At 37.1% G+C, this 532,189-nt stretch overlaps 2 protein-coding genes, 5 long non-coding RNA genes and 1 pseudogene across 18 annotated transcripts; 5 read left to right on the top strand and 3 right to left on the bottom strand.

The window, feature by feature from the left end:
- Positions 1 to 25,592: 25,592 nt before the first annotated feature.
- LOC140617437 (uncharacterized) lies at positions 25,593 to 31,807 on the bottom strand. Its single transcript, XR_012017662.1, has 3 exons — positions 31,678 to 31,807; positions 27,279 to 30,053; positions 25,593 to 26,456 (listed from the first exon to the last, which is right to left on the bottom strand). It is a non-coding gene; the product is annotated as an uncharacterized lncRNA (long non-coding RNA).
- Positions 31,808 to 31,891: 84 nt separating this feature from the next.
- LOC140616870 (uncharacterized) lies at positions 31,892 to 44,530 on the top strand. Its single transcript, XR_012017200.1, has 2 exons — positions 31,892 to 32,004; positions 44,228 to 44,530. It is a non-coding gene; the product is annotated as an uncharacterized lncRNA (long non-coding RNA).
- Positions 44,531 to 76,711: 32,181 nt separating this feature from the next.
- Positions 76,712 to 316,275, top strand: PTPRO (protein tyrosine phosphatase receptor type O). 3 transcript variants are annotated; one of them, XM_072798868.1, is made up of 27 exons: positions 76,712 to 77,480; positions 208,235 to 208,508; positions 223,307 to 223,465; positions 225,617 to 225,769; positions 227,420 to 227,863; positions 229,932 to 230,093; positions 233,988 to 234,184; positions 240,834 to 240,954; positions 241,306 to 241,499; positions 242,443 to 242,554; positions 246,766 to 246,917; positions 248,071 to 248,191; positions 266,817 to 266,956; positions 269,813 to 269,945; positions 271,884 to 272,004; positions 276,257 to 276,325; positions 278,694 to 278,777; positions 284,841 to 284,876; positions 288,799 to 288,880; positions 297,859 to 297,949; positions 299,029 to 299,105; positions 299,695 to 299,829; positions 300,051 to 300,173; positions 304,955 to 305,109; positions 307,234 to 307,369; positions 313,936 to 314,056; positions 315,067 to 316,275. In XM_072798868.1, exons 1-26 carry the CDS (start codon positions 77,406 to 77,408, stop codon positions 314,038 to 314,040), a joined length of 3,651 nt encoding a protein of 1,216 aa, XP_072654969.1. In that variant the 5' UTR covers positions 76,712 to 77,405; the 3' UTR covers positions 314,041 to 314,056; positions 315,067 to 316,275. The 3 variants fall into 3 exon arrangements, with proteins under 3 accessions (XP_072654969.1, XP_072654971.1, XP_072654972.1); XM_072798870.1 differs by having other exon boundaries at positions 313,936 to 314,060; XM_072798871.1 differs by lacking the exon at positions 278,694 to 278,777.
- LOC140616869 (uncharacterized) lies at positions 177,560 to 184,547 on the bottom strand. The gene is made up of 3 exons (XR_012017198.1): positions 184,319 to 184,547; positions 178,956 to 179,113; positions 177,560 to 178,025 (listed from the first exon to the last, which is right to left on the bottom strand). It is a non-coding gene; the product is annotated as an uncharacterized lncRNA (long non-coding RNA).
- Positions 316,276 to 328,213: 11,938 nt separating the features above from the next.
- EPS8 (EGFR pathway substrate 8, signaling adaptor) lies at positions 328,214 to 504,282 on the bottom strand. Of its 10 annotated transcripts, none has more exons than XM_072798858.1 (23): positions 504,115 to 504,254; positions 447,045 to 447,114; positions 395,311 to 395,390; positions 393,576 to 393,652; positions 385,261 to 385,311; positions 383,689 to 383,756; positions 382,554 to 382,715; positions 379,480 to 379,629; positions 376,824 to 376,906; positions 375,936 to 376,072; positions 372,460 to 372,533; positions 370,840 to 370,966; positions 368,810 to 368,898; positions 368,349 to 368,423; positions 363,114 to 363,262; positions 360,265 to 360,448; positions 355,063 to 355,193; positions 350,505 to 350,613; positions 349,490 to 349,633; positions 339,677 to 339,899; positions 332,516 to 332,696; positions 331,265 to 331,394; positions 328,214 to 329,495 (listed from the first exon to the last, which is right to left on the bottom strand). In XM_072798858.1, exons 3-23 carry the CDS (start codon positions 395,367 to 395,369, stop codon positions 329,382 to 329,384), a joined length of 2,517 nt encoding a protein of 838 aa, XP_072654959.1. In that variant the 5' UTR covers positions 395,370 to 395,390; positions 447,045 to 447,114; positions 504,115 to 504,254; the 3' UTR covers positions 328,214 to 329,381. The 10 variants fall into 10 exon arrangements, with proteins under 10 accessions (XP_072654959.1, XP_072654963.1, XP_072654960.1 ...); XM_072798862.1 differs by having other exon boundaries at positions 355,063 to 355,190; XM_072798859.1 differs by having other exon boundaries at positions 503,957 to 504,153.
- Positions 359,026 to 368,388, top strand: LOC140617435 (uncharacterized). Its single transcript, XR_012017661.1, has 4 exons — positions 359,026 to 359,317; positions 365,746 to 365,826; positions 366,486 to 366,683; positions 368,120 to 368,388. It is a non-coding gene; the product is annotated as an uncharacterized lncRNA (long non-coding RNA).
- On the top strand, positions 475,854 to 478,207 carry LOC140617433 (small ribosomal subunit protein eS1-like; annotated as a pseudogene).
- Positions 503,246 to 506,454, top strand: LOC140617434 (uncharacterized). The gene is made up of 2 exons (XR_012017660.1): positions 503,246 to 503,519; positions 504,886 to 506,454. It is a non-coding gene; the product is annotated as an uncharacterized lncRNA (long non-coding RNA).
- The last annotated feature ends 25,735 nt before the right edge of the window (positions 506,455 to 532,189 follow it).

Genomic DNA, 532,189 nt, shown 5'->3' with positions numbered 1-532,189 from the left:
AATAACTGCTGTTTCCTCAAGAGGGCCATCATTGTTACCATAATAGAACAGAGATGAATGAATATATGTGTTAAATGTCATTACAGCCATGCCAAATGCTATTATGCTATTTTAACAAAAAAAAAATAAATGCCATTTTAATTTAAAAGTACACTTAATAAAGCAGAAGATAAAGAAATTAAAGTGAACCTTAAAAGATGGCTGAACTTTAGATGTTTCCTCACCTCACAAGATATTTTATCTTAGGGATTCTTCTGAGGTTAAAATTACTACACCAAATGAGATCTGAATTCATTGTTTAACCATATATTCATTTCTACTTTTATTTATATGGTTGATTTTTTAAAAAGATTTTATTTATTTATTCATGAGAGACACAGAGACAGAGGCAGAAACACAGGCAAAGGGAGGAGCAGGCTCCATGCAGGGGGCCTGATGTAGGACTTGATCCCAGGACCCAGGATCATGACCTGAGTGGAAGGCAGAGGCTCAACCACTGAGCCATCCTGGTGCCATGTAATATAAACTTATATAGTTTATATTTAACCATTTATTTGTTTTAGTCAGTATCATTACTGTTTAAAAAGGAGGAAATTAAACATAAATTTAAAAAAATTAAAAGGAGAAAATTAACTCTCCTATTGTCTCTCCTATTGTCTCTCAATAAAATAAAATTAACTCTCCTATTGTCTCTCAATTCCCCTTCCTTCTTCCTATATTTTTACTTCTGTATTATTTTTTTATTTTCAAGATTTATAATATTTACCCTTATCCTGCAATTCTAATTCCCAGAGTGATCTCAACTTAGTTCTATATTTAAATGGGATAAACTTATTTAATTATTTTACCAGTTTTTCTACTACATACTTTTTATTTTGATTAATCCCTTCATTTCTTCATTAAGTAATATTTTTAAGAAGGTCTTATAGATGCTGTAGCATGTAATTGAGCATAGCCATCTCTTCCTTTCCTTGTTTTCAACTTATTCTGTAATTACCCTGCATTTGTTTACCATGATCTTTTCCTCTTTTTCTTCCTGTGCAAAGTACTTTTATATTTATTGTATGTTTGTTTTTTTAAATCAAATATCATATTGTCTGCGATACATAATAAATGAATTCTAATTCTGTACCTACCTTACCTGAGACCTGTTTTTTTCTCTATGGAGCAATGGTTTGAGTACTGAGCATTCCATTTCATCCCCCATCCTAAGATGACAACATCAAGCTAAGAGGAGAGGTCTGAGTTTCTGTGCAGCCTCTGTCAAAGGCTACACGCTCTGCTTTATTAAAGACCCCGTACCAAGATTTAGTGCAGGCAGTCAGGATCCGATATCATTCCAAAGAAAAGATTCCCTCAGGCTTGAAATGGCTTAGCCTATTCATTCTTAGAGCCCCTTACTCTCTCCCCTAAACCATTTCAATGATAAGTGCTCACTCTGTCCCCTCCTCTTGTCAGAAAAGAAAGGATAGTTGTTTAGTTCATTTCACTCCAAATTTAGAGGTGATCATTCTTGGTGAAAATGATTACCCAGGATTTGATGACTGACCATTACTGCTTCTGGAGAAAGGGCAGTCTATACCATGATCTTTTATTTTTTTAGAGAATTCATTTCAAAGTTTTATGGCAGGAAATCACAACCCTCTCCTTGTTTTGTTGCTGCTAATTATTTTTTACTTAAGGGGGTATTTTATAATTGTTATTGTTTATTTAGCAAGATGTTAGTCAAGGGCAAGTCTGATTGTGGCCACAACTAGACTTTCCCTCTGATTGAGAACTCTAAAAGCTAACCAAAATGTACAAAATAGCTATTTAGAAGCATTGAAAGACAATGAAGGCTGAGTACCAATCCTGGACAGAGGGAATACACGGGTCTAGCCCCACATTCATCCAAGCTTTCTCCTTGAGGGCATTGGAAGGGCCCTCATGAAAGCAGAATCCAGACCACAGTGAGATCAGAGTTTATGGCTGCTAATATAGCTGGATTCAAGGTAAAGTGCCACAGAGGATAGCCCATAGAGAGAGAATTCCAGATATTTGCACAGAAATACCTTGGCCATTTCCTGGGCTGTGCATTGTTTGGTGAGTCTCTTGGAGACCTAGTATAAAAGCAGATGCCTGGGGTCTGAAAGTCCTTGGAAGACACTGAAGTTGAGACTAATCAGAGTTTAGAGTCTTTTCTGAACATCCTAGATTTTCAACTGAGGACTCAGAAAGATTATAGGACCACACTTGGGAATAAGGGCAATAATCTAAGGGTAACAGCAAATCTGACCCTCCCCTGAACCGAGATTAAAATGAAGTCTTGACATGGACAAGCTAACATACAAATAAATGTACTGCCTGCCATAACAAAACTCAACACTGTTAAGAAAGATAATATAATCCAGAGCCTCTATAACTATCATCTATAATGTCAAATGCTCTGTATTAGTCTGCTGGGGCTGCCATAACAAAATACCACAGACTGCATAACTTAAACAACAGAAATTTATTTCTCACAGTTCTGGAAGCTGGGAAATCCAAGATCAAGATTCTGGCAAAATAGATTTCATCCTAAGGTCTTTTCTTTTTGGCTTGTAGGCAGCTGTCATTTTACTGTGTGCTCACATGACCTCCTGTTTGCACCTGCAGAAACATATTAAGAGCTCTCTGGTATCTCTTCTTATGAAGACACTAATCCTATCAGATTAGGGCCCCATCCTTATGACCTCATTTAACTTTCATTACTTCTATAAGGGCCCTATTTCCAGATACAATCACATTAAAGGTTATGGGTTCAACATATTAACTGTGGAGGGACAGAAACATTCAGCCCATAACATCTACAATAACAATTACTAGATTAGATATGCAAGAAAAAATTACCAATAATAAAGAGCTAAAAGTCAATAGTAATACAACACTGGACCATCTAAAGTGAATAGACAAGAAGTTTATCATTTCTAAAATTCTGCACTAAAACCAATAGAGGGAATTATGGATAAAAGATGAAAACATAAAGTATTTTCATTCATTTGTGTATTTCAACAAAACAATAGAAACTATAAAAATGATTTTAAAAAACCTATATTATACAATATAATACCTGAAATTAAGAACTCATTCAATGGGCTAAAGGTAAATGGAAAAATCAGAAGACAGGATTACTGAATTCAAAGATATGTCATTAGAAAACATTTAAAATGAACCACAGAGAGAAAAATAAATGGAAAGACCATACAGACCATAACAGAATAGGTCTAACACACATGTAATCAGAACTCTAGAAAAAGAGGAAAGAATGAGATACAAACAATTGCTGAAGAAATAATGCCTGAAAATTTTGCAAATCTGATAAAAAACAGTAATCTTCCAATTCAGGTCTTCATGAACCTTACTCAAAATAAAAAGAAAACTATACCTAACCATACCACAGCAACTTACTGAAAAACCAGGTTGCAGAGAGAACATTATGAACAGCCAGGAAGACAAAAAAAGACATTGCTTTAAAGGAAAAAAAGGAGGGTGCCTGGGTGGCTTAGTCAGTTAAGCATCTACCTTCAGTTCAGGTCATGATCTCAGGGTTCTGGGACTGAGCCCCTCATTGGGCTCCCTGCTCAGTGGAGAGTTTGTCCACCTTTTGCTCCTTGCCTCCCCTCCCCTGTCCATTTGGGCTCTCGCTGTCTGTAATAAATAGATAAAATCATTTCAAAAAATAAAGGAAAAAAACAAGAATGAGCAGTAACCTCAGCATAAACTAACAGACATGAGACAATGAAATGGCATCCTTAAGGTGCCAAACTAGAATCCTATATTTACTGAAATAAATCATTCTCAAACACAATTTAAAAGAGTTCATTGCCAGCAAAACAATGGGGAAAAAAAGATTCCAGATGGAAGCATAAAAATTAAGTAGTAATCAGTAACTTCAAATAGGGTAAGCATATAGGTTTAAAAAAAAGTGAATATTGGCCTATAAAAGCTACAAGCATTAAGATTTCTTGTGGGAGGTATTCTTGGGTGACACAGCAATTTAGCTCCTGCCTTTTGCCCAGGGTGTGATCCTGGAATCCCGGGATGGAGTCCCACATCAGACTCCCTGCATGGAGCCTGCTTCTCCCTTTGCCTGTGTCTCTGCCTCTCTCTCTGTATCTCTCATGAACAAATACATAAAATCTTTAAAAAAAAAAAAAAGATTTATTGTGGGGATAAAATAATATCTAGGAGAAAAATATATGACAATAGCAAACAGATGGGAGAGTAAAAATGAAGTTAGGCTGTTATAAAGTTCTTCCGTAGTTTGAGATGTGGCAGAATTACTAATTTAAGATAGACTACTAATTTAACAATGCATTTTGCAGTTCCTGGGAAAACACTAAAAGATTCCGAAAGTATAGTGATAGGATAAAAGGAAATTAAAATACTTAATTAATAGTAAATAAGGCAGGAAAAAAGGAATAAATGAACAAATAGATGGTACAAACTGACAGCAAATGATTAGTCGTAGTCTTAAATCCAGCTATCTCCATAATTATATTAAATGTAAATGTATTACATACTCTAATCAAATGACAAAATTTGTCAGATTAAATTAAAATGATGAGACTATATCATTTTTACAAAACACACACACACACACACACACACCTAAAGACATAGGTGGACTGAGAGTTAAAAAAAAAAAAAGGAAAATGTGTGCCATGTAAACACTAATCAGAGGTAAAGGGCAATTTTGCAATTGAGCTTCTTTCTATACCATTACTTACATGAATGTCAACCAGTCCATGTTCTTAATCATTATGCTTTACCACTTTGAGAATACTACTGGGCTCATCTCTCTGGGTAAGATTTCCCTGCTTTGGCCAAGATGGATTCCCTCCATTCTTTTTTACCACTCTTGGTTCTCCAGATGGTGCTATTCTGAGCTTGATGACAAATATTTGGAATGGACATGTTTAGAGGCATATAAGTTATGGGTAATGTTCTCTATCTCTTTTGTATAGGATTCTTAACCTGAATCCCCTTCCCTGCCATGGTGGACCGGGATGTTGTAACCTAATAAAAGGAAAGAGAACAGACAGTGAATGCCCATATGAGGCTACAAAAACAAGCTTCTAATTTAGCAGATTTTTGAACCATAACCCCTGAACTAAATTTAGCTTTCAGGAGTCCATTTCTGTTAACTATTTTTCCAGATCACTGGAGATTAAATTGTCTAGCAGAATTGAAATTCTTATTGAATTCTTATTGCCTTTGCCTTTACTGATATCTGGCTGGGCAGTAATGCAAGAGAAAAAGAGAGAAAAAGAAAGGTTGCAGAGGGCGAGGGGATAAGTGGCGGGAGACTATCTGTTCATTGTGAATGCAATTTAATCACCACTACATTTATATAAGCTGGACTCAAAGAATTTGATACATTCACATGGGATAGTAAAAGATTTTACTGGAAGTTAATACTGCTTAGATGATATCAGATGATCTTTACTTCATAAACTAGCAGGAAATTAGAAACATATTCATGGAGTTCTGACAATTTGTAGGAACTAAACTGACATATTAATAATAAAAATCAGCCTACCACAGACTTAATATGAAAAGTTAAATTTATTTACATAGGAAAGTCCACGTAGTTTTTCACTCTCTAACTTCGCCTTGATGATACATGAAAAAAATTCTGAACTGGAACAATTTTTGAAACCTCACAAACTAGGATGGAATAATCAGACATATGATCTGTGATTAAAAATAATGTTAAAAAACCCATACACACTAGGGGCATTTTCCTAGCTTCTCTATCTCCTAGACAGAGTTGAAAGAAGACACTATTCTTAAATGAAATAATAATGTTATGAATCCAGTTGATAAGATGGTTGTGGACTGGAATGAGAAAACAATGAAATAGGAAAATAGGTGAATAGGGGTTGAAGGCCTAAGAATATTTCCCTAGCTACTAAAAATTCTGAAGTTTAACAGTCATCAACTGATTCAGATGAGGAGCTAACTCAAGAGAACACTGTAGAAGATGAAAAATAGTACAAAGTTTTCCATCATTTCTCTGTGGCTTTTCCCACAGTTCCAGCACTGAGATGGAATTCAACTCATTTTTGTAATTGCTGAATAAAATAAATGGAATAAAAGAAAGTAGATGTTTAGTCTGCAAATAATCAAACATAAAATAAATATATAGTCATTTCTGGTTTAATATTTCATCTGGGTTTTCATTTCCTGGCTAAGTAGCTCTAAAATTCTAACTAAAACATGTAACATAAGGATTAATAAACATGAAAACTTACACCAAGAGCAAACCCTAAAGCAACGCTATTGAATATCATTTACATATTTAACTACCTAAAGAATACATTTTAAAATAAGAAATATTGTCTATCATCTTTTTTAAATGCCATAAATCTATATATATACTGATATAGAGATATTTCCACCAAAAAAACAAGGTGCAATATATAAAATACAATAACATTTACATAAAGTCAATCAATATAATTTCTATATGGACACACACACATATACACAAGACTTTATAGCAAATGTGTGAAGGCTGTAAGGCCAACAGGTGAAAGCAATTAGTTACCTCTGGGAGGTATCTGGGATTGATGTGGATAGGTAAAGGCCGTGTTGAGCTTGTCCTAAGGTTTTAGTTTGTTTTATTTAGCTTATCTTATAATAAAAACACAGGTGTGGGGCAGCCCCAGTGGCCCAGTGGTTTAGCACTGCCTTCAGCCCAGAGCATGATGCTGGAGACCCGGGATGGAGTCCGCATCGGGCTCCCTGCATGGAGCCTGCTTCTCCCTCTGCCCGTGTCTTTGCCTCTCTCTCTCTCTCTCTGTGTCTCTCATGAATAAATAAATAAAATCTTTAAAAAATAAAAACACAGGTATGGTATTAGAAAATAAAAATTATATTTGCCCTTAAAAATAAATAAAATATTAACTCAAAGTTAGTGCACATATCTTCAACATGGTTGGGAAAACTTGTCCAAGAAAATTGGTTCATCTGCAGTGCAAATCATCAATGCAAAACTGAATAAGTAGGTTTACTCTATAGAGTTAGATGTCTTACATGGATGCTGCCAAGATTCCTCATACACTTTTCTCCAGTGTTGGTGGATGATATTTTAGCCAGTTTTTTTCATGAAGGGTGATGACGGGAAAGCACTAGAGAAGTCAAAAGATGCTGCCATTCACGTCAGATGCTGACACTGGGAAACACAAGGCTTGCTGCCTTCAATCTGGCGGGTTTGGGGTGCATCTGTGCTACCACGGGGCTGAGATCATGGACGAAGGGCTCACTTTTATCAAGGCCTAGCCAGTCACCTTTCGGTTCCCTTGCTAATGGTATGCTCTTCTAAATTTCACACAGAGTTAGCCTTTGCTCCCCCCACCCATTTAGCTAGATGGTAATATCAGGAGATAATAATGCTGAAGCTTATAGGAAAGCAAACACCAAAATTCACAATTTACTTTTTAATAGACACAGAGCTGAGAATTTCAAACACACATATAAAAATCTATTTCTAAAAAAAAAAATCTATTTCTAGACATTTACCACAAATGTTAGAAGAAAGCAATTTCCTTTACATTTTAGTAGCTTAAAGATCTCTAATTAAACTGGGCTTTTAACTAATATAAGAACTGAGAATTCTTTCATTCTGATACAAAGAAGTGATTGTCACAGCTTTGAATGGAACAAGAATAACCTAAGATTGGCAGAAGAACTTCAATAGAATCTGGGTTATGTAATGAAATGAATCTGGAACCACCGAGCAGGGAGCTGGTTCTCTGAGCTGCCCCCAAAGCTTTTACTGGTCTTCTAACAGGGATGAATTGTAATGCCAAATGAGTATTGTGTAGTATGGACAAATGGTATGTAATTATTCCTGAGTTCACAACATAAAACAATCATTCTCAGATTACGTATGCTTGTCTTTGTCATAAAGTCTTAAGTTAAAGTTAACCTCCTCAGAAATTCTAGGCTGGGTAGATCTAACCTAGTCATTTTGTTAAGATTCTGCAAATCAAGCAAGCAGACCTCCCATCAAAACTATGTTTAATTTTAACTTAAAAAAACAGTTGCACTCTGAATCATTTAGTCTGATTAATACACACCAAGAGAGGACCAATTAAATATTTAGAGACTTTAGGTGTGCTGAACCTGGCTGATACAAGAGGAGAGAATCAGTATCTGAAAGTTCTTATAACGTGAATCTATTATATTCTTACAGCATTCTGCAAAAAGCTCCAGAAACACTTGCTTAGCATTAACTGATCTGCCATCTCAACCAGAGGACCTTGGCAAGGTTTGGGGTTATGAAGCCCTGGCAGGACAAGCCCCAGTAGAAATATGCAAATGTTAAAGCCTAGGAAGTTGTCGAATGAAAGAGGCACAGAGAGGCAGTTTCATCAAAGTCAAAATACAGAAGCAAGAATCTGGGGTCAGGTGACAAGCAAAACCAAAAGCTGATAGGAACTGACTAAATAAATAAATACATCGGTTTTGACAACTGTTTGTTTAGGAATTTCATCCTGTTTTCCACCGTCTCCCAGATGCCCGAGCCCACCAGGCTCTCAGCAGCAATGATGCCATGAGCCTGTATTCTCCAAGTGGGAAATGTGGTCACACTCAGCTCCATCTGTCCTCCTTCCTTCACTGTATGCCTCTACCAAGTGTACCTGTCCGATGACTCATTCTCCTAGGTTCTGTCTGGGTGACAGAAGCAGTTTGATAAATTAATTCCTGCCAGATATTCATGGAGGTAATAGCATCATGGAAGAGATCAGGAGCAGGATAGGCTGGAATGGGTAAGTATTGTCACTTACTGAAAGATGTGCATCTGGGCAGTAGGTGGTCATGCCTGTAGCATGAGGATAATAAGGCTTGTTTTATAAGGTGTCTTGTGACGGTTGCATTAGATCAGTTATGACATGAGGTCCTCTGGATGGTGATAGTATTCAATTGCTTTTTGGAGGAGTAGAAACCAGAGCTAACATTTGAAGTTGTTAAGTTTTCTGTTTCTAGAGGTGGAGACATTCGTGGGGAAGATCCCTTCTGCTCTAGGATGAACTGCGTAAGAGTCCTTTTGGATCATGTAGATAGAAAGCAAGGCATTGTTGTAGGGAAAGAATATAAGGAGAGACGTTCGTTTATTTGTTTGTTTGTTGTTTGTTTTTGCTAGTCAGGGGCCTGATGTTTAGCTACTGTCCTTAGGGAACAGAAAGAATCATCCCCCTACAGGTCTCTTTGAATCCACAAATTTAAAATAGAGGCAGATGGGGCCTTTAGGGAAGAATGGCATAATGATCTAGACCTCATCCTTTTTGAAGTTGAAAGTTATCAAGTCTGACTGATGGATTGGAGTGACCTCACAGCGGCTAACAGCTTCCAAGGTAAATTAAGGGATCATCAGGTTCTTGAGGAAAAACACCATACAGAATGAGAAAGTCTGGACTAACTCCCTGAACTCAAAACTAGCACCTCACTTATGAGATGGAGATACTGCCTCAAGGCAGAGCGTCTGCTGAATTCCTATAGACTGGGAACTAGGCAAGAAGTAAAATCTCAAATGGTGAGGTGAGGGTCCCCAATCTGGAGAAGCTGTTAATAAGCTAGTGAGACAGTGGAATTGGGCAGGGATTGATAGAGGTGGTTTCACATTATTCAATAGTCTGTGGGCAGAGTGAATATAAACTAGAATCCATCTTTTAATGGATTAGGTCACTTAGCTTTTAATGGGCCCTAGGGAAACTGGGAATATTTCCCAAACCAGATTTCTCTAGGGAAGAATAGAGCAGGGGTCTCGGTTCAGTTTGGTGATTTTTTATATGACTTTGAAGATTTGTGGAAGCTATTTGGTGCAGGTAATAGAAGCTGAATAACTCTCGTGTGTTTATAAAGGTAAAAGGGGGGCAATGAGTCTGGGATGTTATCAAAAGAACTCCAGCTATCTGCTTGGGAAGAGGCCTTTTGATTTATAGTAAACCACGGTCTGGCTTTCAGGTGTCAGTTCTCAGTATTGACTGAGCCCATCTGACTCAAGTTATTCAAACTTAATAAGGGATTAAAGTATACACATCAGGTGACAAATTAAATTTTAACAATGTACATCAATTTCTTGTGACCACGAAGTCTGTGTTCCCCATTCTGGTCACCCTCTTTCTCACATATCTGGAAAGTACATAGTATTCACTAGGACTCTAAATAATATAAAATTGGCACAAAGGAACATTTAATCTGGAGTAGATTATGGAAAGTTGTATTCATTCTTTTTAATTTTCAGTTATATTTTTATATTTTTTTATTACTTTATTATTAAATCTCAAAATAGGTACCAGTTGTGTATATGCATTGGGAGGAATTTTTCTAGATATCTAAAATCCACCCTACACACAGAAAAAAAAGGACCTGTCTTCTCTTTTCCTTTCCTATACTCATTTGTTGTCTTTTTCTGGAGAGGATGAAATTAATTAGTTAGGCATTTTGGCACTAAATTATAATCAACTTCCACACCCAGTTTGGAGTTAAAATATTTTTTAAAATCCACCCTTCAACCAACTATAGAAACTCTGTTGGTTTCTTCTCATAGCCATTAATTTACTCGTATAGATTTCACTAATTTAGCTCTCAGAGGGCAAAACTATTTCCCTCATTCCTAAATTTTCCCTGGGACATCTTGGTGGTGCTTACATAGAAGCTTTTCTGTGATCAATCCATCTTTATGTCACGTCTTTTCTATGGTATATTTCACTAAGCCTACCTTTATTATGTGGAAGCACTATTAATATAGGATTAATGACTTATTTAAGAAAATTTCTGCACATATTAAATAATTGTTGACTCTATAAATGGTATAAAGTTGTATATTCTATAAATAAGCTGCATCCTTCTCCCCTGTGTTAAAGTCAGGGATTCTGGTGCCCCTGGCTTCTATCCAGAGCCAGTTTGCTGCCTATAGCTGCCGCGCGAAACTGTGTTTCTAAATCTTCAGCTTTCAAGGTTTCTTGAAAACCTTTGGAGAATTTGGCTTTCATCATTCTCCAATACTTAGAAGCATTCCACATGGAATTACTTTTAGTTTTAGGAGACTAGGATGTTCTTTCTCCACAAAGCTTTCATCTGTATGGTGAAGGAGGTCTTCCATTGTCCCTTCCATTGTTATGGTGAAGGGAGGCTTTCACTGATAAGAAATTCTCTAGGGGTGGTGGAAGGGGAGGAGGGGAGGGGGTGGGGGTGAATGGGTGACGGGCACTGAGGGGGGCACTTGACGGGACGGGTGTTATTCTGTATGTTGGTAAACTGAACACCAATAAAAAATTAATTTATTAAAAAAAAAGAGAAATTCTCTAGCAACCTTGGGGAGAGAAGAAAAGTCAGATTTGGCTGCCTCCTGGAAGACAATCTCCATTACTGTTCCTAAACCTTCACTTGAGAGTGAAGTGACCTTTACTTTAGAGCTGCTATAAAGTTATGGATGTATCCTCAAGCCCATCCTATATAGATAAAAACTATCACTTGATGCTTTACAAGATTTTGCTTTTAATATATTATGACAACATATTTATGTTACTTTTGGTTCATAAGGGAATAGTTAGTGAGTTAATTACAAGGATTTGTTAACAGCAAGAACAGAATATGAAACTATATTTAAATTTTCATCCCTGCATTAGATAAACCCCATAAAATTTTTAACAGTTGTTTGCTTCTACATTTTGATGTTAAACAGCAGGCTTAGAATCTGAAATACTCTTAACAATCAGTTTAAAATAATTGCCTGTTTCTTTAAATCATGGATACTCTCTTGTTCATGAATAAGAAAAATGTTAGGATAAATGAACTGATATATAGTAAATTAGAAGCATTTAAATTAATATATGCAGCCCAACCAGGAGGCAGATATGCATTATTCTCATTTTAAAGATAAAGGAAAAATTTAAGTTATTTGCCTGTTGTGCCCAGCAAATCAGGGCAGCAAGCCGGGAGATGAGTTCCTATAAAGTCACTGAGACACATTACTTTTTTTATAATGCAATAGGCTTCCAGGTGATTAATATCCTCAGACTGTAGCAACTAGATTATCAACTTCATATTGCCCATATGAGTTAAATAATAATCTTCAACATTCAGATAGAACTTCTATGACATTTTCATTTCTTTCATACTACCATTGGCTTCATTGTAAAGCTAACCAAGGTGAAACCCAAAGAATATCTTGTCTACGTTTACAAAGTTAGATATTACTTAGTGTCATATATATTAGAATATGAATTTTGTTTTATAATATATGTATTTGATATTTGACCATTTAATCTTTTATTTCTGGGTTATCTGTATCATTTATTTATTTAACAAACATTATTGAGTCCCTAATATCCCCAAGGTACTTTGCTGGATTCTGAGGATATTTTAGGGAATAATATCAATACAGTTTATTTCCTATAGGATTTACATAATTTATAGAATTTATGTTGGGGGTAGGCAATTATTAAATAAGTTTTAATTTTTATGAAATGTTTTTGAGGAGTTTTATTTACACTTGCACTTTCATTATTCAGAAGTATGGTATATATCTTTCTACTTGCCAGTTGTGTTCCACAACTTACTGGTAGACTCAGATACTTTGGGCATTGATTGGGTTGTAATTTCTCCGAAAAAAACAAGACTCATCAATTGCACATAAAGATTGCTGGTGGAGGGACACCTGGGTGGCTCAGTGGTTGAGTCTGCCTTTGGCTCAGGGCATGATTCTGGGGTCCTATGATGAGAGTCCTGCGTAGGTCTCCCCACAGGGAACCTGCTTCTCAGTCCACCTATGTCTCTGCCTCTGTGTGTGTGTGTCTCTCATGAATAAATAAATAAATAAATAAATAAATAAATAAATAAATAAATAAATCTTTAAGGAACAAAAAGAGGGCTGGTGGTGTTCAGGGGGCAGGGATTAAAATCAAGTATTCCAAAGGTGCAGTGAAATGGATAGGTTCTGAGGTCGAACTCCTAAGCAAGGCCTAGAGGGGTGAACATGCACAAGAATACAAAGGTGGAATTAACCAAGGCAGGAGAGGGAGGAGGAATACATTGTTGGGATGAAATTTAGCAAGTGAGGGGCCAGGTCTATAAGTAATATTCAGTAGAAGAAGGTGAGGGGTGGCCAGAAGAGAGTCAGAAGCAAAGGCCATAGTAAATCTCAAAAGGATAGGTTTGGCACAGAAGGTGAGCTGGCTGGCAGATCCTGCCTTCAGTCGGGTGCCTCAAGGCTTCCCTAGAGAACTTTCTATGGGATTATCTATTCTAGTCTAAAAGAGAAGAGTACTGTATGTTAGTAAATTGAACACCAATAAAAAATAAATTAAAAAAAATAAAAAAAATAAAAGAGAAGAGTATTTCTTAATAGTGCCTATCTCCTGAATGCAACTAGGGAGTCAAATGAGAAATTCTTTTTTTTTTAATAATAAATTTATTTTTTATTGGTGTTCTATTTGCCAACATACAGAATAACACCCAGTGCTCATCCCATCAAGTGCCCCCCTCAGTGCCCCTCACCCATTCACCCTCACCCCCTTCCTCCTCCCCTTCCACCACCCCTGGTTCGTTTCCCAGAGTTAGGAATCTTCATGTTCTGTCTCCCTTTCTGATATTTCCTACCCATTTCTTCTCCCTTCCCTTCTATTCCCTTTCACTATTATTTATATTCCCCAAATGAATGGGACCATATAATGTTTGTCCTTCTCTGATTGACTTATTTCATTCAGCATAATACCCTCCAGTTCCATCCACGTTGAAGCAAATGGTGGGTATTTGTCTTTTTTTTTTTTTTTTTATGATAGTCACAGAGAGAGAGAGAGAGAGAGAGAGAGGCAGAGACACAGGCAGAGGGAGAAGCAGGCTCCATGCACTGGCAGCCCGACGTGGGATTCGATCCCGGGTCTCCAGGATCGCACCCTGGGCCAAAGGCAGGCGCCAAACCGCTGCGCCACCCAGGGATCCCGGTATTTGTCATTTCTAATGGCTGAGTAATATTCCATTTTATACATAAACCACATCTTCTTTATCCATTCTTTTATAATTTTAATAAAATAAGACAGGGAAGAGGCAAGTTTTGTTTTTCTTAGCAGAAAGATCATCTCCTAGGTAAATATTCACTTTTGTTGAGTAAATATTTTACTAACATGGTTGGAGAAAAGGCAAGACTCTCAAAAGACAAATTGAGTAACAATAGGTTGTTGATAGGTTGACTTTTACGGAGAATAGGAATGGGTATGAGCAAAATGAGTAAAAGTGGTCCAAAGATGCAAAATTCCAGTTACAAAATAAGTCCTGGGATATAATGCACATCATGGCGACTATGTTTAATAATACATGCATTGTATATTTGAAATTGCTAAGAGAGTAGATCTTAAAAGTTCTTATTACAAGAAATGTGATGGTGATGAATGTTAACTTACTGTGGTGATAATTTTGCAATATATATAAAGATCAAATCATCATATTGTACACCTAAAACTAATATGATGTTATATGTCAATTATATTTCAATAAAAAAGGAGGATAGGTCCATTTATTCTGAGTAATTCTTTAAGAGAAGTCATTTAAGTTTGGGTTAAAATTTGAATGTGTTGGAACAGTACAAAATAATTTAGAAATGTATGGGAAAAATATCAAAAAAGAAAGACATCTATTGGCCGATAGCTTAAAAAAATCATTCTTGGAGAAAAAATAAATCTAATGGTGATTATCAAGTTGTTTGCTATAAGGTATGTTAGTAAATTCACTCTTTTATTTCCTCCAATTAAAACTTCCATTGCTCCTAATGCTTCTCTGAAGTGTATTTGCCTTTGGAGCACATGACCAAGGACTGAGTCTTTATTAGAGTTGGAACAGTAAAAACTATGAGTTATTCCTTTTTTTTTTTTTTAAAGATTTTATTTATTCATGAGAGACGCAGAGAGAGAGAGAGAGAGAGAGGCAGAGACAGAGGGAGAAGCAGGCTCCATGCAGGGGGCCTGATGTGGGACTTGATCCTGGGACACCAGGATCACGCCCTGGGCCGAAGGCAGGCACTAAACTGCTGAGCCACCCAGGGATCCCACTATGAGTTATTCCTATGGAAAGTCATATACAGGTGTCAATATTAATAATGATAGATGCTACTATACCTTAATGCTTTCCTTATGTTACCTTACTGAATTTACTCTTTACCCTGACTATATGATTTAGGGTATAGTTACAGTTTTAATTGACTTGGCCTTTAATTGACACATATTACTACTTCTCATCTTCCATTAGCAAAACTCAGTTACATGGTAACATCAGATGTGAAGGGAGAAATGCAGGCCCCACCTACACAGCCTCTTCCTAGTAATAGCCCTGTTTGAAAGAGCACACATTTGACAGATAACTAGCCACACTGGCCATACCAGCTAATAGTATCCCCCACTCAGCAGAGAAAGTTGAGCCATTTCCTTAATGCCACACAAATAGGAGTGGAAGAGCCTACTCCATGCCATATATTTTTGTAGATGCTTAATGCATATGTTTTCCAGTTAATTTTAAGGCAAAGACTCTGTAAGTGAAATGAGTTAGAGGACATAAAGTTAAGCAGGCTGCCCAACTAATTACCAGAATTAAAAGATAACAGAAAGCCATTAAAAGGAAGAACCTGTTTATGTACAGACAAGCAATAAACTCCAAGACAGGTTGTTTCATGAAAAAGAAACTAAAAGAATATGATACATTTTGTATTTTTAAAAATTGTCTTTATACACATTAGTGAGTTCTCATACATGCCTTGTCTATCTCTAGAAGGAGGATGCTGGTAGAGTGTTTCCTCTGGGGAAGGGAACTGAAGACTTGGAGAGATATTTACCTTTCCTTATGTACCCATTTATACCTTTTGAATATTTTATTATGCCCACATAATTACCTATAAAAATTTTAGGGAAACCACAAAAAGTATCAGAAGATAACACAGCCTTTTGAGAATTGCTGTTCTTTTGCCAGATTGGAGAAAACTCAGTGCCGACCTTCCGCCCACACTCTTGGCAGCCATTAGTAGCCTGCAAGTATATCATTCCTGACTCCCTTTGACTTGTAAAAGTAGTGACTCCTGGCAACCTTAGGGAACATTGCCCCTGGTCCCATTGCCAATAAACAACTCTTTGACATAGTTCTGCTTCCCCATGTCCTGGAAATTGAGCCATCCAGGTTGACTAAGCACCAACTAACCCCACCCCCCCTCAACTTACCACTTGTGCCTGGATCTGCTCTCCCGAGACGGAAAGTCTGGCCAGCCTTTCTGGATGACTGGTCCCAGTGCAGCGCACATGTAAGAAATCAGAAGTAAGCCAAGATGTATGGTTGGCAAATGAGTGATTTGAGAACAAAGGATAATGAAATTTCAAATGTGAATTTCTATGATTAAGGATTTTAAAGAAAACAGGAATCACTGTTTTTCCCCTCAATTCATGTTTATTGGAGAAAATTATTAGTGATTTTTATGCCAATTTATCTAGTTAGGGCAAGCTTTCCCAGGGCCAGAGCTGATTTTCACAAACATGAAAGCAGGTGCAAACAACTTAAAAATAACCTTGAATGGCAATGATTACTGCTTTATATGATCAAGAAAGCATATTTTTGTGCCAGAAAGCCCCTTTCCTACTTGACAAAGTCCTAATTATCACTGCTCACAAAAAGAGTTGATACATGAGCTGAAATTTCTAGATTCCAATGCTTCAAGTTGCTTATTAAGTTTGGAAAATGCTAAAAATGATCTTTCAGTCCAAGATGGCTTCACAGACAATAATTGTTGTTCCAGTGATACATAAAATATTGCTCAAATCCTTTTGGTTTACTTCTGAGACTCTCTTTTTTTTCTTTTTTTCTTTTTTTTTTTTTTTTTCTCTCTTTTTTTTCAAGGAGAGAATGCAACTAAACAAGTTAGACATTAATCCTTAGTCCTAACAGCTAAATCTCCCTTTAAAATTATATAAACAAGTGTTGTCTCCACTAGAAGTTAAAATAATTTGAACTACACAGTCAAAACAAAACTTAAAATTGAAAAGTTTTTAGAGCATGGGCTATATTAGGATAAGTTATACCACATTCCTTAACTAGAACATGATGCTCTGCTTGGAAAGCAAATGGAGAACATATTAATTTGACTTTTCATACATTCTCAAATGTTTCATGTTGCTTATGGTATGGTCCATTTAACATATATTCTTTAATTCAGTTATATATTCACTCATGCCAGACAAAAACTTTTTGACTATTGATTTTAAATGTATTTGGACAATAAAAAAATGCAATATACATGTTTATTCTTTTTTAGTCTAAAAATAGATACCTCAGCTCAAATGTCAACTCTTTAAACTAAATAAAAGATCCAACAATTATGTCCTAGCATTTAGATATCAGTATGAACATGAATACTAGCTACTTTCCTAATAGGTTTTTGGTTGGTTGGTTCGTTGGTTGATTGTTGTTTGTTTTTGTTTTTGTTCTCATTTTTTATTTTTTTTATTGGTATTCTCTTCCCTACCCCACAAAACTTTAAGACAGAAATGTGCTCCCTGGTGCTTTCCATTTACTAGATTTACTAGACTTTGTTACTGATCAAACAAACTGAAAGCAAATTACTTCTATTTAAAAGGTCATTTCATGATATTTTGGTTCACCAATGCTTTTAATCTTATTATAAATTACAGTACATCCCAACGTTAGCTAATGGATTTATGTCCGTCAAAGAACAACAGCAAAAGCAAATTTCATCTCTGGTAGAGAAGGATCCACGTGGTAACACTTTGCCTTTGGCTCTTCAAAATGCTGTCATACCAGTATCTGTTTTTTTCCTCTCATCTCTGTCTTCTTCCCTCCTTAAACTCCATTGCAAGTTCTTTCTCTCTCTTACTTCTGAACTTTGAAACTCCTTAGAGCCATTAGGTGAGCCCCTCTTTCTCTTCTCTCTTTCTTCCTAAATTTTCTCAGGCATCCTACAGTATAAATGGTATCTCTGTGCAGATGATGCCTACATTTTCATAACTGTCTAGCAATTGAAGTTTCTTGTGTCTGGGGCAGAGGCCAAAAGTCTGAGAGCGACATATATGCAAGGACCTCCTCATCTTAGAGAAGAGGCTGACCTCACATCGGGAGGCCATGCTGAGGGATTGGGAAACCAGCACAAGCAGCCTTAGCCTGTCATCTGCCTTCGGGATCTAAAAGGAAGGCAGCAGATCCACAAGGAGGTTCCAGGAGTCAATAAAATGGGTTTCCTTAGAGGAAATTGTCAATGTAGTCTGTCTGTCCCCCATGTTCTCCACCCAGCTGTGAAGGAGGCGAAAACATCCTTCTCCTCTTTCCCCCAATAAGTTTAGTTAACATCCATCATCTCATATAGATGAAAGGAGGGAAGGAAGGAGAAAGAAGAAAGAAGAAAGAAAGAAAAGAAAGAAAGAAAGAAAGAAAGAAAGAGAAAGAAAGAAAGAAAGAAAGAAAGAAAGAAAGAAAGAAAGAAAGAAAGAAAGAAAGAAAGAAAGAAAGAAGAAAGAATTGATATGTGCATTGTAGAATGTTTTGTGAGGCCCAGGCCTTACCCACGAGATGACAGCTGCGTCCTTTCTCCTCCTCCCCCATGATTGTGCCATCCCAAAGTATCTCCAGCCATTGACAGATATCCCAGGGGTCAAAATTTCCCCCACTGGAGACCATGCCATACTTTATTCATACCAAGTCCTGCAATGACGCAGACAATACAAGCCACTAGAAGAGTTGAAGGCACAGTCCACTGTGCGACTCAGAGAGCAAATATGGGACAGCTGGGGGAGAGCAGAGATTTTTTTTTAATTGGATGAATATCTGGAACCTTAATAGTTTGGAAATTATACTAGATTTTCATGTTTCCTGGTACTGAGCTGAAAAGACGCGAGATTTCCTCCCTCAAGGAGAGAGAAAGAACAAGGCGGCAGAAGGGAGTTAAAAAGACAGGTTAAGGGGGATCCCTGGGTGGCTCAGCGGTTTGGCGCCTGTCTTTGTCCCAGGGGGGGGATCCTGGAGCCCCGGGATCGGGTCCCGCGTCCGGCTCCCTGCATGGAGCCTGTCTCTCCCTCTGTCTTGCCTACATTGCCAGGTTCCAAGAATCTCTGAAATCGGTTCTAACTCTTCTCCCTAGAACAGAACTCTTCTCCTGTATTAGTTTATGTAAATGAATGCATTTCCAACTGAAGCCAATTTAGTTTGGTTTCTATCACTTACCAGAAAATAGTGACGACTACATATAATAGAGCATGGAGATTTATATACATACAAATGAAGCCAAGGACTAATGCTAGAGCATGCTCAGCAGGAGCACCTCCTATTCTTTTTTTTTTTTTTTTAAGATTTTATTTATTTATTCATGAGAGAGAGAGAGAGGGGCAGGCAGAGGGAGAAGCAGGCTCCATGCAGGGAGCCCGATGTGGGACTCAATCCTGAGTCTCCAGGATCACACCCTGGGCTGAAGGCAGCGCTAAACCGCTGAGCCACCCGGGCTACCCAGCATCTCCTATTCTAACAGGGGGCTTTCTGGGTGCTGCGGTGTTATTGTTTGCTTGTTTTGTTATAATTTATGTGTAAATAGTGCAGTGCTACAACAAACATACCTATGGCAGAATAAGTATAGACATTGAGAATAAACATTTAGAATTGGGAAAAATTTGACTTCCAGGCCTGTGATCAGTAAACTCATATTGCTGCAAAAGGAAGAGGCCAGTGTGGGTGTTTTCTTTATATTTTATTTTGCTAATGACTCATTCTTATGTTTTTATCAAAAGTACCAGTCTGTGTTGGGGGGAAAGGAAAGAAAGAATAAAGCAAGCAAGAGAGAAAGGAGGGGAGGGAGGAATAAAAGGGAGGGAGGAGGGAGGAAAGAAAGGAGGAAAAAAGAAAGGAAGGGAAAAAAGCTGGCTCTTTATCACAAATAGTTTAAGAATTACAGTACCAGGGGTGCACAGGTGGCTCAATCAGCTAAGTGTCCAACTCTTGGTTTCAGCTCAGGTCATGATCTCAGGGTTATGAGATCGAGCCCTAAGTCAGGATTCTCACTGGGCATGGAATCTGCCTAAGATTCTCTCTCTCTCCCTCTCCCTCTGCACCCCCCACCATCAACAACAACAACAACAAAACCCCAAAACCGAAAAACTAGAAACAACTCAAATGTCCCACAATAGTAAAGTAAGTAAAATATAGAGTCAAATTTTTAAAAAAATTTTTTAGAAATTTTTAAAATTACTACACCAATGTCTATGATATATTCTCTGTAAACTACCTGAAGTTCCTTATGTAAAGTGGTAGAGGAGAAAGTAAATACATATATAACCACTTAACTCCACAACTTTGATTCTCTGAACTGATAATTCACCCTCCCTCCCACAGATGTTCTCTTTCCCACCCCATCCAGCTATATGCACTTATTCTCTTCCCCAGCTACCTGGCCAATTTCCTCATCACCACACTGCCAACCACAACAGCTTTCTTCAATTGTGTTGCTTCAAATGCTGTTTAAACTAAACCATATACATTATGGTTCCTAAATGAAAATGCCCTTGTTTGCCACAATGGATCCTGATCCTCAATAACTTTTTTATACCCTATTGACTTTGGCCTAAATTTCTTTTCAGTTCATGAAATCGCATTCCCACCTTTTCATGTGGAACATTTTACAGGTTATATAAGACCTCTTTAAAAAAAAATTCAGCATGATTAGTGAATCAGTTTGCATTAGAAACCCAAGCACTAAGAGACACAAAGAATAAGATGTTTATATAATGGCACTGTTACACATTTTTCTGAGGGCAATCTGCTGGAAACCCTCCCAATCAAATAATAAAGATAAGTAAATTAAAATCAGCCAGGTTTATCTCAGTCTGATTGTAATGACTCAACACATGCCAACAAGAAAATGCTTCATTAAGGATCAACTGAAGGGTTGCCTTTTCTCCAACACATTTGGCTTTTCATCAATGTTAGTTTGGGGCTAGTTTTCTCTTCCACCTAGGGAAAATATGCCAGTTTTCAAGATAATAAAACAAAATCTAGAACTATGTGGGTTTACAAGATAATAAAACAAAATCCAGAGCTATTTGGGTTTCTCATCCACTTGGTTAAAGATTTGGTTAAAACAAAAGCATAGAAAAAATGTTTGGAATTCTATTACTTAATTAAAAAAAATAGTTTAGTGTTCAGAAATACATTACAGTAAAATTATGAGTACTTCATACAGTTGAAAGATTCTAGAAATCAGAGAAGATAAAGGCAAGCAGCAATGCAACAGGAACGGTAAGAGCAAAGAGAGATTGTGTGTGTGTAGGAAGAGAAGAAAAAGGAAGAATCTAGAAGCAGAAGGAGGAAGAGGAGGGCTACAGAGAAATAGCTCACAGCAATTTTCTTTCGAAAGATTTAGATTAAAACGTTTATCATCTCCTCATCCTCTACTTTTGTAACTTCTTCAATTTTCTCCACTCCCCTTTGCTCCTTAACATTTATCATCTGAAAAATCATTGCTAAAGGAAGAAATGCAAGCTAGCTTTTCAGTCTCACTGCTATAATAGCAGCCTTCTGGATTTCAGTAGCAGATAACTGAATACATAAACTCTCTAAACCTTTCCATTCCCTCTGCTATGCTCACTTTCTATCTCCTTGGAGTCTTTCCTCTTCTTTTCCCCATGCTCTATAACCCCAAAAGAAAAGGAACGAAAACAAGCAAACATGCAGTGTGAATTCATACAAATATTTGTTTTGCAAGAAACCTCAGGACCTTTGCATAATCCTGGAGGACTGTTCAGGGTTTAGCAAACGAGATTGGTGGCATTGGAGTTTAGAGTTGGATTTAAATTAATTACAGGAAAAGAAATAAGACATTTCTTGCACATGAAACTCATGTCCACTTTACAAGTATTGTGAATATTATAAAGAGATTCACATAATGGAAGAAATACATAATCATACCTATGAATAAGTATATGATTATATAACTATTGTAAACATTGCATGTGAATTGCATGTGGAAATTAGGAACTCTTTCAAGTAAATGTCTGTCTTCACTTTAAGTGTTATAAGCATCATTCATGGTTACGAATTCTTCCCAAACTTATATGCTTGCATAATCCTATGCTCTTCAATGTCCACCTAATTAAAAACTAAGGAGAATTTTTTGCTTTGAGCTCTCTGACCTGTCATGTAGTGTGATTCCATCTGAAATATTTGCTACTTTGATTCTCTGAGATACACTAGAAGCCTATATCATATTGTAAGATCCGAGTTCCTAAATCCCAGCAACTGTGAACCTATAGGGTCATGGCAGGATCTGAACATGCATTCTAATACTTTATTCCCCTCATTTAGTAGCGTGTGTGTGTCTGTGTGTCTGATTGCAAGGTAATTCTATTTGTTTTTTTTTTTACAGCATCATCATTTATCATTTTTTAGACACTTTTTCCTGTGTTACTGACCCCTTCCATTCCAGGAATATATTGTTTCTCCTGTCCATGCTGGAATATAGCAACATAAAAATTTAGCCAGCAATTCACCTTGTAATCTGATAGAATCTCATAAATACCTTGTTTATAGCATAAGAATATAAATTCATATTTATGTACATCTCTGGAAAAATATCCTTTCCAAATCTGGTAGCTATTAATTTGGACTTAAATAGCAGTTATCTATAAAAATATATTGTACAAGGCCAAGAAAGAATATTATGTGTTTGAATAATTTCCTCTGCCTGCTGTAAACATTAGATCAAATTTATATGCAAATTATGACAATGATGGCCCTTTGGATGATTCTATATTACAAGCATCAACTGAAATGAGGTCCCCAGTTGTCACTGAGAAAATCAAAAGGATCTTAGTTTGAGGAGTAAATATGTGATTATAGTGATTATGTGTGAATTGTGATTATATTCTTCAATAAAGAAAAAATGCTGGGATTTACAGCTTTCCTCTGAGAATCAATCAATGAATTAACACATACTGAACACCCACAGGGTCCTTGGAGCTAAACAAACAAATTACTTTATCAACCTGAAAAACGTCAGCTAGTGGACTGAGCCATAATGAACCAGCTGAGCATGGCCCCAGGCAGAACCATTAGGCAGGCGGCATTTATTTTCATTATGGGTAGCATCTGCATTGTGCATTCTAGAAAAGTTTGAGCTAGAAGTTGGAATTGGATTCCGTTCACAGCTCCATCACCTGCTGGCTCCATAATATCTAAGAAACTTTACTTCTCTGAGTTTTCATTTCCTAATTATAAAATGGAAAATCATTGCCCTGCCTTATGGAGAGTTTCAAAGGAAATCAGAAGTGGGAAATTACTTTGAAAATTATTTAATGTACTCTAATCCTAAAATATTATTTCTCTGCTACTTTTTTTTTTTCTCGAGACTTCCCCAGGGGGTTGTTTGTTCTCATTAAGTCTATTTCCTCACTTCCTTTTTCTTCTAAATCCTCTCTCCAATTACTTCTACATTGCTGAATTAAAACAGTGGCTGATTCTCAGCTTTCAGCTTAAATTATGAACAGTATTTGAAATAATTCATAGATTAGTCCATCTTCCTTGAAGTACTCTCTTCATTTGGCCTCCAGGACACACGTTCTTGCTTTTCTTCCTGGATCACTGGCCATATTTTTTCTGGTGTTCTTCCTCTTATCCTTAATCTTTATTCTTAGACTACCTAAAGATATAAGTTCTTAGGCTTTTTTTCTTCTCTATCCTATTCTCTTCTTTCTACATTCATTTAGTGTCATGACTTTAAAATATCATCTGTATTCTGATAATTCCCACAGCAGTCTTGACCTCTGTTGCAAATTCTGGACTTTTATATTCTACTTCTAGCTCCACTGGGATAGCTCATAAATTCTTTTCTGAGAGGAAGAGAGAGAGAGAGTACAAGTGGGGGGAGAGAGGGCAGAGGAAGAAGAGAGAGAATCCTAAGCAGGCTCCATGCTCAGCACTGAGCCCTGTGAGGGGTTGGATCTCATGACTCTGAGATCATGACCTGAGCTGAGATCAAGAGTTGGACAGTTAATGAACTGAGCCACTCGGGTACCCCTCTCATAAAATTTTTAATAAAAACTAGTTCAGTGCCTAACTGCATGTCTTCTTCCCTACATCTATTCCACCCACAATCTTTGTTATTCAGTTAATAACAACTTCATCTTTCTATTTGCATTAGACAAAATTCTAGCCTTGAATTCTTTTTTTTCACCCCATTACCCATTCCCTTGTTCCATACCCCATATCAAATCCTGTTGATACAGCAATCTATCCACTGACCACTTCCATTTTCTTTCTTTAAAAAAAAAAAAAAAGATTTTTTTTACTTATTTAGAGAGAAGTAGAGCAAGTTAGGGGAGGGGCAGAGGCAGAGAGGGAATCCCAAGTAGATTCCATGCTGAGCATGAAGCCTAACATAGGGCTCGATCCCATGACCCTGAGATCATGATCTGAGCCAAAATCAAGAGCTGGTCCATTAGCCAATTGAGCCACCCAGGTGCCCCTGATCACTTTCACTTTCTGTGTAATCACCATCACTCTGGGATAAGCCACTTCCATCTCTCTCTAGATTATTGCATAGCCTCCTAAGCATTTTCCCTAGCCCTCCAAAATTTGTTCTCTTCTTTTTTAACACAGCATTTTATTTATTTATTCATGAGAGATACAGAGAGAGAGAGAGAGAGGCAGAGACACAGGCAGAGGGAGAAACAGACTCCATGCAGGGAGCCCGACATGGGACTCGATCCGGGGTCTCCAGGATCACGTGGAGACCAAAGGCAGACACTAAACCGCTGAGCCACCCAGGCTGCCCCCAAAATTTGTTCTCAATAAAGTAGTCAGACCAACCCCCTTAAAACTTATCTCAGGTCATGTCACTCCTTTGTCAGTACCTTCTAATGGCTCATCAAATGAGGGTAAAATCCAAGACCTTTATAGAGAACTATCAAGTCTTACTGGGTCTTTCACACATGCACACACCACCACCACCACCACCACCACCACCACCACCACCACCACCCTTGGGATACAGCAATTTCCAAGCATACAAACATGTCTTTCTTCAAAGAACAAACATTCTAAAGATAAATGATAGGCAATAAAAAATACATAACTACTTAACATATTAAGTGATTGACAATATTTGAAAAATGAAACATGGAAGAAGAAGAGAGACTCAGGAGCAGGGTAGTTTGCAGTTATGAAGGGTTAGGGAATATCTCAGTGAGAAAGTAAAATTTGAGTGAAGGACCTGAAATAGTGAAAGAAGCAAGTCATGTCTATACTGGGAAATAGTATCCCAAGCAATGAGAACAGTGCCTGGCACAAAATAGGCAGATGATGAATTTTTAAATGACTTTTAAATGAATGCATTTTTAAATGCATGAATAAATGAGTATTGTTGTTAGTGAACCTGTCTATAAATTATTTTAGTTTTTATTATAGGTGATTTTATACTAACTGGAAGTAGGTTTTGATTATTGGTGCCTAGATTTATTTATTAAGCTGAATGCAGCTAGCATACCAGCTTGGACAACTTGAAGACTCAGACAAAAGAGGAATTTTTACACATTTGCTAACTCTTTTCCATGGCCCTCCACTACATGCTCATGACAAAGATTAGGGGGGAGAGAAGAAAATGAAAAAAGCCCTCCCCCCTTAACCACTTAATGGTGCAGTCATGGAGGAAGTAATTGGTTGCTTCTGGGATCAAGCACAGATCACCCACTTCCCTGGAATCTTTTCTGCTATGAGACAAAAGAGCTAAGCCTCTGGGGCAGGTAGAAACCCCTTTCATCCCTGACACAGGAAGAGATCCTTGCACTTATTGTAATTGCTTTAATATTGTTATGTTTAAATAAAGCAAAAGCCATGTTTCTAGAAATCCTTTATGCTTATTTCCTTTTCATAAAAGTTACTTTGCTTTTTTGGAGAACCGTGGATAGTTTTTTTTAAATTTAAATTCTTATAAAAAATAAATAAATAAATAAATTCTTATCAAAGTAGGAAGATTTCAGACAAGTTTGTTCAACATTTCCACAACTGCATGCAGACATTATCATGATGGCCGTTTTAAAATATCAAGCAAGAGAGATGGAAGCTCTAAGAAATAATCAAATAAAACTGCTAGAAACTTAAAAAATCATGATGTCAGAACTAAAGAATTCCTTTTGTGTAGCCCATCAATAGACTTGATACAGCAGAAGAAGTAATCAGTGAACATGAAGACAGATCAATAAAAATTCTTAAAACTAAGGTGCCTGGGTGGCTCAGTTAAGTGACCAGCTCTTGATTCGGGCTCAGGTCATGCTCTCAAGGTCATGAGGGTAGCCACGGTCTCAGGGTTATGAGGTGGAGCCCTTGATTGAGAGCCTGCATAAGATCAGGGCTGCTTGAGATTCTTCTTATGCCCCATCCTCTTGTGTTTTCTCTTTCTCTCTCTAAAATAAATAAATAAATAAATAAATAAATAAATAAATAAATAAATAAATAAATAAATAAAAATAATTTTAGCAGGAGTCTCACAAGAAGCTATCTTATAACGTAACTATAGGATTCTATACTATGCTATATGCCAGAACATAGTCTTTAAAATACTGTTGACTCAGAAAACTATACCCACCTAAAATATAAAATAAAATAACAAATGTCAAAAGATGACATAAACATGTTCTTTGAAAAATAAATCTGAGAAAACTCATTGCCAGAACAGTGTGTTCAAAACAAAAAACTTCTCATAGTAGATCTTCAAGGCATGAAGAGTATGAGACCAGATCAAAAAGGAAATGCAAACATGAGGATGATTAAAAGAGATATTTTAATCTCATTTTCAATTACCTTAATAGGTAACTGAATGTCTAAGGTAAAAACACTAAATATATTGATACATTGTGGGATTTAAAATGCTTACAAGACTAAATTGTTCATCCAATTATTCTGTTCCCTGTAATTGGATGGACAGCAATAGCACAAAGGATGGAGAAAGAAACTGAAAGTATGCTGCTATATAGTTCTTACATAGTTTAAATGAAATGGTATAATACTATTTCAAGGTAGCTCATAGTAGGTTAATGGTACCTTTTTAAATGTATAGAACCCCCCCACACACACACACACACACAAAGATGTGTAACTAATCAGCCAATAGTGAAGATAAAGTGAAACCAGCTTAAAAAGTATTCAGTTAATCCAAAAGAACCCCCCCCCCCAAAAAAAAGGAAAGAAGAAAAATGTAATAGAAAAAAACAAATGGCTCAGGTCACCTGGGTGGGTCAGATGGTTAAGTGTCTGCCTTCATCCCAGGTCATGATCTCCAGGGTCTGGGATCAAGCCCCACATCGGGCTCCCAGCTCAGTGGGGAGTCTGTTTCTCCCTCTCCCTCTGCCTCTCACCTGCTTGTGCTCTCTCTGTCTCTCTCGCTCTCTCTCTCGAATGAATAAATAAAATATAAAAAAAGAAAAGAACAGATGGTTCAAATAAAACATAACTTGTAAGACTGTAAATACAAACATAATTGTATTAAGAAGCACAGCAAATGTAAATGGTCTTTAAAAACCCAAATCAAATGACTATAATGGACAGATTGGTTAAAACATTCCAACTACTGGCTATCTAGAAGAAATTTAGCTTAATTATAAATATATGCAGAGACTAAAAGTTAAAGGATAGAAAAGGATAGAGTATATGGAAACATGAATCAAAGAAAGATGGAGTCATTATGTTGTATCAGATGAAGTAGATTTCCAAACAGAATAGTGCTAAGGCGAAGGAGGATATTAAATAGTGATAAAAGAGTTAGTTCATAAGTTAGTTAGTTCATCATAAATAATTCTTTGTGTATGTATCAAGCCACACAGTTTCAAAATGCACAAAGCAAAGACTGATAGAATTATAAAGAGAAATCGAAAAATTCATAATTATTTTTGGAGGTCTCAACACTCCTATTTTAGTAACTTAGAGAATAAATAGACAATAACTGAGTAATGACATAAAACCAAAATAGCACCATCAATGATTTGACCTAATTAATACTTACAGACCACTCTACCCAACATCACCTAAATACTTATTCTTTGCAAATACCCATAAAGCTCTTGCCAAGAAAGACTATGTTCTGAGGCATACTATAAACACAAACACATTTAAGATAATTGAAATCAGGTTAGGTTTCCTGACATGTTATCTGACTAAATAGAATTACCATAGAAATCAATAACAGAAAGAAACCTGATAATGCCCAAATATGTGGAGCTAAAGAATACACTTCTAAACAACCCATTGGTGAAAGAGCAAGCAGCAATGGAATTTTAAAAATATTTTGCCATGAATGAAAATGAAAACATAACATATGAGACACTCCTAAAGCAGTGGTTAAATGGAAATTTATATAACATTAAATGCCTTATTTTAGAAAACAAGAATGTTTTTGAAATAGCAGTATAAGCTTTTAAGAAACAAGAAAGAAAGAAGAGAAAATTAAACCAAAAGCAAAATACAGAAGGGAATAATAAAAATAAGAGCAGAACGCAATGAAATTTTAAAAAGAAAAATAATAGAACTAGAAGTTCTTTGAAGAAAAACAATTAGAAGTGTATCACGGTTTCCCAAGATCACCACCAGGTGGTAGTAGTGAGTAGTAGTACCCTGCATCTACCTCCTTGATTCCTTGATTCCTCCTGCTCATAGATAGCATCCAGGCTATCTGGGAAACAGCATTACCTATAGAATACTGATTTCAGAGCACACACAACCCTACTGCAGAACTGTACCCCAGCCCTGCAGGGAATTTCCATGTATTTTACACAATAAATGAGTTTCAAAAGATCATTTCACATTCTATCAAGCTTGCTGCTTCCGGATGGTGGAGAATATGGAATATGGTAAGAATAGTCAATTCTACAAGCATGAGCCCATTATAGCGCTTCTTTCTCTGTGAAGTGAGTTACTTAGAGGCAATGCTGTGTGGAATACTATGATAGTGAATAAGGCATTCTATAAGTCCATGAATGGTAGTTTTGGCAGAAGCATCATATGCAAGGAAGGCAAATCCATATCTAGAAGAAATGTCTATTCCAGTAAGAACAAAATGCTGTCCCTTCCACTATGGAATCAGTCTAATGTAAGTAATCTGCCACCAGTAGCTGGCTCGTCACCCTGAGGAATTGTGTTGTATTGGCAGTTGTGTTGGTCTTTGCTGTTGGCAGATTGGGCACTCAGTGGCAGCTATAGTGAGGCTTTGGTGAGTGGAAGTCCATACTGCTGAGCCTATACATGGCCACATTGTTCATAAGATCACCATGTGATAAGGAGAGGTGCTGGGGAAAGAAGTTGACTGGTATTCACAAAATAGATGATTAAAATCATCCTCTTGATTATTAAAATCCTCCTATCCTGAGGTCACCCTTTGGTGAACATTCCCAGGAGACACAAATATCTCCACATTTTTTGCCCATTCAGAAAGATCTATCCACACACCTCTCTTCAAATTTCTTTGTTACCAATTTTCCAATTCATGTTCCTTCCAAGCCCCTGACCATCCAGCCAACTTATTGGCCAAAATTCACAAATTAGTTTATAATTGCATATCTGGCCATTTTTCCTTCTAAACAAAGTGAATAACCAGGTGCGCTGCTTAAAAATCTGCCCACTGGGGAGATTTCTCCTTATGGTTGTCTTTTAGGGATGTCTCAGAGAGGAAGTTGAGGGCTGGCACATCATGCAGAACCATCTGTAAGCCAGACTGAGGTCTTCTCTTCCTCTGTCATCTGGTGGTAGGGAACCCCCTATGAAGTATAAAGCCACAGGTGCAGGCTGGGAGAGAGAAGGCAATGGAGCATGAATAGAGACCATAGGCATTTGAGGCACTTCTTCATATGGCTTACTCAGGCCCAATCATACATTCAGCACTTCCATTTGATGATGGAGCCTAACTCTGCAGCCCAACTTTATGACTTGGTAGGTCAAATAATACCCATTCATGAAGGACAGCTCAGGTCACAGTGTAACTTGGTGGCTCATAGTTAAATGTGATTTGTTTGCTGAAAATGAAAAAATATGGATGAGAGAAATTAATGATCTACATAAATAGGGAGGTATAGGGTGTTCAAGGATTAAAGGACTGTATGTTGTTATAAATGTTTATTCTCCTTAAATTGTTATATGAATTCAATACAATCAAAATCCAAATCCAAACAGATGCAAAAATCCCTTTGGGTAAGCGAAGAACCTAGAATAGTTTAAATAACATTTGAAAAGAAATATATTTGAAGAACCCCTGCTAACTAATTTCAATACTTAATATAAAAATCTGCAGTAATCAAGACAGAATGATATTGTTCAAAGGACAGATGTATGGAAAAATGAAACAATTAGAAAGCCCAGAATATACCCACACATATGTATTCAAATGATTTTCAACAAGTGTCAAGATAATTCAATAAATGTCACTGAATCACCTGAAAATAGAATGCAAAAATATCAGCTGTGATCCTTATATTGAATACAAAAACTATTTTGAAAAGGATCATCGACTGAAATGGAGAACTTGAAGGTATAAAATTTCTAGAAATACAGGAGAAAATTTTTGTAACCTGGAATTAGGCAATGTTTTCTTAGAACACAGAAAGACCAGGCCATTTTAAAAACGTGAAAATAAGGGTGCCTGGGTGGCTTAGTTGGTTAAGAATCTGCTTTCATCCCAGGACTCTGGGGATCCAGCCCTGCATAGAGTTCCCTGCTCAGTGGGGAGTCTGCCCTTCTCCCTGCTTTTGCTCTCTCTGCTCTCTCTCTCTCTCTCTCAAATAAATAAATAAAAGATCTTTTTAAAAAAGTGTGCAGGAACCTGATTATGGACTTGATACCAGGACCCTGGGATCATGACCTGAGCCGAAAGCAGACACTTAACTGACTGAGCCACCCAGGTGCCTGAGATATTTTAAAAAAACAAAATGCAAAGAGAGATATGCTAGATTTATGGACACAATATTTTACAGATATAAATTTTATCAAAATTGATCCATACATTCCTTGTAATTCTATTCTAAAATCTGTATGAAAAGAACCCAGAATAGGCAAGACACTCTAAAAAAAAAAAAAAAAAAGAAAGAAAGAAAGAAAGAAAGAAAGAAAAAAATATTGAACAAGAAAGAACCTCTACCAGAAACCATGATTTATTCGAACCTATAGTAATAAAGATCATGTTCCTTTAGCACAGAGATAAACAACATAGACCAGTGAAACAGATCATGAGTTCATAACAGGCCCACATACATATGGATGTGATCCATGATGGGGATGGCAAAATATGTCAATGGGGAATTGGTAAGCATTTCAACAAATGGAACTGGGACAGGTAGCTGGCCACATAAATTAAAAAAAAAAAAAAAAAAAAAAAAGACATCCAGGTAGATAAAGAACCTAAAAGTAAAAGGCAAACCTATAAGTTTTTAGGAGATAATGTAACAAAATATCTTCATTAAGACAGGGTAGGGGAATATTTCTTAAACAATATACAAAAGTCATGAAGTATAAAGGAAAGATCTATAAGTTCAACCACACGCAAATTAAAAATATCCTGTCCATTAAAAATTCTAGAGAGAGTTAAAAGATAATTCACAAAAAGGGAAGTTATGTTCACAACACATTTTGATCTTCCATACTCACACAAATTCCACAAATCAATAATAAGTAGAAGACCACTTAAAAGAAAAATGATCGAGGGAGACTTAAATAGTTCTTTACACAAGAGGAAGTCCAAGTGGCCTGTTGTATGTTGAATCATGTCTCCCCAAAATTCACACGTTGAAGTACAAACCTTTATTACTTCAGAATGCTACTTTATTGGGAAATAAGGTTGTTGCATATGTAATTAGTTAAGAGGAGATCCTACTGTAGTAGGGTGGGAAATGTGGAGACAGAGACACACAAGGAGAATATGATGTGAACATCAAGGCAGATGGTGTGTGATTCATCCTCATGAAGGAATGTAAGGTAAGGAATGCCAAAGATTTGCCAGCAAACCACTAGAAGAAGAGAGATAGTCATGGAACAGATTCTCTTTCAGGACTCTCAGAAAGAATCAACCCTGTTGATCCTTGATCTCAGACTTCTAGCCTCCAGAACCATCAGACAATAAATTTCTCCTTAACCTATTAAGGTTGTGGAACTTTACTGGAGTAACCCTAGCAAACAAATATGTGCTCAAAAAACCTAGGAAAATGTGATGGAATTAACAATTACGAAAATTAAAATAATGCTGATCTATTTCTATGAATCGACTAGACTGGCAATAACACAACAGTGCCAGTTGACATTAAGAATATAGATCAATAGGACTATCTTACAATATTGCTGACAACCGCTTTTAAAACAGTTTGGGGGATCCCTGGGTGGCGCAGCGGTTTGGCGCCTGCCTTTGGCCCAGGGCGCGATCCTGGAGACCCGGGATCGAATCCCACGTCGGGCTCCCGGTGCATGGAGCCTGCTTCTCCCTCTGCCTGTGTCTCTGCCTCTCTCTCTCTATCTGTGTGTGACTATCATAAATAAATAAAAATTTATAAAAAATAAAATAAAAAATAAAACAGTTTGGGACAATGATTTGATATCATCTAATAAAATTAAATGTACATAACTCCTTAACCTGGCAATTCCACTGTATATACCAAAGTGGTTAATCAGTGTGTATAATGATTTCCATGTACCAGGATACACACATAAAAATGAGTAACAAGGAAAATGAGAAACAAGCCAGATATAGATAAGGACAGAAAAATAAATAAACACATCAGGGTATATTCATACAATGGAACACCTTGCAACAATGAAAAGAAATGAACTACATTTTTTTTAGCCTTATACAAGAACATGAATGACTATTCCAGACAAAATGTTAAAAATCAGATAGATATGGTCACCCAGATAGTTGCTTCATAATCACTTATTATACTGAATATGTGTATTGTGTATTTTTCTAATTCTATTACACACATTAAAAATCTGGGTTTTTTCCATTTCGGGGGGAGTTCCACTGAATGGCTTCAGTATTTAGGCAGGAAGGAGTCACTTGCCCTCCCCTAATTGCACAGCCTGAGAACATATAAATACAATGACAGTAGCAATGAGATTCCGTGTGAGGAGAAAGAAGAAAACTGGTATCTGGTAAGGAGTAAGAAGTGTCTGCTGCACATGTGCTATTCGTCATTTGAAATACTTGAGTGCAATTGTAATTTTAAAGGTTGTAATTTTTTTGTAAAACAATGTGCAGAAATGAAAGTCAACTATTCCATCTGGGGATCCATCAAAAAATGGAGGTCTGTCCCCTAACTTGAAGGAGAGATTTGCTACATCGAAGTTACTGAGAATCAATATATCAGTCATTAATTCATTTCTAAAGGATTTTCAGGAGAAAGTTTGCATACTTTAGAACTAATCCCTATGTGAGACAGATGTAGACTATCCCACTTTGTGGGTTTAGCTCCTCACCCAACTTGGCATACTGCTTGCTCTGAAGGATGGGAGCCCCTGAAGTATTTCCTGGCTCTGCTGAAATCCTGCGGATAGAAACAGGCTTATGTTTTTCAAGACTTGTCATTGGATTTTCATCCCTTGCCACTCTTCCTCTAAATTCCAGTGGTTTTTTTTGGTATTCACCTTCAGTGGGTCATCTGAGACAATACTTAGCCACAATCCTCTTCTCCCTAATATCATTCTGCCTAAGGGTGACCTCCTGTGAGTGGAGAGAGACGTAAGTGGAAGTCTGCTGGGTGGGGAATCCTTGGAGCACTTTTGTTTTCTTGAAACATAGGGACCCTCTCCTTGTATGGAGTGCAGTTGAGATGCTGGCAGGTGTTGCCTTCCACTCTGAACCGTAAGCATGAGGACAAATGCAAACATACCATGGACTGCTGCATGAGCCTGGGACCATCTATCTCTGGGCTCCTGACATAACACACTGTCAATTGCAGAGGCTGAATCCCTAAGACAAAGGATTTCCAGAAGTATTAGGACCCCCCCAATTATTCCACACTCTGTCTATAAGGAGATAAACAGAAACCATTTTTGTAGGGTTCCATATAGAACCCTATGTCCTACAACTCACTGAGCAACAGTTATTTGAAATTCGAGTTAAAATCAGTAATACACCTAAATAAAAAGCAATTTTGAAATTAACTCTTACTGAACTCTAAAATCCTAGTAAGTTACATATTTTCTTAAAAAGCAGGTGAAAGCTAAACCTAAACAAAAATGCTAGCTGTGAAGAGGCCTTCCAGTGCCAAAGAAGTAACCCTGGTTTGGTAGCAAGCGTTTCTAAAATTCATTCCCGACTTTTTTTTTTTTTTTAAATCTTCAAGAATCTGCTTCACATCTTAGTCTTGGTTGTCTCGTCTGTTAACTTAGTTAGCAATACCTTCCTTAAAAGACTCTTGGTGTACATGGAAGAACGGCAATTTCAGTCCCCACATGTGACCCTTATTCAAAAAAAAGTAGCCGTCACTGAAGTCTATAAAATAAGACTGGCTAGTCTTATTATCTCTTATCTCTAAGACCTTATCTCTAAGGTCACTAGTTTTGTGATCTTGGGGTCACAAATTCTTTTCTAAAGTAAGTGGATTGAATGAAATGACTCCCTACATTCTACAACTCACAAGACAAAGGTTTCCTCATAAACGGCATCAAATGCTGTGGAACTCCAAAGAAAGAAGAAGATCTTGGGTTCTTCTCTCTGCTCTGCTCTTGCCCAGCTTCTTGACCTTGGACAAGTCAACAGAAAAACCTCAGAATTCCTTCTGTGTAAAACTAGAGAACTGAGCCTGTCAGTATCTGGTACTTTTGGTGTCAGATAAAACTCTCTGACACTTCTGGTTATGGTGGGCAAATAGACAACTTGGAAGTGAAAGAAATGAGTCATAACTTAGAGGAATTCATTTGGCTGTCCTCATATTCCATGACCAATTGCTGAGACTTGATGTCTGGCACAAGTTTCATCAAAGGCTCAAACTTACATATCTTAACTCCAGTGTCTAGTGTTGGGAACTCTACTGGAGATGGAGGTGCTTGCTTTTTCTCTCCAAGAAACAAAGGTACCAAGTTGGTATCAATGGAAAGTGGGGAATTGAGGCACATAAATTATGAAAGCAAAAAGGGTTTAATCCCAATCCCAGCGTAAGGAAGAGGTTCTCAATTCCATCAGGACATACTAGACCTCATGAGGATATTGCATAATACTTACAGAGAAGGCTTATAAATATGAGGACCCAAAAATCCCATTTCAATTTAAGGGACCAGCTACTTAGGGCAAAGGATGAGGTGGCAATCATATAAATTTAAGTAACTAGTTATTTTCAAAGGAAAAATGATTTTTTTATTTTTATTTTTAAAAGATTTTATTTATTTATTCATGAAAGACAGACAGAGAGAGAGAGAGAGAGGCAGAGCATGGGCAGAGGGAAAAGCAGACTTCTAGCAGAGAGCCTGATGCAGGACTTGATCCCAGGACCCCAGGATCATGACCTGAGGCAAAGGCAGATGCTCAACCACTGACCCAGCCAGGTGCCCTGAAAAAATAGTTTTAGAAAGCTCTTGCTCACATGAAAGCCCGAACTGTGACCATGCAAAGGAGCCCACAACAACTTTACTTGGCTTGCTCCAGATAGGAGGGAATCATTATGATGCTGTGTGTGTGGTCCGGGTCTCAAGCTATTTTGACATGCTTAGAATTTGATCTATGATGTTTGTAAGTCTGATTTATTTGATTTACAAGTTCAGTGATTAGCAAGATGTTGCTAGATCTATATTTGGGTATTTAAAATAAAACCTGTTTGTGTCTTAGGAGATGAAATATTTGAGTTAATCCAGATATATTAAAATTGCCATTGTAGTTTAGCATACCCAAGGCAATTTGATTAAATATATAATGATGTTAGATGTTTTAAAAATAGTTTTATCTGATATTTAAATTCAAAATAGCATTTTCCCTAAACTACTCTATGTTAAAAATAAATCTATAAAGTTAATTGAAAGTCTTAAGAAAATTTAATTTTCAAATGGTAACTTGAACCAAAGAAATATTGATTAAAGCCCAAGTATTAGATAGAACTTCTATTCTTGTACTATTCCCCACCTGTGTTACTCCCTTCGGTAATTTCCTTCCTCTAGCTCAGGCTAACTGGGATAAAGTCCCAAGGAATAGGAAATTAATGCCATTCTAAATGGGTAGGCGCCAATCGGAAAAGTATGCCAATGCCTGCATTTGTAGTGTCACCTAGTGTTAAGGATGGGTAATAACATTTTGAGAAGTGAAGCAAGGATGGAGGCATGAGACCCCATTTAATGACGCTATTGTCTATCTTAAATATTAAGGTAGGAAACTTATGGAAATCATGGCATCTAAAGCCCTTCCCCTTTTACCTTTATGTTTTATGAAATTTTATTTTCCTTGTGTATGTTCCCATAGTACATACTTTTCAAATTACAGAGCATAGTTCTTGGCTTTGGAGTTAAAACTTCTGCCTTCATAGATCTTGTGTTCTAGTGGAATTTTTATTTCTGTCACACTATTTATCACAGGTGGTGGTTCATATCAAAATTATTTATGTATGTCTGCCTCACCTACTATCTGTGAGCTTTGTTTCCTCTAAAGTGCTTCCTTACCAAAAGACTGCATAGAGTCAGTGTTCAAAATGTGTGTAGAGTTAAATAGAAGTGCAAAAAAGAATGTTGAGCACAATTTATAAATCAACAATTTTTGTAGCTTGAATAAGATGATTTTCTCCTTGGATCTTTGATCAACAATGATTCTGTTTGTCTATTCTATGCTGGAAGCCACCCTGCTGTGTACTCTGACTAGAATAAGAAATAAGGTAATGGAATTTCCCTTCTTTTGCATGAGAATGATTATATACTTATAAAAGAGAATTTTTAAAGTCTATTATTTTTTTTTAAATTTGTTGTTAACTTTTCTATTTTATCCTTTTCCTTAACTTGTCAAATGTTATGTCAGATGAGAAAAAATATTCAGGCACTATGTTTTTAAAATATCATTTTCCACAAACATTATATTGTGTATTTTATAAACGTAATTTAAGAATTTTGATCTTGGGGCACCTAGGTGGCTCAGTGGTTGAGCTTCTACCTTTGGCTCAGAATGTGATTCTGGGGTCCTGGGATCAAACCAGCATCGGGCTCCCCTCAGGAAGCCTTCTTCTCCCTCTGCCTATGTCTCTGCCTCTCTCATGAATAAATAAAATCTTTTAAAAAAATCTTGATCTTGTGTATAATTAACTAAGACAAATTATATTTTCTAAAAAGATAATTAACATTGGGTGAGCTGGGGTACATCTAAAGAGGCAATAGAATCTTTTACTAGATCTCCAGAGGCCTGCCATCATATCTGCCATTTTAAGGAATGTCACCTACTAATCTTAAAAATACGAAAACAGGGATCCCTGGGTGGCGCAGCGGTTTAGCGCCTGCATTTGGCCCAGGGCGTGATCCTGGAGACCCGGGATCGGATCCCACGTCGGGCTCCCAGTGCATGGAGCCTGCTTCTCTCTCTGCCTGTTTCTCTGTCTCTCTCTATCTCTCTGTGTGACTATCATAAATAAATAAGAAAAAATTTAAAAAAAATACGAAAACAAAAAAATCCCAACTACATTCAGAATGAAGAAGCTGGTCTGTATAATTTTCACATATTTGAAGCTCATGAAAATATAAAATGTAAAAACACATTATGGCATTTTGGTTCCCAAATTAATGTCTGCATCCTAACTCCTGGAATCTGTGAATATAGCATATTACATGGCAAAGGGGAATTAAGGTGGCTCATCAATTGACCATAAAATAGGAAGATTATCCTGGATTATCCAGGTGGACTTAATGTAATCGCATTGTCCTTAAAAATGGAAGAGAGAATTAGAAGAGAAAACCAGAGAGATGTTAACATGAGTAGGACTCAGCCTAGCTTTGCCAGCTTTGAAGGAGACCAGGAGTCCAGGAGTGAGGTCAGCTTCTAAACAGTGGAAAAGGCAAGAAAACAGATTATCCCCAAGAGTTCTCAGAAAGGAACATAGTAGCCCTGCAGACACCTTGATTTGAGTCCAGTGAGACCTATGCCAGCCTTCTAATCTGGAAAATGGTAAGATAATCAATCATATTGTTTTATGCCACCGAGTTTGTGGTAAATTGCTACAGCAGCAAAACAAAACTAATACATACCTAAATCCTCACCTAGGATATAAACTTTGCTATACGAATATTCCATTAGATGTTAATTTCATGTATGCTGGTATTAGAGCTAGATTTTAATAGTGGAGCAAAGAGTAAACAGTCCAGCATATATGTGTTTTCACTCTCCTACTTCTGCAAGTTCTGCTTTTTTCAAAGGGCCTCATTACTAAAAGGCTTTTCATGGAGTCAGTGTTAAAAAAATGCACATTGACTTAATTATTTTATGTTATATTAATGGCTAAACTATAAATATATTAATGATATATATAGTGATGTTCTGAAATAGTCTGTTCCTAATAATTCAGAAATGAGTAAAAATATAATGAGGCAGAGAGAAAATCTCAGTTAATTCCTCAGTAATTTGACTTTTTTCCTTTGCTCTCTGAGTGATACTGAATTTCTTCAGGTTTCTTATGCCATCTTCATCTGGTCTGTGTTGTGATGCCATTTTCTTGTATCAGAACGTTTGTCACACTTTGTAAAAGGCTCTCAGTATATAAAATTTTAATTGCTTCAAGACTTCATCATTAAGAGTTTGCTAAGGCTTTGCTTCCTCCAAGAGACTCCAGGAAGTGCTGACCTCTTGCTTTGCCTATTGTCTTAGAAAGTTTGCTTTCAGTTCTCTCAATGCTTCAGCTCTCTGACGCATTCTGATCTCTGTATTTGCCACATGTGTCCACCTGCACTCACTATGCAGTTGGAAAAGCCAAGTTAAGTCCTTCAATATAATGTCAGGTCAGAAGCATAATCTCTAGACTTCTGTTTTCATGTGACCTGGAACTCTTTGATGTCACTGCAAGTGTGCAGGGTCTTATAACTTATATACAAAACCTTTTCCTCTACTTCACCATTTAAAAGACTTGTCTAGGGTATGGGTAACAAATAAGATTCATTGCATTCATAAATATCACTGTATGTGTTATGGCTGATGAAGAAAGGATTTTCAGATTTGTCAATGACTCTGCATTCAAAGAAGTAGGATATTAGCCTTTTCCATACTGTTCACCAACTCCTGAGTAGGAAAAGTTATCGAGATCTAGCTGTCTTTTAGGAGCTCTCACTTCGCTGGCAGGAGGAAGAATGATGGTAGTCATAACAGTCTATGTCCCTCTAAAATTGTCCCATAGGCTTGTCTAAACTGAGATTAATATAAATAACTATCCCTCCTCTACATCTTTATTATCTTTTGGGTAGCAAGCATGTCCTTTGCTTTAGAAGAGTGACCCCAAAGATAACACTTTTGAAAAAGTAGGGCACTTTGGTGCTACTCAAATCCTATTTTAGATGTAAACATTTTTATTTGAATATATGTTGAATTCCCAACAAATGGCAAGCACTCTGTGGGTCACTGGGGCATACAAAGATGAATTAGACAAGTTCCTCAATGTGTTTCCAGTCTCTTCTGGGAAGCAAACATGTACCTAGATGAAATCTCAATAAATTCAGTCAGTGCTACCATAGAAGTATGTGTTAAGAGTCTCTTTTCTCATATGCTTTTTGTCTGCATTGTAGCAAGATGACTACCAATAGAGTATTCCTTTTAGTACACCAGGCAAAATTCTGGGATTCTTTCTATTCTGATGGCCCTAGGTTAGCATAGTGCTTCATCCCTCAACCAATCACTGTATCCAGGGAATATAAGGCCCTTATTGGTGAGTCTGGTTCACATCTCCCTGTGGTCAGGGGTAGAGTCAGCTCCATCATAAATGCCACGTGGACTTAGAGAAATATCACTGGAAAGATATGCTGAGTGAATGTTATTGTCATCCATTTTCCTCTGAGGAGAGGAACACCCCCAACACCATCACAATTCAATGAGGAGAATTACTGTAGAGAAGGGGGATAATTAAGTCTCCAACTGCAAAAATTTCAGGCTTGTTTCTTTTAACACGAGCGTGGACCTTAGTGAGAGAGCTCTTGGGATAAATTGGCACATCACCCCTCAGTTACGGGTGAACAAAGAATGATGCCTCTATCTTGCCTAGAGAAGTCTGAAGGCAGGACATCAGTGGACACTTTGTGAAGACAGGAAATACAAGAGGGGTGGTAGATGGTCAAACTGCCCTTCAACCATTTGTCAAGACAAGAAGGTCGTATTTTCCCATGGACCAATGAGATATCTTGGAGGATAAAGAGGATCCCAGTCAAAAGAGCATCCTGCTTCAATGAGACAATACCAAAGAGAGGCAGAGAGCATCCTGCTGCAGCCTAGGACCTACAGAGTGTGCATCACCTCAGTGAGATTCCTTAGGGACTGTGTACTTGGAATTGTGTATGAGGGGCACAGAGTCTTCAAAACATTCATCAAAGCAACTCTTAGATATTTGAGACACAGAGGGCGTCAATAGTTGAAGACATTAGTTGCCTTTTTCTGGAAACACCACTCACTCTCCCTTCTACTCAGAGAAGCCAGAAGCAAAAGGGAAAGTGAAGGAGGAATGAAAGAGCCAGACAAATAATGAAGGTGTACTTTACAGTTTGGTTCATTCATTAAGCCATTACTTGTAGGCATTATGGTTTCTTTACACCATTGCTGGATTTACAAATTTGTATAAATGATATATTCATCATTAGATACCCACCAGGAAAAAAAAAGTTTCATTTCTCTGAAAAACTGAAAAAAAGAGGCCTAAGAAGAGAGCTAATAATTATGACTATGTACACATATCTTCTGTGTTCTTTTTAATGCTCACAGTAATCCTAAGACATGTCATTATTTTACAGCTGAGGAAGCAGAAGATTCAAGATGGTGAGCAACTCGGCCCAAGTCAAAGCAATAGTAAATGGCAGAGGAAGAGTTCAAGTAATAATCCTATTTTGACTAAAAGGTCCTTTCATGTCTATACCCCATCCTGTGCAAGTCAGAGCAGTTGTAAGACAGGCCCCACCTAAATCTGAACATTTAGCCCGAAGCTTGGAGCACACATGTTGGTTCTTCAAACCTTACTCTGCCTGGAATCACCACACAGCCTTGACCTAGGTCAAAATAAACTAAAACTGAAAGGCGTGTTGTGTAGTCTGGTTTCTAATCCAAACAGTTGAAGAGCAGGGAATGTGCTTGCTTACGGAGCCATAAATCAATGAACTTCATAACAGTTATCCTTTAATGTGGAAGCAGTGGATTTCTTTCATATTAAAGGGGTTAAAACATCCTTTTTAAAGTTAAATTAATGCATTCAAATTCCATCTTTATTTCTGGGGAATGTGTACTTTCACCTATATATACATTTTCCTCTTCTCTTTAATCCATTTAAATAGCTCTTTTTTGATATTTAAAAAAAAAAAAATGACTTCAATCCTCTTTTATTTCCTTCCTGACAGAAAAGTGTTATTTTCTAGGAGATCGGAGTTATACTTCACCTTCTATTCCAAACATTCTAATTTCCCCTGATATTCCACTAGAATACTTAAATAATATCTTCTGGCTTCTATTTCAACTAGTTTAATTTTTTTTGTTAATTTTGTCAATTATTTATTCCATATTTAATAAGAATTATAGAACATGGGGGGAGGAAGAGCTTAGAAATTTTCTAGACTTTCTCATTTACTAGATGAAAAAACAGGAAAATTAACTGCCATGTCCCATATTATGTAGCTGATAAGTGATACTGCTTGGAATATTGTGTTAAGAATGATTCTGAAGTCATCTGTAGACATTACTGAAGAGGGTGCCATGACTTGTTAAAATACCTGCCATGACTGTGGTACAGGGTGTGACTACCATATCCTCACTACACCATGTTGTTTTCTTTTTTTTTTTTTTTTCATGTTGTTTTCTAAGGCAATGCTTCCCCAAACTTTAATGTACATGCAGATGATAAAATGTATAGTCTGATTCAGTAGGCTTGAGCTGGGTCTCAAGCGTATGCTTTAAGTTGACACCAGTGGTCAGTGAACTCCAGCTGGCAGGCTAAATCCAGCCCACCCCCTGTTATTGTAAATAACATTTTACTGGAACACAATCCACACCCATTTGTTTACATATGATCTATGGCTGTTTTCAAGCTGCAGCAGCAGAGTGGAATAGCTATAGTAGAGACTTTATGGCCTGTAAAGCCTAAAATATTTACTATCTGACAGAAAATTGCCAGTCTCTGTCCTGGAGCATGGGTTGTCTATCTTGGTTGCATGTTACAATCATTGGGAACTTTAAAAAATCTGGATGTCTATGCCATATTCCAGGCCAATTAATTCAGAATCTCAGGGGGGTAGGACCAGCCATCATTTTAAAAAACATATATATTTTTAACAATCTCTAGAAAGTTTATATCTACTATTCTAGAGCATGGGTTCGCAAATATTGGTGAGCAAAAGAATCACCTGACCTAATTTTTTAAAATGCAGCATCCAGGGCTACATTCCAAGTTCTGATCCCAGAGGGCTGGCTCCTGGGACCCAGGAATCCATCTACACAAGAACACCAATATGCTTGACACAGAGGCCCCAGGGCCTCACTTCAGAAGTAACAAAATATACTCTTTCTAATGCCATAAACACTTTTTTTTTCTTGAAAGTTTTACATCAACTCAGGTGTTTACAGAATTATGATTCACAAGAGTGAGTCATTATTATAAAGTACATCCAGTACCAGCAATTAGACTTCTTACCAAGAAAAATGATCCTGCATACAAAATATGTTTCGCTGGTGTTCTGATTTTGCCTAACTTCTGAATGTTTTTACTGCTATAAATTATAAAAGAAGAAGACAACAATTTCCCCCCAAACAATTGTCTCTAATTGCGTTTAAGACTTTCTTTTTAAAAGCATGGAAAAGACACATGAAAAACTGCTACTAAATCATTTGAAACACCTGGGAAGATTTTGATTCCTTTGACCAGGTATAAGGTTGTTTTTAAAATTAGCAGGATTGGGGTACTTGGGTGGCTCAGTTGGTTAAGCATCTGCCTTTGGCTCAGGTCCTGATCCCAGGATCCTAGTATCCAGCCCCATGTCTGGCTCCCTGCTCAGTGGGGAGTCTGCTTGTCTCTCTCTCTCTCTCTCTCAATCTCTCTCTTTCTCTTTGTTCTTCCCCCATCTCATGCTGTCTCTTCAAATACGTAAAATCTTAAAAAAAGAATTTAGCAGAGGTCCCTGGGTGCCTCAGTCAGTTAAACATCTGCCTTCGGCTTGGCTTATGAGCCTGGGGTCCTGCGATCAAGCTCCACATCAGGCTCCCTGCTTAGTGGGGAGTCTGCTTCTCTCTCTCCCTCTGCTGCTCCCTCTGCTGCTTGTGCTCCCTATCTCTGATAAATAAATAAATAAATAAATAAATAAATAAATAAATAAATAAATAAACAAACAAACAAAGAAACTTTTTAAAAAATAGGATAAATAGCTCATTTTCATTTCCAGTTTCTAGGGTATCAGTGTAAGTGACCCAAATCTCTAATTAAATGATGATAAATATATGCCCGACCCACTGTATTTGCTGGAACCTGGTTACTTATACTCTGCCTCCTGGCAGGGATGTTTTATCAGCAGGTCCCTCTACACTTTCTCCATGTGCATGGCAGTGGCTTGCAGGGAGAAGTTCTTCCTATTTAGGGGCAGAGCTGGAACAAACAAGGAGATTAAAACAGCAGGAAGATTCCTACTAAGCCTGGCTTTCCCATCTGCTGAGATCCAGGAGTGTGGTCCCATCTGGCTCTTCTGCACCCTACCATCTTATCACTTAATCTTTTGTTTACTTTCAAGTCTACTAGAGGTATTAGGATCCTGCCTAATATTTGTGTGTTTGGAAATATGTTCAAATGAGAGTGCAACCAGACCCTGAGGTAGGGGAGAGAGTGAAGGAAAACACATATGAGATAATGATTGCCTGCTTTTGTTTCCTAAGATTCAGAGAAACCAACTACCTCATGTGTTTCTGGGGAAATAAAAGGCCTACCATATACCTTCTAGCTGTAAAATTTACTATGTAGATTGAGGATCTCGCCTTCCATGGAAGAAATATAGATTTGGAAAGAGTAAAATCTTTTTTTTTTCCCAGAAAAGATGCTGGACATCAAAGGACAGAGCTGGAAGGAAACAGACCCGTTTACCCTGCACAGTGGTGAAGAAGAAGGATTCTAAAGGCCACTTGTGAAATTTTTCCACACTCAAAGAGTTTTAGTTTAGAACAAACGCCATGTCTCTGTTGGCCACAAGATGGCAGGATTTCAGCACATTCCTGCCGGCTGGCCAGCATCCTCTCCCTATCGGGGTTAATGGATGCTGGTAATTTTGGCTTGACTAGATCCTCTCAAGAGATTTCACACTCTCATAAATGAAATATACAAATATGGTTCAACGACTTATGTTTTATAGCTTTAAAATGTCAAGAGTCAGCTCTTCACGTAATATAGTTGGCATCCACAAATGGAAAGCTATGGAAAAGGCTCTAGTTTTATTTATTCATGGTTTCCCCACTCTTTTGTTGGATTAGGTTTGGGAACTACCTGGATGCTGTGCTCCTTCGCTAAGGCTTTCTCAGAAGGAGGAAGGAATGCTGCCAGTGTGGACATGCAGCTTTTGCAGCAACCAGGGGATCACATGGGGAGAACAGAATGGGAGGAGGCAAGCTTGGGTGGTAGAAACAAAGGCTGTGCTAGAGGGCCGTGTTTGCCCTACCTGGCAGGGTGGACAAAGTAGAGGGTCCGGCTGGGCACAAAAACATGAGCTCTGCTACAGATCTGCCACATAAATCCACTCATTTACCCGTACTGTCCAACCTCAAAACATTTGATTTTGAGGCAGTGTGAAATTTGCTAGGAATGGAAGGATTAACAAGGCATGGTACTACCCTCTGAGAGCTAGTCTATTGGACTATATGTAGAGATACTGAGAAAAGGAAAACCTCCCGGTAAAAACAAAAACAAACAAACAAACAAACGACAGAACAATTGGGAAAATTGCAAGTGGGTAGAGAATAAAGAGGATAGCAGCCAGAGGTTAACAAAAAAAAGGGGGGGGGTCTGTAGGATAGGCTAGAGGACTAGAAAGCATGTCATGCTGGGGATTTGGGGATTTAGCATGGGTAAACTGATGGAGGGCTCCCTGTAAAGAGAAGGGCACTGGAGCTGGAACAAGAAACCAACAACATGATAACAATAACAACACAACACTTGGTGTCCACAGTGGCCCAGGGCTGGCTAGCTGTGTGATCTTTAGCAATCAGTCAAATCTCTCTGGGCCCCCTTTCTTTTTTTTTTTTTTTTTTTCTTTTTTTTTTCTTTTATTATTATTATTTTTTTATTGGTGTTCAATTTACCAACATACAGAATAACCCCCAGTGCCCGTCACCCAATCACTCACACCCCCTGCCCTCCTCCCCTTCCACCACCCCTAGTTCGTTTCCCAGAGTTAGCAGTCTTTATGTTCTGTCTCCCTTTCTGATATTTCCCACACATTTCTTCTCCCTTCCCTTATATTCCCTTTCACTATTATTTATATTCCCCAAATGAATGAGAACATATAATGTTTGTCCTTCTCCGACTGACTTACTTCACTCAGCATAATACCCTCCAGTTCCATCCACGTTGAAGCAAATGGTGGGTATTTGTCATTTCTAATAGCTGAGTAATATTCCATTGTATACATAGACCACATCTTCTTTATCCATTCATCTTTCAATGGACACCGAGGCTCCTTCCACAGTTTGGCTATTGTGGACATTGCTGCTATAAACATCGGGGTGCAGGTGTCCCGGCGTTTCACTGCATCTGTATCTTTGGGGTAAATCCCCAGCAGTGCAATTGCTGGGTCGTAGGGCAGGTCTATTTTTAACTGTTTGAGGAACCTCCACACAGTTTTCCAGAGTGGCTGCACCAGTTCACATTCCCACCAACAGTGTAAGAGGGTTCCCTTTTCTCCGCATCCTCTCCAACATTTGTTGTTTCCTGCCTTGTTAATTTGCCCCATTCTCACTGGTGTGAGGTGGTATCTCATTGTGGTTTTGATTTGTATTTCCCTGATGGCAAGTGATGCAGAGCATTTTCTCATGTGCATGTTGGCCATGTCTACGTCTTCCTCTGTGAGATTTCTGTTCATGTCTTTTGCCCATTTCATGATTGGATTGTTTGTTTCTTTGGTGTTGAGTTTAATAAGTTCTTTATAGATCTTGGAAACTAGCCCTTTATCTGATAGGTCATTTGCAAATCTCTTCTCCCATTCTGTAGGTTGTCTTTTAGTTTTGTTGACTGTATCCTTTGCTGTGCAAAAGCTTCTTATCTTGATGAAGTCCCAATAGTTCATTTTTGCTTTTGTTTCTTTTGCCTTCGTGGATGTATCTTGCAAGAAGTTACTGTGGCCGAGTTCAAAAAGGGTGCTATTCAACATGGTACTGGAAGTCCTAGCCTCAGCAATCAGGCAACAAAAAGACATTAAAGGCATTCAAATTGGCAAAGAAGAAGTCAAACTCTCCCTCTTTGCCGATGACATGATACTCTACATAGAAAACCCAAAAGTCTCCACCCCAAGATTGCTAGAACTCATACAGCAATTTGGTAGATTGGCAGGATACAAAATCAATGCCCAGAAATCAGTGGCATTTCTATACACTAACAATGAGACTGAAGAAAGAGAAATTAAGGAGTCAATCCCATTTACAATTGCACCCAAAAGCATAAGATACCTAGGAATAAACCTAACCAAAGATGTAAAGGATCTATACCCTCAAAACTATAGAACACTTCTGAAAGAAATTGAGGAACACGCAAAGAGATGGAGAAATATTCCATGCTCATGGATTGGCAGAATTAATATAGTGAAAATGTCAATGTTACCCAGGGCAATATACACGTTTAATGCAATCCCTATCAAAATACCATGGACTTTCTTCAGAGAGTTAGAACAAATTATTTTAAGATTTGTGTGGAATCAGAAAAGACCCCAAATAGCCAGGGGAATTTTAAAAAAGAAAACCATATCTGGGGGCATCACAATGCCAGATTTCAGGTTGTACTACAAAGCTGTGGTCATCAAGACAGTGTGGTACTGGCACAAAAACAGACACAGAGATCAGTGGAACAGAATAGAGAATCCAGAAGTGGACCCTGAACTTTATGGGCAACTAATATTCAATAAAGGAGGAAAGACTATCCACTGGAAGTAAGACAGTCTCTTCAATAAATGGTGCTGGGAAAATTGGACATCCACATGCAGAAGAATGAAACTAGAGCACTCTCTTGCACCATACACAAAGATAAACTCAAAATGGATGAAAGATCTAAATGTGAGACAAGATTCCATCAAAATCCTAGAGAAGAACACAGGCAACACCCTTTTTGAACTGGGCCCCCTTTCTCGTCTGCGAAATGGAGTCTGCAAAGACTAAACCTAGGAAGTAGGTAGGAACACTGAGGGTGAATTGTGAGTGTGCCTGGCTCAGAATTATTGACTTCAGGACTTCAGTGGCTTTGTTTCTCCATCAGATCTTTTACAAAACTCAGCAGGAGACACAAGGAGAGCAAGGGATGCCCATGCTAGGCACCCAGAGCACACATACACACCCCAAGCCCTTGGCTCCTCCTCTGCACTGGTAACTGCCGCATGGGTGACAGTGATGCCCAGCCATCCTGAGAAAGGCAGAGCGTTTCACTAATGCGGCAAAGGAAGCTACTGTTTAGTTTGCTGGTTTCACCAACACCAACATGAATACAGGCTTCTTGGGAGAGATGGGGACGAAGGGAGGCAGAGAGGGAGTGGGGACTGCTAACTCTCCTTCCCCCACAGTCTTATGCTCCTCTCCCATCAGTGAACACTTGGAGGTTTGGGCTGTGTCCTTCCAGCGTCGGGGATCTCACTGTGTGTGTAGTGTGTGTCCCCCCATAGGTACATCTCCCCATGCCTCTGGACATGCAATTCAGATGCTGGCTGTCTCCAAGGAAAGACCCTGTCTTCTCCCCTCTCTGACCTGGAAGCTGAATGTAGCCTTTGGCAATAGTTTACACAAAGCAAATTCACACTAGGAGGTATTGGGGATTTATTGATAGTTTCTTCTCCAGGGAGCCTTTAGGTTTTCTTCCACTACCACGCTACCACCAGTTGGGGTTTGCTTCTTTTTGACCTTCCCGCCCACTTTCACATCTCTACTGTACTACACCTCTGCTCCCATCCTCATGAACTTTGAACCCCAGACTGAGGCACTTTCTTAAAGTACATGAGTCTTCTCAAAACCACTTTTCAACAAAGATGGTCTCTTCCTATAAAATGGTTCCTGTGCCAGTCATTATAAAGATTAATCATTTTCTCCATATTATAGTATCTATATGAATGCAATCAAGTGCATACATAATTTTATATGTATTAATTTGTTTTTCTAGTATAAAATAGGATCATAGGGTCATACTATACATACTGCTTTGCGACTTTCAGTTACTCCTCAATTTTGTCTTGTTTATCTTTCCAAATCATTATAAATAAATCAACCTCATTCTTCTTAATTACTGCATAAAATTAATACTTCAGTATGAGCTGAGGTAGATTTCTTTGTGCTCTACTTCGTTAATGGCAAGATACAACATAATTCAGGGCTATGATGAAAATTCATCAGCCAAGCTATTAGAGGCCTCCGGTCGCTTAGAACAGCAAAGCTATACAAACAATATAAATTATATTAGCAATGTAAATAATACTAATAGTGAAAATTGCTAATACTTAATCAGCCTGTGTCTATGTACTAGGAACCATGGCTAGTCATTTGAAAGCATAGTAGGAGTAATCCACGATGAAGCAGGTTATCCCCAGTCTATAGATGATCATTCTGAGGCACAGGAAAGTAAGTAAACTGTTCAAGGTAACACAGCCAATAAGTGACATTGTCAAAATGCACCGAGTCTGGCTCTAGAGTCTATGTTGTTAACCACTAAACCACGGATCGTTATGTCCCACAGGAAATACCTTCTGCAGGCTTGCTTGCCAGGGACCCAAACTGGCTGTCATTGGCCAAATTCACTACACATTCCCACTCTGAGTGAGCTCCAGCTGATCCTGGTATGGAACATTCTGTGCTGCTCTGAATTAGACAGCCAAGCCAAAAGAAAAGTGACATCCAAGAACAGGGTGGTGCAAGGTCTGTAGCGCAAGGCATGGCATGGAGGGTAAAGAGGGGAAGAAAACAAGAAGACGAAGAAGCTAAGTGGAAGAGAATGAAAGAATGCAGTGGAATACCGCCAGGCACCTGGCCCAGCTGAGAGGGCCTCTGGAGTGAGCATGCCAAACCTCGGCAGCTCCAAGCCCTGCGCCCAGAATAGCTGCAGGGAGGCACACTGCCAGTGAGTCACTTATTACAGCCAGAGCGGGGAGCACTTAATCAGAGGCATCCGGTTTATGTTCATGGGATATTAGGTGGAAATATACGGTCAACTGCAATGAATTGGCATGCCCCGAAGTGGGCCAACCATTGCCGGAAGCCAGGTCTCTTGCAAGTTGAAACCTCATTTTTCTCTCCTCTGAGAGCCTGCCACACATCTAATTGATTCTGCACATTTTATCCCTATATAATAGACTCTCTAACAAAGAGGAAATATTTCTTTCTTGTGATGACTGAACAGAAATTCAAAGTAGAAGCTAGCAGGACCACATCCATGGAATACTCAAGCCAGGTACCCGCCAGACAAGGCCAGTCCCTGACATCTGGCAGTTGCAGCGCTGCTAATGTCATCCGTTGCCCTCAGGCCCAAGGGGGCTAGCAGAGAAAACAGAGGCCAGTATGGAGGGGCTCAAGATGACCCTGAGAGTTGATGAGCTTCTTTTTCTGCTGGAACAGCCCACAAATGATGTAGCGCCATTGCTGCTAGTTGCTTCAAGATCTCAAGATGGATTGTAATCTATCAGGGATCTCAGTGTACCTCAGGTCTTTACTGTTGTTTTGAGTATTGTTTTCATCCTGAGATTTTGAGGCTGACGCTCTCAGTATCCCAGGTTCCCCTCACCAGGTTAGAGCACCTGTCTTCCCGTTTCTGTGACTGTCACTTTCCTCTCCAGAAGATTACCACCTTGCCAGCTGATGCCTCAGAAATTGTACCGTTCCCCCAAACAGAAGTGGGGTTACAACAGCTCAATCTCCTTGCCTTTGGGCAGGGCAACCCTTCTGTTGCATTTACACAACAAAATTCCTTGTAGGGTCAGATGGAAGCCAAGATTCTCCTAAAATCGCAATTGGCCTAGCTTCCTCTCCCTCCCTGCCTAGACTGTTTCCTTCCCTCCCCTCCAGATTTTTCCTGAAAGCATCCCCTCAGTAAATCACCTGTGTAAAAATCCCTGCCTCAGGCTCTCCTTCTAGGAACACAGCCTGAAACAGCCTGTAAAATATTTTGTCAACAAAAACCAGAAGTTATGCACATGGCACCATAAGCTACACAGTGCCATGTTTCTCAAACCCTCAGTGATTCACGTACCACCTGGACTATTTTACCATATTTGCATATTACTTATGCAATTATTTACCTAATGGTTTGTTTTATTTATTTATTTAGTTAGTTATTTTAAAATATTTTATTTATTTATTCACGAGAGACACACAGAGAGAGGCAGAGACATAGGCAGAGGGAGAAGCAGGTTCCCTGTGGGGAAACCAATGCGGGACTCAATCCCAGCACCCCAGGATCATGCCCTGAGCTGAAGGTAGACACTCAACCACTAAGCCACCCACATGCCCCTTAATCATTGTTTTTAAATAGTTTTCAGAGCTACAACTTAAAAAAAAAACTAACCTCATCCTTAAAAATACCTCTGAAACTGTAACTTTGAAGTGCTAATTAAAATTTTAATATATAGAAAAATGCATATATTTATCTAAATATCATTTCATCAACCATTATGCATCATTTGTAGTTGGACCACATCTTTAAAAACATGATAAAATGAAAAGTATGTTTCTGTTTGATTTATAATTGTTACTTGTTTATAGTACTACTCCAGAGCTGTGCTTATATAGGACGTGGAATAATTTATTATTGATTTTTAAAAATTCAATACTTTTTAATTTCCTCTTAACCCCTGATTTTGCCAGTCATCCTAAGAGAGGTGTTCACAATGTGGAATAAAAGAAGGGTCTGTTTTTAAGAAGCAGAAGTAATTAAAAAATCTTTTGGTATCTGCATTCTCTCTACAATGTCTGAATTTTTCTGACAACATGTTACTGTCACATAGAAACATCTCACTTAATGATTAAATTAAAGCTGACTTACAAGGAAAGGAGAGCTGCCAGGAACTTGGAACACTTATTGCCAGGAAGATTATCTGACATCATGAAGCTCAGATGCTTTTGTCAGAGGAGGAAGTGGCATTGGTGGCCACCTGCTCAAGTTACTGGTAGCACAGTGCAGACTCTTGATATCATTCACCTTTTCCTCTGAGCTGTAGAAATGCACTGAGAGCCATGGTTCCTCAAAACAGAAGCTGATGTCAAGGATACAATCTTCAGAGACATGCAGTATGGACCACTTTATCACAGGTGTGGGTAACCAAAGGCGTACAGAGAACAGGGCCAGAGATGATGGCTCTTTCTCCTGACTTCTCCCATCTTAACTACATTGGCTTTGGGTTTGTGAATGGCTCCTCTTAGGAACACGGAGTATTTCCATATGGAAGGTGATAAACCAGTTGCTAACAAAATACATTGGGGTCGGGATTTTGGATCTCATCTCCAGCATAATGGTCTTTCTCCACTATTTATTCTTCACACTTTGCTTCTGGAACAATCTAGTACTGAGGAGATAGAAGCGTAAAGTCTACAACATCTTGAAAACAAGCTTTGTACACTTGTAAGGATTACCAAAGTCATACATCTTGAACCTGGTGGGACAAGTTTAAATTTAGAGACTGGGATGCCTGGGTGGCTCAGCACTTGAGCGCCTGCCCTCAGCCCAGGGCGTGCGTGATCCTGAAATCCGGGGATTGAGTCCTGCACTGGGCTCCCTGCATGGAGCCTGCCTCTCTCTCTGCCTGTGTCTCTGCCTCTCTCTCTCTCTATGTCTCTCATGAATAAATAAATAAAATATTTTTAAAAACTTGGTCTAAACATGATACCAACAATTCACAGGCAAACAACAAAAATTGGCAGTTATTTCTATTCCTAGTTTGAGCTCTTTATCAAGTACATCAAGGACTAAAAACAATGAAGATGTAATCAGATATGATGAGAGGGAAGCCAAAATAATTCAGAATCATTCAGGCTATTTAAGTCTCACATTAGGTATCTTTTCTGCCTTGAAATGTTAGCTAATGAGAATGTGGAACAATCACAATTAGTAATATCTCTACAATCTAAGTATCCAGAAAATGCAGATAAACCTTTAGATTTTTTTTCTCACTGATGTTTCAAGCAACATGAAAGCCAATTTACTGACCTCTTCAGTGAGAACAAGTGACAATTAGTAATATGCTACCCAGAAGATATGTTGCCCAAAATAAACAGATCTCATCTGTTCCGTCAAGGGAAAGGTGAGATTTTTAACAGTGAAAACCTACCTGTGATGTAGGCCAGGTCTGAGGACCTGATGGGGTTCCTATAGGACCAGCCAAGAGGGTCCTTGGCTTCATGCAGGATGGAAATAAAATGTGAGCCAATGGGAGGTAAAAGCAGCATTTATTGAGGATATATATGTAGAGAGGTACAGATTGGGTGTCCTAGAGATTTGGAAAGGAAAAGAGAGAATCTCATCTTTGTTGAGGGTCTGGGGTTTTTTACTGAGAATGGTGGTCTGGTAGATACATCCCCTTAGGCATCCAGAAACCAGGCCTTGACACTGAGATGTCTAGTGCTGGTGGCCTAGAATATGCATATGATAGCTCCCTGTGGTCATTCTCATCTTGTTGTTTCTTAGATGTTATCTATTCTGGAGAAATCATTGCTTACATGGAGGACATATGTTAGTTGCATTATAAGGCATGTGTGGAGTGGGGTGGGGTTGCAGGTCCTAGTAAGAATAAGAAGCAGAAAAAGAAGGAAAAAGCAGATGTTTATACAGTCTTTTAGTTTCTCTACCTTATCTGCTCTTAAAAAGAACTCCTTGTCATGCAGAACACATTTTGAGAACTGCTACTTGCTAATGTTTGCATCACTATTTGATTTTGTTGCTGAAAATGATGTCGGTGTGTCATCCACGAAAACTCTCGTATCTGTGCATGTAAGAATATGATCATAGATTTATTTAAGCACTCCAAAATATTTCCAAATAGTTTTAATGGATTTTGAATCTTTTCTTAAAATATAAAAATGTAACATATTTCCACTTATTTTCAAGAACAATGATTGGCATCTTGGAAGACAGAAATATAATAGCTACATTTTAACAAAAAAAAACCTTTTGTGTAATTGATGGATAAAATAGAAAAAGCAATATCATGACATAATAAACACAGACAACCTTGCTACTTCATTCATTTGGATCTATATGTATATTCGAAGGTGTCTTTTTCAGAGATGACAGCACCATTCAAATCAAATTTTCAAAATAAAGTGAATTTAGGAATTTCCATTCTTGCCAAAGATTGAGTAATAGTAACCAAATTTGCTCTCTAACCTAATTTTTAAAAATAGATATAAAACAATGGTTTTTTAGAACGCAGGAATTTAGACATAAATGAACAGCTATTCAGGGGCACCTGGGTGGTTCAGTAGGTTAAGTGTCTGCCTTAGGGCTCAGGTCAGGATCTGGGCTTCCTATGGAGCCTAAGTTGGGTTCCCTGCTCAGCGAGGAGTCTGCTTCATCCTCTGCCCCTCCTCCCACTCGTGTTCTCCCTCTTTCTTTCTCTCTCAAATAAATAAATAAAATCTTAAAAAAAAGAACAGTGAGGGATGCCTGGGTGACTCAGCAGTTGAGCGTCAGCCTTCAGCTCAAGGCATGATCCTAGGGCCCCTGGATCGAGTCCCATATCAGGCTCCTTGCATGGAGCCTGCTTCTCTCTCTGCCTATGTCTTTGCCTCTCTCTCTCTGTGTCTCTCATGAATAAATAAATAAAATCTTAAAAAGAAAGAACAGTGATTCATGACAAATGGGAAACAAACAGATAAGCTTATGATTGTCTCAGCTTGTGGCCTTAAGAGAGTTTCCTGGCAGCAGCTCAAGGAGGGTAAACCTCCATGTGGAGCCCAGTGAACTCACCAAGTTGAGGAAGCAAGCTAAGAGGCTGAGATAACCCAAAGGGCTAGTTTCCCTGACAGAGAACCAGAGAAGAGAGAGCTGCAAAGGGAGAGAATCCCAGAGATCTGGAAAGATACATCCTCAAGTGATCTGAACACTTATTAGAGCATGCATGTGAGGTCACTGCCCTCTTCCGGAAAGAACCACCTGAAGGTATTAAAAGGAACAACAGTCAATGCTCATAGAGTTGGAAAGAGTGCACAATGCTCCTAAAATTCTTGTAAATTCTTAAGTGATAAGAGTACCAGGAGCATCTTTGTTCTTATATAACTTCTAGGAGGCAGTAAGTCTGACCATTTAACTTGCTTGTTTGGCTAGTGCAGAAGACATGTTCTGAGAGAATAACGATGAATTATAACAGCCTTATTTAGGAAGTGATGCCAATCACAGCTGTGCTTAGAATGTGGTATCTTTATTAGAGAAAATCAGCATAATCTTTGGATCTTGGCATGCAGCTATTCTGGATATGGAAATGCCTTTCCTGTCCTCAAGGCTTCTATCCAAATAACCATTTGTTGGTTTAAAGAAACTGTTATTCACTGCTCCAATATCCTATCCAACATCACATCCAACTGGGATACCTTTATTGCCTAGGAAAGGCACCAATGGACTCCCATATTTCACTGGTGTTTCATCACCTAGAAGAATGATGCAGCAGCTAAGGACTCATTATGGCATCAGTTGGCATGTAGCTCCTTAGATGTTGGGATGCTGTCCTATTGGAATATAGTATGCGTCTTCAACCAACCATTGAACAACATATGGAACTCTTCCCACAATATTCATCAGGGATGTGACTTATGCATGGACTCAACAACCCAGCTGTCCCTTCTCCAAGACTGATTTGGCTCCTGTCCCACTGCTGAGTGCCCAACCTGCCAACCACATGAGATCAGTGCTCAGTCCCTCAAATGGCACCATAATCCACATGTATGTATGCATGTATATATATATATATATATATATATATATATATATATATATATATATATATATTCTCTTTATGTCATTATCAACATATTCTCTATTCTCCGCAGGATGAGTTTTTTGTTATACTAAGGTGAGGCAGAAAGAAATGCCTTTTACTTCCTCTGGTGGAAAGGGTTACTTCTTTGTTGGAGATCAAGCTGAAAATGGATCCACTTCAGCTGTGTGGTTTTGTGTCTTGTCCTGTGTATTCTCATTATCTAGCTTTCTAGCTGCTGTAGTTCAGGAATTCTTTTACTTCACCTTCATTATATGGTAGCCATAAAAGTAACTTGGAAAGAGTAGCAGGCGGAAATATTTTAAGAAAAAAATAATGGATAAAGATCTAAAATTAAGACCACTCTTCGCATTAATTAAAGTTGTAGTGATTTCATTACTCAACTTAATTAAGAAATGCCCTTGCTAAGGCTCAGTACCACTTAGCCTTCTCTTGCAATAAATAACCATTTGCCATGTATTCACAGAACAGGTTATAGTAAGTATATGCCACATACAAGCACACATAGTAGGACATGCTTGACTACAGTAGTGGAAGTGATATACTCTGTGGAGTTCTGATGAATGCCACCTGGATTTTTAAATGATGGTTGAGAAGAGTCCTGGGGGAAAAAAAATCCTACCAACATTTTTTGTAGAAACTGAACTGGGGAGGGTCCATAGCCCAAGAGTATATTAGGGAGCTACAGGAAGGCTTTGTTGTAGGTTGCCAGCCTGCTCCCATCCATGGTGAAGGAAGGAAAGGCAGTTGGCTGACTACATCCACAGAGTCTCTGGCAGAGTCTACAAAGCCAACAAAACTTGAGATCCAAGGCCTCTTCTAAAACTCTGGGATGGGTCCTATCAACATGTCATAGTCACATGTTCTTATAAGTTTCATAAAATATTTTGAAATGTATTTAGTTATAACACCTGTCTCTTCACACCCTGACTTCCCTCTGACTTGCCCTCTGTCATACGTATCTGCTACCTCTTGGATGGCTTGGAGCCTCAGGCATTTTTGAGCTCTAGCTAAAGGAAAAGTTAAGCTGGAGAGAATTTAGCTTGAAACATATTTACAGAGGCGCCTGGGTGGCTCAGTGGGTTGAGCATCTGCCTTTGGCTCGGGTCATGGTCCCAGGGTCCTGGGATCGAGCGCCACAGAGGGCTCCCTGTTCAGCAGGAAGCCTGCTTCTCCTCTTCCCTCCCCCTGCTCATTTTCCCTCTTTCTCTCATTCTCTCTCAAATAAATAAATGAATATCTTAAAAAAAAAAAAAGAAACATTTACATAGGTCAGACCCACTGCTATCAAATATAAAGCTGTTGTCAGTATAGGAATGGCCTCTAAGAATACCCCTTATGTCTACTGTTCTGAGAGTCAGCATCACGACACAAAGATGCAGCACCAGAAAGAAATATTACATAGTGCTCAGCACTAAATATATGAGTACATGTGCAATCTGAAGAATTCTTTCAATCATCAGACAGTAAAATTGCAAGGGGAGGATTTTATCTTCAGTATCTTGTTAATATAGATGTTCTCTCCTGTCAGAAGTATTCTTAAAATGGAGCATGTACAATTTGTAAGTATCATATTTTTTTTCCTTTTTTGATGGGAATTAAGCAAAATGGAATCAGGATTTCTGTGTTTTTAGGATCCAAACAAAACCACACACACATGGAGTGAATATTTGTGGGAAGCAAAAGTTTAATGTTTGCCAAGTATTAATAATAAATATAAATTTTGGGACTCCTGGGTAGCTCAGTGGTTGAGCATCTCCCTTTGGCTCAGGGTGTGATCCTGGGGTCCCAGGATCAATCTTGCTTCGGGCTCCCTGCATGGAGCCTGCTTCTCCTTCTGCCTATGTCTCTGTCTCTGTGTGTCTCTCCTGAACAAATTATATATACATATGTATAATTTATAATATATATTATATATTATACATATACATATATGTATATACATATACATACATATATGCATGCATATTACACATACGTATATGTATGTATGTGTATATATATTGTATAATATATAATATATAATTTATATATATATAAATTTTGATCAACCACGTTCGAAGAGAAACTGAATTATATTCCCATTCTTAAGTCAAAAACAATATTGCAACAGTATTTTCAAAGAGGCAACCAGAATTAGCACCAAAATCTCAGGAAAAAAAATTATAATAAAGATAAGGCAGATGAAAGTGTAAGCTATTTTTCTGAATTTTGATGATTGTGACAGTTATTAGCTTGAAATTTTGTCATTTGTTGATCTCTTCTCATCCTAAGTATTTAAACACTTAATTTTGTATTTTCAGTTTTTTATTATTTTTCCTTAAAAAGACTCCTTAAATTGTTTCAACTTTGAAGCCTTGGATCTACCCTGTGCACGGACATTGCTTCCCTTCAGATATCAGGATCAATTCTTCCACACTCAGCACATGCTGCCTGCCTGTCATCATATAAAAGGCCCAGTATGGCCATTCTACTTAGTTCTATTGTTAAGGTCACTTGGGAGTTGGATTGTAGTTACTTCTAGAGGACCAGAAACAGAATTGTTCAGCGACAAGCTTCTAAGACCCACAATATAACCAAGTGCTAGAATATGATGCATCACTCACAAGTAAAACTGGGTCCCTTTCAATATAATGCCTAAAGCAATGCATGAGGAGTTTTTGAATTTTATTTATTTTTAAAGATAACCTTGTCTCCATCTCATTTATTTCCTTGTCTGCTTTCAGTCTTCAGCACCGATTTCTCAGAATCTTTTATTAATTATTTAGAACATTTCACATAAAATATGGAAATGCCAAAGTCCTTCGAATTCGCTTTGAATTCTCTCTGATATGATTTGAGACTAGATATAAATGAATAACTTTTTCCCTTTGTGATGGAATAAATTATCATGTTCTGAGATTTAGAATATCAGAAAGGATAAGTGACAAAAAAATGCCCTGGAGTAAAAATTTGTGCTTACTTGAATCAGAAATATAAAAGATGTTTTATGCCTGTATATTTTGGAATAAAATCATGTAAAGATTAAGATGTGTGTGTGTGAAGAGAAATGACCAAGATGTATTTCTTTTTTTTCCTATCATCTTCATCTCTGCTAACCAAGGTAGAATAATGGAGAGAATTCTTCCTGGCTCCATTATTTCTATACAGATATCACTAACTTCTCTCAAACATATTTTAATTGCTGTTGGCTCCTAATGAAATTCATAATCCTGAGGGAAAGTTAAACTCATTGAAGGATCTTCTTGACTCACTGCAGAATATAAAGCAGCACAAATGTCTGATATTGACATAATTAATAATATTGCATGGAAGGACATTTATTCCAAAGGACCAGTGAAGGATTAGATGTATTAGATACTATACAGTATAACACATTTTCTGACCTCTCACCACTCCAATGTAATATGCCACAGTAATATTGACTTTTTTTCAGTATATGGACTGAGAACACAGCTTATTTGCAACTTAAAAATACAATCATTGCTATAAGCGTATTTTATCATAGCTGCTGAAGTGGAATTGGCCAGTGAATATCATGGCATTGTTTGTAGTAATCCAGATCTGGTTTGAGAGACTTTTTTCTACAGACATTTATTCTGATAAAATATTATACTCCTGCTATACCCATTTTAGATACATTCATTATGTTCCACTCATATCTCAAATATTTCCATGTCTTTTTTTAAAAAAAAGATTTTATTTATTTATTCATGAGAGACAGAGAGAAGCAGAGACATAGGCAGAGGGAGGAGAAGCAGGCTCCATGCAGGAGCCCGATGCAGGACTCGATCCCAGGACTCCGTGATCACGTCTTGAGCTGAAGGCAAATGCTCACCCACTGAGCCCCCCACGTGTCCCTTTCCACTTCTTTAGTAAGTAGTTCATTCATCAATTTTTAAGTTAATCTGTATTGTTTCAATCTTTCTTTCTAATATGCAGGCTTTTCTACATACTACTATTTTGGGTAAATTTTTTATATACTATGAAGCCAATGGCTCATCAAACATACACTCAAAGTAAATGTTTTAAGAATTATTAAACTATGTAGAATAAAATATAAAAACTTCATTTTTGTATCTATTCTGTACATTGAACTGCCTCCTTCAGAAATCAATAGTCCTGGCAGTTTTTCCTATCCACTTATATGTATGCATATTTTTGTAGATGAGTGAGATGACATCATATGTATTGTCCTCCAAATTGCTTCTTTTCCTTAACAGTATCTTGGATGTCTTTACATTCAGGATATTTAAGAGCACGTCATCTTTTTAAACAGATTATCATAGTATGTCATATGTGAGCTATTCCCCTAAGTATTTGATCATTTCCCTAAGACGGAAGCTGAGTTGTTTTCCATAATTTACTATCACAAGCAACACTCCTGAGACCTTTCCTTTCTATCCTTCTTGTGTACATGTAGAGAATCTTTAGGATAGATTCATAGATATGGATTAACTGAGGCAGAGTATGGACACTTAACATTTTGGTTTATTCTTCCAAATCTATACTACAACCAATAGTTTATGACTTTTTTACACCATTAGAGACACTGTATAATATTTTAAATTAGTAAGATATATAATGTATATCCAATACATACATTATAGTTAGCATTTTCCTTAGGTTAAATATCTTACCATTTTTCACTTCTTTTATGAATTGCCTACTTATATCCATCTTCACTTTTCTTATTTGATTGCCTCTTCTCTTATTTTATTTGAAAAACTCTATATATTTTCATAATTAATGTATTGTTGTATGACCTACCTCAATGTCAATCACTTGCTATCCCAATCACTTGTTCTTTTGCCAGGGAACAACTATTCTGAATTTGTGTCTACTATTCCCTTGATTATGCTCATAATTTTATCAAATATACTCATATCTTTAAATAATACTAAAGTTTGTTTAGTTTTAGCTTCATATGAAATCACACTAGTGTACTTTTTAGCCACATGCATTTTCTATTCAAAATTTTATTGCTGAGATTCAGTAATGTTGCTATCATTCATTCATTTTCACCGCAGTACAACAAAATTAACATTTGGCATGAACATGCCTATCAATTTATTTATCTAAGATCTTGTTGGTAGACATTTGGTTTGTTAACAGGTTTTTAACTTTTACCAACAGGGTTGTGTTGAACATTTTTGTCCAATAACACTAATATGGGTATTTTCCAAGGTTAGTGGTTCTCAAGCTTTCTGATCTTAGGTTTCCTTAATATTCTGAAAATAATTGGAGATCTCAAAGAACTTTGGTCCATGTAGGCTATATCCATCAGCAGTTATCAAATTAGAAATTTAAACAGAGGAAAACTTAAAATATTCATTTGTTAATTCATTTAAAGGTAGTAAATATATTACATGTTAATGTCAATAACATGTTTAAAGAAAAATAACTATTTTTCAAAACAAAAAAATTGCTGAGAAGTGTGGCATTATTTCATATTATTGTATATCTCTTTAATGTTTGGCTTAACAGTAATTGCCTGTATTATTGTTACTGATTCTGCATTTGATCTGACGAAATATGTTGTTTTGGTTGCAATAAGTGAAGAAAATCCAGTCTTATACAGATGTATGCTTAGAAAAGGGAGAGATCTGTAATACCTTTCTCAGATAATTGTAAAATCTTTCTTTGATACCATACCAAAACTTGACAAGCCAAAGGTTTTTTAAAAGTTAGTCCTGGGGGCCCTGGTGGCACAGACCACTTAATGTACTACTTCTGATTTCAGTTCAGGTCATGATCTCAGAGTTGTGAGATATAGCCCTCAGCTGGGCTCCACACTCAGCGAGGAATCCGCTAATGTTTCTCTCTGCTCCTCCCTGTGCTCTCTCTCTCTAAAATAAGTAAATAAATACTTTTTAAAAAGTTAGTTGTAATATGGAACATGAAACTATAACTGGACTTTCATACTCTACTACACTAAAATACGTAGGCCCATCATATATTTTTTCATTAATCCTGATCCACATATGATTTTGTAATATTTTCATTGATCATTTAGAACATATCGGCTCATTAAAACATGCAGATCTTCCAGACATTGAATATATCTTCATATAACATCAAAAAGTTAATGTTTAATATCATCACTAATCTTACCAGAAGCCCTTTCAGTACTGAAAAGCTTTCTAGCTTACAGTGACAAATGCAAATTTCCACCATTTTGGGTGGGGGTAAAATTGGAAAAGCTTATTCTAATACTCTTTTATTTATACTTTTAATTGCAGTAACATCCCTGCTTCCTTCCCCATTTTGGTTATTTATGTCTTCCAAATACCTGTTTTTATGAGAGCCTGATTCTTGGCTTTCTATTCTGTTCCACTAGTCTATTTGTCTATACCTTTTTCAATAACATCTTCTTAATTCTTATAGCCTCATGGACATTTAAAATATAGGATAAGAAACTTCCTTTTTCTTCTTCCTCTCCTTTCTCTTATTTTTCTTCTCTTTTTTCTCCTTCTCTTCTTCTTCTCCTTCCTCCTCCTCCTTCATCTTACGTATTTTGTCTATTCTAAGTCCTATGATTCTCCATAAAAATGTAGAATAAACTTCTCAAGTTCTACAACAAAAACAACCAAAATGAAGACAAAAACAGAGATGACCCAAGAGAAATGAATATTTATGTCCACAAAAAGATTTATACAAGAATATTTAAGACTTTTTCATAAAGTCAAATGCTGAAAGTAACCTGAATGTTTATAAACAAGAGAATGAATAAACAAATCAAGATATATTCATTAAATAGAATTTAATACTAATAACTATAAAAATATGAACTATTGATACACAAACAAAACAGGTGAAATTCAAAAAATGATTTGGAACAAAAATAGTTGGATCAAAAAACCATATACTTTCTAATCCATTTATACTTTGGCAGAAATCAAAACAGTGATTGCTACTAGGAGAAAGGTGAGATTTTTTTTTTTTTTTTTTTTTTTAGAAAGGTGAGATTTTTAACTGCAAGTGAGCATAGGAGAAATTAGTAGGGTGTTGGAGACATATAATGAACAGAATGGTAGCTCATGAGTGTCAAAAATTACATCGTATCCTTAAAATCTGGCATTTTATTGTTTGTAAATTATTTATTAGCCCAAACTCAATCTACTTCTGTGTCATTTAATAGATCCAAATATCATAGAGAAAATGACAAATTATTTTGAACTTAATGACACAATCACAATTTGTGAGGCACATCTAAATTAGAGGGAAAGTCATATTATAAAAAATATACTATACAGAAGGCAGATAACTGAATATTGCATACGTTTTCAAACAAGCTATTTCTTATAACAACCCTTTTAAAACAAAATTTGGGCCTCAAGAATGATGCCTCATTTTTTATTTTCAATATTTTTGCCTTTATTCATTTTACTCATAGTCCACTTTACAAATGTTGGCTCTTTTATTAGTCTTCTCCAAAAAAAAATCAACTCGCATCTTGTTAAGCCATGCTATTTTAATATGACTTTTATACATCATTTGAATAACTTTTTAGTTTGTATTTGCTTGTTTATCTGTTACAGTCTGCTTTAACTTTCGTTGGTATCATTTTATTTCATGTTTGCTAACCTTTAAAGGTGCACATGTTGCCTATTGATTTTTTAATGTTTGTGAACACCAAAATTCAGACCAGCAAATTTTAAGACATTTGTTATTTTCTACAGATCAGTTAATAGATGCAACTTTCATGAACAATTTGTGGAAAGTCTTGCTTTGAATTATTGATCTCTTGGCATTTCTGAATATGTCTTATTCATTGAGTGTAAGTAGTGGCATTTGGAAATTTTTTTCTGGATTGATTTGCATTCTCTGCAGAAGAAATTTTCTATGTTAGTTATTTTTAAATTCCATTGCCTAGACTCATAAGGTTTCTGACTATTCACAGTTTGGGGGCTTTTTTCAGGGCCTGGCATGTGTTGAAGATTTTCTTTGCACATCTGTAAGTAGACAAATGTTCTTCATGTTCATATGGATCTTTACTTTTAGTTTATGTTCCAGTACCATTTTGTGACTCGGAAACAGGAGGTGGTTTCATGCTTTATGAAGAACTTTGAATGGTTTTTAGATAATTTATTTTTAATAAGTGAAAAATGCAGATTGTTTAGTCACTGTTGGTATGGGTATTTTGTAAAAATGGTAATTCAGTATCAACTCAATTTTGTTACTATTTTAAGGTTCAAAGGGACATGTGAGTAATGCAAAGGAACCACCTTTCACTGAATTATGGTCAATATGGTAACTAATTTTGTGAGACCCTGGAAGTCTAGAAATGATCTGGAATATAATTCTAAAATCTAGAATTCATCAGAATAAATCTTCTGCAGTTTTTTTTTAAGTTGACTTTACCTTATAGTTATCATAAAAAAATGACTTAAGTAACATTGAGATTTTTTATTTAAGCAAGTGAAAAATGAAAGGATTTTTTACATCAAAGAGAGGCCTATTTATTTATTTATTTGAGAGAGAGAAAGGGAGCAGGGGGAAAGACAGCAGGAAAGGGAGAGAGAGCCAACTCCCCGCTGAACACAGACCCCCACATGGGGCTCCATGCTGGGTGTGATCCCAGGACCTTGAGATCATGACCTGAGTCAAAATCAAGAGCCACCCAGGTGCCCCCAAGGGGAGGACCATTTATTTAGTTTAGGACCAGGAGCCTAACAGTAGTTCATATGGATCAGTGGAGACCTATGACGAGTGAGGTACTTCAAAAGTCAGTGAGATTCCCAAGACATTTTTTAGCTCTTCAAGGTCCTTGCCAAAGGACCCATGACTGCAATATTTAATTGGTTTCTCAAACCAAAAGTAATTTAAAGCACTTGACTTTATAAAATCTTTGGATGTACCAGTAGTGGGATTTTTCTACATCATTTTTTATAACAAAGTTTCTGAACATGAAATTTTGCTGATATTGCTGTCGTTGTAAAACAGAGGGGATGCATATATATTTGATTTTTGCATATCTATTTTCAACTCTCTAAAAATAACAATATTCACACTTGCTTTCTGCTAAAAATCCAAATGCAAGTTTTTCAAAACATAAGGGGTAGAAAAATGATTAAAAGTAACAATGTTTATAATCATAGGATATAGCCAAAAACCCTTCATACATTGTAGACACAGTGAATACCTATTGAATAAAGGAATAGATGAGTGAAACATTTTGCCTAATTAAGAATTAGGTAATCATAAAATATATACTAAGCCAAAGAAGGATAAAAATACTATTGGGAAAATGTTTAACAAAGCATATACACATTTATAAATTTTTATTTTGGTGCTTATTTCTATGTACATATTCAGGTTGCTCCATTTAGGTTATGATATTTACTTTATCCACTGCTTATACTATCACATAGCTATTGAAGAGAAGCTCTCCACAGACTTATGTACAGGAGGACAATTTGTGTTTATCTTGATGAAGGAGGACAAGGAGGATGTCCTCTTCATCTGTTTCTAGAGAGCCTACTGCTGCATTCTGCCAAGCCAGAAGATGAAAATCCGACATTTCAGTCCTTGGATTTCTTCTTTCTGTAATGTGCCATCCTCCTTGGTCATCTTAGATGTTTTCGAAGGTTTAAATACCATTTTATATACAGAAGAAGCTTAAATGTATTATCTCAATCCAGACCTAACCCCTCACTTGTAGAATGATTTGTTTAATTCCTATTCAAGATCTCTAATTAGATGTCTAATAAATACTCAAAATTAACAAGTCTAAAACTGAACTCCTAATCTTCCCTCAATACCCACACGACTGCAATCTTCTCTCTTCCAAAAATCTGGGTGTCATCCCAGATTCCCCTCTTTTTCTCCTTCTTTCTAATTCATATCTAATTCCTGAGCACATCTAGTTATCCTTGTGTACAAAAGCCTATGTACACTCAGGAATTCTTAGCATGTCTACTATATATTATTTCTTATCAGCATTGTCTAATAAACTGCCTAACTGGTCTTCTAACCGTGCTTTCATGAGTGTATTTTCAGCACAGATACTAAGTGTACATGTAAGTTAGATAACCCCACTCCACTGCACAAGCCTCTGAACTGGTTTCATATCCCTCACATTAAAATCCAAAGTCCTTAGACTGATCTTTATAGTTCTACGCAACCTTCCCCCAACATCTCCACACTCCTCTGCCAGTCATGTTCCCCTACATGTTACACTTCAAGCACACTGGCCTCCTTGCTAGTCCTTGAGCGCATCAGAAATATCAATACTTCAGGGTGTTTCAGAGCATGAAGGCAGAGCTTGATACATATTAAGTGCACAATAAATATTTGTCAAATAATTTAATGAATTATAATTTAAGACCCATGTTCATTTGTTTTATCAAAAGGACAGATTTTTAAATTGTTCATATAGTACCAGAAAGTAAGAATATGTTCAAAGATCAGTGGGTTCCTATGAAAATGACCCAGAAATGATGTCGAAGGGGCCCATATAATTGAAATTACAACATTCGGAACTTCAAAAGAAGTAACTATCATAATTAATGGTAAGATATTGAGTGGAAAAAATCTAGAAGCTCTTCAGATGTTTAGCTTTAGATATAACACAAAAAGCGTGCCCATGGGAAAAAAAAACTTATAAGTTAGACTTTATTAAAATAAAAACTGCTCTGTGAGACAGACTGTTAAGAGAATGAAAAGACAAGTCACAGACTGGGAGAGAATAATTGCAAAACACATATTTTACAAAGGACTTGTTACCAAAATATGCAAAGAATTCTTAAAACTCAACAATAAGAATGCAAATAACCCATTTTTAAAAGGGGCCAAAGATTTTTTTGTGTATATTTTTTTATTGGAGTTCAATTTGCCAACATACACTATAACACCCAGTGCTCATCCCGTCAAGTGCCTCCCTCAGTGCTCGTCACCCAGCCACCCCGTCCCCCTGCCCACCTCCCCTTCCAGTACCCCTTGTTTGTTTCCCAGAGTTAGGGGCAAAATATTTTAAAAGATACTTCAATAAAGAAGATATACAGATGGTTAATAAGTATATAAAAGGATAATCAACAACATCTATTATTAGAGAATTGCAAGTTAAAACAATGATACCACTACACACCAAGTACAATGGTCAAAATCCCAAAACTGACAACACGAAATGCTGGCAAGGATGTGGAGCAAAAGGAACTCTCTCATTGCTGGTGGGAACTTCAAATGGTACAACCACTTTTAACATACAATCCAGAAATCTTGCTCATAGATATTGATCCAATTGGGCTAAAATCTCATGGCCACACAAAGAATGTTTACACATGAATGTATAGAGCAGCTTTATTTGTAATTGACAAAGTCTAGAAGGAATCAAGATGCCTTTCAATAGTTAATGGATAATAAACAGTGGTGCATCTGCAGAATGGAGTATTATTCAGGGATAAAAAGAAATGAGTTATCAAACCACAAAATGACATGGAGGAAACTTACTAAAGTAAATGCACATTACTAAATGAAAACTTAGTAAATAAGTGCACATTACTAAATGAAAGAAGCCCAACTGAAAGGGCACATACTGTGTGATTCCAACTACATTACATTCTGGAAAAGGCAAAACTATAGAAATAGTTAAAGGATCACTGGTTGTGGGTTTGGGTAAAATGGGAAGAATGAAGACGTGGAGCACAGGGGAATTTTCAGGGCAGTGAAACTATTCTATACAATACTATAATAGAGGATACAAAATACACATTTGTCAAAACCCATAGAACTTTATAGCACCAAGAGTGAACTTCAATGAAAGCCATAGATTTTAGTTAATATTGAGATATCAGTATTGGTTTATTAATTGTAACAAATGTACCATGTTAATACTAGATGTTAACAATAGAGAGAGGAGATGGGGAGAGGGGTAGGATATATGGGATCTCTCTGTATTGTCTGCTCAACTTTTCTGGTAATCTAAAACTATTCTTAAAAAATAATTCATTGCTTAAAAATAGTCATATGCTCTTATGATATGACTGAGGAAACCTCAAGAGGCTATCAGATGTTGACCAAGAACTCATGGTTGGTTAATGAGAAACCTATGTCCAGAAACTTGGTATTTTGGTTTTATAGCCAGGTACCCTGGCAACCATACCAATGTTATTGGGGCAGGTATTTTTTATTTATTTATTTATTTATTTATTTATTTATTTATTTATTTATTTATTTATTGCCTAGCCAATGGCCAATTCATTATCTCTGCCCTTCTTTCTTCACCTTTGTTAGGAGAATTTTAAGTTTGATTAGCTGGTAGGGAAAGATCCCTTGATCTCAGGGAAGATGGGTCCTCTGCTAGCAGGTAGCAAACCTGATTGGTTGCAGTCCAAACCCTTTGGCTAGATGCTCACTTTCCCAGGCTCTTTTGAAACAAGGAGCCCATGTGACAAGTTCTGGCCAATAAAACATAAGGCAGTCAACTTCAGGCTTCTGGAAAAGATTTTCTTCCTGATGAAATAACAAAGCCTCATGCTCATGTAAAATAGCAATAGCCCTTTCAGAGGTGCCTTTGTACACAGTGAGAAGATATGCTGGAGATTTGGCAGCCAATTTTTACCCGGGAGATGACAAGCATGAAGTAAAAAAACTACTACATTAGTGTTAAGGTTGGGAAGAGCCTGAGTTTCTGATGATCAGCATTGAAACTTTGCATCTCCAGACTTCTTGTCAAATAAATAATAAATGTCCTGATAGTCTACCTTTTAAAAAATCTAGAACACAGAAATGCTAAGAAAGAATAGAGAAGGCGGCAAGAAGAAATGCCTTGTAGAGGACAATACTAGCTAATACAAAAAAAAAAAAAGAGAGAGAGAGAAATGACAGAATTTTTAAGCTCATCATATTGTAAACTCTAGTACAAAAATTCAGGCAAGGATCATCAATGAACACTGAAAATAATTGAACAGAAATTTATGAGAAATGGGATACAGTTTTGAAGTACCAACCTGCAAGTTGCCTACTAATTATGAAAGAAAAAATGTACAATGGAGAGATTTGCCAAGTGATTGTTCTTAGCAACACTAATAGTGATACAACCTGACACTTTGAGTCCCCTAATGTGATCCAATGTGAAGTATACAGCATCCATGAAGTATTTTTGCCAAATATGTTTAGCATCAGTCTATCTAACTTTTAGATATAACTTATAATCTACAGCAAACAAAGGGTATATTGAAATAAATTGACTCCATGTGGAAACAAATAAATCTAGAATATGAAACAAACTATATGGCAATTGGCTTAGAACTGGGGGGGGGTGGGGGACTTTAACCAAGCAAGTGGATTCCAGAAGTATGAAGTAGAAACTAGAGAATTTCTCTTGGTGCCAACATGTGGCCAGAGCATGTCTATGGTACAGCTTTTAGGTGAATAGCATGTTAAGAGTTTAGAGAAGGTTTGAGCTTGTCCTACCTTCAAATTTTTTTTTCTGTACTCACTTGCTTCCTTTCCTAGAGTTCAGCAACTACCATTTTAATTAGATTTTTACTAGAAGATATAATCCCTTGATCTTTTCTGTTTCCCAATCCACCTCACTAAAAAAAATGTACTCAGACCAGTTTTCCTAAAGGATCCACCTCTGATCATGTCACTCCTGTTTCAAACACTTCAATAGCCCCATTAAGATTCCTTAACCTGGCTTTGGATGATCTCCTGGTCTAAATACACCTTTCCAATTTTTAGATCATGGCCCAGAGTGGAATTTATAACTATCCAACTATCCTAGAAGTATTTGGAAGCTGTGTGCTCTCTCTCTGCTTTTTTTTTTTTTTTTTTTTTTCCCAGATGCCCAAGGATCAAGAGTCCTTCCATCTTAGGTTCCTCTATTCTCTAGGTCTTTAGAGTACTCTAAGGATGAGAAAAAGAAAGTGAAGGTAGTACATGGAAGTTGTTATGGACCAGGCCTGAAGGTATATGCCTCTGCCACATTTCATGGACCATGACTTAGACTTAACACTTGACCATAAGGGAAACTAGGAAATGAAAGTCTGCCCTATCCTCCCAGGAAGAAAGGATAGACATGGGTACTGGTAAGCAAAGGACTTGCTGCCTGTCAATCTTATCACCTCAGTTCCCCAAACTGTACTCATATTTCAAGGAATACCCAGGCTCTTCAGCTTCGTGGATTGTTTCCTGTGTAAATTATCTCTCCCTTCCTTGAATGCATTTAACATTTGTCTCTATTTTTTGCTTCTATTTACTACATTTTATCCCGTTTGTAGTTCTTTTAGTATACCACCTTTCCTACAAGATCGTAAGCTCCTGCAAGTCGATAGCTGTATCTTAGCTGTGCCCAACATGGCAAGAGTTGAAAAATATATGCTTGCTGAGTGACTTAATGAATAATCCATATAAACCTCTCAGCTGAAAGGAGACAAAAGGAAGGATAATTAAGCAATTTTATAAGCTTGATTCTGTGTTTTTATCATGAGATAATCTGGAAAAGCCAATCACATATCAGAATTTGTCCTAAATTACTGCTATTGTTAATCATTTAGAAATGCTTTGAAAAATGTTGATGCTTACATATATAAACACAAAGTAATATTGTCTTTTTTAAAAAATATTTTTTTATAGGACAGAATGCTTTGACCATACTTAATTCTTGCCTGGGATATTTTTTACTTGCTTTTTTATAGTTAAAAAACTGTAAAATTTGTCCCTTTTAGGATACATTTTGATGGGTTTTGACAAATACATAAGTCATGTGACTGCCAACAAACTCAAATTTTAGAACATTTTCATTCCCCAAAGTTCCCTTGTGTTCTTTTTCAGTCAACCCTACCATCCTCTCTAGCTCTTAGAGACCTTGATCATTTTTCCTCCTAATGGTTGTGCCAGTTCTATAATGACAAATAAAGGACATCATGCAGTGTGTGGCTTTTTAAGTCTTTTTTGCACTTAGCATAATACATTTGAGATTCATTCATGTTGCATCACTTATCAGTGGTTCATTCATTTTTATTCCTGAGTAATATTTTATTAGATATATAGACCATGATTTGTCTATCCATTCAAACGTTTAAGGATTGCCTGAATTTGAGTCAAATTGTTATCCTAATAAAAATTATTTGTTCTTTTATGTTCCTCTCTTTGATCACTCGCCAATCACCAATCATAGTTGCCACACAAGGTTTTCTAGGGAAATTTATGTGTGAATGTGTTGTTACCTTGCTGCCCGCTATTTGTCATTTCCTTAAAAAAAGGCGGGGGTGAGCCTGGAATAGTTTCCCATTTTGAACGATGAAACCAAAACATTAATAAAAATATTTCACATTTTAATTTTTGATAGTATAATTATCATTGGCAATTATACTACTTTATCCATTAAACCAATAGTTCCTGAGTACCTACTTTATTCCTGGAACTGACTTAAGTGCTCTGAAGAAAATGGTAAGTAAATACTTGACATAATTCCTGTGCTTATAAAGTTTACAGTCTAATGAAGGATATATTCATTAAATAAATGACCATAAAAATTAAAATAGAATACCAGTAATAAAAATACTAGATGGGCTATGACACTTTAAACTGTGGGATAGGGCTTAGGAAGTGAAGTTTAAATGGAGATCAGATTAAAAAGAGGAGAACGTTCCAGAAACAGAGAACAGACAAATGTCTCCATGTCTGGAGGGAACGTGGTATGTATGAATTTTAGAAGTTCAAAGACCAAAGGAAATGAAGATGTGACAAGAGACTTGAGATGCAGATAGGGACAGATGGCCTTGTGGGCCAGGCTGAGGAATTTATCACTATCCTAGAAGTATTTGAAAGTCATTGGTTGGATTTATGTAAGAGAGTCAGAGTGATCAGATTTAAGTTTTGAGAACTAAATATCTCCAACTGGCTACAGATGGAGATATTTTTCCGTTATGTATCAAGGTGAAGTAGATGGAGCCCCAGAGACCAAAGGTAGGTTCTTGCAATTAATGAAATATTGTAACAATTCAGGCAAGAAATAATGGCAATTTGAATTGGGATGAAGATGGTTGGATAGAGAAAAGTGAATTGACATAAGAAATATTTCAGAAGTAAAATGACAAGAAGCTGAATCAAACTGGATATGGTGCTTTTGGAGAAGAGAGAGAAGCATCAAGGGTAACTCAGTTTCTGACTTGTGTGGATGGTTTGATGTTCGTATCATCTACGAAGATAGAAAATTTTGAGGTAATTGTATGAGTTGAGTTTCAGACTTTTTAAGTTTGGGGTGTTATAAACATTCAAAAGGAGTTCGAAACATAAAGTTAGCTGTGTGGGTCTGCATGAGTCAAAAGAGTGTTCTATGGGATCCTGTGGCTCATCTGTATAGGTGAGGATTGAAGACATGGCTATAGATTAGATTAGCTAGTGCAAGTATATCTTCTGTAAGGTAGAAAGTGAAGCCAAAGCGTCTGTAGGGCAGAGGGTTAGATGATTGAGCTGAGTATAAAGGGCTAGAAATGACTGTTGTTTGTGTAAGATAGTGAGTTAACAGAATGGCCATAGGTTTGACATATATTGATCCCTGATTGGATTTCATGAAAAACATCCTATCTATCTATCTATCTATCTATCTATCTATCTATCTATCATCTATCTATCTATCTATCTATCTATCTTCAATGCTTACCCTTATAATTTCTCGTTATTATCAGATTGCCAAACAAAACAGAATCTGTACATTCAATCCCCTCTCCCAAATTTTTCCTTTTGCAATGTTCATTCAAGCGTACCTAGAAATGCACAGCTTCACAATTATACTTTTTTTGTGTGCCCCCTTATGAGGAGGATATTCTTCCTCTGGATATTGGAAGTTTCCCCACCACATTTATGCCTTCTTCAGAATTTTTCCTCTAGACCCTTCTGCCAAGACAGATAATGATACCAATCCATAAGTGGCTTCTCCTACCCTTCTTTGAACTGTATAAACTTTACCCTTTCTCTTACATTTAGATTTGAGAATATTATTACAGTTGTATTTTTTTGTAGAAAAATTGATTTGGTGTGATTGATTTAAAGTATAATTGTCAAAGCAATATTATTATGCCTCTTGGTAAAATCCCTAGCAGTCAAGGCAGTGCATTTTCAAAATGTGTGATTAATGTTTTCATAGTTTCTACACAACACCTGAAGTCACTATGACCAAATCTTCCATAATTACATATTTGCAACCAAGTGACACATATGTAGACAGTATGTGTGATACATAGTTCACAGTCAATGTTGCATTACATCTTTTATTGGAAGGGAAGTAAAGAATGAAAGGAAGAAAATATCAGTAGACACCATTTCCACTTAACAAATAATGTAACTTGCTTTATCTGTAAAATATATTCAGGTTTTAGCCATGCTTTTTTGCCAAGCTAAAATGAATCCTCCCATGAAGGATCTTAATGCTTTAAATTATTACTAGTAAGGAAACCCACTTATAAAGTAAGTTTAGGTGAACAGATTATAACATCTGGGATGCTCAGAAAACAAATATTATAAAAGTTTATTAGCCAGTGCATCACATGTAAACAAAATATAGGATAAAAATCCCTAACTTATGGTTGCTTAATATATTCTACTTTTTTAAAATTTGAGGGCAATTAAAGGAAATGTTAACAACACACAATAATCCTAGAATATAATTGAAAGAAATGATGGTATCTAAAAATGACAATCTGCCTTCTTAATTTAAGATCCTTCATTCTATAGCTTGCAGTTTGTGTCAAATGATAAATATCTGCTCATGTTTCTATATAAGTTTTCTTATTTCTTTGAGCAGATGATCTTGTGTCATAAAGCCTAACCCCTGTAACACAGTATTTTTATTTGATTTTTCTTAAAACCATGTAAGAATCAAGTAAAAGAAAAATCCCCAAATAGGTCCTATTGAAGAAGGAAAAAAGGCAGTGAGAAAAAAATTCTCCATGTAGAAGCAAAAATGACCTTCTGTGGTGAGTTTCACTGTTTTTCAAGTGTGTCAAGAGTAATAAGTCTTGGCAGTTGGAACATGCTATTCACCTGAGGGCTGTCAATCATTCTCACTTTGAAAGACAGAATTTATGAATTGTCAACATACCTTTTACGTGAGAAACCAGTGCTCATCAGGAGAAAAACTAAAATAAACGCTCAAATATGTTGAAAATCAGAATGTTGCCTGGTTACCTGATCTTAAGAACACCTTACACATCATCTCCAGTCTACATGTTATAACAATGGTTATATGTGTGGTAAGACAAACCACATGGCTATTACTGTGCTTTTCAAGCAGAATATAGTCTGGAGATCAATGGCTTGAGTTTTTTTTTCTCCTGGATTCTATATAAAGTAAACTATTTGTCATCGAACAACTCCCATAAATACAACTCTAATACCAAAACTGCTGACAGCCTTGTAGGAGATTTCAGGAGTGGAGGCCAGGACTGAACACACTGAACTGCATTAGAGTTGGTCCCTGGAGAGCAGAATTGAACTTCATTGGCAAGAGTACTGTAAGAGTTCCATTTGACTCCTCATTAAACCTCTCATAGGGATTACAGCTCTTTCTCTGTGGCCACTACTGCTTCTCTTTCTATAGAAGAGATAGATGTGAACACACAGGCATTGGCACGTTTTCACATTGTTAGGAAAAGATTGACTTTCTTAACAAAAACGAAGCCTCTTACAGAAATTTAAAAAGATCTTCCAGTCTCTTGTTCATTAACGACTTCATTATTACTTCCAAAGGCAGTAGAGAGCTTTATTTCAATTTGTGCGGATTCATCTTTTAACACCTGCCTTAGAGTACAGAAGAGAGTCTGTCTTGTCCATTTATCTTTTCTCCAGGAAAAGTAACACCAGGGGTAAAATAGTTGGTGATAACGATCTCTGTCTTCTTTACCTAACAGTATGCTTGTGATAATGAAATCAGAGCATTTTGAAACAATTGGTGAAACACACATGGCTATTTGCACTATATGTTGCCCATGACTATTCTTGCTGATTTGGAGTCTTGAAAGTAGCATAGTAAGATTTACCATACATTGCACTGGAAAATTAGTCAAAAGTTAAAAGAAACAAGGGCATGCTCTGTGGATTGAAAACCCCACACTGCTGATGATCTAGCACTTACATTCTTTTTGGGAACCTCTCCTAGGAAGATTCCCAAGACTGTTACTGTTTTAAGTGCAATAAAAACAAATGAAACTTGTTTTTCAGCAACAGCTAAGTAAAATACTTTTCTCTGGAGAGAAAATCTTCTGTGGTTGTGAAATAATACTGTCGGTCTTCAGGACATTTAATCACTATGTTACTTAATGGAATATTAATAATGCTAATTACAAATACTTTAATGGGGAATGTTTTACCACTTACTTTTCACTGTTATTGTTCTCCAGAAGTCTATGCATGTATGATGGCATTAAGGGAGAAGCACATTGTGGTACACGTGATCATTTAAAAACAGAAAGACAATATAGCAAGTATGATTATATAAAACTTTACATCACTATGAAAGTTCTTTTGACATTTACCAGTAGAATTTCCTTCTACTGCCCTACATACATCAGCTAAGCCTGTATCTATTTCTCTACACACAAACTCACAGGCATGTACACATAAACATAAATATCTTTATATCTACAAAAAACTACACCATGGACACTTTAAAATCAAACTCAGTTCAGAAGAGGAGTTGTTAGCAACTTGTGATTATGTTTTTGCCACTGATTTAAACATATCTTTAGTTCTAGATGTTCAGTTACTTTAATGCCACTTTCAAGAGTGTGTGGGAATAAAACGTTGCTTTCAGGAGCTTCAAACTAAACGGTAAATATATCAAAACAAAGCCCCTGTAAGTATAGTTCCAAGGATAAAATTTTCAGAGAGCTTATGAGTCTGGCCCAGAGGGAGGGAGAAGCAGCTAATATTTTCCCAAGAGAAAGAAAGGTCCAGGCCAACAAAGAGAGGGTATAAAAGCACCAAAGTGAATACATAAGGGGGAAGAGCAAAACAGCTAAAGATGCTTCTAAAGGAAGACACCAGAGAGTGTTTTCACATAAATTCAGACCATTATTCTATATTTCTGTTTATGAGCATTTAGTACACATACACATATAAATATATTCAATCTAAACCTTTCTCAGACACACATATGCATACCAACCAAGTGATTTGTGTTTGGCCATTAGTTATCTAGCAAAAGGTCAAGTAAACATAGCCCTGGATCCTTTCTCATGCCATTATTCCCTATCTGTGGATCTGAGGCAAACTCCTACATTCATAACCAAGGTCACCTTGCCTGTCTCTTGGTGCCCAAGCATGTCTCAAAGACAAATAGGAAGTTCCATTATGAGCAAGGCAGAGCAAGGGTCATTTACATGATAATAAGGAGTGATTTATATTTGAATAGAGTATTCTATAGTTCATTTTGACAGACATCTTTCAAAAACTACACATAAAAACCAAAGGCACATAAATAGTTTGAAAATACACAGCGTGGAAGTAGTTGCCTGAGCTTCTTAAAAGTCACAGATTAGTTACTCATGAATAATTCACACCCCTTAAAAAGTTTACAAGTGAAGGGGGTCAAAGTTACAAATTTTCAGTTACAAACTAAATAAGTCATGGGAATGTAATGTACAGGAAGGTGACTGTGGTTAATACTGCACATCTGAAAGGGTCTAAAAGAGTAGATCTTAGTTCTCATCACAAGAAAAAACCTTGTAACTATGTGTAATGATGGATGTCAACTAGATTTGTTTTGGTGATCATTTCACAATACATACAAATACTGAATCACGTTATACACCTGAAAGTAATATAACTAATATACTGCTATATGACAATTGTATCTCAATAAAAAAAATAATTCAGGAAGGTCCTATTTATTCCCCTCACTTTCTCCAAAGGTAATGTATATATAACTATATTATATAGCTATAGTATGTATCAAAACCAAGAAACTAATATTGGTACAGTTCACAGATCTCATTCAAATTTCACCAGTTTTACAGACACTTGTATGTGTGTGCGCTGGCCCACAAGAACGCTTTTGTGATTCCATGCAGTTTTATCATCCAGGCAGATTTGAGTAACCACCACCACAACCAAGGTATGGAACTGTTTCATCACCACAAAGATTCCTAACATTAGCACTTTTTAATTACACGCTTCGCCCCCTCCCGCACTTCCTACCCATTGCTGGTGAGAATAAAACGGTACAACCACCCTGGAAAGGCTCAACAATTTCTTTAATAATTACACATTTTAAAAAGTGTATGTTTATAAATGTGTGTAATGTACTGTGATCCTCCTCCTCCCTGACTTCTACATTCCACTGCAGGCATCCGGACAGACTTTGGTATCCAAAGACAGCCCTTGAAATGCATACGAACTGATTTCAAATGGAAAGTGTATATCGTGGTACTATTTCCTCCTGGGTAGGAGTAGGCTGGAGAGACTGGAATCCTCCCCACCAAACACATGTGCCTGCACCACGCGCTCCATCACTACAATCACAACCACCACTTCCCTCCAAGTGTTTCTGGACTTTTACAACCGCAAGTGAGAGCAGATGTAGGAAGATTGAGAGGAGACTGGGATTCAGTCCCCAAGTTGCTCAAGGGAAACCCCCCCGCACAACTCCTGAGTCCCAGAGACTGTGGCAAGGGCTGGGGCGGAGCCTGGAGAGGGGGCTATCCAGGGGAAGAGGCGGCAGCAAACCCTGGTGGGAGGGCTGGAGGCTGCTGTCACTAGAGGAGTCCGCAGCGCAGAGCGCGGGTCCGGTGCTGCGGGAGCACCGCGGCGGGCCCGGCGCACGGCCCCGCGGACCCCGCATCTCGGCGGGCAGAGCCTCGCCCACCCCGATCCCCTCCCTCTCCAGCCCGAGCTGCGGAGGAACAGCAGCGCCTGGCACGTCTCTGGAGGACCCCGGGCGCAGAAGAGGAAAGAGAGCAGGCGCCAGGGGGACTGGAACGGCAGCATGCGCCCGCCGGGAGCAGCCTCGGCGCCCACGGTCTGAGGCTGCAGCCTCAGTTCGCCATTGTGAGCTGCGCCGGGGGAGCTCGCACGCGCCTCGGTCCCCCCGGGGCCGCGTCCGCACCGCGATGGGGCACCTGCCCACGAGAACGCGCGGCGGCCGCCGCCTCCTGCCTCTGCTCTGGCTCTTTGTGCTGCTCAAGGTAGGGGAGCCCCCCGCCCTGCTCGCGCCCCAGCGGTCCCGCCCGCGTCCGCGCTCTGCCGGGGGAGGGCGCGCCCCGGGGCGCGAGGGCCCGGCCGCGGGGAGCGCCGGCTGTGCAGCCTGGGCGCGAGCTTTGTTGTCCTTGCATGTGCGTGCTCCGGGCGTTTTTGAGGGATGGGGTGGAAGAACGGGGAAGTTTGCTCTCTCCAGCTTTCCACCTTTGTGCTCTTTTACCACAGCTGGTATCCACATCAAAGGTGGGCTTGTTAGATAGTGTTTCCCTAGGCGGAATGAGGTCACTTTTCCTTCTGGTCACTACTGCACCCCAATGCTGCTTAACCTTACCTCTCTCTCCCCAGTGGTGTGTGTGCGGCTGCTTTGTCTTAATTTACTTTCTGCAGGAATTAGACACCTGGGGCTGAGCTCCCAGTTTGCAAAAAAAAAAAAAAAAAAGACTGCCAGGGTGGGTCGTGAGCATGGGTTTCTTTGAATAAGGAGCGTGAGCTTGAACCTGGAGAGGACCCTTCTCCCCAAGTCTTCATCTTCAACCTGATAATTCCCTTTGCAAAGTCGTTAGACTTTCCCCCACCTTATCTACAAAGGCTGGTACCTCTAAATTTAAATGACAGAAAAATCTGTAAAATTAACTTTTTTTGAGTTCTCTTTGGATCATGGTGCTTTAGGCTGTTATTTTGAGAAAAGTGAAAGGGAAGGGAGCTGCTTTAAAAAAAATCCTAGTTTGACAACGGTACGGCACATAAAATCTTTAAAATAAATTTCAGCTAGATGTTTGGTTGGAAAGTAGTGTGAAGTTGTGAGATCATTGTCTACCACTTGTGTCTTCAGTGTGTCTAGTTTTGTCATACTCCTTCCTCTCCTGGCAAAGTAGAGTGTCGACAGGTGCCTGGGAGCTATCCTTTCAGCACCACCGTGATAGCTACCTTAGAAATAGATGAATCACTAATGGATGCGAATGTTTCCTTACCAAAGAGTCGCTTTCTGCTTACATGCACCATTAATTATGAATGCTTGACAAGGAGATAGTGGAACGGGACCAATGGGTTGAGAACAAGATCAATTTTAAATATTCCATATTTTTATTTATCTTAATGGAAAACAGGAAAATGGTTGCAAGGAAAAAGAGCAACTGAATGCATAAATAAAATTCTATATTACACTTAATATGTTTTTACATTTTTTTCTTAAGTTGTAAATAATAATTTTATTTAAAATCTGGTAAATAATAAGCTTGGCCCTGTGTTTTCATTATAGGAGATTGCTCTTTTATTTTTTAAAAATTTTTGAAGATTTTATTTATTTATTCATGAGAGACACACACACACAGAGAGAAAGAGAGAGAGAGAGAGAGAGAGAGAGAGGCAGAGACACAGGCAGAGGGAGAAGCAGGGAGCCTGATATGGGACTCGATCCCCGGTCTCCAGGATCACGCCCTGGGCTGAAGGCGGAGCTAAACCTCTGATCCACCCGGGCTGCCCGAGATTGCTCTTTTAGCACACACCACAATTATATTACTTATTGAAGCTTTCTATTAATTTTTTTATTTGTTAAATTCTGTCATAACTATTATGTCTATGCAATACTTGTCATGAATCCAAAGTGGGGAACTGCATCACCACACATTTTTCTAAGTAGCAGTTCAGATTTAACATGCATGATATCTGATCCAAACCCAACCTCTAGCACAAACGCAGGTTTTTATATGAATTCTTAATAATGAAAGACAAATTCAGAAATGGTCAAATTATGAATTTGACAGTGGAGATAGAGTGCTGCAATTAAAATGCAATAACTGTGGCAAAACTTTTAACCAAAACTGGATATAGATGTGAGAAATTGCAATCTGTATTGGCAAAATGGTATTTTCAAGACTGTAATAGAGATTCACCCTGTTCCACCACAATAGGTGCATTTTTGCACATTTGCAGATTGGTGTCAATTATGGTTAACTGCATCACATAGTAAATACATGACAAAGCTTGCCATTTAAATAAATATTGTAATGGACAACTAATTTTGTAGAGTAAGTCTTTACCCTTTATTTTATGTAAATGCAGTGTTCGTGTCACCAGGATATAAACTATATCACAGGAAAAAATTATATGTATATATACTTAATACCCATGCGCCAGTCTTCCAGGTATTTCACATATGCTATTTCATTAATTTTATTTTGTTACCATTGACAAGGGATGTTCAAAGTGTCAAATTAAGCACAAGGGATAATGCATTTACATTTAGAAATAGTATATTACATGATAAATTGGGTACATTGTATAATCTCTTTATAATTTGGAAATACGTTTGCATTCAATGTATTGAATAGGTATCAGTAAAGTAGACCTAAAAACAATTCCATTATTAAATAGCACATTGTTGATTGGTTCTCAGTGATAAGATCTCTGTGCTGAGTCAGAAACAAACCATTTATCCAACCTCCCCAAAATCTCTGTAGCTCTCATTATGTCAACAAAACTTTCACTGCTCCATATGAAATATCTCCCATATAAAAATGAAAATTCCTAAGGGCCATACAGTTAGATAAACCAACATGGGAGGCTTGATTTATAGTTTTATCTTTTCCACAAATCAGGAGCAAGCAGCTGGGTAAAAGTGATAGGAAAGTCTGAAAAACTGAATCTGTGTAATTGGCTATAATCAATTTCATTGAGATAGCCTAAATGTGCCTGGCCATGGAAGTCTTTATGTATCATTCCCTATGCATAGCTAAGTGACAGCAACATTGGATCAAGCATCTCAGATTGTCTAAATCATCCACTGTATGTTATGAGGCTAATATCTTCATAATTGATCCTGCATAAGCACAATGTTGATTATGAAATTTTAAAATTTCATATCAATATTGATGGCATATATAAAAAGAGAAAACAAAAGTAGAACTCTATTATCAAGTAGACTGGGAGCCTACTAATCTGAAAGTTTTCTACTCACATATGAATGTGAATGAAGTAATTATCTGATGAGCCTCCCTCTTGTGCATCTTTCCATCCTTCCCAATGAAAACATGTAATTTCTCTCACTTGGCCTATCTTTAATAAACCTCTTCCTGAAAATCGCTTCCTGTCTCAGTTCACTTGATATCAGTATTTTGTCAACTAAGATGCAAATTGTAGAATATGACATCATAGGAATTTAAATTCTGCCTTCCCTGAAATGGTGCTCATTAGTAGTCAAGTGGAATGTTTCACTAAACTCATAGGCTTGGCATGAATCCTTCTTTCTTTCCTTAACCTCCTCTCTATATTTTCTTCTGGGTCTGCTCTTACCTGATATGTAATGAAAGAACATTAAATTTGAAAGAGGCCTTAATTATATTATCTGAAAAGAAGTTTGTGTTTAGTTTTATAAAGCATGAGTGTTATGATGTTGGCCATAGTACTCCTATTTAGGAGAAATATCCACTCTCCAAGGTCTGTATGCTTTTCTCCACTTCCCTGTCTCTCTCTCTGTCTTTCCCTCTCTCCTTCTCCCTCACCCCCTCTCGTTCACACTTGTGTGTGCACATGCACACCAGCACACACAGAAGTTTCACTTCTTTGTGGAGGTTTCATTCACAGTCTATATTATACAATATTGGCCAATGAACCATAACCTTTTCATCTTTCTGAAGCAGCCTAAACCACTCCCTTAGCAATGAAGTTTGCTGTCATTAACTCCTCTGTCAACTGAATCCTTTGATAAATGTTGTTTCAACCTTTAATTTTTATCTTATTTTATTTTCTTTTGTTGCCAACCTTTTAGAGAAACCCTTTCACATATGACATCCCCAGCAAGCTGAAGAAGGTTCACTGGGCTGGGCTCCTACTGAGGATTGGCTAATAGTCCTTCCCACTATACTCATGTTTACTTTTATTCTTTGTTGTGTGAGAGATTGTTTTTATATCAAAGAATAAAAAATTCACACCATACTTCTGCCTCATTTTGGTCCACAAGAAAATACACATCTATATGCATAAGTAATTTAAAATGACGTCAGGGTGGTACTTTATTTTTAAATGTAGCATTTTTAAATGTAGCACTGTTTCTAGCATCTAAATAACCAACCTAAAGGTGTTTTAACTTATAAGCACATTGACTCCTGAGCTTTATGAATATACTTCCAGCTTGAGTCTTGGGAATTTGCAAAGGACCTTTGGTGTTGGTTACAGTTGTGTACTTATTCAAACCATTGTGATTGCTAGCAGTGTAGTTCAGTAGAAGGTTTAACAGGGATGACCACAAATATTTATTTCCAATTTTCTTCTTAATACCTTCTGGTACACAGTTCCAGTGCTGTTGCATTTCCAGAAGCATAGTCCCTATTGCAATGATGAGCTTTACTAAAAAGCACCTGGTATGCTCATTTTATTACTCCAAATAAATGTATTTTTAAAATAAAGGAAAATATATTATAATTTTTGTATTATATATTTATATAATTATATATATTTATTACATAATTTTTGTCTTCCACTGTGCATAGTATGTTAAATTAGGCAAATAATAGAAGCTTCATAAACAATTAAAATTTGCAGCATTATATAGTTTCTGACTGAGAAGTGGTATTTAACACCACTTAAATGGTTCACAAGTAAAGTGAACACGTTTTTAAGGAAAACATTATAAAATTATCATTATGTGAATTAAATCATAATTACAATGCAGTCATTACACTTAAAAATAACAAAGTGCTATCAATTCCTTATATAAAGAACTTATTAAAATCATAAATCAAAATACCAGTGTGTTATTTTTCTTCCAAAAATGTAGCACTCTTGGTTGCTGGTTTATTCACCAGTGTTACCTCAGCCGCTATATCATCAATGAAAAAACAGAGTTGAAATAATAGGGGAATTGCTTTCATTACCTCTATATGTGACCTACAACTTCACCCAATGCCCAGCTATGCAGATCATGTTCTTGCTTTCTCTTCCATATCATCATTCTTCTGGGACCACCAGAACTACAACTGACAAAGATTTTTGCATGCTTCTAATAGAATCTCCCTCTAATTTTTGCCATAACTTGACCCTTGAGGAGGCCTTTTCTGTTCCCTAGTCTTGGTTCTATCCATAGTAGTGTTTAATCTAGGAGCATAAGTCAAAGCCTTAAAGAACTCCTCTTTTTTTTTAAGATTTTATTTATTTATTCATGAGAGAAACAGAAAGAGAGAGAGAGAGAGAGGCAGAGACACAGGCAGAGGGATAATCAGGCAATCAGGCTCCATGCAGGGAGCGCGAGTGGGACTCCATCCTGGGTCTCCAGGATCATGCCCTGGGCTGAAGGTGGCGCTAAACTGCTGACCACCTGGGCTGCCCTTAAAGAACTCTTCTATGATGGCCTCAAATACCCATTGGTATCAGCTCTTTCTGCTGAAATAAATATGTGAGAGAGTTCTTTGTGCTTGTGCCCTTGGTTTGAGGAGCCAAAACAAAGTTAATATGGCACAAGTAGAATGAACAAGAAGGTGAATGGGGTAGGATGAACCTAACAGCAGAATACAGAGACTCATCCTCCTCTCTCCTGCTGCTCCAACAGGTTCAATACTGTTTCTACCAACTATTCAGAACAATATGTAAATAACTTTATTAAGTACTTCTGGTGTAATCTACAATCACTAATTACTCCTAATTAGTAACTTAGTCCTTTCACAAGCTTGTCCTAGATCTCTAGAGTGCTGATCATTAGTTGTTTTTTCCCTTCTGAACATGGCGCTTTCAAATTTATTTCTATAAGTACAACTGTATTTTATCCCAGTGTCAGAAAATCATTCTCAACTCTTTCATTTAGAATCTAATTCTCCAGTAAAAGGTATCTGCTTTCCTAGACATTTCAGTTACCTAAAAGACCAACTCCTTTTACTTCTGAATATATTAAAACCACCTAACAAACAGAGGGTATTTGAAACAAGGTTGTGGTGGTTTCTTGATAAGAAAGGTTTCTCCTGGGATGCCTGGGTGGCTTATAGTTGAGCATCTGCCTTTAGCTCAGGGCATGATGGATCCTGGGATCGAGTTCCGAATTGTGCTCCCCACAAGGAACCTGCTTCTCCCTCTGCCTATGTCTCTGCCTCTCTCTGTGTGTCTCTGGAGAATAAATGAGTAAAATCTTAAAAAAAAAAAAAAAAGAAAAGTTTGTTCTTACCTTTTTGTCAGGAAATTGAGATGAAAGAGGAAAAAATGATACAAGCTTAGGAAAATGCTTCAGAAACAGAGTTGGAAATAGGACTCTGAGTTTCAGGATTGTCTTACAAATTATAAATATGCATAGTAATTTCTGTAACAAAATGAATATAGGGAAAATTAGGGAATCAAATGAAAAGGTTTGATGAAAACAAATGTATTGCCATCCTTCTATTTATATGCAAATAAATGTATTTCCTTATTGAGTACTCTTCCTTTATTTGGTTTCTCACTCTTCCTGAATAGGAATGCTGTGCAACTCATTTTTTTAACAAAACTGGTCCTATCATAAAGTGAATTAAAACCAAATGAACCTGGTAATTTTTGTACCCTTACTAGCAAATAAAAAGAATTTCTCTACAATGTGAGGGTCCAAAATCAGAATTGTATTTTGTAATACTAATGTATACGTGATTTAAATGATGAATCTGTGCCTTTTTCTGAAGCCCCTCATTTAACTTTTTTTCAGATAAATGAGACTTCGTTTTGTTTTTCTCTTTCTGCCTGCCTATTTTTTTATAATAGATTATTTATGTGTGAGAAATTATCATGGGTCTACCAGGCCCTTAATTCTGTTCCTTCATTATGGCCCTTCCAGTGACCAAGTGAAATGCAGAGAAAATTCTGTCCCTTGTTCCCTTTGCCCTTAACCTGTGTCAGAGGCCATCTATAGTCTTGTGTCCTAATCTAGATTGTGATTCCCTCTTGGGTCCTCCCACAGGAGTTTGTGATTGGCATGTACAAAACCTGATGTTAGAGAATTCATAGAATCGGCAGTGCCCTTTGTATATCTGGTCAGATCTGAGATCTGGTTTCTAACTCCTTTTCTGTTATTTTCCGAAACAGGTTTTCTATTTTGAAACTCTAGCATTACTACCTTTTGGTTCTGGATTTAACTTCTGGTTAATCCCTCCCTAGTGTTTAGTTTCCTTGAAAGAGAATCCTGTAAACTTTTTTAGTTGACCAGTCTTTCCCCAAAGCCAGAACTGTCCCATTGAGACGTTACTTTTCTTCTTCCACACGAAATCTGTCTTTCAGATTCCAGGGTAGTGATTGATTGTCCAATTCCATTCAGTTAATCAAACATTGATTGCATATGTATTGTGTGCCATGAATTGTACTACATGTTATAGGTACAGGAATGGTTAATAGTCAGTTGGATTCTCACAAGTGACATAGTAGGAAAAATGGAAAAAGTCATTAAAATGTAGTGAGATTTTGTTTGTTTAATGGAGGGAACTATGGTAATATGTTAGAGGAGAGACTCGATTTCATGGTTTGGGAAATGATGTCTTAAAAGATGATACCCGAGCTGAGCCTGAGTTAGAAATATGGACATAAAGACAGAGAAAACTGCATGAGCAAAGGACTCAGGTTGCCAAAAGTAAGGCAGAGTTTAAGAAAATACAAGTGTGTACAAAAGGAAAAGGGAGTGATAGATGCCAGATCAGAGAGACTCCTATATGCAGTGCCAAAAACCAGGATCTTTATTTTCTAGGTGAAGAGGATCATTGAAGGCTTAGTCAAGGCTTAGTGGGGTAAGATTTGCATTTCAGAGAGAGCTTTTGGCCTCCTGAAGGTGGAGTGGGCCTGGAAACAGTTCAGCTGCTAGGAGGGTATTATAATGGTCCAATTAAGAGATGACAAATGTTGACCCTAGGGTGATAGGAAAAGAAACTAAAAGAAGAGAGACAATGGCTGTTTTTTGTTTTTTTGTGTTTTTTTGTGTTTTTTTTTTGTTTGTTTGTTTGTTTTTTAAGATTAAAACTAGCTAAATTGACAAGACTGGCTAGATGTGGGGAGCTGAAAAGGGAATTTTCATGCTAATTTCCAGGTAACTGACACCTTTGCCTGAAATATTGCAGTTTTAACAATGTGTACTGGGTAGTGTCCATTCTCTTCCAGCTTAGTTTACCACCTTCTCTGTCAGGCTTCTCTATCTCTACTACTATCCCTGCTCTACACCTTGATTAACAGTCTCTTGATTAAACTTTCTAGGATTCCCTTAAGTGTCCTACTAGGACCTTGACTAATACAGGACAGGATGAATTTAGTGTTGAAGTGCCAACATCTTGAGTTTGAAGTGCCAAAAAAAAAATACGCAAGTTAATAGATATGCGTCTGATGTCCAAGGGAGATGGCAGGCCTGGAGATGTGAATGAAGAAGTCCTAGCAAAGGGGAAGTTTGAGGAAGGGCCGCGAGCCAGGATGGACCTTAGGTATTACTAACATTTAATAAGGAACCTAGGAAGATGAAGAAGAAACAGCCAGAGGTATAAGACGAAAGCAGAATCACGGAAATCTTGGGTCTAGGAAATTCCAAGTGGGCCAATAGCATCAAACACAAGAGAAAGATCTTGTAAGCTAAGATCTGGAAAATATCTTTGGACTGAAAGAAAGATAGATAGGCTGCTGGTCTCTGTGGAGCTTGGGAGAAGCTGAGGAGAAGAGAACCGGTCACTTCATAGCTAAGAAGAGCATAGGCATCAGGGCAGAGACACTTGATTTGAATCTTGGCTCTCTCAGTTGTGCCATTTATCAACAAGCAGGATGTGGAGAGTTATTTCACTTGAGTGGGGGCCCCTTCAGCAGTCTGTTGTATTTATCTCAGAGGATAATTGCTAGGCAGGAATAAGTGAGATAATGATGTAAAGTACTAAAACAGAGCCTAGAATACAGTAAGCACTCAATAAGTGCTATGTAAAAAATTTTTTTTAAAAGAAAGCAAGAAATAGGATGATAAAAATAGCTAAAGCAAAATCAAAGAGTTAGAAAAATAAAAATGTGTTTAGAGCAGCATCTTCCAAAATATGCTCCATAGAACAGGAGAGACTTGCAATGTCAACAGATGTTATTAAAAATAAACACTTCTGTGGTAACATGAATTTGGGTAGTAATCAATTTAACTTTGTGTAAACTGCTATTAGTTAATTAATTATTGTTATTTTTGTACCAGGACTTCTCAGAGCCCCTATTACGTTTTTATTTTAGAACCTCTATTATGTTAATATGCATTGTGTTTTCCAGAAGGGAGATCTAGCATGTAGCATATCCCAAGTTTGACTTGTAGAATTCATTTTCTAAAAATAATTAACGGGAATAGTGATTACACTCTAAGAAACAGTATCTGTGCTTGTACACTAGACACTTCCTTTTTTCCTTTATTACCTTTTTTTTTTAAATGAGAAATGTAACCTTAATGATAAGAAAAACATAGCAGCAAGATCAATTATAATTTAAATCTCAGAGTCAGAAGAATTTGCATCAAGAAAAGCAACCATTCTCAACTTTCCTATCAGGGATGTTCAAGAAACTCTTAGAAGAAAAAAAAATGTACATATTCTCCTTATTTTATGGATTGTGTTAGCTCTAGTTTTGGTAACTGTATATACCAAAAGGTTCTTTGGTTTTTGGTTATTAAAAAGTGGAAAATTTGGGGCACCTGGGTGGCTCAGCTGGTTAAGCAGCTGCCTTCGTTCAGCTGCCATCAGGTCATGATCCCCAGATCCTGGGATCCAGCGCCGCATCAGGCTCCCTGCTTCAGGCTCCCTGCTTATTGGGGAGTCTGCTTCTGCCTCTGCCCCTCCCCTCTACTCATACTCTTTCTATGGCTGGCTCTCTCTCTCTTATAAATAAATAAAATCTTTTTAAAAAACTAAAAAAATGGGGGATCCCTAGGTGGCGCAGCGGTTTGGCGCCTGCCTTTGGCCCAGGGCGCGATCCTGGAGATCCAGGATCGAATCCCACGTCAGGCTCCCGGTGCATGGAGCCTGCTTCTTCTTCTGCCTGTGTCTCTGCCTCTCTCTCTCTCTCTCTCTCTCTCTCTCTCTCTCTCTGTGACTATCATAAATAAATAAAAATTTAAAAAAAAAAAAAACTAAAAAAATGGAAAACTCATTTTAACCCTATTCTTCAATATGATCATCTTAATATATAACTTGGGAGAACAATATATTTTGTTCAGCATTGTTTGTCTTTAATATTATTGCCAGTTGGTTATAAATGGTGGAATCACTATCAGCAGAGAGGCAGCTATTCCACTTTTAGACATCTGTTTCATTGTTTGGTTGGTTTGGCTTTGAGATGAACTATTTCTGGTTGTAGCTTTCACACATTACTACTATCTCTGTTTTACTTTAGTTGAGCACTATGTTGTGACTGTTCTTGCTTTCTTGCATGTTCTGAGTAACTGCTTGCCAAAGGACCTGACAGGTTATAAAGATAAAATGTGAGAATCTTGTCATCTCTCTGTCCTGTCCTCAGCCGCCCATCATACCACTTTAAGTTTATACCAGCCCCAATTTTCTGCCCGCTACCCTTTTTTCTCTTTCGTGGCCACAATGGCCAGTTGGGTAGAAGGCAGTTCTCATTCTTCCAGTAGAGCCCTGTGGGGAAGGGTTTGAGAATGCTAGCATGAGAAAAATGTACATAATAAGTATTTTATAAATATGGATTTTATTTTATTCCAATCTCTGTTCAAAAGATATTGTCTCAACATGTCATTCGTAAACAACCAATCTAAAATGTCCCCATCAGGGGTGCTTGCATGGCTCAGTTGGTTAGGAGTTGGACCCTTGATCTCAGCTCAGGTCTTGATCTCAGAGTCATGAGTTCAAACTCTGCGTTGGGCTCCATGCTGGGTGTGAGACCTACTTAAAAAAAAATCTCCTTAAATTTTACCACTTTTACCCAGGTTTATTTTCTTTAAAAATGTATAACTCACCACGTGATATTGTACTGGATCTTTATTATTACTTGCTTATCTACTGGAATTCTGGTAGATTCCATGACAGTAAGGACTTTATCCATTTTGTTCACTGCTATATCCCAGCTTCTAGAAGAGCACCTGGACCTTGATAGATATGTAGTAAATACTTGTTGAATAGATGAACAAATGTTGAATGAGTAAGTGGGGTGGGAAAGGTCAAGCAGAAGTTATGGGACAGTCTAGAGGAAGAGTACGATGTGAGCATGCCAAGAGAAGGGAGCTGCTACATAGCGGAGACGAAGTAGGAAGAAGGGTCTATCAGGGGAGTGGTGCTGACTGGGGCTTGGGAAGAAGGGGAGTCAGAAGGAAGAGATGGTCTGGAAATGTTGCTTTGTTGATCTTGTGGAGGGAGCAGAGACTTTATTATAAATGAAAATGAACTCTTTTAGGCACCAAGATAAGGTTCCTCATATTTTTTTCTTGCAATTTCATTAGGTTAGAATACACCACTAAGTATAAATGATATATGTGGCCAAGCAGCAGATGGGTTCTCTTGTGTGATGAATTCTCAAATACAGTAAAGTTAAAATTTGGATTAAAAAAAATATTTTACTTATTTATTCATGAGAGACACACAGAGAGAGGCAGAGACATAGGCAGAGGGAGAAGCAGGCTCCCTGCAGGGAGCCTGATGCAGGTCTCGATCCTGGGACCCCAGGATCATGAATTGAGCCAAAGGCATACACTTAACCACTGAGCCACCCAGCTGCCCCCAAAACTTGGATTTTTTTGGATCACTTATTCTCTGTCTTATTCACTATGTGCATAATATACTTTAACTTCTAAAACAAAGAAGCTTCTGAGTTTTTAAAATCTGACAGTATGCTCTTTTCTTGGCTTTACAATTTGAAAATATCAAAATGAAAATAATTTTATAAATAATGTTCTCCCTAATTTTTCTTTTACCTTGCATGTTGATGTACTCAGATTGCCTCTTGACCTCTAAACTCATTTTTTGAAACTCACATAACTAACTGAAGCTAGATGATAAATTATTAATTTTCTATAATACCTAAAACTTATGATTTTCTTTACTCCTAAAAATGATGTTTTTAAATGCAGAGGAGTACCTTATAGAAAAAATTTTAAGTGGATTTTAGAAAATGGATGTCTTTTCGTGTATAAGGTCCCAATAGGTAATTTTATACAGAAATAAATGGTAGTTTTCATACTCAGTTGAAATACTAGGTAATAAATATTTTATTATCCAGAGCATCTGGGTGGTATAGCTGGTTAAGCATCTGACTTAGGCTCAGATCATGATCTCAGGGTCATGAGATTAAGCCCTACCTAGGCTCTGTGCTCAGCTGGGAGTCTGCTTATCCCTCTCCCTCTCCTTCTGACCCTCCCTTGACTCATGAGTATGCATCCACTCTCAAATAAATAAATAAAATCTTTAATATAAGTAAGTAAATAAATAAATACTTCATTATCCATTATAGGCAGTTAAATGGGATCATTAGTGTTGTAGTCCTTAAAATGCTAGTATATATATACCAAAAACCTGCATTGTCAAGATTTTCAAATGACAAAAACACAAAAGTATGATTAAAACAAATGTTATTACTTATGTAAATCAGTATTTCACAAGAGAATTGAAAGGCATTACATCAGTTTGTAATGTACAAGTCTATATCTATAGTCTAATACTGTGCTGGTAGAGTGTGGAAGTTTGGATTAGTTGGAATTTTTTTCTATTACTTTAAATTTGGTTATATTTGTTAATAAAGTAATATATCCTTTATAACTGAGGAAAATTGTGGTCAGATATGTACTCACATACATGGCTATAAATCACAATTCTGTGATTAATAAATTTCCTTAAGAGTAATAATCTGCTTTTTAAAATATCAAACCAAGGTTTCTGGAAACCTTTAAGAACACATTTATATGAGTCTCTTTCTGTTTTGCATGGTGATGTCAGAATTAGACTACATCATCCTTTCTCTTAGATAAACCAGGAATTTCTTATTTAAGTCAAGTTGGTGGCCCATAAAATAGACATTCTAGTGATATTGCTATGGCATTTTTATTTACTTTGACTTTGTGTTGAAACCTAAAGTATAGTCATAAAATCAGAGTGTTCTTGCCAAATACTGCAAAGTAAAAACATCATTTTTACAATAAATGCCAATACCATTATCATAAGAAATGCATTATTACTTGGATGCACTTAAAATTCCTAGATTTTATCTAGGAAGAAAAATTGGCTTCTTAAGTTTCTGAACAAGTTGATTAATAAGGTGAATAATAAAAAGCCAAGGGAGTTCTATATTGTCTGTAATGTATTATTAAAAAGTGAGTCATGTGGTCCTCCCTTAAAGGATTATAGAAAAATTCTATATATACATATGAAACGTATCGGTACAATAGAGTTATTTACATATAGACATAGTGATGAGATGTGGCCAGGTTCATTTTTTCATCATCACAGAGAAATTCCTCTGCAGTTTCCCCTAATTTATACTTTTTAATTAGTCTCTCGGAAATGAGTACAGACCTCACTCAAAATTGTTAGGTACTTGGGATTTGTAATATGGAAATTCTAGTGTTATCAAAACTGTGTTAAAATGATTGCAAAGGCTTAGAATTAAGTATTATGGACTTAATCCTAAAAACAGCTTATCACTTGCTTCTTTTTAATTAGCTGAAACTGTTAAATCTGCTAAAAATCAGCCATTCTTTAGTGGAGCTCCATGTTGCTTCCTTGAATTCATTTTTTTTTTTTTTTTGCATTTTTGCAACTAACAAAGGACATCTGTATCTTTAAGTCTGTTTTCATCTGAGTGATGCACCATCTTCTTATTTATTTATTTTTTTGAAGGCTAATTGGGGAACCTAATGAGAATCTTTCTATTGAAATTCTTGTTGCTGTGCCGAGGCCTTCAATTAGCCTTTTACTCCGTGGCTTCTGGAGGTTCTAAAGAAAAGAGTTCTTAATCTGAAATCTCTAAGTAAGTATGAATTCAGGTTTGCATCATCATACACAAGAATTTTATAATAATGGATTAAGAATTCGGAAATTAATACATGTTCACTGAGGAAACTGTGTCAAGTACAACATGCAAAAAAGAAGAAAGCAGTCATTCCTACACACTCTATTCCAAAATAACCACCATCTGGGGATATAGCATTCCAAATTTTTCCCAATGTCTGTGCATCTAAGTATGTTAAAAAAAGTATCAAGTTATCCTACTATTTTAGCATACTCTTTTCACCTAAATGTGTTATGATAATTTTTTCAAGCATTTCAGTCCTCTGCAATTTAAGAAATTAGTCCATAGGTCTTTGGGTCATTTGTATTCAATTCCCAATTATATTTGCTTTAGTTAAGGATGTAGATAATTATACATGTTGATTATGACCACAAAGTGTTGGGGAGTGTCACCTATATGTATGTCTCTCACCACTGTGACTATTTAAGAATTAATCACATAGAGGAGTGCCTGGATGGTGCAGTCCATTAATTGTCTTGACCCTAAATTTAGGCTCAGGTCGTGCTCTTGGAGTTTTGAGATTGAAGCCCTGCATGGAGCTCCACATTAGACTCAGAGTCTGCTTGAAATCTTCGCCCTCTGTGCTTCCCCACCACACTCTCTCTCTCAAATAAATAAATCTTAAAAAAAAAGAACTAATCACATGGAAAAACTTCAGATGCTATATTTATTATCCACTTATCCATAGCTAAATACTATGCATAAAAAATTTAAGAATATAGACTTTTTAGTCAAAAAGATGTAGAATTTCTGATCTTTTTATAGCAGACACAAATTACAGTAACTGCCCAGATCACCATTCCTTCCATGGCCAAGTCTGCCATCTTCTGCACCACCTGTCCTCCTTAGAGGAAACCTCCTTCTTTCTGATCCATATGTGCTAAAAGATAATACCATCCTCCTACTTGGCTTCAATGCCCTGAATAGGGTGCTCTGTCAAGAGGATGAATACCTGACTGAAGATAAGCTCATTTGGGGATTGTGCCTCACTAACCATCATCTTTGAGATTAGCATTGATCTAAGCCAAACCTATCAGAATATATCCCTGTAAGTATTTTCAAACTGGCAATGGTAGGGAAGAGTCCTCCCCTCTCAGTTGTGGGGCTATGACAGGAGCTAAAACACACGCTGCTAAGACATGAGCTTGGAAGCTGTCCCCAACCATAAAACTGACTCACAAGAAGACATTTTCTATTTTTATTTTTTTTACAATGTAATTTCTTTTTTTCCCTAAGTTTTTATTTAAATTCCAGCTAGTTAACATACAGTGCAGTATTAGTTTCAGGAGCATAATGCACAGTAATTCAACACTTCCATACATCACCCTGCACTCATCAGGACAAGTGCCCTCCTTAATCCCCTTCACCTATTTCACCCAACCCCCACCCCACCCCTCTGGTAACTATAAGTTTGTTCTCTATGATTAAAAGTCTGGTTCTTTCTCTCTCTCTCTCTCTCTCTCTCTCTCTCTCTCTCTCTCTCCCTCTTTCTCTTATTTTTTCCTTTGCTTGTTTCATTTCTTTAAAGTTTTTTTTTTTAAATTACTTATTCATTTGAAAGAGAGAGAGAGAAAGAGAGCAACCAAGCATGAGTGGTGGGGAGAGCAGAGGGAGAGGGAGAAGCTGACTCCTCACTGAGCAGGGATTCCCAAGACCTGGAGATCATGACCTGAGCTGAAGGCAGACACTTAACCATCTGAGCTGCCCAGGAGCTCTGTTTGTTTCATTTTTTACACTCCACAAATGAGTGACATTTTTTGACTGAAAAGGAGGAAGGAACAGTAGAGACTTCAGCAAGACTATCTTTCTTTGCGAGACTATCTCATTTCTCAGACTCCAAAGAGTCAATCCATAGGTACTCAAAAAGATTATTAAACAGCAATCTACTAACACATTCATGGTTGTCAAGGGTTAAAGATTAGGGGTCGTGAGGGGAGAGGTATAAATGGCTACTAAGGGTTAGCATGAGGGAGCCTTGTGATAATGGAGAGTTGTATATCTTGATCGTGGTGGTAGTTACATTAAGTTATACTTGTGATAAAAGTGTGTAGGTCTTTACATACTCATATACAAATAAGCACATAGTAACTGTGAAATCTGACTAAATTCTATGGATTGTACCAATGTCAATTTCATAATTTGAATATTTTCTTCTTTGGATATGCAAAACGTCAACATTGGAGGGGGCAGGGTGAAAAGTGCCTGAGACCTTCATGTACATTTCTTTGTGACATTCTATAAATCTGTAATTTTCTCAAACAAAAAAGTTTTTAAAACTTTAGTAAGTTCCTTCCTTCCTTCCTTCCTTCCTTCCTTCCTTCCTTCCTTCCTTCCTTCCTTCCTTCCTTCCTCCCTTCCTTTCTCCCTCCCTCCCTTTCCTGTGCCTGGCACTTTGTTAAGTATTTCAACTGACTAGTTGACAGATAGAGCCTCTTTCTTATGAGGACTGTCTCAGAAATACGATCATTATACTTGCTGGAAAAGTAAAGATATCTAAGCAAACATGAAAAAGTCAGGAAAATACCCAAGGACCTCTATAAAGGGACATTAGCCACAGACTCAAATGCATTACAAGAAAGGTTGAGTATTGAACTACATTCTTACAAGATTTATCTATTGAGTTCTCTAAAGGATTACAGGTTATTGGCCCTTTTGTAATTCCCAGAACGCCAATGTGAGAGACAATATTTTAATGACTCATCAGAAAACAGTTAAAATGGAGTGATGGAAATTACCATTTGGGGAAGTAAGGACAAAATACTTTTCTTGATTGCTAAAGCTATAGCATTCTTCCTTTCCTTTAGTTGTTATTAAGTAATGTATCTGGAAATAATATACACAAATTAAAATGAAATAAAAAGTGTAAGACAAGCTTAGGAGGCTTGAGTAAGATAAGGGGGGGATGAATGAAGGAATAGAAAGGTGAGTAGGTTTTTCACTCTTTCAACCAATCAATCACCAAACATATTAAACTGGACATGTAAGAAAGGTGCTGTGCTCATCGTTTTTAAGAATGTAGAACAAAGTTATGCCCTCAGGAAGTCTGTAATGTAAAGGGAAATAATATAAACATATAGCAAATTGAAAGGCAATATGTGACTTACTCTTGTAAGAGACTCCTGAAGTAGTCATACATTTATTTGCAAATGAATGAGACAGAGGACCATATGCAGCAAAGTGCACTTGCATTCAGATAAGGGACAGGGTACTTAGGCTTGCAGGAGCACTAGGTTCATGAAGAAGACAGATTTTAATCTGAATCTGGACAGACAGAGTTAGATAGATAGACGAGGGTATGGAAAACATTCCTTACCAGGTTGGAGGACCTTTAGAACAAAAGTAGAAATGTGAGAAAATGTAGGCTCTGTTTAGGGGCTTGGGTAAAATAGGGTGAATGGATTAAGGTCCTAAGGAGGCTGAGTGGCTGGAGGTGGGGTGGAAAAGGCAGCTCCGCCCAGCCTACGAGCTGCCTATTCATAAGCTCTGTACAATAGTGCTACAAAGGCAAACATTAAAATGAGTTTTAGCTCAGCAGTGGTGTGCAGGAAAAAAATGATCATACCTCATTTTAGCTTTAATTGCTTTTATAACTCTGAATTTGCTGGTAAATGCAAATGCTTAATTCTAAATACGTGTGCTCTGTCTTAATTAGATAAAATAATCCTCTGTTGGTTGGGTAGTTCAGTAAATTAGTCCCTAGGCTTAAACTCCCCTGGATCATGTTGTTTATGCATTAATCTGTATGCACTCTTAGAGATAAATGGAAAATAAGTGGATTTTTTCAGAGACAAGTTGTAACTGTCAGCATACTTTTTTCAACCTTAGAAATAAAATAGCCAGTTGGTTTACCAACAAAATGAGTTTATTCAGGAATAGCAGAGGAATTGCAATTTGGGATACGCACACTATGCCAAACCACAGGCAAGTATGGAGAACAAAGGAGAGAAGTATTCTTTTATAGAGGAAAGAGGAATTTGGGAGGGGCTTCTGAAAGAGAAGGTAAGATTTTGGGGTTGTGGAGGCTTCTCATTGGCTGAATTGTGGGGGTTCTCATTGGCTGGGTGTTGCTGAGTGAGAAGAAGATCTTCCCTCCTCCTCCTGGGGTAGTAAAGTAAGCTGCTTCTTATCAAGTTATGTAAAGTTAGCCTAAAGGAGCGCTACATGCATCAGGGCTCCCCCTTCAGGACCTCCATTTTGAATGAGATTTTCTTTTACTTAGTTTCACACTTTCAAATTTATATACTCTGCATGTGACTAAAAATTGCCATGTTTATTATAAAAATTATAATTCATATACATAGTCTGTCATACTTGTAGACTCTCTTCTACAGTTTTAAAACTACAAGTAAAAACTACATTCTGCTAGACACAACTGAGTAAATCTCTCTACCACATATATACAAACATCTTACCAACTCAGCAATCAAGGTCCTACCAACAGTGCCACCCACATTTGTTTGTAAGGTGTATCCAAAAAGAAGCAACCTGTGCAGGTATCTCTGGCAGAAACAAAAAGATATGTTTTCAGAAAGCTCACCGTCTTACTGGAAATGATGGCGGTGATGCTGACAATCACTCTGACTTATTGAGGGGCTGCTGATTATTGGGGATGGTTGCAGGGACTTTACATGCATGATCTCATTGCATCCTTAGATAATCCTGTAATCAGCAGCAGTATTTTAATAATGAGTCAGCTGAGTTTCAGAGAAGTATTTAAGGAGGTAGGAATGAAACCATAAGACCTACAGCTGCATCATACCAATTTGTGTGAAAGCTCTGACATGGCTTCTGTTTCTTCGTTCACTAACTTATACCTTCTGTCTCTTCCTCTTAAGAGAGCAATATCCTGAGACATGGGAGACTGAATCAGTTTCTAAGTCATTGGTGGGGATTCCCATTTGGAAAGAAGTGGGGTACAGGTTTCTGCTGGAGACAGTTGGTTCCTGCTCACCCAGAAATCTTTCTTGCAGTTTCTCCTTTATGTCGGTCAGCCTGTCAGTCATATGTTCCACCTTCAGTTTAATGGACCAGGGGCTTCTTCACTTTGTTAGATAATTGGACAGGGACAAATATAATGCAAATGTTAATGTGGAGAGCTCATACCTTCAATTTTTGTACCGACCATTTAAAATCAATGATATAAGCACCCAGGAAGATTTATGCCCTGACTTTGGAAGCCTACAGGAGCTTCTGTGGCTTACTGGCTTTGTGTAGCATCTACACCTCAGACAGGCCTTTCCCCCCAAGAAAGATACCACCTGGACAAAAACAATTTTAACACTAATGTCTTCCTTTTGATTGCATTAGATTTGCAAATTAAACAGATTAATGGTGGTATTCTGTGTTCCTCTCAGCTCTTCTGTTTAATGCTCTTATCTGACAAAGTGTAAATAGAAGACATAATTAATTACTCATGACTTGCGTGTCAAGTTGCATAAAAAATTACATCCCCAAGACACCCATTATTACATATCTGACTGTTCTGTGAAATTGGTTTTGTAAAGAAAAAGCATACCTGAAGATAAGAGTTTTGTTTGTTTTTAGCTTTCTATTTAATTTACTAGAGTATCTGAAAAAGGAAAAAGGATTTTTTTTTCTCCAAAAAAATAAAACATTATTTTAAGGAGCTTACTTCATTTGCCCAAGGATGTGTTATTTTTGCTTTTTTATATTTTTCTGTCTGGTTATGAGATACTAAGCTCTGTATATGAAAATTATAAAAATGATGATGCTGGGGTGTCTCAGCCCGTTAAGTGTCTGCTTTCGGCTCAGGTCATGATCCCAGGGTCCTGGGATTGAATACCATGTCTGGCACCCTGCTCAGTGGGGAGTCAGCTTCTCCCTCTGCCTCTTGGCTGCTCATGCTCTCTCTCTCTCAAATAAATAAAATCTTTAAAAAAAATGATGATGCTTGCATAGAAGGACCCAGAATATGACTATTAATGCTTTAGAATATGTCCTGCTGAGAAATTATTAACCAAGTACACTGAGCCATACCATCCCCTCCGTAAATTATCAGAACCTTGAGCTGAGAAGTGTACTACCGTAGCTGAAAATAAACTAGAATAATTGTTCAGCCATTTCTTCTGTCTCATCTGTTTGAGTTGATCTGAATGAAATGAGGTCTGTGCTTTAACTGGAGAGCTCAGCATTTCAGATTTAGCTCTCAATCTGTTTTATGATAATTTCTGAAGGAACAGACTGCTCATGACAAAATGTGCTGTACTATTATTAAAGGTGTCCTGCCTTTAGAGATTTCTACCACTTTGAAGCAAAATGATGGGAAGATTTTTGAATGAGCATATTTTCTAAAGTTTTTAATATTTAATAAAATGTAATAGGTATCTCAAGTTGGAGAAAACCAAGTACCTGATGGAAAAAAAATGTTAGGGTTATCAGTGAAACAAGGCAGCATAGAGGAAAGATTACTTGCTCACAATCACTTACTCACTTTACCCCTCTGTGAAAATGAAAATTATAATCTCTTCTACCTCACGGGATTACAGTGCAATCTAAATGAGGTAATCTCTGAAAGGACTTTGTAAATTGTAAAGTACAATTTACATATGTGATATTATTATATTGAAAATGATTATATCTCCTGTTTCATTTGCTCTGATACACGTTTTCTTCTTTCACATTTATGTGTATCTGTCCACGTGGTTAGTGGGTGTCATGGAGGGCTATAGTTAATACTGTAGTATGTTCTTTTGCTTTTTAAAAAATAAAATTTGCCCTATCCAAGTTAATTTGGGGGCATCTATAATCACAGCTTGATTATATGACTGGTATAATTTAATACATAAAATTTATTAAATATATATGTCTAATAGCAAGACATTTTCATGTCAGCTCTGCCTCTTGTCTACTGATCAGATCATTCAATAAAAAAGGATTGTTTTTATCTTACTTTGTACAGGTAATACTGTCAAGCATTCTATTCATACAGTATTTATGTATATGATCACTACTCATCTTTCATATGTTATATTCCAACTTCATTCATTCATTCTTTGCATGAACATTTATTGAGCAACAATTATATGCTAAATCCTTTGGAATCATTCATTGTTTCTTTAGGTTTCACTCATCTGTAGGTATAAATTGGTACATATTTACAGTAACTCTTAGTATAAAGCAGTTGGCCACATCAGCACACGTGAGGCAACAGTCTTCTTCCTCTGAAGTGCCCACTTGGATATTTCTCAGACTATCTAGTGGGGCATTTGCTACAGAACCCCAGTTCCTCTGGCTGCTACCTCCGCCCTTCCAGGCCCTCTGTTCCCCTATTAGATGCACCCCCACCAACTCCACTAGGTGCTTACTATTCCTGCAACCTCAACACCTTCTCTGCCTCACTCAACAATTTCTGTCTCCGTGATAATGGATTTTTTACTTGGTCAAGCTTGTGTTTTGGTTTTGGTTTTTCCCCTCAGAGCTTGTTAGCTGTGAGCCTGTGGATTTCTGGAATTCTTGTGTCACTAATTCTTCAAGTATGTGTGGATTCCATTTAGACAGAAACTGAGATCTGATGACCCTTCCATCCCATAACACTACAGGAGCAAAAATTAATTATCTAATTTGATCTGCCTCTCCTTTACCTCGTCTACTTTCTAGTCAAGTCAAATAAACTGGTGGACAGTGAAATAATCAAATGCTTAATAGCATGCAGAAAGATAAACAAACAAACATGAAGACAACTTAACTACAAAGAAAGAAGAAAAGTTGTGTTAAGTACGTTCTGTATTATGGTCTTTATAAAAATATGGGCTCTTAAATTGAATGTGAAAATAGATACAAAGTCAAAATTTAACTCATATTTGATACTCTGCCCCAGGTATTTATTTCTCAATTCCTCTATAGTTGGGATATTACAAATTATTAAAAGCCCTATTTATCTCAAAAGTATTTGCAATTTACACTAATTATCCCAAATAAATAACCATTCTACATGAATTCAAAATTAAAATTTAAAAAAAAGCTCTATTGTCCACATGAATATACCCTAAATTGAAGAAGAATTTTATGTGAATCTATATAATCATTATCATGTTCTCACTAGAATAGAATAAAATAAATAAAACATGAAAACCAGGCTCTATTTCTTGAAAAAAAAAGAAATTTACACCATTTTGAAATTCCTACTTCTAATTATTGTTAATGTTAAAAAATCCCAGAGTTATGGAAATATTGAGAATATGTTATACTTTAAATGTAATACTTGCTGATGACATCATTTGAAGAATCATTAGTGAGCATAACCCAAATGGTTCTAAAATACATTTATTTGGAAATTTAAATTCAAACAGCAGATCATCTTCCAGTATTTCACAAACATGGCACTGATTTTTTTAGAGCATGCTTGTCCAAAGGAATAAATCAGGATAACCAAGCTCCACTGGACCTCCCTCTATAGAAGTCTTATAAATCTTGGATATGTGCAAATAAATCAATGAAAATAATATCAGTTTCTTCCTTTTAACTCAGTAAATTAAGATTAATAAAACACCTATTAAAAGAGACAAAAGCAAATGTAGGAAATATTATTGAAGTGGTTTCATATTACAAATTAAAACTATATATGATCTTTCAGATCATACAAAATCCATATAACATTTCCTTAATGAAGTTTTCAAAATACAATGTGAAAAAATGGGTTTTAAGTTTGTGATTTCATGGCTCTTTTCATATGCTGATCTCAGTTCAATATCAAGTCTCTCTCTTTTCACAAACCATCTGGGAGATTGACAAGTTGCATCTCACCAGATGGCCTAGCATACCAACCTCTCACTTCCATGGCACCATACCTCCACGATAAATCCTGGAATGCTTTGATACAACATTTTTACTCAGGAAGGATTCCACAGCTCATGGCGTTAAGGGCCAGTTCACCACTACCCACCTCATTTCTCAAGGTTGAGACTGGATATGATTTCCACAAGTGCCAAGGTGTTCTAGGACACAGAAGAATTGATTCCAACTGTATACACCCACCAGCCTCCTATTTTCCTATCTTTCTACAATTTCTTTTCCTGCCCCATCTTTCCCTCTCTACTCCTTGCCCTATACTTTTAGGATTTACACTTTATATAGAGAGAGCCTCCCTCTTTCTTCCTCTTTTCTTTTATATAAATCATTGGGGGATATACATTAAAGCATCAGAAAATAACTACACAGTTTTCAGTTCTGGAAGTGAGGGGCACAGGTCATATCTTTCTGAATCTAGCATGCAGTCTGTTTATATTTTGTAGTGAGAAATTTAATTGCCTGTGTCATTTTATAGAATAACTTCATGTTGCAAAGTTATTGGCTGTGACTAGGCTTTCAAGGTCTTTCTACCTTTCTTTTGTCTTTATAAATAATAGGGAGGTTCTAGAGAAGTCATGAAGGACAAGGAGGTGGAAACGGCTTTTTTTTCCCCCTTATAACTTAGAGATCAAATCTGACTTCAATTTTTCCCCCATTCCCTTCCCTCTCTCTTCTGAACCCTTCTCACAAGTTTTATAAGTTCTTCCATCCCCTTAGTATTAAAGAGTATGTGTGAATCACAAATGTCTACACAGGGACTCCTGGGTGGCTTGCTCAGTGGTTGAGCATCTGCCTTCGGCTCAGGGCATGATCCAGGGATCCCAAGGTCCAGTCCCATATCGGCTCCCCTCTGTCTATGTCTGTGTTTCTCATAAATAAATAAATAAATAAATAAATAAATAAATAAATAAATAATCTAAAAAAGAAAAAGAAATGTCCACACATATGATAGGTCTTATTTCTCTGGTGCCTTGAACACCTTTTTTAAAAAACATATTCGATTTCAGCTTTCATTTTCTTGACTCTCTTTTCTCTTTCTTGACTTTCAGGCTTTCATGCCTCTGTATTCTCTGACAAACATGGAAACTCCTCATATCCTCAGGTCCATGATTTCAATAATGAGCCTAAGTGCCTGCCACGTTACTCTTCTCACTTAGCAGTAGCTGATGGCCATAGATGGGCTGCCAGTATAAGCACAAACCACAGTACATTAGAAGTACATTAGAGTGGTACGTTAGAACTTGCATCTAGGAACTTTCTTTCAAATCTCCTTTTCTACTTAAGTTTTCAAAATGCTATCTTATGTGTTATTTTGTTTCTCCTGTTTCATCCCCAGCACAGCTATGACAAGAGCATGCTCCCAATCATTTTTATCTGTGAAGGTTTGTTTCTTTTTTTTCTCAGATGCAGAGCCATAGAAAATTGTCCACACCTTGCTAGAGATGGGAACAGCCTTTGCTCAACCCAATGGAATATTGATTCCAGGCAAGTTTAGCGGTCCCCTCAGGTGTGATTTTGTAGACTAGAAGAACATTAGCTAATCTTTCCCAGGAATCCTGCATGTTCTGTTTGTTGTGGAGAAAGAAATCAATGAGATAATCAATGAGCGAGGAACTTCTTGTTAGTTTCAGCAGGCTGTGGGAGAACTTTCAACTAACTCAGTCAGTCAGAGGTAACAGAATTGGGCAAGATGAAAATCTGTCATGTCACTTTTCTGTTGAAAACACATAAATAGCTTTCTATGGTTCTTTGGATATAATCCACATTCCTTCATGGGCTCAAAGTCCCTTCTTTTTTATTTAAGACTTTATTTGAGAATGAGTGTGACACAGAGAGAGAGAGAGAGAGCATACACACATGCACAAGTTGGGGGAGGGGAGAGGGAGAGGGAGAAGCAAGCTCCCCCCCGCCGGCGCTGCCTCCATGGAGCAGGGAGTCCAATGTGGAACTCAATCCCAGGACCCCGAAGGCAGATGCTTAACCGACTAAGCCACCTAGGCCCCCCTCAAAGTCCCTTCTTGATGTAGTTTATAACGACTTCTCTAGTATCATTTCTTCATATTGCTCATTTTTTTATGCAGTGTCATTCTGAATTTTTCTCAGTTCCTCACACTTGACACTCATTCTCACCATCTTCCAGTCCTTTGAATGTGCCATTCTCTCTGCCTAGAAAATTCTTTTATCTCACACTCTTCCCCTTAACCCAAGAAGCACATACTCATCCTCTGGATCCCAACTAAGATGATCATTTATCCACCAATCCATTCCTGACTCTCTCTCTCCTCTAACTGTGAGAAAAGCCTAAGTTTTTCCCTTCTCCCTAAAATTCCTCCCCACTCCATCCCTCTATGTCCATCTGGAAAAGTCCTGCTTTTTTTCTTCAAGACACAACTTAAAATCTTCACTTCTTTGAAACCATTCCAGCCACATTCCAAGTGTGATGGGTCCCTTCCTCTTTAATGCATCACTGTAACATGAAGCTATGTCTATGATTGGTTTAGTTGTATCATGGCAATATTTGTCCATGTATTTGTATTTCTGACTGGGCTGTGATATTAACTCTTTGAGGAAAGGGATTATCTTAGAGCATAATAGATCTTTTTTAAAACTTTAATTCCAGTTTAGTTATTATGTCTTTATTATCTTTGCATCCCCCCCCCAAAATGTTCTTTCCTTATCTCTTCATCCTAGACATATAATTACTTTTTAATTATCTGTCTCCAATTACTCAGTAAGCCCTGGAAGGGAGAATTATGTTTTGTTTCACCATTCTACCTTTCACAAAGGTTGGCACATACAGACCCTCAAATAATTTTAGAATAAATGTGTGCATTTATATTAATTGCATATAATAGATATATCTTTCTGTAGGCAGTCACAAAAAGGACAAGACAGGAGACTCTTGATGGCTCTTGATTAGCTTTTACTAATAATATTTATGATTTATGGTAAATCAGAGGTTATAGAAAAACTCATTTGACCTATTTGGGTGTAATTCATTTGCCATGGTCCTATGAAAGGCAAAGATCTAGAAAACATAATATCTAGCATTCTTATAAAAGGTTATAGCAAGTCAATCAGATAAGAATATCCAATTGTCTAATTTATCTATGATCCTATAAAATCAGCTAATATAATCAAAAGACCTACATACCTCTTGTCATCTGCATACATTTATTTTGTCATTGAACAAGTTATACTGATCATCTAAAATACATTAGAGGCTTCTTTGATAGGAAGAATAATGGTCTCCCAGAGTTGTCTACACCTTAACCTTGGAGCCTATAAATATGTTACCTTGTGTGACAAAGGAAGCTTTGCAGATGTGATTAAGATTGAAGATGTTACCAAGAATGAAATTATCCTGGAATTTCAAATTTGGCTCAATCTAATCACAGGAGGCCTTAAAAACAAGGAAAGAGCAGAATGATCAGGATGCACTCAGAGAGACTCAGCCCTTGCTGGCTTTGAAGATGAAGGAAGGAGGGCACAAGCCAGGGTATGCAGGCACTTTCTAGAATTTGGGAACAGTCCTTAGCTGACAACCAGTAAGGAAATGGAACCTTAGTCCTACAAATGCAAAGAAATGAATTCTGCCAACAACCTGAATGAGCAGAAAGATTCTCTTAGGACTTCCAGAAAGGGAACGCCTGGGTGGCTCAGTGGTTGAGCATCTGCCTTCAGCTCTGGGTGTGGTCCCAGTGTCTAGGATCGAGCCCTGTATCGGGATTTTTTTTAAAGCATTTGCCATTTTTTTAAAGATGTATTTATTTATGATAGACAGAGAGAGAGGCAGAGACACAGGAGGAGGGAGAAGCAGGCTCCATGCCAGGAACCCAACGAGGGATTCGATCCCAGGTCTCCAGGATCACACCCTGGGCTGAAGGCAGGTGCTAAACTGCTTAGCCACCCAGGGATCCCTGTATCGGGCTTTATGCAGGGAGCCTACTTCTTCCTCTCCTTCTGTCTATGTCTCTGACTCTCTCTTTCTCTCTTTCTCTCTCAGAATAAATAAATAAATCTTAAAAAAAGAACTTCCAGAAAAGAAGCCCTGCTAACAACCTTGATTTTAGCCCAGTGAGATGTATATACCAGATTTCTTATCTGTAGAATTGTACAATAATGAATTTGTGTTATTCTAAATTGCTCTATATGTAGAAATTGGCTATGGCAGCAAGAGAAAACTAATATAGCACTGGACTGACCTCTTAGGAGAGAACAATAATCAAGATATTTTCTTAATTATAGTCTCTTTTTCAAGGCAATCTTGAATACCACATGACAGTTGGTCAGAAAAACAGATACATGGATGAATAATGCCACTACAGTGCAGTTAAATCTATAATAGAAATGTGTGAGTTTTATACATCAAAAACAGTGATGGAATTAAGGAAGGAGTCAGCTCTATTTGGAGTAGGATCAGGGAAACTTTCAGAAAAGAGGAAATTTTAATATGGGTTTGTAAGTGATAAATACTAGTTTTCTAATTGGATGGGTGGATAAAAGATGCGGCACCAATTGGTAAAATGTTCTACTAAGAAGGCATACACTTTGAGCTGGGGTAAATAGATGGGTGTCACAAGGACTTCTTTATTTTTGGATAAATAAGATGGGAGGCTTTACATTTTAGAAAGTATTATCTAGCCTCAGTGTAGAGAATAGAGAGGAGGCAAGATTGTATGCAGGGCACCTGCTATAGTATTCTTAGCAAGAAAGGATGAAACGTCTACCATTTACCAGAACTTTATTATGTGTCAGCAAGTATCCCAACACTTTGCATATATAATCTCATTTAATCCTTGTTCATCAGTCCTGTGGAGTAGATGTTACCTGTCTCACAGATGAGGAAACTAGACTCCCTTCAAAAAGATGTGTACCCCCCCAGGGGTAACAGAAATAGAACTCAAACCCTGCTGTTAGTGGAGTTAAAACTTGGACTCTAACCCATTTTTCATGGCAGGAATAGGGGCCTAAAATAAGAAGATGGGGAGAAATTTCATAGGTAAGATCAACTGCGCTTGAACTAATTAGATGCGGTGACAAGGAAGAGAGAAGTTAGGGCAACTACCAGTTTTCTGACTTGAATTATTAAAGATGGCACTGTTAACTAAGGCAGAGGCCAGAGTAGAAATGTTCTGGGACAGGGGTGGGGTGAGATAAAAGTTAAGTTTTGGATGAATTTAAGAGGTGAACGGGATATCCAAATAGAAATCTCCAGAAGCCAGTTCGATACAAGCTTGGAGTTTAGGACTAGGACATGGTCTGAAGGTGACATTTGAAAATTATCTACTGGTAGCTAACTTTAATAAACAAGAATATTTCATTTAAAAATCTTGGAGAAATCTCCTATTTCTAATGGACAGGATATAAGTCTATCTTTACGTCTTTGAGAGTTGCATGCTCTATCGACTGAGCCAGCCAGGCTCTCATGGACAGAGTACAAATCTCTCTTTAACTCTTTTCTGAACGAAATTCTCACCCAAGGCTAGGAGATGGCTCTGCCTCACATCAATGTGCTTAATGTCAGACTGGAGCTGATAACAGAAAGGCAGATGACCAGTGGTCCACGGATCCTACCCATGTGTCCCGCCTGATGGGGTCAGAGCCCTGTTCCCATGAAAGACCCTCTATGCTGTACAGCTCTGACCTCTGTGCCTTGGCAGCCAGTGTGAATGTAAGCACTTTGCTTTAGATAACTTTTTAACCCCGTGGTGAACATTTTTACTTCCACCCAACCCCCCAGATAGCTGCCCATCAGTCAATTAACAGATTGGCAGCTCAGCCAAAGGAATAGCGAAGGCCGGTTTTGCAAAGAATTGTTCAATCTGGCTTGGGCTTGCTAGTGGAAAATGAGAGAAATTTAAGACAAATACTGCTCCCTGTTCTCTGACTAAAATCTTTTAAATGAAATAATCCCCATCAAATATTCTGGTATGGAATTTCTTGAAACTGCCTGGTTACTTTATTAGAGGGGGAAGCAGGCGCTAACTGCAAAAGACTACCTCTGTTGTACCAGACACACAAGAAGAGATTTTCACCATTGCAGAGCTATTTATACACAGCCAGCTTCTGTGCTCAGTTCACACACACACACAACTCCCATTGATACCCGTGGAAGCTCCAGACATGTGGCTGGAACAGAACTTGGCCCACTGAGCTGCTTGGCATTCTTTTGCTCACTATGACAACTTCAGAACTGGATCTCTCAGCATATGAGCTCTCAGAGAAGAGTTCTTGATTTCTTTTTTTCTTTCTTCCTCATTATCTTAGCCTGGAAATACAAAATGGAGACCAGGGAGGCACTACAGGCCCCAGTGGTCCCTCACCGTATGAGGGAGAAACGGAAACCTTCCAGGTTTGGGATTCAAAAACTTGAGAAAAGTGTTTCATGGAAATGCTAGAAGTCCTCAGGGTACAGGCTAGCAGTTTGACTTTGCAGTCACCTTGGAAATAAAGGCAAAAAGATGCCTTGAAACAACCCTTGGATCCATAAAATTTCCAAGACCAAAGTTTAATTTACAAATGACACGTTCCAATAGATATTTGAAGTCTGTCACTAATATGTCCCTTATATTCTTTCTTATAGAAATTGTTCCTTCTCTAGTCCAAGTGATTCTGGTGGGGAGTAGCAAGACTCCTGTCCCCCACCCCCACCCTCACCACCATATGGTTACATGTCAGACTAGGGAATCAGGGTATCCAATTCCCTTGGATAGGAATATTGGTCCGGAGGTGAGTGCATGAGCCAAAGAAAGATAATCAGTGTATGCTACTTCAGAGATTATAGGAGTACAGGGAAACTGAGACTCCTGATATTAGGAATTGAAAGGCTACAACACTTTCAGCTCTTTGAAGTCAGTTTTCTACCACATAGAGAAAACTTGACAAGTAATGCAGCTGAGAGGAAAGCAAAGATATTAAGGGGAAAAAATAGTTTTGATCATATCAGTTCAGTACCTGGATCCAGTCATGCCTGGCTGGATTTCCCCAATACTAGAGAAAAAAATTCTTTTTTATTCTTAAACTGAGTCCAGTCTCCATATTTTGTAGCCTTAAAGATTTAACAACAAAAACAAAACAACAAAAGACCAACTCTTCACTGTAGAGATTATCTCTCCTAAAATGTAGTTTTTCCATCTCATTCAAACACTCATACTCTATCTGCTCTATACATACTAAAACTTTCCTAAATAACCTCAGGGGAAATATGTAATTTGCAAATTACTGTGGATGTTCCACGCACTAAAAATGAATGTGAAGCACAGCATCTCCATGTCTCTTCTCTATAGGGAAAGAGGCAGTCTTGTGGATGAGCTTTGGGGAATCATTTCATTGTCTTGGCTCTTGCCCAATGCAGCACCTGATGGAAGCTGAACCCAGCACGGAGCCCCAGGAACGGATCTGGCAACAGGGGGAGCATGTTACAGGGCTCATTCCACTTGACCAGCTACCATCACTAAATCAGTTCTCTCCAAATTATTTGAATGCCACTTTTAGAGAAAGGAACTGTTCATGTTTGGTAGCTACAGAAGCCATGATTTTCCGAGGAGCAAATATACCAAGGATAGTGGCATCAAGGATGGGATTTTTCAAAATGTGAAAGCCCAGAGGGATGATGGTGTCTTCTGCCATTGTGAAGTGGTACTGCCCAAGTCATCCCAAAGACAGGGGAAATGGAACTCAGCCTTAATGCACGTGAATTGAAAAAAGAGCTTATTCACAAACAGGTTTAGTTATCTTCATGTAGCATAGCAATGAGTCCACACAGGACCTTAATAGTTTCTCTGTGCAGTAGATTGCCAGCAGTCATCTAGAAAAAATGTGTTAGGAATAAATATCTCTTATCTACTTCCTGAGGAATCTGATTATTGAAGAAATTGCTTTCAGCAGGGTCTGATTCCTGGCATCATTATCAATGTGTGTTTTCTCACATATAATAACTTATTTTCCAGAAACTCACCTTAATACTACCATTCATACACAGGTTACAGTATCTATCAGACGTAGAAGCCTCTCTCACCATACACACACAAACATCCAGCGTAAAGCTAAAAAAAAAATGTTAAAGTTTAAGTAGTTTCACTCATCTAAGGGAATTGCAAACATTTATTGAGCTGTAGGGGTAACAATATCAAGCAAGTCTTGAGTCACAACTTACACTTGTCATTTCCTGTAATTAAATCATATTTATGCATTATGTTTCTCTTCCATTTTAAAGTGCACATTTATTACTGAGTAATTATAAGAGGGACCATTTAAAGAGGGCTTGCTATGTGCTATAATAAGCACCTTATATACTTTGTCTTACTGAATACTCACAACAGTATGAGACAAGTAAAGTGACTCCTATTTTGCAAATGAGGAAAAGAATCCTCAGAGATGCAAAATAACCCAGCAAGTCAGATTTACTGCAAAGCCCATTCACATATCCACTAAGTAAATTTCAGTTAAGTTGCTGTGTATTTTCACGGAACTTTATATAAAAGGATCTCTAAAGACCAAAATCCTCTCTGCATATAGTTACAAGCTCAGCCATCCCACTGTTGTGCATGTTTTTCTCAATACATTTTCCTTGAGTCTATACTGATCTACTCAATTCTATTATTTTGAAATTCGTTCTTTATAAAGATTTTATTTATTCATGACAGACAGAGAGAGGCAGAGATGTAGGCAGAGGGATAAGCAGGCTCCCTATCGGGAGCCCGATGCAGAACTCGATCCCAGGACCCTGGGATCAGGACTTGAGCCAAAGGCAGATGCTCAACCACTGAGCCACCCAGGTGCCCCTATTTTTGAAATTCTTAGCAGTAAACGAATGTAGGAGAGAGAAGATGAAGGGGAAGAAAAAGGAAGAGAGAAGCACACAGATTACAATGCATTTAAAAATCAAGGCAACTGGGATCCCTGGGTGGCGCAGCGGTTTAGCGCCCGCCTTTGGCCCAGGGCGTGATCCTGGAGACCCGGGATCGAATCCTACGTCGGGCTCCCGGTGCATGGAGCCTGCTTCTCCCTCTGCCTATGTCTCTGCCTCTCTCTCTCTCTCTCTCTCTCTGACTCATAAATAAAAAATTAAAAAAAATACTTAAAAAAAATAATCAAGGCAACTGTGACCAATGTTGGGTGACATTTCCCTCCTTCCAGTTCTGCCCTCTGAGATGGACCTCTTGCAGGTTGGGTTGAGTGTTTGTTCCACAATCTCACTACTTTATCCCCAGCACTCTTTTCCTACAAAGGACTGAAGGCAGGGACCAGAAATGATCTTTCCCATCCTTAGTCATAGGTCGGTTTGAGCTTCATGTAATCAACTGTAATCCTTCTCCCACTGATTTCTATGTTTACTTTGCCATCTTAGGCAGATGACTCACTGGCAAACCTCCTTTCTCTGCCCAGGAACAGCCTATTTCTTGCTGGGCAATTTTAGTTCCCACTATTAAGAACACACTTCCAGGGATGCCTGGGTGACTCAGTGGTTGAGCATCTGCTGGGGACCCTGGGATCGAGTCCTGCATTGGGCTCCCTACAGGGAGCCTGCTTCTCCCTCTACCTATGTCTCTGCCTCTCTCTCTGTGTCTCTCATGAATAAATACATAAAATCTTACACACACACACACACACACACACACACACACACTTCCAGTAAGGGCATGTATTGCCTGGTGAGGCTTCCTGAGAAGCAGCATGGCCCTCATATGCAGGATGAAGGATGTAGCAATGTATTTGTCATCTCTAATGTATTACAAAGGTGAAACCAAATCCTATTCTCATCTTTCTCCCTATCTGATATTAAAAAAATAATACTTGAAATCTTGCCCCACAAAAGAACATTTGAGTCAGATCTGTTTAACCTGATAATCATATATCTTCATTGAAAGTTACCAGTAGTTTAATGTGTGTTAGACTGAAGTGTTAGGATTAAAACTCCTTTTAAGTATAGACTGAAGTTTTCCATGGCTATTCATATTATTATATAAAAGAAAAATAACAAAAATGCTTTTATTCTTTGAGGAGGTAGCTGGTATTTGCTAGCAAAGGAGAACTGCCATATAATTAACTGTGTCAAAATGTTTTCTTTGTTCACGGTTAATCTAACTGCAGCTGCTAGGAGGCAGAATGCATAAATATGACTGTGTACTTTTAATTACAGAAAATGACAGGCGTAAGTTGTGACTGGAGCCTTGCCTGATACTGTTATAGGCGAAAATGTTGCTCAGAGACTCATTGAATTAATAAGTAACCTTTTGTTTATTGGGCGTCAAAATTGTATAGATGTTAATGGTGGCTAAAATAAAACAAAAATTCTGAATTTTAATCAGCCACTGGAAATGTAAATAAAATCCATGTATCGTATATAGAGAAATCATGGCACACAATAACCAATTTTATGCCAAATACTATTTCACACATGGGACTTTGTCTTGGAGAAAGAAATGTTCTATGTACGTGAACTCTCTGAAGATACCTTCAAGAAATTATTTTTTTTTCCAATTTTCCACTCCTTTCCTTGCAAAGAAGTCACTCCCAATTTAAAGGTTTATCCAGGGTGTTCTATTAATAATGAAAAAAATGTTTTATATTTGATGATTTTTAAAAGATTTTATTTATTTATTCATGTGAGACATAGGGAGAGAGGCAGAGACATAGGCAGAGGGAGAAGAAGGCTCCCCATGGTGGGAGCCCAATGTGGGACTCGATCCAAGGATTCTGGGATCATGCCCCAAACCAAAAGCAGATGCTCAATCACTGAGCCACCCACGTATCCCTATTTGATGATTTTTTTGGTCCAACACTATATAGCAATGCCCATGCATGGAAAGGTTCATATCCTTGGGCCCTGAGTTCATTCCCCTCTACGTGTTTATGCCTACAAGACAGTATGACCAGGAATGAAGTAGAATTTCATTCTTTGGGACATTGTTCCCCTCATCTACCTTTAATAGCTAAATGGTATCATGGAATGTTCACTAGGCTTTACATTAAACAACATGTTGTATCTTCTTTGTAACCCTTAGCAAATATTTAAAATGTCTCTGAAAGTCAGTCCATTTTTCTACAAGGATGAGATGGGATAATTCATGTTTAAATCTTAAATACAGTAGCTGCTTAAACTATTATTTATAAAAATCTCTTTCCTATGATTTTTTTAAGCATCCTTTTCTTATCTTTTTTTCTGTACAGTGTTAGATGGATAGGGGATGCAGTTGTGGTTAGAGAAGTTTCGGGAGTCATGGTCAAGGCTGTGGATAAGTGTTGTTTTCAGGCCTTCTTGTTGTCTTCATTCCACTGTTTATCCCTCTATTCAGTCACTGTGGGGGTGGCTGTCACCTTGGTGACAGCAGTTTTGTGCAGCGCATGTGGTGTGAACACTGGCCTAGCACAGAGTCTAAACAGGTTCTGCTGTCACAAGTAATTCACTCTAAGCAGATAAGCTATTGCCTTTGTTCTCTTAGAGCTCTGCTGTTGAAATACACTAATAATAGAACATGTTCATTGAAATTGTGCCTCTCCATCTCTAATTACTGGATGCCAACGTATTCTGACTGCTACTGTCAACAACTGATGGCTGTGGGTGATTGTTTCAGACTGTGCTTCGGGGACTGGGGGGGTATGTGTTCCTTCCACTCAGCCTGCCTTCGCCCCCCTGCCTGGTGTGTGCAGTTACTTGACTGATTCATTTCAATATGCCAAATGGTTTCAATGAAATAAAAATGAACATTAAGAAAATATTTTCAAATCCACAGATGCTCATTATGGATTGACTCTAAGAGAACGTGGAACAGTCACAGAACTTGCTTAGTTAGGACAGTCTATTCATTCCTGAGTTCAACTTACCTGATGTTGGTGAGGACAACTGTTCCACTCTATCCTCACTCCTACCGACTCCTCGAAGTCTCTACACGTTTCAAACCAGGCCTGAAATCCTGACCTGGCCTCTTTCCTGCTGGAGGTGGTCAACTCTGCTGTTAGGCTTGAGGTCTTAGAGAATCTCTAATCTGGCTTGCACGTTGCATCAATGAAAGGAACTCCACGCAACATGAATTATCCAAGTTCCCACAGTAGCCAGAGCAAAGGCAGAACGAAAATCCAGGTCTCCCATCTGTTGATCTAATACACTTTCTGCCTCGCTTTGTTGTCTGTATCTTTTACTGCTTAGTTCATGTCACTGATAAAATGTGAACAGAAGTTGTCGGTGGAGGTACAAATCCCAGGCCAACGTGGAAAGTTTATCACTGTCAGAACTTCTGTTCAGTTTTAGTTACATCTGCTTGGGATTTTGTGCTCAGTTTATACAAATCTTCTAAAAGACCGTTGGTATTTTTGTATCGCTTTCATTTACTGATACATTTTATGGGATGAGATCAAAATGATCATGTACACTGCATGTACTTGTACACTCAAAGTTGAATTTTAGGTGCCCTCAGAATTTGCTCAAATTCTGTATTATGAAACCTCAGTTGAAACTAGACTGTCCTCCAGAGCAAGTTTTCTATAATGAGGTGGACAAACATGTATTTTACAGAAGATCCAACCTGTTATTTCTGAAAGAAAGAGTATATTACCCCTAGTATATTTATTAGAGGCAAATTGTTTTTTAACAGATAGATTGAGAAGGCGGTAATTGACACTTATTATAATACTAATTCTTATCCCTGGATGAACATAGATGTATTTTCCCACTGATTTAGGCATTCTTTCAGTGATTCAGGCAATCTTTCATGATTGTTTCATTAATTTTCAGTGCCTTTGTTTGATTCACTCTCAAGTATTAAAATGTTTTGGCTGCTGTTGATCGTGTTTTTCTAACTTGTTTTTGTTGACTTATTGGAACAGTGTTGATTTTTATGTTGATCCTGCATCCAGCATCATGGCAGAGCTCTAATTGGCCCGAAGAGTTTTTCTTCCCATTTCCTGACTTCATTTTGTACCCCCAGCTTTGCTTTAACCATATTGATCTTAAATAGTTCCTAGAATTCTTCAAGCATTTTTCCTTCCTCAGAGCCTTTGTTCTTCCTATTTTCCTGTACAAGTGTCTTCAGCTATTCCAGTGATTAGCTCATTTGTCCTTATCTTTCAAGACTCCATTTAAAAAATCAACATATTCCAAGAGGTTGTTTCTGACCACAACATCAAAAGTGGGCTCTCCCTCCATTTCACTTTTCTGAAATCACCAGCATCGTGTTTGTTGCATCCTTTGAAAAATGTATCACAAGCTGGAAGTATTTTTATTTGTTTACCTATTTACTTCATAATATGAGTTTCAGTGAGGAAGGAACTTACCAGTGTGGCTCACTGTTGTCTTCTCTGCACCTAGAATAGAGTCTGTCTGACAAATAGTAGCTGCTCAGAACATGTAAGAATACAGAAACAGAGAGCAGAGGTTAATAATAGAAGATTTCTGGTTATAGCATGGAAGATAACATTTCTGAGCATATAATGATACACTTTGTATCCATTGCCCAAGGACACAGATAATATAAAATCATACTGAATATTCATGACAAAGAAAAATTACAAAATTTTCTGTTCCAAGTACTGTCTCAAGGTAATATGCAGGAACAGCAAAAAAAAAAAAAAAAAAAATCAACATGTTATTGTCCACAAGGATTTAAACAGTTTGTCATTTTTTGAAAAAAAAATATATATCAAACTTTTCAAACTTCTCTTTGGAGAATAATTCCCCCTTCATTATCCCTATTCTCATACCAAACTCTCCTCTAGAACAGCATAACTTATAAGCACAAACTATCCCATGGACCCCATTTATAGGAACATTTCCTTGTGTGTTGCTATTACTGGAAAATGCATTACCATTACATCTCATTCTCCAAGCTTCTGAAGCATCCATGAAAGTCACTGAGGACTCCAGATTCACCAGCAACTGTGAAAGACATCAGCAACTATTGAGAAAACAATACAAAATGGCATGTAACCCTGGTTAGACAATAAATAAGGAATTGAGTGTTGAGTCTATAGGCGTCATTCTTGGTCAGGCCTCAGAGCTGACTGCCAGGCTTTCTACAATAATATTTACTTATATTTTATAAATGCAATGCAATTCCAATAACAAAACCTCAACTTTCCTTAAATGTTTCTAAATATATCTTATTTAAATATTTTATGTGAGATTTACTCAATATATTAGGTTTTTAGAGAGAAAACAGGAAATAGGAAAGAACCTGATATTTGCAAAGTATTTTCAAGGATTACTGTATCTCATTATCATGTGCCTTTTCTTCTATGATATAGTTGATAAAGTTTTAAAAGATCACTGGAAAATGTATTGAGAACTAGAAGTGAGGTCTAGTAAATTAGGAACCAATACACCAAAAGAAGTGATCTCTTAATCCAGAAGTGGCTCCAACTATATTATAAATTCTAGTTCCAAAAAATTGAAATTATGACATGCATGTTCAACAGATATTAACAAATTACATGAAAACTTTTTAAAAAGTAAATACCTGTGTTAGGTATTCTCATTATTATAGACTAATACATGTAGAATGTTCTAATTCCAAATTGGAAAAGCTAAACTTATTTACCAAAATATTTTCAATGAAAATATTTTAAAATATATGTGTATTTTTATCATTACTTGAGCTTTGCACAGTTAATTATTTAAACTAATCTTGGGACGCTTTACAAAATGTGATAGAAATGAAACTTACTCGAAGGGATAGCTATAAATTCAAGATGGTGGGAATTTCATTTCCGTGCTGACCTTGAGCATGTCCAGGAGGAAAACTGGAATTCTCTTAACAAAATAAACCAGAGTTTAGTTTCTGTATGGAGTGAGGTTTGAAATGAATATGGAGTGGAAGTAAATATTTAGAAGATTAATTCCTTGAGCTTCCTCAATATCTTAGTCTTGCAAGACTTTGAAACTATCTTCTCCAGGGACAAAAGAAAGTAATTACCTCTCCTCCACATGGTGTTTAATCATGCTCTATTTTTCGAAGAACAGCTGTGCAACCCTGGCCAAGCTACAAATTAAACACACCTCCTTCAACTTGCCTAGATTTAAAAGATAATGAATATGTTGGGTTACAGAATCTGAATTCCAAAATATTTTAATAGGCTGGAGTTATAGGCTGAAAATAAGATGAAAGTTATCAAGGATAAGGGTAAGATAAGCTCTTATACCTGGGCCCAAGAAGCCAAATGAGCACCCTCAGTGTTGGGAAGATATGGCTTAATAGCAATGGAATAGCAGAGTGGATTAGGAAACACAAAATTTGGAAGCTTATTTGACAAGAAGCTAAATACGAGTCTGTAGTTTTATCTGATTAACAACAACAACAAAATTAATGTGACTCATACTACATAAGTAAAGGGATTCACAGTTTAAGACCTAAGTTAGGCTGACAAAAGAAAAAAGATTGTGATATACTTAAGACTCTTTGCAGGCAAATGTGATTACTGTTCATTTAAAGTTTCTTCAAACTGAGACCAAAAGATCTGCACTGACATAATGTTCATTTCACTAGTTTCACTAAAATGTGAAGAGTTCCTCTTCTGACAGAATTCATAAACTTGTAGACACTTGGTGACACCAGAATATTATGTATATGAAGATATTAGCATATGTTCCATACATAAATCAGTGGAACCAGGTGCAGCAAAAATGAGATTACACTGGAGAACCATCCATTTAACTTATGCCACACTTATTAAATCTACTTCACTTTCATAATTCTGGAAAACACTGAAAATTGACCCTTGTACAATACAGAAGGAAAAATATGATATACACAAAAATCACAAAAAGATCTGGAAATATGACATATGAGACACTTTTGAGGCTTCACTCCAGATCATAAAGAGTGCAACATCATGCATGCCAGGAGATAAAATAAACCTCTAAGTGTATATGAAAGAGCAAGGTTATTAGTATCTATGTGAATATTCATTATTACAGAATTGGTACATTTCCCAGGTGGAAAAAAGTGTTTTCTTGGCTCCTCTCTCTACAAATAAATCACTACAGTAAAAACTCTCAAAGGAATGTCAGGTGGGCTTTCTGGAAATATTTACCATAATTGATTTCTGTGGGTTCCTAAATGGTTTGGTCCAAAACCTCATTTATCAACTTTCTGTCTATTTCATTGTAATTGCAGAGTTTTCTATTACTATATCCTGACAGGTCAAGGCAGTGCTGACACAGGAGCTTTCATGTTAGATGGAGGAGCACATTCCACTACACCAGCCCAGCAATCCAGGTTCTTGAGTATAATTAAATTTACAGGGGAGTTATCCTTGTTTGACAGGGAAGGAGTGAGATGATTTGCAGGACTCATTAAATCTTAGCAACATACTGAACCTGCACCAAAACTTTCTTAGAATTTTTACACATTTGACTGAAGAAGAAAAGATTAAATAATTTGGTTCTGCAACAGTGGTACAGATGCTATTGCTGAGCCATAGACTTGAATCTTAGAATCACTGGTCCTAATAATTGAACAATTTGAACATGTTGTTTGCAGAGATGGATATACCAAATTTTGCCATTCTAACACCAATTCATTGCAGTTAGAGATACCTGGCCTGGAATCCAGAGACAGTAAAATTTTCAATGCATTGATTACTAAATCTCTTGACTTCTGCATTTTTACCTTTCCTTTACATTTGCCTTTTCTCAGACTTTATTTATTTTCCTTTCTAAAATTAGGCTTTGCCCCTGCTCTGCATAACTTCCCCAGTTTTGACCATTTGCTTCTATCTTTGCCAAGAATTTCAAATCTAATTTTGACTATACTGCTTTTTCTACACTGGACACATCTCTTTACCATTCAGTGGTAGTCTTGAGAAACCCTAGATTCTGGATCTCTTACCCTTCCTCCATTCATCTACCCCTCCCTCCAAACTTGGCCAAGTCACATGATCATTTAATTTATGTATAAATATATCTATAATTTATGAAATTAAAAGTATAGAAAACTTTGCTTTCAAAAAGTAAAAACCATTCAGACTTTTGAATACTACTATTTGAAATGCATTCAGATCCTTTGGGACTCAAAACTATGCTTCTTGCCACATGGATTTCCCTATGCTTGATGAGAGAATCTGGCTTTAGAATCACTGATTTTCTAAAAGAGTCAGACTTTACATTCAGTAAATAGGGACAGGTAGAAGCTGTGTTTTATCTAAATAATACATTTACATTAAAGAAAAAGATTATTTATTTTTTATAAGATTTTACATATTTATTCATGAGAGACACAGAGAGGCAGATATAGACAAAGGGAGAAGCAGGCTCCTCGCAGGAAGCCCGATGCTAGACTCAATTCCAGGACTCTGGGATCATGCCCTGAGCCAAAGGCAGACGCTCAACCACTGAGCCACCCGGGTGGTCCAGAAAAAGAATGTTTAAGGAAAATGTATTAAGCAAGATACAACCCCAAATAGTTTCAAGTAGCTGAGCAAATCCCTAGATGGTGAAATTCACTTCATGCTCATTCTCTTGAGTCCAAGTTCCACCAGATAGGAGGCAAAGACACAAGCTCCACTTGCTAACTGGTATTCTCCACTCTCTTAAGCTTTCATGGCTACTGCAGAAAGTGAAAAGCCCTCTCTATGAAAAATGGCAAGTGCCAAAATTTAGGCCATTGGGTGTATTATGCGGTGACTCCTAATTTTGTCCTTTCAGTGAAAGGAATTGGAAGATTTCAGCATAGAGTCTGAGCTTGAGACAAAGTCAAGAGAAGGGTAGGAAAAGAAACAGGGTCCTCAGGGTAAGATTTAAGGGGAATTAGACTTTCATTGCCTTTCCCACTTCTACTTCTCTTTGATCCCTGTGCTGCTACAATAATTGGACTTCCCATCCCTTCTTACATCTTCTTTATTATTTCTTGTGTTTTGTTGACTCTTAACTCAAAAAGCATCTTTTAAATGCCCAAATTTTATCTTTATTATTATCCTCATTTTAGAGAGGAAGAAAATGAGGAGTCAAAAGATAAGGTCACACAGTTAATAAGTGATGGAGCAGACCATTAAGTTATACTACCTCCAAAGAAACGTAAAGATAGTGATCTGAACTGGAGTTCATGGTGGTGGTAAACGAAATTAGTAAGTGTGTTAGTTTTTTGTGACTTTTCTTATTTCAGGCTATGTAAGACAGCCAGTAAACTAATGTTATTTAAACCCACAACACAGAAGAGGTTGAAATACTTGTCTCATTTAGACCCAGACTCTGTTTTCTGGATTTTCCTGTAGCTATAGAGTCTTTACTGTAGAGTATTCTTTGGTTGTATAAAACATCTATTTATTTATCTGAAATATTTTATTAAAAATTAACAAAATGGGACTGTTCCTTTTTCTCCATTCTATCAACAAAGAACAACCTCTTCAACATAATTAGCTTTTTTTTTAAAAAAAAAAGATTTTATTTATTTATTTTAGAGAGAGAGTGCACACAAACAGGGGGAGGAGCAGAGGCAGGGGGAGAAGCAGGTTACCAAATGAGCAGGATGCTGGATGAGGGCTCCATCCCAGGATCGCAGGATCCCAGGATCATGGCCTGAGCTGAAGGAGGATACTTAACCGCTTAATGGACTGAGCCACGCAGGCACCCCTTAACTTGCACACAAATACATGTCCTCAGTATAAAAAGGTTGAAGCAGAATTGGGGGATGAATCAATGTGTATGTATCCAGTCATGCCACCAAATGGCTGTGAAGGACAGTGCTTGTTGTTACTAGATAATGGCAATATTTAAGTATGTTAGGAATAGTGCAAATCCTGCATCCTGACCCATCTGACATTGTCTGTAAGCAGACAAGAGTTGCTTACAGACATAATTCCTACCTTCAGCTAACTCATTGCTAGTTGATAGAGTGTGTAAAACTACCCTTAGGTACATCTGCAAAGTCACTTTAGTGATACAGCACCACCAAAACCGGCCAGATGCAGCATAGAACAAGATCATAATGAGGATATCAGGGGCATACTCAAAGCAAAGTCACAAATATCAGGTGACAAATATCATACAAAACATGCTCATATTGTTTTGTTTTGTAATGTTGTGCTTTGTTCCTCTTGAGTTATTTAGTGTGGTGTCCATAAAGATAAATTACATCTGATCAGAGTGCAGAAAGACTTGGGACTGCTAATTCTTAGCATGATATTTACTGAGAAGGTTGTCACTGATATTTTTCTGGGATTGTAGAATGGCATTTCACAGGTAAGTTACCAGTGGTAACTAGTGTCCCTTACAGAGTGAGGAGGAAGAAATTAAAATTACTGTTAGACTCTGAGTTAAAATTTTGATTCATAATGTTTCATCCCTGACATCTTCTAATACTGATACTTTTACCCTAAGAATTTTGAACGGCCATTGGAAAGCATAGTTGTAACTCAGAAGTCCCATTTTTCTTAATATGTAAAAATACTTAATATCTATTAGGGTTTAAGTGAAGATTTTAGTTAGATGAAAGCTGCATGTAAAGATCTTTTTGTTAAAAATGTGTGTGTAACTTAGTTGAGATGGCATCTAATCCATATTAATGCTTACAGAAAAGTCCTTAATCGACTGAAATGTTTCCTTTTTTACCTGCTGGAATGTGTGCGTGTGTGTGTGTCTGTCTGTCTGTCTGTGTCCACATCTATGTGTCTGTGTTGGTTCTACAAATACTATTCAGTGACCTATAAGCTGATTAGGAAGATGGCAAAAACTAACAAATGTCAAGGTGAGGTCAGGTATTAAACTACACACTTATTTCAGATAATGTCATTTGCATATTTTATTTAACCAATTCACCATTTTTTCCAATCAACAAATGATTTTGCAATTAAAAAATTAAAGACATCAAGTAAAACATGAAAAATTACTCATTAGGAACAAAATTTAATGAAGGAAATTATAAAATAACTCCACTCTTCAGTGCACACAAGGTAAACTTTATTACTGTTTACAGTAATAATAATACAGTAATAAACAGAAGGAAGTTGCAATGGTTTATTTATTCAGAATGGCACAATGTTATCACAGCTAAATTAAGTCAATACATATTTTCTGACTGTAGGCAAGCAATGTTCTAGGCTCCTTAAGGTTCTGGATATTTACAACCTTTGGTATCACTCCTCTAAGAGGAAAATTTATATAAGACACAATTATGAAGCAGGAATCAAATTATAGTGCAAGATAAGAAGCATTGCAAACAAGGCAGTAAGCAAATGGTACAAACCACCAGTCTACAGTGACTGAAGGATATTTTATGTAGAAGGAAGGAACTTAAAAATGGGTAGATGGGGCTCCAGGGTGGCTCAGTTGGTTAAGCATCTGACTCTTGATTTTGGCTCAGGTCATGATCTGGGTATGGAGCCTGCTTAAGATTCTCTTTCTCTCCATCTTTCCCTTCCTTGCGTCTCCCCCTGCCACCCATGCATGTGTGCTCTATCTCCCTTTCTCTTAAAATAAATAAATAAATAAATAAATAAATAGGCAGGCATCTCATGGATAGAAAGAAGGAGAGATACTCAAGAATACTGTGACCAATTTTATCATTTTTAATTGAAGTATAATTGACTTACAACAGTATATTGGTTTTAGAGGTACAACATAATGATTCAATACTTGTATACACCATGAAATGGCCACTGTAATAGATCGAGTTATAATCTGTTACAATACATCGATATATACAAACTTTTAGATGCAACAAAACAGTCTTGAGAATAGTAAATAAAGGAATTTAACTAGTAGAGCCACATTGGGGGCAATATCAGTTTTCTTTTGAAGGCCTATGAGGCATTTTACAGATTATTGGGGGAAGGTAGTTAAACAGCTGTTGTGACTGATTTTCCCATAAACCATTCCATAACTTTGTAACTGAGGTACCATCAGTCTAATTGACAATCCATTACTAGCAGGCTCAGTTAACAGTGACTATGCCGTAGGTTTTCAATCCCATCTCTAAATTGAAGACCTTTAAGTTAATCACTCCAGTCTAGGTCTCCCCCCAGAACTTCAGATCCATGCATAAAACTGTGTACCTACTACCTCCGCTTAGATGTCTAATAGGCTTCTCAAATTTAACATGCTGTTCATATTCTCCTGGCAAACCTGCTCTTTTGCATTCTTATGCATCTCAGTTAGTGGCAGTTGGTCAGGTCAGACATTTTGAATCTTCTTTGACACCTTCCATGCCCTCTAACACCACGGTGCCCAATCCCATCTCAAATGAGATGAAGCAGACAAAATGTATTTTTGCTTGGTGGACAGACAGCTGTGTTTCTAACTACATGCTCTGAGCCAAGCCTGCAGTGGCTAGATCCATAACTCTACACTTCCCCAAGCAGCATCACCTGTCCTTCCTCCATTTCTGGCTCTAAGAGTGATGGAGGAGACAATAAAGACTGCTCACTTTATTCATGGAGTCGATCAATCAATGGATCCATCATCTGAGCATGTCTCAGTTAAATACATCAGAGACAAAGTGTTTATAATCAGCTATGAGACCCTTCATGATCTGGAAACCTCTTTCCTTTCTGACCCTATGTGTCCAACTCAACACCTGGTATGCCCCCTTGCACCTCCTTTGTGCTCAGCATTGATCCTTCAACCATATTTGGTAATTTATTCAAAGTCAAAACTTCTCAGTGAGCCTCTCCTGTCCACTTTATATAAAGGCCTACTTTAATATATCTTCCCATCCCTTTCTAGCCCTGTTCCTTCCTTGCTTTACTTTCCCCCTTAGCACTTCTGCTGCTGAAACACTACATAACTTATTTCTTGGTCTTGTATGTTGATTTGTATTTCTACAATGTAAGCAGATATTTCTGTCTGCTTTAAAAATTGCTGCATTGTCAGCACCTAGAAGAGTACAAAAGCCCAGAGTAGAACTCAAAAACATATTGGTGAATGAATATATTGTTGAAAATGAAGGAATAAATGTCAAGAGGTGTAGATAAATATGAAGTTTATTCATGAACCTGGATTTATCCTCTAGGTGAATTTCTCCATCACATTTGTTTCTCTGAATGTGTCTCCCAAGATTAAGCATTGGAGGATGTCCCAAGTCATGGAATTCTTGCTTACCACTACACCTTTAATTCTTAGAAGTAGTTAAGTAGCCTGTTATAGTTCTGAGATGACAGAGAGGGTTGTCCCTTGGTTGAAAATGAAGTATACCTGCTGTGGGAGGACAGAGATAAGAGCTTCTCATTGTCCTCTATGGGCAACCCTCTTGGAAGCCGTGAAATCCTGGGGAGGAGAAACCTGCGGTGGTAAATTCTATCTCACTAAAGCCTGTAAGACAGATGAAGCTTAGTTTGTCAATGTACTGCCTCATTAATTCTCTAATCATCCTGTGGGTGTGAAGGGGACTGCTGTACACCTGAAAAGGAGTTTTAATTGGGTTTTCAGTCAATACAATTTTATAAAACGAAAATTAAGAGGAAAAATCCCTCATTGGAAGGATTCAGTGAACATGTAAACTGAAATGAGAAGGAAGATTTCTTTGAGTTCATGTGTATTAAGGAGATACACCCTATAATTAAAAACATCTCACAAATGAAAAGGTGCGACAGGGAAGAAAGTTGTCATTTTTTTTTCTCTTTGACCTTAAAGTCTTCACCTTCACCTTTGCCATTTACCGCTTTTACAGATACTCCCGCAATCAAAGGTACAGAGCTTTAGTGTAAACCTTCCAGGTAAGATGTGAAATCTAAGTACATCCTCATGGCTTATTTAAACAATTCACCCAATTTTATCTACTTTGAAAGACTTCCTAAATTGGAAAAATATGATGGGTTAGTTAGTTAAAATGTTCCATTGGAATTACTACATTATTAACTAGATACCTAACATAGACTATAAGCTTCACATTGTATTAGCTCATGCCTCTTTCCTCAGCTTACTGGATGCAACAAAGCTACTTATGCAATGAAAGGAGATTTTCAGCCTCTATAGCTTCCTTCAATATGTATTGATAATATAATCTAGAATAGCTACACAGAATATGGAGATTTTTGACAAGTGAAAACTGAGGCATACCAATCAATAATAAAAAATTTAAGTTTATTTTCTCCTCAAAGATTAATATAAGTATCTATGCTACTTCAATTATTTAACACATATTTTAACAGAAGTCCTTTGAGTAAAATTCTTGTGGACAAAGCCTTTGTATAAACTGAGATCTTCACAAAAACTAGTACAAGCATTTAAAATATTTTAAAGAATAATTGGAATGTTTCTCACTCTGCTTATCTGCATTCCTAAAATCCAAGCTTCTTTTATGTTTGAATCCATCAGTGATTAAAAATAAAAATAATAGGGGATCCCTGGGTGGCTCAGCAGTTTAGCGCCTGCCTTCGGCCCAGGGTGTGATCCTGGAGTCCCGGGGTCAAGTCCCACATCAGGCTCTCTGCATATAGCATGCTTCTCCTTCTGCCTGTGTCTCTGCCTCTCTCTCTCTCTCTCTTTGTCTCCAATGAATAAGTAAATAAAATCTTAAATAATAATAATAATAATAATTAGTAGTAGTAGTAGTAGTAGTAGTAAACAACTCTATGAACAGCAAGTTCAGGTCTGTCATAAAAAATTCAGTGAAAAAAATCTGTAATGCCCAAATAAATCTGGAAGTGGTTGGAGCTTTAAATGCCAATTAAAGCCATAAAATCACTTTTAAAAATAATATTGAATATTAATTTAATTATCATGTAGAGAACTTCTCAAAGCATAATTCTAAAGGTATAAATTTTTAACTTTCTGAATGTCTGATTTGATTATAAATAAATTTAAAAGCAAAGCTATATATGAATGACAGGAGTCTTAATATTTTATATTCTTGTTACTTGTAATACATAAAGTATTTTTGCAAATCAGTTCAAAAGAGGAATACTTCAATAACAAAATAGGCAAAGGAATTAATAAATGATTCCAAAATAGAGGGACACCTGGGTGGCTCAGCGGTTGAGCATCTGCCTTTGTCTCAGAATCCCGGGATGGAGTCCCATATCAGGCTCCCTGCCTGGGGCCTGCTTCTCCCTCTGCCTATGTCTCTGCTTCTCTCTGTTTGTATCTCTCATGAATAAATAAATAAAATCTTTAAAAAAAATTATTCCAAAATAGAAAGTATAAATGGAAAAAAAAGGCATGAAAAAACATTAATGAATATTACAGAAATGTATAAAGAAACTCAAAAGTTTCTTTAGAATACACAAATGTGTATTTTATTTTTCTTGGATAGAATATTTTATATATATCTTTTAGAGCCATGCATTTCGAAGTATGCTTTAAATAAAAAATGTTCTTGTTGAAAAAAAACTTTAACTGAGGGTACTCATTTAAAATAAAGAATATCAAAGGGAAAGTGGGTGAGGGGATGGATGAAATAGAAGGGGATTAAGAGTACACTTACCATGATGAGCACTGAGTAATGTTGTATAGAGTTGTTGAACCACTATTATTGTACACCTGAAACTAATATAACACTGTATGTTAACCATGCTGGAATTAAAATTTAAAATCTAATTTAAAAAATCAGGCACAAATTTAAAAAAACTTACAATTTTGCCTTTCAGAGTCACAAAAAGATAAAAATAAATTATAATTCTCTATATTGGCAGTGAAACAGGCAAAAATTCTTTAAACTTCTTAAGAACAAGTGGCTTTAAAAATCAAAAGCCAAGAAAACATGCATACATTTAATCCAGTAATTCCATTTAGGATTCTGTCCTACGGAATTAATCAAAGATGACACAAAGCCTTTGTCAAAGATGAATGCAATGATACAAATGAAGAATGTTCATTAAAACACTACTTAGAATATTAAAAAACTGAAGAAGCCTACATTTCCAACAACCAGAGATTGTAAATTGTGACATATTCATGCTCGGCAAACAAAAACGATAATGTTGCATAAGATACCATTAACCTGAAAAATGTTGATGATGTATTATTATTAAATAAAAAGTAAATGGACTACTTATTGTGACAAAGATTATAATATGGACAGATCTTCACCAAACTATTCATATTAGCTTTTTCAATTTGGTGTAATAATGATTTTTCAAGTTTTATGCAGTGAGTATTGTATTTATAATTAGAAAGAAATGATATTTTATGAAAGTCATAATACTTTACAACCACCGAGTAATCTTTTAATGTAAAATAAGTAGCAAAACCTACAAGCTTACATTGTTTTAAATGCTAATTATAGGAGAATAATAATCCTCAGGCATTATATTATATGTATTGTGCTTGTGATTTTATAATGAATTAATATATAATAAACATTGAATAATTTCTTTAATTATTGGTTATTATTTTATTTATTAAAATAAATTAACTAAAAACAAATGTTATTGGTTGATATTGTTAACAGACTATATTATTAATTAACATTATCAATTAATGGCTTAATTGTGAATAAATAATAACAAATGTATTAATTTATAATAAATTTAAATAGTCTTTTCAGGAACTTTCACTTTGCAAAATTTTTTAAATTGTGAGCTATAACAGACATTCTGTACACTAAACGTTCTTTAAAAGTGTGGGATGCCTTCGTGGCTCAGCGGTTGTTTCTGCCTTCAGCCCAGGGCCTGATCCCAGAGTCCTGGGATTGAGTCGCACATTGGGCTCCCTGCATGGAGCCTGCTTCTCCCTCTGTCTCTCTCTGTGTCCCTCATGAATAAATAAATAAAATCTTTTTTTTTTAAAGAATTCTGTGTGCCAAATATCTGTGATATATTAATGTTGGTATATATTCCCAATGAACCACTCAATCATGTGTGCTGGGAATGGTTTCTGCCTTCTTAGCTGTTGGGATGTAATTTAAAAATTGAAATCCCTGATTAACATGAATCTTGGGGCCTAATGAGAATTAGACAGAACTTCACTTTTTTCTGTCTATAGCAGCACCCATTTATACAGTAATACCCGTTTCTAGTTCCATAATGCCTTTCATGGAAAAGACTCTAAAGTCCATTATGAAACTAATTGGGAAATTCCTTGTTATTGTGAAACCCAGCCCCTCTGGTTTGACCACAACTGCTATATGGCAGTGGAAATACAATTTGATAGCTCCTTATCTGTCTTAAAAGAGGAAATCACAAATAACTTCTCTAATTAAAACCACTATGATTCGGTGGGATTTTATTTTCCTTTAACAGGGAGGACAGTATAATTACACAGATTGGAATGCAGCCAAAACAGTGAAGCTAACTACTTGAAAGTGAAACACCCTGCAAGGATTTAGCTACATTAATAAGCTGTTGGGCATGGGGGATGGGCATGAGATGAATACACAGGACTGTCCCTAGTGGTTTGTGACTAGAACCTACCCCTGAAGATAACTTAGATATTGATTTCAAAATATGAAAATAGTCCCTTTTCCTCAGTAATTTAGCCTGGAGGAAAAAAATGGACCATCTTATCAGTCTCCAGGATTTTCATAGGTAATTCTGCAAAGGATATTATTTTGTGCCAGATTCAGAGTAAGACTGGTACAAGTAGGTGGACCATCTATATTTGTCAGTTGATTAATTAGAGTTGGTTCTGAAGCAGTTAATGACATGACTGCCACAGGGGCAAATCGGAGTGTAAATTTATAGAACAAGCAGTAATTAGTGTCTCCAGATGTTTTACATGGAATCTAGTTAAAACGCATGGAAAAAATGAAAACAGAAGTAATTACAGTACCTATGAGAAGCAGTTACCACATTCAGATTCATATCTAAAATGCTAAATGGGCACAGGGGCTTCATAGAAACAAACATAATTATGGAGTGTGAAGTTGAACATAGGGTTTGCTGCCTTGGACTGTGAATACTAGCATGGTGATGGCAAATTGTCCTGTGAGAAATGCACAGTGGGACAGGAGAAGAAAGTAAGATTGACTAAGATGCTAAGCTTGGCGTCATAATTGAGGTCCACAAGAGCAAATCTTCATCAGTTGTTTTATATTGTTTCACACCAAAAAATATTTTGGAGAAACAGATAGTAGGAGAGGTAGAAATTGAGAGGTTTTTAAAGTTTCTCAAAGTCTGTATTGAACCTATCCTCAATTTCAGCAGTATTTTTTCCATCTTTTTTCCTACCCACTCTACTATTTTATGAGTATAACATATTATCGAATTTTTCTAGTTCCTTATTGAGAGCAATGTGTATCTGTCAAAAATTGAGCAGTTAAAGAAGCTAAAATAAAAATAGATGAAGTAGTATTTATTCAAAGTGTAATTATTAAACACCTATTATGCATAAATCATTTATGTAATTTAGTAACTGACATATTTAATCAGCACTCAATAAATGTTGATTTCATCTTTGTTGTTTACTTTCAAGGATTAAATTCTCTCAGATACAAAGATATTAGAAAAGATAGAAACAATAATATAACCAAATGTATGAAATTCTAAGACAGGAATTTTTTTATCTGTGTTCCAGAGCAATCTTAGGGACTTAGGCCTGTGAATATATTAGAAAAAGTGTATATTTTTGTACTCACATGTACATACATTTTAGGGAATGAGAATCCATTTATATATTATTTTTTCCTTAAGATTCTATCACTACAAAAATGTAAGGAATTATTGGTTGAAGAAAAAGAATGAGGATACCAAATAAGTTACAGAATATGCTGATTGGTGCAGATATTTTTATAATTGCAATCTAAAAATGTTTTAAAATACTGTACATTTACATTTATTTCATAGTTTTGGAATGACACAGAACAATTCCAAGACAAGACTAATATTCTTTGGGAGGACTTTCTTTTCCCAATAGAAACTGGGTCGTTAAAATATTGGGAAGAGAATAGGTAAGCAGAAGAGTTAATGAAGGTACTTTGAATGTCCAGGATATTATTAGAGCAAAAACTTCCATCAGTCCACCCCTTCATAAAAACAATGAAGATAAGGGGGAAATTTATCCAAATCAAGTTTTTCAGAACTCTGAAATTAGCCAAAGACTGGCAACAATCTGAGGTTTATTAAAAAAAAAAAATTTCCTGAACCTCAGAAAGAATAACAATATTTATGGCTTTTAAACTTGATCTACCCCCATGCTCATTTCCTAGTTCTTCAATAGCCTTGTAAAACAATAGCCTTAGAGCCATGGAACATGGGGGCAAGCCAAATTTGGAGTTCCTCAAATGGTTCCATCCCCACAGCATCATCACCATTTGATTTGTCTCAATGCTTCTTAGAAAATCCCTGTTCAAAAGACACTGTCATTATTTGACTTGATCAGAGCTCAAAAGCCCTACCTCCAGAGTATGTGTGGAAAACAACCAACAGAAGTTGTTAAATATCACAGATACTTACAGCGTCAGTTGGGACAAACAAAAGCCTGGATAGGAAAATAAAAGAAAGACCTGGCAAGGAGGTGTCCATAGGGGTCTTTGAATAGGTCTGACATATTGTCAGGGATTTAGAAGCCACATATAAAAGCAGTACTGTATGCATGTGAGGAAAGACATGAGTGCCCCAATCTCTCATCTCTGGTTAGTCTTGAGGTTCTGTCCAAGCAGGAAGTAAAGGTGAAAGCAGAGCTATACATTGCCTGAGCATTCCTGGAATTTCTCAATAAAGCATCCCTTGACAAAGGGTAGAAGAAGACTTACTGGTTCAAGGCATTTAAGAAAATATCTGGCCAATCATTTTCTGACCATTTAGCTAATAAGAGACTTCAATGGCTGACCACCACAGGCAATACAGACTTTTCAGAATCAGTTCCAGAAAGTCAGTAAACAAACAAATATATAAACCCAGCAGCTGTAATAACAAAAACCAACAATAACAAATCATGGAGAAGGGATCTGAATTCCAGATTTGCCATATGGATTATCTCAAATATCCACTTTCTAACATGAAAATTATGGCTCAAAAAAAAAAAAAGAAAAAAGAAAATTATGGCTCAAATGCAGGAAAAAAGTTATCAATTAGAAACTGTCCTCGTTAGGAGGCAGATTTTAGATTTACTAGACAAGGACTTTAAATCAGGTATTATTAATGTATTCAGAGAACTTAAAGGAAATCATATCTAAAGAATTAGAGTATGACAATGATGCTTCACCAAATAAATAATATCAATAAGGAGACAGAAGTTTTTTTTTTTTAAAGAACCAAATAGAAATTTTAGAATTGAGGGGTACCTGGCTGGCTCAGCTGGCTAGTGCCAGTTGGTAGAGTAGGAATCTTTTGATCTTGGAGGTGTGAGTTCAAGCCCCATGTTGGATGTGGAGCCTACTTTAAAAAATAAATAAAGTGTTTAAAAAAGAAATTCTAGAATTAAAAGTGTCATGACTGACATGAAAAATTTACTAGAGGAGTTCACAGCATATTTGAGATTGCAAAAGAAAGAACTGGTAAACTTAAACGTAGGTTAATTAAGATTGCCCAGTTTAAGGAACAGAAAGAAAAATGAAAAAAAAAAAAAAAAAAGAAAGAAAAATGAAGATAAATGAACAGGATCTCAAGGAGCTGTGGGACATCATTAAACATATCAACATATGCATAATGGGAGTCCCAGAGCAGAAGAGAGAGAGGGAGGAGTAGAACCAATATTGGAAGAAATTGTAGCCACAAACTTCCCAAATGTGATGAAAAACATCAATCTATACATCCAAAAGTCTTAACAAGTTCTAAGCAGAGAGAGTCAAGGAGATCCGCACTTATTCAAATTGCCAAAAGACAAAGAATCTTAAAATCAGCAAGATAAAAATGATTCACCAAGTATAAGAGATTTTTAATAAAGTTAATAACTGAGTGTTAATCAGAAACCAGGGGGACAAAAAACAATGTTATCAAAATTCAGAATGCTGAAGGAAAGAGTCAACCATGAATTCTTTTTTTTAAGATTTTATTTATTTATTCATGAAAGACACAGAGGAGAGAGAGAGAGGCAGAGACACAGGCAGAGGGAGAAGCAGGCTCCATGCAGGGAGCCTGACACAGAACTTGATCCCGGGACTCCAGGATCACACCCTGGGCAGAAGGCGGCACTAAACCACTGAGCCACCCAGGGATTCCCCTCAACCATGAATGCTATATTCTGTATGATCATTTTTCAAAAATGAAGGTTTAGAAACATAAACAAAAACTGAGAGAACTTATTATTAGCAGACTTGCCCTACAAGATTTACCAAAGCAAGTCTTTTAAGCTGAAATGAAAGAACACTAGGTGTTCAATCCACATAAAGAAATAAAGAGCATCTATATGGGTAACTATACAAGTAAATATAAAAAGCAGTATAATTCAATTTTCTGTAAATCTTTTCTTCTCCTGTATGATTTAAAAGACAACTACATAAAACAATTATAAAACTGAGCCAGTGGGCATATAATATATAAAGATATCATCTGTCCAAAATAGTAGTACCACAAAGAGAAGTAGAAAACAGCTATAATGGAACAAGGTTTTGATATTATTATTCTGAATTAATTATTTTATTTTTTTAAGATTTTATTTATTTAAGAGACAGAGTGAGCAAGAGAGAGAACACATGAGCAGGGGCAGAGGAAGAGGGATAAGCTCAGCAGGGACCCCAATGAGGGACTCAATCCCAGGACCCTAGGATCAATGACTTGACTTAAAGCCAGATGCTTAGCTGACTGAGCCACCCGGGTGGCCCTGAATTAGATTATTTTAAGTTAAGATGTTAAATATAATCTCAGGGTGGCCACTAAGAAAATAACTCAAAACTTATAGTTAAAAAATAATTAAAACAGTACACTAGAAAGTATCTACTTAACACAAAAGAAGGTAGTAAATGACAGAATATAGGAATTGTAAAAAAAATGTAAAGAATAATTAGCATAATGATCTATGTAAATCCTACCTTAAACTCCCTAATAAAAAGGCAGGTATTAACAGAATAGATTTTTTAAATGACCCCACTATCTTCTGTCCAGAAGAGAGACACTTTAAACTTTAAGACATGTATAGGTTGAAAGTTAAAAAGATCCAGGGGAAAAAATATGAACAGTAGGCAAAAGCTGATAAAATTGAAAGGAAATAGACAATTCAAAATAGTGGTTGGAGAATTCAATATTTCACCTTCAAAAATGGATAGGACACCTAAGCAGGAGATCAACTAGAAAACAGAAGACCTGAACAATATTATAAATGAACTAGACCTCAAATAAACTTATAGAATACTCCATCCAACAACAGCAGAATACACATTCTTCTTAGATGCACATAGAATATTCTGCAAGATAGACAATATGTTAGGTTATTTTTCTTAAAGACTTTATTTATTCATGAGACATACAGAGAGAGAGAGAGAGAGAAGCAGAGACACAGGCAGAGGGAGAAGCAGGCTCCATGTAGGGAGCCTGACACAGGACTTGATCCCGGGACTCCAGGATCACACCCTGGGCTAAAAGCAGGCGCTGAACCGCTGAGCCACCCAGGGATCCCCATATGTTAGGTTATTAAACGAGCCTCAGTAAACTCAGAAGAATGGAAATCACATAAAGTATATTCATTAACCACAACAGAATTAAATTTGAGATCAATAAGAGAGGGAAATTTGAGGAATTCACAAAAGTGTGGAAATTAAACATCATACATCCATATTACCAATGGGTCAAATAATAAATAACAAGTAAAATTCGGTATATAGAATGGAACACCATATTTGCAATTGTTTGCATTATTCTCTAAATATGGAAAACATAGAAAACTTAGGAAAAAGTCTTGCTTTTTAGCATTGATGTTCAAACTTAATAAAGGTTTTCTTTCAATGCCCTGTTCTCTCAATGCCCTACTCAGGACTTAATCTAAGTAACATCCCTTCCAGAAACCTGTCTTTGTAGCTGTTTTCTATATCCTTAACACAACAGTATGAAGCCATTAATGTTCATCATGTTGTTTATTTTCAGCCAGCAGTGGTCAAATGATCTTTCTAAGGTTGTGCAATAGTGTGTTCTCACCATTAATCCCGATAGTTGCAAACCCCAATTGTTGCTTTACAGATAACCAAGAAGGCAAGAAGACAACAACAAACCTCCCATGATATCCTGCTGCTACTTCATGGTAGAAAATGATCATGTCTATTGGAACATTTTTTTCCCTGCTTTGATTGGCGCATATTTCCTCTTTCTCTGAGTTCCCATGGAACATATGATAACAGACATACTTGCCTTTGTTAATGGCAAAAATATACTCAATATGTTTAACTCTCTTCTACCTTTCCCTCCCATAAAAGGAAAAGATCTCTCAGGTAGTGTGCAAGCTTCAAAGTCTAAGTTGGAAAAATACTAGTCCACATTTAGTGAAGTTACATGGTTTTCTAACTTAGATGATTTTTAAACTGAACTTAAAATTCCTTCATCTCTAAAATAGCTAATAATAGTTTTTTTTGTGGAAGATAAACAGAGAAAAATAAATAGAAACATCTAAAAATATTTCTTATCATTTCTACAATCAGCTTTCTGGGCCCAGATTCTCAAGCAAAACAGAGCGAGTGACAAAAGCTCATGTGTGATTATTTTATTAGACAGTGCAATCCCAGGAAAGCAGGAGGAAAGAAAATGGGAGGCAGAAGTAACAATAGATGTGTGATTACAAAGCCTGTCACCACTTAGTACCAGCAAACTGCACACATTTTTGACAATCTTAAGACTGGATAAATCACTGAGACTCAGGAGAGCCTGTTTGGGAAGAAGAACAGAGGATAATTTAACTGCTAGCTCCCATCTCCCAAAGCTCAAAGATTCATTTTGAGGGACATTAAGTTGCCTACACTTGCAAGTAAAGTGCTTGGGCTCTGAGGAAACCCTGATATCACATGTCTCAGCACCAACAGGGAAGCTCCAGGGCAGGAGGGAAGAATCCCACAGCACACATTGTAGAGAGAGAAGGGCCATTCTGAAGCCCATCAGAGCTCTTGTAGAGCTGGTGGCTGTGGCAGCAGGGGCCTCAGAGGCAGGTGATGCTGAAGGAGAAGAGAAGAAGCATAGAAGGTTTGGATTTGCCAAACTTCAAACCAAAGCCTCTGTATAGAAATGTGGCATTATCTTCATTTTCCAGTGACAGATAGGAACAAATACGCTATTGCTCTGTTCTTGGGAAAAAGTGTACACAGGTTTGATTATAAACACTTTGAAAGGACAAAAACATAAAAAACTTTAGGACATTGCAACTAACCACAGCTTTTGACTTTCATTATACACCTTTGTGTGTGTTCTAATTCTCATTAATCAGCTCACTGTAGTAGTCATCTCAGGCTGACAAAATATCAAAGACTGGGTGGCTTAAACACCAAAAATCTGTTTTGTTACAGTACTGGAGGCTGGAAAGTCCAAGATTAGGGTTCTGGCCAATTCTGGTTCCTGGTAAGCACTTTCTTCCTGGTTTATGGACAGCTGCCTTCTTAGAATCTACAATAGAAATAGATGACATGTTTAAATAAATTAAAGCAGGAATAGAAAAATAAAGAGCAAGAGATTATTAAAACTGGTCACTCATTTTTTGAAAAAGAACCAAAACCATTTCTACATATGAGAAAATTTAATGAATATTATTAAAAATTAAATGGAGGACTTGACTAGCAGAATACCTTCAACTGACAAAAAGATTATAAAATGGACCTGAACAAATCACAAAGAATGTAGTACAGAGAGCACAGCTATGGGAAGCACAAAAGGATACAGTGAGACAGTTCAATATACATTGAATTAAATTCACATAAGGAGTCAATTTTGAAATAGAATATTTGTCATTATAAACATACTTCTGTTCCACTATTCTTAAAATGTAAGAATCATTTTGTTAGGAGTTAGAAAAATCTAATAATTATTACATCTGGATTTGTTATTATAAAACACACTTGATTTTCGGAATAAAAAACGTGTCACAGTAAACACTCAAGCCAATTTTTTGTGCTTTCCTATTTATGTTTCTCTACCTCTGTGTCTCTCGTGGTCTCTCTGTCTTTCTATATATAAAGATTAGATAGACAGGTAGTTAGATACCTGATCATATAACCTGATATGCATGAATAAGTTGATATATATCACCTTATGTGTATGTGCGTGTTTATTATTTTTAATAATATAAAATTGCCATTTGGAGTGTCAAAAACAGTTGCATATAGGCAATTTTATATGGAAACCTATATCTAGACATATTAGACTGAAGATGTCCTATATGTTACAGCCTTTCCATATAAGGGTGGAAAAAATTCTGTTTCTGTAAGGATTCTCAAAATTCTGTCTCACATTCAGTAACCAGTATGACAGTAACATTTAGTCAGAATTGTAGAACCCCCATATAAGTTATAGAGCTTAGCTCTGCTCATGATAGTGATGCATAGTACTTACCTGACTTTGCCCAGCACTCCCCTCCATCTTCCCATCTTCCCCCACACAGGCAAGTATCTAGATCTAAGGCTCTTATATCTCCATAATCTGCTTGTAGAAATAGCTATGGCCTCCTTGCCATTTATTTTTGCTGCCAAGTATTAGTAACATCTGATAGTAGATTTATCTAAGATGAAGATTGGAGACGGGCTTGAAATAATCAGAAAACTCTTCAAATCGCATAGTCTATGAAACTCTTGTAAACCAAATCTATTTCAGAACAAAAAGAACGTGAGCAATCTAAAGGAAAATTATTCCATGTATACGCTGCTTTCATCATGCCACTGCACCTCAAAAGCTTTTAAAGGTCTTCATTGCTTACGTGCTGGATTCCACTTTCCTTTAGTCAATGTTCAGATTCTCCTGAAACTTGCCTTCAGCCCTCATTCCCAATCTTACACTCCAGTAACCTAAGCATCTAGCACATGGCCATCAGTTATCACCTCCAAAGTAAGTTGAATCTTTAGCCTACTCCAAGCAAAATATTACTGCTCCAGGTAAAAAGCCCAAACTCCTTAACATGTTGTTAGCAAAAGGTAGAGCGAGGGGGCTGTTCTTACTCCACAGAAATCCTAATTTCCCACACATGGTTACTTGCTGTAGAACTCCATGTCTTTTATCATGCTGTGCCTTTACCTATAAGCTTTTCTCATCTGTTCTTCCTTCCAAATGTTAGTTCCCCAGTGAAACCCTCCCTGACATCCTTGGCAGAGTTTGATGCCTTTTGCTTTATGCTTTCCTAGTACTTTTTTTATATCTCTGCCTGACTTTCCCTCTACAAATTCACTTTTTTGGGGGGATGGGAGAGGAGTCATGCTATCTGAATATGTCAGTGTCCACAACATACCTGGTACTGTGTATTTCTGCTGAATGAATGAATGAACTAACAAAGGAATAAAAGGTCAATAACTCAAGTTACTTAGTTAAAGGAAATAATGATGGAATACTGATATTTTACTATGTAACAAACCAGAAAAATCATAAATAGTGTTTTTCAAACTCAAAAGCATATCCCCCTGATGATACTAGTCTTAGGAGAACAGTTTCTGTTACTATTATTCCAGAATTTAAAGGCTTTTTCTGGTTCCTCCAGAGATGATAGTTGTACATCTACAGGACTGATTAGTCCCCTGATCTCACAGTTTGATTTATGTGGATCATCACACTCCATAAGGAAAGCCAAAGGAGATCCACTTAGCTGTAAACAGAGCTCATTATAAAACAACCTCCAGCTAGGCCAATGCAGAAGTCCTCAGGGAATGCTAAAGGAAATTGTGGATTTTTTTCTTATAAGGACAAATTATTTTTTAACTATAAAAAGCAAAGTGCATGTTTGTCTTCTTAGTGGAAGTATGATTAATTTTCATCATGTGAGAAAATAATATGTGGATTACCGAAGAAAGTTTTAAATCTTAAAACAAACTCCAGGAGAAATATAAACACAAAAATAAATATTACACATAAATTTTTTACACTTCTTTTGGATAATATAGAAGAGATATCCGCCTACGCATGCCCCAGTTTTGTCATAAAAATCTGGTTTTTAATTAAAAACACATTGAGGTTCTTTTTCTTTCCATTTTTAAAACCGTTCAGAAATTGTAAGATTTGAAAGGCTTTTGGTAATAGCCAGCGAGTTCTGCCATTAACAAATGCCAAAAGAATAATGAAACACCTAAAATGATAAGGTACTAGTGTCTGAGCTGAATAGCCCTTTAATTAGAAAAAGTTCATGTATTAGGATTCAACATTAAGCAGTGATTAATAGATACACCATGTGCTTTTTTCAGTAGGATAGATAACAACATGTCCAATTTTAATGTAAATTTCATGGCAATATTAGCATGTTACTCTAAAGTGTTCTGTCTGATTAGTTTAAGAGGAGTAAAAAAAAAAAAAAAAAGTCTTGATCTTTATGGTGAACACACCCATAAAGTATTAATAATAAAATTGCTTAAATAATGCTATTCTCTGGAATTGTTGTCATGGCTGACTGGAAGGTTTTCATGCTTAATAAGCACATATTACATCCTTTTAAAAAATGAAATCCAAATGAAGGGATCGTTCTTTTTTTCCATCCTAGAAGACCATCTCCTCTTGTTGACCTCATTCCTTACTCTCACTGACTGATCAAAGAAAATAAAAAGCCTGTTTTTTTTTTTCTGTCTTCTTAAAGTAAGCTCTATTTTGACAGTATTTTTTTTTTCCCTCCAGGGAATCTTTAAATAGCCAGGTAACAAGAATTCTCAGAGTGAAAGGTATAGTGAATGTGAAAGCAGAAAATGACATTTGGGACAACTTTTTCTCAAGTTTCACATTCAGGGAGCTCAATTTATTAATGAAAATACTGTGTTTCCCAAATATTGCTGTCACACTTAGGAAATTGCTCTTATCTATACTTATCCTTTCTCACAGCTTTATCTATTATCTAGTTCCATCCATTCACCTTAGACCCATGTTTCAATGCCAAATGCTTTGTGGATGAATTCCATTTTCAATTCCACAATCCAAGATTAAACTTTTCATCTCCCCATCCCCTAAAGTACCTTTCCTCCCAGGGTTGCCTGTTTCCCGGTGACACCACCAGTTGGCTTCCAGGTTCAAGAAATTTACAAGACTAGCTGTCCCTTCACTTCGGATTTCTAGAGAGTATCCTAATAAAAGTTACTTTCAAAAAATTTGTTTCAGGTTCTGTTTTAATCTAGCTTTCCCCCAAAAGCAGAGCCGTAGACCAAAGCTTGTATAAAGGTCATTTACTTTATTTGGGAATATAATCTTAGAGAACAAGCATATATGCAGTGGTTTTGAACAGAGAAAGAGGAAAAACCAATTATTTGAAAATGTGCTTTGTGAGCTGCCACTAGAGCAACCATTGGTTAGTCTTACAAGATTTTCTAAGGAGCCTTATGAAATATGCTTGAGAACTAATGGCCTAGGGCAATAGAGGAAGCAATTCATTCATTGACCAATTCATTCATTCACTGCTCACTACTCAATGTTACAATTTAATTAATACATCTCTGATTCTGCATGCATGAAGGCCAACTAGGGTCCCATGGGTATCCCACACCATTGTGCCAGGAAGTCCCATGGTAGGAAGAGTTACATGTTCTTGGCCCAAAATGAGGTACTATGAGGCTGAACCAAGGTGAAGCTGATTAAACACTTAATGGAACTGGTCAGCAAAGCAGGAGTTGAGGTAAGAGATGAACTAAGAGAATAGGAAATGACCAGCCTATCCTTTGCACCACTCAGGTCCGCCAAATTTTCCATCACATAAAACCCGTCACCTAGTCCCCTTCAGGGTAGTGATCACTTGTAATCTCAGGAAAGGCTTAATTCCTGTGATTATTGAGGTGAATTCTAGTCCACATTGTTGCAGCCACTGCCAAGATCATAATCGATATTTATCATCTCATTCTTTACCATTCATTCCCCTCATCCTTAGCTAACACTAGCCTAGTTTTTTGTTTACTGGGATGACCCTGAATTTCATACCTGAGAGATCTGTACCCTTAGTAGTCTTTCCTTTTTTGGACTATATCTATTCATATTATCCGTTGGGCCAGAAACACAAATAGTCATTCCTCATGAATGCTGTGGTTGCACATGTACTCCTTCCTATTCCCATTATATATCATCAATCCCAGAACTTCCTAGAAATTAGAATCAACAACCTCTACTAAAATAGAAATTCTTCATCTTGGCAGCTGCAATGGCATGGGCAATCCAAAATGACCAAGTTAGTAGCTATAGTTTCAAGTTAAAGAGGAATATAGTGGGCAGCCCAGGTGGCTCAGCAGTTTAGCGCTGCCTTCAGCCCAGGGCCTGATCCTGGAGACCAAGAGTCAAGTCCCACGTCAGGCTCCCTGTATGGAGCCTGCTTCTCCCTCTGCCTGTGTCTCTGCCTCTATCTCTCTCTCTGTCTCTCTCTGGTCTCTCATGAATAAATAAAATCCTTTTTTAAAAAAGAGGAATATAGTAAGAGTTCTACTCTTTTCTGGTAGAAACAATCTGTTTCCACAAACCAAGACCACTGCAGAATCCATATTTGTGGAGATGAAGATCACACAAATTCCACAAGTGGGTCTCTGAAAGAAATGATGAGATGAACCAATGCTACTTTCCCCCTTTAGTTCTGGGACCCATGTATTTGAGCTCCTGGAGAGAGTACCATTTATCAGCCATCCATTTAATGCATACATGGCATCCTAGAGGACAGCACCCCAACCAGACAGTACCTAAGTTTGTGTTCCTTGGGCCCTTAACTGGCCATTCCATTGTCCAGCTCTTAGGTGAGGAGATATATGGTAGAACAAGTGGATTCTGTGTTTGAATGCCCATTATTCAATCCTCTATGTTGTAAAACTGAGATAATTGTGAGAAACCATGAAAATATACATCAGATATTGTACAAGCCCTTGGATGATGGTGTCAGTGGTGCCTTGAGGCATAGAATGCAAATTCATACCCAGAGAAGGTGTCAATTCATTAAAGAATGTATTTTTGTCTCTTCTAATGGATTAAGTTTGATATAATCAACCTGCTGCCAAGTGGCTGTTTTCCCTAAAGGATGTTACTGAGCCTGCATTGCTATATCCCTGCCACTGTGCTCACTGTCTTCACGGTCCCATTCTGCTAGCACCAAGGTTGCCAAAGAAAGAGGCTTCCTAGCATCTATAGAACAAGTTTTCTTTTCTTTTTTTAAAAGATACCTTATTTATTTATTTATGAGAGACACAGAGAGAGTAGCAGAGACACAAGCAGAGGGAGAAGCAGGCTCTATGCAGGGAGCCTGACGTGGGACTCGATTCTGGATCTCCAGGATCAGGCTCTGGGCTGAAGGCGGCGCCAAACCGCTGAGCCTCCGGGGCTGTCCTAGAACAAGTTTTCTACTTGGTTATTGAATTCCCCTTCTGAGGTAATGCTCCCTAGTGGTCATTAGTATGAGACAGATAAATACACGCTTTGCGCCTTCTTCTAGAGATCCGATTGAACACAACTTTCTAAGATTTCAATGTCTCTTATCCTCTCATCATCTTTCTCTGAGTCCTGACCAACTAGCCAAACCACTCTGCCCAGGTACCCCAAACTCCATGAAAAGTGAACTTCCAAATGTTATCTTTGAGAGTCTACTCCATTCTCATATCCTTTGGAGCCAGACCTTTGTAAGCCTCAAGTGTAACAATTATCCAGTAAAGCTAACATGAACAAATCGTACTAATTTATCTGTGAATCAGGCCTCAGTTTTTCCTTTGCCGTTAGTCATAGGGAAACCTAAGATGCCATAGCTGTGAGTTGTGACACAGAAACTAATACCACACAGATGGTTTAGGTATTTTGCCACCTGTTTATTGTAATTTGCTTGTGTCTTCTGGAACTTCTGTTCAGTCCTGAATGGTGCATTCATTATAAATCACTACTCTTCCTGTTCAAACTTATGATTCAATGGATTAAATACACAGCTCTAAGAATCTAGAAACATGGCACGAATTATTTTTTCCGAATGTTGCATGATTCTTTCCTGCAGAAGGAATGGCCTTCTTTTAATACCCTAGGAGTTTTTGTTGTGAGTCTTCTATTGAAGTTTTCCCTCTGGCACATAGGCAGCTTAGGATGCCTAGAATACTTGGCCATTTTCTACTAGTCATGTTAAATTACCATTTATGTCACCAATATAGCAAACCAACATGATGTGTTGTGGAGTATAAAAATGATCAAGGTCCCTGCAGACTATCTAATGACAGAGAGCAGGAGATTTAATGTAGCTCTGAAGCAAGACTATGAATGTATATTGTTGTCCTTTCCATGTAAAAGTGACCTGCTTTTGATTTCTCTTACTATGGGGAATTGAGGAGAACACATTCACCAAATTAGTTGTAGCCAAGTATCAAGTACGAGAGGCTGTTACTGAAAAGGGACCACCTCCAACATGGGTAATTAGTACTACCACTTAGTTAATTTTTGATAGTTTACTGTCATATGCTCTGATCCTTCTGGTTTATTCAAGGGCCAGCCAGATTAGTTAAATGGCATTATTAGGTAGGTGAATCTCCACTACTGTAACTTAAGTTTTTAAGCTAGATGGTGGTGTTAATGTGTGAAATTCTTTTTGGCGTGAAGTATGATTTCTGATGGTTTTCTTTGCTGGAGGTGGTGACAGATATGCAGCTTTAAGGCTTTTACTTTGCCTTTCCTACAATACTGACTGGAACTCCCTAATCAGGTTGCCAATGTGAAAATTCTTCCAAGTACAGAGTAGAGCTACCCAAATTACACACCCAGGAGCCTGGGTAAATAACCATAGGGTTTGTTCAGGTTCCCATTAGATTCATTTCAGATGGCCTTGAACCCAAAATCTATCACCTGGAGAAGACACCCACAGGAGTAGAAGAAACAACACATAATAGGACAGATGAGAATTCTAATAATGCTAATATTTAAAAGAGAGACAGAGCAGCCCCAGTGGCTCAGTTGTTTAGCACTGCCTTTAGCCCAGGGTGGGATCCTGGAGTCTCTGGATCAAGTCCCACATCAGGTTCTCTGCATGGAGCCTGCTTCTCCCTCTGCCTGTGTCTCTGCCTCTCTTTCTCTCTCTCTCTCTCTGTGTGTGTGTGTCTCATGAATAAATAAATAAATAAAATCTTTAAAAAAGAGAGAGAGAGAGGAAAATCATGAAGCAAAAGAGATAGAGACAGGGGATCAGAGAGAAGAATGAAGTGACAGCAATATGCAACAAACTAAGGAAGAAAATATTTTGACGAGCAAGAAGTGGTCATCAATGTGAAATATTGCTGAGCATCACAAAGGAATTAAGAATGAAATGGGGCCAATAGATGAAGAAAATAAGACAACATTCTTTGCCTTTGCTTGAGCAATTTAGGCAGAAAACAGAAACAGATGTCAGATGGTGGGGGCTTGAGAAGTACAGGGAAACTAAGGAAATTGAGGCATTTGAGTTTAAAGTGTTTCGGTAACTTGGCCTTTGAAAAAAAGCAGAAGTGATAGAAAAAAGAAAAAGTGATAGAATGATGGCTTGGAGGAGAGGAAGAAGCAGAATGAGGTGGCAGCTGTTGTCACTGTTGTTTAGGATTGGGACAGCATGATGACGTTTTAGTCAAGATGACAGAGAGAAAGCAAAGATACAAGAGAGTATAAAAAGAATCTTCTTTTCCCTAAATGCCTTCATTTGTTCAGGCCATGGATAATAACAAATCTCATAGCCAGATCCCTCTTGGAATAAAATCTTTAGTCTCCTATATTGGCTAATTTTATGACCAACATTTTAATTTTATTTCCTTATTGCTTGTAGCTTAGTACAGTAAGATTTACAAAACCATTAAATGTTTGACTGCAGCATAGAGAAGGAAGGGAATATTTCCACAATTACCTTGCCCAAATTGAAGCTGTCCAAATTTAAATTACTAGTGCTTTTTAAAAGATAACAACCTATGCCCAAATTGAAGCTGTCCAAATTTGAATTACTAGTGCTTTTTAAGAGATAACAGCCTATTTCATTTTATTGTCTCTTAATATATGACAGCACTGCAGAATTAAAGATCACACAAGCTGATGATGAAAGCCCTTGTATCGGAAAATGGGATATTCTGGTGTGCCTGAAAAGATTGATTAAGCAATGAACCAAGACAAGTGTATGGTTGTTTCAAAGTAATCAGGCCTTTGGGACTACTTAAGTTTATAAACAGAAGCAGGTGTCTAATTCCTCATGAGTCCTTTTACCATTGAGAACACAGATCACCGCCGATGTGTGTGTATAATACACTATTTTTAGAGGTTCCTATAGTCTATAAAAGTTCATTTCTTTAATTTCTCATTATAAGTTGGGTGCCTCTATGGATGTGTTCCCATAGAAATGTATCTGAATATATGTGATGTCGATATAAATGTATGTGTGAATTTGCACATAAATACACAGGTTCATATATGTAAATGTATATATTTGGGTGTATATATTTGTATATTTGCATGTGCAATTAAGGCTTCATCATACATGCTGGACTCATTTGAATCACACTTGTGTCTTCAACTGTGACTTTAAAATTAAACTGTGGGAAAACAATTCAGTTAGGAGTTTATGATTAATTTTGAGAAGAACACATATATCCTAAGTAATACTGTTGCCTTAAACATTACTGAATTACTATTTATTTTAATTGAAGTTACTGGAAAGATTGCTTTGAGTCAGCACTCCTTTTATAGTTAAGAGCTAACTGTAAAATTCTGGAACCAAAGTATGATTCTTAACATGATGTGATAATAATGTCTAATTAGAAGGGTGAAAAAACAAAAAAAGTAAACTCTTTATTGAAAAAAGAATCCAGAAACAGAAATCATAGGGCTGGTCAAGTATCTCCAGGCTCACTTACTGCTAAATTTTTCATCTGACACAGGCTCACTCTATAATATTGTATAGACTTTTATGATTCTGTTGAGGAAGAAAATAAAATGGTAGTCAAGGAAGCATTTTTATTAGGTCATTTACGCCTCTTAACACAGTGTCTCCCTTCAAACATTTACAATAAAGCAGATTTAATCCTTTGCCTTCCCATGAGAAGTCTCACAAAAGAAAATGGAATTGTAGAAGGATCACACACAATGTAAGACAACGTATTTTTAGAGAGTACCATCCCAGGAAGTGTCTGAGTTACATGATGTAATTAAGGCAATCTCTAGGAGTGGCTCCATTTTGGGATGTGCAGGAACTTGGCATTCACAAGAGTTATTAGATATTTTTCCTTTGCTTAGAATCCATCATTAAATTCTAAGACCATACAATATTTGTCCTCAATAGAGAGGCACTGTGATATGCTGAAATAATATAATATTTTAGTCACTGGCTTAGCATCCAACTGTGTAATTCAGAGATTACATTTCTTTCTAATTAGATTTGCTTTCCTTAGCCACCAAGATCTAAGCTACTGATAATATTTATATCTCTAACAACTGTGTTTTATTTATACAAAGGAAGAACAGAACTAAACTTTCATTAAGCAACAACTATGTGCCAATTACTGTGAAATATGCTTTCCCATGTGTTGTTTACTCCTTGTAATAACCCTAAGAGATTAATATCATTATTTCCATTTAACTGACAATACAAGCCAGATCTTCCTGATTGAAAGAAAAGCTTTTGCCTCAGGCTGACAGAAAGAATGAGGACTTCCTTCGGTTGGAGTGTTTTAATTGCCCTGTTACCCAGTGTTCAAAATAACCATATTCTGAACTTGGATTTTAGAATTTTGTGTCACCTTTAAAAGAGAACTCAAATATGAACAACCTTCAGGGCAGTTCCTTGGGAAGGCCACATGGCCCAGAGGAGATTAGATTTGTGGCTTTGTTCTTAGTTATTTATCCGTCAATGGATCTTTATTGAACACTATTTTAGGAGCTAGAATCTACTATTTTAGGAGCTGGAAACAGAACATAAATCTCTGGACCTCAAGAATCTTACATACTATTGTGTACTATAGGGGGAAAGGTGGTGAAGGAGAATGCAGATAATATACCAGAAAGCTCTAAATACTAATTGACCAATATAACCCAAAACATACCTAATTGACAACTTAAATTCTCCCAAGGTAGGCCTTGTGGAAGTTGGGGATATGCATTATTATGGCAATGGACTACCACCCCGAAGCCACACTCTGTGTTTAGTTACCCTGAGGAATTAAGGGTAAAAGGAATAAACCCCAAATTAAAACCAGTATCCACAAAACAGGCAGCATGGGGGCAAGGCAAGGGTTAACTGATGCTCCCAACATAGTTTCCTGTCCATCTTTCACTGTGAAGAGAAATAGGAGAGGAATACAGAGAAATCTAAAGTGGTCCCATGGGATGGATGGAGGTGAATGGAGAGCCACTTTAACACCATTCGCAGCACAGAGATAGGCTACTTGTGGTATGGGTAGAATTGGTTGTTCATAGATGTACAGCTTTGTTCAAATGTTCAGAAATCTCTTAATATAATACCTCCTCCCTTTTCTGGCCTACTGTTTTTAAATAATGGTCCTTTGGTACCCTGAAATAATATTCTTTTTTCCGTGTGCATTTTTACTTTCTCTTACTACTTTGAGTCTTTGATCCTCTGGATACAGCAGAAAAAAATGGACAAGAGATAGGTTCTAGTTCCAGGTCTGCTATTTATATACTAGCTGTAGCTATATTTCTTCAGAAAAAAATAACTCTCTGAATCTTGGTTTCTCATTACTGTAAAACTAGTAACACCTACCATAGAGGGCTTTGAGAATTAAATAAGGTTTAAATAGTTTGCCCCATCAGTAGGCATTTAGTAAATTTAGTTAAATCCTAAAATAGGTAATCCTTTGCAGAAACCTTATTTTTTTCATCATGTGCCTGATTCAAACTGGGATTTCAATACATACTTGTGGACTGAATGTTCACATTTTGTATTTCAAATATTTTCAATATAACACAATTAATGTCACTATGTATAACTCAGTAGTGATCATGCATTAGGCATATCAAATTAGTGGCTAAAACTATTGCAAGTTATTTATTGGCATATCAAATTAGTATATTAATTGGAGATGGAAACCCAGTCTTTTTTTTTTTTTTCTTCAGAGTTTGGCTCAACCCTCAGAAGGCTTTCTAACCATTACAGCTGACCCACAATGAAATGGATTGGATTGTTCAGGGGTAGATGCTACATTTCCACAAATGCTAACAAAGTGACTGAATGGGCATCAATCAGGAAAGTGGCAGGGATTTTTAAATTGTCCAAGATGAATCCCAAAGTCTCTTTTTCTCAATGATGTCATAATTCTAAACAGTATATAGTGCTTTATTTAGAAACAAGTCAGAAAAAGGAACTTTTGGTTTTCCATTATATATTTCACAGGGACATTGAAGCATTATTTCATCCCAAATTCTCTTTATAGGTAATAAAACCATCTAACAATAAGATAACCCTGTCAGGCACAATTCTGAGTTTTTTACACACATTAACTCATTTAATCTTTTTTTTTTTAAGATTTTATTTATTTATTCACAAGAGACACAGAGAGAGAGGAGAGGCAGAGATATAGGCAGAGGGAGAAGCAGGCTCCATGCAGGGAGCCCGATGTAGAACTCGATCCAGGACTGCGGGATCACGCAGAGTCAAAGGCAGACACTCAACTGCTGAATCACCCAGGCATCCCAACTCATTTAATTCTTACAGTAATCCTGTGCAGTAGGTACTATTACTATCACTATATTACATATAAAGAAACTAAGGCATAGAAAAGTTAAAGAACTTGCTCAAGGTCAGATAAATAAGTTAACAGAGCTGGAACTCAAACCCAGGCAGCTCAGCCCAAATCCTCCCAGTATGTAGTGTAAGGGCCACACATACAATACAATCCCTTTTCTCACAGATCCAGAATTTATCCCATTAACCCAGAAGGCCCACGAAGGCACAGACCATGTATGTTTATACTCATCCTTGGACCAACAGTCCCTGACACATAATAGATAACCAGTGAATGGTTTTTTGTAATATATGGAGATTGATCTGGCTATTTTATATGTTTTGTAAAAGGTATACCACAGAGGGATGCCTGGGTGGCTCAATAGGCTCAGGTCTGCCTTTAGCTCAGGTCATGATCCTGGAGTCCCAGGATCCAGCCCCAAGTCAGTCTTCCTGCTCAGTGAAGAGCTTGCTTCTCCCTCTCCCTCTGTTCCATCCCAACCCCCCTGCTCTTTCTCAAATAAATAAATAAAATCTTAAAAAAAAAGTATACCACAGAAAAGCGTGCTGCTAACTTTATATCCAGACCATTATTTATTTGATTAGAGGTAGTGGTTGCTAAATGCTTATTTATACTATAATTAGTACCAAAAAACCTTTAAGATGACATAACATGAAAATATAAATATTCACGGCAGTATGACCTAAATTAGAAATCAGTAAAATCAAAAAGCAAAACCAAGGGCAGAAACGTATCATAGAGATAAGTTAATATAAATACACATACAATTCTATACAGTTATTTCAAATGGGTCACACATTTGACCTAAGCTTTTCCAAGGCACAGGAGAAAGGGAAATTGATCAATTTAAAATTTTACCTGTCTTTAAGACATAAAAAGAGTATTTCTAAGGAGAAGCAAATCTATTCTTAGTCTTAAACCAGGAAGAAATCTCTTCCAAGGATCTTCAAAAGAGACCCCAGTAAGGAAATGAACAATGTTATCCAGAACATTCTGTGTGCATTCTTTTTTATACTGCTTCTTAACATGAAACCAAGACATCACAGGAGCCTCATTACTGAGGAAGGAGCTGTGCAAACAGCAGGTCGTCCCTCTGTAACCAGCTGGTGCTTAGTTTTAGTAAGAAGCTTGAGGTAAGTTGCTAAATTCCAAATGATTGTATGTAGCTCTGAGTTGAAGGTAGCAATAAGTTGAAATAATACCTCCCCTAAATTCTTCTCAGTCTGTTTCCCTCACAGCCACCTGAGTGTCACTTTGAATCCCTTTACACACTATCGCCCTGGTTTTAGGCTAAAGTCTATAATCTTTAACAAGAGCCCCAAAACCCAGTGTAATCTACTCTCCCTTCGCCTCCCAGGGGTCTCACCCACCACACCTTGCACTCCCATGCTAATTGTTATCTGCCTTTAGGCTAAATCACCTTCGTTTCTCCAGTGGCTCTGCATAGGCCATTCCTTTTGCCTGGAATGTGCTTTCCTCTCCCGCCCCCATCCTTTATCTCATTAATTCCTGCTTCTCAAAAGCCCTTCTGATTAGATTGTCCCCTCTCCTCCCGTTTCAGTAGGCTGGGCACCTTGCATCATTACAGATTGTCATCACACTTGGAATATTTCCATTGTGCAAAGTATCAATATTTTTAGTAGCTCATTCCATTTCTTCTCCAGCTGTTTATCAAGTATTTTAGATGAGCATCTACTTTGCACTGGGTACTTTTCGAGCCCTAAAAAATAGCCAGGAACAAAATATACAAACCCCCCTACCCTTTCCATTCTAGTGTGCAAGGCTAAGTTTCTTCAATAAAATAATAGTGCCATGTGGTCAGTCACTCTTTCTCTCGTTACTGATACATCCCCTGTACCAAGTTCAGCATGTTGTGTGGAGTTTGTATTAGAGTAGCCTGAATAATGGCATAGAGACAAAGGACTCTAAGATTTTGGTAGCTTAAAGCAATACAGGTTTTTGATTATTCTGTATGACTAGGATCTCATCACATTCAGGGACAGCTCAGTGGAATAGTCATCATCTTAAATATTGCCAGTCATTACGCCAGAGATAGAGAAAAAAAAAAACTCTTCAGGGTTTCAACTAGCGGTTAAATGACTCCCCAAGGTTTTAACCAAGAGTTAAATACTCTAGCCCAGAAGTGCACAAAACACTTCCACTACAACTCATTGTCCAAGATTAGTCACCTGGCCATATCTATCTAAAAAAAGCCAAAGGGAAGAACCATAATTATTTGGCAGATGTCACTACTGACTATCACAGAGAGAATTTAATCAATATTTGAGGAAAATATGACTTAATACCAATGGAGAATAGCTATGATATACATAAAAGCCGTGTGTGAATTTCTCTGTGAGATACATATATTCATACTATGTGCACCGTAGGGACAAATTAAACTAATGATAAAATGAGTTTGCTTTGCTTCCTCTCAGATCATCTACTTATAGTTTGATTAAAGTCAACAAGGAATGATGAAACTGCTCTGCACAAAGTATAAAGTAGGTATCCTATAGGCAAATAGCTGAGAAGTCACTATATATTAAAAATTGATTCTTCAAATGAACTATAAGGTATTTAATAGGTTGGATTTTGTTAGACTGGTTCACATGGCTGTTTTCTCTGCATGGCTTTGCAAGTCAGACTTAGACACATCCTGCAGGGTTGGCTGAAAAGCAAGATCTATTGCACATTTTGTTCTCCTTGCCAACTCTAATTTTGTATTTTGCCTGAACTTTCAATTTTCTGTATTTAATTAAAAATTAATTAAAATTCATTAGAGTATAAATTGTATCTCATAATTTCATTGAATTCTAGCCATGGGTCATGCTTCTTAAACACAGAAATGGCCTAGCATTTTATTTCAATATGAAGTGGAAGAATTGTTAGGATTATTTCAATGCCCAGATGGGGATTTGGTATTTGTTTGACTGAATTCTGTCTTTAATTTAGAGCAAGAAAGGAGTTTAGGGAACTTAAATTAGAAAGATTAGCCAGAGCAATAAGAAAATCCAGTAGGAATTCTTTCTTAAGATGTAAGATTTTTGTGAAATTTGTTTGCCCCTTTCACAAATTTTTGTGAAATTTGTTTGCTTCATGGGATTTTTCAGCTACTAAATTCTGAGGGTTATAGCCCCTCCATGAAAGAACAGGCCACAATACTATGTTTTAGAGGAGTAATTCCAGCCTGGAGTCATTGAACATACTTTTGGAGGACTGAGAGTTTCCTATGTAAATGGTTAAATGTTATCCTATTTGATAATAATTCATATGTGTAAAAATAAATATATATACATATAAAAATGTTTTAGAAAATAGGAATGATACATGGCTGATGTTTCTTTTAGATCTGACTTGTATTTATTTTTAAAATTGTAGTTGAGAACACAACACGCAATCCATCTTCTTACTATTTATTATTGTTGACTATAAGTGTGGCAATACACAGCACACCACCAGAGCTTATTCATCTTGCCGAACGGGAGTTTTATGCTGTGATTAATAATGTCCCATTTCACCCTCTACCCAGGTCTTGAAAACTACCTTTTTAGTCTTTGATTTTATGAATCTGACCATTCCAGATGCCTCATAGTAGTGAAATTATGCAGTACTTATCTTTCTGGGTCTGGTTTATTTCACTTAGCATAATGTACGCAAAGTCCATCCATGCTGTTGCATGTGGCAAGATTGCCTTCTTTTTAAAGGCTGAATAGTATACCATCATGTGTATATGTCAAATTTTCTTTTTTTTTTATATCAAATTTTCTTTATCGGTTCACCTTTCAATGGGCATTCAGGTTGTTTCTACATCTTGGCCATGGTGAATAGTACTGCAATGACCATAGGTGTGCTAATCTCTCCTAAAGAACTTGATGTCTGCTATTTCTCTGATACCAAGCAGTATTAGTCTAGTTATTCTATGTATTGATAGGTGGAATAAAGAAAATTGTTAGGGATAAGAAAATAGTGGAGTCAAGCCAATTGAAACATAAATGATAAGCAAAGTGAAGGATAGTTTTAAAATAACCAAAATAAGATTGGCGTTAATATAAGTATGTGTTACTAAAAAGAACCTACACGTCACACTTAGTATTAAATATATGTATCCAATGCAACAGTGGAGTCAGCAAAAAAACATCTGCCACATTAAATCAATGTTGACACTTTAAAACTAATAGGTTTGTAGTTTTATTTCTAGTTGATTGGTAAGCTTTTATTTTATATTCTATATGCACTGTAAACTTTTAGTTTCTTTTTTTTAAGATTTTATTTATTTATTCATGAGAGACACACAGAGAGAAGTAGAGACATAGGCAGAGGGAGAAGTGGGCTCCTCCCAGAGACCCCGATGTGGAACTCGATCCTGGGACTCCAGGACCACACCCTGGGCTGAAGGCAGGCACTCAACCGCTGATCCAGCCAGATGTCCCAACATTCAATTTCTTATTAGAGTTTATATCTATTTAGACTTTACAACTAAGAACAAAATTCAAACCCTTTACCATGACCTGTAATGCCCTGAGGGAGCTGGCCTCTTCTCACCTGGTCCCTTCCCATTTTGCTACGTTATGTTTGGACTACACTACACTTGACCACACTACACTTGACCACTATGCTCTAACTCCTTTGGCATTTCTGACCATTCTTAAAGCACACTCAACCCTCTCTTACCTCATGACTTTTACACTTGGCATTTCCCTGCCTGGATGCCTTTTTAGGCTTGTAATAGAGCTATTTACTTCTAATCTCTCCAATTTTAGCTTAATATACCATTTTTGGAGGGTCTTTACCTCACCTTCCTTCCTCCCTCCTCTACCATAGTTTTCTATCAGAATTCCCTATTCATTCCCTTTATTGTACTGAGCTCAGTTTATAACTTTATTTACCTGATCAGAGCTTGACTCCCCTAAACACCAAATATACCCACACATACAAACACACTCCAGAATGTAAGGTGCATAGGTACAATGATCTCATTATCTTAATTTTCATTTTATCCCCATGTCTTAATAAAAGAGTGCCTGGTACATACAATAAATTATATTTGACTGAATAATAAAATTCATCCCCCACTAGTCTCCAGTACTATCTTTCTAAAAATCTTTGCTAATTTTATCATCAAAAAATGACATGCTATTATTTTAATTTGCCTCTGATTACTTGTGGCATTGGACATTTTTATATGCTTATTGGCTATATGTGTACTTTGTTAGTGAAAATTCATATATTTTCCCCAGTTTTCTTTTAGGGAAGCTTTTGATGTATTTGTGTTATTTATATAATCAGGACATTGATCTCTTAACCATTTTGTGTATTAAAAAATGTGACTTTCATTATTTTGTGCGTTTTTGTACCTAATACTTTATGACATGAAAGTTGTTAGTGCTTTTCAGGTGAATTTTAGTAATCATATTTCGTAGGTAAATAACACAAGACTAAGAAGAAAATTTAGAAATAACTCATGTTTCATAAGACCTATACTGTATGATTTCACTTGTGTATGGAATCTAGGAAACAAAACAAATGAATTTAAGGGATAAACAAGAGAGAGGAAAAACAAGAAACATAGTCTTAATTCTAGAGAGCAAACTGATGTTTACCAGAGGGGAGGTGGGTAGGAGGATGGGTGAAATGGGTGATGGGGATTAAGGAAGTCCCTTGTGATGAACATCAGGTGTTGTATATAAGTGTTCCATCACTAAAGTCTACACCTGAAACTAACATTATACTTATATTAACTAACTGGAATTTAAATAAAAACGTGGAAGAAAAAAAGATCTATCTAACTCAAAATTCATGTTTTTTTTCTACTTTCTGACCTCTGCACACTTAGAGAGTCAATATGTCTTAATGCTTGGCAGCAGATAGCTAAATCTGTTTCTGTGCATATGTTTAAGGGAAGAAATAAGTCTAATTGCTTTATTGTCACATTCACATGAATATATAATGAGTGCAATCTAGCAGAAGATCTAAAGACCCAAGAATTCTCGATTTTAGACTGTTGTGGTATTCCTAATGGAAATTGCTCATTTGCCTGCATTAAGACTGGTTGGGCCAACGGAGGTGTTCTGTTTCTGAGCTTTGGACCAATTTTTTTTTTTGTTACCTAACAGTGGTATTTCATATTAATTAAAAACTCTAACTGATTGTCCTACATGTCTGTTTAACATGAATGGGAAAGTGCATTTGTTCTTAATTAGCGATTAAGTAGACAAAAATGTTTAATGATACAGAATCTATGAAGAGAGAAGAAAATCAGTGTATTCTTTTTAGTGAAAAAGTTTGTAAGCCATTATCCAGGATTATCTTTATTTTCATTTGACTATACAGAGTTTTGTACTTTAAGAGGAAGAATTCTGAAGTTACTGTTTCTCATTTTTAATCTATTGGGAGATGATTCATTATTATCATTCTAAATAATATATCTTGAGTGACACGCTTTCTTCATACTAGAAGATAAATTGATAATAAACTGTTCCATTTTATTAAGATTGATGGAAGTATACAGTCTTATCAATGGAGTAGAACAAAAGGAGCAAGCCATGAAGTACAGTGGGGGAAAACATAGAAAAAGATGTGAATATGATGCCTACAATTGTGGGATCAAGTAAAAGTTCCAAATATTTTTGTGTAGTTGCTACAGGAAACTTTACTTCAAATTAAGATGTTAAAGTCATTCCATTTAAATTTTTATTGTACAATTTATTTTATTTTTGTCTGTAGTTCAGTCAAGGAGTCTTTTGCCCACTGTGCACTAAGAAGCTAGTGGCAGTGGACCAGAATTCAGGAGTCTTCTGAGTCCCCTACAATATTCTTGTAACCATATGAGTATTTCTAACTCTGACATGGTTTGACTTGTAATTATCACATATCACAATAACATATGCAATTCATCTTCTGCCGGCCACTGTGCACGCAGTCATTGTACATGGCTACTATTAAAATAAATCACATTACACATGTAGAGATATGTGCAGGGAAATAGTTTCTGTAAGCCCAGCAAAGATATAAACAGCCATGAAACTTCAAATGAAATTCTTGTTTCTGGAACAGCTAAATCAATCATAAACCCTGAAACTTCAGTCCAATAACATGTTTTAATCAACATCAATTTCTCTTATGGTCTTATGTACAATATCTTCCTTGAAATACTGTCATTTTTGAAAGTGATTTAGATACTGATTTTTAATCTTCTTCCTTTGGTATTATAGCCCTTCTGTTTGCTCATTTTCTGATTAGGCTGTTTTATATGCATTTCTTCTCCAGTGAGCCTCCTTGGTTAAACAAAGGTAATGATGATATGATCTTAGATTAAGTTTAGTTTTGAATGTCTTCTCAAGGGTTTGAAATCAGGTCAGAGGAAAAAATAAGTGGTTTAAAATCAAAGCGTCCTGATATAACTGTATTTATAGAGAGTGCACAAAATGCCACATAAATGATAAGACTCAGAAAAGATCATACAATATTTTGTTAACTTTCTAACTCTTAGTTACATTTGACACAGTAAGATAATAACTAAAAAAAAATCATAGTAAGAGAACAATTTTGCACCAATATAAAGTAAAACATACCATATTTTGCTTTTTTAAAATTTTTTCCTAGTCACAAAAACAGTATGGGCTTAAACATTAAAAAGTATATCATAAATAGTAAATAGACTATCCTGATTAGAAATAGAAACTCAGGGACACCTGGGTGGCTCTGTCAGTTAAGCATCTGACTACAGTTCAGGTCATGATCTCAGGGTCCTAGGGGCCTGTCCTGTGTCAGGCTCCCTACTCAGTAGAGAGTCTGCTTCTCCTTCTCTCACTGTTCCTCTCCCCCTATCTCTCTCAAATGAATAAATGAAATCAAGAAGAAGAAGAAGAAGAAGAAGAAGAAGAAGAAGAAGAAGAAGAAGAAGAAGAAGAAGAAGAAGAAAGGAGGAGGAGAGAGAGGGGGAGGAGGAGGAGGAGGATAGAAACTAAAACAAAGATATAGAAATACTGGTTTTGGTACATAAAGTATTTTGCAGTTATTTGTTATTTCTACTATCTAAGTCTGAATGATTTCCCTGCCTTTTGGATTATAGGAATAAGAATGCCACAGTTCCCTTATCTACCACAGGCTCTGATCCCCTCATCATTTGCCTTAAAATAAGCTTCATTTCTCAGTGCCAAAATTATACTCTGACGTCCACTCTGGTCTTTTGTTGTTTTGTTTTGACTGGACATAATTTAGAAAAATCTAAGAACAAATGTCAGTCTAGACCCTCATAGAGCCTATGGTCATAATCCAATTTGTTTAAAGGCTCATGGAAATTCATTTTGTTCATAAACAGAAAATTACCAGTTTCTTTTCCTAATTCAGTTGATTTCCAAATCTGAAAGTATTGATTGAATCCCTCCCTAGAACTTAGTATGGTTCCAAAAGGCGCTTCAAAATATCAGCCTTTGAGTAATTCTGGGTCCTGGGAGAGAAACAGAAAGATCATCAGATGAATTTCTTCCCTTCAGGTAGCTTACCGTATGCTCAGAGTGCTAAAGAAGAACAGCTAAAGAACACAAGCTATATGTCCATTGGATAGCTTATAACTCTAATTATTACCATAACCCATGGTGAACTTCCAATCCTGCAATTACAACTGGAATTTCTAACTTCTCTCTTGCAATAATTCAAAACCTTTTTACTTTCTTTTCCTTTTTTATTTTGATAATGTTCATCAGATATGAAAATTAGATCCTATGGGATTTCAAAAAAAAGAGAGAGGAGAAAATGAAAACTAAAAAGAATAAGCATATAGATGACCATTTCTTCACATTTTTCTTTGATCTTTATGAAAGAGACTTGCCACAATCTATTTATTTATCAGGCTCATTCTCTTTGCCTTCCTACCAATTTCAAAGTTGACTGCTCCTACAAAATGAGGAAATTAAATGATGAGAGTGAACAGGCACTGCCAGAACAGTATGGGGGATTTGCTAGAAAGGACTCACTTGATTTCCTTAAAATCCCAGACTCTAGCTCAAGATTATTCTCTTAAATATCCTCTTCACTTAAGTATAGTTTTCTTAAGTACCCTCTATTATCATTATTTAATTTTGGTCTCTAGGATTAAGATTCTATTGTTCCAAGGGAGATTACAGATTTTATATTAATCATTTGAATATTTTCCTCCTTTAGATATGCCTGGATGCTTCCCTATGGGGGAGCAAGGCCTGGAGGATGGGGAGGGGTGGGATGGATTTTCAATGCTATTTATAATTACTGATCTGTGCTATAATTATATTACTGTTCTTTTTTCATTATCTGACACTAGAAAAAGACAGATACATTTAGTCATTTTAACTCTAATACTGTATAAAAAGCTATATTATCAAGTATCTCTCCCCAAATAAAATCAGTGACATTCTACATCTGACAAAACTGCCACAGTATTGGAGAATAGATCTGTCATGAGAGGTTCCATTTTTAATTTGTCATGTGAAAAAGTTTTTTTTTTTAATGTTGATGGTAGTCAGACTTTCTATGTAGGTTTTCTTTTGTCCACAAACATTACCTTTGAGGTGTGAAAATTTTTAGAAATGCACCTTATTTTCCACTTTAGAAGTGATATAATTTCAGTGTAATTTCTCTTAGCCCCAGTTTCTTTACCTGAAAATGGTGATATTAATTATCAATCTCCTTGGGCTGTTAGAAGTGGTAGATTTTTAGGAAACATCAAGTTTGACACAAAGGGGTCCAATAAATGGTACCTGCTGCTAATATTAATATTTAGTCTTATTGGCTTTGAAGTTGAATTCAAGTTCTAGTTCCCTTTAGAACATCTTACCTGAAAATTTGAACTTTTGTGATTATTAACTACTCTAAGATCTCTCTTTTTTTTTTTAATTTTTATTTATTTATCATAGTCACAGAGAGAGAGAGAGGCAGAGACACAGGCAGAGGGAGAAGCAGGCTCCATGCACTGGGAGCCTGATGTGGGATTCGATCCCGGGTCTCCAGGATCGCGCCCTGGGCCAAAGGCAGGCGCCAAACTGCTGCGCCACCCAGGGATCCCAATTATTAACTACTCTAAACACTTCTCTGTATTTTATCTTTTGACATATGCTACTTTGTACTTATGTTCGTCTTTTTTATGTTTGTCCATCTCCAGCTAGATTGTAAGCCTCGGGAGATGAGGACAACACCACTGTATATCTCTAGGATCTTTTTAACAGCGTGCCTTATGGCTAGTAGACTCAATAAAAGTTAGGAATAATTCAATTATATTTCCACTTTCTTGCTTTCTTGAATAAATGAGATTTCTATATTAACCTCTTAGAGTTATTACTTTAAAAATAATATTTTATAGTGATAACTAACTTGATCTAAGTCATCCACTTACCAGATTCTAGAAAAAGGGTATTTATCCCAAAGATACAGATGTAGTGAAATGATGGCACACTTGCACCCTATTGTTCCTAGCAGCAACGTGCCTGAAGCCAAACTGTGGAAGGAACTGAGATGTCCTTCGACAGATGAATGGATAAGGAAGGTGTGGTATATACATACAATGGAATATTACTCAGCCATCAGAAAGGATGAATATCTGCCATTTACTTTGACATGGATGGAACTAGAGAGTATTATGCTGAGTAAAATAAATCAATTGAAGAAAGACAATTATATGGTTTCAGTCATAAATGGAATATAAGAACTAGTTTAAAGGACCAGAAGAGAAGGAGGGGAAACTGAATGGGGAAAAATCCGAGAGGAAAAAAAATCATGACAGATTCTATTTTTAAAGAGTTTATTTATTTATTTGAGAGAGAGAGAAAGAGAAGGAGAGAAAGCAGAATGGCAGGCAGAGGGAGAGGGAGAAGCAGACTCCCTGCTGAGCAGGGAGCCCAACAACCTAGGACTGGATCCCAGGACCCTGGGATCATGACCTGAGCCAATGTCAGATGCTTAACTGACTGAGTCACCCAGGCGCCCCTCTAAAATCTAGGAAACAAACTGAGGATTGTTGAAGGGGAGGTGGGTGGGAGGATTACTGGGTGGGTAACTGGGGTAACTGGGTTATGGGCATTAAGGAGAGCAGGTGATGTGATGACCATGTATTATAATATATGTTGAATTTAAATTGAATTTAATTTTTTTTAAAAAGGGGAAAAAGGATCTCATGGAAGTCAGCCAATGAATATCACAACTGTGTCAAAACACTGTAGCTGATTTCAAAACCTTGCCTTGTCTCTCACTGTGCCAATTTACTTTCCCCAAGATATTCCAAATTTATTCCTGACAACAAAAGGCTCAGAGGTATTGCCATAGACCCATGGTGTGTTAGTTGCTTCTCTGAGAAACATGGGTTTACATAGGAGTTTTTCCCTGGCACTTAGAGTTAGAGAGAGCACAAGCCAAGAGAATATTTTGCTTTCGTTTGTTAAAGCAACATCAACACTTCTTATAAGCAGTAGGCAAGAGTGTAAAAGTAATATTTATTGTAGTGACAACCCACAGAAAGTGTCCTTTCATCAGCTTCTAAGAATCTGTTCCTCTCCCCCTTACTCCCAGAGTAGGGACCCCTGGATTCAACAAGCTTAATGTAGTAAAACAGAGAACCTCATGGTAATTATCATGCCTGACTCATGAAGGCCTAACAAAGAGTTACTACCTGAAGGATAATGGGGGGAAAAAAGAGATGGACAGACAGATAAGTAGAAAGAAGGGGGAAGATTTACCAATGTAAGGAAAAGCAATACAAGTTTGCATGAAAAGGACACCAGAAGTACAGAATCAATAGACACAACTAGTGAAACACAGAAGAAAAATAATTCTCTAAATGCAACATGATCTTTGGTCTTTTATGATGTGAGGGCAAATGTTAATCAGATATAGCACAAAACAATTAAACTCCATGACCATTCTTTTCCTCACTGGTGCATAATTATAACAATAGGATTTTCATTGAATAAATCACCATCAAAAATCAGTCAGGGGAAGAAAAATGACAAAGTATGTGAATAATGTTGGTCCTGAATTGTTAAGCCTCAGTATCCTAATACTGGAGATTCTTGGAGTTTTTTAGTTTTTAATTTTGGAGATTTTTAATTTTTTCACTAATGGCTGAGAGTATTTCTGAGTAAATGCGCAGTGTTTGACATTCAAGACAGTGCCTTATGTTATGTTTGTATAGAAGTTTTGGACTTAAAGAATGATAATCACATTTAGCATTTTGTAGATTTGATTATTATTTGAGAGCTGGCAAATAATATCTGATGTGGTGGTGAGCTGGGCTAGTTCTCTGAGGGACAGCTCCAGAGTTGAAGAGCTATCAAGGGAACTTACTCTAGGAGGGTGTCAGAAAGGAGAATCTTGAAAAGTGTGGGAAGAAAGAAGACCTGATATTGGGTATGGCAAGTGGAAGGCCTTGCTGATGGTATATCGCTGGGGGATGGCAAGAGATTACTGGTGTCAGCAACGGGCTGAGGCTAGTGGATGGTGCTTTGTGAGCAGTTAGACCAGGCCTTTGGGGCAAAGAGAGTGGGACTGCCAGGCAGTGGGATTAAGCTGGATTTCTCAGCGACGAGGGGATCATCCTCTCTTGGAGGACATTTTACACCAAGCAAGGACAAAGCTGAAAACCTGCATATTTAGAACCTATCCTTTACAGGAATCTGACAGTATCTGAAATGCAAGGACTACCTTCCTTGAAGGTAAGCAATGGGGGATGTGGCATCCCAAACCCCAGGTCCAGACTTGTCCCTATTTGCCTTCTAGTTTGGGGCATGCATGGTATACCCAAAGAACAAAGCCTTGTGGATTCCAAGAAGGATGGTTTAGGAAAAAATTTAAATTATACGTCTAAATTATAGGAAAAAATAGCAATGGTCAACATCAGAACCAAAATATAGTACCTGAAGACTTTCTTTAAAAAAAAAAAAAAGATTTTATTTATTTATTCATGAGAGACACAGAGAGAGAGAGAGAGAGAGAAGCAGATACATAGGCAGAGGGAGAAGCAGGCTCCATACAGGGAGCCCAATGTGGGACTTGATCCTGGGACTCTGGGATCACACCCTGGGCAGAAGACAGACACTCAACCACTGAACGACCCAGGCAACCCATGAAGACTTTGATCAAGCAAACAAGTTAGGTTTTGGGAGAGGCTATGGGGAAGGGGGAATGATAATGTTTTTGAAATAATGAATAATAAATAAATAACATTGCATTATTAAATATTTCTTAATGTAATCATATTTGTTTAGTTTCATTTCCTTTTTTTTTTTTTAGTTTCATTTCCAATGTAAGCGTCAGGTATCAGTATCTACCCACTAATTCAACTGAGGTATTATCAAAATAATAATAGTATGTATTGTTTATTAAATATCATTTATATCATATGGGTTCATGGACTTCCCATACATACTCAATGTATATTCATGACCCAAATATGCAAAAGTGATTCTGTGTAAATCACTCCTTTGTAACTCATAAGGACAGCTGTTTTTAGATCCTTTTTACCAACAGAAAAAAAACTGAGAGTGAGAGAAGCAAAAAATATGCCAGAAACCAAATGGAAGTTGAAAGTGATCCTGCCAACAAGTACATGAGAAAATGCTCCGCATCACTTGCCATCAGGGAAATACAAATCAAAACCACAATGAGATACCACCTCACACCACTGAGAATGGAGAAAATTAACAAGGCAGGAAGCCACAAATGTTGGAGAGGATGTGGAGAAAGGGGAACCCTCCTGCACTCTTGATGGGAATGTGAACTGGTGCAGCCACTTTGGAAAACTGTGTGGAGGTTCCTCAGAGTTAAAAATAGATCTGCCCTAGGACCCAGCCATTGCACTGCTGAGGATTTACCCCAAAGATACAGATGCAATGAAACGCCGGGACACCTGCACCCCGATGTTTCTAGCAGCAATGTCCACAACAGCCAAACTGTGGAAGGAGCCTCGGTGTCCATCAAAAGATGAATGGATAGAGAAGATGTGGTTTATGTATACAATGGAATATTCCTCAGCCATTAGAAACGACAAATACCCACCTTTTGCTTCAACGTGGATGGAACTGGAGGGTATTATGCTGAGTGAAGTAAGTCAATCGGAGAAGGACAAACATTATATGGTCTCATTCATTTGGGGAATATAAAAAATAATGAAAGGGAATAAAGGGGAAAGGAGGAAAAAATGAGTGGGAATTATCAGAAAGGGAGACAGAACATGAGAGACTCCTAACTCTGGGAAACGAACTAGGGGTGGTGGAAGGGGAGGTGGGTGGGGGGTGGGGGTGACTAGGTGACGGGCAATGAGGGGGGCACTTGATGGGATGAGCACTGGGTGTTATGCTATATGTTGGCAAATTGAACACCAATAAAAAATAAATTTATATATAAAAAAAGAAAGTGATCCTGCATATTCTATATGAATTACCTGTATTTCTTTTTTTTAAGATTTTTTTTTAAAGATTTGATTTATTCATTCAAGAGAGACACACACAGAGAGAGGCAGAGACAGAGGCAGAGAGAGAAGCAGGCTCCATGCAGGGAGCCCGATGTGGGACTCGATCCTGGGACTCCAGGATCACGCCCTGGGCGGAAGGCAGACGCCCAACCACTGAGCCACCCAGGTGTCCCTGAATTACCTATATTTCTGATGAAAATTGGTATCATTAATAATTTCCAGGTATAATTGCTAAGATTAGCATATTCACATAAATAATTGTAGTTTGTAAATTAGATTCATATCTGTTTTTCATCATCAGTTAATGGAAAATCCTGCCAATAGTAAAGATATTATTGCATCCTAATAGAAATGTAAGCAGTATGACAGAGAATACTATAGGTGGGATTGAAATGTAGGGTAATTCGTGATGGGGACACCATAGGCTCCTTACTGAAGGGGTGATTTATTACTGACTCCTACATCAAATAGAGCCCGTCGTATTTGACAATAACATTGGAAGGATAGTGGTTTAAATCTTAGCACATAGAAATTATCTGTCCCTGACAGCTAATTTTCCAAGCTGAGATCAGGATGCTATGTAATTATCTTCGTAAAGAAATTGCATGGACAATTATGAAGTATTTTTGGTAATGAGGAAATGTTAGCTCACTAAATTAAAGTCTGAAGAAGTAAACTGCTATGAAAAAAGTAAAGTTATTATAAAAAATTATATTTGAACTGTATCTTAAAGATAATGGTCATTCAGTAATTTTTGATTACTTAATTTAAAAAGAAGGATGTTTTTTCATTCAGAAGATTCTTTTACTTCCAGAGTCAATTAAAACAACTATTCTTATTTTTAATCCCACGGTCTCCTAATTTGTTTTATTCAGAAAATTTATATATATATGGTCCAAGTTAATTATTTGTCTAAATGTTTCTAGGTATTTGTTTCCATTGTGAAGCAAAATATAGGCTATCATTTCATATGAACATGAAATAAAGAGCATGTGCAAGTCTTTTTCCTGGTGACTGAAGTAGGTTTTCTTCAAAGGAAGAAATTTTTAACTTTCTAAAAAAAAATTGTTTTTCATTTCTTTTTCACTTAAGTGTAATTAATATACAGTGTATATTAGTTTCAGGTGTACAATATAGCAATTTAACAATTCTACACATTACTCAGTGCTCATAGTGAAGAGTGCATTCCTAATCCCCTTCACTTATTTCACCCATCCCCCCACCTCCCTCTGGTCACCATATATTTTTCTCTAGATTATGAGTCTGCTTTTTTTAACTTCTTTAATCTCCTTTGCTTGCTCCTCCCGGGTATATGTCACTCTTGGAAAAGGAACAGAAAGGGTCTCAGTGTTGATGGAGAAGCTAAAAGCAAAGTAGCGGGGCTTTAGGATCTCAACATAATCAACAGTGACTGTGGATTCAAAACAGAATGTTCCAATGCAACCTCTCTACCAGTCTAAAGTCTGAACAGAACACTTGAGCATGTTCAACCTTGACCTTGGTGGACACATTTGATATTTAACATGGAGATTCTAAGAGACAATGCTAAATTCTACCATGGTACTTATCTTAGGCAGTCGGAATATAGTCCCCTTGGAAAGTGATTTCATGTCATTCCATTGATTAAAAAAGTTTAATCCTCAAATAGTCTGTGATTTACCCAAAGACTCAAAGCACTATTTGGGGTCATTTTACTATATTTAACCTAGCCCTGTTACAATTTGTGGGAAAATAAATTATCTTGGCTAAGCAGCAAGCTTCAAGCAGTCTAAATGAAATCTAAATAATTATCACTGAATAAGGAAAAGGAGAGCCATCAAGACTCCTTGAGAGAGGCATGAGGGAAATTCTGCCAAGATCATTTACTACCATGTTTATTGTTTTCACTCCCTGGGCTCAGAGTCACATGTCAGCAAAATTACAAAATGTCTTTGGGGTCACTCACACATGGTTGACACTATGAATCCTTAACCTGGAAATGCCAGATTTTCTGGTGAGAATAGCATCTGAAAAATGTCTTACAATATTTTAAAACACACAGTGTTATTATTTCCTGCCCTAAGGGATACTGTTCCTTTAGAAAACCAATTCTTAGAAATTAGATTTTTCCCGATATTTTGTACATTCTTAAATCAATGTACAATGTCAGCTACAACATTTTATATATATTTCAGGAGAAGTAAGACTTTTTTTTATTAACAGTTCTATACTCTGGCTGTTAAATCAAATGTTTCACTGTGAGAGGGGCTATAATGGCTTCACTGGATAAGTTACCAAAAATAAGTTTAAGACTTGAGTTTAGCTGCTCCTGCTTTGAAATGAAGAAAATCCTTATTCAATATTCCTTAAATTCTTTTTTTTTATTTTTTAACTCCAGTTTGGAACTAGTTGTGTCATTGTAAGAAAGTGACTTAATAAACAAACCTAAGTAATTGTCTTGGATAATGTGTTTTGTATCTTCTTATAAATGAATGGTTGACAAATCTTTACATTCTCTTGAAAGATTTATACTACCAAGTGCTAGCCACTAGTTACTAGAAACAGTATTACATTTTATAAAACACTGTACATGGAGCTTCTTGACTGATACACGCGTGGAGATTTGGGGAGAGCATCATTCTTGGCAAGGGCATGGAAGTTCCAAGCCCATTCCCCATACCTTACCCTATGCATCTATTCCACCTGGCTGTTCCTGAGTTATATGCTTTTATAGTAAACTAGTGTCACTATGAGAAAGGGACAGAGATTTGACCACAGAACGAAGGAGGAAGACAACTGAAGCCAGATGTTGTGCTGCAGACTTTGAAGATAGAGGAAGCGGCCTAGAGCCACGGAATGCACCTAATCAAGCTCTAGAAGCTGGAAAAGGCAAAGAAACAGACTGTTCCCTGGAGCCCCTGGAAGGAGCATGGCCCTAGGGACATCTTGATGTTGGCCTAGTGAAACTCATTTCAAGTTCTGACCTCCAGAACTATAAGACAATAAATGGGTGTTGTAAGCCAAAAACAAAAACAAACAAAAAAAGACACACACATACAAACCCACTTGTTTTAATAGAAAAATACAAGTCAATGAATAGATGTCCTTGATATAATTATGATTGGGTATGGTTTTTATAAAGCATGACGGTATGCTTTGAATAAAAATGCACTAATATATTTTAAAATTGCATTCTTTTTGAGATTTGGAAAATATTTTAAAAGATTTTAAATAATTAAAAGATTTTTTTTAAAGATTTTTTTTTTTTTTTTAAGAGGGAAGAATACTTCATTGGAACAAAGTGCTCCACAACTGAAAAAAACAAAGTTTAAAATTACCATCTTGGGATCAAGAAATATTGAAAATTAAAGTTTAAGTGTCAGTATGCTAAATACATTTTTCCATGAATTTCGAAGTAATTAGAAAGGAAACAACCTTTCCATTCATCTACCTTTGTATAGACTTGCATTCATTTATCACAGGTTCCCAAATAATACTAATGCCATGGTTCTGCAGGCCACACACAAAGCATTCCAGCAGCATGCAAATCCTAACATACAGTCTCTCATCTGGCGGGTCCTCAATAAATGTTTATTTCTCAATCAGAAGCTAGCTAGGTGTATTGGCATAACAACCTCTCCTTTTCTTTCCTCCTTTATTATTTCTTGCCCTAACTCAATCCTCTGCACAGAAGCTATTTAATTTTTTTCCTGGTAAATCGGGGACTTATGCTTGTTTTACTGAAGGTGTGGCCTTTCTGTATAGTATCCTTCTAAGAGTTAAAAAGGTCTAGTTCAGACTTTCAACAATATTGATTTCAAATTTTAATTTATTTAGCTGCTTCAATTATTATCATACATTATCTTTTAGGATGGCTTCTCTTACAGATACTTTGGCCAGAAACTCAATTATCTGAACACCTGTAAAAGAAGCAAGGAAGTTTTGACTAACAGTTTTAAAAACATCAAAAAGCGGGGGGGGGGGGGGTGGTGGTGGTGGCTGTGATTATTTTTTTCTTGAAAAGGGAAATTTAGTCATCTATTAGAGCTATTTGGAAAAATACCATTTCCAAATCTGTACTTGATTTTGCATGCAAAATTGATCAAAATCTACTCAATTATTTCTTAAGCCTACAATGTTACCATGGAGAGTGCAAGGCCAATACTGCCCATTAATTTCTTCAAGAATAATCTCAAAAGCTGACTCCACCAAGGTGTTGTGGAGTCTAGAAGACATTTCATGCATGAGAAGTTATAATAAGAAAAATTGTGAAAACCTGACATAGTTAAGGTGGAGAGGCTAAGAAAGGACACAGGGACAGAATACAGAAGCAGCGGCAATGCACACTTCATAGAAAAATACTCAAATTTTGGAAAATCTGTAAATAACCTAAATTGTTTCCCTTGCTGATCCATCCAATGGCCCAGGGGCAAAATACCCTACATACCTGCTTTGAAATCTCCCAGCTAATCAGCAGCTTGCTCAAGAAAAAATAAGCAAAACTTGCTGTTCCAAATTGTCCCCAGATTTTCCTTCTTTCTCTCTACTTTTTCTAATATAAATCAGCATTTTTGTTAGATGAAATCAATTTATTTATACACTCTATTGATATAAATAAAACAACATGCTGAGAATGAACTATATGTCTATTACTTTTTTCTATTATTCTTTGAATTTGAAATAAGTATTTAGTTTGAAGAAGTATCTACATATACTTATGACAACCAGCCTCAGATATTAAAAGGCTCTCATGAAGAAGAGAGCAAAAGCTTCCTTTTGGCTATAGAATACAAAAATTATATCAATAGGAACTATATCACATGATAAAGAGCTTTATTAAAATCAGAATTCCAATAAAGTCTCCCATTTAAGTTCAAGGATCATATGAGAGACATGGGACAAATAGCACTTACGTATTTTAGTCTATAATTTATTTGTCTGTAAGTCCCATAACAGCAAACCACTTGAAGAAAGGGACTATACCTTATTCATTTTTGTATCTTCTGTACTTAGTACGGTGTCTAGTTCACATTGATTGGACAAGTTTTGTTGAGAAGTACTAAAAGGCACAGACTTAAATTTTAGAACCATTTCCAATGCCATGTCCTTGTCAGGTTGAATGAATGATTGGATCATGAGTCTCAAGCTTACTTAATATTTCCTACATGCCATGATTAATGGTCAAGCTAAATCTCGGCTCTTCTCTGCTAATCCAATTTCCCAGATCCTTATTGACAGCCCTCTGTTAGGAAATTAGTGGGTTTTTTTATATCCTGGCAGGGGTTTTACCACTTCCTCTTTTCTTGGCAACTGACATACTCTTTACCGTGACTAAGTGGGGTTGTGCAGATTTTTCTCCAAGTTGTGAACAACACTTGAGCTCCCTAGCTTTATCTTCATTTCCTTTATGAATTTGACCTTGTTTCAGTGGTTGACCAGAGACAAATAGTAATAGAAAATCAATACACCATATGAGGAGAAGTGGAAAAGTGGCTTGGATACAAATTTTATATTAATTCCCTGTCTCTACAGGAACTTATACAGATTGGATATATTTGAAAGTGTCTCTTTTTTTTTTTTTTAAAGATTTTTTTTTAATTTATTTATTCATGAGAGACACAGAGAGAGAGAGAGAGAGAGAGAGAGAGGCAGAGACACAAGCAGAGGGAGAAGCAGGCTCCATGCAGGGAGCCTGATGTGGGACTCGATCCCAGGTCTCCAGGATCACACCCCGGGCTGAAGGCCCGCTAAACTGCTGAGCCACCCGGGCTGCCCTTGAAAGTTTCTCTTATTTATTATTTACCCCAGCCCTATTTGTACCTTCCTGAGAGCCACAGGACTCTAGATTCCCATGCTCTCTGGAACTATCTGAACAACTTTCTGGAAATGGTCAGATCCTTTATTCCTACACAGACCAACTATATACAAAGTTAGCAAGTATAGGTTAAAAAACTAATTAACAATACCTATGCATATATAGATATTAAAAAAAGAAATGAGTGAATTCTATGCACATTACTTACAAGTTTTTAATAACACTCGAATATGACATAAGATAAAGGATCTTTCATTCATGTCTGTATAAAAACAGCAAAAGAATACACTGAGAATGACTAAGTCCAGGTTTCTGTCATGATTGTGCAATGAACTCTAAATACTGCAAACACCAAGACTTCCTACTCAATGTGACCCACTGTCCCAACAGCATTGGAGTTGTCTGGAAGCTTGTCAAAAATGTAGAAACTAAGGCCTACCCCAGACTTATTAAATAAGAATTATATTCTTAACTAGTTCCCCAAGAGATTGTATGCACATTAGGTTTGAGAAGCTACTTTAATGAGTACATAGTAAGTACTGATCATCTGACAATTTCTTCTCATAAAGGAACTGATGGTGGAATCTTAACCAGAGCAATTAAAGGAATGTATTGGAAGGACAGGAACATTGGTCTATTCTACATTCTCATTTGTATCTGTGTTGTCCTCTCCCCGCCAAATCTCCTTCTGAACTGGAATTCTTCAGGACCTAAGATTTAGTTTTTCCTTAAACATGCACTCAAATTACAGCCTTTGTGAACTGAGTCTACAGTTGGTAACTCAACAAAGCAGGAATATAGTCTAGAGCAATCCAATCCAAAGTGAAATGAGAAGACTGACTGACCATCTGTGACTTATTTCTCCCTAGTCCGCAGCAAGATGAGGACCTTGGGAGAATGTGCATGATGAGATAAGCAGCTTGTGCCAGAATGTAAATTACCTACATCACTAGGCACACTGTTCATTTCAGCTATTTTCTTCCTAGAAAGACTTTCAGTGAAGGCAGCTGTGTGCTGACTTCCATTCAGGTCAGGCTCATGGTCCTCCTTGTGGACAAGAACACTGAGTAGCACAGGCAAAGAAATTAAATGCCGAGGACCCCTCTACTTGCTAAATGTGCACATGTTTAATCAGTCCATGTTTTTCATGTTATACCATAAATTCATTGCTAATGTAGATTAACTTCTACATGACTCTATTGTGTTCACTGGTAGATTCCCAGTACTTGGCCCAGATATGGCCTTCAATAAAGCTCTGTTGGATGAATGAACTACTCAGTTCAACTCCTGTAATTCTTGTTGTTTTCTTTTTTATGGCTTGTCTTAAGAGCTTCCTGAGGTACAGAAGTTTGGTGTAGATATGGTTAGTCTTGCATAAAGGGTCTTCAGCAGACGTGATTGTGGGGCCCAGTCACATTAGACACACACAAAAATCTTAAATATTTCAATAAAACTAGAAAAAATGTGATACTTTTGGAAGCTTCAAGAGTAAAATCTTGCATGGCAGATGGTACATTTTCTACGATGTAAAACTTAGAACATTACTAATGCATATTAAATCAGACTTTTGAGCTAGAGTACCCAGAAGACCAAAATAGATGCAGTTTTGAAAGAAGAAAGGTGAGTTCAAGGCATAGACCAAATAAGCACAGATCAGCTATGATTTTTTTAGCAGATATTCCTTTGCTTCTTAGGAAAAACTTCCTTCATTCGTGCCAACAAGTAATTTATCATTTTAAGATGCTCCAGGGAGGCTAATTGATGTGATATAATTTTTTCAGACCCAGGAGTTTTAGAGAAAGGTCAATGTGGTAGTAAAGCTCCCTATTAAAAATAGCATCTATAAACTGTCAGAAAAGAGTACATGCCAGGTGATGAAGCAGTTTAGATTGCTTCCCTCCCTTTTCAGTATCTCTGGAAATAAATATTTTTATTACACATGAGAAATGTAACCACATACTTAACTGAAGCTAAAGCAAAATCAGGTTTTTAATAGTTAGGATGAACTTCAAGCCGTCTAAGCCACAGAATAAAGAGTAGTGACCACAAAGATTGACCTATGGGAATTTTTTTCTCTTTTAATTAAAAAAAAAACTGACTATAGTAAGAAAATGACTTGGTGCACCACATTTATTTAATGCCCTTAATGCATTCAAAGCATCCATTAAACAAACCATTTGAGTCAGTTACATATTGGACATGTCCCTTCTGATTCACACCCCTCAGGGCCCCATAGTTGACTTTTACAAAACTAAGTCTGATACTGTCACTTTCTTATTTATAACTTGATAATATCTCTTTCATAACTTTTGGAATGGTGCTGCAGTTGCTTACCATGTCATGAGAACCTCCAGACCCCATTTCTGCCTGGTTCTCCAACCTTACCCAACTCTTGTACCACTCACTTCACACTTAATTCTCCTCCACTGCAGGCACCAGTGTCTGAACCATCATAGCTTTGTGGAGCTAGGATTCTCCACTGCCTGGAATAGGATCACGTTCTTTCCATCCTAAGAGATAGCCTTTCAGTTATAGATACTCAACTCAGGCATCACTTCCTGCCCATTTTACTACATTTTCTGACCAATTCATGCCACCATAATAAAGACCCTTGAGACTTAAGTATTTATATTTTTTCAGAGATCAAGTATTTATCACAGTGCCTAAAAATGCTAAATAATTATAATTATATAGTATAATAGTTACCATATGCTGAGATATTATAGAACATGGAGAGATCTCCCAGCTCCACTATTCACCAGTTCTGCGAACCTAGGCAACTTAGTAAACCACTGTCAGTTTCCTCACCTATGAAACACATACAATAATAACTTCTACTTCACAGGGTAGTTGTGAGAGTTGAAAAATTTTGTACAGGAAAAGCACTTAGTACCTTGCACTTAGTAAGTATTCAATAAATGTTAATTATGCTGATGATGTATTTTTAAACATTTTTAAGATAAATTTAAAATATATACAGAATTGGAGACAATTATATAACAATTGCACACAGATTGAGTATCCAGTTTTAGCAATTATCCAAAGCTTGCCATTATTATTTCATTTACTTACTCCTCTTTTGTCTAAATATTGTTCATGGAGTATGCCAAAGCAAGTTTCCAGACATCATATCAGTTTACCTTCAAACGCTTCTCTAAAAAATGAAGACTTCTTAAACAGAACTATATTACCCTTTATACTCCTATCTTCCATATACATCTTGGTAGTACCTACAATCTTTCATTGAACTTATTTATTTTCCTGTCTTTCCATCTAGGCTCTGAATCTTTGAGAACAGTGGTTCTGTTTGATTCACCTAGCCCACTGACTAGAATGTGAGAGGAGCTCAATAAATGTACTTTTTTTAAAAAAAAAGGGAAAGAAGGAAGGATAGGAGGAAGGATAGAAATAAAGGAGAAAAGTGGGTCATATAGCAATGTAAGACAGTCGACATTAAAAGATACAAGTACAGTTAGTGTCTGATGAACAGTAAGAACCAAGAGAGAAGATTCAAAAAGCCTTTGTATAGGAAGGTAAGTTGTTTCAAAGCTTGGGCCAGGCAGGGAGGAAGAAAACAAAAACAAGAGTAGGGCAGCCCTGGTGGCGCAGCGGTTTAGCGCCGCCTGCAGCCCGGGGTGTGATCCTGGAGAACTGGGATCGAGTCCCCACATCAGGCTTCCTGCATGGAGCCTGCTTCTCCCTCTGCCCGTGTCTCTCTTGCTCTCTCTGACTGAATAAATAAATAAATCTTAAAAAAAAAAAAAAAAAAAAGAGTGTGCTATTCTGTATCACCATGGTGTCAAAGTGTTTATTCTGGAATTGTATCTGTTCCCCCTTCCAATAATTTTTATTATTTATTATTATAGAAGGACTACTATATTTAAAGCTTTGTGATATCTAGTGTCAAGCAAAAGAGTATGCAAAGTTCAAATATCAGATTGCCTCAGGTCAAATTCTAGCTTAGGCTCTACTAATTCAGTAATCTTGGCAAGTCACTCTCTGTCAGAAGATGGAGGAGGGTCAGTAAAGTATCATCCAAACTGAAAAGGCACTTTGAGAGCAGAAAATTAAGCAGGCCACCCCACACAGTTTACACAGTTTTATTTAGGGTATTGCTGACAGGGAATTTGGCAGATAACAATGCTGAGTAGCTCTTCTCCATAAAGTCCAGACCTCAGTCCACAGATTTTATAGCCCTGAGAGATGTGCAGAGGGCACCATGGTGAGGTCAAAGCGTCTACCACTTAAGAGAGCTGTGGGGCCACCTGTGTGCCAGGAAGGTGGCTGGAGAAACTATGTTATCTCTACTAATTATCTAAACAACTTTTAAAAAGACCAGAACAAGTCTTCCTAAATTCTGCTCAGGACATACATTAACCTCCAAGAGGCCTGGAAGGCATAACTCTGAGGGAAGTCATCATACAGACATGAACAAGATGGAAGGCCAAAGAGGGAGTCAGTATTATCAGCACTCCTACACCCTTTGTGCCTCAGTTCATTTTTGAAGTGGAGCAGTATTAGCACCTACCTCATGGGATTGTTGAGAGTACATGATATATTTAGGACCCTACCTGATTCAGGACAATTTTTTTTTTAAAGTTTGGTTTGTATAATTACTATCTGGCTATAAGAAAACAAAGAAATAAATGTGAAGCTTTCCATTTAAGGAAAAAAAAAAGTATGATTCAATTTAAGATACTTTCTGTGCTGCAGAATTGCTAAACAAATCTTTGCAGCAATTCCAAAATAACTTACCCCGGGGAGCAGGATTTGGATATTGCCAAATCAAGAATTAAAATACTTTTGGGTTGTCATTCATTCTCACTTCTGTTTAACATGATTGCAAAGAGGAAAAAAAAAAAAAAGAAAGAAAGAAAAAGAAATTACCACCACATGAAATTGATTTTCACTTAAAAAAAAAAAAAAAACTAATTGTTTTTTTAAGGCATTTGAGGCAATCAACAACTTACATATGGTACCCACCACATAACTATTAAGGTGATGGGTTGGTGCAAATATGGCTTTATAATGAATGAAATAGTAAAAAGAATACCTTGAAAAAGAATTATACTAATTGTATTAGCTATAATTGAGTGTCTACTATGATCCAACTATTTTATACATTAGGTTGAACTAAGTTACACTGTCAATATTTGGCATGTTTCACCTAAGAAAATGGCCATGGAATAAGGCTCAGACTAAAAACATTTTTTCCATTCCTCCAAATCAAAGCATTCTAATTTTTTTCAGGAAGGAAAACAGGGCTTAGAAAGATTGGGTGACTTGCCTAAACCACATGGTTACAAAGTGACAGCATGGGGACCTGGGCCCAGGCTTTGGGGTGCATCTCATTAGTGGCTAATTCCAACATCCTTTGCATATTTCTCGGTCATGTCAATAAAAGATGTAAGAAATGTTTGTTATAGTAAATGAGAAACTGGGCAATAAGATATTAAATATTTAAAAGAGGGTAAATATTTAGTGATTAATCGAAGGTGGCTCAAAGATTGCCACTGTGTTAGCAGAAGGTATGGATTAAAGATATAAATCCCGTGTTGCATAAAACCAAAGAACATTTCTCCTCCATGTAATAATGAGATAATTACCGTCTATTGATTTGTGTATCCTATTGTACAACCTCTCTCCCTAAATTCTAAAAGGTTATGATCATACTGAAATGCAAAGGGAATTTATTTTTTGTTTGCTTAACTTTCTAAGGTAGAGGATTCACATTCAGGGAGAGGATTATTTTAAAGAAATCGAAGCAAAGACTGGGTGGAAGAGGGGTCACTTGGTGGAAAGTGCCCCTGGCTGGGACACAGGAGAGCAGAGCTCCTGACCTACTTCTCTCTAATTGCTGTGAACCTCGGGTAAATCCCTCTTTTTTCCAAGGCCTCTGATTCTGCTTATCTGAAATAAGATGGCTGGACTAGATGCTCTTGAAGTTTCCTAGATTTGCTATAATTTATTGATCCTATAAAAGTAGACCATTAACCATATTTTTTTTTTCCATTAACCATTTTTTGAGTTTATGCTTTGCAAAGTGCTACAATGGAAGAAATAAAACATTTAAATATGAATTAGCTTGTGATTGGAAAAATTGTCCATATTTAATTATACTTTATCTCTTGTAGAAGTGGAAACTGAGGTGGGTTACATACAGTAAACCAATATTGGGCTAGTGTGTAAAAAAAAAGAGCTGGAAATTACTAAATACTTAAATAATTTTGGAAAATCAAAGATTATTCGCTATTCTCTGTGTAAACCGAATTTTACTACTTGCTCAAACTTTAAGATGAATGCAAAAATTTTGATTCATTCAGATATATAACATAATTTGGGGGACCTGAAAGGTTTTTTTGTTTTATTTTTTTTTACATATGCACAATGACATCTCAGATTTATTTGGTTTTAGAGTTGCTTCTTTGCTTTCAACATCATGCCAGTAAAGGCAAGTAATAGGATAATCATAGGTTCACTCATATCCTTTGCTTCTGCCTGTCAATATCCTAATTACTTCTCTAACCCACTTAGATGACTCAGAGCCAGTGCCATGAATACTGATAAGAGATGATGCCAGGGAGACAACTTATTGTAGTTTCATCCTGTCTTTCTACTTTTACCCTTCCTCCAACTGAGAATTTAAGGGCACAGTTAGAGAAGCCTAATCATCAAAAGGGAATTCATTAGCCTTTTAAAATATGACAGCCTCATAGAACAGGCAACCTACAAAAGGACACACCTCTGACTTGCTGGACAGCATTTCCAATTATTGGCATTTTTTTCTGACACATTAAGTGGTAACTATTCATTCTTAAATAAATATTGCAGGAATATGGGATGTAACATATGAAATCTATCTGTATTTATTTACATACAGCACATTCTATTTTAAATTTTATATTTAAAGAACATCATAATTCACATATTTGACAGGGTAGTTTTGTCTTGTTTTGTTTTTTTTCTTTCTGAAAAGGCTTTTCCAAACCAGAGTATAAGAATGGAAATATAAAAAAGTGACATTGATTGATGGTGAAAATATCCTATTTTCACTTAACATTTAGCTTTTTTTACATTATATGATTACAGTTGAAGTAGGAATGAATTTGTTAAAGACTGTGGAATCAGTTTATAATTACCCATGAAAATAGAAAGGAAGTATTTTAAGATAAATATTCACTCATCATTAACAAAGATATTATTAAGTCTCTGCTAGGTGCTGGGCTCTATTATGTGCAGATAAATAAACTAGGAATAGCCTTGGTCCTTAAGGAGTTTGCAATCTTTGGAGAGATCTGCACACAGAAGGATAAAACAATCAGAGGATAGTGATCAACTCATAGTTGTTAAATAAACAACAAGAAAATACTGAGTGTGTAGAAGAGGCAACTCTATTCTGAGAGCCAAGGAAAGTATTCCACAAGGGAAAATATCTGAGCTGAATATTGAAAGATACAGAGAATATGCCCAGATGAAGGTAGAGAAACAGGGCATTTCCACCAGAGGAGATACCAACAGATGTTAAGGAGTCGTGTGGAGTGTATAGGGTATGGCGGCCAAGCCAGGACAACCCAGTTGTAATGGTGAAGAGGAGCCAGGGCCCCGCTTTGTGCGCCATTCCTTGCATATGATTGTGGCTCCACAGGTCAGCTGGTCTCATCTGGGAGACAAGATAGGTGTCCCTCTCCTCCCTCGGGCATCAGGGGCTTCCTTCTAAAGCTGCAATCATTTCACTAATGTTTAAGTTTGTGTTTTCCCAATTACTAGAGATTATAATAAGATTGGACCACTTGGCTTTCATTTTTCTTTGATTTTATGTCTTTCATCTATTTTTCCCATCATTCTCCGCCATTGGCTTTTTGACTTACAGAAGCTCTTTACAAATCCAGATGGCCATCCTTTGTCATTTTTATTTTTCCTTGTGCTTCTGCAGCATTTTGCTTCTTTGTTGTTTTGTCCATAATTTTACCCGCAAATTGCAAGTAGGGAGGCCGAGCCACGGCATGAAACATTATGCAACTTGTTATGTGTAAGTCCAGGAAATGTTCCAGAACCCAAGTTTTGAGCCTATGCTATACTGCTTTCTTTAAAATTTGATCGATTTGCAATTTATTTTGTGCACAATTTGAGTTAGAAATCTTTTCCCCTCTACATCATTTGCTGTACTAAGTACTATTTCTCTAGTTGATTTGAAATGCTAAATTTATTCTAAAATAGATGTTGATATGCATGTGGGATTCTTTATAGCTCCTTGATTCTGCTTTATTTTTTATTTTGTTCATTCCTTCACTAATACCATATTAGTGATAACTACCATAATACCATGATAACTTTATGGCATTGGTGCTGATAAATGTTTAAGGTCTCCTTTTTTTTCAAAATATTTGTCACTCTTCCCATGCATTTACCCCTCCAAAGAAGTATAGAGAATCAGCTTCTTAAATTCTATAAACTTTTTTTGGAGGGGGTGGATTTTGACTTGTCATATAATGTACTTTTAAATTACTTTGAAGAAAACTGACATCACCAAAATGATTATCTTTTTCTTGCTAGAATATGGTGGCTTTCCATTTATTGAAGTTTTTCTTATGCTTCACAGCAGTTTTACTATTTTCTTCTTAAAGGTCTTATACAATATTTGCTAGGCTTATTGCTGAGTTTTTTTTTTTTCCCCACTGTTTTTCACTTTTAATGAGATCTCAAATTCCATTAAAATTTCTAATTGGATCCTGCTGATGTGTTGAAAAACTATTAATATTTGCATGTCTTTCTTGTATATAATCACGGTATTAAATTCTTATCTTAGTTCTAGTAGTTTCTTAATTAGTTATCTTAGAATTTTTCTTAGTCATACCTATGAAAATTGTTACCTTTATCTCTTCCTCTGCAGTATTTACACTTTTTAATTATATTGTCTCCTTTTGTATGTATATGATGAGAACTATTGGTGATGATATTCTTAATTTTCTAGTTCCTGGTTTTAATTGAAATGCTTAGAGTGTTTCATCATTAAGATGTTCTTACAAAAAAAATTTGGTTATTTCTAGAGTACTTTATTCACACTCACATTTAAATGACTCTTTGGCCAGTATAAGATTTTAGGCTCCCAATCCTTTGTCTCAACTTTCTAGATCTTTCCAAACATAGAATCCTGTGTTTCAGAGGAGAAGTCTGATACCAATGTGAGAGTCATTACTTTGTGGTGATTCATTAGAGTTCACCACACCTTTTGGTGCTGGTTTCTAGAAATATTTCATCCTTGGAATTCAAAGATTTTACCTCAGTTTCATCTGAATGTATATAGATTGGGAGTTAAGCTGGCTAGACAAGGTACCATACACCCAGTCTAATTTAATTTCAGGTAAACAATGAATCAAAACTCGGTCTCTCTGTCTCAAATGTGTGTATTTTTATTTGATAAATCTAATCATCTTTACAGAATACTTATTGTTATTATTATTATTATTATTATTTTATTCTTTGGCACTTTGAGCACTTTTTTGAACTAAAGTCTTTTTCAGCTCAGAGAAATATTTTTTTTATTATTTCTTTGACTTTGTACTGTGTGTGAAAACTGGTTCTTAAAGTCATTGTGTATATTGAATATAGTGTTACCTTTACCCCCCAGACAAGCTATCCTTAATTTAACTGTGTCTTTTGGGATCATAGATGTTTGCATAATAGAATAAAATGAAACTGGTGGGGTTTTTTTCCTCCTTTATTCTCTCCATTCATATTTTCTGGAAAAATGGATACTGAATATCCTGAATTTATTCTCTATTTCTCATAACTTTTCTGCTAAATTTATATATTTTTCTGTTTCATGTGTTGTTTTGGAGATGTTGTCAGCCAAATTAATTCTATTATTTAGACCTTTCATTAAAGTGTTAAATTTTAGCTATCATGGTTTTAATTTCTAAGAATTTTTTCTTGATCTCAGATTATTCCTTTTTCATAGCGAATTGTTCTTCCACTATGACTTTTTAAATTCTCTTTTGTTGCATTATTCTGGATTCCTCTAGGAATAGTTCTGCTTAATCACCTTTCTCCTTATACATGAAGATACTGGTTATCCTCAAATTCTGGTGGCCCTTGGTTATCCATTCCTGTTTATAAATGAAGGTTTGGGCTTATCAATAAAGGTAACTAGAGTAGTTCTCACAATAGCTGTAAAAATCTGTTTTACAATAAACTTCTCCCCTGAATAGGAGAGAGACATTTAGGGTTTCGGAGAATGGAATCTGGGCATGGTGGATTTCTTGTGTTATACAAGACAGAGGAGGCAGAAAAATTGGACTCTGTCATTACTGTCAAAGCAAGTGTTCCTCTGGATAGCAGTTTTAAGATCAAGCACTTTAACAAAAGACCATGTGAAATTTAAGACAACAACAACACTGTTTTTAGAACAAGTTGATCAGAGCCATTACTACAAATGATTGTGTTGGAAGGGTACATGATACTTAAAATAACATAGTGATCCTTAGCATACTCATTGTGTGCTCAGCATTGTCTACAAAAGGCAGGGGAAGTTAAAATGTATCATGCATGGTACTGTTTTTCATCTGTGGGAGTAAAATCTCTTTTCTTATTTTGATACGCAATATAGAAAATAATTAGTAGTCAAATTGAAAATACAGAAACTTATACAGTTCAATTTCTTATAAAAGGAAAGTAGAGCCAAAGTTCTGATAAGAGTGTGTTTGTGCTTTCAAATATTTTGCTATCAAAGTGTAGGATTACCCCACCCTTTTAAACTACATGGTGCAATTTTCCTGCTATGAAGATTAAAACACACACAGAATATTTTAAGGTTAAATTTTATTTATTTTATGCAACTGCTTTCCTTCTTCATTTTTGTTTTCTTTTAAAACAAAATTTTCAATTTTGAAACACATTCTGAGTATTTCGAGGTGAGAACGTCAAAGACGAGAAACCTTGCGTCTTTCTACTTGCTGTCTTCAGCAAGTAGAAGATCCACCTATTTTTGGTTCAAAATGAAGCTCTAGCCATCACTCTACATTCTAAGCACTAAAGTGGAGAAGAGGATAGGAAAAGATGAAGGGCTCATGCTGCTTATATTTTAAGGAAATTTCTCAATACTTACATTGAACTTACTAACTTTAAATGGAATTTGGTCACATGACACACCTTGCTGCAAGGAAAGCTGGGAAATGTAGTCTATTCCAGGTGTCTATGTGCCTAGTTCCAGATTCATGGAATCTATGAAGATATGACGACTAAATGCATGTGTGATTCTGAATAAGATTCTAGACATGAAAAATAACTTCCTATAGAAAACAGTATTGGGACAATGGGTGAAACTGAAATATGGGCTGAGTTTTACATAATAGGATTGTGTTAATATTAAATATCCTAAACTTGATAACTATGTTATGGTGATATAAGAGATTGTCTTTGTTAATAGGTAAATATGCACATGTTAAGAAGTACAGTCATAATTTATGGAACTTACTTTCAAATGGTTTAAGTTTTTTAAAAATGTATTTTATAATAAAATTATATATATATTAATGGATAATAAAAATTTTATATAGTAAGATTATATATATGAATGAATAGATAAAGAGGTAGACGGACAGACAGAACAAATAAAGCAAAATGCAAAATGTTAACATTTGGTGAATTTGAGTAAACAGTCTCTGGGATTCCTTTGTGCTATGCTTGTAGCTTTCCTATAAGTTAAAATTATCATTAAAAAAGTCTTTTAAAATCAAGGGTTCTAAGAAAAACCTAATTAGATTTAGGTTTGACTTAATGCCACAGAAAATGCAAAGTGCTAGTTTTTCAAATCAGAAAGTTTACATCTTGTTCATATAGGTGTGCTCATCTAAGACTGGAATGGTGCCTTCTGGTGCCAGGAATACAGACTCCTTTGATCTCGTTTCTCCATTCATAGCCTCTATTTTCCCAATGGACCTCATGATCCAAGATAAATGCTGGAATTTTGGCATTTCCATCCACATTTCAGCCAGAAGGAAGAAGATAACTGAAAAAAAAAAAAAAAGAAAGAAAGAAAAAGAAAAAGCACATTCCTTTAAGAACACTTTCTAAGAGTTGCACTTTTATCTTACACCTCAGTAAGTAGGAATTGGTCCTATAACCATATATTGTTGTACCATATATATATATATATATCCAAGGTGCATTGCCTCGCAGTTCCTGAGGCTGGGGCTTGGGTTTCATTGTATGTCTGGTCCCTGGGGTTCAAAGGGCCCTATTTCTTCCATGGCGGGGCTTTTCCAGGGCTAAGCCCCGAACATTTATAGGGACCTGTTTCTGGACCTCTTTTTGGCGAGACTGGAAACCTGCCCCCCACCGCCATCCCCACCCCACGCACTATCAGGCCTCCACTACCCCCAGGAAGTACCCAAAACCATAATATATATATATATATATATATATATATATATATATATATATATATACACACACACAACCTTACTTCTTCACATTCATATACCCACTAAAAATCAGAGGTTATTGTAGAAATTGGATATTGAGGATAATGAAGAGTATCTGACACACCATCTGAACAGGTCAGTTCAGATTTTTTCAAGTTTTTATTTTAATCTCATAAACCTCTCATTCGTTCATCCATTCATCCATTTCAAAGAAATCTCTTGAGTGCTTACCTTGTACCAGCACTGCACTAGGATTTGTGATCAACATGATGAGTGTATACACATATTCTGTACTAAAGAATGGATGAGGATAAATTATTCAAATTAAATTATTCAAAGTGGTCTTCTGACCCTGGAGTCAGAAGACCACTAAGAGAAGAAAGCATATGCACAAGTCTCAAAGTGGGAGGGAGAATAATCTAGTTAAGAAACCAAAAGTATTCCTGTTGGAGTACAGAAAGCAAGATGGTAAGTGAAAGGAGATGAAGTTGGAAAAATAATCAAGGTTAAAATACCGTGGCATCTAGGGATCCCTGGGTGGCGCAGCAGTTTGGCGCCTGCCTTTGGCCCGGGGCGCGATCCTGGAGACCCGGGATCGAATCCCACGTCGGGCTCCCGGTGCATGGAGCCTGCTTCTCCCTCTGCCTGTGTCTCTGCCTCTCTCTCTCTGTGACTATCATAAATAAATAAAAATTAAAAAAAAATACTGTGGCATCTAAGGCAGGCCACATAAAGTTATTTCTGTCTTTATTATAGATGTAATAGGAATTCTCTGAAGGATTTGAGGCAGAAAGCAATATGACTAGGTTGGGATTTTTTTTTAATTTTATTTTATTTTAGTTTCAGTTTGCCAACATCTAGTACATCGTTAGTTTCAGATGTAGTTTTCAGTAATTCATCAGTTGCATCTAACACCCAGTGCTCATCAAATCACATGCCTTCCTTCCTGTCATTCACCAAGTAACCCTACCCCTTTCACCCCCTCCCCTTCAGCAGCCCTCAGTTGTTTCCCAGAGTTAATAGTCAACATGACCAGTTTTATATATTGGAAAGATTTTCTGAATACAGTGTAGAGAATAGTTGGAAGAGTGTAAGAAGAGAATACACTCTAGAGATCCATGCAAAATAAGAGAAGGAAATTTGGGCAGAGTCAAGACATGTTCAGGAAACAAAAACCTCAGGACATGATAATTTACATTTGGTAAGAGATGATGAGGGGAAAAGAAGTTGAAGGTGACCCCACATTTCCAGAGTATACATTTCTAGATGGATGGTGAGACATTTTCTGAAACAGGGGAATACCAAATAAAAATTAGGTTTAGGGGCAGGTATTTCAGGGAGGCAGTTAAATATACAGGTCTAGAGCTCAAAGAAAATGTAAGATTCTAGAGTGTGTGGCACACAGATAGTTGGTAACTAAATCACACTCCCAGATGAGATCACCTACAGAGATAACAGGAGAGAAAAATGAGAATTTAGGACTTGAATATTTTAAAAAAAAACAGGCAAAGGAGGATGGCAAGGGGAGGTAAGGAAGATAGAGGAGTGGCTGGGCAGGTGGAAGCCAAATCTGAAGTTTGGTAACAAAAGCCAAGGGAGGATCACTAAACAAAATCACATTCTGCAGGGCTCCTGGGTGGCTCAGTAGGTTAAGTGTCTGCATTCAGCTCAGGTCATGATCCCAGGGTCCTGGGATTGAGCCCTGCATCGGGGTCCCTGCTTCACAGGGAGCCTGCTTCTCCCCCCTCTGCTTGCCACTCTCCCTGCTTGTGCACGCTCTCTCTTGCGTGTGCGCTCTCTTTTTCTCTCTATCAAATAAATAAATAAAATCTTTTAAAAAATCATCACATTCTGCAGAGCAGTCAAGGAAGACAAGTATAGAAAGAGGGTTTTAAAGTGTTACTGCAAGGACTAAGGTGTAACCTCTTCAAGTCAATGGTGTGTGGGGTGGTGTGTGGGTGTTATGCATTAATACTGGGACCATTCCAAAACTGATTCTCTGATGATCCTAGTAGATTTAGCTTTGTTGAGGACAGCATTTCCATAGAATAAATGGAAATAGTAAAGTCATTTGTTTATTAAAACTACTCAGTATTTTGATGTTGGCTTCAATAGACTTCAAAATAGGTCTTTTTTCCTTTTTAAAAAATATTTTTATTTTGAGACACCTGGGTGGCCTGGTTGGTTATGCTCCTGACTCTTGGCTTTGGCTCACGTTGTGATCTCAGGTTCTGAGATCAAGCCCCATGTGGGGCTCTCCACTCAGCATGGAATCTGTTGGAGATTCTCTCTCCCTCCTCCTCTGCCCCTCCCTCTCATGCTTTCTCTCTCTCTCTCTGAAATAAACAAATAAATCTTTTTAAAAAGTATTTTATGTATTTGTTTTATTTGAGAGAGAGAGAGCTCATGTGTGCTCATGAGTAGGAAGAGGAGCAGTGGAAGAAGGAGAGGGAGGGAATCTCAAGCAGACTCTACACCAAGCAGGAAGCCTGATTTGGGACTCCATATCACAACCCTGAGATTTTGATCTGAGCCAAAATCAAGAGTAAGACACTTAACCAACTGCACCATCCAGATATCCCTGAAATAGATCTTATATGGATGCAACTATCAAAACAAATGAAAAAAAAAACAATAAGAAACTCATGGTTTTACTATATTGTTACAACTCAGATAATTTCCAAAGGAATTTGGCTTTTTACTTTAGAAAAAGATATTAATATTAGAAAAACTTTGGGTGAGAGGTTGTATTCTTCCCCAGAATCACCCCATATATTATTTCAATAACTGTTTGCTAGTGTTTAATCATTTCTTTTAAACCTGCTTTCTCAGGGCACCTGGGTGGCTCAGTTGGTTGAGCATCTGACTCGATCTCAGCCCAGATCTTGATCTCCAGGTTGTAAGTTCAAGCCCCTGGAGGAACTCATTTAAAAAAATAAATAAATAAACAAATAGAAACAAATCTGCTTTCTCAACCTAGAGGAGCATGTACAGTTTCTCTCCATATTAGTGCTGCATATTAACACATGGCAATGTGTTCTGTGACCACACAAGCACCTCTAATGTGTTCATTTTTTATTTTTTTAAGATTTCATTTATTTATTCATGAGAGGCACAGAGAAAGAGGCAGAGACATAGGCAGAGGGAGAAACAGGCTCACCACAGGAGCCTGATGGGAGACTCCATCCCACGACTCTGGGATCACAACCTGAGCCGAAGACAGACATTCAACCACTGAACCACCCAGGTGTCCCTCTAGCGTGTTTAAATTAATGTTTGTGGTGATCTTGAGCACATTTTTTTTCAAGACTAAATGTTGTCCTGTATATTAAGTTTCAAAATCCTCCACAACTCTCTGTCCATTTGCTGAATATAGAGCTGGTCTTCGGGTCCCAGGGAAGCCACTGAATTCCTTCTGTGTTCCTATACCACGGGTCCTTCTTTTTATCCAGTTTGTACAATGGCTTCTTATTTGAAAATGAGCACTTCAGTAAAAATGTCCCTCACAGAACTATTTCCTTTATTTCTATTATAAATCCTATCAAATTTTAGCATAACTGCTAGAGACCACAAACAATTTAAAAATTACTGCCTTATCGGGTGAAAACAGACATAGACTCAGATGAAATATCTTGTATTCAAATACATGAATTTCCCATGTTCCATCAAATTTCAAAATACATGTTGGTCTCTATTCACCATTGGGGTTTTGATCCAGAAGCAACAAAGTACACTAAATGTAAATTGATTTTGGTGGCAATAAGTAATGGTAAAGCAACTGAGGGCAAGTGCTTTATTTTCTCTCAGGTAAATAGTAAAGTAACAAAGATCGATATTTCCTGGAAGAGGGGGAAACCTTTTGTAAGGGGTCTGCAAATACATTTGAGCATAAAGCACTGTTCGCAGAAACATAAAAGCTATTACTGGTATCCTCTGCTTTTCAAAAGTTCATGTTTTGTCACTTTGCTTTTACAAGAGACCTACATTAGTATCCATTTTCACTAAGCAAAAGAAATTTGAAGAGAATGTTCACTTTGACAGAAAAAGCCGAAACATAAAAATAGCATTCAGTGTTTGTTTCGCAGCATTCTGCTATAGAGGAAGCGCACACTCCGAATTATCTAGAGGGGACCTGCCAACTTTCCTTCCCAAGAGCCACACTCAGCATAGCATCTCAGCCTCTTAGCATCAAACCAACAGAGTTTTGAACTGTGTCTGTGAGCATCTGCACTTTATCTCCATTTATTTTGTGCATCCGTTAGCAAGATGGGTCTTGAGGTATCAGAAAAGCCTAAGAAAGGTTATTTTGGGGATCTGGGAATGCTTAAAAAAATTCCATATAAATTATTGCTAATTGCTTCTTCTTATGCTATTTCAGATTGCAAAAGATTTCATAGACATGCACTACTTTTGGATAGCCGGGGAACCAGTGTCCCTTGGTTCTAAGTCACCTGCCATACGCGAAGATCTGATCAGCTTATTCAACCACTACCATATACGGAGCATCCCCCATAATCATAACTTGTAGGGGCACCTGGGTGGCTCAGTGGTTGAGCGTCTGCCTTTGACTTACAGGACATGATCCCAGGGTTCTGGGACTGAGTCCTGCATTGGGCTCCCGCAGGGAGCCTGCTTCTCCCTTTGCTTGTGTCTCTGCCTCTCTCTCTGTGCTTCTCAAGAATAAATAAATAAATAAATCTTTAAAAAAATAATCATAACTTGTAGCTAGAAAATTGAAATGAGATTTTTGACTTCAACTATCACAGAATAAAAGTAATTGTAACCATCAAAAATATAACAAACCTTTCACAAGTATGTAAACTTAGCCATTCAAATAATGGCTCATAAACATGATTTTATATGATTTGGGATAGTTTTACAAAACACAATTTTGTTCCTATCTTAAAGACTAAAGTGAAGAAAAACTATGAAAATTTTTGTGTAATTGAACTGACATGATGCATGCAATTCTGTTTGGTTAGTATTTTGTTATTCTTTAAAAATATATTTATTAATGTTAACAGCAATGCAGCTTTACATTGCATGGGATTTGCATTTGTTGTTCTTTTGAAATTTCAGCTAAGGTTGACTGTAGTTTTTTAGTAAATGAATTAGCAAAGCACCTCTTTTCTTCTTGGCAATCTCTCCATATCATTCCTCTTTACCTCTATCAATTTTTCTCTTTTCCTTATATTCCTTACTTTTATATCACCACTACTGCTTCTCTCCTGATTCAGAATTTCTGAGAAAGGCTGATTTGGAGTAAACCAGGAAATAAACAGGTTTACTAGTTAGAAGAAATAACCAGGCCCTAGTGAGAAAAAAATGGCTCAGTAACATGAATAGCATGATACCTCTTTCCCGAATACTAACCCTTATAATCCCAAATCTTAAGTGCTGTATCATTGAAAACATTCCTATCAACCAGCCATTAGCTCAAATTATGATTTCTGAGCCAAGAAGTTCTAGTAAGATTAGCTAGATTGATTTCAGTTTTTTGAACTATGATAAAAGACCAGGGTTATCTTATCTCCTTCCCTGCCCCCAATCTACACAAACCAATACTTTCATCAAAAATAAGTGTATGAGAGATGCCTGGGTGGCCCAATGGTTAAGCATCTGCCTTTGGCTCAGGTCATGATCCTTGTGTCCTGGATGGAGTCCTGCATTGGGCTCCCCACAGGGAGTATGCTTCACCCTCTGCCTATATCTCTGCCTCTCTCTCTGTGTCTCTCATGAATAAATAAATAAAATCTTTAAAAAAAATAAGTGTATGAAAAATTACATTAAAGCAAACATAAAATGCAAGCCCCATTTTTTTTGTATTACATGTTAGCAGACATACCACACCTATGCCACAAACAACTTCAGTGCTTACCCTCAATTGATGTGCTTTCTTTGTCACAGATTATTAGTACATAGTTTCAGACTGGCATTCTTCTACAGACCACTCTTTGAGAGGTCATGATTACAACGCCTAAGACAGCTTGTTTCACTATAGTGTCTGTAATTGGCAAACACTATAAAGTTTCAAACACTCAAAAGTGGGATACTCTACAGTCACTTAAGATAAATGTAAACAGAAAATATTTACTGGTGTGCAGAGATTTTCCTATATATTAATTCAGGAGAACATGTCATAAAGCAGTATGATCTCATTTTTGTTAAATAACAATAGCACAATTAGAGAGTCAGCAAGTGGTTACCTCAGGGTGATAGACTTATGACAGTTTTTTTCCCTTTGTTGTTAATGTTTTCTTAGGTATTTGACATAATTTTGGTATCATGATCATCTGTTTCTTTTATTAAAATAATAAGACTCATGGAACTGATTATTTTTTTATTTATCATTTGAATTTCATTTTTTTGAATTTTTGAATTTCAGTTCAGGCCTATTACTATGTCACAATATGCTATGCTAAGTGGCTGACTTAAGGCCCCCATAAATACAGTACCCAGCCATAGAATGTGACAAAATATAGGTACCCAAATAGAAGGGCTGAAGTTTTTTTGTTTTGTTTTGTTTTGTTTTAATTTTTAAAGAGTCTAGTTTCAAAAATGTATTTGGTTGAATATTAGCGATTTCATATAGCTCAAGCTAATACTAAATGGAAGTATATCTAAGGATTTCCTCTCACCCTGTTCTAATTTACAATTAATCACATGCTGAACACAAATGGATAATCATGACTTTTCTTTATTTCACAAAATAAACTTTGGTATCTCCATTTAGGGAAAAAAAAATGCTTCACTAAAATGAACCAGCTTGAAATGACATGAACAACAAGTTTTGCAAATTTCTGCTTGGTTTCTGCATTATAGGTTTTCTTCAATAAATTAATCCTTATCTCCCAAGGGCAGGCTTTTGACATGCCTGGAACAAAACTCAGCCACATGTCAAAATAGGAGGGACAGAAACAGCTCAACTGAAAACTATCAGCCAAATCCAACTTAGAAGAATTTATTTATCTGGGACAGAGAGCACTTATGAAATTGATATTGGTCAAGTAGAACTTGTAGCATATTAATAAAAATACTAAGCACATAGGTTTTTAAAATAGTGAATCATCTGGCACTCTAATGCCTCATAAATATGGTGTCAGCCTATCTAGAACAATGCATGAGATCAGTACACTTCCTCAGTAGATTATTCTAGTGTTCTTCAACTTGAAAAGGAAGGATAAAGGAAACTTTATCCTTAAACTTTGGGGTTTTGTATTTTATTTTTTTTAATTTTATTTATTTATGATAGTCACACAGAAAGAGAGAGAGAGAGGCAGAGACACAGGCATAGGGAGAAGCAGGCTCCATGCACCGGGAGCCCGATGTAGGATTCGATCCTGGGTCCCCAGGATCACGCCCTGGGCCAGAGGCAGGCGCTAAACCGCTGCGCCACCCAGGGATCCCCTGTATTTTAAATTATATAATTTTATGTTACTTGAGGCTTAAATTTTATGAATATGCCCATATCTCTAATTAAAGTCTTCTGGTCAGGGTAAAGGGCATTATAAAGAAAGCAGAATATAATATAATATAATATATATATATAAAATATATGCTTTATCCATATTATATAACATTCAAAGCAGAATAAATATATATATATTATATATATATGCTTTATCTATATTATATAACATTCAAAACATTCTATTCTTATCCCCCGTCCACCAAAGAAATGAGGGGCAAAGAGGTCCCACAAGGTTCTCAAAGCAGCAAGTACTGAAATAGATAAAATAGTGGTAGAATCATTCAGCCCTCTTTGATTTAACTGGGGACCAAAAGCAAAGTAAGTAAAGACCCCCTCAGGTGTCACCAAGACATCTATATACCAGAAAGCAGTATTAAGGAAGGGAACCCCTGTGTAAACCAAGTTTGGAAAGAGCAGGTTAAGTGGCACTTCCCTTTTTTTTTCTCTCTCTCTTTCTTACCACCAAAAAACAGAAATAACAATAACAACACCCCAGAAAGTAACACCCACAAGGATCTCACAGTACTCATGCTTGGCATAATAACCATGCATCATTTGGCTCTGACTTTCCCACGTGCTGACACCCAGGCCCAACCTCCAGTGACTCCTTTGGTATTTGCTTCTTGCAGCGTGTATTCAGCATATGCATCATCAAGTCCTCAGCAGAAGGCTGCACATAAAGCATAAGATTTTAGTTAGAGAACCAGCCTTATGGACTGATGGTTGGTTCTTACCCTACAACTCTTTTTTTTTTTTTTTTACCCTACAACTCTTAATGGGAAGTGAAATGGAATAATAACAAATGGCCATGCTTTTCTCTTTGTTAATGGATTTCAGGGGAGAAAGGCAGTAGAAAGTATAAATGTCATAAAAGAATGAACATTCAGATCCAAAATTGTGCTTAAGTAAATAAAAAAAAAAAATCACAGCGGGTTCTTACTGCTCAATTCCAGCCCATTTGCGAAGAATAAAAAGACAAAGTAATGTGAGTGAAAGGCAAGATAGCAAGCTCAGCTGGAATTTGCCACCTTAGCTTTAAATGCTACTGATTTTACCATTGGCCTTCCCGCACCTCACTTGACCTCCATCAAGAAAGATGGTGACACTTTGGATGAGCAAGACAGCACTGACACAGAATTAACTACAGGAAGAAGATAACACCTCTCCTCTCCCTATGACAGAATTACTAAATTTAATACAGTTAATGAATTCCTGGTGAAATTCCTAAAGGATGCATCCAGCAATTGATTCTTGAATTTGCCACAAACCTATACCTTGTAACTATTATTATCCACAAAGGAAGAATCTAGGAAGCAAAATTTTTGAGAGTTAACTTGCCAGCTACATGAGTGGGTTGCAGCTTATTGTCTTCAAACAAAAAAAGACAATTATAGATGTATTAGATTTCTGGTTCTTTTGAAACTCACGATTCAGTATTTTATGTCAGGTTCATTTCCAAAGGATTATGATTTATAAGAGAGAAATTACAGATTTCATGAAGGTCTTCTCAGGAAATATTTATTTTATTTTGAAGTATAATACCAGTTGAGCTGCCTCTTAGAAACAAGTGAAAATTGCTTCTGTCCTCATTGAGATAAAGGAGGATTTCAATTTTCAAAAATTCCAAATTGTGTTCACTCGTGGCAACTGTAACAATAGAGTTACAAATCTGAAGCCATGCTGTAGGAAAATATAGAACTGCTCTGAAACATGATAATTATCTCATTTCTTTAGCCTGTAGCATAGTGTAGTGCCAAATATTTCATGCATATAGACTTTCTCTGCTTGGTCCATCCCAATATAACTTGGTTACAGTGTATGTTAAAAAGGATGTTTTCTAATACTAGGAATGTTCCTTATGGGGTTGTATGTAAAAGGATCTATCCAGGGTCATAGTCTGGTGTATTCAATCTTCCCCTTCTGATTATGCAGAAATGGTGGTAAGGAATAGAGATTTGGCACCACCTGGCTGCACTTACAGGCAGACCTTGAACAGTTGGTTCTCATCAAACTTGTTTGAATGGTTTCCTATCAACAATGTTCAAATTCTTAGCCTGGCATTCAAGGCTGGTCTTCATTTGCTCTAATCTCACCCTTTGCCTTGTTTCCCATTCTCATGTACCAAATGCTAGCACTGCAAGAAACTTTTGAATTTATCTGAAAAACTCCTATTCTTTACACTGTCTCAAACTTTCCTCACCATTTTCACCAGCCCAAGGAGCAGACTACATTACTTCCAAGATGCCCTATAATTTGAAATGTAATGACTTAGGATTCAAGGAAGCACTACTTTCTGTTCAAGACCTTCTTTGATTCCTCCGGCTGAATATAATTCTCTGGTTGAGCTTCCAGCTCTTACTGTTCATTCACATTTTTAAAAAAATGTATTTTATTTATTCCTGAGAGAGAGAGAGAGAGGCAGAGACACAGGCAGAGAGAGAAGCAAGCTCCATGCAGTGAGCCTGATGTGGGACTCAATCCTGAGTCTCCAGGATCAGGCCCTGGGCTGAAGGCAGCACTAAACCACTGAGCCACCAGGGCTGCCCCCATTCATATTTTGTGTTACTTACCTATATCCATGCTTATACCCCTATATTCCTTGTGGTATTTGCAAGTTCTCTGAGCAATGCTGCCTTTTTTTTTTTTTTTTTTTTTTTTTTTTTTACCTTGTGTCTCCTACAGTCCTGTGACAGTACCTGGCTTTCAGGATATTGCCTCTAATTATTGAACTGCAGTGAGCACTTAGTAACATCCCTGCCAATAGGGGAGTTTTATATGATGGCTTATTTACTAGCTTTTCCTCTCCTGTGTATTGGAAACCCTCAGCCTGAAGTAGCTCAGGGAAATGGCTGTTTTCCGATGCTAAGTCACTTCCTCTCCTGCCTTGCTACCTCAGCCTGTCTGCCTGTGTTGACAATGATGATGTGACTTCGCCTTACAGGAATTTTGCTCTTGCCAAATTATAAGTCTTTCTGTCCATAATTTTTAATTTAGTTCTTAAAGCCCGAGCTTTCTGCCTCCACCACATGGAATTCATCAAATTTACCTGTTTCTGTTTCTCTAGACCTAAATCTGATTCGCTCTCCCTGCATCCCTGGAAACGTACGGGTGCACCACTCTTTTCCGACTCTTTGATAGACTACTGATGTGTGTAAAGGATTACATTGAACTGCCCGATACACAAGTGCCTTATGAATTTCCCAGACCTAGAAAAAGAAAAAGAATATTCGGTTCCAAGGCTTGAAGATTCCCTCACACGATTTTTAAACATACATTCCTCCAATGCTTTGAGAGCCTACTACGCAACAGTTTCTATGCATATTATCTTGTTAGCCTCTTTGAATAATTCTAAACATAAAGTTGACATAAATGGGAGCTTAAGATGTAAAACTGAGTAAAACTCAAGGCTCGAAATCTTTATTGGGTTAATATAGGTCAAGTAACAGGATTTGAACTGAGGCACATAAAGCAGAAACTACTGCTCCCAGAGTGACACTGAGAGTGTCAAGGAGATTTGCCAGCTGTGGTGGCACATGGCTAGTGCTTCTCCTGTTTCAGTTAGAGCCTCTGGGACTCATCTGTGTGTCACTCCAGTGGTGGGAATCACCCTTTCCTGAAGGTGGTTTCTCAGTGGAAGATCAGCGAATTGCCTTGTCCACTCAGGTCTCTGTTTCACACTGCAAAGGCCTCCCAGGCAGGGGGACTGACTTTTCAGGTTCTGCTTAACCTAGATGGCTCCTGACCCTGCTGATTCACTATTCATGCCTGTTACCAGTGAATAAAAACTGAAAAGTAAGACTTTTCTATACAGAGTGTTCGGTGGACCAGCAACATTAGCACCTCCCGAGAGCTTGTTAGAAATGCAGAATCTTGGGCCCCATCCCAGACCACCTGAACTCAAATGCCTTTTAAGTTTGAAAATCCCTACTCTATACAGTGTTATATCCATGTAAGATACTTCTTTTATGATATAATGATATTTTTAGTATATTTGTGACTAAATGCAATAAAAGAACCTCGATTTCTTGGGTTTGTTCTTAATTTATTATTTTGTTATAAAAAAAATGATAAACTCTGAAGGCAATCTTCATTGCCACTTGGAAAACTCTCACTTGTTTACAATAATAGCCTCACAACTCTGACCACTCACCTAAGAGCCAGATTTGATGTACCTCTACAGCATGCAGAAAAAGCCTAAGTCAGCTTTCCTATGGCAAAACGAGAAAAAAAATTAATTGATTTGGTAGGTTTTGGAAGTTGAAATATTTTAATGTAAATAATAATATTAAAGTGGCAAGAAATAACAAGTATTGGTAAGGATTTATAAAAAGGAACCCTCTGTGCACTGTTGGTAGGAATGTAAATTGGTACAGCCATTGAGGAAAACAGTATGGAGGTTCCTCAAAAAATTAAAAATAGAAATACCATATGATCCAGTAACTCCACTATTGGGTGTTTGCCCAAGAAAAATGAAAACAGTAATTCAAAAGGATATATGCATTCCTATGTTTACTGCAGCATTATTTACGATAGCCAAGATACAGAAGCAATCTAAGCATCCATCAATAGACAAACAGATAAGAAAAATGTGGTGCGTATAAATCCATGTATGTGCACACACACACACACACACACACACACACAGCAATTCACACAACCATAAAAAGGATGAGATCATGCCATTTGAGACAACATGAATGGACCTAGAGGATACTATGCCAAGTGAAATAAGTCAGTTCAAGAAAGACAAATACCGGGCAGCCCTGGTGGCGCAGCAGTTTAGCGCCGCCTGCAGCCCAGGGTGTGATCCTGGAGACCCTGGATCGAGTCCCACATCAGGCTCTCTCTGTATGATGCCTGCTTCTCCTTTGCCTCTATGAATAAATAAATAAAATCTAAACAAACAAACAAACAAATATCATATGATTCCACTCACAAGTGGAATCTTAAAAAAAAAACACAATTAATAAACAAACAAAAAGCAGAATCAGACTTATAAATACAGAGACCTGATGATTGCCAGATAGGAAAGGGGTGAAGATTTGGACATAATAGGGAGGGGATATACAGGCTATTAGTTATAGAATGAAAAAGTCACAGGAATAGAAGGCACAGATCAGGAATACAGTCACTGATGCAATAGCAACATAATATGGACAGATGGCAGGTACACTTGTGAACACAGAATTATGTATAAACTTGTCAAATCGCTAAATTGTACACCTGAAATGAGTGTAGCCTTGTGTGTCAACTGTACTCAAAAAAAAAAAATTGTCTTCCTCTAACCAGCCAGATAGCCTTAGGCAGGCCCCTTCCCACTTCTGAGCCTTGGGCTTCCTTGTCTGTACCAATTATGGATTACAACATAGTCTAAAGCTCCTTCCTACTCTGAACACTTGCAGGCTCTCTAACCACTACTCCCTTACTAGATGTCTCCTCATCCCTCTCATCTGCAAAGCCAAGTCAGTCTTGCTTCAGTGATTACCAGGGCCTTCTAATTGATCTCCTGCTTTGTGCTACTCTCTGCCAACCCAGGTCCACACCACCACCAGGTCTTCTGTTCTCAAAAGAAAATCTACTTATGGCCAGCTCATGCTTACAACATTTCTTCAGCTCTGATGTAATGTTCAAATACCTGGTCATGACCTTCAAGACCCTTCCTGTTCCTGGAAGGTGCTGTGTTGTCCTCTATCCCTGTTTCCAGCCCCCTTTTTCCTGAAATATTCCCCCCACTCCAGCTTCTTTGCCAGCTGAGTCCTATTTATTGTCTAGGCACCAACTTCACCATCACTAGGTGAGGTGTTCTTGTTATTGGAGTACATTTTTCTTATCATAATATTTGATGTATTTCACTGTTATTGCTTATTAGAATTAATCCTCCTGAGGTCTGAAACCATCTCTCCTCTTCACAATCATGCTCTTGTAGCTAACACCAAGCAAGCACTGTGAATTATTGTTTGGATTATTCCTATTTGAATTCCTAGTCTTCTACTTCCTAGTTATTGATAATAATAATAATAATAATAAATTCTAAGTGTTGTTTTAAGGATGAGGCATAATTAATCTAATGCACCTAGAATAAATCCTAGGATATATTAGGCACTTAAAATATGCCAGCTATTACTATTGTTATTCTTTTCTTTCTTTAATTACAGCACTTAGTATGGACTTAATTATAATTACCTGATAACTAAAATCTCTTTCTTACTTTGAATGCTAAAGGGAATAGACAAAGGAGACACATTAATCAACTCCACAAATAGATCAGATTAATGGTATTTTTTATTCCAATGAAATAGAGAATCATACTGTTATGTACTAAATATATAATCATATTTATTATAAATTATGCAGCAATATATTTGGAAAATATTGTATTGAATTATCATAAGCTATGATTAAATTCTTCCAGTAAATCTTCTATGATTTGTTTCCTCAAAGCTTAAGCTAATGGAAAAGGCCTGGGAGAAATTGTCATTTTGAAGAAAAGAGATGCTGGATACTTATAACCTAAAAGGAAATCTGGCATGCATCTCTTAATATTCTTAGAAATTACTCATAGGTTCAGCTTTTATTAATTTATAACTCTTCAAAGCTATGAATTGAAAGGGGTCCTAAAGTCCAATCTCCTATCCAATACTTGAATCTCCATGGCACTATCCTAGCCAAGTGGACGGACAGCCTCTGCCTGCGCAATTAGACCATTAAATCTCTATTAGTTCCCATAGCAACATGAGATTTATTAATGGTTCATCTATGAGTATATAGAATATTTTCTCTGCAAATCAGAAACAGATTATAGTGTAGTTACAGGAGCAAAAACAGGCAGACAGTGTATAAGGAAACAGTTGAGATATTAATAGAAATGTAGCTGATGTTTTTCTCTGTCAAGTATTAAATAATAACAGGTAGAAGGTACGACCAGCGAAGGTACAAATATAAATGTTATTGTGTCACTAGTTTATTTATTATTGTTCACTGTTTTACTCTTTCCCAATTTCCATATGTTTTTCAGTCACCCTCATTCCTCACTTTTGTTTCCTTAATTGTTCTTCATCTGATTCCTCCTTTCTCTCCACCTTGCCTATTTCCCTAATACCTCTCTTTGTTTAGCCAAAGTATCCTCTTATTTCTAGAATACAAAGATATATTTTTGGTTTAATAATCCAAAAGCTGAGCTATAGTCATAAATACTAAAACATATTAAGAATAGGCTGGACAGACAGAGTAAGAATATGTCATTAAGGTCTCAATAAATGTAGAGTAGATGGACAGATGAAAGATTTAAGTTTACAAATATCTGTTAAGTTCCAACTAGTAACATACTGTGATAGATAACAAGTGAAATCTGAATGCCTGTCTTTAAGAAGTTAAAATCTAGCAGGAAATTTATATATAGAACTAACCAAACACAGCACAAGCCGACCATGAGAAGCAATACAAAGAGAGGAAAATAAGGAAAGAGGAAAAAAAGGTACAGAGTCAGAGAGAAGGGGAATATTAGTCTGCGGCGGGGCGGGGGGGGGATAGAAATAGAGTAATTGGTAAATGGAAAATTAATGTTGATCATAAGTATTATATTTCATATATTTCAAGGTACTTAAGAAAAGTATGTTTCAGAACTTAAAGCATTAATTTAATTTTAAATTAATTTTAATTGATATTAATTTTAAAAATCAGGGGCACCTGGGTGGCTCAAAGGCTTAACCCACCCTCACTTGGGTGGGTTAAGAGTCTGATTCTTGGTTTCAGCTCAAGTCATGATCTCGGGGTCATGAGGTCAAGCATCATGTTGGGCTCTGCACTCAGCATTGAACCTGGTTAAGATTCTCTCTCTCCCTTTCCTTCTGCCCCTCCCCACTTGCATGCTCTCTAAGTAAATAAATAAGTTAATAAAATAAATAAAAATCATATATATTTCACAATCATTGATAAAATACTACATGTTAAGACTTTACTAAATCTTTATTATGAAATTGAATAAAAACTTTGTAAATAAAGATCTTTTGGGGATGCCTGGTGGCTCAGCAGTTGAGTGTCTGCCTTTGGCTCAGGGCATGATCCTGGAGTTCTGGGATCGAGTCCCACATTGGGCTCTCTGCAGGAAGCCTGCTTCTCCCTCTGCCTATGACTCTGCCACTCTGCCTCTCTCCCTCTTTGTCTTTCATGAATAAATAAATATCTTTTTTAAAAAAAAGATCTTTTGTTAATGTAAACAGTGAAGATTATTGTAATTTGACCTAAGGTACATGTGTCAGGCAACCAACAACAGCTTCTGCTTTTAAGAACAGAAACCTTAAAGTAATAAGCAAAGCTGTGGAAAGAGATTTAAACATTTCTGTAAAGAATCCTATGAAAAATTTTCACCATTGCCATTAGATTCTGTAGATTGAAGTTTTCTAATGGTAAAAACCACTTTTTAAGATCTCAGTGATGCACACATTTCTACTTTTCACCTTTTAAGATACATATTATAGAAGGCAATAAGAAAATGTTTAATGATTAAAAGCCAATTAGCAACAAGTACAGTATGTCAAATAAAAGCAAATAACACTGCATGATTTATATAAATGCCATCCTTTCCCAAAGAATAGAATCCTTTCACTTGATGCAGTAAATTGCATACTGTCTTTTTACAGCTGTTCCAAAAGACAAAGATATTTTTGAGCTTCATTTATAAAACATAAATATCAGATTGTTGTTCTAGCCTTCTTGTAATTCAAAATAGCATCAGTGCTGGCTGAACATATTACTCATGCTGTGGAAAGTAAGAAATGATGACAATTTAAAGCTAACATCCTGAAATGAAGATGAATATGTGAAATGTTCACTTCAAATGGTTTAAGTAGATGTTATGAATACTTAACATGAGTATAGCAGGATCTTGGTAAAAGAGAAGAGGCATTTGAAATCATTTCTACTTCTTACTGCAGAAATAATCTACCTGCTAGTAGATTTGTATGATCCAATGTACAAGGTGATGTGTCCTAGGAGAGATGTAGATATATTGGGCTGTGGGGTGACAGGAAGAGAGAGATCATTTTTTATGTCTGGTTATAAAGGCTTCTCAAAGAAGGTAGCATTTGGCCAACAGACATATGAAAAAATGCACAACATCACTCATCATCAGGGAAATACAAATCAAAACCCCAATGAGATACCACCTCACACAGGTTCAGAATAGCTAAAATGAACAACTCAGGAAACAACAGATGTTAGTGGGAATGCAAACTGGTATAGCCACTCTGGAAAACAATATGGAGGTTCCTCAAGAAGTTAAAAATAGAGCTACCCTATGACCCAGAAATTGCACTACTAGGTATTTATCCAAAGAATACAAACATAGTGATTCGAAGGGGCACCTACACCCCAATGTTTATAGAAGTAATGTCCACAATGACCAAATTATGAAAAGAACCCAAATGTCTATTGATGGGAGAATGGATAAAGAAGATTGTATGTATGATACATATGATATATATATGTGTGTGTGTGTGTGTGTGTGTGTAATGGAATAATATATATATAATGGAATACTACTTATACTACTCACACACACACACATATATATAATGGAATACTACCCAGCCATCAAAAAGAATGAAATGTTGCAATTTGTAATAACATGGATCAACTAGAGGGTATTTTGCTACATGAAATAAGTCAGTCAGAGAAAGCCAAATATATTATTTCACTTATATTTGGAATTTAAGAAACAAAACAGATGAAAATAGGGGAAGGGAAGGAAAAATAAGATGAAATCAGAGAGGGAGACAAACCATAAGAGACTCTTAACCATAGAAAACAAACTGAGGGTTGCTTGCGGGGTGGTAGGTGGGGGGTGGGGGGGGTAGCTGGGTGATGGGCATTAAGGAGGGCACTTGAGGTAATGAGTACGGGGTGTAATATGCAACTGATGAATCACTAAACTCTACCTCTGACACTAAAAAAAAAAAGAAGAAAAAAAAGGTGGCATTTGATAGAGATGTCAGCATCAAATAGAACTGGATATTTGAAGTAGGAGAAATGATATTTCAGGCAAAAAGAATACATAAATAGAATCACAGTAGCAGGAAAGCACCTGGAGCATATGGAGTGGGGAGTTTGACTAGTGTGTGAGGTTCACAGAATTCCTGACAGAGAAATAGTGGCAGATAATTTGGGATAGTAAACCAGGGGATGGACTATGGAAGGGATTGCATGTCAAGCAAAGGAATCTGGTTCTTATTTGATAGTGAATATTAAGCTCAGTGATTCTTTCCCCAAGTTTTTAACACAGAACACTCACACATATCAGAACTGTGCTGTTTGGGGGGCACTTAGAACACACGCAGCTCTGCTGGTAGTTTATAAACATTATCCCGTACAATCACCACAAAAGCATAGTTGCAAGAAGATGAACAACCCCATTTTACAGATGAGAAACTGTTAAAGATTTTATTTATTTATCCAGGAAAGACGCAGTGAGAGGCCGAGGCATAGGCAGAGGGAGAACCAGGCTCCTCACAGGGAGCCGGACGTGGGACTCGATGCCCAAGCCAGGATCATGCCCTGGGCCAAAGGCAGACGCTCAACTGCTGAGCCACCCAGGTGTCCCATAACTTCACAATTCTATTAGTCTTCATAATTTGGTATTTTGAAGAAAAGAGAAAAAAGGAGAAAGTTAGACTAGTGTAGAGTCTATCTTAATAGAACAATAATATTTCTAGTTGAATTATTTCTGTCACTAGTTCAAGTAACATCAATTCTGAGCTATCATTGTTCTTGAAAAGTACACACTGAGAAATTACATGATTATCAATTTAGGGTTTTATTATCATGTTGAGGGTTCTTATGAAAGTGCAAACTTAACATCCCTTTTGTGGTCTGTCTGGTTTCCTGTGATAATCAGAAAACTTTGCAATGCAGCTAATAAGAGCTTCCTTAACCAGATTCACTAGGTATAATTTCCACTTCTTTTAAACCATCAAAATTAAGCACTAAGTATGTGTAAGGCATAAAATATGGCAAGTATCTTAACTACATTTTTTTCATTGTATTCTCTTAACTACTTGGTCAAGTAAGCATTCTTTTCCCATTTTATAGATAAACGAAGGGATTCAGAGAGTTCTGTGTGTAACAGCACTGATATTCATATTCAACTTTATTTGCCCTTAAGTCCCTACTCTTCCTGCTACAGCCAAATGCCCTGTAATTCCACATATAATAAAGATGAGTGATTAGGGGTGCCGGGGTGGCTCATTTGGCTAAGTGTCTGCCTTCAGCTCAGGTCTTGATTCGGGGGTCCTGGGATCACATCTGGAGTTGGGCTTCCTGCTCAGTGGGGAGCCTGCTTCTCCCTCTGCTCCTCCTCTCTGTTCGTGCTCTCTGGTGCTCTCTTTTTCTCAAATAAATAAATAAAATCTTAAAAAAAAAAAAGATGAGTGATTACTTAAAGTGACATTCATGCACCTTGGTTGCAAAAAAATTAAGTAAAGGATAGTCTGAAATGCAGCTCATGGCAGTAACACAGACTTTGGAATCAAAGGAATGTGGATCTAATTCTCTTGCCTACCACTTTAAAGCCATGTGAACTTAGAGGTGTTACTTAATCTTACTGAGGCTCAATTTCTAATCTGGAAAATGCAAATAATAATATCTATTTCAGAGGGTTGGTAAGAAGATTAAGCAAAGTAATGCCTAAAAAGTTCTTAGCACAAAGTAGAATTTTAATAAAAGTAAAGCTCTATTAATAGTAGCAGTTGTATCTCCACACTGTGGTATTTCCTTGATTTCCAGGACCCCAGCTGCCATCTGTGAAACAATCTGCCCCAAATATTTGATGCAGATATCTCTTCTGAATTCTGGATCCATGTATCTTACCACCTACTTGGCGTTTGCACTTGGATCTTCCACAGACATCTCATACTCATTAGATATCAAACTGAACTGAACAAATGATATACATCATCCTTCTGATGCTGCTAATACCTGCAGCCTTTCCTATAGATGATCATCATCATCATGATGATAAGTGTGTATAAAATCAGTACCACAACCAGCCTACAACCAACTCAAATCTTGGGTCACTGATTTCTAAGGAACATACACTCTAAATTTCTGCTGACGTCACTCTGGTCCTAGCCACCTTCATTTCTCTCCTAGAATATAGTTCGATCACACCTACTTCTGCCTATCCTCACCAAAGAGCTCTCATACTATACCCAGAAGGAGCTTCCTGCACCCTTGAGTCTTAAATGAAATTGGCCTCAAATCCCTTAACGTCTCAGATGGAAGTTTAAATTGCTTTGGGATTTTTGTCAATTCAGAGAATGTTTGCATTCTCACTTCCTTTTCCCCCAGGCGCCAAGTTCCACAAATAGCACTTCTGTGGCCTAAAGCAAGGACAAGAAACTCAGCCCCTTTAGCAAGTTTCACAAATGACCCACTTACACAAAGAGTTTGTCGCAAATACTATTAAAGATTCGAATTTGGGAAGATGGATAAGTGTTTACTGTTTAAAACGCTAACTTCAAATGGAACATTAGGCATTTCCAGCTTTAAAATGCTCTTCAACCTCCTCCATCTGGATATTTCCACTGGCTAATTGCCCTTCTCTCTCTCTGCATCACACCATCTTGCTCGCTCTTCTCTCACTGTTTTTTCTGGCCCCTTCCCTCTTATCTGTCCCTCTTACTTTCTGGAATAAAGCCATTCTTTCTTCGTAACTCAAACGCTAGTTTAACTGGATTTTTTTTTTTATTCTTGTTTTTGTTTGTTTGCCTAGATTCCTCTTCTCACACTGTTAAGAGTGTTCCCTACTATCCCAAGTGGTTCATTATCAAGCACTTTTCTTTTTTTCCCCTTTTTTTTTATTTAAATTCAGTCAACATATAGTACACCATTAGTTTCAGATATAGTGTTCAGTAATTTATCAGTTGCGTATAATACCCAATGTGGATGGGGTAATTGGGTGATGGCCATTAAGGAGGGTACATGATGTGATGAGCTCTAGGTAATAAGCACTTTTCCATTAAAAGTTCCTCCAATAGGATTTCAAGAGGCAACAATTAAGATAAGATCTTACTTCTATTACAGATGCAAATCTGATCATTTCTTGTCCCCAGTAATCCATAAGTGGCTTCCCATTGCCTTTAGCATAAAGCTCAACTTTTTTGGAAGGACCAGCAAAGAATCCCATGATCCAGTCTTCAGTATTGACCATTTTGATGTTATTCTGGTTTTTCAAATACAAATTGTGCTTTCTCCAGCCCCCACGTCTCATATACATTATTCCTCAGAGATCTTCTTCTTTCTCCAGCTCCTCATCAAGCTAAGTCTAACTGATGGCTGTACTTACATGTATAGACTCTTACTTCCTCCAGGATAGATCCTCCTGCTGAGGTCTTCTTAACAATGCCTCTTACACTTGTAATTATTTCATTATTTAAAGTGGTGTAGTTGGACAGCCCAGGTGGTTCAGCAATTTAGCGCCACCTTCAGCCCAGGACATGATCCTGGAGACCCGGGATCGAGTTCCACATCCCTGCATGGAGCCTGCTTCTCCTTCTGCCTGTGTCTCTGCCTCTCTCTCTCTCTCTCTCTCTCTCTCTGTGTGTGTGTGTGTGTGTGTGTGTGTGTCTCATGAATAAATAACATTTTTTAAAAATCTTTAAAAAAATCTTAAAAAAATAAAGTGGTGATTTCCTCTCTCTTGCTATAAACTCCAAAGACCATCAGAACAGTGACCAAATTTCTTTTCTCAACTTTATATCCCTTAGCACTAAGCATACAGTAAGCACATAATTTTTTTTAATTACATGAAGGTAAACATTGAACAAAGTTTGTATGTAAAGTATTGCACTTCATCTCCCTTAATTTCTGGGCTTTAATTTATCTGGCAGAGAGAAATAGGTCTTCTAGGAAAACCATAAAATCTCAGTGATGATGGAGGGCATAAGAAATTATGTGTATTGGGACACTTGGGTGGCTCAGCAGTTAAGCGTCTGCCTTCAGCTCAGGTCATGGTCTGGGGTCCCAGGATCAAGTCCCATATCAGGCTCCTTGCATGGAACCTGCTTCTCTCTCTGCCTGTATCTCTGCCTCTCTCTCTCTGTGTCTCTCATGAATAAATAAATAAAGTTTTTTTTTTTTTTTTTTAAAGAAACTGTGTATTGAAGGTCTGGTAGTTCTGTTGCTGAGGATGTTAACAACTCAAGGGAGTTAAAGGTCAATGCTTACAAAAGGTCATGAGGGTCACACCTAAATATGCTGTGAACTACATGTTTGGTAACTAGACTGCCCTCTCTGTTAGCTATCATCAGGATTTAATTAACTGGTGTCACAGTTGGAGAGATACTCCATGCCTGTAGGGAAATTTGACTGAACTCATCCATTCTAAAATAAATGATTAGCACCATCATCTTCCACATTATCTTTCAGTAAATTATCTTTCAGTTACATTTTCCTAAGCATCTTTCTGAGGTAAAACTATTTTAAAACTATAAATACTGGAAGGGACGGAAAACAGATTTGGGGAATAAAAAATTCAAGCAAAACTGTATTTGTGAGTGCTTGATATTATGAAAATAACACTTATTTCACAGACAAAATTGACCTTCCAGGAACCCCTATTTTTCATAACACATTAAGCCAGAAGAATGTTGTGTATTTTTAGAAGTGGCCTGATCATTGAACTGTTGAAAACAAATGTATTTTGTGGCTTCCTGGATTATGGACCCACCTCCTCCTGAGTCAATCATCAGCCAGGGACAGCTTCCAGGTCTCTAAACTACTCAGCACAGTAGGTCCTGGAAACTGTTCCCATGGTAACCCTCCGTCAAATAGGGCAGCTCAGGCTGTCGTACACAAGCATAATAGAAAAAGGAATACTGGCTGCTCTTGTTCATGATGCCACATAAAGGGGTAATACTAATCAGTATTAGTAAATAGACTGGATAAATAGACTGAAAGACAGGATAGCTACTGAACCATATGTGAATCATGGTGTCAGTGTCCTAACAAGATAGGACTTCGAAAATGTACATGTCCCAAAGAAAATCACGGTGGAAACATAGTCCATAAATTTTGTAGTAGCAATCAGTTATTGTGTTCGGAGAATCTATTACATATCAGGCACTGGGTTAAGTAATGTACACACAGCCTCATTATAATCCCCTCAAAAACCTAGTCATTTTAGTGTTTCCATAATTTATCTGGTGCAACAAAATTTGTTTGTAAAGTATTGCCCTTCATCTCCCTTGAAGAATCAAAATGAGAGTATCACTTAAGTAAGATTTGCACCCAGATTTGCCTGTCTCCAGAACTTCCTTCTTTTCTTTCTTTCTTTCTTTCTTTCTTTCTTTCTTTCTTTCTTTCTTTCTTTTTTTAGAGAAAGCAAGAGCAAGGGGTGGGGCAGAGGGAGAGGGGGAGAAAGGAGCTCAATCAGACTCCCTGCTGAGCATGGGCTCCCCAGTTCAGTTCGAGGACATTGGGATCACCACCTGAGCTGAAACCAAGAGTCAGATGCTTAAACAACTGAGCCACCCACGAGCCCCAGAATTTTTTTCTATCTCAAAATTGCCTTTTTTAGTGATACCACCCTTTTGGAGTATCTATCAATCATAACCTAGAGGAGTAAGTCATGGTTCATGCTGAAGGAGTTCACCACCAACTAAATACAGATATGAAAAGTAGCATGAGAGACTCCGCAAATAGCAGCATAGTAGAGTCATAAAGTTTGCAGTTAAAGAATTGCCTTCAGTGCCAGTTCCTCCACATCATCATAGAGTAGCCTTGAGAAACCCATTTAATTTCTTTGTACCTCAGTGTTTGCATCCATGAAGTGAGATAATAACTTAATGGGATGTTTTGAGGATCAAATGAGAAAATGGGTTTGAAAGTGCTTTGTAAAATATAAAATGTGATATATGGCTATTATTATTTTCCTAAATAGCACTTGGAATTTTGGCACATCTCTTCAGCAAACTTCAGTACGTTTCTCTCTACTTAAAAATGCCAGGTTAAATTTTTTTCTTAAGCATGTTTTGTTTAATCTTCAGAATTAAGAGTTCTGCAGAGCTTCTACTGCAAGTCTGCATTAGAAATCAGGAAATAGTGCAGCCCAGGTGGCTCAGTGGTCTAGCACTGCCTTCAGCCCAGGGCCTGATCCTGGAGACCCAGGATCGAGTCCCACATAGGGCACCCTGCATAGAGCCTGCTTCTCCCTCTACCTGTGTCTCTGCCTCTCTCTCTCTCTCTCTCTGTGTGTGTGTGTGTGTGTGTGTGTGTATGAATAAATAAATAAAATCTTAAAAAAAAGAAATCAGGAAATAATTCTGCATTAATATATATAATCAAATACCATTAACACACAGACACACACACACACACACACACGATAGGTAACTTGATAAGGAAATGCCATCTGCATTTATTTTAAATGAATGCATAGTGGGTAAGAGACTTTAGTTATCATTTCTGCATTCTAGCTGGGCAGAGAAAAGAGTTTGATCAGAAGGTGAAGGTCCAAAGATAAGGTGTTTGACCAAAGAAATGGCAGTGCGACAAATTCAAGTGCTATAATCTGGCAGCCTCTGGGCTGAGACTGGACTGCAAATGTGTTTTCTTTGGCCAGCGTACTTTTATTTTGTTACAATTGTGCTTTTTAATGATGGTTTTAGGTAATGTATGCATCCTCCCATTTGCTAACGATTTCATCAATCAATCCTATTATACTAGACCACTTCTCACATGTGTATGACCTGCCTGACATGCAAGTTTGGACTCCTTTACCAAAAAGAGGCAAAAGAGAAGATGACTCTGTATTATGAAATTATAAAAACAGAAGTAAATGTATCTAGGCACGTAAAACATGGAAAGTTGACCTGTCGTGAATGTGGACCCAGGCATGGAGAAAGACACTATATGCTCTACCTGAAATGATACATTTAAGACACACATCGGGAGGTATTACACAGTAGAGTATAACTACATTCATTCAGCAAGCATGTATCAACAGCTTGCTGGATGAGCTTCAAAGCAGTGTCTGGCAGCACTTAATGAGCACTATGGAAGTTGGTGTCCTTTACTGCGAGAGCATCCTCCTTGTTATCCTCATTGTTACTATTATTGGTCAGACACAATGTTAGGAAGGACAAAGGCACATAATACCAGTGTCCCTCTTTCCTCCTAAATAGAGTGGCCCCCGCAGTGTCCCACATAGTCCCTGATATACGCTGGCTGCTCAAGACATAGCTGACAATTGCGTATATCATGGGAAATGAGGGGAAGTCCATCCCTAGCCCCCAAGATCAACATCCAAATTCTATTCTGACATTTTCTGAAAGAGAGCTGTGAATAATTCTGAGAAAGTGTCAGGAGAAGCTCTGCCCTGTCCAGACAGCTCTGGGAACTTGATCTTCCTGAAGGAACTGAAATGAAAAAAAAAAAAAAAAAAAAAAAGATCATACTGAAAAAGTTTTCCTGCCACTGGACAGGAGGCTAAGTGGATGAATTACATAGTGTCTGCAGAGAAATATGGCCATAAATGCTATATAAGCACCAGACACCATTGATAGTACTATTTAAAAGAATTGAGCATCCCATTATATCTTATGTGGTAACCTTAGCACAGCAGAATTTTCTAATTGTTCCTTCTAAAATGCCCTCTAATAAGTCTAATCATTGATTGGGTTGCCTGCTGGAGCATTAATAATGTTCTAAATGCATGTCACACAAGCAGATTTGGTGTAGCCACCATTTGCTTAGACTTTTATCAGGTCTTACCTGAGTGGTTGCAATGGCCTTCTTATAGTCTACTGGCCTTAGGTGGGCCAAGTCAGGCAATTCCTAACTATACAGGTCCATGTTCCTAATTATATTGGTATTTGTAAACTGTGATATAATTATGTCACTTTTCTGCATTAAAATAGATCATGATTTCTTTTGGCCTAAGGAATACCCCAGTTCACATCTTGGACTGGGCTGTCAACCATCCTCCCTGGAAGTCTTACCTTGATCTACCCACTCCTGAGGACAGTGGGCTCTTCTCCCATTTCTCCAGATGGCTCTCTGACTTTTGTTCTCCTGGGAAACTCCTGAGCATCTTTCAGGCATCACTTCTACTTTGAAACTTTCCCTCATACCCATTGCAGAAGCGTAATTACTTGCTTTCTTCTCTAAACATCGAAAACACTGAACAATTCTCTGGTATTGACCAGAATCTTTGACTGTCAATTTTGGAAGTCCAGCTTACCCGACTTAAACTATAAACTGGTATTTATTCACTCAGGTCATCAGACTCCACAGGGGCTGGGCCTTAGGATGACAGGACGAGGACCTCAGACTGTATCAGGGATTCTCCCTCAAGCAACTGTCTTCATGGGGCAGAAATTATAGACACTGACTTCTCCAGATTTGCATCCATAAATAGTTGGAACCAGAGGAGAAAAAGTTCCTTCCCACTAATTCCAGTATAAAATTTTAGACAAAGCATTCTAGTAGGCTGGCTCAATCCTCAGGAGCATCCTTATGGCTGTCTCCATGAAGGGAGAACGGGGCACTATGATTCACCCAGACTGAGCCAAGGTACCTCCTGCTCTGATCTGGGAGTAGCTCACTACCATTAGCAACTCCCATGGGACTCCTTATTAGCTTGATGGTGGGAAAGAAGCAGTGCTCCAAAATAAGAAGATATAATCAAAGATGGGTCCCAGATAGGCAGAAAAAAACAGCATCAAACAGACAGCTTTTCAAAGTCTCTAACACTCACATAGTATCTTAATGATGCATTTGGGTGAGTCTCTGAGTAGAGTCTGAGCTCCAGGGGTTCAAGTCCCCTGTCTTACTCAGATCCTATCACCAATACCCAGCAAGATACCTGACACAAAGTTGGCGCTCAGCTAATGTTTATTTGTTTTTGAGTTGATAAAATGGGTAGCTCTCCAATGTGAATATAACATCAAGTGACCATGATCACAGAATTCCTTAGAGTTGTGAGGTTAGTTCAATGAATGCTTATAGAACATATATAGTTGACAGGTCATTGAGGGATTGAAAACTTCACTAAAACATAAGAACCTTTGAAATACAACTAATATTTATTAGGTTCATCCTATTAGCATTTTTATTAAAGCCATTTAATTCTTACCCAAATCCCATGAGTTATAGGAATCACCCCTGTTTTAGAAATTAAGCAGATGAAGTTAAGTTTTTCCACATTGTCAGATAATAGGCTGCAACAAAGGAATAGAAGCTCAGGCCCTCTGATTCCAAGTCTGTTGCTGTGCTCTTAAGCAGATTATTTAAACTCTCTAAGTAAACTGGGGAGAAAGACACCTATTTTTAAAAATTGTTGTAAGGAAAAAAGAAAAAACATTTAAAATGCCAAGTGCAAAGCCTGGTCTAGATTAGGGGATCAATAGATAACAGTTGCTGTGTTTGTCAGAGATGCTGGAAGACTGCCTACGATGTCAGACTGGAACAGATCTGAGGCCATTTCTCTCTTTGTCCCACATTCCAGGGACTCATCCTGCATTTTTCTCCTCTTTAGTGCTGCCCACTCTGTCTTCGTCCAGTAGCTTCTATCCCATAGGACTGGCCATAGGGTAGGCTCCCGGGCTCCCTGTTCCTTGCTAAAGCCAAGCACCCATGCCCCCTTTGCTGCCTTAAGCAGCTTACCTCTAGTTCAGGAAAGAGAAATACCAGGAGACATAAGGATCTGTGGATCCTAGACCTTGTTCTGACATCAATTAGCTTGTGTGACATTTGCACCGCTGCTCTTTCAAGTGTGAAATGAGGGTGTTGAAGCGGAGAAATTTTTATATTAAATTTTAGTATGCAAAGGAAATTTCAGTAAAAATATTTTCATCGCACAGTCAAGCAATACTATTACCCAGATTCAAAAAAAAAGTCTTAAATATTTCTCTATCCACCAAATAAATCAAGGCTGACCTTGCCAAAGTTTATCCATTTCTCTAACTTTTAACTCTTCCTACTTGCTGTACATCTCAGCAGGGATTACATACCTGCAGCATACATTCAGAATCTTCTCCTGACTATAGATTCCAGGAAAAGCTGAAGCACAGAGGACAGAAAAGAAATAGCATGATGACATTTCTTTAGGCTCACTGCCTAGACTCACTTGGCCTGCTGCCTTATTCTCATTAGTCCCACTGACTGAATCTGATTAGCCTACCCTGATTTATTTTTGGCGACTGGGGAGCACATGGGCCAATGCTTATTTTCATGGCTGATACAATCATCCCCAAAGCTGTCGTTAGATTTTGGAAGATTAGTCCCTCTCCCTGGAAGACTGCGCTGTCTAAGAAGCATCATGACCCATTAGATATATATTTCTTAAACACTTTGGAAAATTGAGTCTATGTATCCCACTTTTCATTATCACAAAATTTTGTTGTTTGCTACTAAAACATAGAGCAAAACGTTCTTAATTAATTCTGAACCTAATGTTTGTAAACTTACTGTTTTCTAAGATAGTGAATCAGTTTCTGCAACCAATAATGAATACAAGCCAGAGTTGATGTTATTGGATATAGGAGGCTTGGTTTAGCCTTACGATTCCACCTGGATCCCTGGCAATATGAGTGGGTCACATTTTTTGTATGTTTGTTTTGTTTTCCAAAAGTACACAGTTTTAGAAACCTACCCCCATGTGTCCGACGATGAGATATAATGTGGATAGAAGGATATTTTAAAAGTCAATTCTTACAGACTGATCTGTATTATAGAGATCTGCTCAGGACTATCCAGATCACAGAGCACCTTACATATGCCAGAAGTGGTCCTGGAGCTAGAGATGCAGCTAGAAATAAGATACAGTCCCTCCTCCTAAAGAACTTAGGGTCTAGTATGGTTAGAATATCATGAACACAATTAAGTCTACTAAATGTTAACAGAATTAAATTTCTGTTAATGGCCAGATATTCTACAAATACTAGGACCTGTAAAAACTAGATTTCTAAAACAATAAGAAAAAAATCAGTACATTTTTAGGAACATGTTAGCCTCCTTTAGGATACTAATATGTACTGTATTTGGCTACTGACAACATGTGAGCTATCATTAGGTTAATTCTAAGAGGCAAATGTCCACATCAGCAATTCTTTCATTTACTTAACAGAGACTTACCAGTTGTATTCTGTGTGTCAGACTCAGTGTAAGGAAAACAAGTCAAGAGGGAAAGACAAACAGACGTGGAATAATGGATCTCAGTTTGGGGACTCCTGTAAGTTCAATGGTTAAGAATGCAAACTAGATGCGTGATCTCGGGTGAGTGACTCAATCCTTTTGAGCCTCAGTTTTCTTAACTACAAACTGACTTTGAAAAAAAAACATAACCTATCAGGTCATTTTGAATATTAAATGAGATGACTGTATTCATAGGCTACCTAGCTTTGTATCTGGATCCTGGCAAGTACTAAACAAGTTTTAGCCATTGTTCTGTCCCACTTTCACAGAAGAGAAATCTGAGGCTCAGAGCAGTGAAATAATTTCCCTGAACCCCGCATATCCAGAAAATGAATTAAAAACAAAGCAGCAATGATACAAAATATATGAGTCTTGTGTGAAACAAGAGAGCAGAAGGACTATTCTGCTTGTACAGTATGGGGAAGAGTCAGAAAGGAATATTTAAACCACACAATGATTTTTCAGATACCATCTATAAACATTTATCTAGACACTTAGAGGAGTTTTCATTCCTCTAGCCGCTGCCTTTTCCAAAGATGGCAGTGATCCTCAGTCTGGTTCCCTCTTCAAAGAGCATGTTAGCCTCTCTTATTAAGGATTGGCTAACCTTTAACGAAAATGAGTATCTCAGGATTCTCAGTCCTGACTTTTTTTTTTTTTTTCCAGAACTAACAGGTGAAAAGTGAGAGAGGAAATAACTGCCTTGACATTCTTCTAGAATTCTCCTAGGACTCCCACCGCATTACTCCTTCCAAAGTAAAATAGAGTGTTCCATCCATATAGTTTCTCCAGCATAGCTGTAACCAAGACTTCTCTGGAAGTTAAGAGCCAAAATGATTTTCATTCATTCATTCTTTACTCATTTCCACAGTGCTTATTTTGTGTTGGTTACATGACACAATCCATGAACCTGGTGCAGCTTTTCAATGGAGAAGAACCAAAAGTAATAGCTTGAGAAGATCATAAGGTCATAAGGGGGTTGATCTTTCTCTTTCTGCTTTTCCTTGAACACTAAAATACCCATGTGATGCTTATCACAAACATTAGTTTTGGAAAAGTTAGCTTAGCATAATTTTATTGCTAATTATCTCAGTTTGACCCTCATTTCCTTTTTTTTTCTCTTTTCTTAAACAGAATGCCACAACATTCCATGTAACTGTTCAAGACGATAATAACATCGTTGTCTCTTTAGAAGCTTCAGATGTCATGAGCCCATCATCTGTGTATGTTGTGAAGATAACTGGGGAATCAAAAAATTACTTCTTCGAATTTGAGGAATTCAACAGCACTTTGCCTCCTCCTGTTACCTTTAAGGCTAATTATCATGGCCTTTATTACATAATCACTCTGGTAGTGGTAAATGGAAATGTGGTTACCAAGCCATCCAGATCAATCACTGTGTTAACAAGTAAGAATCGTTTGTAATATTGTCCTCTGTGTCTCTTTTTTGGGTATGTTCTCATGGGTCTCTCACTGAAAGTCAGCCCAGAATGGCAAGATCAGTCACCTTAAAGTCGATTGACATAAATTCAAAATTCTGCTTTATGTTGAGAACACAGTGTCTTGCCAGCATTTGATAATGTTTAACAGTTATCTGTAGTTAAAGGAAAAATCTGTTTTAAACCAAAAAAATAAAAAAATAAAAAAAGTAAACCTCAGTGAGGTAGTATATTTTCCTACTGAATATTAATTTTAGATTCATGATTGGACCATGTAGTTTTTTTGCTATATAACTTAATAGTATTATCATAACTAAGCTATTTTTTTTCCATAGCCCATAATCTCTTATTAAGCAATTTGGGTTTTGAGACAGTGAATTTATTCAAATTTAGCCTGCTCAAAATTAATTGTGCATTTTTAGCTAAGAGAAAATAAAAGATATTAGTTATCAGTTTCTATTCTTGACCTCACCTGCCAAATAACCATGGCTTCCGCTGCCCAAGAAAAAATACCAAGAAAAAAACAAATCATTGGCATTTTAACCTTCAGTAGTTGATATCTTAAAGTATTGATGCTGATATTAGGAATTTTTAGGAGTAATTTTAACTATAGGTGATTTTCACTTTTCTCTCTGGGACTTTAATACCTAATCTCAAAGTAAGATATGCAACTCTACCGCATATGTTGAAGTATGTGTTAGAAGAAAAACTATTATCTATAAGATGGTAGAGTTTACCACTGAAGCAATTTAATGGCTCAGTGAAGTTCTTTTTGTTTATTGTTCTTCAGTGTAAATTTGCCAGTGGCTGCGATTTTCTAAATACCAGTTATATGCAATCATTTTCACCACAATTAAGGAAAAAGACAGTGATATTGTTCTCTTGGGATAAAAGGAAAGAGAAACATCAGAAGCAAGAACTGAGAATCAAGCTGGAAGACATGTTTTTAGTATGTCTGTCAAAAATTAATTAAATTTTCCTTTGGCAGAGTCCCAGAATCAGTATCAAATCCTAAAAATTAGGAATGGAATGACAAACCCAAGACCTTCAAGGTTTACAGATATAATGAACAAATCTAGGACCTAGTAGAATTAAAGGAAGAACCTGCCTGTTCTAAAACACTGTTTTAAACAAGTTGCAGAGAAAGGTGAATTGGGAGTTAATAGGTCCAAGGTAGCAGATCTAGGTGTTTGATGGCTGTAATATAATTCCTTTAAATTAGAAACTCTGCCTTAACTCATCTTCATAATCTCGTAAGTACCTAGCATGAACTTTACAGTTAATAAGCGATCAATAAATATTAATTCAATTCAGTTGAGCAAGTAACGGGATAAAGAGCTGGGCAAAAAAATACTAAGGCACAAAGCAAAATAAAAGTATAGTTACTATTGCTGAACTAACATTCATTAGCATGCACTCAGCCACTTCAGATCAGAAAAGCTCTAGCAGTCAGCCCTTTAGCTAATGGTTCATAAAGACATTTGGTAAGTAAGTAAATGATAAGTAAATGATAAGTAGGTACTGTATAAGAGATATTTTAGTGTGAGCAATGAGTTGCATTTAAAATGCAATGTTTTTATTTTTCTTTTGTGATTTCTTTTTCGACATATGGTCTGGGAGGTGTGTTGTTGAGTATCCAAAATTTTGCAGTTTTTCAGAGATTACTTTAAAATTGTTGTGATTTATTGTATGGCCCCAAATATGGTCTGTCTTGGTGTGTATTCTGTGGGCACTTGTTGGGTGAGGTTTTGATAAATGTCAATTAGGTCAAGTTGGTTGTTAAGTCTTCTCTACCCTTACTAATTTTCTGTCTACTTGTTCTAATAGTGACAGATAGTGGTATGTGAAAGTCTCCAACAATATCTATAGATTTGTTTATTTCTCCTTATACTTAGTCTATGCTTTACATATTTTGAACTTTACATGAAGCTTAAAGCTTTAGATCTTTAAACTTTTAAGATTAATATGTCTTCTTTTTTATTGAGGTGTAATTGACATATAAGTTTCAAATATACAACACAATGATTTGATATTTGTATATACTGCAAGATGATCACCACAATAGTCAAGTTACCATTGTCACTATTCAGTCTCATTCTTCTTCTTGCAATGAGAACACTTAAAATTTATTCTCTTGACAACTTTCAAATATGCAATACAATACTATTGACTATAGTCATTATACTGTACATTACATCCCCATGACTTATTTATTTTATAACTGGACGTTTGTACCTCTTGACCCCCTTCACCCATTTTGCCCACTCCATGACCCTTCTCTCCTCTGGAAACTGCCATTCTGTTCTCTGTAACTATGAGTTTTGCTTTGTTTTCTTTGCTTTTTAGTTTCCATATATAAGTGAAATCATGCAGTATCTATCTCTAACTTATTTCACTTAGCAAAATATCCTTAAGTTCCATCAAGTTGTTGCAAATGGCAAGATTTTATTCTTTTTTATGGTTGAGTAGTATTCCATTGCATATATATACATCACATCTTCTTTATCCATTCATCCATTGGTAGGTGCTTAGATTGTTTACATATCTTGGCTATTGTAAATAATGGTTCAATGAACATGGAGGTACATCTTTTCTAATTATATACATCTATCTTATATATATCTTTTCAAATTGGTGGGGGTTTTTCCCTTTGGATAAATACCAGAAGTGGAATTGCTGGATCATATGGTAGTTCCATTTTTTATTTTTTTAGAAATCTCCATACTGTTTTTCACAGTGGCTATGCTAGTTAATATTCCTACTAACAGTTCTCAAGAGTTGCTTTTCTCCACATTCTTACTAACACTTGTTACTTCTTGCCTTTTTGATAATAACTATTCTAACAAGTGTGAGGTGATATCCCATGGTGGTTTTGATTTGCATTTCCCTGATGCTTAGTGATGTTGAGCATCTATTTATGTGCCTTTTGGCCATCTGTATGTCTTCTTTGGAAAAAGGTGTAGTCAGATCCTCTGATAATAATAATTAGTAATATTATATATATATATATTATATATATTATAATAGTAATAGTATAATAATAATAATAGTATAATAATAATAGTATAATAATAATAGTATAATAATAATACTATACTATACTATACTATATTATAGTATAATAATACTATAATAATAGTATAATAATTAGTAATATTATATATATATATATAATATCACTAATTAGTGTCCTTTTTTCTCAGCTTAGAGAAGCTCTTTTAGCATTTCTTGTAAGGCCAATGTAGTAGGGATGAATTCCTTTAGTTTTGCTTGTCTGGAAATGTTTTTTCTCTTTCAAATCTGAATGATAACCTTCCCAGATAGAGTACTCTTGGTTGTAAGTTTTTTCTTTCAGCATCTTGAATATATTTACCACTCCTTCTGGTCTGTAAACTTTTTGCTGAAACATATGTTAATATTCTTATGAGGTTAATATTCTTATTTGTATGTAACTTCTCTTGCCCCTTTAAAGATTCTTTCTTTCTCTTTAACTTTTGACATTTTAATTATAATTATAATGTGTCTTGAGTGGATGTCTTTGGGTTAATCTTATTTAATTTTCTGGGCTTTCTGGATCCAAATGTCTGTTTTTTTTTAGGTTAAAAAAGCTTTCAACCATTATTTCTTCTCAAGAGTTTTCTGCCTCTTTCTTTTTTCTGGAACACCTAGAAAGCAACTGTTATTCCACTTGAGGCTGTCTTATATGTTCCTTAAGCTGCCTTCATTTTTAAAAATTTTTTTAATTGCTCTGTTTGAATGAGTTCCACTGCTATGTTTCTACAGATCCTTTCTTCCATTTTATTAGTCTCTGTTGAATCCTTGTAGTGTATTTTTCAGTTCAGTTTTTGTCTCTTTCAACTCTGTGACTTCTATTTGATAATTTCTTCATTGAAATTTTCAGTATGTTCATTCATTGAGTTCAGTGACAACTTTATGATGGTTACTTTGAACTTTTTATCAGGTAAATTACTCATCATTCGTTAAGGGTTTTTTTTTTATTATTTTATCTTGTTCTTTTGTTTGTAACTTATTCTTCTGATTTCTCATTTTGCTTGACTCTCTGTATTTGTTTCTATGTATTAAGTGAAATAGCTACTTCTCCCAGGTTGGAAGGAGTGGCTTTGTGTAGGGGATGAACATTATTGTTCAACTTTGCCCTGGCCCTTGGTTGTCTCTTGAATCTTTGTGATTGTCTAGGCAGCCTGATTTATTCTTGATAAGTCTCAGTTGGTGAGGGTATGCTAAGATCTGTCAGTGTTCCAGAGGGAGGGATTTCACTCAGCACCTCATTTAAGGCTGATTGAAAGCCATGCCCTCTGGCAATAGCTTTTAAAGTATGAAAGTATGTACTGTCCTGTGGGACTACAGTTGTTAACCCTGCTGTCCTCCAGACCAGGTGATCTGGAAGTGTTCCCTGGACAACAGTTGCCCAAATCAGGGCTCCAAACAACTGTATAAGCTCCTTTCTGGACTAGCAAGTGGTAGCATGAATGAAGGAGGTTGAAAAAGCAGTGTTACCTGACCTAAGTTTTTTAGGAGCACCTCCACAACCTCTAGATGTGTGACAAACCTGAAGCCTGCCTCTCAGGCTGAGACAAGTATATAGGCCTGTGTCTGCTGTTGTATTGCAGTGTACTGTCTGTACAGTACAGTACTGTGCAGTGCCCTGAGGTTATTAACCTGCCAATAACTGTTTCTTCAATTGTTATAGTTCTGTAGGACCCAGGAACACAAGTGTCTTGGCCACCAGAGCCAGGTGATTAAAGAACATCCCCTGTATGGACTGTCTGAGCTCACTAGCTTTAGGGAGGCAGTGGGGCAACACAGGGCCAATGCACATGCACCAGCTTTCGCAAGATGTGACCTTTTTATCTATATGCAATGGCCCTCTTTATCCCAAGAAATATGTTTTGTGTTGACATCTATTTTGTCTGCTATTAGTATAGATATTTTCATTTTCTTCCTAAGTCTTTTCATGGTATACTTGTTTTATCCTTTTATTTTCAACTGTTTGTCTTTATGCATTAATGGGTTTCTTGTATTCGGTATAGAGCAGGACTTTGCTTTTCTTTCTAATCTGAAAATCTCTGTCTTTTATTTTTTTTAAAAATCTGTTTCTTAATCAGAGTGTTCAGACCAGCACTATCTAACAAAAATAGAATGTTAACCATATATGCATATTATGTTTGGGGGTAAACACATTTAAAAAGTTTCTGAAAATGTGAAATTAATTTTAGTAACAGCTCATTTAATCCATTCCACTTGAAATATTACTAATTCAATATATAATTAATATAATAGTTTACACATTGGGGCACCTGGATGGCTCAGTGGTTGAGCATCTGCCTTCAGCTCAGGGCATGATCCTGGGGTTCTGGGATCAAGTCCAGCATCAGGCTCCCCTCAGAGAGCCTGCTTCTCCCTCCTCCTATGTCTCTGCTTGTCTCTCTGTGTTTTTCATGAATAAATAAATAAATAATCTTCAAAAAAAAGTTTACACATTTATAACCTTTATGCCTAAATTTATTAAAATTAAAAGAAGTTGCAAATTCCTCATTTTTTAAATTAATTGATTAATTTATTTATTGAAAGGTTTTATTTATTTGACTGTGAGAGAGAGAGAGAGAGCACACAATAGGGGGGGGACAAAGGGAGGGGGAGAAGCAGGCTCCTCACTGAGCAGGGATCCTGATCTGATGCAGGACTTGATCCCAGAACTCTGGGATCATGATCTGAACTGAAGGCAGATGCTTAACCAACTGAGCCACCCAGGTGCTTCACACTAGCCTCATTTTAAATGCTCAAAAGCATATATGGCTAGTGGATATCAATGTTGACAGTGCTACTTTTGAGCCATTTATACTTAATGTAATTATTTATACTGTTGGATTTCAATTAAATTTACCATATTGCTAGGCTGTTAGCGTGGGAGGTTGAGTCAAGTAGGGTTAGGGTATTAGTCACATTCAGTTCACACAGGTTTCACATTTTTCTAATATTGCCTGCCAGCAATGGTGGAGTATATTCTCAGTGTTCCAATTCTACCCTCAGTATCAGCAAGTCCTGAATGCCTGCATCACAGAAAGTCCCCATGATTTTGCCCCCTCCCTCACAATGGATTTCTTTTGCTTTTTACTAGTGCTAAGCTTTTGGTGAAGATAGGTGAGGTTCTTGGTTCTCCTGGTTCAGCTTCAGGCTTGGGCAGACCTTGTGATCCTAAGTGGGGAATTCTCAGCATTACTACCCCTCACTATACACTGACAGCCAGTCTACCTCAAATCTGTGGAAGGTTTTGGGTTGGAGTTTCCTGCCTTTTCCCCAGTAGTAGAAATCTACTTTGTATGAGTGCATACTCATAGGTCCAATAGAGTTTCTGCCCCTCTCCTAGGACCAAACTCTTTCACTTCTACCCATCCCTCAGAAGGAGTTATATTTTCCTGAAAAGTTGGAGGGAAAGATGTTTCTGCCCCTCCCCAATGCCTTAAGGCTTCTGTTTTGCATTCAAGGAAGATGCACAGAATTGAATAAGGTTTCAACCTGATCTATCAGTGGTGCAAATTATTGTCTCTTACCCTCAGTATTCACTTGAGTACCTGATTAAAGCCCACAATAAGAGCTAGAAATAAAGTGTGGATTCCACTTGTGTCTGAAACTCTGAATCATTCTAAACTAGTGCTGTCCTAGAATGTTTGGATGCTGGAAATGTTCTATATCTGCATTGTCCAGTACAGTAGCCACTATGTTTAATTTTATTTAGTATTGATTTATTCTAAGTTTAATTAAAATAGCCACAGGTGGCTAATAATTATTTTATTGGACAGAACAGTTCTAAACTATCATTGAAAACATACCCAGCCTTTAAGAATTCATTAAAATTTATCTTCTTTCCTACTTTAATGGAGCCCCTCTCTTCCTGTCATGTTCTGCTAAAGGTGAAGCAGTTAATGTCCCTTCTGCTTGCAGGGAGCTTGTCACTCTTAGGTATTTAGTTCATTTGGTTGCTTTGTAATCTCATATCTCTGATAGACTCAAAAAAATTTTCTCATAGATTATTTGGCTTTTTCTTCTTGTTGAGAGTTGAGAGAGTGACATTGACCTGTAACTTTCTACATCCTAAGTGGAAAAGGAAATTTTCATTGAATGCTAAAGAGCAAAAATTAATTAATGATGGTTTCTTGTCTTTCATATTCTGTCTCATTTTAAAAACTCAACTATAACATCCAAGATTTTAAAAGGGATAATAGGTTCAGAATATAAGAATTGGGAATTAAGGCACAAGTATTTCTGTGACATTAAGCATGAGGTGATATTAGATGACATTTGGTTTCAGTGCCCTCCTTTAAGAAAGAGGGAATTTTAAAAACTACATAATGACTAAGATTAGTTTTGAGCTCTAAAATTACCACTATTTGTCAGTTAATGATGTATTTTTATCATCTTTATTTTTATAAGGGGAAGCTTTTTTTAAAGTTTAAGAAACATTCATAGTATCTGCTCAAGGAGATGACACATTGCTCTTGAGAATAAAAGGGTACATTTGTTGCAGGCATTTATTGTGTGTTAGATGCTTGTCTTGATGAAATAAGCAGTGACAAAGCAATTGGCCCTGAGGCAGTCCTTTGATAGTTCTCTATACTTGTTCTGAGTCTGATGCTCTTAGAGAAGGCTGAGAAATATGGCAAAAAATAAATTCAGCACAAATAAGTCATTTGGCCAATTCAAAGGAGTTTCACAACACTTAGGGTGTGACATCTGATTAATATTTAATTGATTAAGAACTGTCAGCATATTGCCTGAACTTTAGAGAGAAGTCCTTTCTTAATAAATAAACACATGAAAACAATTGCTTAAAAATAGGAGAAATGTTATTTACATACTGCTGTCTCATGTATTAGTAAAATCTGAAAGATAGTAGTTGTAAACATTGCAGAACATGTTAGAGAAACCCTACAAATATAGTGTTATGTATTCTATAATATATTGTACAAATATAAGCCTGTAATCATACATTATACAAATATAAATTCATGTGTTATAAATAAAAATAATGCACAAATTTTTATTTTATTTATTGTATACATTCTATATGTCATGTCCTTCATACCCACACTGAAAGATGGTAAACTAATGTAAAAGGCAAACAAACCATTAAAAAACATGATAAATGGTAGAGGAGAATTATGTGAGAGAGATTGCTCAGCCTTCCTAGAGAATATTGGGAAGGCACCTCAGAAAAACAATCATTGAGAATGTAGTGAAAATTTGCTAAAAGAATAAAGAATGAAAGTGTTAAAACAGAGCCAAAGTGAATCATATTTGCAAAGAATGGAGTTTTGCATAGCATGACCCTCTTGTGAATTGCAAGGAGTTAAGATGCCAAGCTTCCATGGTTCTAGAAAATAATAAGAAAAGTAGTTATAAAAATTGGGAGGAACCTTGACTACCTTACAAAAGAGTTTAGACTTTATAAGTGATGAGGAATGGTGAGAGATACAAAGAAAGGACATAATAAGAAAGCTCCTTCTTAGAACTGTAAGTCATAGGATCCTCAATTCTGCGTTGGAATGGGCAGCTATTTTGAGTAGTGGTCCAAAGTATGAACTTTAGAGCCAATAAAGAAATCTAGAAACCATATGTGATGCATTAGGCAGGTTATTACTTTCTTTAAACCTTAGTTTTTAAATGTTCAGTCTGTCTCAGGGGTTAGCAAGCTTTTACTATAAAGACTTAGGTAATAGGTATTTTAGGTTCTGTGGGCTTTACATTCTGTTGCAAATATTCAACTCTAGTGCTGCATCACAAAAGCAGCCATAGGTGATACACAAGCGAACAAGCATGGCTGTGTTCTAATTAAACTTTATTTAAAGATACTAAAATTTGAACTTCATATTATTCTGATATATCATGAAATATTCTTTGGTTAATTTTTGTCAACCATTTAACAATGTAAAGGCCATTCTTAACTCACAAGTCATACAAAAACCAGTGGCAGGCCAGCTTTGTCTTGGGGGCTGTGCGTTTGCTGATTTGGTAGAGGGTATTGAAAATAGAGTAGTATTTTCTAATGTAAAATATATTAAAATAAACTCCTTAACAAAATGTGTAGCACTTAATATAAGATTGATAAATATAAACAATGCCAATGCTATAAAACAGAAAATTACTCAAAGGATTGGAAGCAAAGGAGAGTCAAAACAGGGCAAAGTCAGTGGCAGATTTAAGGGAGATTTAAGGGATTTAAGGGCAGATTTAAGGGAGACACACTGACACAGAGCATCAGGTAGACTGTAGGCTTAGAAGTTTTGAGCAAAAACAAGTAGAAAAAATTAAGATCAGATTGGAGGCAAGAAAAATAACTTAGAAAGCTGTTGACATATTCCAGGAAGTGGTGAAGACTTGAACTAAATTCATGAGTGTGATAGTAACCATGACTCTTGGACCACTGGAGGTGCCAGCTCACCTCAGTGGCCCGAATGGATAGAGCTGAGGTTGGGTTCCAAATGACCATTTAAATTTATGTTAGGAGCTCTGGCCTGGGACTTGAGATCGGTCCCTTTTTTCTACTCCTGCTATCAGAAAAAAAGATGATCATATTAAACATCATTTAAAGCTTTTTAATTAAAATTAAAAAATGGAAATTTAACATTAGCATTTATTGCAAACATAATACAGTAAATATCTGCTTCTGACACACTCTGCTCTTATCACAAAGCAAATAGAAAACCAGAAGTATATTGGTAGGCTCAAAAATAAGGTAGTTGTCTGTATGAATCAGAAACAAAACAGAAACTCCAAGTGGGGAGATAAGCTGAAGTTCTGGGGCCTCTGTTCTCTGCATCTGGATGAACACAGCCTTGATCTTGTACCCCAACAGAGAAGGATTGAAATGCCCCATACCAGGTAATGCATAGAGCCAGCCCTCCTACTTACAGCAGAGATTCTTTCTGCTTGTGATAACATTATACATGGAGGCCTTGGGATGCAGGAAACATGCATTCAGTCTTACTACCAAGGACCAAATTTAGTTACCCTCTGGCTCAAGGAATGAATTTGTGATAGCTGGATATATTGTCCACAATACCAAGAACCTCAGAATAATATTAAATGTCCTGGTTCTAAACTGGGAGCTGCAGTGTGCTGAATGGAAGCAATAGCTAAATTGTCTCAACAACAAGAATAATTATCAAGAAACAGGGCAATAAAAAATCCTAAAATTAGCATAGGGCCTGTATATCAAAACACAAGAAGAAATCTATTTTTAAAAAATAGACATCTAAACAACAACTATGACATTGCAGATTATGTTTTGTGTAGCAATTTGAAAAAAATTTACAGTATGTTATGATGTTCAAAAAGATAAATATAAGAATTCCATCCATTTAAAAGGATTGAAACATAATGAAGAAAGATTGGCAGAAATTAAACAAAAATGCATCAAATAAACATAGATTAAAATCTGTTAGAAATGCAAAATACAGTCATTTAATTTAATATTTAATGGATTAGGGTGGGGGGTTGGGGGTGAATGGGTGACGGGCACTGAGGGGAGCACTTGACGGGATGAGCACTGGGTGTTATTCTGTATGTTGGCAAATTGAACACCAATAAAAATAAATTTATTATTAAAAATTAAAAAAATATTTAATGGATTAGATTAGGCAAAATTCACTTAATCAAATTTATATTCAATCAAAAAACTTCAATTCATGGGATAAATTCTGTACTGATAACAGTTAAATAGTAAATTGAAAGGTAATACTTTGTGATTGCCTCATAGTTTAGCACAATTCTCAAATATGAAGGTGGGAGAGGCTTTAACTAAGGAGGTTAAGGGTTCCAGAAAAAAAGAACGGAGTGACTCAGATGGTTAAGCGTCTGCCATGATCCAGAGTCCTGGGATCAGAGCTCCATATTGAGCTCCCTACTCAGTGTGGAGTCTGCTTCTCTCTCTGCCCCTCCCCCCACTCCCTTTCGCTCTCTCTCTCTCTTTCTCTATCACTATTTCTATCTCTATCTCACTTCTTCTCTCTTTCAAATAAATAAAGTCTTTAATCTTTTTTTTTTTTTTAAGGAAAAGAGAAAAAAAAAATAAAGGAAAAGAGAATGGAAGGAATAATGGGCACAATATTTCAAGAATTGACTATGAAAATAAGAGGGCTCCTGGGTGGCTCAGTGGTTGAGCATCTGCCTTTAGCTCAGGTCATGATCCAGGTGTCCTGGGATCGAGTCCCACATCGGGCTCCTTGCATGGAGCCTGCTTCTCCCTCTGCCTGTGTCTCTGCCTCTCTCTCTCTGTCTTTCATGAATAAATAAATAAAATCTTAAAAAAAAAAAAAAAAAGAAAAGAAAAGAAGAGTGACATGTATCCACAGATTGACAAGTGTCCAAATCACTAGTAAGGTAATTCAAAAATAAGATCACATCTAGATATGTGATGGTGAAACCACAGATTATCAAGGATGAACAAAAAGCTTAGAAGTTATTAAAGGGGAAAAAAAGCATAATATCTACAAAGAAGTAAGTGTTAGACTGACAGAAGTTTTCTCTTCTACAATAATTGATTCTAGAAGACAATTGAGCAATAGCTTCAAAGTAATGAGAGGATATCTTATAATTCTGTATCCACCTAAACTACATCAAGACTAAAGATAAAGAACCTTTCCAGATTACAAATCCTAGGAGAATTTAACTCCTAGGCCATAACTTAAATAACTACTAAGTGATATGTTTTAATAAGGAAAGTGAATCATAAGGAAGGCATAGGACACAATTGAAATAAAAATGACAGTGATAATGCAGTATATGACAAAAATTGCATTACAAATTATCAGAAAATATGGAAAAAGAGCCCAAGAAACAGACAAAAGAACCAAACAATTTTAAGAAAAAAGAAGCTGAATGGTCAGTAAACATAGATAATCAACTTCTTTTGTGAACAGGAAATTAAAACAGAGGCAAAATTTCAGGTCTCAGAGTGGCAAAAACTAAAAAGGCTGATATTAGCAAGTGTTGGATAAGAATATGAAGAAAGAGGGACTATGATACACTGTCAATAGAAATGTAAACTGACAAAGTTAGAACACATTTCACAATATCTCATACAATCCAAGATGTGCATACCCTACAGAAACATGTCGCAAGACATTTATTGCAACATTGCAACAAAAGTGGATGATTGTAGCTAACAAAATAACAAATAAACTGTATAGTTTGTATAATTCTAAAGTGAACACTAAAATAAAGTTTCTGGAGATACTTGCATCAAGATGAACAAATCTGAAAAGCACTGATAGTTGGTAAAAGTAAGCTGCAGAATGATTCATATAATATGAGATCATAAACATACTTTAAAACAGGCAAAATAGCATTCTGTATGGATGTTGGATACATATAAATATAAAAGTAAAAATCACATCGAAGATAAGCATCAAATTCGGAGAAATAATTTACCTCTGGCCAGGGTGGGAGACAAATGGGATCTGAGTAAGTTATATGAGTGATTTTCAAATATATTTTGTAATACTTAGCTTTTTGAAAATAGAAAAACCTGAGGACAAAAAAAGGAATAAACAAACAGAAGTAATAAATAAATGATTCACATTTTCTAACAACTCTATTTATCTATCCAGTCCAGCCTGGTTCCTAAGACAAGAAATGGAAAAGTACATGGTGGCTAGCAGAGAAACGGTTATTGAATTAGGTCAAGATTTAAATCTTGTCATCATTGAAAAACACTTGAGTAATAACAGCTCTGGTTTATAGCACATCACTTAATTTCTAAAAAGAAAAATAATGAAGGATGTCACTGGAGAGAAAGTAAACTATTTTTAGAGAATGCATTTGAATTCTATTGGAAATAGTAATTCTTGGATTGAATATGGCTCAGTAATGCCCGGGCTTGAATTTTAGAATTTACAGCTGACCTAGGTCACTTATGTTGAAGCCGAGAGAACTGTAGGAAGCAAACATCCAAGGAGGCATTTTGAAAATTCTTAGTTTAAACTTAAGTCGCTTGCAGCAGCAGCAAAAAAAAAAAAAAAAAAAAAAAAAATCACAAAATAAAATATCTATGCTGTAATCCTCATCTCTCTTGAATTTCAAAGTTGGGCCATGGCTTTGATGTGCAGACGCCAGGCCCCAAGGCAGGAAAGATTGGACAGACCTCTCACTTCTCTTTCCAGTAGACAGAACCCTGGTGAAGATGAGATACTAGACGGCAGCCGTGGAAGAGTCTCTGCTCTGTGGCTGCTTTTTTTTGTTGTTAGCTTTCATTTTGGTTCCCTTAGATCCAGAAGCAGTAGGTGGATTTGTTAGACTCTGTGGGTTAGTAATTAGACTGGGTTGAAAGAAAGACATTCAAATAGTTCAAAACTTTTGGGGAGGATTAATCAAAGAGAAATACACAAGAGTCTTCTCAGGTTGGTTGAGTTATTTGTTTACATGACACAAGTGAGTTCACTCTGTAAATGTTACCTTCAAGCAAGAAGACCTAGGACAAGTCAAAGATAGAATAGAAACATTTAACCAGAGAATACAGTATGTAGCTACTGGGACATAATCACAATATATGCTATAATCTGAAGACTTTTGATAGATGTTGGTTTGGTTTTTAAGATAGTTCCAGGAAAAATCAAAGTTTTAACATGCTGCTTCAGTCCTTCCTGGATCTCTTCAATCAAAAGCAAAAGCTGAAATAGATTGCGATCCTAGAGAGCAAAATAAAAAATATTTACCTACAGATTAAGACAAAGTAGATACTCGATACTCATCAAATAAATTAAATCAAATTTTGGCATCCTATGGTATTGAAACAAATTTTAAAAGTGTAAAATTTAAAGTAAGGATATTGCTTTCATTTAGGCTGTAGAGAATCCTCTAATGATAAAACTTTAAATCAGAATTATTTTTGTCTGTAATACAATAGTTGACTCCAAACCAAATTATTTAAAAGATTTTCTCACATCAAACAAATGAAAGTAAAACTTATCCAACAGCTCCTTCAGAAGGGTGAGGGAGCTCAGTCATTCTTACAAGAATTTTGTTGAAGAATGGGATACAGAGGAGCTATGGACGTACATCAAATTGCAGTTTTGAAAAATGAATATTTTAAAAGTTTTGTGATATATTAACAATTCAAGCAAAATACAAATCCATATTTTTAAAAGTTCTGTAGGAAAACTGGTTTGATAAACTATAGTTCTCACAACATAAGGTGGTTTGCGATATTATATTTAATATAGAAAAATAAGTACCAAGTTTACAAAAAGAAATAAATGATCACATAAACATTTACCCTTGGGCAGAGCCAAAATGTATTTTTTGTTACTGGCCTGTTATTGATATCAAGTTTTCTTGGCTTGGAAAAAAGAAAAACGAATTAGGAATTTGGAGATACAGACTCTGCCATGTATTTGTTAAATTATCTCTGCCAAATAATTTGAAGTCTCTGAGTCCTCATGGTTATTTTTATCTATTGAATGGCAATATTCATGTTTGTTCATCCTAGATCTCCGGGTTGTTGCAAGAGGCAAATGGAAAAATGAATATGAAATTTCTTTGAGAGGCACAACCCACCACATAAATGTACTTTGTTAATTATTGCTGTGGAGAACAGTCAACCCATAAGTATGGAGCAGTTTAGCACTCATGGATAATAAAAGTGTGTAAAGTGTTCTGATAGGTGTAAGTTTTGGTACTTCAAGCACTGAAAATGGCCTTTCTTCCTTTTTTTCCACCTCCCCTTTGCCCATTTACTTCTCTTTTGCAGAACCACTACCTGTAACCAGTGTTTCAATATATGACTATAAACCTTCTCCTGAAACAGGAGTCCTGTTTGAAATTCATTATCCAGAAAAGTATAATGTTTTCACAAGAGTAAACATAAGCTACTGGGAAGGTAAAGACTTCCGAACAATGCTATATAAAGGTAAGAAGCAAAAGGAAGGGGTGATAAATGAGGACTACTCTTTTTACATGATGTTTGCCAAATGGTTTTCTCTCTTGGTCTCAAGAGGTCTTACAATTCACTATCTGATCATGGAAGAACATTAAAAATAGTTACTTATTTCTTAAAATCTTGTTTTGAGGAATCTTAGAACATCTGGTTTGCTAGAGTCACATGTAATATATAAGCACAAGAAATAGTCAAATTATTATACTTGTATGTTAGTTTTGCCAAAAGCAGCATGTCTGGTACAAGAAATAAATTTGAACCTAAACTTAGAAGCATCTCACTTGTTTCCTCCTCAATATGTTAGAAGCTCATATCTAGAACTAAGGAGCAAAAAAGTTACCTTCCACCAAGTTTCGCTTGGAAGTGGTCCAAGATTATCCTCAAAAGGGAATGATAATGCTTTTTGGTTCCTTTGGATGTATGTATCTGTAGACCAGCTAAATGATTGCATGAATATACAAAAGTTGGTTTTATTGTTTATACTGGCTTGATAGGGACCCTGTGGGGAGAGGAGAGAAAGAGAATCCTACGGGAATCAATCATTTTGAAAGAATCCGGTCACCTTCTCTGAGTAGACTGTTGGGGAGAAGATGGAGAGGGAGAGAAGGAGGAAGTCCATTCAACTCTATTAGGAGTGAATTAGGATGGAAAGGACTTAGATACTCTCAGGATCCAATACCTTAACATTTCTCTCTGAGAGCATAGATGATGGCCATCAAAGTTGACTGGTTGTAACTGGAAATACATATCGGTGAGATGGAGAATGGGTACTGAAGCACACAAGGCATGATATCTAGAAAAGTGTCACTTTGATTTGCTACTTTTCCAAATTCATTTCTTCTATGGATTTCTTTTTTATAAGACATTGTTTACAATGCACGCAGTGAATTTATAGTTTTTGTAACTTAAAAAAATCAAATAAATATAAACAGACTCCACAAGTTATGGCATTTTTAAATTTTCAATTAAAAGATATGTGCAGATTAATAAGTGGGGCTTTATTTGCTTATTGATCACATGCAAATACCAGTTTGTGAATGATTGAAAAGCATTCTCTGGAATTTTTGCTGAATTAAAAGCTAGGAGGTTTTTTTTTAAATTATTATTATTTTTTTATTGGAGTTCAATTTGCCAACATATAGCATAACACCCAGTGCTCATCCCACCAAGTGCCCCCCTCCGTGCCTATCACCCAGTCACCCCAAACCCCCACCCACCTCCCCTTCCACTACCCCTTGTTCATTTCTCAGAGTTAGGTGTCTTGTGTTTTGTCAAAAGCTAGGAGTTTTTTAAAAAGTCAATCTGCTCTCCATTTTAAGTTAATTGATTTTTAAATTTATTTTTGGCTTTTAGTTCAATAAGTGGTACTTTTGGTTTCTTTCCCACATTTCTTCCTAATTTGGATTGGAATTTTATTATTTTCTTTAATGTTTTCCAAATAAAATTTTTCTTTCTTCTTTCTTTCTTTCTTTCTTTCTTTCTTTCTTTCTTTCTTTCTTTCTTTCTTTCTTTCTTTCTTTCTTTCTTTCTTTCTTTCTTTCTTTCTTTCTTTTTTCTTTCTTTCTTTCTTTCTTTCTTTCTTTTCTCTTTCTTTTTTCTTCTTTCTTTCTTTTTTCCTTTCTTCTTTCTTTCTTTTTTTCTTTCTTACTTTTTCTTTCTTTCTCTTTCTTTCTTTCATCATGTGTAGATAAACCATTCTAATTTAAAAATAGGCCAGTTTTTACAAGTAAGCCTAGTAAAAGCATGCCTTATAAAATTACTTTTTCCTAAATCATAAAATAGCAAAATATCTTTGATTTTTATCATAAAGTAAATGGCTAGCATAAACCTAATGTCTACAATTTCGATATGTTATCTTCTCCATTTAATAAACCAAATGTTCCTATAATAAAAACTTACTTCCAATGGTATCCAATTCTTGTAGAAAAAAGCTTTTCAGGATTTTGGATCTAAAGATCCAAATTTTCATCTCTAATTTTATGCCAATTTTGTATTACTGACCATGCCAGAAGTTGCAGGAAATAATATCTTATGGCTATTTAATCATAATTGTTTAAAACTTTCTAGAAGTATGTGGCATTTAGGAGACCAAAAGTTTAATATGATTGTTTTTATTCTTCTCAGATTTCTTTAAGGGAAAAACAGTATTTAATCACTGGCTGCCAGGAATATGTTATAGTAATATTACTTTTCAGCTGGTATCTGAAGCAACTTTTAATAAAAGTACTCTTGTGGAGTACAGTGGCATCAGTCATGAACCCAAACAGCATAGAACTGGTAAGTCTTCTGAAGAATTAAATTTGTTAAAAGATAATTAAATCATATATTTGTTGCATGTATACTTTCTATCGTTCTGAGAAAAATACTGTTCTAGAGCTAAGAAATAAATATATATTTTTACTACTCTAAAACAAATTATCAGTGTAAAAGGAACTGAGTAAAATATTTAAAAGAAAAATATAAAATATGTCAATGTAATCATAGATTTATAATATTTAAATGGGAAAAAAGTACATGATACTACCAAAGGTTATAATTAAGTAACTTAACTTGATGAAGTAGACATCAGTTATTCTATAACCTGGTAAAATTCACATATGGCTGTAAAAATGATAGGTGTACAGAATATCACATTATTAAAGGAAAATATTGGGATTCAGATGTATGTCTAAAACTTGTAGTGTTTAATTATTGTAGCATCATTAATAGGAAGCACTGTTATAGGATGGATGGATGGATGGATGGATGGATGGATGGAAGAATGGATGGAAATAATACACACATTCTAAATGCCTGTCACCAATATCAAGATAATTGACATTACCCATGCCTAATGTGCCCAAATCACTCATTAGGAATGTTGGAGAGGCCTTTTATATGGACATTGGGAATGGGGATTGTAATAGGTCACCCCTGAGACTCTGCTAATCTGAATTCTAAGATTTCATGATTTTCAATAATCAAGCCAAGTCAAAGAAACTTTACAGCTAAATAAGTGACTTAACTCATGGCAACATCTAAGATTCTATTTGTATTTTTCATTATTCAATTTAAGTAAGGAAACAATATCAGTTGAGTGACTTCTACCTGGAAGTTGCTCTAAGTATGAGAGAGATGAAGACAAAGTCTGGTGAGATTTGTTTCCTGTCCTCAAAAATGATAGAGATACAATACAAATGGCTGTCCTTCAAGGCAGATTGTGATAAATGTCCTAGGAGGTACAAAATTATATAACTGCACAAAGGAAGGAAAGATTAATTTTTATTAGAAGTTCATGAAAGGGGTGATATTTAAGCTGCTATTTGAAGAATAGGTAGAAACTGTTGTAGGTAGACCAGACACTGTGCCTTCATAATTTTCTACCTCTAGAAAAGTATGCTTCCATAATTCACAAACTAATTTTGTGCCTATATGTTTCATTCTGGAGAGGTGAGGAGTGAAGCTAAATTTCTAATATTTTGCTAATGTTTCTAAAGGTATATATGCAACTCTCCTAAATATAACTATGTCATAGGGAGAATTTTTATCTTGATAGCTAAGTACACTATAGCTGCTTTTTTGTAAGAAATATCCAATGGCAGAGACTCAGTTTTTTTAAAAGGCGATTTTGATAAGCTGAAGAATATTTACACAACTCTGCTTTGGACATGGTTAAATTACCACATGGACAAGCATACTGTCATTAGTTAATGTATCTGAAATATGAGTGGTGAAACGCTCATGTGTGCACATTATGCACAAAATCTTAGATAAAGTGTATTTGACACCACAATAGTTCTTGATGTAGGTTATCTTTATACAGTAGAAGTAAAACTGACCTCTACTTTGTAAATCCACTTGTGTATGTGTATTTGACTCACTTATAGATTAAGTATTCATTATAACAGAATTAAAATTACTTGAAACTGAAAATTCCCTCTCTTACAGCCCCTTATCCACCTCGAAATATCTCGGTTCGTATTGTAAACTTGAACAAAAACAACTGGGAAGAACAGAGTGGCAATTTCCCAGAGGAATCGTTCATGAGATCCCAAGATACAGTGGGAAAAGACAAACTCTTCCATTTTACAGACGAAACCCCCGAAATTCCCTCTGGCAACATTTCTTCTGGTTGGCCTGATTTCAACAGCAGTGACTATGAAACTACATCCCAGCCCTATTGGTGGGGCAGTGCATCTGCCACCCCCGAAAGTGAAGATGACTTTGTCAGTGTCCTTCCCATGGAATATGAAAATAATAGTACGCTCAGTGAGACGGAAAAATCTACAGCAGGATCTCTCTCATTTTTTCCTGTACAAATGATACTGAATTGGTTGCCACCCAAACCACCCACCGCCTTCGATGGGTTCCATATCCACATAGAAAGAGAAGGTAAAGTAATAGGAAGTCAGCAAAAATAAGATATGGTGTGGAAAGGAAAGGACATTGAAATATGTTAAACCTAAAATATTTAGAAAAAAAAAAAGACTTGATGGCAGGCAGTTAATATTTAAAGAAAAATTGTAAAGAAAGGGAAGAATTTAATTGAGTAGCAATGCCCATGAAGACTAGAAAACAAAATTGAATAGGCAGAATCAGAATTCAAGGTTTGGGTAGTTTCTACATTGCAAGTACTAATAACTTGTGTATATTTCACTACCCAATATGTCATGGGCCCCAGGCTACTGAGGAAAACCTTATGTTTGGAAAGATTTTGAATTAAAGTTCCAACCATCACAAATTACAAAATATGCTAGAGAAGTTTTCTGTTTTCTAAAAGATTTTATTTTTTAATTCTTATTTATTTATGATAGTCACAGAGAGAGAGAGAGAGAGAGAGAGGCAGAGACATAGGCAGAGGGAGAAGCAGGCTCCATGCACCGGGAGCCCAACGTGGGATTCGATCCCGGGTCTCCAGGATCGCGCCCTGGGCCAAAGACAGGCGCTAAACCGCTGCGCCACCCAGGGATCCCAGTTTTCTGTTTTCTATACACGATTTATGAAGCATGTAGCAAAACAATCTGACAAGAAGGCTACTTTCCCAAGAGCATCAGCCCTGTGTCCTCATCTAGCCTTAGGGTGTGCCTCTGGGGAACCAGCAGCACTCCACATTTTTCCCAAAGAGGAGCTGGTAGTAAAATAGAAAATGCACAGCCACTAGTATTTTCAACATAGCTGCTGTGTATCATATCCATTGATCCAGCATCTGAGAGCCATTCTTTGCGTTTTAGCCCACTAATTTCTGAAAACCAGGGCTCTGGCCTTTAGTTAATTTAGGTCACAAATCACATCTAAATTATTGTTTGTTAGGTTTTTATAGTTATTTGCTGTTTGTTTTGTTTGTACAATAACATATTTCATTTTATACTTTCCGGTCTAGTAGTTCGGGTGGCAAAGTTGTCAGGTTGTCAATATTTGCAGTTCAAATGATAACTGTTTTTTTTCAGGGTAGGGCATTAGTACCATATAGTATATTATATTACATATTGTTTGCCTTTATTTTATTTAATAAAATAAGACACCAAAATCTGTGGATTCCTCTATACTGGATTATAGAGCAATCGACCATATTTAAAAACCGTATAAAATTGAAATCCTTAAAAAAAAAATTTGAAATCCTTTGTCATTTCCAATTATTTGAGTCAAAAGTTTTCACATTTACCTGGAATTACTTGTATAAAGATGTCCGTCTTCATCTGCTTTTAATCTTTTATTTTTCTGTTCCACAATATATTCTGTGGGAAATAGGTTCCTGTAACTCACAATTTTTTTTAATGAGTATTTCCATGAAGGTTCAATCATGCTTTTATCTGACTGCAGTGTGTTCTGTTGAAGGCTATCGTAGTCACCAACCCCTGAGAACAACTTCAAATGAAGTAATAAGCAGCAGGGGATGGACTTTGAAGCATGTAAAAACCATTTTTACTTTTAGAAAGTAAAATCTGGTAGAAGACAGATGAACAAGTATTACTAGTGTCAGAAAACCTACTCAGAAGAATTTCCAATAAGAAATAATTCAATTCATTCTAAGGCATTTCTGGATATTTAATACTACCACAAAGAACTGATAAGATACTTAATGCTGGTTATTTTTTTTATTCCTTATATTCAGATGAGAAAGTCAACTATCGTAATCTTCTCCTGAGAGTCTCCTTCTGTTCTGTGCATATAATGTTGTTGGGTGACATTAGATAAGAATATGCAGTATATACTCATCTCTAAGTTTTATTGATTTGGATGCCATATTTTAATTTGGTTATTTAAAAGTATCCTGAAAAACAATTTGAATACTCGGTCATGTTTCTTTTCTAGTATCTTTGATGAAGATGTATAATTGAACTTGACAAAAAGGAAACAGTATAAAAAAATACTTATTTTTTAAATTAATTGACTTGTCCACATTCAAGGCCCTTTTAGGTTTCAATTCATATATATTCTCCTTTTTTTATATATGATTCAGAAAACTTTACTGAATATTTGACAGTGGATGAAGAAGCACATGAATTTGTTGCGGAACTGAAGGAGCCTGGGAAATATAAGTTATCCGTGACAACCTTTAGTTCCGCAGGATCTTGTGACACTCGGAAAAGTCAGTCAGCAAAATCGCTCAGTTTTTATATCAGTAAGTACCAAAGAGACTATTTTGCACTTACAGGGGAGCTAGGACAATGGAACTGGGGAGATTAATGATGCTCGGGCATCAATTATTCATCAAACCTCAGAGACCCTGAGAAATTGTCAAGGTCGGAAGAGGCCCAGATCCAGGAGATTTTGACAGCAGAGGAAATATATGTATGTTTAATAGTAGCAAACCTACCCAGAGATTTAACTTACGCATTTTTTTATTATTGTGATAATTGAACATTTATTAAGCTGACCTTCCACACTAGTCAGAACAAACTCTCCAAGAACATGGACACACTGTTTAGGAAATATGACTTTTGTTTGAGGACTTATAGAAAATTGATGTTGTTGGACTGTGGGGAAAGTCTCATTAGAATATTGAGCTGAGATAATTCAAAAGAAAAACAGATTTAAGTGTAGTAAGACCTAGGTCGTCACCATAAATTTGGCATAAGAAAACAAGGCTAGAGCATCCTAAAAGCTCCACTGTCAAGTCTTAGGATGGTTTCTACTGATTCTATGAGGGGCATTAACAGAGCAAATAACTAGCCTCCCAAAACTACACAAATCATGCATATCTGTAATGGTTTCAGCTTATCTGAATATGTTCACCAGAGGTTTAGAAGCCAAACATCAGTTAGCTAGTTTATCAGCAGTTAAATATGCCTCCCATCAGCAGAAAGAAAAAAACCAGAAGGCAATGGATAAAAATGGCTCTTCAAAAAAGATTATTGCCATATACTTTATCACCTTCTCCAAAGGCAATATACCACCTTTCACCAAACAATTCTCAAAAGGGTAGGTGGGAGAATGAGAAGGGGGACAGAGGGAAGAGATCAGTTTATTTAACAACTGAAAAATGTTCAAAGCGTTCTATGTAGCATTTCTACTTAAGAACCTAAAAATATCACTACTGGTAAGAGGCCTAAAGATCCATTAGATATACAGAAAGAATAGTCATGATTGCTTGCATGTCTTTTGGTTATAGAAGATCTCTGATGTGAGGTCACTAGAGAATGAGAAAAAGTTTAGTATTTGGTTTTTCCCATTAAGTTTTTTTTTTAAGATTTTATTTATTTATTCATGAGAGACACAGAGAGAGAGATTGAGAGAGAGAGAGAGAAGCAGAGACACAGGCACAGGGAGAAGCAGGCTTCCCACAAGGAGCCCGATATGGGACTCGATCCCGGATTCCGGGATCACACCCTGAGCTGAAGGCGGATGCTCAACCGCTGAGCCACCCAGGTGTCCCTCCCATGAAGCATAAAGTGTTTTATTAACAAAAAGATTTCCCTGTCAGTAGAGATCCACCACAAGTGTCAACAGTTCTTGGCAAAGCTCCTTCAGCTATTCTGGCCCGGCCCTTCCCTTCTCTGAATTTCTACTGAGTTTCATAGGGAACAACACAAAATACAGAGCTTATTTGTGTATAATAGTTTTCTAGATTTGTTTTATTTGTGTATGTCTTGCCTCTTATACTAAATTATAGAGTTTTAGCCTAGGGCCCATATTTATACTATTTTATTAATTCTGTTGTACATTTACCAGATATTCACTGAACTACTTTCATGTGTTGGGCACTCTGCTCTAGAGTATCCAGATTGACTAGTACTGTTGAGAATGTTGTAGAATTGCTCAAAAATATGATTATTTCAGAGAGATGTATATTAATATTCATCTAGAAAAGTATAGGGCACTAAAAATTTTATTTTATTTTCCAATAAAATGATATTTTTAGTGCTTATGATATTCCCCTCTGCAGTAATGAATTATTCAAGTGTACTGTATATACACCTTTAGTTTAAAATGGGATATTATAGATGTAAATACTACATTCAACTGAGTAAGCCCCCTCAACATAGTGCGGACTCATGCCAGCTAATTATATTAGCAGCCCATTTTCCTGACCAAACTGTTCCAGTGTTAAGCTATGACATTAATATTTATTAAATTACATCAACATTTATGTTTGTCTTGTTGCATTATGACTTGTATTTACGCAGTTTTGAAGGCTATCCTCAGAGATGCAAAGGAAGATAAACATTTACCTTAGCCTCCCAACAGCCTTATATTTCAGTTATCCCCATGTTTCAGGTGGGAAAAAAAAACTGAGTCACAGAAAGTTTAGTGACTTTCCCAAGTGTCCAAATGAGGACTAGAGCCTAGGAGTATTTGACAGCAAAGTCCATTTCCATGTAGCCTGCAGCGACCCATTATCTTGGCTTGATTAGCAGGTTAGTCCTAACGTAAAAAGTCCTAACATAAAAAAAAAAAAAAAAAAAAAAAAATTGAAGGAGAGAATTCATTTTGCTTCCTCCAACCATGGCTCACTGTGGCCCTAGGACCTCAGGAATCTTCCTCACAATGATGATGATACCTCAAATTTACATAATTCTCTAACACATGTGATCTCATTTGATGCCAGTGATAGATGGCATCCTGATAAATTGTCACAAAACTTTGATCCAGGAGACCAGAAGTCTGGGTTGGGCCCCAAGCACTTACTAGCTCTGTGACATTGGACAGGTCATACACATCTCTGGGCCTCAGTGTTCTCATCAGTTAAATGAAGTATTGGATATCTCAGGTGTTCAATTCTAACATTCTATGATTTAATCCATCTGGCCGATACATTGGCAGAGTCAAAGAAGTTAAATCATTTCCCCAAGGTTACATCACTAATAATGAGCAAAGTCGAGTTTTGGTCACCTTTCCTGTCTCCAAACCAGAATTTTTCCCAGGTTCCTAGTGTCCCCAGAGGTTTCATGCAGGGGTTGAGAGCATGGATTCTGGAACCAGCCTTCCTGTGGGTGAATCCCAGCTCTACTTACCCTATCTCTGCCCCAGCGCCCTCATCTGAAACTGGGATTAATACTCATACTTATCTCATGGGTCTGTTATGAAAGTTAAAGGATTAAGTATGGAAACATAGGTAAGCCTAAAACAAAGCCTACGACATGCTGAATGCTCTGTCTCTTTGCCATCATTATTATTATCGTTTTTTTATTGTCATGATCTCCCTGGCCCCATTTGCTGTGAGCCTGAGATGGCTGTCCCCAGCAGAAACACTTGCTCTTTCTCCCCTCCTGGGGTTCCAGCCCAGGAATACAGCTCCCTCTTAAGACACTGAGAAGCATATCCTCAGTAAATAAAGGAAGGTTGCACATGTGCATTTCAACAAGGAACTTCTGTAGATAATAACCACCTCACCCCTTCTCGATCCTTCCTATGTGTCAGGCACTGGGCTAATAACCACTTGAGCAACTTAAGAGAACAAAGCTAACAGTGGGCACTTCTGTGGAGACACTTTATAATGAGGAACCCACCACGACCCTCAAATTATCACCCGGATCTCAGGCAGCTTCTGTAATTGAGTCGGCCTGCTGCCTATTTCTTCGCTAATATGATCGCACCCCACCTCTTTGATCCTGCTGTTACCAAATTTAAAATCTTTTCACACGAAGGCAGTAGAGGCTAATTTGAATCTCAAAGTAATTATTTCTAGAGATGGAAGATCCTAACGGCAAAGGAATTATAAACACTGATGCAATGCCCCCCCTTCCACACCCACGCTTCTTGAAAAGAGAAGTAAATTTTCTCTGGTGGAGAATTTACCAGGCTAACCTCCAAGGCACAGGACAGCTCAAGTGGAGCTTCTGTCTGTCTGTCTGTCTGTCTGTCCATAGAATGTTCCTGTTGCTGCTGCCACCACTGGCATTAGATCCAAGGGTGAGGCCAGCTGGCAGTGGCCAGAGAGCCATGCCAGCCCAGCTGCCAGTCTTGCTTTGATCTGTGTAAGGGCAAAAAGGAAAACAACCTGAGTTTTGAAACTAGACTCTGTGATCTCCATCAGCTCAGCACGAAACCTTGTGCTCTTATTTGAAATGCCCAGGCCCTTTGGGAGAGTGGATCGAAGAGCTGACCGAGAAGCCCCAGCATGTGAGCGTCCACGTTTTAAGCTCAACCACCGCTTTGATGTCCTGGACGTCTTCCCAAGAGAACTACAACGGCACCATCGTGTCTGTGGTGTCACTCACCTGCCAGAAACAGAAGGAGAGCCAGAGGCTAGAAAAGCAGTACTGCACTCAGGTAAAGGCGCAGGGGAAAAAAAATAAAAACAAAAAGCAAAACAGGCCGAGGGGCGTGCTCACCCCTGCAGCCCAGGAGACCATGGCAAGAGGGGGTGCCGGGGTCTCCCTGCGTGCTTTGTGAGTGGGAAATGAGTGTGCATGGTTCTCCAGTTGCAGTCCTCTTCCCTCTCCCTCTAAGGACTACCCGCTTCCTTTTATTTTCACGCCTCGTTCAAGACACCTACAATGTGCCAGGTACTCAGATAGATGTTGGGGATCTAGGTGATTTTTTTTTTCTTTCTTTCCTTTTTTTTTTTTTTTTTTTTTTTGATCTAGGTGATTTCTGTGTCTGCCTCTTGCAGAGTTTGTAACCTAGTGAGAACAATGCGTGAGGGATCATACAGTCACTGCTGAGCATAAAATAAGGCCTAGGCTAAAAGGAAATGATTGAGAGGCTCTAGGAGTTCATGGAAAGAAAGAGCTGGGGAGGAGTAAATATGGAATTGGGGCAAGAAGATTTGGAAACTGGCCAGGAAAACTTTTCCCAGGGTAGGAGACAACCAAGCAGAAGGTTCTGGGGGAAGTTTTGTTGGCTGGTTGGTTGGTTTTATTCTTTTCCATCCTTTTTCTTGTTACTTGAATTATAAATAGGGTCATTCATGTGCACTGAAAAAATAATTCAAAAATTAAAAGTACTAAGGTAAGAAACTCCCTTTTCACTAATCACAGCTGAGAGGAGCTTTGAAGGATAAATAGGAGTTAGGTGAGCATGAGGGAGCCTGAGGGGCAAGGGAAAACGGGGTGCAAGTCAGTAGTTCTAGGAATGGCTACTAGGATGAGTTTCCATGCCCAGCCGCCAGTCCTGAGCAGAAACCCTGCCACATGCCCCCGGGGCAGACCTTGCTTCCCATCACCCCGAGTATCCACGGGGAGCCTGGAGCTCAGCCCTACTTTCCTAAAACCTTGTTTTATTTTTTTCCTAAGATCAAATTCACTGATTCCTGGTGTCTTAAGGACACAATATTTACTTCCCTAAAGGCAAAAAAAAAAAAAAAAAAAAAAAGAAATTATCAACTCGTGTGTCATGCACTGGAAATATAATACTCAAAAACGTTTGGCACATGAAAGCTTTTTGGAACGTTTCCATTTATCCCAGGAAAGTTAGGCAGTTAGTGAAACTCAAAGAATGAGGAACTTTGAGTTGATAAGATGAACTCAGGAGTCATGGCCTTTGGAGTGCTAGAAGGGCTTAGGAGTGTTGAGATAAGCCCTTCCTTGAAGATGAAGCTACCCCTTGACTTGAATTAAATTAAGGAGTAAATATGCTAAACCGATTAACTTGTAATCACGACTCACTATGCAGCTTAGTAGATTCCTTTCCTGAGGAGAGGAAAGATGGCTGACCTGTCACATTGGTAGAAAAATGGGTTTCTCTTATAGAACATGACACAGAACTTGACCGCTCCAAGGTACATTTCTTCGCCCCTCATCTAATGCACAAATTACATATCTTTTGCACAGAAGCCAGAGGCTAACGGTATTGATAGAGATTGTAAATTATAAATGAGCCAGGAAAGACCAGTCTCAGTGCACTTTGACAATGCCTTCTTGAGATGCAAACATGAAACTGTTCAGGATTATAGGCAAAGAAGCCAATATTTAAAATGGAGGGTGGGATCTAGAACCCAGTGTGAGGTGTTATCTCAGTTACAAGAACGTTTTGAAGATTGTGTTATTACACCAACACTATCCATTGCCCTACTACTACTACTACTACCACACACACACACACACACACACATACACACACACATACACACATACATTTTTAGATGAGGAAACATCCATTCAGAAAATCTCAAAAACGAGTGACTGGGTGGCACAGTTGGTTAAGTGTCTGACTCTTGGTTTCAGCTCAGGTCATTATTTTAAGGTCGTGAAAACGAACCCCTCATCGGGCTCAGCATGGAGTCAGCTTGAGATCCTCTCCCTCTGCCCCTCCGCCTGGCTTGCGCTCTCTCTCTCTCAAATTAATTAATTAATTAATTAGAAAAAAAGTCTCAAAAACTGGCCTGCAGTCATGTGGCCATTAATCAAAAGAGCCCAGAAAATATTATCCCAGTATTTGGTCTGATTTGGGCTTATTTCTCAAAGCAAACTTCATCCAAAAGGAAAAAATAATAGTATTTCTTTAATTCTGTATTCAATGGTACTGTGATTACATTAAAATTCAAAATGCAGCTCAAAACTAAGAGTGATTCTAAAGCCAGACGCATACAGTAGTATTCACCCCCTTATTCATGATTTCACTTTCCATGGATACAGTGTCCCATGCTTACCTGTGGGCCAGAAACAGACGATCCTCCACCAACATATAGTCAGAAGGTCAATAGTAGCCTAGCTAGCGGTCACAAAGTCTATTTCATTCACCCCAATTCATCTCATCATGTAGACATTTTATCATCTCACAACATCATAAGAAAGGTGAATACAGTACAATGAGATATTTTGAGAGAGACTACATTTACATAACTTTTATGATAGCATATGGTTGTAATCCTTTTTATTATTGGTTATTGTTAATCTCTTACTAGGCCTAATTTATAAATTAAACTTTATAGCAAGTATATGTGTATGTATAGGAAAGAGCATAATACGTATAGGGTTCAGTACTACCCATGGTTTCAGACATCCATTGGGGGGAGTCTCAGAACAACATATCCCTTGCAGATAAGGGGATACTATAGTATTAACAGATAATATAATGTTTTACTATTTTATACTTTCACTTGCCCTACTTTGCTTCTACCAGTGACTATAACACAGGATCGTTGCTTTATACATTAGATACATCATCCATGAGACTCCCTGCTAGTGCTTCTACTCTTCCTTACACCACCACTGATTTCTGTGTGCTAGGCGGGTCCTGCATAAGATCCTAGAAATAAAACAGATTTGACTTGAACCTTAAGTTTGTGAAGCTTAGAGTCTGACCTTCCAAGTAGGTACATTGTACCCATTAATTTGAATTTTTCCTCATCATGTATATGCTCTTCACATCTGGTTGTTGTTTTGGGTATGAGTTTGCATGCAAATGTTCATAGAAAAAGGCGTTTTGTGATGTATGCCTCCTAACAACCATTTCAGTGCTCTTCATTAATAAATATATGTTGAACATAAAGTCTGTGCTCTATAAGTGTTATATACATAAAGGATCCGGTCAATTCTTCAAAGTAAATGTGCTTTCAGTACTTTCTCCAAAGTCTCACACACAATCATAAATTTCAGGATTAAAAAACATCATATATGAATGTATATTTATTTTCACATGTGATCTGCCTTGGTCCCCAAGTGTTTTCTGACAATGTACATACCCAGTTATTTAAGTCTGTCATGTATTTCCTATGCTCTCTAAGACATCTTTCCTACTATTTCTTTAGCTGGGGAGGAACAGGACTGGTGCCTCATCAGAGGGGTGTTGGGTTGAACTAAATTCTCTGGAATGGCGATGGAGCCAGTTGGGAATGAGAGAGAGGAAACAGTGGAATACAAAGGAGGGATGAAAATTGGGGGAGAAGGTGTGGAATGATTCTCCTCTGGAGAATAAAATATGTGTTATTTAGGAGGGAGAATTCAGGGGCATTTCTCCTGCCTGCCTTCAGTCTACCTACCCAAAGGTGATCCAGGATAAATACTAGGGTATGGAGGGATGGAAGCTCAGATACAGACTGGTGGTTCAGTAAATATTCAAAAACAAGATGGCAGGAAGGAATTAGGGTTTATTATTTGTTACCAAGGTAATTTTTAAAAATAGTGTGATGTACATACACATAGTTGCTTCTTTATGAAAAAAAAAATAGGGGTGCTGGGTGGCTTAGTCAGCATCTGACTTCAGCTGAGGTCTTAATCTCAAGGTCCTGGGGTTGAATACTCTATGGAGCCTGCTAGGAGCCCCACCTTTAGCTCCTCCTCAAGCCCTAGGTCAAGACAATCGCTCTGTATTCAGTGGGGAGTCTGCTTGTCCCTCTCCCTCTGCCCCTCTCCCCCCTCATGCTCTCTCTCTTTCTCTCTCAAATAAATTAATAAAATCATCTTAAAAAGAAGTATAATGTCCCTAGGATGAATTTATTAAGATGGCATGTTTTATGTATCAAGGTGTAATTGATGTATAACATTATATTAGTTTCAGGTGTATAACAAAATGATTCAATAGTTGCATGCACTGGGAAATGATCATCACAATAAACCTAGTTGCCATCCATCACTGTACAATGTTACAAATTTTTTTTCTAATGATGAGAATTTTTAAGATTTATTCTCTTAGCAATTTTCAAATATGCAACTCAATATTACTGACTGCAGTCACCATACCGTAGGTTACATTGCTATGACTTATTTATTTTATAAGTGTAACTTTGTACCTCTTGACCCTTATCATCCACCTCCCACTCCCCTCCCCTCTGGCAACCACCATTCTGTTCACTGTACCTAAGAGTTTTATTTTGTTTTGTTTGCTCATTTGATTTGCTCTTTTTGTTTCCACACAGTGAAATCATACAATATTTGTCTTTCTCCAACTGATTTCACTAGCATGATATCCTCAGGGTATTAAACATGATGGTATATTTAAGTGGCTACAATATCATGTAGTCATTTGAATAATCAGAATCAACCACTTGCTTAAAATATTATCAAACCAAAGAAACTTTACCACCCTGAAGCAGTCTACACTTTTTTTTTGTCCTGCTATGCTAAACATTCTAAATGAGTGATTAATGAGCTATGTTAGCATTGAGAGGTATGCCTGCCTAGATGTCTATGATGTGCTGTTAAGTTTTAAAGAAAAGTTTGGAGCAAGTTAATAATTAACACCTATATGGGTCAATATAGTGTTATTTATGTATATATGTATTGAGGAGGGTCTGAAGATTGCCTACCAAAATGTTGGAAATGAGGGGAGGAAGACCGAAAAATTGCCAGTTTACTTCATTTGCTCTTCTACTGTGCAAATAATTTCCACAATGAACATTACTAGTTTTATCATTTAAAAATTTATTTTAAAGAAGTAAGACAGCATTACTTAGTTTTGTGCAACATACACGTCTTATTTATGGTTTGTCTCTTTGAGAAAAGCTCTATCAGATATCTAGTTGGCTAACTCTGCCTAGATGACTTCCAGCAGAATTCACATTTGAAAACATGGGTAAAAAATTCTTATAGGAGTATAAATAGGAAAGAAAGGAGGGAAATGCTAATGTATTCATTCAACTTAATTTTATTTTGCTTAAGTTATTGGAAAAGAAATTATGATATGCTTGTCTCCTTACTTAACTTTTAGAGCAAGTTCTACCAATTCAAATTATACAATTTTTATTGTGTAGAATCAGTTTCCAGTATCAGAAGGTTTTAAAATTCATATCATATCAATTCTGTTTATTCTTAAAATCATCATGAAGCTGAATTAAAAAAAAAAAACCTTATAGCATAGGTAAGCTGTCAACGATACTGTTCTTCATTGATTTATGCTCCTTTCCACAGCAAATTTTATGTTATGTACCCTAGAAGCCAAAAAAAATTGCTGAGCAATGAGTTACCTCTATTGGTACTCTAGTTTAAGCATCCTCTGGGAGGTATATATCATAGTATTATCTATAGTTTATCAATCAGGAAACCAAGGTAAGAATTGTAAATAAATTATAAATAAACTTTCATGCTTACAAAAGAGTAGAGGCAGGATTTGATTTCAGGCAGTCTGAATAGAGAGAGAGCCTGTGTTCTTCCTACTAAGCAAGACTTTCTTAAATATTAGAGGTACTAAAGGTCAAAGTCACACACTTCTTGACCTGTAAGCTGAAGTATCAATCCTAGTGCACACCAACATTTTAAACTTTAGTAAGTACATTTCATTCATCTATCTGTTCTGTCTTTCTCTATATTGTATTTGTTACCAAAAAAAGGTTTTTTTTTTCTTTAAAAGAACAGCAAAAGAGAGCTCATCTAAAGGAGAAATATTTTCTTCAACATTATTTTATAGGGTCACAATAGCCTTGAGAAGCACTTATCAATGTACCTCCGTGCTGAGTCCCCTGACTTGCCCGGAACAGGCGTTAGAGGTCACAATACTAGACTTCCAGTCCCGGCGCTGAATCTAAATATGTGACCTTGGCCATTTCCTGGCTTTACTTTCTTGATCTATTAAATGAGAGATTTGGAGCAGATAATCTCTGAGGTCATTTCCATCTCTATAATTAGATATTATATGCTTCTAAGTGACGAGAGACTAAAGACATTCCTGCACTGATCTTTGTATGTTTTTTAGCTGACACCACAGTTTAGGATGTCAGACTCCCCTTATGGTATTGCTGATTTGATTATGGTTAGAGGCTGATGTGTCTCTAGTGTACATAGTTGAAATTGACATTGATGGGTATAAAGCAGTTCGCGGGGCTTATTAAATCCAGCCATAGAATTTGAATGTTCTGGGTTCCCCTCAGTGTTCACATAAACTATAAATCATCCTAATTTTGAAATCTGACCTTCCCCAGAACAAGCAAAGGCTTCTGGATTTCAAAGGCATCCACAAAGAGTCCCTGAATATGATATCAGCCTTTGTGTCACGTTATGAAAGCCCAGCTCTATATAAATCTTATCGGATGTTTGGTTTAAAGGTGAACTCAAGCAAATCTATTATTGAAAATCTGGTTCCCGGTGCCCAGTACCAGGTCGTGATGTACCTAAGAAAAGGCCCTTTGATTGGACCACCTTCAGATCCTGTGACATTTGCTATTGGTAAGTTGCCAGCCTCAAGAATAACTATCAGAGTACTGGGTTTTTTGTTGTTGTTGTTTGTTTGTTTGTTTGTTTTCTGGCGTGGGGGTGCAATGCCTACGCCCAAATCATTATCATCATAAATGGGGGGGACCCATACTCACCCAATATTCTACATTCAGAGTAATAAATGACTATAGTTGTATACCTGGGGAATATCATTAGCATCAATGACTCAGGAAAAATATGATTTATTCAATGATCATATCAGAAGAGCAAAAACACTAGTTATTAAGTTTGAAACCATTGCTAAGATATTAAATATTCCTTCTTGGCTCTCTCTTTTTTCATCCCGCCCCACTTCTTCTTAAGTTCCAACGGGGATAAAGGATTTAATGCTCTATCCCTTGGGTCCTACGGCAGTGGTTCTCAGCTGGAGCAGACCTTACTTAGGAGTGTTCAGAAAATATGTAGTTGAAATGTTTTATTTCAACCCTGCTACCATGACATCAGAGTGGACAACGTACTATGAAATCGCAGCAACTGTCTCCTTGACTGCCTCAGTGGTAAGAAGCTGTCACACTTCCCTGTGCGAACAGATGAAACTTTCCGTATCAGAAAAATTTACCTGTAAATACACGAGTGGCTTGCCACTTTCAAGAGTTTGGTGTTTTTGTTTGTTTGTTTGTTTGTTTGTTTCTTTGTTTTTTAGTCATTTTTGTTTTCTGGACTCATTTTGTTTTTGAGAGAGGTTGAGAGAGAGAGAGAAAAAAAATATGTGAAACATGTTTTCACCCCTAATTGCACACAGCCACATTTTAGGAGAGCTATCAAATGCTCATTGTTTCTCTCTGCTTCCTGAGGAGGAAAACACAAAAAATTTCCTTTAGTCATTCAATAATTAGTTGACACTGTTTAACGCTAATGATGAGTATTCTTAACATCCACGCATCTGTTAAATACCTCTAAAGTCAGGCCGTGACAGGCTCCTCTTCAGGAGAGCAAGTCAAAGATTGCTTTTTCTGGGACTGGCTTCTAAAGTGCAGTTTCCTACAGGTCACACATGAAGTACACAGCTGCCCTATACCCAGCAGACGACTCTGATCTTTGCCACCTAACAAGGACGCATGCTTAGGGTCCAAACTGGGAGAATAGAGTTGGGAGAGATCGGTTTTCTTAGAAATAGGGGGATGCATACGTACAATCACTGACAAATAAGTACTGTTTCACTGTGTAATACAGCTTAGGAAACTGCAAACGAAACCAGTATTGGAAATATTTGACTCTGTACCTGTGAACCACTTTTTAAAAATTATGTTTGTATATCATTCTATTTACACCTTACCTCAGTCCAGAAAGAATTTTTAATGAAAAAAAAATTGGGAAAGAGAAAAAGGCACAGAAACATAAATAAAAAATACTTATTATTTTCATGACCTAATAAAAATAACTCTATTCCAAAAATATGATTTTCCTCCCCTTAGTCTTTTGTCTCCTTGATCTTTTCAGAGGATAGCCAATCTGTTGCCAGCGTGGTACTACAACTTCCGAGTTACCATGGTAACATGGGGAGACCCGGAATTGAGCTGTTGTGACAGCTCCACCATCAGCTTCATAACAGGTGAGTGGTGTGTGGGAACTGCCTCCATGGGGAGAGAACACTATTTTGAGGAGTTTCTAAAGAGATACATCTCCAGAAAGTGCTAGTTGTTCACCCAGTACTGACGGAGCATCAGTTTCATGGATGGCAGTATGCTTGATTCTGAAAACTCATTATTTGTTTAAATGATAGTCTTTAAAAATTAAAATATGTTTTTAATCCTGAGTTATTGTCCTTTATTGTGTGCTCCCGTTTGGAATTGATTAGAACAGAGTTGTAGCTGACAGAGCTTTCAGCTTCACACTGAGATGAATTGATTATACCCATTCGATGATTATATTTGCTAGAGTGCCTCCATCTCCTTATTAATTAAACCATTTTTAAAGTCACAGGCTGATGGCAGTGTTGTCCATTGTGGGAGTTAAAATAGGCTTTGGAGACAGGTGGGTTTGAATCACGGATCTGCCACCTACGCTGTGTAACCTGTGCATGTTAACTTTTCAGAGCCTCAATTTTTTTAAGTGTAAAATGGGTATGGTGATAGTTTCTGTTATTTTTTTCCATTTAAATACATTACTTAGGGGACACCTGAGTGGCTCAGTTGGTTAGGCAACCCACTGTTTGTTTGTTTGTTTGTTTTAAGATTTTATTTATTTATTAATGAGAGACACAGAGAAAAAGCAGAGGCATAGGTAGAGGGAGAAGCAGGTTCCCTGCGGGGAGCCTGATGCAGAACTCTGTCTCAGGACCCCAGCATCATGACCTGAGCCAAAGGCAGACATTCATCCCCTGAGCCACCCAGGTGCCGCAGCATCCCATTCTTGATTTTGGTTCAGGTCATGATCTCAGGCTTGCGAGATAGAGCCCGGAGTTGGGCTCCACTCTGGGCATGGAGCCTGCTTAAGAGTCTTTCTCTCCCTCTTCCTCTGGCCCTCTCCCCCTAAAAAAATACATTGAAATATTGGCACAAAGTTTAAGTACTTAAACAACAGTTAGTTAATTATCATACAGCAGAGATAGCAGAGGTGGTCAGAGATGACAATGAAAAGGGGAAATTCATCAGAGAAACACTAACCCTTTTGAACCTTATTTGAATGAAAATTTTTCTGGAACTTTTGGTTGGACTGCAAGGCTATACTTAGTGTTATGCTGAGAGAAGAAATGTTAGCAAAATAATGTTAACAAAATATTTTCTTCCCGGGTCATCTAGTTTTACTCTATCAAGCTTTGAAGAAAGAAAGAAAGAAAAAGGAAAGAAAGTAAAAGAAAAGAAATTAATCATGTGGAGGTGCCTGGCTGGCTCAGTCAGTAGAGCATGCAACTCTTGATCTTGGGGTTGTGAGCTCAAGCACTACAGTGGGTGTAGAGAATACTTAAAAATAAAATCTTTAAAAAAAAATTCATCATGTGAATTCTTACACTACCGATGTATGTAGTTCATCTCCTTCCTTTACAAGACCATGTCTAGAGGTCTCTGTGTTCCAGATGTTAACAATAATACTAGAATAAAAAAGTGAAAAAAGTACCAAAAAGGTAGAAAATACCAATTATGTCATTAGTACTGTATTAGCTTCTTGACTGTGTTAATAATTGTGTGTTTAATTTTAATTAAATTTTATGGAGTAAATAATTCATACAGCTTAACTTTATTGACATTGTTTCTCTGAGAACACTCTTTCTTCTCAGACAGAGCAGATGTCTTGGAAAAGCCCAGACTTTGCATCTGAACACTTCATTGAGCAGACCTGGCTCTGCAAAATTCTAGCTGTCGAGCTTTAAGCAAATCATCTCAAATGATCCTGGACTTCTTTTTTCTCATTGGCAGAATTCAAAATGCTACCTAACAACAGGCTAACAGAGCAAAAGCAAGTGTAATAGAACTCATTGCAATAAGGCAGAAAACTGCCTCAATAGGCTCTTTGCAGTGTCTCTGAGGGGAACATCAGAAATGAAAAATTAACAGGAAAAAAAAAAAAGAAAAATTAACAGGATTTGGAGTTCTGGACTCAAGTGGCTTGGGTGTGCCTTTCAAAGCTGGAAACTGACTGGGATGTGGCAAGAGGGGTGGTGGGCCTGGCAAATCTGAATAGTCATAAGGTTAATAAGTGAGCTACTTGCCTAGGTGAGCAATCTATTGTCTCCAATAAATTGATCTTTGGGAATTCCTTATCTTTGCCTGGGATAATCAACTAAGTTGTGTCAACACTAGCAGTTCACTGTCTCAGCTAAGCATATTAACACAGTCTCAAGTCTCACATCTATAAAAAGAGTACAATACTATTTCACAGGTAGTATGAAAATTAAATTATGTAACATTAATCATTATTAAAATATATATGGTAGCTGACTTTTATTTTTATACTTATTTTTAAAAACCAGTTGAAATTTTAGCCTTGCCTTGTTTTATTTTTCTTCACTCATTTCAAGTTTAAAGCAAACAAGAATATCATGTTTCTCTTACCTCTGCTTTTAGCTGTGAGCCTAATGCCAAATTGTGTGAAATAAAAGAATATAGGGAAAAAAGTCTGAGTAATTGTGATTTATTAGGATCTCTAGTCCACCGTCTTTGTTAGGCAACTTTGTCTGCAAGTCAAATGCATAGTCATTATGCTAGTATACCAAATAATGTTTAATAAACAAATAGTGACATCTTGTGGCCTTTCAGCAACATGCTGGATTTTAAAGCAGCAATACGGAGTATAAAATACATGTGAGGGAGGAGCTGTACACTTCTGGGTTTTAAATAAAAATACACCCCTGCAATTTTAAATACATTTCTTGTCCTTACTGAATTAAAACATAAGAAAATATCCTTTGAAGAATTATAAGAATAGATACATACATATAAAGAAGTACACAGAAATATAAAAGAAGCCAAAGGTATTATTCTCTTTATTAGATAATTCTGAAATATGATGTGGATTTGTGTTACTTGCTAGATACATTGCTGGTATTTCAAGGTTTTATTGTCAACCATTTATATAAATACTATTATAATTTCACATGAAATACATTTTTTAAAAGATTTTATTTGAGAGACAGAGAGAGAGAGAGAGAGAGAGAGTGAGCACAAGCAAGGGGGAAGGTAAAGGAAGAGGGAGAAGCAGATTCCCCACTAAGTAGGGAGCCTGATGTGGGACTTGATTCCAGGACCCTGGGATCATGACCTGAGCTGAAGGCAGACCCTTAACCAACTGAGGCACCCAGGTGCCCCAAAACAGAAATGTTTTTTACTGTATATATTACAAATCTCTTCAGAGAATAATTGTTCTTGAAAGTATAGTTATGATTGCTTGTTATGAGTACCAGTAGCTTATTGGGAAAATGAATCTTCATGGTTTATAGAAATTCTCCTCCAAATATTTCAACTGGTTTTGTGCTGTCTCTCAGAATGGATCACCAGCTTGTCTTCAAAGTAACATACACATGGACTTTAAATTTCCTTGTGTATGTGTTTCCTAAAATCTTCAGAATTATTGGTTAGTTTAAAAAATAATTAAATATGCTTTCAGAGCTCATGTATTATAAAGCTTGTAATGAATTCTCCTTTCCACTAGAAATAATTTAAATTTAAATGTGTAAGAATATTTTAAAAATTAATAAACTCAGTCTTAGAATTTAACAAAGAGCCCTTCCTGTGTTCCCTTACTACTTGCTTCAGCAACATTTATTAAGAGCCCATCTTTTGCAAAGCACTGGTTAGACACGATCAATGACATTGTCTTGTTATTTTATAGAAACAATAATTATTTTCCGTCCCTCTAATTGTTGACCCTACTGTCCTTTATTTCCATAAACACCTTTGCTGCATCACAATAAAAAATTTACTTTTACAGGACCCCAAATTTTCCAGTACTGCTTGGAAAATAAGTTCAGCCATGCTTTATATTATCAATGCAACAAGCATATTCAAAGAAGTGAACATTTCGGGAATCTTGTACCTGTGAAATTGGTATAAAAGACCCAATATCCTCAGACCCAATATCCTCAGGTAGAGATGGGTCTGGCTGCCTTGTGTCTGAGCCATACAAGGTGGGGTCCCAGGAAACAAGTGTCTGCCTTTACCACCAATCTTCACTGTACTACAGAGGTCCAGGGATCTCCAGGACCATCATACAGTGTGAATTTTAATTCTCTAAATTAACTCTGCATGAGGTTGGATGCTCTGATGAGAGGTACGTTAATTATTATTAGTCTCTTAAACTAAAGTCCACCTCTTTCTTTCTGTGTAGCCCCAGTTGCTCCAGAAATCACATCTGTGGAGTATTTCAACAGTCTGTTATATATCAGTTGGACATACGGTGATGACACAACTGACCTCTTCCATTCTAGAATGCTACACTGGATGGTTGTTGCAGAAGGAAAGAAGAAAATTAAAAAGAGCGTATGTTTCTTTGAATCCCAGTATTGGGCATCTGAACACTCATTTACATAAACTATTGAAAACCATTAAACAAACATTCATTGAAACATTAAACAAAAATCTAATGTCGGTTGGCACTGTTTTAGGCTCCGGTGAGAGGACAGTGAAGAAAAATTGAATTCTTCCTTTAATAGAGTTTACCTTTTAATCTTTAATAGTGAACTATAATAGTTATAACCAGTAAATTCATTTATATTTGAAGTTATGATTTGAGCTTTTTCTTCAGGATGTGAAACATTGTCAAGAAAACCACAATTAATGTTTTGATATTTTCTCTATATATCACCAATGCCTAAATATCTGGGTACGTTGGGAATATTGATTTCTTTTCTTCTGCTCTATTAAACTCTTTGACTTTGCATTAGTTAGGGAACAGACTAAATTACTTAAAAAAAAAAAAAAAAGGAAACACCAAAGATTGGGCTCATAGCAAATAGAAATTTGTTAATCTCATGCTGACACAGGTATCTCTGCTGTAAAGGTCAATCATCCAGGGGTTCAGATTCTATTTTGTTGCTTCATCTACCACTGTATAGTCTTCATTTGCATAGGTGAACCTTCAGTCAGTATGTCCATATTCTAGCCTGTGGGGAGAGGAAAGGAGAAGATGTCCACTTACAGAGTGTGGACAGAATTATAAGATGCCCTTGTGACTTCCACTCCCAATCAATTGGTCAGAGCTGGGTCAGATGGTCGCCTCTAGCTATAAGGGAGACTGGGAAATTTAGTCTTTAGTAGACTATAGCCAGATGGCTCTTCTGAGCTTCCCAGCTAGGGCTGAGTAATGTACACATCAATAGCAACCTAGGAAATTGCCTCTTCTAAAACTTAAATATAAGAAAAATATAAGAGTAATACATATTCCAAGTAGAGAATTCATTACAAAAATGTTCTGATATGTATTATTCATGTTTAGAGCTACCTTGTGTTTAGCTCAGTTGAGGAATTTATATAAATTTCGAAGGAAATAAAGTATCTGTAAGGTTGTAATCAACTGTAGATTGATTGCACAGAACGAGGGTGAACGCCTGCTACAAACCTGTAGTTGTTTGTAGTGGTATTCTAGTTCAAGTTCATTAGAAGTTTGCACTCTTGATTTTGATGGATCTTGCAGGTCACACGCAATGTCATGACTGCAATTCTCAGCCTGCCTCCAGGAGATATTTACAACCTCTCCGTAACTGCTTGCACGGAACGAGGAAGCAATACCTCCATGCTCCGCCTCGTCAAGCTAGGTAAGAAGAATGCACATGGCAGTGTGTGTGTGTGACAATAGTCATGTCCAGAGAACTAGTGTTTGCATCTCTTGATTTGTCATGGTCTTCTCAATTCAATGAAATAGTAATAGAGAAAAATGATTCTCTTTCTAAGTGCCAAATAAACATGTACACTGCTAAAAGAGTTGGGTTCAACTTAATATAAGTTTCTGTGAATGGAATTTTGACTATGTTGGGAGACAGGATCATTTACCATCCTCAGTGAGATTAGAGAAACAAAGGAGTCTGAGGAATTTAGAGAAGACAAGACATTGAGACGTTATCTAGTGCAATGTTCTCAACCCTGTCAGACACCATTCCCTTTTCATAGAAGCATTATGTGCTGCCCTCTTTAATACCTCAAATTAAAACTTGAGCATAAAATAACCCAAATATTGGTTTTCTAAGTTGAGATAATGTCTTAACTCTGATATAAGACCAAGATGAAAGAAAAAAAATTATAAGACAATCATATCGGGAAAAAAAAAGACAATAATATGGGGATGCCTGGTTGGCTCAGTAGTTGAGCATCTGCCTTCGGCTCAGGGAGTGATCCCAGGGTCCTGGGATGGAGTCCTGCATTGGGCTTCCCCAAGGAGCCTACTTCTCCCTATGCCTCTGTTTCTGCCTCTCTCTGCATATCTTTCATGAATAAATAAATAAAATCTTTAAAAAAATAAAATCATACTGATCCCTTACGTGTTTTTTCAGATCCAGTTCTTCTGCAAGTCGTAATGAAATTGCCTCCTTACAACAAATAATTAAAATGAACAAGTTAGAGTTTACAAAAAGTAAAGGAATAGGCAGTTCTTCCATACAAATATAAAAGTAAATGAAGGCATGAATAAAATAACTGAGCAAGCGTAAGTACAGGTGGACCCTTGAATGAAACCTAACATTATAATAATAAGACATGGGATGTATTTGCATATTATGGGAGAAAGAGGAAAATAACCTTAATTAAAGTAAAGAGAACACTCCAAGAAAAATAATAGGCTGTGGAGGGAAAAAATAATAGGTGGAGGGAAAATGAGGAAAATATAATATTCTTGCAAATGAGCTAGAAATTATTGTGTGGTGTCAAAATAATTATTTTTATTATGAAATACAACTAGGAAGTGACACTATTTAACATTTCTAGATTCAACAGTCTTCCATGTAGTAAGGTATCCATTTAGTTTCTGAGACATAAAGGGAACACAGAGATAATATTCCGTAATTAGCAGTAGGCTAAAGAGGATAGATTGGCAAACAGTTGTGGGGTAGTATCAGTGTGAGAAGGGCAAGCTACAAAGGAATGCACTCCAGTGTGTCATTTTCACAGCAGAGATCTCTTTTGTATATTTTGAAGATGAAAAGTATAGAGAAGAGCAATAAAAATATTTTCAAAACACTTAATGCCACTTCTTGACATCACTGTTTCAGACGTCTGCTAATTTAGACTCTGTATCTAAGTCTATTCATAAGAGTGTCAAATTGTCACTGTTATTATGTGTATTCTGATGTGCAGCCATAAGTAAAGACTGATCCAGGGTGGGGGCATCTGGGTGGCTCAGTCAGTTAAACATCTGACTCTTGGTTTCGGGTCAGGTCATGGTTTCAGGCTTGTAAGATCGAACTCCACCAAGATTGAACTCCACCTCGGAGCCCGAGGTGCACTCAGCACAGAGTCTGGTTCGTATTTTCTCCCTCTCCCTCTGCATTTCTACCTCATGCACATGCACCTTCTCTCTCTCTCTCTTTCTCTCTCTCTCTCTCTCTCAAATAAAATAAATAAAATCTTTTAAAAAAGAAAATAAGGAAAAAAGACTAAAACAGGGCGTTTTATTAGCAGTTTAAACACCCCGAGTGACATTGCTGGTAGTGACATACCTTTAGAAAACTCTTAGAAAATCCCAAACAAAACAAAACACAGTCTTTCCTCAGTTTCCCCAATAGTTGCTTTTCTCTATAATTCAGTGCATAAGACACTAAGTCTTAAATATTTTTGTGTGTGTGTCTCGTATTTGCCATGTCAAAAATTAAATTCTTGCACTGGAACCCTCTAAAATTAGATAGGTAGTTGGAAATACATAGTGTATTAAATAGACTCTATGGGCAGAAAAAGTAAATTATTGAGTAACTTGTAAATAACACCTTAATTCTTCTTTGTGACAACTTTCTTCCAAACTATTTTACCTAACTTGAAAAAGTGTTTCAATATTATTATGTGGTAAAGTAGTTGCAGTTATATTTATAGTGGAGCTATACTGGTGTGACATCATGAAAGTATATGGGATGTGGGACATGGGACAGTTTTTCTGTTTGGAGCTTTCTTGATCATTTCAGGACATCTAGCACTTCTGCTTCCTGTCCACAGAAGTCAGGTTAACAGCCTTCCTTGAGACTATTAAAAACATTCCTGCAAATTTACAAACACTCTCCCACTGAGAACCACAAGTTCAATTGCATTCACTGCAGGCAATCTGCTCTTCTTCCCCGGCACTCTATACGTCAATGCCAGGAATGTGGAGATCACCAGCTTCCTCCCTCGTGTGATCTATTAGGAAAAAATTGCCTGCCTATCCATTCCAACTGATATGTCTGATTTTGTCCTCTGTAAATATAAAAATCAGTTCAAAACTTGTTTCCAGGTAACTGGAATTGCTTCAAAATTATGCTTCCTTTCCCCATGACTCTCATTTCCCCAGGTTTATAAGCACGGGAGGCTGTGTGTATTTCTTGGGTCCTAACTCCTTTCTCAAACTCTTTTTTTTTTTTTTGTTCTGTTTTGTTTTGTTTTTTAAGTCTCCCTGGAAGTTCAGAGGTAGGTCTTATCAAAGTAGCATTCAGTGAGCCTATTGCAAGCTTTACCGTTATTTTTATTTGACATTATGGTTGATATATGATCAGGAGAATGAGTTAAAGTCATGAGCTGCTACAACTATACTCATACTCCGTAGGAGTAGGAGTAGGAGTAGGAGTAGGAGTAGGAGTAGGAGTAAAAGCCATGATAGTTCCCAAATTTATCATGAGATTTTTGACCCTCCATGGGTCCCTGTTAACAGACGGGACTATTAACCATTTTAGTAAGGCCCTTTACACTTTTCAAGAAGAGAAGGCAAGTTTCCATAGAAATTATTTCTTAGAATCAGTAAGGTTTTCCTTTTTGTCAACTAAATGTCAGACGAAATATTGCCTCTATATTATTCCTCTCTGAAAACAAGACAATCTGTATACAATGTACTTGAACTCAGCCTTTTTGCCCCCCCTCTTGAAAACTAAATAACTCACTTTTTATCTATTTGTCTTGAAGTCTATTTTCTATTCTACTAATCACATTATTGTGATTTTTCAGCTCTTCCAATTTTCCATAACACACAAGACCTTACTTGCTGTAGATGCTTGATAGATATTCATTGCATTGAACTGCAACCACAGATCTCACAGCTGAAAATAGTATTGCAAGTTTTACCTTTTGGAGAAGTAAAATAACATTTCACTTTAGTAATAACTGATTGTAGTTATTTTTTATTTCATAAAACTTTCATTCTCATCACTTTATGTTTCCCTACAGCATTCATTTGGTATATATAGCAGTCATATTAATTCTACTTTAGAGAAATATACAACTTTGGCACAGATTATTAGGGCTTGTTTGAATCAGAATGATGTTGTTAAAACTGGAACCAAAACTCGTTGGGCTGGGGTACCTGGGTGACTCAGTTGGCTAAGATCTGGACTCTTGATTTCAGATCAGGTCATGACTCAGGGTTGTGAGATCAAGCCCTGCATGGAGCTACCTGATGGGCATAGAGCCTGCTTAAGATTCTTTCTCTCCCTCTCTTTGTCCTCCCCCCTCCTTATCTAAACAAACAAATAAACTGATTGGGCTAACCTTGAGTTCAGTTTCTCTGTGAGAAAAGCCTCTTTGCAGTGGCTCTACTTGCCATCATGCAGGGCAGGCTCTACATCTGTGGGAAGAAACCAGGCTACCAGTGAATCCACTATAATATAAATTAATCCAAGATGGCATGTGCAAGGAGAGAGAGCCCTCAAAACAATTGCCAAGGATTTTCAACTATTATGTCATCAATAAACATCCACGAGAAGATGTCTACCAACAGTGGTGCTATTTGCAGGGCATTGAGCCAGTCATCCTACTAAGAATTTTAGGTTGCCAGCAGTTTCATGGTACCATGGTGGGATGTGATGACAAGTTCCCTTTGGCAGTCAATACAAATGTCAATCAATTTTGCACTAAGACATGTCATTTTATAAGAACTTATTGGTTTACATGCGAGTGTGGCTTCAACCAGCAACCAGTCATGACTTCTGGTCCTGGTGAATCCACTTAAAACTCTAGGCCAACTTTAAGAGAATTTGGTAAGTTTACATCAGATAATCAGCCATTAAAAAAGAAAAAAAAAGGAAAGAAATAAGGGTGAAAAGTGTTGGGCATATGACAAAATAGCTCAATGGTAGTAGAATATCCATTCATTCATTCATTTAACAAATACATACTGAGGACCTTCTCAGAATTGTCCAGATGCCAGACTACTTGTAGTAATGAATTCAAAGGGCTACTTTTTAGTTTCTATTCACAAGGAGCTTGTGATATACTGAAGGGGGAGATGGTAAGAAGTGCTGTATAGCATATTAAAACAGGCCAGGGTGGGACAGATTATGTATGCAGCCAAACCTTTCTCTGAGGAAGCAATGATGCGAAATATGAATAACAAGAAAAGATCTGCCATGAAAAGTTTGGGAAAGGGCATGCTAAGTGGAGAGACTAAGCAGAGGCCAGATCGTATAGGATTTTTAAGAAGATGGAGCTGAGGTTTTATGTTGAGTGCAATAAGAAGGCATGTAGAGAATTAAAACTACACATTTAAAATAATATATCTGGTTGCTTAATAGAGGAAGGATTGTTGTGTCACCAATGAAGACAGGGAGACTGATTAAGGGACCATGTGTCCTAAGTTTAAAAATAGCATTCTAGGGGCACCTGGGTGGCTCAGTCAGTTGGACAGCTAATTCTTGACTTTGGCTCAGGTCATGATCTCAGGGTTATGGGATCAAGCCCCGTGTTTGGCTGTACACTCAGTATGGAGTCGGCTTGAGATTCTCTCTCTCCCTCTATCCATCCCCCTGCTCTCTCTCTCTCTCATAAATAAATAAATAAATAAATAAATAAATAAATAAATAAATCTTTAAAAATAACATTCTAATTCAATAAGTTCCATGGGAAATGATGGCAACTTTGACTTGAGTAGTAATAATGGAAGAGAAAAATGGACAGACTACAGGAGTTATTTTGGAGGTTGTGTCCACAGAGCTTTCTTGTGGGGTAAAATAAGGATGACTCCTAGGCTTTGCTCTTGAGCAAGTAGGGTGGATGGTGGTGCAATTCACCAAGACCGAAGACTAGAAAAACTAGAAGAGGAGTAAATTGAGGGTAGGGTGAGAATCACAGATTTTTCTCTGGTCATAAAAAAATTGAGAGGACATCCAAGTACAGTTGTCAAATAAAATGATTATTGTTATGAGTCTGGAGATCAGGGGAGAATTCTGGACTGGAGATATAAATTTTGGAGTGTCTGGATGAGACCACTGACTAGTAAGCAGAAATAGGAAAGAACCACTCCAGTGCTTAGACGCTGAGCAGTAGAGGAGTCAAGAAAGAGACTGGGAAGGTATAGCCAGTGAGGTCAGAGAAAACTAGAAACAGAATGCATACACCATCTTTGTCAAACTTCTACGGTGTTTCAACCACCGTTGTGTTCAGACAGGTGCAAGATAAGGAATCAGGTAACTTTAGTTCTTTAAAGTGCTAGGAGAGATTCAAAGATAATTTAGTGCAATGTCTTCATTTGAACAATTGGAACCTAGAGAAATTAGACTTTACACATTGCTGAGCCTGGGTGGAGAAACAGTGATTCAGCACTTTTTATCCATCTGCTGCTTATGTTTTGCTGATTTTGGAGTGTATTTTTTTCTAAAAACTTCTATTTTTTAGTGAACACTTCTAACAGAGCAGGGAGGAGTTTCATACCCACTTGTGTGGCTTTCTCTGTTCCTCTTTTGGAATGTAGGTATTAATAATTAGTTTGATTTTCTTACTCTCAATCATGAAAGGTTTTATATAGATTAGAAATCTTTAAAACATAGTTTGACTATAGATAAGAAAGAATACTTTCAGATGTCAGGAATTAGGAGCATTTTACAACCTCTCTCTTTCTCATAACATTTCAGATTACAAATTATTATTTATGCTTTGATGAAAAGTAATCTCTGACTTTATAAAAGCCCAGCTATTACATAGTACTACCCTTCATGATCTCACTCTCAGTTGAGAAAATTTGTTTATTCTTACGTTGAAATCATTGAGTTTAAATTTTAGAAATAGTTGGTTGGATAGATGCAGTCCTTATTTTTGGTAGGAAGTGAGTTAAGTGAAGTCTAAAATACCTCTCCCTGGACAGCCCCTGTGGTGCAGCAGTTTAGCGCCACCTGCAGCGTGATCCTGGAGACCCTGGATCCAGTCTCATGTTGGGCTCCCTGCATGGAGCCTGCTTCTCCCTCTGCCTGTGTCTCTGCCTCTCTCTCTCTTTGAATCTCTATGAATAAATAAATAAAATCTTTAAAAATAAATAAAATAAAATAAAATAAAATAAAATAAAATAAAATAATAAAATAAAATAATAAAATAAAATAAAATACCTCTCCCTATCCACCCATGTCCTTTTCTTGGATCCTCTCCTAGTTAGTGACTACCTTTTATCCCTCTCACCCCCCAACAAAAAAGAAATGCGTTTAATAAGATACAAGTGTGAATAAATTGTGTCAATGTAGCACAGAGAAAAGGAAAGAAAAATGGATGAATGAATGCATGGAAGCAAAGGGAAGGAGAAAGTGAGAGAAGAAAGAAAATATGCACATCCATTCTATCTATCCATCCATCCAACCATATTTATTTATTTACTTATTTTCAAAGGCTATCAGTAAGAAAAAGTCAATAAATTAATTAAGATACTATACTTTAAAAAGTTAATTTATTCTATCCATCCACAAATATTTATTTAGCATCTACTATGCTACATACTAATCTAGGTGCTGAGAATACAGAAATGAACAACAGGTGAAAAGCTCCAGAAGCAATAGTATATCTCGAAGGCTCAAGGAAAAGTCAGGAAGAAGATGACTGTACACCTGATACCACAGACAATATGAGCTTACATCTGCTACAGATCAGTTAAAGGCCAGTCACTCGTTTTTGCAATACTTCTCTTCCCGAAAAAGTATTCCAATTTGGATACTTTAAAAAATATGTTTATTTGAGAGAAACAGAAGTAGTGAGAGAGATAGAGAGAAAGCTCACAAGCAGAGAGGAGAGGGAGAAGCTGGCTCCCCACTGAGCAGGGATCCCAGAGCAGAGAGGCAGATTTGGGTGAAAGATCAGAAGCTGAGACTTGGATGTGTCCACATTTGAAGGTCCCTGTTAAACAGGTTCCTGCTAAACATTTAAGAACAAATGTTGAGTGTGCAGTTAGATAAAGGAGCTTGGATTCTGGGAGATTTCAAGACTGGGAAGTATAAATTTGAGGGTAGTTAGGAAACAGACTTGATGAGATTATCACGGAATGGATTAAGAAAAAAGAATGTTATCCAAGGACTGAGCCTTGGCACCCAAACTTTAAGAAATGGAGGTGGTGTGAGGGAACCAGCAAGAAAGCCTGAGATGGAATGACCAGTGAAGTAAGAAGGAACACAGAAGGGTGTGATGTTCAAAGAACCAAGCGAAGAAAGCGCTTGATTGATCGACTTGTCAAGCCTGCTGGTAAGTCAAGGAAGATATGGAATGAGAATTGACACCATTTATTGAAGAGACTGTCCTTTTTTCAGTAGATATTCTTTCCTGCTTTGTCAAGTATTAGTTGACTATAGAGTTGAGGGTCCACTTCTGGATTCTCTATTCTGTTCCATTGATCTATGTGTCTGTTTTTGTGCCAGTACCACACTGTCTTGATGACCACAGCTTTGTAGTACAACGTGAAATCTGGCATTTTGATGCCCCCAGATATGGTTTTCTTTTTCAATATTTCCCTGGCCATTCAGGGTCTTTTCTGATTCCACACAAATCTTAAGATGATTTGTTCCAACTCTCTGAAGAAAATCCATGGTATTTTGATAGGGATTGCATTAAATGTGTAAATTGCGCTGGGTAGCATTGACATTTTCACAATATTAATTCTTCTAATCCATGAGCATGGAATATTTTTCCATCTCTTTGTGTCTTCCTCAGTTTCTTTCAGAAGTGTTCTATAGTTTTTAGGATATAGATCCTTTACCTCTTTGGTTAGGTTTATTCCTAGGTATCTTATGCTTTTGGGTGCAATTGTAAATGGGATTGACTCCTTAATTTCTCTTTCTTCAGTCTCATTGTTAGTGTATAGAAATGCCACTGATTTCTGGGCATTGATTTTGTATCCTGCCACACTGCCAAATTGCTGTATGAGTTCTAGCAATCTTGGGGTGGAGTCTTTTGGTTTTCTATGTACAGTATTATGTCATCTGCAAAGAGAAAGAGTTTGACTTCTTCAGTTTCTTCCACAAATGGTGCTGGGAAAATTGGACAGCCACGTGCAGAAGAATGAAACTAGACCATTCTCTTACACCATACACAAAGATAAACTCAAAATGGATGGAAGATCTAAATGTGAGACGAGAATCCATCAAAATCCTAGAGGAGAACACAGGCAACACACTTTTTGAACTTGGCTACAGCAACTTCTTACAAGATACATCTGTGAAGGCAAGGAGAAAAAAAGCAAAAATAAACTATTGGGACTTAATCAAGATAAAAAGCTTCTTCACAGGAACCCTGGGTGGCACAGCGGTTTAGCGCCTGCCTTTGGCCCAGGGTGCGATCCTGGAGACCCGGGTTCGAATCCCACATTGGGCTCCAGGTGCATGGAGCCTGCTTCTCCCTCTGCCTATGTCTCTGCCTCTCTCTCTCTCTCTCTCTCTCTCTCTCCCTCTCTCTGTGTGTGACTATCATAAATAAATAAAAATTTAAAAAAATATATCCCCTTAAAAAAAAGGCTTCTTCACAGTAAAAGAAACAGCCAACAAAACTAGAAGACAACCTACAGAATGGGAGAAGATATTTGCAAATGACGTATCAGATAAAGGGCTAGTATCCAAGATCTATAAAGAATTTGTTAAAATAAACAGCAAAGAATCAAACAAACCAATCGTGAAATGGGCAAAAGACATGAACAGAAATTTTACCAAAGAAGATATACTCATGGCCAACAAGCACATGAGAAAATAATCCACATTACTGGCCATCAGGGAAATACAAATCAAAACCATAATGAGATACTACCTCACACCAGTGAGAATGGGGAAAATTAACAAGCAGGAAACAACAAATGTTGGAGAGGATGTGGAGAAAGGGGAACCCTCTTACACTGTTGGTGGGAATGTGAAGCGGTGCAGCCACTCTGGAAAACTGTGTGGAGGTTCCTCAAAGAGTTAAAAATAGACCTGCCCTACGACGCAGCAATTTCACTGCTGGGGATTTACCCCAAAGATACAGATGCAGGGAGACGCCGGGACACCTGAGCCCCAATGTTTCTAGCAGCAATGTCCACAATAGCCAAACTGTGGAAGGAGCCTCGGTGTCCCCCGAAAGATGAATGGATAAAGAAGCTGTGGTCTATGTATATAATGGAATATTACTCAGCCATCAGAAGAGACGAATACCCACCATTTGCTTCAACGTGGATGGAACTGGAGGGTATTATGCTGAGTGAAGTAAGTCAGTCGGAGAAGGACAAACATTATATGGTCTCATTCATTCAAGGAATATAAAAAATAGTGAAAGGGAATAGAGGGGAAAGGAAAAAAATGAGTGGGAAATATCAGAAAAGGAGACAGAACATGAGAGACTTCCAACTCTGGGAAACGAACAAGGGGTAGTGGAAAGGGAGGTGGGCGTGGGGTGGGGGTGACTGGATGATGGGCACTGAGGGGGTCACTTGATGGGATGAGCACTGGGTTTTATGCTATATGTTGGCAAATTGAACTCCAATAAGAAAATACGCAAAAATAAATAAAGAGAGAGAGAGAGAATTGACTGCTAACATTAGCAACCCAGAAGTCAATGGTGGTTCGGGGAGGAGGCATTTGGGTTGGAGCGGTGACGGAAAAAGATGTTATTTAAAGTAATTCAAGAGAGAATAAAAGGAGAACAACTGAAGACAGCTGGAATAACAAAACTTTTGAGGAGTGTGATTATAAAGAGGAGAAAAGATGAGCCGGAGCTGAAAATAGAATCCAGGAGTTTTTATTCGTTTCATTGGATTTGTGTGCTTTTTCTTATTCTTCCTATTTTTTGAAGTGGGTCGGAAACAGTTTTGCAATGGACTAATCAACATGATTTAACAGAACAGGGAAAATTGATGGTGCAGAATAATTAAAGGTGACATTAAAATGACATCGTTGCCTGGGTCAGAGGTGGGAGGACCCTGGGTGCCACTGGAATGGGTGGCCTTAGACTGGGTGAATCTGTAGTGAGGAAAAGTGACAGAGTATAGGGGCACCCATGGGGTAGAGGAGGCTGGTGGGAGCGATCATGGAAGCTTGTGGAAGATTTCTTCCATTGCCTTCTTTTTTTTTTTTTTTTAATTTTTTTTTTTAATTTATTTATGATAGGCAAACAGTGAGAGAGAGAGAGGCAGAGACACAGGCAGAGGGAGAAGCAGGCTCCATGCACCGGGAGCCCGACGTGGGATTTGATCCTGGGTCTCCAGGATCGCGCCCTGGGCCAAAGGCAGGCGCTAAACCGCTGCGCCACACAGGGATCCCCTTCCATTGCCTTCTTACAGAAACGTGTTCTCCAGGTTTTCGGAGGATCATGGCTGCCATGGTACCCTTCTTGTACAGTCCTGCAGGACCAGCGACCTCATGCGAGCATTGTCTTCTGGGTTGGGCTGCCAGACACGTTACTGTTTCATAACTCCATCCCTGGTCCCAAGACCAACTGGATGCCTCTTCTTAATCTCTTTCTCTCTCATTTCTCATTGTGGTCTTGTGAGTTTCACTGCCATTTGCCAGCTGCTCACAGCCAAGCCACACAACTTTATCACTTCCTTAAAAGCACTTCTGCACGCCATCAAGTGACTTGCAGAGCCTGTAGGTTTTTGCTCAACATATTGGAAGGATCTGGATGATGGACAATTCGGGCCATCACTGTGATATCTGGCACTGATCTCAATGTATGAGCAAGTGCCCACTCTGAAAAAGTTGGTCTTCTAGAAAAGGGAACCTCTCAGGAGACCCCTTATCTTCCATTATATGGAAATAAGTACCAAACACCCACAGTTTTAGGGAAGAATCCAGGTGTACAAAGAACCCTTAACTAGATGTCCAGAGGTCTGGATTCCAGTTACTGCTTTCACAGACAAGCTGCGTTATCTTTGAAAAGTGAATTAGGTCCTCTGGATTTCAGTCACCTCATCTATAAAAATGAGAGTGTGGACTAAATGATCTTTAATATCTCTTCCAGTTTTAGAATTTAATTCATACCCAAGTTCAGAGTAAAAGCAATAAGGCTAATGATACAATAAGAGTAGTGACTTTTTTCTAAGAATTTGGCAAAAATAACTCTTAACCAAATAAAAATGCTAAGAAAAAAAAGCCATATTCTTGGAACCAAAGAAAGGAAGAAGTTAGATATGTTGTTTTGAAACTAAGTAAAGTTAAATGAGAGCTTTTTTTGAAAAATTCTACTAATCTTTAGAAGTTACTAGAGCTAGCAAAACCATAAAAACGCCCGATGACTCACAGAAGGGGATACTAGGCTTTCTATCATTAAACCATAAAGAATTTATTTAAGGGATTCCTGGGTAGCTCAGTGGTTGAGTGTCTGCCTTTGACTCAGGTCATGATCACAGGGTCCTGGGATGTGAGTCCCACATCTGGATCCCCACAGGGAGGCTACTTCTCCCACTGCCTATGTCTCTGCCTCTCTGTGTCTCTCATGAAAAAATAAATAAATAAATAAAATCTTTTTAAAAAAGTTATTTAAAATGTAATAGAAATCACAGGTATTTCTAATTTCTGAGAAAATTCTATGTTTTGCATATGGAAAGGGCCTGATTAAAATGTAATATTTGCTTGAATATTTTTTAATATCTCCCCAAGATGTTTTTATTCTTTTTTAATTTTATTTATTTATTTATTTATTTATTTATTTATTTATTTATTTATTTATTCATGAGAGACACAGCGAGAAAGAGAGAGAGGCAGAGACACAGGCAGAGGGAGAAGCAGGCTCCATGCAGGGAGCCCGACGTGGGATTCAATCCCGGGTCTCCAGGATCGCACCCTGGACTGCAGGCTAAACCACTGTGCCACTGGGGCTGCCCTCCAATACGTTTTTAAATTTTCTCATTACTTATTAAAAGAATCTCCCTAAATTGACAAGAGAATAGGCTTACTTACTTTGGATCTAGCACAGGTTTCTGTTATTTAATATAAATTTTCAACTTCTTAATTTCACTGCGTACCAACCTTAACTCACCATGAATAATTTCTCTAACATTTTTTTTTTTTTACTTTCGAATAGTGCTTTTTTTTTTTTTTTTGAAGATGTTGGTTTTGATCAAGTTAGGCATGATTTATGTGACTTGCACTGTTTAAGTCACAAATGTTTTCTTTGACCAAGTTGAATATAAATTAGGCTTATACTGCTTAAGGTAGAACTGCCTGTCTTGAGGAAAATTTAAAAAATGGATTTAAAAGACCTATAATAATATAGACCTTAAAGGTCATCCTTTGTGTATGAAGAGGACACTAGCAAATTTCTGTCAGTGATGCTGAGGATTGAAAATAGATTTTATCATATCAATAATTTTTTACAATATTTTTCTGTTGAATTCCCCTTATCACCAGTGTCACAAGTTTGTAAAATGACTCACCAGGTTTATAGGTATAAACTAGAAACAGAATGAAACCAGTGGGCCCTCGTGGATATAATCTTGGCCTCATTAACATCATTCTATCAGCAGCTAAACTAATGGGTCACATTAAAATAAGAAAAAATGCAATAATTGTCAGAAAAAGATGGATTTTAGACAATAAATACATTCTCTTTGGCTCCAACATGAAATATTACACCTGACTCCCTTCGGGATTTCCTAGGAAAGGAAGAAATTTGCTGCCAGAGCAAAGAATAAGAGTCAGGCACCAGCTCATACTTTACCCAAGGTCACCTTCACTCCCGCAAGATCCTAGGGAACAGTTTGAGCCTCTCATAATCCAACCTAAATTAAATGTAGAGATAGCCTTACAACTTTCCTTTCTGCCCATGTTCTGGGCCTTGTACTGAATTTCCTTATAAAATTAAGTTGGATTCCCCACTCGAATAAGAGAGACTTGAAAAGGAAAGAAGAGAAAAAAAAGAAGAGGACCAAATAGTTGAGTATAACCCTGGCAATGTTAGAAAGCTCTTAGAGGGTATTATAAAGCAAACAACCCTGTATTTACATAGGAGTAGAAAGTGATAGCAAGAGGATGTTCTGTAACTAATATTCACATGGCCATTTATATCATATAAAGTGTTTTGTGCATGTTCTCTTAAAGCTCATTTGCTCTTCATAAATCATTGAGGTCTTCCCACCCCTGCCTTTGATGAGCTGGACTATATTTGATTTTTTTTTTTAAGATTTTATTTATTTATTCATGAGAGACACAGAGAGAGGCAGAAACATAGGCAGAGAGAGAAGCAGGCTCCCTATGGGGAGCCTGATGGAGGACTCAATCCCAGGACCCCAGGATCACACCCTGAGCCAAAGGCAGACACTCAAACACTGAGCCACCCAGGTACCCTTGTATTTGATATTTTGACTAGTAAGGGCCTTTATTTGTTTGCTAGAGCTGCCATAACAAAATATCACAGATTGGGTGGCTTAACCAACAGAAACTTATTTTCTTACAGTTCTCAAGACTGAAAGTCCAAGATGAAGGTATCAGCAGGTTTGGTTTCTTCGAAGCCTTTCTCCTGGGCTTACAGGTGGCCACATTCCAGCTGTATCCTCACTTGGTTTTTTTGTTTCCACTCATCTTTGGTGTCTCTTTGCCTATATTTCCTGTTCTTGTAGGAACACCAGTCAGGTTGGATTGAGGTCCACCCACGCTTCATTTTATTTATTTATTTATTTATTTATTTATTTATTTATTTATTTGAGTTCAATTTGCCAACATACAGCATAACACCCAGTGCTCATCCCATCAAGTGCCCCCGTCAATGGTCAATGCCCGTCACCCAGTCACCCCCACCCCTGCCCACCTCTCTTTCCACCACCCCTTTTTCGTTTCCCAGAATTAAGAGTCTCATGTTCTGTCTCCCTCTCTGATATTTCCCACTCATTTTCTCTCTTTTAACTTACCTCTTGAAAGGCCCTATCTTCAAACACATTCACATTTTTGAGGTGCTGGGGGTTAAGACTGCAAGATAGGAATTTTGGGGAACACAATCATCCCATAATAGAGGTAGAGACCAATAAAAAGGCTTTTGCATGTCACTGCATTCCCTATCATATGAAGTTGCCTGAACAATATTTTAGCCACTACTCCCTTTTGGTCTTCTGCCTGAGGATGGGAAAGAGGAATTATCTAAATCATACTAGGCTAAGGAGTTTAGCTGACTTTGCCTTCTTATGAGAGGAGATAGATAACAGAAGGGGAAAAACATCAACCAGCTTCTGTCAAGAATTTCCACACTTCTGCTCTACCAAACGGGAAGGAGTACTCTAACCCTGTACTGTACAATTGAAATATAATGAGAACTATATATGAAATTTTAAATTTTCTAGTACCACATTACAAAATGCTAAAAAGAGAGAGATGAAACTGAGTCTAATATACCTTATTTAACCAAATATATCAAAGTAATATCACCCTAACATGTGATTGATATGTGAACCTTATTTAACCAAATATATCAAAGTAGTATCATCCTAACATGTAATTGATATGTGAAATTATAAATGAGATATCTTTATTCTTATTTTATGCCAAGCCTTCAAAATTCAGCCTGTATTTCCCTTTTTTAGCTCCTTTCAATTTATACTAGCCACATTTCAAGTTCTCAGTAGCTACATGTGGCTAATAGCTACTGTGTTGGACAGTACAGTCCTAACATTTTAATACATTTCCTGGGGCAGATGTTGTCTTGAGTAGTGAAATTTAATTAGAAGCCCTTTCCAATCCAATTACACCTCCACTTATGAAATATTGCAGTGCTTTTCTTTGTTTCCCTTGGACTAGCTGAGTGAAAATTCTCTCCAGTACATCTAAGAAAATATACCTATCACAAAGATCCTAACCAGTCCCCAAGCAGATGATTTGTGAATGTTATTCATTGACCTATAGAGCTAATATGCATATGTCTTTCAGAAAAGGATACAGTGGTAATGGGGAAAGTGACCTTGGCATAATCTGTTGCCCTTATTTATCACCTGAAAAGAAAATTCTGTCACGTGGCTGCTCAAGGGTCCCAACCCCTTTGGAGATCTTCCTGAGGATCCTACTTACCACGTAGATCCATACTTTTAGGCAGACCCACAGAAACCATTCCTCTAGTATCCAAGTCACATTCTTTGGGCCACTGAGAACACTTGTAATTCATGAGTCTTTGACTCTGCCACAGAAAGCTGATAATTTTACCAATTTGATCACTGTAGAAAAGACAGAGGACATCAAAATTTAACTCCAATGTGTCTGGTCTTGCCTGATGCTTAAATACTAATACCTCTGACTACTTAATCTTGACTATGGTTTAAATCAGTCAATAGAGGGATGTCTGGGTGGCTCAGAGGTTGAGCATCTGCCTTCGGCTCAGGACGTGATCCCAGGATTCTGGGATTGAATTCCACATCAGGTTCCCCCCGCAGGGAGCCTGATTCTCTGCCTATGTCTCTGCCTCTCTCTCTCTGTGTGTGTCTCTCATGAATAAATAAATAAAATCTTAGAAATAAATCAGTCAATAGATAATATTTATTGAACAGTTGCAGGTGGCTAGTTTAAGGTGAAAGCAAAATAACACATGGTCCCTATTCTTAAAGAATCTATTAGGACCTAGAAGAATCAGGACTTTGCTCACATAGATCAAATAGGGTAATTAATAGAAGGTCAGCGAAGAGATAGATCATCAAGAGACAGAGTCAACAGACAGAGTCAGGGAGAAGGAAAGACTTTTTCTTGATCTCAGGATGATCCAAGGAGAAGAAAAAGTACACGGAATTGAGAAAGAGTACTGCTGGTATGAGAAAATTGGCTCTACCAAGGCAAGCATTTCTGATTCGAGAGGGATGGTGGTGAAGCTGTGTGGATAAAATGTGGCCCATGTGAGTAGGATCTTTAAAACTTGGCATATTTAGGTTTGGTGCAATAGACATCGATCACAATAGATTATTACACAGATAGGATTTAACATGAGCAAAGTGGTATTTCAAGATTATTTAAGTCCTGGTTGACAAATGAAGAAAGAACTGATTAAAAGCAGGAAAAGGGATTAAGAGGCTGTTGTAAATGATTGATAAAGTGTGATGACAAAAGCCTGAACATGCAATATAATAAAAAGAATGGATAAAAGGAAGAGATGACAAGAATTATTTAAAAATATGCTGTCTAGGGTCTGAGAAGCCAGAGGAGAGCCTCAAACAAGGAAAGGATGGTAGTGCTCTTTAGGAAGCCCAGATGGTAGGTGATTGCAAATACATATGTAAAAAAGTTGGAGCTGGAGATTAGGACTTGGGCAATGTTCATATTGGATAGCTAAACTGAGTTTATCTAACCATCAGGAAAAAGAAATACACTAATATCCTAGGGAATCTAATCAGTTCAGGAGACTCACGGTGAGGGGCATTTCTGTCATGTGTGATTTGAAAAGAGAAATAACCAAGGTTCAGCCTAAAAATCATCCATCTCTGCCCCAGACAACCTCACATTTGCCTCCAAAGATTCAAGATCTGCACAAGTCAGAATCATTGGAGGACCTACCCTCTCTGACTCATACCTAGTGACAGTTATAAAGGATGAGGGAAATGGAAGCTGACCCCATGTTTCATCAACAGTTTTCATCAGAGGGGAAGTGAGACAGTACAACATTTGGAGGAGTATATGATTCATTGCAAATGAGAAAGGGGTCCTGACATCTGTTGTAAATTATGCCCACCCAAGACTAAACCCCTCTCTTTCCTCCTTCAACTTTTCTGCTTAACCTCATCAAGTTGCCTCTGAAAAGAAAAGAATGTTTCTTTTTTTAGTTGGGCACAAAATTTAAGTTGCCTGTGATAAATCAGGTGAAGAATGGTTCCAACATACTACCTGGTTCTGAATAGGGCCATGATGATGATATTCTAGAAAGAAGTTCCAAACCTACCCACACAAAGATGCCCACATGTCAAAGAAGTGAAATGGCCTCGAGGGCTTCTTCAAGCACTACTGAAATCCAGGAACTAGAGAACAGACTTTGGGAGCATGGGACAAATAATTTAAAAAAAACAAATCCAAGTAACAGGCAAACAGCAGGGATAGTTGTCTGACAGGGACATTCACGTGGGCAAAGTATGATGTTCCATGAACCTGACAGCTAGATATAATATGTCCAAACAAGTGATGTTGAGGAGGTCTGACAGGATAACAGGGACTCTGGCTGCTGTGCTGGGGTTCACGCATAGTGCTTTGAGTACTGGAGGAATTCAAGGGGGAGATAACACCCAAATGACAGGGCATGGGGAGGAGAGAAGAAGAGATTGAGGAGTATGGGAACAAGACACAAGGCCACTCCCTAACACTGAGGAACAAGCAGGGGTTTGGTCTTAGGCCAACAAATCCCTTGACTCACTTACTGGAAATGAGTATGAAGGGGCACCGTTTATTTGACTAATGTACTAATTTATTGATCACGATTAATGTCTAAAAGAATATGATAAAGAAATCAGTCCCCTAAACATTTTATTAACTATCCAGTCTCCTTCCATGAATCCTTTTCTTAAAAAAAAAAAAATCGTATCTATTTAGCTTTACCACTCTTAATTTTGACTATATTTTCAAGAAAGCCATTCCTCTGACTAAATTATTCCAAATGGTCTCCAGAAAAGGAAGACAGGTTTTTGGCTGAGTACCAGACTGGATGTCTCCATTAGGTGGAAGCAAACCATTTTCATTTGTGTTAGCCATTTAAGTACAGATTTTTGTTTCTCTTGCAGAAAGTTATGTCTTATTAGGGCAGTGTAGCTCCAGTGCAGATGAAACAAAAACTATTAATAGATTATGTATATATAATAAAGCTGAAGTAGAAAACAGAAGTGTTCCAAAAAGAGAAGTATAAAGTGGAAGGGAGAGAAGAAGGCAAAATATTCTGTCTTCCAAGTTAGGTGACAACTGTGTTTGGACATATTTCAAAGCAATATAAAATTTCGATGGTGCTATTAACTACCTGTGTTTGGGTTGGATTTTTTTTTTTTGGTCTATTTTATCCTGCCAATCAATGAAAGAAGAAAGGATGCATTAAATTAAATGAAATTTTTAAAACTCTGTCTTTGCTCAGAACCAGCTCCTCCAAAATCCCTGTTTGCCGTGAATAAAACCCAGACTTCAGTGACTTTGCTGTGGGTGGAGGAGGGAGTGGCTGATTTCTTTGAAGTCTTCTGTCAACAAGTTGGCTCTAGTCAAGAAACAAAACTCCAGGTACTGTACATTTTTATTCTCTTTGTCTGAGTTCATTTTGGTTAAGGCTAATTATCTGAGTAAATCGAAGTATTTTATTTGTTTACAGTACAGAAAATGGAAAGTGTTCATTTGCCCTTTTGTGTTTCAGTAACAGAAATTAACAATAGGCTTACAGCAAGCCTTAAATATAAGAACCAATCTGCCAAATTGCAAAGTTTAGTTTCATCTTTGCATTTATCTTTTGTCCCTAACCCCTAGTCACTCCGGGTCATACTGAGAACTGAAATGGATTCATTTTTCCTATTGCCATTAAATCGATCAAAGGGATAGACACTGCCATATAAAATACAGTTTAACAAATATGAACTGATTGCCAGTTATGTGAAAGGCACTATGTGTGATACAAATGGCAGAATCAAAAAAAAAAAAACAAATGGCAGAATCAATACTTGGCTTTAACATTTTTTTCGTGCAGTTATAGATATTACATCAGTCTAGAAATAATTAAAGTAAAATGCAAGTGCCATAGAGAGATCCATTCTACTAAGAGAATTTAAAGAAGGGACTATTTCTAGTCAGTAAGGAGGACAATTTTGCTTGGGAAAATGAAGGCTGAGAGAAATGATTGTTAAAGCTTTAGAATCGTAAATAGCAGATAAAATTACTGCTGAGTTATTCACCAGGTCAAACTGAAGGAAAGGAAAGAGATGAACCAGTAGCTCCAAATGTAACAAAGCCACCAGAATAAAATATTTTTCAGCCAGGCATGGAAGGAAAAGGTCAAGTTTGTGAGGGATGTCACAAAATCCAGTGTACAGACTAATTCTATGAACATGAATAATTGATGCTTTTTAATAATGCAGTTCATAAGATTGAAAAGAAGAAAGGATTTCTGGGAGTGGGAATCTTTTCATACGAGTGTTAAGATAATTTGCTTTGATTTCTTTCCCCTTTTGATATTTTCTTGTACAAACTTATCTCTTTTTGATCTATACTGAGCAGCTTATCTTTTTTTTTTTTTTCTATTCTAAGAATGCTTTATGGAAATAACTGCTTTGCCAGTAGCGGATTTTCTTCTCTGCAGCTATAGTAATGTCTTCCCCTAAGAAAACAATGGTTATGCAGCAACTACAATGAGAGTCTTGCTAGCAAAAGTCTTTCCTTTAGAACCATTCTTTTATAGAACAGTAAAAGAGGTGGAATTGGAAATAAGTGCTGATGTCTCTCTTTTATTTAGGCAGGAGTGTTTCACATCCCTGTTTTGAAAAAGAATGTTATGCTGGCTCATCTTTTTATATTGTACTGTGGTACTTGTCACTGGTCTAACCATTAGCCCATCAAACTAACAATCTGTTCAGCTCAAGAATAGTTTAATATTAAATGCTTTTGAGAACACAAAGTCGCTGTGCCTTTGGTGGATGCTGTTTAAAAGCTGAGAAAGCAGGGCACCTGGGTAACTCAGTGGTTGAGCGTCTGCCTTTGGCTCAGGTGGTGATCCCGGGGTCCTGGGGTTGAGTCCCACATTGGTTCCCTGTGGGGAGCATGCTTCTCCCTCTGCCTATGTCTCTGCCTCCCTCTCTGTGTCTCTCATGAATAAATAAATAAAAATAAAATCTTTTTTTTAAAAAAAAGCTGAGAAAGCAGACAAAGGGGGTAGTGTCCTTAATATACAAAGAGCAATTACAAATAGAAAAAAAATAAAGACCAAGAACCCAAAACAAGTATTTCATAGAAAATAAACACAAAAATTCTTAAACATATGAAAAGATAATCAAGCTCACTAGCAGTGAAAGAAATGCCAAATAAATCTACAATGAGATGCAATTTCCACTAATAAGATTGGAAAAACTCAAAGAGTTTACAAATATATTGGATTGGAAGGAGAGTAGGGGAGAACAGGTGTTGTCACACATTGATGGCAGCAGGATAATATGGAAAATTATAGAAGACAATTTGTCAGGGTGCCTGGGTGGATCAGTTCGTTAAGTGTCTGCCTTTGGCTCAGGTCATAATCTCGGGCCCCTGGGATCTAGCCCCCACTTCTGGCTCCCTACTAGGTAAGGAATTTGCTTCTCCCTTTCCCTCTGTCATGCACACTTGTGCTCTCTCTCTCTCTCTCTCTCTCAAATAAATAAATAAAATCTTTAAAAAATGAAAAATAAAAAAGAAGACAATTTGTCAATAGCTTTCTAAATGAAAAACATAAAACTTTTGGACTCATCATTCAACTGCTGGGAATATGAATACCCATATATATGTGTACATTCATGTGCATGCACACACACACTGGTTTTGTGTATGAATATGTATGTGTATATATGCATCACATATAAATATATTAAGCGAGTGTGTGCCCATATATGTTTGTTTCCATAACCTAAAATTATGTTCACTGTAGCATTGTTTGTAATAGCAAGAAATCAGAGACAACTGAAACATTCCTCAGTAGGAGACTGGTTTAATAAAGTATGACCTTTCAGTGAATGTCTACACAGCACTTAGGAATAAATCAGCTTCTCTGTGCTGATGTGAAAATAGCACCAAAATACACTAATAACCAGGTAAAATATAAGTAGCATGATGTGTAAACTACATTATCACTTAGGTTTTGTTTAGTTGTATCTAATGTTTTTACATCCATAAAATATAGATGGGAAGGGAAAAAATCCCTAATAACCACAGCTCCTTCCATAGAAGAGAACTGGATACATACAAGACAGGAAAAGAAGGAAATGTTTTTCACTGTTATCCTTCTGCATCTTTTAAATGTTTTCTTCTGCTTGTATATTAACCACTCAGCTCTGAAAAAGACTCTAAAAAAAAGCCAAATAGATGAAGATGATATAACATCCATCTTATGTTCTGCATCTCCAGGAACCGATTTCTGTTTCTTCTCACGTTGTGACCATCTCCAGCCTTCTTCCTGCCACTGCCTACAACTGTAGTGTCACCAGCTTCAGCCACGACAGCCCCAGTGTCCCCACATTCATAGCCGTCTCAACAATGGGTAATTACTTGAGTTCGTGGGATCTGGTGTCTTTGGAAAATTTACCTTTCCAGGTTTTCCTTCCATTTTCTTTTCAAATATATGTACTTTATCCTTTCAATAGAACCATGTTCCACTGAAGCAGTCCAGGCTTCGGAGTCAGGGAACCTTTCACTGCACTTACTATCTATGTGATTTAGGGAACCATATTTATTGTCTCTGGACCTCTGTGTTTTCATCTGTAAAACTGGAATCGTAATATACGTACCTCGTTGAACTGTTCTGAAGCATAGAAATGAAGTGTATAAAGCCTTAACACACGCTGGTGAGCGCTAACTGCTACCATCAGACCCACGGTCCTCATCTGCCTCTCCAGCAGTAACCACAGTGTCCTGATGGACTCAGGCTCATCTGTGGTCGCCTTGACCCTTAGCCATCACTGATCAACCAATGACAGTACTAAATTCCTGAATTAAAGCAGGAAAGTTTCCATTAAGGCAAACTACAAGTGGGGAAATTTGCAATTAATGAAAGGTCTAGAATAATGGTGCTTCTTTTTTCTTCTTCTGAGTTAATATTATACGTGTTACTCCCCCATTTGTTGGGGTCTGACTCTGCAACCTGAGACCCTCCATGAAGTCACCTGTAATATAACTACTCTCAGTGTCACATGATCCCTTTACTGGTTTTTTTTTTTTTTTTTTTTTTTTTCATTTCTGGCACATTCGTCATGTATTTAGCCACTCTATTCAGTGATGACTAGACTGGCCTTTTGTTTGTTTTCTGTTTTAAATTTTTATTTTTCCAGAAAAGAGGACAAAAATGGACCTGAAAAGTGTATTAGTGGTCTCTCACCTCTATGTCCTTGTACATCATCCTAAGTATCCTTTCCTGCTCACTGTTCCTTATCATTACTAGAGCAACCCAGTGAAACAGGTGATATTATTCAGCTTATTTACAAGTGAGGAAAATGAGGCCCAGAGAGACAGACAAAATAGCTTCTCCAAATGGCAGTCAGTAGTCAAATGAACTTGAAAAAGATCTCCTGACCAAGAGTCTAATGTTCTTTCTGTTCAATTACTCTGCTGGTGAACAGGAGTCGTGCTGGCCCAAATAGGCCATGGCAAATACAGAAAGTCTTAGAGACTGAATGTACCGGCCAGTTCTGTGTTTTTATGATCAATGCAGAGGATGGTATCATGATGCCTTTTTCTGGTCCGTCTCTGGTTAGGAGTTTTACAAAAACATTTGACATGTATTCCCTCTTTTAATACCTCGCTCTTCCATGTAGGGTGATGAACTGCACAATGTGCAGGTGCCGTAGCAGTCCTCGTATCAAGTACCTGGAAGGGACGCAGTCCCTCATCTTAAGGGCCCCACAACTTACTAATAGGTTTGATCTCTTGAGTTGTGCAGATGGAAAACCTCTCAACATATGGTTACAGATCATCAGAATGCCTGCTGCTAGCGACGTGTTAAGTGCTGCGGCAGATGGTAGCTCGCTAATGCCTTTTTCATACACGTTATTAGTTGTGAGCGAAATATACAGTTGTGCTTTCTGACTTTAAAGTCAGAGGCGTAAAATGAAAACCAGACACTCTCTAAACTTCTGGAAATATTAAACAGTAATAATACATGATGATGACTTCTAGATTTTTTTAAATTTTCAAATGAATTTAACTATGGTACAGGCATTATTCATAGTTTATAGTTTTCCTTTATAAGAACATTCTGAATGTAAGACTTTGATGGATTCATTGTGCCAAGCACCTGAACACCATTTGTCAGTCTACTTTACTAGGTTATATTTGACCAGGAGGAGGTCATTGTCAGCTTGGAGGAACATCATTGTTGCTGTTATTGTCATCATTACAAGTCCAGTGCTGTTGAAAATCAATGGAAAATGATGAGCGGTTCTGTTAATTTCATGTAATGAAAATGCATGGTTTTTCTCTTTAGTTACAGAAATGAACCCCAATGTGGTAGTCATCTCAGTGCTGGCCATCCTCAGCACACTGTTAATTGGACTGCTGCTCGTGACCCTTATCATTCTTAGGAAAAAACATCTGCAGATGGCAAGGTAAATTTGGTTGCTCTTTTACCCAAGGGCTTTAAAATATATTAATTTATCCTACAAGTCTGCTTTTGCAGACCTAAATTGTATAGCAGTAAGTTCAATTTCAGTTTTCAGTGTCTGTTCTGTGTGTTTTCTAAGTAGACCTTTAAATATTATTTGAGGAACCATTGCCACTGAAATGACCATGCAGAGGATTGTTTACACTGATTCAGACAGCTTACTCTCAATCTTGTCGTTTTAGGAAACCCATAAAAAGGGATCCATTAATGCAATGGATTATTTCAAACAGATTTTGGAGTAAAATAAAGATCTCTGGCTACTCAGTATGATTGATAAAAGGAATGAATATAAGGGACCATAGGAAAGAAAAAAAAAATCCCTCTCTTCATCAGTTCTGCCAAAGCTGTTTTATCAGAAGACATTTGTAGGGTTTATGATTAGGTCCATTTGAGGTCCCCTATTAGTTTTGTTCCTACTACTCAGAGTTCAGGCAGTTCTCATTTTTCTTGCAGCTAGAAGAGACTTCTGATTTATGATTTTAGTGATTCCCTATTCCTTTGGCCACTGATGCATTTCTTATCAAAGCACTTTCTCAAGTACTTTCCGTGGTCCCCCATATTATCAGAACAATCCATCAATTCTCTTAAAAACTGTTGCTTAGTCGAGTACTACTGGGCTTGGGAAATTTGATTTGAATTTATTTTTACTCAGCGTTAGCCTGCTGAACTGTCAATCAACATCCTTCTTCTTTCTCAGAGCTCTATCATTTACCTGTTCAAAAATAAATTTATCCATCCAATAATGATCTAATCAGTGTCTTAGATGGCACAATTAAGTAAAAATTAGACATCCAAGCTGTCCACTAGGAACTTAGAATGTAGCTGGAGATATATACAGAAATGAATATATTTAAAGGTATAAACTGGCCTGCCCCAGAAAGGAGATAAAAGTAGTAATCTATGAATATAGAGAAATTAGTTCTGAATATGAAAATCAAGATTTTGAATGTTGGCATTTAAACAAACCTTAGAAGTATAGGGAGGAAGATGGCCAGAGTAGAGAGCTGTAAAATTACACTCCTTGGGATCAAATCCTAATTTACAATCTATGTAACCTTGTGCAGTCCACTGAAACTTCATTCATTCATTTAATAAATATTAATGCACACCTGCTGTGGGTCAGACCCTTCCAGATGGTTGGGATACAACAGTACATAAAACCGACAATAATTTCTGCCTTCATGGAGCTCATAGTCTAATGGAGGAGATAGACAATAAATAACACTGATAAAAGTAAAAAGATTGCTTGGTATGTTAGCAGACAGTAAGAGAAAAACAACAGAGCAGAGTAAGGGAAATTAGCAGTACAGGTATGGAAATTAGCAATACAGGTATGTGTAGTATAGACAGGAGCTCTGAGAGGTGCATAGGTCTCACTGAAAGGATGATATTTGGGAAAACATTTGAAGAACATGAGGAGAGTTAGCCACGTGTTTTCTGGTGGAAGGGTATGCCCAGTAGAGGGAAGAGCCAGTGTAAAGGCCCTGAGGTAGGAACATGTTCAAACAGTAACAGGAAGGTTAGTGCAGCTGAAGCAGAGGAAATGAAGGCAGGAATAGCAGGAGATGATGTCAGATCACACAGAGGTTTGTAAGCTCTAATAAAGACTTTTGCTTTTATTCTGAGTCAAGCCATTTCAGAACTTGGGGCAGAAGAGATGACTTACATTAGAGAACAGTCTGTGTTTAGGCAAAGCAGGCTTATTGACGGAGGCAGCCATTACAGTATCCCAAGCAAGAGATGGTAACGGTTTAGTCTAAGGTCATGCAATAAAGGTAGGGAGAAATGATCAGATTCTGGATATATTTTTTAAATAGAGGCATTTGCTAAGGGGATTTGTTAACAGATTGCATGTGAAATGAAAATGAAGAAGGCTTAAAAGTGACTCCAAGATTTTTGGTCTTAGCAACCGAAAGGATGGAGTTGCCATTAACAGAAATAGGAAATTGCAGATGAGGATTTCAGAACTGGGGGTGGGGGGGGGTGGGGAGCAGGGAATGTTAAGACTTTGGTCTTGGAAATGTTAAGTTTAAGATGACTGCAAGTGTAGGTGTGGAGTAGGCAACTGAACATGAAAGTCTGGTATTCAGGAGCAAAGTCTGAGTTGAAGATCTAAATTTGGGAGTTATTAGCATATAAGTGCTATTAAAGCTACAGACTGGATGAAATTCTCCATCACTGGAGGGAGAGCATGTAAATGAGGGAAGTAGACCCTGGATTAGCACCAGGACAATCTAATATTGAGATTTTCAGGGAGGAAAAAAAAAAAGATAAGAGCAAAGGAGACTGGCCGGAGGCATCCGGGGGAGCTCAAGAAAAACTAAGAGTATATAGCCTGGAAGCAAGAGAAAGAATGTATATCAAGAAGAAATGAGAATAGCCCCTGCATTAGTGGATGGTTAGGAGCAATAATGCTGTAATTGGGAAGCATGCAACAAATGTTAACTTGTAATAGTAATCGTGGACGGGGTGGTAGTAGGTGTGGTAATGGAAATCATGGCATATATGGGGGTACTATCACTACAGGAGTGTTCTTTGTGGTGCATACAGCAAGATACTTAGAAGTAGTTCTACTTCAGCCAGCTGGCCATCAGAGCAGAGATTCTTAATATTTTTTGTGCCGTGATCCTTTCTGGCATTCTGAATAAGCCTGTGGCGCTCTTCCAAGAATAGTACTTTCTTTTTAAGTTCATGAAATGAAATACATAGGATTAAGAAGAAATTACTTGTATTAAAATATAGTAATCAGAGTATTTAAAAAGCAAATTCATTACATGCTTTTTTATTAACATGTTAGATAATATGTAGTAGGGTGTCTAATAACTCAAAATTTCATCAGAGTGATAAATGTGAACAATATTTCCATATCTGTAGCAGGTCCATTACAGAATAACATCTGCGGTTTCCATGGTTAGCAATCTCGCAAGTACTGATGATATTATTGTGGCTTGTTGCCTACTTTAATAATTAAAGTAATTGCTAAATTTCAGTTAGAGGTTGTGAAAACAAGATGTGCTTTCCCCCCAGTATGTTCATGGAGTCCTAAATTCTATCCTTGAACCCCAGAATAAGAACCCTTGAATTACAGGGCAAAGTAAATCTTATATATGGGAAATTGAGAGAGAAAAATTGATGATGGGTAGTGTATAACACAGCATGATATAGCAATATATTAGCATAATTTTCAAAGAAGAAAACTGTTTTTAGAACATTATAATAAAAGGCACCTGGGTAACACAGTGGGTTGGGGCTCTGCCTTCAGTGCAAAGTCGTCTTAAGACTCTCTCTCCCTCCACCTCTCCGCCCTGCGTGCTCTCTCGCTCATGCTCTCTCTCTAAAATAAATAAATAAATAAATAAATAAATAAATAAATAAATAAATAAATATTTAAAGAACACTGTAATGAGAACAGGCAGATAGCTAAAGTGATTAGCAGATGTGCCAATAGTGGCAAAATCTCTGCTTCAATTCCAAGTAAGTCAATCAATTTCATATTGGGGGAAGGAAATGAGATGCATGTGCCCCAGTGAGCTGTGTTGTTTATCTGTGACGTTAGGCAAAGGTGAAGAAAGCATGAGAAGATGTTTAGCTTTGTCCTCCACTTCTGGGGAAAAAAAAATTAACAATATTTTCTACTGGAAGCTTAATTAGCAACCTTTTGTGTAAGAGGCACTGCATAAGCCAATCTGTTTCAATATGTATCACTCTTTTTACTCTCATTTCAAGTGATAAATCACATGGGCATCCCAACATGAGGGGAAAGTGTTGGGGGAAAAATAATCCAACTTGATCCATCATCATTTTAGAGAGGAAATCAAAATGCTTTAAGAACCACCCCACAAAGTATATGTGCTAAAAACAGAAAATCCTCAGTCTAGAAGGCTTTGTAAAAAATATTACATCCCAAGTAGTTCAAAGATTTGTGTTAGGATCATGAGTGCCCTTTGGAAAAGATTGTAAACCAAATCCTCTTGGCCTCAACTAACTTGATTAGAGCATGTGTAACCTTATGAAAAAATTTTTATCTTTCTATTTTGCATTGAACATGAAAGAGCAGCACATGGAACTTATATTAGCTTTTTTTAAAAAAAAAATTTAATGCTATGATGATAAGCCAGTAAAAGCTTTCTTTTATGTCAAGGTCAAAGAGTGCTCTGTCAAGCAGTAACCTTGATTTTGTGGTTCCTTTCAAACAGGGAATGCGGAGCAGGAACTTTTGTCAATTTTGCATCTTTGGAGAGGGATGGAAAACTTCCATACAACTGGTGAGCATTACCTTGGAACAAGCCTCTAGATAGCTTAACTATTCTGTGTGTGCTCCTAACTTTATTTTACTATCTTTTGAGGATAAACGGTTTTGTCTGATTCTCCTTTCACAATTTCGGTGATAGCTGACTTTCAAGGGCTAGATTTTCTTCCCTGAATGTATTAGTATATATAGGTTTACGATAGTTATGAAGCAGAGAAATGTCTTAATCTGCTGAGAAAACGAGTCATTGCTTCTGTTCAAAATCACATAGACATATACAGCCCCAGGCCCTCAGCTCTAACACTTACAGGTAAATAAGTATCAAAGCCAGTAAAGTCCCATAGGAAAAACCCGCCTATTTTTCCCCCATGCTTGAGTATTAAGGACCCTTATTTGGAGAATTAAGAAAGCATTGTCAGGAGATTAAATTGCTTGACATTATACCTTAACAATGATACATGAGAATTACCAGTCCTATCCACTGCAACGGATACCCAACAAAACGGCTAATGAAGTAACCGTTTAATATAAAGCCAGAACTGCTTACATGGTCAGGTTGGTTTCTTTTGCAAGCCACCATGCAAAGCACATTAACTTAAACGTATATATTTCATGTTAATCCTTGGCAAGTGATCTCTTTTTTCCCCTTGTTTTCCTAATTCCCTCAAATGGTGATCTTGAAGAAATAGATATCTGAGACTAGAAACTTTATGGAATCAATGAGGGAGGGAGGGCTTTAAATGGAATATAAATTCTGCTTAAGTGGAAAGTCTAGTTGACCTAGGATTCTTTTTAATAAGACAATATATTGTACTATTTTTTTTTAATTTTAGCCTGAATGGGATTTTGCTATTAAACTATAACTAATCCAACTGTGAAGAAAGAGAACCCATAAACCCTCAATGGTAAAAAAATTAGTACACATTTCTAGGTTTGTTCAAATATATTAACACCCTTGCCAAGATGAAGAGACTGATTCACTGATCCTTGTATCTTGTCTGGCTCACCTTTTCAAAAGGCCCAGTCACAAAGCAGGGGAAAACAGCCCATCAAGGAACTAATCCAATACTTGGGACTCAGGATGGCTATGTATTGACTAACTACACAGTCACGATTGATAGAATATGGGAGACCAACTATAGGAGAGCTAAAGCAAAAGAAAATTCACTTCAGGACCTTTCTAGAAAATCTAGAAAATTCTGCTCCTGCTCTTGGCAAAGGCAGTTTTGCCAGCCCCAGCACTTTCTGGATGACAGAGTAGATATCTCAGTGGGAATTTATAGTATCTAAAGTGACAAGGTAACAGCATTCCCCCCCTTGTCCCCCCAACTATCAGAATAGCCATAGGTGCAGCCACAGGACATTTTAAAATCTACATTAACGAATCTTCTATGTGACATGTGGTATTAATACCTGAAATTGGATACTCAAACCATGCTTTTTATTTTTTTTAATTTTTTAAAATTTATTTATGATAGTCACAGAGAGAGAGAGAGAGAGAGAGAGAGAGAGGCAGAGACATAGGCAAAGGGAGAAGCAGGCTCCATGCACCAGGAGCCTGACGTGGGATTCGATCCTGGGTCTCCAGGATCGCGCCCTGGGCCAAAGGCAGGCGCTAAACCGCTGCGCCACCCAGGGATCCCCAAACCATGCTTTTAAAATCAACAGACTGAACTAGAAGTAAAGAACAACAAAATAAGTTTGTTCCCACTCAGCTCAGTATTAGTCAGATTATGGACCAGGCAGTTTCATGAGCTACTTGTCTTGAACAAATGATACCTGAGCATCTTACCATAGCTCTGTTTTTAGGGTTATTTTTCTGCAATGGTGTATTAATTAAAACTAAAAATAATATAGAATGTCACACCTAAGAGTGAAATTTTATAAGAATGTGTCCCAGAGGCTTGAGGTCTTTACCAGAATCCGTACAGGCGCAAATTGACCGTTGGTTGATATTTCCTCACACAAGCTGCTGTTAGCATCAAATGATGTTATAATGGTTCCTTAAAATAGTTTAAGCGTGGAAAGGGTAATAATATCCAAGAATAAGACTGGAGATAACTAATGAGGCATTTAAGAGCCTCGTTTAACTGAATGTAAAATGTAATCACCTAATAGCAGACTAATTGACACAAAATAAGTTGAAAGAAATATATCTGATTACAATACGGATGCGTGTGAAGAAAACTGGTGCTGGCAATATGATAGCACTTAAACCCTCACGTTTCAATTTCACAGAATGGAATAATATTTAATTGTAATTAAGATGCTTGTCATTTTAATTGATCCCAGTAGGTAATTTACTGATATCTGTTCACAGTTTATGTTACTAACTCTTGCCACTTTTTCATCTTTACATCTGTTATATCTATTAATGCTCACAGGCGTAGGAGTATATTTGCTTTCTTAACCCTGCTACCCTCATGTCTTTGGACTGATTATCTTTTGGCATTTTATATTAATCCTTGGTAAGTGATTTTTTTTTTACTCTTTACCTAACACAAAGTCTATAAAGTTAGCTCTCCAGAAGTAAAACCAAAAGGAAAAATTCTTTTTAATTATTTGATGTGTTTGGGCAACATCTAAAATTATTTATCATGTATTGAAATGGATTACAGTAGTTAATGGTACCAAGATGCTAACTAACTATAATGTTTTTCCAATTAAAATTTTCTTCTTGGGTTGTTCTTGGCAAGCTTTTCTTGCACTTATTACTAGTCCTCTGTTTCTTCATTCAGTCAATGCATTGGCTTCTCATCTTTGTAAATGATGCTTCCTATTTTCCTTATCATCTCCATCCATTAGAGAGCTCCATGTTTCCAAAAAGGAAGAAATGCATTAAGGTAGAGAAGCCCATAATACTGTACTCTGTGTTTGGGGTCTTAGTGTTTTCATAGTAATGTTAATTCAATAAATATTGAACAACTGACTATTTGCAAGCCTCTTTGTATAATTATCTTACTTAATTGTCCCCACAACTCTACAGGAAGTATCATCAGCCCCATCTTAGAGACATAGAAATAGAGGTTTAATAAGACTATCTTAACAACATACTACTATATAGAAAATCCAAATTCTGACCCCAGGTATCTCTGAAACCTATTTTCTTCTGCAAAAAGCAGCTTCCTTTAAATTCTTATTTTCTTAACTTTTAAATCATTTTAATTATCAAATCTCAAAAAGTATCCTTTTCAGTTTGTTTAAAAGCTAATAACAATAATCTTGAAATCTGAGACTAACAAATCTAGGAGGACTATTTCCTTTCCTGAGGTGCAGGAAAAAAGGCAGTGGTTTCCTAACCAAAAACAAAAATCATTGTCCCGAGTATCCACAGTGTTTAGGTACTAAATTATGTACAGACGGATCCAGATATATGGACAACTTTAGAAGGACTCAGAAAAAAATCAATAAGAATAGTTCATGAACTGGAAAAATGACTCATGGGTGGGGAGAATGGGGGAAGAGTGAAAGATGAGACGCAATCTGTAGTTATTTATTCAAAAGAGAGTTGATCAAATGTTCTTTAGCTCCTCCAAGGACAGAATAAATATCTGTCAAAGTTAGGATTTAAAATTACAAAAAAGGACTTTCTCACAGTAGAGTTTGTTAATACCAGAATTTGTGGGGCTTTTTTTTTTTTTTTTTTTTTTTTTTTTTTTTTTTTTTTTAGAGAGAGAGACTAGAGGAAAACTGTTGCAATATGGGATGTGTTAAATAATGAAGTCAGAAATGGGTCCTGGATGATGAGGACCCATTTGCTGTTATTCGAAGTTGGTTTTAGTAACATTTTTGGGTATAAGGCTTCATCATAGTCAACACAATATTTAAAGCATTTGACATCAGACAGTACTCAGGAGTGAGTAGTGCATATAAATTCCGTCTTGACCTTCAAAATATGCATCACTTTTCATTCAACATCTACTAATCATTCTGAAGTAGTCTACCTATCATCAGAATACTTGTAGCCAATACCCTTCAAGTACTCACCACAGATTTCAAACAAAAGAAAGATGCATTTGGAATCATATTAATTTTGCTACTTAATTCTCTGACTTTCCCACAGTTTTGTTTTTAAGCTTCTATCAGGCCTGTGCTTTTTTAAATTTTTTTAATTTTCATTTATTTATGATAGTCACAGAGAGAGAGAGAGAGAGGCAGAGACACAGGCAGACGGAGAAGCAGGCTCCATGCACCGGGAGCCCGATGTGGGATTCGACCCCAGGTCTCCAGAATCGTGCCCTGGGCCAAAGGCAGGCGCTAAACCGCTGCGCCACCCAGGGTTCCCTAGACCTGTGCTTTTTTGCATGTCTTTCTTAATAGGTCCTCCTGATGAACACATCTTCAAATTCCAACAACCTTTTCAAGGTCTGCTATAGTACTGATCAAATAGCATGAGACCCAAGTTAGGGAGAAAAAAAAAAAAAAAAAACCTTCAGTAGTGTGTTTGTTTGGTTGGTTGTTGTTTGTTTAAAAAAAAAAAAAAAGACCTTCAGTCATTTTTAGAAGAATGGCCTTGAGACTATAAATGGTTATCTCCAGGTAAGAAGAGAAGGCAAAACATAGAGCGCCAGGCTGTCACTTTCAGTAAACCATACACTTATTAACCAATGAAAATAGACTGAACATAAACTCTTTTCAGCCTTCGGCTTGTGCTATGTCAGATATAAAAGAAGTAAAATATATGATCAGCTAGCCTGGTACTTACAAAGCCACCAGGATTCCTTACAGTTCACTGCTTTTCTCTTCATCTAGTAACTTGTGCATATTTCCACCTACTTTCACTTGCTAGATAGCCATTTTTAATCCTCCTCCAGCTGTGTTTGTCTTCCTATATCACCTAATCTGTTAGGAACCGCTAGAAAAAGCAGAGCCATCCGTCCTACCTTTTTCCTCATGCATGACCTGGTTCTTCTCTAAACTGCCAACTTCATGGGACTATATGTTCCTGTTAATTGTCAAATCCTCTTGAAGAGTGGTTTGTGTGGCAGTCAAGAGACTTTCTCTCTCATAGTGTTGCTCAAATCTCTTCCCAGGTGGTAGCAAAACCAAAACAGAGCACCAGTGCCTAAGTGGCTTAGTCTCAAGATGGTACTTTGCAAGGATTTCTGGCTACAGACATCTCAAATCATGTTTCCTAATTCAGAGAAAAGCATTTTATTCTGACTAGCACAACCTGGACTCATCGTTTCTACTCTTTTTATTAATGCCATAGTCACCTCATGCTCTCTTCAAGTATTTATATACTAGCTCTAAATCCTCAAAAGTTGTCATTTTTAAGCATGAAGCCACATTTAGTTCAAACTGCTCCTCTTTCCTCCTGGTTATTGCATATTTTATTCCGAAAATGACATAACTCTAAACACCTTTTTAAGCTTTGGGGATGATTTCTGATTAGCTCATGAAAGAGTAAGTAGTGCTTATGAAATTGGAGACATTTAAGGTATTTGAAGTTTGTGTTTCGGGGAGTTTGTTTGGTTGGTTTTAGTCATTGTAAATCCCATGTCTCTGCCATTGCCTCTTTTCATATTCCTCTTTGCAATGAATTCCAGTCTGGCCAGCTTTCCAAGATGTCATAACCATAAAGAACTTACACCTCTTAACTTCTTGAAGTCATTAGGATTTTGAACCTGACCTAGCTAATATAAGTAAAAGAGAAAATGTAAAGATCCACAAGATTGTGTATACATGTGCATTAACTGTATGTCTGACATGTGTTATCATTTATTCAAAAAATCTTTTGTGATGACAAGATGACACCCTAAACCTCACCTCATGTGTTCTCTGTAACATGCATACATACTAGCTCTTTTGTAATGCGCTGAAGTTAAAATGGCTGGCAAAACTTTAACTTACATAGTGAAAAGCGAATTGCCCCCCGCCCCCCGATTTTAGTCCTAGAATTTGCACAGTAATTGAAAATGTAGGGAAGCTCCAGCAGCGTTGCTGTGCAGTCTCATAATTCAGTCCTGTCTTTGTCCCACCCCCTGAGGGTATGAGAACCCTATGGAACCTTTGGAAATTCTGCAGAATCTAAGCAGAACATGAAGGCTGTACCCACGTCATGAAGACATGCACTTAAACATACCCTCATGGCCATAAGTCATTCAAAACATGTGGTAGAATTTTTACATTCTATGGAAAGTTCATTCAATCAATGAATGAGACTGAAAGAAAAATAAGTGCCTGTCTTCCAGGATTCAGGTTTCTACACAGCTGTTGAATAGTAGCAGTTAAATATTTCAGTGCTGAATTTATTCAGTGTCACTCTCCCACATACATTTGTTTCTTTCCAGTTTCCCTTAGAGTGTATTTGGATAGGAAAGGTTTGTTTTGGTTTTTTTTTTTTCCCCACTCCCAATCACAAAATATGTTGGCAGCCTCCTGATTTCACCAAACTGTTAGTTCTCTCAGCTAACATTCCTCTGTCATAAAGCACCGAAGTCATTAGCTCCCACTATACAAAGTGAATGTGGCATTTCTAAAGTCTACCTTACTCCCATAAGAGCTGAGTAAAAATTCAAAAGGTGTTCTTTAAGGTTCCTAAATGCCTAGATGATACAGCTCTTTCCAACATTACAGTGGTGTTTTGAGAGGATGAGGGTGAGGCAAAGTAAAAACTGGAATGTCTATTCCTTCTCAACCCCAAATATGGATGACAGAGGATGAGGGAGAAAAAAATAAGATGGGAGCTATTAAATGCTTTGTCGTCACTCAGAAGTGGGGAGAGATAAAAACTACCTAAAACCAGGAAGTGAAAACCAGAAACACCACTTGTCTGAATGGATATTTCCCTATGTTCTCTGCCCTCATTACTTCCTGTCCATCCATCAGTTCCAGTTTCCAAATCTAGTACCAAACTCCTCATTAACTAAAACTGGGGGCAACATGGCAAAGATGCTTTGTTTCAACCTGATTAAATAAACATTTATTGAGCACTACTATGTGTCCTATTAACTGCACTCAGCTCTGGGTTGGGGGGGTGGGCAGTGAAGGACTGACTAGCACGAGCACATATGCAACCAACAGGCACTGGGAGAAATACTCCATGAATAAAGTGTTACGAGAGCACAGAGGAAGCAGTGCTTCATTCTGTTAAAGCCTTTCTAGAAATGAAGGTACCTGAACATTCATAGTTTTTTTTTAATTTTTTAAAAGATTGTATTTATTTATTTAGAGAGAGAGAGTGAGCATGAGCAGAGGAAGGGGCAGAGAGAGAGAGAGACTCTCAAGCAGACTGCACTGAGCTTGAAGCCCAGTTCTGGCGTTGATCTTACGACTCAGATCATGACCTGAGCTGAAATCAAGAATATCAAGAATCAAGAATCGGGCACATTAACCGACAGAGCCACCCAGGCTCCCCCACAATTTTCAATATAAATAAATGCTCTGGCACATGAGCACACTCAGATCACACTGGTTATTTACTATAGGTTGTTTATTTTCTGAAAGTTTGAGTGCTTCCATCCAATATTTAAAGACCTTGGAAAACTTAATAATAATTGTCACATAATAATATCAATATTTATCATTTATATAAGACAATAAAAATACAGTAATGAAGTGTTTCAGCAGATACCATATTCTCATTCACTAACTTAGGTCAGTTACCTTACATGTTGGTTGAAAATAATTACCCTAAATATCCCCTAACAATGTAATTAATTGAAGCATACATTAGCATTACATGTGTCTGACTTACAGAGTAGTGATGAATATAGAGCTAATAAGTAATAGGTACAGTTCTTCAGATAACTTAAAATAGGTCAAAATTGAATAAGAAAAATGCCATAGTAGAATTCTATAAGATTCCTGCCTGGGCTTCTGGGTGGCATAGTTAAGCATCCAACTCTTGGTTTTGGCTCAGGTGGTGATCTCAGGATCGTGAGATTGAGCCCCACATCAGCCTCTGCTCAGCACAGAGTCTGCTTGAGATTTTTCTCTTCTTCTCCCTTCGTCCCTCCTAATTGTGCACTCGCTCTCTCTCAAAATAAATAAATAGATCTGTAAAAAAAAAAAAAAAAAGGAAAAATGATACATGCCAACGCTGATAGGACAAACTTACATTCCCAGGAAAAATGGCCAAAAGGTTCTTTTAGTCTTTGACAACCATCATGTCCACCCTCCCAGACATTAGTTCTCTCTTTTATTCCCCAATTCTTTCCTTCTTGCATTTAGATCCTAGAGTTTTCAGGCAATAGGCGCTTCTAGATATTTATAAAACACTTCAGCAATTTAACCACTAGTTGTAAGAGATTATATTTCTAGAATTCAGTATTTGGCAAATCTGAGACATAAAGTGTAAGTATGTTCCTGTAATCTAATAGAGTTTTTTAAAAGTGAATCTGAAATCATTATCTTCTCATTTAAGGAAAAGTAAACACATCGGAGATATGTTTAATGAAAATTAAATAAAATTGAGGTACCTGATGTAATGATTTGAAGTTCTCCAAGTTTAGTAATGATGTCAATCAATTCTTTTGCCCAGATAAACCTTTCTTTTTCTTTTTCTTTTTTTTTTTTTTAATTCTCAGGAGTAAAAATGGTTTAAAGAAGAGGAAACTGACTAAGTAAGTTTTTTTTTATTATTGAGATATAACTGACATACTACATTGTTTAAATCTAAAGTGTGCAATGTGTTGATTCCATACACTGATGTAATACAGTGTGATTCCCACCATAGCATTTAGCCAACACCCCAATCATGTCACATTAATTATTGTTTCATTTTGTGGTGAAAAATTTAAGATTAATCTTAGAAACTTTGAAGTATATAACACAGCAAGTTTTTATTATTTCTTTTAAAATATTTGATTTTAAGAAGTTCTTCATAAGATCTTAACTTTGCAAATTAAAATGCCTATCTTCTGTGTCTCTCATGAATAAATAAATAAAATCTTTTTAAAAAATTTAAAAATAAAATGCCTGTCTTCAAATAGAAGGGATGTTCAAGAAAGAGGCAAATGTAGGGGTGCCTGGCTGGCTCTGTCAAAGGAGCATGCGACTCTTGATGCCAGGGTCATGAGTTCAAGTCCCATTTTGGGTGTAAAGATTACTTAAATAAATAAAACTTTTTTTAAAAAGAAGCAAATGTATATTACAATAGCTAGACTATTATGTGTTGGCATGGATACACATATGGACGGCAGTGACCACTCAGAAAGTGTATCACAGAGAACAAGTCAGGAGTAAGGAAAATTGCCATCATATGAAAACTGAGAAAGAAGGCATTGTTAGGAGTTATAAAAAGTCTTGTAAAAAGAGGTCTGTCGTTCTAAATCTACAAAAATATCTAATAGCTACATCAAAGTTGTACAAAAACCTTTGCTATTTTATACTTTGAAATGCTGTGCTTGGTGCAGGGAAAGACTTTTACTCTATTTGATATTATAATAAGTACTTTGAGAAGTGCTGTCTCAGGAAATCTCTATAATAAATAGAAAAGAATAATTACTGTAGCTAGCCTATAGTTTCGCTTATCTACCGAACTGCGAAGTCATAAGAATTAAGATTCTGATGGGCGAAAATTACCCATCAGTTGATTTCAAAAGCCTAATTAGACTGTCACCTCCAGACATATAAAGAGTAGAGCATTTCCATACATAGAGTTCATCCTTGATACTTGCCAAGGATAAAATGTTGGTGAATTAATAGGAGGCGAATAAGAGTTCCAGCCAAATCTGTGGCATTCGTGCTAACGGAGGGCCTAATGCCCAAAAAATGTTGATGCAGAATATTTCTCTTTTTTTTTTGTAAGATTTGTTATTTATTTATTTATCAGAGACACAGGCAGAGGGGGAAGCAGGCTCCCCACGAGGAGCCCGATGCAGGACCCGATCCCCAGACTGGGATCACGCCCTGAGCCAAAGGCAGACGTTCAACCCTTGAGCCACCCAGGAGTCCCAGAATATTTCTGTTTAGCCTTGATGGGCATACAGATATTTTTCTCGGCACATACAGATAGCAATTTTTTTTTCCTAAATCTATTTCAAATCAGTCTGTGTTCCATTGACATGCATCATCTGATGGGGGAGAGATAAAGGCCATTAAACCAGAAGAGAGGTCCTGTCACCTGGGAAGAATGATCTGACAGCAACAGAAAGATTTTGTGGCCCCCAAATCGTGGTTGCATTGTTGGGTGAGGCAGAGAGGCATAGACTGGAGCACGTAGACAACCGGCTCTGTAGCCCAAGAGGGGAGACTTCTCTTGGACTTCCTCCTCTCCAGGCCTGGCAGAGAGGAGAAGGAGCAGGAGAAGCAGGACATGGACAGACGTCTGGGTAGAGCATAGGAATGGGAGAGCCTGTGCCCAAGCCACAGTGTCATGTCACGTCACGTCAAACCAGCTTCCTCCTTCCTTCTTCTCATCTTCTTTCTGATCCTCCCTCCTTCTCTAAGAGCCAGTTCTTGAGGGGCTTCCCCCTACACATTTCCATTTGCTTCTTTCTCTTTACCCTTTCTCTTTCCTTCCCGAAGCCACCCTCCTGCCCCCCACCCCCTGCACCATATCTCCATGGCTCTTCTTTCCTATCTGTACCCATCTTCATTTCACCCCTCTTTTGCTCCACCTTCTCTTCTCCCTCTTCCACCTGAACCTTGGTCCTCTTGACCTCTGTTCCCTCCCAGTTTGCTTTTGCTCCTCCTCACCATCCCCCTCCTCTCCCTGACAACAGCCAGAGAGTGCAGGTGCAGGTCTCATGGGGGTTCATTCTAGGATAGGAGCCCCCATGTTTAGCCTTTCTTTTAGAAGGATAGCAAGTTTGAAGGGGGAACAGCTTTTTTTTTTTTAAGATTTTATTTATTTATTCATGAGAGACAGAGAGAGAGGCAGAGACACAGGCAGAGGGAGAAGCAGGCTCCATGCAGGGAGCCCGATGTGGGACTCGATCCCGGGACTCCAGGATCACGCCCTGGGCCGAAGGCAGGCGCTAAACCACTGAGCCACCCAGGCAACCCCGGGGGGAACACCTTTTAACCAGAAGTCGTTCTCCCTGTGTGCTAGTCAGCGTTCTACGGCTGAGTCGCCACATGATCTCGGACTATTCACTTGACTGTCTTAGCTTTGGCCGTCTCACCTGAAGCATGGAGCTAATGTTGCCCATGTCTACCTCGGGGAGCAACCGTGCAATATAACATTTGCAAATATGTATGCACTGTGGTGTGTTGACACAAGACATCAATGCTATTAAGTAAAACCATTAGGGTTTAATTATAACTCTGGGAGGCGTAATACCCTTTAAAATGTCCCAAAATCTTACCATAATCAGTGAGATTGGCTAATGAACAACTTTAAACAATGACTATTAAGTACTATGCATTTGCTAATAGGACATCAGATCACAGGTAGAGGATATAAACTGAGTAATTTGCAACAAGACTAGGGAAAAGGCCAGCTGTGTGGATCCTGCCAAGGTGGAAGGGCTTGAATTAGATGACAGGGTACAGCATCCTGCAGAAGCTGAGGGAACACATTGGTATAGGAGGCTCTGGGAAGGATAGGCAGCTACAGAAAACTATAGGAAATAAAATATACCTCTTATTCACAAAAAGGAGGGAAGAGATAAGAACTTTGGCTATAGATACAGAAACATAAGCTCAGATGTGTTACCTGATTGTACCTTTGAACCATTTTGATACTTTTATAGATACACAAGCCTCTAAACATGGCTCTCTAAGAGGGAGGCCCTAGGAACTCTCTAGATATGTGCTTCATCGCACTGACTCTGCCTCTGCTCTGAAGAGACAGTGTAGCTAGCAATACAGTGCCCTATAGTTGCAAAACGGTTTAAACTTATAAGATTCTTGGGCATCCCGGGTGGCTCAGCGGTTTAGTGCTGTCTTCAGCCCAGGGTGTGATCCTGGAGACCTGGGATCGAGTGCCACATCGGGCTCCCTGCATGGAGCCTGCTTCTCCCTCTGCCTGTGTCTCTGCCTCTCTCTCTCTGTTTGTGTCTCTCGTGGATAAATAAATAAAATCTTTTTAAAAAAATAATAAACTTAAAAGGTTCTTTAACATACTGTGTGTCAACCTTGTAAGGTAAGTATGACCATAGTATTTTATAGATGCAAATGTTGAATCTCACAAGAGTTAGGTAAGTTTTCCACGATCATAGAGTAAGTAAAGTAAAACCATGTCTCAAACAGTTCTTCAGATGCCAATCCTTTGTTCTATCCCATAAATCAGTTTTCTAGAGACAATATGCATACATGTATATATGTAATATGTTATTGCTAGCATAAGAGCTGATTGAAAATCTAGAGATCTCTCCCATGTCAAGGAATGTAATATATAAGGCTCTCTCTTTAATCCCAACATCTTAGGGACTGGTAACTTAAACACACCAAAGCAAGATGAGTGCTTAACCTTGGAGAAGTAAAGTTTCTTTTTTCTCCAAGAAAATCGTTCATGTTCAAAAAGTGTGGCATGAAACAGTCAAAATATCTGTCAGCCAGATTTTTAAAACATACATTTTTTGTGTGTGTTTGATAAAGCCCAGTTCAACTGGATGACTTTGATGCCTACATCAAGGACATGGCCAAAGACTCTGACTATAAATTTTCTCTTCAATTTGAGGTGAGTGGACCAAGTATTCCCTACTTTCTATGGTAGATGAGGCATGGGACTTGGCAGATGGGCACTGGTGTCATTTCTCTGTTCACTGGGCTGTACTTGTCATCTGGTTCATGATGGTAATTGCACTAAGGGTGTCTCACCTGCTGGTTCAGACTGAGGACATCAACCCTTTGCAGGTCAGGGCTAGGGTGACACCGTGGGAGGAAAGGAGAACAGATGTGGGTAGCAGGGTGAACAAACACAGTTATAGGAGAAACCATCACTGAACATCAGTGCAATTGAGTGTGCAGAGGAAAGCAAGGCAGGGATTTAGGTGTGAAAGAGAATTTCATTTTCAGGGAATTTTTATTGTGTCTCTTATGTCACATAGGCCACAGTAAGGGTAGGTGGTGGTTGAAATGGGCTCCCTTTGTCTTCTGGGCACAGAAGAGCCTGGGCGGGCTGGGAAGGGGGTGGGGGTCCTTTTATAGCTGTCGGACTCCTGGTGTTCTGCTTCATATTTCTTTGTGAGGTCTCCTTTACTTTTCTTGGGGAAACTGGGAAGAGACCTACACATGATTAATGTGCAAGAAGGAAAAAAATGGCAACACCCCCTTTCTCTGAAGCACGCGTATTCTTTGGGTCCAAGACCACGTTTCAGAGTAGGTAGAAATGAGTCAGCCTTGGATCTCAGCAGTGTGAGGACTATAACTGGTCCTCAGGTGTTCTTCCCATATATTTCACAGCTCAGGACAGTCTGAGTGGCCTCATCCTTCAGGGTCCTACAGCAAGGCTCAGGTGGTCTGTGATTTAAGGAAACCCGGGAAAAGAAAAGATAAGGTGATAAATTTGGAAATGTTTTCTTAAATGTGTTTTGTGTGAAATGTCAGGTTGTTGAATGTAGCTGCTTTCCCCTCATTATACATATTCATTTCTTCTTTCCTCTCATCAGCTGATAGTCCCTCATATCTTAGGTCTGCAAGAAGCAGCAGAAGTCCTGGTGTGTATGTACTAAGAGGGAATTTAAGGATGAGAAGAGCTTTACACATAACCAAATACAAAGCCCCCTAACTACCATCCATGCCATCAGAAATTCAACAGAGAGCCTGGCTCAGTTATCCACTGCACACAAGTGTGCAAGAAGTTGTAGATGCTACACCAAATGCTATAGCTCAACTTTGGTATGAATTAGAGATCTATGGTAAGGATGGCATTTCAGGGAAGAAAAAAAAAGAGGCTTTCTATAAGAACACATATGTCAAAACTCAGGAAAAAAAATAAATGTCTGGATAATTCTGATAATGGTGAGGAAAATTATGATGGGTATACACTTTCAAATTCATTGAAGCCTCCAGCTCTTAATTCCTACAAGATTCGTGTTACCTTGGCGACACAGCTAGCATCTATGCCCTCCCTGGGAGAATTAGGAGTACCTCTCAGTTTATGCCATCAAACCTCAGTGTAATTATTACTCTGCTTCTGAAGTGCATCATTATAAAGAAAATTCAATGAGCCATCTTTTGGTAAAAAGAAAAGATGATTTTAGTTGTGAATGACACGCCATTCAAACTAGTTTAGATCAAAGAAAGGGAATTTGTTCAAAGGATGCTGAGATATCTAATCAAAGGAATCATATAACCAGAGCTAAACCAGAGGGAGGAAAGGGAGCAGTTCAGTCTTGGGAATGACTGGAACCAGAAGCCACACCTTGCACAGACTCCTTCTCCCTCCCCCCCCCCCCCCCACTGTCTTGGCTCTTTCTCTGCAAACCAACTTTTTTCGCACAGTGGAAAACACAGCCACCCACAACCCTTGAGTATCACATCGTATAGTTTCCACAGTTTCCAAAGGGAACTGTTGATTCTCCTTCTTATTCAGAACAGGAAGCTTACTAGAACCACTTAGCTAAACCAAAGGAGAGCATTATTCCCAGGAAAAGAAAGGGCACTGGAGAACCAAACAATTAGTGATCAGATCTTAGCTTCAGATGCTTCAAAAATGTGAAAAGTAGAATAATAAATTTTATGTGCTAAATGTTTAATTTATAATATGCTGAGAGCTTTTATCCATTCAATGTATAAATGAACACATTCAGGCTTATTCCATAAGAATTATAAAGGAGGTAGGAATGTACTAAAGTGGGAATCCAAAACCTTTTGTCCTCACTACCATTTTGCCATTACTTGATATTGAAAAAAAGCCATAATTCCTCATCACCCCAATTTGTTGATCCATTAAATGAGTAGGCCAAACTAAATCAATGGTTCCCAACTGGGCCAGTACCAAGTAGTCCCCTAGGGTGAGTTTGGGGGGGTGTGAGGAGCATATTTGGTTCTCACAATGACTTAGGAAGAAACTACTCATGGTATTCCATAGAGAAAGGGACAGGGATGATGAATGTTCTGCTATGAGTGGGAGTCCCGCACAATAAAGAATTGACCCAGGCCAGTAGTATTCCATTGAAAGATACTGGACTAAATCTGGGACAAGGGTACATCCAAGCTTTCTGACTCACGTGTATTAGAATTCTCCAGAGAATCAGACCAATAGGAAATATATACATATAAACTCTAATACAATATAATATAGTAATATAATTCATCCATAAGTTCATTACATTATGTAATTACACAACTTTATAATTCTTATATAATTCTTATGTATATCCTATATATGATCATATAATAGAAGAAATATATATAGAAAGAGACAGACTTATTTTAAGAAACTGGCTCACACCATTGTGGGAGCTAGCAAGTTTGAAATCTGCAGGGCAGGCAGTGAACCGAGGGAAGAATTGAAGTTGCTGCTCAATCCAAAGCAGTCTGGAAGCAGAATTTCCCCCTCCTCAGGGCACTTCAATCTTTTCTCTTAGGGTCTTCAACTGATGGATGAGGCCCACCCATAGTTATGGAGAGTAATCTGCTTTCTCAAAGCCTACTAATTTAAATGTTAATCACATCCCAAAAAAAGACCAAGCACTATATAGCCTAAGCAAGTTGACACATAGAATTAACCATCACACCATAATTTAAAGGAGTGTTTAGTATTATTATTTATTCCAAAGTTTTTTTTTTCATATATCTTTGTTCTTAGAACATTGTTGATCATACATGTAATTTATCTGGTGCCAGAGATACTGCATCTCTGCTCTAGTGAGAAAATTCAAATGATTCTCCAGAAGTCTGCCTTAAATCACAGGCTCAGGCTCGGGCTCAGGCTCAGGCTCAGGCTGTATTTTTTGAGCTAACATTTGCCAGAGCAGTGACTCATTGATCTAACTCACTTCCTTTTTCAACCATCAGCCTTCAGGCACTGCCAGCCTCCAGCCCAACCTGCCTCCACCACCCCCATTTGGTGGTTCCATGTCAGGGCTCCTCATCTGTTTTCTTTTCTTTTTTTTTTTTTAATTTTTATTTATTTATGATAGTCACACACACACACACACACACACACACACACACACAGAGAGACAGAGAGGCAGAGACACAGGCAGAGGGAGAAGCAGGCTCCATGCACCGGGAGCCCGACGTGGGATTCGATTCCGGGTCTCCAGGATCACGCCCTGGGCCAAAGGCAGGCGCTAAACCACTGCGCCACCCAGAGGTCCCTCCTCATCTGTTTTCAAAGACTCATACCCATACCTGATTTTAGGATGCATGTCAGATCTTTCACGTGGCAGCCCTCATGTTTTCCTGAAATTGATAATTAATCAAAACTTCTGGGGAGAAAAAGGTCCCCTGCTCTAATAGGAACCCAAGAGAGTATCAATTAAGGTGGCTGAATCAGCTGATCCAGCTAACTTCAGTAGCTGAACAGTTATTCGTTCTGTTTGTATGAATGCTTAATATTTGTATTCATTTTGATACTGACATTGAAAGATCCCACTCATCCTGAGAAATTACATCATTTGTAAGCATTATGCAAATTGAAACTAATGTCTGGATTTACATCTATTACCAATACAGCTATAAGTCATACAAGAAGCAATATGACTTGCTAATTTGCACTCACTAAATACATTCCTTATTCACCCAGCATTTGATTTTGGATCTGCTGGAAAGATTGATTATCCTGATGAAAATGTGCATCTTTCCTTAAGGAGGTTTGGGACTTAGGGATTAGTTCAATTCCTCATTTCATATGTCTCATATGGAAAGGTTTTGAAGAGCCAAACTTTAGAGCTCGAAATTTGAGAGCCCACGAGACATGCCATATATTGTTCATTCTGCCATTAATTTCTATGTTTTATATTTGTTTGCTCAGGATGCTAGTGAAAGCCCTCAACCATCTTTGTTGAGAAACGTGGTTGCAAAGGGAAAAGCAAACTGCATCACTTGCCATGTAGTTTATGAGAGATGAGCTTTGATTTCGGATAGTAACTCCCATTTGCAGCTGTTCCAGTCCAGTTCGCTGGAGACTTACCTGCAGTCTTTGAAATAAGGCACCTCAGACCCTCTCCAACAGTTCTGACTCCAGGAGTCTTGCTTGATTCCCAGACCTGAGTTTTCCTTCCTCTTGTTCCTCATCTTCTAAGTTTGGTCTCTGTTTCCAAGTGCCAGTGCTAGCCATCTGTCCAGGGGCTAGAATGGTGCCCCTAAATCCTACCCTAGTGCCCAGGGCCCTGCTAACTACTGCTAGACTTTCCTGAGGTTGGCATCCTTCTGCAGTCCTCCATCACCACCCCCAGATGCCCATGACTGCTGCACCCCATTCTTCCTTTAGAGTATCTGTCATAGGTGGCATCATGTCCCCCAAAAGACATGTTCAAGCTCCCGCCACTCAGGACCTCAGAATATAACCTTATTTGGAAACTCAGTCATTGCATATTTGGTTAAGCTGAGGTCATACTGGAGTGGTGGGCTCTTAGTCTGGCTAGGGTTGCAGCGGAAACACAGTTGTGTGAAGACACAGAGACAACAGGGAGAATGCCATGTGGTGACGAAGGCAGAGATTGGAGTCAAACAGCTGCAAGTAAAGGAATAACCAAGATTGCCAGCAAACCATCAGATGCTGGGAAGAGTCAGGAAGGTTGCCCTCATATTCCTCTATAAGTGACAGAGGTCAGAAGTCTCCACTGACACCTCAATTCTAGATATATAGCCTCCAGAACTATAGGACAATGAACTTCTGTTGCTCGAAGCCACACAGCTTGTGGTACTTTGTTATGGCAACCCTCAAAAATGAGTACAAAGCCTCACTAAATACCTTGTTCTAAATCCTGTCTCCTTTTGTGTTCGCCTGAAAACTAGCCAGACCTTGCCCAGTTCCACTGAGCCTTCTACTTGGCACAGGTGGCACCACTGCTGTCAACCCCACTGATGACTCCTCATTTGCTCTGTAGTCTACTAATCGAACTCCCCTGACTCAGATGAGTTAGCACTTGAGTGACACTAGAGTGAGAATACAGTTTGTGCCCTTCTCAGATTACTGTGCATGTTAATGGACTGAAGGTGCCCTCTCCAAATTGATATGTCGAAGAGATGGAGGCTTGGGAAGGAAAGCAGAGTTAGACAAAAAAGGGTCATGTGAGCACACAGCGAGACGATGGTCACGTGCAGGCCAGGAGAAGCCCCAGAATGAAACGAATGAAATCCACCTCGTCAGCCCCTTGATCTTAGACAACTCAGCCTCCAGAACTGTGAGAGACACATTTCCATTGTTTAAGGCATCTGGTCTACGGCATCTTGCAATGCCAGCCTGAACAGACTAACACAGCGCATATGTTGCATGCTTCAAACACAGCCAACCCAACGTAGACTGCCATTGGGCTTTGGTGACTGTGTCAGCTTCTTAGGGCTGCCATAACAAATCCCCACAGTCTTGGTGACTTAAAACAACAGAAATTCTTCCTCTCGTAATTCTAGAGGCTGGAAGTCCAAAACCAAAGTGTTATCAGGGCCATGTTTCCTTTGAACGCTCTAGGGGAAAAACCCTTCTTTGCTTCTTCCAGCTTCTGGAGGCTCCAGGCGCTCTTTGGCTTTACTGCTGCCTGATTCCAATCTCTCTGTCATTAAACAGCCTTCTCCTCTCTCTTAGAAGGACATTTGTTCCTAGTTACAAGACCCACTCAGATAATACATAATAATCGCATCCGATGATCCATAACTTAATTATATCTGCGCAGCAGCTTTTTAAATAAGGCCACGTTCACGGGTTCTGGGGGTTAGAATGTGGACATATCTTTTGGGGAGTCACGACTCAACCCACTATGGATGAACTACATGGCCCAGAGAAAAAACACCCAGTGATAAATCTTAACAGAAACAGAACTGGCAATGGAAAATGCAAAAATGATTTATGTCGGTTTCAGGCCATCACCTCGTACTTTGCCTTTATGAAGATTTAAGCCTCTGGAGTTTCCATATGGTCGGAAAGAGAATAACTGCAGAGCTACTGAACTGGAAACTTAGTATTTGATTTTCCACTTAGTGACAGACTAAATTACAAAAGATTGTGAGGCATTTTGTGTATACCCTCTGTTCCTGATTTGCTGAGGTTCAGCTTTGGCAATTTACATTTACAGTGTTCAGCCAATTAAACCTCTCTTATCAACTAAGGGCATTTACAGCAGGGAGGCAACATACAATTAAAGTTCTATCAGTTAGTCGGCTTCCATATGTGCTCCAGCTCTCAATTCCAATCTGTTTCCACACTTCTCTTTTGTATCTGAGGCTTCTTCCTGTGGCTCACCAGTCTGTCCCCAAAGCGGGGGATTTGCAGGGAAAGTTGTTGGTCTGTTAGGACAAATGGCAGAGGAGGGAGATCGCATCCAGGCAAAGCAAAACAAAGGATCCTAACAGGAGTATTCCACAGTCATTTTCAATAGTGCTGTATTAATATTTGTTAAGTTTAATCATTCTGTTGTATTGCATGATATGTGGCTGGGAGATGGAAATATTGATAGCCTTATCTTACCGATAACTAAACTGATGTTACCAAGAGTTGAACTACTTTTCCAAGACCCTACAGTTAATGAGTGGTACACCCAAATCAGCCAGATGTTTTGACAAACTATCTCTAAAGACACCCTCTAAAGGAAGTAGACTTCCAAAATATTTTAAGCAATGGAAGCATCATTTAAAATTAGTTTATAGCTGCCAGGAAGAACTAACCTAAAAATAACACTGATTTGGTTGAAGTTTGCCAAAAATAAATTTTGTTACTGCTAAGAACAACAGAGTCAGTCTTTGAAAACCTTTTAAAATGGAAGAACCACTTATAAAGTGACAGTGACAAGCTTCTGGTTAAAGGCATTTAGTAAGCAAGGATTTTGCCTGAGGCAGAACAACTCACTTTGTGAATTGAGGATTAAAGGCAGTATAGTTTGTCTTTAAAGTTGGCATCAACTTGAGCCCCAAGAGCCTGAGATCTTGTGATTTCAAAAAGCCCAAAGTATTGCAGGATGAAAGGAGAGAAATCTAAATGATTCAGGTTGGCCCGTCCATCCATGCTGACCACAGCCTTGCATCCCAGTACCAGTAAGTGCATTGTGCTGGCAAGAAACTTCTATGTGGAAGCAGTGAAGACCCAAGAACTCAGTCTCTTTAAAGCATATGCTTTGCAAAGAACACTGAAATACCCAGACAGAAAGGCCAAGAAAGAGATATGCCTGTTCAGTCTCTCAAAACATCACCAATGTCTCCAAACCCTTTGAAAAGTCTTTCAAAGACACTCCCAAACTCTTCCCCAAGATACGATGTATTCTTCCCATGGATGATTTACAGCAAGATTTACAGCAAGTAGTTTCTCTACTGCCTCAGTTAATCTTACATAGGGGTGCATACTATATGGGTAATTCCATTTGTAGATGGTTATATACACTGTTTACTCATATTTCCCTGACATTTGTCCAGGAACATAACCAGATCTGCAGCGCTGGTTGTGCACTGGCCAATTCCAGAGAGCTATTCACAAGCACCACAGCGTGAACAATGCCTCCTGGGAAGTCCAGGTGGCCTGACCCTAACTGCTTGTTTCCTATAAGATACATGAGATGAAAGCTTAGAAGCCCCCACTGTCCCGTAATATAATCTTTTTGAAGTGTGAGGGTTGTCTGTTTGTATAAAAATTACCCTACCAGTGCACATTCTGATAATAGGATTTATAGGGGTACTGATACGTATATAAAGATATTTGGACTTTCCTATTTTCACTGGAGGGTTTTGCCTACCCACTACTGATTCATCCTTACTGTTAAATTTATTTTCAGATATTTAATGCCCATAGATCTTAATTCTTGTAACGTGGGGACTACTCACTAATCATTCTTCACTCTTTCTTTTACTACTTTTACTAATGCCTATTGCCTGCAGGAGAAATACCTACATTTCCCCATAGAATAGAAATATTTATACATATTGCATAAATTTCAGTTAATATATACCTTCAAAAATCTGAAATGTGTCTCTGTTTTCAAATTTTCCATACCTTGAATGATACAGGTAATTCTTTCCTTCTCTACATGATCACTAAGCTATTCAGAGTATTTACATATGATATTAGCCAGTTATTCCTGCAATAATGCTATATAAGCATCATACAGTGTAAATCTCAAAATCTCAGTGATCTGCTACATTTATTTATTTTCCTCCTCAAGTGTCTGTAGGACAGTGGGCACGTCTGCTTCAGGCAGTGGGTCAGGGTCAGATTTGCTCCAAGCATCTCCTCATTCTGAGACTAGCAAATTCCCTGAGCCTGTTCTTTTCATGGCAGATGGCAGGAGTACAAGAGGGAAACCAGACTGAGCAAGCACACCTAGAGCTTCTGATAGGAACGATTTCTACCCAAGTTCATTGGCCAAAGCAAATTGAGAACAGTGGAGTAGAGAAGTACCCTCCATCCCAAAGAGGAGCAATTGGAACATCATGTGGAAGAGGGAGTGCTAATTTTATTATTGGCAGGGAGTGAGGAATAATCCAATTGTGAACAATGAGCCACCATGAACAATAATCCACACCGAGTGCAGAAATCTCAACTCTATTCTCTGTCATTTACAGGAGTTGAAATTGATTGGACTGGACATTCCACACTTTGCTGCAGATCTTCCACTGAACCGATGTAAAAATCGTTACACAAACATCCTACCATGTAAGAATGTCACTAGAGCCTATCTTATTCGTGTCTCTCAAAGGCTGACAGACTGTTGCTGCAGATTGATCAGTTTCACCAATCTCTGGCTGAGCCCAGTTGTCGTCTGGATCCTCAAGGCCATCTCTGTGATTGCATTAATCCCATTCATGCTTTGATGTTACTAGATCCCATCCTATGTAGGAATATTGAATTTCTTTGCTTGTAACCGAATTGTGTCCAATGATCTGGGAAGACTGACCATTTGGTTCTCCGGAGATCAAAAATCTTAGCCAAATTAGGATAAGATAACCCGAGCTCTCATAAATTATTTTCAGTCAAATCCCTGACAAGGGAAGGAGGGCAATGTACTAAAATGTCTCCTCTTTCTTACTTCTGCAGAGTCTCTTATTGCTTAGCATTTGTGATAAAAGCAACATTTGAGAAAAAAGTAATATGAAACACTTATAGGGATTAAAATATATTCCAAAGACTTAACTGTCCTCTCTGCCACACTGGGTAGAGGTGCGGGCTGGTGCTGGGAGAAGTGGAAAAGGAAGGAGGGGAGCTGAAAAAGCTCTTGAAGAACTCTCTCCTTGATCAGCCTTCTTGATAAAATCACATAATGTCATCATTATAACACTTCACATCTGTACACATTCCAGAATGTGCTTTTCTCATCTGAAGTCTTAGACTTCACAAAGCCTGTGCAACTCCATCTTCTCTGGATTTCCCCAAAGTAGTGGGTTCTCTGGATGTACTAGGTGACATGGAAATCATGGATTTAGGCTACAAATCTAGCCTTCCATACAACCAACCAGATATTTTAGTTCTTCTGAATATTCTGCTCCTGCACAATGCCCCCAAAACTTGGAGACAAGCATAGGGGAGCTGATGGAGAGGAAACGGTGATTGAGATGTGTTCTTATATTTATTTAAACAAGAAACTAAGATTGAGGTGTGGCTGTAATGTCAGGCTAAAGTAAACTTGATCTACCCTGTCACGGGCTGATCTGACTTGCTATTTGGATAGAGAAGGTCAAGACAATTCTTCTTTCCCTTCTCATTTTTAATATTTCTTTTCTTCTTGTTCTTTATAGATGACTTCAGCCGAGTGAGATTAGTCTCCATGAATGAAGAGGAAGGCACAGACTATATCAATGCCAACTACATTCCCGTAAGTAAAAGACAATAATAAATTTCTTAAAACCAGGCATCCAAATTCTACCTCAGCCAGAATTATTAGGGCTCCAGGGATGCATCAAACAGCCCTAAAGAGAGCCATTGTCCACCTGGCTACCCAATTCGCAGGGACCGTTCCCACTATTCCTCTTCTGAATGACGAATGGGGGGGAAGAGCCTATTGATGAGTAATGTTCGGATTTCTTTGTAAAGATCTGGTGAAAATGAAAGTAAATAATTACACTAAAGATCATTTTTCTTGTGTTGAAACTTCAGTCTTGGCAACCCAACTCAAAGGTCTCCACCTGAGCCCCCTGTGCTTTAAAAATAGTGACTGTTCTTGTAAAAAGAGGTGAGCGTGATTTTATCCGCTTCAGAGAACAGTGCTTACAATCACAAGGACCTGCACGGGTCAGTTACTCTGATTACTTCTTTGATGAAAAAGGGAGAGAACATTACCCAGGTGTGTGATCCTTGGCCAGGGTTATTTCCGGTAAATTTTCAGTGTTTCTTCATTCCTGTGGAATGGCATTTGGTGTTGGCAGTGGCTCCTTAGGTGACAACTTTGTCACTTAATCTTTCAGGGATACAACTCACCCCAGGAGTACATTGCTACGCAGGGGCCACTGCCTGAAACCAGAAATGACTTTTGGAAGATGGTCCTACAGCAGAAGTCCCAGATTATTGTCATGCTCACTCAGTGTAATGAGAAAAGAAGGGTAAGTGCCTAATGGGGCTGTCCCCACTGGCAGCAAAACCAGCTGTAGCCATGGCCTGAGTGTTTCCTATGTACCAGAAACTTCCATTTGCTTCATTTTTCATCCTCACAATAGTATTATACAGTTCTTCAGAGGGAAGTACTTTTGTTTCCCCTAAGTAAACACAGACTGTTTCTTCCTTAGCCTGTTTGTTTGAAAAGGTTTTGCCATTGTCACCTCAGGTGAAATGTGACCATTACTGGCCGTTCACAGAAGAACCCATAGCTTACGGAGACATCACCGTAGAGATGGTCTCGGAGGAAGAGCGGGACGACTGGGCCTGCAGACACTTCAGAATCAACTATGTAAGTCATGAAGCACAAGTTCGGGTACTGTCCTTGTGCTGTGGGGACACCCACATGTCAGGGACCAACCAACCCACCGTCAGGTCAGACTGTGAGCTCCTCAGGCTTTGGAATCCTGCTTTCTTCAAGAGATAAATCCCACTTTTAATGTAGTTATTTCCTATTTCATCCATAATGGTGTGGATGAGATGATTGGCCTGGAGAGCACCAGGAAAGAATAAAATGTCCTCAAGTTTCCATTTCAGGTTAGCCCAGGGCGATAAAAGCCAAGGGGAATTATTGCTATCAGGTACAATTGAGGAGAGAAGTTATCATGACTTATGCTAATTACATGTAAGTATAATTAGGATACATAAGACACACTTAAACTTGAAGCACTTAAACAAGATTTAGTAGTTTGGGTTTGGTTTTGTTTGGCTTTTTCCCTTATTTTTAGATCTGTTTTATTATTATTATTATTATTATTATTATTATTATTTCAAATGTTCTTCTAGGCCTTTTTTTTTTTTTCTTCTAGGCCTTTTATATCATGGTTCCATCCCTCTTAAAATACTATTGATTTCTGAATATTAGTGTATCAGAAAAAGTCTATTTTGCCAGGCCTGCTACCTCTCTGATGATCAGCCTTTGAGCTTATGCTGAATATTTGTCTGCTAGGCTAGGTGCTGACATCACCAGTCACCCCGTTGCCTTCTTTCACACACCATAGCCCCAGAAAAATCAGAGGGCAGTTTTACTAGTGGTCACTTGAACATGCTCTCTGTCGAGGGCAATGTTGAATAGGAAAGTCCTCATTACAGTGTTCTCTGCTTAGAAACAACACTTCCTGGGGTCCTGGGTGGCTCAGTCCCTTAAGCATCTGCCTTTGGCTCTGGTCATGATTCCAGAGTCCTGGGATTGAGTCCCGCACCTGGCTCCCTACTCAGCGGGGACCCTCCTTCTCCCTCTAGCTCTGTCCCTCCTCCTGCTGTGCTCTCTCTCATTCTCCCTCAAATACATACATAAAACCTTTATAAAGGAAAAAAGAAAAAAAAAAGAAACAACACTTCCTAGCTGTATGGGCTGGCAATTGCCTAGCAATTGACCATTGCTTTGTTTTGTAAAGCCTGTGAGCCAAGAATGGCTTTATATTTCTAAATGGGTGAAAAAATCAAAAGAAAAATAATATTTCACCCAAAATAAGGAAATTATATGACATTCAAATTTCAGTGTCCACAAATAACATTTTGATACAGAGCCATGCATTTGCTTACATATGGTGCATGAGTATTTTTGTGCTGCATCAAGCTTGAGAAGTTGAACAGAGACCATAGGACTCTTAACACCTAAAATATTTACTATCTGCCCTTTACGGATAATGTTTGCTGACCCTTAATATGGACAATGGAAATGAAGATTGCCCATATCCATATAGCATCAGCAATCATTAACTAGTCATTTATTGATATTTGCAAGTTAAATCACTTCTTAACCACTTATAGTTAACAATGGCTTTTGCTACAAGGGGAATTTAGGCAAACCCCTAGCAGACCATGCTTCATGCTGTTCCTTTTTTGTTTTTTTTTTTTTTTTGGAAATGGTCATCTCCTCCTGTTCCCTAAACACATTCCCTCTCAGAATTTCAGCTCAAAGATCACCTCTTTTGTTAAACTTTCCCTAACCTCAAGACAGCTTTATTCCTTTCTCTCAGTCTAGTCTCACATAGATTATTCTATCACAGGACATCAGAGATGGTTATAATTGTCTCTCTTCACATCCTCCTCCCCCAGCATGCTGTAAGTTTGGGAAGCAAGTACCCTGTTTTAATAAGCTCTGTAATCCCAACCCTTAGCTACTTATAAAAATCTTTGCAGAATGAATTAATGAGTGCATGAGTGAATGAATGATTTCAAAAACAATAAAGCACTTGGAAAGCGTCACAGATATTCCTTAGAGAAAATATTTGACAATCTGAATGCCATTTGGGCCCCGCTTTCTTTCTTGGCTATTTCAACTGGTGAAAACTGCTGGCAAAGTTCGAACAAATGTTTCTCTGGGTTTGCATTCAGGAGAAAAGAGACTACAGAGCACAAAATAAGGCCTGTTTCCTTGACAAAGTCCCATAGATCATTGTATGGTCAATACCATGCTTCTTGTCCTTGATCTTAAATGATGACCTTTCAATAACAATCATGTGAAGGGCTTGAAACATAAGAATAAAACTTTGAGCCATGGTCTTTTCTGGTCAGATGTGTAGATGGTAGTTACAAGTACTTGGTCCTAGAGTGCCCCCTTTTGGTCATAAACACAAAATCTAAATTTTAAACTTCTGCCAAAAGAAGCTTCTTTTAAGCTATTGCCAAAGAACATTGTGTGAAGCGAATGGATATATTTTTCTATTTGTTTTGATTTTTGTTTACACTCTTTATTCCCTCCATATTGATATATGGAAACTCTCAGAGTACAACCAGATAAAAGTACACGAGTGAGGAAACCAGGGTAAGAGAAAGTTTGGAATGGCTCAGATGTAACAAGAAGGGTTTTCTTGTTTAATAAGAAAGGAAGTAAATGACCATAACACACAATTTGTCACTTTCCAGTGCTTGAAAACTTGGTCTGAATTCAGTAAGAACTGGAGACTCAAGCCAGCAAAAATTTGTTTGTTCCCATTGACGTGTGCCTTGCTATTCGGCTGACAAGGACCACCCTGATACTAAGAACTCCGTCCTGCAGCTATGGAAAGAATAATGACGATTTAAGTGTTTCCTATTTTTGAACCACTTTGTATATTTTAGCCAGATACATTTTCAGATTGATTATGTATATACGCATAAACATAAATATATGTACAAATATATATTGCCCACAATGAACAAGTCTTTGCACTAAGCCTGTAATCAGCCTTTGAAGAGAGTTAATATTTTTGTGAGCTTTTCTGGGCAACCAAAGTTATCTTTGTGCTTAAATCTTCATGGTGTTGAGTTATGGAGTCATTCTGCACAATTTATCATGCTTGGGTTACTCTCTTGCCATACCTCCTGAAAAGGGTAGTGAGAGGAGCCAGCATCTTTGCAGACTTTTGCAAACATGCTCCATGTGTCTAAGAAAGAGCCATTGAAGGCAGTGAGGGAGGCACTGCATGTGGCTGGGGTTGTATAGCCTTAAGCGCCTAGGGGACTGTGGGTCTAGTTGAAGTGCAGATTTATTTATGTTTACAGAATTCTTATTATGTATTTATTCATATATTTTAATTATGCATTTACTTATATTTATATAAATTTTACTTCACCCAAGACCACTGACTCTTTGGAATTCATTTCTCTTGAATACCTGAACCTAACTTTCATTTCATAACCAGGCCAAATTCTTCCAAATTATGATACAGTATTCCATTCATCGAGTGGATTCTAGGTTCTTAGCAAGTTTTAGGGAAGAGGGATGAATTAGATCTCTGTGAGGCCTGGATTTGGAATATTTATGACAGTTGATAATAAGAACAGAACAAATCTTTATGCTTACAAATTAGTAGAGACTAAAGAGGGTGAATCTTGGGGTGCCTGGGGGGCATAGTAAGTTAAACGTCTGACTCTTGGTTTGGGCTCAGGCCATGATCACAGGGCCATGAAATTGAGCCCTGTGTGAGGCTCTGAGCTCGGTACAGAGTCCACTTGAGACTCTCCCTCCCTCCCCCTGCTCCTCCCTGCTTCAAATAAATAAATCTTAAAAAAAAAAAAAAAAGGAAAGAAAGAAAGAGTGAATCCTCAAGGCCCACATCCCAAATGATAATTACTCAGTCCAGAGGGGACAAGAATATATTTGACATATGGGTTAATAATATGAAAAAGATGATACAAAATATACCAACCCACTGGGATTCCCAGAACCAACCATACAAATGCACAGAGCTGGATGGGAGCGCGTGGTGGTAATTATGTAGCAGCAGCGATGATCAGATCTAATAGGTCCCATCCTTCACAGACATGAGCACAGCTAATCCTCACAACAACCCTTGTGATGGGTTGTTTTATAACATCAAAAGGATTCATTTTAGACATGAGAAAACTGGTGTTCAGGGATTTTGTCTTGGGTCAGAGCACAAGACAGAGATTGTCATACTGGTGAGTTTTAAAAGCATAATCTTGGGTAAAATCTATAAGGAACAAGGGAACCAGGATAGGACAGGGCAGGGAAGGAGCACACACAGCTGTGGCTTCAGCAGAATTCTGGTCTCGACTGGGTCCCCCGGAGAGTGCCAAGGGAGTAAATGGTGCCAAGCTGATATGGATGCCACCCTGACATAAGTGGGGAAGGCATTTTGCACCCCTTGTCTCATCAAGAGAACACATCCTTTTGGGCATGCTCCAGCAAGATAGTTCCCTTTGTGGAGGAGAGTGGAGGGGAGGGCACAGCCATATGCTATCTAGCAGCAACTGGAAAAGAGGTGCAGCCTGGTCAAGGGGACCCAGAGGGGGCACCAAAGCACCTTTCAGGGGATCCATGGGCCAAAGCTGATGCAATTGCCAAATGACAGAGTCAGAATGCACACCCAGATGCTTGAGCTCTACAAAGACCTGGATTAGCCTATTTATACTATGCTTTGAAGTTTTATACAATTAGTACTTTTTTCAGGGCCTGCTTTGTGCCAGACACAATCCTCAGAGCTGGAAAGGGAAGGGGCCTAGACGGGGAGGGGCACGTGGCTTTAACTTCTTATGCTGTTAACTGGTGAGCAGCCGTGGAGGCCTGCTCTGGGCCGATGCCCTGACAGATTTTAATGCTTGTGTTGGCTTTTTCTCCTAAAGGCCGATGAGATGCAGGATGTGATGCATTTCAACTACACTGCATGGCCTGATCACGGGGTGCCCACAGCAAACGCTGCAGAGAGCATCCTGCAGTTCGTACACGTGGTTCGACAGCAAGCTACCAAGAGCAAAGGCCCCATGATCGTGCACTGCAGGTAACCTCTTCAGCCGTATTTTCTGTTAAGGCACCACAGGCTTTGCTGTATAAAGGGAAAAGCCCACCATTCTATGTATCCCAGTCACACTGAATTAACGATTACATGAACTATGATTTTTAAAAAATTAACAATTAACTGATATCTTACTAGATATGTCATTTACTTATAATATGGCGTTTCTTATCTCCATTAGCCTATGAGATAGATGTTATTATTCTCATTTTTAGGTTAAAAAAACAAAAACAACTGAGAAGAAGGGAGGCAAAGGGATCCACACACATTCATGCAATAAGAAAGTGGAGGGGTTAGGGCTCAAATCCGTGCCTTTAGGTGCTGTGTGGTATTATCCCAACCTATCAGTGATTCTGAGTGCTTTATAACATGGCCAAATACAAAGTCAGATTAAAAGTAGCAAATCACAACCCTGAATAATATAAATAGACATAAAAACAAGATGAAGGAAAGGAGAAATAAAAGTATTCAGCTCATTAAGATAAACATTTGCTATGATTGCTCTTTGAGATTGTCTCTAAACTTCCAGATGGTTAAGATGAAAAGGGCCTGTATGATCTATTGCATTATCAAAAACAAGGACCACGTGGATTCCTTCGGGAGAACATTGTCTTTGAATTTAAGCTTTCCTTCCTACCAAGTGAACCAAAACTTCATCAAAATCCATCATCGTGACATAATTTTGTTGCAAAATTTTTATGCAACCTCCAAAGAGCAGGGGAAATGAACATGCTCCTATTGTGTGCCCGAGGCAGGAGTGGGGTGACAATGTTAGGGGAGGCATTGACAGCCATGTCAACCTAAGCAAATAAATCTATAATCCTGGATCCTGACCTTGGTGTTTGTGAACTGAATGGCTGGGGGAATGTGTGTGTATGAGAGAGACAGACAGACAGAGACAGAGATAGAGAGAGGAATATGGGTCTGTCTGGAAAGACAAACACTTGATAAGCTACTGAGTTTGGGATCAGGGAGGATATATACTTGGGTCCATTCACTTCACACATTCACAGGTTAAAAGTTTTGCATGACCAAATGACATCTAGTCTCAAATGATTCTTTCTAAGAGCAGAAAATAAAGCTGCTCAACCAGGTGGTCAAACTCCTGGTTCTTTCCAAGCCGGAAGCAGCCACAGTCCTGGATGGGACTTCACAGGTGCTCACCCAGAGACAGAATGTTTTATCTTAGACCAACAAGTCCTAGGAGGCAAGAGTTGTCTGATAGAAAAGCAATCTCTGAACTCAGAGTTTTTAGTATTGAGGTTCTCTCCAGCAAATTCTGGATAAGCACTGGTTTTGACTTTCTCTTTTCTCATTTTACATAATCTATAGTTTGAAACCAGTTGGCGCTGCAGCCTCTGAGTGACTGGAAGAGAAGAGCTGACTTAAACATATAGAGCTGGGGGCTGCTGGTGGGCAATAGTCAGCGCCATTCATTCCTTCCACTTCCCTCCACTCTCTGAGCACTGGGATATGGGGAATGAAGAGACTGCCTCCAGATATCAAATTTGATTTGGAGGCAACTATCTAAAAGTTGGCTGGGAGACCAAAGCAGGCCCGAGACCCACTAGAAGGGCAGGTGTGCTGGAAGGAAGGTCCAGGGGAGTGAACTCAACTTAGGCTTGACCACATGCAAATGCTATAGCTCCAGAGCAAGCGCTGGTGTGTGGCATCTCAATCAGACTTTCCAGCAGAGGGTGTGCAACTAACTCTGAGGCTACACAGAAGGCTGGAACTGTTGTGTGTGTGTGTGTGTGTGTGTGTGTGTGTGTGTGTGTATCAGCTCTCTGAGAGCACAAGCAACTCTCCAGCAAGCTCAGGCTGGAATCCTTACTTTCTGCAGGAGGCAGAGGGGGTGTGGCTAAGGCAGTGCAGACCTGCACGTCTTGGAGGTAGCAGGCCAGTCAGAAATGTCATTGAAAGACACACCAACCACAATCACATACTTCAAAATCAGTTAGGAAAGCATTGTCAAGAATATTTCTTCTTTAACCTCAGAGGTGCTACCTGTAGTTTGGGGGCGGGGAGGGGGGGATTTAGCTGCCAATTTGTTTGCAACCGTGTGAAAGCACTATCTGAGGAATAGGCTGCCTGCATGCTTTTTTGCAGTGCTGGAGTCGGCCGGACGGGAACATTCATTGCCCTGGACAGGCTCTTGCAGCACATTCGGGATCACGAGTTTGTCGACATCCTAGGGCTGGTGTCCGAAATGCGGTCGTACCGGATGTCTATGGTGCAGACAGAGGTAGGAACGGAATCAATATGCATTTTCAGAAATGCCCCGGACTGAGAAACTTCCCATTGTTCGATTTCATGTTTCAAAACAATTGTCTCATTTTTTCCTGCATCTGTTATTCCCAGTTTCTTAGTGTGCATGTTCAAACTGCTTCAAGGTACCCCAAAAATAGATATTAGCCTCTAGAAATCCACTCAGTGTATAGTGCTTGCACCGTTGTTGGCATCATATGCCCTTTGGTAATCCAGAGCATGTGGATGTATCTATAATAGAATAAAACCTCTTTGAACGGATTGAGAGTTCAGTGAAGGTGACAGCAATCTGGGTAAATGCCACCAAGTGGAGACTGTGGAACCGACATGATTGAATTTAAATTTGAAACACTAGATGTGGTTCAATAAGTTTGGCATTAGTTTGTCCTCCATGTGACTCTGTCCCAATGCACTTTTGATGATGATCAGGGGTTGGACTTATGCTTTCTGTTCCCCTTATGATTTTAAGGATTTCCAGCTCCCAACTGAGCAGTGCTGCCAAGTCCCTTGATCTAAGTGAATGGAGTTACCATTGTAACCACATGGGAGCATGCCCAGAAACATCCAGTACTGTGATGTGCTCCCTCCTCCTCCTCTTTGGCCAAGCCCTCTCCTCCCTGGAAGCCTCAGAATGCACTCTGGCTTCAGTGGTAGCCCGGGGCTGCTGTGCACACAGCATCACACCGCCACCCAGCAGCCCCAGGTGTGCACCTGTGTGCCCCCAAATCTACGCACAATAGCTAGTTCATCATCCTAGTCACCAAGTCGTCCTTGCAACTTCTCAGCTTTGAGCATACAATAATCCTTTTGGCTCCAGGAGTGTGTGTGGGAGGAACACTTGTAGAGAGGAAAACAACCTGGCTTGACCTCTGACTCAGTTTCCAAGACATTAAATGCTACCTTAGTTTTCCCCATGCTTTTCCTACTGAGCACCACTAGATGTCAGTGTAACTCAAAAAGCCTGCAGTCGTGGCTCCTATGGGTTTGCCCCACTGGTTTCTCCTCTCCCATTTTTTATTTTTCTCTCCTGTTTCCCCACTCCCATCTGACCTATGCTCCACACTATAGATGATAGATGATTGATGATAGATGATAGATGATGGTAGATTGATGATAGATAGATAGATATAGATATAGATAGATGATTGATAGATGATAGATACATGATGATAGATAGATGATAGATTAGATAGATAGATGATAGATAGATAGATAGATAGATAGATAGATAGATAGATAGATAGATAGATGATAGATGATAGATAGATCTTGCTATATAGCAAGATCATACCACTTTGGAAAGAGTGACCCATTCACATGCACCTGTCTCATTGATGATGTGTGTGTTCGCTCACTTCCTTGAGCCCACTCACATCCCAGCCCTGCTACCTTCTAATTTACTGTGATGGGGACACGAACATGACCTCGTTTTCGTGAGTTTAAAACGTCCTGATTCCCCGGAGAAACGCACTACCTAGTGATTAAACAGTGCTTTATGAATTGGTTCATATTTTTGGTTTTCACTTCCATAAATGTACATGCTAACGTGTGGTTAAAGCTCCCCATTATGTATACTAATCCCCAACCTTCAAAGGGCCACTCCTTATTTTAAGTATTTTGGATCTGATGAATGGTCTGCCTCATTGACTTAATTTATGCCTCTTATGACTTTATAGACTTTGATTATAGCCTGTTTGCCTTTGGCTTTCCCAATTACAAAATCCTAATGACTTTTTAAAAACTACCTTCACACGGCAGACCCTCCATCCAATTCTCAACACCATTATCTTTCCTGGTGCGTGGTAATCGCACCAAACCAGAGCAGCCACCATGTGCCTCTCTGCAGAGCTGAGGAAGTGTCCTGTGTTCTCCCTGACTTTCTGGCTCCACATTTTGGTTTGTTTGGCTTCTTTGTTTATAGTAGCATTTTTAGGTTGACATCTCCAGGGAAACAATCTTTTTAAAGTACAATATCCCTTCCCTGAACTCTTGTGGGAAAACTCAAAGTGAGCAAAAGAGGAGAGGTCACCATAGGTTACTGATTTTTTTCCAACTGTTCCGGCTTCACTCTCGAGTTCCCTCAGGATTCTTCAGTGAATGCTCTCTATTTCGAGTTATTTATTTATGTCTGTTTTGTTATGTCTGGAACATTTTTCCATTTACCTTTGTTCTTCCTGGTTCTTATGCAATTCATGGTTCAACCTGTATTTTGAATATTAGGATTTTCCTAACATCCTCCTTGATCCCATTCATATCGCAGTCCTGCTGCCTTCTACTTTACTGATGCTAATAAGGAAGGAGCAGAGTAAACAAATTTTCTTCGACTTTATCATCCCACAGTGACCCCTTTAACACTAGTGATTTTCAAGAGGCCAGAGTGATTCTCCAGCTGATTTCCCATTTTCTATATAAACCACTAGTGTGTTGTATACCAGGTTCCCTCCCATGATGGGTTTCTAATTTTCCTACCTCCTCTAGACTGCCCGTCATCTCGACTCCACCACCTTGCCCCACTCTAGAAATAGCAGAGCTAACTGATTAAAACAGCCTGCCCTGAGATGCACATTCCCGGCAACAGGCTGCATGGGCCGTGTTTCAACATGCCTTCTTCCCTTTTCTCAGCTGCCTGGGCACATGGTCTGAGCCTCTCCATAAGAGCAGCAACGGGTAGTGAGAGAGTAGGGGTTGGCAGGCCAGGCTCCGTGAGTGGGCCTGGGTCACTTGCGGCCTCTGTACAGCTTCCTTCACCTCTCCTAGCCCCCCGTCCTCATCTGTAAACCATGAATGATGCATTCATGAATTGTTGTAGAGTTTACATGATGTGAATGATATAATCTAAACAAGTACTTTGAAACTGTCAAGTGCTCTATATGGGTGGCATTCACCTCTCTTGGGCTCTCTTCTATTTTTATCAAATGTTTTATTTGATTTCCTCTAATAGGCTTTCCCCGGAAAGCCTTTTTGCTTTGAGCAGCCATCATCCTGCTTAGCAGCTTAGACCTCTCGGGGTCTCTCAGGGATATGTCTGTAAATAGTCTTTTATTTACCTTGCCTGTGGTCCAGCTACTTTTTTCCCTTTTTGACACAAAGTTTGGCCACTGAGTAGTTATGGGTTGAAAAACCAGGTCCTCCCTGGCCCGAACCGTGCTCAGTGCTTGACACAACACCAGAAACAGTGGAGTGATGTGTGACGAGAAGAGGTAGGCAGTTATTAATGTGATATTATCATGAAATAAGGGAATGTATTTTCTCCAAATCTTGTTGAAAATACAGATTAGGCTGATTATCAACCCAGTGAGGTTTGAAGTATTAACCTAACCTTTATAAAGTTGTCATACAAAAGACCCCTTAAATCCTGTGAATAGCATGACTGGCTTTTTTTTTTTTTTTTTTTTTTTTTTTTTTTTAGAGATTCATTTAGTTATTTATTCATGAGAGACACACAGAGAGAGTCAGAGATATGCAGAGGTAGATGCAGGCTCCATGCAGGGATCCCGATGTGGGACGTGATCCCAGGACCCCAGGATCATGCCCTGAGCCAAAGGCAAATGCCCAACCGGTGAGCCACCCAGGTGTCCCTCCACGACTGGTTTTTATGTCAAGGTTATTTCTAATGGTATTACTTATAGAGAAGCTCTAGGGAATAAAGAAGAAAGGTAAAAGATCATGAGGTTACTTGGATTTCATGGCACCAGGACAGCTACTCTCAATATTTTGAGGTATTTCATCTCCATCTGTGTTCAAGTATAACTTTTATATGATTATGCTTATATGCTATATATGCATATACTAATTTTACAGTGTCGTTTTCCACTTAACATTTTGCTATACATATCATCCCAAGTTGTCCAAAACTCTGTAAATCTCATTTTAAAGACTGAAAAATATTTCAGTATAGATCTGTTGTGTCTTATTTAAACCATCCTCCTTTTCTTTTCTTTTTTTTAAAAATTTTATTTATTCATTCATTCATGAGAGACACACAGAGAGAGACAGAGACACAGGCAGAGGGAGAAGCAGGCTCCATGCAGGGAGCCTGATATGGGACTTGACCCTAAGACCCGGGGATCATGCTCTGAGCCAAAGGCAGACGCTCAACCACTGAGCCACCCAGGTGTCACCATGCTCCTTTTCATAGGACAATTAGTTGGATCCTTTTCCACTCATTTATTATCTGTGTCCTCAGCTAACACTTTAGTAATAATACCTCCACCACCAACAGAGAAAAATGACAGCTTCAACAAACTCAAGGCCTCATCGAGTGTTACCTTTTTCCTTTAGCTTTGCCCATGTCAGATGAAAAACAGTTGTGTCAACTTACATGTTTTATTATGTCACCACTTCTTGGGTATGTTTTAATATTTCCTCAGTTTACTTCAGAAAACATTACAATAAGCACAAACTGAGTGCTAGGCATGAAGAATAAAAAAAGACAGGGGTGCCTGGGTGGCTCAGTGGTTGAGCTTCTGCCTTTGGCTCAGGGTGTGATCCTGGAGTCCAGGGATCAAGTCCTGCCTTGGGCTCCCTGTGGGGAGACTGCTTCTCGCTCTGCCTGTGTCTCTGCCTCTGTGTGTGTATGTATGTGTCTCTCATGAATAAATGAATTAAATCTTTTTTAAAAAAGATACAGTCCCTATCTTCCAGGAATATTTGGTCTATTTGCCTATATATTTTATTTTTCAATTTAAGTGTGTGATTGCTGACTGAAGGAATTTTAAACAGAAATAAAGATATTGAGATGCATTCGTTAGATGACTCCTTTCTGCCCACCGAGTAAGCATCATTAAAGTCTCCCCTCTCACCGCCATTGTATCTAAGTCAGAGCCTCCCAAGAGCCAGAAGAGCTGCAGAAGCTCTTCATTGAAGGTTTGAGCTTTGAAACAACTGATGAGAGCCTGAGGAGCCATTTTGAGCAAAGGGCAACACTCTGACTCATGACTGTGTGGTCATGAGAGATCTGAACACCAAGTGCTGGAGGTGGAGGCAGCCATGAATGCAAGGCCATACAAGGTGGATGGAAGAATTGTGCAAACAAAGAGGGCTGTCCCAAGAGAAGATTCTCAAAAACTTGGTGCCCACTTAATTGTGAAAAAGATTCTTGTTGGTAGCATTGAAGAACCCCTGAAGAACATCATCTAAGGGATTATTTTGAGCAGCATGGGGAAATTGAAGCGATTGAAATCATGACCGACTGAAGCAATGGCAAAAAGAGAGGCTTTGCTTTTGTGACATTTGATGACCATGACTCTGTGGACAAGACTGTCATTCAAAAATCCCATACTGTGAATGGCCACAACTGTGAAGTAAGGAAAGCCCTATGTAAGCAAGAGATGGCTGGTGCTTCATCCAGCCAAAGAGGTCAAAGTGGTTCTGGAAACTTTGGTGGTGGTCATGGAGGTGGTTTTGATGGGAATGACAACTTTGGTCATGAGTAAACTAGTGAGGTGGCCATGGTGGCAGTCGAGGTGGTGGTGGCCATGGGAGCAGTGAGGATGGCTCTAATGGATTTGATAACGATGGAAGCAATTTTGGAGGAGGCAGAAGCTATGATAATTTTGGCAACCACAACAATCAGTCTTCAAATTTTGGACCTTCAGATTCTGAAGGGAGGAGATTTTGGAGGCAGAAGCCCTGGCCTCTACGGTGGTGGAGGCCAGTGCTTTGCCAAACCACGAAACCAAGGTGGCTATGGAGGTTCCAGCAGCAGCAGCAGCTAAAGTGGTGGCAGAAGGTTTTCATTACCTCCAGGAAGCAAAGCTTAGCAGGAGGCGAGAGCCAGAGAAGAGACAGGGAAGCCACAGGTTACAACAGATCTGTGAACTCAGCCACGCACAGCGGTGGCAGGAAGATGTGCTGCAAAGAAGACATGTTTTAGACAATACTCATGTGTTTGGTAAAAAGCTCGAGGACTAGATTTGTGACTATTTGTATAACAAGTTATTTTAGTTTCTGTTCTGTGGAAAATGGAAAGCATTCCAACGAAGGGCTTTAATGTAGATATTTTTTTCACTCATGCTGCCGACTTGTTAAATGTAATAGCCTAATCATGATGCTGAATAAGTGGGTCTTAAATTCCCTTTATTTTATTCATTTTATTTTATATATAGTAGTTTGAAATTTTTATTTGTAATTTATTGCATTGCTTTGAAGTTTAGAAACTCCTTATTAGAACTAATCCAAGAAAAACTATCCTGTATTCCCCCCCTATATTTTTATGGCTTAATTTATTAAACTTTCTGGAATTTATTTGGGTGTATTAAGAGATGATATGCTATTTTTTTCAAAATAGGCCCATGATTTATTGATTGGCTATTCATTGCCTTACGCATTAAGTTGTGATTACCTAAGCTCTATTATTGATCAAAATATTTTCACAGTTCTCTTGGATTTTCTAGTTATAAAATTATCTCATAAATAATGAAAATTGTCTCATTTGACATTAGATCATATCTAATCCTGCCACAGAGTGAAAATATTATATTTTTGCATGTGTCTTGCACAAAAATATATTGCTCTGAAACCTGCTTTTGTCTTTTGCTCTAGGAGCAGTACATTTTTATCCATCAGTGTGTGCAACTGATGTGGATGAAGAAGAAGCAGCAGTTCTGCATCAGTGATGTCATCTATGAGAATGTTAGCAAGTCCTAGTCCCAAATCCAGAGCAGTAAGTAAGCTTCTTGGGTGCTCTGTCTGCGAACCATGCGAGGAGACACAAAGTGGGAAGGGATAGGATACAACAAAAGGCAGCACTCACCAGTTGTATTGATTCTGACCCCACAGATGTGGTTTTAGGGAGAAATGAATACCATGCCCATCTTAGAGCTTCCATGTGCCTTGGTCAGTGGTATGACACACAGGAGCTTCAGCAACTCATTATGATTTGAACTTCCTTCCCTCTACTTGGAACCTTGAATTGTTCCGATATTGGATCTGTGCCTGAGATATCAGGATACTGCCCTTCAACTCTATTTATCCAGATATTTTGTGCAAATGTTTTATTGATTACAAGGATCATACAAGGGGTCACAAGGAGACCTGAGCTGGACATGAGCTGTCTCCCAAAGGCAGAAAACAATATTAACATTAGCCCAGGATAGTGGAGTTGAAGAATGCCTTGATTCCATCCAGTATGTGAACATTTACTTGAGAGCTTCCTGAAAACATTAGTAACATATCAAATGCTTTGTGCTCGGCTTTGACTAGGGGATCAGATTTTGGAGGCATAATAATCTTAGTTGAAGTCACAATATGCCAGTTCAAGTCAGTAAACAGAGTGTGAAATGCATCTGGGTACATTGAGGTGGGGGCAGCCACTCCCTGGGTTGGGAGAGGACAGGGGTGTGTTCTGGGATTAATATGGAAGGATAAATAGCATATAGACCAGGGGTAGTGGATAGGATTAGTATTCCTTTACAGCTATCAACAGACAGAAAGCTCAAGGAGGCAGGAAGGGTAAAGGCTGAGGGACAAATTCACTGAAAAGGGACTTACAGAGAAAAATGCATAGACAACCTAGGTCCACATGGGCTGTGGTGTTGAGTGTAAAGAGAGCAAGTAGTGGAATCAGGAGGAAGTTTCTCTACTTCCAGCCACAGAGCTGTCAGTGTGCGGCTTACCCTTCCCAGGCTGCTTACTTTCTCTCTCTCTCTCTCTCTCTCTCTCTCTCATCCACAGGACAGGATATGGTGTGCACCCATCCTCCCTTGCTTCCAGACATTTTTAGGGGCCCTGCTAGCCATTTTGCTAAGAAGAGCCCCTGCTTTGTAGTATGTGGCCAAGGAGATCATCTATCTCATAGAAGCACCGGGAAGACTTAGCCTTAAAGAGCCTACAGTGTCTTTTGGACTCCTTCACTTCTGGACGTAGCGGACCAAATTCAACTGAACACCAGAAAAAGTCCCGACGCCCTGCGAAGGGCAGGAAGCACAACACTTCGAAGAGTTTCCTTGGCCCTTGGCCGGTTGGGCTGAGTTTTTGTTGTTGTTGTTCTTGTTGTTTTTAAGTGCAATAATTTTTGTATGTGTGATTTTATCTGAAAGTTGAATTGTTTTCTACCCACACGACTGACCAAGCCCGTAGCCCAAGAGGGAACAGGAATTGTCAGTATCAAATTATACCTCATTGTTAAAAAGTGGCATGGCCACACATGAGGACTTGTTAATTCTGCTTCAAGGAAATCGAACCAGCGATATCTGTGCTCCAACATTAAGCTGCTGGATCGGGGGTGGGAGGGGGGGATTGAGAGAGAAGGTTTGTACCCACAGATCAACTGCATATCTTTTCCAACTATGAGAGAGCTGTGATTCAGCTTCAAAGTAGAGTAGAAAAAAAAAATATTTAAGTCTTCATTGTTCTAGTTCTTGATGGTTTTCTTCCTTATTAACACTTAAGTGTTTTTTTTTTTTTTTTTTCCCTGGGCCCTCTGGGACTAAGGTCACCGTCCAGATTGTTTTCCAGCAAACCAGATCTGCTTCGGAGCAGTTTGAAGAAGGACTCTTAAGACTCCATTTCTGTCTGAGCAACCTTGGTGCCTAGACTTTGCATCCCTTTCTCCGTGGACCTGCCCACGAGAAAGCTCTTTCTTTGAGCGCTGCAGGCTGTGAAAAGGCACTTTCCTTCCCACCAAGGGCTGGGGGCCTTAGGAAGTTGGGGCGATGAACTGCAGCATGCTGGGGCGCCTGTTTGGCTACCGTCAGGCGTCTCTACGGATTCCAACAGAGATTTCTTTGTTTGGTTTTGTTTGGTTTTGGGGTTGTCCGTTTCCTTTTAACCAGTGTAAACTAGTAACGTTTCGTTCCTGGGGTGTTCCTATCACTACAGTACATGAGTGTGTATGTGACATAAACGCTGTCAAGATGGGCACTGCGGGCCCTGTGAAGCCTCTTACTCTGTGTCACCTCCTTAAAAAATCAGAGGTGACGGTGGGCTGGGGGGGCGGGGGCGGTGGGCGGTGCGTCCTGCTGGCCTGGGCGCGGGCATCGGGTGGCCCGGCGTCCCCGCGGAGCCCTGCACCCAGGGTCGCTCAATAATTCATCGGCGACCTCAGCGGCGGCCCAGGGCGCCAGGGGAACAGCTCCGCGCCGCCCCGGCCCTGGCCCCGAGCAGCCCCGGCCCCAGCAGCCCCCGGCGCGGCTCCTGCAGCCCTGGCCGCGCGCCCCAGGTTCACCCCGGGGGGGGCGGGGGCAGGGGCGCCCCAGCTCGGCAGCTTGGGCGCCCCAGGCGGCGTCAGTTCTTCCTCGCCCCCTCCCCCTCCCCGCCTCCCCACCTGCTCTCCTCCCCCCACACCCCCCCCCCGCGGCCCGCTAACACCGCAGCGCTGCACCCTCGGAGCGCAAAGGCCTGAAGCAAGGGTGATGGGTGATGGGTGATGGGTGATGGGTGATGGGTGATGGGTGATGGGTGATGCGCCCCGACCCCGCACCGGGGCAGGTCGGGGCGACGCGAGCCCTTCTGATGCCTGGGTAAGCTGGAATTCACTTCGGGGTCCTGGGCTGGAATATTACTTCCCCTGAAACTTAAAGCACTTCATGAATATTTCAGGTTTTTCTTGAGCACCCACCCCTTCAGGGGCGGGATCAAAGAGTAGCAGATCCACTTTCCCAAAAGAGAAGACGGAGTATCCAGAGTTTACACCCGAGACTCCGAGCTTAGACCACAGGAGGGTCGGGCCAAAGCACTTGACCAGATCCTCCCCCCTCGCCCCCCGGGGGTCTCCAGAGCAGTCCCTTTGTTCGCCGGGACACAGGTGCCCGGAGCCTGGAGAATTTATAGTGAGGAAAGCATCCACCTGTCAGAAGCCTTGGATCGTAAGCCCAGCAGATAGCAGACGCCTTGGGAACTTCTCTCTCCTGAGCCCCAGCTCATAAACTGCAGAAGGCCCTACCGCAGCCCCATATTTTTCAGATATAAAGAGTAACAGTAGGATGATGCACCCGAAGGTGTTTTGTATCTTGTCCTCTCATGGACGCTAAAACCACTGTAACCAGCTTCATCTGCACTCCAGGACTCAGTTTGAAGATTGGAGAGGCGGCTGCTGCGGCCTCTGTATCATTAATAAGGTTTTTTGTTGTTGGTGGTGGTGGTGTTTTTTTTTTTTTTTTAAAGATTTTATTTGTTTATTCATGAGAGACACAGAGAGAAAAGAAGAGAGAGAGAAGCAGGCTCCCTGGGGAGCCCCATGCGGGACTCAATCCCAGGACCCCGGGATCACAACCTGAGCTGAAGGCAGATGTTCAACCCCTGAGCCACCCAGGCGTCCCTGTTGTTGTTTTTAATCATCTGAGTAGTGCTACAATGTTCTGACCACAGAGGCACTGGCACATACAGGTCAAAATAGCCTACGTGGCTCATGGAGAGAGGGGAAGACTTTAGAGTCACAAAATATTTAACTTCAAGTGTTGTGGAGATCAAATTTCTTCACTGCAAAGTCAATTTCTAAAGTTAATTGAGAAACTATCATTAGGGCTTAATTTATAAATGTAATATTTAACACTAATATATCCCTCACTACACATTATATGATTTTATTTAACTTGAAAAGGAAAAAAAAAGTGATGGATGACAGCACTTTTTTGGACAGCATTTTAATTCAGGGCTTATCATTTTCTGCTTACAAAGTCAACATTACCCCTCAAATTGAGACAAGTTAGTAAGATTATTTTAATCTCTTATAAAATCTTTAATCAGATTTTCTAACGTCTCTCCTTTTCTAAAAGCTGTCCCTCCCACCCCCCAACCCCTACAACTCCCCACTGCTCCAAAAGGCAATCCATCTCTCAAAGAAGGCTATGGTGTCAACACATAAAACGGGGGCTGGAGACTTTGGATCTGAATTTTTTGCAGACCATATGATAGCTGCTTGCTAGAGGATTGGCCCTTAGCCAAAGAGTTAAAGTTACTGAATCCAGCCTCTAAGAGCCAAAATCCTCCCTGCTTTCTAGCAAGGAGGACTTCCTTTCCACCTCAGGAAATGTCTGATGTAATGTGCTTCAAATAAGCTGGCTCGTGTCCTGGCTCACAGCTTTCTAGCCTGGTACTTGGCACAGGCTCGGAGTCCAAAGGCCATGCCCAGGACTAAATATAACATCTCTTTGGGCCAAAGGGGTTATAAAGCAACAAACATATAACACGTGCAAACTACCCCTAGTTTTTCACAGCCCCATTTGGATGCATTTAGAAAAACAAACAAACAAACAAACAAACCTTAAGCTATGATATCTCTGATGCCTGGCCTTCCAGAACAGCAGGAGTTTTGTTTTCGGTGTCAGCCGATGCTTATGGCCATGCCTGATCCTGGTGGGTCACTCAATTAAAGACAGAGTATGATGTATGGCTCTGGGAGTTGAATCATGAGGGACATTAAGAAACTGAAGGCTGTCCAGGGCAGAGTCAGCAGCACCGGGGGGATGTGCAAAACATCAGGTCAAAGTTATAAGATTTGAGAGAAGTAGGGCTGTTAAGCCTGGAAAGGAAGGCTCTTTTGTTTATTCAATCATTAATTCAACAAATGTTTGCCTATCGAGTCGTGCTGAATGAATCAATCAATTAACCAATGAGAGATTTCTTGACTACTTGCCATATGCTGGGCATGATGATAAGCACAAATGGTGCCATATGCTCCCTTTCAAAAATGTGCCACGGAATCAGTTTTGTTGTTGTTGGAAGGACCAAGAAAACATTAGTCAAGTCTTTTTCACCATTTTTCACTTATATATCTCAAAACTTTGTCAATATATTTTCTGCAGTGCCTACCAATCCAGATAATGGTGTTTGGCTTTTTTCCCTAGGGCTTCTAGAACAGTGACACTAGCTTCTCATTGTTCTTGTTGCTCATCGGTCACCATGGACCCTGACATGGTCCATCTTCCTCGAGGAAGATCACCAAGCTAGCCTACTCTGCTCCTCGAAACAGGGTTCTCCTCAACCATATAGATTCCTGGCAGGTGGCGAGTTCTTTTCTGCTAAGCCCTTCTGGCATGCAGAATTGCCACCTCACGGGGCAGTCTGTCCCTTCACTTGTCAGAAAGCATTTCCTTCTTTTGTGTACACATCTAAGGACTTTATTACTAATGTTAAGAATGTCTGAGTCTATGCCCTTCATGGATATAGGCTTATGGCCCAAATCATGTCCCCATTTTGGTAAAAGGGCAGGTGCGATGTGTCTGCTAGTGCCCAGAGCTGCTTTGAACAGAGGCCTAATTTCAAACCAATTTAAGAAATAGTCAACCTCTCTCCCTCTTAAAAAAAAAAAAAATTTACTCAACATCCCCTGTGAGGCAGGGGGTCTATGAAGATGGATGAGACAAGGTTCCTGCTTTGAGGAATTTATAGTCTAGTAGAGGAAGTTAGAAGTGAAACCATGGGCAACAAAGTGTTACAGGTACTGTGATAGAAACACATAAAGCATCCAATGTGGGCCCAAGTGCAAGACAGGTGATTTTTTTTTTTTTTCTAGAAGGGTCAAAAAAGACTACTCCGCCATCTTAAAGTATTAAAGACTGGGGAGGCACATTAAGGAACACTAATGGTGTGCACTCATTCCTGCACTCAGCAAGCATTCATAAAACCCACTCTATCCGTCACTAGGGCCCATATGGGAAACTTAACCTTCAACCCTGCCTTCTGAAACTTTTCTTTCTGGCTGACTCCAATGTGACAATTTCTTCCCAAGCCTCCACAGACAGCTCAAGCTCATGTGTTATTCAGCAGAATCCAGTGGATTTACTGTGACTGCAAAAGTAACAGCATGTCAGGGCGACAGTTTCCAGCTACCTGCAGTTAGCGCTGTCCACGGGAAGACAGGCAGCAATGGCCCCCTTTACTCCCTGGCTTGTGACCCCTGAAAAATCACCCAGGTGCAACCTTCCATCTCTGCCTGTCTGTCTGTCTGTCTCTGTCCTTCCCTTCCTCCCTCCAGATCGGGATGGTGCCAAAAAGACAGGAGGAGGCAGGGGCTCTGGATCACTACCTGAAGCAGGAATATCTGCTGGCCCACGGTGTGACCAAGTAACACACTTCCATCGTGTTCTCGCAGTGATTCTGGTATCACCATCTCTGGCAGTCAAGTTGCTCTGAGCTAATATGGCAGCACAAGGACACACCTGACAACTGTGTGTGGCCTCGGTTACCATGGGAGTTTCCCAGGGCAGTGGTGTGTACCTCCCTGTACAATTCCCAGCAGGCAGGTGAGAAATGAAAGAGAGCAGAGCAAGGTTACCCCACAATGCAGACAAGCGCTCAGGAAAAGGCCACAGGAGCAATGGTGGTTCTTTTAAATAAAGTTTTCTATGGAAATTTATGCATTCTTCTCCAGAAGTGGTTTTCTCCCTCATTGGGTCTCTCCTTTGCTTTGTTATCCCTTTTTAAACCCTATAATAAGAAGACCATTACTTAGGAAACCCACTTGAATTCTTTAGCCTTATGTGAGGCTATTGGCTCTGATTCAAAGTCCTGGATTCCTATGAACAATAGGCTCCACAGTGGTTTCACATTAATAGAAGCCCAAACATACAGGAGGCCATGAGGTTTGGCATGTGGGGTGATGCTCAGCAAGCCAGGCCTTAGTCATGTGTGTGTTATAGTAAGTTCCAGAGCAGTGGGTAGGAGTTCAAAGCCGGCTGACACAAAATATTTTTGTTCACTCTGAAGAACACCAAAGAGTCCAAAGAGCTTTAACTAGGAAAAGTTCACTGGAACCACTACAGCCTTATAGACACAAAACAGAATGGTCTTGGAGGGTTCCTTTATGTCCAAAATGGAACTAGATCACATCCACTCTTAACCCATGAGTAAGCTTGGGAAGCAGGCCAGCCAAGGGTCCAGCAGTCTAGCAGAGCAGAGCTATTTAGAACAAGAGACTAGATGGGAAGAGACCTAAGCTGAGACTCCACCTGCCTGTGACTCAGTTGTCTCATCTGTGAAATGGACATGGTGGTAGTAGCTTTATGACAGTACAGGGCTTCAAGAAAATAAAATAACATGTGGTGGGGCTGAAAACAATACTCGGAAAAACATAGCATATTGCATGACTCCCTGGAACAAACCAACTTCCCACAGTCCCCAAAGGCCATCTTGGAATTCTTGAACAAATTTGATAAGAGCATCTAAAGTTGGTCCCTGAATTGGGCTGGGTCAGTCTTCCCAGTGTGACAAGTGAACCCCCACCCCCACCCCACCTCAGAATAGAAGGAAGGTGAGGAAGGTGCAGCATGTGATCCAATGTGGACTCTTGTGTCATAAAGGCTTGTGGTACCTAAGCAGGAGCTGACTGTCCAGATCAGAGTCCTGGACTGTCCCAGCCTGGCTCCCTACTTTGATTCTCTATTACCAAGTGCATCAGCAATGTGTGTTCTGTGTCTAGTGCATATCACCCACACTAAACGGTTTCCCAGCAGAGCACAATGTGATCACATCTGATTCACATTCAGTGAAAATGTCTGCAATTGTGCAGGCAAGCTGTGCAAATTCACACTAACGTAATGTCTGAAAAGCTGGTTACACCTAAGACAAAGATGTTGATGTGCACAGACTGTTAGAGGGCCCCTGGGTGGCTCAGTTGGTTATGTGTCTGCCATTAGCTCAGGTCATGATCTCGGGGTCCTGGGATCAAATCCCACATCAGGCTCCCTGTTCAGTAAGGAGCCTGCTTCTTCTTCTCTGCCCTTCCTCCCTACCCATGATCTCTCTCTCTCTCTCTCTCTCTCTCCCGCTCCTCCCCCCCCCCCCCATGTAAGAGTTACGAGTGAATTCTCCCGGTAGAGTCAAGAACAGAGGCTTGGAGTGAGCAGGTGCCACTGAGAACACCACTTGGTCCCTCAGAGAACCAGGCTCCTTGTTGGTACATGGGAATAGGAAGAGCTTTCTCCACACTGTTGTGTTGAGGATTAAATGTAAAGCCACTGGCGTGGTGGCTGTGGCTTGGGGATGCAGAGTAACGTAAGTGAAAATGACAGACTGAGTTACAGCAGCCTGTACTCTTGACACTCAGGAGCCGTGAGCCCCGGAGAAGTGACCTACCATCTCTAAGCCTGAGTGTCCCCATGACAACAAAGTAATGCCAACCTTGTGGACTTGTGTAAAGCACCAGCCGAGGGCCTGGCAGAGGCGGCATGGAATACATGCTGGACAATGGGCCAAGTCTCTCAGCACGTCCAGACCTCCAGACCTCCCACTCATTCCAGCACCAAGCCATCTCCAGCGCGGGCAGGCGCGGTTGACCCCTCGATCCCCTGAAGTGGGAGATCTTAGCATGCCATGCCCTCCATGAGGCCTGCTCCCCAGATAAGCAGTAACCACCCCCTGTGCCAAGTACTGCCAAACGTGGAGTCAGCAACTCTGAGAGAGGCATCTCATCTGCACACTCCTGTCTGACAGGGGTGTGGGAAACTCAGTTTGACAAATGCTAAAGGAAGTGAGAAGCATCCAAGCAATTCCAATTCCAGATAGCTGTTTTAATTTGCATTTTGTAAATCCATTGTGCTGTCACCAAGGCATAAAATAACAATAGTCACTTCCTCATTTTTCCCCCTACTGCTACAAGACAAATGAAATGAATTACCTAAATGTCTAAATTCTGCCCTACGATAAGATTGGTTGTAGAGAGGAGATAATAAACTAACTTCCCTGTGCTGTCTTCCTAATGTAAAATGTGTCTTCACTGACTGGCCCAGGATCCTGGGTTGCTACAAGTTATTAGTGCTCTAGACCTTGTCACCTTACAAAGGGCTGTATTTTGTAAGCCAGACAGCAGGTCATGGCAACTGTCTCAGCCGGTGACTCAGTGGCTCTGCCACTTTCATCTATTCCCTGGTGCAAGTCACACTCTTTGACCACATGCCTCCCTGAGCTGAAGAAGACCCTGCAGCATTGTTATGTTTATTGGATAAACCACACCACAGATTAATTTGCAGCAAATGTGTACCTCTTCCTGGCTCTGGCCCAGCAATCACAAGGGAAAACTGGGACCAGGGTCAGCTAATATTTGTCCACATATTGGCATCTTATTTAATTTCTACTTCAAAGCCTAGGTATGAAAGTAGGAGAGGATGTCCGCACGCAATTCTCCTGACTAAACGAAGTGCTGTTTTGAAGGGGTGGTCAGCCACCTGAAATTTCCCAAAGATGTAAATGACTGCTGAGGCCAAGTCTATTGTTGCCATGGAATGATCAGCTCCCAGTCTCCCTTCACGTTCTTTGTGGAGGAGGGAATCTCCTGGGACCCGGGCCAGTGATTTCCAAATGAGGCTCCAAACCTCCTCTCTGCAACTCCAGTGAGAGAAACTGATTTTACCTGTTTTATACAGTGGTATACCATATAAAAATGTCATGTTTTGAAAAGATATTTTTATGCTTAAATTTTTTTATACACTGACCTATGACATCTGAATGCAAAGATTTGCAGGAAATACAGAAGTCCAAGAGAACTGAGTCCAAATTTAGTTCTACTTACTGTGTGACTTTGTACAAGCTACTTGACCCCTATTTGAGTTTAAATTTCCCCACGTGTAAAGTGGGGGTCTTTGTGAAAGATATTAGAATACTGAGTTCAGTTCTTCTTTCCCTTCTCTTAGAATACATGGGAGGCAGAAGGCCTTAGCACGCCAGCTTTAAAGTAAGAAATGTTAAAACAGGACCAGCAATATATTAATTTCTCACTGTGTGAGTATATTATTTCTTGTTTTTCCATTATCTGAAAGAGACTGTGTATTCATTTGGGGGGGATGATAGGAATAACTAAAGTTGGAGAAATTGTTTCACTCCATGGCCAGGCTCAAGGGATAAGAAAAGAAGCAGGAATTGGGCCAAGTACCTGGAACAACACTCAGGAAGGAAAGAGCCCAAGGGACCAGCCTGGACCAGGACCATCTGGGCCTGGCAGGGGCCCTGATTCATTGCCCACCCTGTTCCCACACCAAAGCAAAGGTGGTGTGCTTAAGGCTCCTCAGGAAGCGTCTCAGCTGTTAAAATATCCCCAGAAATCCAGATTCAGGACTTTAATCCTCTGAGAGCAATTGATATCTGTATCTTTCCCCAATTCAGATTAGAATCCAATAAATGTAGTTCTTAGCAATTTCTTTTAGCTTATCAGAATTTTACCATTTTATTTTATAGCCTTTCTTTTATAGATTTACTAGATAAACCCAAACATTTGGATATTGGAAGATAATTCTGTTTCTGGTAACTATGCCCCCTGCTCCTTCCACTAAAACAGAGTGCTTTCCATAACACTGAGCTCAGAGCATCAGCTTCTTCAGCCTCTTTCCTGTCCTGTCCTCTGAGGGCAGAAAGGAACAAAGAAGCCAGGAAAGGAGGTCGCGAGGTGATGTGGGAACAGGTCTTGAAGAGGCCTGCAGAGCAGAGGACACTGAGGAATTGAGGTGGTGGAGAGAGGTGTGGATAAGGGAAAGATGTGAGTACTGACATTTCTTTCTGTCTGGGACCCAGGACTGCTAGAAATACAGCCTTTCTCTGGGAGTTGCCAGCAGCAACTGTAGCTTTTTGTTTTCTAAGTTTTGTTTTGTTTTAAATAAAGAAAAGAAGATCCCAGAGATGGGTAGTAGAATGAATGGTACCTTCCTATGCCACCCACTTCATTCCTAGGGGCCCTTTGAATAACTCTACAAAGATCTCTGACCAGCCTAACTTGGAGGCACATCCTCTGAGAAAAACTAAATGTCACAGTATAAAATCACAGCCTTTAGAAAACCTCCCCCCTACTCCTGGTTTTAGGGTATACTTTAGCCCCAGGAGATCAATAAGACTAGCTCCAGGGATAAATACTGCAAGCTGTACAGTTCTCTAGATTGTGTTTCCTGAGGCCAGAGTCTCTATCTAGGATTCCCCTTCATATCTAGTTTTTTTTTTTTTTAAGATTTTATTTATTCATTCATGAGAGACACACAGAGAGAGGCAGAGACATAGGTAGAAGGAGAAGCAGGCTCCCTGTGGGGAGCCCAATGAGGGACTCAATCCCAGGACCCCAGGATTACGATCTGAACCACAGACAGACACTCAACCACTGAGTCACCCAGGCATCCCTTATATCTAGTTCTTAAAGTAGACAGTTAACTAAGTGTTTACTGAATGAACATTGTCTTCTACTCAGAAACAACTGGTGTTTATATAAACCCCTTTACTGAATCCATACTTTCTAATACTCTTCCAGTCTCCTTGTGTATAAGCATTGAGAAGAAGGTGAGCAGGCCCAGCTCTAGTGAGACCTCTATGTAACCCCTAGTGCAGCCTCCATAAATTTACTTTTATTTATTTTTAAAGGCTTTTTAAAAAAAAAGATTTTATTTATTTATTCATGAGAGACACACAGAGAGGCAGAGACATAGGCAGAGGGAGAAGCAGGCTCCCCAAAAAGAGCCCGATGCAGGACTTGATCCTGGATCCCAAGATAATGCCCTGGGCCAAAGGCAGATGCTGAGCCACCAAGGCATCCCTAAATTTACTTTTAAAAAACAAATTAATCTCAATTTCCCATATATTTTCTTAGTGAAAAATACTGAAAGGAAGAGTTTTAAGTAACTAGAGTATCTCTCACATTTGTTTCCTATGACTCAGTGCCTCTTAAGTGGAGGAGGGAAAGAGAGAATTTACTGCTCACCTTTAGAAAGATGACAGAGCTCATAAACAAGAACATTAGAACACATATTTTAACTATTTTATGATTGATAAAGTCAAGTATTGAACACATCGAGACATGGAAAAGAACTTTAAAATATTGAAACAAACTTCTATAGATGAAAACTCTAATGTCTAAAATGAAAAATACAATGAAAGACTAAAAGCAGACTAGAAACTCCAGAAGACAAGACTAGCAAACTTGAAGACAGCAACAGAAATGGACTAAAATGAAACACGGAGAAAAACGACTGGGGAAAAAATTGACAGAGTATTAATAAACCTGGGAAAACTTCAAATGGCCTAATACCCATGCAACTGGAGCCCTTCAATGCTAGAAAAGCAGGAGGGACTGGGCAAACAAACAAACAAAAGTAATAACTGGTAAAAATTTTGCCAAATTCAGTAAAAACTGATCCTGTAATCCCAGGAAGCTCAATGAACACCAAAACCAAGAAAACTACACAGAGGTCACACCATCATCAAATCGCTTCCCACCAGGGAAGAGATCTTCACTTTGGCAGCAGCTATTAATCCCGTAGCAGTAGGTGATTCTAGTTTCTAGTCACCCCAACCCCCTACCTTTCAGAACCAACATCACTACATACCGGTTCCAAGATACCAGCTTCAACTGTCCAGATTCCTCTCCTCAAAGCTTTTTGTCCCCGTTCCTCAGGGCATCTCTCCTTTGTGCTCCTGAGGTACCAGCACCAACACCAGACAGCACTCCCCTAGGGCTTTGGGCTCAAACTTTCTAGGGCCCTTCCTCCAGGCTTCTAAACGCTGATAAACCCAAACCCTCCCTTTGCTCCCCTCTCCCAAGGCATGGAAGCTGTGTCCTATTATTACTACCTCTGTGGTAGCTCAATGTTCTTATGTTCTTTTTTTTTTTTTTTTTGCCTGTTTACAAATTATGTTTATTAACTTCCATTTAAATAACAGAGAAGGAGGATTACATCTTGTTAGGTAAAAATATGAGCTTTAAAATTTTTTTGTATGGTATCTCAAATAGGCATAGAAAAGTTAAGCAAAGTAGCCAGAATTGGATTGGGTTGGTTATTGAGCTTTTTCAAATATATCCCTCTTTCCTCAACTTTGTGACAGGTGTGTTCCCAACAGATTCTGTCCAAAGAGGGTGCTAGGGGGAGGCAGGAAGCTAGAGGGGGACAAGGCACCTGCTCTCCTCTGTTTTTATTACCACCACGCTGATCATGGTTCTTCACTCCATAAGTAGCAATTGAGCCCCAGTAGGTTCTAGTTACCAGTTTGTCTTTTCCTACACTCCCAGAGCAGCCTCATTATGCCCTCCCAGAAATCTGAGTACCAGCTGGCTGGCGTGGTCTTCTGAGGGCTGAATCCCATGTCTGTGGGGTTTTCTCAACTGAATTCTTCTCTGAATTTCCTGAGGTGGGACAGCACCAGACAGACTGCACCCCCTTCTCAGAGGTTTGTTTACCAGCTGTGGGGTCTTTCCCTGAAACTTCTCAGGTACCAGGACCAAACTCTGTGGTACCTCTCCCTCAAGATTCTAAAATTTTATTAATCCCAACTCTGCCCTTTGTTCCCATAGCCCAGAAGGAGGCAACCACTCCTGCAACTGCCACCACTGTGATATTGTCCTTTGGGATTTCATACCATAAAGATATCTCTATGCATTACCCCAATTCTTTTAATATATTATATATCACATTATATTCAGGCTATTTTAACTTTTCTATTTCCTCTTGTCTTATCCTTACATTTTCAGAGACTTTCAATATGGGCCAAGTTATAAATGTGTGTCATTGCTTATGTCATGGAAAAGATCTAGAATAACCCTCATCATTCTCATGTTTGTTTCACTTTGTCTGAGGGGCATAGTTATAGGGAAGATTAACAACTCCCGTATCTCTCATAATTGGGGGGTGGGGGGGATCAGACCCTAGGAAGCTGTTTCCTTGTCAAAAAATACAACTCAAGAGAGTTACTACAGATGCCTAAGGAGGCATTTCTGTGGGACCACTTAGGACTCATAAGTGCTATATATATTTGTTCTTATCACTGTAACCAGCTTTCACTAGAGGCTGAACTGTACTGGAAATCAGTTTAAAAAATAAAAAATAAAAAAAGAATGGGCCTCTGTTTTTCCCATTCTACCCAACCTGATCCGGAGCCTACATACCAAAGATCCCTTTTGCCAATGACACAGAAGCCATTTATTACCATACAGCAAATACTGTTTATTGCAGACTTTCCAGCTGACTCATGTGAAAAAGGCACTATGAAAATTAATGAATCTAGATAATCTCTCTAAATGGATTTATGTTAAAATATACAACATTCTTACATAACATCTGTTTTATATATGTGAAATAATATAACATTTAATGACAAAAATTGTGTTTCCAAAAATAACATTTGTTGAAGGTTAAGTATCTTTCTTTTCTCTATCTAGCTAGAATCTTTCACAGGATTAAAATATGTGTAAATTAAGTGTTTCTTATAACCAGAAGAACTTGACACAGATAAACACATAAAATGGCCCCAATATCCATTTAACTACTTATGTCAATATTTAGAACTGAGGCCTTCATTAAGCAAAATACTGTAATGCACACCAATGCGGGCTACTTCCTGGGACACATTTTGACTGCATATGACCTCTTGTCCACTTGTGCTTTCTCATATATAAGAACACAATAAGCAGAATATAAGCAGAATATAAACTAAATCAAAATACAAGCTATACAAGGAATTGTGATCAACAGAGCCATGACACATAAAATGTCTTGGGAATGCTCCATAGGTTTGTATTTGCATGTCCAAGGCTTGTTGTATTTTACAGTTCATTAAATGTTTTGATTTTAAAAAAAACTGTTGGCATTAAGAACTTTAAATAAATCTAAACATTCTATCATTGAGTATGTCAAGGAAGAGAACTAAGTAAGCAGAGCCTAGCCGAAAGTAAGCTACACTCTGAATGACAGACACCAGAATCATGGGCAAAAGTGAAATTATTTAGATTTTTAAATCACGGGCAATATCTTTGTTTTGCTGCAATAAATAAATTTACCTCTATCAAAAAATACCTGCTTATACACTGAAGTGGGGATGAAATAATTAATCCAATAAAGGAAACCTCAACCTTGTGAAAGCAGGTAAAATATTTCCCAAGGGCAAAGCATCATTTTACAATTATTCAGTTTTAATAAAAAAAAAAATGGCCCAGGAAAAAAGTCCTCTGCTTACTTATGTTTGCATTGTTTCTTTATGGCGATAACTTAAGTATTCCAAGAAATAAGAATCTGACATTCCCTTCATGGCTTCTTAAAACAAAGCACGTTGGAATAATGCCGCAAATTTAAACGGGGTTTAAAAACAAATTAGTGACTGCTTCCCTCATCAAAAGATTCCACCCCTGAATCACTAGCAGCAGCACTGATTTTTTCCTGTCGTCTTCGCATGATTTCTTGCAACTCGGAGCTGCCACTGTTATCCTGAAAAACAAACATGGTGCAGACAAGATGGTTACAGGTTTGTGTGGGCTGCAGGTCATGTAATGAAATGGTTCAGGGTAAGAGTCCTTTGGTTTTCTCCTACTATCTCTTGGGGAAAACTGAAGGCTGCCCTTCATATAAGTGATGCTTCTGGAATTCAGTAATACATCACATTAATCATTTTTTCATTTATGAGATGTCTTAAGGCAATTCATTCACCATGCCTTTCACTTGGACATGATAAAGATAAATCAATAATGTATGTGGAATGCTCCAGATTCCCTGGGAGAAATAAGATATGTGTACAATAAGCATAATGAGATGGCAAATTATTAAAGAACCCTCTTAAGCAAGATACCCATCTGCCATTAGGGGATTCTAAATTAGGCTCGAAGACTAGGCTCAGGGTACACCAAGTTCCCTTCAGAATACATGAAGGTTCTGACCCTCTGACCTCAAGTCAGCTTTCCTCCTTGCCACTCTCTACCTACCATCCCTGTGCACCTTCCTTATTCTGCTCTCATCAATAGAAGTTTTTGGCAACCCAGGTGAGTAATCTAAAAGATGGACTAAATGCAAGAGAAGGGTGTAGTCAGAAGGTGACTGAGGAACATGAAGCAACTCAGGTATTCAGTCTCTGCCTCCATTTATATCCAGAGGAATGGAAGTAAGACCCAAGAGGAATTGGGTGGTGGGGGAAAATCACAGACAATCTGATACAAAGGAATTCAGAAATTTTGGCACTTCCTATCATACCCTTGAGAAGGAAATATATGCTCTCAATAAAATTAAAATGTATAACAGTAAAATAAAAACTGCCTCAGAGAAGATTCAATCCTTATTCATATTAAATATACAGAAACCCTAATATAGAAGATGCCCAGGATCCACCTAATAAGGAACTCCCAAGATCAATGTTGTAGGAAAAATTTCCAGGGAAGTAAAATTTCTCCTGAGAGTGGTTATAGGGTTGCATATGTGAAGTTACTTCACTCAGAGTTACTTCACTGTTGAATTTAGAGGATATACTACTAGAGAAAATTATGTATCAATTTTACGCCAAAGCCAATACACTTTCATTTGAGTTCAAGTATAATTTCATGAAAGATACCAAGAGCTGTGAGATATGGCTTGAAATGACTACCCTTACACAGCCCATTTTAAGAAGAGTAGGATATGCGAAGCTTAAGGATAGTCAGTCTAGAAAACATTTCCTCTTCTTTCCTACTGACAACTATGGCTAAGTAATTACTCTTCAGCACACTCTCTTTCCAATGATTCCTAATATTTTCCCTCTGATTATTTAGATATATACTAAGATCTAAGACCCACAGCCAGGATTTTAAGCCAGGATTTTAACTACTGACCTACTAGAATCTCCAAACTAAATATTAAGAACAGGCAAAAGAGTTCTGGCCTCTTAAGGCATTTACTCACTCAGAAGTGAATGTCCATTACTGTGTCAAAATTTAAATTCCTACAGAAGTAGTTAATGCATATAAAATGAGAACATTAGGCCTTTCATTAAATGTCCAAAACCATATGCTCCAAGCTTCATATTACAGGAGCATTTATGATAAATTAATCTCCCCTCAAATGGTCATTGATAGTCTCTAGTGATAAATTATAAAAAGCTGAGTCAAACTTAACTCTGCATGAAAGGGAAATTGACCAATGTGGACACAAACAGCTGATTTCAGAGCTTTCAATTTTCGGCCCACACTCTTGATTAATGCAGACAAATATCAACTTAGGTTGACAAATCATACCTCTAATGCAGCTTTTTGTACAGTGATTTGGCTAAAGACTCTGGACCCTTCAGGGCAGACTGTCTTCAGTTCATCTTTGTTGAGAGAGAAAAGTTGTGCACCGTTTAATACTCCAAGACTATTGACAGTCCTGAAAAACACAGAAGAAAGAAAAAGAAATACAGCATTAAAAATATTATCTAGATTGGGGCACCTGAGTGGCTCAGCTGGTTAAGTGTCTGACTCTTGATTTCGGCTTGGGTCATGATCTTGGGGTCATGGAATTGAGCCCTGTGTTGGGCTCCATGCTGGGCACTGAGCCTGTTTGGGATTCTCTTTCTCTCTCCTTCTGCCTCTGCCCACCCCTACCCCCTAACTCGTGCACTCTCCTGCTCTCTCAGAAAAAAAAATATTATCTAGATAAAACAAGAGAAAAAAATTTCTGGTCCTACTATTACCTCTGTTTTCTAAGTGTTCCATATAATGAAACTCTTATAAAATGTTACTACAGTGCTTCTTCAGGGCAGTGACAAGGGCTTTCATGATGATGATCCTGAGGCTACATGATCATGAAGTATCAAAAAGGAACCAATTGTATTTAGTATCATTATTGTTGAGTACCAATTCCTTTAAATATGGTGTTTCATAGGGGGAACAGATAACTTTCTAGTAACCAAGCAACTGACTAAGCAATGTGTATCATTTTTCAGTCATGTTGGGTATGTAAGTTTATAAAGTTCTCTTAAGTATGTATTATTGAAATAGGCCGTTGTATCACATACACATAAATATTTTCAAGTGCTTAAAATGTAGATAGGTTTACCAAGGGAAAAGTTATATTAGGTTATAGTCTATGATTGGTAATTTATTTTTTATTTGGCTGAGAATCTATATCCTGCAGCAGCAGCATATTCTGCTATATGCTGTCTAAGGTCTGGGGAGTCCAGCTAAGGCCTCAGTCCTACCCTGTGTAACCAGATGAGGGGGGAAAGAAAGCTACCACCTCAAAGCTACTGGCAGTTTTTGCTTAAGGGGCCAATGATAAGCAGACATCATCATCTAAGAAACAGGGTACCACCAGATTATAGTTATTTCTCCTTCTTCCAATTCTTTTTAAGCTATAAATATCTATAGTTATTTCCTGAGCATCGAACAAATGCGGTCTGGTCTCCCCAACATTTTAGAATCGTTTGTGACATGACATCTTAGCAACCAAACTGAAAATCACACATATATTACACATAGAAATGCAGTCTTCCCAGAGAGACTTACACGGGGCTGAACCCCTTCGACTGTAACCATGTTTTCACATCTTCTGGCGTGGAGTCATAAGTGATATTGACAACTGGTACATTCTGCCGTGGCACATGGAATTTCTTCTGGGCGGCACTCCGACCAATGGTCAGTCTGTGGATGAGCTCATCCTGCACTTCCTCCATCTGAGATTTCCTTCCTAGACACCAACATGGAATAGGGTATTTTTGAAAACTTCTAACATATGTTGCTCTCTTTAGAACCCCAATGCCCAAACCCTTTGTCCCTGGTAGGACTTATAATCTAGTGTGCCTACCATCTTTCCTCATGTTCATCCTCACACAGGACAAATTCCATGATCAATTATTAAAACCACTCCTTGGCTCTTCTCTTCTCTTCATTGTACTCCCTTGGCAAAACCCCACCCCTTGTTAAATCTAACTTTCTGCTTATTCTGTGTCTGCACCTGTACCCTGAGTACAACACAACAATGCTGAATGATCTCATGTTAAATTCATGAATATGAACCTCAACCAGGCTGTTGTTTCCTGACAATCATACTGCATTTTTTTTAGGTCATGGTCTCAAGTAGGGGAAATTTTGACCCTAGGGATATCTGCTAATGGCTGGAGACACTTTTGAACAGCACAATTGGGTGGGGGGTGGGGAGGAAGGACGCAACTATCATGTCATGGGTAGAGGTCTGGACTGCACAAAACATCCTACAATGTACCTGTCAGTCTCCTACAACAGAGACTTATCCAACACCATGTCAACAAGGCTCAGGTTGAGAACCTGCCCTAGACCAAATAAATGGCAACTGTTAGACAAGTATTTACTCTCTTCTTTCTCTGTAAAACCTCCAACACTCATCCCCAAATTTTTACCCAGAACTAATGACCTCACTTTCCTAATGCCAAATAAAATAATAAGTTAGAAGAGAACCTCTTTAAGTTCCTAGCAGTTTTCCTCACCTACCAGCACTTTCCTCTTGCCCTCTGCCTTCCCTTTCTTCTTTCCCTGCATCCTTCCCTTCCTTTCCATTCTCCCCTCCCTCCCTAATACATTATGGATCAACTGTGTCCATGCTTCTAAGGCTTGCCCCTTTATATGTGCACTAGATCCCATGTCCTCTGACTACTTAAATACTTCAACAGTAATTTCTCCTTTACTTATCTAGGTTATCCACTTTCCTCTTTAACTGAATCGCTTCATCAGCATACAAACACATTTTTATTTTGTTATTATTCCTTTTCCCTTTAAGCCCTTTCTTGACCCTATGTCCCTCCCAGCTACTGCCCATCTCTCTGCTCCTGTTTTAGTAAAATTCCGTGAAAAGCTGTCTATCCTAGTTGACTCCCATTTGTGTTCTCCAATTTTCTCTTTAATTTATTGCTAAAAAATTAGGCTTTGGGCCCCAACCCTCCACAACATTTTGCTTAACTGCTACAGTCAGTTCCCAATCATTGTTTCATTTAACTCACCAGCAACATAGAAAGGTGATTGTTCCTTAAAATGCCTTCTTCATAAAAAAAAAAAAAAGCGTTCTTCCCCTATGGCCTCCCCAAGACACCACACTCACCTGATTTTCCTCCTGTCTCATTGGCCTCTCCTTCTCAAGTCTCCTTTTCTGGTTCTTCTCATCTCCCCAGTAAGTAGCATTGAAGTACCCCAGGGCATGATCCTGGGACCTCTCCTCTGCCTATACTCACTCCATTAATGATCACTATACCATTTAAAAGCTGATGACTACCAAAATTATTTCTCCAGTCCAGACTTGTTCCTTAGAACTCTGGACACATATACGCCAACCGTCTACTTAATATATCCATTTAGATGTCTATTTGGTAGCTCAAATGTCCAAATCTGAACTTCTTATCTTCTTCCTGAAGCTTGCTTTTATGCTATATGTCCCCACTTGTTTAATGGTAATCCTATTTTTTTTCAGTTCCTCTGGCAAAAATGCCATGGAGTTCTGCTAGACTCCCCTTTGTCCTTTTTACATTCAATCCATTGGCAAATTCCGTTAGTCCTATCATCAAAATATACTCAAAACCCAATCACTTCAGTCCATTTTTTCTGTGACTAGCTCCATCTGAGCCACTGGCCTCTTCAGAGGTTGTCCTCCTTCCACTCTCAAATACTGCAGCCCTCGCTCTTTCTGTTTTCAATACAACAGCTAAAATGATCTTTTAAAATATATGTCAGATACTGCAACTCTTCTGCTCCAAACCTTCCCAAGAAACACAAACTACTCCCAGTAAAAGGCCTTAGATGACTACTTTCTGAGGTATCTCTACTGCTCTCCTGGAACCCTCCAGTCTAGCTCATAATGGATTCCTTGGTGCTCTTCAAATTTAAGGCACTTTGCTTGGAACGCTACGCCCCCACAAATCCACTTGGCTCATTCTTCCCTTCCTTTAAAATGTCCCTATTTAAAAAATGCACTCCCAAACAGCCCTTCCTATCCAAATGGCTTTATTATTCTCCAAAACCACTTAAAATGTTCCCTATCAACTCAATCATTTATCTACCTTCTTCCATCAAAATATATACTTGAAGAGAAAATGGATTTTTGCCTGCTTTGTTTGCTTTACCTGAAATACCTGGAACAGGGTAGGGATGCAATAAATACTCACTGAATAAACAAGTGACTGAGGCATTCTGCTGACTTTTTCAGTGAGAGAGATTTTGAAAAGAATTGTATATAGACCCCTAAAAGAAACAGTGAAGAGAATGGAGGCCAAAAGAGGGGAAATGATCTATCAAAATCACATTATTAATTAGCAGAATTTAGTTAGAACTGGATTTCTTGACATTCAGATCATGGCTGCTTTATGGGTTCAAAGTCATTGAAACCACCTTTGATTAACTTACAAATTATCCCTTTCCCCAACCCATTTTATGCTTATGGGAAAGATTTGTATATGCATATGTCTTTATGAGAAAAATGGGGAAAAATTAATGTATGGGAAAGAGAATAATGTATTTGTATATTTAAAAACATTATTTGCATATATACACATATTACATTATATATGATTACATATATATGTATTATCTATATATGCACACACATATACACATAGATATTAATTGTATATAACCTTCAAGGATTAAGTTGAGAACTGATATAGTAATCCAGTTAACTAATTAACTTGGCAAGTGGCAATATCTAGCTACTAAAACAGCTTCTTTTTGTGACCATTGTTTTATGATATTTTCTTTTATTGTGACCATTGTTTTATGATCCTTCCATCCATCCTTCCTACCTGCTTACCTTCCTTCCTTCTTTTCTCTTTTTCCTCAAGGGAGAATGTCTCAGAAAGCATTTGATGTCCTTGGGAAGTAAATGAAAATGTGTAATAACCAAATAGTTACTTCAGTCTAATTTTTTAATGCCTTAGGTATTCAGGAAACCTTCTGATAAGTCAAAAGACAGAAACAGGAAAAATGAAGGGTGAGAGGGAGAAAGAACCAGGGGTCTAGAGAGGGTGAACAGGAATATCACTGATTGGTTCATTTAAGTAATACACTATATGCACTTTGCTAATTAGCTCTTTTAACTCACTGCATCCAACTGCCACACACAATACGAGCACATCTCAAAGGAGTAAAAGAGAAGGAGTATTGCCACACTACGAGAATTATTTTCTTATCTATTAACTTAGCCACTGTATGATCACCTCTAGTCCACAGTGTAACAGAGGAGTACAAAAACCTCTCCTGCTGTGCTCCTGGCTTTTGGTTTCCATTTGCAATGTTCTACCACAAAGTAACAAACCAGACTAACTTTACACCTCTTGCTGAAATAACACTTCTGATTACAAAAGATTAAATCCAAATAAAAGGCCTAACATTTCAGAGGAAGTGGAAAAAATGCAAAATACCTAAAGCATTGGTATCTTCAAAAGTGATAAGAGGAAAGCCTTTTTGAATCTCGAAATTAGCCAATTTGAGTAGCTTAGAAAACAAGCAGCCAGTTTGAATAGGCAACCATAGTTACCTCAGCAAAAGAACTGTCCCTGTCTCACTCTTACTACCTGCTACATTTTTAAAAACAGGCATGCTGACTTTTTCCTTGTTTATGGCTATTTAGTAACTTTGAGTATTCACTTTCCAATTTCTTCCATTTTATTTTTATCAGAAGTCTAGGCAGTAAGTAGACAATGTAGGAAGCATAAAAGGCTTGAGAGAAACCTGGCTATTAAGAAATATATATTTAAGTATGTCTGTCTGTTTCTAAAAGACTGTTGAGAAGCCCCCACATTCATTCAGAAAAACTTCTCCAAAAGTGTGCTCAGGAAAAAGTTGTCATGAAAATAATTGTTTTATAAAAAGAAATACATTTATTTAAATGCAAACTTTTATTATTATAAAGCAACAAGTATGGATGTTAATATGGGGAGAGATGTATACATTTTATATACCAGTGTCACCCTTTTACTTATGAAAAACAGATTCAAAAGTGATGAGTCACAATTATCAGGAGAGTTCTCTATCTTTAAAGTATTCAAACTATGCCTCTTTCCCATTAGGTTATTCTTAGTTTCTTAGACTAGGACAAAGAACAAACTGTCCTGATCCACAGACTGTTCCAAATGGGGACTAGATGCCTATGAACTCTGATCTAGGCCTGGAAAGAGTGCCACCGTGTCAAAGATTACTGCGCTGACGTATCAAAGAAAGGAAATGTTACAAACTTGTGGTAAAAATGAAAAAAAGAACAGTCATTTCCAAGAGGAAAGTTTCCTTAGGGAAATCAATAAAAATATTTATAGAACATCTCATCTCAAAACTATGTCTTTAAGTGTCTTTGAGAAAAATAAAAGCATCTTTTAAAAAAATACACAAAATTTAAAAAAATTAGTAGCGTATTAAACTTCTACACACATATTCTCTCTTACACACACACAGTTCCTTTAGCTGCACAATCATTTCTCTAAAACTTCACTTTTCCACTACTTACCAACCACAGGATATGGTAAGGTGGTAAATCTGCTCTACTTTGGGGAAGTATAAAATAGCCTATAAAAATAGGTTAATGCTTATTGTATTTAGCCAGTATTTCTACAACAGGAAGATATCTATATCTATATCTATCTATCTATCTATATACATTATATATATATACATATATATATATATTTATTTATTTATTTATACTGGAAAACTTTGTTGTTTTTTGGGTTTTTTTTTTTTTTTAGTAGAATCTTTTTTATTCAAAAAAAAAAAAAAAAAAAAAAAACAATAAACAACAAAGTTTTCCAGCCACACACAGGAGGGGTTTGGGTAGCCCCCAGCCCATGTGGTTTTGGCAGCAATAAGGGGTGTGGGGTAATGGCCCAAAAAATAAAAATGGTGTACGTGTGTGTATGTATATATATAGATAGAGAGATAGATATAGATATATTACCTTCTTTTAAAATTTATCAAGAATGACTACAACTGAATAGATATAGCTATGATTTATTGAGGTAAGAGAAATGTCAGATGAAAATGGGAGTGAAAGATTCAGTAAATTGGTTCTGAATCTAATCATCCAATCTTAGTTTTAAAGTTAATAGTTCAGGGTTGCCTGAATGGCTCAGTGTGTTAAGTGTCTGACTCTTGATTTCAGCTCAGGTCATTATCTCAGGGTCATGAGACTGAGCCCCATATCAGGCTCTGCACTCAGTAGGGAATCTGCTTGAGATTCGCTCTCTCCTTTGGCCCCTCTCCCTCTCTAAAATAAATAAGTAAATCTTTTTAAAAAATGCAGTTAATAGTTCAATACTTGTATGTGAATGGCAGAGATGAGATCTGATATGAAGACAAATTTGAGAGTCATTCCTTCTCCAACAATACTAAAAGAAATAGAAATAGATTGTTTACTTAGAGTAAAAGTATGTTTATGTGGAGGGAAGAACCCAGAACTGAGCCCTAGAAGAAGGCACACTGAGAGAACAAAAGACACTATTTATATATATATATACGTGTGCACACACACACACACACACACTGAAGAAGTATCTTCCTGGTGCTCTAGTTTTTGAAGAATTTTTACATGTCCAGTATAGGTAAAGCAAAGTAATTTAATAATAATTATACAAACATAATTTGAAAATTAAATAATAAAAATTATCTCAGAATTATCTTCAATTTTCAAATTATCTACACTGCTGTTCAACATGACAAACAAGGATAATCCAAAGTTTGCCAGAGTGTCTTTTCTTTCAGCTTTTTAAAATCCGATTTTCAATAAATAAATTAATTAATTCTGATTTTCACAGAAATCATTCATATAAAAAATCAAACTTAATTTTATGAAAATACAAAGCTGAAGTCTAAATTTAAAAAAGCCCTGAATTTAGAAGGCGAATTTGACCTGGTATTGGTAGGTTGACTATGTTAAGTGAGCATGTGTATGTCACAAATAGAGGAAGAGGAGCAGGACAAAGATGATTATGATGCTGAAGATGACAGAAAGAAATATTTGGACTGCTTATTGTGTGTCATACTGGTCAAAATCAGTTTTTCAACCTCAGCATCACTGATGTCTTGGACTAGATAATTCTATTGTTCAGGGATGGATCTGTTCATTGTAGGATGTTGCTAAACATACCTACTTCTACCTGTTAGATTCCAGTAGCATCCACCCAAACTGTGATCAAAACACATCTCCAGATAATACCAAATATTCCTTGGAGGAAAGAGGCATAACCATCTCTGGGTGAGAATGACTGATCTAAATGATTTACATGAATTATACTTCATTAAACCCTCACGATTTTCCTAGAAGATGCCATTCTTTTCCCCCACTTTTCAGATACTGAAGTATACAGAGAATTATTAAATGGTTGAAGGTCAATGGCCATAAGTGGTGTTTTACTATACAAACTCAAATATGTCTGGCTCCAGAGTCTGCATTCAACCACCACAATATATTGGAATATGTGTAAAACTATACACAAAAGATAGAGAGTAGAGAGAACCTGTTTCTTAGAATGATTTGAAAGACAAGAAACTAGATGAAAGAAAGTCTTTGCAATCTTTGAAGTACCATGCACGTATGAAGGACCATTATTTATATTTAACAATGTTTAATACCAAGAGAACTAATAATAAACAATATTCTACTTAGCAGTCCTTTTAATTCACAGAAGAAACTGTACATTTTTGCTTCCCTGGGAAACTTACGGTCTACTGGAAGTTGTTTGTGTCTCTGGTTATCTCGCACAATGCTGCCACCACTGTCACTGGAGCTGCTGTTCTGACGGGTTACATTTGCCGGGACCTTTGGCACAGAAACAGGTGCTGGAGTAGAAGGAGGAAGGGGGACAGGAACAGGAGCCGGTGTTGGAGGAGGTGATGGAGCAGAGGGAGTATCAGTTGGTCTTGGACCATACTCCATCCTTTGTTTCTATAAAAAGACAAATAATTAATTTGAAATTGCAAAAATATGAAACCTAGGCTAGGAAAATAGTATATACTTTGACATGACTATTTATTTGGCTATTTATTTGTTAACTTACCTACAAATCCATAGTAAATGTGTGTACATACACACACCTCCAATCGTATATGATACAATGATCATTAGAAATCATTTAAGTAGTCTACATATTTGTTCAAATTCAAAATGTAAATTAAGGAGTCAAAAAGGTTTACCAATAGTAAATAGTAGTATTGATAATAGTCATAAACATTAAAAAAATAAGATTAGAACTTGGAATCACACAAGATCAGGGTAGGTCAAAAGATTTCTGATTATAATTTCCATCAATATTAACCTCTAACTGCCCTGGAAATTAAAATATCAGTAACATAAAGCATTAATTACTCCTTAGTTTAAAAATACTGCTGGATTAAATAATGTTTAATTATACTGTTTCCATGCAGTTTGTTAAGAAAAAGTAGTATCTCAGTAGGTAAAAGGACTATGTTTTAAAATAAATAAGTAATTTTTAAATGTTGTTAATGTTTTCCAAGTCATAACACTTTCTGCCATTATCTTAATGTCAACTTATAAAAATCAGAAACTTTCCTTGTTAAACAGGAATGCTGTGGGGTAGGTGGTGGTAAGGATAATGGTATGGTCTTTAAATATTTATTACTGCAACTTGAAAACATGTATTTTAAAAAGTCCATGTGGGGATTTGCATTTAAAAAGGCTAATGTGTTAAAATCCACAATAACTTTCAGTAATTTTTATTTTTTTGTATATTTTTTTACTGGAGTTCGATTTGCCAACACACACAGTGTGTGTATAGTATAACACACAGTGCTCATCCCATCAAGTGCCCCCCTCAGTGCCCATTTTCAGTAATTTTTAAATAATCATTGTTAGGCTATTAAAAACTGTATTTTTGTATATTCCCTAATTAAACTACGCAGAAGAGTTACAACTTTAAACAAAATAATTTTAATAGATAACTGCATTATAACAAGTTCCAAATTCTCAAAAGGCAGGTTTTGGTTGTTTTTTGTTTTTGGTGTTTTTTGGTAGAATCAAAGATACAGAACAATGACTTATAATTTAGGTAAAGCTTAGATCTGCACTGACACAATTTTAATTATGCTAAAATTCAAGATTAGCAGAAAAAAAATGCAAAAGGTAGGCCTTTTGGTAATCTGGTCCTTTGGGCAGAACAGGATTTACTTTTAATTCCTAAATTGGCCCAAATATAAGGTGATATTGATTTTAGAAGAAGCTTCCCCAATTTCCACAGAGATGAAAAACATAAAACTACACAACACACACATTTTAAAATTAAGTCATTACTCAGAAAGAAAATAATAACAACAACAACAACAACAACAGAAACCCAAAACCACACCATCATAGTCGCCTTCACAGCAAATGAGTAACACCTGTGGAAACCAGTGTGGGAAGAAACCCTGGTTCTTCTTCTCTGCTGTTTGACTGCTACCACTCACCAGCCAGTGGGGTGAGGCAGGTGGGAAGGGTATAAAGCAGACATGAAAGCAGAAGTGAAAGAAGAGCTTGTAATGCCACTAGATAGATATGGGAGACAGGACAGAAGGGGGAAGGGAAGAGGGAGGGAAGAAATAGGGAATAAGATTTATAAGAGCTCGCCATGGAGTTAGATGGGACAGAAACAGAGACTGCTGGCCCTCATCAGTGGAGGCTAAAAACATTCCTATTATATTCAATAATAGCATCTATTTTATTATTGTGATCTCCCATAAAACAATATTCCTATATTTGGGCCAATAAAATATTTGAAAGCAACCAAAATACAGCAAATATCACCAAAATATACTTAGCACACACCAAAGTCATCTGATTAATGTATATGCAATGTGCCCTTGACAAGAATATCCTTTGCACATAATTTCATAAAGGGTTAGTGAATTCTCACAGTAGGATCTCAAGTGTCAGTTTAAATTATTGTTTTTAAAGCATAAACAAACAAATGCTATCAGCCCTGCATTCCATGATATGATTCATATTTCCTGCTTTCATAAAAACAAGAGCGGCTAGTGTTTTGCTATCCATCAAATGATACTGTGAAAAACGGGATATGCTGTGTGTGACTGTTAAAATCAAGCCTGAATTGTGTCTCATCTCATTCATCTGGCGTTGCTGTATCATGCAACTTTATCCATATAACCTACCAGAAAAAGGCTTTAAACATAAATATTGGATTAAAGAGAAACCATATGAAAACTTTTCATGAATTTACTTGCATATTTTCCCCTTTTCTCAGTCCTTTCTTCCTGCCTCATGTTTCCAACGCATGGAATGAAAAGGGGAAAAGCGTTTCCTCAAATCATTAGAACCTGCTCAGAAACAGCAACCAAGGCAGCTTTCCTTTGGAAACTGATTCGTCATTCTTGGTGCAGAGGAAACAGAAGATCAGTATTGCCTCTTGAAATCACTTTTCTGTGTCCCTCTCAATCTTCTTCACTTTCCTTTACCCCCCACCCAGCGACTGTTCCTCCCTTCATTATTTGTCTCTTGGTTATTTTTGGTTGGAGGCAGATCCAAGTTGATGGCTCCTCAATAAATGGGAAGTCTTGGAGAGCAGAACTAAACCTGAACTTTCTTCTCCTGAACCAAGGGCTGAAGCTCTAAATCCTGCCCCCCACCCCCCACCCCCAGCAAAATCTTGACCAAACTTCTTGGTTTGCCCAGCAGGACTTTCCCAGATTAGTATGGAATAGTCCCATGTCCCTAAAACCCCTCAGTTGTGAGCAAACCAGCATGAATGGTCACCTTGATGTGGACCAACTTCTGTACAGGGACTGTTGCCCTCTTACCTATTGCCTTTCATCTGCCACAGATACATTTAAAGTTTTGTTTAAAACAAAATCTTTCTTTGTCTTTTGTTTCTCTGAAAGGAGTCCGAATTACTAGACTCCGTGGCAAATCTACTTTCTTATTGATAATTAAGTCAGAATGAGTCACTTTTCTTTAGCCACAAAAGCTGAAATTCTCCAGGGTTAAAGAAAGTTATTTAGAGATAAGCTCCTGATTCATTCAAGATACTGCTTCAGAGAGGGAGTTATGCAAGCAAGCCCAACAAAGCCATTGAAATTGAACTGTTCTTAAAATTTTAACCTGCACATTTTTCCTCTAAATTTGGTCTCTTTGGAACTCTGTGGTGGAAAAAAAAAAAAGGCACAGCTGGAACATTTGGAGGGTGTTAAGTCCAGAAATTGAATCCAAAAAATGATATTAAAAAGAAGTGCCATGAGGGAACAAATGTGGGTTACCTCTGACAGCTCGCCAAGTAATTGCTATTAGGAAAATGGAGCAAATCACATCAAATGAGAAAATGAACACAGGAGATGGAACTAAAATAATATCGATTACAATTCACATCAAATATCAGAACACATGAGCAAATTAGTTTTTGACAGTAAAATTACCTGTCCACAAATCAACCAATGAAGGTGCTTGTAAATATATAATTAATTCCCATTACTCTTATCTAGCCATGGAAAACTAATTATATAGAATCATGCTACAGTGTAAACAGTATAGAGTATTTCAGTAACGATATGTATATTAGAGTACTGTGATTTTGAAATATTAAGATAGGTTCATCTTATAGCTTATAAAGAATACAATTGGAACACATTAAATAAAAGGCTGATTCCTATTTAAAAGTTGACTTTACAGAAGGAAATATATATCATGGTGTGTTTTAGTGAGCTTTAGGTTTAAACTATAAGCAGAATTTTATAATTCTGTATATGTGCATGTTGAGCAATCATTACTACATACAAATAGTAACCATATATAGTCATCTATATCTATAGATGAGAAAGAAAGGAAAGAAAGAAAGAAAGAAAGAAAGAAAGAAAGAAAGAAAGAAAGAAAGAAAGAAAGAAAGAAAGAAAACAACAGAGGGAGAGGGAGAGGACTATTCAAATCATTGCAAGAAATATATGGGAAAATGTCAACACATGAGGCAAGAGTAAAAAGTAAGCATCCTTATCTAAAAACTATGCCTCTAATTAATAGATGAATAGACTGTTCTGAGATTTTTTTTTTTAGATTTTATTTATTTATTCATGATAGAGAGAGAGAAGGAGAGAGAGAGAGAGGTAGAGAAACAGGCAGAGGGAGAAGCAGGCTCCACACGAAGAGCCTAATGTGGGACTTGATCCTGGAACTCCGGGATCATGACCTGAGCTGAAGGCAGACGTGTAACCACTGAGCCACCCAGTCGTCCCATGAGATTAATTTTAAAAAACACATTTTAAATAAGTGAACATTATCAGGTAGTTGGTCTGCTGGAAGTGAATATGAAAACATCTCTAGTAAAATGGTTACTGTCTGTCTAGCAGTATCTGAATATCTGGATTGAGCTTGAAAAACAGAGCATTCATAACATGGGGTGAAACTGGTACTGCTAGTGGCTTAAAAGTCACCCACAGGAAATATTTCCATTTCTAATTTAGGGCTATTTAAACATACATGGAGAAAAATACCAGAAGTTTCTATCTAGACTGGACTGTAGAGATCATGAAAGTCATTGACCCTCTCCATTTCACAGCTGAGCAAACTGGAACACAGAAAAACAAAACACTTTCTTTAAGGTCACACAGCTAGTTGGTGATGGAATCAGGACTAGAATCCTTGCAAATCAATATCTAAATTGGGGCTTTTTCCATACTCTCACAGTATCTCTTGCTAGGAAAAAGAGAAGATAGGAAGCCTTCTGTATCATTCACAGGACCATAATGACCAGATAATCATAATTATTTGCACCTTGGTAGAGTAAGACTATCTATGATAGTAATAAGCACATAGACTTAATAATTATTAATAAATGAAAGACTTCTTTAGTCAAGCCTTTGAGTACACCAGAAATAACAGCAGGGAGGGGTTCGGGATGCCTGGGTGGCTCAGTGGTTGGGCAACTGCCTTTAGCTCAGGGTGTGATCCTGGGATCCAGGAGTGAGTCCCGCATCGGGCTCTCTGTGGGGAGCCTGCTTCTCCCTCTGCCTATGTCTTTGCCTCTCTCTTTCTGTGTCTCTCATGAATAAATAAGTAAATCTTAAAAAAAAAAATAGCAGGGAGGGGTTAGTTTCTGCTCTCGTATAGCATGAGAATCTATATGGGCAAAAGGTAATTCTAGTAGATGAACACTCACAGTGCCAGAGGTCTGGGAATCAAGTCAAAAGAAATATCAGGAAACTATGCGGTGAGTAGGTTCCAGATGGGGAGAAAGCACACTGGATATTGATCTTTTGCCCAGCTAACATACAAAAAGTCTTAGAATGCTCTACAACAAAATTTTTATTAACAGGTATGTTATTTATCTTTATTTTTCCATAATCTCTCATAAGCACCTACTTCTTTTTCCCTGTGATTTCATTAAATCTTTTTTCAATGTTCCATGTCTTTCTTAGGTTCTTCATTACGTCCTTCCTTTTTATTTTTAAAACTTTGTGGAACCCATGGGGGAAACACATTAGGTGGGAATGGCAGTCTTTATAGAGCTGTGAAAAATCACTCCAAATGTGAGGATATTAAATAACCCAGACTCTCAGGGACATCAGGTGGCAATTCAACACCTATTTACTTCTGTTACCAGTACTAGCATCCCTGCTATCAGAAGAGAATCTTCAACCAAGAGTGTGTGAACAACAGGCAAGTGCAGCTCTTGTGCCCCTCACCCAGGAACCACCATTAGTCTTTGTAGGAAACCCAATGGGTATGAAAACTAAGAGTCACGACTGTATGCATTTTAAAACAATTGGTGACTTGTAGATGCCACATGGAACAGTTTACATCTAATTCCCTTATTCCCACCATTCACAAAACGTCTACTTTCTAAGTAAATTATGTAACTTGGATTATTTTCCTAAATGATGAAAAAAAAAAGGGAAAGAATTGATGAAATCCAAGGAATGGATGGATAAGGCAAAAATCCCAGTCTAAAGATAGCAACTATCAGAATAACTTTATCACAATATAATGCATGGTAAAGCTATTCTGAGAAAATGTCCCTGAAGCGATTCATATAGTGAAAACCATATGTATATACAAATGAGAAAACAATCTTTTCTAAGCCTGATTCACCACTGGCTCTGAGTCCAGAGTTCTGGGTCCCAATTCTGGCTTTACGCAGCTGTGTAACTGTGGGTAACTTATTTTTCCATACCTTGGTTTTTTCATATAAAAAATGTGCCTAATTTCATAAGATTGCTGTTGGAATTAAATGAATTAGTATTTGTGAAGTCCTTAAATCATGCCTGGCCCACAGCATGAGCATTGACCGCTGGCCCTATCTACTCTGGAGGGTAATACCATTGCTATCTGTGCATGTGAAGAGAGCTTAAACAATTAATCACTACGTATCCTTCTGCAGTATATAACAGGGATCTAAAATGGTTTTGCAAGAAGTTACTTTAAATTCCCTCAAAATTTTGATCTCAATGAATAGAAGATACCAGGGGGAAAGTATGCCATCCATTTCAGAGGAGAGAGAGGGCCATAGCTTCTAATACTCCAAGCACAAAGGAGCCAAGCCCTGGCAGATGGGTTAGAGATTCTGACTCCAGACAGCAGGCTTTTATGGAGGATCTGCTCAGTACTAGGCTTTCTGTCTTTCTTTTCATCAAATGCAAGATCCTAGCACTCAATAAATATTTGGGAGGTGAATGAATGAAGAGACCAATAAGACACAGAATTGCTTTTGATTTATTTGTAATCCAGTGGAGTCTTATAACGCAAGGGGTTTAGGAGCCCTGGAGTCTACATAAATATAGTGGTACCTTTATTATAAATTTTTTTTTAATTTATGATAGTCACAGAGAGAGAGAGAGAGAGGCAGAGAGAGGCAGAGGGAGAAGCAGGCTCCATGCACCGGGAGCCCGACGTGGGATTTGATCCCGGGTCTCCAGGATTGCGCCCTGGGCCAAAGGCAGGCACCAAACCGCTGCGCCACCCAGGGATCCCAGTGGTACCTTTATTATAATTTTGAAATAAGACACAGAGTATTTCTTTAGATATTTTAGATAAAGGTAACTAATAATGCTATTCTTACAGATATAAAATGATTGGCATATATTTCCAAAATTGCTCTTATTTTCCAGCTTACTTTATCTAGTCATTGTGTGTGTGTTTGTTACAAATGCTCTGAGAATAGGAATTCTTTCAGAGTATGATTTATGCCAGATAGCAGATTGTCAAGCCTACGTATTAAAATTTTACAAGATTTTGGTGGTTTCGTTGGGCTCAGCCCAAAGTTTTCAGGAGCTGTTAAAAAATAAACTGTTTTTAATACCTTTTAAAAGTAGGGCTCTTAACCTAAACACACACACACACACACACACACACACACACACACACACACAGCTTCTATAATGTTTCCACATGTTTCCATTCAGAGTTGCATCCAGAAATTTTTAGAAGACAGTCAGATAGTGTTGAAAAGCTTAAAAGGAAACAGCCCAAATAAGCAGTACCCACACATTTCTATTTACATAAAGAAGCAAAACAAACTCCCAAAACTTGTGAGCACTTAAAAAATTTCTTGGTTGTGCCAAAGTTGACAAAAATATAAGATGAGGCTCTGTTCAGGAAAAGAGGAATAGATTTTATGTTCTCAAAAAGTACTCTCCATACCCATTACATGTATTAATAGTTTTGCTTCAGTTTTAAACAGAAGCAACCATTAAACAGAAATGTCAATTGATGGCTCAGGCCAAGAATCAGAATTGAGGAAGACAAGACTGCGCAGTATATAGGCAAAGGTAAAAGAGGTTTAAATTTCTTAGGAAATCTCAGGTGGGAGAAAATACTTAGAATTGATACTGTTTGCAAGTTTTAGGCATTGTACTAGATTTACTCATTCCTAGCAACCCTGTACACACACACAAAACTTGAATAATTGTTTTTAACTCTAAAATATAAACTCTTAGATCTTGTTCATATGCAGCATCTAGGGATAGCCTTTGTGAACACTGTTTCCTATAGCTTATCACAAGTTAATTGTTAAAAACATTCCATTAAGTTCAAAGGGTATACACTCTATTACTCTATATTTTAGACATATATTTCAAGCATATACTCTTTAACACTGTTTGAGGCATTTGGTCTAAATCTCTACAGAAAAGAATGTAAAGAACTGGCATTTATAAACCAGGCAGGAGCCTTTGTTAGGTAACCACATCTCAAAATCAGAAAAGAAAGAACTTAGGAAAGAAAAAGGTATTCAGACTAAGTTGGAAAAATCACTTCAAAAATCCACAGGAAATAGAGCAGACCATACCTTGAATAACTCAAACTCCTTCTTTGGCATCAACAGCTAATGACAAATCATGAACATAAATTAAGTATATAATCATATGCACATCAGACCAGTCAAAACAAGCACGGCAAACAATCTCTACTGTCATCACTTTATGTTATCAAGATATATAAATTGTACACTAATTCTTTATTTTAAAAGTCTGCTTAGCTTTTGGATTCTAAAAAAAGCCAAAAGTCACTCTGGATAAGTAGGGGACCTGTACTCACTTAAATGCCATGAGGAGCCAAAAGTAACTAAATGAGAAAGGTCATAGCATCAGGAGTATGATCACTATTCTAGGTTTGGATAACATGTATCTTACTAAGCCTAGATCTGGCATGAAAATTAATTATCTCACTGCATATTCTATGCAGGTTCTACTCAAATTTATGACATTATTATGGGGCCAGTTGTGATCTTTTGCTCAAGATTCTGAAATTAAAATAATTCTTCCTGGGAGTATGATACGGAAGCTACCAGAGGTTTACAGGCTATACACAAGATGTTCCATCCATTCTGCCTCTGCTAGCAGACCAGACATTAGAGATCCTGTCATAGGTCAAAAATCCCAAGGGTTTAATAGTGAGTTCAGATGTTAGGGTGAATGAGATACACAGGGTCAGCAAAGTCCTGAAAATATGTCACTCAAACTGAAGAAGAACCTGACCTATCTACCCTATATCATAAGTGTATTTTAATCACAAAATCAAGAGAGGAAAAATATTACAGTCCAACTGAATACTTATGTGTTGGTGTAAGCTGAGAAGAAGTTCACTGTTAGTCCGTGGTGGAACATTTAAGAGAATGAGGGCAAAAGATGGTGAAGATGAGCGGCTCGACACTACACCACTGTCTCAGTGTCACCCTCCATCAAGAGGAAGTCACCAGATAGGAAGGCTATGGGTAGAAAAGTGAAGAGGCAAAAATACTACCTCTCCAAATGTCAGAAGCATTGTAGGATGGGTAAAAATATCATTCAGAGAAACAGTCACTTACTGGTAAACATTTTGAGCAATTTCCTGAAGAAAGAAATCAGAAAAAAGATATATATATAATTCTTCCCTATATCTTTCACCATTGCCCTTCAATTACCCTAGGAAATAAATTGTACAAATTGTACAACAAATTAAATCTCAAAATGATTAATACACAAAAGGTATTTAAGTCCCATTGACAAGTGATGAATCTGGAAGTTTATAAAAGTTAAATTTTGCTAAAAAATAATCATAAATACCTGTATGGTATGTGTATAAGGTGGATCAGCACGCCCTAATCCTGATTCTGGAGGTCTCACAATATCCAAAATGTTATTTGGCACAAATCCAGAGTCTCCACTTGCATTTCGAACTTTCCACCACTGCTTCCTATCATCAAGGATCTGTGATCATGCAAAAAAATGAAGGCATCATTCCATACCAAAGACAATCTATGAAGGAAATTCGATTTTTATTCCTTAGACCAAGGAACTTTTTTCACTTCTAATAAACTGACTTAATATCAATATATTATGGGTTGAAGGTGATTCCCAGGAGTTACACTAATAATTATAATTACTAGTGTAGAACAGACATGGAAACACTATTGAAAATATACTTGAAGACTTCATTACCTGCCAAGAGTTTTTTACTATTTGTATTATCTGAAGTTCTTATAGGTGACTAGGAGGACTTGTTTGGACAGGGCTTTGTATACATCCTTCAAACAGGAAGGAAAAGTATGAAAATCACTATTTTCACAAATACTACTGTGACTATCCCACATTATATATCAAAGAAGATTAACTTCCAGTTATGATCTAAGAAAGAGATTTGAGAATCATAGTAGATTATTCCCAGAATCATTAGCTTACTTACTGATGGATACATTTGTGCAGGGTACTAGCACAGGAAGAAATAAATGCTTTCTCTTATTAAAATATTTTGATGCATTTACATAACTAGCCTTGATTCCAAAATAAATAAAGGACAGAAAAAGAAAGAGGACAAAGAAAGCCAAGAAATCCAACTTCTTTCCCCCACCTCATATCCTAGAAAAACCCAACAAACAAAAAATAAGATGAAGCGACTCCCTCTCCTAAATAGATATAGGCATCTATAGTATACTTTTATCCTTGATAAAATAAAATAATACTGAAGAACAATTTCTTGACCTCAACTTTTCTTTGAGGTATGTTTAGATATCTATACCAAAAGAGAGATACAATAAATCTATTTTATTAAGGGTATTAAAAAAAAATAAAATTCTATTACCTCTAAAATATCATCCTTTAGAACTGAGAGCTCACTGTTGTTCCTTGCCACAAAGTCATACTTGGATTTGGCATATTTTTTGGGTTGTCCTTTGAGTGGATCATAATTTCTATAAAAAGAAAGAGAAATTATCATTCAGCTAGCTCTTCCTAAAGGCTGAAAAGAGAAATAAAACATTAAGGCAAGTCAATTCCTACCAGAAAATATTCTGACAAATTATTTCAATAGTAGTTTAGTTTATCATATTTCTAGAATGTGAGAACTAAAAATAACTTCAGAATTTTTTACTATTAAAATGAGCAAACTATGGGTAGGGCAAAAATAAATAGTAGGAAAGTCACAGGGTTAGTGGGTACTAATTAAGGCAAATGTAGACTGCAAATCTATGAATTCTTTGTCCACTAAATGTACTAGGATACTGCTCTGTTAATTAGCATCTCTACCATGAAAGAACTAGGACAAAGATCAATGTCAGCATTTTTTGTAAAATTAAAGGAAACTGAAGATAATTTCCATAGTGGCAATTTAAATTATATGTTGGTTTTACTAATTCAAGCAATATTTTCAATTCATCTTAAAAAATTATGACTGTGTCAATTTTTAGGAAAGCTTTGTCCGGTTCCTAAACCGCAAGGGAAGGTATAGATTAAGTATAAGACTAATAACACTTCTTAATTAATTAGTTAATTAATTCCCTATAAATTTATTTTAATAGTAAGAACAGGTCCAAGAGTCCTATTTTTTTAAAAGAAAGCTTTCTTTAAAAACCAAACATTTCCTTTAATCATTAAATGACCATTAATATATTTAACATAATTTTAAAAATACTTCTATATATAATACAATAAAACTTGATATATCAACAATGTACTAATATTTTCTTCATTTCAAAACAAAATAACCTTAACTTTTTTTTTTAATTAATTTTACTCTCTCATCTTCTCCTTAAATTACCTTTCCAATTTCCTACTCATTTCTACAAGAGAAAAAGCAGAAAGGAATTAAAGATGTTTGTTCATTGTTTCCGTCAAGTGGTCCACCAAGGTCCTCTGGAATACTGAGTCATAGCAGGGCCAGCAGGACAACTGTGGATGCAATGTACCCTGTCATCACAGGTAATGTACAACCTCTTAGCAACTCCAGAAGAGTTAAGGGACAATGAAAAAAAAAAAGATGGCCTGTAAGCGATGTTACCAATTGGCTATTTTTAAAACATTAAAAAATAAAAAAAGTGAGAGAGTAACAGTGTAGCCAAATAATTATTGTATATTATTATTAAGAACCACAATAATAACAATTAAAAACTATTCCATGGGCTGCCCACCTCTATTCCTTAGTTTATATGTTTCATATAAATTAAATATAGATATTATATATTATATATTAAATATAGATTTCATTTGGGAGGGATACAAAAATTCACCACTCCAAAAGTCAGAAAAGGAGTAATTTCAGTTTTCTATCTTTTTCTCTCCCCTCATGTTCCCTCCTTCCATGATCTAGAAAACAATCACTATTAAATATAGAGAGTTGAGTGTACTAGAACAAAGGGCAGAGTAACTGTCTGCCATTGCCTATCTGAACCACAAGTTAAAAAGAAAAGTTTGCTGTAGTTCTCCTTGAAGTCTTTGTTATCTTGAGTGTCTCAGAGGTGACTGCCAAGCATGCACTTACAAAGTGCTTTCAAATGTACAAACCTTTATGGTTTACAATGTCTTATCATCTACAGATTACATTTAGCTATGATATTGACCACACTAATCAATCAGAAAATCACACTTTGTGATTTTTCAGATATATGGAAGTTTCTTAAAGATCTGTAATGTATCAAAGTGTATGGCCTCTGTTTCTGATTTGAAGTAAGAAATATGCACTTGATAGAGAGCAGACATGGAGTCAGTAATGATTGGAGACATCTCTAAAACATGAACTGCTTTTGGATAGCAATAAACGGTAATCCCTCAAGATGAGGGCTCTAAACTCAACAGGTGGTTTACCTAATGGCATAGTAAGTTTCACTGCAGAGTGACTATACTTCTCATGGTATTTACTGCATTCCAGGCATGTAATAAAGTTTAGGGTAATAAAAATAATTACAAAAGCAAATGCCAAACCTCTGTGCACTTCATATCAGACCAGAACTTTCAGATAGCTTTTGCAATAATGATGACACATTTTCTTAGCAACACAAAACATCAGTGATCCTGGTGCCTGTCAACTATTCTGCCACTATTATGATAGCCAGCTGAGAGGTGAGATCCACATGGATAACTAAAATATACAATCTATCCACCATTCAATTTATTTTTTTAATTCTTCCTCTGGCTAAATTTAACTGCCTTCACTAAATTCCATTTATATTTCTTATTTCTCAAAGGTTACTAAAAGAAACCTTTTGATATTCACCACAGTATTCTCTAAATAAGGGGGGAAAATCTTTAAAAATAATGTCCCATCGGTGTACTGGGTGGTGGGTGGCTCAATTGGTTAAGCATCAGACTCTTGAGCCATGCATTGAGCACCACACCGGACATGGAGCCTACTTAAAATAAATAAATAAATAATGTCCCTTATATCATCCCTCACATCCTATATAAAGTTCTATGAGACAAATATTTTTGAGGATTTAATTGTAAAAAAAAAAAACCCTAGCATTATTTATCCCAATACATTGATATATACTTCTTCCTTTTTCCTAACAACAGAAAATGGTTATGTTTCTTTTTGCTGACAGCTAGGAACTTCACGGACAAATCTGAAATTCAATCATGGTGTCAATCTACACTTCAAGAGTTTTAATTCTTATCTCCACTCTTGATTACTTAATTTTGTATTTTTTATTTCATGAGTTTATTTTTAATATTAACATTACTTTAACTGCATATATTTTTTTAACTGCACATAATTTAAGTGAGCTGTTTGAATCCATTGGGAAGTAGACAAGGTACAGAGACATAATCACGAAGTACACTTCCCCTGATACTCCATAAAGATCAAAGAAAACTTTTAAAACACTTCATGGTAAGCTGCCCAAAATATATGGCAGAGGTTTTTCCATCAGCAATACTATACATAATGGAGTTACAGGTAAACAATGAAGAGGTAGGTGGTGTCTCTGAAATGTTGGATACACTATCATGTGCCTATTCAATCATTTAATAAATCAATCAAATAAATCTACAAACAGTTGCTGAGTGGCCACAATGTGCTAGACGTGGTCTTAAGATGGAACATGATCAAAATTTCCTTGTATCAATATGTCCTAGAACTCTGAACACGCATGAGGAATGTACTCAAGTGATTTTCCAGCTACTTAACTGTGAAAAACCATCTTGGTTTAGTACAGAGATGCAACAAAGGTAAAAATTACTAACTTGAAATAATTTCCAGAATATTGACATGTTAAAAAAGAAGAAAAAATAAAATATTAGGATGAGTAATAAGTTAGTCAAGAAGAATTTCAATGATATAATTTTTAAACTTCGAAAATAATTTTCATGTATTATCTACTAAAAACTGAATCTATAATTAAAACTTATTTCATATGTTGGCATTTTCAAAATGTATTATTCATTGCTGACTTTACACTCAATATAATGTGTTACTGGCATCTTCAGAGTAATACCTGTAAAATTTCCATACCAGTAACCTATTACTTGTTTTCATTTCTAACAAAAATAAAACATTTTAAATCCCACCTTCTTTAGATTCTATTAAGAAAAGTGAATAGTGAAAAGAAGTGAAAGGAATGCAAAACTCATGGTGAGTGAGGCTTTGAGGTAGGAAGGTACCAGGGCAACTTCTCTACCCCACTTCATCTGAATGACCATTCTCCCTTATCTTTTTCACTTTATTTTCTTTCTCTTTTGTATTGGGTTGGCCACAATGTCAACCTCATTTGCAGAGGCTGGAAGACAAGATTGGAAAAGTGAACCTACTCCAGGGCCTGTATTTCTCCTCCTCTCAATTCTCCCATCTTTGCCCACACTGAATTTTTTTCGAGTGAAACTATGGGAAAATAAATGAAATATAAAACTGGAAAGTGAAAATACAACATAATAAGATGAACTGACAAGAATGACAAATAAGGCACTGACTCCTTCTAAATACTTAGTTTATATTTAGAAATAGTTTTATCTAAAGGAAGGTTTGTTTTTGTTGTGGGGAGAGAAAGATGAAAGTTGTTTCCTTTGAAAGTTACAGAGCTAGAAAGATCCTTAGAGACCATCTGGTATAAACTAATGGAGAGTTTCAAAACAATTCTTCTTTGTTTTTAATTCACAGATTTTGTCAGAGCATCTTTTTAAAAAAGGAAAGTCATCCAAAGGCATTTACACTAAATTAGAGTTATAGGCTGGAGGTTTTCCAGTAAGATTTATAGACTAGAGGCTTTGTTTATCAAAACCAATTCTATAAAGGAACAACTGAAACTTTATCAAACAATTAACAGATGGAAAGTTTAAAGAAGTAGTGAACAATCCAGACGCCAGGACCTCTATTTGCACTAAATCAAAGCCAGTTATCCACAGGTCTCCAAATGGTGCCCATGAAATGTTACCTATCCATGTGGCGATTAGGAGTTGGCTTAAAAGCCACAGCGGCTTCCCCTTGGTCCAGCTGGGGCCCTCTTGTGTACATGTTGTTGAATGCATACCCATCAGCTGGAGGATACTCTGATACACTGGACTGCTGAAAGAAGAAGATTAAAAGAGTCAGTCTCTAAGACTACTTGAATAACTACTAACATCAAGCAACAAAACCCTCCACCATATTGAGATCAGTTTCATTTTCAAGTGCTTTACCATTATTAACAAATTGTAAAATGGGGGTGGATAAATTTTTGTCAAAGACTTATTTATAATAGGAAAAGTCATTAGTACAATAGCTAAATCATAATTTTGAAAATAAATGGGTATACAAGCAATAAATTCTTTCCTCGGGAATTTCAGTAATAGTTCATTTTGGTATTAGGTAGCCTTTAACAGCTTACATAAAATAAAACTGGTTTGAAAACAACAATAGAACTCTTTGCCTTTGAGCTCTATGTTTAAGAAACAGACTTCTACCATTCTAGCATACTAAATATATCACATAAAAATCATCTAAAATCTGTGCATTAAAATTATACTATGTTCTCATTCTTTAAATGTACACAGACCCTATTTTTTTTCATTTTTAAAAAAATGGCATTTAAAAATTTGGCCATTATTATCAAATTTACTGTTGAGGGAAATACAAAAGACAAAAACTCATTGATCTTGACAGTTAATACTCCAGGATAAAAAATACTGGAGTAATTTCTTGTTGCAGTTAACACAATTTCAACATGAGCCTACTGGGTGCTACCAGGAGGGGTAACTGAGGTCTCTGCAACCCAATAAGCACCATGATTTCAAAGCTATGGGGAAAAAAACAAAGAAACAAGACCAAAAAAGATCTAAAAAATATTCATGTTGAGATATTATACTCCTTTTGTGAACTGAAGTATGGCAGAGGCACAATAGAACAGGAAGCATGGAGGTCCTTGGCTATTTAAACTTTATGAACTCATTGGGGCAAAATATTTGAACCTGGAAATGTTTTAGAAAAGTCTTAGATACATGTTTACTATAGTTCATCCTAATGACAGAGTTGGCAGGAGTAGGGATGTGTTTAAACACAGACAGAGTAGGTGGGGTTTCTCCGATGGACTAATGTGAATGTCAAAATACCCACACTATATTGCTCCTTTAGAATTTATCTCCCTAGAATATACTGCAACACACAAATTAAAAAAAGCAATTTTCACCATTTAAATATCTTAGCTTAAATCATCAACAAAATGAAAAGGCAACTATAGAATCAGAGAAGATGTTTACAAATCATATACTGATAAGGACTAGAAACCCAAATATATATAAAGAACTCATATAGCTCAAGAGGAAAAAAAAAACAAACAAACAACTAACCAAACAAAAATCCCAATTTATTTAAAAAATGGGCACAGCTACATCTTTCCAGAGAAGACATACAAATGGCAAACATACATGAAGGGTGCTCAATATCACTAATCATCAAGGAAATGTGAATCAAAATCACAGTGAGACCTCACCTTACAGTTGTCAGAATGGCTATCATTAAAAAGATAAGAGATAACAAGTGGTCAGTAAGGATGTGGGAAAAAAAAAAAAAAAAAGGAAACCCTCTATACTGTTGGTAGGAATTTAAATTGGTGCAGCTGTTATGGAAAACAGTATGAAGGGGGGCACTTGGCAGGCTTAGTCGGTGAAGTGTCCAACTCTTGATTTCAGCTCAGGTCATGATCTCCCTGTCATGAGATTGAGCCGGTGTCTGGCTCTGTGCTTAGCAGGAAGTCTGCTTGGGATTCTATCTCTCTCTGCTTCTGTTCCACAGCCAACCCAATCTGCTCTCTCTCTGCTCATATGTGCTCTTTCTCTCTCAAATAAATTAACAAATCTTAAAACAGTATGGAGGTTTCTCAAAAAATTAGAAATAGGGTGCCTGGGTGGTTCAGTCAGTTAAGCGTCTGCCTTCAACTCAGGTTATGATCTCCGTGTCCTGGGATCAAGCCGCATGTAGGGCTCTCTGCTCAGCAAGGAGTCTGTTTCTCTCGCTCTCTCTCTCCCTCTCCCTCTGCTCCTCCTCACAGCTTGTTACCCCCTTCTCTCTCCAATAAATAAATAAAATCTTTTTAAAAATTAGAAGTAGAACTACCATACTATTCAGCAGCTCCACTACTGGGTATAATACTAAAGGAAATGAAATTAGGATTTTTTTTTAAGATTCTATTTATTTATTCATGAGAGACACACAGAGAGAGAGAGGCAGAGACGCAGACAGAGGGAGAAGCAGGCTCCATGCAGGGAGCCTGACGTGGGACTCGATCCCAGGTCTCCAGGATCATGCCCTGGGCTGAAGGCGGCGCTAAACCACTGAGCCACTGGGGCTGCCCCTGAAATTAGGATCTTGAAGAGATATCTGCATCTCCATGTTCACTGCAGCATTTTTCACAATATGGAAACAACCGAAGTGTCCATCAACAGATAAATGGGTAAAGATGTGTTATATATACACAATAAAATTTTATTCAGCTATGACAGAAAAGCAAATCTTGTTATTTACAACAACATAGATGGACTCTGAAAGCATTCTGCTTTGAAAAGCAGAAATAAGCCAAACAGGAAAAGAAAAATACTGCACGGTATTGTTTATAGGTAAAATCCAAAAAAAAAAAAAATTGAACTTATAGAAAAGTGGTTGCCAAAGGCTGGGGGAAATGAGAGAACTTGGTAAAAGGGTACAAACTTTCAGCTATAAATGAATATGGTGGAGGATCTAATGTAAAACATGGTGAGTGTAGCTGATAACACTATGTTGTGTTAACTGAAATTTGCTAATAGAACTTAAATGTCCTCACCAAAAGAAAAAAAGATAAATATGTGAAGTGACAGATGTGTCAATTAACTAGAGGGGAGGGGGATCCTTCACCAGATGAACACCTTAAATATCTTGGTTTTGTCAACTATACCTCAATAAGGCTGAAATTAAAAATAACAAATCAGTAGCTTAATTAATTCAGTTTATCATTTCCCTAGTTGAGAGAAGAGGCACTAGATGATCAGGCAATTCTTTTTTTATTAAAGGATGTTATAGTGGGAGGAGTGCAAGAACTAGAGCCACCTTCACCTTTGAGTCACCTTCACCTTTGGCTAACTCTGAACAGAACAGAGTGAGGTCAGCCAGCATGAGATCACTGGGTCCCGAGACTGACTGGAAATATTGCAAGGGAGGAGAGAAATGATGATGAATAACTGTGATGACTACACAAGCTTGTTTAGAGCTGATGCTAGTTCAGAGGAAATAAAGAAGTTGAGTATCACTATCCATATTTGACACTCTATGTCACCTATACATTTTGATTCTATACAAAACCATCAGATCCTGAATCATCCAAGTCTTGTCCTGAGTGTATTTATTTTAGTAGCAATAAAGTATAATAGTTTCTCTTCTTATACCCTGAAATCACCATTAGTTTAAATCACATTAGTTGGCCTCTTTTCCAACAAATTCATAAGGCATAAAATCCCCTAAAACAGCTAGCAGGAACTTTTCATTTCATTTTTTAAACCTCTGAATAACTACTTTAGCTATAAAATGGAAAACGGTTTACAACAGGAAAGTGATAACTCATTACAAGGGAAGATTCTCAATAATTCTTCCTTTAAAACTACTTATTCAGTGAGAGTAGACAACTTTTACACTGGAAGCCCAGAAACACATTACTCTCTCTTTAAATACGTAATTAAAAAAAAAAAAAAAAAAAGAACTCACGAAAGTGAATTTCTGAGGACATACATTATTAAGTGGATGTATTTTCTTATTTAAGATATAAAGACTTATGTAAGCCAGAAATTTCTGTGATTTGAAAATAGCTGTAACTATAGCAACAAGTGTGTCATAATTTCATGTTTGATTACATCTATTTTCCTCTAGAAAGGTTGCCCTCTATGAGGAAAGGAAATCCACAGTGATGAGGTCTGAACTAGAAAATCCACAGTGCCAAGGTCTGGAGAGGGACTGCCAACCAATGCAAATGCTGTGAGGTCATCTTCTTAATCACTCATTTAGAAAGATGGGCAGTTATAGGCTGTGTCCTTAGATGCACCAGAAGAAAAAACAATTACATTGGTAAAAAAAAAATATATCTTCAAAGCTTTATTTCTCAAGGTTTGACATTTAACCAACCTTCTATAATATTATGGTTATTATCCAAGGGACTGATTTTTCAAAATTTGATGTGTTTCTCCTTAAAAGTGAGTATTTACTCTGGTTGCTAATCATTCTTTCATATCATGTTTGTCACAGTAATTTGAGAAAATTAATCTGAAGAATTAAATAAAGGACGTGAACAGTACTTCAATGAGGGTCTAGTCATCATTTATTGTTTCTTCTCCAAACTAGACCTCATCTAATTCCTTGGGTTCTGATCCTCCTATTTGGTTTGGTTCAGCTTTAAGGAATGCTTGCTTTTCTTTTCTGACTAGCAAAGGAAAATTATTTTTAAGAAATGTGCAGAGATAATTTACCCAGTTTCAATCCTTCAATTTGCTCCCCAAATAGGTTACACACTAAAGCTTACTAAATACTTAAAAGGTACAACAAATTTTGTAATCTCTTCAGGGTAGAATAGTGTTATAAATGATCATTTGAGCCTGGAGATTGAGTCCAGAAGAAACTCTGGCCTTCAAGCCAGGTTGAGAGGGTTTCAGGGTTTAGAACTAGGTGGAAGGAAGGAACGAGGAAAGGAAGGATGGAAGGAAGGAAGAAGGAGGGAAGAAATGGGACATTTGACAAAGAGCTGCTTGGGACAGGCTTCAGGGACCTAGGTTCAGGGATCTGTCTCAAGGGTCTCACGTGGAGAGAAAAACAAAAACAAGCCAAGCAGCAGTAAGGCAATCCTCTGACACGGAGGGAAAGTAGGCACTCAAAACTGGGCTCAGGGAGCACTAGCAGGTGGTAGGGGTAAGGGCTGGCAAGACTCTAAGGAGTGATGTGGGCTGCAGTTCAGCTTCACAGGGAAACAGAGCAACTGTCACAGCAATGACAGAGGTGAGAGGTAACTAAGGGCAGCAGGACATACAGTCATTGGTTCTAGAACAATCTTTGAATTGATTGATAAAAAGAGAACTCACAATCACAATTACAAAGCAATGCACAGGTGATTGCACTTTCCACAAAAAGTAATGTTAAAGAACCTTACCTCTGTGGATAATCTTTTAGTCTCCTGTTTGCGCTGATGTTCAGCTACATTGGCCACAGACTCGGCCAACTGATAAAAATCTTGTTCCATTGGTGCTCCCATGAAGTTCAGCATGGGGGGCTCCCAACCGTTGCGGAATCGTGGGACATATGGTGCGATAAACTGTTCTTTTGGCCACTCTGCTCTGTAGAGGAACATTAAGGCACAAAATTAAATGTATCCAGTTCAAAATTACTTTCAGTAAGGTTAGCCACAAAAAACAAAAACAGGTAACAACAAACAAACATACCTAATCTGACCTCTCTCCACTCAAAACGAGAACGTGAACATGCTTACACTAGTCTGTAATGCCAGTAAAATGAAACAGATTGAATTCTGCTTCAGTGATCTGTTTTCATTATGTTGCCTCAACTCTCCATTAATTCAATTTTGTAACATGGATACAGGTTGTGAAAATTTGGAAAGGGAGCATAAGGCTAGAAGTGTCAAAAGTATTTAGAACATAAACTTCTCTTGTATATAAGTAGTTTCAGATTCTGATCTTTCCCTTCCCTCTCCTCCCATTGGTATGAAACCCCCTGGTATGATAAATCTTCCAAAAGAGAAACAGAGAATGTTCTTAATGTTTATGACTTTTTTAAGTCATAAAGTCCCCTAAATGAAACATTACTGATTTTATAAAGTAAATTTATCAGCAAGGCTTTAATCAGTAAAATCAAGTTAGGACTAATCTGGAATCTTAATCATTACTCATTCATTATTTAATGACTCTAAGAGAGGCTTATTTCTACAAGCTTCTAATCACTCATGAACCACAAAAATAAGTGGGACAGAAATTATGGCTTCATCTCTGCTACACTGTGTTGTTTTATCTTTCACAAGTGAAAGATTAATTCTTCAGGTTATATTTCTACTATGATGAAACGAGCCATTTTATTCAAATTATTATGTACCTTCATGATCTTTTAATCTTTATGAATTTTTAAATCAGTATATTAATTTCCTAATACTCTTACCAATTAGGATCTAAAAATGACCATTTCTCATGTCAAGAACTAGCAGTAGATTTCCTTTTGATGTAGTTTTTCTAATGGTCATTCATTTTCTCATTCTGAGGTAGGACCCAAAACCAAGAAATTAAAAAGCCTGAGCTATTTTTGTACTATGAGATCTGATTAACTTAGTAAGTTTCATAGGAAAATACTAAAAATCCCACCTAGCCTTATCATAAGACTGAAAACTATGAAAATCTAATAGATTTAAGAAATCTATTTAACCAAGTTTTTAGTACAATATATAAACAGCATGCTACAGTATATTAATAGATAAATAATAGAAATGAATTTAAATATTGTTTTCAATATAAAAGCAACAACTACAGTGCTTTTAAAAAATGTTGTGCTTGATGAACCATTCAATATGTAAACCATATTCCAACACAAGTTGTTGCCAAAGTCCAAAATATAAGTGGGAACTGTTTATATGTGTTTCAAAAGAAGTAAAAGAGGAAAAAAAATATGAACTGATCCATTACTTTTACTCTAGTCCATTCAAAAGCATTAGGAAGAAAAGCTTCTAAGTGACCACACTGAAGGACTTACTCTAAGTAGTGAGGGAAATAAAATGATTTGGGTATGTAAGGAAGGCAAATATTATTTATTCACATATCATTATTTTTTTCACATATCATTAAATGAGAAATATTTTTATAACTTGCCTTGCTTAGGAAACTTTAGCACTGTGATGTTAAATGATGCAATGTTAATGATCTGTCTTTCACAATTACTTTACTGGCAAAACACAATTTTTAAAATGATCCCCTCTTCCTTTCCATTCCCATTCCTACTGTTCTAGACTCAGAGAATGTTGATTACTAACGAATCTCTACCACAGCATAATCATCCCAAGGGGGGGACTTCCTGTCTTTAGTTAATTTTATCCTTGTCCTAGGTAGGCTCAACTAGCAGAACAACTTTCTGAAACGCAGACGTGATTATACCACACTCCTATTCACAAAGCTATTGGTTCTCCACAGCCTACAGAATCTTCTCCAATTCCTTAGCATGGCAGTGGGAACCTTCATAGCCCATCTGCTCATTTCCATGTGCCTCATTTAACACCATCCCTTTTCATCCCCTTCCCCACGAAGTGCCTGCTACCCAAAGACTATATATGCCAGCTAAGCCCTTATTCATTCTCCATTCTCTTGACTTCCTGCTTTATGCCCTCATTGTGCTTCCCTCTCTATGAGGAGGGCCCCTTCCCAACCATGGATTTGTGGAGATCCTACTCATCCTGCTGAAAGGCAGCATAGCAAAATAATTATCAACATCAACTCCAGAGCCAGACCGCCTAGGTTCAAATTGCAGATCTGCCACTTAAGAGTTATATGGCTGTGAGCAAATTACTTAACCACACTATGCCTCAGTTTTGTTATCTGTAAAATGGGGATACCAATAGTACTTACGTAAAGTTCATGGAAGACTGCCTAGCAAATACTATCTGTATAGCGTGTACATATATATTACCTAATATAGTAGTACTATTATCTATTGATTTGAAATGCCAGCTCTTCTTTGAAAGCTAATTACCCCCCCTCTTCAAATCCTATTCCTGATGGCTCTCCCTCGCCAAACAACAGCAGTTTATAAGTCACTCCTGGTACTTACGTGCCTTATATTGTATACACTTTGTATCTTCTCCATTAGACTAGCTTTTTAAGGGTCTAGCCTTTTTCACCTGTAATGCCTAGTCCTTCATACATAGAAGGCTAAATAAATGTCTCGTTAGATTCATGTAATAACAACAATACCTGAAGTATTATAGGTTTTAAACTCATACATGTTTACCTGGCTTTCATCCAAGTTTCTCCCAGTGATATCCACAGCTGTCTTTCATCATTGTTGACAGTATAATTTAAGAAATCAATTGTGTCCTTAGTCAATAGGGGGCTAAGTACTGAACTGGCTAGTTCAGGACCCCCTGTTGCCTGCACCACCTAAAATGACAATAAATCATTTTTTAGCAAGATAGTGATACTTGTATATTCTCAAAATATGTAAAATCCATGCCAAAAACAAGCACTGTTTTTATATACTCAAATTTTGATGTTGTACAGTGTGTACTATTGAATGATAAACAGTTTATTAAGTCAACCTGCCCACCCCAATGCGACTAATAATCTACAATGAAAAGTCAGTAGTTTAACAACTTTCACAGGATCTGTCTATTGGCTGCATATGACTGTATTTTCCCTGGAAAATACTAATGGTTATCCAGAGAATTCTAAATCAGGTGGTTTAACTATCTCTGTTTTTTTGCTTTAAAAAATACATGTAACTTTCCTGGCAAATCTATTATTCCAAACTTGAAAAATATGGTTCTATAAATGAATACTACAGAGAGAAATGAAGCTCAAGTTAACAGTCTATGGCTGCGCCTATGGAGACATACAAAAATAAAAGGACCCAGAGAGAAAAGTGAGAGAATGAGAACTGGTACTCTAAATTTATGGTATTTTTCCCCAGAATTTAATTCTAGGAAATTGTCCTGATTTAAAGTTGATATTTTAATGACTAGCAGAAACAAATAAACAGGTGCAACTCTCTGATAAACAAAATGATAAGTGTATGTCTGGAAACTGTTCCAAATGGACTTCTCTGAGGCTATTTCCTGGCTAAAGAATGGTAGTTATCTCCTAGAGCAGAAACCAGAGCCCTTTTATAAAAATTTCACCTTCCCAGAGATATGGCACAAGAAAAAAGGAAAAAAAAATTTTTTAATGGTTCCAGACCAAGAGTCAGTTTTTCTGCAGTTGTCCAAGTGTTCTGAGCATGCTATGCTCCTGTATGCCTCTGTGCATCTGCAGTGCTGCTTCCCAGGTCCCCAAAAGGCCCTTCATTTCACTCAGAACTCTACTCTGATATCACCTCTTCCAGGAAGCCCTTCTTAGCCCCACAGCATAGTTTTGAGGCACCTCGGTGTCCCCCAAAACAATTTAGGCAGATTAGTAACACATTACATTTTAACTTATTGCTTATTTTTCAGTTTTCCCTTTCGTGAGGACTTAGACCAAGTCAATTGCAAAAGACATAGCGTTAGAGGGATGACTGAGAATCAATGAAAGAAAAGATGAGAAATAGGAGGGAAGCTGACTTTTACTTGAGAACAAAATCTACCCTGACTGCCTGGCACAGTAATTCTCTTACTTCCAAGCCCTATAAGCACTTCTGGTAAATATGTAGGGATGATTAAAAGGGAAAAGTAAAGGAGTGAAATCGAGTAGAGGAACTTTAAAATCTTTGGGTTAACAAAGGGAAGAGGGAATGAAACAAAAGAAATGTAAATAAAAAGCTGTAAGGCATAGTTCCCTCTCAAGAATGAATGTTAGGCAAGTATGCATGTAGGGGTGCTATGGGTATGCTTGTATGTGTAGATGCTGAGGGCAGAGGGCAGATCCTGCATGGTTTAAAGCCACTAAATTTTGTGTGGCTGGTAGTAGTCCCTAAATAAATGTTCCTTCTTATGTCTTACCCAAATAATATGTCTGGGACTCTGTAGGGAAAACATTAAAAGGAACAACAGACATATTCTGACTGGAGAAACCACTTATAAGGAGTAATTTTTGATGAAAAAATAAAAAAGACAAAATAAATCCATTTTCAGATACAGAGCTTGATCACAAAGGCTAATTTCTACATGTTCGGGAAACCACTCCCATTATTTTATAGTTCTCCTCTATGTAACGACTACACATCTACTTATGATCTGTGAGAAAGTATGCAGAGGATGAGGTGGCAAAAACTGCTTTATAGTCAAAACTTCCTAATATTGAAACTAAGACAGTATCAAATGTGCTAAATAAGGAATAGAAATTTTGTTAATGAGCTACTATGGGCTTTTTTGCATATGAATGGCCTTGATCTAATTTTTACAAGAGCTTATAAAGCAAGAATTATTCAACAATAACTAGACAAGTAGAAAACTGATGTTCTATATATATAATAGCAATATATGGAAGCATTCATAAATTATTGAGGTAGCCTTGGACTTTCATCTTCTAATCTCTTATTGCCCAGTTCTGACATTAATGCAGGTAACATTACTTCCTCATGTTTGTAAGGCAATATTCATTGCATATTCTACTTCAGGTCTTATCTCATTGCCCTTGAGGAAAAAAGGATATATTATCCCTTTTTGTTACTTGGACCTTTTTTTTTTCACATTTTTTTCTGATAATCAAGTAAAACCTATAATAAATGCATTTGAGTTTGCTCCATTTATGATAAATATTAGAGTAATCCAAACATAGTGTTCATATGCCCTAAACCAAAATTAATGAAATTTATCTGCTTCATATAGTTCTTATTCTTTAAGAAAACAATCACAGGAATAATACACAGGATAATCACACATTACTAACAATTATCATTATCGCTATTGTCATTCTACAAAGTAATCAATCATTTGCTCTTCTGACAGGGAGAGCCATTCACAACCACTCCACCCATGCCTGCCTTATCCCAGAAAGCAGGAAACTGTCTTCCTTGGAGTATTTAAAAGGTATTTCACCTTCTTTCTACTCCTCACTCACTTGTCCTCCCACAAAAATGGGACTGAACTAATTGGTGGAACTGTAGAAAAGGGTAATTTGTAGCCTATTCTCTTTTCACATCTGTCTCTATGTGAGGCCAACCATTGTTCCATCTGCTTTTTGTTGCATGCTTTCCCCAAAATCCTGCACTTTTTGGTGTGTACTCTTAAATATTATTCTAGTGAATTCTCCCAGCTGTTCTGTAGGACAAGATCGTTGTATATAATATCAGCTTCAAAAAGTGGCTATTACACTATTTGTAGACAGAAGAAATATATAATGGGAAGAGAAGTATATTACCATACCATATAAGGAAAGAGCATAGCTGCATATTGAAAATATAGGAAATTAAGATATGTATCTTGGATTCTGGCCTGTGACACAAGTGGTATAACTTTTGCTGGATAAACTCATAGGAATATCCAACTCCTTCACAATGGGAATTGTGCCCAGCACACCCTTTTGTTAGCTCCAAAAATTATGCCTTATGTGAAAATACACACGTATGAGAAGGAAGTTTTCTCAGGAATAATTGTACTATGAGCTTATCACTCTACCTGGCACATAGCGAGGATGCTAAAGGCTACTAATTGTTCCCTAGAGTCCACTCTCTTCTTCTTCCTCCTAGAAAGAGAAGCCCCTACATTTTAGATGAACCTATAGCCACAAAGATGGAGACTATAATCCTTTGGTGTTCAGTATGGCCATATGAAAACATTCAGGCCAAATGGACAAAGGCAGAAATTATCTGCTTAAGTTCAGAGTCACCTCCTTAAAGATAAGTCATCTTTCTTCGCTTTTGTACAGCTATAACAAGAACATGGAGGTAAGTCAGCTTCCACCAAAGAGATATCTGACACAGTTGCTCAATTCTTCTATTGGACACATTTTCTTCATTTGGCTTCCAGAATACTATAATATTCTTATCTTTCTTCTCCTCTTATCTTTCTTTTCCTTGACTTGATGACTTCTTCTCAATTTTCATTGTTGGTTCTTTCTATTCTCCTAACACTGAAACTGCCCAGGACTCAACCAGTCCTGTTCCTCTTCTTAATTTTAATTACTACCTTTGTGATAATTTCATGGTTTTAAATGCCTTTTATATGCAGATGATCCCCAAATATATATCTCTAAACTTGATTTCTCCACTGAACTCCAAATTCATATATTTAACTACTAAATCAAAATTTTCCATCTAGATGTAACAAAATTTTGACACGTCTAAAACTGAATTCCTTATTTTCCTCCAAAAAGATTGTTTTTTCCTATTGTCTTCTCTATCTCAATTACTAATTGACCTCCACTCTTAGGCTAAAACCTTTGGAGATATCCTTAGCTCTTGCATAGCACATCCAATGAGCCAGCAATGTTGTTGCTTCAATGGTTTATAATCAAAATAAGACTTCTTGTGATTTTTAATGCCACCGGGTCCAAACCCTATAATTTCTGATCTGGATCATTTTAATAACCATCTCAGGCCCTTCTTCTTCCAGATTTCTAAGTATTATAGCCAGAGCAATCCTTCTGTGCTGAAAACACTCCAAAAGTATAAAAGATTACATAGCCACTTATGAGGACCAACAAAATATGACCTCCTGTTGCTTTGCTAACCTCTTCTAATTAAGATCTCCCTCATTCTGTTCAAGTCACAATACTTATTTATTCCAAGAACATAATTTACAATTACCATTCAAGAGCATTTATAATAGCTGTTTTCTGTCTGGAATTTTCTTCTTTCAGAAATCCACATGACTCATTCCTCACTTCATTTGCTCAAATGACACCTTCTCACCTTAACCAACCCTATTCAAAAAGGAGAATACACTACCTCACACACACACATACACACACGTGTGTGTGCACTTACATGAGCATGTACCTAAAATATTCCCTGTTCTCTGTCCCTGTTGTATTTTTTCAAATGACATTTACTGTTAGCAAAATGTGTTATTCAAGCATGTGTTTAGCTCACTGATTGTCCCTCCATACTATGATGTAAGTTCCAAGAGGGTAAAAATTTATGTCTGTTTCATTCCTGATAAGCTACTGATAATGCTAAGCACATAACAGGCTCTCAATGAAAATTTCTGAATAAATAAATGAGCAAAGCCCTCCATCCAGTCAGTACCAGTACCAGTACCACCTCATGTCTAGCTTCTTTGGGGAGAAAGAAAAACACTTTTATATTACTATAGTCATTTATTTCTATTATAGACTAGTTAAAACACTAACAGCTGATAAATCTTTATTTTATTTCTCTAGCTCTGTCAGAGACAACAGTTTCCTCAGCTATAAAATAAGGTGTTTGAACAGGATGACTTCTAAGGTCCTTTCAAACTCTCCAACTGCACATTCTCAATGTTAATGTAGATGCCTAGAGAAATAGTATCCATGCAAGGTAAAGGAAGAAAACTGTCAAGATACTCCAGACAGACACTTGGGGCTGAAAAACATACCAAGAGTGATTACTTTCTTAAATTAACAGCCTTACCATATTTAATGGAGTGAATAAAAAATGAACCAAATCTGTAGCACTCGGATTCTGGATGTGAGACTTCAGTTTGGCCTGCAGAATTAAGAAAACAGATGAACAGATTACTATGATGTAATTAAGCAAAAAAACAGACGCACATAAAGGTCTGACATAGACTTTAGAAAGACTCTGAGGAAGAGTCCTTCACTACTAGTTTCATTTTTAATATATTCATCAGCCTGGAAAAGTCAGATTAAGATAATTTAATTTTAAAAAGGTTAGGAGTTGATCTTTTATGATAATTCACTTGGATACATAGTTTTTATTATCTGTTGTCCTAATTAAAAGCAAATCACCACATACATACCAAAAAATCTACAAGAATAATATTACCTCTTCATTTAATCAAGAACATCCTGGCTAGAATTTGATCTCTTTCATTTGTTTCTTTTAATTGTATACAAATAAATTTCACTTACCAGAAGGTTAAACCCATGTTTAAACTTTTGTAAACAGTCAACAAACTCATCAGGAGGTGGAGGTTTTGCCCTCAGAGTTAAAACACCCTCTAAAGGAAATAAGTGGGAAGGGGGAGAGATGAAAGCAAAGTTTTAAGAAAATATATTAAATGAAAAAATAAAGAAGCCACATTTGTGTCTATAAAATTTGATCATACCAGATACTATGCTACTTAGCTCCTCTACTACATCTCATAGATTCACTGTCATAAACTAAGATGATCCAACATTTAAAATGGATCCTTCTACCCTTAGGCACTACTAAGGGTAGTGATGATGAGGGTGTCTCCTCAATTCCATAGATTTATGCTGTAGCCCTTTTATGTCCCAATTACTGCACTTATCACTGCAGAGACTATAAAAATGTGTAATTTATAAGCCCTGTCCTGAAGGGCCTCATAATCTTTAGAAGATTCGAATTGGTAAGTAACAAACATACACCAACGAAGTGCCGTAGAAAGAGACTACATCTGGTTGGGAAATGGGAAAATGGGCACCTAAAAGATGTTTCATTTTTAAGATGGGATTTGAAAGGTCTGTCTCATGGCAATTTGGTAGGAAAATGTCATAGTTGGATATAGAAGCATAAGTAAAACAAAACAAAACAAAACATGACCAAGGAAACTGCATGTACAAAACAAACAACAAACTAAAGCAAAGAAACATAAGAATGGAAAAGTAGACCAAAGTTGAATTGAGGGTGACCTTGACTGCCAGGGGGAGGAGCAGACTTAACTCAACAGAACATGGAATTAACACGCTATTCAGAAGAATGAAGTGACTGCTTTAGAGCTTGAAGACAACTATCCTTCCAGAATAAAAGACTGGAGGCTTGAAGACTACCCAGAGAGCTGGGTAAATAATGATGACAGCTTGAAACATGCACTAGCCATGAAAATGAAAAGGGAAACAATTGGATATACAACACACTGAAAAAATAAAATCAATTATGGCTGCAAGCTAGAGAATGAAGTCATCCAAGAATCTGTGGTCTCCAATCTGGATGACCAAGAGGACAGTACACCCTTCATAAAGATTACGGCAAGGATAAGTGGTTTGAGACATAGGATGTAATAATACTTAATTTCAGAATATAGGGAGGTGAGGGATATCCAGATGTACACATCTGGAAGATAATTCTATAGGTCACGTGTTTATGTAGACATGAACTAGAGACAGACTGGGATGTTGCGTGTCATGAAAGGGATATTTACTTACTATTCTTTTATGTACTTCATTTGTTCCACAATTATAAGTTTTTTGAGGCCATTTTAAATAGCTAACTATAGCATACTCAAAAAATGCATATACATGACATGAATATATTGTTTGGGAGTTCTGTGATCAAAAAATTCAAATCCATTGATATTTGTAACTTTTTTAAAAAATTTTTTTCTTTTTATTTATTTATGATAGTCACAGAGAGAGAGAGAGAGAGAGAGAGGCAGAGACACAGGCAGAGGGAGAAGCAGGCTCCATGCACCGGGAGCCTGACGTGGGATTCGATCCTGGGTCTCCAGGATCGCGCCCTGGGCCAAAGGCAGGCGCTAAACCGCTGCGCCACCCAGGGATCCCCTATTTGTAACTATTTTAATGAGAAAAACAAATCCTTTTAACAAAATAATGAGACTCTATATTCACAATAAAATAAATCAAAATATGGGAAGAATAGAGCTATGACTTTAACAGACGTTAATTTTACAGTCACTAATTTCAAGCTATGAAGAGATGGTCACTAGCTGAATCTCAGAGTCTCTGTGATTTAGATAAAATATCCTAGAGTCTTTTCTTACTTTAGCCAACTTGGAACCAAAATGGACTATTTCCTGGGCTCTTAGTTTCTGCCTAACTCCTAAGTGCTATCCCTAAACTAGAAAAGGGACTTTGGCCCACTGTCAATGGGGTTTTGCTGAGCAGTTCACAAGGGCAGAAACTCTGCCTAGCACTGGAGTTCTGAATGGTCTTTAGAAGATTAAGAAAATCCAACTTACCTCCTGGGCCTTTCTTTTTACCTTTCTTACTTTTCTTCCTTTTAGAAAGCTCAGAAAATGCTTCAGCTGCTTTTTGGAGTTTTGTGATAAAAAATTCAATGTCATCCAAAATGTGGTTTAATATTTGCTGGAATTAGAAATTACAGAATAAAATATAAGACAAAATAAAACCACTTTTGCTTCGACTGTATGTATACTATTATTAAGTAAAGAAAAATTAGAAAATAAAAACAAAAATACCTCCTACATGCAAATTTCAAGTTTATTACTAATTCTAGAAAAAGAATTGAACTAAATATACCTATGCTGTGGCTAAAGTCTGACATTTACATTTTTCTTTAGCATAATTTTGTTCTATTTTCAATACCATAAAGAAAGCATTTACAATATCTATTCAGATTATTAATTATTTTCAACTACTCTAATTTTCTTCTAGTGTTCTCTCACATAAAGTTAGGGGAAAAAAATTCTAAGAAACACCTTGTTAGAAGAGCAATGAACATTTTTGTTTTTCTCATAAATGTTCCAATAAAGTACCAACAATATTATTTAATCGAATTAAAGGCATATAGAATGTTGTGTTAACCTAATAAACATAGATAATCTAGAATAATCATCATTAATGATAGCTTCCACAAGTCAAAATAGAATTAATGATGAATTATGCTTTCAGGGATTATTGGATCAATTTCAATTATATCATATACTACAGTCATAGCTGACTTTCTCTAGTACGTGTGAAACTTAACATTCTTCTAATTTCAAAGACTAGAAACTGTCATTAGATAAACTTGTAAGTATAATAAATAATGGTATAATATAAAAGTTGAATTCCAAACTTCAAATTCCTCTGAGTATTTGTTTCTGAATAAGCTAGGAATGTGTGTATAATACAAAGAGTAATTATATTGAGATCATATTTTATCATTGTATCACAGGGCATTGTCACTCTGTAAGTAAATTACTATGGGCTAATAAAACTAAATACGGCCTTATCCTTTATAAAGAGTATTATTGCCCTTAAAAAAATTCCACTTTGGGCAGCCCGGGTGGCTCAGTGGTTTAGTGCTACTTTTGGTACAGGGTGTGATCCTGGGGACCCGGGATTGAGTCCCACGTCGGGCTCTTTGCATGGACCCTGCTTCTCCCTCTGCCTGTGTCTCTGCCTCTCTCTCTCTCTCTCTCTCTCTCTCTGTCTCTATGAATAAATAAATAAAATATTTTTAAAAAAAAAAGAAAAAATTCCATTCACTTTTATCTTTCAAGCATTATAAATGTTTTAAATAAATGTTATGAAGAGATATTTAAAAGACATTTTGATTATGAAAGACAAACTGTGAAAAACGTTAAAATCCCTCAAATCTGATAATTCAGTTTAAACTCCTTTGTAAACTAGTTGATATGCTAGTTCTTCCCTCAGAGCCCTATTCTACTAAATATTGTCATAAAAGCAAAACTGGTTAAGAAAAAAAAAACAATTCAAAGGGCATAACCACCAATGGAAAGAGAAAATACAGTTTCCATGAAACATCTTTATTTAGATCAACTTCATTTTCCCTGCTGATATTTATTTCCTCTTTAAAGAGAAGCCAGTGACCTACGGAGGGATGTGGGACCTACCACATCTCTGTCAATTCGCGCCGCCATCATCTCAGGGGTTTCTTCCTGCTCGTGATACTGCCTTGGTTTCTCAACTAAAGAAAGGAGAATCACAAGTCTTTCACCCTGTTGCCTAAGCAAGATCAATATAGATAATGAAACACAAAAAGTGGCTAGAAAAGAGTGCTGCTTGTAAAAGTAAATGCCTTCACTGGATACAAAACCAAAACTGCTCATCATTTATGAATGACATGCATCCTTGCCCCTACTAAGAAGCACTTGTCCAGGGCTGACTACCTGCCCTCAATCTTTATTATGTTTACCCTGTAACAGTAACCACCACCACCCCAAAGCCCCCCTATCCCCCCCGCAATTCTCCCTCTTCCCAGAGACAGCTACTGGCTGTGGAACCAACCCTTACATTTAATAAACTTACATAAAATAAACTTACATTTAAGGACCTGCTCTTCAAAAAGTGGTCAACTAACTTCTAATGCAACCTCCCAATTTTATACATTCCACTACTGTGATTATAATAAAGCTTCAGGGGATCTGACAGTAAAGAGCTTTTTAAAATTCTAGTTGCCATTAAGCTTAAAGCAGCGTAAGCTCCAGTGTTGGGTTCACTGGTTTATACTTTATAAATACCTACAGGATTTGCGAATGAAGTAATAAATATCTTAAGAGCATTCAAGATGTTAAGTTAGCTCAGTTAGCTAAAGCTTGATGTCAATCATAAGGTCACTTAAGCATTTTTTGGTTAACAATACTACTAAACACAGATATTTGTACAAATATTTTTAAAGTAGATAAAATTTTTAAAAACCCTATACAGATGAAACAGGAAAATGTATCATCAATAATGGAAATACAACTCATAATATGTCATCATGACTGATGTTCAATATAGAGAACTACAAAAAAATACTGAGAACTCTGTATTGCTTTGATGCTTCTGTGCCTTTTTCCATAAATGGGATATGTGCCCCCTCCCCAAAAGAATAAATTATGAAGTCTTATAAAACTTAATTAGTGGCTATTAAGGACTTTAAGATAATTAGAATTTCTGTTCATGAGGGATGCCTGGGTGGCTCAGCAGTTGAGTGTCTGCCTTCAGCTCAGGTTGTAATCCCAAGATCTGGGATTGAGTCCCACATTGGGTTCCTTGCAGGGAGCCTGCTTCTCTCTCTGCCTATGTCTCTGCCTCTCACTCTCTCTGCGTCTCACATGAATAAATAAATAAAATCTTAACAAAAAAAGAATTTATGTTCATGAAATCTTGCCAGTTAAATGCTGTTTTATATGGGATTAGTGGCTTTCTTGAGTCTAGCGTACTACAGAAAGCAGCACATTGAACTTGAAATATAGCTAATTGCAACTCCAGATAAGCCCCAAAATATCACTTAGTGGGTAAGATAAAGAGGACATCTAGTATCTTTCAGACGTTTTTACAATCTGTGGCACCACTACAAATCATACTGCCACTATCCTACAGAGATCACTTTTGGAAGTCAAGGGTAAGGCTATGTCAAGGATTCAAAGGAGATGTTTAGCCTGAGTTAGTCAGGGTCTTTGGAGGAAAAAAGTGATACTTCTTTTGGGAGGGATTTCCAAAAACTGGCCTGCATCCAGACAGAACCTCACATGGTAAGCGTTACATTCTATTTGGCCTAACAGAAAATTAGAAGTTCTGAAAACCCCTTTTTACTCTAATTTAAATAGATGAGATTGCACAGCATATTTCAGACAAAATCTAATGAGAGCCCAGAAACATCCCAGAAACAAAATTTTCTCTTTGTTGTAAATTATGTTAGGTTTTACAGATGTTTTCACAAGTTTATTCAGAATATTTATAAACTTAAGATGTCTTAGCCTTCCTCAAATTCAAGGAAGATTATTTTGCTCTCTCCCACATCTCTTCCACCAAACCCAGGAGCAACAACAAAAATACCATAAGAACACAAAAAGTAGAAAACACTATAAACTCCTCTTATTTTTTAAATACAAAATTTTACAAAAAAAAATGGACCTTAAAAATTTATATAAATTCTAAAAACAGAAAGTGTTTTAAAGCTAAAATAAATAATTCTGCTACCTCATTTTTGATAAACGGATGTTTCAAAAATTTCTTTCATCTGTTTGGTAGCTGGGCTTATGCGTAAATCTCTAAAAATAACTTCAAAGATACAAAAAAAAAACCTAAATAAAATGAAAAGCAATTCAGAAATAAAATGAACTCAATTTGGCAAAAATGAGATGAATCACCCATTATGTGTATTACACAGCATTATGTGTAATATATAGGGGCTGTTATAGGCATTATTTTCTTTCAAATTCACAGCAACCCGTGAATTATTATCCCCATTTTATAAGTGAGGTTGAAACACAAAGAGATACTGTCCAAGGTCACACAGCAGATCCTAGTCCTACTCCAGAGTCCAACTTTTGATTCATCAGACTCAAAATAAAGCCGTATCAATCACTTATGGTAGCCAAGTTCTATTGCTTAACTACATTGTTAGATATCTTCATGAATAATGCTTTATTAGATGAAAGATAAGTGATTTGGGATGTCTGGGTGGCTCAGTGGTTGAGTATCTACCTTCGGCTCAGGGTGTGATCCCAGGATCGAGTCCCACATCAGGTTCCCTGCAAGGAGCCTGCGTCTCCCTCTGCCTGTGTCTCTGCCTCTCTCTGTGTGTCTCTCATGAATAAATAAATAAAATCTTAAAAAAAAAAAAGGGTAAGTGACTTAAGAAGTCCACTAAACAATGAGGCAAAAGAGTGAGGCTCCAATCTTCATCATATTCAAACTTGTTGGATCACAATTTTTCACCCTTATAATGAAGAGATTGGACCAAACAGATTTTAAGGCATTTTCAGTCATAAAAATTTAAGATTTGGTTAAAAAAAAATCTGACATATAAAAAGTTATGCAAAGTTTTATATTATGATTATTTGTCTTTAAAAAAGAATGTCAAGGTAAAATGATGATGCCCACAAAGGGCCCCTTTGACAAGTATACTGAAATGGAGAATGCCTTTATTCTTGTCCTAAAACCGCCCTGACAACCTTCTCATGGAAGCACAACAATTCTCCCAAATAGGACAGTGGAAAGATCATTAATAATGGAAAGAATTTTGAAGTATAGTCTTTACCAAAAAAATCTCATATTTTCTTTGGTCTCTATTATTCTATTACCATCTTTTTGTTACAGCTGAGTCAAACGTCCCACCTATGATTGCATTAAAAAATAACATAATCCTAACACCATATTTATTTAAATGACTGGTCTGAACTCTCATATACAATAGTCTTATAGTGTCCAAGGCTTAAATTTTCTTTAAGATTTCTTTTTTTTTTTTTAAGATTTCTTTTTAATTAAAAAAGCTAACCTCAAGCTTCAGCTCAGAAGTCAGCATCAGAATTTAAGAGCAAGAATCACATCATAACCCAAAGTAAATGTTCATTAAGTAGCAATTCCTAGAAACACTCACAGTCCCCTTGGTCGGCTGCCCATGCAGACCAGGCTGCCACCCGACTTCTAACATCCACCTGGGTAACAGTACCAGGGGGCACGGGGGCAGGAGCTCTTGGTGGAGGTGGTATACCAGGGTCTGCTTTGGAAATCATCCTAAAAAAGATGAAAAAAATGTAATTTTTACCATATAGGTTTCCATCAATTCTCTCAGTTTATGGCATTAGTTATGCAACATTAAGAACTATGTCAAGGGGGAGAATAACAAGATTTTCTAACCTTTTCATATTACGTATACTTACAAATGTATATGAAATATAAAAACAAAAATTTTAATTCAACTGAACACGAGGTTTAATTTTTTTCTGGGTCCCCTGTGACTTGGAAAGGCTTATGAACTAACTATATTCCTCATATATATTTGTATTCCCCTAGGCTACTTTCCCTTAAAATGCCACTCATCTGACAACACTCATGGGAGAAACCTTCTCAGAGAAAGACTAGAAACACGGAGGGAAGAGGTGCACATCTATACTGACAAACTCAGATAGACAAATGAATTCAAATCATAGGTTGTAATCTGTAAAACAGACCTTCACTGAAGATACTTTTTCTAAATCTTTAGAGCAAGAACAAGAAAGAAGAAAGAAAGAAGAAAGAAAGAAAGAAAGAAAGAAAGAAAGAAAGAAAGAAAGAAAGAAAGAAAGAAAGAAAGAAAGAAAGAAAGAAGGAAAGAAAGAAAGAAGGAAAGAAAGAAAGAAGGAAAGAAAGAAAGAAGAAGGAAGGAAGGAAGGAAGGAAGGAAGGAAGGAAGGAAGGAAGGAAGGAAGGAAGGAGAAAGACAGACTCAAACAAAAAAATTTAAAAACAAAACAATTCTACCCCTTAATTTCTTTTAATGTTTTTACCTCAGGGCTTCCGGCCGCCTCTTCTGTTTCCCTCCTTTACTGTCACTGATTGCACTCTCAATGTCTTCACTAATGAGGTTTGCCTGCAATGAAAGATAAGTTTCCTGGGAGGTCATAGATTTTTCTTGTCTTGGTATGTAGGTTCAAACAACAGCTACAAAAGTGATTATGTTCTGTGTCTGAATCAATAAGTGTCTTGACGCAAAAAAAAAAAAAAAAAAAAAAGCATTTTCTTTTTTTAAAATGTGCTTTCAAAACATGACTCTTGTAGTGTTTTGATGAATCTTACAATGACAAAAATTTAAAAACTGAAGAAATTATTAAAGATTATTTAATCCAGGTTCTGTTTGTTTAGACAAAAGCTATCCTTGCATGAAGGCACAGAAAAAAGGGATTTGCACATGCTGGAAGTCTAAGTATATGCGGAAAACGTAACAGGGTGAAAATCTCTGTCTTTTTTTTTTTTTTTTTTTTGAAAATCTCTGTCTTAAAAAGAAATGAAAGAATTAGAAATGCACACATGTAGAGCAAAGCTACTTGCCCTTTCTCTTCTCAGGCTCCAGTGGGCCTCCATTCACCTACTGGAACAAACCATTACATCCCAGCAGATACCCCCAGTTTGGGACAAAAACACTATAATCAAGGGAGGAACCCTAACACTAGGTTGTACCCTTTTCCAGCAAGAATATTTGATTTGGTTTCTTGGGAAACAATGTAAAGTCATTATCTTCTTAAGTTTATTTTGTTTGCTATGAAGTTTATTTATGGCCAGTGATAATTGTTGCATATTAGATTCTTGCTGGGATGTACTCACATTTTCTGTTTTTTTGTTCCTGGTTGTTCTCTGTCATTATGTATGTTTTCCTCAAATATGTATGCTGTATATTCTTTTATCATAAGCATAGACAATCATAAAATTTTAGAGCTGAAAGGAAATTTAGAGACTATCTAATCTGTCCTTGTTTTATAATTAATGAAACTGGAGAGTACTCATAGAATGGCTTGGCCAAGGTCACATTTCTAATTAAATGTGAGGGTTAACGCATCCTCATTCAGTGTTACTTTCATATGACTATCTTAATTTTAGGAAGACATAAACATTGTGTCAAAGATTCTCTGTTATGTGGGATATTAAATAAAACTGAAGATGCTTAGGAACCCTGAACTTCCTATGAAGGGGGGCTATCATATTTCTAAGAAAAATTTTACTACATAGGTGGGCTGGAGAGCTGTGTAAAATCCCATAAAAAAGAAAACTTTAAAACGCAAAAGTGATGTTGCAACATGACCCATATAACAGAAACTACATCATATTTCATTATGTTTACAGTTTCAATGTGCCAAGGTGGGGGGGGTCTCATGTGGAATATGGCACTAATGAGTAAAAACATAGAGGTGCATAGTATTATTTGAGGTTTTAGACAAAACAGTAATTCAGTAAATCTATTTCAAAACCATCAATATCACCATCCCCTAATCAGATAGAACAAGCCTTTTTATTCTCAACACTGAAATCCAGAAACTTTACTCAGCACAATAACACTTAGTTTCAGGGTAAGTTTTAGAGTACTGAGGCAAACACCAGATTTAAAATGTCTTTTAGCTAATTTAGTCCTCTGTCTTAAAAGTATCTTAATTAAATTTCAGTATATTTTTCAGAGAAAAATATTCACTTTAATACTTACTTAATACTTACCAAATCTAACCTTGCAAAATTCTTAATATCCTTTATGACTTTCAAAAGGTACTACATAAAATTTTGATGAACATCACATATGTAAACTATCTAAATGTTCTTTTCAAGTAAGATTTTTAGAAAGTCATCTACACATAAAGAAAAACTATGAAATACACTGTTGACAATCTTAATTTATCTATCATATCTTAATGTCAAAGAAATACAGAAAAGATCACATGACACTTATCTCTCAGCATTTCTTTATAAGATAAAATTACCTGTATATTTTATAATATACAATCACAGTAATAAGTCACTGCTTTGGCAAAGCACCAATCAACTCAACCCAAAATGACTTCACTTTTAAAGAAATCAGTTCATGACATAAAAATATTCAAGGCTGACATAATTTCTAATGTCCAACAAAGCATCACAAGTTATAAGCATTTGAAAACTACAGGGTACCCTGAATACCAATCTTCAGGATATAGCATGTTTTTACTAGTAACTATGCATAACTACTTTCATATTATCACCTGGGGATTATATATCTTGAGCAATTATTCAAGTCACATAATTAAATGGTGAGCTTTATATCATGGAAAATGTCTAAAGTGTTTCAATGCAATAATCCATGTCATGTGATTACTGCAGAATAAAACAGGAGGGTGTGATTATTGTCCACAAAGCATGATTTTTGAAGAATCAATTTTTAATTATAATCCAAGTAACTCAATGAAGAATTTAATATATTATCTATGCCATTTTTTTTCTTAACAAATAGGATGCCCCCTCCCTTTTTTTTTAATACCACTCTAGCTCCTCTATTTACTGGAACCCATCAGGAAAATACTAAGGTATTTGTTTTCCTTAAAAAATCCTAAGATACTAAAAATCCACTGGTCATATGATTGAAGTGTATAATCCAATGGCTGTCAGAACATTTACTTAAAGGGAAAAAAATTCACATTCTTTTACCTTAATCTCATCACACTGGAAAAGATGAAGATCTGGCTTGTTCTGAGTTGGCTCTTTGCACACCAGGGCAAGAACTGAGTCATAGTTACAGGAATGCATCACAGCTTGGCAGTGCTGGATTGTGCTTAAAGGAAAATTCTCTAGTTCATTCTATAAACAAAGTAAAAATATAACTTGCCTTAATTTTTATTGCATATATAAAACCAATTGAACAAAGAGCTCCAGAGCATTGCACAAATAATTTTTAAAGTGTGTAGATCAAACAATCCAATCATGAAATGGGCAAAAGACATGAACAGAAATCTCACAGAGGAAGACATAGACATGGCCAACACACACATGAGAAAATGCTCTGCATCACTTGCCATCAGGGAAATACAAATCAAAACCACAATGAGATACCACCTCACACCACTGAGAATGGGGAAAATTAACAAGGCAGGAAACCACAAATGTTGGAGAGGATGTGGAGAAAGGGGAACCCTCTTGCACTGTTGGTGGGAATGTGAACTGGTGCGGCCACTCTGGAAAACTGTGTGGAGGTTCCTCAAAGAGTTAAAAATAGATCTGCCCTATGACCCAGCAATTGCACTGCTGGGCATTTACCCCAAAGATACAGATGCAACGAAACGCCGGGACACCTGCACCCCGATGTTTCTAGCAGCAATGGCCACAATAGCCAAACTGTGGAAGGAGCCTCGGTGTCCATCGAAAGATGAATGGATAAAGAAGATGTGGTCTATGTATACAATGGAATATTCCTCAGCCATTAGAAATGACAAATACCCACCATTTGCTTCGACATGGATGGAACTGGAGGGTATTATGCTGAGTGAAATAAGTCAATCGGAGAAGGACAAACATTTTATGGTCTCATTCATTTGGGGAATATAAATAATAGTGAAAGGGAATAGAGGGGAAGGGAGAAGAAATGGGTAGGAAATATCAGAAAGGGAGACAGAACATGAGAGACTCCTAACTCTGGGAAACAAACTAGGGGGTGGTGGAAGGGGGTGGGGGTGACTGGGTGGCGGGCACTGAGGGGGGCACTTGACGGGATGATCACTGGGTGTTATTCTGTATGTTGGCAAATTGAACACCAATAAAAAATAAATTTATTATTAAAAAAATAAAGTGTGCAGATCACACTGACAGTGAATACTAATAAATCCCACAGATGGTGGAGGATGAGTAGATACAAGGTGGCAGCAGAGAAGGCAGGGCTAGATGGTGAGTGGGAGAAAGAGACAAAAAGAAATATTTAGCAGAGGAATGTAGTTATGTTCTTAACAAACAGAATACTGAACTTAGCATTACTGACTTCCTCAGGTTATAGAGATGATGCTTTTAAGAGAAAGTGAAGTAAAGTGAGGCCTCTTTCCAAAATTATTTACCATCTTACATAGTATTTTTTCCCTCTGGCCATATAGTGTCAGAATTTTTTTTTTACTTGAACACTGAATCGTCATACTCTTAAATTTCTATCTTCAATGATCAAAAATATTAGGCCAAAAATAATACATCATTTGCACATTTTTTTATTTCAATGAATCTCTCAGATGAAAAAAATATATATATATACATATATTCATACTAGCCAAAGATATCAACAGGTAAACCAGAAGGATATCACTATAAAATACATTCTTCAAAGTGATTAAGATGTTTGGTAGTATAGAAGCAAATACTCTCTTGGGTCCTGGGTGGCTCAGTCAGTTAAGTAAGTGTTTGCCTTTGGCTCAGGTCATGATACCAGGGTCCTAGGATTGAGCCCCACATAAGGTTCCCTGCTTAGGGGAGTCTGCTTGTCCCTCTCTCTCTGCCTCTCCCCCTACTTGTGCGCTCTCTCTCTCCAATAATAAATAAAATCTTTTAAAAAATAAAATAAAAGCAAATACTCTCTAACCTATAAATAGCCATCCAAATAAAATACTGACAGATTCTTAAACAAGTGAACTTTCTGTTCACAATTAGAATTCTGTATTTAATGAGATATATTTAAAATGATGCTTATTGATATACTAATGCCTTTATACAAATAGTGAGTGGGGCATAATGTAATTAATGGAAGAAATGGTGATTTTTTTAAGAAAATATAATATCCCAAATAAAAATAAATTAAGTAACAAAGGTAAAAAGCAGCAACTTTTATTACAGACAGCCCATACATACATACATACATATGTCACACCATAAATTTACTGATTTATTCTGAAACTTTTGATTCCCTGAGATGCAGCAAAGGCTAAACAAAAAGTGCTCGTTCCATGAAAATAAAATGCAATTTCTCAGAGTACCGGAGAAATAACAAATGTTCTTTCTCTGCAAAGTAAATTAAATAATATCTCTTCTCTATAATTACTTAAAACTGTGAGGATCAGAGAAGCACTCAGTTGCTGTTCTCTCACAGTGTACGATAGATATGATAAAAGAGAGGACAGATCTTACTTGGAGTCCTATCAGAATACTCTAAAATGATTACGATAGTTGGTTTCTTTATCTTAGCAACTCAAATACTTATTGGATAATGGGGCTCAGTAAAGTCCTATACTGAGAGCTCCAGCATCTTACCTACCAGTGGTTGTGCAAAATAAAGCTCCCTGGTAAAAAAATAAAAATAAAAATAAAAAAATAAAATAAAAATAAAAATAAAGCTCCCTGGTATAGGGCTGGTGAAAGTTAATACACACACACACACACATACACGCACATGCACACACCCTTTCACCCCAGGTTACTCATTTACTGGGATATGGTTTGCCTAGTATATAATTAATATATGTCATAAAGAGTAAGGCCCCCTGGGGTGCTATGAATTTCTTTTTTTTTACTTCCTCTATCTCATAATTTGTGGTTAAAAAAAACCAAAAACACATATCCCTTTATCTCTAGTTTTAGAACTGATTTTGCAGACATCATGTGTATACAGTATTATATCTCTTCTTTAAAATCACTGACAAAATATTTTATTTTGTCAAACTTTCATCCCCTTTTAAACAATGTGACCTGCTTGTAAACAGAAATATCTGTGGAACTTTCTTGGAAGTAAAATAGTCTAAATTTTACAAACTTACCTTTGATTCTAAATCAATCAGGCTCACAGCTCTGTCATCCACTTGAAGTATCATATCCTGCGTCCACACTTTGCCCTTAGCATCGAGTAATTTCAACTTCCTTATTCCATCATCAACAGTTATCATAGCATCTTTCCGATCCAGAACAAAGGTAGTCAAGTGCTTATGATTGACAAAAATGAAAAATATTCATAACACAAACATTCTCTTAGCGCACGTTTTCCAACAGAAAGCAACGGTGACCTAACTGAAGCCAGCGAGTAAAGCAGTGAGGAACCAACACAGAGCATCCTACAACTTCATGGCTCTCTTACTGAGATCATAAAGTCAAGCAGGTTTTTGTTGAATTGAGGAAATGGTGCCTTGAGTCATAAAATACCCAAAGCTGTTTAATACTGAGCCATGTTGAGCTACGTAAACAGAACATAAATTCTGAACAGCTTAAATAACATCTCTTAAAACCGATCCCTCCCATCTCATTCCATGTTGGTTACTTAAGTGCTAAGCCACTGCAGCTACTCTTCACTGTGGCTTGAAACTGAGGCACTGATAAATGAGAGCAGTAGTCTGCTACTACTGTAGTAACTGTCAAACTTTGCACTGTCCCGAAACAAAACTTTCCATTGAATGAAGCATGCTTGCTATGGGTAGAAAACTGATAATAAGAGCAACTTAAAAATTACTAACTACTTCAGTGTTTTCTATTATAAGCGAAAGTCATCTAAATAGATTCCAATCAAAAGCAAATGTATGTTAAAAAAGAACAGAGGAAAAACTAAACAAGAAAACTGTTGTTTAAATAGGACTAGTCATGACTTTAGGCAAAACTAAACCACTCAATGAAACTATCAAAGGTGTAATTTCAATAAGATTCTATATTATGAAATAGAAGCCTTTGTCTTGTTTTTAACAATGACAAATGAATGCTTAATTTTAATTTATTCTCTATGAACAGACCCCAGACTAACAAGATACCTTATTTTAAATTTCAGCTTCACAAAAATCTGAAAGAAAAGGCCAACACAATTCACAGTACATCATAGGAAAAAAATAAAACATAATCCTGATTTTACTAGCAAATTTTTATGTCTCTTAAGGTTCACTCTAAATTTTAGCAAACATTAAAACATCTTACTTCAACACGGTATTGGGATATATCAGACACACTGCTGACACTGTCTCGAGCATAATTCTTCCTTTGTTCTGAAAGAGAAGTTGAAAAAGCCATTATTTACCCACTAACAGGCTAAAGTTCATGTATCAGTGCCTTGTGGCCATCTCTAAAACTAGTCTATCTCACATATAAATACAGTAGCTGACAAGTCACCATTGTGCGGTGTATCTGAAAACACTCATTATTCACATTAAATGAAAAAAACAACAGAAAGTTCAAATGATATGCAAGAACAATTTGACCCAATACAAATTTTCAGAATCCCAAAGGTAAAATCTAGATTATTAATGTTGTAAGAAAAAGAGTTATTCAATCTGAGAGTTTTATTAATCCTTTTAAAGATCGTAACAATACATAAATGCCATAAGGGATATTATTATCCCTAAGGGTTTTATTTATCAGATTATCTACTGTTTCATACAAAGATAAAAACTGGCTTGTAACTCTCATCTCTTAATATACTGAGGAAAAAACCGAACTGCAAATACTGTCATAGGTACTGTATTATATGAGTTAGACCACATTATCAAAATAATGGCCACCACAAGGAACATCTTTCACAACATCTGAACTATGGAGAGTGTCATAGGAGATTCAAAATATGATTTAATCATACTGATTGCCATTAAACTTTAACAGTTTTCACACAACTAAGTACAGAACAAACAAAGGTGATACTCAGAATTGTAGGTATCAGTTGTTAGAGCATTAGGTAGAAAGTTACTGCACCACACTATATAAAAAGCAAAAATGAACCTTTATTTTCTTTTGTAAAATGCTGCAAAACCAAAATAAAATATAAAATACGTGGACCCAATATTTTGTGTCTGTTGCTTTCTAATCAAGTAACTTGCTTATTTGTAAATTCAGAGATAACTTATTCTTTCTAAAGCAGAATGCTATGATGAAAAAGAATTCTAAGAACTAGAAGATTATTGATTCTAGCTTTGGCTCTGTCACTAAATAGGACGCTAAATTTGGGCAAGATGCTTAGCTATGGACCTCAGCACTCTTATTATAAAATAAAAGGGTTAAACAAGATCAAACCTCAAGACTCCTACAGTACTAATATTCAGACACACACAGACACAAACACACATGCGTACATGCATACACACAACACATGCACTTCGCAGCTTTCCTGATATCTGTTTTTCAAATATCTGTTTTGCCTGATATCTGTTTTTCAAATATAAACATGTTTCTTTCAGTTAATACAGAAACTTTAAAAATTTTCCTACAACTTCAGAAGTTGAAAAGCTCTGCTGAACATGATAGCAAAGCACATACAAAAATATAAAGTACATATACAGATTTAGAATGTTTAAAGAATTTAAAACTCAGATAAATTGTTTCCCAATACATACGAAAGTAATTATCTTCTCTTATATTAACCTTAAAACTTAGATGAAAAATACCCATACTCCTTATATTACATCAGTTTGATATTATTCCAGTATATTCTATTTTTGCTTTTGCAGCATTAAGTTACTTAAGAGAAATAGACACACTACAAAATTCAGTATCTTCTACCTTTCTTTTTTTGTTTGGATGATGACCTGAAGAAGTATGATCCATCTGTTCCTACCAAAATAATGTGATCAAAAAGATAGATCTGGTTTCACCTTAAATTTTCTATTCCAATGTAACAAAATGTAACTTTCACTTACATGACTGTAATCTACATATTAAAAAATAAACAACTATGATATTTTTATTATTAGCTGAGAATTAACGTGAGATAGTTAAAAAAAAAAGGTAATTATTCTCAGGAGAACCACTGAAATGTGAAATACATAAGGAACACATCTGACAAAAGCATTTTAGAAAAAAATCACTATTTCAGAATTACTGGTATCACTTCCTAGCACAACCCTCTATGGCAGACTCAGAACATGAAGGTGGTTCTGTTTCCTATGGTCTGACGGAGACAGCAAAAGAAATGGCAGTGGTTGCCATGGTATCTAGTTGTGATATGGCAACCCCAGGACATTCAAATGCTTCACAGTCTTTCAGATAAGTGATTGGCAAACACAACTGAAGCTCAACTGTATGTCTTGTAATTAAAGATTCTATTATGAAGTAGTAAGAATTTGTTCTCCCAAATTTTCTAATATAGTTCCTTAATCTTATAGAAATGTATTTTATAAGTATTATAGAAAAACACTGCCTATTTGATAGTATTTATAAAAAGCCATGACATTAACTGATCACTCAGAATACCTAGAAGATAGGTGCTATTTCTAATATACCAAATGAAGAATCCACTTTAGAAATTCTTAAACTGCTTTCTCTCCAATGCTACACAATAAATACAATGCATGTGTAACAAGAAATTACCTTTTAAAGATCCTGACAATAAATAAATGCCATAAAATGGATTTATAAATAAACTAGTAGTTCTAGTGATTTAAGTCAATGAATAAATAAAGTTAATATTAACATTTTAATAGGACATTTTAAAAGAAGGTTCCTAAGAGGCAATTATGGTACATTTCTTTTTTATGAGAATCATATGTACTCTCAAGTACAGTTGTAAATAGTAATTATGCTCCTTAAGCTGAAAATCTCACCAAAAGCCTTAAAAAAGTATGAGAAATATAAATGAAGTCTTAATGATACTCAAGATGAAGCCTCTAATGACGTTCCCCACTTTAACAATGGTTTTCAACCTTGGCCACACGCTAGAATGGACTTTGAGAAACAGTGCCTAGGTCTCACCTGCTAGAGATTCTAGAGTAATTGGCTTAGGATGTAGTTTTAGCATTGAGATTTATAAATGGCAATTCTATTGTGCAGCCAAGATTGAAAACCACTGGCCCAAAATCTGTATAAATGCCAACTCATCTATTACCCGCTACCTCTTTAAATTGAAAAAAAAATTTTTTTCAGATTAAGAGTGTAAATCATGGTCTAATAGTGTATTAAGTAATAACAATCTGACAGCAGTTCTTTGGGTTTCTTGTATTATAGGCGGCTCAACTCTCAATACAAAATCCTCAGTTTCTATCTCCTTATCTCTCTCAATCTGAATTGATTAGAGCCAGGAATAAACTTTATTTGGTTGCAGTACCACTGGTTGTGGTTTTACTGTTTTTCCTACTAGTTTTTATACTACAGACCAGAATATACAAACCCATTTCTTTAAATGAAATTAGGTGAATTCAGTAACCAATGATGAAAATTCTTTACACATTATTTTAGCATTATTGAATTGATATGCTGCTGCAAAACATGAGAATCAACTTCCAGATTGGGAACATTAAATTCAGGTCTACGACTTTGGGTAACTATGATACATCAATGTAGGTTCATCAATTATAACACATGTATTACTCTGGTGGGGGCTGCTGATGGTGGAGGGCTATACGTATGCAAGGTGGTATATGGGAAATCTCCATAGCTTCCCTTCAAATTTACTATGAACCTAAAACTGTAAGTCTTAATTTTTTTAATGTAGATTTTGGGGTGCCTGGGTGGCTCAGTTGGTTAAGTACCTGACTTTTGATTTCAGCTCAGGTCTTGATATTGGGGTGGTAAGATCAACCCCCAAATTGGGCTGTGCATTCAGTATGGAGTCTGCTTGAATTTCTCTCTCTCCCTCTACTCCTCCCCTCCCCCTGTCTCTTTCAAAAATAGATAAATACATCTTTTGAAAAAGGGACACCTGGGTGGCTCAGTGGTTGAGCATCTGCCTTTGGCTCAGGATATGATCATGGGGTCCTGGGATTGAGTCCCACATCAGGCTCCCTATAGGAGGGCCTGCTCCTCCCTCTGCTTATGTCTCTACCTCTCTCTGTGTCTCTCATGAATAAAAATATAAAATCTTAAAAAAAATGTTGCTGTCATTTGCCTCACTTAGTACAATAGCAATTATAACAATACACAAGTCTCAGTATTTAAACATAATTCCCCAACAACAACAACAACAACAAAAAACATAATTCCCTTTTGTCTATATTGCTGTTTATGCATACGTGGCAAGATGGCAAGACTTGTAAAAACTAATATTCAGGGGTGCCTGGGTAGCTGTCAGTTAAGTGTCCTTTTAAAATTTTTAAAAATTTTTTATGTTTTTTTAAGGATTTTATTTATTAGTTTTACTGGCCTGTTCGACACATTCTTGATAACTTATCCCATGAGGAGAAAAGAAACTTTAAAATTTTCAGGTAAAGTGGGAAAACTGCCAAACTATCTTTTTCAGTCACAAAGAACTAACACATTCTATGAAGTTGAATTGTGACTCTAACATTGCCTAACTTGCTGATAATAATTATGGCCATTTACTTCTTAAGAGTTAAAAAAAAATGTTCTTAAAAAAGAAGGATTAAATGTTTTCCCCAAGTAAAAGACACCTTGTAAATGATGAGGATAAAGAAACGAGAAATGGGTTTTAATTCCTGAATGCCACTTTAATGTGTAAGAGATTGCCTGGGCTTCAATTATGACAGTTACACAAAGAGATGAACTCCCAACCAAGATCAGAAAATAGAAAAGGACAGGAAGAGAAAATAGGTACAAAAGGAAAATATGTGGGGTATATATCTATTAAGAAAAATTCTACATTCAGGAATATTACTATGAGAATAAATCAAGCACTGTGTAAAATGTACAGAAAAGTTTACAGTAAAGTCAATTATTCAGAAAATAATTGTACGGTTTACAGATTACTTATACTCAATTATTATACTCAATTCTTACCTCCTTGAAAAGAAAAAAAAATAGAAGGAACACAAAGATATTTTTCTCCTTGCTGACTTCATAAAAAAGTTCGAACTTAAGGGTGAGCCTGGAGACAGTGCCTATCATATTTATCCAGTACAACAAAACAAATCTAAAAAGTTACTATAAATGTCGGTAATGACAACAAAATATTGCCAAATGGTCATTCTGTGAAACTTGAGTTTTTCTGGATAAGGGATGACTTTAAACAGCTGATTATTTAAATGGGTATATTACAAATTCGGCAATATCTAATTAAAAAAGAAGCTATTTTTCTAGGAAGTTCAGCTATTCAGAACACAGCAAAGCCCACACTTAAATAAGTTCTCTGAGGAACAGACAGATGTCATAAGGTCTATACATTGAAACTTGCACATTTTAATATGTATACCTTAATGAGACTCTCAATTCCCCACTCAGAACCTATAGACTCTACTTAAGATTTTCTATGTAGTTTTTCAGCCCATACATACCAGAAGCAATGTTGGAAGAAGGCATGTTAACAATAGAAAAAGTAACAGGCATGGGACACAGCTACATGGAAAAAGCAACCACAAATATTCAAAAGGAAAAAGATTTTGAATGATTTGGTGTAAAGGTAAAGAATACTATGAGCACACCACAGCACACAAGCTAGTGTGCACTGATGATTCTCTGAGTCATCAACAAGGGATTACAGGTGCCACACCCTGATGGAAGGGAATGTTTAATATATTTTACAAGTGCTTCCTTAAAAATAATGCTAAATTTTAGTGCTTAAAGACTTTAACAAGCAGGCTAAGCTAGAAAAAATAAAATTTTCAACTCCCTCATAACAGTAGCAAAATGAAATGTTACTGTCATGAGATATTTGAAGGAAATGAAATTAATATTTATTTTCTATTTATTTACACTGTCAGGGATTTTGGTGATGTAGAGCTTCTCACATGCTGGCTTTGAAATTTCTTATATCAAAATGAAGAAATGACAAAACAGGGTTATTAATCTGCAGTATATTTTAACTGCTTTCCTTGAATAAACACATCTAAAAGAAACAAATGTATTGGAATAATTGTATTGTTCACAATGCATTTACTGGGTTTACCAAAAAAAATATATTTCTGGTAATATCTGGAATATAAGCTTAAAAAATATGATGAAGATTACCCTTTGTTCTTGTCCAAGTACCACTGCAATTACACATATAACATTTGGAAGTTAACATCAAAATATTAAATTTGAGGGCGCAGACATAAAGTGACTCTCCCATACTTCTCCTCAATGCCATAACAGGCTCATTATTTCTATTTTCTCATATATACATACCACAATATTATTACCATGTTTATTTGGTAGATGAGGAAACCGGAGCCAATCGGTTAAAATCATTTGCTCAAAATGGCAGCCCCTTTGGTAGAAGTGCCATGATTCAGGCCCAAATTGGTTGGCCCTCAAAACCCATGCTACCTCTCTGAGACTAAAATTACTGAGTTACTGAAGCAATCTGGAGGTCACATTATGGTGTCACACCTGAAAAATGTTCTCTTGAAAAAGACAAGCTGTGTGCAGCTCTAGATGCAGTATCTAACCTGTGGCCATGTATAAAAAACAATGGTCATTACTGTAAAACTCATGTGCTAGTGCACCAAATAGTATCTTCACATCCCAAAGAAGTTCATGTACCATCCAGGAAAGAAATTAATTCTTAAAAGATTTATTCAATGTGTTTAATCATTGTGAAAAGAGAAATTTTAAAGAAAATGCATACACTGTGATAAATTACATTAAAAATCTCTCCTTTATCAACTTCCTAGTTAAAAAAAAAATAAAGTTACAACTTGAGACTGGGTAGCTAAATACTCAATGTTAACTAACTACAGTTGGAACTTTAACTGCAACTTGCCTATTGCAAAAGTTTGCTCAAAATCTCAACATATTTTTCCCTGTCATTTATACCACTCATTCCATGGACATTGACTGAGAGCCCCTTTTGAGAGGGAGGGGAGAGGATTAGATACAAAGAGGAACGAAACATGATCTGCAACTTCAAGGAACTTAAAACCTGTTTACTTCTAAGCCAAATACATTTGCTAAGGCTTCTTTCTTCCTTATAAATATCTCTTGGATTTGTCCCCTTTCTTTCCCTCTCTTTATATCCTCAGTTTTACCTATACACTGGCTCATCTTTGTCACACTACACAAAACTCACATTTTCTTACAATCAAGATTTTTTTTTTAAAGTTTCTTTTATTTATTTGTTTATTCATTCAGAGAGAGCGAGAGAGAGGCAGAGACACAGAGAGAGCAAGAAGCAGGCTCCACGCAGGAAGCCCGACGCAGGACTCGATCCCGGGTCTCCAGGATCACACCCCGGGCTGCAGGCAGCGCCAAACCGCTGCACCACCGGGGCTGCCCACAATCAAGATTTTTTGTTAAAGTTATGTGACTCAGATAGATCATCTCATCTTAGAAAGGATCCTCAGCTTGTTCTATAGCTCAAAAGGGGACAGCAGAAATTTACTGCTTATAGGCTGAAGATTTTCTTTTTTGTTTTTTAAGATTTTATTTATTTATTTATGGGAGAGACACAAAGAGAGAGAGAGAGAGATCAGCAGAGACACATGCAGAGGGAGAAGCAGACTCCATGCAGGGAGCCTGACGTGGGACTCAATCCCGGTTCTCCAGGATCACACCCTGGGCCAAAGGCAGGCACCAAACCGCTGAGCCACCCAGGCTACTCTAGGTTGAAGATTTTCAATCCTCGGGTCTATGATTTTATGAACTTGCTCCTAACACAAAATAAACATTAAAATTTGCAGATGAATTCTACTTTTTATCCCTTTCCCCTTTCTCAGCTGAGTATAGATTTTTGGATATATGGTATTTGTGAGACGATCAATACTCTTCTCCTTAACAAAAGTCTTAGGGCTATTATTTAGATGCGTGACTTAACCTATTTCCACCCACACTCATCATATCCATCCTCAATACTTCTATGAGTGGCCCAAGACAACAGACCTTTTACTCCCCCGATTACAAAACTTCAGTGGCTAGGCATTCCCTATAAACAATGTCCAAATTCCTTAGTACGATTCTTCCCACTGTGGTCCATGTTTATATTTCTAATCTTATTTCCCAATGCACCACCTTGCACCCTCCAGTTAAGACCAAACTGTTGGTGGTTCATTCACTTATATTCATTCTGCAAGTACTTACTGAGTGTAAATTATACATTAGCCACTGTGCTATGCTTGGGGAATGCTGAAGTAAACAAGGCAGATAAGGCTCAACTTCACAGAGCTTACAGTCTAAGTTTACAAAGGGTTCATACTGCTGTTTACAGCACTCAGGAGCCTCCCAAATGTCTGGAGCACACCACTTACATTTCTGAGTTCAGCTCAAGGCTTAACTCCTCTAAGAAATCCCTTCTGACTAGACCACCCTCACCCATGCAGAAGAACTGCCCACGCCTACTGCACTTCACACACTGTTGTCTAAACTTATTTAGCTCATTATTATAACAATGCATTTACTAGTTTACCTCACCAAAAGAGTGCATAAGCAATGACCATGTCTTATTCATCTCTATGACTGAACAGACTGTCGTAGAAACAGTGACTATGAAGACCTTGGCCTGGCACATGGAAGTACTTAATGAATATCTGCCTAGAAATGAAAGACTGAAGAAATTATTTTATTTTTGGGAAAAAAAATACAAACCAAAAAATCCCTTGTCCTTTTTCAGTTCCTTTAAGTCATTCTCTAGACTGTGAGTCCCTTAAAGTCAAGAACCATATATTACTAATTGAATTTAAATAAAATATTTTTTAAAAGAACCATATATTACTAGCTCTGTTCTGTGTACATATTAATCACAAAATAAGCCTTTGTTGAATATATTCTCTGGATCTACAATTCACAACTACTAGGACATGGTAAAGATGTCATAATATAGCACTAGACAAAACTGAAACCAACACTAATTAGAGTGTCATGGCCATAAGAAAATATATCCATGGATGTACAAAATTCATTTTATGAATGTATAGTTTGAGTCTTGAGGCCTAGTCACTCAATACACAGGCAGAAAAAGAGTCACAAAATCTTAGAATTTTTCATTCTTACCACAGCCAAGACACTGTAGGTCCAGATAATGTTAAAAAAAAAAAAAAAAAGGAGAGCATTCTAAATTTATAAAGGGTGCTAGTTCCTATGGTAGATTGTAATAATGATATTCTCAACAATAATAGCAAATATATACACTATTTTCTGCTTGTAAGGCAGTGCTAGAAACATTTTACATGTACTAATTCATTTAATTCTCGTATCAACTCTATGAAATACCTCCACGTAGCAAAATGAGGTATAAAAATCTTGTCCAAGATCATTCAGCTAATAAATGACAGACTTCATTTTGAGCCCAGGAAGTCTGGTTCCAGAGTCTTTGCTCTTAGCCACAATACTACTCTTAGTCTTTTAAACATAATACTATTTTTATTCTTTATAATTGTACAATAATGAAAGCTCATGCAGACCTTGTGAACAAAAGCATTTCCAAACATATGAGGTATATTTCAGGAGTCCTCAATTTATTTTTAGTAGTAACTTCTATTTTATACTAAATTTTAAAAATATATTATTTACACATGAGATAATCTATAGAGGACACGAGAAGTTATAGAAGAATCAGGGAGAAAGCTTGCTGGTTTTTCAGTGCAGAAAGAAAGGATATATAACACTATTCAAAAATTCAAGAGCTATAAGGAAGAAGTCCTGTCAACTGTCAGCCCACAATCAAATGGATCATTCATGAAGATCAAAAACCATATCACAAATAATTAGCTGGGAAAATCCACCTAAGGCATTGATGTCATCCAAAAGACTCCTTAGAAAACACTGCAATACGTTTATTTTACTTATTTATTTTTTAAAATTTTTTGCAATACGTTTCATTTATGGTTCTAAATTAGATGACAATAAGCAGAAGTCATGTCTTAGTAGCATTTATAAAAACTCTTTTTTAAACAATCTTTATCTCTCACTATGTCACTGCAAATAATATAAACAAATCAAATTACAAATTTAATACACAATTCATTAAATGTGGTTAGAAGTAGAATAATACCTCATCAAATAAACAAACATACCATAGAGGGCTTTTGCACTTGTTTTTGAACTGTGTTCTCTGTCCATTTGGGAAAAGGTGGGTGATGATCCATAGCCACTGTAATAATAAAAAAAAAAGGTCATTGTGCTGGATTAAAGCCCAAAGTAAGCAATAAAAATTCAAAACTACAAATAAAAGTCCCACGTACCACAATGTCTGTGTGCTTTTGAAAAACATATTGAGTTAATGCTGACTAGGTTTGTCAAAATGAGCCAGACCCTGCTCTGGTCAAGAAATAGAATGTAAGCCACACCATCCCAATGTGAATTGAGGTGGGTACAAATCACAGCCTCCTCTCAAACTCCAAGTCAGAACTCCAGGCAAGGAGATTCAATACGGTTGAAACTATCTTAGAAGAGTTTAAGTTTGCCATACTAAATTGAATTGTGGGCAGTGATCCAGTCATAAAAAGAACTCAATGACTTAAGCTACAATGGAATAGACATTATTTTCACAAAAACTCAAAATGCAAAATAGTATTCATTTGGGGAATATAAATAATAGTGAAAGGGAATATAAGGGAAGGGAGAAGAAATGTGTGGGAAATATCAGAAAGGGAGACAGAACGTAAAGACTGCTAACTCTGGGAAACGAACTAGGGGTGGTAGAGGGGGAGGAGGGGGGGGTGGGAGTGAATGGGTGACGGGCACTGGGGGTTATTCTGTATGTTGGTAAATTGAACACCAATAAAAATAAATTTAAAGAAAAAAGGAATAAAAATAAAATTGACCAGCTTTATCCAATTTCTGGCCTCTTGTAATATGATAGGTGAAGTAAACATATTACTTGAATTTTTAAAATTTATTCAGTAAACATTCACCCCAAAACTCTATTAGGATAAGGATTATGGCAAGGGACATGGTTCTGTTAATAAGACAAGTAAGTAAAATAGTTACAATAGAATGTGATATCTGGATAAAAGTAATAGATATAACATATAAGATCAAAGAAGGATTAAATTTTTATCAGGATGTCCAAAAGATTTCACTGCCAAATTGGCATTTCAGCAGAATATAAAAGGGTTGTGATTTCAAGTTATACCTGGAACTTCAAGGATTGTTTCATTTGCTTGCATGGTCTTTTTTGTTTTACACAGTGGTAAGTATCTTGACAGATTAGACTAAAATACATTTAACTTTCCTCAATTGCCAGTATTTTATAAACAAAACATAATGCTCCAGAGAAACTGAAATCTCTGAAGTATATATTCAACTATGGAAAGCAATAATACAAAAATACCAGAACAAACTGTTTTCTATTAGATCACTGTCACTGAGGTTGATAATACTGATCCATCTTTTTCTTACCATAGTAAATTTTTAATATTACCATAGCTTAGAAATAGAAAAAAATTATATATTTATGAAGAATAAACTACATAAAGAACTGGAGTTAATCTTTTCATTAAAAATATTAAAAAAATAAAATAAAACAAAACAAAACCCCCAATCAAATCCAAAAAGAACCCCAACAGGGGCACCTGGGTGGCTCAGTTGATTAGGATTCTGACTCTGGATTTCAGCTAAGGTCGTGATCTTGGGGTTATAGGATCAAGCCCCATATGGAGCTCTGCACTCAGAGCAGAGTCTGATTAAGGTTCTCTCCCTCTCCTGCTGCCCCTCCCCCTACTCATGTGCTCTCCATCTCCCTAAAATAAATAAATCTTTAAAAACAAAAAGAATCCCAACAAATTAAATATAAACCTCCCAACTTACTTCATTTGAGATGGATACATTCCAAAACCACTGGGATGGTTAGAAATATGACCATTCATTGCAGTTTTCACTCCTGTGTTCTATAAAAAGAAAGAAAGATTAAAGGTAATAAAAAGGTCAAGACATTTCAGTTCCAAGTTATTCATTCAACAAATTCATATCACTGCCAGGATGACAGAAATACAAAGATAAAGATCTCTACCCTCAAAGAGCTCTGCTGCCAGAAGTATAGATGGGCACAGAAACTAAAGATTCAACAGGCATTTAACATTAGTGCACTAGAAGTATAAGCAAATTAGGCAAGTAAAAGAAAAATCTAAAATATAGTTCTGAATCCTCTCCATATATAAGGCATAACTGTATATTCTTCTCAAACTCATAATCAATTCTCAATTTTATAAACTGTTCCTTTGTTTATTGTTTCACTATCAAAGTTAATATAGGTTCGTTAACTTTAAAAACTTGACAACAGTAAAGTGCAAAATACAGAAAAATGCAAAGGGGAAAAAATACCACCCAGAGCCCTATCATTTAACAATCCTGTCATTTCCTCCAGTCTTTTTCTTGCATCAACTTTTTTTCTTTCTCCCTTCCTTCAAAGTATATTTGATAACATCCTATACATACACATTTGGATGCACCTTTTTTCTAAGAAGGTGTCCATTTACACATTCCTTCTGCTTGTCATGAGAAAGCAATTTTTAAAGTTAACACCAGATATGTAACTTCAGAAAACATTTTTAAATATTACACAAATTGAACAAGTTTCTTCAAATCAGATGAGTAAAACCTCCTCTTCTAAATCCAATGACCTTTTCTTTCTTTGTTCTCCAAGATACTACTGCTTACACCTAATTTGTTTCTATTTACTCCTGGATACTTAGGCCTTCTTGGGTTCTGTGACACTAAGCAATATTGGATCTTATCTTACTTTTCTGACTTTTGTGTATATTATATTATTATGCCTTCTCAAAGCTGAGAGGTAGGTAGGGCACATCATAGCTTTATTATAAGGCAAAGGGAGCAGTAGAATTAACAACTACTGACTGACTATTACGTATCAAATAATATGACTGATACTTCTAAGGTGAACAAAACACAGTCCCAGCTTTGGGCCAATAGTCTAGGGGAAAAACAGTCACTTAGTGAATAAATATGAAATTAAAGTTGTTGTTTCTATTACAAAAGGTGATTTGGGGGTCCATTATGATAGGGAACTTCATTCAGATTAGGTGGCCACAGAAAGCCTACATAAAGAAATTATATTCAAGACCAGTAACTTCAAATTAATTCTTTCTCATTCTTCAGATCTCAGTTCAATCACAAAGTCCTCAGGGAAACTTTAACAGACCTCCCTGAATAGATAAAAGCCCACTATCAGACATTCTCAGACTCTAAACAGTTTTCCAAAGTACTTTCTCAGACTATAACAATTTGTCAAGTACTTATCACAGTTATAATTCTTAATTTGTTTAAATTAATTCTTCCCTAGACTAGAAGTTCCATAAGGGCAGAAACTTTGATTTAATGATGCTGTTTCTCAAGCAGTAAGAACTGTACTAGGCATAGAATAGGTGTTAATTAAATATTTATTCAAAGAAAGAAAAAAAGAAGGAAAGTCCATGTCCCACTTTTGAAAGACTTTATTGCATTCTTTTCTTTTTTAAGATTTTATTTATTTACTCATGAGAGACACAGAGAGAGAGGCAGAGACACAGGCAGAAGGAGAAGCAGGCTCCATGCAGGGAACCTGATGTGAGACTCGATCCCAGGTCTCCAGGATCACGCCCTGGGCTGAAGGCGGCGCTAAACTGCTGAGCCACCAGGGCTGCCCGACTTTATTGTATTCTTAGGGATACAAAATTATTCATATGAAACAAATAAGTGGCTCTATTTTAAATTTACTAAAGAGATTCAAAGAGAAAAGCCAGGCTGACTGCCATAATTTTTGGAGGGGCTGAGACTTGACCTAGTTCTTAAAGAATAGTTAAGGTCCTCATAACACTTAAGTTTAATTCAAGCTTTCCCAACAGCCCTGCCTATATTTACCTACACCTTAGAAGCAAATTTCTAAATTAAGGAACAAAGAAATATTGACCTCTCCCTGATTTACATTAATTTACAATATTATCACATTTATAATTTTTTTTAAGATTTTATTTATTTATTCATGAGAGACATGGGGGGGGCGGTGGGTAGCAGAGACACAGGCAGAGGGAGAAGCAGGCTCCTTGCAAAAAGCCTGATGTGGGACTCGATCCCGTGACTCCAGGATCACACCCTGGGCCAAAGGCAGGCGCTAAACTGCTGAGCCACCCAGGGATCCCCTATTATCACATTTACAAAATTACATTCCATTTATATTACATTGTTGTATTCTGTTTTTATTGTTGTTGTTGTTTGATCTCCTTCCATTTATACTTGGATATGATTAGTAGTATACAGGTAAACCAGTCCTCTGGGGAAAAATTAAATCCTAATTTGTAGTGCTTATTGACTTCCATGGTATAAATATTTCCACTATGGTTCATCTCAACTATCAATACTTTTACAGCAGCTTACAAAATTCCTAAATATCTCAGAATTGGTTCTCATACGCCTTAGGATCCAAACAGAGCACATCATTGTTACTTTCTAGAATTTGGGCCAGGACAGAGGCCTGGAATAACATTCTGGATCTGGAGCCCATGGCTAGACACAGTCATTCACAGAAGCCTGGATCTCTATTTTGGCACTAACTAGCCTACACAAGTCAATTAAGCTTCTGTCTTAATTTTCTCATCAGTATAATAGAGATAATTCTTGGATCTTTCTAAGTCACATGGCTAGTGAAAAATCAAATGATGAATGTGTAAGTTTCTTCTAAAGTTTGTTTTTTTTTTTAAGTACTCTTTCAAAACAAGCTGGTTCATTCAGTATATAAATTAGACCCCCAGGGTTTGTACTGATTTTGATCTGGTTTACATTTTTAAAAAGTGGCTGGTTTTAATGATAAGTGAGAGCCACAGCATCTCATCCTTTTCATGTTTAATTCTTCATGACAGTCAAATGAATGTGTGGTTTGTGTTTTGTTTTTAAACAGTGATCTGTCAAAATAAGAGAATATTAGAAAAGGGAATAGAAAATGTCAATTTGCTAAATTGAATTTTAAATATAGAAACTTTTCCTATTTGGGAATCATATTGTCACTTGTAACAGACGCTCACGTTTGTAGTATGGAGTTTTCAAATATTTAAATATAGCAATTAGGGTGCACACCTTGCAAAGGAAACAATTACAAATGCTTGGTTTTCCTTCACGCTTTTAAAAGACATATCCCCATTATAGCCACATAGACCATATATATAGTATAAAGGAACCATCACGTCTTACTAAAAACATTAAGTGTTTTCATTTTTATTAACTGTTAAGCAAAACAACTTAAAACTAAGGAGACAAACATTTTCTTTATCACTTTACAGTGTCACAAATTCAGTTAACTCTACTAAATTAACTACTTAATCCTAAAAGTGTACACTAAAACTGTCATAATAGCTTCCACAGATTTGAAATTACAGTTTCTTTCCTTATAAAAACACACTATGCCTTATGAAAACACTTTTACCTTATAAAAACACTTTTACCATAACGATTATCATTTTCTTATTTTCTACAGAAAATAACATGCTTCAGCCAGTAGAAAGATTAAAATGGTATATTTAAGATCTAAGCTAAGCATACCAAAAATGGTAAACACTAAAATTTTCAGTGTATTTACATTGTATTTAGAATCTTTGAAAATCACTATAAGCAGAAATAAATGAAGCTATCTATAATAGGGCAAAACCAGAAAGTTAAATTTGTATTAGAAAGTGTTAAGATCTGAAATATAAATAAATATTTAGATTCCCTTTCCTTTTCTTGACCCTGCTGGCATATAGTATCAATTTTCCACCTGATGAATGAGTATATAGTCATTAGTCACCCTCTCAATCTGCCTACCAAATAAGGAGTAGCTCCCTGTATACTGAGCTGCCCTCAAAATAACTTGTTCTCTCAGAAAACGTCAGACTTTTTATGGGGTGCCTGAGTGGTTCAGTTAAGTGTCTGCCTTCAGCTCAGGTCCCAGGGTCCTGAGATCCAGCCCAGTATCTGGCTCCCTACTCAGCAGGGAGTCTGCTTCTCTGTTGGCTTCTTCCCCCCCAACCCCTGCTGTGCTCTCTTTCTCATCCTAATAAATAAATAAAATCTTTTTTAAAAATTCTAAAAAAAAAGAAATGTCAGACTTTTAAAAAGTTTTTGTTTGCTTATTTAAGTTTGTCAGAGTGTCTTGAAGTATCTCTACTTTGATTTTCAATTTAACTAAATACATAATCTTTGTCTAAATTATAACCAATAGCAGTAGAGGATGGCAGGGGAAATGTATATTGTCATTATCATTTAGGGTTTTAACTAAAAAAAAAAAAATAACTGAAATTTAATTTTTAGCAGTGCTCTGTGACATTTACCAGGGATTGTACTTAAAACATAAAAACACAAAGAATTTATTTTAAACCTTCTGAAGCATCACATGTTCTGTCTCCTGTAGTGTCTTCTAGAGCAGTCACTTTAAGATTTTATTTGAGAGAGAGACAGAGAGGGCGTGCACACGTGTGAGACAGCATGAATGGGGGAGGGGTAGAAGGAGCAAGCAGGAGAAGTAGACCCCCCTGGCCAAAAAGCCTGACACCAGGCTCCATCCCAAGACTCCAGGATCATGAGCCAAGCTAAAGGCAAGAAGCTCAACTGCTCAAGCTGAAGGCAGATGCTCAACCACTCAACCGACTGAGCCACTCAGGTTCCTCAAGCAGCCACTTTTCAATATATGTTACCAGCACTGTCAGTACAGTAGTCATTGTCATTATTTCTCTGTCACTTGGTCTAATATTTAGTAATAAAGAATTTGTGTGTGTGAATAAACTTGGGAAACTAATAAGTACATTAAACTGCTATAGGAATAGAAATAATAATGATGCTGTGACTGCTGCTGGTGGCCATGATCTGTGTAAGTATCACAATTTCTAGGCCATATGGAAGCACAGTATTTTCTCAATATCAATCAAGAGTAAATCTGTACCTTTAAATCAACACATAGTAATCACCTAAATAATTATTTAGATTCCTCTTTTTTTTTTAATAATGCTGAGAAAATTCTTAGGCTTATGCATAAGTTAGGACAACTTGGGGGCAAATCTATATTCAATCCAGAATGTAGTTGGCTTAATTAATTAAAGAAAAATACCTGTTGTAGAAATTTAATAAGCAACTAAAAAGCACTTTAGTACTAATTGTATGTTCAATATTGTGATAGGTTTCATAAAAAGGCCTAATATAGAGAAGAGCCATATATACCCTATTACTGCTACTTGAGTATTTCCCTCTAATTCTGGTTGCTATGATGGCATCATCAGTGCACATGTATTGCTTGATATTATCCATGGGAAATGACTAAGGTCTTAGGTCAAAACATCGTCAATATTGTACTGACTTGGGAAAATATGCGAATTTTAAAAAAAACTACTGCTATTATTGACAGTGTATCTTGTATCAAGTAATGTGCTAAATGTTTTCTATCCCTTATCTAACATTCACATTAATTTCTGATGAAATATTATTTTCCAATCTCATAGATGAAGAAATTGAGCTAAAGAGACGAGGTGCCACTTGCATGAGATGCTAAAACTTTAAAAAATCATCTAAGTTCCATGAATGACCAGAAGGAACATTCTGTTTATCAGATAATCATAAACAGAGAACTAAAATGGGGGAAAGAAAATGACATTCCATGAGCCCCTACTTCATATGATAGTTTAGAAATCTCCTCTCATTGCATCCTTAAAACAACCTTTTGATGTAGTTATTAGCTCTATTTTGTAGATGAGATGACAGTGTCAAGTAAGTTAAAACATCTGCCTAAGTGGTAACACAAGAAGCTAGAATTTGAAATGTAAGGGGTCTACTTAGATGCAGATTTATTTCAATGACTCCAGTACAGTCCTGTAAATGGATTTTCTCTTCCTTATGATTATTTTAATAACATTTTCTTTTTTCTAGCTTACTTTACTGTACTGAATAGAGTAATACATAAAACCTAAAATATGTGTTTATCAACTATTTATGTTATCAGTAAGGCTTGCAGTCAACAGCTACTAATAGGTAAGTTTAGATGAAGTCAACAGTTATATGATAATTTTCTATCAAAAAAAGAAATTTTCCAATTGCTGGGGGTTGGTGTCCCTAACTTCCATGTTGTTCGCAGGTCAAGTGTGTCAAAGTGAGTCTTCTGAGTAATTCACTCACATGTAAGTCGTATGTGATACCCATAAATTTACCTGGATCATTTGCATTTCTCTCATTAAAATTAAGTACCTATTTAAGGGGGGGGTGGAATCATAGCCTCCAATTTAGCTGGAATCTTCCAATAAAGATAAAAACATGATAGGAAAGGGAACTAAATTCAGAGAAGAAACTGTCTTAACTCTTCTTTATTACCAGGCCCCCTATCCCAGTGAAGCATACCATGGGGTTGGGTATTGGGAGAAATAGTAGTAGGATCAGATCTTAAACTATTTTTTCAGCAAAGTGTCCACTAAACTTCATAAGTGACATGAGGAATTTTAACAAATCTCCACTTATTTACTCATGGTATATTTAGTTATACAAGGTATATTTTTTACATATACCTTGCCTATATAGGCTAGAAAAAACCTTTTATCAAAGTGTTCATCTCCCTGATTGCATTATTTCCACAATTCACAATGGCCTTCCAGTCAGCCTTATATACTGACTGTTGCAATAAACTGACTTTTAAAGGAGCATATGCTTTATCAGTAGAAGTTCCTGATTTAATCATCCTATGACATAATTAATCAGCAAATGCAAGCCTTGGTGCCTGGTCACCACTGTCACACCCTTAAAGTGCCACACCTTGTCATTTACCCCATTACATGACTATTGAGGTCTCATTAAAACTGCAGCTAAATTTGTTTTTGATTTTTTTGTAATCAACTTTTTAATTCTTGTATCACTTTATATTTACAGAAAAGTTGTGAAATAGTACACATAGTTCTTGCATAACCTGCACCCCATTTCCTTATTGTTAACATCTCGCTTAGCATGATGAATTTGTGACAATTAATGAACCAATATCAATATTTTATCAACTAAAATCAATACTTTATTCAGACTTCCCTCACTTTTTTACCTAATTTTTTTGTTTTTCTGTTCCAGGATCCTATCCACAATACCACATTGCATTTAGCTCTCATGTCTCATTAGGCTGCTCCTCTACACTGGACCATTTCTCATGTTCCCCTTGCTTTTGATAACTATATTAAGTTTTTTAGGGCTTCCATAACAAAGTATCACAAACTGGGTGGCTTAAACAACAGAAACTTAATCTCTCACAGTTCTGGAGCCTAGAAGTCCAAAATGAGATGTCAGCAGAGCTAGGCTCTCTCTGAAGGCTACAAGGGAGGAATCCTCTGTTTTCTGACTTCCTGTAGTTGCTGATAATCCTTGGCTTATAGATGCATCACTCAAACCTCTGCTCTGTCTTCATATGGCCTCCCCCAGGTATCTATCTATATCCAAATTTCCTTCTTCTCATAAGGACACCAGTCAGTGGATTGGGTCTACCTCAATCCAGTATGACCGCATTGTGATTCACTGGCAAAGACCCTGTTCGAAGGAAGTCACATTCTTAGGTACAGGTTGGTAGGACTTGAGCATCTTTTGGGGGGACACAATTCAACCTGCAAGAATGACCTTGATAGCTTTTTTTTTTTCAAAGATTTTATTTATTTCTTAATGAGAGAGAGAGAGAGAGAGAGAGAGAGGCAGAGACACAGGCAAAGGGAGAAGCAGGCTCCATGCAAAAAGCCTGATGCGGGACTCGATTCCAGGTCTCCAGGATCAGGCCCTGGGCTGAAAGCGACGCTAAACCACTGAGCCACCCAGGCGCCCCCCCTAGATAGAAGAGTACTGTATTTTGATATTCTATAGGATGTCTCTCAATTAGGATCTGTCTGATGTTTTTCTATTGATTAAGCTGGAATTACAGGTTTTGGGGAGAAAGACTACAGAGATATGTGCCACTCTTACCACATCATATTAAAAGCCCATACTATTAGCTATGACAATTTGTTTATGCTAACATTCCTCACTGACTGAAGCAGGATTCTCATCATGTTTCTCCATTAATAAAGTGACCTCCCTCATCACCACTCTACAGGCCTGTTTGGAAGAAGTCACTATATGTAGCTCTTCCTTATGGGGTAGAGAGTTATGTTCCACCTCCTAGAGGAGGGAGTATCTGCATGAATTTTTGGAATTCTTCTGTATGGGAGATTTTTTTAACAGAAAAGATGGAAAAACAAACAAGAGGGGATCTGATTCAGTCAAATAGAAACTCTTGATTATCCATCCCCTGTAAAACTCCTATTTCAGATGGTTCATACAAGATCTGAGTCAAGCTCCCATTCTGTGCTAGGTTAATATAATGCTTAGACAGGGAGAGAGAGAGATTGAGGCAATGAGAGAGATCATAGCCCTTAACACAAAACCTTGGCTAACGTCACCAAAAGATGATTGGAATTTTAAAAAGTAAACATTATCTAAGAAGTTCAAAACTGGGACATCTGGGTGGCTCAGTGGTTGAGCGCCTGCCTTTGAAGTCCTGGGATCGAGTCCCACATCGGGCTTCATGCATGGAGCCTGCTTCTCCCTCTGCCTATGTCTCTGCCTCTCTTTTCTCTCTCTTCTCTTCTCTTCTCTTCTCTTCTCTTCTCTTCTCTTCTCTTCTCTTCTCTCTTCTCTTCTCTCTTCTCTCTCTCTCGCGTCTCATGAATAAATAAAAATATTTTTTAAAAAAGGGATGTTCAAAGCTTCCCAGAAGCAAAAAGTTGTTAAGTGTGGATTTTTAGAAGAGGTAGAAGAATATTCACTATGGGTATTTTCTCCCAGAATAAAAATAAGTACGACTCTTTCTGCCAGTTCAGTTTTCAACTGAACACCTATCATGGAACAACATTTGGGAACAAGAAGTAAAGAAAACCATCCTGCCTACCTCACCTCATCCCTACTCTCCAGTAATTTTTTTTCAAATATCTACTTTTTGAAAATCAGCCTTAAGGGTTAGTATTCACTGACATTCTATGAATGTTTTGGAAAGGTTCCAAAATGAAACTTTGTGTCACAGACTAACGCAAAACAAAAACTATTGAGGAACTTAGGATCTCATATGATTATTTTTATTGTGAGCTATTCTTTTTCCATAGTCTTGCCATTAGCTAAATTAGTATAGTTCAACATATTTTACAAAGGCAAATAGATAAAGAGCCATCTGGGCCAGACATAACCCAGCTGGGTAGACAAGAAAATATGTTCTAAAATCATCTTGAATGAAACTGAAACTCTTGAATTCAAGTTTCATTATGTTGTATTAAATGGCCTCTAAAAATAGTAAATCATAAAACCTTATAGGTACAATGAGAAGAGTTTTAACCCACGGATGAGATATAACACTTTAATATTTAACTACCCTGTTGCCACATGATTACCTTTCTCTGCATTACCTAGAGCAAAGGACATGAAGCAGTAAACAAAACACTGCTGGTGCTTCACTCTGCATTTTTAGTACAGCTCCTTAAGAGGATCAATGGTTTACAAACTGTACAACATATTTTTGTAGTAAATGGTTACAACCTACAAAGTGGCAAATGTCACCTTAAAGCAACTATTATCCTCAATTCATCCTACTTTTCTAAATCATAACTACATCTCCCCAAGGTTATTATAAGTAAACAATGCTTAATTTCTAAACTATGCTGGACTTTAAGCAATATAATTTTGTTTAAATGAAGATTAAAAAAAGCCTTCTACTATAATATATATCACCCACAAATTGCTTCCCAGATATTTTATAAAAAGATGTTACTTTTCATCTCAACCTCATTTCTTCCTGTCTGCCATACTATCAAACTTGATTATTCTGATAAAAAGACATAGAGATATCATATTAAAAACTACTATTTCAATTTGTTCTATTTTCTCAAGATGCATTTTTAGAGATCCAAATGTCAGCATAATGGTTATGTGGGGGCAGGTGTATCAAGTTTAACATCTATAGCTTTATAAGCTAACAGAAAGCTCATGACTGGATTAATAAGGTAAAATTCTCTAATCATTCTTAACTAATCCTTATTCCTATTATTCTACACTGTTTAACAATTTTTTGACAAAGATAAAAATACAATCCTTTCAAGATACTATTTTTTCCTTATCTTCAAAAGCAGAGGCAGTCCCAATATGCTGTTAGAAAGTGATTCAACAAAGAATAGTCAAAACAAAACAGAAAAATCAATTCCAGTAATCATCTATATTTGGCTGAATATAAATATAACTGATTAACAGTCAGTGCTCCTACTAAGAAAATAAATCCTAACAAAATCTTCCTTGAAAACTTTCCTATATTACACAGAAATCTTGGGGGAAGGGGAAGAAAAAGTATATTTAGGAAAAGAACACATCGCAGGCACTGTAAGGACAGCATAGTATCATGTTTAAGGTAAGTCAGATTAGGAGTGGGTCTAGAAAACAAAATCACCTTCACAGAAAGGTTGAGCCAAAGAAGGCAACATAAAGACTTTTAGAAATGTATAGCACAGGAGCGCAGGGAAACATCAACAGGAGCATTTATAGTCCAATGTGGCAAGTAGAAGACAGAATGCAAAGTGGGCACCCTATGTTTGGGACGGGGTGGGAGGGTATTCAGTTCATAAAAGCCTTCCTCCAGGCTGTGATGCATGACCTGAGTAAGCCAGAAGAGAGAAGAGCAAAGACAAGAGACAGTGTGGTACACTTAGTAAACCACGAGCAGTTCAGAGTCACTGGAGAGTAAGAGGTAGAACACAATGAAGCATGAAGCTGGTAATACAAGACTGCCTAGCACAGAGGGCAAACTTACTTTTTTTTTTTTTTTTTTTGAAGATTTATTCATGAAAGACAGAGAGAGAGAGAGAGAGAGAGAGAGGGGCAGACACAGGCAGAGGGAGAAGCAGGCTCCATGCAGGGAGCCTGATGTGGGACCTGATCCGGGCACTCCAGGGTCACACCCTGGGCCAAAGGCAGGTGCTAAACCTCTGAGTCACCCAGGGATTCCCTTTTTTATTTTTATTTTTTTAAGATTTTATTTATTCATGAAAGACACACAGAGAGAGAGAGAGAGAGGCAGAGACACAGGCAGAGGAAGAAGTAGCAAACTTACATTTTTATCAAATTTTGTTAGATCAAAATTCAGTTTCCTATGTCCGTGTAATTGCTATACACAGTAAATACTAAGATTACATTTTCTTTGTATAATCTTGTCTTTAGAATAATCATCTTACCTTCAATCCTTAGTTTTCCTTCATTTTCATTGATTCCATCCCTTTACTCTCCACCAGAAGTAAAGTTTCCTTGCAATGCATTTAAACACAATCTATTTCCATGGTTATCTTTATCTTTCTGCAGGTATCTCTTCCTGATCTCTAGGCATTCCTGTTACAATCTGAACTGATTAATCTCTAGGTCTCCTACACAGCATTTACTGTGGTATCCAAATCAACATTATTCTATTCATTACTTTCATCTCCTCCCCTCTTAGATCCTATTTCCTGCATCCCCCAACTCTCTCTTCTTTACTTTTACTTTTTTATCTTGGAAGAGCAGAGACTTCAGAGTGTAAGAAAGTTAATTTCTGAAACTTCAAATGACTGAAAGTGTGCTTTTTCTACCTTCATAGATGACCGACCCATAGTTCGTCTTGGTTTCTGGTTCTATATTTGTAAATTATTTTTGCCCCAGAATTTGGAAGCCATTGTTCTGTCTTCAATGTCACTGCTGAGACATTAGGTGACATTCGGTTTCTCAGTGGGCCATTTTTTTTTTTTTTTTTTCTTTCTGCAGTTCTGGAGTTTGGGAATCTTCTTTCCCACCTCCTCCCCCCACCCACCTCCACCATGTGAAATTTAGTGAATTCACTGGTATAGGTGTTTTCTAAAGATGTGATATATTAGAAACTCTGTAGGTCTTTTCAAATATGAAAATCACTGTCCCTAAATTCTAGGAAATTTTCTTGATTTGTTTCTTCGATTGTTTCTTCATGACATTTTCTAAAAATTACTTTTCTAAAAAATTATATTCTTCTATTCTGAGGACTGAATCTCTAGTGTTATTGCCTTTTCACTTTTGTTTTTCATTTCCTGATATTTTTGTTCTACTTTCTGGGTGGCTTTCTTAACATCATCTCCAAAAATCATTTAAAATTTTTCAAATCTTCTATCAATTTTCAATTTCTAGGAGTACATTTTTATGCCCTTCTCTTATAATGTTTGTTAGTTCTAGATTGCAGTATATTCTTTGATTTTCCTGAGAATATTAATGATGATATTTTAAAGTTTTCATCTTCCTTCTTTATTCTATAGCTTTCAATTTCCTTGTTTTTTCCAGACTTGTTTTGGTCTCCAAATTTCTTCAAATGTCTGACAATCACTAATTACTACTCACACAGAAGATGGAGCACTAAAATGCTGATTAGAAAGTCTGTGTAAAAAAAAAAAAAAAAGAAAGAAAGAAAGTCTGTGTAGTAGGGCAGCCTGGGTGGCTCAGTGGTTTAGCGCTGCCTTCAGCCCAGGTTGTGATCCTGGAGACCAGGGATCGAGTCCCATGTCAGGCTCCCTGCATGGAGCCTGCTTCTCTCTGCCTCTCTCCCTCTCTGTCTCTCTCTCATTAATAAATTTTTAAAAATCTAAAAGAAAAAAAAAAGTCTGTGTAGGTGAGGGGGTCTTGCAATAGGTAGGCTTCATTGGGGAACAATCTGGCTGGGCTTGTCCATTGGGAGACCCCAAACCATAAGTATCCACAGAAAGATCATATTCTTCAAAGAAGCATCTTTGAAATGAGTACCTAGAAAATATATATCTGCCAAATTTTTGGAGATGAGCAGAGGAAGTGCCCTGGGGGTGTCTCACTATTTAGTATTTCATTTAATTTTCCACCCTCCTTCTGTGCCTTGGTATTTCCCACTCTAGAGTTCTCTAGCTCACATTCTCCACAGAATCAACTTCCAGTCTTGCTGGAGTGTGTAGAGGCATCTAGGGTCTAACTTCATTTTAGACATTTGCCACTTAATTCTCCTGTTTTCGCCTCACTTTCTCACTGTCAAGCCCTTCTGAGATTCTGAAATACCTCTCCCTACCAGCTCAGGTTCCAGCTTCTTAGTACTCGTAGATTAGTTAACATGCCCTTTCCAGAATCACTTCATTTTACGGAGTTTCTGCATTTTTTGAATCCCTTTGCTGTCACAGTTTCAGAAGGAACAGAATAAATGCATGTGCTTGGTCTGCCTTTTCCTGTAACGTATTTTTATTGTCAAAACACTGACAAATATTTGTTAATGAAAAACTCAAGAGAAAAAATCAAGTCACCTCCAATATGAACTTGAGAGGTTAAGGCAGACTATGAAATATGAGCACAAGTTTATACTAAAAACAAAATGACCAGAACAGCCAGAGTAAAAGCAACACAAAAATGAAGGAAATTTACCTCACATAAAGTCAGCTGATATTTTGGTAGTATATGTTTAACTACCTGCTGTTATACATAACAACAAATGCTGTTTTCAAAACCCAGGAAAGAAACAATTATAGTGTGTAAAAGTGAGGCAATCCCCAACTGATCAGGCATTATTGTTAATTTAAAAAATGCCTTTATTGCTGTTCTAGAAATTAAATCATAGCTTTATTTTTTTAAGATTTTATTTATTTATTCATAAGATACAGAGAGAGAGAGTTAGAGACATAGGCAGAGGGAGAAGCAGGCTGCATGCAGGGAGCCCGATATGGGACTCGATCCTGGATTCCGGGATCACACCCTGAGCAGAAGGCAGATGCTCAACCGCTGAGCCACCCAGGCATCCCTAAATCATAGCTTTAAATGCACAATAGAGTTAGGTGACTAAATAAAACTTGAAGTCGCCCTTAAAGAATCAGTAATTTATTCATTTTAATTATTCAGATTTTATTTTTTTATAAATTTATTTTTTTATTGGTGTTCAATTTGTCAACATATAGAATAACACCCAGTGTTCATCCTGTCAAGTGCCCACCTTAGTGCCTGTCACCCAGTCACCCCTGCCCCGCACCCACCTCCCCTTCCACCACCCCTAGTTCGTTTCCCAGAGTTAGGAGTCTTTCATGTTCTGTCTCCCTTTCTGATATTTTAATTTTTTTTCCAAAGAGAAGTCCTACTTATTTATTTACTTTTTAATGATTTATTTATTTATCAGAGATAGAGCGTGCAGGCACAAGAGAAGGAGCAGAGGGAGAGACTCCTTGCTGACCATGGAGCCCGACATGGGGCTCAATCCCACGACCTTGAGATCATGACTGAACCTTTAGATCATGACCTCAGCCAAAATCAAGAGCCAGATGCCTAATGACTGAGCCACCCAGGCACTCCAAGAAGCCCTATTTAAGTGAATATAAATGGGAATAAATTTTCTGTCAGCTCCCCAAAACAGAAGTCAGAGATATCTGTGTATTAGTTTTAAAAGTCAAGTTGCTTATAAAAGTAGTATGGAACTCTGTTCTTGGGAGGTTAGATACTTACACAGTCATAAAAATTAAGAAGAAAAATATTAAGTCCAATAGGTAAATTTTTAAAAAATATTTTATTAATTTATTCATGAGACATACAGAGAGAGAGAGAGAGAGAGAGAGAGAGAGAGAGAGAGAGGCAGAGACACAGGCAGAGGGAGAAGCAGGCTCCATGCAGGGAGCCCGATGCGGGACTTGATACCAGGTCTCCAGGATCACACCCTGGGCTGAAGGCGGCGCTAAACTGCTGTGCCACTGGGTTGCCCGAATAATTTTTTTTTTAATTGAAGCTACTAAATCTCATATTTAAAGGCAGGAAATATAACCTTTGGTTATGGATAATACTACCCTAGAAAAATATCTACCATATTATAACAACAGAAGTGGCAAAAAATAGAAGTAAAATTCTCCACAAGCCTCAAATTATCCATGAACGGGGGTAAATTTAAACACATCGGTTTGCTATTGTAAAAAAAAATAATAATAATAATGCTTTTATATTAAGCATTTTACTGTGTGAGGTACTATGCAAGTACTTTATATATATTATCTTACTTAATTCTTACCTACTTTATGAGGTTGTAAGAGCTTATTGATCCTGGACACGCTGAGGCCCTTGCCAAGAGGGTTTTTGACTTTGCGTAAGAAGGAATTCAAGAGCAAACATTTTAGAGCAAAGATTTATTAAGTATAGAAGAATGGAGCTACCTCATAAAGAAGTGGTCTCTCCTCCCCAGTAAGAAAGAGGACTCCCAGGGGATCCCCAAGTGGCTCAACGGGTTTAGCACCTGCCTTCGGCCTGGAGTGTGATCCTGGAGTCCCAGGATCAAGTCCCAGGATCGAGTCCCAGGATCGAGTCCCAGGATCGAGTCCCACATCGGGCTCCCTGCATGGAGCCTGCTTCTCCCTCTGCCTGTGTCTCTGCCTCTCTCGCTCTCTCTCTGTGTCTCTCATGAATAAATAAATAAAATCTTTAAAAAAGAAAAAAGAAAAAAAAGAAAGAGGACCCCCACTTTGCCTCTAATGAAGGGTTTTATTAGTCGTTAGGTTTTTTTGTTTTGTTTTGTTTTTTAATTAGCTAACCTACTGGGAGGGGCTTACTCTAACTTTGGATTTATCATGTACATTAGGTAGTTTTTCCATTGTCTTAGAGCTATGGAATTATAGGGAACATTTTTAAGAATGTCCAGCTTATGTGGCTTTTACTCCTGGAGGGAGTGGAGTCTTGTTGTTTTCCATGAGTTGGATCTTGTGACTCTGTTTATGATCTACTTACTTTTTTAGGTTAAGAGTCAGCCTAAAACAAAAATGGTTTTACTTTGGTCATCTTGTCTCTTTAGTCTCACTTCCCTCCTGCCTTATCACTATCCCTATGTTAAGGAGGAATCTGGGACTTCTAAAAGTTGTAAGTAAAGGTAAGTTGGCCATGACATCTACATACCATGGCTAAGATTTAACAAGTCATGCTTTTAACTATTGTATACTTCCTACTTTAACTACTGATAAATCCAGTATTTTGAAACTGGTCAAGGATATGTCAACACTGATTAATTAAAAGGCAAAATGACCTTTGTAAATAACTATTCAAATAAGATTCATCCAATAGTAACTGTTACCAACCAATAGTAGTACTGATTTATCCATTCATTCACTCAAAAACATTTACTATGTAACCATTATGGGCAGATGAGCACTATTACATAAAACTTCCTGTGATGATGAAAACATGTGATGTCTGAACACCCAAAGCATGGCCAGTACCACTGAAGAACTGTAATTTTAATTTCATTAAATTTAAGTCAGTTTTGCCTGGGTCACTCAGTTGGTTAAGCACCTGACTCTTGATCTCAGCTCAGGTCTTGATCTCAGGGTCACAAGTCCTAGTAATGGGCTGTACTGGGCTCCACACTGGGTATGGAGCCAGCTTTAGAAGTTTCCTCAAACTGCTAAACTAAAGGTCTACATAACTTAAACTCAGCACACTCTTTTAATAGTTTCAATACATTACACTCTAAGAGAGATACAGGATTGTTTCTGATAAAACATGTTTTTTTTAATATATATATTTGGTACTATTTCTTAAAGTAGTTTTCAAACTCCTTATATTTATGTCATGTAAGCAGTAAAAATCTATCACTGAGAGGATTACCAGAATTTTAAGTGATTTTTTTGAGGGGGAGGGGCAGAAGAAGAGGGAGAGGGAGAGAGATAGAATCTAAAGGAGGCTCCAAACCCAGGGCAAAGTCCAACTCGGGGCTTGATCTCACAATCCTGATATTATGACCTGAGCAGAAATCAAGAGTTGGACGCTTAGCAGACTAAGCCACACAGCTGCACCACCTCACCCCCACCCCAGCTTTTTAAAGTAGGCTCCGTGCCCTGCGTGGAGACAAATGCAGGGCTTGAACTCACAACGCTGAGATCAAGACATGAGCTAAAATCAAGAGCTGGACACTTAACTGACTGAGACACCCGGGTACCCCTTAAGTGATCTTTTGATGATCTAAATTGGAATCATTTCAGAAACTTCCATAGATAAAATCTGAATCAATCTAATACTATTGCCTTCTAAAACTTATACTTATACTTATCATTCTTATACTAAATCCAATCAATGGTTCCCCACTGCCCTCCAGAAAACATCCAATTCAATTAAATAGCATAGTACTCTTTTGTGATCTGGACTTTTATACCTGTAAAGCTTCCTTTTTCACCATTTCTGCCTTCCTGCCACCTCCCCTATTCTGTCCCCAACCCACTCCTCCACCATGAATCCTCCCTATACTTGCATAGGCTATGTATATACTATATATACATCATTTTGAAGATTCTTGCTATCAAGTAACATCTTCTATCTGAAATATTCTCTCACCCAATAACCTCTCTGCCACTTCATCTAGTCAGCTCTTACTCAAGCTTTAGATCTCAATCTAGGGAGGCCCTCCTTAATTTCTCCAAAGTAGGACAGATAGGCACCCCTTTCATGTGTTCCCATTATATTTCAGTCTAACACTAAGATACACTTATCATATTACAGTAACTTCCTATTTTCTTTTTTATACACAGGATTGTAAGTTTCTTGAAGGTAGGGACTAAATAATTATTAAACACAAAGTGTGAAGTACAGTCCCTAATACCTAGTAAGTTCTCAATAAAAACCTATTTAATGAATGAAAAACATTATACCCACAATTATTTTTTTTCCTTGACCAAATTAAGGTGTTTATTTCAAATCTTATTTAAATCATGCTCTAAAAGCAAGAAAAACTGAGCAGGAAATATTTTAGCTAGTTGAAGAGTTACAAACAAAATATTTTGCATCTCTAGCTTCTAACAAGAACCACTCAAGAAAAACAGCAAGCATGGTCCACTATTATGCCCAAGTCCCTCTAAGTCACTCCATCCACACTGTAAAATACACATCTCCCTCTCCATCTTGACTTCTCTTATTGCCAGCCACCTTCTTTATTTTCCCCAAATGAATGGAAAAATAAAAACAAAAAAACCTAAACTTCATCTAACCATATCCTCTTACCTTTTTTTTTTTTTTAAAGATTTTATTTATTTATTCATGAGAGACAGAAAGAGACAGAGAGGCAGAGGGAAAAGCAGGCTCCCTGCAGGAGCCCAATGTGGGACTTGATCCCAGACCCCCAGATCAGGCCATGAGTCAAAGGCAGACACTCAACTGCTGAGCCACCCAGGCATCCCCTCTTACCTTTCTAATCCTGTCCCTTCTCTGATGGTGAGCATCAGTCCTATCAGAACCCAGCCACTTTCTGGGAGTGTGAGGAAATTTTGTTCCTAAGCTTGCCATTGGAACATCCTAGATGTCAACTTGATTTAGCTTCGTTGTGAGATTAGAAAACTGAACACCAAAGCTAATACTATTCCTTGCTTTATGGATACCATTTCTAACTCTGGGCCCTTGGACATGTTAAATTCATAGGGTCCTCATTAGTACTGATTAAGCTAGAAACTAGGGTATTTCCAAGAGTTCTTTGCAGTTCCAAAGTCCAGTGCGTTAGTTCAGTGACATCAGTCACAGAGGCTATTATCACACTGGCTCAGTGACCTGCTTCAACTAAACTTACTTCTAAAGATCACTTGACAAAACAGAACACAGGAGAAAGTATCCTATTTTCTCATGGTGTTGGGGAGGGGCCAGGGGGAATTAATACAGGTAACTTTGAGGACTGGCTATACGTTACCCTCACAACCTCTAAGCCTGCCTACAAAGAAAGCATGTGACATGATTTTATCTTATTTATTTATTTCTATAATTTTAGTTGGTAAGAAGCCCTGGGAACAGCACACGGCAGCACACAGTAGTATACTCCTCCAGCTTTAGTTAGCTAGGAAGAACAAGATGAATGTCCCTGCTCTCCCAAGAACTGAAGTTGCTCTATTCTGGGATGCTGAAAAGGAAATTTTTCTAGGAAACAAGTGTTTGAATTGTATGAGATATGAAATGTTTACAAGAATAGTACTTACTCTTAACTGCCACTGTTGTCGCCTCAGGGAAGGCTAGTTTTGTCAAGAGCCATGTGGCTGCCCCCCTACCATGAAAGAACTAGGATGAAGTAAAGTGGCCTACTCCAAAAGTGACTGTATGTGCTGTGACAGAAAAATCAAAGAATCAACCTTAAGACAGAAGAAGTGCAAAATAGCCAACTAATAATCTACTAATGTAAGTGGGCACAGGATAGGTGATCCGCAGCATGGGTCACTGCTACCCACAACTGTGCCTAAACATACTTGACTGCTCTTGCAAACCTTACAAAGCCTCAAATGACAATAATCTACTCTTAGGAAACAAAGCCCTACTACTGCTTCCTGAGAGGGGGTGAGCAAGCTTGCCCATAAGGCAATTTCCCAGCATCTAAAGACCACTTTCCTGATCTAAAAAATAATGATAGTATATCTGCCAAGAAGAAAAATGCTTTTTGGGATGCTATTTCAGAACTACTGGAAACAATCAAAACATTCTGAGTATATTCCAATGCTTGTACCGAGGTACTGTGGGATAATAAAAAGAGCATACTGTGGGGACAGTCAGCCCTGAATGTAAATCTTGGCTCTACCATGTTTCTGTGACTTTGAATACATATTATCCTCCGTGAGCCTCTGTTTACTCCCTTGTGAAATAAGACTGTTATGAAGACTACATGCAAAAGCACATGTGGGTCACTTAAGATTTATTATCTACATCTACATCTACCAGTTCTTTATCTTCCTAAAGAAATACTGTATTGGAGAGAAATAGCAATGGAGAAGTTTTCTTTAAAAACTGATTGTAAAAATGAGATTCACTGAAGGAAAAACCAATTGCAATCAATCAAATATGACTCAAAAGAAATACATGATAACCAGAGCAAAGAATGTTACCAATTACATACTCACACACATAAAAAGAAATTTCCTTTGCTCACCATTCCAGGCCCACCACAATTTTGTCCTAAATAATTTCTCCAGTCTCCCATATTCTCTCTAGCACTCCCACCTATAAACTTTAACTACATCACACTCTCTTTGGAACATACAGTGCATTGGCTTACCTTCAGGCCTCTGCTCTTACCCTAAATACTCTTCCTGCCTCCCATCTAGCAACTGCTCAATTCCACTATTTGTATCATCCCTATTTTAGTCTTCCCAGACCAACTCACATTAACAGTATCTAGTCCTTTGGCAACTATTATCATGTTTAGTATTTTTCAATATAGTTAAGGAGAACTCTGGTTTATTCCTTTGTATCTCTGACACAGTTCTGGGGTGTGGCAAACTAGTACAATTTTCTGCAAAATAACTATTATACTAAAGTTGCACTATAGGAGTTCTATATACATGTACTAAAAGAAGAGTCCCAGAATTTTAGTGATCAAAGGAGATATTATTATCAATATAACTTCCTCTAAGATTTACACAAATGACTGCCCAACACAAATGAGTTCTGTCTGAGGCAAAACTGATGCAAAATAGAAATTAATTTAGAAGTACAGAAACTGAATTGAAATTTTTTTAAAAAAATTATTTAACAGAATTTCTGCAATCACCATTAGATGAGGTCCTCGGTGTTAATTCAATGGAAATACCAATAAAAGTACTATTGTTGGTGTGGTCACTTATCAATGATTTTAACATATGATCTAAAAAGCAGAACTTTTGGTAAAAGTAAGCCTATTTATATCAAGGAGGCTCAGAACTGACTCAGAGGAAAAAGTATTACCCTCTGACTCATCAAGACCACTTCCTGAAACACCCAATGTTTTTCTTGGAAGGAAGTCTATACAAGTGCCATTTCATTCAAACACTGATTAGACAAAATTGAAGTCTAACACAAAATGGACAAAAAGACATGTATTTTCCAAACCCAACTAAGTTTCAAAGTAAACCATTTCATAAACACATATTACCTGGTCATAAAAAAGAAGACTTTAAATACAGTCAAAAATGGATAATCCCAGATATATTATAATAAATAAACCACTTACTACCTACACATATCCCTCTTTATACCATAATCTCTTAATGATAAAGAAACAACCTTATGATTTTAATCCACAAAATTAACTAATGTCTTTGGCTTCAAAACAGTCATTTTTTTTTTCAAGGTAGTTCTTTTCCCCTCTCTGAATCAACTCAGTGGCCAATATTTAATAATAATTTACAAAAAAAAATAAGTAACACTTATTAAATGCTTATATGTGCCAAACACTGTTATAGATTCTTAGCACACATTAATTCAGTTGATAAGTACAACTCCTCTAGGAGGTAGGTACAATTATTATCTCAACTTTATAGATGAGGAAACTGAGACACAGAGCAAGGAAGTACTTTGCCCCATCACACCTAGTACATAAGTAAAGCCTCGAACCCAGGCAGACGAACCCAAGAGCCCAAACTCTGTCTATGCTGTCTGTGCATGTGACCACACACCTCTTATCAGAAAGCTTGCTAAAGTTTAAACACACTTAAGCATATGCACACAAGACACACATGTAAACATATACATGTGCAAACATTTTATTTACATAATCTGTGCCAAAATTTACTATGCCCTCTTCCATTAGTTTATAAATCCTAACATGACTATTCCAACAAATACTACCAAGTCTTTTACTTAGAATAACAATTACTTAGATAAGCTTTGAAACATTCTACTGTCCAGATACATTTATGTCCGTCTCACTTGTTTTTTATTTCTAAAACACTGGAAACATCTCACAGAACTATAAAAACACCAAAATGATACTGTGCTGGACATAGCCCTTGGGGAAGAAAAATACACATAACATTTCCTATTTCAAAATAACAAGCAATTAAACTGAATCTTGCCATTTGTTTCCTCTTGAGTAATCTAGACTGGAAGGAGTTCAAATATCTGACTCTCGCAGTATTTTGCCTTCAGTAGAAAGACCATCCTTTAATATGCCAATTCAGCTAATAACTGTTCACTCATTTCTGTACCAGGTTCATAGACACGAGTTTAAATATTAAATGACTGCATATTTCTATTTCTAAACATTTGAAAAAGAAACTGCTAGTTAGTTAATAAGGCTGAATAAGCACTTTGAAATAAGCCACACTATTCCACTCTTCAAATTATTAAGGAGCAGTATTAGAAGGGCAAATTTATTCCAGAGAGTAAAGCAGCAGCCTATGGAAATATAATATCCCAGAGTCAACACCATTCTGGAGGTGCTGAAGATGGAGAGGTGCTGTTGGAAGCCTGACTGCCCAGTGTGATTTTAGGCCCAATAGAGAGTCATCCTGCTTTTTAAAAGTATATCATTTACCCAAGTGACACAGTGAATGAAATTCTACCACTGGAAATTAATTTTTTTTTTGAATTAAGTGTTTTCACCCCTGGCAATCACTTTTAAACTTCATACACCCCAGGAAGTAAAAATATATTATATTATTGACACATAAGTATGAATTATGAGATACTTTCTGCTAGGACAGGAGGAATTTAAACTAATGTGAGAATACCTATGAAGTCAGTGTGCCACATTAATTAAAAATTCTGCACAGAAATGGCGCACTAGTAAGCTACTGAGAAAAAAAATGTGCTTGCTTAATACTTTGGCCTGTGATATCACCAGTTATTAATAATTACTGAAATTATAAGACAAATTCCAGCTTATACATGGAATGATTATTTATGAAAGGCAAACATACTATAGAGTAAGCAAAACCATCCAAGAAACTCATCTAGTATATTTTGTCTACACCTATCAGGTGTGCTTCACAAGAAAGGCATATAATAAACAATATGGTTCCTCTCTTCTAAAGTACTCAGTTTAGCAAAGATAAAATTACAGTGCAAGTTAGTAAATGCTATTGTCACAGTGTGAACAACATACCATGGAAGCATCCACGTAGGGCAGTTTGTTGGTAGGCTTCATATAAGAGGAGACAGTAGAACCAGATGTTGAAAGACACAGAGGAGTGTGTGAGATGGTAGGTGTAAGGGCAGTAAGAGAGTATTCCAGGAATATGCAAAGCATGGTACATGGGAGGGCATGAGTTTCAGGGCATAGTGAGATACTCAGTGTGGCTGCAATATAGTGTGTATAAAAAGATAATGTGGTTGAGAAAAGCTTCATGACGGATTGTGAGAGGCCTTATAGAACATGTACAAAAATTTGGATTTAATCTTTATGGAAACAGTAAACCAACAGAGGGATTAACAATCACATTACTAATTTTTAACAAAATAATTACAGGGGCATTCTGGAGGCAGATTAGATATTCATTCATGAATAACCCATTATTCATGAATAATTCCTTCCTGTCTAATTCTCATTTACCTTCCCACCTAAAGTTATCCTCTCTCTTTCCTTGATTGTTATAAATCTCTATTTTGCTTCCATTGTATGGTCAATATTTTGTGAAATTAGTCCTTCCATGGCTGCTACAACTTTATTTCATAGACTTGGGAAATATGCAATCCTCTCCTCATTCTTTCTACTTTATAAATCCCTCAATGCACTCAAACCAAGAAGTGAAATTATCTAAATTTAAAAGTCCAGATATGATTTTGAAGAAATAGGCTCCACAAATAATAAGTATTTGAGTATTTAACTTCTTAATTAAACCTCTAAGCCTGATAATCATTTGCTATTTGGTCACCAGTGATCACCCAGAGAACCAGGGATTGTTATGAACGCTCTAGTACAGAACACCCTTCCCTTCAGGTGGTTATTTTTAGAAAAGTAGCTATATTCATTCTGTCTCAGATTTATTCCTGACATTGTAATAATGCAAATTCACTTTCCTGAGAAGGAAAGATTTTAGATCTAGTTAAAATGGTCTATATTCCTTTTTTCTGTGCAGACTGTTTTTAGGTCAAAGGTCCATTCAGATACTTTAACAGTAGTTACTAAGGTTTGAGACACCTGGGCTGCAACTGACCTAGGGTAATCTGGGATTATCAACAATCTGAGTAGTTTTGCAATTATGTAGGCTTCAGAGAGAGGGTAGTAGCCTTCATCCAGGTAATTCCTCTACTTACAATTATACCATGAATTTCCCAGTAAAATGTCCTTTCATTCTTTGTCCATTCAAGAAATCTTGCTAAGGGCTTTCTATGTGCCAACAGATATTATATGTATGAAGGTGGATATACAAGGATGAACAAAACAGATATAATTCTTGTCCTCAGAGTTGTTAGGGGATACAATGACCTTCTTTGATATTCCTTTGAATATGCCAAGCTCTTACCATCCTCAAGGCCTATCATTATCTGCCTGGAATAATTATCCTCTTTGTCTTTGCCTAACTCCTGTATTTCAGCTTAAATGACCCAGCTTGGGAAGTCTAGTCCTGACCTTCCAATCTATACGATTAAATCCCTCATTACATGTTTTCACAGCACCCTGAAATCTTCTTCATAAGACCTTATAATTAACATATGGGCCAATATTTGTTTAACACGGGCTTTTCAAAGATAAATTGCTGCCTGGTGCACTTTCTACTGAAGCAGAATAAACTTTTCTATTTTGTACTTTATATTGAAAACATTTTAAGTCTGATCTTTCTTTTAGGTGAATATTATTTTGAGTTTCTAATATGAGACTTCAAATTTTTCTTTATATTTTCCTTGTAACTCCACAGTTTATCCAAAGATCTTCCCTCATATGTAAATTTTATAATAAAATTACAATTCTCCAAACAATCTTACTTTTTGTATGTAAAATTTAAATGTTTATTTTTAGATACTAGGTAACGTTACTACGGATGTCCATATATGATGATATTTATTTGGATAGTTTCAAGCCAGAATTCTGAATAGTATACACTCAACTTTTACCATTTTCTTATCTGGGAGAACCAAACAAATATATATGAATACCACCACTTATTTAATGAGAAAGTTTTGGCTTACTTAGCTTCTATGAGCCTTGTTTCCTCATTTTAAAGTAGTTATATCTTTCAAGGGTATGAAAAATAAATTATACAAAGCCCCTAGCAAAATATACTAAGTAAATATCGAATCTTCCCACAAGTGAAAGGGGAAAAAAAGGCACATACTCAAAAATGTAGCCCTCTATGAAATATAGTATCAGTTTCTATGACCTAATCTGATCTCCTAAGAAAACATGTCTAACTTTTTTTGGACAGTATTTCAGGTCAGTGTTGACAAACTTTCTGCAATGGGTCAAGTGGTAAATATTTGGGGTTTGTGGGCCTCATAGGGTCTCTGTTGATAGTCTTCATTTTTATTTTTAATAAACTACTAAAAATGTAAAAATCATTCTTGGCTTGTAGAAAGGAACAGCCTACTGGTCAGAGTCTGCTAATCCCCTGCTCTAAATACATAAATACTCATCAATTCTACCCTTATTTATAGTAGTATCTACATAAGATTTAGCTTTCAATAACATTCAACTGAAAACTCTCTCTACTATCTATCAACTCTCTGTTTAACAAATACCAATTAAACACTTGTTTACTTGTTTTTATGTAAGGCCCTACTGGGCCACCAAAAGAAAAAGTGATTCAGGACATGCAATAAAAGTACAAATAAAGCCTTCCCGTTCTCAACTCCCCCCCCCCACCCCACCCCACCCAATAAAGCCTTTGGAAGGCTTCCTCTAGTGTCACCTCTCTCTTTCTTCTGCTTTGTTTTTTTTTCTGAGTATACTACTAATCAGGATTTACAGTATAACCAATTTATGCTCATGACCTCAGATTTCTCATATAACCCTGTACTGAAATTGGTGCTAGTTGTATTTCCTTTATGACATACTGATTGGGCTTTCTGTACCACAGAGTTAGAGGTCCCCCACTGCCCATTTTCTATTAGGCTCTCTCATTTCAATTCTGACATATTGTTACAAATTCAACCCCTTTTATTCCAATTCCCAACACGATCATGTCTTCTTCCATTCAGCTCGGCTCATCTTATACATAAGCTCCAGAAAAAAAAACCCTGAATTAGATATGAGAATTAATTTCTGTTATTGTTCTGCCTCTGACAATCTGTACCTTTCTTAACCTGGGTGCCTTTGTTCCTTCATTTATTACACGGGTCGAAACAGCCTGTGATGCCAATCAGACACAGTTAAGGGTTGAAGAAATAACATATGTAGAAGTTATTAACTTATAATCTAGAAAGTACTCTGACAGACCACTAAAATCTAGGCCTCAGAAATCAGACTTGCTTCTAGAACTGGCTCTGCCATTTATATTTATAAGTTATCTACCTTGGGCAAGTTAATTAACCCTTCTAAGCCTCATTTTCCTCATCTGTAAAATAAAGACAGAAATAACATACTTTTTATAGAGTTTTATGAGGATTACATGGCATAATCCATGTCAAGCACTTATCATAGTGCCCAGCACACAGTAAAGGCTCAAAAAATGTTAAACATAATTATAATTATTTAGAGGTAAGATATATTTTCACTCTAGAGCCCACAGGCCTTATATGTTTACTTCTTAGTCTCTACCTGTTTTTGAAGCTGTCCGTTTATTTCCACCAGTACATTTCTGCCCCCCACCTTTTTTTAAAACACCTTTGGCGTTTTGGTCTGTTGTTCCATGTTCCTCCTTACAGGGACTGTTTAGTGTCTTTCACCATCAAAAGAGAGGGAAGAGGAAGAGCAGAAGCGAAGGAAAGAGAGAAAGAGTGCTATCAGTTCACACTCGGCATGTTAATAATTAGTACAGTCAATTTTGTTAAAATGCAACATTTATATTCCTAAAAATGATGATGCTATGCAAAATCACATCATTAAAAACACAGGGCTTATGAAGAAAATAGAGTTAGAAGCACAATACTCAAAAACTCTCATCAGTGACACTTCATAAAAAAGAAAAAACCTAATTAAGATTGAAACATGGTTTCGATTTAACACAGTTAAATGGCTAGAAATATAAATAAAAACTACAATAAACATGGCACCTGACCTTGAAAAAGACCTAAACTTTGCTTGTGGCATTGGGTGTCCAAAGGGTTACAGCTTATGAGTTACTGTAAAATGGTGGGGAAAGGGTTATCTGAAATTGAGGGAATATTATAAAACAGGATATAGGTATTTGTGGCTCATAGTGTGTAATGGAGTAAGGTAGCTGGAAGATGTGTGAAGTCTGAGCCTGTGCATTTCGTGTATTCCTGTGTGGCTCACTTCAACCAGGTGGTATTTTCTGTGTTCACCTACGATATCTCAGATAAAATCACGTATAACAAATGCGAAATTTACATTATCCTCAAATTGCTCCCTAGTACCAGTAACATAGGAATAAATTCCCATTTTCAAAACAAGCATTACAGCAGAACTGACTATATTCATTCCCAAACTATGGGCATGTGACAAATGTTCTCTGACTCAGAACCATAGTCACACTCTACAAAACCTATGTTACTCTTCAACTTTCTATCAGCCCAAAGTCTTTATCTAGAAAAAGTTGTTCTTTCCTTGTCAGTATTGAGCCATTAAACATGATCTAAAATGTTTCTTAACTATATCTTTGTTTCTTCAGCTCTCCCTTCTAGGGACAGCTTAGATTCAGAAAGCTATGCTACAACTGTTTAGTTCTCTAACTGATCCCTTGTCCTCCCATGTCCATTCCAGCAGAGCAATAAAATGTCTAGTAGACAATAACTCACTGTCATGTCATTCCATTTATTCAGTCACCAAAAATTTATGAGTATCTACTGAATACAAGGAAAAAAAGGAGAAATGTGACGAAACCAACTCCACCCAAACCAGTAAGAAATAAGAGACTTAGTGGATCATTTAAAGTCAGTCAGTGTTAAACAGCAGTTATAAAATATTATAACACATGTTGGAGTGCCTGGGTGGCTCAGTTAAGAATCAAGAGTCATCTTGGTTTCAGCTCAGGTCATGATCTTAGGGTCCTGAGATGGAGCCCCATGAGTCAGGCTCTGTGTTCAGCAGAGTCTGCTTAGGATTCTCTCTCCTTCTCCCTCTGCCTCTCCCCTCACTCCCATTTGTGCTCTCTTTCTCAAATAAATAAGATCTTTAAAAAATATAACATATATAAAAATAACTGTAACACAAGATAGAACATGAAGCACGTTAAGAAAATGCGGGAAAAACCAGGTGACTTTCAATGTTGGAAGGGACCAGGAGAAATTTAATGGGGATGATTAGTAGACCTTAAGGATGAGGTGAATTTTGATTAAGAGGGAAAGACTTCCTAATTGCTGCATGAGTAAAGAAAAAGGCAGGAAATGTGAGATATATATAAAGCACAAAGTTCAGGAAGCTTGGGGGCATAAATTAAGACATATGACTAAAGATAATAAATTATATAACAACTTTTGAATTTTATCTGATGGGAAATGGGAAAGTCACTGACCATTTTTAGCCAGAAGAGTACAATATCAGTTATGAATGGGCAAAAGGGAGCCCAACTGGCCTTCACAAATCCAGGCTTTGAATAAGTTAAGAGACTTCATTCAGAGTCTCTGGAATGCCAAGCAAGAGCAGCAGGAGGGCTTTCCCCAACAACAATCCCCAGCTTTGTATCCAAGATTGATATTCACAGCTCTACTTAATGGATTCTAACTGTGTCATTTGGTCTGGCAAATTATACAAAATAGCAGAAAAAAAAATTACCTGCAAAATCATATATTTTTAGAAACAATGAAGGGAAAAAAAAGAATACAAAGCAACCTAATAGTAACAATAATATTATAAGATATTTAAATCTGATCATTAGGATCATATAATAGGGGAAGTTAAATAATATGGTTCTGAATTACATCTAAATACCTGACACAATGTATTTTTAATCCTCAAGAAACTGTATATCCAAGTTCCCCAAAACAAAGCCTTCTTGGATAAATGTTCCTGTAAGGTCAAAGGCAAGCTTAAGAAGCACACATTCTAGGGAGGCCTGGGTGGCTCAATAGTTGAGTGGCTGCCTTTAGCTCACTCAGGTCATGGTCCTAGGGTCCTGAGATCAAGTCCCTAATCAGGTCCCTCATCAGATTCCTGCAAAGAGCTTGCTAATCCCTCTGCCTATGTTTCTGCCTCTGTGTGTGTGTGTCTCTCATGAATGAATAAATAAAATCTTAAAAAAAAAAACACACATTCCATTTCAGATCAGATTTTACATAGCTAAATACAAAGCGACAGTATTTCACATATTGTTTTAAAATTTTAGAAAATATATTAAGATTTAATACTACCACAAGGATCTTCTAGTCATTTTCCTGAATCTAGTTAACATATTCTATACATAAGAAAGAAATGCTACAAATTTTAACTAAAATAAGAAATATAGTTTCATATAGCTGAAAAATCCAAAAAGCGTTTCATGAAAAAATTAAAAAAAAATTTAAAATACATACACAAACCTAAACTCTAAAATAAAAAAAAAAAAAAGAGTTTGGATTTGTTTTGTTTTTTTTTGTTTTGTTTTGTTTTATATTATTGTTGTTGTTGTTGCTGTTTAGATAGGGAGAGATTCAGAGAGACAAAGGGGTGAGAATGGGCAAAGGGAGAGAAAATTTTTTTTTTTTTTTTTTTTTTTTTTTTAGAAAGTATCTTAAGCTGTCTTTACAGCCAACACAGAGCCCAAGGAGGGGTTGGATCTCATGACCCTGAGATCAGGATCTGAGCTGAAATCAAGAGTCAGACACTTAACTGACTGAGCCACCCATACACTCCTAAAATAAAAAAGAATTTTTAAAGAGTAATTATTTAATTAAATTAGAACTATCCTGCAGGGTCAGTGATCAAAAGACTATATGAAAGTCTACTTAGTTATATCATCTGCACAAAATTTTTTTTGCACAAAATTTGTATATAATTCAAGTAAACTACTTAAAATATCTAAAATATAATGAGGTATTTTGTCTGCTTAAAACTCAGAGGCAGTACCTCTAAGTGAAGGTTACACCTACTTTGATGAATTAATGAAACATGATTTCTCTGAAAAATAACTGAAAAGGAAACTTCTCTAATTTATTTCAGAATTTCATAGAAAATGAATATAAACATCTTATCCTCTCCTAAGTCATTTTTTCTTATATATAATTTACTTAAATGGAAGAAACTGTTTCCAAGTTTCTCTGTAGAAAAATAGAAACCTCCTTTAAAATACCCAGGTACAGTAGGTACAGGGATATCCTCCTTAAAGTGAGAACAAGTTCCCCAAAACAAAGCCTTCTTGGATAAATGTTCCTGTAAGGTCAAAGGCAAGCTTAGGACAAAGGACAAAATATTTTACATACCATTCCCAGAGGATATATGAAATTTATATTAAACATGACACTGACACTTGCTTATAGAATTTGGCCTATAAGGCTGACCAAAGCCTTGCAACAAAGGCTTCTAAGCAATCTCACCTATGTATGGCCAAACAGCTACACATGATATTTGTATGGGTAGTTAAGGATTTCGGTGTAAATTGATAATGTTCCTTATGGTGAAGTCTTAATATAATAATAGACACATTAGAGGAAAATCAACATATCCAAGAATGTACTTCAAAAAAGGATCAATACAAGCATAACCATGGCACCTGAATCAAGAATGCATTACATTTCCCAGCACCAAAACAGAGATGTAACCAGTTATTTATTTTTGTTCTCCATCCAGTCTATTATGATACAATATTAAAACTCTTGTTTTTAAAGCATAAATCTTAACCTTGCATTTAATCACTAGTAACAGAACAAGGAAAAGACTCCTCCTGAATAAAATTATATGTAACAAATCTAAAAGAGTTACAAAAATAGAACTCTATATAATAATTATATTTCTCCATAAGCTCATATTTTATATTAAAAACAACATAATTACATAATTGAATTTTTTGAAAGAGTTGTTCCTTAAAAATTTCCATTAATTGACTATTTAAATGTTTACAAGTTCCATTAATACACATGGGTGTAGGGGAAGAAAAGGAAAAACTTTAAATACACATATTCACTACTTCTTAGGTCCCAAGCAAAATGTTTACACAGAAATTTGGCAGTATTAAGTCTGTGGACTCAAGGCCAATAACAACCGAAGAAAACTGAACTTGGTTAATACACAAATTTTCATAGTACAACTAACACTGTATAAACAATCTAAAACAGTTAATATTTATACGATAATCACAGTATTTTTCATATCAGAGTAATGTAAAAGTAATTTTAAGAAAACTAGATATATTATGTCTGTGCTTCCCCAACTATGATTATTAGTCAACAGATTTCTTTTTACCTCAATTTAGGAGGAAAATTATTCTCTTAAACACATGACCTAAGAGAAGGAAATCCTTTAAATCCCCAAGAGGCAGGCGGCAGGAGGTAGAACTCTGAGTAACCTGAGGTACCAATTTCAACAAGTTCAGAATCCACTTGGATACCAAATGGGAATTTAAAATATTGTCAAAAGGCTAACTGGGACTAAAAGTATTACTGCATGTTTCAAGGTCCTCAAATATCCTCTATAATAATTATGCCTTTGAGAGCCCTGCTTAGCAAAATAAATATTCACAAGCTCAAACTTACCTACCCACACAGTCCAGGCAAGACTCCTCTAAGCAATCCTCCAGGCAATACTGAGAGGACATTCCTCTCAGTTTCCTCTTAGTGCCAAGTGACCTTCGGCACATCAACAGAAAGGGCGGGACGCTAAGCTTCAGTTTCAGCATTGTACTGTAGTGAACAAAGTTTCTCCTTTGGTTTCTCTAGGGCGTTAACTAAGACTTCCTCTTCTTGTTAAGTACGTAAACACAACCACTACTACATTCCAACTCTCCCCTAAGGTGATAAAATAAAGCCTTAAATGGTGTAAATAATAATGGCTAATATTAATTGAGAACTTACTATGTGTTTGCGTTCCAAATTAATACTATACAGATGGACACTATCATTATTCCCACTGGAAAGAGGTGAAATCTGAGGAATAGAGGTTAATAAGTAACTTGTAAGAATTCCAGGTACAGCAATATGGTAAAATGAGCTAATGAAGACCTTCACTACAGATGCATAGAAAAAATGAGATACAAACTAGATACAAGGCTTTACTTACAATAAAGAAAATCCACTGGTACTAAACTAAAGTGGTATGCACAAAAGCAAATACTGCCAGTTATGGCCTCCAGGAATGATCACGGGAGTCTCTTTTGCACTTAAGTCTAGTTGAAATCGGTAAGAAAATAGCCTCTCAAGTAAGGAGATCAAAAGAAAGTACATTCTCAAGAAAAGAGTTAAGGCTAGATTTCTGGCCCTGCTTTTCTACAACACAGGATACAACCTACCCAACTGTCCCCTAATGGTCATGTAAGGACAGAAGGAGAAATCTCAGGAACACAAGGTATACAGTTGGTGCTAAGGTCCTTCCTTAAAACCAGAGCTATTTTCAAAAGGCTCTAACCACATTAAAAAATGATGAGGGGAATACAACAAATCCACCCACCACTGTCTTAATAAGACTTCAAGAGAACAAGAGAACTTGTCTCTGACAATTGGGATAAAAGTACAAGGGAAATGCTACAACCAGAAATTAAAAACCCTATGCTTGTGTCACAACAGTTCTGAAGTCTGAATTTGTATGAGAATCTTCAAGCTAAGAAATTGAGGGGTCCTGCGGTTATGATCTCCCTGGAATATCTGGAAGAAACAAACACGAAACCACTTTAGAGAAACCCTCCATAAACAGGGCCACATGGGATCTCTATAAGCTGGAAAAACCAAACCAAACCAAAATAAAAAACAATCCTTGCTGAAGATGAGCCTATAATTTAAAAATTACAAAATACGTAAGAAAATGATTTACTGCTATTGAGCATTAACAAATGTATCAAACAGAAAGTTTAGTACTCAACTAATTTTGTAATATGAAGATAAAAAAACAAAGTTTAATTATTAAAAGATGGAGGAAGAAAAAAAAGCCTATAAAGAAAAGGAAAGTGAAAAAAAAAAAAAAAAGGTTTTACAACAATCATACAGATTGCAAAGATATACATATTCTCTGCATACAGCCCCCAGAGTTTTCATACCAAGTTTCGGTAACTTAAAAAGAGAATAGTGTAAGTAGAGATACATAGGATTTTAAAAACTTACTTGGAAAAACTATAATCAATGCAGGAACTCAATTATATGGTAGGATCTATCCATACCAATGTTCCCTCTCTACTATTTTGACCACTCTGTCCTTGCAATTCTTCATTGCTGGAAATTCTGACCATCCCCCAGGCCATTGTGAACCATCCCGAGCATCCTTGCAAAAAAGATGGAGTGGAAACTGTGATGTGCCACCCAGATCCCCTTTCAGGACTGAATGATTTATTCCCTGTTGTACTGCTGCCAGCAGACAGCCCTCAGCTATCAGCTCTCTTGAGAACTGCCTTGGCTGAAGATTCTCCTCCCACAAGGTCTTGCTCCCTTCCCAGGGTAGCCCACATCCAAAGACTGGATGACATGGGGAATATAAAGACTTGACCCTCTCTCCCCAACTGGAGACCATGATGAAGAGCCTCAGAACTCCCCGCTAGTCAGATCTCCATTACAGACCCATGTACAATAGCCTAACTCCCCTTCTGCTTAATACTGGTTTCTCCATTCCCTTCCCTTCCACAGGGGTAGATCCAAAGAGCACTTTCTAAGAAACTTATGGCACACTAATTTCCATCTCAGATCTATATCCTGGGGAACCCACACTGCAAAAGAAGAGCATCATAAACAAAAAGGACAGGATATGAGGCAGCACTATCAAAGGAGTGAGGAAAGTAATAAAGCTTTGAAACCAATGAGCAAATGAGCAGAACACCAGAAAGTGTTAATATCTCTTTGGCAAGGAGATGGGTAGCACAAGGGAAAGCCTTTTTCAAAATAAACAGTATAATCACAAAATTCCAATACAACATTTCAATTGTCTCACCAAACTTGAAAGCCAAAAGGGATCTTATGGAGGATTCCAATTCCAACCCATCTTTTTGAAGATATCATCGCTTAGGTCCATGGGTCTGCTAAATGCCAAAAATGTTGCTGCTTAGACTTTAGGCCATTTATACTTCTAAGACAGTCATTTTCCTAATAATAAGTTACCTGGTACATTTAATTCCTAGCCGGAGAGCAAAGTTACCAGTAAAGAGATGTGCAATTTCCAGCTTCCTTCAATAGTCATGGAAACACGTGCAGCAACCAAATCTATCACGTTCCAAATATATAATATGTCTTATGGCTACTTCTGGTAAATGCCCTATCTTGGAAGGTTGAGAGAATCAACAAATACCCATGAGCCTTGTTTATATTTGTCCCATGTTCCAAGTAACAGGATTTTGATATACCTTTTTGTTCTGAACCATCAGTGAAGATGTTAATGATAGCTTTATAAAAGGTTAATCTGGTTCAGGCTGATATATAACTAATCATTATTAAGAACACTAATAAAAATGCACGGACTAACATCATGTTCATTCATATGCACACTCAGGATGCCAGTGACACGGGACCAATCCAAGCAAGGCTCACGGGTATTTGTCGATTGCCTCACCCTTCCGCGACAGGCCAGTTTACCAGAAGCAGCCCCAAGAAATATATCTGGAACCCAGATTTGGTTGCCGCAGGTTTTCCTGTAACTACTGAAGGAAGCTGGAAATTGCACATGCGCATCTCGCTACTGGTAACCTTGCCATACATTCCATACTTTGTAACCACAAATATGGAGGCAGGGAAGGTAAGCTGTAACAAAACATATCAAGTAAGGCCACTGGACCCACAATGACGGGAAGTCATTAACATGACGTTAGTAGGGCAAGCAAGCAGAATGGATCTGGCTGCCACGATCCTTCCACCTTGGAAACACAGTAGAACTTCAGTCTCAGTTCCTGTACAGTTCAATCGCAGTTCCTCATCTGTCTTTCATTACTTCCTCTCCCAAGAATCGCAATCTGCTTTGTCCGCTGTAAACCAATCTTTCTGCTCCTTCTGACTTTAAAACCCTTTTTTAATGGAAGAGACTAAGTGTCACTAATATGAGAAAAGACAGAAGTTTCTAGACTCTAAATTGCATATTGCCAAACCTCAATTACATACAAGTCAGGCTAGCTAAATTCAAAGGGCAGAACGATCAACTAAATGCTTTAACAACTTACCTAGAGATGAAGCAGCAGTGCAATATAATTCATATTTGGGGAGAATCATGTAAAATTATTAATACAGGCATACAAAAGAGCAAATATGCATGGCATGTGAAGGAGACAAAGAATCAACTTGTCATATGAAGAAACAATGAATGAGTCACTATCATTTTGGAGCTACTATTTGGACACAGAATCCAGAGTTAAGGTGGGAAAAAAATATAACTGATACTTCTTAGAATTAATAAACAGCAGTACCAACAATATTCATTCTTTACATAAGTTATGTAAATGAGTGGTATCATAATTAAATTTTCAAGTCTACAGATGGCTTGAGTCTCTTATAAGTTAGGGAAACACTGATTTGAGAAAAATGAACTGCAAAATTATGTAACAGGGTATATAAGGGAACAAAATGGTAGTTTCACCTTAAACTGGCAAAGTTTAGATACTCTCATGGAACACTGCACAAATTCATTTGGTTATGGATTTTAAATGTTATTTCCAACCTAGGAATCACCATACAGTTCCAGTCACACTCTTATTTGGCAATTAAAATCAAAAAGAAAAAAAATTAATGGTGAAAACAAAAAAGTGATTTCTCATTCCTATTCATGTCCTGTAACCAAAGACAAGTAGTAAAGTGTAAAGACCTCAGTACTAAGAAACTGAAGGCGTGTGTTTATGCATCAAGTCTGCCACTTAATAGCTCTGTAACGTTGGGCAAGTAACTTAACCTCTCTCAGCCTCCATTTCCTTACCTGTAAAATGAGATCAATGAGATGAATTTGTAAGCTCTCATTCAGATCTATTCTAGAACATTTACATAGTTCAAAGTTAAAAACAGAAAATCTACTCAATTAGATTTTGGCTAAAACATAGTAAATGGCAGTTTTACATTTTAAAATGGTAAATTTTCAGAAAAATGAAATTACCAAATAGTCAGGAAATCTAACAATAAATGAGGAAAAGTTATTAGTTGCTTACGAGGACATCTGTCAATTCATCTCACAAATTATGAAACAACACTTTTCATGAATCTTCAGTTTATGCTGAAAAATTCCAATTTAAATAGATTCTGCTGAAACACAGTATGTGTAAAGAATTTCTGGGAGGCAAGAAAAATGGAAGCTTTTGGCATATAATACCAGTATTTCCTATCATTATTATTAAGATTTCATTCCAAGCCTCCTTATTTCATCTGATTCAGAAGGTGCTAGCATTCCACATAATTGGCTCGGTGAATGCATATCAAAAGAACTGACAGGATGTTCCTTGTAAAACACCATTTTTTAAAACACATCATCCCCCAAACCTGTGCTTTCCACAAAAAGTTAAACTCTGGAAAAAAAAAAAAAAAAAAAGGATAGGACTACTTTGGTTTGTTAAAATCATGGGGTGCTTCTGGATTCTTAAGTACCATTTGGAAAGAAAGAGGCATTTCATACAGGACTACTAATCCTTTCTAGAGTATTTTTACCATAACTCTATAATACAGTCAAGAAATTATCACATTAGCTAGATGATGAGACTTAACGTCTCCTAAAAACTATAATCATGTGGTATGGCACTGGGAAGAAAGGGGTGTGTGTGTGCAAATCAGCAAATACAGAAAATGAATTGCAAATACTCAAAAGATACTATCTTATCAAAAAAACTGGGAGAAATACCCAAGTTTAATTTCAAAGCATATAGTACTGAAGTACTGCAAAGAATCGTCATATATACACTTGAACAAGCTAACCGAGCAAGCTGCCTTGAAAAATTAAATCGAGAAGTATTACAATAGACAGACTGAAATGCATGTTTTCAGAGCAGCAGTTTAGAAAAAGCTGTATAAATAGCTGTTAGAATGACATAGCTTATGTCATCCTTCAGAAATAAAACCTGCAATTAAATTTACACATCAAATGATCCTTGAAGCTCATATGTTACCAATAAATAGGGGCAGCAGAGGGCACTTAAATCAGACAAGCTGTGCATAGAACTATAGTCATATAAAGAGAAGCCATTACAGCAAAGCTTCAACATGATCTGAAGCTGAATGTCACAGTGATACACTGATATTAAATTGCCAGAGGCTATATCCATTTTAAAAGTGATCTAACTTATTTGAATATCACTGGACTAGAGTTTGCACAGGCAGAAAAATATATAACTATATGGCCTTTGGCTGAAGTGTTAATATAATGAAAGTTGGCCCTGGTTGGGCAAAATATTAAAGATTACTTTCAAGATTATTTTCAGTGAATAAAATATTGGTCTTCCAAACCAATTCTTAATCTTTATTTAGTTTGTAGTTTCAAGACCTCTCAATGACAATTCTAACACTAGTATCTAATTCCTTTGTATTCGGGACATGAGGCTATGGAAAACAGATTAAATAATAAACTTAAGTCAAGAAGTGGAATGTGATGGTCAAAAGAGCCATGGATTTGAAACCTAAAAGCTTAATATTTTCCCCCCAGCTCTACAATTTAGTCACATGACCTTAAGCAAATCATTAATGTAGGCAATAGAATATATTACAATCAACTCAGGTTCTTATGCAGAACAGGCACACATACCAGTGCTCTTATTTACAGCTGTGTGACTTGGGCCAAGTTACTCCAAGTCTGTTTGCTTGTCTACAAAATGAAAATAATAGTATCTTCTTCAGAGAGATTGAAGAAAATGATGCACGTCAAGAGTATAGCATAATGTAAAAAAGTGGTTAATAAACAGCTTAAAAAACGTCACTATTTCTCTGAGTTTTCTTTTACCTTGAAAGTAATCTACCTCATATGTTACCTTAGAATAATTTCCTCTGCTGCATGTTGTCTTTGTCAGGTCACTGATCACTTAAGAAAACTGAGTTTTCTCCATTTTAAAAGAATTTTGTTCACAACTAGGTAACCTTTTCTATTTGCCTTTAAAATCTTTTTATAGGGGATCCCTGGGTGGCTCAGCGGTTTAGCGCCTGCCTTTGGCCCAGGACGCGATCCTGGAGTCCCGGGATTGAGTCCCGCGCCGGGCTCCCGGAATAGAGCCTGCTTCTCCCTCCTCCTGTGTCTCTGCCTCTCTCTATATATGTCTATCATAAATAAATAAAGATTTAAAAATAAAAAATAAATAAATAAATGAAATCTTTTTTTTTTTACTTTGAATAAATAGATAATTAAGTATTATTTCATAGTCACCTGTGATCCTATTTAGTCAACTATCCAAACCTTTTGGTATTTTTGACAAAATCCCGGAAGGCTTTTCAACATTAAATTGATGGTTGTTTCCCAGAAGGCCCTCTGAAAATCTCAAAGGATTTGTCTCTCATCTTATAAAAGAGAGAAGTTAATATAATTAAGTTTATTTGGTATGGTTAATTACATAGGAAAGACTGTCAAATAAGAAGCGCAATAAACAAACACCAGTTATATGTTTATGGATACATTTTATTAATAAAGATATTCCAGAAGTTGTACAAAGTTCACAGAAACTTGTCAATACACTCCGTCCAGTTATTATCTTAAATTGTGGTATACCACAGAAATAACTAAATTTTCCTATCAAATGGACTCTCATCAGAATTTTAACCATGATAAGTCTTTTGTCATTCACAGAGTTACTGTTCTCCAATTCTTTCCTGAAAGTGTTTACAATCATCTACTAGGAGAATGCTCCATGATGGCATCACTTGAAAAACTCTGAGTCTATGTCACTGGGATGGGTAAGAATTTCCTGAACTAATGAAGAAGGTGATGAACCTGTAAACCTGTAACCAAAGATCAAGCAATTATAAAGGACTGAATGATGTGGATGGTTATAACTCTTGTTTGAAGCAGTACTTTTGTTCTTTAATGTTGTATTTTTCAGAGTTAAGGAAACCTTTTCCTCTTTTCTCATGAGCTGCCTATAACACACAGCAATTTGGTAAATTATATTTTTGTAAACAGAATTGAAGCATCGACCTTTTCTCCCTACCTCATCCCTCCGGAATTTGAGAACTCATAGTGAGTATTCTTATTTTCAAGGCAATATAGTTATTTGCATAAGTTTAATAAAGAGTCTGTCCTTGTAACAAGACACTGTTGGAAACATTGGTTATACTAGAAAGACTTTAACTGGAATGCCATATTTGAGAGTGATACGCACAGAATCCATTATGAGTGGACTGCTTTAAAGAACTAAGGCTGACTTTAGGGAGCCAATGCTTATAAAGCTCCCCTCCTAAAAACTGCCTAGTAGCTTGCTTATAGGATTTCTGCCTAATAGATAAGTAAGGAAGGTCACTTCCTAGCAGTATCTAGGAACCTCAGGGTATTTGGAGGACCTCAAGAAGAGAGGAACTCACACATCTGTAAGTGTTGCAGGCACAAATCTAACAATGAGTCACTGGTTTGGTCTTCTCGGCTCAAAAGGCTTTTAAAAGTCCAATCTGAGATTCCTCATTAGAAATTCCAGCAAAGATGGCTTTTAAAAAGCACATATGGCCATTCTTTTTGCTTCACTGATATAAATAATCAGCCCAAGTTAATGAAATCAGACTTATTTTGCAAACAAATGGGTTTTACGTAGGTTATCTTTGATAGAAATGGGAATGACTAAACACAAAAATTAAGTCTCAATGGGAAACTATAGCACACACTCATTGGCATTAAATTCTAGTCCTCTTCATTGTCTTTAAGGTTTTGTTATTTACTTATAAAGTGCCAGATCTTGATTTCTTCTAGTCTCTTCCAATATCTAGCTATAATTCTCCAAACTAATGTTTCCAATTTTTCTCCTACCCTTCTGACTTGGAATGACTAAAAATGAAAAATGCCTCTTTCCCAAAGCCCTGCAAGTTGAAGCTGTACAACATGATATCAACTTTGGAGACATTACCACAACAGCTCATGGTGGACAACCTTCCTGCCTTTTGCTTTTTTTTTTTTTTAAAGATTTTATTTATTTATTCATGATAGTCACAGAGAGAGAGAGAGGGGCAGAGACACAGGCAGAGAGAGAAGCAGGCTCCATGCATCAGAAGCCCGACGTGGGATTCGATCCCGGGTCTCCAGGATCGTGCCCTGGGCCAAAGGCAGGCGCCAAACCGCTGCGCCACCCAGGGATCCCCTGCCTTTTGCTTTCTGGGCCACTCAGAAAGTTCACCAGAGCACCTGATGAGATCACCAGAGACATTCAAACTATAAACGAGGAAAACCTGCCAGATTACAACCATCTGCTCTCACCCTATCTAAAGATGCTTTGAGTCAAATATCTATAAACATTCCCGATGATTGCACTCTGGACTCAAAAACCATGTTTATGGTTTGTTCTAACTATTAAACATTAACCTTTTTTTTTCTTTTGTCTCCATAGTAATATCCGAGACTGAGAAATTGATTCAATGGGTTATGGGAAAATCCACTAAACCATCTTCTAGACCATGAAAGTTCTTCAGGAAGTTTCAGACAGGGTAAGAAATGACATGGTTTAAGAAATACTCCCACCCACCCCCTTAAATATGGCAGTTTGGCATTTTGAATATCTTAAGGTAAAGGGGTTTGAGAAAATGGCTGAAGTAGGTCATTCTGACCTTCCCAGCCCTTCTCTCCTAAAACAGGTCACAAAATCCTCATGTGAGAGATACCCTCCCTTCACTAGGAAGAAAGGAGTGTCCTTATCTCTGAAGACAAAGGGACACTGAGAGGAATTGGAACAAATAGGCCTTGTGAAGTTTCCCCGTTTATTATACTTATCCCATACTCTTTGTTCTAGCATATTCCTCCATAACTGGACACTCTTCATCAAACCTAGATAAAAATAAGGTCTCCTTCATTTCTTAATGAAGGCTTCTACTTCATTAAAAACTTTTATTAAATAAATCTGACTTTTCTCCTATTAATCTTTATCATTTTAATTTGCAGACCAGCCAGAGATGCTAAGAAGGTTGAAGCAAACGTTTTCTGCCCCTACACTCCACAGACACTATGCTCTCACCAAAACTGCATGATGTATATCACATGTAAAAATTTATCCCGATTTGATAGGGAACATTTTTTTTACACAATTCTTTTTTTTTTAAGATTTAATTTATTTATTCATGAGAGACACACACAGAGAAAGAGAGAGAGACAGAGAGACAGAGACAGAGACAGAGACACAGGCCGAGGGAGAAGCAGGCTCCATGCAGGGAGCCGGACCTGAGACTCGATTCCGGATCTCCAGGATCACACCCTGGGCTGAAGGTGGTGCCAAACCGCCGAGCCACCTGGGCTGCCCACATGCAATTCTTAGTTTAGCAGTGATCTCTCATTAAAACCCTTTTGCCCATAACTTCAATTTTTTCTTGCTCATTTTTTACCTTTTTCTTTTTAGATCAACAGGATTCATTCTGTTAGTTGTCAGAATGGATTTTTTATTGTATATGTATATGGCATATTTTTCCTCTAGACCAAAATAAACATACACCTTGCATTTATGTTGTCAGTGTCAAGTTCTAACTTAGAAACCATAACGTAGATCTATTCTATATCTTTAAAAGAAAAAAGTCATAGGTTAGGTCGTTTGGTATTATCAATAATATGAGACATTATTCCCTAAATTAACAACTACATTTGTGTTTCTTTTTATAAATCTGATACATGTAGTAATACTTTCTATATACCTGCCTAGATTATTTTAATTGAATATCTTTTTAAAGATTTATTTATATGAGGGGATCCCTGGATGCTCAGCGGTTTAGCACCTGCCTTTGGCCCAGGGCCTGATCCTGGAGACCCGGGACTGAGTCCCACGTCAGGCTCCCTGCATGGAGCCTGCTTCTCCCTCTGCCTGTGTCTCTGCCTCTCTCTCTCTCTCTCTCTCTCATGAATAAATAAATAAAATCTTTTTTAAAAAAATATTTATTTATTTGAGAGACAGAGAATGCATGAGAGGGGGAGAAGGGCAAAGGGGGAAGGAGAGAGATAATTTCAAGCAGACTCTGGGATGAGCGCAGAGTCCAATGAGGGGCTCAATCTCAGGACCCTGAGATCAGGATCTGTGCCAAAACCACGTCAGACATTTAACGGACTGTACCACCGAGGCATCCCTATTGTAGTGCTTGTTGGCCAATTCCCAAGTTAAGATCATTTTACATATTAACCTAATGCTACCTTTACCATCTCAAAGAGGCGCACTTTAATTCTTACTGCAGACACAAAATTCAGTTTAAGATAACCAATACACTGACTATGCTAGTACTAAAGCATCACTTCATTTATGTAAGGATGCCCATTGTCATTCTTTCTGTATTTCCTATTGACTTTGAGTATTACAGTATTCATTGACATATCAAAAAAGTTCTATGGCTTCTTAATAAGAAATCAAAATATTGCATGAGTCAGTCAGTCCCTACGAACTTTCAGAACTTGATGTCAAAATCTAATCCACATTTCAGACTCCCAGGATAAATTGTGCACTTTATGTATAAGGTATATTTTGAATACTACAAAAAAGTCTCCATTAATTGACCTCAACAGTAGGGAAGACTAAGATGCAGAAAGAACAAGACAGCTTTTCTGATTGTTATAAATTTTGTCAAAAGTTTTCTATATCTTTAAATATAGAAATTATTTCAAATAAGCTATAATTCTATTTTAAAATTTGGCTGCTGCTATGGTATAGTAAGTACATACTAAACAGTCACAAGGATTTTCAGTAGATTTTTACATGGTTCTTTTAGAAAGAAGATACATACATGCACATACATATGCATAACTCCCACCTGAATTCTACTGGCATTGCTCTATTTTACAAGGGCGCTTGTTTACAGACAACTCAGTATCTGTGAGTAATAGATATTGCTTTATTGTTAAAACCTATCAATCTTCAAGGTTCCCCCCACAAAATTAAAATAGCATAAAATGAATTAATAATTAATCTTCAGTTTATATCATTCTGATTCATTTAACAATGAAATAAATTTCAACATTGAAACAAAAGATCACCTAGGTATCCAGTTAGGGAACATGAACAATATCTGCTTTGTTTATTTCAAAGCAAACAGTATTTCGTATTCAATTAAGATACCACTAGCCCAGGGATCCATGCCAATAAATTAAAGTAAGCCAGCAGATCTTCTACTTACCTACTGGATCTCTAAACCAAATTGTATTCTCATTTATGGGAACTGTCAGTAATTATGGCAACAACATACTTCATCTCTACCACTAATTTTGCACTGACTAAAATCATTTCAGAGAGTTTGTATGCACACATTCCATAGTTTACATAGCACTTTCACATGCATTATTCTTAATTCTTGTACTTTTGTTACCTTATCAAAAATTATACAATAGGGTTACAGCAGTCACACAGTGCCTCAACCACTTCTCAGTACTGACCTTGAACATCAAACCAGTAGAAATCTCATTACAATAGCCCTGATTCACCATCAAAGAACAGAGAGATGGATGAGGAAAAAAAATACAAATGAGGGGAAAATATGAATTTTAAAAATTCATAAGTTCTGTCAGTGAACAGTGTCAAACATTCGTTGGAAGTCTGTCTCATGTGAGTACTTAAGGGGAAAGGAAAACTCCTTTGTCCCCTTCCAGGTTCTTTGGCTGATCTAATAATTAAATTGATATAAAACAGATTAACAGGAAAATAATAAAATTAATCCACACATATGGAAGCTCACAGAAATAAGAGTTTCAAAGATATAACCACAAACAGGCAGCTTTTATATCTTTTAGACAAAGAAACAATACATTTGTGAGGAACTGATAAGATAAAGGGGTTTGGGCTTGGGGTAGGAAATCAGTAAAGAAGTAGTAACAAGGTTTATTTATACAGCCTTCTCAGGCTTGAATTCCTTCTTTTTGGCAATAAGGATGCTTTTTACCCTCCAGGTGCAGAGAGGGTATCCTTCCATGGGGAATTTATTTCCTGCTTTCCGAGGGCAAAAAGTGTCAGTGTCCTTCATGCATGGGCTATTTCTTAAGTAACTTTAATTCACAATCATCGATATGCCAAAGTAGTATATTTTGGGGCAGCCTACCCTGAACCCATCAGTATGCTGACTGGTTTGTAAAAAATGTGGAATTCTCCCTTTAGGTTGTATTTGAGATATAGATACACATACTAAACAGAGTTTGCCCTTAGGTTAACCTGTACAGATCTACTATACCAAAAGCATACAAGTAACACAGATCTATGAATAAACACAAAACACAGCATAAATCTAATAGACTCATGTATAAACAAAAGATCAGAAGACTTTAATATGATGGCCAATGAGAAGTCAGTCAGTCATAAAAACTGAATAAACAGAAAGGTTTCAGGAAGTAAAATGCCACTTCATTTCCAGTAAGGTTAGAAAGGATTTTAATATCTGAAGATAATTCCACAACAAAAATTAAATAGCCTGATAAAACAAGAAGGATTGTTTCTTTCACATGAAAGACAAGTTGAGAAAGAATACAAGCAGAAAAACAGCAAGAAACAAGAGGGATTATTGTCAAGGATGATAGAGTGATGGGGTTTGGGAAAGGAACTGAGAGTTTCATATTCACCTATAGGATAGAAAATTCAGTCCCTGTGGTTAGTAGGAAAAAAACATCTTAAAAACAAATCACCTGGAGAAGGCAGCACTGGCTCAGTAGAATTCAAGTATGTGTCAAAGTCCAGTAAAAGAACTAGAACAAAAGTTCTACAGTGATATGTGCCAGGTGGATTTATGAAAAACAGTCAAGAGGGAAGTGCCAGGTTTTGTCAAAAGCCTATTTGTTTGTGGAATGACAGCAATGAATGAAGAGAAATGTATATCTATGTATACACATACATACAGGATATTTTCTTGCTGGACAAAGTGATACAGTAGGCATTCCTCTAAACAGTGAAACGGCAATAAGAGGCAGGTTTTGAAGTGACAATGTAAAGCTTTATCTTTCAATTTATTTACTATAAGTTGGTGATTAATTTTCCTGCCTCTCTTTGCCTCCTAAAAGAATGAATAAATAAAGATTTACTAAGTGCCTGTTATGAAATCATATAGCTGTTCTAGAAGCAGAAATAATTTTATTAATGATGGAGAAATAAAAGAGAAAAAAATCTCTTCAATTCAAACTAAGTAAATGGAAAACCATTTTTGATTCCTGAGAGTTAATCGGTTAGAGAGGACTTATCATACCCGAAACTATTTTAAAGTTTGTTGCATATATGACTCCTCAGATTTAAATTATTAAATAGATAAGAAATTCAGATACTGCAATTCAGTAAGTGATATTTTTTTCAGAATTTGAAATTTACTAGCTCTCTTAAGTCACCATTCCACTCAGGAAATCTTATTAATTTATATAGTCAAATTTGAATTATACACAAGTAACTACAGTTTTACTGTTTAAATCTCACAAGGTCTGTGGCATCTGGGGTTCTGTTTTCTTGGCGGATTTAACTCCTAAACACCTAGGGCTGTACAGAGCTGGGTTTGCTATAGGAACAGTGATCCCAAGTAGGAAATTCTCATTATACCCAATTTGGCCAACTAGCAAAACACTGTGTGTGTTAGTGTGTGTGTGTGTGTGTGTGTGTGTATGTGTGTGCATGCATGTGTACACATATATCTATCTACAAATAAACAAATCACTACCCCCACTTCATCATTCTGCTTGTATTCATCCCTCCTCATTTCTGTATTATATTTTAAACATAACTGAAACACCTTAACATTTCTTTCAATGTTTGTAGAAACCTACGGGTTTAACTTTACAACAGCTGATCCACTGTCGCGGCTTATGTAAATTACACAAAGTATATGAAATGTTGACTCAGTAAAACTAAGAACAGATAAGCACAGTTTCCTTATCATGGTGTTTCTATAGGTTTTCTTCTCTCTCCTCTATACTGCTTCAACAAATGATGAAAAGTTTACAACTGCAGTACAGGACACTAACTCCCCACCAAATCTGATTACATTGGAAAAGCTTAAAACTGTGAAATGAGTGGGGCGCCTGGGTGGCTCAGTGGTTGAGCATCTGCCTTTGGCTCAGGTCATGATCCTGGGGTCCTGGGATCAAGTGCCTCATCCAGCTCCCTGTGGGGAGCCTGCTTTTCCCTCTGCCTGTGTCCCTGCCTCTCTCTGTGTCTCTCATAAATAAATAGGTAAAATCTTAACAAAACAAAACAAAACCCTGTGAAATCAGTAAACTCCTGCTTGTTAGCATGAAAGGAAATAATCCACAGATTAAAAGCACTGATGTAGCTAATTCTACTAAATCACTAGTTTTGCATTCTAACTACTTGCTTTTTTGTGATGGAAATTTAACTGTTGTCTAAAGTGTGGGCAACTGGTAGTAAGAAAAACACAGGTGACCTAACCTGGAAGAATCATGCCAACCATAAAACTAAGCAGACTATTCATCCCTATGGTAATACTTCTTAAAAGTGACAGAGAAGTCAATCCATAGATTCCATTTTCAAACCAGAGTGTGTATATACATTTATCATTTATACAGTAAACTGCCAAATTAATAACAGTCCAAGAGATGAAGCTTAAAGAAACTACAGCAGTGGCCCTTTTAATAATACTGACTGCTAATGCATGGAAAGGTAATCTGTTCCTCAGGCAAAGAACCACAGAGGATGTTACAAAAACACAAAAATAATCAGGAACATTCTCCCAGGTGCTGAGTCATTAACTGAATTTGAAAGGTCAGGCATTCTCCTAACAGCACCATATCTACTTGAGGAGAGTATATACCTTTTGCATGAAAATACAAGTCTGATATTTATGCTTTGTGACTTGAATACAAAAGAACCTTACAGATCTAAGACTTCATACTTTTGTGGGATTTTTTTGTACGTAGTTCCTTTAATTGTTCCCCTAAACTTTGCTTTTGAGCTCTTTGCTTTGCAGGTGGCTCTTCTAAGGAAACTCTGGTTTGTCCACATACTCAGATTTGTTAGAATCTTCTGCCTCATATTTATAGGGCTTCTTAGTGCACATAAAGTGGGTCCCAGGCTTATAGATTTGAGGTGAGCCTGGAGATAGCCCTTCAAGGAATTATTTATTTCCCTAGCTGCTGGGAGTACAGTCAGCAGACAACCTTGAGCAGTCAGCCTTTGGAGGGACTGCCTCAGCAAGCTACCATCCCAAAGGTGATGCCCTTTCCAGGGAGGCCTACCACCAAAGAGTGATCAAGGTGCAGGTAGAGATACCTGGCCATTTCACTCCAAAGCAGGACAACTTTTACAGGCCACTTTCGCTCCAAAACTCAAGGTGTGTGTATCAACAATCTGTGTCATTGGTCGTACAATATGACCTGATTTTTCCCTCTGCCTAATCATGCCATATCTAAGATTCTAAATAAGGTCTACTAAAAATAGTCATTTCAAAGATACTAATTCCAGAAACAGAGCACAATGTATTTTGATATCAAGCTTTGGGAGTAAAATATTTAAACCAATAAAAATATGCTAAAAAACACAATTAAAAAAATAAAAAGACAAGCCATGGATGGGAATATTTACAAATCCTCTTTCTTTTAACATTTCTTTCAAGGCAAGTATACTGATGACAAATTCCCAATGCAGTATTGTCCTGGTTTTAGCTCAGAAAGTCTTTATGTCTCCTTCATTTTTGAAGGATGATTTTAGGGATACAGAATTCCACGTTGGTGACTGGAGGTTTGGTTTTCCCATAACTTCAATATTTCACTTTATAGTCTCCTCATGCCTAAAAGGTTTTTGAAGAGAAGACCATCGCATTCCTCCATAGTTGAGATACTTGGTATGATGTTAGCCACTGTTAAGAATAAAAGCACAACCTTTCCCTATAGCACTTGATTCCATATGCCAGTTTAACCGATACATACTCCAAACACTGAGCTAGGGACTTAGAAATGATCTGAAAAATACAGACTCAATAAGATAAATGAACGAGGCTGTTCATGTCTACAGGAAGCTTAGAATTCAAGGGCTTTAAGTTAGAACATTCTGTTTTGTAAATGAAACCATGAAGTTTTTGAGGGCAGGGACTTTATTGTGGCCTCCTACTGCTACTCAACCTTTACATTTGCTTCCTGGGTTACTAAGGAGAATTACAAACTTGACAACTAGTGATCTCTAACAGTCTCTGACTGTTGGTCATCAACACTTTATCTCTTTTTGATTCCACAACATATTCCCCATAGTAACCACATCCTTAAGTTATAATATAGCACGCTCCTCTTTTCCTTCACCCTTCCTCAGAAAATAATTATACTACCCATATAATGAAAACAATAGAGACAGACCGCATGACCTCCCTTATCTACATGTAAATAAAAAAATATTTTTTAAGAAAATCTTTAATAGCACAAAAGATCTATTAGATGTTAAGTATTGTTTTAAAAAACAGATTCACAAATGACAAGCTTCCATACAACATTTCAATATTCCATTTATTCATTTCAGAAATGCACCTCAGGTAGAAAGTTCAGTCAACAATATATCTTATAGTATCTTAAAGGCAGGTCTTTATATCATCTGGAAATAAATCCTTTTTGGATAGAATAATCAAAAATGTTCTGGGCAACTGTTATCCAAGTTTTTCACTGATTTAATCAAATCCCCTAAACAGAATCTGTGTCCTCTTGGAAATATTTATTCTCTTTTCAAAATATTTTTTAAGGGTTAAGTTACAAATATAAAACTTTAAAATAAGCTTTTCACCATTTTAAATGTTTCACTCACTAGGGTTTCTTCACCTCATGCAAATTTCACCCTAAAGATTCAAAGAGCTAGAGTATTTTCCAAATAGAAACATCTTTTTTCTAGTATTCTTGCATAAAAAGATTTCATTGCATTTTATGTAAGCATCAGTGATTTCAATCATACCCAAACGGACAGCAAGAAGCCACTTGATGTGCTGTTATCTAACCCCTACAGCTTGTATGCTCACACTCTAAAATGAAAGAAAGAAAATAAAGTGTGCCAGTGTGTAGGCAAAAGGAAGCTGAATGATTAATCACTATATATTTCTGTTCTTTAAAATCTGATTTTGTAGCAGAATGTTTTCATCATATCCATAAAACAGAAACATACACTGAAAAGGTAAATGTTTTAAGTGCTTAATACTTTTTTGTGTGTTGTTTTTGCAAAGATAAACAGTTTAAATAACTGCCTACTTCTGAGAGTAATTAAATCCAAAGTTAAACTGTGCATTTCATAAAATTCTAACCCTATTCTCAGAAACACCTCAATAGTGACCAATTAATCCATCTCCATAAGTCTGTAGTAACTTCAGTCAGACATGTTGACCTATCTCTATGTTTAGACTTTCTTGTGTTAACAAAGATGGCCAGTGTATCAAAGAATCCACAACTACACACAATTTCAACAAGAGACCTGATTTATCAACATGGTATTTTGTTACAGGCTTACCTATACATAACTCCCTTTGGGCTTGATTTCATGATCATGACAATGATCATAACAAATTGCGGGAGGAGGATAAATCAGCAATGACAATAATTATTTAAGCACATATTTATGCTCCATATCATCCATCCTGAGCACTTTCTTTCTTTTTTTAAGATTTATTTATTTATTTGAGAGAGAGAGAGCATGTGGGACCAGAGGGAGGGGAGGGGAGAGAGAGAATGAATTTCAAGCAGTCTCCCTGATGAGTATATAGCCAGATGCAGGGCTCAAACTCACAACCCTGAGATCAAGACCAGAGCCAAAATCAAGAGTTGGAGGCTTAACGGACTGAGCCACCCAGGTGACCCCATACTGGACATTTTCTGTATGCTATCTCCTTTAATCCTAACAATTCTGTGATGTCAGTAATAGTTATACCCATTTTACAATCATGAAGTTTAAGGCTCATGAGGATACATGCCCAAAATTTTATAAATGTTTGATGGCAAAGACGGAGATCAGGCTTTTTCCTATAGCCTACAATCATTGTCTAAGTAAAAAAAGCAACTGATAAAAGCCCTCTACAATTAATTGTTTCTTTAGACTGGTCAATTACCTTTTTTGGGAAACCAAAAAAATGACTTATAAGTGGAACTAAGTAAGCCACTTGTTTACTAGGTAAGAAACATTTCTTAAAATTACAAAAGAATATGCCTTGTGATTGTATTTAGAGAACACAAGGATAGTTGCTAGATGACTCAGCCAAGCAATAAATTCTAGGTGAAAGTGGCAGCAGAATTAAAACTGTTGAGCTGGCAGTGGAGATTAAAAAACAGGTCCCTGATAGCTGTAAAGGACCTTGAACACCACCCCCTCAGTCACTCCACAAAGAAATAAGTACATTGTGTGAAAAAAAAATCACATTTTCTTCTAGACTAAGACACAGATATAGCAGCAGCAACATTTGACAAAAGAGGACCAAATCATCTAGCTACAGAGCAATGACCGCCACACTAGAATCCATAATACCTGAAGACAGAGTGTAGAAAGATAGTAATTTTACTATCATTTTACCGATTTACTACTATCTTTCTCTCCCCAGATGTAATACTCTCAACATAGTTACTAGAAAGAAGTATAATAATCACATTTGCTAAATAGTATCCAGGCACCTTTAAAAAGCCTCAGGGTACAATTTGGGAAACTCAGAATAAAAGGTTATGTGCAAAAACCTAAGCCCAAAAAGAAGTAAGTCATGACATGTGCCAGGTGAGTTGAAGAAAAAAAAAAAGAGAGAGAGAGAGAAAGAGAGAGAGAAATAAAGGAAGTTAAAAGACAAACGAAACAAAGAAAAACTGATGGAGTTAGAACAAACGCCCATTCAGTTTTACTCAAGCCTCATACAGCAAGGCATCCAGAAGAATGGCTAAAACTCCAGGGAAGAGAAAAAAATCAGAACTAGATTTTTTTTTTTTCCCACAGCAAGAAAGTAAAATACTGAATATAAAAGCACTGGAAATGTGTAACAGGTTTCCAACAGAAAATACATGTTTAGTAATCCACAGATTAATAATTCCTCCAAATACAAATTAAAGTTTCCTCATAAGAAATTTTTAGTTCTAAAAATGCCAATACTTTGAGAGCCATCTTATTGGTTTTGCTTTCTTTCCTCTGCCATTTCTTCCACTTTCCCCTCTTCTTTTGTGCTTGCCGGTTCTCTCAGAAACACTATGTAAGATGGCACTGTCTTCCTACTGTTCCGCTGGTTAGGCTACAGTTACATCCAAAAATCTCATACTTAGACAGATTCTCTGCACATAACTGTTAATTGCCATTTAACTCACTGACAGTTCACAGTATTAATACCTACACCTTACATTTTCATAAGACACTTACATACCCATCCATGATCTCAATTTATTCTCACAACATGTAATCTGGAAGGTAAGCAGAGTCAACAGCCCCATTGTTCTTATTTTAAAAAAAGGTCACCTGACACAAAGAAGTCAGGTAACCAATAATGGGCATGAAGGTGGAGGGAGCTCCAGATTCAGCCTGGGATAGCTGCATTTCACAGATAACTGTAGTATCTCTCAGAACACGTACAAATGTTAAAACTGCCTAAGGAAGAGCAGATGGCTTTAAGTATATTAATTTTTCTACAAATGGACTCACCTCAAAAATGGAAATATGCTCTAATTCTTAGGCTTCTACTTCAGTCCAATGACAGCTGTGTTAAAGATACCTGTGAATGAAAATTAAATTTCATTTTGAAGCACAGTATGAAAGCAGTAGTTGCTTTTGCTTAATACATATATTTGTTCACTTTTACTTAAATTTTTTGTTCTCTTTTTATGTAGCTTAAAAATTATATGAATGGAAAAGATAAAGAGAAAAAAATCATCAAAGGTCAAATATTATGATGGGCACACTAACATGCCAGCTGATTTAATCTTTGCAGTAACTATGAGAAGCATTTAACTTTTAAACAAACTAAAATTCTAAGACTTATATTAAGATTTGAACATACCAATGCCTCAGAATTACTTTATTTTGATTTTTTTTACATTTACCTCGCATATCACAAACTATATATGAAATAGGCATTTTCAATTTTTTCCTACTTGTAGTTGGACGTGTATATTCAGCTCAAAGTCTAAAAACACATAGTAATCTACGTATTTAAAATACAGACCACTGCTATGAGTGCGTGTTATTAAATAGCATATCTATGTAACTGACAATATTATAATATATACATTGTAAATAGGCATCTATCCATTAGAGCATTAAATAATCCATATGGTGAAATTTTTTTAAAGTTAAATAACAAGACAAAGAAGTTGTACTTTAAAAAAATGATCTCTAAAGAAACTAATTAAATTTTTAAAAATGATCACTAATACCATATAATGCTTAAGAACTAATAATTTCAGTATGGTCTTCTTTGTCACGTGACTCTAACAGCAATGAAAAGGGTCTTTGGAGTACAGGAGTTCAAATTCAAATCCCAACTCTATATCAGCACTTCATTCTTCTGTTCAGATCCTCATATAATATAATCTCACTTGCCTAGAGGCCATACATAAATGACAACATCAGCAATGTCACAGAGTAAATTAAAAAGTTACATGGCTAGTTAAATAGATGCCACATAGTCTATGTGCTAAACTTCTCCATTTCACTCAGAAGATGCCCTCAAGCTCAGTTTAAATCTTTCAAAATCTTATTTTAGAAAAAGTTCAAATGAATTTAGTAATCAAATCAATCCACAGCAGGTTAGAAGCACTGGTCAGATGCATTCAATCTGAATTTAAATTTATTTAATTTATTATAAATTATTTAATTGCATTAAATCTAGGTTTGCTAGAGGTAACAGAAAGGAATGTCAGCAGAAAGAAATTGGTAGATTATACTACCAATTTCTCTATAACAAGAGAAATGAGACATACAATGGGAAGAAAAATTCGTAAGGCATCCTAAAAATATTTGATACAGAACCACAGGACTGTGCATTATATTACACCATATTACAATCCAAGTAGTATGCACAATGATATATTATCTTCTGTTTAAGAAGAAAGTACTTGATATGTGAAAGAAAAATTACCACCGTAAGAGTTTAAAAATAAATAAATAAAATTCTAATATTTAAAGAATTATACTCCCCAATGACTCCTATTAAAAACTCAGAAAGTGATAAAGAATCAAGTATTTACTCAAACTTTTTAATATAAACTGTTCAATTAGCTAAACAAATAATAGTTGTATGGAAGTTTTTCTTTATAGATAATAAATCAACGTAAAGTAGCAATTAAAATAACATATTCTGCAACTCCTAATGAATTAAAAGTATCTACCCATAACAGCTACTAGTATCAAAAGAAGAAAAAAAAAAAAAAGAAGAAGAAAAACCACCACATATTATGTCTCCTGAGAAAAGAAGAAATATCATTCATATATTAGGAAGTAAGAAAAAGAGAGAGAACAAAGGGAGAAAAAGAAATAAGAGAAAGGAGGAGGGAAGGAGGGAGAGGAAAGAAGGAAGGTAGAAAGGGAGCGAGGGAGGGTATCTGAATTTAAGCCTCTGATCCTTCTACCACTTTTTAAAAAACATATAGGAGAGAAGGACATGTTAAACTATACCATAGAGATATCATCCGCAATACCTAGAAAAACACATATTAATAATTATAAAAGACATTATTTTGACACTGAATCATAAAAAGACTTATAAAATCATTGGCAAATTGAATATTAATATTTAACAATACTCAGAATTAACTTCGTTTCAGCTACGATAAATATGGTCACAAGATTCTAAGAGTGTTTTTATCTGTTAGAATAACAGACTAAAATATTTATAAATACATTGGTAAAACTACCTGCTTTGATTCACACAGGAGGGAAGAAGTGGGCAGATGGATGAACTAAGATTAGCCAGAGTTAATAACTGCTAAAGCTTGATGTTTGATAGTGGCTACATAGGAGTTCATTCTATTATTCTGTCTACCTTGTATATGTGAAGGTTTCTGAAATAACAGTTTAAAAAATATATATGAGGTATACAGCACATCAAAATAAATGGTACTTCAAGTATTGTAACAGAAGTACTTTTAAGAATTTAAAAATTGGGGATCCCTGGGTGGCTCAGCAGTTTAGTGCCTGCCTTTGGCCCAGGGCGTGATCCTGGAGTCCCAGGATTGAGTCCCACATTGGGCTCCCTGCATGGAGCCTGCTTCTCCCTCTGCCTGTGTCTCTGCCTCTCTCTCTCTGCCTCTCTCTCTCTCTCTCTCTGTGTGTCTCATGAATAAATAAAATCTTAAAAAAATATTTAAAACTTCACTACATGTTCCCATGACAGAAAAAAATGTTTTAACAAAATAATAATGCTAACTAATGTCTCAGCTAGTAGGTATTTGTCTCAATTGTCTAGCTAAAATATTATGTTCTGTATGTAAGCAATGATCCACCTCATTATTAAGTACAGCTAGTACACTGAAAACAGCAATTTCTCTGAAAATGGAAAACTAGTGACTTTAAAAATATAAGCAAACTGCCAGACTTCAGATTGTTTACATTCAAAGTTTTTCATTCACTTCATCTGGCACTAGGAAGGCTCATGTTGAGCTAGAGGAGTGCACAGTTTGGCTCAATCCTTCCAGTTTGGATAATAAGTGTGTAATTTAAATTATTGTATGATGAATCCTGTTAAGTGAGAAACAGTTGTATTCAACACAAAAGGTGAGAAGAACAAAGGCTTTGAAACTCAATTTTTGATCCACTGCTTATGAGTTTCATATCACCTCAAGCAGGTTCTAGTTCCTTCATCTGCAAAATGAGAAAAATAATTTCTTCCATATAATGTTGTGATATATGGATTTGGTTATAATAGATTCAATATATTTTCATCTTTTATATAAAGAAGTGGGTCCATACAAACACATTTCCTAGCATTGTTCTGTTAGTGTTTCACAGTAGCTAATATTCTAATTGACTACATCCAATTATTATTCAGCTACTTAATAGTATTGTTATACTACCTAATATTAGACTCACTTCTCTCCAAATGCCAACAGTATTTCCCATTGGTATAAATAATAATTTGGAAAACACATATATCTGATGAACTAAGAAACCCCTTTATACATTGCAGCTATGAGTGTCCTTTATGTAATCAACAGGACAAGAATTTGCCTGTAACTTTCGTTTATCTAAGTTGTAAAGATTTTGGACATACAATATTGTTACAAATGTTTAAAGACACATTGCTTTCAGTCACAGAGCCAAATTTAAGTTACATCTGAAATATATTGGTGTTTGAAGGGTAAATCTATACTAAAAAATATCAAAGTAAGTCACTGAACTAATGCTTCTAAAAGAAAATTCTTACCCTTGAAGACAAAGTATCAACAAGAATGGGCTTCCTTCCAAATCATCTGATGCCCTAGGGCATTTTGCATGTACCTTAGAGCACTTATCTTGTTACAACTTATCATGTTTTATCAGTCATTTCTTTACATTCCAACTACGGGATAAACTATTCCAACTGTGGGGCCGTATAGTTGGAATATGAGCTTCAAAAAGACAAAGGGCTTATTTTCTTTTTGTATCATCGGCATCTGCAAAAAGACTTATTTTCTTTTTGCATCATCAGCATCTGCATAGGGAGTGCCTGGCAGCAGCAGGTGCTTAATATGCATTTGCTGTAACATACAAGTATACATACCTTCATTCTCTAAGGAATTCTAGATCAAATCATTAAATACCCCTTTGCCATATCAAATACTCCACGATGGGACTGAGCCTAGCACACCTGAGACTAGACCCTAAGAGATTCCATTGTGGTCTCAACCTCACTCCTAATTCCGCAGAGGGCATATCTACTTCAGATCACTCAAATTCAGCAGACTATATCCCTAGGTTCCTCTTCCAGGCATAGCCTACAATCTGTAAGACCAGCTAACACTTACTGACAGCACTCTATGTGTAAGGTCCTACAGTAAACACAGCATATACCTTAGTTCATGCGTTCCTTGTGATGACCTGGGAGTAAGTGTTAGCATTATTCTCATTTTATAGGTTAAGGTGAAGGCTTAACAAGGTTATGAAACATGTCCAAAGTCCCAAGGTCATAGAGCACAGTTAGGATTTGAGCGAGGTCTGTCTGAATGTGGTCCATATTATTTTTTCTTTTTTATTACAGATTTTATTTATTTATTTATTCATGAGAGACACACACAGAGAGAGAGGCAGAGACACAGGCAGAGGGAGAAGCAGGCTCCATGCAGGGAGCCTGACGTGGGACTTGATCCTGGGTCTCCAGGATCATGCCCTAGGCCGTAGGCGGCGCTAAACCACTGAGCTACTGGGGCTGCCCTGTGGTCCACATTCTTAATCACTGACTCCTGAACAGAAGACTACTAGTAAACAAAATTTTTCAAAAAAAGAAAAAGACTCTTAAAGTCCCTTGAGATGCTTTAAAATGTTTTTAAATAAGCTTTTAAAAGCGACATTAGTTTCCTTTGGGGAGTCCTTCATTTTTCTCTTAATTTTGTGACATACAAGGGCCCTTCCATTTAGAGCATATTAACCAACAAAAACTACTCTAAGATGGCAGCAGAGTTGAGGATTAAAGTCGTGATTACAAAAAAAAAATAAATAAATAAAGTCGTGATTACAGAAAAAAAGATCTGAGCAGTCTAGAAATCTAGTGAATAAGAACAGAAAAATAATAAAAAGGAGAGATGCAGAATCTAATTGTAGAAAGGGCTAAATCACTATTGATGACTAAAATCTCTACAGAACTTAAAGCTACAAAGCACATATGAATACATACACTAATTCACTAAACAGGGATTTCCTAAGGTGCAAAGCTGCACCAGAACATAGATGTCATGTAGATTTGACATGGACACTTTCATTAGAGCCAGCAGAAATAGTATAGGCTAATGAGTAAGACACTTTTTTCCAAGTTTAAATCTCAGCTTTGACAATTACTGCATAGTTTTAGGAAAAGCACTTCTCAACCACTCTGAATCTTGTTTCCAGGCATGTAAAATAGAAAGAACACCTCCTTTGTAGCAAAATTAAAAGAATAACAGTTAATATATCATGCTGTCCAAAGCCATTAACCTAACAATACCTTTGTGGACTGGTAATGACAGGACAAAGGTAACATCCTTTAAGGCAACAAAAAAAAAAAAAAAAAAAAAATTGGTATTTTTAAAGACCTGGATATTCAAAAGTAGCAAAAGCAAAGAACTAAAAGCAATTAGTAAGCTGTTCTCAAGCTTAGATTCCCAGGCAGACCTGGACTACCTATACGGGGGTCTCTACCCAGAAAGGTCTATCTGAAAAACTGTTCTTCACCAGGGCAGGCTTTAAGAGCAAGCAACGAGGCCGGTTAGCACATACTTTTTTTTTTTTTTTTTTTAAGCTCTGTGTCTACCATGGCACCTGAACTCATGACCCCAAGATCAAGAGTCACATGCTGTACTTATTGGGCCAGCCAGGCACCCTGGTTAGCACATCCTTTCTAAAGTGTAAAAGCTACTGGGAAACTATTAACCACTCCCAACTTAGATTAACCAAATTGCTTTCCTGACAACACCATGTTGGGATCAGTGATCAGTGACTGTCATTCTTAAGGACTAAGGAAAAGTTTTCACCTAGAGCAAAGGTGAGCCAGAATGGAAATAGTACTTGTAACAAAAAGAGCTGGCCTCTTCCTGTTTCATCCTATGAGATACCCTGTGACACCTCCTTCTGCCTCCTTCCTTAGTTAATTAATCCTTTAAAAACTGTTATTAAATGCAAACACCGCTCAAGGCCCGAGGCATACAAGGATGAACCATGAACAGAAGAGTGAAGGCAAGAGATCAGTAACAGTAACAATAACTAGAATCTGTTTGCTTCATGCCAGGCTCTTCAAGTCCTTCCCACTTTTAATAACTTAGTTCTCACAACAAGTCCACAAGGTAGGGACTAAAGAAAACAAAAACATTCATTTGGGGAATATAAATAATAGTGAAAGGGAATAGAAGGGAAGGGAGAAGAAATGGGTAGGAAATATTCAGAAAGGGAGACAGAACATGAAGACTCCTAACTCTGGGAAACGAACTAGGGATAGTGGAAGGGGAGGAGGAAGGGGGTGGGGGTGAATGGGTGACAGGCACTGGGGGGGGCACTTGACGGGATGAGCACTGGGTGTTATTCTGTATGTTGGAAAAAAAAAAAACAGAAACATGGAGAACTGTAATAACTTGCAAATCTATTCAGCCACTAAAGCAGTGAAGTTGGACTCAAATCCAGGCAGATAGCTAGTGTGATAAATGCAGGAACGCCAGTTATGGGAACATCCTGGCCTCAGAATTTAAGTAAACTGGATGAAGTTAATAAATATGTTTTAGCAGCATCTGGGTGGCTCAGTGGGTTAAGCGTCTAACTTCTGATTCTGGGTCAGGTCATGATCTTACCACGGCAGACTCTGCCCTCTCCCTCTGTTCCTCCCCCACTTGCTCTCTCTCTCTCAAATAAATAAAAATCTTTAAAATGAGCAGGGCAGGGATCCCTGGGTGGCGCAGTGGTTTGGTGCCTGCCTTTGGCCCAGGGCGCGATCCTGGAGACCCAGGATCGAATCCCACGTCGGGCTCCCGGTGCATGGAGCCTGCTTCTCCCTCTGCCTGTGTCTCTGCCTCTCTCTCTCTCTCTCTCTCTCTCTCTGTGTGACTGTCATAAATAAATAAATAAATAAATAAATAAATAAATAAATAAATAAATAAATAAATAAATAAATAAAAGATTAAAAAAAAAAAAGGAGCAGGGCAGCCCGGGGTGGTCTCAGCGGTTTAGCGCCACCTTCAGCCCAGGGCGTGATCCTAGAGACCTCGGATCGAGTCCTACATCGGGCTCCCTGCATGGAGCCTGCTTCTCCCTCTGCCTGGGTCTCTGACTCTCTCTCTCTCTCTCTCTCTCTGTGTGTCTCTCGTGAATAAATAAATAAAATCTTTAAAATGAACAAATAAATATGTTTTAAAGTCTTAGAAATCCTTAGAAATACACAAAAAGAAAGTAAACAAAGACAGGCCTCATCTTTAAAATTTTCATGAACCATACAGATAACAGCTCAGGTTCACTATCTCTTGCAGAAACGTCAACAGTTGTTACATTTGGTTTCACTCATTCAAAGAAGTTTAAAAACAGTACACAGTGAGTGATGAGGGCAATACATTGCCCAAATGAAACCAGTTAGCATTATTAAACTAAATTACAATCATAACAAAAACTGTGATCACATCATAAAATATCACAAAGCCACTCCAGGAATGAATGAATGGCTGAAAGGTAAGGCCATTACCTGTAACACACAGGTTTTCCATGAGGTTACACATCCAACTAATACTTTTATTAGAGAAGAAGCATCATCACACAATCAGGCCAGTAAAGGTCTTTTTGAGGTGAGCCTGCCCACACCAGTTAATTAACCAGATGTTTCATTCAGTGACACATTTAATAGATAAGTTATTTTTTCTTGAAGCAACAGTCTTAAGGAGACTTTCTGGAATTAAACTGCCCTCAGTTCTACCATGTAAAGAGATTAGTCCTATAATACATGCTATCCTGCTAGTCAATCCTCATTATCTGGAAGCATAACTAAATATTTACATCAGTTCCATATTCTTGTCTACCTAATAAAACCTTCTCTTTGGTTTCCTAATTTATTCAAAACTGAACTTGATCTTCCCCACAAAACAAGTTTACTCTCCAAATTTACTCATTTATTTTAATGCAACTTCCTTTCTCCCCATCACTCAGCTTGAAACTCTAGTTGTTACTGACCTCCCCATCTCTTTCACTCTGGATCTCCTCATACCAGGATTATCAAAATAAATTTAAGTGGTCTTCCTATTTCAACTAACTTACCCTTTTTCTAAGACTGTGAAAATTTACTCTTAAAAAGCAACACTTTTACTTTGCTTTCCTCTGTCCCAGAACCAACGATGGCAACATAGAAGATCATATAATAGAAGCAACATTAGGTTTAATAATCAAGAAGCCGGGGTAGCCCGGGTGGCTCAGCGGTTTAGCGCCACCTTCAGCCTGGGACCTGATCCTGGAGACCTGGGATCGAGTCCCACATCGGGCTCCCCGAATGGAGCCTGCTTCTCCCTCTGTGTCTCTGCCTCTCTCTCTCTCTCTCTCTCTCATAAATAAATAAAATCTTTAAAAAATAATAATAATAATCAAGAAGCCTGGGCTCCAGCCCCAATTTCTCCATTAATTAATCTGAATGATTCACTTTGGTTTCCTTATCTAGAAAACATGAGTCCTAGGCTCTAAGAGCTCTGCAATCTCTTACCTTGAGAGCAACAAATCTCTTGTTTTGGAATCCATGATCTAATTCCAGGAATACCTGAGCTAATCAATCTCATCTACAACTATCCCCCAGCAAGTATTCTCTGATCCAGCTACTCTCTGCATGCTCCCAAATATGTCAGTCATGCTTATATTGTACTAATTCCTTCTCTAAAATGACTTCACCCTTCTCTTACCAAAAACAAACAGGAATTAAACAAGGATTTTTTTAAAGATTTTATTTATTTATTCGAGAGAGACAGAGAGAAGCAGAGACACAGAGGGAGAAGAGGCAGAAGGAGAAGCAGGCTCCCTATAGGGAGCCTGATGCGGTACTCAATCCCAGGACCCCAGGATCACAACCTGAGCCAAAGGCGGATGCTCAACCACTGAGCCACCCAGGTGCCCCCACAAGGAATTTTTTATACAAGGTTTTAAACGAGGAATTATATTCTTTTTTGTCCTTTTCTGACATTTGCAAATTCTTTACAGTCACTCTGTGTTATGTATGTACTAAATGCTCAGCGAAAAAAAAAAAAAAAATCCTAAACCAGAGCTAGAAGGTTAAATTAACTCAACATACAAAGCCTAACCTAGTAATCATCAATAATATATCATTTTTCCCTACAGATTTTATTCATTGTACACATCTGGCCCTGTTAACACTAAAATTTAACCTATGTAAGCTATGGCTCCAATGAAAGGACTCAATAGTTAATGAACTGATTTTATTTTGGTTCTCTTAAGTGCACAAATTTATCAGTGCTCAGCTGAAGTGGATATCATATATAGCTAATGTAGTTAGTGAAAGTACCTAATCTTAGTATATCAGTAAATTCACTCCCTGTTTCCTAGAAACTCAACCAATTTTTAAAAATCAAACCAAATTATTTTATGAACAAGTTTGTTCCAATAATATAAATTCAGTAATTTTATAAGTTAAATTATTGTTGTGAGCTGATCTGAGAACTTCCCCAATTACCATCTTCAATACTGCACTGATAAGAAAGTGTCAGTTGATGAAATAATAACCAGGGAGGAAAGTGCAACCCATTCTCCATTCCCCCAGTGGTCATTCAGCTTGCAGAACAGAGAAATCAATGACCCAGAGATATCATACAGACCTGTGTTTTATATACAACAGAACAAATACTCATTTACAGAAAAAAAATCAGTGCCCCATAACATACTAAAAAGAGCAAAGAATGCACTATCAGAAGGTTTGTGCCAAACTCTACCACTTATTAACTCATAGCCACAGCAAAGTCTCATAAACTCATGTCCTCAGATTTCTCATCAGCAAAATGGGGGATCATCATAATACCAGCCCTGCTTACTATATAAGACCTCTGAGGCTCAAATAACATAATTATGTAAAATAGTTCTGGTAACTGCAAAAATGCTTCACAATACAAATTATTATGTAAGCAATATTCATAAGTCACTCACCAATTTTAAGCATTTATTATCAAATAAATTTACCTAGTAGGAAAAGTAAAATGACTAGAGAAGAATCATCCTTAATGATACCAATTTTCTAAGTCTGGGTTTTTATACATCTTGCTCTTTAAAGTAGGACACACAAAACTCTACGCAAACAATTTTAGGCAGTTAAGTGTCTGAACACCTTTTCTGAAAGATCTCTAGGGAGAGAAATTCCACAGCTCTCTTGGTATTTTTCCCTCTGGAACCGAACAACTCAAATCAAGTATAAAAAAGTTCCAATTTTTTTCATCTGATATAAAGAAAATAAAATACACCAAGTTGGTATAAAACAGAATAACTGGCTATAAAAATTCTATTATACAACAAGTTTTATGGCAGAGACAAAATATCCAAGGTATAATGGACCTAAGCTTTTTCTCTTTCATCAAATTTCTCCTTGCAGAGGTGGAAACATACCTTGCCTAAACAAAAGAAAAAAATGCAGATCAAGTTTTCTTAAATTTCATAATGGAACACTAAGTATGACACCTACCAACCTATATAAAACAAGGTCTTCTTTTCAATCCATATCACACAACATCAGAACTTCATACACTTGTCAAATGTTAACATTAAACTCCTCACAAAAGCAAATATTAAGACAATTGATACTAAAAAAAATTTAAAGCTCATTTTGCCAAATTTCACAAGATCCATCCCTGAATTCTCTTGGAAGAGCTGAGTGTAACGTACCCGAAATATAGTACTTTCATTGTTACCAGGATGTTTTTATTACTTAACTATTTATGGTTATGCCTTAGGCTCTCACTGAGGGACAACATAAGAAATTCTTAAAAGAATGTTTTTCTTCTGGCTTCCAAACTGTCCAATATGTTATTTCATACATCTTTTAGTAAGATATCTTCCTATAGCAAGCACTCTCTGTCTGCAGCACTTCACTGACAATTCACAAGTTACAATTTATTGAAATTCTTATTTGCTTGTCTATCATCTCCCCTGGACATTAAATGTAAGGGCAGAAACTATATCTTATTCAATACTATTTCTCAAATACTGAGGACAGTGCCTAACACATAAGGGAGCTTAATGATCATTTATATAATGATTAATCATATACTTCAATTTTATTTTCTTAGGACATATGTTCAGTCCTAAATACAAAATAATCTCCTTTAAAAAAAAAAGAAGCCATATCTTCATTTATCTTCTCCATTCTTCTTAGAACTAATAGAGGAATTAATAAATATCTGATGATGAAGATGACCATGACAACAATGATGTCAGTAGTAGTGGTGGAAAAACAAATTATCCTCATCCAAACAACAGAGAACAAGCACTTTGTTATTCATTAAAATCAAATACAAAAATAGTAAGCAATCATCTTTGTATATTAAAATTACAGATCCATTATTTTCCTTTTTCTAAGTTCTCCAACATTGGTTAGGAGATTTTACTTATGCTCTCCTACACCAGTAAGCCTAAAAAAATTCAGTTCCTCAAGAATCTAAACTGGCTATAGTAATTCATCTAAGAAAAATTAATCACCTGCCATAGAATATTTACATTACAAAAACCTCAAGCTTCCGCCTTTTGCCCCCTATGTCCATGATTTCAGAGGATAACTTTCCTTGGTTTCCTCCTGCTGAGGATGACTGCTTGAGGAATTGGACTCTATCTTTCTGAACCTGCTGGGTGCTTGGATGAAGATAAAGAGAAAGCAGAGAGCCAAGAATGACAGTGATCTCCTCCTGGAGAGGACACACCTGCCATTCTGGTGCTCAGTGTGCATTTGCCATGGCCCTGCCCTAATTCCAACTCCAGTTTTAGGTTTTACCTGGCAGAAACAATTATTCTTGATTAGCAAGCCTAGCTTTACACAGTATCCTATGCCAGACTACCCAATGCACAAAAAGAGAGAGAGAAAGAGAGAGAGAGAGAAAATAATATTCCTATTTATACATGAAACTAAAGTTTATCACAATCAGGAATGATTTGATCCCCTAAGCAATCTAAGTACTCAATGAAGATAATACATTGAGAAGAAATTCCTTTAAGTGCATCTATCAAGATAAGCTTTCCTCTTCAGTAGAATCATTTGGTTTGTGCTCTGGATAGGTTTCACTTCCCCAGAGAAATAGTATTTGGAAAGTATACATCATTATGGCCTAAAATGGCCCATGCCAGAGTCCAGATATAGGAGCAGATGAAAAGGTGTATTCAACACCTAGAGATACTCACTCTAGCACCCAGATTCAAGAAGCCTGAACCAGTGACTACTTGCTTAACACGACAGGATGCCAAAATAGGCCAGCAAGAATGAAAATAGGGATCCCTTTCATTACCTTGTTGAGTACCTGAAAGCACAGCTTTGCTCACAACATTAAAAAGAAACAGATTTCTGGAGTTGATGTGCATTAAAGTGTTGACTATTTGTATAAGCAATTGTTAAAAGCATGTTTTAGAAACATATCTACCTATTTAGATATTAGGCTTAACTCAAAAAGGAGTATCTTATATAACAACAGTCCTCCTTTCTTCAGCATCAAAAGGATTCTCTTTCTGAACCCTTCACCTCAAATAAGAGTATAATTAGAGAATAAAACTCTTGTTATATTAGACAGTAGATGTTGATAATAAGATCCTGAACTCCGCTGCTTTTCTTGTCATGAGGACCAGATCCTTGGCATGACATTCAAGATTCTGCATTATAAATTTCAGCATTCTAGCCTCTACTCCAGTAATCCCATTATTCATTCAATCAACAAAAATATACGAAGCTCTAGCAATAAACAAGGCTAAAATGATCCCAATCCCTAAAAGTTCCCATTAAAGTGCCCTCCAGGCAAACTAGTCAATCAGTGTGTCGAAAACACTCATTCAGCAAATATTGACTGGATAGGTTAATGCTGGGCACAGTTTAAGACACTCCTATAAAGAGACAGCAGTAAACAATGCGGTAAGATTTCTTTCCTTCACAAAGTTCACAACCTTGTGAATGAGGAAATGTACCTGTCTTTTCAGGTACTTTTCTGCTATGTTCATGTCAATTCCCCCTCCTCCTCTGTATCTCTGGACATCTTCCTTTCTCCTTAGTACCAGTCCTACTCCATTTATACCACAGTTCAGATAACATGTTAACTGGATTGCTGGTGAATAAACAGAGACTAAAGCAAGACTTAAACCTGGATGGTATGGGGCAGTAGCCAGCTAAATTTAGGAAATTAAAGAGAATTGGGGGGGGGGTGCCTGGGCGGCTCAGATGGTTAAGCATCTGCCTTTAGCTCAGATCATGATCTCTGGGTCCTGGGATTAAGCATAGGGTAGGGCTCCCTGCTCAGCAGATAATCTGCACTTCCCCTCATGCTCACTTGCTCGCTCCCTCTCAAATGAATAAATAAAATGTTTAAAAAGAGAGTGTGTTAAAGGATTGTGGGCAGGATTTTAAAGCCAAGACAAACAGTCAATATAAGAAATCTGTGACTAGGCCTGGGATAATTACCATACAAGCAAAACAGAAACCCAATTACCAGACTGAGGCACAAAGTTAACACAGAATCAACAGCAACAGTATTTGATATCAAGTAAGAAGCTAATGAGTCAAGGTTCTTAAAATTCTCCAAAGGACAGAACTGGCCCTTCAGGACTGGGCTGAACGTTTAAGCAGAAATCAAATACTCTCAGCAATTAAATTAAAAGGAATGTATCTTTGCAAACCATATATGTGATAAGAGGTTAATGTCCAAAATATATAAGGAACACATACAACTTAAGAGCAAAAAATAATCTGATTTTTTAAATGAGCAAAGGACCTGAATAAGCATTTTGCTCAATAAGACATACAAATGGCAAACAAATGCATAAAAGATACTTAACATCACTAATCATCAGGGAACTGTAAATCAAAACCACAATGCGATATCACCTCACACCTGTTAGGACAGCTATCATCAACAAGAGATAACAAGTGCTGGCAAGTGGATAGAAAAAAGAGAGCCCTTATTCACTGTTGGTGGGAATGTAAATTGTTACAGCCATTATGGAAAACAGTATGGAGGTTCCTCAAAAAATTAAAAATGGAAACACCACATAATCTAGCAATCTCATTCCAGAAGCAATCTCTCCTGGGTATATATACAAAGGAAATAAAATCGGTATCTCAAAGAGATACACTCTCATTTTCATTGTAGCATTATTAGCAATAGCCAACATATGGAAACAATCTAAGTGTCCATCAAGGGATGAATGGATATAGAATGTGTTACGTATATATACACTGCAACATTATTCAGCCAATGGAAAGAAGGAAATCTCGCCATTTACAACAACATGAATGAACTTGGAGAATGTTATACCAAGTGAAATAAGCCAGGCAGAGCAAGACACATATTGTATGATCTCACTTAATATGTGAAATCTAAAAAAGGCAAACTCATAGAACCAGCAAGTAGAAAGGTGGTTGCCAGAGGCTTGGAGAGTGATGGGTAAAGGGGAGATGTTGGGTCAAAGGATATAAACTTCCAGTTAAAAGATGAGTAAGTTCTGGGGACCCAATGTATGGCATAGAGACTAGAATTAGTAATACTGTTTTGTGTACTTGAAATTTGCTATGGGAATAGACCTCAAGTGTTCTTGCCACACTGAAACAAACAAAACAAAAGGTTAACTATGTGAGGTGATGGATGTGTTAAATACATACGATTTTTTATTTACAATTATACCTCAATAAAACCCAGGGAAGAGGCAGCCCAGGTGGCTCAGCAGTTTAGCGCCACCTTCAGCCCAGGGCCTGATCCTGGAGACCCAAGATCGAGTCCCACATCAGGCTCCCTGCATAGAACCTGCTTTTCCCTCTACCTGTGTCTCTGCCTCTCTCTCTCATTCTCTCTCCTCTCTCTCTCTCTCTCTCTCTCTCTCTCTCTCTCATGAATAAATAAATAAAATCTTTGAAAAAAAAACCGGGGGGGGGAGAAATTTAGGAGTTCAGAATCACAATTTTTATTACAATGAGGCCTCAGATTCTCCAAGAAAAACAGTAACAAAGTCTCTAACTAGAAATTACAGATAACTAAAAAGCATGATGTAACCTCTCTTTCCTCATAAATTTAGTCAGTGAATAGAGAAGATGGGTCAGAGAAATTATACTCCAATGGTGGAGACATTAATAGTGATGTTGGTTGTGAAAAAAGTTAATAGTAGAAAAGTTAAATTATAGTAACAATAAAAATGTCTCTTTATATTTTTATTGATCACCTAAAATCTTAAAAAATACATCTGAATCTACTATCTTGTTTCATAAGATTCTATGAGGAAGGCAAGGCAATCATTATTTTTCTAATGACATCAACAATATTAGTTGCATCACAACATCACTGAAAGCATTTGTAGGATAAGCATCATTTATTGATGGCACGTCTTACAGAAATGTTCTTCAGGCTATAACTGGATCCTTAAGAAATCAGGATATTTCCCAGAGCAGCAAATCCAGTGGCGAACAAGAGACCTCAAGTGTGGGCTAACAGGAATTTAGCTTTATTTAGAAACATTTATATGTTTCGAATACATCTCAATAAAGTTCTCGGGCTTTCTCTGTCACTTTCAAAAAGATTTTTTTTCTGCTTAAATAAAATGTAATTGTAAGAATGCTATTATTAATGCATCATCAGCACAGAACGCAAAGCTAGTGTTATAACAGAAGACTTAGAAAAATGAAGCTCTGTGAAATGACCAGGTCTTTGTTTCTTTTTCAGTATTCTCTCTTGATTTTTTCATATAACGCCAACTCCATTTGAGACTTGAAAGTAAATCATAACAGATACACATTCTAATGCCATTATTCAAATAATGCATACTTAATATTATACTATAATCCAGGCACAAAAGCACAAGTACCATCAGATTCAGAACATATATATCCACTTGAGGGAGACTCCGGATGCTCATTTGTCTTACATATATCAGAGAGTGACAAAAAGATAAAAGGTACTAAAACTAATGGAAACCTTGGTATAAGTCGTTCTAGTGAACCAAATAACTATATATAGCACACGAACTGCACTAGTTCCGTAATTCAAATCTTCACACTTCCTCTCCCACGCTCACTCCAGAAGCTCTTTTAATACTTAAACAGCTTGGTGTTAAATGGATTCCATTCTTGAATTCTGGCAAGCAATTTGAAGCTTTCATACTACTAATAAAGCCATACTGGTAGTACTATAGTTACAAAATTAAACAAAATTATGTAAATATCAAGTAACAGTGAGGGCAATTACTGTTTCCACAAGGTAAGTCCTGCAAAGGGACAGCTGGACATTTTATCTTAAGACATTGAGGGGGGTTGGGGAAAGGCCAGAGCCAATGGTTCACCCACCAGGTTGCACCTGGCTTGGGCCCAAGCAGAACAATCCAGCCTGGCAAAAGAAGTCACTGTGTTGTGCCTCCAACTGGGCATTAGGTTTATCCCAATGGACACTGTTAGGAGGCACAGTTACATGCCATTCTTCTACTATATGAATTCTCCCCCTGTGCCAGGCGGATGAGGAGAAGATTCTGACAGAGTCAGTGTTGGCCTGACCTCAATTAAGATAGTTGTCCCATTTGGAAAAAAAGGAGTTTAAATGGCTCTTGTTCTATAAACTCCCAAAGAATCCAAAAGCCAAACCAAAGTTGCAGGCAAATGAAAGAAAGGATGAAGTTGGCACGGGTCACGAGCTTGGCAGGAAAGGGAAAAACAGGAATGGAAATCCTGAATCTCTTCACACCATACCATCATAAATCTGAAATACAGGGCAAAAACAGAAGGATGAGTCATATAATAATATATTCCTGGGCATCCCGGGTGCCTCAGCAGTTTGGCGCCTGCCTTGGGTCCAGGGCGTGATCCTGGAGACCCGGGATCAAGTACCACGTCAGGCTCCCTGCATAGAGCCTGCTTCTCTCTCTCTCTCTGCCTCTCCCTCTGCCTATGTCTCTGCCTCTATGTATCTCTCATGAATAAATAAAATCTTTAAAATATATGTATATATATATATATTCCTATTTTATTTAATAGCTCATCTGACGATATGGTAGTTGGCTTAGTAGTAAATGAAGAATAAGTGAATACGTAAGTGTTCAGCTTTAGGTCCTGGGTGAACAGAGTAATAGTCATGTCTGCTAACAGAGACAAAGACATCTCCAAATAACTCTCAAACTCTTTTTCCACAACTGGAAACGATGACTTCTGTCCCCTCAACACCCAACTCCATGTATTCCAAGCAAACTAATGGAAACCTTGGTATAAGTATTTCTAGTTCATAAGATTTAGCTAAAAATATATATGAAATATGTGAAAGAACCAACCCCCCAAAAAAATCTCTATAAGCAAGTTATTAGCTTTATTTTCTCCCTGTGTGTTAGAGACAAGGATGCAGGCTGGCTGAGCAGCATGTAATGTGATGCTGCAATGTGAAGGGCCAGGGCAATCATTAGGCTTCCTGGGCATTCCCTATCACTCACTCTCTTCTCTACTTCTCTACCCGAAGGGAAAAGTGCTCCCTGTTTAAAGCCTAAGCTCTTGAAACCAAACTTCCTCGCTTTACCACCCTCTCTACCAAAATACCTCACTGGCCTGATGTGTACATATCCAGAAAGGGTGTGTCTGACATCGAGTTGGCTTGATCCTACTGGTTAAAGATGTCAGAAGAATAACTGTATACGGATGACGTCTACCAAAGGTCCATGCAGAGGACATCACTCACATGTAGGTACACTTTCAAAGCCTTTCAAAGTATATCAGCCAATGCCTGTCTCAAGATTTTGGGAAACCAGCCCCTCTTCCTAGACACTTAAAAGTATTCATCCTGCTACCACCTGAAGCAGTGGTGTCTGTCTCATTCTGTGGGTTTCCTGCTCAGTAAATCCTTAAATTAGTGTCTGTTTCCTAAGCACCCAAACATACACCTCTACTTCAAAATTTAACAAGCTTACTCTCCCCTCTCCTTTCCTGTCTGCCAAGAATCACACCTACCCCAATGATCTCTCCCTGTCCCTCCATTCTTTACTTTGAAGTTTTGCTCCATTTCTTAAATAATCCCATATTCTCTTGGACATTTATCTCATCCTCCCAGAAGAGGCCTTCCTATCACCACATGCCTCTCAGAATTTTATACAGTACAGGCAGTATTGCTTTTGATTGCTCTTTCCCCAGCTAAATACCATTACTCATATATTTTATATGATTCTGAAACAACTCCAATCACATTTCCCCTCTATATAAAGATACACCATTTTTTACTTAGCAAGAGCTGTACTCTGACATCCTTCTCTAAATTGTTGATTGACCATCTCACTCTCACGGAATTTTTCCTGTAACCAAAGTTACATGGAAAAAAAGTATTGTTAAATATTCAGTCTGAAAGCAAGTAACAAGTGAAACTATATACCCCACAGAGGAATTAAATATTGTGAACTTAATGACATTAGCAATGTAGTTTGGCCAACAAAGTTTCACCAGAAAAAGACAACAATGAAATACTCTAAAGTGCACTTATAATGATACATGAAGATGATTAAAGCAATTAATAGCAGAAATCAATACTTATTGCAGGACTTCAAAGAGTGTTTTTAGACCGAGGAAATCTCAACATCTCAAATCCACAATGAGATTTTGCTTAAAAAGGTTTTAAAACTTTGACTCTGTTCTCATAATATATATAGGGATGAAGTCATTCTTTTGGAAAAGCTAACACCATTTCGAAAAATAACCACATGCGAAACTGTTTGATACACAATTCATTATTTGGCACATTTGGTATTTTTTTCACATTACTTATCTATCAGAAACCTAGTTATGATTACAGGATCTTAAGATGTGGGATTTATTCCTTCTTATTTGTATTAAATTATATGTCCTACCAAGAGCTTTAAATAGAACTCAGAACACAGAAATCTGCAAATTTGCCATGATCAAACCAAAACAAAAAGTGCTTCTATCATCCTTGTGTCCCAGAACAAAACAAAACAACTATAAGAAAATGATGGGTTCTTATTGGCAGAACTTTCAAATCCCTATAGAGTTAATTTATATGTACTCTATTCATAATCAAGTAAAAGGGATTGTAAACCATGGTTCATCTGTATAGAACTTACTCTACAACTATTTGGGGCACTATATTAGATGCTACTACCATGGCTCCTGAATCCATTATATCCCGTATTTTTAAATATCATATATAGTATCCTTACAGTCTTTAATAAACATTATTTACTAAGTATTTAATAATATGAAATTTGGTCATGACAGACTTATATCTTAAAACACATACATTTCTATATTTAGAAAAAGATACACGCAAATCCTTAAAATACAGGACTCACAGACCATCTAATACAAAGGCGCACTTAAAAAAAAGTTTTTAGGGGCACCTAGGTGGCTCCATCAGTTGAGCACCCAACTCTTGATCTTGGCTCAGGTCATGAGCTCAGGGTCATGAGATGGAGCTTCCTGTCTGGCTCTATGCTGGGCATGCAGCTGCTTAAGATTCTCTCTCTTTCCTCTCTCTGCCCGCCCCCCCCACCACCACCATATGCTCACTCAAAAAAACACAAACCAAAAAGCCTGTTTTTAATTTCAATTGTGTCTAATAAAAGTATAATTCAGACAGCACCACTCAACAGTCTCTTTAAGATTTATTTATTTATTTATTTATTTATTTATTTATTTATTTATTTATTTATTTATTTATTTTAGAGAGAGAGAGCGCACGCATAAGCAGGAGGGGCAGAGGGAGAAGGAAAGAATCTTAAACAGACTCCACACCCAGTGCAGAGCCTGACAGGGGGCTGAATCTCACCACCCTGAGATCATGATCTGAGCCAAAATTAAGTTTCAAGAGTTGGAAGCTTAACCCACTGAGTCACACAGGCACCCCTAGTCTTAAACTACAGTATGCAGTTACCATAATGTCATTTTACTCTTTTGGAAAATAAATTGCCTTAGTCGAATCATCTTGGAACACCAAGTGTACCACCCAGTCAACCGTTTTGAATTCCACTCATGTTAGTTTTCATCCATTTGCTTCAAGGCAGTTAAATCAAATCTTGTATTTCTATATCCCTAGTTTCAAGGCAGTATCTCCAATAGAAGCTTAATAATGCTTATTAGGCTGCAAAATGACAAGAGTAAAATAACTTCTAAGATTGTTTCCGTTTTTAAATCCCCTCAAAACAACAGTGTAGAGTGAAATGCTGACAAGGAATTTTTGGATGCTTATTATTATTTGCAAGGTTAAACTTTTTCTCAGGTTGCTTACTACTTACAAAAGGAAAAATGTATTTATGATGAAGAGATATGATGGACCACCACCTTAACCAAATGATCAAACATCACCAATAAGTCCCACTGACATCCCATACCTCCTGATGTGATGCAATAGGAAATTCACAATATCACTAATGTAGTACTCTTCCCAAATTGTTTGGCCTGTGTAAGTTATCTACTGCTGTGGGAAAATTCCCCCCAAAACTTAGCAACTTGAAAAAATAACAATAATTTATTAGTTATTCATACAGACCCCAACTGAGACTGCATATTTCTACTCTATTACATCTAGGACCTCAGCTAGAAGAATTAAATTATTTGAAGGCCCATTCACTCACATATCAGCTTGTCAGCTGAGACCTTAACTGTAACTGTGTAACATCTTCATAGGACCTAGGTTTCCTCACAATGTGCTGAGTTCCAAAGGTAAGCATCCCAAGAGTGAGTAAATGAGTCTTAAGGCGTACAGCATGACTTCTGCCTCACTGCAATGGTCAGCTCTCACAAATCCTTGTCCACCCAAGGAGAAGGAACAAAGACTCCACCTCTCAGGTGAAAAAGTGTCAGTCACATTTTAAGAAAAGGACATGAGGAGCACCTGGTGGCTCAATCATTCAGACATGATTAACTGTCTGAATCATGGTTTCAGCTCAGGTCATGATCTCAGGGTCGTGAGACTGAACCCCCTGTCAGGCTCTGCACTGGGTGTGGAGTCTGCTTAAGATTCTCTCTCTACCTCTGCCCATCCACCCCACCCCATGCACATGCACTCTCTCTATCTCTCGCTCTTTCTTGAAGAAGGAGGAGGAAGAAGAGGAGGAGGAGGAGGAGGAGGAGGAGAATGAGAGATGGGCTAAATATATTAATGCAGCTACCTCTGAAAGAAATAATCTGCTACAACCAGAATCTAATCACTAAGACAAGACAAATTCATAATGTGGAATATTCAACAAGACAACCTGTCTGATTGCTTCAAGAAGTACATTTCATGAAAGACAAATGGGGTGGGGCATGTCCTAGATCTGTCCAATACAACTTTCTGTGATCTTGGAAATATTCTGTATTTTTGCTGTTGAATAGAGTGGCCGCTAGCCACATATGGCTACTCAGCACTTGAAATGGGCCTAGTGTGACTAAGATACTAAATTTTTTATATTTTATTAAATTTTAATCTATTTAAATTTAGTCACATACTGCAAAGCAGCTACCTTATTGGATGGCATAGGTATAGATCAGAAGAGGCCTGTCCTGAAGAGACAGGATAAGAAAATATAATGAATCTGTCTTGATAAATCCTAGCTCTAACAAAAAAGGAAAATCTATGAAAGGCAATTTTAGTACAACTAGAGAAATCGGAAAATGGACTATACAACTGAAGATAGTCCTGAACCAGTTGTTAAAAATTTTTTATTATAAAAGTGGGATACTGTTTATGCAGGAGAATATCCTTACTCTTTGGAAGTAATATAGTCACTGATAAAGCACCTTATTGTTGACAACTTACAATGAAATGACTAGGGGGGAAAAAAGAAGCACATGTGTATATATCTCTATATACAGAAAGACACAAAATATATATTGGGGGAGGAAAAATGAATTCAAATGTACTAAAATGCTGACAATTGGGAAATTTAGATGAAGCATATATGGGTGCTTACTATACTATTCATTCAACTTTTCCATAAATTTAAAAAAATTTTAATAGAAAGATGTGGGGAAATTAAATTTTCTTTCTTCTCTAATACCTATTATACTTCTTACATAAACTATATTATCAAAATTAGGTATGGTTTTATGCTTTATGACTTGATACTGTATAACTACTCCTACATTTTCAATGAATTTCAATAGTAACCAAAAGAGTGCTATGATACACCAAAAGTGTCCCAATAAATGTTTTGAGGTGTTCCTGGGTGGGTCAGTCTGTAAAGCATCCAACTCTTGGTTTCAACTCAGGTTATGCTCTCAGGGAACTGGGATCGAGCCTCATGTCAGACTCCATGCTCAGTGAGAAGTCTGCTTAAGATATTCTCTCTCTCTCTACCTCTGCCCCCGCTTGCTCATGTGTGCACACATGCTCTCTCACTAAAATAAATGTTTTCTTTAAAAATATTTATGTTTTGATTAACTCATTAAGTTTAAAAAAGAACATCTGTAGGGGGGGAACTTAGCTGGCTCAGTAGGTAAAGCATGCAAGTCTTTGATCACAGAGTTGTAAATCTGAGCCCCATATTGGGTGCAGAGACTACTAAAAAAAAAAAAATGAAAAAGGAACATTTGTTAATTCAATTGGGAAGCAGAATTACTCCTTGCCAAAATTATATCATGGTTTAAAAAAATTTTTTTTACTATTTCCAGATATTTTTATTGAGGTATAGTTGACATATAATATTATATTAGTTTCAGGTGTACGACTTTATGATTAGGTATTTGTGTATGTTGAAAAATGGTCACATTAAGTCTATTTAAAATCCTACTAATATCATGCTTTCAATCTAGGAGTTTAGCTGTACTTTCAGAATGATGATCTGATTCAACACAGAAATGATTTTACATAATAAATAAAACACCAAAGGCCTAAAGTGTTTACTATGAATCAATTAAATATATAAAAATAAAATTATATTGAAATGAAAAATATATAAAGATATAAGCATCAGCAAATTCAATCTCCACATACTAAAAAAATCTCAAGCTCTTTTAAATTTCAGGTTGTGTTTTCATTATAAAATTATAATTAGATGTTTCTGATATAAACATATTTTAAAATAGAGATTTTTTTAGGAAGAAATCATGTCTTAAGCATAGCTGGGTAATAATAATAGGTATGTATGCTACTGATACCAGATAATGACATCTGACTGGTTCACACACCCAACTTTCCAAGTTGGTTACAAAAACATGGAAGGCAATAAATGTGGAATATAATATTTAACAATCCTCAAGGATGGCACATCTGGATCAGTTCCAAACTAAATGGAGAGCCTGTGCCTATTAGAGAATACAGAAATAGCCTGACAGTTGCCTTACTCTTCCAACAATGGATCCTCAGGGCATGAGAATAAGAGACAGGAACAGACTTGACATGCAAGGCAACCTACTATCTTGCACCACAGTGACTGTGCTGGATTTACAACAAGGGGCCTCTGTTCCTTAATGGAAAATACTCAAAGATTCTAAACTCTAAACGGCTTTGTAAAGGTAATTATGTTCCTCTTCACTAGATGCTAAAACTAAAAAAAGATAAATTCACAAAGCTACACAGGCATATGCTACATGGCAACCTCCTTTCTCTGTCCCATTTTAGCCTGGCATAAAATTTTAGTGTGGTTCTTCCATACCATATTGCCACTGTTCTAGTTTAGACTTTAGAGTCACAAATTCCAGTCACATTTCACACTCAGGACATACTTGTCCCATGCCTCCTCCACTAATTAATGTTTCCATAATTTTTTTTTCTTAAAGCATATAATATTATTTATCTTCCAAATAATTTCCCTGCTACTGTGAAACAAACCATGACTTACTCGTTTTTATACATAACAAATATAGCACAGTATTTGTACAAAGCCAGAATATAAAAGGTATTTTATCATAAAAGTGAGCAGTAGCTAGATAAGAGGTCAAGAGATAATCTATTCAAATCAACATATTTCTAGGAAAAGCAAATTAAGAAGCCTTCCAGAATCAGTAGGAAGAGGACAAATGTCAAACAAAAGCTATCAGGACCAAGGATTGATTTTATAAAAACTAAAATGAACAGGCCTTTGAAGATCTATTCTCTCTCAAGTCTGTGATGCACTGTAAGTCATAAAAGTTGCATTTTCTGGGCTTGTCAAAGCTCCAACTAGACAAACTAGGAAAAAAGTACGAGAGATTATTGGGAATGGGAGAGGGAGAAATGAGCAAAAGGAGCCAACAAAAACAAAAACTGGAGATACAAATTTCTTCAGAAAAGAAATAAGTGCCTGGGTGGCACAGTTGGTTAAACATCCAACTCTGTTTCAGCTCAGGTCCTGACCACGGGGTCATGAGATCGAGCCCAGCATCAGACTTTCCACGGAGTCTTGGGAAATCGCTTTCTCCCCCTCCCTCTCCACCTGCCCTCCACACTCTCACTCTTTCGCTCTCTGAAAATAAATTGATTTTTAAAAAAAGAAGTGTGATCATCAGTATTACAAACAAATGCTTTTCAAAATGTCTACAGAGAGTTAAAGGAATTACAAAAGTCTCATATAAGGAATAACATTTTTGTTTTAGATACATGTCATACCTAAAGAAAAGTTTTAACAGAGAAATGAATACTCTTCTGTGATTTGTTTTAGTGTTTAAAGAAGATACTATGAGACCCCTGTCCAAGTTAAAAGCTAAATGAAATTGACTTTCATCCAGGCTCAAACTTGATCCTCTGAAATAGGCAAAATCATTCAATCAATATAACCAAAAAGAATTTGTCTTAAGTTGTAGCTATTCATACATTTCCTCTAACTTCAAACACCAGATCACATTTTAAGATTCTCAAATTTATACTTTTCACAAATTCTACAGATCAAACAGCAATCTCTGGTTTTCGACAAAGGGGACAGTGATGATAGCCATGATAGTAGTGGACAAATACAATGGCAGCTGCTAACATTCAACGTAAAGTGAACAAGAGATGGCATGATGACTTCTTGTATTCCACTCAAAAAATAACAGTGTGTTTATATAGATAGTTAAGGAGCATCTAAAGTATATTATTTGAAATAGACATTCATGCTAACGAGTTTACAAAATGGAAAGAGAAGGAGATATAAATAGAACAAAGAGTTCAGGTCACCTTTTGCCCAAATTAATTTTATAAAAATTCCACGGAGGTCTGGAGAATACTGCTTACCAGTGGTATTTTATGAAAAAAAAAAAACCCACAAATTTGTTTCTGCTATAAAATTTTCTGGGAAGCTTCCTGTTCTAATGCTACAGGTTGTACACAGAACAAAACCAATAAATGACAGAGAAGAGTGGTACAAATGAAACCCTCCTCTAGGAACATCTACTGAATGGGACACACGAAAATTCACAAAAACAAGTCAGGTTTGATCCACTAAAAAGTACTTTATGCCAATATTGTGAGTTTCTTCCTATGAAGAGCAAACTAAATTTAGTTCTATTTTTCCAAGACATTAATAAAGTTTAATATTCACCCATCCTCCTCAACACTAAATACTTGTTTCAAACTGTGAACTGTCTTAGTCTCTACTAAAAATAGTTGTTGTAATAAGGAAATTGACATGATTGGTGTCTACAGCTCTCCTTCCAGGAATACCTGTCAAAATGCCCATTTGTCAGTTTCAAGCTGTCTGAAAATGTATTTTCCCCATAGGGTTTCCCAAAGTAAAAACATATCAAGTAGAAAAATATATTATAGATTATCTTTCTTCAGAGAATAAAAGCTAGATATTTTGGGGTTATTTTATAAACAGGGTTTTCCATTTGACTTAGAATAATGTAAAGAAATAATCAACATTATCCTAAAAATCAGAATGTTGCTACTTTTCCACTGTAGTTGAGAAGTAATATAGATTAAAATCAAGGACTTCTAGAATATTAGAGCTGGGAAGGAATCTTGGAGATATCTAACTTTTTAAGATTGTTCTGAGTTACACAATTAATTATTGAATAATCCTGGAGGAATGGGTGAAGATTGGGATTTGTGAATTTTAAGATAGACAATAGCAGTTTCCCAGCAAAATACACAAGGTCGGTTGTATAACATTTACCAAATATTAATTAAAGAATACCACTTTAGGGACACCTGGGTGGCTCAGTGATTGAGCATCTATCTGCCTTTGGCTGAGGGCATGATCCCAGAGTCCTGGGATCAAGTCCTCCATTGGGCTCCCCATAGGGAGCCTGCGTCTCCCTCTACCTATGTCTCTGCCTCTCATCCTGTGTTTCTCAAGAATAAATAAATAAAATCTTTAAAAAAAAAATACCACTTTAAAAGTTGGATCCTTGATACTTTAAGACACAAAATTCTCAGAAGCCAATTTTTTAAAGGGGAGAAAAAAATCTTAATGTTAATATCAAGCAAATATAATCTCTTTCTATCATAGCAGTGGTTTGTCTATCCACACACACCCATATTGAAAAACGTTTTTCCTATCCCTTTAGGTGGATAGCTAACATTAAGCGATATTGACAGTTGTCTCATGAAGTAATCTTAAGAATGATACCAGGTAAAATATGAAACAATAGTGAGAAAAGACAGAAAGAGAAAGGTCTGGCCCTCTCTGCAGGTTTTCTAGGTTTACATATCTTTTGAAAAAGAAAAAGGGAAAAGAAATGAGATGGACCAAAACTATTTCTTAGACACATGCTATTTTAATCACAATATACTTCTAACATTTTACAGATAAAATTAAAATCACCTGAGCATTTAAAATAGAAAATAAAAATTAAGCACAGTTACGGTTTTCATAATTGCAGTGGCAAACAGTTCTCTGCAAGATTCTTAAATTCTTTGTGAAAAAATAGCCCATTTTCTTTCCCATATGACCCCAAGTTAAACCAAACATTCTCTGTCACCTCATAAGGTCCCACTTTATGTTCCATTAACCAAGACTGCATAAAATAACCTCAAAAAGAGGACAGGAGTTATCTTTCTATAGACTAATGTTGGTAAAATAAATTGGTGTGTACTCACCAACTCATCAAAAGGCCCACAAAATAAGAGATATAATCAGTATTAAGACAAAATAGCAATTCTACTTATACAACTTTTATCAGGAGACTCTCATTAAAATACATATAACAAGGAACATCTGGGTGGCTCAGCCGTTAAGCATCTACCTTTCGGTTCAAGGCATGATCCTGGAGTCCCAGGATCAAGTCCCACATCGGGCTCCCTGCATGCAGTCTGCATCTACCTATGCCTATGTCTCTGCCTCTCTCTATGTCTCTCACGAGTAAATAAATAAAATCATTTAAAAAATACATATAACAAGGCGGAAATAAATGAAAAATATATTTCTATGGAAATATTTAAGGAATCATTCAAAATTTCAGTTAAAAGTGGCACTTGGGTGGCTTTGTACATTAAGCACCTTCTTGATTTCAGCTCAGGTTATGATCTCAGGGTGGTGAGACCAAGCCCTGTGTCTGGCTCTGTGCTGGGCATGGAGCCTGCTTAAGATTCTCTCTCTCCCTCTGCGCTCTGACCCCACCTCCCTACTTGTGCTCTCTCTCCCTCTCTAAAAAAAAGAAAATTTTTTTTCAGTTAAATAAATTAACATTATGGTTATCAATCAACTTTCAAAAGTTCAAACAAATATGGTATACTACTGTTAGAACAAAACATTCCCACCAAAATACCTTAAATATCATATCTTGAAAGCAAAACACATTTTAAGACATTGACATATAAAATGCACTTCTGATTTAAAATAGTCTCTATAAAATTATTCCATACATGTCATGAGAATATTCAAGATTCTGTTGAGTTTCTCCTCAAACAATGAACATCTCTAAATAGTAACCATATTTTCAGTCCTTTGTCTAATGCTAGCATTCTCCAGAATCTGAGTACACAGCACAATGAACTGAACACAGCACAGAAATTTCCTGAGCATTCGGACCAAAGCCATGTTTCATTATTTTTCCAATGTTTTTTCAGTTTTGTTTTACTCTCAGCAGCTGAATAATATCCAAAATGGTTCCACTGTCATAATTATTTATAATTTTCATATTTTTAATTGGATTTGATTCATTATAAAAACCTGGATTAAGAATCACTTAATAATATCCTCACAAGCAACAGTGAATCTAATTCACTTTACCACAGAAAATTGTGCAAAATGAATTAGAAATAAGCAGGAAAAGAATGGATAGCATTATTCATACTATTAAAAATATTCATAATTACCATGGAACTTGATAAAATCAATGTGCTGATGCATGGCTTTTGAGGCCCTTTTCATGAGTGTTTTTTTTTTTTTTAAGTGAAAATATCAGAAAGATCTCATTGTCTTACTCATAGGTTGCTATTTTACACAAACCTTGAAAACTGTACTCTAATGACAGGAATGGTTAGAAAAAAAGAAGGTGTAAAATTGAAATACTCTCACCTTTCTTGGCCTTTTATTTCAGGAGTTCAAGTTTCTTCATGGAGTAAGTTATAAACTGCTTCAAGACAATGGTTCAACTTATTAAATCTGTGAGATGTTTAAAGGGAATAATCATAGCCTACATTTGAAAGACTAAGAACTTGAAAAACAGGCATGTTTGCCAGAGGTTTTATTCTAAATAACAGAGTACATCCTGATTGTCTCCATGATTAAACTTTTTTCAGAGGATTTCAACTTACACTCAGTAAAAATTGTGGCCACTGTTACATTTTTTTTTTCTTTTCAAACAGAGAGTTAAGGTGTTACTGGTACAAAACCCACAATGGAACATACAAGACAAAAGTTCATTTATTTTATCATTTAACACATGTATATTGAGCTCCTATCACACACAAAACCACCATTCTAGGCCTTGCAACTTATCTAAAAGTAGAATCTAGATATGGAGCCTACCTTGGGGAAACTTAATACCTGTTGAAACGTAAGACATTTATATATATGCATACATCTATATAAATTCCAGTAAATGTTAGAAATAAATACCAAAGGATCCTGAGAAAACATATGGGGAGAACATTTATCAGAGAACATAGATTATTCCATGATGGCATAGAATAAATTTGCCAAATGACAGATTAGAATTTGCACATGAAGATAAAGTCAAACATATTCCAGGTAAAAAAGAGGGAGAGACATTAAAGGCAGAGAAGCTGGAAAGACAGAGGTAGGCAGAGAGAAGTATGCAGTACTTCACCTTGGCTAATCAGCACATAGGAAAGAGAGTAGTAGCAGGGCTAAACTTAAAATGAAGGGAAGTCACCAGGTTATGGAGAGCCTAAATTGAATTTGCTTCCCTTGGCAGTGTTTTACGTAACAGACTGATAAGATTTAAGGTCTGTTTTAGCAAAACTGATCTAGAAGTAGTAATTAAGGATAAACTGAAGTAGGATGGAGGCAGATGTAGAGACCACTTGGAAGGTAATAGTTTAAGAAAACAGTCATATGGTCTTAAAATAGTGAAAATAGGCCAGATAAGGCAAAAGCAAGGGTAAACTTCAGTTTGAAAGTAGCAGTACTTGGCAACCAAGTGTATATGGCAAGAAAAGGAGAAGTTGTCAAAGATATGTTCTTCAAGTGGGCTAGAAATTCTCCCTAGAATTGAACTATTTCTGGAGTTTACTCATTGTAAGGATTATTTGTACCAGTACTGAGAGCTAATTTCAAAATACAAAAGAAAGGGGGGAAAACTTATTTTGTACAATTTCATCATGAATTCAGATGAGATATCGTAAAGACATTGTTATCTACATTTGCTTCACTCTTATTTTTATACCTTTGGAAATGAATTAGAGAAAGCATACTCATCATATACAAGTCATTCGAGTGACAAAGAAAACACGAAACTCAAGTGTTATTCAATTATAACTTTCTTTTCAAACTCCAGGCAATAAGCCACTGAATAGAAGAATAAGCTTTGCCTAACCACCAGGTGAGTGCTGGAACAAACACAGGGTTAGCAATTTGGAGTGGAAAAGCTTTGTTTTCTAGAAAGTTGTGGAGTTTGATCCACTCTCCACCAAAACAAGAGAGCTTAACTTTTAGATATCAACCAAAAGACAAGTCCTAGCCCAAGCAAAATAACACAATGTCACCAGACAGAGCAAAACTATCCCATGAAACAGTAAATTTTTGTCCTTCAAGCTTTTTACCTTCATGCTTTAATTGTGGAATATTTTACCACCAGACTCTAACTCAGTTTAATTTCAGCCATATCACTCAAGTAGATCTTAAAAAAAAAAAAAAAAAAGTCAATTTAGAGCAGCTCCATGGCAGTTGGCAAGAACAAGTGCCTTATGAAAGGTGGCAAAAAGGGAGCCAAGAAGAAAGTGGTTGATCCATTTTCTAAGAAAGATTGGTATGACGTGAAAGTGCCAGCTATGTTCAATATAAGAAATATTGGAAAAACACTAGCCACAAGAACTCAAGGAAACAAAATCACATCTGATGGTCTCAACGGTCGCATTTTTGAAGTTAGCCTTGCTGATCTGCAGAATGATGAAGTTGCATTTAGGAAATTCAAGCTAATTACTGAGGATGTGCAGGGCAAAAACTGCCTAATTTCCATGGCATGGATCTTACCCATGACAAAATGTGCTCCATGGTCAAAGAATGGCAGACCATGATTGAAGCTCATGTTGATGTAAAGACTACAGATAGTTATTTGCTTTGTCGATTTTGTGTTGGTTTTACTAAAAAATGCAATTATCAGATTCGGAAGACCTCTTACACTCAGCAACAACAGGTCTGCCAAATCCGGAAAAAGATGATGGAAATCATGACCCGAGAGGTGCAGACAAATGAGTTGAAAGAAGTGGTCAAAAATTTGATTCCAGACAGCATCGGAAAAGATACAGAAAAATCTTGTCAGTCTATTTATCCACTCCATGATGTCTTCATTAGAAAAGTAAAAATGCTGAAGAAGCCCAAGTTTGAATTGGGAAAACTCATGGAGCTTCATGGTGAAGGTAGTAGTTCTGGAAAAGCTACGGGGGATGAGACAGGTGCTAAAGTTGAACAAGCTGATGGATATGAACCACCAGTCCAAGAATCTGTTTAAAATTCCGACATTTAATGGTGACAAATAAAAACGTATTTGTGATATTTTTTAAAAAAGCCAATTTATCAGGATATTAGAGACTTTGGGGGAATAGTTTATAGGCTAAACAAAATACAGTTGAACCCAGAACAATGTGGGAGTTAGAAGCACCCACACATGCATAGTCATGTTTTATTTTGACTCCCCCAAAACTTAACTACTGATAACCTACTGTTGGCCCAAAGCTATATAAATATAAAATATATACCTTTTTCTTACAATAAAGTATGCTACAGAAAGAAAATATTAAGAAAACCATAAGGAAGCAAAAATGCATTTACAGTACTCTACTGTATTAATTAAAATAAGTCCACGTATGAGTAAAGTGCAGTTCAAATTCATGTTGTTCAAGAATCAACAGTATCTACAAAACAAGAACTTAAATAGTATAAACATAATTTAAGATCAAGAGAGCTGAAATGAGATAAGCCAACTTAACTACTTTATCATACAGAAAATAGTATCTTCATTTGACAAAAGGAGTTCTTCTACCCCTGGATCAGCAAAGGGAAAGGAGAGGTGAAAACCTCTCTCATGGGGAGAATAGGTGGGGGATGAGGGATATAGAGTGGAACAGACTGGTTAAACACATGAGAAAGGCTAGAGAGAATATTATTCAAGAGGTTTTGGCAACAATAAAGGTAGGATATGTTTCTCAGGTTCCCAGATGGATTTTATGATTCTTGTTCCTATTATGAAAACAGAAAACTTTAGTCCCTATAAATCAGCTCTACTGTGGATTAAATAAACTTTTGCTAACTCACCTGAGAACATAATATTTTTCAGAATGTCTTGGGAGAATAATTTCAAGCATGAGACTTTATTTCAGTATTCAGCCAACACATTTATAATCTCTGCAATAAACCAGACCCTTAACTTCGGCACTGGACAAAAAAAAATTTTTTTAAGTTACTACCTTCATAAACTTATATGTGTACCTCAGGTATACATATAAATGAATAAATAATAGCCTCTCAGTATCATGAATGATATAATAGATCAGTCTTCAATTCATTTCAATTATAACATGCAGCTTTTCCACATACATACTTTTCTAGATAATAAGGTACCTCTTAAATTTTTAAATTATTTTAATTACATTTCCATTTGATACAAATTTAAAATAGTTTATCGTAACAATTTCTATATTTTATAGCATTTTATAAGATATTTCTTACTTAATCATTTAAACAATCTTCTTAATGCTTCTATTTGTCAATCTTTCCACAGAAAATTCTGAATATTACAGCCACTTCTTTCTTTCAGCTTTATAGAGATATAATTAACATATAACATTATGTAAGCTTAAGACGTGCAATGTGATAATTTGATATACATATTGTATATTGCAAAATGATTACCACATTAATTTTAGTTAATAACTCTATAACCTTAAGTAATTACCATTTTTCTGTGTGTGGTGAGAACATTTAAGATCACCTCTCTTAGCCACATTCAAGGATATAATACCATACTATTACCTATAGTCACAATGAAGTACTTATATAAGATCCCTACAACTTATTCACCTTATAACTGGAAGTTTGCACTCTTTGGCTAACATCTCCCCATTTGCCACACAACCAGACAAGGCAACAACCACTATTCTGTTTCTGTAAGTCCAACACTTTTAGATTCCACATATAAGTAGGATCAAAGAGTATTTCTTTCCCTAACTTATTTCACTTAGCATAATGCCCTCAGTCTATTTACATTATCACAAATGGCAGGATTTTCTTCCACTGGCTGAATAATATTCCTTAATTAATTAATTAATTAATTAATTCACACAATTTCTGTAGCAATTCATCTGTGGAGGGATTCTTAAGTGGTTTCCAAGTCTTTCTTAATGTGAATATGTTACAGTGAACATGGGGGTGTAGATAACTCTTTGAGATCCTAACCTCCCATCCTTCAGTTAATCAGTATTGGGATTTCTAGATCGTATGGTAGTTCTGGTTTTAATTTATTAAGGAACCCCCACACTGTCTTCCATAATGACTGTACCAATTTACATCCTCAACAACAGCTTACAAGGGTTCCCTCTTCTCCCTTTTCATCCTCACCAACACTTGTTATCGCTTGTGTTTTGCACCCAAAGAGATATTTGGTACAATTTTAACCTTAAATTTACTAAGACTTGTTTTGTGACCTATCATGCAATCTATCCCAAAAGTATTCCATGTTCTCTTGAGGAGACTATTTTGCTGTTTTTGGATGGAATGTTCTACATGGTCTGTTAGGTCCATTTGATCTAAAGTATTGTTTAAACCCAATGGTTCCTTACTGATTTTCAGTATGGATTATGTATCTTTTATTGAAAGTAGGGTATTAAAGTTCTCCACTAATATTGTATTGTTTTCTATTTCTCCTTACAGATTTGTTAGTATTTGATATATATATATATATTTGCTATATATATTTATTTATAAATATTATATCAAATATATAAATATATAAATATATTTATATTTAAATATTTATTTATATATAAATATTTTTATATATATTTTATATCCTCTTGATAAATTCACTCATTATTATATAATGACCTTCTTTATTTCTTGTTATAGTTTTTTACTTAAAGTCTATTTTGTCTGATATAAGTATAGATAGCTGCCTCTGCTCTCTTTTGGTTTCCATTTATATAGAATATATAGAATATATTTTCCAACTCTCCAGTTTGAGCCTATGTGTCTTGTTAAAGCTGAAGTGGGTCTCTCATAGGCAGCATGTAGTTAGATCTTGTTTTGTTTTTGTTTTTGTTTTTTAAGATTTTATTTATTTATTCACAAGAGACACAGAAAGAGAGAGAGAGAGGCAGAGATACAGGCAGAGGGAGAAGCAGGCTCCATGCAGGGAGCCTGACGTGGGATTCGATCCCAGGTCTCCAGGATCATGCCCTGGGCTGAAGGCACTGCTAAACTGCTAAACCACCGGGACTGCCCTTGTTTTGTTTTACTCTATTCATCCAACTAAGTCTTTTGATTGGAGAATTTAATCCATTTACATTTAAAAGAATTACTGATAGGTAAGGACTTACTAATGAGTTAGACTACTCACTCATCTAACTGAGTTTGGCTGTTTAGTAGTTCCCTTGTTTCTTTCCTCCGCTGTTTTCCTTTATGAATTGATTATTTTTGTTAATGCTATTCTTTGATTCCCTTCTCTATCTTTTGTGTACCTACTGTAAATTTTTGCTTATGGTTACCACAAGGCTTACAAAATATCTTATAAATAGAACAGTGTATTTTAAAGTGGTAACTTTGATCATAGACAAAAACTACACTTTTACTTCCCCACCCCCATATACACATTTTAGGTTTCTAATATCACAATTTACCTCTTTTTGTAATATATATCCATCAACAAATTATGACTATAGTTATTTTGAGTTTTTTTGTTCTTTAATCTTATACTAGAGTGAATAAATTAATGTACCACTACATTTTAGTATTAGAGCATTCTGAATATGGGTAAATACTTAGCTTCACCAGTGAGTTTTATATTCTCATATGTTTTCCTCTTACTAATTAGCATCCTTTCATTTCAGTTTGAAGAATTACTTTCAATATTTCTTATAAAGCATGTATACTGGTGATGAATTCCTTTAACTTGTTTGTCTGGGAAAATATTTCTGAAGAACAACTTTGCTAGATAAAATCTTGGGTTAGCAGTTGGGTTTTTTGTTTGTTTGTTTGTTTGTTTCTTTCAGCACTTTAAATATACCATCCCACTCTCTCCTGGCCTGCAAGGTTTCTGCTGAGAATTCCACTAATAGCTTAATGGGGGTTACCTTGTATTTTAGACTTTTTTTCCTCTTGCTGCCTTTTTCTCTTTTTCTTTTTTCTGGCGGGGAGCACATGTGAGCAGGGTGCAGTGGGGAATGGAGAGAGAGGGTATCTTAAGCAGGCTCCATACTCAATGTAAAGCCTGACACAGGGCTCAATCTCACCAACTGAGATTATGACCTAAGCCAAACTCAAGAGTCAGATGCTTAACCGACTGAGCCACCCAGGCACCCGTCTTGCTTTCTGTCTTTGATTTTAGATCATTTTAATATGTGTCTTGGAACAGATCACTTTGTGTGAAAATCTTGGGGAGATTGAGTTTCATGAATTTAGATGTCTAATTCTTTCCCAATATTTGATAAATTCTCAGCTCCATTATTTTTTTTAATAAGTTTCATGCTCCCTTTCTCCCTCTCTTTTCCTTCTGGGATTTCGGAAATTTGTCAATTGCTCCTTTTAATGGTATTCTATGGTTCAAGTAGGCTTTCTTCACTCATTTTCACTCCTTCTGTTATTGTTCTCTAAACCAAATAATTTGAAATAATCTGTAATCTAATTTACAGATTCTTTCTTCTGCTTGATCCAGTTTGATACCAATGCCTTCTACTGCATTTTTCATTTCATTCATTGTATTCCTCAGCTTCAAAATTCTTTTAGTTCTTTTTTATAATTACTATCTCTGTTAAACTTCTCATTTTGTTTATGTATTGTTTTCCTGATTTCATTGAATTGTCCTTTCAGTGTTTTGTCATTTGGTTGTTTGCAGTTCTCCAAGATTCCTTAAAATAACGATTTTTAATTCTTTAATCAGGAAAATTGAAAATATCCATGAGAGTGGAGAGGATGTCAGCTACTGGAAAACTGTCTTCCTTAGTGGTGTCATTTTTCTTTGATTTTTTTTTTTTTTTTTTTTTTTTTTTTTTTTTTTTTTTTAGGTTCCTCAAGTTCTGTATTGCTATCTTTGCATTTGGAGAAACAGTCATCTTCTCCAGTCTTTACTAACTGGTTTCAGGAGAGAAAACCTTCCTTCAATCCTGTTGAAGATTCTGGGGCTTTCTCAGATCTTTTCTCTGGATATTCCTGCTGCATAGTTCTTATTCCCTGTTCTGGGGGAATTCGTAAGATTGTATACCTTCTGTGGATCCTGCAAGTCAGGTCAAATGCTGATAACCTCCCTTTGCTTTCCTTAGGGCAATACTGAATGCTCAAGTTTGTGTAGTTTCTCCCAATTCTGCAGTCAGGCTGGCTTTCTGCAAGTGCTTGCTAACTATCGGCAAAGGTTCATCCTCACTGCTTCAGGAGTATACCCAGGAGCCACCACTATGGAAGAGAGAGGAGCAAGGTAAGGTACATGGAGTGTTGGATCAGTTGTAGAGATCCACAGGGGAGGCATCTCCAGCAGCTCATGGATCGGCTTCCTGATATAGTCTGCAAAGCTATTAGTAGGATCTGCAGCCCTTTTACACATTCCACCTTGAGCCCTAAATGCTGTTTTCCCAGTCATGCAATTCATTACTTGATATTTCAGATGGGGCAGAAAAGAAATAGGTCTCTTTGGTGATACTCCACATACTGGGGAAGCTGAACATTCTCTCACGGATGCTCACTTTCCCCCACAGGATAAATCCTGGCCAAGAAGGTCTTTCTTGACACTGAGTTATGCCTTGGGGGAAGAGCAACACAGGTAAAGTGAAATCATTCCTGTGTCCAATCTTGGATTTATTTTCTTTTTTTTTTTTTTTTTTTTTTTTTTTTGCTCCAATAATGTGTTGGAACTTATCTGCTGGATTCCTAGGCTTCCATAAGGGCACTACTGTCCATACGTGTCAAAACTGGTGTTCTTTGCAGGACGGAGAGGGAAAAATGGTAAAGAAAAACAAAACAAAACAAAACAAAACAAAAACACTTCTTATTCCACCATAATGAAAACATCAGTTTTCAGTAGCACAAGGGGTATTCACCCACCAACATTCTGCCCTGGTTGTGGCCTATAATCATTTCTTAATGGTCATTTTATGGTTGGACACTTTTACTATCAAGTAGCATAATATGTTACAACATTCTCACAGTGTACTGAGGTGTAAAACATAATTTTTCTCCTTCATTAAATGGACTTAGTCTATAATGATTTTGGTTCTTTTACTTAATATATATGGCATATAAAATATATAGTATATAATGTGTGCAGTCATTTTTTCCCCCTCTCTCTTACCAGCCTGTCAGGTGTCCCTTCCCCTTGTTGTTTATATACCTCTTCAGAACCACATCATCAACTTCTATTGCTTTATTCTTCTGGGATTGGAAATAAGCTGAGCAAGTTAGTTCTAAAATTTTAATAAAGAGATTTTGAACAAAAGCCTAAGTATTATACCTGTGGTTTGAGTTGATGAACTACCATTTATATCATTTTAATAATTTATTTACCCCTCCCTCACTCCGAGATTTACTCCCAGCCAGGGAGGGCTACATTATTACCATCTCTACTGCTTAGATATTTTTTTTTTATTTATTCATGATAGTCACAGAGGAGAGAGAGAGAGAGGCAGAGACACAGGCAGAGGGAGAAGCAGGCTCCATGCACCGGGAGCCCGACGTGGGATTCGATCCCGGGTCTCCAGGATCGCGCCCTGGGCCAAAGGCAGGCGCCAAACCGCTGCGCCACCCAGGGATCCCGCTTAGATATTTTTTTAAGATTTTATTTATTTATTCATGAGAGGCAGAGACATAGGCAGAGGGAGAAGCAGGCTCCCCATGGACAGCCTGATGCAGGACTAGATCCTGGAAGCCCAGGATCACACCCTGGGCCGAAGGCAGGCACTAAACTACTGAGCCATCCAGGAGTCCCAGGATGCTTAGATTTTAAGACTAACTCTGTGATGAACTAGTTGTATGATGTAGGACAAATCATTTGACCTGTCTTGGTTTTACTTTCTTCATTATAAAAATATGAAAACTATACTACACAGTCTTTACATAAATCATATATCATATATTTTAAGATTTATCATATGTTTTCATTACTCATAGTCTTTTTTTCTTAAGTAATTAAGATAATTACTCCAGAGAGGTGTTTTGATTGAATACTGATCTACTGGCAAATACTGTAGGTCTATTTTTAATGGAAAGGAGAGTTATGAAGAGTGGTGGCAGAAAGCAACAGGTTCAATTCTAAAGTTTCCCATACTGGCCCAATCTCAACATTTTACCTATAAATCACAGGCTCTCCTGTGATTAACTTGAATGCTAGATATAACTTGATATAACTTGAATGCTAAACACATAAAAATAGAGGGATGGCAACAGTGACATATCTTGGGCAGCTGGAGGACAACCTTGTGACATCCATGGTGCAAAATATGGAATAATGACAGATAAAGAAATAGAATGACATTGCAGATAAACTGTGTCTACCTTACAATTTCACCTCCAGAACACTCTGGATGAGAGATCAGGTAAAACAGTCAAACGGAACAAATAAACCCTGTTCACTTTTTCTATCATACTTTGTTTACATGTAGAACAGATACTGGAATCTCACTAACATCAAAAAGCATTTTAAGCATTTATTCCTTCAATATGTATTACAACAAAAACTGAGTACATGCTGTACACTTAGCATTGTGCTAAGGCTCAAGAAAGACAAAGTTTACTCAGACACATTGTCTACTGGCAAGAGTTCATACTTGTTAAAGGGGAAAACAAGTAAATAAACCATACAATGCAACTTAATTACTACTTTAAAGTATAAGGCACCACTTGGACACAAAAAAGGAACTATTTTTTTCCAGGAAAGTAACCTTTAAGCCACATGTAAAATAATATAGACAAAATGATGAGGCTGACAGAAAGAACAAACTCCAGGCAAAGGGAACAGCTTGTGCAAAGTCATGGAAGCATGAAGCTAAGTGTATTCAATTACTGCAATTATTATAGCATTTGTGGAGTACAAGAGTCAAAGAATGAGACCTGAAAGTAAAGGAGGGAGACTGTATCACAGAGGGCCTTCGTTGTGTGCCACTACAAAGAGGAACTGGACTTTATAGAGAGCATATGGAAGGCACTGTAGAATTTTAAGCAAGATAATAATATGATTATCAGTGAGGACAGAGAAGAGGGGAATGCTCTGTCAGCCATTCTGTAATTGGAATCAAGATTTGGTGACTGATTACTTAAAAGTGGGACAGAGTGGTGGGTAAGGCAAAGAGTCCAGAAAGATTCACAGATCACTAATGTTACCATTTCATAACAGTGGCTCTATTCAAAGAATAGGAAAAAGAAGAGAGGGGTGCAGGTTTAGGAAAAATGCAAAAAATATATTTTGGTAAACATAAAGTCTAAAAGGCCTGTGCAACCTTCAGGTATAGTCAGAGATAAAGGAATAGAGCTTCGGAGAACGCTACCAGCAGGAGAAAAAAAATTGAAAGTCACTGTTATAATGAAAACAATGTGAAGTGCTGAAGTCATCTTGGAAAACAATAAAACATGAAATGAGATGAGAGCTAAGAAAAGAATTATGGAAAACTCAGAAACTTCGCAACTTATGAGTGTTCAGATTATGAACAAAACCATGAACTAAGCCAAAAAAAAAAAAAAAAAGAAAGAAAAAAGAAAAGAAAAGAAATGAAAGAAAGAAAAACAAAAACCACTGGCTTCTCTGATACCAACAGATAGAGCTACAATTTACCTGAGGAGATTACCACTTTGGAACAACTTTTGGATACATATTGAACTCCTAGGAGCAGAGCTTCTGAATGAACATCTAAGTGCAAATAAATAAGGGAAAATAGGTAGGGTGTAAACCAGGAAAGAATAACAAACACCATGGAAGACAAAGGAAGAGAACATTCTTTTTATTTTCATGACTGGAGAGATATTTATTAAGATAAAAGGGGAAGTGGTGGGACTACAGATGTTTGTCAGTCTTTCCTTTTTGTCCATTTTTATTTTCCAGATTTTTCAACAGTGAGCACATATTCATTAACAATAATACAGAGGGGATCACAAATTTATCTCTGATATACAGAGAAGTAGTAGTTTCGCTATTAGATCTATAACCCATTCTTCTTTACAAAGCCCATTTGTTAGAGGAGAAACATTAACTTTTCATCCTATCTACTTAATTTGGCTCAATTTAGTGCATTAAATATGTAGTCCCTCTACATATTCGCTTTCCAGTATGTTAATTAATCAACATTTAAATTTCAATTCTATATAGATCTATTCTACTTGATTTTCCTTTTGATTCTTTCAAATAATTCTCAAAAAAAAATATATAAAACAAATCTTTATTTTCCCTAACCTTGAGTCAGAAATATTTTAGCTCTCCTCCGAGATATCCTTAGAGGTAAAGTAACTAAAAGGTAACTTTTAGGAACATTATTTACAAAAAAAAAAAAAAAGATCATTACAAGCATGCATTCCTTCAGTAAATGGACAATCTACAAAGTACTACAAATTCTAAGCAATAAAAAATTCAATAGTGAACTAAACACAGTCCGTGTCCTCTAAGAGCCTGCAGTAAATGCCACAGCAAAACCAAGACAAAAACAAAACATTTGCCTTTTGGCGTGGCTTTTACAAGACGACAAATGACCTAGAGGCATCATGAGCTCAGACACTAGACTACAGTGGGTGGACTACTACTGTAGGAAAAGTGAGAAGAGGAAACAACTGGTAATAAGGTTCTCCTCCAGAATCTCAGCTGGGAACAAGACAGAAATAAGGCAGCAGAAAAAGAACATTAAGAAAATAGTTTCCAGATATGCATAACACCACATCAAGAGAATTAAGAGACACATGGACTCTAGGAGTTCACAATACAAACAATCTGACATAGACCCATACATATAAGACAAAGAATAACATTTTAAATTGATTCTATAATACATTCTATAAGAGACAGAGGCCTACATTAAAATTACATTCTACTGTTATTAATTTTGATTCATAATGATTCTCTTACTACAATGTGGCTTAAGTCAAGTTGAAAATTAGAAGGCGATCCTGAGGCCAAAGAAATTCAGTCACATTCCCAGAGGAAGAAGGAAAATGAATGAGATACCTGAATGCAGTTGAATATTAAAGATATGCACGGGACCAATTACCTGGTAAAGGGAGATGCATGAAATCTTTTAGAATTGGGCTTTCTGGCCCTTTCAAGAGATGCTGGAGAGAAATCAGAAAGTGTTAGGGGTGGAGAGAAACAATGACATACTAGAAAGCAAGTAAATATTCTAAGTACTTACTAGAAAAAATAGTGTGATTTATGTAAGTCCAATGGATATAAGTCTGTATCAGTTTTATAATCCCAGCTGGTTCAACATATAGCATATGACATGAACTATATACATACCTTAAGAAGAAGTAAGTTCTTATCCACATCTAGCTAACATCAGAGGCAAGATGGCAAGTAGAAGTCAGTGTATGACCTAACAAAACTGCCTCACAACAGTACCTAAAATTCTCATTTTTGCAGTAGCAATTTCTAAAACTTATAACAAAGGCTAGAAATCTTATGTAACTTTACAAAACATAATCAACTACATACTCATTAATATTTGTTTAATGAGAGGAAAACAGTCTCATCATCCTGGGATCATAAGGAACTGCTACCAGAAATACACAGACTAATCTACTGCACAAGAAAAGCATGGAAACAATTCCATCTTTAACCAACACATTCTCATACTACCTTTTTATTTCAAAAAAAAAAAAAAGTCTTCAAAACACACTTCAAAAATAACTGAGTCTGCCATCCATCTTTAAAAAATACATAAGATCCTCCAGTAATGGTAAGAAGAAATGAGGAAATATTGTATTAAGTTTTCTTTTTTAACAAAGTGCTTTAATGTTATGGATCTGGCAAGATTAGAGAGAGAGATTCATGTATCTATTCCTCCTTTTTTTTTCTCCCCAACCCCCAAATTTGTATACAAGCCTAGTGTTACTTAAGCTAATAGCATATAGCTCCAACTCTACAGTTGGGTAGACAGTGCTTGGAAAATTAGGTCACAAGCTTGCCACAGGGACTCCAATCATCTGTCTGGTAAGTTTGTATGACTTCCTCCTCCCTATGATCCTGTTATACACTGCCCAAAAGGCAAGATAAGGGAAAGGTTATCAGAACTTTCTATAATAGCTACAAAAATATTTGGTACACATCACTAACAATGTGGGAAAACTTAGGCACTTTTATCCTTCTACAGTCAACATAGTAATCAGTACTTTGATAAATATTATTGAGAACCTTCTTTGCACAGAAATTTTGTTTTTTAAAGTTCAATGCCAATAATGGCCCAATCCGTACTTGCTGACTTACAGCTTGAAAGCAATTCTTGATCCGGTTTCCAAACAATTAAGGTCTTTGCAATGCAAATAAAGATGTTTTTTGAAATAGATAGTTATGAATCTTTCATTCTTAGTAGCTAACTAGAAACACATGAGCCAAACACATTGCGGGGATCGCTTCAATGGTGTGTAATTTGAGAGGTGTGTCAGAAAGTGCTTTGCTCCACTAAAGGAGTCCACATTTTTCTCTCTTGTAAGTAAAATGCAAAGGCAATGTTGCTTCATACAGCAGTCTTAAAGTTACCCACATTCCAAATTCAAGATAAGAACTATTTCCCCATCTCTAAAGATTAACACTTTACAACCAGTCTTAAGTCTTCAGCATGACTTCATTTTATGAATAATGGCATCTTCATTCCTAAAAGTTTCCAAGAAAAGAATATTGAATAGGGTCTATAAAAATAACACAAACCATGCTTGTCCGAGCTGATCTTAAATTAACCTTAACCGCTGGATATCTTTCAAAGGGAGTACTGGCATATTACAATTTTTCCCAAAACTCTCCATAAATAAATCGACCTTTAATGGAATTATTGTAAAGTCACACATAATTTTGAAGTACAGTATGAGTAGATGTAAAAATTATAATACAAACTGTGAATATCTTCACTCTCTTAGAAGTTAGAGAGAAGGAAGGAGGGAGAGAAGGGTAGAAAGGTTATTCTTTATTTTCCACATTTTTGACCATTTACCTAGAATCTAATGCTTACATTTTTATGCTTTTAATTTAGGCTTCTGATATTTGTAAATTCAGTAAGGATAGAAATCTTATCTGTCTTAATTGCAGTATCTTTATTATTTAGTAATATGTCTAGCACTTAATAGATATTTAGGGTTTTTTTTAGTATTTCTTAATTGACATAAATTCCACTAACTGAAACAAAACTATTTCTATTAAATAAAACTATATATGTCCAAGACTATGATATCAAGAAATTAAATTGGGTTGAATTAAGCCAATGACTTTACTAATAGTACAGCCAAATCCCTAATCTTACATAACTATCTCATATATGCATATTATAAGAACAATGACTAAAGAAAGTTGAAATGATCAAACAAGCTCCATCACCATTACAACAAACAATATTCACCCTCATATATGAAAGACAGTTCCAGGTGCATTTCATTGTATTCAGTATGCATTTGTGTACATGTCCCTCTTGTATAATTTTCTTTTAAAAGAAATTTTGCCCAAGTATTTTCCTTCCCAGTGACCCACAGAGTTGACAGCAGTAACAAAACCTTGCTAAGAGTAATTAGAGAAGGAGGAATAGGAAGCTGAAAGATTATAGTTATAAGTTTTTAGAAGATTTCAGGAAAAAAAAAAACACTCTTAGCTGAATTAGTTTCTTTGGCCTTAAAAATTAAGCTATGTTCTAAAATCAATCCCTTGCAAAAATCCCTTGTCTTCCTTTGGAAGAGAAGAAAACTCAGCAGGCTTAGATCAGCTACCTAATCTAAAAAGTTTTCCCCAAAAAATCATGTCTACTATCTCAAGAACATGTAACTATATCAGCCTCCATATATAGAAAGCATTTGTTACACCTAATATCTAAAATCCAATTAATGTCCACATTAGCCTAATAGAATCGATGTTAGCTAGAAAGATCTGGCTGTTAAATCTTAAATATTAAGACTATCCATGTTCGGAACTGAAAGTCTTTTTTTGTGTTTATTTGAAAAAAATATTTAATATACATTTCTATCACATAATACATTGCTCTTTACAGTATGCATAATCCAAGTTCTCCAGATGTAGCCCAAGAACAGCACAGCGATGGTAAAAATGGCTTATTGGTTTCTGTGAAATTTTAGTGTTTCTACTTTTGTCACTCCCAACTATTTCTATGGTCTGTCAGATACTACTAGTTTTCCCAATCATTTTACTACTTTATCCATTAGTTTGGAATCTTTTAGTTTGATCATATGAATGCCTTTTAAACCACAAATATAAAACAAAATATAACTGGTAGCCATTAGGTTAAATTATCCCCTATTCTCAGGTCTTCTATTCTGTAATAAAGTAATAGCTCACAAATTCACACTTCAAATATTCCATTACCTACATGGCAGAGGGAGAAAATGAAAATAACTACTGGTAACAGATATAGATGGAGGGCAGAAAGTCTTGGAGGCAGGATAAAGAGACTTTTATTCCGGTTTGAAGACCACTTAGAAGGCCATGGAGTACTCCTCCATGTAAAATTATTTTTTATATGACTTCAATTGAGATGTATTTGAACTCAAATTCTAAAATTCCCTAGAGTGTTAAGGGGCTCCTGTAAAACAAAATGTAAAAAGGAAAGAGAAAAGGAAAAAAGGAAGGACGGAAGGAAAGGAAGGAGGGAGGGAGGGAGGAAGGAAGGGAAGGAAAGAGGGAAGGAGGGAGGGAGAAAGGAAGGGAGGGAGGGAGGGAAGGCGAAAGCCAGTAGCATAGATTCTAATATACAAACAAAGCCATAGTGGATCTTTCCTAATTAGTACAAAAACTGGTGTTAAAAAGTATTCCAGCTCAAGTTAATCACTGTTAATGTATTCAGTCTGAACAGGATTTCATTATCTTCATAATGAGACTTAGTACTTCTAAAATAATTTATTTACTACTCAAATAAGATGAAGGTGATGAGGGCTTCAATCACTCCTTTGTTTCAAACCCTCTAACAGCCTAAACTTAACCTTCACTGTCATAACCACCATGAATGCCCCCTTTATTCAGACTTTGCTCTCCATGACTGAGATCTCACCAGGCAGTGAGAAAAAGTTAGAACAGTAACTGGAAAGATAGCAAAGTAATGAAAGATACATGTTTCAACTAAGTCATTGGAGGACTGAAAAAAGCAGTCAGATACCAGGGCTAGAGGATGGGGTAAAACAAGGATAAGGGAAGCAAAACGGAGAAGGTGTTCAAGGGAAAATCCACAATATCATTTATCTGTTTCAGGATTTTTATGAATATTTTCTTTATGAGACAATAGAGGTAGCAAGTCTTAAGACAGTTTTGAAAAGTGTGCAATAGGGCCAAGTGCATAGATCTAATAGTGAATGGTGCTGAAACTTTTCGTTCCAATTGTTTGGATAAGAAACATAAAAAAATTAATATAAAAGATGAAGTTTTCAACATTGTATTCTACAAAGACAGCAAGTATACGAGTATATAAAAAATATAGAACTGTTCATTCCTAAATTTAAATGAGGTTACAATTTTTATATTAATTTTTTTTTATTCTTTACACATTGTTATTCAAGCTTGGCTATTATGGATTAGTGATTTAAAAATAGAAGAGATGAGGGGCACCTGGGTGGCTCGGTCGGTTAAACATCCAACCCTTCTCTTCCATTCAGGTCATGATCTCAGGGTCATGGGACCAAGCCCCATATGGGGCTCCATGCTTAGTGTGGTGTCTGCTTGTCCCTCTCCCTTCCCCCATTTGCCCTCGTGCTCTCTCTCCCTCTGTAAAATAAATAAAGTCTTCAAAAGTAAACTTAAAAATAGAAAAAAAGGAGACATTAAATCTGTGAATTAATGTAAATCTAGTTAAAATCTTTGGAGGGCTACTTTCCTCCATAATTAAGAACACCGTCTTTAATATAAATTCTTTAGATATACATATTAATTCCACATCTTGACATGCATAAGTATCATGTGAATAATGCTACAAGATTTGGCCCAATGACAAGATTTTTATCACAGAAAGAATTCCATTGCTTTTAAATCATTCAGAACCTAACAAGGCCCCACAAAAGAACTAAATAAAAGAACTACCAATAAAATTAATGTTTACCCTTGACTAAAATGATCCTGAGATGTAAAAAAAAAATCAAATAAATAACACTAGCTGTAGTATATAGCACTGTAAAGAAATAGATTATACATCACAAGTTTTAATAATGAGGATAAACATGCTAAAATAAGACAACTCAACCTAATGATAGGGCTTCTAATCAATATTTTTTCTGTATTAAAATATTTGAAAATTCCAATATATGGTTGAACATAAAACAGTTAGGTTTTGAAAACACACTGGAAAGGGAAATTGGAAATTACTTACACACATACATACAAATACAAACAAGTTGAGCATGCTATTAGGTGGGTGGGAGAATTTATACAAAGATGTAGTAATGTTCTATTTTCTTCCATTTATCAAAGTTAAATACATCTTCTCTATCATCACAAGTATATCTTCAAATTTAAGAGTCAACATATTTGAAATCATCTTAATGTATGTTCATGTCTAAAAATACCATTAACTTCAAATGTCAAAATTATTACAGAAGATTAAACAAATTGTATGCAATGTATTTTCAAAAGTGACATATTTCACACATTTTTCTTTAGGGACTTGTTTTGCTACAAGTTTGTGCTTGTTTGCTTGTTTGTGCTTTTTAAAATATTTTATTTTCTAGTGAAAATAGAAACAATTACAATATTACAAAACATTACAAAAACTAGAATTAGCAAAAAAAAATTACAGATTGTTTAATGATCATAAACTTTATTTTAGACACTGGAAACATTCTATTACTGCAGAATATAGTAATAGAATTACTACTATTACTATTACTATTACTATATTACTAATATATTTATTGCTTATAAATAAATATATCAACAATATATATATATCAACAATACACATGTATTTCTAAAATAAAGAATAATATTCTAATGGTGATATTCTAAAATATAATACTTAATGGTGCTAATAAATGACTTTCTAAATAAAATAAAATTCATATCAATAGCCTTTAATAGAAATTTAAAAATATGTATTCCCTCTTTTTTTAAGCTTGTTATTGTTGTTGAAGAATAGCTGACATACAATATCCTATTAGTTTCAGACATACAATACAGTGATTCAACATTTACATATATTATGAAATAATTACCACAATAAGCCTAGTTATCACCTGTTACCATATACAGTTATTACAATATTATTGATTATATTTCCTATGCTGTATCTTATATTCTCCTGGCTTATTTATTTTATAGCTGGAAATTTGTATCTCTTAATCCTCTTCCTCTATTTTGCCCATCCTCCCATCCCCCTCCCCTCTAGCAACTACCAGTTTGTTTTCCATATTTATGAATTGTTTGTTTTGTTTGTTCGTTTGTTTTTAGATTCCACATTTAATGGAAATCACACTTTGTCTTTCTCGGTTTGATTTTTTCACTTAGTGATAAAAATAAGTACCCTTTAGGTCTATCCACAATGTCACAAATGTCAAGATTTCATTCTTTTTATGGCTGAATAATATTCTATTGTGAGTGTGTGTATGTGTGTGTGTGTTATACACACACACACAATACCTTTATTCATTTATCTATTGATGGACACTTAGGTTGCTTCCATATCTTGGCCACTGTAAGCAATGCTGCAATGAACATATGAGTACATATATCTTTTCAAATTCATATTTTCATTTTCTTCAAATCAATACCCAAAAGTAGAATTGCTGGATCATATGGTATTTCTATTTTTAATTATTTTAGGAAGCTCCACACTGTTTTCCTAGTTGGCTGAACCATTTTACATTCCACATTCCATCTAATAGTGCACAAGGATTCCCTTTTCTCCACATCCTCGCCAACATTTATTATTTCTTGTCATTTGGAGAATAGACATTCTGACAAGTGTGAGGGGATATCTCATTATGGGTTTGATTTGCATTTCCCTGATAATTAGTAGTGATGTACAGCATTATTTCATGTGTCTATTGGCCATCTGTATGTCTTCTTTGGAAAAATATCTGTCCATTTAATTGGATTGTTTGGGGATTTTGGTGTTGAGCTGTATTTTTTTTTTTTAAGAATTTATTTATTTACTTGTAAGGGAGATAGACTAGCTGTGGGTCTGTTCACTTACAGCCTTTATTAGGTTGGGGTATGTTCCCCCCAATAAAGTATTTATCATAAATGAATGTTAAATTCTGTCAAATGCTTTTACTACATCTACTGAGTTGATAATACAATTTTTACTCTTCATTTAGTTAATGTGGTATATCACACTGAATAATTTGCAGATATTGAAATATCTTTGCATCCCTATAATAAATCCCACTTTATCCTGGTATAGGATCCTTCCAATGTATTATTGAATTCAGTTTGCTAAGATTTTGTTGAGAATGTCTGCATTTATGTTCATCAGGGATACTGGTCTGTAATTTTCTTTTTCTTTCTTTCCTTTTTTTTTTTTTTCTTGTAGTGTCTTTATCAGGTTCTGGTATGAGACTAATGCTGAACTTAGAGAATGGATTTGGAAACACTTCTTCAACTTTTTGAAACAGCTTGAGAAGGGATAGATATTAACTCTACTTTAAATGTTTGGTAAGGGATCCCTGGGTGGCGCAGCGGTTTAGCGCCTGCCTTTGGCCCAGGGCGCGATCCTGGAGACCCGGGATCGAATCCCACGTTGGGCTCCCGGTGCATGGAGCCTGCTTCTACCTCTCCTTCTGCCTGTATCTCTGCCTGTCTCTCTCCATATCATAAATAAATTTTAAAAAAGAAAAAAAATAATAAATGTTTGGTAAAATGCAACTGTGAATTAGTCTGGTTCTGGACTTCTGTCCTTCTTTTAAATATAAACTTCTCTTCCCTCGAGTGATGTTAATTTTTTTTTCTATTTTGTCTTTCCTTTTTTTAGTTCTCCCCTCATATTAAAAGCAGTTTTTCAGTTGCAGAACTCTAACCCCAACAAGCACATAATTCATACACTTAACAAATTATTTTAGCACACTGGTAAGTATTATGTTCAGGTTCCATTCAGAAACCAATCATGGCTCTTAGAATTCTGGATTGGCTCAAACAGGACTAGATAGTGCCTTTACAGGATGTTACGTTCTAATGTTGCTATACTACTAAATATAAGCATGGTTCAAGACAGAACCTCTGATTTCACCCCAAAACACACAAGTCCTCTTTCTTAATAAAATCACTTGAGTATCATAGGACTGGAAAAAAAAAAAAACCACAAGAATTTATTCACTAGATAAAGGACTATATTTAGAAAGTCATAGGATTAGAAGAGGAGATTCATGCAATTCTTAAAACAGGTTTGGGATCTTTATCCTCTCCTACTATGATGCAATGAATACTGTATTGTATTGTTACTTAAAAAATGAAAAATAACTGGTTATTCAGTTCTAATATCCCTATAGGCTCTGTGAGAATGTGCAGAATTTCCTACTACTCCTGTCATGTCCACCCATTCTGTATGTCAAACACATTCATCTTTCTATCTGGAATGCCCTAGAGTCCCATCTCATACTCTTATTCTTGACCTCACAAATTCATCCTATAAAATTCAAATGTCATAATCTTCAATAAATATTTTTGTGATTGCTTAGCCACAGTGAGCCTCTCTATATGATAAGATATAAACATAAGTTTTTTTTTTTTCATTTAACCTACCCCCAACAACTGTGACAAATAATTTCCACTTCCTAGATAAGAAAACTAAGGCTGGTAAGGTCTTTCTGATTTCAAAGTCCATTGCTTGCTTGCTTGTCTAATTTAATATATACTCTCATTAGGGACGCCTGGCTCAGTGGTTGAGTGTCTGCCTTCAGCTCAGGGTGTGATCCCAGAGTACCGGGGTCCAGTCCCACATCAGGCTCCCTGCATGGAGCCTACTTCTCCCTCTACCTGTGTTTCTGCCTCTCTCTCTCTCTCTCTCTCATGAATAAATAAATAAAATCTTTTATATATATATTAATATGTGTGTGTGTGTATACTCTCTCATTAGTTCCATACTCTACTAAAATGGTTGTCGTCTACTAAAATGGTTGTGTTCTCTGAAGACAGAAGGCAGAGATTCTGTTTCATTCATCTTTGTATTTCCAGTGTCTGGCACAGAACAGATATTCCACAAATGCTCAATAAATGATGAATGAGCGAATAAGTAAAATGTAACAATGTTCAATTTCTTCTGGGAGGAAAATTCATCCCCTCCTAAATATTCTTTTGTAAAGAGTATGCTAGTAAGTGCTTATTTCATTCAGCAAACATTTTGTGAGTGTGTATAATATGTGATATGCTGTGCTTAAAGATAATTGAGTTTAGTTCCTTGTCCTCAAGAAACTTACAATTCAGTGGGGGAAAGGTATAAACAGTTAGCTAATTCTACTGCTACAGGTTTTATTTGTTCTAATCCCTACAAGTTCCTCTCTTTAAAGGAACCTCGGTTTTTATAACCATGTTCTCATAACTCACCCGTCCAGGAAGTAAGATACAGATCAGTCAAAAGGGGAAAAGAAAAAAAGAATCTCCACGTATCTCAAAAGTTGTATTTTTCTTATTTAGCTCAGTAGTCACTTAAATAATGTTTATTCTTATTTAGCTCAGTAGTCATTTAAATAATGTACAATTTTAAAGAAAATAATAAAATAAAGGACACCTGATACTATCCTTGCACTTTTTCTCTTATGACAGATCACATAGCCAATTGGAAAGTTTTGGAGTCAAAACGATCAAACTTCCCATCCAAACTCTGTCCGTTTCTCCCCATATGGATCATAGACAAGCCATTTTACCTTTCTGAGCATATTTCTTCCCTTTAAAATGGATATATGGAGAACTGCCCTAAAGAGCTTTTGTAAGAGTTTAAAAAGACAATGTATATAACGCCTGCCACACCATAACCGCTACTTTTCCTAAATCAGACCTCACTAGATGCTTTTTGGAAGTTTATGATTCTATATGTAGCATAACAATATAAAAATTCTGGCCCCAAGGTCGATCACACAAAGTGTTTATCAAAAGAAAGGTACTTAAAAAAACTACTTCTTTCTGGTAAGAAGAGTGGCATGGGATAAGATTCAAGACCCTAGTGTTAAGTCTCAAGTTTCTAGACATTACATACACCATCTACCTCTTCTCAGGACACACTTTACAAATCCCTTATTTCAGATCCTCTTTGTGAAAAAGAAAACTTTATTATTTCTTATGGTTAGATCTGAAAGAATTGTTAGATATTACTCTGTATTAACAATCCCATTGTCCACAGAAGTCCAGGAACTAATCTCAACATAGAGTCTATGTATTTCTACATTTTCATTTCCAAGTCATTTCTCAACTGTTTCCTTTAAGCAAATTCACATAAGGTTTTTAAAAATCAAAAACACTTTCCTTTCTATCCTAAACCCAATTTATAATCTACTTGCCTTAAAAATTTCATTTACTTGGTACTGGTACAACAGAAAATCCACGGGCAAAAAAGTGGGTCTAGACACAGACTTTACACCTTTCATAAAAATAAACTCAAAATGAATGAGAGATCTAAATGTAAAATTATAAAACTTCTAGAAAATAAAAAAGAAGTATAAAATCTAGGCGGCCTTGGGTTTAGCAAGGAGTTTTTGAAATACAACACCAAAAGTCTATCCATGAAACTGACAAGTTGGGTTTCATTACAGTTAAAAACATTTGGGGCACCTGGGTGGCTCAGTGATTGAGCATCTGCCTTTGGCTCAGGTCCTGATACCAGGGTCCTGAAATCGAGTCCTGCATCAGGCTTCCCATGGGGAGCCTGCTTCTCCCTCTGCCTATGTTTCTGCCTCTCTCTGTGTGTGTCTCATGAATAAATAAATAAAATCTTTAAAAAATAATAAATAAAAACATTTGCTCTGAAAAAACACTGTTAAGAGAATAAAAAGAAAAGCCAGACTGGAAAAAAAAAATCTGCAAAATACATAAATGATAAAGTGCCTGTATGAAAAAGATATAAGGAATTCTTAACTAAAAAACAGACAACCCTATTTAAAAATGGGCAAAAGTTCGGAACAGATATCTCCTCAAAGAAAATACACAGAAAATATTAGCATATGAAAAGATACTTAACATTAAATGTCATTAGGGAATGGCAAAATAAGCAACAATGAAATATTACTTACAATGCATAAAATTCAAAAAACTGACAATATCAAAAAATTGACAAGGATGAGAAGCAACAGGAGCTTGCATTAATTGCTGATGGGGATGCAAAATGACAGAGCCACACTAAAAAACAGTGTGGCAATACCTTACAAAGCTAACAATAATCTTATATGATCCAGCAATCGTGTTCTCAGTTATTTAGCCAAATGATGTGAAATCTCGTGTCTACACAAAACCTTGTCCACCAGTACTTATAACAGCTTTATTCATAGTTGCCAAAAACTGGAAGCAACCAAGATGTCCATCAATAAATGTATAGATACACAAACTGTGATACTCACACAATGCAATATTATTAAGTGATAAAAAGAAATGAGAAAAAAAAAGAAATAAGCTATCAAATCACAAGAAGATATAAATGAACCTTAAACACATATTCGTAAGTGACAGAAGCCAATCTGACAAGGCTATATAATTCCAATTATATGATGCCTAGAAAAGGCAAAACTATAAGGACAATAAAAAAAAGAATCAGTGGTTGTCAGGGGGTGGGGATTATAGGAGGAGTAATAAATGAAGCACATAAATGGGGTTTTTTTTACTATTTGATACTATAATAATGGATACATGAAATTATGCATTTGTCAAAACCCAGCAAACTTTACAGGACAAAGAGAGAACGTTATGCAAACTTTTAAAAAATTATTGAGAAGGTCAAAAGGATTCCAGGACAGAATGAAGATTGTGACAAAAGGATCTGACACTGTTATTAATATATACAACTACCACACTAAGTGAGATAGGAGAAAAAGGAATGAAATCCACAAAGTAAAAGCAAAAGGAACTCCAAACAAGAACTGTACTCTGGTTGATAAAGTTGTTTACCACTCTCTGTAAAGAGAATATAAGTTAACAATTTCAATAGTACTATATGTATACAATAGGATTGAACAATAAAATAAATGGATGACAGATGGTGGGAGCCAGGTTTCTTCTCATGGTTGGAATGAATTTACATATAAGCAAGAAGAGAAGGCCAAAAGATACAAGTCGTCACATAATAGGTAGAGTTGTAGACACCCATATGAATTCATATTCTGCTTAATATGGATACATATGATTACACGGAGAACTATGTATAGACAGGTGTATACACATGGGTTTGTATACATGCATATATTTCCTGCTCTCTAGATAGCTAAAGAGGCAATGACACCCCAGTAGCAAGAAGAACCCAGCACCCAAATCTTGGCCTCTAATACTATTTCCCAAGAAAATCAAACAGGTTCTTTCTCCCTGATTCTAGGACAGGAAATGGAAATATAAAAGATGAACCTGGAACATCGTTTAATGCCAGAAAGTAAGAAATGACTTTTAAAAAAAAAGACCTCTCACATTGATGGAGACATGTCAAAGGAGCACAGGAGATGACTGAAAGAGCTCCCTGTGGCCAAAGCTGAAACAATTTGAGCAAAAAAATAAAGTAGTACTGGACTATAACCCAAAGTATATAATGTATATCCATGAGTACAGACCAATATAAGCAAATCATTGAGTAAATACATAATGGGGACAAAAAAAAAATCTGCCATGCAGAAGAATTCTAAATAATTTATCTAAGATGCCCCACCCTCAGAGAGAAGTAAGATTATCCACTCCTTGAATGTGTTCTGTGCACAGTGACTTTCTTCCAAGAGTATCGCATGGAAAGAAGAGGAGGAACTTTTCAGGGCAGACACCTAACAAACACTAACTCGGCCAGGTGATGAAGATCAGTATCAATAGTGATAAGTCCTGCTGACAGCATGTACCCTTTACATAATGTAATAAAAATGGCATTTTACTTCTGTGATCCTTCTTACAAAAAACTAAAAGCCCAGTCTGATCATGAGAATGAAAGTCACACTAATTCCAATGGAAGGGTATTCTACACAATACCTGACAAATAACTCCTCACAACTGTGAAGGTCATCAAACACAAGGTCTAACAAACTGTCACGGCCAAAAGGACCATAAGGAGACCTGACAACTCAGTGGTATCTAAGATGGTAGGGCCCTGAAACAGAAAAAGGACACCAAAAAAAAACTGAGGAAAGCTAAATAAAGTATGGATTTCAGTTGGTAATACTGCTTCATTAATTAACACAATACTAATGTACGATGTAATAAGAGGAAATTGGGTAACAGTGTATATAAGAAGTACTGTACCATCTGCACACTTTTCCTGTAAACCTAAAACTCATCGAAAAAATAAAATATATTTTTTAAAATACCATCTAAGAATGTATCTAGAAAACGCTAAAGAGGCTGTCATGAAGCACTGAACACCTTCCCTGCATACATTAAGGTTTAAATGTTGACAACTATGTTGTTACAGAATTTTCCTTAAGAAAACATTTTCAATCACTAACAGCTGCAAACAATTTCATGCAGTAATTCCCAGCAGGGCTGTACTATAGCTAAAGTACTTTAACTAAAATTCCACTCTTCCCCTTACATACCATTGCAGATGTCTGAAAGTTTGTAACCTATCATTAACTTATGTTGTTTCATGATGATACGAATCTGTTTAATACAACTCACCAAAGCAACCTAAATTGTATATAAATGAAATCAGTGCTAAAACACTCACCCAACAAAACTTCAAGGATCTAAAAAAAGATCTTGAGAAAAACTATCATCTTGTACTGTGGATATTACATTCTCTTATAAAAACCATGGTTTAAGTGATCTGTTGCAGAATTAAAATAGGTAAATGAAGAAAACAGGTCAGCAGAAAAAAAAGGGGCAGTGAGCATAGCATAAGAAAAGGGTCTAGAACTTAAAAGTCTATCAAATAAAAACTCAAAGTAAAAAATAAAAAGCCTATGTTATAGCAGAGAAAAGGACTGATAACTGAAAAGTCTCAAAAAAATTGAAAATAGGAAAAATGAGAAATGAAAACAAAATGAAGTATTTTCATTCGATCAGAAACAAGCAAAGTGTTGAAAATTAGACATTGGACTACCGACAGAGAACAAACCAGAATAAACCATGCTGAAGAATCACCCTCAATACAACTTCAAGTATTCTCCCATCATTAATAAAAGACTGAAAATTATTATTTAATGACTGATATTCAATGACACTGGAAAGTGGAAAGAAAAAAGATTACAAAGAGAATGTACCGAATATTGTGAACAGTGGTTACTTCAGAATAGTGGAATTAAAAGTTTTCATCTTTTTTTTTTCCTGCTGTGTAGTGAATGACCTGTGGAATTTTAAAGTCTTAATCTATGAATTCTGCACTAACGGCTCTCTATAAAATGTCATTATATTTGTGACCCCCTTTAGTGGCAATTCTATAAAGCTCATTATTTTTCTAATCGTAAGCCAAAGCGTGAACACATGCCCCCAAATTTTTCACACTAGCACCTTAAGAACTATAACAATCTGTCCGAAAAACTCCAATTCCAAACGGAAAATCTATACTAGGTGCGAGGCGATGACATTGACTTTTAATTTCAATGACCACAGACAGGATTGACATTTCGTACCCACTTTGCAAAACCCTAGTCCCTTTAGCATGGTATCCTCTCAGGAGAAATACATTAGCAGCAACACACAACACGGCTACTTTGTTGTTACCTGTGTATATCCATACAGGTGTGTGTATATGGATACATATAGATATATGTACATATACATACGTGTATGTAACTACATGAATATAGTTATATGAATATATATATTCACTTCATATATAGTTTCATATGTATATATATGAAGTCTTCCGGGAATCCTAATTCTCCTATCTCCCAAAAGAATAACAAAACCAAAAGTAAGCTGTTCATATGCATCTTAAACAAAGTTTTATCCCAACTCTTAAGATATCACCTACTCCTTTTATTATGAGACAAAAACTGAAACCTTCCAAAGAAAAGCATTAATACATCCCACTGAAATAGATTTTGTAGGAGAGAATTCCAGTTCTTAAAAGCTCTACCGCCCTAGACGTCTGTGGAGTCCAAATCCTAATTCCACAGACGTCCTCCCCCAAAGAAATTCCGGCAGTTCGATGGGCACTTAGGAGGGGGGGAAGGAGGATTTGAGAAACAGCGCAGAGGAGGAGAACAATCCGTGCAGTGATTTTTGCACACAGATCGTCCTGGAAAGGAAAGTAGGCAGTGGCCGTAGGGGAGCGAGCCTGGTCTTCACGCGTGGGGGGACCTCCTCCGAAGGCATGAATCCGCAGAGAACACCGGAAAGGCCACCTTCCGAAAGTAAAAACGGTGAGTCAAGTGGAAGTACGGACGGAGAAGTCGACGAGGGGATCGGGAGTGACAACTCTTCCCGGGCAAGGCGCTGTCCTACCTGGACGGCAGCTGCGGTGGTGGGACCTTAGGGGTGCGGGGAGACACGGTCCCCGGGAGCGCGGGGAGGGTCGCTCCGACAGACCCCAGCCTAGGGGGCCGTGACAAGACCTGCCCTGCAGTCGCCCCACGGGCCAGACAGGCGCAGGTGTCTGTGCGGAAGCTCGGGTTACCTGCAAATATGGCAAAGGCCCCGGGACGCGCGGGTGCCCACGGCTCCCGGGCCCCGCGTGGGCGTGCGGGCGGGCGGGCGGGCGTGCGGCGCGGCGGCCGGGGGTCTGCACCCGCCCGCTCCCGGCTCCCGGCTCCCCGGCTCCCGGCTCCCCGACGCGCTCCGCCCGCAGCGCCCCGCGCACCTGGCTCCCGACACCAGTTGAAAGCAGTCAAAGTGAATGAGAGCGGACGCGGCGCCTGGCCCCGCTCCATCCAGGCACACAAAGGCGGATTTTTAAGATCGAGGCTGAGTTCAAGCAGCTGGACCCCGGCCGGCGCCGTCCGCCCGCGCGGCTCTTACCTCGGATCCGCCCTCGGGGGCCGTGGCTTTCCACCCCCCGGAGGCGCCGCGAGCCGGGACCCGGCGGGACGCGGCGGGAGAAAGCCCCCGACCCGGCCCGGGCCACGCCCTTCCACTCCTCCCCGAGCCGCAGGGCCGCCGAGCGCGCCGGGCTGCCGAGCCGCGGTCTCCGGGCGAGCTCAGCGCGGACCCCGCGCCGGGCAGGACCGCCGCGCCCGCCGCCGCCTGCGAAGTGTGCAGCCGCCCGCCCGCTCGCCCGCTCGCCGCCAAAGCCAGCCGCGCGCCGCGCATGCCCACTACCCCGGCGAGGCGCGAGCCAGAGCGCGCGCGCGTGTGCGCGCCTGGCGCGGCCGGAGCGGGCTCCGCTCTCCGGGTCTTGCGGGCGGCCGAGCCGCGGAGTAGCTGGTCGACCCCAGAGCTGCGGGCGCGCTGGGCTGCGGGGCCCCGGGCGGGCGGGCGGGCGAGGGGCGGGAGGGAAGAGGGCAGGCGCCGCGCTAAGTTATCGACGCCATCGAAGTCGGCCCAAGGTTCCTAGCGGCGGACAGGTCTGCAGAAGTGCCCCAGCGGGACCGACGAGCGCCCGGGGGACGCGGGGGACGCGGGAGGGCGAGCGGCGCGCGTGGAGGGGGCGCCCCCGGGGCGGTGCGAGCGCCCCGAGACCGCACCCCGCGTGGGCCGACGGCTCGACCCGCCACACTTCGTCTTCCTTCGCGCCGCCCTGCCACCTGGTTTCCCCCCTTTGGTCACTCTCTTCTTTTTTTTTTGTTTCAGTTCATGCCATCACCGGGTGACAACCAAGGGCCTCCATCCGGTCCTTAGCTGCAGCCGAGCAAGCCCAGACCCGCTGGGCCAGCCGCCGTGGATGCCGCGGATGCCGCGGATGCCGTGGATGCGGTGCTCACGGAGTTCTTGCCCGGAGCCTGATGTGCTTTGAAGTGGTAGAGACTTCTTTCACTTAATCCCTCTCGTAACCTAACCAAGCCTCGTCGTCGGGGAGGTGACTGACTCCTCCACCAGTAGCTCCCTGGGCCACTCCATGGGAAGCCCTGCAGTCTCCCGCGTGGTATTTTCTTGCTCTTAAAGCCCTCCTTTGTCCTAGCTACGCCCCCTTCCTGTTCTAACTTCTTTAAAGCCAGTGGACTCTCAGAAATCAACCAAGATCATCTTGGTTAAAACCCAGTGGACCTGCTTGCTTTGTGAAACAAGGAGAAAGGAAGGCTTCACACCAAGGTGAACGTTAAAACCATTAGGCTGAAAGTTCACATAGATCTTTTTTAAATTTTTATTTATTTATGATAGTCACACAGAGAGAGAGAGAGAGAGAGAGAGGCAGAGACACAGGCAGAGGGAGAAGCAGGCTCCATGCACCGGGAGCCCGACGTGGGATTCGATCCCGGGTCTCCAGGATCGCGCCCTGGGCCAAAGGCAGGCGCCAAACCGCTGCGCCACCCAGGGATCCCAAGTTCACGTAGATCTTAAGTCCAGTCCCCCATCTTAAGTAGAAATCTCCTCTTCAGTATTTCCATCGTACCTTCGTCCACTTAAACTTTTACAATGTTGGAAATCTCTATCCTTATTAGTATTATGTATAATCATGGTCATTTATTCAATTTTTACCTGTACCAGGAACTAAGCAATTTTTAAATATTACTTCTAATCCTTAACATGAGATACGCCTTATTATACCTATTCGATAGGGAAATAAAGCTCAGAAGTATCATCCTTTTTTACCACAACCAGCGCTGGTACCAGGATTTAAATTCCGTTCTGCTTAGAAGATCTATAATCATTTGATTTGTGAACATCAACTCACTTTCCCTTAACTTACACCATTGGTGCTGAATATGACCCCTAGGAATTAATTAATCTCATTTTTTATAAACATAGCAAGCCTTAAAATATTTGAAGCAAGTACTAAGTAGCTATCAGAATATCTAATATTTTTCTATTTTTCAAAAATTTTGGATCCTTTCATTATTTGTCAAAAAGAATGGTGAGCCCTCATAACCATATATATATATATATATATATATATATATATATATATATATCCTGCTTTGAATGTCCTTTGACTTTTCCTTTTCCTTCTTAGATTGTGCACTCAAAAGAAAACAGAACATTCAAATATGGTGGACCAAGAACTTTGTTAGAAAAGTGATCAGTAAAAAAAAAAAAAAAAAGAAAAGTGATCAGTAGCCCCTTTGATCCAAGCATACCCTGTCAATAAGGCATCCCAAACTTGTGTTAGGCTTTACTTTTAGCAAAGGTATTACCTACAATTGAATAAAACATCCAAGTCTATTTTACATGAACTGCAATTAAACCATAGCTTCCACCTTATATAGTCTGTTTCTTTAATTCTATGTTTAAACCCAATTTTTGCCTTTAATCCATATTAAATTTCATTTTGTGTGTTTTAAGACATAATTTCAGGTTTTGAAATCTTATTAGTGGGATGTCTGGGTGGCTTAGTGGTTGAGCATCTGCCTTTGGCTCAAGGCGTGATTCCGAGGTCCTGGAATCCAGTACCCCACATCAGGCTCCCTGCAGGGAGCCTGCTTCTCCCTCTTCTTGTGTCTCCGCCTCTCTCTGTCTCTCATGAATAAATAAATAAAATCTTTAAAGAAAAAAAAAACTTATTAGTGATTACTTTTAACTTATGGTATCTGTGAAGTTAATGAACATGCTTCTTTGTTTCCACTTAAGTCGAATAAAGTTAATAAAACAGGCTTAGAAAAGAGCCTTGTAGCCCACCACCAAAAATAATCTCCAAGATAATAATTTATGAACCAACACTTTTCGAGTTTATGCAATCATACTATAACCAACAAGGATTTCATGAATGGGTTTCTTTTTTTTTTTTTTTTTTTTTTAATTTTTATTTATTTATGATAGTTACAGAGAGAAAGAGAGGCAGAGACACAGGCAGAGGGAGAAGCAGGCTCCATGCACCGGGAGCCTGATGTGGGATTCGATCCTGGGTCTCCAGGATCGCGCCCTGGGCCAAAGGCAGGCGCCAAACCGCTGCGCCACTCAGGGATCCCATGAATGGGTTTCTAAATGTGTTACTGAAATGAAAATTCACTGCCTCTAGCATCCCTAAATACACCAGTCCAAGTATCTATTAAAGAAAGGAGAAAGAAAGAAAGAAAAAAGAAGCTAGTTAAACAAGATCCATTTTCAAATTAACCCATCTGGTATCAATGATCCCCATTACCTTCTCAAAGTGCTTAGAACCAATGTTAATAGTCTCTTTTATACTTTTGCTGAGAATTAGTCCAACTTGCCTGTTTATAGTGCCACCATATTAAAGTTTCCTCTTTTTAAAAATCTATTTGTTAATGTTGGTATGGGGATGAAAATAATGTAGGACAGAATGAAGATATATGGAGTGAATAGGGTCTTTCAGGTGTGGAGCGAAGTTGCAAAATTTGGGGAACAGATTAAATCTACTCTGGGTGTAAAAGTTAGATACAGAAAATGTGAAAAATTATAGTGGTGGAATATATGTAATCTGAAAACTAGGAGCTTTATCTAAACTACTGAGGAGTTAAATATACTCTTCAAATACCCCTCCCCATTCCAATCCTGCCAAACTAATGCTTGAATATCATTTAGGGACTGCTGTATATAGCTTTATAGGCAGTCTTAAGAGCAAATAATGCAAAACATATCTGTAGATAAATTAGAAAAGGTATACAGGCATTACTTGTTTTATTGCACCTCACTTTATTTGCCCTTCAAAGAGACTCGGTAGGTTTTTTTTTTTTTTTTTTTTTTTACAAATTGAGGGTTTGTTGCAACCTTGCATCCACCAAGTCTAACAGCACCCTTTTTCCAACAGCATTTGATTACTTCATGTCTCTGTGTGTCATTTTGGTAATTCTTGCAAGATGTAAAACTTTTTATAAGACTTATATTTGGCATGAGAATCTGTAATAAGTGATCTTTGATGTTACTATTGTTATTGTTTTGAGGCTGCACAAACTAAAAACATATGATATATCAAGTATAAAACAATGAGAAGACTGAGGTAGCTATATTAAAATCATACACAGTAGACTTAAGATAAAAAAATATTATGAGAGATGGACAGGGTTACTACTTAATGATAAATCTGTAAGGAGAAATTTATAAATCCACCATTATGGGGGAATATTTCAACACCCTCTCACCTATTGATAAATTTTTCACAATTCCATGTACATAGATAGATATATATAGATGTAGAATTATAGATATACAACATTTAGAGAATGTGCATTCTTATCAAACCCATAAAAAATATTTTTATAAATTGGAGCACCTGGGTGGTTCAGTCGGTTAAGCTTCTGACACTTGGTTTCTGCAGGGGTAGTCTCAGGGTCATGATATGGAACCCCCTCTTGGGCTCTGCTCAGCAGGGAGTCCACTTGGGATTCTCTTTTTCTCCTTCTCCTTCTGCCCCTCCCCCACTTACCCACATGCAGATGCACACTCTCAAATAAAAAAACCTTAAAAAAAAAAAAGAAACATTTACATAAACTGACCAGCATACTCAATACATTTCAAAGAACGTTTATTATCTAGACCAGGTGTTGAAAATCTTTTCCTGTGAAGGGCCAGATAGTAAGTACATTTGCTTTGCAGGTTTCTTGCAACTACTCAACTCTCCTATTGCAGCACGAAAGCTACCATACATAGAAAATATGCTTATGCAGTTCAACTATCTTTTCCTGCAGGAGCAAGGTCAGTAATTAAGTTAATGCCCATGACTGTTTTCCAGTAAAACTTTATTTAGGCACATTGAATTTGAGTTTTTTTAAGATTTTTATTTATTTGAGAGAAAGAGAGCACATGTGCGAGCTGGGTTGGGGGAGCAAAGGGGGATCAGACTGAGCTGAGCACAGAGCCAGAATAGGGGCTCAGTCCCATGACAGGGAGATCATCCTGAGCCAAAATCAAGTCGGCAGCTTAACCAACTGAGCCACCCGAGTGCCCTGAATTTCAATTTTATATCATTTTCACATGTCTCAAAGTATTATCCTTTTGTGTTTTTCAACCTATTAAAATGTGCCAACCATTCTTGGTTCACTAGTATAGAGTATAGAAAAACAGGTGGCAGGCTGGGTTTGTTGATTGCTGATTTAGACCTGGTAATCTCTACTAAAATCTCCTGATAGATTTAGAAATTAATAGACTAATTTTTTAAAGATTTAAATTTAATTTAAAATTTAAATAACAGTACATTTTAATTTCTAAAGATTAACTTAAATTAATGGGATTTTAAAATAGACTTCCAAATAACTCATGGGTCAAAGAGGAAATGATGAATGAAAATTTAAAAGTACTTAAAATTGAATTAAAGAGAAATAAATTTTGATATATCCAGATCATGAAATATTCTATAGTGAGGAACATGAGGAAATTACAGGTATGTTCAGCAGCCTAGATAACTCTTAAAAACATAATACTGAGGGAAGTTCACAGATTATGTACAAGTTGCCCTTTTACAAAACTTGGACACACGCAAAACTAAGTGGTATGTTATTATCTAGGAACACATATACCTTTGTTTAAAACGTGTGTAAACAAAAGAATGTGAATCATGAAATTCAGTACAGTGATTACGTCTGAGGGACAAGAAGGGAAACAGAACAGCAAGGCTAACATAGATAAATTGTAATAGTGAGTCATAGGTGTTCAGCTTACGTACTGTTCTCACTCCTGCAGGAGGAAACGATTGTTGAATTGCATACAGCAAGGAGAACATTAATGCAGGAAGATAGCTCTAGCTACAGAGAGTCTGAAAGAGAGGAGGCAAAATGACAGAAGGAGGACAAGGCAATTGTTGATTTGTGATGCAAGTGATCCAGTTACTATTCTTTTATTTACCTGGACACAAGTCATAAGAATCCCTCATTGTTTATTATCCCTGATCTTTCAATGACTGATGAGCTCTGTAGATAAAAACACTACTTTCTGAGCGGGACCACAGATATTCTGTTCCTAATTTTAAATGTGAAAGTTTATTTTTACAGCACAATTTATTTCCCTCAGAAATTCCACTGCTTCTACAATTGAGGGAAATTTAATTTTGAATCTGGAGGGATATTGATTGATCCATTTACTAGTAACATCTGAATATTTTTTATTTTTATTTATTTTTATTTTTTTCTGAATATTATATAAATGCAAAACAGACATCATTTGTTTTATCTTTTTGAGAACATTGTACTGCTTATTCCACAGAACTGGAAATTTGCCATTCAAAAATTGCACTTGTTTCAGTATTTGCAACTTTTTTTTTTTTGGCAAAACTAAGCTTTTTATTTTTCTGTGTGTCTAAGCAGAAGAGATTGAAAAGAGAAAAATAAAATAACCCTGAGAAAAAGTAAATAATCACCAATTTTAAATTACAGTTTAGGCATTAAATGGAATCCTATCTTACTATTGAAAAGAAAGAAGTGGTAATTAACTACTAACTTGAATGTACATCAACATATATAGTTGTTGGGGTGCCTCAGTGGTTCAGTCTATTGAGCATCCATCTCTTGGTTTTGGCTCAGGTCATGATCCCAGAGTCCTGGGATCAACCCCCACCTCTGGCTCCGCACTCAACGTGGAATAAGCTCAAGATTCTCTCTCCCTCTCCTTCTGCCCCTCCCCCTGCTTGGGCTCTCTCTCTCTCTTTCTCTCAAATAAATAAATATTTTTTAAAAGATATATATATTTATTAAGGGGGGGAGGAAGGTTATAATGCACTATACAGTATGAATTAATACATATAAAAAAGACTAAGAAAAATACAAGCCAACATTTTAACAGCATTTTTATGGGGAGACAGATGACAGTAGAGTTAGGAGTTACTTACATTCTTTCGGTTAATATATTTCTATAATATTTGAATTTCTAACCGTGGACCTATATTATTAGGGGGCAGAGAAAATAACATAGTAATACTTTATTGTGAATTTGGGATGTTTCTAAATTCTTTACTCCTTCTACAACTCAGCTAGATTTTTTAAATTTTCAGCCCTAATGTCTGAAATTACATTTTTATGTCTTTAAGTTACTGAGCTATGATAACCCTCAAGCTATTTAACAATTCCCTTTGGGTACACTCATTGGCATTGCAAACACAGACTCGGTTTCCTTAAGTTGGCACCCAAAATTTGTTCTTCATTGGCAGCAGAATCCGGGGGGGTGGTGAGGGAGGGGATAAAACAAAATAAAAGAAAACTCCTATTACAAATTTGAAAGCAAATTCATTCAGATATCCCTGTGCTCAAGAAAACTCCAACTACCTTAGAGATAATTTTTCTGATATCAATGTATAAATCCAAGTTTTAGCAGGACAAGAGCAAACATATCCCCCAGATTCCATGTCTAATTCCATCTTAAAGGACTTGGAAACACACACACACAAAGGAAAACCTCTAAAGTGTACGATAAAGGCTTATTGACTTTCCAAATACACTGCAACTTTCCTTTCCTCTAATGAACGCTTGCAAATACAAAGCTTTCAAAGCATTTCCCACACATTTTTACCATATTCAGCAGAGCATTTCTGATCTTATTAACCATAGGTAGCATTGTGTGCATTCATGACTTTACTACACAGAGGCATAACCGCCCTTACGCAAAGCTCTTGCAACTAAGACATTTAAGTCTTGTGAAGGTACTCTAAAGATACAAGTAAGCTTTACAGGACCTTGCGTGGTGCTCATGCCATCCATATATTCATAAACTTTGTAAGTAACCTTATGCCAGTTTAGACCAGATTTGCTGCCAAACAAATGCAAGTCAAGTAAGGCTTTGTCAGCGCATGAAATCTGAAAGACAAATAAATAATTATTTTTAAAATTCGAGTCTTTCAACTCCACATTGCAAAATAAGTCCTAATGTACCTGAATGGTGGTGCCACAAAGAGTAACTGCATTGTTATTCATTGTTATTACTTTGAGTACTTGAAGTTTGCTTCTTTAAGTCTTTCTGTCCTTTCTATGCAGTTGGGCATCCCTCATCCACTTTGTTGCTATGACTTTCTCTACCATCTTCCTCCCTGATGATTTATTACTTTTAATCTGCTTTGGCTTCAAACATAGGCAACCAAATTATTATAGTCGTGTATGAAATTAAAGAGTAAGTAGGTTTGACATTGGGAACTCACAAGTTACTTCATGATAAGAGGAACAAATTTTGCTCACATTCTTGACAACCCTTATTTCAAGATTTAGAGGCTTTTTTTTTTTTTGCTAATGATTATTGTATTCACAATCTTTTAGATTGTTATCCTTTAAAAATTGACTCCAACTTCTTGCTCTAAAAAAAGTTTCATTTTATAGATGTCACCTATTTACAGGAACTGATATCTTGTGAAGCCATGTTATTCTAATATATGCAAACATGTCTGTTTGGTCATATCAAAGTAAGGTAAGGTCGAGTGCTTATTCATTCTTGCACCAAAAAAAATGGGTTATGGCAATCAACATCGAAGTATTCATAAAACCTTAAAGTAAAATTGCAAGATGACATTTCTAAATAATCATAGTCAGTTGCCTGTCTTTGCTTAACTTACAAATTCCTTCATTTTCTGACCCCACCCTACCCATTTATCCTCATTTATTAGTGCCCTGGTGAGCCTTCCCACAGCTCCAATCATCAGAGCCCTTTAACCACACAGGCCCCATTGATCACTGCAATACATTGGAAACCTGGTGAAGAGTAGAGGGTCATGACTGGAAATCAATACAGCAATGTCCATGACGCAAGGTGCCAGGACAGAAGTAGCCAAAGCTGGCAGAAGATTAATACCAGATGCTAAGAGAATGAGGTGATGAAAAGAAGAGTGTTGAAAACAGTGGGAACCAGAAACCCAGGCAAGTGACTCAAACATGAGAAAGCATCTTAGGGGCCTCTGATTCATCTTTTCAGCAAAGGTTCAAACACCTAGATACGCCCTGGGGATACAGCAAGGAGTACAAAATTGTCTCCACCCTTGAGGGCTTGCAGTGTTAGCAATTAAACAACTAGAAACAAATAGTGACAACCATATGCCATGTTATGACAGCACAATGTGATACCAAGCATTGTGTGAACACAGAGAAATGGATTCTGCTCTGCAAAAGTCAGGCTAGCATCATAGAGATTTGCTCTAAGGCATTTCACTGACCACCTTCCAACTTCCTTGTTCGAGCACTCTGGCACATTTCCATCACAGCATCTTAGTGCTTGCTATTCCCATGCCCTGGAATGCTCTCCTTCCAGATATCTACATGGCTCACTCTTTCACCTCATTCAGGGCTCTCAGCTCAAATGTTACCTCACCAAAAAAGATTTCTCTGACCAATTACCCTATTCAAGACCTCCTAACTTGTCTCCACTTCCTATCTTCTATTCCACCAATCAATGCTCACATATTCTCTAAGATGAAAGCCTGTCCTTAATTCAATCATGCATTCACTCACTCACTTAGTCTTACTCAATAACATGTAATGAAAACATACTGTGTGCCAAGTACGGATTATTTTATTTTCCCTCTAAATAAAATAAATTTTATTTTATTTTCCTCAAAATGCCTTGACTCCTTGCTATTATCCTTGTGCCCATGTACATTCTGTGTCCAAACCCCGAGTCCCCCACTCCAAGTCTTTTTGACAAACTGCTGCATGTTCTTCATAACTCTGCTCAATTCTTTCTCATTAATTCATTCAGTTCTGCTCAGGCACTGGGGATGCAGTAATAAATACAACTTACATCCCTTCTTTTACGGAATTTACATAAGGGAAATAGACAATAAAGATTTGAACTAGATTATTTCAGACTGTGTTAAATGCTATGAATAAAAGGCTGTGTGAGGCTATTGTAAGGGAGATTAAGAGAGAAACAGTGTGCGTGTGTGTCTGCATTTACATACACTGACGCATGTGTTGTGGGGTACAATGATCTGGACTTGGCACACAGTAGATTTTCATTACATGTTATTAAGTAAATAAGTAAGTGAGTAAATGAGTGAGCGAGTAACTACATGATTGAATTAATGATCGGGTTTTTATCTTGGAAAATATATGAGCATTTGTTGGTGGAATAGAAGGTAGGAAGTAGAGACGAGTTAGAAGGCTGAGCTTCTGAAGAGAGAAAAATAATGAAGGCCTAAACTAAAAAGTGGGAATAGAGGAGAGAGACTGCACTTGAGACACGAGTAGAATTGTCATATGATCGAATATAGAAGAGGCCAATGAAGGAAGAAGATGCTGATGTGGGTGTCCAGATGGGTGGTGGTACCATTGACTACAAGGTAAAACCAGTTTGGGTGAAAGGAGACTGCACTAGGGAGATAGTCCATTCTGCATTAGACATCTTGGGATTGAAGTATCTTGGTAATAAGTGGAGACAGCTAATCTGCAGTTGCAAGTATAGAGCTATGAGTGAAGGCAAAGCAGAAGACAGGTTTGGAATAGCATGGATGCCTTCATCTTCAGGAAGATGTATAGAGTAAGAAGACAAATTTTAAGAACAATTTAAGAGGTCAAGAGGCAGAGAAAGGCAAAGGAGTCTCTGCTGAAAACAGAGAAACAAGGTAACAGGGTGGAAGAGGACAGTTAGGGGATGAGCGCACGGCAAGTTAGGAAAGAGGGAGGGGTGGCAGGAAGCTTGGAAAGAGAGACTTGGTTAGCAGTAAGACTCCAAAAGGTTCAAGAAAGATAATGATTCATTTTATTAAGGGATTAAAACATGCCAGGGACCATTTTTAGCAGCTGGCACGGCTTGATGCATTCCATTCTCACAACACCCTTGTGAAGTAGAGATTATTATTATTATTCCTACTTTATAGATGAGAAAATTAAGCAGAGAGAGGTGAACTTGCTGCCCAGGGTTACACAGGAAAACAAGCAACAGAAGCAAGATTTAAAGTTCAGCCATCCTGCTCCAAAGCCCACGTTTGCACAGATGGAGGAGGAGGGCACTTTATGGCTAGCTCCATGAGGCCAGTTTCGATACAGTGGCAGCTTTGTGGCCTGGGGAGGTGAAAGGAAGGTGAGACAGTGGAGAGTGCAAATGTAGACAGACTGCTGTTTGCAAGCCGCTTAGCTAGGAAGAGGGTTGGAGTAATAGCTGGAAGGGAGCACAAGAGTGGCAGAAGCTGTTCCGTGCTTAATGAGCAAGTCTGGAGCATGTGGACTTGATAGATTCTGTTTACATCACACTCTAGAATTGCTAGAAGAAAAATGAGGGGGTTGGATGAAAAGACGTGCAGGTTACTTCCAGCTCTGATTCTACGATTCCACAACTTTGAAATTCTCCCTCAGTGCAGCCAGATGGAAGATTTCACTCAATAAAATTAGTTGGAAAAATAATTTCATACACTTCTAAAGAGGGATCTAAATAGAAACCCAAGTGTCTATTTATTCTTGTTTCCTTATACGTCATGAGCTTTTAATATTTTTCCTCATCCTGGTCTGTGTGACACTTCTTGTCCTCACAAGAGAGCCCTGAAGTTTTTGCTGTCTTTGGATTTGGCCTGTTGATATATTTTTTGCTTTCTTTTCAAAGCTTAGGAAAAAAGGAGTCAAGGTCATCTGGATTCATATTCTTTTCCTCCATTGCCTTTCATTTTTGTGATGTGCCCTTCCTTCCACAGGAAAAAATTAAAGTCCAGGAAGTTATAAGAAAGCCATATTGTTTCTTTTACAGTATGTCCTCGTGTAATCATTAGTGTGATTTCCTGCCATTCTCTCTCCACTAAATCCCCTGAAACACCTTAGCTCTTCTCCCAACCTCCTATCTTTCTCTTATGCTAAACTTCTCTCCTTCTCGTCCTGTCAGTGACAGCAGTAGACACATGCCAATTCCAGAAATTATACTAGCACTTCATTTTGTCTCTACCCTCATTTGCACAAAGCCCTTTCCTGGCCCACATCCTTCAGTTACACATATTCCTGTCCTCTTCATACCTGTGCACAACCTTTCTAGCTCCAACCTTTCCAGCTTTCCTATCCACACAAAGTCAGTTTTTCAATTATATTCCATTAGAGCTGTAAGATGGGGGAGAGATTGGCTGTAAAAAATAGAGAGCTCATTTCTTTTCTGGCTCTCTGATGTGTTTTCACACTTACCAAAATTGGTATATACCCACTTTTGGAAAAATCACAACACTTCAAACAAAGTAAAGCTATCCTTGGAAGACATGTCTCGAAAGAAATTAGAAAGCTGTCCACTTAGCAAATCTTTGCTCCTTCCTCATTTCTGTTCTGGGCACCCCTCCATACAATGGATGAATAGCATTTTCTCCCAGACAAATGCAAATAATCTTCATAGAGCGATCTTCATTTTCCTCCCTTAAACATGGTATCTTTCTAGCTCACAATTCCCCGGAGCAAAGTGATAATTAAAGTGTTTCAGGTTCAAAGGCATTCTCTGTAAAATTCCTGACGAGCTAGCTTCACACAGGACCGAGGGTAAACAGAAACAGCAATGATATCATAAATGAATCAGGTTATAATGTTAATAAGAAGTTGAAAATAAGAAAGTGTCTGTCTAGTATCAGTGATTGACTCTATTCACATTTTCCCTGACACTTGTGAATCCAAATCCCATCATTCATAATAGTAGTTATTTTGGCAGGCTTATGCACCTAGCAAAGATGAACGGAGTGCAGATAAAGAATCTCTGTCAGAACTGTAGCCTGTCCCATGATAGCACCTCATTATAAAGAGACTTAAAGCATTCTGTGACAGTAGGCAATACTTTCCTAGATATAGCAGAAATCTTCGTAGCTCTGAATCCAAATAATGATTTGCACTCTTTATCTTTACAGGCTGTGCTTTTGTAACTATAAAAGATTTTCAAATAGTCAGCAATGATCTGGAGCAACCCAAGTATTTTTTAAACAATAAGCAACATTATCAAATATTAACAATTCTGATGATTCTAAACCAATTTAATCGGCTTAATAGGGCAAGTGTTCTTTCATTTTTCTCCTGGTAAAATTTATTTTCACATTATTTGAAACAATAAAAAATAATGCTTTCATTCTATTTTTCCTTATTTCTAATTTTTCTTGATTAAAAAAAAAAAAAAAAAAGCCGCGCAGCCCCGGTGGCTCAGTGGTTTAGCGCCACCCTCAGCCCAGGGCGTGATCCTGGAGACCCAGGATCGAGTCCCATGTCGGGCTTCCTGCGTGGAGCCTGCTTCTCCCTCTGCCTGTGTCTCTGCCTCTCTCTGTGTGTGTGTCTCATGAATAAATGAATAAAATCTTTAAAAAAATAAAAATAATAAAAAATAATTTTAGAAAGCCAAAGATGGATTGTTAAACCAGGAAAATGTTACATTGGCTAGGAATATGGAACTTCTTAGGTTAAAACAATTAAGTGGCAAATAACCCATGCAGATGCTTTCTGTCTATTAAAATGTTATGTTTATATTTAAAAAGCTAAAAAAAATCCCCTGTAATATGTGCTTTATGCCCTCTAATACTGAGAATTCAACTGTATGTGAGATTCATCTGTGAAAGGAACAATTTCCCCCATATGAGTTTCTGTGTGGATCCATTTCCTCTATTCCTGGGACACAACAGTTTCTGACTTTTTGACAAGACCCATGTTCTAGAGCTTCTGATATTCTGTCCTAATGGTCAGTGGGAAGAAGCTTCTCTTCGCTTTCTCTAGGAGAAAAGGCCAACACAATTCCCCTCTGCTCTTCTCTAGGGACCTACTGTCCTTCCCGGCTCTTAGCTCCCAGGGGTTCTGCCAATTGTTTGTAATCCAGTTCCAACTTTTTAACTGCAGGCTTGGAAAGGCAACTTCAATTTTTATAACTTGTTTCTCTTATTTTATAAAACATGAGATTAAAAGATTATCATAAAATAGTGACTTTCAAACAACAAAATGGCCTTGGCCATGCTTTTATTGGCAGAGTCTAGGAGAGTACTATGGTACCAAGACTCTCTAAGAGATAGAATCTTATTTTTGAAATGGATTTGGACCATATGCAATACGTATAAGAAAGTTGTGTTTTCCCGCCACAGTGGAAAACATCTGTTTTGCTCATGGATTTGACTCTGCTTGCCAGAATAACTTTCCAGATGTTTTAAAAGCTCTAAACAACTGCAGACTTTTTGATCTGCTCTGGTCCAAAAATTGATTTACTAGGAAAATGTGTGGGTCTGTGACATAAAGGAAAACAAAAATATTTCTCCTAACCACTCCATAAAACCCAAATATTTTAGATATGGGCTTAGATTAATGGCATTCTGTAGATTTTTTTTCCCTAAGACATATATACAGGCATTTATACACATAACCTTTTGGAAGGGATTATGGTGTATGTAGAAAATTCTTCCCATTTTTTTCAATGCAACTAGTTGTTACGGATAGACTATGCTTCTTTGTCATTTCCCCAACTTTTTTGTTGACTTTGAGTAAAGGATGTCCTGGTAAGATATGAGTATGCCCAGCACATATTTGATGTGCCTTTCTTTAAGGTCTCCTAAAATGTGTGAAAAGTATTTTATATTATATACTATTCAGTCTACTTCAGCTTCCACAGTGGCCATTTCTTTCTAGTTAGTTAGCTTCCAACAATGTTTTGTTAGTGTTATTTGTTTGTTTAATATTTGCATAATTTAAATAGACTATTTTTATCGTATTCTTCTATGATCATCTGTCAAACAATACTTCTTTTTTCTGCCTTATTATACCTATTGACTTCACTCTGTGCTATTTTCCTAGCCTTATTTGAATCCAAATCCTCTATGTTTCAGTTTCATTTCTGTGTTCTACTCCACTTGCCCCCTTCCTTCTTTACAAAGTCCTCCAGGAGATAACACCCTCATGTTTATTACAGTCCTGAACTGCAAAGATTTTAAAAGGAAATTCTAAATAAAACAGTACAAACTATTGTGTATTAAAATTCAATATGCATTTTCCTTTATAAATATTTGTCAACCTTTTATGTGTTTATTTCATGTTATGCATAAGTTTCCAAACATCAAGAATCTGCTTTGGGTATCTTTCAATCACTAAACATAATCAGTCATTTCTATTTAACAGTTTTAAAATTCATCCCCTAGATGTAGGCTTCATCTTGTTCACCTTTGTATGACCAGCGCCTAAAGCAGAACAGCTGGTAGGCACGGAAATTACCATCAGCTAAATAAGTCCAACATTTCTGGAGGGAATTTGGGGCAGGTATTATGTCTAAGGCACTATGCTAAGTAATTTTAAATATATACATAAAAATACACACCCCATATGTATTTCATGTAATTTTCTCAAAACACTGCAAAAGAGGCATTATTATCTTCTTTTTACAATCAAAGAAACAGAAACTCAGGAAAGGAGGGAAGTAATTTATCAAGTTTACACAGGTAGGAAGTTGCAAATTATTAAGTTCCAAAGACAGTCTCTTTTAATAACAAAAAAGATAAACATGACCCATACAAATTCCTTTCTTTCCCATTTCTCTCTACTGTGGCTGATCCTAAGGAAAAGTTCAGAAACAGAATCAATATTCAAAAAAAAAAAACAAAACAAAACAAAAAAAAGAATCAATATTCAATTCTTTTCTTTCCCCTCAAGACCTAAGTTTTGGTGCCCAAACCTTTTGATTTATCCATCCCAGTCAATCCCAAAAAACTTCTACTGTGGACATTCCCTCAGTCATTGTGAGCCTACGTGCCTTGATCTGTTTCCCTAGCTATCTTCAGCCATACTAACATCTGGTTACCCTTCATCAAATCTTGTATCTCATTGCTTCATAATACTTGAAATTTTGAGGTTGAAAACTTACTCATTAGGTAGCTTATTCCTCCCTAACATTGAAAGCTAGAAGTGTCCAGAATTACCTGGTCATGATTTTCTGAACAAAATGTCACTGCATTCGTTGTTATTAAAAGAAATGAACTTAAATTGGTCTGAATAAAAGTTTAGGGCAACCAGGGAACCTGGTTTCCACCTCCAGCAAAACTTTGGGAAATTAGGCTGACCGACCCTCTTATTCCCTGAGAAGAGTCCTATTTGAGATATACAAATGGCTTTAAATTTTCTCATGTAATTCCCATCTTAAAGTCAAGATTAAAATATATTCAATGATAAGGTCCGAAAGTGAAAACAAAAATAAACCAACAGGAAGTTCAGTCACTATTGTGTTACTTTGTTAAATTACATACACACACACACCTCAAAGGTACAGTTTTCCTTGGAAATTAAGATACTTGCTTTTTTTTTTGTATGTATGTAATTTAAATACATTGACTTAATTACTAACACATTCAATACAAATAGTTTTTTAATATCTACTCAATATAAGGCTGTCGATGGTACAAAGGAGATTACAATCCAGTAGACAATATAAAACATGTACACAAATGATTCAAATTTAAAGCACATATGATTATAGTAAAAAAAAAAAAGGCAGGGGACAAAATAATTTGACATTTCAGAGTGAGGAAAGATTATGAGCACCCAGTAGGAATCAATGCTATGTATGATTTTAATTACCTTGGTTTTTAAAATTTTTTTAATTTATTTTTTCATAAGAGACACAGAGAGAGAGAGAGAGAGAGAGAGAGAGAGAGAGAGAGAGAGGCAGAGACATAGGCAGAGGGAGAGGTAGGCTCCCTGTGAGGAGCCTGATGCTGGATTCAGTCCCAGGACCCCAGGATCATGCCCTGAGCCAAAGGCAGACGTTTAACCACTGAGCCTGAGCCACCCAGGTGCCCCACCTTGGGTTTTGAGTATTTGGAAATATTTGCTCATTCAGAACTGATATTAATAACAATTTCTAATTACGGCACCTCGATTTTTTTCTAAGTCTATTTTTGTGATATCTTTACTCTTACAACATATACTGGGAAAGTTATGTTTACCACGCTTTTTAGACAACGAAATCAAAGCCTGCCTATGTTAATTAATTTTTTCAAGATTATCAAAAATATTAACAACAGAATCAGTACTCAATTCTAGTATCTAACCAATGCTTTTCAAAAATAATAATAATAAAATAACCAATGCTTTTCTACCCTACTAGAAAATTGGCCAAATTTTAACCATGAAGCAATATTTAATATGGTAATCATAGTTAAAAAAATGTTCCTTGCTTATACTTCCTTGTTTAATTAAATAATCAATTGGGTAAGGTATTTTTTCTTTTAAAAAGCAATATTCTGGGATCCCTGGGTGGCGCAGCGGTTTAGCGCCTGCCTTTGGCCCAGGGCGCGATCCTGGAGAACCGGGATCGAATCCCACATCGGGCTCCCTGTGCATGGAGCCTGCTTCTCCCTCTGCCTATGTCTCTGCCTCTCTCTCTCTCTCTGTGTGACTATCATAAATAAATAAAAATTAAAAAAAATAAAAAATAAAAAGCAATATTCTAATGATATAATCTATTAAATATTCTAAAATTGTATTTTCATATGTAGTTATAAGAAAGTGAACTAGACTAGGAAGTTTATATGGAGTTATGTGAAACAAAGAAAACTTTTGATAATAAATAAATGAAAAATATTATTTTATAATGAAAGTATAGTATTAACTCCATCTAAGGCACACTGAGGTAGTTTTCTATTAACTTCTTATTTTTATAAGGATGATATCATTGGATTTTATAGAAATTGAAAGATTTCATGATATAGCAAATGACAAATCTTACAGGTTTTTCTTCTATTTATTATTTTGCTGCTGAAGAGAACGCCTCTTTTGGATTTGAAAGAAAACTCTATGTTCTCTAGTTTTACAGGCATCATTAATATTGCTTGTCAGTTATTGTTCAACGACAGTGTGCAAGGTTAAGCATGAGCAGTCAAAGTAATAAAATGAGAGACTTAAAAAAAAGAGTAGGTATTTGCACTGGTAATGTCTTTCCTTCCAAGGACCATCTATTCAGAGTTTCTACTACCATCAGTCAGATGATCACTTCTTCCTTGAACATTTTGATGATAGTGCTCCCACCCCACCCATAGCCGTATTGCTTCTTCTCAGTCTCTGAGAGTCTTGTGTCCTCTCTCTAAAGAGAGGTTTAGAAGAGTGTTGGTATCTGCAGAGTGTTGCTCCTGGTCCTCTTCTGTTATGATTCTACATTTCCTGTTCACAGATCCCAATATTTATATCTCCAGCCAGCTTCTCTACTGAATTCCACACTTGTAAGCCAACACTCCTATTTGTACATTTTACAGGAATCTCAACTCATCAGTCCCAAATTAGAATCACCATCCTTCTCCCTAAATAATTGAGAGTTTCTCCCCTTCTCCCACATCCACTAGCTCAATAGGATCTTAGGTCAATTTCTTCTTAAAACACATTCACCTTTGCCAGATCCTTTTCATCATTGTTATTACCAACATATTTCAGGCCCTCATTTCTTTCCTAGGTGATTACAAGGGTAGGTCAAACTACCTCCAGTTTCACCAAGCCATCCTACAAACTGCTGCCAGACTGACTGTCCCCAAAATACAAATAACATGTGACTTAAAATATCTTCCTTCATTGCTTACGGAGTACAGTCCAGTCTCTGACATCAAATACAATAAAGCCTCCATGATACGGCCCTGTATTCTCTGTTATCTTCTTCCTCTACTGATTTCCCAGACTGATCCAGTTTCCTGAAAAAGCCATCATGTTCTTTCATGCCTTCATGCCTTTGTGTGTGCATGCGCGTACGCGCGCGCGCACACACACACACACACACACACCTCCTAAGAATGCCTTCCCTCTTTTCATAAATATAGGGAGTATCTTTGTTTGCCAAGATCCAGTGTAAACATGGCCTTCTCTTTGAAGCTTTCCCTCACCCCTCCTTCCCTGCTGCAGGTGGTTTATTACTAAATGCATTGTGTTACCAATTTTGCCTAAATGACACATAACTTCTATTATTACACTTACAATGTTGTATTTCCATTATCTTTTGCATGTCCATCTTCTGTAGAAAAGCATAAGTTCTTAAAGAGTAGGAACCATGGCTTTTTACCAACAGCATCTGGTTGCAGGACCCTCCACAAAATCTATCCAGTAAACTGTAAAGTATGAATGAAAAAAATGTAAAGATAAACTGCACTAAATGTGAAATCCTTACTAATTCCTGAAATTATGTGGAGGGAGTGAGAATCACACTCTACTGTAAGAGAGAAACAGCATGAAAATCAAATATCCAGGGCAGCCCTGGTGGCTCAGTGGTTTAGCGCCGCCTTCAGCCCAGGGGGTGATCCTTCAGCCCAGGGCTTGATCCTGGAGACTCAGGATCGAGTCCCATGTCGGGCTCCCTGCATGGAGCCTGCTTCTCCCTCTGCCTGTGTCTCTGCCTCTGTGTGTGTGTGTGTGTGTGTGTGTGTGTGTGTGTGTGTGTGTCTCATGAATAAATAAATAAAATTCTTACTTAAGAGAAATATCAAATATCCAGAAGAATTAACACTTTGAAATCCAGTCACAACAACAAAAAAAAATCAGTCAGGTTTTAATAAGTAGTATCAGATGCTTTTCTATGTAACAAAGTCAGAATTTAGAAGCAGACATGATTAAAAAGAATGCAAATGAAAATAATTGATATACCAAAACAATGGCAGAAGCAGAAAGGACTGAAAATTATTTACTGTAGTATAAACACTTTGATATTAGGAAAATAATAATGAAGAACAATGTGAAACACAATCAGTAGGAAAAGAAGAATTATAAAGGAAAATTATAAATCATAATAATGATCTCTACTAATTATTGCTTATCTCTAATCTCTACTTATATTGCCAAGCACTATGCTAGAACTTTGTATATATTATCTCATTTTATCCTCACAACCATCTTTGATATAGATATTACTATTTTTGCCATCTTACAGATAAGGAACCTCGTCTCACAAGGGTTAAGAAACTTAAATTATCAAAGTCACGTAGTGTAGTGACAGAGTCAGTCCTTAAAATCTGACTTGAAAGCCAAGTTCTTATTTACTACACTAAAACAGAGAGAATTCTTTACCCATGTTTTGACCATGTTTCTCTAGTCCCAGAGTGGGAAGACATTAGGAATCACATCAGATCAAAACTTCCTTTGAATTGCAGTAGCTGGATTAGACTACATTTTGTGATCATGGTCTTGGGATGATGAGAGCAACAGTTGAGAATGGTGTTTTCTCTACAGGGGATATATATTTGCCACATCAATCACCTACTCACTAAGTCAATCCGAGTGCATATCTGAGAATCAGACAGTAGGTGATTGTTTGAGATGGGAAAAAAGTTTCCTATTCCTTAGACTAGAAAACAGATGCTTCTGTCTCTCAACAAAGGAAATAATGTGAAATGGTTTTGATGGACACCGATGAGCTGCCCCTGGCACATAGACTTAGTCAAGGTGTCTGCATGATCAGAGGAGGGGGACAAGAAGAGGGATTTGTGCAGAAGTTGCATTTAGTTTTTAAGAGATGCAAAAGCAGTGAACAGAAGGCAGCTGTGCCCAGAAGGTGGATATTTCTTGAGGGTCAGGGGTAACAGGAGCAGGCCTGTGGATTCAAAATAGAGAAAGCTGGGTTGAACAAATAAATAAACAGTGATGTGTACCAAGAATAGCAGCTGCTACACAGACAACAGTATATAAACGTTTGTCATTATGATCAACATAATTCGGTCACTGAAAGTAAGTATGATTTTATTTTTAGCCATAAGCTGTGAAGGCCTAGACCTCTAAATTACATTAATCATATTAAAGTGCCGCTTTAGGACCATTACTACCTCCTGCCCTCTTCAAAAGGAAGCTCAAGTTCCTTAACATGGCACCAACAAGGCAATTCATGAACAGCCCTATCGCTTAAGTCCTATCCTACCAGCCTTCTGCCTCTACACAACAGGCCCTCAAACTCAAATATACTGAATTATGAGCATTTCTCCAAGGATGCTGTTCTCTTTTACCTCTGGACACATGATGCTGTCTCCACGTGTAATTCACTTTCCCAAACCCTTCACCTGGTTGTGTCTCTGAAACTCATTCTTTGGGGTGCAGCACAAGAATTGCCTTTTCTAAGAAGTCTTTCATGACTAGAATTCAGCTTAGGTACCTAGCTTACTCTATTCCCCATTCAAGCCCTACAGAGCCTTATATTAGTCTTTTTCGCCCTGCATCATTATGATGTTTACTTAACTGCTTCCTTTTTACACCACATGCTCCCAGAGTGCCTGGCCTATGTAAGTAGGATGCAGTAATATTTGTTGAGCGAATGAATGGCCAATAATCCTCTTGGTCCTGTATAGTCACTGCTCTGGTCCTGGGAGATTTGCATGTGCCCTTTCCTCTTGGAAAGTTATGTAAGCTGGAGGCTGGTTCTTCCTTTAATTTGCAAATAAGTTTGACCAAGATTGAAATTAGTGAGGAAAGCAGAATAGGAGTTAAGAAAAAGTCGACACATTTTATTTTCCTTCCTTAGTTATCGTCACTGAAGTTATTACTGATTTTTTCATGTACTACATGAATTAAATTGAAAATACTTAAAACATGACCAAATGTTTAAAACATAGATATAATACTTACAGTTTCCAACATGGCTGCTAAATGTGGTCTATCTTTTTATGTGCTCACTAAGTAGATTTTCTCACAATGAACACTATCTAATGCTCCTTTCTCATACATATAATAATAATAATAATAATAATTAATAATAAAGATGTGCTTTCCCCTTAAGCAAGGTGCAGTATTCGAAATGAATGAGAGTACTTCAGTGAACAAAGATTTGATTAATTTTCCCAATCCATACGAACCATGATTCCATAGCTGTTTGTAAATAATTTTTTCACCATCCTGTCATTCTCAGGCACTGTCATCTTATTCATGGAGTAGAAGAATGTGTTGCTCTGATCCTTGACCTAATAATCAAATTTCAGGGCAGCCCGGGTGGCTCAGCGGTTTAGCGCCACCTTTAGTCCAGGGCCTGATCCTGCAGACCCAGGATCTAGTCCCACATCAGGATCCCTGCATGGAGCCTGCTTCTCCCTCTGTCTGTGTCTCTGCCTCTCTCTCTCATGAATAAATAAATAAAATCTTTTAAAATAAAAAACAACAACAACAAATTTCACCAAACTTTTAAACAAATTTGATTTACAACAGTCTATATAACAGAGATCAACTATTGCTTTTTAACTTAATATATTTTTACTGTACAGACATTTTTCTCTAGAAGTTTCTGTCCCAGATCTTGTGATCTCTCTATTTCAAATTACCAAGGGACAGCACCCACTAGCCTCTCTGTCTCACTGTGTTCCAATTCTATTTTGTTAGTAGTTTATTGCATAAAAATGGATACAGATAATGACTTATCAATATTGTTGACATGTTGTTACACTCCTTTCTTTTAATTGTGAAATGAAGGTTTTATACTTTTTATATAATTACATTAATATTTGACTAACAGCTTTTCTCTCTACCATTGATTGAATATCGCTCTTGCTTTATGTTCTGTGAGGTTTTGTCACAAATACTTATCTGAAAAAATATTTAAAGCATTATTCTTTTTCAACACTCATCCAAATCAATGTTAACAGGCTTCATATGTCATCAGCCTCCCTATCAAGATTTAATCTGCAAGGCTTATCATCAACTCTTTTTAGTTATAAAATATTTCATACATTCAAAAAGGCAGGGAAAAGATAAACACATGCAGTGAGGATCCACTTCACACTCCATAAAATGGCTATAATCAAAACTAAAGACAATAGCAAATGTTGGTGAGGATGTAAAGAAATTGGAATCCTCACACGTTACTCATGAGAATGTACATGATGCAGCTCTCTGGAAAATAGTTTTGCAGGTCCTCAAAACGTGGCATACAGAGTTAACAAATGACACAGCCATTCCATTCCTAGATAATGTGAACATATGTCAACATAAGAACTTGTACACAAATGTTCATAGCAGCATTACTCACAATGGTTGGAAAATGGAAATATTGCAAATGTCCACAACTGATGAATGAATAAACAAAATATGATATGCCCAAATAATAGAATATTTGGCCATAAAAAGAAATTAAGTACTGATAAATGTTACAACATAGATAAACCTTGAAAACAGTATGCTAAGTGAAACAAACTAATCACAAAAGAACACATTGTATAATTTCATTTATGTGCAATGTACAGAATAGGAAAATTATCTACAGAGCAGGACGGAGATTAGCATTTACCTTGGGTAATGGGGGGTTTGGAAAAAGTGAAAAGTGACTGCTAATGGGTACACAGTTTCATTTTGGAGTGATGAAAATATTCTAGAACTGATTATAGTTATAGTTGTGCAACTCTGTGAATACACTAAAAATCGTTGAATTGTATACTTTGAATTGGTGAATATATATGGTTTCCAAATTATATTTCAGTAAAGCTGTTGGAAAATACATAGAATGAAAAAACCCCTGCATATTACACACATATTACACACATTACATTACAATATGTAGTAGACCCATAAACTATCTTCAAGATTTTAAAATATGTTGTTTGGCCATTTTTACTCCAAATTTTTTTTTTTTTTTTTTTTTAAGAAATGAAAGGCTACAAAATAAGTTGAAATCCCTGGCCTTCACATTTGCCGCTTGCAGAGAAATAACCACTGTCATAAAGTTGGTAAGCAAAAAAAAATAAAAATAAAAATAAAAATAAAAAAAATAAAAATAAAAATAAAAAAAAAAAAAAGTTGGTAAGCATCGTTCCTATACATAGTCTATCCTTTTCTACTTATGTGTATACACATAAATAAAATATGTATCTGTTTTGAATGTTTTGGACATTTTACATACATGATATAAAAATAGCTTTCAAAGCCGCTTTTTAAAGTATTTAGCATGGTGTTAAAATGTAAAACTGGGGGCATCTGGGTGGCTCAATCATTGAGCATCTGCCTTCGGCTCAGGTCATGATCCCGGGGTCCCGGGATTGAGTCCTGCATCAGGTTCCCCATGGGGAGCCTGCTTCTCCCTCTGCTTATGTCTCTGCCTCTCTCTGTGTGTCTCTCATGAACAAATAAATAAAATCTTTACAAAAAATAAAATAAAATGTAAAACTGTGTCCATGTATACATATGTAGTTCATCTATTTAAATTCTATATAGTCTTCCAGTATGTTAAAATAGCATAATTTATCCATTGTTTCAGCGATAAAAATTTAAGTTGTTTCCAAACTTTTACTATTATAAAAAATATTAGAACAAACATTCCTTGAACATATTTCTATGGTGTGTTTACAAATATTTATCTAGAAGTATATATTTAATTTCACAAGTTTCTGGGTTAGAGGTTATGATCACTTTAAACAAAGTCTAGGTTAATTTCCAAAGGTTTTGTACCAATTTTCATCCTTGCTGACAGAATTTGAGAATATGAGTTCCTCCCACCCTCGCCATCACTTGGTATTACCAATCATTTCAAAGTTTTGCCAGTGTGATGGTGGTAAAATAATATATCCTATTTTAGGGTGCCTAGGTGGCTCAGTCAGTTGAGCTTCCTACTGTTGGTTTCAGCTCAGGTCATGATCTAGTGGTTTTGAGATCCAGCCCTGGGTCAGGCACTGAGCTCAGTGGGGAGTCTGCTGGAGATGCTCTCTGCCCCTCTCCTTAAGTCTTTCCCCACTGCTGGCTTGTGTGCACATGTGCACGCACTCTCTCTCTTTTTCTAAAATAAACAAATAAATCTTTAAATATATATGTGTATATATATACATAGATACATATATATGTATATATCACTGTATTTTTTTTTCTTGAATTTGGGTTTGATTGAACATTTCTGTCTTTATTATCTTTTGGATGTTGTTTCTATATTTTTTCCCTATCCATTGCTTATTTTCTTATTGAGTTATTTATGTTATTCTTACTGACTTGCAGTGACTCTTCATGTATTCTGGATTGTAATTATTAGTCAGATCTACTTTAAACAATTTTCTCAATTTTGATTTGCATTTCAAGTTTTTAAGTAACGTCTTTGTCAAATACAGTTTTAAAATTTTACGTCATTAAATGTAATAACCCATTTCCTTATTATGGCCTATGTTTTTAGTGACATAAATGTACTCTGCTATATTTTTTCTAAATAGTTTCAGATTTCACTTGTCATGTATGAATCTTAATCCCCCTGAAATTTATTTTTTGTATTGCATTAAGTAGAAAGATACTTTTCTTCTTTTCTTTAAAGACCACTTATCCTAGAGCCCTTTTCTTGCTGATTAATAACTGTTATAGGGGTCCCTGGGTGGCGCAGCGGTTTGGCGCCTGCCTTTGGCCCAGGGCGCGATCCTGGAGACCCGGGATCGAATCCCACATCAGGCTCCCGGTGCATGGAGCCTGCTTCTCCCTCTGCCTGTGTCTCTGCCTCTCTCTCTCTCACTGTGTGCCTATCATAAATAAAAAAATAAAAATAAAAAAAATAATAACTGTTATACACCTAGTTCCCAAGATAGATTTTTATGTATTTCTGATTATTGATTATTTCCATTTCTATTCCAAAAATAGAAAATTATTTCTATTTTTCTTTTCTTGTGTTAATACAATGCCTTTTTTTTTTTTTTAGATTTTATTTATTCACGAGAGACACACACACACAGAGAAAGAGGCAGAGACACAGGCAGTGGGAGAAACAGGCTTCATGCGGGGAGCCCGACGTGGGACCCGATCCCGGGACTCCAGGATCAGGCCCTGAGCCAATGGCAGGCGCTAAACCGCTGAGCCATCCAGGGATCCCCTACAATGCCTTTTTAATTACTATATCATATAAGTCTTGCTGGTTGGCTATCTTTTCTTGAACCCTATAAGCATTGCTTTGACCAATCACATAATAAACTTACAAACTTGTAGAGCAAAATATTTGGGGAAATAAATTTCCCAAAATGATAAGATGTTGGCATTGATTCTGGAATGTTGTTTGGAATAATTCACAGTGGTGCCTGTTAGTGATATGAGCAACTATCTGAAATGTTTTGAATCATGGCCAACTGTCATGGGGTTTTGAACATTGTATCTACTGGCAAACAATTTTCACCTGAAGCTGCATAGAACTCTTATTAAAACATTGGACCTATGAGAAATACATTAGAGCCTTGTTTTCAGTTTTTCATATATAATATAAAACTGTGTGTGGGAAAATAATGTTAAAAGCAAAATAACTAAATTCTGGAATAGTAAGATGTATTAATCATAATATAAATTTTTATGGTGCATTACAAACATCCATATATACTTTATATTGAAGTATTAATGCAAGGATTATTGAATATACTGAAATATACAAATAGAACAATTAAGAACATGGAAAAGGTCTTACCATAGTAGTAATTGGCAGTAGTCAAATAGCAACTTTTCTAATACTGATAAAAATCCTCAATAAAGTCTGTTAGGAAATTTCATCTGAATATAATACTAATTAAAACTCAAAATTTCTTTTTTTTAAGATTTTATCAATTTATTCATGAGAGACACACAGAGAGAGAGAGAGAGGCAGAGATACAGGCAGAGGGAGAAGCAGGCTCCATGCAGGGACCCCCATGCGGAACTCGATCCCATGACTCTCGGACCATGCCCTGAGCCAAAGGCAGACGCTCAACCACTGAGCCACCCAGGCTTCCCTTTTTTTTTCTTTTTTTAACTCAACAATTCTCAAGATGATTTGCCCACATGTCAGTTTCTGTTCTCAACTGCCTTATTTCTGACATTGGTATCATTTTCTTTATATTTTTCCAGGTCCAAAACCTTGGAATTATCCTTGATTTATTTCACCTCCATATAATCTATACATAGTAGGCAGAATAATGACACTTCCCTCCTCCAAAAAGAAGTTCATGTCCGAATCCCTGGAATCTGAATATGTTGTGTTACACAGTAAGGGGGAATTAAGGTTGCAAATGGAATTAATGTTGCTAATAAGCTGACCTTAAAATAAGGAAATCATCCTACTTGTATGGATGAGCCCAAATGTAATCACAAGAATCTTTTAAATGTTGATGAGGGAGATGGAAGAGTCAGTGTTAGAGTGACTTGGTTTCAGGAAGATTCAACAGGCCATTTCTGGCTTTGAAGGTGGAAGGGAGCTGCAAGCCAAGAGAGGCGGGCAACCTCTAGAAGCTGTAAAAAGACAAGGAAACAGACCTTCCCTTCAGCTTTGCCAATACCTTGATTTAAGCTTGGTGGAACACCTTTTGAACCTCTGACCTTTCAGAATGGTAAGATAATAAATTTGTGTTGTTCTAGACCAACCATCAAGTTTGTGGTAATTTGCTAGAGCAGTAATAAGAAATGAATATGCTATCCAATCACCAATCGCACCTTCATTGGTTCTTACCTTACACTTCCTCTCAAATGTCTTTTTCATCTCAATTTCAAATGGCAGTATCTAGTTCAGGCCTTCATTTGTTACCTCCGGATGTTGCAGTAGATTCCTAACCATGATATAGGGGAAATAGTCCTAAGTTGTGAGTGACGATACTTAAGTCCCAGTTTGTCTCTGTTATTGATTAGCTTGTGACCTGAGAAAACCTTTGTTCCAAACTTTCTCATCCTCCACCCTAACGCGTGCGCCGCACACACACACACACACACACACACACACACACACACACACCCCACATTCACCTTATCAGAAAAAGAGGAAGTTGAATAAGATGATTATTTAATTCATTTCTAGCTCTTGTTAGGGCCACTGTATAGTCTACCTCTTAGCTCCTCATATCTTTAACCCATCTCAGATATCAATTCAGAATTCTTAAAACCTGCTTTGAATATATTACACACTTTGAATATATTGCACACTTATGTCAACTTGCATTGGCTTTTCATTGCTTATAGGTTAAATAAGTCCCTATTAAAGATCTTTCACAAGGGTCCCTGGGGGCTCAGTCAGTTAAGCGTCTGCCTTCTGCTAGGGTCATGATCTCAGGGTCCTGGGATCAAGCCCCACATCAAGCTCCCTGCTCATTAAAAATTCTGCCTCTCACTCTCCTTCCTTTCTCCTCTCCCCCTACTCATGCTCTCTCTCTCTCATAAATAGATAGATAGATAAATAAAATCTTTATTAAAAAAAAAAGATTTTTCACAATTTGCCTACTGCCCCATATCTCTCCAACATTATTTTTTCCCCCAGAGTA

This window comes from Canis lupus, chromosome 25 (genome assembly GCF_048164855.1).
Source record: "Canis lupus baileyi chromosome 25, mCanLup2.hap1, whole genome shotgun sequence".
Classification (NCBI taxonomy): domain Eukaryota; kingdom Metazoa; phylum Chordata; class Mammalia; order Carnivora; family Canidae; genus Canis; species Canis lupus.
The sequence above is the reverse complement of the archived record's forward strand: the minus strand, read 5'-3'. Positions and strand labels throughout refer to the sequence as shown.

Bases quoted from the DNA above. Each gene is read 5' to 3' on its own strand.
- PTPRO (XM_072798868.1), top strand. From the start codon at position 77,406: ATGGGGCACCTGCCCACGAGAACGCGCGGCGGCCGCCGCCTCCTGCCT. The intron at 246,918-248,070 runs GTATGTTTCTTT...TGGATCTTGCAG, and splicing joins AGAAGAAAATTAAAAAGAGC to GTCACACGCAATGTCATGAC. The intron at 288,881-297,858 runs GTGAGTGGACCA...TGTCATTTACAG, and splicing joins AATTTTCTCTTCAATTTGAG to GAGTTGAAATTGATTGGACT.
- EPS8 (XM_072798866.1), bottom strand. From the start codon at position 395,369: ATGAATGGTCATATTTCTAACCATCCCAGTGGTTTTGGAATGTATCCA. The intron at 376,073-376,823 runs GTAAAAACATTA...CATCTTTTTTAG, and splicing joins AGGCGGCCGGAAGCCCTGAG to GATGATTTCCAAAGCAGACC. The intron at 368,424-368,809 runs GTAAGTGAAATT...TTAATTCTGCAG, and splicing joins AACATGGGTTTAACCTTCTG to GCCAAACTGAAGTCTCACAT.